This window comes from Miniopterus schreibersii (genome assembly GCF_964146895.1).
Source record: "Miniopterus schreibersii genome assembly, chromosome: 2".
Lineage (NCBI taxonomy): Eukaryota > Metazoa > Chordata > Mammalia > Chiroptera > Miniopteridae > Miniopterus > Miniopterus schreibersii.
This window is the reverse complement of record NC_138102.1, coordinates 131,518,644-132,049,201: the sequence shown is the minus strand read 5'-3', so window position 1 is coordinate 132,049,201 and position 530,558 is coordinate 131,518,644. Positions and strand designations below refer to the sequence as shown.

Here is a 530,558-nt window from a genome sequence, read left to right as displayed (position 1 = left end):
AGGAAAACAGCACAGGGAGTCCTCCACGTTCTGGTCTGGGTGTTCCCTGTGTGTGTGTGTGTGTGTGTGTGTGTGTGTGTGTGCGCGCGCACGCGTGCACCAACACCTGTGAAGGGGATACCGAGCACACTAGTTTAAGCTGTTCCTCCAGGAATTGCTCTCATACAGCATCATTTCGTGGCCAGTAATCCGTCATGTGTTTGTGCCGGGATCCACAGAGCGAGTACCTGTCGTCACACCTGTCGTTGCTGCGTGCAGATGGCCCTGGAGCGAGCGAGCATCCTAACGCCTACATCACTGCGCACGGCCTTAGGTATTGCCATAGGGTGTGTTCGTAGAGACGGGGTTGCAGGGTCAGGAAGTATGTGCTCTTTTAAGACTTACCTAGGTTGCCACATTGCCATCCTTAAAGGTGGGGCTTACCAGGCAGGCTGTGAGCGAGGATGCCTGCTTCTCTGCCTCCGGGAGGGGCAGCAAGTTTCTTTCCTGGGACCTCCGAGAGAGAAGCAGTGATAATAGGCAGTCATATCTCACGCCTCGCTTTTAAGGGAACCATTATTAGATAAGATGTTCCCTGAGATTCCTGGTAGGTATCTTTTATCAGGTTAAGGGAATTACCTTTTATTATTTGCTTGCTAAGAGGTTTTTGTTTTTTTAATCCACAGGCATTGAACTTTATCACATGATCTCTAGTTGCATTCTTTGAGAAGGAAGTAGTACTCGAGACTTGGTGTCTTGAACTTGAGAAAATAACCGTCACCAGGTTTCCTCAAAGAGTAGGAACTATTTTTAGAGTTGGAAGTGATAGCAGTAAAAGTTTTATGTGCAAATTTTCGTCGCAGTATTAACTTTGCTACTGGAACTTTGGGAGCAGGGTGGGGGAAATGGCTGGGTGAGTTCTGGCTCACCCACGGGGTGGAAGTGCGACGGCCCGTGAGCGATTGGCCCGTTGAAACCGTGCTTATGTTACACGAGGCGGTTCAGATGAACCGGCGAGGTCTGGGGTCAGAGTCACCGGGGGCAGCTGTGGACGGGAACCCTTGCTGGGCGGTTCTCCCACAGAGCAGCCTGTGCTCTATCACATGGGGACCTGAGACTTTCGGGGCTGGGCTGGGTCAGCTCCCTTAGGGCCCTGCCAGCCATCCCCCGAAGCGGAGTCTACTTGTTTCAGGTGCTCAGCTCAGGGCCAACCCTTCGACCTCCTGCAGCCACACTCCATCCATTCCCTTCACCCAGCACAGCCAAGCCTTATCCAATCTCTCCCCCCCTCCCCCGCACCCCAGCGGCCTCAAGAGTCTTTTTAATGTTAAAAAACCAGAAACGTGACTGGTTTTTAATATTTGCATTTCTGCTACAAAAGTTCTAGTTTTTCCTTCGCCAATGCTGGTCCTTGAGAAGGAGGTGGGTCAGTTTCCTTAACGGGCAACAGGTCTCTGGGCGGGAACTGGCTGATGCCTCAACCCACCTCTGGAGAGTCCAGGAACCTATTAAAACAAAACAAAGCAAAGCAATAGCAAAACAACCTCCCTTAGAAATTTTGACACTAAACTAGATTGGGCAACCACTAGTCAACCTATTTTAATGGTCTCTTAACTAGTCCCCCCCATCTCCCACCCCCACATCCCCCACCTCTCTGTTGCTGTGGCCACACATTGTTGCCAGAGTGATCCTTCTAAATTGAAAAACCGAGCAGCCTATTCCTCTGGGCAAAATCCTCCAATTGTTCCCATTTTCTGGAAGAGAAGAGCTAACATCCATGTGTTAGCTTGATCTGGCCCATGGTGGTTTTTTCAGCTTATTTTCCCATTCATTGCCTTCTGCAGTTTATCAGCAGCAGCACAACAGCACCAACCATTTGTTGAGATCCTCTGGGCCAGGCACTGGACTAGGGCATTCTTATCTCACTTATTCCTCCCAAGAGCCCCACGAAGCGTATTTTCCCTGTATTAAATGATGAAAGTAAGGTGAGTGGTTATGTCCTCGAGTCACCTATGTGGTAAATACATAGGCCTCTGATTGGTCTGAACCAGAGCCTGAGCTCTTTCCTTTGCTACAGTGCCTGACACTTGGCATATAACTCAAAATTCCCTGAAAGCTCTTTGTTCTCCCAACACTCTTGTAACTGTGTGTCATAGCCCCTGCTGAGAACACACTCCTTGCCCCAGTCTGCCTGGGAAACATGCACCCTTTTTTGTTGTTGTTGTCTTATCACACATGAATGGGGTCAAATCCAATCCGTGCCACTTTCCAATAGTATGATTTTGTACAAGTTACTTAACATTGGGATTTTCAGTTTCCACATCTGTGTAATGATAATAATTTCAACTTCGTAAAGTTGTGACACTGCCTAGAATTAACTGTCTTCCTTTGGCCACAAAGCCCCGATTTTGTTTGAGGAGCAGCACTCCTCCAGCTCTGTCCACGTGCCTCTGGGGAGGTCGATGCCGCTGGAGCCCAGGGCCCGAGCTGAGCCGCTCAGCACTCTCCCTCCTCCCAGCACGGTGTCTGCCCTGTGGACAAGCACAGGGGCAAAGAAACTCAACTTCTGAGCTCTTGATTTGAACTCTTGGGGAAGACAACTTGCTCATTTCTGCTGGATTTGAACTTGGCAGGAAAAAGCCCAGGAGTTGCTGCTGGCAGCTGTCTGGTAACCATGAGGGGAGAGCTTTTGGGAGAAGTGAGTCAACATTGAACAAGCAGAGCTGAGAAACAGAAACCGGGCCCTTTTTATATCAGGTGGCCCCTGGATCAGGCCATACCTGAAGCTAATCATCTCCCTACACCATTTGTTATATCAACCAACAGTCCAATTTTTTGTTTTATCCAGTTTAGTCAGGGGTTCTATCATTTGTATTAAAAATCTGTTCATTGGAACAGGGATATTATAGGTTATAAAGACAAAATAGTGGATGTGTAGTCAGTGACAAATAGCTAATACTTTTATTTTACAGTGATTTAGACCCCTCCTGAGCTTTCTCTATTATTTTTGACTGTGTCCTGCCCTTTGTTATAAGAGATACTGTAGAGAGTTGGGAAGCCTGGTTCTTGTTTTATGAAGAGGGTTCCTTCCTTAAGCCTTCAAGTCTTCTTTAGCCTTGTAGCTCCTCATCACAGGAGAGGTGGTTCTGAGCATGAAATGATTTTTTGCCAGGTTTGCCTTAGCATTTCAGTCCCACCTGCTGCCATGGCCGAGTCCTGTGGATAGCAGTGACTGTAAGCAAAATGCGAAAGAGTTGTTTTAACCAGATCCCACGAAACTGGGAGGACAAGCAGCACATTTGTGGAAATCTCCCTCACAGAGTGTAATGGAAACAGGGCGGCCTTCTGCTGTCCCCAAGTGGCCTTGTACCTTTCTCACAGAGAAGGCTCTCCTGAGTTTCTGCAGGTGTCAGCTGGGAAGCAGCAGGGCCCGGTGGGGATGGGCCTCTGGGGACTTGCAGTGTTCAGCGGAGCCATGGAAATACCTGCTGGGAGGCGTCTGCTCGAGAACCCAGGAGAGGCACCCCTGAGGATTTCAAGGAAAGCTTGCCCAGTGTTAAGGGGAAGGAAAGACTTTATAAGAGCCGTTTCAAAATATGTCTGTGAGGCAGAGAAAGATAAACATCACATGATCTCATATGTGGAAGCGAAAGAACTTAATAAACTGATGAACCAAATAGATTCAATGACATGGAAGCATGGATCAGACTGACGAATCTCAGAGGGACGGAGGAGGGTGGGTGGGTGGAGGGGGAGAGATTAACCAAAGAATTTATACACATATATGCGCAACCCAAGGACAGGGACAATGGTGTGGAGAGGGACTGGGGAGGGGGGTGGGATGGGGTGGAATGGGTCATTGGGGAGAAAATGGGACATCTATAATATTTAAAAAAAAAAGCCTGTGAGAAGAGCTATTTGTCATTGATGTTACAGGGACCCTGTCTGGCCCAAAATGTTGCTGCAGCCTGAGAAAAGACCAGTTACATAAAATGGTTAATGATAAACCCCTGTCTACACAACAGAACGCAGCAGATGGTGAAAAGCTTAAAGGTTTTTGTTGCATGTGGATTTATGGACTGGAATTTCTAGTGAATTATTTTTTTATATTTATTGTTGAGAGTATTACAGGTGTCCCATTTTTTCCCCCCAATTGACCCCCTCCACTTCGCTCCCACACCCCCTCCCCAGGCCTTCACCCCGTTATTGACTGTGTCCATGAGTTTTGCATATATGCATATAACTTCTTTGGTTAATCTCTTCCCACCCCCCTTCCCTCTTTCCTCTGAAATATGATCATCTGTTGCATGCGTCAATGTCTCTGGATCTATTTAGTTTGTCAGATTCTTTTGTTAGCTTTTTCTTAAAGAAGACCCTTCAACTTTTCCTGTAGTGCTGGTCTGGTGGTGATGAACTCCTTTAGCTTTTTCTTATCTGTGAAGCTCTTTATCTGACCTTCAATTCTAAATGATAGCTTTGCTGGGTAGAGCAATCTTGGTTGTACTTCCATGTTTTTCATCACTTTGAATATTTCTTGCCACTCCCTTCTGGCCTGCAAGGTTTCTGTTGAGAAATCAGCTGTCAGTTATATGGGTGCTCCCTTGTAGGTAACTAACTGCTTTTCTCTTGCTGCTTTTAAGATTCTCTTTGTCTTTAATGTTTGGCATTTTAATTATGATGTGTCTTGCTGTGAGCTTCTTTGGGTTCCTCTTGTTTGGGACCCTCTGTGCTTCCTGGACTTGTAAGTCTGTTTTTTTCCCCAGGTAGGGGAAGTTTTCTGTCGTTATTTTTTCAAATAGGTTTTCAATTCCTTGGTTTCTTTCTTTCCCTTCTGGCACCCCAATAATACGAATGTTGGGCCTCTTGAAGTTGTCCCAGAGGCTCCTTATACTATCTTCATATTTCTGGATTCTTTTTTCTTTTTGCTCTTCTGGTTGGGTGTTTTTTGTTTCCTCATGTTCCAAATTGCTGATTTGATTCTCAGTGTCCTCTACTCTACTGTTGATTCCCTGTAAATTATTCATTTCAGTTTGTGTAGCCTTCGTTTTAAATTGGTACTTTATTATGTCATTGATTTTCTCAGTTATTTCCCTAATAGTCTGCTTAAACATCCTTATAAACAAAATTCTGAACTCTGTATCTGTTAGCTTGCTTGGATCTATTTCATTTAGTTCTTCTTCTAGAGATTTCTTCTGTTCTTTCCTTTGTGACATGTTTCTTTGCCTCCACATTTTGGCTGCTTTCAGGTGTTTGTTTCTATGTACTAGGTAGAGCTGCTATGTCTCCTGGAATTTGTAGAGTGGCTTTGTGTAGTAGGTGTCCTGTAGAGTCCCCTGAGCTGGGCCTTCTAGGTGCTCCCCTGTGTGGGCTGTGTGCACTGTCCTGTTGTAGTTGAGCCTTGGTTGCTGTTGGCATCACTGGGAGGAACTAACCTCCAGACCAGTCGGCTGTGAGGACCAGCTGCAACTACAGCCAAAGAGCTGCTGTGCTGGAGACACCCCTATGGAGCAGGATTTACTTCAGTGGGGCTTTGGTGTTCACCAAGTGTGCCCCTTGAGTGTGTCACTCGTGGATGTGGTAGGGTTGTAACTCAGCATGGTCGAGTCTGACCACCAGGTGCACTGTCTCTGGGGCCTCCCGGGAGGTGCAAAGTCAGCCTGTGCCAGTGCCTTGCCCAGGGCCACCCAGCATGAGCTACACAGCAGACCATAGTTGGCTGCTGCTTGTGCTGGGCTTGGAGGTGCCCAGGAGAGGCCAAGCTCTGAACCAATGCAGGCTGCCGCTAGTGCCAGGCCTGGGGCCATGTATCAAGCCATATGGGGCACACTGGTGCTTGTTTGAGATATTTTAGGAAAGTCCTAAGCCTGAGGCTTGAGAGGCCACTTGCCCAGAAAAGCCCCTGGAAATGGCCTGGATGAGCTGCAGGTGGGGAGGGGCGGGGCCTCCGGGAATCACGGGGCGGGGCCAAAGGTGTGAGTCAGGTGCTGGCGATTCAAACATGGCGCCTGCCTGCCGGCTGTGTGCCGGGAGGACTCGCCAAAGGAGCCATGGCCTCCGCCAGCCCTTCTGCCTGGGAGGAAGCCGCCCTCCGCCTCTCGTCCGGATCTCAGGCAGGTTAGTTCCTCCCCGAGTGTCCCGGGTCCTTTCAGGCTGCTGCCCGGTGCTGGGCTCAGAGGGAGCGTCCGAGTGAGTCCGTGCCGGGCCCTTTAGAGGAGCTGCTGGGGCTCCCGCAGCCTCCGCGACCCTCAGAGACAGCCCCCACTCGTTTCACAGCCTGGAGTTGTGGGGACGTCTCTTCCCGGCCCTGGAGCCCTGGGCTGGGGGCCTGCTGTGGGGTTGGGACCCCTCCCTCCTCCGGGAAACCTCCGCCGCTGAGATTCCCTCCCGGGTTTCAACCCCGGCACTGGTTGTGGGCCCTCGGCCGTGTCTTCAAAATTCAGCCCCGATCCGCCCGCGTCTCCGCCCCTCCTCCCGGTCTCGATGCGCCTTCAGCTCCCTGGTTGTGGGGCTTCTGTGCAGCCCGGTTTCAGGAGGCTCTGAGTGCTGGTGGTTCTGTATTTTAGTTGTAATTTTGATGTGGTTGCGGGAGGCGGCGGGTGCAGCTGTTACCTTTGCCGCCCTCTTGTTTCTCCCCTCTGTAGTGCATTTTAAAAGTGGGAAACAAATCACAGAGTCATGAAATTATTTAATAAAAGTGTTCATGTTGGGCCTGGCCAGAGGCTCAGTGGGTCATAGACTTTGAAAGTGGCAGAGGGTGGAACTGAACCCAGGGAGTGTGGCTCCAGCTCTTACACATTCACACACACACGTATTTTCATAAGTAGCGTCCTAATAACCTTCCGAATCCCTTTTTCACTGACCGTGTTGTGGAGATTATTACGTAGCGCTGCTGGTAGAGTGAGCTCATTCTTTTTTGCTGCTCTGTCAACTTCTACGTTCCTGTGCCCAGTGCGTTTACCCGCCTGCTCCTTATTAGATTGTTTGCTTCCAATTCCATCTGCCTTGTGTGTGGTTTTGAGTGTCATGGAGAGACACGGTGACTGTGATGTCATTGATAGATTACACTTAAGTAGCTTAAACGGCCACTAAAGTAAAGAATAAATGAAAGAATTTTAAGAGGGTCTCAGCAACAAAATTTGTATAAAAGCCTGCCAGGAAGCAACCTTTAATGATATCAAAATAACACATAGTGATTGTGTCACATACAACCATTGGATTTTCAGATTTTAATAAGATAATTTCAGAAAAGGAATTACATCAAGTGAACATTTTACTTTCCTTGAATTGATTGTCTTCCAAAACAAATAAAAACCTAAAACAAAGAAGAAAAACAATAATGAAAAGCAATGGTCTACTATCAACTCAGAGAAATGGATGGACTCCAGCAGTGATATTAGTCACAACCAGGCTCCACCCCTGTAGTAGAGAGTGAGGCTCTGGCTTTCTGTGTGGCCCAGGTCTGAGTTTCCGAGCCAGAAGGTCTGTGGTAGGCTTGGGAGGCAGGGTTTTCCTGCCTCCTTTCACCAGCAATTGTGTTCTTTTTTTTTTTTTTTTTTTTTAAATATATATTTTTTAATCCTCACTGGAGGATATTTTTTCCATTGCTTTTCAGAGAGGGTGGAAGGGAGAGAGAGAAACATTGCTGTGAGGGAGACACATCGATTGGTGCCTCCCACACGTGCCTGTACTGGCTTCGGGATAAAGCCTGCAACCGAGGTACGTGCCCTTGGCTAGAATTGAACTCTGGACCCTTCAGTCTGCGGGCCGATGCTCTAACCACTGAGCAAACCGGCTAGGGCAGCAATTGTGTTCTTATGTCCGGTGCTATTGGCCTATAGCCTGTGAAAATCCTCCCTGACTCTGACAGTGAGCTGACTGCCACACTGATTTTGACACCAGAAAGTCTGGGCTAGTGCTGTGGGCTACAGCTGCCACCTCACAGTGGGGACCCCTGTGGGTCCCTGAGGTCAAAACTATTTTCATAATAACATGAAGACATGAATTGCCATTTCCACTCTCCTTTTCTCATGAGTGTACACGGCATTTTTCAGAGGCTACCTGATGTGTGATATTAGAACAGGTTGAATGCAGAGCAGATAGGAGAAACCAGCTGTCTTCTTAATAACCAGGCATGAAGGAGATTTGCAAAAGTGTAAGGCAGTGACACTCTTGGTAAGTACTTTTGTTTTGGAAAGTGGAGTTATTTTTCATAAAATGTTATTTACTGTTATTTAGAAAAGAATTCAAGTATTTTGATTTTATTTATAAAACAGTAAATATCAAAAGATATCAACTTAGGCTCTTTAGGGTCCTTATAATTTTTAAGAACTTATGTAAAGGGGTCCTAAGATCAAAATGTTTGAGAACTGCAGGTCTATGAGATAATGAAAGAAGAAAAACACAAGATAATAATAATTAGTTATTTACTGGGTGCTTCCTGTTTGCCAGGCACTGTGCTGTGGCCTACATGGACCTCACTGGATTCTCCTAAGCACCCAGTGATGTACTAGTGTTCCTTCTTATGTTACAGGTGAGGAACCTGGGCTTAGAGGGATGAGCAACTTTCTCATGGTCACAGACTTTGAAAGGGGTGGAGGGTGGAATTGAACCCAGGGAGTGTGGCTCCAGCTCTTACACCCTAAAACTACTTAGTGGTAGAGCTTCTAGAAGCCTGTGCCTCCACCTGCCTTTGTGTGGCCCCCCCACCCCCAGTTAAAAGTCTGATGATGAATGAAGCAGAACTGGGAGGCAACTAGAGATGCACTATGGACACTTAGAAGGCCTCTCCTCGCTAGGTCAGGGTTGGCCTGGCACCAACTGCTGGCCTCCCACAGTGTGGTAGACACCATATGGGCCACTAAATCCCCAAATACTGAAATCCACACTGGGTCTCTCTCCTTTTAAATTAGTCTTGGAACTGAAGGGCTACGATGATGAAAAAGTGAGACAACTATGAGAAAAAAAAACACCCACCCATAAAAACCAGTGGAAGGGAAGCTTGTTTCACAAATGTCTTAAGGTTCTCACCCATTTAAATAAGCAAAAATAGGGCTGTGGATGACATACAATGGTTTCACTCATGCAACATACCCTAGCAACAGCTCAGCCGATCCTCCTCCTGGAAAGAAACCCTGGCTGTACATCAACGGGTGGACGAAGGCATAGTTAGATACATGTGTTTAGTAAACTCTGCAGGCTTTATTTTAGTGATTCACAGTTTTGCTGACTCTTCTATTTCTCACCAACTTCCCGTCAGGTCTGGTTGGATAAGAGGTAGGAAGGGATGGGAAAAAGGTTGGGTTTTTATTGTTTTTTTCCCCTCACTAAAACTGAGCAGGGGTGTGATCAACTTATGCAACCACGAGATGTCACTATTGCCTCACGCAAACCTCACCCGACGCTCGGTTCTAGGGACACGCCGGGACTTTTACTGTCAAGTGCTCAGGGTGCTTGTGTGAGGGGGGGGAGCAGGAAGGCTCCCATCGTTGCCCCACCCACCCCATCTTATAAGCTTTTAAAAATATGTAGAATTGACTATTGGATCAGGAGCACTCAAGGGTGCAGATTTCCCATTGTTTCTTGAAGAATGTCTTCAAAAACGGTTTCCTTTGAGAAAAAGTAGAGTGTAAAGCGTAATAATGAAAAGCAAATGCTACGGCTGGTTCAGGGCAGAGGCCCTGCACTGGGCTGCATGCAGGGTGAAGTTGCAGCCTGTAGCCCAACAGCATCTCCCTGGGAAGACTAGGGTGCTCAGTAGGGCTCGTGCTGGGGAGGGGAGGAGGACTAGGCGGACGGAGGGAATCCGAGGCGAGCCAGGAGATGCCGCTATGAGAGGAGACGTGAGAGCTCACAGAGGTCACCCACTCATTCTCCCGCTTAGTGCGAGTGATTGGTAACGTCCCAGCTCGAGCAGCATTTGCCTGCTGGGATGCTCTGTGCTGATTGCTTTGTTGGCATCTGTTTTGTTACGGGGCAGCGCTCTTACAAAGTGCATCCCATGTAGGCTAAAATCCACCTCCCTTCGACTTCCTTTAGTCATTTCTCATATGATTGCCAGACTCTTCATATCAGTTCTGGGTAATTTGTTTCTTGTTTATTGAACAGCTTTAGGTCCAAGGCCCTGTGCTAAGCCATCCGGGGCATCCTCTGGAGACAGTCAGGACTGCACATGTCTCTCTCACTGTGTGTTTCCTGGGATGAAATGTAACATTCCAGGTGAGGTCTGATTCATGCCATGTGCCTTGGCAGTCATTACACTTGATCTGGACGCTTCCATCTAATAAGAGTGTGTTAACTTTTTAATATATTATAACAATGCTGGTTCATTTGAGTTGGAACTGGATTTCAGTCCCCAGGGCTCTGCTCTTGGGATCTGTGTCAAGCCAGTTTCTTCCATCCTGTACCTTTTTAATGGAAATTTTCAGTACAAACCCAGATCTTTATCTTTATTCATCTATTCATTCAATTAGTGGGTACTGAGTACCTCAGAGTCCTGCATGTCACTTAGCTGGAGATGTGACAAATATGTCACCATTTCTTTCATTTAGTGTAATGGAACCTCCCAGGGCTATGTCATTCGCGGATTCGAAGTGCGTGCCGCTCTGACTTCATCCTGACGGCTAGAACGTGACAGCCTGCGCTCGCTTGTCCTGCAGGAACTTTAGGAGGATCTCACTAATTTTTATGGAATCTGATCCCACAGGAACAAGAATGAAATTTAGCTCAGGTTTGGGATTCTGTTTACCACTGTGCTGTAAAAACGGTGCTTTAAAATTTTTTCAGATGGTTACCTAACTCTACGTCCTTAGTAAAATTTGGTACATATATATATAGGGTGTCCCCCCAAAATGTATACATACTTTAACAGCTAATAACTCACTTAATTTTGAAAATGAGCTGTATGTTAATAAACACTGACTTTATAATCATTCACAGTGCGCTATACATTTTTTGGGGGGACACCCTGCAGATGCGTGATTATGCTTCAGGAGTTTGCAGAACAACAGTGCTCGGGAGGGAAATCAGGAATAGACCCGATGGGAGCACATGTTCCTGCACACGTGGGACGCACTGCTGATAGTGCCTGGAGCTCAGCTATTTTGTGGAGGAAATAGGACTTTCAAGGCCCTTTTTAGTACAGTCGCTGCGAGCTGATTGGGAAGGGTGACCAGAAGCAAAGACCCAGCAGCCTCAGCTTCATGGAGAGTAATTGCTTCTAAGAAGCCATCTGCGTGAACTAGAAATACAGCAGGCATCTCTTTTTCAACAAAGACATTCACCTGAGTGTCGGTTCTGATTTCATTTGTGCCTCGCTACAGTGACCCAGGAATGCCATCCAGTCAGACCAATACTCACCTGAATCGCTGGAAGAAATAACCATGTCCCAGGTGGTTCCAAGTCCTCGGAGAGTGTTGAGCCAAGCTCCAGAAGTGAATTAATTGACATATTGTCTGAATAAATACTAGATTGGTTATTAAATATAAGCTGTTTTGTGTTTCAGGGGTTTTGTAATGATGACGTTTGGAGTTAGGAGCAGCTCTTTCTCTCCAGTTTTGGTCCCTCAATACTCATCTCAGTAAATGACAAGATTAATAATTAGATAACGTTGTAATTCTTGCGTTAGTCATACATGTTGATTTGGTATTTCTACATACATATACCCCACTCATATAACACCTAAGCTTTCAGTTTATTTAATTAAACAGTGATACCATCATAAATAGGAGAACAGATGGAAATTAAATGGAGACAAGACTCTGAACCCTAAAAACTCTCTGTGATAAATTAATGGGCAATTAAGCACAGCGATGAAAGAATTATGTACATTGTGTGCTGCGTTTTGTTATGCAAATAGAACATCTATTCCCCAGAGCAGTCCCTAAGAAGAACCTAGGTTTAGAGAGAAACCTTTGACTCACAGATTTCAGGTTACTGAGAGATTGTTTCCACTTAGCTTGCCCGTGTCAACCCCTCTGGGTTTCCCTCCTGCCTCCCCAAGGGCTGCTCTTCAGTCTCCCTGCTGGTTCCTCCTTTTCTTTCCACTTATTTAATTTTGGGCTCCATGGGCCTCAGCTATTGGTCTTCTTTACCTATATCTACTCCCGTGGTGACCTCTTCCAGGCTCATGCCTTAAATATCATTTATGTGGCAACAGCTCCCAAATTTATGCCTCCAGCCCAGAATCCCTCCAAGTTCCTGGCTTACCCATCCCACTGGCACACAACAGCTGTAAGCACCTCCAAACACGAGCTCCCTGTCATCCCTTCCAAACCTGCTCCCCTCGGCTTTCTCGTCTCAGAGCGCAGTTTATAAGATCAGAGAGGCAACCAGGGCCAGGTAACAGAAGGGCTTGTAAGGACTTTGAATAAAGTGAGAAGTCATGAGAGGGTTTTGAACAAGGAGTGAAATGATCAGACTTATATTTGAAGGCTCATTCTGGCTGTTTTTCTGAGGACAGACAGTAGGGGCACAAGGCTATACCTGGGGAGACCAGGTCGGAGGCCATCGCAATAACCCAGGTGTGAGATCGTGGTGACGTGGACCAGTGTAGTGGTGGAGGTGAGGATAAGTGCTTAGACGCTGGGTGTGTTTTGAAGGTAGAGTTTATAGGATTTCTTGGCAAAATGCGGTGTTTTGGTTTTTTTTTAAATAGAGAAGTCGAGGATGACTCCAAGACTTTTGCTTTGAGCAACGGCAAGGATGGAGTTACCTTCAACGAGATGCGGAAGACTACATGTTGAGTTTGGGATTTCTATTAGATGTAGACATGAAATATTTGAATGGGAATCTGAATAGTCTCGTTGGGAATTTGGGAGGGAGGTCTCGACTGGGTTTACCGGCTTGGGAATCACTGGCATTCAAATCCTAAAGAGTGGACGTGATCACTGAAATTCAACGTATTTAAAGGAGAATTTCCTATAGACCTAGAGCCGTGGTTTTCCACCAGAGGTGACTCCCCACTCTACCCAGGGAGCAGTTGGCAATGTCTGGGAACATTTTTAATTGTCACAACTTGGGGGGAAGGGCTGCGACTGACATTTAATGGATAGAGGCCAAAGGTGCTGCTGTGTATCCTACAACGTATAGAACTATCTGGCTCCAAATATCAATAGTGCCAGAGTTGAGAAACCATTGCGTAGATGGGTAAGAGAAAACTAAGGACGGACGGAGCCTGGGACACCCCACTGCCTGTGAGAAGTGAGGAAGGAGAGGAGCGAAGGAGACTGAGACGGAGCAACCGGGAAAGTAGGATGAACCCAGACGTTGTGGATCCTGGAAGCCAGGTGAAGAAAGCTTAAGGAGGTGTGTCAGATGCTTCCGACTCATTAAATAACAGGAGAACCAAACATCCGCCATCGTGGTTAGCATCATGCCCATTTTTGGTGACCTTGACGACAATGGTCTCAGTGTATGTGGTGGGGCCGGTGTGAGGTAGAATGGAAGGAAAGGTTTTGAAGACAGATGGTACTGAAACGTCTTTGGAGAGTTTTGCTACACACGGAGCAGAGAGATGGGGCTGGGGCTGGCCAGAGGGATCAGAGCGCCGGGCATGGGTTTTGAGTGCTGACTGTTGGACCACAACCTGGAAATGAGTCAAGGGCCCCTAAACTAAGGACAGGTCAGACCCAGGTTGAAAAGACTCAGGACACAGGTCAAGAGCGAGGCAAAGGTGTACGATGAATTATTTTGGGGTCTTGGTTTCATGGGTCGGAGGCAGGTCTGATGAATTGGGCCAAGCTGGGCTAGACAGTTCTTAGACATACGATGCTTTCTATGCTGTCTTTCAAATAAAGGACGAGTTGGCTACATGAATTCCTCACAGTTACTCTTCACAAGATCTCCTGTTGTCTCTAACTCCTATTCTTTTCTGTTGCTTTGAATGCGCAGGTACATTTCAGGGCAATGGATGTCTAGACCATTGCAGCAGCCACGTATCTGACTCCAGCTTGTGCCCCTGCATGCCTTCCCTACTTCCAGAATGACCTTTCTTAATGCTAATTCAACGGTATCCTTCCCCTAAAAACTGTTTGTAGCTTCCCATTATAGTTGAAATAAAAATTTAGGCTCCCTTGTGTGGCGTATGATGTTAACCTGGAGTTTTCCGGCCGCCTGTCCTGCTTTCCTCTGACTTGCAATGTGGACTGGACTTCTCGACATCGCCGCTCCGCGTGGACGGCGTGCCGGTTCCCACTCCACACCTGTGCTCATGCTGTTGGTCTTTCTGAAACTCCCTGTCTGGCCTGGCTGGGCGTGGCTCAGCGGTTGAGCGTCAACCTGGGATCCAGGCGATCGGGGTTCTATTCCCAGTCAGGGCACATGCCCGGGTTGCGGGCTCGATCAATGACTCTCTCATCATTGATGTTTCTCTCTCTCTCTCTCCCTCTCCTTTCCTCTCTCTGAGATCAATAAAGGTATATTTTTAAAAAAATAAAAATGAAACTCCCTGTCTGCTCCTCTGTGCTTGGCCATCCCTGCTCGTTGGTCAAGACTCGCTTCCTTTATGAAGCTTCATAAATTAGAATTATATTTGGTTGCAAGAGACTAAAAATAGCGGTGGCTTTGCCGCCGTTCCGGAGTGGGCACACGAGGAAGACTGGGCTATTTAGAGGTCCCGTCAGATGCTTCCACAGTCTTTTCTTAGAACAACTGTGGCCTTACCGGGACTGGCAAATCTCAGCCCCATCTTCCTTAGACTCTGAGACTGTGAGACTGTTGCTGTCTGTTACCTGCTTTCAGCTTGATAGGATCAAATAGTCATACAGTTGACTATTTGTATAGTGACGTAGGGACAGATTTGAGAAGTGGGTTTTTTTTTTGGTTTGTTTTGTTTTTAAAGCATTCTTCTGGCTGTAAAATAAATACATAATCATACAAAATTTTGAAAATACAGGAAATTAGAAAAAAGTTACCAGAAATTTCAACATCTAGTGATCAGACCTGTTCCTAGAGTAGAATATTTTTCCAGTATGTTTTCTATGCACATTCAGATGAATTACATATGTTATCTATTTTATATAATTGGGATACAGCTTTTTGTACAATTTTTCCTGGTGCTGCTTTTGTATTATTGTGGTAAAACACACATTACATAAACGTTATCATTTTAACTCTGTTTAAGTGAACAGCTCTGGGACATTTGTATGTTCACATGATTGTGACTCCTGGTTTTATCTGGGCACGTTCTACCTGTAAACATTGGTCCTTATTTCATTCAAGAAATTCTTTCTTAGCATTTCTCGATTATTTCTTTTTTTCCACTTGTTATGTGTGTGTGTTTTAACCAACACGTCATTTGAATCTACATTTTGGGGAGAGTGCAACACGGGTTTTAGTGGCTTTTCTGTTCTTACCTCTTGGGCTACTTCAGAATCGCGTTGATGGGATGAAGACCTTTATCCTGGAGACAGGCCATCCAAGTGCTGTGCAGATAAGCCAAGGACTTAGCAGGAAAAAGGGGAATCAGAGCCCCGCGCGGTGTGAGTGACTGCCCGTGAGCAAAGAATGTCCTTCCTTTCCCAGGTCACCTGCAGAGAGGGACGTGTCGCCTCTCAACAGAGGACTGTTTCTCTGTTGGATGATGCGTGTGTCTTGGCATCTGGAAGTCAACTGACTGCGCTCTGTCTTGGAGCCAGGAATCTGGGGAGGGGTGGGGACGACAGATGGGATTCACTCTTTCACAATGGCACTGGAGAGAACTTATCAACACTCAGTTCACAGGCAGCCGCTTAATGGGGTTGATGAGGAAGGCGGGACACGTGTGAGGGTGTAAGTGAGAAGGGCTGAGCCTGCGGATTTTAGGAGCTGTTTCAGTGCCTAGCTCAGTGCTAACTTTAAGCTGGACATTTCCTTATTGGGGGTCTGAGTGAACCCAATTTTAAATTAACTGTTTCAGTTTTCTAATTTTCTTGGTTTTGATACGTTATTAGCAAAATCAATGAAATGCTAGTCATATGCATTGACTAACTGCATCGTTGATAATAAAACACAACCATTAAATAGCTGTGTGCTCCGGAGAGAATCAGCTATTATAACAATATTCACACTAAAGGGATAGTTCAAGACCCACAAAATGTTGGGAAGGAAATTTTTTTTTTTAAATTAAAAAGTAAGTTTTATACTTAGGAGGCATCATGTTGTGAAGAGATGGCTAAAGCCCCAGATCTGGGGCTTTACAGTTTTTGAAAACTGTAAATATGGGTTGAATTAGATAACTTGGAAGAGCCCTTCTTTCTCTAAAGTTCTGAAAGCCTCTTTTTCTTGTTTGGTTTGATGGAATCACCATCCCTCCAGCTCCCCAACTAGAAAGTGTGGGATCATCTTTGAGTTGTCTCCCTGCCGCATCTCCTGTGAATCTAAGCAGGTATAGAGGAAAGAACCAGGTTTGACCAGACAAGCTGGGGGAGATCTGTCCTTCCCACAGACGTGGGGAGCTCCGTCGTCTTGGTCACATCGCATGTGCTTCCAAGTCTGTTTCCTCATCTGTAATAAAAAACAGAGTTAAAGCCACTTGCCATGGAAGGTAGAGATAATGTATATAAAGCACAGAGCTCAGCACTGGGCACAGAATAGGTCCTTGACAGATGTTAGCTATTATCAAACTAGAGCTAAAGCTTAATAATAACTACACATGGCTCTTCCCAGGTGCTAGGCACCATTCTACAAGCACTTCACACATATTTACTGATTTAATTTTTACAACAATATTATTGCCCATGCATCTATTTCAGATGCGGAAACTAAGGCAGAGAGAGGTTTAGTAAGTTGCCCAAGATCACACAGCCAGTGAGTGGTAGAACCAGGATTTAAACCTTGGTCAGTCTGACTTCCAAGTCTGTGTTCAACTATCAAAGCGTTTTGATTTCTGCTCTGAAAAAATGTCTCCTTTCTGCCCGTTACTGTCCATTCCATTCTCTCACTTAGGTTATTGTCATATTCTTCAGACTGGCCTTGTCTCCAGCCTTTACCTTACTCCAATCAATTCTCCTCTCTGCTCCAGAGGTGTCTCTCTAAAATACTCATCTGTTTACATTTCACCCCAACTTGGAAAGCGATGGCTTCTATCTGCTCACAGGATGAGTGTGGTGTGTGAGGTCCTGTGGCTGTGGCCCCGGCCTCCATTCTTAGCCTCATTTTCCCCTGGCCCTCTCTCCTGTACCGGCCACTCCAGCCACTAAGAGCATTCGCTGCCCTCTGTGTGCTCCTGGAGCTTCGGCCCATTCTGTTCCCTGGGCTTGGAAGTCTCCTCCCTTCTCTGTGTGAGCATCTTTCACAGTCTGATTGAAATATCAGCTCCTCTCTAGAGCCTCTCCCAGGCCTCCCAGGCCCTGCTGTGGTTCCTTCCTGCAGTTTGGCCAAAAGTTTGCATGCCCTAAGGGCATTGCACTTAGCTGCCCCGTGACCAGAGGCAGGGAGAGCACTCTCATTTATAATGGTGCCCGAGCACATAGTAGACACTCAGTAAAACATGATTAGGTTATAATCTAAATTTAGAAAGGTAAAGGAAAAAGCTTTATTGTTTTGCTAATTTTACAAATAACCAGGCTTCTTGGGATAGAACTGGACAATGAAGTCAAGAGTCAGATCACCTCTCAGCCCACCACGTGGAGACAACCACTGTGAATATTTTAGGATATTTATTTTTAGATCTTTTGCTAGGTATATATGAACATAGAGGTGGTGAACATAAAAATGGGGTCACACTGTGACTCCTTTGTAGCTGCCCCTTTAGCTCCGTGTGCCGTAGGCATCTCTGTGTGTGAATAAATATGGAGCTGGACCCTCAATGTTTAAACGATCAGCCTACATTGGGATCTTAGGTTATTTCCAATTTTTCCTGCTATTATAAATAATACTGGGCTAAATAACCTTGTATATACATCTTTGGCCTCTTTTCAGTTGTATTTATCCAATCACTTAAATAAAATTTTTAAGTTATTTTTAATATTTTCTTACTACAAGAAATAATACTTGGATAAATCCCCTTGTACACACATCTTTGTCTTTTTTTCAATTATTTTCTTAGGATAACTTCCTAGAAGTAACCTCACTGGTTACCCACTGTCAAAGGGCATGAACTTTGTAAAGATTCTGGATATATATTGCCAAATTACCCCCAGAAATGTTGAGTCAGTTTGCACAAACATGACCGGTGAGTGCGGGTTCCCCTCTCACCCCTATCTTGCCCACATTGGGGTTTGTGAATATTTAAAACTTGGTGAGGTATAGTCTGTGGGCTGGTGTCAGGCGTGAACCACAGACAGCCCAGTTTCCTTCCTAAATGGCCAGCTTAGAAACAGCCTTCCTCCACAGGTGGGGGTCACCTGTGCAAAATACCCCGGGATCTGTCTTCGACACCATTCATTAGAAAAAGTACCACGGGGTGAGGCGCATCCCTCCGAGGTGGCTTAAACGCTGTGTACCAAAGGACCTCAGGGAAGAACAGCTTCTCCTATAAAGCAGTCTTGCGACGTGCCGTGCAGCCTCGTGACATTACCATGCTGTCCTGGTGGATATTTATTACGCAATAACGGGGTAAACAGGTCAGTGCGTTTGGAACTGTACCGAGACCCTTTGAAAGGATTCAGGACAGGAGATTAATGGTGAGGCCCCTCCAAATATGGCTTTCAGTCCCACAAATTATATTTAGACACCCGGCAGTAGAAATATGTAGACAAATTGGAGAGAGTTCAGAGAAAAGCAATAAAAATGATGAAGGGAATGGAGGGACTGATTTATGAGGAGAGATTAAAGAAACCAAAAACACTGAGCCAGGACCCAGAAATGACTTCAGGGAACACGAAAACAGACAGCAAGTATTTGAAAGGTGGGACCCACCAACGTGAGGACTTACTTAGCTTGGTACCAAAAACATCAGCAACGGCAGTGAGGTGAAATAAAAGAAGAATTGTACTCAATCATTTTCTTCAGGAGTGTCTCTAGAGGGAGGATAGAGGCTCCCTGGCCGGGAAGTATTTTGCACCAGACAGCACTCAGCCCCCCAAGCAGAGGGTTCTACACCCGAAAACAAGAAGAGACACCCGCAGGCTAGATCACAGCAAACTCTGGGGCCCTCCCACATTGTTACCTCAGGGTGACGGGGTTCATATACTATCTGGGGTCCCGGAGGGAAAGGAATCCTGCTCATCTTTCTCATTTCCTGCCTGTGGTGCCGCCCTAAGTTAGCAAGTCTCATTGGGCCTGAACACATGCCGCTCCAATCCAGGCTCCACATGTGTCCCAGCGAGAGAGGTGGGTGCTGGTGCTATTGTTCAGGAAGACAATGGGGATGTCCTGGGCGTCCTCCGTGCCTGCTCAAAGTCCAGAGGGCGGCAGGCTCCGAGCCCACCCAATTGTGTTCCAACGGTTACCCCAATCACTGAAACGTGGGGCTGTGTCTCTCCAAGAATTTGCACAGACTAGCAGGTCCCAGGGGAGCTGGGGAGAACATGTGGGGGCCTATTTTGGGGCATATGGTCCTGATTTGGGTCTCCTTGTTCCTCTGTCAATAATAGTTAATTTGTTTGGATTTTTTCCAGCCAGTATTCAGTTATCAGAACGGTAAGGATCATTGAAACTAACTCCCCCCCCCCCCCCCCCCCGTTGTTTAAAGCAACAAGTATCTGATATGCAGTCATCGTGGGCTTGATGCCGGCGTTGGCCCTGTAATGCTGAGCAGGATTCTTGTGTGATACTCAGAGTCCGTGAGAGGCAAGGAGAGGCGGCCACAGGAGGTGGGACAGACAAAGGGAGACTGTGCTGCCATCTCTTATTAGGTGGGAGAAGGGAAGGGGGGCAGGGAGGGGAGCACAGGAGCCAGTCTTTGTAGCTCTGACCATAGACAAGGGCTTCTCTGCTTACTCTGTGACCCTGGTCAAATGATATAACCTGTCTCAGTCTCAATGGCTTCATTAGTAAAAGCAGAGGTAAGAACAGTACCTGACTCATAGGATTTGGGGAGTTTAAATAAATAAAGCATACAACATGTTTAACCAGTTGCGTACAAAGTAAGCACTCAATAAGTGTGAGCTGTAACGTCCCCTCCCTCCTGTGCACACACAGCAACTCCTGTCTCAAAGGCCATGGGTCCATCTGTGAGTCAGGCAGAGGGTCCTCACCTCTGAAGGGAATTAAGCTGCCGGCCTTGAATTCCCCGGAGATCCATGAGTTCAGTGAGACGTTTTAAATTTTTATTTTTTATGTCAATATTAAATTAAATTAATTTCTGGAATGTAAAGCTCTTTTTAATTAAAGTGTAGTTGACATATACTATTATATTAGTTTCAGGTGTACACCATAGTGATCTGATGTTCATATACTTTGCGAAGCAATCACCACAAGAAGTCTAGTAACTAACCATCTGTCACTGTTCAAAGTCATTGAGATATTATTGAATGTTAGCATTTTAATATTTAATGTATTTAATGTTTCAATATTTAAAAGGATCAGTCTACTCTGACTTTGGATCATATCTGTGATCACCTTATGCCTGAGCACTGCCATTTAAACTTAGTGTCCACATTTGCATTTCGGTTCATAACTACTGATCACAGGAAGCAACAGCTTTAAACTTTCTCTTAAAGTGGTTATTAGCTCACCCCTCCACCTCGCCCCATTTTTATCTGTATGTTTCTTAAGTTTGAGAAAGACTGAGCTGTGGTGAACACTGCGGCAGGTAGGGGTGGGGAAGATGGGAGCGCCTACGTGGGACACAACACCTGAAAAGGGGAGGAGACAGGAGGCAGCACCAAGGAGCCAGGCTGACCTGGGCTCAAAGGTCTGCTGACTGTGACCTGGAGCCTAGAGGTCATCACAGGTGGGTGAGAATCAGAGAATCGTTTATGTGACATTTCTTGTCCTGTCCACCTGTGGACCTGGGCTCGTCTCAAATATCAGTGTCGCTTCACTCCGATAGCGTAACACGTACGAAAGGAGTGGATTTGCAGTCCTTTGTGGAAGATTCTGGCCAGTGTTCTAACTGTGGGATACATGGCCATGAAGATGTCACCTCCGCTCAGCCACCATGAAGCAAAAAGATTGGGAAGGGGACAACCTCTATATATTGAGCACAGGGGCCCGTCAGCCCCCTGGCACGGCAGTGGCAGAGAAATAGGAAAGTAGGGAGGGTGAAATCAACCATAAACAGTGTCTAATACTGGGACTGGAGCTGGAGCTTTGTGGGCTCGCTGTCACGTTCCTGCTGTGGCTGGCTATCCTGGTGCACCGTGGCGTGAGTCTTGATTCCACAAACTTAGTTACATCTCCTGCAACCCCTGGCGCAGAAGACCCGCCGCATACACTTGACTCAGCCTCTGGACGTGCTTTCCCACGGGGTCCTGACAGCTCCTTCTCCTCTCTGGAGAGAACACGCAGAAGTGCACACTCTTTGCCGGTCAAAATGTGGCCAGGAGATCAGCAGCAGGCTTTGGAGCGGGATCTGTGGATTAATCCAGCTGAGTCTCACTTTTCTCATCTGAAAAAGAGGTATAATTGTGTGGACCCAGGAAAGGCACTTTGTCCAGACCTGACACCTAACAAGTTGTAGCTATCATTGTAATTGAAATTCCGGAATGGACAGAACAGGGTGGGGTAGCTTGGCTTTTGGCCCAGAGAACACAGACCAAAGAAAACTTCAGCTTCTCTGCCCTTGAGGCCTTCTTACCTCAGCAAGACGCCCTGAGGATCTCTAGATAGACACTGTCTCTTACATCAGGCACATGAAGCTGAGGGTTGTGCTTGCAGGGCCACGCTCAGTTTGCCAAGCTTGGTTTCCCAGGACCGGCTAAACCAACTTCTCTCCAGTTTAGTTCTGGGACTTCCGACACAAACCTCTCTGGCTGATCAAAGGATCCCCATTCATTTTCAGTCTATAGCTTATTAAGCTGAACTTAAATCCTGTAAACGATAGATTTTAAATATATGTGTAGGGACCAATGTCTGCATATGATGAATGTAGCTCATAACCTTGGAAGCCTGTGGATTCAGGGTCTAGCTCATCCTGACTGTGTAATGCAGGGGTCTTTGGCACCTTCACTGTTTTGGGCCTCAAATTTTTCATCAACAAATTCCTTGGGAGACTGGACTAAATGCTATCTGAGGAAGGACCCTCCAGGATTTTCAGCTGATCTACGGATGCATTACAGGGGTACCCAGTGGTTTCTAATCTTCTCAAAGATCTTGGAGCTGACCCCCACTTTCTTAGAAAGGCAGGTTCCGGGGAATCTATTCTGTGAAACCTCACCGGCAGGGAGCAGATATTTAATTTGAGGATCATCTCAACCTCTTAAGTTCACCTTTTCCTTCTCCTGTCTACATCTGGGCTTACTCTAAGTTGGTATTTCCATAATACAATGGAAATAAAAGGAGGTGAACACACCTTTTATTTCCGTGGTGAGGAAAATCTTTGCTGCTTTTGGCTAAATTACAGTTATGGTGTTTGATGAGTTTGATGGAATTTAAGCCCATGAGGTGTGTATAGAGAAGGGACTGTAGCGACCTGGAGAAGCAGTAAGAAGATGGAGAACAGACGATGAAAGATGCCCCTTTACAAAGCTGCATCCCCAGATGAAGGCTCAGGGCACCGGGTGCCTTTAGGAAAATGGAAACACCTTCACGGTGGGTCCACCGGCCTGGCAGACCTCCAGGTATTGCTGGGACTGTTGCCAGGAGGCCAGTCGTCCTGCTTCTTCAGTTTCACTAACTCAGACTCAAGATAGGGGAGAGGTGGTTTATGATGAAATTGGGGGCCCCAGGAGGGATGTTCAGTGTGCTCCTGTAAGAATGCCACCCTACTTCCAGGAAGCGTGAAGGGGATGTTATTGGGACGCAGGCGGCTCTGTCATCCGAGGCAGAAAAGCAGGAGCTGGGTTTTCTGTAACCTCACTGTTGTTTCGGTGCCGTGTGAGGGATCAGAAAAGCATGAGGTTAATGCACTCCGTGGTCTTACTGGCTCCTTCGGGGAGGCAGACAGGCACGTTTCTTTTTTACTTAAGGGTTTTGCTGTCAATTGTCGGGGAATAGAGGCAAGTCAGAATTTTTCTCTAAGTTGCTACAATATTACAAAATTCATAGTGGGCGCCCGCACCTGGTTCTTGTCTTGCACCTGCAGTGGCAACTGGATGACCCTTTGGTCTCCAGGGGTTGGCTTTTATTTACTGTCACATCGCCGTCTTACCGTCTAACTATTTGTAACCAACAGTAGTGGTTGGGGGAGGGGAGCCGGTACATGGGAACTCTGTGCTTTCTGATCAATTTTCCTGTAAATCTAAAACTGCTCTAAAAAAAAAAGTTTATTAGTTAAAGCAAATGAATAAACCACAATGGGAGCTGTGTACCACAGTGCCCCCTTATCCACGTTTCGCCTTCCGTGGTTTCAGTTACCTGTGGTCAACCACGTCTGAAAAAATTAAATGGAAAATTCCAGAAAGAAACAATTCGTGAATTCCTAATTGCGCGCCGTTCTGAGTAGCGGGTGAGATCTGGCCAGGCCCGCTCCGCCCTGCCCCGGATGGATGTGAATCACGCCTTTGTCCGCAGCCAGCTCCGTGGACGCTCCCGCCCGGCCGCCACCTCGTGGCCGTGGCTCGGTGATCAGGTTGACTGCCACGGTTTTATATTGATACCAAGGGGTTGGAAGTGCTGCGGACTCCACTGTGAAACTGTTTTCATTTTTCTCAAGTTCAAGTAACCCTTATTTTACTTAAAAATGGCTCCAACACGCGAGAGCGGTGACGCTGGCAGCTCGGATATGCCAGCGAGCGGCTGTAAAGTGCCTCCTGGGAGTGAAAAGGTGGAAGCTCCCGACTCAGCAGGCGCTTTATCATCTCACATCATGACAACGAGAAGGTGAGTGCAGCACGGTGGGTTATTTTGAGAGAGAAACCGCATTCACGTAACTTTTATTACACTACAGTGGTATAACCGCTCTATTTTATTATTGTTGTTAATCTCCTACTGTGCCTAATGTATAAACCAAGCTTTACTATAGGTGTGTGTGTATATATAGGAAAAGACACAGCGTACGCAGGGTTTGGTACTCTCCGAGGTTTCAGGCATCCACGAGGCGTCTTGGAATGTATTCCCTGCAGATAAGGGGGATGACTGGAGATCGCTTTAAAAGCTACCAATCATTTACCTGTATTTGCCCCCTTTTTCATTGTTACTGAATCAAAAATCATTTCGTAATAATAAAAAATAAGTTGTACACCAAAGAAAAGGAGTAGAGGGCCGGGTTGTTGCTGGCCTGGCTTCTGCTGGGGCCGCCAAGGGCAGAGATGAGCCTGGGACACGACACATACTAGACAGTCAATAAGTCTAAAGCGGACGAATGGACAAGTGCATGTGAGGCGAGGAGCTTTTGTTGGGACACATGGGTCTTTTTAATGCTGTGCTGTGGGGACCACTGCAGTGCAGGCTGCTTCTGGGGACCAGCCTTGCCCGCTGCCCTGGGCACAGAAGCTGCCCCACCTCCCTATTCCTGGACTTCTTAAAAGACAATTCCATCAGCTTGACTCTTTCTCACTGTTCCTAAGGACCTGGCTTCTTTTAGATAAAGATTTTGCTGTCAATTGTAGGGGAATAGAAGCAAATCAGAATTTTTCTCTAAGTTGCTACAATATTACAAAATTCTTGGCACCCTGGGCGCCTGCACCTGGGTTCTTGTCTTGCCCTCGCAGTGGCAATTGGACGACCCTGTGGTCTCCATGAGTTAGCTTTTATTTACTGTCACATCGCCTTCTTACCGTCTAACATTATTTTTCTTCCTGATTGTTATTATCTGCCTCATTTTCTCTGGGTATAAATTCCTTGAGAAAAGGATGGTGCCTCTCTTACTCACTACCCTATCTCCAGGGCTTAGAAAGGGCCCCTGCTGTAGTGGGTGCTCTGGTCAGAGAATGAATGAATAGAAACCCAAGAGTGGAAGCCAGTTTGGAGCAGAAATTGGAACCTGAGTTGGAGATATTAGCAGAACTCAGATACATTTGGCAGGCAATTGGAAATATGAATATCTAAATTGTTACCTATGCATCTATTATGTGCCAGCTACCCCATGGGGCTTTAAATACAGGTTTGGGCCCGGCTGAGCATGGCTCAGCAGTTGAGCATTGACCTGGGATCCAGGAGATTGCGGTTCGATTCCTGGCTGGGGCACATGCCCAGGTTGTGGGCTCGATCCCCAGCTCGGGGTGTGTGGGAGGCAGCCGATCAGTGACGACTCTCTCATCATTGATGTTTCTCTCTCTCTCTCTCTCTCCTTTCCTCTCTCTGAAATCAATAAAGATATATTAAATAAATAAATAAATAAATAAATACAGGTTTGGTTTTTGGCCTCAGATATCCAAGTTCAGGAACAGAACCTCCAGATCAATTTCTCTATTTACTCCTGCTGCCAGTTTGCTGTGTGGGTTGGACAAAGTTACTTAACCTCTCTGTGTACCAATTAGGTTAGCTGATGTTCCATTGCCTCACCAGGCAGTCGTGAGGATTAATTGACGTTTATAGAGTGCTTTGAGATCCAGAGATGAAAGGTCTGTTGCTCCTGCCAAATCGCATGATTACAGTAGTGTGGTGGGGATGAATGATTTAGAGCTTATGAATGACTTTGAAGATGAAAAGAGACTAAGTCCTATTATGGTTTTTTAACCTCCTGGACAGCACTGACCCAGAGGTTCACGTGCCCCTGAGCTTTTTGGGCACCACTGGGATTCTGTCTCTTTCTCTTGTCCTTCTCAAGAAGCTACATCGGCCCTCAAAATTTTTATTTTGCATAGTTTCCAAAAGAAAAATCCCAGGCAGCATCTTGCGTTATAGAAACACAGCTTTAGTGAGCCTAGATCTGAGGGTGAAGGAAGAAGGCGCAGAATGGATTTTTCTCTGACCCTCTCAGCCCTGGATTCCTATCCAGTTGCTCACCAAGTGTTGGCACTAGTGAATTCCACTGAAGGACTGAGTGACTCGACAGAATGAAGCTAAGTCGTAACGGATCCAAAGAGTGGCTTGAGGCATCAGTTTGTTTGATGTTAGATTGAGAAATATGTTCAGAGATAAAGTCTCTGAGGACACATTAAAACTGCTTCACATGAAAGACAAAATATTTAGCAATATCCTGTGTCATCATGGAGTTTCCCTCCCGTTTGGGGACCTGCAAGACTCATTCCAGCAGGTGTAAAGATTCCACCTGGTACTGCATGACCTCCTCTGGGTCCCCAGCACTCTGGAGTCACCACCACTAGAGAGTAGACTAAAATAGGGTCATAGCCCGGCCGGGCGTGGCTCAGTAGCTGAGCATTGACCTAGGATCCAGGTGATCGGGGTTCAATTCCCAGTCAGGGCACATGCCCGGGTTGTGGGCTTGGTCCCCAGTCGGGGGTGTGCAGGAAGCAGCTGATCAATGACTCTCTCATCATTGATGTTTCTATCTCTCTCCCTCTCCTTTCTTCTCTCTGAAATCAGTAAAGATATATTTAAAAAATAAATGAATGAATGAATGAATGAATGAATGAATAAATAAATAAATAAATAATAAATAAAATAGGGTCATACCTTGGAGGAGGGTTCTGGGTGTGGGATCCACCCTAGATCATTACACTTGAAAGGAGTCCACTTGTCAGCATTTTCCAAAGCCCCCTTGGGACTAAAAATCTGAAATAGGTGTTCATGGTATTCAGAAAAGTGGATGTGGCTATGGTGTAATACCTAAGGCTTCCTTCCCACCCACCCTTTAAATGTGGGGTCCAAAGCCACTGCCCAGCTTGTCCTACCCAAGGGGTAGGCCTACACAGGGGGATGTCAGGTTTAGGTGGTGCCTTCTGATTCCCACCTGCCTGGGAGGTTTTGCTGCAGAAGTTTACGTAGTGCACCTGATACAGAAGAACTTGGTCCTGGAGGCAGCACGCCCAGATGTGACCGGGATCTTGGTTAAATTCCTAACTCTGTTCAAAAGAAACCTACAAGACCAGGAGGAATGTTCAATTTCTTAATTCCAGAGGGAGGTAAAGCTTATCTTTATCAGCTCTTTTCAAAACCTGACCTGGAGACAGAGATAGTTGACTGGTCTTGGTCTTTCCCTGCTTCCCCAGATCTCTTACCACTTAATTTGCTCAGGTCTGAGGGTCCTTTTATTATATTCTTTTAGAATTTACACCATTTGATATCAGCCAGGAGGTGGGGGTGTGCTTTCATTGATTCATTGCCCTACTTTCTAGCATACTTACAGGTGAATGAGGGTTTGGCTTTTGAAAAAACACAAAGCATGTACAATTTAAGTCTACAACAACAAAAATATGTATTCTCCCTGAGACTTATTTTTGGGAATTCTCATTACTGTACAAAAATCACTGCTGTGCCCAAATGCACCGGTATTTCTGGACAGAATATTTGTCTCTGAAGGGCCTGCATCTGAGTACCAAGGAGAGAAAGCACCATCTCTGAATGAGAGTGGATCTGAGAGTTTTCATCTGTTCTTTCAGAGCTTTTTAGAAATTTACAGTCAGGCCATTCAGTGGTATAACTGAGTTTTCCATTTCTAAATAGTGATATAATAACAAAGTAGTTTGATCCAAAATTCTGCCCCACAATGTCCCATTTCTTGGCAGTTATTTTCGATGGCACAACTGAGCTTTATTGGATTTGGGGAGTATTTCCTATTTTCTAGCCAGTGCTTTCTGAAGTCATAGGATTGCTTGATGAAAGGTGCTTTGTGAAAACACTGCCTTATTTTAAGAAAATATTATTCCACTTTTATGCTATAACTTTCCTCATATTTACATTAATATGTCGCCCTTGATATGGCTAGAGGTGCATGGTTTTTAAGCACAGTTTCTATATACATTTATTATTGTTATTTTTTATCATCTCTGAAGATTGTCCCCAGTAGTTTTCTATATATCTTGTTTTTGTTATGTCTGATTCTAAATTTATCCAGAGCCGGCTGTGGTTTGATGAGTTTAAATCACAGGAAGGACGTGTGCCAAATTAAAGACTTGTTGGCAATTTTTTTTTTTTTTTGGATCCTGGGTATTTTTAACCCTCCCCTCTTGCCAAGGAGAAATAGGTTTTTATAAGAATGTACATTTAAAAATATTTTTTGATGCATGACTTCTGAAGAAGGTTGGGAATGCTGCGATGCAGGAAAGGGCTGGGGGATCATTTGCAAGAGAGACATAAAAATGATATATTAATATGATGAGACACTAGTTTCAAGGAGCTTGTTCTCTGGAAAATAAATGCTGCCACATTTCATTTCTCTAAGCCTGCTGTCTCACATAGCTGATAACTCTGTCTCTGTTATTTCATTAAAGGCCTGAGGAGTCACTGGACGGAGGGGGGACATTGAGCCTTACACTTGATTTTATTAATTGGCTGTGGTCAGGTTGGACCTCTGAGAACAGCAGATTTTAGATGTTTCTTAGTCGTTCTAGTCAAAGAGCTGGTTGTTTAACCAGAGCTCAGTAGCTACCTGACTGGCTCAGGTGTAGCACACTGACTGTGGTTATCCCTTATGGGGAGTTCATAAAAAAACTATCAGTACTCATGGTAAAAATCTCCCAAGTTAGCCCTGGCTGTTATGGCTCAGTGGTTAGAGCATTGCCCCGTGCACTGAAGGGTCGAGGGTTCGATTCCTGGACAGGGCACATGCTCAGGTTATGGGTTCGATCTCCGGTTGGGGCGTGTGCCGGAGGCAACCGATGGATGTTTCTCTCTCACATCAGTGTTTCTCTCTCTCTCCCCCCTCTCCCTTCCTCTTCCTCTAGAATCAATGAAAAACATATCCTCTGGTGAGGATTAAAAAAAAAATTTCTGAAGTTAGAATTGGGGTGGAGAGTGTGGTTTGATGAACCAGCTGGACTCAACATCATTAGCATTAGAATTTTAATTTTGAATTGAGTTTGATTTGAATGATAAGAGACCAGGGTCCCATAGCTGTTGAAATGATAAGCACTGTTTTGTGTGGCTGTGCATTTTTTCTGGAGAGAGAGTTAAGAGTCTTTATGAGATTCCTCCAAAGAGCCACAGCCCTGAAAAGCTGAGAACTCGTTGCTGAACAGAGGGCTCACGCAGCTTTCCCTGGCTGTGCTCACACAGCCTTCCCCACGCTGTGCACCGGCACCTGAGTCTCCAGTGCATGGTCTCAGCCAGGAAGGAGTGCCAGCTCCCAATGAGCACAGTGTGACTGACTGAGAGCTGGAATGGGACATCAGGGGACACACTCAGACCTCTGAAGGCCCCGGTGGTGCGGGGAGCGAGGCGGGACTGGCGGCGTGGTGGTGAGCAGGGAGGGGGCTGTTTTACCTTCTCTAGGGTGTTTTTGTCAAGCAACTGTGCAGCCCAGGGCTGCTGTTTATGTATCTCCCAGTGTTCAAATGTCAGCAACTAATTGAGTATTTTGAAGAATGCTGAAAAAAACAACAAACTTACAAAAATGCCTGCAGGGCAGATTTGGCCACATCCTTGAGCTTGTCACCTTTCTGCTGGAGTCATAGTTCACACTGAGAGCAAACTCAATGCCCCATTTTCATAACATATATTTGGTGACAACTTCTTTTCTATTCTAAATGAAACTCACAGGAAATACAGCTAACACACATGATTTGAAAAAATGAATATGTTGCCTTAAGTGTAATACATAGGAGAATTAACAGGAAATAAACTTAAAATAAGTATGTGTATTTTAACCTCTAAATACTTAGGTGTGGCTGTATTAGAAGTCTAAGCAAGATAAGTCAGGCAGAAAAAGTTAACAACCACGATTTCACTTATATGTGGACTATATAACTGAAAGCAACAAATGAAGAAACAAGACAAACAAACAAAAATTCATAGACACAGACCAGAGTATCAGAGGGAACTGGGTGGGTGGGGAGATAGTACAGGGTAAAGGGAGTCAAATATATAATGATGGAAGGAGATTTGACTTTGGGTGGTGGGCACACAGTGCAATATACAGATGATGTGTCATAGAAATCCACACCTGAAACCTACATAATTTTATTAACCAATGTCCCCTCAATAAATTTAATTTTTAAAAATGCAAAAAATAAAATAAAAAAACCTATAAATTTTCAAAATGTTCCCTAGGAGGCAGGATTGTCACCATTGAAAGCTATAGGCTTCTACTTATATGAATCCTCACCTATCTTGCTTTCTTAAACTTTTTGCTCATGAGTCTTAGCTCTGCCCTCTAGTGCCACACAGATTACATTCAATTTTGCCATTAAGGGACATCTTTAAAAAAATATAAAATAAGTTTCTGTCTCTCCCATCACACTGTACACCCTTCTCATGCCCAGATATTTTCTTCTCTGGCCAAGCATTTCCAGTTCCTTCAACTCTTCTGGACATAGTTCACCTCCCAACGACCGCCTTCTTGAGCTCTACCTCTGTCATTCTCATTTCCATAGGTGTGGAATCCCACCCCAGTCCTGAATTTATCTTGCATTGTAGGACGTGTCTCCTCACCCCCAACCCATGGGCATTTGTGGTCACCGTACAGAATGACACGGACTGTTGTGTCCCAGGTGGCAGCCAAGGACATTCTTGATATCACCGTGACTTAGGAAATGAAGACCTGGTTCTGAGTGCTGGGCTGCCCCCATGACGTTAAAGTGCCTTGAGGCATCTGAATGGCCAGGTTTGATTGTATTTGACCTATAAAATAATCTATAACCTAATGTTTTCCTCGTGCAGTTAACTGCAGTCACATCTCATTTGTTGGTTCGTTTCCACAGGCTCCTTCCTTGTTTTTTCTGTCATCTTCTGAGTGTTGATGTTGTCAGGGGCAACAAGTGAGCAGTTTATTCAGTGTTCTGTTCTGCAGATGAGGCTTTGAGAGGAACTGTGGGAAGCCGATGAAGCTAACGAAGTCACCACTTCTTGCCCTTTTGTCCTAATGAGCTATCTCCATCTCGCTCTCCATCCGCTCTAATGTGGAACTCGGCCTTCTCTTTAAATCTACAAAACATTAAACTTACATTCAATAAGTATTCACGATCTTATTTTTAAAACTTTAGAGTGTTAATAGGAGTTCCGAATTGCATAGTATGTAGACTGACGTCATCTCCCTGACTTATTTCTCTCTTATCGCCTCCTCACTCCTTCCTCCTGGATTGCTTGTGAAATTTCAAAACTGCATTTCTCTTTGCCCTGGCTGGTGTGGCTCAGTTGGTTGGGTGTCATCCTGTTTATTAAGAGGTCGCCAGTTCCATCTCTGATCAGGGCACATGCCTGGGTTGGGGGCTCGATTGCCGATAGGGGGCGTGCAGGAGGCAGCTGACCTATGTTTCACTTTCACATTGATGTTTCCCTCTCTCTCTTCCTCTCCCTTCTTCTCTCTCTAAAAATCAATAAAAAAATCTTTAAAAAATTGCATTTCTCTTTGATACAGAATAATTTAATTCATATAGTTATAACTTTGGTCCTAGACCACATATAGAATCTAATTAGGCATCTTAGTCTGCTCGGGTTGCTATAACAAAATACCAGAGACTGAGGCTGGGCTCTGGCAGACTTGATGTCTGATAAGAACTAGCTGCTGTTTCATAGAGAGCCAGCTTCTCTCTGTGTCCTCATATGCAGGGAGCTCTCTTCTAAAGGCACTAATCCCGGTAACAAGGCTCCATCCTCATGACCTAATCACCGTCCGAAGGTCTCATCTCCCAATACCACCACTCTGGGGATTAGGTTTCAGCATATGAATTTTGGGGGGATATAATCATTGAGTCCATACTGCCCCAGGGGAGAGGGGTGAAATGGGGAGAGAGGAGAGTGCCTCACCATGCAGCCCAGTTTTCATTAAAAATTTTTTCAGACCAAAACATTCCCCTTTCTAAGATAGATTCTCATCCCAGCTTCAAAATTTATAACATGTTTTCTCTGTTCTAATACATTATTATGCTTTGTTCCACCCGCCTATGTGGAGGAGCACACATTTATCACCTATTTGTATATTCCTTCCACACCTGTCACTGACTTCTAGGGAATGGGCTAAGCACTGGGATACACAGGCCTTACCGTAGGGAACTGGTGTTTTGGTGACAGGCAGAAAAGTAAACAGACAAATCAGCCTAGTGTGCTGTGACAGCAACGTCAGTGCGTGTTAGGGATGCACTGGGGGGGGTTACGTGACCTGGTCTTCAGAGATCAGAGAGGCCCAGGTGGACTGAATGGTGACCAGGTCTTGGAAGACGAGCAGGACTGAGCCAGGTGAAGGTGGAGGGGAAGGAGCCCACGGGGACTGAGGAGGAGGCCCAAAAGGATAAAGGCCTGAAGAATATTTCAAAGTTTCAAAGAAAGCGGCTCTAGCCCTGCTGGAGTGGCCTGTGGGGGTCGTGGCAAAGGCTCTTCCCCTGGCTGCCGAGTGCGCCCGACTGTGCTCTTGTCCTGCAAGTAAAGGTTCGTGTAATCTGCTTGTGGCATTCGTTCAGCAAAGCCTTGACCTCTGGTATCAAGAGCTTTATTTTTCTCCTTTTGCCATTGAATTGCTATTTTTCCCCGGCCTGCTGTCTTGGCAGCACAGAAGGAAATAGAGATATTTGAATAGGCCGTTCTGACAGCTTGTCTCTAAGTTAATAAATATCAGGATTCTGGATTGTGGGTTTATTCAAGGCAGAGCTCCTCCATCATTCTCTTTCTTGATGATTTGGAGTTGAGGAGGTCTAGGCTCATATTCCAGTTGCATTATTTCCAGCTGCCTGACCCAGGGCAAATGATTGAACCCCTTTGAGTCTCAGTTTCCTCATTTATAAAATGGGGGTAGAATGATACTACACTACAGAGTTGTGGTGATGGGAGGTAATGCCAGGGGTAGCAAAAGCATTTAACAAACGGTTGCCTTTGCCATAATCCTCATAAAAAACTTACAGTCCCACGCCCTGAATAGGGAGATGGTGGTTGTAGAACCTTGTGCCTACGTAGGAAAACCGGTTGAGAACCGAGCAGGGGATAAAGGAAATCCCAAGAAAGGCTGGTTCCACTGTCTGCCTTTGTCACCAAAATAAGAAAACAATGAAGCTGATACAAGGAGGCTGCAGGGCCTCAGTGTCCCCCTCTGCAGAATTAGATGATGATTTAAGTTCTTTCAAGCTGTAACACTTCCTTCATTTCAGTTCCCAGAATGATTTGCTAAGTGAGGAATATCGATGATAACGGTCAGGTCTTCTAAACGATGGCTCCATATTAGAGTCCCTGGGAAGCTTTTTAAAAATCCTAATGTCCAAGTCCCACCCAGACATATTAAACCAGAATCCCTAGTAGGGCAGTGATCCTATGGGGTAGCCAGGAGTGAGGGTTACATTAGTGGCTACAGTAAAAAAGTCTTGTGTTTGATTTCATCTTATAGCATCGTTTATATAAAGCTGCCTGAGTTGGAGAATCGATGTCAAAAGCTAACATCACAAATTGCTTCTGTCGTTTGTTTCAGACTTTTTGTCTTTCCCCTCAAAGCAAACAGTAAGGCTTCTTAGAGATGGATGTTGTTGCTAGTCTTTGAGTTTCCTTCACCAAAATAGTCACAGCATAAAGACGTATGTTACCAATTATGTTTTTAATTAGAATGGAAATGTGTGTAAAGCTCTTTCATAGAAATGCGTACTAAATCTGTTTTAGAGCAGCTTACTTGTAAGACTCTTTTTTTCTTGTTACTCAATTCCAGTTCAGGCTTTGGCCTCCAGTCAAGAGAAGCCACTGCCGTGAAGTCTTCTCTGACACTGTGTGGAAATCGCTGTCCTTGATGTGTGTCTTTATTTATGTCAGGGTCCCTAACAACTCCCACAAATAAAACCTGTTTTTTCAACGAAAAACATATCAAAATAGAAGACGGATGTATGTCATGTTGACCCAAAATAGCATGAGCATAATGAGCCCAACGTGCAGGAGGCTGTAAAGGCCCAAATCTGCATGAGAAATGCTTGTTGTTTTTATTTCACTATAATTGGAGGAGAAAACAGAACAGCGTTTTAGCATGACAGTTTCTTAACATGTACCGATTGAACTTTGGTGTGTGAGGCCTGCTAAAAAGAATTTCATAGGAGAAACCTCACGAACCACATACACACACACGTACATAATTTTAGAGGGGTAACTATATGCATTGTTTTGTAACACGCTTTCTTCATGGAATATAAGCAGACAGTCTTCCTTGTCAAAACGTTGGATCTCCATCATCATTTAATAATATTCCTAATCATAAATACGTCAGAATTTATTTAACCAGTCTCGTTGTTGGGCATTTAGGTTGCGTCCAACTTTTCCTATGCTGCAGTGAACATCCTTGTGCATGTATCTTCTTGTCTTTGTACAATTATTTCTTTATGACGAATTCATAGACGTGAAATTCCTGGGTCAAACAGTATTCACACTTTTAAGGATTTTGACACATATTGCCAACTTGTACTGAGGGCTGTGCCAATTTATATTCCTACCAGCACAACGGTTTCTCGTTCAGCAAATTCTTTTCAGCGGTAGAGTGTTGTCATCGACAGAGTAATTTGAAATCCAAAGTAACACTCTTCTCTACTAACTCAGCAAATAATTTCCAAACTCCCCAGACTCATGCTGCAAGGTAAAATGCTAGAGAAAGCTACACACATATTGAAGCAACAAGAGGCCCAGAGAAAGAAGAGGAGATAGAGGTTGTCAACAACGGGTTTAGAAGAAATTAATAATGTTTTTCACTTGCCAGTGTCTGACCCAACCGCTGGGACAATGAGCTTCCTCCCAAAGAAAAGTTGAGGTTGGAAAGAAGGGAAAACTAGAAATTCCACTTAAAATTCCGCCAGGCCTCGTGTCTGAGGTTGGCAGCGCTGATGACTTCCAGATGGCTTTGTCTATTCTTTTGAACCTGCCTTTTGATCTTATTTAAATCTCTTCTTCATTTCACCTGTTCTGGGTTTATTGCCTGGAAAACAAGCAGGTGAACATATTAGCTCCTCCTTAAGGCACCACTAGACTACAGGAAATTTATGTTCAGGTCAGGAATCATATAATACGACTACATGCTCCGCATTTATGGGCAAGTTAAGCAACAGGGAATTTTATGCTGGGATTTATGACACGAACTTGTAGCAGGCACATTGTGAGGTGGGAGAGAAATTTAAACAAGGGGAAACTCTGCCTTATAATATTGATTCAAGTTCTCCCATTGATGGAAAAAACATGTCAGATTTTTATTCTGGAAATTGCCTGTGAGTTAGACAAGGGGCAGGAAAACATAAATATTATAAACACACCACTCCTCCTTCCCCTATATATTGGTTCTCCTCTTTCAGATGAAGTCATTTCGGTGTTCTAGTCAGTCTGTGCACAGACCAGAATTATCCAAAAGTATTTAATTAGACGCTTCAGCAACGTCTATCCCCATAATTCCAAGCAGGAGGTGGGAAGAAAAGAGAAGCATGTGTTGAGTTGAGAGGGCAAGACTTCTACATTCCCTAAAAAACTGACCTACACCTTATGTATCCGTCCTTACAGCCCATAAAAGCCAGCACAAAGGAGAGAGCCAGCTGGAATCGTTCAGCGAAGGCAATGGCTTTCAAAGACCTGGCTAGCAGCAGGTGGAATATGCATTAGGGGTCCTTTTATTCCTTGGTACTTATTCTCAGCGGGAAGCAATGTGGTTCTTATATAGTCAATAAAGAGCAAATTCAGGGTGTTTGCCCGTTAGCCAGTGTGGCTGATGATTTGTGATGACTGCGGCATCACATCGTCACCCAGAGAGCCCAGAAAGCATTGGACTAAGATGCTGGACGACGTGGGTCCCGGCTTGGCAGGCCCCCTCTTCACACCCAAGTGGAGGTGCACAGGCGCACGGCCTGATGGCCAGGTGATTCTGGCGTCTTGGGCTGCTACAGTGGCGTCTCCACGCTTGACCGGCCTGTCTTACTCATTTGGTCAGCTACACTCCCTTGGGTGGATAGGCTGGGTATGGCCCAGGTGGGTTTGGGGTAAATTGTCTTGTTTCTCCTAATAACACCTTTGCTTAGGAGTTACAGTTGTTCTCACTTTAAGTGCAGATGAGTGGTGGTGGTGGGCAGGTGGAGGCGGAGGGAACCCCTAACTTGTCCACTTGTCCTGGGCGTTCAGGGATTCCAGGGAAGGTCAGCGGTGTCCAGTGCTGGGAGAGTCGGATCATGTGCTCCTCGGGGAAGGCTTTGTTGGTTCTGTTCTCCATTGTCCTTTTCGTGTCTGGAACATAGTAGGAGCTTGATAAACATCACGCTGGCCAAGACCAAGTGGTGCGGTGGGGGTAACACCACCATTTGCGACAAGAACAAGGAGGAAAGCTTGCGTTCTCTGAGGAGAGATGCTCAGGAGGCTGACAAATATGAAACACGGGGCATCACTGATTCCCACTTTTCTTTCCCATGTGGTGTGTGGGCTGGAATGGGACAAAAGGTAGTGTGTTTAGCATTACCTGGTCCACCATTGCTGAGGAGTTGGTATAAACTCATGCTCGCAGCCAGGGCTTGCTTCCGTGCTCTTTGTTAAATTCAGGATAAGGAGCTGGACCCCAGTTGAAGAGGGAACGCAGTGCACAGTGCAGCGGTTCAAGAACCAAGCGTGCGTCAGCATCGCCTGGAACGCAGCTGGCCAGGCCCTGCTTCCATCGTTCCTGACTCAGTGGGTTTGAGGAGGGGCTGGGAATATGCATTTCTCACAAGTTTCAAGGGATGCTGATACTGCTCCTTTGAGACCACACTTTGAGAGCCAGTGGCTTAGAGGAAAATGCATTCATACTGGAGTCACATAGAACTGGACTCCTGTCTTGCCTGCCGTGTGACCTTCATCACGTCAGTGCTGCTTAGCCTCAATTTCCTGCAAAATGGTGACAATATCCACCTCCCAGGACTGTTGTGAGGACTAGCTAAAATAAAGTGAATACGATGGCAGGTCCATGATAGTCACTCCAGTGACACGAGACCTTCTCTAACTCCTTTGTGGGATCCTCATGCAGGGCAGGGCCTGTCTGAGGGTTTATGTCTGTGTGAACTGAGCTTCTACTATATTAATTTCTCATCCCTTAGTTATATGTCCTGAGGTTTTCACTATGACCGGACATTTCCAGTGTAACAGCACAGTGTGAAATAAATTTTACATTTTACAGTATATAACATGAGATATTACTTCTCTTTAACAGATGAGGGTAAGTAACTTGCACACAGACCCACAGCTTGTAAGTGGCTGAGCTGAGTGTTCAAGCCAAGGCCTCCTTCTCTGCAGCCGATGGACCTCTTTGGTATGGTGTTTCCATGATCCGCTCTGAGCAGGAGATGTCAAGGTGACTAGGACCCTTTTTGTAATTACTCACTCACAGGCTGCTTCTAGCTACACAGATAACACATCTGAGAACACTAAGCAATTATCCTGATAATGAGAATGAACGGGGTGGGATCTCTGGAGTATCTTTTCAGCCAGGCACTCTGTCTTACTCACCCCACTCTGCTGCCTAGTGCATAGAGGCTCAGCAAATGCTTGTGGAATTGACAGATGAATTAAAGGTTCAGGTCAAACGACAACCTCACCCACCTTCATAATTACTGAGTTTCCTCCTTACATGATCAACAGGACGTGCCTCATTATCATTTATATATGCCAACTGGTACTGGCTCCTGAACAATTGAACGTAATCTCACGTCTCAGATCTAGAAGCTTCGATGAAATGTTAAACAGTTGTTATTCCCTTCCCTTGTCTGGATAATTCACACTCGTGGTTTGATTTACCAGAATAATTTGGAAAAGCGAATCAGGGACTGCTCCCCTGACAGGCCCTTTTTGAATACTTGCAGGTAATGTTTCAGTTCCACTCTGCTAAGATAACCTCGAACCCTTCCATACTTGAATCTTGTGTCCCTAGAAAGGTAGTTCTCAAACATTTTAAGAAATCAGTCACTTCCTCCGTCGTCCTTGCTTCTTCCATAAAAACCTCCAGCAAATCAGAATAGAAAATTTCTCTGAGCAAGGAAGGCCACAGGGATGGACTCAGGGTGGTAAGGCAGCCAGCAGAAGGCTCAGGGCAGGGCTGTGGATTGGGAATCATCCAAAGATACTTGGCAAGTTTCCCGCTCTGGCTAGTTGTCATTCCTGAGGGCAGTGGTGACTTCCCTTGGGGACGGCTGTGAATAGCAGCCGGGCATGTAGAGGGAGCAAGGGGGGGTGTCTGGAAAGGTGGTGGCCCTTATGCTATTTTCGTCACATATACTCGAGGTCACTGCTTCCTACCTTGCAGCAGACTCGACCTCACTACTTTGTCAACCTAAGTATTCCAAGGCTAAGTTTTAGTTGCACCACAAGTATTTGGGAAAATAATGAAAAATTGTTTCTAAAAAATAACCATTTCCGATAAACAACACTGAATCAGTACCAATTAATTACTGCAGGTGTGTGTTCTGAATGGTCACCACCTGTGAGGTAAGGTAACTGTTGTTAAATATTTTGAATATCACCCCAGATAACTGTGATAGAGACCACTAAAGCAATCTTATTTTTACATTAAGATCAGTGGGCTTGACGACATGGCGCAATTTCCTAAAATTATGCCAACACTGTTGTTTGATAGCGGGTGGGTGAGAATGGGTTAGATGGTGATAATACTTGAGCTATTGAACTGGGAAAATATCTAATGCTGTGACACAGGCTGTGAAAAGTACAAGAGTTAAACAGACTCCCAGTCAGAAAACGGCTCTCCTGCCGTGCACGCTTCCCCTGCTCATCTCTCCCGCTCCCAGAGCGGGCAGAGCAGAGAGGACAGGCTGCAAGTCTCAGATCAGAGAGGCAATCCAGTCCCTGGCTAACTCCTAAGGCAGGCAGGCAGGCAGGCAGGCAGGCAGCATTTTGTGGGGGAATATTAGAGAAAAATCATTTTCTATAGAAACCTGTCGGCAAAGATGACTCTTAAATTGAACTTCGATCAATTACATTGCATTTGAAGAGAATAAGAATATTTGAAAATAATTGGAAGAGCCTGATTCAAGGTCACCCTCATCTCGGCACAGGCTGGCTTAGGATACGCACGCTGTGTGGCACAGTGTTGACCAGCAGACCCTGGGAGAGGAGGACTCTCGTCCAGGCCCACCCACACACTCGTCTCTCATCGCCACAAACTGCTTTTCTTGACCATGGCAACAAAGCTAGTTCCCTGCCCGGCACACTGCCAGCCTGGCAGCAATTACAACAGAGACAATTTATTGGACAAGGTATTTACACTAACTGGAGCAAGCAGAGTTTGATAGCTTTTCTGTTTTTAATAGAAATGAATGAAAAGTAGAAGTTAGAACCAGTGACATGTAAATAAAAAGGAAATACATTCACTTGTTTAAAAATATAAGAAAAGGAAATCTCATTTCCAAATGTAAATCCTCCCTCCTAAGGTTTGGACTCACCTGCATAAGGCAGTTAATTGCTCATGAATTATTTACATGGATGTTGTCGAATTGCACCATAGTTTCAATTCTTAATAGGTAGTTGGAAGCAAAACACGAAATCACAGTATGTGAAAATTTTTTATTAAGAAAAGTAAACAGGTTGCCCTTGCTGGTTTGGCTCAGTGGTGAGAGCGTTGGCCCGAGGACTGAAGGGTCCCAGGTTTGATTCTGGCCAAGGGCACTTACCTCAGCTGCAGGCTGGATCCCCACCATGTGTGGGCAGCAACGTGTGTCTCTCTCATATCGATGTTTCTCTCTCTCTCCCTTCCACTCTGTCTGAAAAGCAATGGAAAAAATGTCCTCAGGTGAGGATTAAAAAGTAAAAAAAAATAAGTAAACAGGTTAAAAGTTCTCTGCTCTGTCACACTTTTTGGTAGCTTACACAGGATAGAATATTTGTTTAGTAATTCAACAGGCATTTATTGGACTGTTGCTGTATACTTGGAATCATGTTAACTGCTAGAGTGTAAAGATGATTGATGAAAAACCACATATTGGCACCCTTTGCATCACCACAATATCTTATTAAGGTGTATGTATATGTGTATACCTTAATTCTTGCGTTAGGTTTGTGTGTATGGATGGGCATGGGGTAGAGAAAAAGGGTTTTGTTGTTACTGTTTTTTAAAGAAAGTATCATTGAATTTCTCTGATTTCAAAACGGTTAAGAAAAAAACTTCTGCGTGACACTGGTGGAATTTTATTAAAGATTAAGTGGAAGTCACAAAGGACTTCCCAACCTAATCCCACTCCTGCACTGTCCCTTCTCATGTGCCCAGGCCACAGCAGCCTCCTTGCAACTACATACCCGCTGGAGTGGATCCAGAATCCTACACCCACTCAGCCAGTCCCAGCAGGATCCACTCAGCCTCAAATGAGACTGTGCCAAGTGTTCTCAGAGACTGTGTTTTCTCTCACCCTTTCTCTTACCTACCAATCGAATGAACCCTTAAGCAACTTTAAAGGAAAAGAGAATGAAATTACCAAATGTTAGAAAAGAAAGAATTTTACAAGGGAGAGAAAAGAGGTAAACATTGGAAGCCATACCTATCTAACAAGTGAAACTAAACAGTCAGTAGATGGGAACCCTGGGGCACCCCCTGATTTGGAGGGGAGTAGCCATGACTGGCAAGGCCAGGCCTACAACTGCACACTTGTTTTCTCTGTCGATTCAACACTCTAGTTATAAAAAATCTGAGTTATTTGGGGATGAACAGAGTCAATAGAAGACGTCCTTTCAGTCTCACAGTCGCTTTACATCCAAGTCCTTGTCGACCACCTGGGGGCAACTCAGGAATCCTAGGCTTTAAAATTCAGGTATCACCTGGTTTCCTTGTCTCCACAAGGTTTGAGAGACCAGCCTGTCCTGAGGGGAGTGTGTGTGTGTGTGTTAGATCTTGCTTTTCTGCCACCACAGTGACTACAAGTTCTCCAGGGTTCCTCTGTGAGCATTTGGGTGTTACTCTCACGCACACTCACCAGTCACTCTGGTCTCATCACTCCTGGTTGAATACTGGACATCATGACATGATCTCGATTACATCCTGTGGGGGTCAGATTATGAGTCATAACTTCTCAAAGAAAATCTTTGAGGGTAGAGTACTGAGCCTGTTGAGAATTACTAAGAACAATTAGGAGCTCTGAATTCTGTTCCTATTTTTCCCAAAGCCCCACCCTATGACTTAGACCAAGAGATTTCAGTATTCCTAGGCAAACAATTTGTCTCAGAGACTTAAAAATTCCTATGGAGTGAAAAGGAGCGGCTCCACACACATTGTTACCATCACCACCGCCACCACCACCAAAGAACTCCAAGGCCCTGGACTCCATGGTGTTCTATCCTAATCTAAACTCCATCACAGGACATCTGGAAACCAGGTATCCTCGTGGTTCTTAAGTTTTCAACAAGTAGTACTGAATGACTACTGGATGCTGGTCCCTATGTGGGCTCCAAGGGTGGGTAAGTGTAGGGATTCAAAGGTAAACATGTACTCTCTGCTCTCTTATAAGAAGAAAAGACATAAGTCCTGAAAAGCTTTAGATTTACCAATGTTCTCAGCACATAGAGCAAGGCTTGGTCCACAGTCAGTGATCAATGAATGTTAAATTGAACGAGAATGTGACTCTCAGGGTGCACCTATGTCTGACAACTTTTTTTAAACATCACTGATAATCCCTAGTGTGCATAGGTTTTCTTTGTTTTTGTTTTTAATCTCAGAATTCTTAGAATTTCTGAAATTCTAGGTAACAAAAAGAATATTGTGAGACTGGGGAGGTTCTGCCCCATGGCTCTCTGTAGATAATTTACAACATGGTTGGCTCTGTGGTTAACTAAACCACAGATGAGTTCCGTAGGGATCAACGTGGAATGCATATCTAAGGCGTGCTGGTGATTAGGCCTGTTCCAAAGTAATCCACAGTGTTACTCTGCCAAAAGCATAGTATTCCAGAAGTCTATCTTGGAGCCTCGAGTTACTCCGGAAAAAAGCCTCTCTTTGTATAATAGATTCTAAACTGCTTCACAGTGGAGAAGGGACCATTCTCAATAGAGTCCATGTAAGTGAAGATGCCCTTGGAACAGTCCTCAAGGCTATTAGGCGCCTTGTTGCATCCTCTTAGAGTCCAGATGCCTCTCCCCCAGAGCACAGGCCTTGGCTGTAACAGTCGTCCATGTGGTCGTTTGATTACTGTCTACCATCTTCCCTCAGCTCCGTCAGCCCAGAGTTTAGGTGTGCTTTTACTTACCCCTGAGTCCTCAGCAGCTAGTATAGTAACTGGCACAATGTTGCCACTAAACAAATAAACCAGAACTTCTGTGATTGAACTTGTACTCTATTTAAGAATCATGATATCACTGGGTTAGTAAACACCCCTGCTGTTATTAGCTCTGTCCACTTGTAGTTCTGTTCATATCCTGACACTATTAAGAAAAAATGCATATGATACACTCACACACACATGTACATATATACATATGTGTATATACATGTGTATTATATATACATATATGTAGATGTGTATATATACATACATACCTATGTGTGTGCATTTGTGTGTGTAGATATGAACCTGGCAGAATCATAAAGATAAACAACAAACTGAAACAAATATATACAGCATATATGACAATTTTTAATACCATTTCATATAGTGGCAACATCAGTTAAATAAGATTAAAAGCGAAGGAGAATCTAGCTGTTTTCAAAATTGCTGGTGGCTTCTTGTGTACAATATGGCCACACAATGGGATAGTTTGGGGAGCAGAACAAGCCCTGATGCCTAGTTCTTACCCCAAGAGATTCTGATTAATTGGTGTGGGTGTGGCCCAGGCATGAGGAGGTTCCAGGAATAACCTGAGTGATGCCGGTATGGAGCTAAGGTTGTGAGGCACTGGTCAGAGAATGGACACAAGTCATTCTGGAGCAGATTTTGTTACTTGAGGAATGACTCTAAAACTAAAGCAGCTTCTTACCCCTCACTCCAGAGGAAGTGCTTCAGGGAAACTCCTTGTGATTTGACAAAGAGGACAGATGTGGAGGGGGACCCAGGGTCCTTTCAGGAGAAGAGATCATGATGTTGACCCTTACTTTTTTGTGATTCAACCTTCTAGTGGATCAAGATGACCCAAATGAAGGTCCACCAGCAGGAAAAAAAACCCTAATGATCCCAAGAAGAGTCCTTCGTGAGAGAAGGGGGAGTCTGATAATTTGGGCCCAATATGAGACAACATCTACAGCAGCAATGATAAAAACAGTGGCAGACTGTTCCAGGACTCTTTTACCCCAAGTGGTTTTGTTGGTCTGTTTCAGTGTGCTTGGCCTAAAGTAGGTGGCACGCATGGTTGACAGTCCATCGGGGTGGTATGGGCTGGGAGAGCATCAGTTCTCCACAGGAAAATTGGACAGAAGGTTGGTAAAAACCCCATCAGTTGTGCATCTTTCTTGCAGCTAGTTTGAGAACTCCTTGAGGGCAACAACTCTGCTGGGCTTCACAGCTTCCTCCTTCTTTGAAGATACTAAGAATGTGGTTAATTGTCAGCTTGCTCCACTTTTCTTCAGCTGAGACTTAGCTTTGAATGCTGTTTCTGGGCCTCTAAATAATTTTCTTGGACCTGTGAATGATACCCCACTGAAGTGAGGGGAGAGTCTTTATACACGAGTACCTTCTATGTGCTGAATGCAAACATTTAAGAGGTGCTTCAACCATGGTGTTCAGCCCCCAGAACCCTTTGAGCAACGGAGGCACCACTGGAAGATGGAATCCAATTCAAGTCCCAACAATCCTTGAAGTAACTTTGCATGCTCTTAGTGAGTCTGAATGAGCATCACTTTAGATGTGGTGAGAAGCCGAAATGGAAACTATTACATCAAAACATTTCATTTGGGAGGGGGTGCTGTTTGGAAAAATCCTAATTTTTTTTTAAAGAACAAAGAGAAGTTGATGAAAGCATTTGAGGTTATAATGACCAAAGTCTCCACTGCCTCCCTCCCCTCCCCCACCCGTCTTCCAAAATGGAGAAAAGAAACGAAGCCAGAGAAATGTCTTAACCATTGTGAGCCTGGCAGACCAAGCTTTTTAGCTAGAATAACGTGCAGTAGTACTGTAATACCTTTTAATTACAGTTGTATAATTATAAATAGGAAAGAAATTAAAAGATGAAGATGAGGTTTGTAATGAAATTACCATAAATACCATGGCTGGCTTTAAAGTCGTCATGAAAATTCATAACACAAAAACATGAATGTGGAGATTAACTTCTACCAAGACTAGAAATTAAAGTTTTGTGGATTTGTGGTCTTCCTTGTTAGCTTGGTATTTCCTCCTCAGTACACATAAGCACTATTAGTCATGCAGACACAAACAGACTTTTAAAGAGTCAGAGTCCTGGTTGGCAACTCTTATGTTCTCCAAGCCACTTGGGCAAGCTGACATGGAAATGACTTGGGTTCCAAAGACAAATGATGGAAACATCCAAAGAAATCTAGTCCAACTGCCTGGACGTTTTTGATTACTACTCCTTTTGGAAGGAGGCGTGTATTTTGTTTGTGATGCATGAGTTTATTGCAGTTTTATTTATAGACCCATCTTCTCACTGAACTGACAAATTTTCATGATTGCGGATAAAGGAATCATAATTGCAAACTATGGCATGGGTTCTGGGGCCAGTAACCTAAGCTATTAGACTGGACCACTTAGGTTACAGCATCACAGGTTAGTTCCTGTTCGTTAAAATACTGCCAACGAGATCAACATCACGAGGTCACTTTCCATAAGGCTGTTCCATAGCTGCACACGACTAAGACATCTTGAAAACATGACACCTTGATCAGAAGGGAGAGCAAATAAGTGAGTTTGGCTCACTCTATTACAAACTGTTCTCCAGCATTGTGAAAATGCTAACGTATACACTAGTGTTCTCTCTTTGCACAGGACAAGAGACTTATTTTATTTTTCTAAACCAAGAACAATTATTTTGTCATTTCTTTACTACCATTAGCTTATAAGCTAGCACCATCAATTAACTGGTATATTTTTGTGCCTCTGCTATGAATAATAAATTAGCTGTGATGGCTACCTAGGATTAAAGATAGGACAGAGAAGTAAATTTGAGGATGCTAAATAGAGGAAAGTTTTGAGAAAAAAAGGGAAGATTTGAGAAGAACTTGTATTCTGGTTCCCCCCCCCCCTTTAATCCATTGGGTAATGGAGGGCCGTTGAAGGTATTTGATCATAGAAGTGACATATTGAAAGTGGGGATAAATTAAGAGGGGAATAAATTGGAAGCTGGTCACCATGTGCCTTAAAGACACTGTGGGACAGGAACAAAGGGACAATCACTTTTCCTTAGCTTGAGGCTATGGAAAAATTAAAGCCCAGCTTCTACTATCAAAAGTGGTGGGAGGTCTGGCTCCTAAAAATTGCCTCTTCCCTTTGTGCCCCCCACCCCAGTGGCTTAGGTGATTTCAAGTGAGAAATGCAGCTCTCCAAGTTGCAGTGCCCCAGGCAGAAGGAGAGGGAGGTTCCTACAGGGCAGGTCCACTTGGTTGGGATGTGTGTATGTTGTTGTGGGTAGTGGTGGTAGAGTTTGAAATGGCCAAGAAGAAGTCTCATTCTTCCATTCCCCTTTCTAAACTCTCGGGAAAGGATTGATCTAACACCCGGGTGGCTGTAATGTGGCACCTTCCATCTGGTGCCACATTGCTAACCAAGATAGATGATATGCTGAATTCACTGGGGGGAAATAGGAGATTAGAGGAGTTCACCTGCTATAAAGGAAAGATAACAAGCTGAACAACCTATAACAAAGGAGGTTAGACTCAATGGATCAGAGAGTACAGTAAGATAAAATAAACATAATATCCTCAAAAAAGAAAAGAAAAGAAAAAAATGATCAGAAATAGAAAAAAGTAATAAGCAGCCCTAGAGCCAATCCAACCCAAGATATTTGGTAAGAAGAAGTCAATAGAAGAAATGAGAACACAATAGAGGGATTGAATGGCAGAAGGGAAACCTTGGATGAACTAATCAGTGACCTGGAGAACCAAGCCCTTAGGCATCAGAAACAGATAATAAAGAGAAGGACTGGATAGGAGAAAAGTTCAGAGGTATGGGATGTAAAAAGAGAAGTGCCAGTATAACAGGGATCCAAATGAGAAAGGAAAAATCGAGTCGAAATACTTCAAGAATTAATGAGTGTAGGTCAAAGGCTTTAGATTAAAAGCATTTTCAGTGTCAGAGAGCAGAGAGAAGAAAAAAAATCAATATCAGTCATATAATAGAGAAATTCAAGAATATTGAAGACAAAGGAATAATTCTAGAAGGTTATTGAGAGAAAGATCAGATGGCCTTAAGAGGAAAGGGAACAAATACTCATCACATTTCTCAACAGCAACACCAGATGCAAGGAGGCAGTGGAGCAATACTCTCAAAGCACCAGAATGTTGCTCCTGGGTTTTATACCCAGATAAATTATCATCGAAATGCAAGGGGTGAAATGAAGACATTAGATATATGAGGCCTGAGAATGTTTACCTTGCAAAGACATGCTTTGATATGCTGTTGGAGGATGAACAATCATTCTAGGAGGATGCTAAGAATATCAGTCAGTTCCCAGTCAGGAAAACAAATCACTTTAGATTGTTCAAGCTGAGAGGGATTTCATATAGGGATTTGATTATAGAGAAGTTGGAAGGCTTGGAGGAGGAAAGGGGAAAGGGTATTCTCCTCAGGGCTCAGGGACCTGCACCTGGGGTGGAGCCTGAGTGCCCACACTTGCTGTGGCCACTGCACCGCCAGTGCTGCTGGGACCACGGAGCCACAGGCACTGATGCTACTGGAGCCATGGGGCTGACACTGAGCAGGAGCCACCACTGTTGCTACAGAATGGCTCCGACCTCTTCATCTGATAATCGAGTGCAGGGGCCTCTGGCAGACTGCATGGTGTTCTCTCATTATCAGCCAAAGGGGACAGAACATTTCCCTCTGAATTAACTCTCAGAGTCACAGTGATGCCACTGCAGTCACTGGGTTAGACCTGCCTATATGTGGGCGGCAGCTCTTATCCAGTGCAAGCTCTCCCCACCTGCCCTTGGTCACATTTCATTTACTCCCTTTCTCCCTGGCCTCCTCTCTGGGTTCTATTAACAAAACCAACTGTACAAAACCCAAGAAAATCACTCCCATGCTGATCACTTGTTAGTGTTAGTTGCTCCTTCGTGAGGACCAGGGCCAACAAAGCGGACCCAACCCTGTTTTGTCCCAGCCTCTACCCACCTCACCCCTCATCAGGTCATTCTCAAAGTCCCATCTTTACCTGAGGCTAGATGCATATGAATTATGTCCATTTGCAACACCACATTGTGAATGCTCCCATGGAAAATATCTCTGAAGCAGGAAATACACAGTATCTCTGAAGCAGGCTTTTTAACCTTTACTTTATAGATTTCTAAAGCTATAACATGAAGGTCTGCAGGGATAAGATAGGGGTCGCCGGAGGCTGTGTTGGTGAGCTGTGCGCTGTGCTCTTCTTTCAACGTCATCCCTATTTTCCCTTTAGAATCGGTCCTTACTATGTGTGTTAGTTAGTCATTGCTGGGTAACAAATCACCCGAGCCTCAGTAGCTAAAGCAAGATTTAGCTCATGGCTCTGTGGGTTAGGAATCTGCATGGTGGGGCTTAGCTGATTCACCATCTCTTGTAAGGCTACAATCAAGGTGTTGGCCAGGGCTGGAGTCATCTCAGGATTCAGCTGGAGTAGGATCCGCTTTCAAGTTCACTTGTGTGGCTGTTGGCAGGACTCGGGTCCTCACTGGCCAGAGACATCAGTTCCTTGACTTATGGGCTCAGTAGGGCTGTTTATAGCATAGTAGCTTGTTTCTCCCAGTGTGAGAGATGAGAGAGAGATACATAGACAGAGGCCAAGACAGAAGCCGTGATCTTTTATAAACTAATCTTGGATGTAATGTCCATCACTTCTGCCTGTTTTCTAGAAGCAAGTCACTAAATGCAGCCCACACTCAAGGGGGTTGCAGTGGGAGGGGGTTACACAAGGAAGTGGGGATCCCTGGAGGCCATCTTAGAAGCTGCTTGAAACACCCCAGAGGATGTTAGAGACACAGAGCACAACCTCCCAGTAGGGAGTAGGGTGCACACGAGTTGAGAGGGGTCACAGGAGTTCTTAAGAGAAAGCGTGTTGTAAGCAGAGTCACACATGCACTCATAGCACAACTCAGATGACTCCCTTCCTCCCTGGCTTCCTCTCCGTTCTATTTTATTTACCAAACCAACCGAACAGAGCCCAAGAAACTCACTCCCATGCTGATCACTTCTCCAAATTTCAAATTCCACCTCCCTCCACAACCCGTCTGCTGTTGTTTACTTTCTAAAATCTGCAGTAGTTACGTTTTATATTTTGTCCAGAGTTTACAGGAGCTAATAGTGGAAAGGTTGTTCTGTAAGTGGCTCACACTGCCACAATAGTCGTGGAACTCTGCATTATTTAAAGTGCATTGGCTAATGTTTGAAAATATGTTGCCCTGGTGACAGTGGGAGGGAAAGGAATTAAAAAGCCTGAGGAATCACTGGGTCAAAACAACTTGTTTGGGCTTCAACAAAAGACTGTAAGGATTTGAAAATACATATTTCTTTTCTTGGAGTAGAAAGATCATGGACTATAGAGCTTGACAGGTCTGGTTTAAATTCTAGTTCTACCATTTACTAGCAGAGTGACCTAATGAAAAGGAATTAACCTGTGCTTCAGTTTCCTCATCTGTAAAAATCGGGTAATGGATTGTACAGGGTTAACTGAAGCAATACATGTGAACTACGTACAGTGTGTTGCGTGGTACGCAGGCGGCCTTCCACAGAGCTCTGTACCCTTCCCTTCCCTTTATCATCCAGTTATCTGCTAAGTGAATGGTGCCAACATATTTTGGCATTTGCTGGACCATTATTCAGAACATCCCAGTGTGAACGGAAAGCAAACAGCTCAGCAAGAATGGCCATCTTTGTAGGGAGAGTGTTGGGGTGTGTGTAGGGCTGGCTCTTTGCCTGGGATGCAGGGGTCAGTGGGGCTGCCGCCAGCCGTCTGCAGTGTTAGCCAGGGAAATCTACTCACAGCCCTGCTGGCACCTACTGCTGGACTCGGGTAAACATAATTACAGCCTTTAAAGAGAGAAGAGGGAAAGCAACCAAGATCCCCACTCACCATGTAAACAGGATGTCCACTGAATGGCAGCCATGGAGATGTTTATGTTCTGTTCAGGGGACAATTGACAGAGGCCTCTGGGAGCCTTTATTGCTGCCTAGGGCAGTAGTCTGCCAGCCGGGCTGGTGGCTGGGTTCTTCCCAGCAGCTTTGTCTGCACTGTGAATGCTGAGCTTCAGCTGAGAGCTCTGGGTGGTGCTGTCTGGAGCCGGGATGCAGTCCTTTGAGGTGCTGAGTCTGCTTATCTGCTCAAGGCCCTTTATACATAGATAAGGACCTTCTGGTGTCTGATGCTGTTTCCAGGTCGCCTCCTGTGACCCGGAGGCTGGCTGGTTGAGGCCTCTATGAAATAATAATCTTGACGATAACTACTGTTTACTCAGTGAAGGCAGAGGGCCAAAGACTTCACATGGGCTATTTCATCTGACCTTCACGATAAGCCTCTGTGGGTAATTTTATTGTCCTCATTTTACACTTGAGGAAATTCGGCAAAGATAAGCAACTAGATTTGAAGTCATATCAGTTACATCCTCAAACCTGTGCTTAAGTAATAATCTAGGTGAAGGCAGAGACTGTCCATTAAGTTTAGCAGTCTATCTCTATGGCCCAGCATTGTATCTGAGAAACCATTTGTTGAATGAGTGATTAAAAAAAAAATTCTAGCCCTAACTGGTTTGAGTCACTGGTTAGAGTGTCAGCCCACAGACAGAAGGGTCCCAGGTTCAATTCTCGCCAAGGGCACGTACCTCAGTTGCAGTCTTGATCCCTGGCCCTGGTCGAGGAGTGTGTGGGAGGCAACCAATTGATGTGTCTCTCTCACATTGATGTTTCTCTCTCTCTCTCTCTCTCTCTTTCTCTCTCTCTCTCCCTCCCTCCCTCCCTCTCTCTCTCTCTCCTTTCCACTCTCTCTGAAAAGCGATGGAAAAAATATCCTCAGGTGAGGATTTAAAAAAATATTCTACCAAAATGACGTTCTCCACTGATTTTCTGGGGTGCACATTTTTCCCCGATGAAAAAAGTAGCAGGAGTGTGTTGCATGGTTTACTCCACACATTCCTGCTTCTGTCCCAATGATCCAGGGCACTCACTGGTCAGTGCTGGCTGCAGTTGGGTCTTGGGTGCAGGCTGAGGCACCAAGGAAGTGACTAATTGGCCAAGTATCTAATTAAGAGGCCAAGTCCTGCTTTCGACCTGTCTTCTCTGGCATTCTGGGCAGGGAAAGCATCTCCTAAGGCCATCCAATCCAGCCCGCTCCCAAGGCAGTAGAAACCGTGAAAGCAGATGCTGTCTCACGCAGCAGGCTTTGTCTCTGGTGCACAATCCCCGGCCAGTGGTTTTGCCGCCCCTCCTCCAGGACACAGGTGGGTTTGCATGGAGTTGTGGAGATAGGCTGAGCAGATTTCCCAGGAATGCCAGGAGGTGGTCCCTCTACTTTATAATTCCAGGTAGGATTGGCAGAGACCCAGGAGCCCCTTAATCTTCTAATTCTTGAATAGCAGTGAGGGGACGTGCTTGCTCTGCAGCATAGGTTAGGACGTTGACATGCCCAGATTCAGAATAGAGAATGGCCTTTATCCAAAGTCTGATCCTTTACATTAGAGAGAGATACAGCCTTCTTCCTTGCTATTCAGGTCTCCTGCTGGGAAGGCACATGGGTGGTGGCAGGCCCTCTATGAAACTGATCATTTCCCTGCCTGGGGCTGGGGCCATAACCACCCCAGGACTGTTAGCCAGCTACTGTTAGCAAAAATGGGTTCTTTTCTTTGGGTCAGCACTTGTTAGTTTAAAAAACATGGGGCATGAAGATAATGGTCCAGGTTTGGAGAACTCCTTTCTCACTCTCAACATTTCTCCTTTCAGTTGCTGTTGGATTCATATTTTCCATCACATTTCAGAGCTGGCTCCAACTTTCCAGGTTGGGTTTGACTGAGCCTCTGCTGAGTGTCATGTTGGTCTGGCAGTAGGAGTCACAGAAGCTCCAGTTGAATGGACAGTATTTAAGCCATAGGCCTGGAATTTGGGATGTGGGAATATCAGTACTTCCTTTTGGTGCAGGTGGCCTTCATGATCTGGAATAAAGCTGTATTAGTAGCAAAGTGATTTAGAGTCATATCCTCTCAAGTTACTCTTTTTTTTTTTTTGCCCAGATCACATCAGCCACTGTCACACGTGGAACCCAACCCCTGATTACTTTTTATTATTGTGACTGGGAATTATGATCCCATCCACTGCACCAGCCGACTCTGCCTGCCTCATTGGCCTATTGCAGCCTACTCAGGTGTGTGGCCAGGAAGGGCTATGCCCCTTCCCTCTGGCTTCTCTTTCCCATAGTTTCCACATGGCTAATGCTGCTGCTGCTTCCACTGAGCTCTGCTGGGCTCTAACACCTTCCCTTTGGCTGGGGCCTGGCTTCCGCAGGGTTTCTGCTATTCTGGATGGTTCCAGAGAGCCCCATGCTCCTCCCACTAAGCTTGGCCAAGAGCTGCAGTTATCTCCAAATCAAATTGGAAGGACATTTTTGTCTACCAAAGTGACAGGTCTTTCAGCCAACTTTAGAGCAGAAATATTAGCTTGATAATTCAGTTGTATAACTAGAGAGACCTAAAGGAGCACTCTAAATGCAGAGTAAGCTCAGGTTCAGTAAACAAAGCAAGATCATTCAAGTGTCTTGGGTCTGAGGTCCTATTATCAGCCTCAAAGTTTCCTTTCCCTGTCTTTCAGGGACTCTGGAGCCCTTGTACAATCAAAACTTTCTTTGGTGGTCTTCCTGGACACTCCAAGTGCCCATACATATACACAGAACTCTCATTAGCAGCATTTTCATTCAAGTGGACATCAGTTGGGGCCCATACAGATATTTTCTAGGCTAGACTCAGAAATATTACATCTTTTGAAAATAAAGGTATTAGCTGTAGTTATATTTGAGAGGCAGGAAACATTTAAAAAATGTTTTTCTGTGTTTTCCACTCTTTAAAAAAAAAGGTCAGAGTAAGATTCAAAGAACGCTGAAGATGTTTATACTGTTAAACCTGAAAACATTTCTCAATTCCATTTATTGTTACTTGTCTCACTTAAGAATCTGTATAGTGAGAGTCACATTTTCCAAGGGCCTAAAGTGTCTTAAAATTTTTCCTGTTGGTTATTGCTTAAATAAACACCCAGAGGTGCTATTTTACAGATCATAAGACATGTCAAATGGGGCCTTTCATTCTCTGTGTTCCACATGGCTCCTTGGCCCTGGCTTTTGGAGCTGAGCTCAAGTTCTTTGTCAACCTGAGTTATGGCAGACAGAGCTCTCAGTCCCTCTCTGCTAGAGGGAGCCAGTGACAGTTGTAGTTCATCTATGGGAGATTTTGCCAGGATCTGGACCTTGACCTGCTGGGCAATGGGTCAGGAAGGAAGGAAGTGCAGCCACACAGCTGGGAAGGCTATAGGTTCTGCTGACTTCACTTGGCTCATCAATAGAAGAACAAACATGATAATCAAATGGATGCTCTCATTTGATACGTATTGATAAAGAACCTTGGTGGAGGCTGTGGGAATCAAAGGAAAATGGATTAAGATCTGAATAGAAAGAGCTTGAAAACAGATTCAAATTCATAGGGTTGCTGCTGGAGACTTAATGATTCAAAGTGTTTCTTTGGATCAGAGTCACGAGGCTCTTTTAAATTGAGTGTTTCTTTATAAAAAAAATAAGCTAGCAGATTCTTAAAATATATATAAATTGGGCTTTGGCAGGAAACCTGCTTCTTCTTGCCATCAGAGAGTCATGCAAGTCTCAAGAATGGCAAACATCTGTTTGAAGGGCATCCCGACCTTGGCTTGGCAGAGAACGCAGAAGAAACAGCATTGGGATTTGATGTTTAGTTTTCATTCAAGATAGCAAGTGTGCTGGGTAGCAGTGTGGCCAAGTATTAAGAACAGAGCAACTATTGAATAGGTATTTACCAGTTGCTCATTATATGCCAGTTACTATGCTAGGTGCTTAGGATACAAGTTACTAGGACAAATCTAGGGCCCAAATAGTTTATTACTTCACACAGATGCTGAGATAAAAGTTCACAGTGTCTTGTCATAAATATACTGTACCTTTACTGTGGTTCTTTCTTGTGCAGCTTAGAATTCTGTGGGCAATTATGATGCATGTAACATCCACTATTGGGAGGGGCTGAGCCAAGTTTGCTATCAGGCATGTGAATTGGATAGCTAGTCATTTTTTTCCTCTTGACCCATTTACTCATTAAAATATTGGCAGGTTGTGTTAATATTAAAATTATTTAAATAGCCTGAGATTCATAGTGCAAGTTTACTTTTGCAAACTTAGTGCCAGATATTTTTCAGAATTCATCATTTTTCTTACTGACTGTAGGTAAATGGTACATATATCATGTAATACTGCCAATGGGTTCTAGAGCAATGTCTTTTAATGATGCATTTTAATATCCCTGCCATTACATGGATATGTATGAATATTGACACTAATGTGGTAAAGACTATAAGTAACCTCCTATCACTTCAGGTCAGGAAATGAACCATGAAAAAAATACAGTTTTCAAAGATTTTTTAAAAATTCCACAGTTGTAAATAAGGAATGATGGACTTATAGTATTGATGAAGATCATTCAGTATGACCTAAATAGTTTACTGCTTCACGCAGACCTTGCAATAAAAGGTCATGAAATGTGTTGCCATGAATATATTATACCTCGGCTGTGATTATTTCATCAGATTTACCTGGAAAACAATTTTGACTTTTCCCTACAAACAAGTTCAATCCGAGGAAAAACGACCCTTCCACCCCCTGAGGATCTCCATGTGTGTTGGGGTGCTTTCCCCGGGCTTCGAAGCTGGCGTTCTGTTGGACTCACTCTGCTAGCTGGCTTCCCGTGAACTGTAAAGTGAAGTGGAAAATGGAATTCCACCAGCGCCACACTGGAGCCTCTGAATTGGAGCCAGGAAGTATTTTATTTGATACACTAAACAACATAAAGCCAATATCCTGGCTCATGGCCCCCCCGTGGCATGGGCTTCAACGGCTGGATGGAAAGCAGGGGCGGGCAGGATAGAAGGCTGGTGAGCGTAACCGCACTGGCCTCGTTTCTGCGTCTTGTGCACTCCAACTTCTTCCAAGCCCAGGACCTTTAAATTTCCTGTTCCCCTCCTTGGAACACACTTCCTTGCGACTTTTGTAAAACTAGATCCTGCTCATCACTTAGGTGCCCCCTTTAACGGCCCTCCTGAGGGGGGCACTCTTTGACCTCCCTGCTTAGGGTTGTCTCCTCCTGTCCCGCTATAACATTACCCCACTTTATTTTCTTCAAAGCACTCCTTACGAATGACCTCGATATTTGTTTTACTTACTCGCTTGCTTATTAGTTTTCTCCCTCACGAAGCAAAGACCTTTCTGACTTGTAGACAGACCCTTAGTCCCAAGAGCAGTGGCTGGCATGCTAAGGGACTCAATAAATATTTGTTGGATGCTTGAATGCCCTCTGCACTACCACTAGTTCCCTTACTTTATAATGCCTCCCGCTTCTCCCATCCCCAAATTCCACTGTCCCTTTTGTGACAAATGTCCCAGAGGAAAAAAATACTGCAAATGTGGGAAACGTGATAGAGCATGAAGCGTGGTAGAATATTAAATTAGCTTCATAAACTGTGAATCATAAATCATGGCTCCATCTGTTCTGCGACAGTGAAAACAGCAAAATTTTCCACAAGATAGAAACTAAAAACAAAGAGAAGCAGTGAGCTACGACTCATGGACAGCCTGTTACTCTCATTCTGGATCTTCTCTCTCCCCCTGCTCCCAGGCAACCATGTTAGTCAGGCGGTGCCTTCCCAGAACAGACCCAGAAACCTATTCAAAGGAGATACCGGCTTTCTCTGATCTAAAGGTTTCTGCCTGGCACACGGAAGCCACTCAACAAATACTTGTTGACTATGAATGGTAAATTCCACCATTACAGATTTATTCTCGAGTCAACTATGTTTTTTCTAAACTAAAAATATCCTTTAGGGAGGGAACCTATGATAGGAATCCCTTTCATTCACAATCTAGTATTAATTAGTGTATTTCATTGAAAGACTTGATGAGGTATAGAGTTTTTGAGCATGGGTCCTTACTTGGGCAGGAGAGGTCTGGGTGAGGCATGATAACAGGAAGAACAAGGCTGCTGCTTGTCCTGAGAAGTGATGGGACATGAGGGGGGGCCACAGCAACAAGGAGGAATTTCCAAGCCAGCGGTTCCCATTGGGATTCTGAGTAAGGCCAACAGGCTGGAGGACGCTGTGCTGAGAGAAGAGGTACCTTCAGACTGTGCCTGTTGGCTGCGGTGGGAGGTCACCAGGACATCCGAGGATGGACCAAGCCAGTTTTGTTTAGGGAAACACAGATGACATTCCTAGACAGGCTTACTGAGAAACCGATAGCCGTGACTGCCTCTAGAAAATTAAAATTTTCTAGAGTTTTAATTTTTCCCCATGACAATGTATTGATTTCACAGTTAAAAAAGTAAAAAATCTAAATCTTTTAAAGAGTTTACAATATTAAAATGCTAGCTAAATAAAAATGAATATAATAGCAATTGTAATAAAATAAAGGAGACTGTCACAAGGCTCAAATTAATACATTGCTATAAGAAGAAAAACTTGGATCTGTAAAATACTGTTATTCATGTATATTTTTTGGTCTTCTCTGTAAAACATCATTCCTCTCAAGACATAAAAGCAGTTCCAGCAATGGTTCCAGAATACAGACCCTTAGACTTACTTCTTTGGCGTCCTGCCCCTTACTCTACTCACTCTACTGTCCCCATGACCCAGTTCCCTTCTCTCTCTCTCTCTCTCTCTCTCTCGATGGGAGTAGTTTTCTAGGCTGCTTTACTTCTCTTGCATCTTTATCACAAAATGCGGTCAACTGAGGGCATGTGCAAATGCACCTGATCTTTTCAACCGAACGTTTCCAACACACACCTTCTGCACTTACAAAAATCCCAGTGCTGCTTTCTTGCATTGATAGCGCACCCGAAAGATTGTCAAGCTCTCCTCTGCAGTCCTAGTTCGTTTCTATTCAAGAGAGGGACTCTTTTGTCGTGATCCCCTTCTAGAAGGGAGGCTGTCTAGGTCATAATCACACATAGGGGAAGAGGGTTTGCACCACAGGCATGAAGGTGCATGATCTATTGCCGTCGGGGAGTGAAGGATTTCCCCGCTGCCCTCGCTTCTGGAGCAGTGCACCTCCTTTAGCCTAAGGCGCTGAGCGAGCGGGCACTGTGCTTTAGCCAAGCATTAGTCAAGCCCTTTTGATCACTGAGGCGTGTGCAGGAGAAGAACTTTGCAGAGCCGCAGTGATGTGGGAGTTGCATCAAACAATTTTGGAGGTTTTCTCTCATTCCCACCCTTCCAGGTGAGGGTCAGAGGGGAAGCCTCCCGTGCTCTGTTCTCGTGCCCACCCCCGCAGTCCAGACCCTCATGCGGCCTCACGCCTCTCTCCAGAGATCACCAAGGGGCTAGGTTGTGACTGTCCCCACACAGATCCTCATTCTGTTCATGCACATGTGCGTGCATGTACACACGTGCTCCTTACTCTGCTAGGCATGTGGTTGCACACAGCATTCATTTATTCAGCCAGTTAGCAAATTGCCCTGTACTCTGTGTCAGGCGTGACTCGAGTGCCTGGGTACACGAGAACCCAGGCAGGAAAGGTCCCTTCCCTCTTGGAGCAGACATTCCGCTGCGGATATAGACGTAAGCAAATGCACACATACTGTACTGTAGCGCGGCGGTAAGCGCCTTAAGGAAAATAAAGCCATGGGGGGCTAGTGACGTGGGTGGAAGATGCAATTAGATTGGAGGCTTCTCTGTGGACGCTACTTTGGCAGAGATTTTGGTGAAGTGAGGGAAAGAGCTACGTGAAGTGTGGAGACAAGTGTTCTGGCTGAGGGAATAGTAAGTGCAAAGGTCCTGAGTCAGAAACTCACTTGACTCCTGTCCTCAAGTTGCTCCCGCTCTAGTGAAAGAGACAGATAAGTAAACAGGCAATTGCAATATTGTCATTTATCACTTAGTATTTATAACTGTCTAACCTTTATGGCATTTAAAAAATGTATGTTCTCTATTGTCTGTGTCCCCCAGTAGAAAATAAGCTTAATGAAGGCAGAGGTTTTTGCATTTTTTTTGTTTGTTTACCACAGTATCTCCAGGACCAAAAACAGCTTCGGGCACATAATAGGTGCTCAATATTATTTAAATGGATGAAAGAATCCCTCATCTGTCCCTCTGCTCCCAGTTCCTCTCCCCAGAGGCAGCCACTGTTATTAGACCCTGGAAGATTGTGTTATCTAAACAGACCACCACACTCTCCACCCAGCTTTCACCTGGGGGCTACAGGCGAGTCTCTGAGTCTGCCAGGAGGTGGACCATGTTGTGCCCCCAGCTGTCAGGTGGGCTGCAGTGGACACTGGCCCTCTGAGGCTCATAGGGACCTGGGTGTCCTCCTGATTAGGGAGCAAAGGAGAAATCAGGCAACTTTGGCTAAACCTTGGATTCCACATTCAGGCTTTCATGGCGACTTGACACTTAGGAAAGTACATGCCCGCTCCGCCACACAATGAGGCCCACTCCTTCGGTGACGACACAGGGGATCTGGCAGCAAATATAGTTTCTGTATGTGAATGTGTAAAGCCAGAGCCACATACAGCCCTCAGTACCGCCACACGTCGGGAGCCTTTACTTTTGCGGTGGACTTGACGTATGACCCTTAAGCAGGACCCTGTCCTGGGACCAAGTTGGGGTCAGGGACTTAGCTCCAATCGCAGAAGAGGCTTCTCAGAAATACTCATGGATAAAATCATCCACACAGTTAATCTGTGGATTAAAAATGAGTTTCCCATCATTTCTTTCATAGACAAATAAGACAAAACTATCCCTGAGTTTTATACTTGGGGTAACTTACAACTTACAAGTATCAAGGAAGGAAGGAATGAATAATTACTGAAAAGCCATTATCCTTGATAGATTAATTAGAAAACTATGGTTCAGAACACTTAAATGTGCCCAAGACCACACAACGAGTAAGAGGGTGGTTACTTTTTATTAGTTTTAGAAAATTAGAGCTGGATTCCTTGCCTCAAAGCCAATCTCCGGAAAGGCAGTTTCATTGTAAGTCCCCATTCAGGTTTCTCTCTGTTTCTTTAAATCTCTTGGGTCAAGACACCACATCTTTGGATTTTGAAACACTGACCACAAAGCCTAGCACATCACAGATGCACTAAATGTTTGTTAAGAAACAGAAGAAAATACTTAATCAGTCACTAACACTTTGTCTGAATTAGAATTAATCTATTAATTATTTTTCCTTCATATGGGAATAGCATATTCACTAATTGTAACAGTTACAATGGCTGCCCCAATTTCAGTTACAGGCCACTGAATTCTTACATTTTCTCAGTCCAAAATCCCCAGTGTCATCTTTGACTCTTCTCCTCTCACACCTTACCTCTGATGTGCCATCAAATCCCTTCTCCCTTCAGGAGATGTCTCGATCTGACTAATTCCTACTATCTCCCCTGCTACCAGCCTGGTGCAAACCACCATCAGCCCCTCTCTGGATTACTGCTTTGACTTTCTAACTGGCCTCTGGGCTTCTGCCCTTGCTCCCTCCAGTGTATGCCCCAAACAGCGGCCAGAGTGAACCCTATAAAAACGTGTCAGATCACATGACTCCTACATGACCTGTGCTCCTCTCCTCAGCTCCATCCCAGAACCCCTTTATCCCCGCAGTGTTAATGAGATGTGATTGACATGTAACATTGCATATGTTTAGGATATACAGTACAATAATTTGATATGTGTATATATATTGTGAAATGATTATCACAGTAAGTTTAGTTAATATCCATCACTTCTCGAAGTTACAATTTTTCTCGCGATGAGAACTTTTAAGATCTACTCTCTTAGCAACTTTCAAATATATAATACAGTATCTTAACTATAGTTATCATGCTGTACATGACATCCCCAGAGCTAATTTATCTTTTAGCTGGAAGTTTGTACATTTTAACCACCTTTACCCATTCCCCAGTCCCTTCACCTCTGGAAATCACCAATCTATTCTTTGATTCTACAAGTTCGGTGTGTGTGTGTGTGTTTAAAGATTCCACAGTATTTGTCTTCCTCTAACTTATTTCACTTAGCATAATACCCTCAAGGTTCATCCATGTTCTTCCAAATGGCAGGATTCCCCTTTTTAAAAATGGATGGAAAATATTTCATAAAGCACATTTTTTAATCCATGCATCCATTGATAGGCACTTAGGTTGTTTCCACGTCTTGGTCATTGTAAATAAAGCTGCAATGACCATGGGGGTACAAATATCTCTATCACTTGCGAAAATGATAGATACTAGAGAATAGTGTTCTAAGGAATATTTGGTGAGACCATATTTTTTAGGAGCAGAAGGAATTATACTGAAGAAGAGGGCTAGTAATTTTTTCCCCCTTGACTAAATTGACCCATAATGTCTTTCTCCTGGACTAAATTGACCCATAGTATATTTTAGAGAAAAAACAAAAACCTTTCTGTCAAAATCTTGTTTTATAGTAATTGAACCATAAGTCATTTCTAAAACAGCATAAATCTATGTTTCCCGAGATGAAAGTATATGCCACAAACCACAGCTTGACATTTCATATATTATAATGTGGTTAGCCTCTGCTTTTAAACTTTAGTCATCATAGTGATAGAGATTTTCCATAAAATACTATGGGTACGTCAGTGTGGATGTTTGTATAAAAGAGAGAAAGATTACAGAAAAAAATGGGAAAGGGATTGTATAAAAAAATCTAATATTCAAATATTTTTTGTTATGGGCTTAATGTTCGCGTCCCCTCAAAATTTATATGTTGAATCCCTTACCCTCTGCGCGGCTAAATTTGGAGATGGGGCCTTTAAGGAAGTAATTAAGGTTAAATGAGGCCATAAAGTGGAATCCTGGTCCAGTAGGATTATATCCTTATAAGCAGAGACACCAGAGACCTTGCCCTGTCGCCTCATGAATACCCACGGAGGAAAGGCCATGTGAGGGCATAGCAAGAAGGCGGCATCTGCAAGCCAGGAAGAGTTCTCACCAGAAACTGTGTTGGCTGGAACTTTGATCTTGGACTTCTTGTTCCTAGAACTGAGAGAAAATAAATTCCTGTTGCTTAAACCACCATTTTTGGTATTTAATTATGGCACCTCTAACAGACTAAAATACACCTTTGGAAGAGTGTAGGTGACTGTAAAGACATGAAAATGTAATTTTTGTGTTAAAATTCCCAGTCTCTAATACTGTGCCAAAGCCTTTTATTGAAGCTCATCACCAGAATCTTAACTGGCGAAAAAGTTTAGAAAACAGGGTGGAATTTATATGAAACAAAATTTTTTTCTAGATAAAAAAGCAAATTAGTGCCATCCACATGTTAACCTATTAAGCTGGGTTATAATATTGCAGAAAGAAAATGGCTACACAGACGTATGGGAAGCTGTGGGTAGAATTGCTCCCCATGGCAGAGCAGATCCATGGTTGGTAGACCAAGAGGACTTTTTGAATAATAAAATTAAAATAATTAGTATAGTACTTTTTGTTTATGCTTAAAGTAATATCACCTATACAACTTCTTCATTTATTTTAAATTTACTGGTCTTTCAACCTTTTTTGGTGAATATATTGTAATTCCTTTTGCTACCTTTCACAAATCTGATTTTCCAATTTTTATTTTTTTTCATGTTTGGTAAACAGTTTAAAATAATGGTTAAAAACTCAGGCTTTGTGGGGGTTTCTGCCTTTGATTTTGGGGAAAATAGAAAAGAACATGAAAGACATCTCCCATTGAAACGAGAAAAACCTAGAAAAAAATTGTTTTTCATGGGGCCATGGAGGAGTGGTATTTACCCAAGGAAGCCTTGATTAGCTGAATTCCACAGAGAAAGAATCTGTTATAAGTGAGCAGAGAGCCATCTGGGTATGGGTAGGTCCGATAAAGAGACAGAGAAGCTTTACAAGGTCAAGGGGAAATAAGTTGGGCTTTGGACCAAGTGGGGCCATCAGGATAAATTAGAGTCTGAAGAGCCCCAAATCCTGGACAGACTACTGAGATCAGCAATTCTTCCCCCTCTGCCAACCCTCCCCTGCCATGAGTTTTGCTAAGAAAGTAACAGCAGAGGAAGGGCTGGTAGCAGGAAATTGCTTAGGCCTATGAATATACGTGGTGTTTAGATTCCAAATCTCTGACTGGCGATGAATCTAAAAATTCAAAATATTCCAAAAATATCTGAAATTGCAGCCAATCTCACAGCTCAGCTACTGAAAAACCTAAGAAAGATTGTGATTCAAGAGGTTAGAAGTTGGGCTAATCACAAGTGATTTCAATCTAATTAAAGCTGTAACCCAGATCCAGCTCAACTGCACTCTAAAAGAAATATGAACGATAAGCTCCAAATACTACCTACCAAATAGAGAAAAGGGTTGTATTCACTGGAAAACAAAACAGAGTAAAACAAAACAAAATATTACACTTCAGTTATCACTATTTTTATACACAACTTCTGAAATATAATAAAAGAACTGTTAAGCATGCACAGAAACAGGAAAATAAGATCTATAACCAAAAGAAAAGATAGTCAATAGAAACAGACCCATAGATTACTCAGTTATTGGAATTAATAGAACTTTAAAACACCTACTACATACATGTTTTTAAAATTCACAGGAAAAGATGAATGTAATGGGTAAAAATATTGGGTACTTTAGAACACAAACGGAAAACTGAAAAAGAACCAAATAGAAATTCTAGAACTAAAAATTACAGTGTCTGACTCAAACACTCATTATATGGGCTTAACATTAGACTGAACTGCAGAAGTGAGCATCAGTGCACTTGAAGACATACAACTAATGTATCTATGTTAATATCATATAAAATAAACTTTAAGGCACTAAGCCTTAGCAAATGAAAGAAGGATATTTTATAATGATATCCTTAAAGGAAAAATCATCAAGGGGACAATAATGCTAAATGTGTGTGAAACTCAAAATATGTGAAGCCAAAATGGAAGGGAGAAATAGTCAAAGCCATAATTATAGCTGGAGATTTTAATACACTCCTCTCAGTAATTGATAGAATAAGTAGACAAAAAATAAGAAAGGATATAGAAAGTCTGGACCACCCTATCAACCATATTAACTTAATTCACATTTATAGAATACTGCATCAAGCAACGGCAAAATACTTATTCTTTTCAATGGCACTTAGAATATTTACCAAGATAGAACTCATGATGGACCATAAAGAGAGGTCTCAATAGAATTCAAAAGACAGAACTTATACAGAGTATGTTCTTGGAACACATTAAAAAGCAACAACAACAAGATATCAAGAAAAATTCCCAAATATTTAGAAATTAAACAACATACTTCAAAGAAGAAATCTCAAGGAAAAGAGGAATTTAAAAAATATATATATATATCTTTTTTTATTGATTTCAGAGAGAGGAAGGGAGAGGGAGAGAGAGAGATAGAAACATCAATGATGAGAGAGTCATTGATCGGCTGCCTCCTGCACACTCCCGACTGGGGATCGAGCCCACAACCCGGGCATGTGCCCTGACCAGGAATTGAACCCCAATCACCTGGATCCTAGGTCGGCGCTCAACCGCTGAGCCACGCCCGGCCGGGCAAGAGGAAATATTTTGAACTGAATTATAACAAAAACATATCAGAATTTTTGGAATGCAGTGAAGTAGTGCTTAAAGGGAAATGTATAGCTTTAAAAACTACATTAGGAAATTAAAAGGGTTTACAAATCAATACTCTCATCTTCTACCTTAAGGAGCTACTAAAAGAAAAGACAAATTAAGCACAAAGTAGAAAGAAGGAAATAATAAAGAGCAGAAATAAGTGAAAGTGTTAAAAATGAAGAGAATCAACAAAGCCAGAAGTTGGTTCATTGAAACAATGGATTAAACTTATAAACCTTGAACAATACTGATCCAAACAAAAGAGAGAAATGCAAATTAGCAATGTTAGGAGTAAAAGAGGGGCATTGTTGGATACCCTGCAGACGTTAAAATGATAACAAGGGAATAACATGGTCAATGTATGGCAATAAATTCAGTGACTTAGACGAAATGAACAAACTCCTTGAAAATGTGAATTAACAAATCTGACAGAAAAGAAATAGAAAATTTCTATATTTGCTACAGAAATTATATTCAAAATGAAAGACCTTCCCATAAAGAAAATCCCAGCCCAGATGACTTCACTGGTGAATTCTCCCAAACATTTAAGAAAGAAATAATGCCAACTTTACACAAACTTGATCAACATTAGAGGTTGTTATTATGATCAATATGGTTTTTACAAGTCTCCTCCCTCAGTTTTCATAGTTTCCTATGAAACAAAGAGTACAGAACTTTTTATGGTCTTTCAGAAGAAGTCTAAATTCAGTGGGAGCTTACTTTGTAAAGTAAATCCTACCTGTCTCTGTGTTCCTTTGGCTTAGAATGGCTGTGGTATTCACAAAACACTCTATATTGCTGTCGCCTCTGACTTTAATCTTTTCCAGCCTTTTTACACAAAACCAGTTGTTCCTCTGTAACTTACGAAGAAGGCCTGCCAAGCAGTGTGATCAAAAAACGTTCAGGATCCTATCGTGCCTGGGGTTCTGGTGATCTTTTAATAACAACTAAAACTCGGTTTACTTGTTTCTTCAGTTCTTTTGTGTAAGACCTTTCTGGACAATGACAAAGAATTGTTAAGATCAAGTGTTTCCTGCCTTAATTTGGTTTCATGTAATGGGCTGAGATTAGAATTTGTATAGTGGGTGGAAAATTTGCAAGCAATCACAATAACGGCTGGAGGAAGCTTTCCTTTTTTCCTGTCCTTCCTCAGTAATACTAAGAGCCAGTTAGACTAAATCCTTCAGAGTCATTCTTTATCACTCTTGTTTGATGTAGTTCCAGCCACATCAAACACAGGAGGCATCCAAACTTCTCTGAGTTGAAATGGCCAAGGCTGCATTTTCCAAAGATCTCAGGAAACTAGTAGTATTGACTAAGGAGTAGTCACAGTAAGAATGTCTGAGTGACTAAGCATTTATGACTCACTCAGTGAGGAGGACCTGCTGCTCTAAATATCTCTTCTCCCTCCCCTACTGGTTTCTTTATTATTTCCCCCAGCAGTAGAAAATGGAATTATTTTAGATTTCCAGATATCTGATCTCAGCAAAGCTTACTTTTCTGATGGACTATGCTATTCCATTATATTAAATACAGACTAAGCTGCTGTAACAGAAAGATTCTAAAATACAGTACTTTTAGTAAGGTAGTAGTTACTTTTTTCTCTTATGTAACAGTTAAGAGGTAGGTTGGAAATCCATGGCAAGGGCCCTGCTCCACAAGGTCATCCTTTTTTATTATTTTTCCACCATTCCCAGGGCAAGGTCTTAACCTTAGATCCATGGGCCCTTGGGAGGCTGTGGACAGAATTTAGGGATTCTGTTGAACTTGGATGGAAAATGTTAAATCTTTATTTTCACTCAACTCTGAATAAGATTTAGTGTTTCTTTCACTTTTAAATATAGGTAACAAACAACAATGATTTTAGCAGTACCTATGACTTTGCCATCAATAGAAATTATAGGGAATTTTATATCCTATCTGTTACAGTATCTTAAAATATTACACTACATCACTACTAACAGTAGGCCTGCCTCTAGAGCTTGCTATTTAAAAGGTTAATAAACACATACTTATTATATTAAAACTTTTAAAGATAATTTCTAGAAGTGTATTTTAATATATGCTCCTTTTTACCCTATGTATTTTATGCATTCATAATTATTCTAAGAAGGGCTCCATAGGTTTTTACCAAACCACCTAAGAGGTCCACAGCAGAAAACAGGATAAAATCTCTGCTCTGAGATGTTTCCTTACCCTCAGTGTATAATCTTGCTTCTCTGCTCAGCATCATTCCATTCTAGTCAGAAGAAAGGGAGAAAGGGGAAGTGGGTTCAAGTTCTTATAAGAACATGACCCAGAAGTTGCATACATCCCTCTGCTCATAGTATGCTAGTGATAATATGGTCAATGGCCACATCTAGCTGCAAGGGATGCAGGGACTGTAGTATCTGACAAGAGGCCATGTACCCTGCTAAGTACGGTGGTGGTGGTGGTGGTGGTGGTGGTGGTGGTGGTGGTGGTGGTGGTGTGCTCTAGCACTAAAATGAGAAGGAGAATATATACAGGTGAAAGCTAACAGTCTTTACTGTTCCCACATAATTTCTATTTGGATTCTGAAATCTGTTTCACTGATGCTTTAGCAAAACCTATAATTTCTCCTGATCTGGAGAGTCAGGAACATTTATATTTAGGGTGCCTTTACACACTCTCTCTCCAAAAAGTTCAGATCACCTTCTAGACACTTTTATAAGGAATTGGTCGGCAAGATTTTCAGACTGATGCATGTGTAGGCTAGAAAAGCATTGTAAACATAGAAGGTGCTTTTCTTGCCCCAAAATGGTTAAATGGGAAGATCATACAAATGCAGATAATTGCATCCAATATTAGTTTAAAAAAAGCATGGTTCTAGATAATCCATCTGTTTGTGAAAGACCTTTATATAGAGTTAAAAGCTTTATTCAAATTCTGGGTTCTTTTGTTTTGTTTTTGTATTTTTGAGTAAACATACTTTGAATGTTTATTCTGGTCCAGGCAAGATACTGGGGATTCAGCACCAAAATAAATAAGGCAGTTTTCTTATTCTCTAGAAGCTCAGGGTCATTGTTGAGTATGGGGAGGCGAATGGCACAGGTAAACAAATAAATTGTAAGTGTGATTGTTGGTAAAAGAAAGAGAGAATAAAGGTGTAGTGGAGATAGAGGACAGATAGAAGAAAGTGAATGTCAAGAAAGGGATGGAAGATTAATCTTCAAAGAGATGAAAGTACTGTTTTTACTCTTACACATGTAACCAATAAGCATCTGTCCCTGAGATGTATCTCTGTTTCCACCCTCTCTGACTTGAAATATTTCTTTGCAATCATCTTAAAGAATTTTCTACTATCAAAACACAAGCCAGCAATATTAATTTTGCTGAATATTTTATAAGGGATGAGGGTAATTGACATTGCTCAGTTCTATGTTATTTCACTCCAAATTAGTATTTCAGTTCAATATTACTTCACTTCAGAAAGTCCCTTTAGACCTTCCTCTTTTTCAGTCCCTCCAACGCTGAAGTCAAATAGGGTTTATATTTGCTCTATCGCCAGGCATCATCTATTTTTTCTGTTCCCATTTCCCTTATACCCTCTCCCTGCCCCACAACCAGCCTTATTTCTTCAGAGCAACTTAGTTCTGCCCAGCAACTACAAACCGGTTCCTCTATATCCATAGTTCAGTAGTGTCTTTTACTTATAGAAAAGTTCATTCATTTCACAAAGAATTAAGATGCTTAATTTAAAAAAATGTATTGCTACACCCAGAACAGTTTAGAGCATTGCTTGCTTTAGTTAAGGGAGTGAAGCAAGATGCAGTGGCATAGTGCTGAGGGAGTAAGATTGGGTATAAAGTGGCTCATTTTAATGATTTTGTTCCTTGTGGTTGCCTATAATTGTACACATCAGCGACTCACATTGATAGAAGCCTCCAAAGGGGCTCCTGAAGGCCTGTTTCTTCCCTACTCCTTAATGCAGTGCACTATTTAGGTTCATCAAATTTCCTGGAGAAATTAAATATGGGGCACAATTTGGAAGTAAAGGAAAGGCATGAACAGGGAGGAGGCAGGAAAACATTATAGGTTGGGGAAAATAGCAGAAATAATACCAGGACACTGGGGTGGCAGTGGCGATGGGAAGAATCCAGAATCTCTTCATCCAACACCATGCTCCTAGCTCCCTAAAGTTAATACAGCCAAACATGAGCTGCTCATTTCTAGTTCAGAAGGGTAGGATGGGTCTGGCTTCCTAGCTGCCTTTTGGAAGGTGAGCTCCTGCAGGACACGTGAGCGAGCAGTCACCCAGAGGCTCCATGTCCCCCAGGCTGCATGCTGAGGAGGGCACCCAAAGGGCACCCCGGAGGGAGGTAAGCTTCGGGGGAGCTACGGGCCAGAGCGGGGCAGTGCCCTGGGGAGGGGTGGGTGCGAGTTGGAAAAAATGGGTGAATTGAACTGGAGTCAATGAAAGAGAAAAGGGCTGGAGAGAGCACGTTACGACAGGGGGGAGAGATACTAAATATTTCTTCCGGTGCAGAGAGCGGTGTGGAGAGGGCTGTGTCATTATATCTTCATCAGTTAGTTCACTTTATGGTGCAAGTATTTACTAACCTAACACGAGCTTCCTTAAACAGAGATTTAAAAAAAATCCTCACCTAAGGATATGTGTTTTTAAAATAGATTTTTAGAGAGAGAGGAAGGGAGAGAGAGACATTGATCTGTTGCCTCCCGGATATGAGGGGGCACTGAACCCTCAACGTGGGCATGTGCCCTGAGCGGGAATCAAACCTGCGACCTTCTAGTGTCCAGGATGACGCTCCAGCCAACCACGCCCCCAGCCAGGACTGAAAAACAATAGGATTTTTATTAGAACATGGTTAGATAGTAGGCTTTGGGCTGAGACTGCTTGGGTTTGAACTCTGGCTCTAACATTTGTGATCTTGAGTACCTTACTTAACCCTGGTTTTATCAGTTTCTTCATTTTCATTAAATAAATTCCTGCAAATGAAATTAAACGTATTAATAGATGTAAAGTACGTAGAAGAGGGCTTGCTTTCTGACACGCTTTCAATAAAGGTAACTGTCGTCTGTTATGATTATGTTAGTAAAACCAACCTCCCAAACCCATGAAGTCAGTTTATGGAAGCCTGTCAGGCAAAAATAAGTAATAAGATTCTTTACATTGCTGTAGTTCGGTATACTTAGTATTTAAATCATTATATTCACAGTGCCCACTACGCCATTGTTGATAGGAATTAGGGCTCTAATCTGAAACTGAGTTGACTGCGTGTGTAGTCACTTTCCTCGTACAACAAACCTAAAACTATTTAAGTGTAAATTAGGATGATGACTAAACACAGAAAAGCTGTAGTTACGGGAGTCTCCACCCAAACTGAGTGCACAGGATGAATAACTGGGTAGCAGTGTAGCGAATGTTCCTGAGGAACAGGCTGCTGCTGCTGAGATCTCCCGTGCTAACTAAATGTCCTCCCAGCTGGAACGCAGAGAGGCGCTTGGACATTGGCCTCGTGGCTTTGGGGGGTAACCCACAGCTGGTCAGTGCGGGAGTGGGGTGAGCAGCAGGGAACTTCTCTCAGACTGCTGGTTAACATGCTGCCATTTTCATCCCTTCAATCAATAAATGGGGGAGAGAAAAAGAAGTCTAAACTGCAACTGGAGGAAAGAGAGAAATAAAGGAAAAATGGAAGAAAGAATAATATTTGTAAAATGCCTTCTTTGGACCAGGTACTTTCCAGGGACTTTTGAATATAATTCTCATGTCCACCCTGTGGGAAAGATATTCCTATCCCATTTGTAACAGACATTGTTGGTTGCCTATATAATAACTATTTCTCCCCACCCCTTTCTTGGTGATAAAGCTTCAATTTTTTTGAGTGTTCATCTCCCTCATATGACTTAGGTCTTCACATGTCCCTGTCCCTCAGCAGCAGGGATAAACCTGATAGGTCACGGTTTCCCCATTACCCAAGCAGGAATTGTCTAGCCATGGGTAAGAGAAACAATTCGAGTCTATAAGAGGTGATGAGAAGGCTGCTGGGAAAATTCTGAGATTTCTTAATTCTTTAAAAGAGATCCCAGAAGTAGAGAGTTTTCTTTTGCGGCTGTACATGGTTGTGTCTACACAGGACGCGTGAAAGCGTGGGGAGCTACGTCATGTTCATGAGAGCAGCTAGCTTGAGGGGAAAGGAGACGTACCGAAGTGCCTCCTATCTTTGGACTTCTGTGCAGTTTAATCCTCTCTGGGGATGGGCTTCTATTACTTGTAAAGAAAGGCATCCTAACTGATTACCATTTTCCATACTATGAGAAAACTGAGGCACAGAAAGATGAAGAGAATTGCCTACGTTAAATGCATAATAAGGAATAGAGGGAGCAGGTTATGCGTTCTCGGAGGGAGGTTTGTCTCTTCTAAACAGTATGTGCGTGTGTGTGTGCGCACGCCCACACACAGACACACTCCAATCGGACAGTTTCTATATTTGAAGTGTCAATCTTGTCCATTTACACTTATTGTAGTTACTGATATATAGATCTGCTTTCTATTGCTTTGGTCATTTTTAAAATTTGCTCCACCTTTTCTATATTTCTTGAAAATCTCTTTTTTACTTAAGAAAATAGACACCTATATCTTCCCCCAACAGGTTGAGAAGTCTACATATGCTTATGCTCTTAAAATTTCATTTCTCCACCTTGATCTCACTATTTCTACATTATCTAGCAATCTAATAAGGGGTTATTATGTATATATTTTTCCTTTTTTAAAATTTAACTGTTTTAAATAACAAAAATTCTATTAAGATATTTATTCATCTGTCTATAAATTTATCCTATATCAGATTTCATAATATTTATTCTGAGCCAATCAATGGGCTGATGAGTGGCTTAATGTTGGTGTCCAGTATGTTAAAATTTGGAATATCACACTTTGTAGTGTGTATGATGGTTGTTTAACTGCAAATTTTTAATTCCTTTTAAAATTTGTGAAGTTTGAATCAAGCATTTGTGTATCCTTTGAAGTACTCAGTAGAATATCTTATTTTTTCTTACCTAAGATTTAGAAATACCTTTACTTCATATATGTCTAATCTAAAGTAAGCTAAGCTAATTTATTCTGCCTTTTGCTACAGTTTTGTAGGTTGGCTGGGCAGTTCTCTTACAAGCGTCCTTCATTCTCCTTAGTCTGGTGGGCCAGTCTGGGTAAATTCTTCCCATGGTAATGGAGAATGCACTAGGAGAACAGTGGAAATATATGAGGCTTCTTAAGGCCTAGGCTCAGAACTGGCACACAATCACTTCTGTCCATATTTCTTTGCCAAAGTAAGTTCCATGGCCAAGTCCAAAGCCCAGGGTGGGGAGGCATACTCTGCATTTTGTGAGAATTACAAACGTAAATTCGGAGGGAGTGAAAAATGTTAGTTCTCCACAGCAACAAATGTTAGTTTAGGCACTATCAATGTCTTTTTCACCAATAGAAATTATGGATATTCTGATATTTAATTATAGTAGTTTCAGATATTTCTAAGTATTATGTATCACTACCCTAAAATTGTGATTGTTATTAAATCTGCCAGTAGATTGCACAGAATCAGAGTCTTCCTATCTACAAATGTTCCGGTGATATAGTTGGCCAACAATTGGGCAGATCTCTATGTAGTGGTCATTCAGCCACCAAACACTGTTGGCTGAATGACCACTAGACATCCATGTTGCAGAAAGAGTTAAGATAAGGACCACCCCAAAGTTTAATATTCCAAATAAAATAAAGACCTACAGTCTTCACACTATTATGTCATTAAAAAAATTAAACTTAAGATTAACTTGCCTACATTTAAATGTATTGTCTTTTTATTTAATTTATTAATAAAGAAGCCCATCTATTACTAAATCATTTGTTTCATGTTAATGTTTTGCTGACTATATTTCAATGTATTAGGTTTCCTTTGCAATCCTTTATTTTATATATCTGAAAACATTATTCTGACAAGGGGTTTCACAGATTTTACCAAAGTGCCAAAGAGTTCCATGACACAAAACGTTTAAGTCTATATATATATACGCTTAACATCTAGCTCCTCTCAAAGTTGTCATCTTCAAACAAACAGATCTGTTCCAACTGTGCTACAGGCTGTTGAGGGAAGGGTGACTTGTGTACATATGAGCCAGAATATTTATTAAATGGGCAGGAACATGGCCTGACTCCTCACTGGTCACCACGGTGTGAGACATCCCCAAGGGGAAAGTAAGTTTGAAAGAAGAGTGCATAGTAGAGGCTTTCTGGTCTTCTGCCACAGCCACACAGAAAGATTCTCTTGCAGAAATAAACTTAAAAAATTTGGATATTTATTATGAAATGGGACAGTTTTCACTTTATATTTCTACTCTCTCAGCAGCTCAGCAGGGCCAGTTTTCATAGCGGGGCTCTGTAGCTCTTCCTTCTTTACTATCTGTCCTCCAGCAAGGCAGATATCACTAAGACACTGGAGTTCTCCTTGCTGCAGAGCTCAGACTCTTTGCCTCCAGCTCCTTCTCAAAACACAGCTCCAGGCAGCCGCCAACACTGTTGTGGAGGGCTGATGCACTAGATACAGACTGTATGTTACCCCTGCTCCAGGCATTTCCTAACTTCCCTCCAGAAGGAAACATACTAGTGCCCTGCTCATTTTCTGAGGTGCTCCCTTCCCTAAGGTGTGATGCTTCTTAATGGGTTGGCGTGTTGTCCTTCTAGGTAATATATTTCTATTTAAAGTGTCAAGAATGTATCAATGTGAAGGAATGACCCTGACGCTAGAAGTGTCAGTGAGTCAAGTGAACAAGACCGCATACTATGACAAAAAGAGTTTTGTCATTATAGGCATTCAATAAATGTTAGTTCCAGTTTTTTTCTCGTGCTGTGTGCTTCCTGATTACCTAATGTGTCAAAAACCCACAGAGTTTAAGATATGGACCTTTTTTTTTTTTTTTTAAAGAGAGAGAGAGAAACATCGAGGTGAGAGAGACACATCAATTGGTTGCCTCTTGCAAGCACCCTGACCGGGGCTGGGGATCCAGCCTGAAACCCAGGTACATGCCCTTGAATGGAATCGAACCTGAGACCCTTCAGTCCACAGGCCGATGTGCTAACCACTGAGCCAAACTGGCTAGGGTGATATGGGCCTTTTTTTAAAGAAGGTTTTATTTATATTGATAAGATGGTATGGGACCTTTTATTTCTTTTCAGCTACTATTATGTTGTAGGCAGTAGCCTGGCCAATACAATTGGTTTTAAATTTAGAAAGAAAAGGAAAAGACCATCAGTCATCTGCTGTGCTGTCTACATAATCTCAAATCAGCAGCTGAGGTTTTTTTGCTTAACTCTTTTGGGTATTGTAAGGCATACGAAATACTTTACTCGCTGCCCAGCAACTTGAAGATGGAAAACACATCTTTTGATTAATTAAAAGCAAACTGTTGGAACTCCTTACCTTTCCATTCTTTAATTAACGAAGCCCACAGGCCACATGAGGAAGTAATAACACTCATTATGCTGTGATGAAGGACTGTGATGATGAGTTAAGTCAGACGGGACTCCAGGCACATTCCCTTCAAGGCTTCCCCAAGATGTTGCCCCAGTGTAGACAGATCCTTACTTGCAGAAGAATTCTATCTCACCAGTCCCAGCACATGCTTCTTGGGGGAGTGCATTTCCTTTTGTAAGGGTAAGAGCCCTTGAAACAAAGGGTTATATTTTAATTAAGCCTAGGCATCCTTTCTGGAATTTCCTTTATTGAAAGAACACCTCCTTTGATTTGTATCTGTTTGTGTGAGGCTTTGGAACAAAAAAAAAGATTGATCCCTTCCAGGCAGAACTGTCCCATCTGAATGATCAAAAGCTGTGTCAGCTGACTTACAAACCAACAAATTATTTTCTTTTTGTCCTTCAAGTCTCCCAGGAAGCCCTTTTTGAAGATGGTCTCTATTTCTCATGCTTTCTTCATCCTTCATGCCTGTGGGTGGTCTCCAGGAGTCTGAGGAACCGACAAACACCCATTCTACTAGTAGGTGGGAGCCCCAACCCCACCCTCCAACTTCCTGCAGAGCCCTTGGCTTCAGTGCTCAGACTCTGAGACGTTTCCCTTGCTGTGTCACCAAGGCACCACTGAAATTTTTAGTCAAATGGCTCCCCTTTCATGGGGAAATTGGTCTTTAAAATATCCATGCCGCTCATTCAGCTACAGCAGAATCAGTTAAGATGCTGCCTCCACATGATCATGAAAAGAGAGTGAAATAGCCCGCCAGGCGTGGCTCAGCAGTGGAGCAACGACCTAGGATCCAGGAGATCACAGTTCAGGGCACATGCCCGGGTTGCGGGCTGGATCCCCAGCAGGGGGCGTGCAGGAGGCCGCTGATCAATGACTCTCCCATCGTTGATGTTTCTATCTCTCTCTCCCCCTCTCCCTTCCTCTCTCTGAAATCAATAAAAAATATATATATATTTTAAATATATCTTTATTGATTTCAGAGAGAGGAAAGGAGAGGGAGAGAGAGAGAGAAACATCAATGATGAGAGTCACTGATCGAGCCCGCAACCCGGGCATGTGCCCTGACCGGGAATCGAACTCCAATTGCCTGGATCGTAGGTCGATGCTCAACCGCTGAGCCACGCCCGGCTGGGCAATAAAAATATATTTTAAGAAAGAGAGTGAAATAGACTCACTTTCTCAAGTATCCTTTTTTTCAGTCACTCTGATGGGACACCTATAGACAATCCTTCACAGATTTTTCATTCACCTGTTTGATTGTGTAACAGAAGCCACCATTTTAAGTTAAATGGATTCTAAACTAGAATCCATTTACTTACATTTCCATTTTTGCTTTTCAAGACCTGAGTGATGGGGTCTATGAGGGAAATTTAGAAATTTTTTTGTGGCTAAGTTTGCATTACAATATTTCAGCAAGTTGTAAATTTTATGACTCTGGAAATACAATGTTAGCAATGGAAATGCTGACACCCTCTCTGATTATAGTGGCACAAATAGCAATGTTATATCTTTCTGTCACTGAAAAAATCTCATAACACTAAAACCTTGAATGTGATCTGAATTGTAGAATATTTTAAAACTAGCTGAGGGAAACCATCCCAAATTCCATGCCAGTGCTCATTTTCACCAAGTTGGTTTAGCTACAGGTACGGAAGCCCTCCAAATATACTCTCTTCTTCTTTTAGATCTTGAGGTACTCTTAGGATATGAGGAGCCCATCTCCACAAATGGGCAGGTGGGATCTGAAACTTGAAATCCTTCATTAAATCTGGTATCTGTCATAACTACTGTGAATGTGAGTTGACACCACCCTTCTATAAGACACCACTAACTCTTGCCTGGCTTATTGATATTATCTCTTATCTGGTCTACCCACATCTACTCTGACACTCCTCCAGTCCATTCACACAGCATGTGAGAGTGATCTTTCCAAAATGGCAATCTGATTATGAGTTGTGTTAGTTTGGGTCCTCTGAGAAGCATATGCCAAGATGTGCAAGGGATTTACTGGGGGAAAAGGAGAGGAAGATGAAAGAGATGGGTTCGTCTCAGCCTATTGATAGTGATGCTGTTGGCTTGAAATGCCTGGCGTCCCTCAGCTGGGCCTGTACTACTTGTGGTGAGGCCCACAGACATTTCCCCAATAGCAGCTAGTGTTCCGGCTGGACTGGCCCCATGGTTCTTATTATGATTGCTAGATGCACATCAGCAACAACCATCAGGAAACTGTGAAAAAACAAGATTTATAACTCACAGGTCCTGGAGTGCGGCACATGGCAAAATCAAGCTGTCGGTCAAATGGTCAGTTTTCTAAGTCAACTAGAGCTTTCAAAAACAGGGAACTTCATGGGAGGGGAGGCCTGGTTCTTTATTTATTTGTGTAGCTGGCAATGTGTTTATTTGAGATGGTTGTCTTTGAAGTGTATGCCTAGGCAATCAAAAGTTTAATGTTAGGTACTTACGGTAATATCAAAAAGGCTGACAGTTGCTTACACTAAGAGATGCTGGCCTGATCCCTCTGAAGGAGAGAGGGAAGGAAGAAAGGTTGGGTAGGTAGAGTCTCAGACTGCAGTGTAGTTCTAAAAAAGTTTCTCCCTGGCTGATAAGCAGTCTGTGAGTCAAAACTGCCATCATGTCCCATGTCTCACAGGAATGGGCCTGCATTAGTATCACTACTATACTCTGTCGTTGGCTGGGAGCAACTGTGGGAAGTGTGGCCTCAGAGTAGACACAGTAACAGATTCAGAGCATAGCATGTGGGACCACCTGTCAATTACTGTCCCCACAGCAGGCAATCTGAGAGTGGCATTTTCATGACAGCCACCATAGGTGTACTCTAGAGACCTCTGGCTCCTTTCTAATACCATCCCCAGAGCTGTATCAAAGAAGTAGTCTTAACAGAGTTCAATCTCTGCAAATTGAACTCAAACATTGGCCCTCCTTTTCAATCAGATTGTCACCACCCAGCATTTCTGAAGAGAAATTCTGAAACCATCTCTGGTGTCTCCTTTGTTGGGATGGTTAATTTTATGTGTCAACCCGACAGGGCCGTGAGGTACCTGGATGTTAGTTAGATGTGATTTCTGGGTGTGTCTGTGTGGGCGATTTTTGCTGAAATTAGCATTTGGATCGGTAGACTGAGTAAGGCAGATTGCCCCCCCTAATGTGGGAGGGCCTCACTGGATCTATTGAGGGCTGAATAGAACAAAAAGGTGGAGTAAGAGAGAATGTGATCTCTCTCCCTGACTGGTGAGTTGCAACATCAGTCCTCTCTTGCCCTTGAACTGGGATATACACCATTGGTGCTCCAATTCTTGGGCCTTTGGACTCAAACTAGGACTACACACTGGCTTTCCTGGATCTTCAGCTTGCAGGTGGTAGACTGGCAGATTGCAGGACTTACGTAATATATAATATATGTAATTATATATAATTATTTATACAAATTATATATCATATATGTGATTATCTATCTATGCATCTACCTACCTACCTACCTACCTATATCCTATTGGTTTAGGAGAACCCTACCTAACACACTCATGCTAAAAACAGTGGTTTTCTGTTCTTAAAATAAAGCTTAGCATTCTTTTAAAAATCTGTAAGGACTTCATATTCCTGTATCTAGTTTCATCTCAAGTCTCCCCCTCCCCCTCTGTGCTCCAGCTACAGTGGGAATCTTTCAGTTCTTGGAACTCTCTAAATTTCCTTTCACCTCAGGGTCTTTGCACAGCATGTTTTCTTTGACTCAAATACTTCCCTCTTCATTCTCCAAAGACAAATAACTAGTCCCTGCCTTCAGTGAGCTTTCAGTCTATACAATTGGTCTCAACCTTGGCTGCATGTTAGAACTACATGGAGAGCTTTTAAAAATCTTGATGTCTAGGCAACACCCCAAATAAATTAAATCAGATACTCTGAGGGTGTCAGGATTTAGTAGTTTTTAAAGCTCAACAGGGACATCACAAGGAAAAGCATGATTAGGAGTCAAATGAATGACACACCCATTAGTTGAGAATAGAGAGATTGCTTTGATACAAATTATGATTGGCATGTTTTTCTGAGACCCTGAAATTTAAGGTGCAAGAAAGGGATTGACAGGTTTGGAATAAGTGAATGAATGACCAGCCAATGTCCTGGATGGAAACACCTTCTCTCTTGATTCTGTGACACATCATTTGACTCAATGTGATGAGTAGCAAAAATAGCCAGGATATATTCATTGTTTACCAGGCACTGTTCTATGCTCTTAAATAGTATTACCTCATCTAACCCTCATATCCAAGGTGACAAAACTGAGGCACAAAGTGGTTAGGTAGCTTACCCAGGTCATCACAGCTGGGAAAGGTGTGTGAGATCTGATATTCTTCCTCACATCCACTTTGGCTATGCCATGAGCGTGTGTCAAGGGATGGTGCTGAAGAGTCACATGAAAGGGCGTGCATTCCAGAGTCCATGTTTTAGATCAGACCAAACTAAATGTTTATTATTTCTATGCTAAGTGGAAATGAAGCGTGCTGGTCTGTCAGTTGTTCCCTGGTCTCCTTCTGTTTTCAAGTATTCCCTGTGAACGTTAGAGGGACTCCCACCATTTGAGAGCCACCATCTTCAGCTTGCCAGATGTAAATTTGGGAAGAGGAAAGAGTGGAAGTTGAGGAGTGGAGACAATGTAGAAGAGAAATAAAAAGTTAAAATATGTCTCAAAATTTTGGTCCAGGAAATTTACAAATCTTAAACAAGTTGTGGAAATCAAAAGAAAGAAAACATTGTTTCAGTACATAATAAACTGATTGAAAGAAAAAGCCAAACCAATTGAATGTCAAGGCATTTTATAAAACTTGTCTTCACCGAGGCCACTCTAAAGAGACTGTGTGGCTCCCTCATTCTCCAGGTAGCAAAGCTCTGCCAACAGGCAGTTACTCTGTCCAAAGCCCTGAGCCCAGATCAGCTTCCTGCCATCTAACAACCGTTTGATTTCACACTCTGTTGGAATGGAATCTAGAAAAGAGAAACCATAAAATTCTGTATTCTCCAGTGTAATGGCAATGTTTGAGTCTATAGCAATGAAATCATTGCCTTGGGTTATCTGTTAATTCCCCTGGCTAAACATTAAGCCTGGAAAGTCATCAATTACAAAAGAGAGGGGGCTTGAGTAAGACATAAAAATAAACAGAAAAGCAGCAGCTGGACAGGCATGAGGCAAAGCTCTCCAGAGCTTAAGATGCTTGCTTCTATGTAGTAGCCAACTCTGGTCTGTAAAACCCAGTAATCAATTGTATGAGACTTAGAGGAAATGACAGGCCAAGGATTCATCAATGCCATGTGTGTATTGCCATGCCACAGTCAATGGTTTGGGAACTGTGTGAGGCTGTTTTCTAGCTGAACTGGTTTATGGATTGAAAAACTCTTTTTTGTTTGTTGCAATATCCAAGGAGGAAAAGACCACCTTTTAGACTTCCCCTTGTGATGATGGACTGAGAAAGCCTGTGAAGTTGTTGGATTTGGTCCATGGGACTCTCACCTTTCATGCCTTTCCAACATCTACCCTCAAGATAATGCACTCCCCAGTCTCAGCTATAGAACCAGGGAGACACAAACACTTCCTGGCAGGGACAACTTCTAGGCTTTTTCAAAGTCGCCAAAGATCACGGGAAGAAGGGAACATGAGAGAGTAGTATAACTATCTAATAGTGTGTTTAAAAAGCCACAAAGTTCATCATGAAAGAAAATAAATGTTAGAGATGACAATTAACTAAGAGGAAAATGAGTTGCAGAATAACTGCACTACTTGTGGAATTGAAAGTAGTTTGCTGTCTTGGAGCTAATGGACAGAGGATGATCTAGGAAATCAGGCTATATTATGAGTTTAGATCTACTGTTGATAGAAATTATTATATAGAATTTTAGTTTGGATTCTCTCCTATGCTATTGCTTTTTCTGTGTAGTTAGCCAATGCAGCTGTGATAAGGACCAGTGAGGTAACTCTGAAACTGTCTCCTCTAGAAGATGATTTGTTCATCGAAGCCATGGTGCATGTGTGCTGGAAGGAACATTAGAGTTTCTCCAGCACACTGTTCATATGAGTGAGATCCAGAGGGAATAATGACTTGCCTAAGTCACACAGGTAAAGATTAATGAAACAGGATTCTGGATTCTGTGTACAGTGTAGGAAGCTGGAAAGAGCATCATTCTCACTCTAACAACCATAAAAAATTCCAATATGCAAATTAAAAACTTTCTTGAACCCATCAGAGCACTGAGGTCACTGGGCAATCAATTAACCTGAAATCTAAAGAGAGACAGGTACCTTCGAGGAGCAATGAGATTCAAGCACTTGTTTACAGGGGCAGACCCCACTGGTGAGTAGAATTTGGATAAGATTTTTAACAGATTGCTAAAGACTGAATGTAGGCTAGTTAGAGAATATATAACCTCATGGGGCCACAGACACAAGAGGAATTCATAGCTACTTTGGGGCTTTTCTCTGTGGACCTCACTAAGCGCTCACAAAGAAGATTGGGGCGAGGATGAGAATCCTGAGAAAGTCTCCATCATGGTGCAGACCTGGGGATGAGGGACAGCTGCCATTGTGAGAACGGCACCAGTCCTCCCCTATCCCTCATATGGAGCACATACTTAAACCACTACACAGTTGTTATTAGGACACTGAAGAAACTCATGGTAACTGTGGGAAGGGGACTGCAGAAAACCTCTACTCCTGGGGAAGGGGCAGGAATATGACCTGATCCCATACCCATAACCGAGGGTGGAGTAGGGTCATTGAGATGGCCCTGCCCTGGAGATCCAGGGGACATAATGCCTGCCTGAGACTGAGGATTAAGTGAAACAGCGGAGATATTCTGCTCTTGCCCCCCCTAACCAGGCTTAAAAATCCAATTGTATAATTAAGTAAAATTGTACTTGTACAATTAACATGTAACAGCACTGAGGTGTAGACATTCAGGAAAAACCCTCTTATAATCCAGCACCCACCCTAAACACTAGGTAATGATGACTGTAGCAACAACAAATGACAAATTCAATCCTGCATAGATTGATTCTACTTCCCCACACTGGAGATCTTGCAGAATGAAATGCACATCCATATGCACGCATAATAACTAGTATCCTTAGTGTCTACTGACCTACGTAAGATGTCTGGCCTTCAACAAAAAATTACAAGGCAGACAAAGAAGCAAGAACACACACACACACACACACACAGTCAGGAGGCAAAGCATTTAACAGAACCAGACTCACATATGACACAGGTGTTGGGACTATCTCACAGGGAATTTAAAATAGTGATGACTACTGGTGAAAGATGGTGGCAGACTGAGTGGAAGCTACACTGACATGCTCCCAGGAACCAAACAGGAATTACAACTAAAATATAGAAAAACCATCCTGAATAATAAACTTCAACTGAAGACGAGCTGGAGAGCACCCTCATAACCAAGGAGGAAAAGTGGAGACCATAGAGAGACTGGTAGGAAGTGCAGAGGTATGAGAGGGCTGGCTGGCTCCCACAGGCAGCAGCTGAAGGTCCAGGGGGATATCTCAGCTGTGGGAGGTTCCCACTGAGGACCCTGGGGCCTAAACCCCAGGCTGGGCTTCCCAGCCAAGAGCACCAGAACTGAGAAAATTGCCCACATAACACTTGACTGTGAAAAGCAGCCAGATTTCTGTCTGCCAGTGAGAGATGGCTGTAACTACAGGCACCCTCTTAAAGACCCAACACACAAAGTTTTGTGTGCAGCCACTCACGTTGGGCTCTGGCAGAGGTAGGGCAGAGTGAACTGGAGCGGTGTGAGGAGAATGTAGGGTTGTGGGCTCTGGAGATAGAGCTCAGAGGGCACCCCTGGATTCTTGTGCTGAGTCATTCCTCCATACTGTAGAGGACTTCTTTCACACGCAGATGTTTACCTTCCAAGCAGCTTTTGCCTGAGAGGGAAACAATTGCCCCACCCTGCTGAAAAACCTCTTGCCCTGCCCAGAGGAGTTTCTACAGCCTGAGGCTCATTAAGAGGCTGATAACAATCAACTGCCCCACCCTACAGAGTTTCTACAGCCTGAGACTCAGATTAATCAGCCTGCAGGCAGAGGCAGACCTCAGAGTGCTTTGAGTCTTTGCCTGATCTGCTTCTGGGCACCGGCCTTGGAAAAGCAAACTTTGGTGGGCATCTTGGTCCTGCCCAAACCACCTGAGCCCCAACAGAGAGGACCTCAAGCCGTGGGTTGTTGATAGCTCCTAACAGAGTATTCAAGGCAAGTCACAAACAGCATCTGACATTGGCCTGCACCAGAGACCTTCCAAAAAGACTGAGAGTCCTAGCAGGCCTTCCTAATACATAGAAACAAACCCAAATAGGCTGCCAAAATGGGGAGATAAATAAACAAACCCCAAATGAAAGAACAAGAGGAGTCTCCAGAAAAAGAGCTAAATGAAATGGAGATAAGCAATTTATCAGATAGAGAGTTCAGAATACTGATTATAAGGATGCTCAACAGCATGAAAAAAGATGGAAACTATGAAAAACGACCATTCAGAAATGAAGAATGACATGGCAGAAATAAAAAATACATTGGAAGGAATAAACAGCAGATTAGAAGAAGCTGAGGATGGGATCGGCAAATTAGAAGACAGGGTAGAAAAATCACTCAATCAAGACCCAAAAAGAAAAAAAACAATTAAAAAATAGGAGGATAGTCTAAGGGAGCTGTGGTACAACATGAAATGTAACAATATTTGCATCATAGGGAGGTCCAGAAGAGGTTGAAAGTGAGCAAGGGTTAGAGAACCTGTTTGAGGAAATAATGGCAGAAAACTTCCCTAACCTGGTCAAGAAAAAAGTCACTCAAGTTCAGGAGGCACAGAGAGTCCCAAGCAAGAAGAACCCAGAGAGGCCCACACCCAGACATATCATAATTAAAATGCCAAAAATTGAAGACAAAGAGAATATTAAAGGCAGCAAGAGAAAAGCAATGTTACCTACAAAGCAGCTCCCATACGGCTTAGGCTGACTTCTCATCAGAAACTCTACAGGCCAGAAGGGAATGGTATGAAATATTCAAGGTAATGCAAAACAAAGATCTGAAACCAAGGTTACTCTATCCAGCAAGGCTATCATTCAAAATAGATGGTAAAATAAAGAGCTTCCCAGACAAAGAAAGGCTAAAGGAGCATTGCAGGAAATGTTAAAGGAACTGCTGTAATTAGTAGAAATAGAAGCACTGCAAGAAATGTTAATAAGAAGAAGAAACAGAGAGAGAAACATAGGCATAAAGAATTAAAAAGGCAGTAAATAAGAACCTATCAATAATAACCTTAAGCACTTTAAGGGAGAGATCAACAGCAATACAATCATAGTCATGGACTTTAACACCCCACTGACTTCACTGGATAGATCTTCCAGACAAAAAGTCAACATAGAAACACTGACTCTAAATGGCACACTAGATCAGATGGATTAAATTGATATTTACAGAACATTTCACCCCAAAGCTGCAGAACATACATTCCTTTCAAGTGCACATGGGTCATTCTCAAAGATAGACCACATGTTGGGACACAAAGCAAGTCTCTGTAAGTTCAAGAAGATTGAATCATATCAAGCATCTCAGATCACAATGGCATGAAATTAGGAATCAACTACAGTAAAAACACTCAAAAACATTCAAACACATAGAGGCTAAATAGCATGTTATGAAACAATGAATGGGTTACCAATAAGATCAAGAAAGAAATAAAAAACTTCCTGGAAACAAATGAAAATGAACACACAACAGCCCAAAATCTATGGGACACAGCAAAAGCAGTCCTAAGAGGGAAGTTCATAACAGCACTACAGCCCGACCTCAAAAAGCAGGAAAAACTTTTAGTAAATTATCTATTCCTACAACTTAAAGAATTAGAAAGCTCCCCTGTGAAGCCATCCGGACCAGGGCTTTTGTTTACTGGGCGTTTTTTTATTACTGCTTTGCTTTCATGGGTTGTTATTAGCCTATTCAGGTTTTCTGATTCTTACTGATTCAATTTTACATGATCTCATTAATATGTGGAATCTAAACTGAGGAACAAAATAGATCCAGAGACACAAAAGCATGGAACAGACTGATGAATCTCAGTGGAAAGGTGGGGGTGGGAGAGTGGGTGGGGAGAGATTAATCAAAGAACTTACATGCATATATGCACAACCCATGGACACAGACAAAAGCCTGGTTGGAGGGGATGGAAGGTGGAGGGATCAATGCGGGAAAAAAGGGGATATCTGTAATACTTTCAACAATAAAGGTAAATTTAAAAAATAAATAAAACAGCGATGACTAATATGCTAAGAGCTCTAATGAAAAAGGTGGACAACATGCATGAAATGACGGCTAAATTCAGCATAGCAATGGAAACTAGGAAAAGAATCAGTGGAAATACATAAATGGAAAACAGCAACGGAGGTGAGGAATTCCTTCAACAGGCTCATCCATAAACTCAGAACAGCTGGGGAGAAAATGGTCTTGCTTAGATTAAAAAGGATCTGAACATTGACTTTCATTAGCACTTGACACAGTGGCTTCTTCGTTTCCTTGACAAATGTCCTTCCTTTGGTTTCAAGGTCCCAATACTCCCTTCATTTCCTTTGTACTTCACTGGCTGCTGCTTCTCAGTTTCCTTTTCGGGTTCCTCTTTGCTTTTAATCCTAATGTTGGAGTGATCTAGTGCTCAACCCTTGGTCTCTTCTTCCTTCTACAGTCACTTCATTGCTGATCTCATCTAGTCTTATGGCTTTAAATACCACTTATGTTCGGCACCTCAAATTTTATTTCTCATCTTAAGCTCTTATCTCTGTCTTCAGAAGGTTATTCCTCTTGTATCCTTCCCAAAGCCAGCTGTAGCAGTTCCATTCTTCAAACTGCTCAGGCCGAAAGCTTTGGCATTGTCCTTGATGCTACCCTTTGTCTTACATTCCACATCCTATTCACCAGGAAATCCCATCAACTACCTTAGCGATATATCCTGAGTATGACTCTTTTCATCACCTCTACTGCTACCACTCTGGACCTAGTCACCACCACTTTCCACTTGAATTATTGATATTTCATATTGAAATGTCATCCTACTCAATCTCTTTGTTTCAAGTCTTATCCTCATTCCACTTTAGCCTAAGCTCTGAAGAGCAGCCAGATTGGACATTTATAACATAAATCAGATTATACCACTTGTCTCTTCAAAACCATCCAGTGGCTCTCTATATTCAGAGTAAAAGCCTGTTATGGGCTGAATTATGCACCCCCCCAAATCCACATGTTGATGTCCTAATCCCCAGTACCTCAGAGTATGTCTGTATTTGGAGATAGGGCCTTTAAAGAGGTAATTAAAGTAAAATGAGACCATATGGGTAGCCCTCATCCAATATGACTGGTGTCCTTAACAGAACTCAGACAGCACACAGACCAAGGGGTGACCATGTGAACATACAGTGAGAAGGCAGCCATCTGCAAGTCAAAAAGAGAGGCCTCAGGAGAAAACAACCCTCTTGACACCTTGATCTTGGACGTCCAGCCTCCAGAACTGCGAGAAAAGAAATTTCTCTTGTTTAAGCCAACCAGTGTGTGGCACTTTGTTATGGAATCACTAGCAAACTAATACAAAGCCAGATTCTTTCAATAGCCTATGAGGACCTACATGATTTGATTTCCAATTTCATCTCTTACCTCATTTCCTACTCTTCTCCCCTCGCCCATGCTACTCCAGCCATGCTGTTTTGGAACATGCAGGCATACTCTTGTTGGGCCTTTGCCCAAGCTGTCCCTGCTGCCTGGACTAGTCTCCCCTCAAATATAAATAGCTAATTCCTTCTCTTCTCTCAAGTCTTTGCTCAAATGTGACTTTTGTGATGAAATCTACCCTGAAAACCCTATATAAAACTTTGATCTTTCCCCCTCTCTTCCCCACAATCCTACTTTCTCTGTTTTTTACCTTCTAATTTATTATATAATTTACTTATTTGTTATGTTTGTTATTGTGCTAGATGTTTCCTTTGCTCTTTCAGATCCACTCTTTACCTTTATCTACCCTGTTCTGTGCCCTGGGAAGCTGACATCTGTGGGTGGGATCAACAGATCTCCTTTGCTCTCTGGCTTCTAGTTGAGTTCAGCCACAGAAGGCACTGCCAAAACATTGTATGTGGGGAAGAGAGAGAGTTCAGGGTATGTCTAAACTGGTCAGCACAGTGTCCCCAGACAGAGCAAACTACTGGTCTCACACAGGGTTTTGGAGAAGCAAGGAGGTGAGGGATGGGAGGACTTTCAGAGGCTCCAGTGGGTTGGCTTCATCTGCAGAGTATTGTTACTCAGCAAGACTGTTATGATTAGTTGACTCTCAGAGGCCTGAGAGTCAACTAATCAAATTATTGGAGTGTGTCTGTCCCTGTTTGGCTAACTTTCAGAATGAGGGCCTGACAGTAGTTGGCTTGCAAAAGCATGTTCACTGAAGGGAGTTTTTGATCATTTGAATTGGTTTAAAACTGGTTTTGATGGTTACTTATTTCTGTGGCTATAACAATCAGTCTTTTTCTAAGATTGTGGGAACTTTTGAATTCTCACCTCTGCCATGATGTGCTTTGCTCTTTTCAAGCCTCTGGTAGTGGCTTCCTCGTGTTGCTAGCCTTGGAGTGCTTTATCACACCCAAGAGTCATTGAACTATACGGGCATTCACCCCTTTGGAGCGGGCCATCTGTTTCCTGAAGGGATCCTGATACACCATTTGTCTTTCTCCCCCTGCTAGAATGTAAACTTCACGAGGGCAGGGATTTTCCTCCTGTTTTATTCACTTATGTATCCCAGTGTCTGAAAAGCGTTTGTAATGTAATAGGTGCTCAATAAATACTCTTTGTTTGCTTGATGGGCTGATACTAGAATTCTTATTGGATATAGGTTGATACCTCTCAATCCATACTCTGTATCTCTTAATTACTCTTTAATATTTATTTCTCTTTTTGTTGTTCTCTGTGTAAATTTTTCAGTGTGTGTATTATATGCCATTGAATCGGCTCCAACCCCTGGTGACCCCATGAATGAGTGATGTCCACACTGTCCTGTCCTCAACAGTCCTGCTTAGCTCCTGTGGACTCACATCTATAGCTTCTTTTATGGAGTCAGTCCATCTCGTATTTGTTCTTCCTCTTTTCCAGCTGCCTTCTATTTTCCACAACATTACTGTCTTTTGCAAAGAACCCTGCCTTCTCATAATGTTTCTGAAGTAGGAGAGCTTTAGTTCTGTCATTTTTGCCTCCAGCAATGTTCCAGGCTTAATTTGCTCTAGGACACAGTTGTTTATCTTTCTGGTGGCCCAGGGTATCCACAGTGCTCTCCTCCAACAGCATATTTCAAATGAATAATTTTTTTTTTCCTTTCAGCCTTCTTCACTGTCCAACTTTTACATTTGTACATAGTATTTGGGAATGTGAAGGTGTGGATGATCTTAGCCTTGGTCTCTAATGACACATATTTGCTCTTGCTGATCTTTCCTAATTCTTTCATTGCTGCCCTTCTGAGTTTCAGCCTTCTCTTGATTTTTTTTTGGCTGCAGCCTCCATTTGAATTGATGTCTGAACCAAGCTAAGCGAAATCTTTCACAATTTCAATGTCTCCATTGTCTGTGTTAAAACTGTATATTTCTTCTGTAGTCATGATTTTTGTCTTCTGGATGTTCAGATGCAGTCCTGCTTTGGCACTTTCTTCTTTCACTTTCATCAGAAGTAGATTCAAATCATTGCTACTTTCTGCCAGTAAGATGGTGTCATCCACATACCTTAATTTCTCAGTACTATCTCCCAATTTATGTTTCGCTCTTCATCTCTGTCCAGCGCAGAATTCATGTCATCTATTGGATTATCTTATTTCAATGACTATATATTTCATTTATTTCTAATTGTACTTTGTCTTATCCATCTGTTCTGATTTCATTTCTGGCTGTTTTTGCTACACGATTCTTTGTTCTTTTTGTAGTTATTATGACTTCTTTTATTTCTTTGAGGGCCATAAACAGACTTATATTAAAGTTGTTTTTATATAGTTCAATTTTATTTTACTTGGATAGATTTTATCTCTCAAGTGTAGAGTTTATTGACTGTTTTTCTTAGTTTTGCTCATATGTTTAAAAATGTTAGGGTATAGGTTCATCTTGAGTTGGAGTTGTTGTTTTTTAATTTTTTTTCTTCCTTGGTTTTGCTTTCTCTCTCTGGGCTCACCCCACCCATGGCAGTCATGCTGTGGTTGCCTCTGTCCAGCTCTCCAGGGATTCTTACTATAGAACCAGGTCTTATGTTGGAGATTTGGGCTCCAGCCCTGTGGTGATACTAAAGAGAGAGTAAATCCTATCAACAAGCGAAAGGCCTACTCGGTCCTGCATTCTCCTATTGTCACAGATAAGCGGGTATAAGTATGGCATAGCCTCGGGAACTGGTTAATTAAAGCATTTGCAGTCTCTTTAAGGGCAGGAAACCCTGGATTTGAGCAGTGAACCTGGCTCAGGTCCCAGACTGTCTATAGCTTCAGCTTACTTTCTGGTTTGTGTTTATGTTGTCTGTGGTTCGCAAAACGATGATCTTCTAATTTCACCTGGCTAGGCTGTCTCTGTTTTCTCATTTTATATTTTATTTCTCATTTCTGTGTGATTAGAATAGGGAGGGTGCCTTAAAGCATAGACTTCTGGAAGTCATATAGTCTTCCATAACTTTATTTTTAATGGGTGCATGATATTTCCCTGGGACAATTGCAGATTAAACACTGCAGACTGAACGTATACATTTATTTTTAGCTCCTTCTCAAGTCTCACTCAATGACAAGCATGATCCTATTTAAAAATGTGCATGCTCAGCATTCCCTATTCCACTTCCCTGCTTTATTTCCTTCATAGGATTTATGACCTTTGAGAAACCATACAATTTACTTACATGTTTTGTTTATTTTTGTTTATCTCCTTCCACTACGATCTGCACCCCCAAGGAGAGGGATTTTGACAATCTTATCTATATCTGTATTCTCAGTACCTCGCGCAGGGCAACACGCTAGTAGGTGTGTAAACTGTTGTATAAGTGGGTGTATGAATAAAGGAATAAGGGGGATAAGCCACAGCAATGAAAATGGGAACAGAAACAACTTGGATGCTAAAAAAACTGATCCATCAGAGGTACCTGTGATGGATGGAGTGCAATACAGTCCTTTATTTCCTTTACTTATGCCCATTGCAATGCGACTTTGTAGATCCTTCCATCAAAAGCTACAGTTTGTTTCCCTGTTTCTTGAATGGGAACTGGCCTTGTCACTGGCTTTGACCAATAAAAAGGGACAGAGAAATTTTACCAGTTTCAGCCTAGACCTCAGAAGGCCTGCACATTTCTGCTCTGAATTGCCTCCCAAGCTTGCACCCGACTACAGAGGCCTAGGAAGCTCTGCTGAGAGCAAAAGGATCATGCAGTTGGTTAGTAGACTCATGTGATCATGAATGATTGTTGCATTAAATCACTAAATTTGGGGGGTAGTTTGTTACCAACAATAGCTAACTGATATAATAACTCACTTAACAAACCAGAAAAGGCTGAAAACTAAGCCCACAGTGAGGAAGCCAGCTAAAAGCAAGCTGATTCCTCCTGCCAAATTCCCCTGTGATATCAGAGCATCATTTTCCCCGGAAGATAGAGGTCTATGGTTTAAAGTCTTTAAAAAGGGCAGTTAGAACCCTAGATCTTCTTCCCCAACCACACAGCCAAATAACTATTCCTCCCTTATTTTCGCATAAGATGGGTCATTTACTTTGGGGAGAGGTCTTTAGATTCAGGCACACTGGGGACCAGGGGTGGTGAAGAATCATACTAAAAACGGGACAATTAAAAGTCATCAAGGTTAATGGTAAAATTCTGAGCTTGCAATGTGGTTCCCAGGACAATAACAGCTGGGCTTAAACCTCTAAACAGCAGGTTGGAGGGAAATCTGACCTGTCCATGGAAAAGAATTGACACATGACCAGAATCCAATGACACTTCAACAAAATCTGCCAGCTGGCAAACTCCGTCTGCACACACAGAGGGCTTCTAACCCGTGTTTAAATACAAACTTTTCAGTCAAGGATCATCAGTTGTGTGAGAAAAGTCTTTTGTGTGACAGTCACAGTCTAAAACAGTTTAAAGGAACAGACAAAATAGAAATAACGAAGGGAGCAAAAGAAAACTTTAAAAAACCCTAAAATTAATCTCTAAGGGAGATGAGAAAATATTGTACCCTTGAAACAAGACAATGACACTATTTTTAAAAGAATAATAAGAGAATAAGAACAAGTTTTGGAAATAAAATATCTGACAATAGAAATAAAAAATTTAACAAGAGAGTTGGAGAGGTTGAAGAAATCTTCCCAAAAGTAGAACAAAAAGACAAAAAGATGAAGTAATGAGAAAAAATGGTATTTAGAAGAGAATCCAGGAGGCTTAAGATGGCATTCCATAGCATCAAAATTTATTCAATCAGCAGTTTTACAGCTTACTATTAAAACTGTTTCTGATTTTTGCAGATATTGACAGTTCTTGCAGCGAACATCTTTGAAACTAAATTTTTGTCAGTGCTATAATTATTTCCTTGGAATAAAATTACAAAATGAAATTACTAGACTAAAATATGTAAACATGTTAAGGCTTTTTATATGTATTGCCAACCAGAAAGATTTTTTTCTCCAATTTATAATGCCAGGATTTGAGAAAAATATTTGTGACTTTTTCCTAAATTCAATCATTCTTGTCTCAGTCTATCTCGTAATGGGTTTCCAGTGTATAAACAATAGATATGGAAATTGGCAGTTGCGATTTACTTTTATTTCCCAACAGGATTGAACAAATTATCATTGTATAAAATCCGGAATTGTCTCAGTACATTCTGCTTTGTTCTATAGATCAAAAACCCTGAATGAAAGTTCAGAGGAATTTAGTATTGCTTAGAAAAAACCTCTGTGGTAGTCAGCTTGCTTACTTTCATCATTGCTGATTTAGTGTTTGTTTATTTTTATATTTCTTTAAAAAGCACACATTTTGGACTTCTCATCAGGTTGGTGCCACAAGTATCTCGGTTCACATAAAAGTGATTGAGCTCTGACCAGCCTAGGTTAGGCAAAAGAAAAAAGATGACTCAGTGACGAGAAAGATCCTCCCTGCATTTACATACAGGTATTTAGTTTCGTTGGTATCTTTCGAGGTGGGGGCAAAACAAAAAAAAAAGATTAGACATGAAAGATGCAGCTTACCGATTGGTCTCTGTAACATCCACAACCAGAAACTTTTAACCCAGTAAATTTAAGAAAAGACCTGAAAGGGCTAATATTGATGGCCTGTTCAGATGAGAAAATTGAAGCCCTCACCCTACCCCCAAGATAAAGTGACTTTTGTCAGCAGTTTACAGATACAGAAATAGTTGCCGTATAAATCCCATGTTGGTTCTTGTGTTTGAGCTCCAAAACAAATTTCTACGATGTCAAATTTTTCCAGGAAAGAGAGATAGGATATACATAAGAGGCTATATTAATATGGCTGGGCGTGGCTCAACCATTGAGCCTTGACCTAGGGTCCAGGAGATCGGGGTTCGATTCCCAGTCAGGGCACATGCCCGGGTTGGGGGCTCGATCCCCAGTCAGGGGCGTGCAGGAGGCAGCCGATCGATGACTCTCTCATCATTGATGTTTCTATCTCTCTCTCTCCCTCTCCCTTCCTCTCTCTGAAATCAATAAAGATATATTTATTTTTTTTAAAAAAGAGGCTATACTGAGTTTCTCAGTGGACAAACTTGAACATAACTTCCTGTTACTATTAGAGCAGATGGTGACTTTAAGGCAACGAAAACAAAACAACCAAACCTCCCAAAACAACACACATTAAAAAATAAACAAAAGACCTCATTAGCATAACATAGTATCAAACTATTCCTCTTGCTCAGGATATACCACTCATTGAGATCTGGTGTGTTTAGGCAAACTCTTCCACCTTAACATTCTTCTTCCAGTTGATTTCAATCAACTTCCATTTCCACCTTCCAGTCAGAGCTGCTTTCATCAAAATCGTCATTGATTTCCATGTTGCCAAATGCTACCTATTCCTGTCTCAACTTATGAAATAAATGGGTTACTTTTTGTTAGTTTTTCTTCAATCTTATACCCTTTAAAAATAGTATAGTTTAATTGTGCATACTAATGAATCTCTTTAAAATTAAAAAAAAATTATTTACTTATTTATTTTTATTAAAGTATAGTTGACATACAATATTACCTTAGTTTCAGCTGTACAACACAGTGATTAGATATTTATATACCTTATGCTGTGGTTACCATGGTAAGCCTAGTAACCTTTGTCACCATACAGAGTTACTATGATATTATTGACTATATTCCCTGTGACTTATTTATAACCAGAAGTTTGTACCTCTTGGTCCCCTTCACCTTTTTGGCCCTTCCCCACTGACACCCTCCATTCTGGCAACCATCAGTTTGTTCTCTGTATCTATGAGTCTGTTTCTATTTTGGTTTTTCGATTCCACATGTAAGTGAAATCATATGGTACTTACCTTCCTTTGTCTGACATATTTCACTTAGCAAAATACCCTCTAGGTCCGCCCATGTTGTCCAAATGGCAAGATTTCACTCTTACTTATTGCTGAGTGGCATTCCATTTGGTATATATTTGCAGATTCAAGCTTGTGGGATATGGTTTTGGTTGTTCCCAGGTAATGGCATTTTGTCTTCTAACTTAATCTCAATAACTTAGATAAAAACTTTCCTTCTTTTCCTCTCTTCCCTTTTCCCTTCCTTCCTCTTGTTTCAAGGGCACAATATCATCTCATCTCTTTTAGATATTAATTTTAGGATTTTTAAAACAGTTTTCTTTTGCTCCCTTCATTGTCTGTATATTTTGACTCTTCCTTTTTTCTGTTTATTTGTCATAAACTCTAGCTTTCACACGAAAGACTTTCCTCACGTAGCTGATGACCTTTGACTGAAAGTTTGTATTTAAACACTGGTTACAAGCCCTCTGTGTGTGAAGACGGAGCTTGCCAACTGGTAGATTTTGTTGAAGGATCATTGGGTGGCACCTGGTTATCTGTGTCAGTTCTTCTCCATGGACAAGTCAGATTTCCTTCCAATAGGCTGTTTAGAGGTTTAAGCCTGGCTGCTATTGTCCTGGGTACCAAGCTGGGGGCTAAGCCCACAGTGGGGAAGCCCACTAAAAGTAAGCTCATTCCCCCTGCCAAATTCTCATGTAGAATCAGAGCTCTCACGTCCCATTGAAGGTAGAGGTGCATGGTTCAAAATCTTTAAAAGGAGTGTTAAAACCCTATAGCCCATCCCCACCCGCCCAGCCCTGTGGAGAGCAGGAGCCCCCTGGTTTGACCTCTTTGCCTTGCTCACTTTCTTTCCCTCAAAAGCTTTCCCCAGCAAGGGAGGAGTCATACTTCTTGTTGGATGCAAGAGGTATTCTTCCCTCTTCTATGATCGTCTTTGATATGCTCTGCTTCCTTGGGCCATTTGCTTATATATTCAACAAATATTTAAGGGACACCTAAAATGTACCAGACACTAGTGTAGACATGCAGGATATACCCGTGATCAGAACAAAGACTCCTGTCTTTGTGAAGTTTACATTCTAGTGGGAGGGGTGGGGAAGAAGAACCAGTAGTCATAGAAAATAAGTAAATCATATAGAATAGTTGAAGATCATAAATGATACTGAGAAAGAGAAGGGCAGAAAAGGGCAGGGGAGGCGGAATGAGGAGCGTGGCCTGGAGGGCAGGTGGCAGTTTTAAATAGAGTGGTCAGGGTAGGCCCCATTCAAAGGGCTGAAGGAGGTGCCCGAGCTGGCCAACTGGCCATCTGGGGGTGAGCGTTCTGGGCAGCGGGAGTAGCAATTGCCCAAGGAGGGAGTGTGACTAACACACAGCAAGGAGACCAGCATAGAGTGAGATGGGGAGAAGGAACACTAGTAACTTCAGTGAGAGGGCTTACACAATGGAGCAGGGCCCGTAATCATCTGTAATCATTTTATATAGCTCATCTTACCATCAAATTTTTAGTTCCTTTAGCCAAGATGTGTTTAATACTTCTTTTTTGCCAGCCCTGGAAGCACTCAATAATTACTGAGTCTTTCTCTTGTTAAATTTTAAAAACTTTGGGGGGATTATTTGGGCATGGTTCTATCTAGCGACAAGGTGATGAGCTAAATTCCCATTTGCAGTTCTCCATATCTCTAAATTTCAGGCAGGGGTGGCACTTAGTTCTGAATTATGGTGAAACATTTCCAGTTTAAATTCAGCTCTATGCTTGTTTTGTTGGCAGAGCCTCAATGAGTCTGATCCTAGCAAGAAGATACTCATTCAGTGCTGCACCTTGATTCAATAACACACTCGGAGATCACATTCCAGGCGAGGAAAAGTCTGCAGGTTAACAATGGCATTTAGCTCAAAGCACAGGGGTTCATGGGTAACAGATGTTTTTGAGTAAAAAAAGAGTGGCATTCTTATTTAATATTTAGGTAAAGGAGACAGCTATAAATGGTCACCCCTGAAAATTCATTGCAGGAATTTGCCTGGTCTGCCCTGCAAAGGTGCTTCAACCTGGTGATATATGTTTTATATCTTTGAAATGAAGTTCGCAGCAAATCTAACAAAGAGAAATTAACAGATGCCGCTCCTGTCCAATCAGTTAATATGTCTGCCCCTGAGTCCCATCTTATGCAAACTTTGTTTAAGAGGAATTTAGTTGTTTTCTGAAGGGGCTCTGGATACAAAGCCAGGAGCTGAGCATCTATCTAATACGTTACTTCTCTGTGTTGGAGTAACTAGAGAAATGTGAGGAGCATGTTGCAGAGCGAGGGCTTGCTCTTCGGTGTCTGGTAAGAATTAGCTGTCTGTCTTTGTAGTGTGTACAAGTACAATCTGTAAAATATCACATTCCTAGAAGGTGGGTTAATGAAATTCTGAAACTTTCTAAATATGATACACCTCTTGGGTAATCTCACATATGTTAAAATTGCTACAGACATTTCCCCATCACCACAACTACAAAATACTTTTGTGTGGGGTAGGGGGGAGGAAAGAATTCATGAAATTAAAGTAAGTCCTCAACATGTGGCAAGTCCAACACGTACGTGATGAATTCTTTTCAGAGCCGCGCTCTGTGGGGCGAGGGAGCCGTCCTTCCGCCACCGCCTGGCTTCAGAAACTCGGGCCTTCAGCGAAGAATTGAACTTTGCATCAGAACAAAGTCCCACGGGCCCCCCTGGGCAGTTTGTTTCTTGCTGAGCGCATTTTAAAGTTGTATTTTGTGTTGTTTGTCTTTCCCCCTTGAATGCCATGAAGCAGTTTACCAGAGCTGAATCGCTTTTATGTGTCCTTTCCCTTTCATGTCCATTGCTGGCTGTTTCTTCAATAGTGTGGCCGTTGGCATGAGCTGTGGTGCTGGGGTAACTGGGCAAGCAGTTAGTGGAGCCAGACAGATCTTCCTTCTTCAGCCAGGCTTTCCTGGCTTCTCCAAGCACAGCGGGCCAAGCAAAGACCCTGGGAAGAAACCAAACAGTAAGTCACTTCTTTCTTTAAAAGAAGCAAACTCAAAACATTATAAATAGTTGCCATTTTGCAGTTGAGGACAAGATGCTTCTGGAACCAATGCCATAGGAATATGTTGGGGTGGGCAGCTGGATGCCATCCTTGCCCAGCATTTCCTGTGCTTGCTCTTTCGTGCTTCCTTGCCTGCGTTGTAGCACATCACCTTGAGAAACATTCAGACTCCAGATCAATGCACAGCTCATGGAAGAAGCCCCTGGAAATCTCCACTGACATTCTGAGAAACCAGCTTACAGTGGAAGAGCGCAGTGAGACAACTCTTCCAACATCTTGGAAACAAATGACAGATCAGTGCTGGAGCTGTAATTAGAGTCTGAGATGAGATTTCTTCCATCCTGGAAACTAAACAAACTAGAGGAAAGAAGAAAAAAAAATCCAAATATAATTTATAGACACAAAAGGAACAATTGAATTAGTAAAAATAGGCAAGAGCTCAAAGGTAAATTGGAGCATGAATTCTGTAGGCACGGGATCAGATGAAATATATTTTTGTATGCCTTTCAAACCTCTGAATTCTGTTGCTCTTGAAACGGAGTTGAAGAAATGAAAAAAGCATGGCTGGAAACTCTATTGAAGCCAGGGGAGTAGAAATTCTTGGTTCTAGCAGGCTGAGCTCATCGCAGGGATGGGGAATGAAGAGCAAAAGGAGTTGTGTTCCCACATTGTCCCGGTGGAGTACACAAGAGCTGTAGCCTCACCCTTCATCTGACACCATATGGGATTAATCTTAGTGATGATAAGTCCTTAGTGACTGTGATATTTCTCTTTAAGATCCTTCAGATTTGACATGGGACTGGGGTGGGGTGGAAGGGTGGAGAAGGGGGAGAAAGAGAGAGGGATCTAGGGGATGAAAGGGGGTAATGAATTTCAAACAAACCACAGGAAGACAAAAAGATTGGACTCCTCAGAAAAGTTTCAACACTTCCAAAACAAGTAAGTTAGGGAAACCTCACTAAATGTGCTGCCCATAATTTAAGGTAGTAAGGGAGACGATTCCTTTGTATTGTGCTTCTGAAGGCTGGAATAAGTTCTGATGGATGCTTCTGCAAATAATACTGTAATTCTTAATTTCTCAACTTGCTGGAGCTTGCCAAGGCAGGACACCTAGGATGAAGTTGGTTTATGTTTTTTCCAATTTGCAAGAAGAATCATGAAGGAAAGAGCACTGTTTTGGGAGACGGCAGACGTGGGTTTCCGCCACTGACTACTTGTGCGACCTTAGGCGAAGCAGACAGCATCTCTGGATCTGCTTTCTAATCCATAAAATGAAGGCGTTGGACCGGATGACCTTTCAGAACCCTCTGAATTATGTAAATGGCCTCCAAATTAACCATTCTACAGCACTACATTTATCTTACCCTCCCCATGTGCATAACTTCTAGTCATCCCTTCTGGCAACTTTCTCAAAATTCTCTTACAAGGAAAAGCTTCATGTAGAATATTTCCTGTAAAGTGAAAAACTTCAGAATATACCACCAAAATACACTGCTCAGGCACATTAATTATCATGAGTTAAAAGCCTTTGGAAAACAGCAGATGCAAGAAGGGCCCTCTGACCTTTTTTCTTTCTGAAAGAAAGAGTTGAAATTCCCATAAGGAAGATGTTCTCCATATACCCTCAGGAAAGAGCCACTCTTATCACCAGGGATGAGGAGTTGATGCCAAGAGAAATTGGTGCAAACAAACCTTGTTACACTAATTCTTATCTTCTTAGTGACTTCACGACTACACCCCTAGCCCAAGCCCCTTTGCCCGCCACACTTTCATAATTTACTACTCCCCGTTTAACTTAATGTATAAGCATTCGACTCTAGCTGCTTCTTTGGGTCTTCATTTTTCTTATGAGGGCTCCAACGTACATGTAAAAAATAATTAAAACTTGTGTGTTTTCCCCATTAGTCTACAGTTTATTTCTTAGACCCAGCTGGAGTCCCTAAGAGTGCAGAGGAGATGCTTTCCTTCCTTACACTAGTAATAGGTGTCCCTAGTTTCTATTTGCTCAATGCATGTGACATTCGTTGCCCTCTAGATGAGTGTGCTCCTTCCTGCCTTTCTTCTGAGGGAAAGCCTTCCTTTCTTTCTGTTTTTTATACGATTGCAAGTGATGAGACCCAAGTAATATCCTTAAAATAGCGTGAGAGGAAAAAGGAAAGAAAGGGAGAGAAAAGTGAAAAGGAAGGTCAAAATGGGAGGAAAAAGGAGAGGACATGAGCAAAGGATGGGTGAGGCAAGAAACTACAGCCACATTAGGAATAGTCTTTGTCCTGGGCAACCCCCGGGAGGAGAGGGCTCACCTCCTGGGTTCAAGAGCCCTCCTATTGCTCAGAATTTCTTAAAAAACAAACGAACTAGACATGCTTTAACTGGCCTCACTGAGAACATACACCAGCTTCCCCTTGAGCTCCACGGGGCTTCATGTTACAGAAATAAAAGAGCCCTTGAACTTAACAATCTCTGACGCAGAGTGGGATCTATTGACACAGAAGTGAGCAGTCCCAGGGGAGCAGTGCCACCATGGAAATTTGGGGAGCATCCCTTATGGCCTCCTGTTAAAGAAGCAGGGACTGGGCTTCTTTGGGAACACCCAAGAATCACACAAGCCCACGAGTGGCCCATTGGATCCATGGATAAAGGTCATTACACCTCCCCACTCACTTTCCCATCCCAAACAGCTCGCACACTCGGAATTGCCACAAGGCCTTTGTGGGAGAGAGACAAGCGCAGTATCCCACCATTTGCATTTGGTCTGACAAAAGGAACCAGGCTGGATTTCGGCAGGGCCCCTGCTGGCAACCGAATTCAGCGGCTCTGCTCAAACTTTCATGTGGGAATTATTGTTCAGGTCCATACCTGGCAAGGCTCAGATTGTCACCCATGAATCAGCAACTTCAGCACTATGGAGGAGCAGAACAGGTCACTGCCCAGGGAAATGACATTAGCACCATGTGACCCTGGTCCCCGGCATGAGAAGCTCTGTTCTGGAAGAACCAATAGTACTTAGTTTTCCTCCTTCATTTAAAGTTTTGTTTTTTTTCAATTTTTATTTTTAAATAACTTTTATATTTCAATTACATTTGATGTGCAATATTATATTAGTTTCAGGCGTACAAACCAGGGATTAGACATTTGTATAACTTACAAAGTGATCACCCGGATAGATTTCCTCCTTTAAATCTCCTTTAAAAGTGAACAGCTTCTGGCAAAACCAGCCCCGGGGGTCGGGAGGAGTGGTAGTGATTGGAAAGGGCAATGTGCCTTCTGGATGCTGGTAACGTTCCTTTTCTTGATTTGGGTGCTGGTTACACAGATGTACTTGGTCTGTGAAAATTCTCTGAGCAGGACAGCTGGGATTTGTGTGCTTTGTGTGTGTCTATGTATGTTACTGTTCAATTTTAATTTTTTATATCTTTATTGATTTCAGAGAGAGGAAGGGAGAGGGAGAGAAAGAGAGAGAAACATCAATGATGAGAGAGAATCATTGATCGGCTGCCTCCTGCACGCCCCCTACTGGGAACTGAACCTGACCGGGAATCGAAGCTCGATCTCCTGGATCCTAGGTCAATGCTCAACAGCTGAGCCACGCCCAGCTGGGCTTACTGTTCAGTTTTTAAAAGTTGTCTTTAAAAGGGGCCCTTATGCTTTCGTTGAGGAGAAAGATTGTGTCGTTATTCACAGCTTTGTCCCCTACTTTGGGTACAATGCCTGCCTCATAATAAGTACTTAATATTTGTTCAGTAACAAAAGGAAGGAATGGCTTTCCTCTGATTTCCTGTCACCAAACATTTGTCTTCCTTCGGAAGTGGGAAACTGCACCCACAGTTTACAGACGTCAGCTGGTGACATCTCAAGCTGCTCTCACAAGGAAACTCAGTGGACAGAGGCCTGGCCTTTTTGTCTCTTAAGCTCTCTTAAGCATCGGATGGATTTTCAAGCCTGGGGAACCATGCTAATAAAAATGTGACTCATCCAGAATAAAAGCTCTACGGTGGAGAGAAAACCAAACACGTATAAAAGCCCAGCTGCCCTTGGGAGAAACAAAAGAACTGCCCCCGAGATTCTGTCTTGCCCGCAGTTGACAGAACAGCCAGGTACCCTGACATTTGCAGGAGAGCCTGCTGTCAGGGATTCCATCGTCACCACAGGATATATTTGTCCTGGTATTAAAAAAATACTTAAAATTTCTCTTATACAATCACAAACTTACAGAAAGGTCGCAACTGTGGTATAAAAACATTTCTTCTGAACTATTTGAGGGTGAGTTGCCCATCTGATGGCCCTCATCGCTGAGTATTTCCATGTGTACTGTACACAGGGCCTTTCTCCTGCATGGCACAGTGCAGCCAACAGATTCAGGAAATTAACAGAGAGGCATCGCTGCCATCAAACGTCAGCCTCCATTGTGGTTTTACCAACTGTCTCAATAACGTTCATCGTGCAAAGACCCAGTTCACAATCATGCGCTGCATTAGTGATCGTGTCTCTTTGGTTTCCTCTGGTCGGCAGAAGTGCTTCCATCTTTCCTTGACCTTCACACTTGGATAGATGATAGGCCCGTTATTTGGTAGACTCTCCCTCAGTTTGGGTTTCTCTGTTGTTGTCTCGTGCTTCGAGTTTGGTTATTTGTTTTCGGCAGCAAAACCACAGAAGTGAGGCTGTGTTCCTCCCGTTGCCTCCTGTTAGCTGCACAGGATTTTAATTCATCCCAGGACTGGTAATGTTCACTTTGATTTTTTGATTAAGGTGGTGTGTGCTGGTTTCTCCACTGTATAGTTACTTATAATTATAGTTATTTGGGGGGAAGGCAATTTGAAACTATGTAAATATTCTATTCGTCATCAAACTTTTAGTTTATTCATTTATTAAGTCTATGGACTCATGGTTTCCTTCCTGTTTATTTAGTGGGCTACATCTGATGCATTACTGTCATTATTTCTTTAGATGCTCTAATTGGCCCTCCATTTGGTCAGTGGTCCCCTTTCAAGTTGGCTTCTGTGTCCTTCTGACAAATCTTCATCATTCTTTGAGTACTTCTTTATTTCCTGGCATAAGATATTCCAGGCTCATCTTGTACTTTCTCTACTCCGGCCGAGAATGAGCCATTTCTTCAAGGATCAACACACACACATGCACACACACCCCTTTATTTCTATGACTAGCTTTGTACAGGGAAAATTATGAGTTCTCATCCATACCTTTGATTCTTGTTCAACATCACAGGGCTCATATATGTAGCTTCCTTTTTTGACAACCAGAGACAATCTTATCCCTAATATATTTGCTTGTTTCATCTATCTTCTTGAACATAACTGATCTCCCTTCTCCTCTGCCATCCCTTCCTCTGTACGGTCACCCTCCACATCTTCACACCCTGCTGGGGCTCACCCTCCATTGGGGGGCCCCTCCGTGTGGCCTTTCCTCACCGTGGTTAGGCTCTGACATCCACACTGAAACACCGCCTGTTGGGTGCCCTGCTCACCTGCTCTGTCTCTGGCCACCCTGTGCTGTCCACCCTTCACGAGGCTCTGACACTCTGTATGCTGGACATCCCCACATGTGGCTCCCTCCTTACCTCATCTGGGCTCTGACATCCTGGCATAGCTGACTCCATGTGGGGACCCCTTCTTATCCCACTTGGACTCCGGCACTCTGCTCTGGGTCCTACAGCTCCCTTCCCTCTCCTAATGCCAGTGTGGAAGCCCATCTTGGTTCGCCCCACCCAATGGTTTTAAGACTAAATTCTTCAGGAAAGAAAGAAAAGAGAAAGGAGGGGGAAGGAGAGCTTTCTCCTAACTTTTGGCCCAGAAAATGTGTTCAGCATAATTGTTTTAAGGGTTTATGGTATACTATTTAGATAGTTCACCCATAGCTTTTGACTTATAACTGAGAAAGACATACTTTCAGATCAGTAAGCAGAAATACCTGATTTTTTGTATCATAGTTTTCAGAAAAGTGTTTACCATGTAAATCTTATTACACTTTCAAGGAACCCTGGGCTAATCCATGAGACTGAAGATGTGGGTAACAATTTCAGTGAGAATGGAAGACTGTCTTTAATTTGTAGCTGCCAATCAAGAGAATCACTGGAACCCAAGTTGCCATCCTTCCTTCTACCAAAGGGTTCCTGGTCACACCTAAGAACCTGTCTGTATTTTTGTTGTGGAGAGGGATGGGATGAGGAAGGGGTTGGATTCTATTTTCATTAACCCCCAGGGCTGGCCTAGAGGGCCTTCCAGTAGCACTGCCTTCCCATCACGCCCACACTATTGCCACTGGTTTTTCCAGGATCCTTGATCTTTTTTCCACTCAGAAAAACCCTACCCACCTAAAGGCACTCCCAGGAGTTTGAGGAGAGCTTTTGGTCTTCTTTTCCTAGTTGAGATGCTTAATCCAGGCTCCTAAAACAGAAACATCAGCTGTAATGTCATTATCAACATTTTCCAGAGGCCCAAAGTTCTCTTGGAGCTTGTGCTGGTAAGCCAGAGGATCCCACTGTTTTTTGTAATTTTTCCTATATTTAAAATAATTGCTTATTAACCAATGTCACCCCAGTAAATTTAATTAAAAAAAATAATTGGTAATATAAATCCTATTTTTAAAAGGTTCAGAAATGAGATAATATTTTGGACTTCACTTAAGCATTGCTATGGATCATCCCCCTCTGAACAAGGTTGAGTCCATCACCCTGGACTTGTTACATAGAGTTTCCCCAGTAATAGTTAATTATTCATACAATTGCTTATTTATGGCTCTTTTCCACTAGACTTTAGGCAACTTGAAGACATGAATTTTATCTATGTGCTTTGCATATAGAGCTTAAAAATATCTTAATGAATGAATTAATATTTCCTGAGCACCTATTACGATGTCATTGACCTCACATTATTTAATCTTAATAACAACCACTTTTACTGATTGGAAGGCAGGTTCTGAGAAACTAAGGAACTTGTGAAAGTATGCGTAGATTTAAAGGGCAGAATCTGATTTCTTGCCATTTAGAGAAAGAATAACCTGTAATGGTTAAGAGCATAGGTTCTGAAGCCAACTGCCTGAATTCAGTAGTTTTATAGACTGTTGTGAGGACTGAGCAAGTTCATGAAAGCAAAACATTTAGATTAGAACTTGTCACAGAATCACCACTTGGGCAACGTTACGGATTAGTATTATTTATGCCTCACAACCTGTGTCCTTCCTATTCTATCATGTTGACTCCTCTCTTATTAACTAAACCTCTTCCCCTCATTATTGAAAAAACTAATCAAAATGAATATAAATCAATATACCACTGTGGACTATGATTGAAAAAATATCAAAGTCCAGAGACAGAGCTAGAAGATGGAAGGAGCCTGGGCCCATGAGTCATTGTGGAGGAAAGCTGCTCAGGCACCAGGTGGGCACCCACCAGAAATTAACTTGTTTGGATAATGAGGGTTTTCATTACAGTAGCTAGTGATACCATAAATAATATATCTTTTTTGAAGAAAAAGCTGGGCAGGTAAACCAGTTGACAATTGCTTTGTAGAATTTATAATTTCTATCTGTTTCTCTCTCTCCCTCACTCTCTATCTTTGTCTCAGCTTCTTTCTTTTGAAAATCACACTTGAATATTATTTAGATTTTGGAGAAGATGGACAAAGAAAACAAGAAATCCTATTTAAACTTCCACATCCAAACAAGCCTTATGCTAGGGTATTGGCACTTGCATGAATGCTAATAAAGTGGGATTTTATTCCAGTTTGTTTATTATTTCCTATGAGTACTGAAATTCTGTGATGAGGAAGGTGGTGGTGAGGGAAGGATTTGGAATTCCTGGATCTGTGTTACTAACATGATCATAGTAGCTCTGAAAGCTCACCTCTAAGTTCTGCAGGAAGAGAATTTATTGCCTCTTTATTCAAAAGAGGGAATTTAATGTAAAAGCTTGCTGCTTTCTGTTTCAATTAACCTTTCCTATAAGAATCCTGGCTGTCTGAAAAAAAAAGTGAGATGATCGTACTTGCAGGCTAAAAACCCAGATTAAGACCTTTGGAGTGTAAGATTTATTATCTCCAACTAGTGAAATACAAGAACTTCATGCTTAGCATGCATTATATTTATAATTAGAGGGAAAAGCTGTTTTCATAAAAATAAAACAACACCAATAACAATAAAAACCAGCAGTTTCAGGCTTATTTGTGGAATGTTTTATGTCAGACACTATAAAAACTATCCCATCACCCTCCTTTCCACCTGTCTAACTTGTTTAGGAATTAACTTGAGGCATTTCCTGTAGAAGGAAACTTACCCACCCTAGTTCACCCCTCTTCATTGTGTTCCCACAGCACTCTCTGCTCTACAAAAGGCTAATAAAGTAATCTGCTTTCCCTCCTAAATGATTCACTTCTTAATGCAAGTACTCATTCATCTTTAAACTTGGCACATGATAGAAACTTAATGAGTATCTGTTACATGATTAAATAAATGAGCAACAATTTAATTCTGCAGCCACCTTTGCTAGGGATGACACGTTGGATGAAGATTAGGTTATACAAGGAAGGGAGTTGTGCCAGCTCCTCAGGAAACAGTAGACATGGAACCATCCCTTTAGGGAGGGAAAGCAAATTTCTGGGAGCTTGTCAAATGTTTCGTGGGAATCCTGCTTTTGGTTCTCTTTAGGACTCTTTTTGTTTATCACTCCATATACCTCATGAACCAAATTACTACAGTTTTTTCTGGTGGTTCAACATGTTTTTGGCTACAGATGGCTGAAATCCTGCTGAAAATTAAGTCTTGTAGGGACTTATTTTTTCTTTTAATTTATCTTTATTGTTGAAAGTATTACAGATGTCCCCTTTTTTCCCCATCGACCCTTTCCACTTTGCACCCACTCCCCACCCCAGGCCTTCACCACACTACTGTCTGTGTCCCTGGGTTATGCATATATGCATATAAATTCTTTGATTAATCTCTCCCCACCCACCCACCCCCACCTTCCCTCCGAGATCCCTCAGTCTGTTCCATGCTTCTATGTCACTGAATCTATTTTGTTCATCAGTTTATTATGTTCTTTAGATTCCACATATAAGGAGATTATGTGATTTTTGTCTTTCTCTGCCTGGCTTATTTCGCTCAGCATAGTATTCTCCAGGTCCATCCATGCTGTCCCAAAGGGTAGGAGATCCTGTGAAGAGCCTTGTAGGAACTTAAAAGGAGATGCCTCTCACGGGAAACCTGTCTTTGGGGTGCCTGCAGTGAGACTCAGGCATCTGAAGACATCACACCCAGACACCAAAGTGAAATTAACCAGAAGGAGCTCCCAGAGGGGGATGGGATGCCTCAGATCCCAATGAGCAGTCAATTGAGCCCAATGAAGGTGCTAATGAGCTGTTTTACACGGTTCTGGCAAACTCACCCCGCACCTCTAATTTTCTCTCAAGGTATCATTAAAATCAAATGATTCCCTTATTTGGGTTATCCATTTACACTGTAATTATTTTGGCCTTTTGTAGTGACTTTCGTGATTAAATTAGGCAATTCTCCTGCCTGTGTAGATAATGTAATGACTTTTTAATCATTTGTTTTTTACCAGCCAAATTGTTTCCATGATCCCATTAGAAATTCTTCTGTAGTGATTCCAGTGGATTTATTGAACTACTGGTGACAGCCACACTGATGAACTGCAGGCTGCCTGCTGCTAAATTCAGCCAATGAATAGCAAATACCTTCTATTTTCCCAGAAACCCAGATCATATCTAATAATTTTGATCAATGGACATATTTTCCAACATTTATTATAAAAGTCATAAAGAATATTATGTGGTTATGGTAGGCATTTAAAAATTACATATTACATTTATTGTTTTGATTATAAGAGTCATACATTATTATTCTAGAAAATTCAAAAGTACACAAATACTATTAAAACACTTATAATTTTACCACTTACTTAAAACCATTTCATATTTGATGGTACTTAATTATGGTTTTTATCTATTTCTTTTTCTATTATCTCTGTCTATCTATCCAAAATTGGAGCCATAACTTGCATGTCATTTTTTAATCAGGTTCTTTTTATTTACTATGTATGACAAGCATTTTTCCTTGTCACTGAATAGTCTTTGAAGTTATTACTTTAATAGTTGTATAATATTCCATTATATTCATTTATTTTTAAAATATTTTCTGAGCTTCTACCATGAACAAGCACAGGATTTACTGTAACTTATTTCATTATTTCCCTATTGTTTGAACATCTGGATCCTTTAAAATTATGTCACATCATGGCCCTCTGCTCAAAACCCTGCAAGGGGTCCCTGTTTTGTTAAGAGTAAAAGCTTAAGTCCTTTGAGGCCCTTCACAGCTGCCCCCAACCCTTACCTCTCTGGTCTCTGGATTCATCTCTTATTCCTTTCACTGCTCAGGCCACTTCAGAAACACTAGACTCCCTACTGTTGCTCTAATTGCCAGATAGGTTTATACCCCTGGGCCTTTGCACCAACTGTTCCCTCTGCCTGAAATGCCCAAGGCTCCACTACCCAGATATCTCACCTCTTTCAAATCTTTGCTCAGGTGTTACCTGCTTAATGAAGAAACATGCTTCTCTCCACCTTGCCTCCAGTCACTTCTGATCTCCATTATTTTGTTCTGCTTTTGCTTTTATTTTTTCACAGAACCTATTATTTTCTCATGTACTATTTTACTTTAGTTATTTACTAAGTTTACTATTTATTATCTATTCTCCCCTCTATAATGTAAATTCCATGAGGGTAGAGATTTTTGTTAATTTTGTTCACCAATGTATTGCAAGTGCCCCAAACACTATGTGGCACGTAATAGGTGCTTAACAAATATTTGTCAAATGAATGGATAAATGCTTTGCATTTTGGCTGCTGTGAACAATGCTGCATTGAGTCCAAACCTTTGACTAAATGTTTTGTGATTTTTTTGATAACTGAGTCAAAAGAACAAATGTGTAGGTTTCCTGATATGTATCATTAAATAGCTTTTTAGAAAGTTGTCTGACTTAACACTTTTAGCTGTAGAGTATAACTATGTCCATCTCACTGCATTAACACTAGGCATTCGGTATTATTTTAAAAATGTATTTGCCAATCTGATGAAAATGCTGCTCATTTAAAAAATCACAGTAAAAAATTTTAACAACCATTTGATTACTAGTAAATTTGAAGATTTAAAAATCAGTTTATTAATCTTTGACATCTCTTCTTTTGGGGATTACCTGGTCATATTCCTTATTGATTTTTCTGTTGTGAATATTAGGATTTATTTTCATTTTTATTAGAAATAATTTGTACAAGCCAGAGAATTTATTTAGAGAAATAAAATAGACACTCTTAAACCTACCACCCAGCTTCAGAAATAGGATGTCGCCAAACCTTTTGAAACTCCAATGAGTGTCTCCAAACTCATTCCAGCATCTTCACAAGGAAACCATTGTGTATGGTTTTTGCTGTGTGTGTCCCCAAATGGCATGAAAATGGAGTCATACTGCGTGTAGTCCTCTGCACTTCAACATTGTATTCCTAAAATTCACCAGTATTTCATGTCTACGGCTGTAGCTCATTGGTTTTTAATGCTGTACATATCTTCGTATGTTTATATACCACCATTTATTCATCCAGAGTCTGTTGATGGACAGTTGGGTTGTTTCTAACTCCTTGGTATTATAAACGACACAGCAACAGACATCCTTGCTCATGATTCCTGAGGCATTATATGCAAAATCTTTCTAGAGTGTGTACCTGGGGGCGGAATTGCTGGGTCAGAGAGGACGTGTATGCTCAAGGTTTCAAGACAATGTGAAGCTCTTTTCCGACTCGGTGGTATCCATTTACGTCCCACCAGCAGCGGATAGGCATCCCTGTTGCTTCACATTTTGTATAACTCTTGGTACTGTGCTGGAGTAACTAAAAAATGGCATTCCATTTTGGTTTAAATTCGCATTTATCTGATTGCTAACTAAAGGATTGACTGTCCTTTCAAATGATTAGTGGCTATTTACCTTTCCTCCTCTTTTTCTTTATATTTAAAGAGTGATAACCACCATTAATTACCACAATCATATATTGGGCACTACTTGGTGGGTGCCAATCCCTGCACGTTACATGTTATCCTGTCATCAACCTTATGAAGTAGTTACCATCATATTTTGGGGGCCCCAGAGAGGTTGTTATCAGAGTATATGTTACAAACTGTGTTTCTCCAAATGATGGCCTTTACGTCTTTATAACATGTGACTTGAGACCCAAGACTAACCTGTAATCTTGTTATTCTGCAATTTGACAGTAGATATCTAGTTTCTGAAGTCTGCCCCAAGGTCTTTCAGCTATTAAAAAAAATCACTAATAGTTGTGTGAAAGAAAAATTTTTAGAGTTTATCTCCATGGCCATTTCCTTCTTACCTTAGCAGAAAGGCCAAGGCCAGTGGTATTTTGGCTCATGAAGAAACCATTCACATGTGAAAGTGTCAGCTGGAGCAAGGTACACACCTCCTCTCAGAAAGGTTGTCTCTCGAGGAAACCCAATAGCATTTGTTCAATACATGATTTTCTCTGTTGGATTTCAGAATCCAAGGAGAGTTGGCCAGTGATTATATGAGTCTGGAATTTTAGGAAAAGGGAATGTAGTTATTAGTTTTTTGAATGAACCAATCTAATAAGCATCTATTTTGAGTTTGCTTTGTACAAGACCCCAAGACACAGATTTATGAGAGAAAAAGAGCATATCATTTCCATCTCCACTCTGTTTCCTATTAAGTTGGAAGCTTTCAAACTTACTCCTTTTTACTTATTACAAGTAAATTTTCTTCATTTATGTGTACCCTGGTGTATATGGTCATTAAGCTGAGGTTAGGTTAGAGTGCCTGATCGATCTCTAAATACATGGAAAGTCATCATTTTAAGAAATGTTTTCAAAAATGTTAATACACGGGAAAATAAGCTAATTACCTAAAGCCAACTGACCTACTATTTAAAAATGGAAGTTCTTTGGCTTGCCAATGACAAGCTTCCATTTTCCTTGAACTGGCTTCAGATAGGATAACATTAGAAATTTTGAAGAGAAAAAAAAAGAATGTAGTAAAAACCCAGCTTCAGAGACTTAAATCTATGCTGGGGCTGTGTTCCCCAAGGTGTGCTGTGCGGAATTTTATTCCTGGGAAATGCTTTAGGGGAAAAAGTTCTCTTTGATGGAGTAAGTTTGGAGGCTGCTGCAGGTCAGTGCCCTCTTTGAGATGCCCACACGCAGCAGCACAGCAAAGGCTCCGAGGGGTGCGGCTGTAAGCACGTCCCCCTCACTCGGGGTGACTCCCCATCTCTTAGACTCATTCCACCCCACAATCTTGTTTTCATGTAACACCTATCAACACCTTGAGCAACTAGTATGCTCCAGGACGGGCTTTTGGAATCCGCGCCCCAGGGTTATGACTGCTTCTAAGTTGTTCTGTGATCTTCACATCCTGCGCTCAGTGTCTCCTGTGAATGAACCACCCCCTCGCAGAGATGCTGCGACCCAGAATTTCCGCAGGACGGCTCTCTGAAAGCTCTGGAAGGCTGCTTCTGTGTGGGGCGAATGCTCCCCGCCCGAAAGCCACCTCCCCGCTCTCCGGCTACTGCACTGTGCTGGGACTGTCGTGGGCCCTCCCGGGACTCCGCCTGCGGGCTGGCACACCCGCAAAAGCGCGGGCGCTTGGCAGGGCCAGGGGAGCTGCGGCTTGCTTCAATTTCAGCCTGATGGTCTGTTTCAAAGGTCATTTTTTCCCTTCTACAGGCGCATCTGCGGTAGGAATTTCCTTCAGTGTGCTTTTAGCCATTTCGACGGAGACACGTTGTCACGGAACAACCTGAGCCTCCTCGTTTCAAGGGTGGCTCGCCCTGGAGCCGGGCGGCTGGCCTTCAGGCTCGCCCCCTAGCACCCCCAGCTGCCTCCCCAAGTCTGGTTTTGGTTTAGAAACAAAGTAGTACGTAATCCAAATAAACAAGCCGGGGCAGACCATCCAAATGACTGAAAAGCAAAGCAGCTTTAAAACTCCAGGAAGGTTTAGCTCTTGCGACACAAGCCAAGGATTCATTATTCAACAAGGTGCCCGGTGGCCGAGGCCCCCGGCTGGCGGGCGTCTGAGAGGCTGCATCTGCTCCTTCCCAGAGCGAGTCGTGTCGCAGGCGCGAACGCAAACTTCGTAAAAGTAGAAAAAAGATCCCAGATTTGCTTTTTAGTATGGGGTGTTTCCTCGAAGTGAGACAAAACTCATTTGGATTTGGGGACATTTGTCTTTGGGGTTTCTGGAGAGTGTCATAAGGCTCTTCATTAAATCAAGCTTCCATGGGTGGAGATGAACTGAATTTCTGTCAAAAGGTTTAAGGTCCCAGCTCCAGCCAGGTTTCTGCCTTTCTGCCTCCTAATAAAAAACAGCAGTTATAAGTTGGAATGACCCAAGATTATCTTTTTTGGTTAAAATGGATTGTTCACAGAATTCTGAAAATTATCTTTCCCTTGTGAGCTATAAACTTAAAGCTACAATTTCTTTCTTTCTTAAGCAGGAACTGAGGTTCAAAGAACCTGACTGGATTGAAGCATAAAGCAATAAATTGTGTCCCCTTAATTTGCCCTCTACTTTCTTTCCCCATTTTTGTGTTTGCAATGTTAATAACAGGAGAAATTCAGTAAATGGTCACTGACTTAGCTGGTCGGATGGCTAATGATGCCTCCGTTCCCAAGGCCTGGATTGTGACGGTCTTCCATGAGGTTGGAGTCGAGAGAGGGAAAGGCAAGGGGAGAGCTCATCTGGCCAGTGCCTGAAGGGAGGCAGATGTTGTTACCTAAGCTGCCCTGTGTATGGACCTGAGAGCTTGCTCCTGGACAAGGCCGACTTCCTGGGTATGTGACCTGTGCAGCTGCACTGGGCCTGGCACTAGGAAGACCTCCAGGCTTGGTTTAATGCTCTGCTGCCAACATTTGAAATTCTTAATATTGTTTGAACAAGGGGTCCCACATTTAAACTTTTTTCTGGGCCTCTCAAATTATATAGCTGGCCATTCCCCTGGGCTATGGCTGACCAAGGCCCCCCGTTCTCCTCTTGCTCTTCTCTCCCAGTCACGGCCCCAGATCTAGCCCCAGGACCATGCTCAAGGGTGGACTGTCCAGCATCCTGTCCACCGGAGCAGGATGCAGGGTTTTCAGCCCACAGTGAGTGAAGTTTGATTGATCCTCGGTGGAACTGATGGATTGTTTGTCATCTCAGAGTAGCTTTTTCTTGGTTTGGACTTTCAAGAAGTGCCAGGTAATTTCAACAGTTGTACAAATTGAACACGATTAGAAAGGGAAATGTGTCACTAAGGGAAAACCGTGCAATGCCAATGCTTAATACAAATTATTTTTCATTTGCAATGTGTATACTCGTTATTGACAATAAACCAGTAAATAGGTGCGAAATCTATTTACATTTGGAGTTCACAGAATTTTAAGAAATCTTACTGAGTACCTGAATACTTTGTTTTATGATGTCAGTTTCCTGAATATGGTTTCTATTTTTTATAGTAAGCCATATGGAGGACATTTATTCAATATGCTTATTAAATTTTTATATTTGTACCACTTGCATAAACAGTCTAAAAATTATGACAACAACACTCCTGTCCTTAGACAGTCATTTCTTTTCTTTCTCTTTTATTCCTCACGAAATTCCTCTGAAATGGCCATGTTTCTCATTTACCCAATTTAAAAATTGCTCACCTCATGATATCCCCTTCTCCTCCCCTACTGTGATAGGAGTGTTTTCTTTAAAATGCACTTCATTGTGATGATTTGCGCCTTCTTCAAGAATATGGGCTAAGTGAAATAAGCCAGGCAGAGAAAGACAAATATCACATGATCTCACTTATACGTGGCATCTAAAGAACATCAGAAACTGATGAACAAAATAGATTCAGTGACACAGAAGCATGGAACAGGCTGACGAATCTCAGAGGGAAGGCAGGGGTGGGTGGGTGGGGAGAGATTAACCAATGAATTTATATGCATAACCCATGGACACAGGCAATAGTGTGGTGAAGGCCTGGGGGAGGGGGTACAGGATAGAAGGGGTTAATGGAGAAAAAAGGGGACATATGCAATATTTTCAACAATAAAGATAAATTAAAGAAAAGAAAAAGAATATGGGGACAGTCCTATCTGTTATTACTCTGTGTTACTGAGAGCACTGTGTATTACACGGCGGTCTTACCTCTTTACCAGAACCCACAGGGGACATTGCTCTTTACTCTCAATTAGTGCAGAGGAGGGCCAGCTCATCTGCGGCTATGCCTAAGCTTATCAAGCTAAAATTGTGTTATAAGGCTCACTGGACTTGGAATGAGATGGGGAAAAATTTAGTTCCCCAAACTCTTTTTTTTTTTTTAGAAGGAGTACTGCATACAGCTGAAGGGAATACTTTGAGAAGCCACTTGGGGAGGCATTAAGAATTTCAAGGAGCATGCTCAAGTAACGATATGCTTAATGAACCTCCCTCTGAGTTGCTGGGCTGGATTTCACTGGAGAGTTTTTGTTTGCTGGGTGGGGAATAGAGTTTTGGGGTCAGAGACAAATTGTCTGAGACGGTGGATGAGCAGCTTAATTCTGTCAGCCACCCTTTTTCACTCTTAACCTCTTACTGATGTAGCTCCTCTATAAATAAATGTGGAAGGGATATTTTAAAGACTATCAAATGGAAGGGATGCCAAAAAGTAGCTTTCTCACTGACCTCTATGTCTTTTTAAAAAATTTATCTTTATTGTTGAAAGTATTATAGATGCCCCCTCCCCCCAAAATGTAAGTTCTTTATATAGTTTAACTTCTCCTGAGCAACTAGTTAGTTTTTGTGTTTACGGTCTTTGGGATTTCTAATGAGTCATGGTTTCCCGTTTGAGGTGCCTGGAGCCGAGCTTGGAGCTAAGTATACACGGCCCACAGCTCACAAGAGCGCAGGGCTCCCCGCCTGGGCCTATTTTATGGTCTCACCTTCGTTTCCTTTAACTTCAGTTCTCCTACTTATTTTATCTTACCAAATGGCCCATGTCTTTTCAGACGCCTTCACTCCTTACTACTTTAACTTTTAAATGATCGTTTGGAGGTGTTTGATATAAATGTCCCCTTCTCCTTCCCTTCATTCCTCTTCCTCTGCTGCGGTAACTTCATGTGAATAGTAGTAACAGTATTTCTCATCCCACATTAGTGCCCTTAGTTTCAAGGGCTGGCCTCCACCGTTATGATTCTCCATAAACTGACCAAGTAACTAAAGGGTGTATCTTAGATGAAAACTCCTACTACATATGGTTATGGGCGGAGGGGAGGGACAAAGTGCTCAATCAATTTGCCAAAGAGTAGAGGCCGTCCTGCTATACAAATAAAGAGATACACAGGTGAGCGGCAAGGGATGTTCCCTGTGCGTGGAGTCTAAAAACACAACACAACACAAGGGAATCCTACTGCACTCACCAAAGCTATTATATATATATAATTAAAAAGTAATCCAATACATAATTAGTATTATTCATTCATAATGTAACTAATACTTAATAAATTATTGGCCTAACCTCCTAACTATATTTCCAAGACGTTTTCCACCAAGATGTCTTAAAGGCACTTTAAATAACATCTTCAAAACTGAACTCACTTCTCTGGAAACCCACAGTTCCTCCCTAGTCACTAGCATCGCTGTCCAGGTTCCTCTCTCTTCTTAACTCCTGTGTTCGCCAGTCATCTAGTCTCCTGCTTAGATGTGAACTCTCTCTTGAGTCCAACCTCTCCTCTCTGACACTACATCATTTCAGATTCTATTATCTCTCCCCTTTACCTGAGGTCTCCTATGGGGGGGAGGGGTGCTCCAGGGCGTACACCAAACCATCTTTTGGGTTAGTGAAGAAAATATTAGAGCTTCTATTTATATTTGTATCTCTGTTTTAACATTTCTGGCTTTATAATGCATATATTGGTAGTTGTGCATGTAAGTAAGTAATCGTCATATATACATAGGACTGTGTGCTCAACTAGTTTTAATGGGGTGTACAATCAGAATGGTCTGGGGGTGGCCAACCTAGTCTATTGTAAGTTGTCACCCTGCCTCCAGTCTAACTTCCCACCATTCTATTTTTCATCTATGAGTTAATACAAGTAAAATGCTTAAAATAAACTAAACACTATATAAATGTTAGCTATTATTATTATTATTACTACTGTTATCCTATCCCCAAATTTATCTTTCTGCCACTTAGATGCAATTGGATTTTTATTTAAAAGTCTTAAATAAGTAAGTTGGTTCTCCTGTTAGGATCCCAAGGTTAGCTCCCTGGCTCCTGGTCTGCTTTGCGAGCTCTGTGGGACCACAGGCTGACACTCAGGGCTCTGGCTGGCCAGAGGAGGAAGACTGAGAGGTCTCGCCCCATAACAAGGTGTGTTCACTCTGCTTCCAGCCTCTCCCTAGATCACCTCCTATAACAGACACTTCCCTAAATCACACAACTGATCATTGCCACTCCCTAGCACAGGAAAACGTGTAGACTTCAGAATATTTACAAAATAAAGTTCACATTTCCTTAGGAGAATGAAGAAAATAAAATACATTGGAAAGCTGCTACCTAGGATTTGTGGAGTTTTGCCTTCTGCTGAGAAAAAGGAAGGAGAAAGGACAGCAGAGCGTAGGGCTTCAGAGTCAGACGCTGTGGATTGAAACCTGTCCCTGCTGTTGGAAACCATCCCTTATCAGGTGGGATCTGGGGTAAATTGCTTCTTGTCACCATGACTCAGTGTTCTTGTCTGTAAAAGTGCACAATGCTACCGCCTCATAGGACTGTATGCTAGTACATATAACATTCGTGGGAATCAATAGGATTTTAATAAATGATAGCACTTCCCGTTCGGGACATTCTGACACCTTTAGAAAGTCTTCCACGAGTGGGTATTAGACACATTCTAGTTAGAGAAGGCGCCTCGAAGGACCCAAGAGCTGAGCTGAGAGCTGACATAAATAGGGTGCTGTGTGGCACGGCCGGAGGAGAGACAGAGCTGGGAGGGAGAGAGGAGGCTGGAGAGCTCGGACAGGCTCTGAGGATCAAATAGCTTCTCCTTTTTTTTTATTAAAAAAAAATGTTTTTGTTGATTTTTAGAGATAAAGGAAGGGAGAGGAATAGAAAGATAGAAACATCGATGAGAGAGAAACATCATTAATTGGCTGCCTCCTGCACACCCCCCACCGGGGATCAAGCCCACAACCTGGGCATGTGCCCTGACCGGAATCAAACGGTGACCTCTTCGTTCATGAGTTGACGCTCAACCGCTGAGCCACACCAGCCGGGCTACCTTCTCTTTTTAAGGGTGCTGCAGTTTCAACCACTGCTCAACTGCAACCAACTCTGTTTCCATAAGGTAGCACATGCAAAGACCACTCCATACAACAGTCTGAAAACTAAAGCAGCACCTTTATTTTATACATACAAACAGTATAAAATGTTTATTATGTAAGAGCTGTGTTTTGTTTACAATATATTATATTGCTTCAAGCCAATGCCAAAAGTTCATACATTATATTCCCTATTTTATTGTGTTTACAATATATTATATTGTTTAAATGCCACTACCACAGTGTTATTTCTTTTCTTTTTTTAATAGTGAATTCTCTGGAATCATGGTAAGCTCAAAATATATTGTATGGAGAGTTTAAAAAGAAGGGCAATTAAAAAATGTGACAAATGTCTAAATACATGACAATAAAATTTGAAATGCTGTAGTTTCAGCACAATTAACTGCTTCATCCAAACCCTTGTGATTTATGCTTATTTGCTCCATTTACCTTCTCTAATGTACCCCCAGCCCTTCGACACTACGAATGCATTGTGATTTTGGAAATTACCTGTCGACTATACATTGAAAAGACAAAATGTTAACCTGATCAACTGCCATAATATAAAACCTGTCCCAAAGCACTGAAACTAGAAAATCTATACCATCATGCTACAGACGTACTTAGAAAACTTAAAAGGAAGAGTAAATATCAGCTCAGTGATTTATAATGAAGCTAATAAAATTCAGGCCAGTATTCTTAACTGTAATGAACATTATTTGAACATTCAACACATGAAAGGTTAACAAAGGCTATGAACTTGGTGTAACTTAAAACGTTTCAGATGTCGGAGTTCACCAGACGTAATTGGATTCAGGTGGATCCCGCCGCTCCTCGGCCTTTTTAGGTGAAGGCGTGTGCTGCCGGAGCCCGGCGCCTGCTGGCCTCAGGGCATGCATGAGGCTGGCTCCGTACCCTGCAAAATTATTCACAGCTTAAAAGAAAAGAAACTACAAAAACAGGCTCTTCAGATTCATTATTAACCATTCAAATGAAATCCATTTTCCCTTTTCAACCCACAGCAACCACAAAAAGCTACCTGCAGGAAGAGATGTTACAGGTTCAAAATCTCTGATAAAAGAAACCCATTTTACTAACTCCATCAAATCCGGCTTCCAGGGAATGTCTGACTCACTGTGTATTTTGGCCAGGCAGAAACTCTTGATGCAAAGTTTGGACTGATGGGGTCGAATGGAAGGATCTTCTCCACCCAAGGGCTAGGAAGGATCTAGCCCTGAGGTCTCAAATGCAAGGATACTTCCACAGAGGATTGGATCACTGACGCTTTTCACTGCATTGCAGAACTAGCCTCAATTATACTGTTCAATATAACCACCTCCACTCTTCATATAGACCATACAGTCAGGTGTAGTTGTTCCCCTTACACAAAATAGGAATCTTGTAAGAATTAAGGAGTTCCACTGTACATTTAGAGAAAGGGTTATGATATGAACTGACTCCTTATCAACGGGGATTTGTGAATTTAGTCAAGGTGGGCATCTATCTATTTCCAGCTCAGTTGTGGTTAAGCAGAGTGTAGCACTTGAGACCTCCTTTCCTCTTCCTTGTGAACTTTTGGAGCTGCTCCGAGAACAGACTCATGTCTACTGATTTCCTAAAACTGATCCAAGACAGCAATCACACTGTAAAAATCTGCCTCCATCTTCCTGTGCATTAGAGTCAAGTTCGGCATTTCATTGGTTCCTCGAGGTTTTTAAATGTAAGCATGCCATTAAACAAGCACTGGGAACAGAATGCTTTGTGCCTGAATGTGTGTCTTTGAATTGTCACTGTGTAGGTTAGTAGCTCATGGAACAGCCAAAACATGAGCCAACAATGCGCTGGAGGAAATCCCTACCCTGCTGCTGGCCCTGCCACCCATGAAGCCCACACCTCCCTGCTGGTGGGGGTGAGCCTAAGCAGAGACGGCTGCCTCCAGACTCTCCTCCCCACTGAGACGCCTGGGTGCCTGGGACCTCCCAATGTGTCACCCACTGGGAATCTGTTCATAGAAGAACACGGTCCCTTGTTACCTCCCTCTACTCTAAATAAACCTCATTCTTTCAGCCTGATTCTCTTAGCTAATGTGCAAAATGGCTGGGTGGCCTCTCTCGGAAACAAGTTTGCATTTCAGTCAAGCCCCAGGGCATCTTCTGCACAATGCCTTGATCGGAAGGATGTGCACTGATACCGAGCTTTCGGCAGGGTAGTCTGCAGGGTTGGCAGACCTGTCAGAATTGCTCATCTTTACTCCACGATGGCCCCCAACTTGTCTTCTTTTCGGAAGAGAGACCGGGAGTGTCAGCAGGGACAGCGCCCCTCGTGCTGTCCTCCCGTCACGCTCAGGGGCCGCCCAGCTGCAGCTATGGGTCCCAGAGGACCTTTGTAGTTGAATCCTGGGGTGTATGATCTGACCTCATCCCTAGGACTTCTGAAAAGGTACTCCGACTTGGCGACAAGCTTCACTGTTTGTATTCAGTTGAGGGTAGAACAAAGGGTTTGGTTTACTCTTTTCCAAAATAGCTCTAGAAATGGTTAGTTTTCTAGAGGTCTTTTAGTCTAAAGAGGGTTTCCTGTACGTATGTCCTAACAGGGATACTATTCAGCTGTTACCACCCGGGTAAAGGGCTATTTTCCAAAGGAGCCACATTTCTTGTTAAGCTGTGCCCACCTGAAGCCATTCAATCTACCATCTAATCAATTCAGTAGGTGAAAAAGAATGAAATCTATGCATTAGTGTAGCCTAGACCAGACCCAACTACTTTAAAATAAGTAAGTAAACATGTACACCTACATACAAATATATTATATATACATAAGAATAATATAATGTGAGCATTTAAAAATATGCACAAAAATAAAAAATTTGAGATTGAAAAATATAAATGTAAATATTTATGTTACCTATGTATTTATACTAATATAAGTAAAATAATATAAAATGTATTTTTAAACTAATATTTTTCCTCCACACCCCAGCTGATCATTTCCACATTCACTGGGCTACAGGCATCACCCTTTGGAGACCCTGGATCTAGAAAACCATCTGACATGTAAATAATGTGTTCAATTGTATCCATTATTTTGGAGACACAATATGATAGACCAGCAATTTTCAAACCGGTGCGCTGCAAGAATTTTTAAAACATGTAGCACCCGACTATTTAGTCAGGGGCACTGACCTCTTTTCCCTTAGACTGTCAAATAAAAAAAAAAGACAACCACCAACACAACAATAGCCATCTGGTGTGAATGAATCACAGTTATAGCTACTTTTTTTCCATCAGATTGGCAAAAAATATATTTTTGGTGTGCTGCAGAATTTTAGTAGTTTATGTGTGCCGTGAGATGAAAAAGGTTGAAAATCGCTGTGCTAGACACAATCTGGACGTCTGTTATTGCAGGGTGTTGTATGACTGCAGTCTTCCTTTCCCCAGCTTCGGAGACTGGGCTCTAGCTGCCAGCTGCACTGAAGCTGCATTGTTTCTTTGGTTCACTTGCAAATTGCCTGTCCCTCCCACTAGAACCTGGGCTCCACCTGGCAGAGCCTTTCCTGTCTGTTCACTGGTGTGTCCCCAGTGTCCAGATTCATGCTTAGCACAAAGATATCAATCAAAATGAAACGGCTGCATTTAGCCAGTCTCATTTTGTGTATAAAACAGGCCAGTGCTTTATTATCTCAATACCTAGTTTGTTTTTGATAGTCAGTAAATTTAAAAAAATGCAACTCCTTCATTAGCATCTCTCCCATACTCCATAGACCCTTTCTTTCTCTCAAAATAATTCATTTAAAACATACCATACCAGTACAATTTAAAAATTTTAGAGAGCAAAACTCTTCACGTTTTATATGTTAGTCGATAAACCTTAAATGAAAAAATCAGAGCCACATAGATACTAATTCCACATTTGATTTAAAATCGTACTTTTCCTTGTCATTGCTTTCATCCTTAATAGACTGTGTCATCACTCAACCTGTTTTACTAATTTAATCTAGGAAATATCTGTGGTGATATTTTACAGATGGGATATTTTGCAATGAGGCATTCTCTCTACACTCTGAAGCTCAGGCTCTGCAGCGTAGAGAGCTGTGAGCAGCCGCAGGGAGCGCGGGGGAGAAGAGGCAGAGGAGAGGTTGCTTTTAATGAAATGGAAAGCAGGCTCAGTTACGAGTTGTCTTTTAGTCTTGGGAGCCAAGAAACAGACGTGAAAGAGGCCGCCTCTGCTGACGCGCCCACTCACTTTTATTGCAGTGTCTTCCATGCCAGCCTTCCTGACACTGGCATTTGTTGGGCTCGTGGCAGGTTCCGTGTGTCCCGCAGCCAGGCTCGCAGACAGCTAGAATCAAAGGAGATAAAAAGAATGTCTCCTGAGCTTTCATTTTTCAACAGGATGACACAGCTGTTTTTCTGGCAGTTCTTTAGAATGTGTTAGTTTTGGCTTCATCCCCTGCTTTTTTTTGGCTTTTTTTCCCCTAAGCCAATTGTCAGCTACAAGTTGGTTTGTGACTTATGAAGAAAGGCCTGAGAGTGACCTTAAACTAAGCTGCACGCGTCTCATTCACAGAAGACGCTCAGCCGGACTTTGAAAAGCTGGGCAAGGGAAGTATATTTCCCTTAGAGAACTCCTAAGGGTTAAAAAGTCGAGTTATGTGTATGCATGCGTCTAACTTCTTATGCATGTGTGGACTGCATACGATGCCTGTGGTCTACATGAAGGAAGCACATGTGTCCGCGGAGGAAGGTGAAGCGCGATGCCCGGGGCCGCGGGTACTTACGCTTTGAACAGAGGTCTCCTTGGTAACCTTTGGAGCACTTACATTTGCTTTTGCCAATGCATTTACCTCCATTTCGACAGGGTTGTGGGCATTTGCCTGAAACAGAGAAGGCAAATAAGCAGGGAACTCCGTGCTCCGTTCAGGGGTGGTCACGTTTTCTCAAAGGGACTGAAAGGCTCTGGGACCATAGCTCGTAAGTGGCAGCTCTTTCCGCTCATCCCAGGGCTAGTCTGGCTTTGACTCTGTTCGAACTTCGTTTTTGGAACACACAGGCTAATATTCTTATAATTTTGAACACGTATCTTCTACAATATATGTGTTGCCCAAATGCTATATTTACATTACTTTCTAACAAACAGAATCATATTGTAACTGATGCGTAAGCACTTGTCATTTAAGATGCACTAGAAGCTGAGATACGACGACCCTATAAAGGATCTTTCCTCTGAGCTCTGATTTTGAGCGTCACTCTCTGAAAGCAGGCCTGCACCTGCACCTGACAACATCTGTCTTAGCCCAGGATTCTCCAGAAATCCTAGGAAACAGGAATGGGGGGATGGGAAGGGTGAAACGGGAGGAGGGAAGGCCGACACAAAAGTGTTTGGGGTGGCTCATGGCTCTGGCGGTGGCGCTCTCTCCTGCTGCGTCCTTCTGAGGACCCTGCCGATGGCACCTTCAAGTCTTCTCAGAGAAGGGAGGGGGCAGCACTTATGCACCAGCACCTGTCTCCCACTGGCCAAGGGTCACCCCATGGGATGACCTCCTGTGCTTCCACTCTGCAACAGTGCGAGTACAGGCTGTACTTTTTTAGGACTCAGGAGTCTCTTAGTGGAAAGCAAGGGAAGTGCGGAGCAGCTAAGTCGAGGTTCAGTCAGGCTAAACCTGTGCCCCCCAATTGTAGCGGTGGCTGGAGTGAAAGGCTGGCTGAGAAGGGTGTCAGGTGGGGCACAAAATGGGCCTAATACCACACCTATGCATTTCTCTGAAATGTCTCAGATCCTAGTAATAGCCACATGAGTATTGCTAATGTTTCCACAGATCTTTGAATCACAGGATTTTAAAGCTGGAATGGGGCCTTAGATGTAAAAACTAATAATTTTCTTCTTATTCCAGAAGCTATTTACTCTCCCTCTGCAATCTAGAATTTGCCACCCGAAGGCTGATATTTTTGAAGAAGTAGAAGAGAAAGGTTTGTCCACCCAGAGCTGAAACCACATCCTGTAGCTGGCACAATGGTGCCGCAAAGAGAGCAAACAGCCAATAGATTTGGGTAGCGGAGGAGTTTGGATTTTTTGGTTTTGTTATTGTTGTTCTTTGTCTTTTCCACGTTAGCAGAATACTCATCACAAGGGCCCAATGCATAAGGAGAAGAAATGAAATCTTTATCCTAAAGCAAAGCACCTTTCATTCCTTAAGCTCTTCTTTTTATGGTCAAATGAAGCTTTGAGAGAAGTGAACTATTATATATTTTACCGGCAAGCAGGCAAGCACTATGCTTGACAAACATGAAATGAATTCCATTATGAAAATCATTTTGCTAAAAATACACATTATTTTTCCTTTTATTTATCCAAATGGACTTTCTTTGTATATAAATCAAATTAAGCAGTATTTGGTTGGTGGAGATAATATAGACTTAATATTGAGATGTTAGAGACTCTCAAAAAGCTAGAATGCCATGAGACCTTTAGGTTTTCCTGATGCATGGGGTGTTCCAGAAACAGGAACAACCTTAATTATTAAAACAACCTTAATAATAGAATACCACCTTTTTGTTGACCATTAAAAATCCAAAAGGGTCCTTTTTGCTAGGTTTGGATACAAAGAATAGCATTTACTATGTGGTCAAGATCCCAACCCTTACCTAAAGAAAAGGAGTACCTACCTCTGAATTTCTATTTGCATTAAAAAAAAATCTGACTCCATCATAAACACAAAATTGAATCATATCCCATTCTCAGTGTTCTGCAATGCACTGAGGTTTTTCAAGTAAGCAAGATGTGGGACAATAATTATAGGGCAGAAAAGACAGGGTACTTATTGTGAAATACTTGGTGAGCCCAAATTTCCCCATGTTCTATGAGAAGTAAACTTGGTCACCAAGGACAACACAGAGAATGACTGGTGGAGAGAACTTTTTCATCGGCTTCATGGCTCTTTATGTTTTCTTGGCAAGAGGGAAGTGAGCCCCCTTAGGTTCACTGTTGCCTGGCAGGAGAACATTCTCTCCTGGTTGTCACACAACAGAAATATGACTGCAGGCAACCAGTAGAAGGCCATTCCTGGAACAAACTTCCCAAAGCCAAAATCTCATGAAGATGGATTGTTTTAAAAATTCAGAGTCTCATAAGTATCTTTAATATTGACTTCCTTTTCCTGAAAATATTTTATAACCAAATTCTATCCATTAGACAGTGGGAAACTGAGTCAGCTTGAGAGATGGCCTAAAAGAGGCCAAGAATTGCTGGAAGACAGATTTGACTAAGTTTAAACAATTAGCATTATTATTATAATTGGTGGATGAGTCCAGTGAGAACAATGAGATAAGATATTGACAAAATAAAGACATTAAACTTTCTCCACCCACTGGATTGTGGGATACCTTCAGTTCGCTACTCATCTTCACGTAGAAAAGGATTTAAAAGGTTTACCATCAGTACCAACAACCATCATCTCTGGGTCTTAGGGTTATGGGTGATCTGTAATTGTTTCATTCAATATTCTAAATTTTTTACAGAGAACTTTTATAATACTAAGAACCCATTCAGTTATTTGAAAAACCCATTTACCATACAGTATAAATAATTTGTGTGGTCTTGTTAATTGAAGGTTCATTAAAAAATTTTAGGGAAATCTATAAACCTTAAATAACAATAAATGTATATTATATCCCAACACATCGAATCACAGTCTTATTGGTTAATCCACAAGTGTATCATAATCAAGTCAGAATGAAGTTTGAGAAGATATCAATCCTAATAGAGGCCAGAAAAACTGAAAATATAAATGACATCAAAATACATATTTTCATTAAGAAAGGACAATAAGTAACAAGGATTGGCAAGGCTGTGGAGAAACTGGGACCCTTGTACATTACTGGTGGGAATGTAAAATGCTACGGCCTCTTTGGAAAATAGTTTATCAGTTCTTCAAAAACTTAAATACAGAGTTAACATATGGTTTGGCAGGTCCACTCCTACGTGTAGACCCAAGAGACCTGAAAACATGTTCACACAAAAATTTGTACACAAATGTTCATAGCAGCATTATTCATAATAGCCCCAAAGTGGAAACAACCAAATGTCCACCAACTGATGCATGGGTAAACAAAATGAGGTTGGTATAGCCATACAATGGAATATTATCCAGCAATTAAAAGGAAGCAATGATAAATGCTACCACATGGACGAACCTTGAAAAGATCATGCTAAGTGAAAGAAGTCGGACAAAAATGGCTCTATGTTATATGATTCTATTTATAGGAATAGGAATAGGAAAGTCTAGAGACAGAATAGGAAAATCTAAAGAACAAGAAAGTAGATTAGTGGTTTTCAGGATCTTAAAAAAGAGGAAATAAGGACTGACTCCTAATAGGTACAGGGTCTCTTTTGGGGGTAATGACATGTTTTGGTATCACATAAAAGTGCTGCATGAAAATATACTGGATCGCATACTTTATAATAGTAAATTTATGGTATGTGAATTATATCTCAATTTAAAAATAAGAGTACATAAAATAATGAGCTTTACATAGCTCAAGGAACTGTTTCATCGTTGGTCCAACTATGAGAGAATATTCCAGAATTCAAAGAATTACAAAGACTGTAAAGCAGTTATTATAGTTGGAAGTTATTTCTTTTGTCTGCTTTTAAAATTTCTCCTTTATTTTCTGATGTATCCTATAAAAGCACAGGTTGTCATTAAAAAAAACCACAACATAATTCAACTTTTTGTGTCTATTACACCAGAGGTACTTTTCTACCCAAGACCCATTCCCATCTTTTTCTGGTAATGTGGCTCCTGTAATGGAAACAGAAAATTTCCTAAAAGGATTTGAGTATGACGTGTGATAGGGATAATCCGGAGCTTTCAAAGGCCCACATTTTTGGTGCAGTCAGGAAAAAAACCACACAGAAAAAGAAAACACTGTCTCTGCCAATGGAAAGGCTGTAAACCTAAGGGCATGAAAGGGCACACTTACATGAGGAGGAATGAGCCCATAAACAAAGATTCATAAACATGAACCAACTAACGACGCACAATCTGAGAGTAAGCACAGGGAGAAAATTGAGGGGAGTGAGTTCGCAGATACCTTTATCAGGTCTGGGTAACTAATAAGAACAGAAACCACATCCTGACAATTAATTACATGTCCTATGGAAACTTCAGAGGTATTTCATTTGAACTCTATAAAAAATGGTTACTTCATCTAGTACTCATTAAAGTACAAGAACCCACAAATAAATTAGAGGTTGAAAGTTAAAATAGGAAGTCGGTATTATTCAATTTTGAACCCACAACTTCAGAAACTATGGCTGTACCAGACACAGTGGTGTTTTACAGATATAACGCGGCTGGAAATGAAAATGCCATGTTCCGGGCCCTCCGGAAGGCAGGCACAGGGCCCGCTGCGCCTCCCTGAGCGAGCGGCGCTCCTGCCTCTGGATCATGAAGCGTCCCAACCGGTTGGCTCAGTTCTGCCTCTAGCAGAGCACTTCAGTGATTTGCTGAGGGCCACATGGTGGCAAAGCCAGGACAAGCAGTTTGATGTCCGGATTCCCAAAACAATGATATCTACCACATTCCACCTGTAAATTTTCACTTTTCTGTATTGGAGCAGGACAAACATGTGGTGAAGGCATACCATGCCCCAATCTTAAGTTTAACAGCTCAACTGTTTTTTACATAAATAAAACACTCCCGTGACACTTCATCAATCAAGATATAGAGCATTTTTGGCAGCCCATCAAGTTCCTTTGTGCCCCCAACCGCTGTTCTGGTTTCTGCCTGTCCTTGACCTTCCCAAAGGCAGAATCATGCGCATGCGCGTTTTTGGGTCTGGCTCCTTGGACTTGACCTAACACTGGTGCGGTTCGTTCACGTCGCTGTGTGCTATCATTTGTTCTTCTCTGCGGCCGTGCGCCCCTTTTCCCTTCTCCTTGGGTCTGTCATTTTTTCTTAGGTGGGTTGCTCGGCTCGGCCTAGTTTGGAATGTGCAGCGAGCAGCGGAGGGAAAGCTGAGTGCAGGGAGCTGAGCACATTCCAGCCGCCCCAAAGCTCTGGTCTACAGCTCTGGGCCGAAACCATGGCTCGGAACAAGGAGAAGGGCCCAAAGTCACCAAGCGGGACGCAGCGCGCTGAATAACCCACATGCAGGGTCGGAGGGCGTGTGCTCCGAGTCCTCTGAGCTGAGCTATGTCCCTCCATCCCACCTTTAGCCAAATGAACAGGGGCTGAGTCCCGTGGAAAGAAACCACTGGCCTGAGGCCTTGGACAAGCGACCATTGTCCCTGGGCTTCAGATTGCTCATTGATAAAATGAAGGGGTTAGATGGAGTTTCTAAGGTCCCTAAAAATCAAAGAGAATGCAGAAGGTCAATACTCACTTATTTCACACTGTTCCCCCTCTAGTCCTGGAGGGCAAATGCACTTTCCAGGATAGAAGCAGGTCCCTCCATTAAAGCAGGTAGTCGAGCAGTTTGCTGTTAGAATAAATAACAGGGTATTGCATTAGACAGTGGGTTAAATCTAAAAAAAGAAAAAACTTCACTTACAGTTAGGTGGTACTTTGGAAGCATCTGCTTCTCGCCCATTTACTTATGCAGTAAAGTAAGTCTCTTTATAAATACAGGAATTGGAACCAACTGCCTGACATTTGCAGACTCCAACAACATAATAGGATACCATACACGTTACATAGTACCCTCCCAGAGGGGTTTCGTCTTAGTGTAAAGAGGCATGGTATATAAAAAATTATTTTTAAAAATTTCTTAGAAATTTCTATGCCCTTAAAAGAAGAAAATCACTATAAACCCCCCATTTTTTTTTTTTTTTAGAAATTAAAACATCATTTTTATATAAAACAAACATGAAGCTATATGGATACAATAGACATTTTGCATGATTTTAAAAGATAAAGCATAACCCTTTGAAGGAATTTGTTTGCACCCCACCCAAACCCAATTCATGTCGCCTCCCCTCCAGTTAAGGTGACACTCAGTGGACGCTTTGTAAAGCTCCTCACTTATATTCTTAAGCCAGATTCGCCTTAAAAGCTGTTTGCAATCGTGAAACCGGGAAATACAATGTCTAAAGGGAAGGAAGGTCCTACTTCACATAATGCTGCATGGAAACATACCCCCCACCCCAATTTTTTAAGCTAAAGGAAGAGGGAAATGGGGAAAACTTTCAAAGTCAAAATGGGTAAAAAGAAGAGAAGTCCTAAGTATTAGGATCCGGCAAAGGAGAAAGCAACTTTTTTTCGAAAGAAGAACAGAGATCCATCTTATGTAAAAGGGATTTTTTTTTTTTTTTTTAAATGGACTTTTATGATGTTTGGAAGAAGGGATACCTGGACTCAGGGAAAGACATCCTGCCGACCCTCGTGAGACCCCATAGGCAGGGAAGGGGCAAGAGCATGCGCCAGAGGGCTGAAAGCTTGGGTGTGTTATTGTGGGAGCGCAAGTCACTGGGTCACAAGGTAAAAGTCGGCGGTGTGTGATTCACACTAAACCCTCTCTCTTGGTGTCAACTTCTGGAATTTGACTACTTATTGGCACCTAAAATGAGAGAGGACAGAAATGGGGATGGAGGACCTAAAAATAGACAAGTCGGCTTATTTTATAAAGGAGACTAAAATTAAAGCTTGGGTTCTCAGATTCTCAGCAATTCCAGGTATATGGCCTATTTGTTCTTGTCCTATATAAAACGGGCCAAAGTTGGCTATAGATGAACAAAAGCTGAAGTAAGCTTCCAGTAGGAAAATCAGAAAGGAAATCCAAAGATTATGTGTGTGTGCTTTTCTTTGCAGAAAAGAAGTCCAACTAGAATGTTCTATGAATATCATGCTTCTTAAGTGAGAAAGCTTTAAAAAAAAAAAAATCCTAAGTATCTCCCAGCTTAAGACAATGATGTACTCATCTTGGCAAAAGCCTCCTGACGTAGAGGGGGGAACAGCAGCATTTGGGTATAGGATTTAGGATTTAGAATTTGGGTTTAAGAGAACAGGCTCTTTGAGTTTCCTAACTTTGCTACTTGGTGCTAGTATTGTTAGGACTGGACAGTTGTATCTGTGAGTGTGTCCTGTTTCCCTACTTGTCCCCGTTTCTCTTCGGGATAATAAGATGTGAAAACACCCAGGACCAGTGCCCACTTGGCCGCAGCCCTCTGGGCACTACCCCTTGTTAACCTGTAGAATGCAATGAACCTGGGAGCTTATGTGAAAGTTATGAAATATGACAAAGCTGGTTATAGAATCTGGCCACACTCTTAGTATTTGTATAATATTTTACCATCCAGACCAAACTCATCTACGTTTCTTCTGTGCGATCATTCTTGACCAGAAAAATGAGCTACAGACATTAAGTATCTTTCACAGGCACTGAGGGTCTGCTAGGCCAATGCTTACCGACTCAGTTCCTGAAGTTTGTGCCTGATGTCCCAAGAGCCAACAAAAGTTAATCTTTAATGTTTCTTTCAGTATGTAGAGCTAAGGTCTAGCTCCATGCCAGCAATTAAACCATTTTTCAGAAGCTCTATACACCCTTCTGGACAATAAAAGCATTTTTTGTTAAGGTAGTAAAAAAAATTGTTTTTAAATGTTCCCAGGTCTCCAGTAAGATCAAATGAAATTTCAACAGACTTTCTAAAAGAATTTTAAAAATAATTTGGAATCTAACAAGGAGAAAAATTTTTCATCTGAAAGGTAAAATATTGCCAAATGTAAAACATACTGGAATGCAGATAGATATTTTCCTTCAACAGGGATCAGGTAGCATTTGTGAACCCACATCAACAGGAAAACAATGCCGCTGACCCTCCACTGTGCAACCTACGCCAGGAACAGCCACATCCACGTAAGCGGCCTCGCAAATGTTCTCGTTAAACCTGCTAATACCTGAGTTCTTTATCCAGATCTCTGAAGGATTTGCTTTACTTCCTAATCGTTTTGATATAACATGAACTTAATTCTGCTTCAAGAAACGCCCAATTCTGAAATAGCAGAGATGCTGACTGCGAATTTTAGACAAGTACAAAAAAGATTCACAACGGAGAATTTTACCCACTGGCTGTTAATTATTATCAGTGTCGCTGGTGCTTACTTTTTATAAATCTAAATTTTAAAAATTGTCTTTGACCCAATGCTCTACTTTTAAAGATCATTTAAAAATAAAAGGTAGAGAGGGTCTCACGTATTGTCTCAAGTAGCCGTGGGGTATAGGGACCAGGGTTCAATGGTTAATTTCCATTTAGAAATGTGAAAAGCAGGACCCACGTCAAGGTATTTGCCCAGATCCAGAGTGACTCACGGAGGAACCAGGACCTGAAACAGGCAGCCTGGGCGTCAACACGGCACAGGGCAGATGTGAATGTGGACCAAGCTACTCAAGTTCTATGGCCTCATTTACCTGAGAACGTGATGCATAAAAGTTTACATTTCTCAAAGGTTGTTGAGAATAAAATCAGATAATTGTATGAAAGTACTTGCACCACAAAATAGCAGGCAACTGAAATTATTATTCTGCAACTCATGCTACGGGCTGGGCTCTTTCCTTTAGCTCCCCTTTCTTTCTTTAAAGCTGCTCATTCCAGTCTTAACTGGTGCTAAATGCATTGTCACTAAAGAGACATCTTGGAAAGATAACACTTATTTTATTTCAGGCATATATTTCTTTTAAAAAATAGTGCTCTGCCCGGCCAGGGCGGCTTAGCAGTTAAGTATGGACCTATGATCCGGGAGATCTCAGTTCAATTCCCGATCAGGGCACATGCCCGGGTTGTGGGCTGGATCCCCAGCAGGGGGCGTGCAAGAGGCAGCTGATCAATGACTCTCTCATCATTGATGTTTCTATCTCTCTCTCTCTCTCCCTCTCCTTTCTTCTCTCTGAAATCAATAAAATATTAAAAAAAAAAAAAATAGTGCTCTACTCATTCAACTACCACTTTTGGCACAAGGACAATTTCATTAAATGCACACACTCTGCAGGATATTACTTATTTTTTTTCCTTAAAAGATGTGAACTGGGCAAAATAGAGAGGTATCTTGTAAAGAGTATGAATCATTCAATAATAGTTTAGGGCCAAGTCTGAATCCACTTTCTAAGAGTAGAATCTGGCTGTGATGCTGCATTACAGGAAGGAGGAACCCGGTGTCTCAGGGATGTGATCTGTAAACAGAGCTTTGAATTGGGGGACAGTGAACTTCTAGGTCAGGCAATCTGGAGCATGTTGTTTCATTTCTGTCTTAGAAGTTCACCCATAAAGCTGATTAGGACCTACCAAAACTCATGTGGCAAGGACACCTAGTTGCTCACAAAAATCCAGGCTCCCCTTCCGTAAAGTTGTCAGTGGAAGACAGCTGTCCAGCCAGGGACAGCATTTTTCCTGCCTGCTTCCAAGTAGACATGGGTTAATTCCTACCTATGGAATAAGTGTGGAAGTTTTGTGGGTCACTTCTGAGCCAGGATTTTTTTTTTTTTTTTTGTGTGTGTGTGTGTGTGTGTGTGTCTTTGTTTTGTTTTTAAGCAGTGCTTGCTCCAATCTCTCTTTCTCTGCTTATTGGATGGATCCAAAGAGCTCCAAAATTCTATGCAGGACCACAGATGGAAGGTCCCTGGGTCCCTAAGTCACTGCATGGAGCAAAGTTGCCCTGCCCACTGACCAGGTAGGTAATTCCTGCACAGGAGCATTCTGTGAGTGAAAATAAACTTCTACTTTGTTAAGCTACACTAAAAGGTGGGGTTAAAGTTATTACAGTGGCCAGCAAAGTGATACACCCTATTTACAGTGCTGTTATGAAGAGTGACGATATATTAAATACATATCTTTTATCAAACATTTAAAAAGTAAAAAGAACCTTGTTCTTAAAAAAACAAACAAACCTGTTACCTTTATCACAGTTGACTCCATAGAATCCAGGTGGGCAGATGCAGAAACCAGGAGTAACACAAAGCCCGCCATTCATACATCGTGGTGTGCAAAGGGCTGGTAGGGAGAGAGAGAGCTTTGATTAAGGCCACAGAGGGTTTGTGGCAGGAGCACTTTAGAAATGTCAATAATATAACAGGTTTACATTTTCAAGCTTTGTGGTTGACTAAAAAATTGTCACTCTTAAGAAATACAAGTTCTCCATATTAAAAATTATTTTTGTGCTGTAAGTCAGACTTTTTTCTCATATCATATTATTTTTTAACCAATTTCATGGAAGAGAATTTTGGAACTGTTCCATCTGAATGGTGATCAAAATTTGCCCAGAATCATTATTTCAACTAAGATATGGTATTAGGACTGTAAATAATTTTTCCTGCCCTATTTCCTTGATCTTCTAATTCCAAAATAGATGCAAACCAAAAAAATCCTTATTTCTTAAAGATGAAAAATATTGCCCAGCTGGGCATGGCTCAGCAGTTGAGCGTCGACCTAGGATCCAGGCGATCAGGGTTCGATTCCCGGTCAGGGCACATGCCCGGGTTGCGGGCTCGATCAATGACTCTCTCATCATTGATGTTTCTCTCTCTCTCTCCCTCTCCCTTCCTCTCTCTGAAGTCAATAAAGATATATTTGAAAAAGAAAAAAAAAGATGAAAAATATTTTGATTATTTTGGTCAAATAAGCTCTTAGTATTTAAGTATCTTGGGGTTAATACACATTTTCTTGTTTATCTTTTTTTTTCATATAACTTCCTTAATAGTGATTTCACTTAAACGGATGTGCTCACTACACAAATTATATTCATTCTTTTTTTTTTTTTTTGCCTTATAGCAACTTTATAACTTAGGTATAGACTCAATCGTGAATTAAACTACTTTAAAAAATCTTTATTGATTTCAGAGAGAGGAAAGGAGAGGGAGAGAGAGAGATAGAAACATCAATGATGAGAGTCATTGATCGGCTGCCTCCTGCACGCCCCTTACCAGGGATGGAGCCCACAACCCGGGCATGTGCCCTGACTGGGAATTGAACCACAATCTCCTGGATCCTAGGTCAGTGCTCAACCTCTGAGCCACGCCAGCCAGGCTAACCTACTTTTTTTCTCTTTTAATTTATCTTTATTGTTGAAAATATTACAGATGTCCCCTTTTTCACCCGACTAACCTTCTTTTAATTGGAGTAGAAACTTTCAAATCAATCATAATACTAGCTTTTAAATGCAATTTAAGTAGAGGGGAAGAAACCTCAAAACTTTTATAAGATTATGTCGAAGCATAGTATATATAATAGTTAATATTTGGTGGGGGGGAGTTGCCACAAAGAATGTAGACATTGTGCCAAAGTTCTCTGACCCTGTCACCACATATTTGGATTTAACAGAAAACCACTCCTAGAAGAAATACTTTCCAATAGCTCTTCTGTGGCTTTTTAAAGATTTCACCAATCCTTATAATGTGACCAGAAAAATAATTTCAGGGGATGTGTTAAAAACTCATGTGGGGCTCCTGCGTGACATGCATTTCACCGGGGAGCAAGCAGGGGGCGCCACCTTTACCTTTCTCACAGTGAGGCCCGTAGAACCCGTCAGGACACTCACAGACGCGTCTTTCGTTACAAAACCCTCCGTTTCGGCACCCTCCTGGGCATTCGGCTTCACCAAAGAGAAACAGGATTAAACGGACACCTTTGAGATCATGTTGGGCAAATCACCGCGAGCGTGAAGGGGTAGTGGCCGTTTTCCCCTGGTGCACCAATGACCCTAATTTATCGAACACCGACGCTTCTACCGCTTTCTCTCTATCCCACTTGTATTTCACTAAGTCTTCAAAGTAAGATTTTGTGTCTCTCAGTCTCACTTCCAACAGTATGGGGCTCGTGGAAGGAGGCAAAGCAAGCCTTACTGTGCCTTCATTCCCACCTGTTAATCTGCTGTGCCTCCTTAAAGTCACGCTGAAACAGGATCAACGACGGCGCCCTCCAGAATTCACCTTAAGAGGGCGGAATGACCCCTTGGTACATCTTCACAGCACTGAAAGCTTCCAGAGATAAATTCTGTGCTGGAAAAGCTTATGCCAGGATGGGAAAGGAGCCAGGCCTTCACGCTGAGGTGGGCATCCGGGGCGTGGTGGCGAGGGCCTCTGCCTGGCAGAGATCGCTAGCGTGATGGTGGCACCCTGGCCGCCAGAGGTCAGCAGCACCAGGCCTTGGACAGGGGGAGGGAGTGTTGCTCTGGCAGGTGGCAGTTGCTGGTATGACTGCCAACCTTGCTATGCATGAGGATCCAGAACAAGAAAAGGGGGAAATCCATGACCATAGGTAAGATACCCCTGGGGACTCCCAAAGACCCCGCTGGGCAAGGGGAAGGAGAGAGGCAGAAGACAGGGAATTCTGAAGGAGGTATTAGAGCTCCTAAAATTGAGAATGGGTCAAAGCAAAGAAAGTCTGTCTTAGTGCTGTTACTGGCCCCTGTGTGTATCACCCTCTCCTCCCACTGGTGTGATTATACAAAAACTTATCTACCTGCGTACCTACCTACCTACCTCCCTACCTACCTATGATTTTTACCCAGATCACACCTGGAGGCCTTATGAGCTTTCTCTTGAATCACCGTTGGCAGTTACCTTGTTGACACGTTTTAAAGAAGATCGCATTCTGAGGCGTCTGTAGGATGGTGTTGCCCTCAGAATTCATTACAATCACATTCACTTCAAATGCTGCCACTCCGTCTTGTTTCCCAAGGCAAGGGAAGCCAACTTGAACAACTAAAGAAAAAGAAAGTATTGAGAAACAGTTTACCCGGTCCATTCTGGTTTTACAGACATCTTGGTAAGGCAGACCAAGAACAAAGCAGCAATGTTCACATTTCATTATTTGACATCCTTGTATCTCCACTGGAGTAGGGAGTGTATTGCGATCATCTGGGCGTTCTCCACAGAATTGGACATGATGCTGGGTGGAGAAAGAATGGATTACCCTAGTAGCACGGAACTGGGGATATTTTGTTTGTAGTCTGGCTTGTACTATCCTGGAAAGATTTTCTCTGAAAATTAAAGGTACAAATAGGTAGCATAGATTAATTAATCAGGGGAAGAAACGTTGTGGGCATCTTCACCAGCCTCCATATAATCCAAAACACAGTTAAATATCAACATTTCAGAATCTATTAAATAAAGCCCTATGAGCTCGTTTATTTTTATTCTGTGTGCTTGAAAGTGACAAAATACCTTCTTCGGAAATATTCTATAACTCAGACTAGACTCCAGTCATTGGACTGAGTTAACAAAGTTATTATTTTCTCAGGCTATTTGTTACTATTAGGAAGTGTCCATATCTTGGGGAATTAAGAAGACAGTTTGGTGTGATAAAATAATCTCACGATAGCCTTATATCTCATGGTTTAAGTTCCTAAAGAGGAGGCCACTTCTATTTTGTGAGTCTAGTGATCACTTGGGGTGTGCATGCATTGACTTAGGAACCAGCGATGTTATTATACCTAGAGGGCAAGAAGGCCACCAATTGCAGAATAACCATGTCACCGGGTGGGAATTGGCTCAAGTCATTGGCTGAGAGACTGATTATGTAAATTTCTAAAATCTACTTGATTGTCATAACATATCTACTGGGACTGACCCAGCTGATCCACTAGACTTTAGTTCTTCCTTAGAAATAGGAAAAAATATTGCTAATAGGTATTCACATGAAATTTTGCTTCATTTTGTTTCTGTATGGCACGTAATAATTACTGCCAAGTTTGGGAAAATTATACCAAGCCAAGAAAAGTCCTTTTCCTTTAGGGTTTTCATAAACCTTTCCTCTAGGTTTATAAGAAAAAATGAGCTGGAAATTGGTCTGCTCTTTTCCATAAGGCACTGCACACAAGCTTCATACAATCTTCTTAACGTGCTTTGGCAACCAAACACTCCTCTCGAGGTTTTGGCATTGTCAGTGTTCATTACTGTGCTGGCCTCAAAATAACATGGATTTCCAGTTCTCCTGAACCTTAAAATGTTAGCACTGCAAATAATCAATTCGACATGATGAGAAGGATATATAGGTATTTTAACAGAAATCAAAAGAGAGAGAAAGTCAAAGTGGTGCCTGAAGTTTCAAAGTAAAATTGTCCCCGTTGAAAGCCTTGGCTTAATGAAATCTTATATATGAAAATGCCAACTTAGAAAACACAAAAATCCATCGTAGGGATTTCTACTTCAGAGGGAAGCAAAGGAACTGACAAATAATTTCTTTCCATTGTTAACTCTTTTATAATTTTCACTTTGTTCAATTATAAAAGTTTATTTATCTTTCTCATGAGTCTTTTTTTGGTTTGCTTGATGATGATTATTAATTGAATTTATTGGGGTGACATTGGTTAACAAAATTATACAGTTTTCAAGTGTATAATTCTATGATATATCATCTGTATTTTGCATTGTGTGCCTACCACCCAAAGTCAAGCCTGTTCTCATGAATCTTTTGCATGGATGGGAGGCCAATAATTGCCCCGAGGTATAAAAAGATGGGAGAACCTGAAAGGATACTTAAAGATAGAACTTTCAGAATCTTCCTCACCACATGTCGTCCTCCAAACTGTTACGTTCCAGGTGTATCTTCTTCCTGGACCTTATTCAGCCTCCACTTGGCAGCCCTCCTAACTCTTTTAAAAAGGCTCTTAAGTTTTATTTTAGCTTTCAGAATCCTGGTAGGAAAGAGATGTTTGTAGGTAAACGCTCAGTTTCTGTTTATCAGCACTGTTAAGAACAGTTACTATTTCGTCCATATTTTGAGATGTGCTAAAAGCAAACAATTTACGAATCGGGTTAAGGTCCAACTGCATGTTCACGTGCTCCAGTCATCCGGGGCCGCGTCTAGAGGGTTGGAGAGCTCGGGGGAAGCGTGGGACTTGCTAACACGGCCTCTAAGTCAGTCAACGTGAGAGATGCACAGAGAGTTCCTGGCCTGGGGTATAAAAAATATGGCCCTGAACAATCCCAGGGGAGAAAAACCAGGATGCAAAATCCAATAGAAACCTCAAGGGGGGAAACACACCGTAAGTAACTTTCTTTAGGGTTTTCCCAAGATGAGTTTTTCCCTCTAAGTTCAAAGGGTTCATCCATTCAATGAATATTTACTGAGTGATTACTATGTGCCAGTCACTGTTCTAAGCACTTTAGTAAAGAAGCCAAATAAAAACCCCTGCTCATTTTGGTACTTATGTTTCAGTGATTTATTTTGAAGACATTTTGTGATAGTAAAATATTTTAATCATTTAAACATCTAGAAAAGACTCCATTCATTGATGGATAGGATAGTTAGGTTGTTTCTGTGGCTTGGCGATGGTAAATAATGCTGCGGGTGTAGATATTTTTTGAGTTAGTGTTTTCATTTCCTTTGGATATATTCCTAGAAGTCAAATTGCTAGATCATATGGTAGTTCTATTTTTAATTTTTTGAGGAACCTCCATACTGTTTTCCATAGTAGCTGTACCAATTTACATTCCTACCAACAGCGTAGAGATGAGCCCTTTTCCCCACACCCACACCAGCATTTATTACCTCCTGACTTTTGATGGTAGCCATTCTAACAGGCATGAGGTGATAGCTCATTGTGGTTTTAATTTGCATTTACCTAATAACTAGTGATGTTGAGCATCTTCTCATGTACCTGATGGCCTTTCATATATCTTCTTTGGAGAAACATCTACTCAGGTTCTTAACCCACTTTAAAATTACTTTCTTTTTGCTATTGAGTTGTATGAGCTCTTTATATATTTTGGATATTAACTCCTTATCAGATATATGGTTTGCAAATATTTATTCCCATTCCATAGGTTTTCTTTTCACTTTGAGGACGGTTTCTTTTGCTGTGCAGAAGCTTTTTAGTTTGATGTAGTCCCACTCGTTTATTTTTTATTTTGTTGCTTGTGCTTTAGGAGTCATATCCAAAAAGTCACTGCCGAGACTGATGTCGAGGAGCTTTATTCCTGTTTTCTTCTAGGAGGTTCATGGTTTCAGGCTGTACGTTTAAGTCTTTAGTCCATTTTGAGTTAATTTCTGTGAGTGGTGTATATGTTAGCCTCATTTCAGTAAGTGACTTTTGTGAAACCTGTGCTCTACCCAGACTAGACTGCTTTCAGCTCCCAAAATGTGGCACACGCCCACAGAGCCCCGACTCTGCACACCCACCCTGAGTGTGGGTGTTCTTTCCCCTTCTTTCTGTCCAGTGTCCTTCTACTCACCTATCAAAATGCAAATCAGACCACACTTGCTCTCTGTAGCCTTTCCCAACACCCCCTCTGGCTATGTCATTTCACTTATATATGTCACAGACACCTCTCTCAATGATTGCATTACAATATATGATTTAATTATGGTTCTGCATCCTTTGCTAGACATAACATCTTCAAAGGCAAGGACCACACCTTATTTGTTTTTGTAATCTCAGCATCTAGTATTTGTCTGTCACAACCTAAGCACTGACATACACAAAGATATACCTTATGGGAGACACACCCATATACCTTTAACACACAGGCACACACTTGCACATATACACATGCACACTCACAGAAAGAGACAAAAACTCATCGTAGACAGCGGGAGATATAGAGTATAAAATATTAACAATGTGCACTCTGAAAAACACATGTACAAAGAAAAAGAGACACTGAAAGCAGAAAAAGCGTAGTCTCTCTACTTCCAAAGAATAATAGAAATGCAAAAGTTACGTTGTGCTTTTGCAACAAGCACATGTGTGGAGAGCCACTTTTACCAAAAGCTAGATGAAACTGGGCCAGATGCTGTAAAATCCAGTGTGGTCTAGGTTGTATAATCGAAACCGAGGTAAATTAAAACAACTCAGAAAAACTAAAGCAGATTGAACACAACTCACATGGCACTGGAGCACACGCTGATGTGCAACTGATTGCATGTAAACGAACTCTCCCACAGAAGTAAACAACAGCGTATTCTAACTAAATACCTCTTCCCACCGAGATGGGCACGGTGCTCGCACAGCCTCAGGCCCCGGTCACCCGAGCCTCTGGCCTCTCAAGGGAAAGGGGGGGAGGGGGGAGAGAGCTCATTCTGCACCCCACGGATTACACGCTGCCCCGTGATTAGAATCACCCCACGCAGAGTCATCAGCGCCCCAAGCTGAGCCGGCGGCCACTCATTCTCTCACAAATCCTGCGCACCCGCCCTGGGCCTCACTTTCTGGCGAGGGCTGGGTCACCAAGAAGGTGGCCCTTCCAGCCCTAGCGCCTATTTAAAAGTTTCTAGACACTGGATTCCTGAAAGTCTCGATGGAGACACACCACCGCTCTGTCGCTTTCACGGTATGACAGAGACGGAGTGTTCAAAGAGGCAAAGCCTGGGCTTTATGGAAACTGTGTTTTCTGTTACCCAGCTCAGTCACTTTACGGAACCACCCTGCAGTTTGTATTTCCTGTGTTTGTTCTCTTCAGATGCCAGGAGGCAGGCCCTTCGCAACTGTTAAAGATCAAGAGTTTGCTTTTTCAATGTTTAGGCGTAGAAAGAGTCTGTGGGATGAAAGAACAGCTTAGCAGCTCGGGGGGATAAAACAGGCCCGTAGAATAATGAACACTACCTGAATCCTTAGGAGCAAAGACACACTGATTTGGTTACTTTTTAATAATTCCAGGTACCCTCCGCTGCTCCCACTGTGGGGACCGAGCTAATGAGGCTAATGAATGCCCGCCCTGCAATGGGCTACAATTCCCATAAACTTCTTGCACCTGCATTTTTTGCAAAGAAATCCTACATCTGCCTCCAAAACCTATTGTGTGGGGGAGGAGTTGTACATGCAAAGTGTGTGTGTGTGTGTGTGTGTGTGTGTGAGTGTGTGTGCCTACACAAGTCACCTGGTACTGGAAGGCTTGTTCTTTTTCAAGTCTCCTTGCCCAAAGCATCACCCATTTTCCCCTCTAAATTTTATTACTTATAAAGATTCTAAATTATTAGAACATGATGTTATATCTAAATATGATCTATTAAAATAATCTCACATCATATGTTCAAACTCTTATTGGTTCAATATCCTAAGAAGTAGAATTTCAGTAAGCTTTTTTAACTACACACAGTAAGTGAATAAAGCTGGGAAGATTTAAGATGCAAGCATTAAATTAGAAATTCAAAAATTCAAGACTTATTGGAAGTTGAGCAGCTGTAACTGGGTAATTAATTTAATTGTGCATTTTAATGGGCTACAATGAGCTTGTATTCTTTTAATAATCAGAAAAAGATGAAGGGAAAAAATCAAAACTAGAAATAGCAATTAAGAGACATGTTATATACTTATTTTACTATGGACAGTTTCTATTAAGCCCTCACTGGTGGTTCACTTGGTTGGAGAATCATCCCATACACCGAAAGGCTGCGGGTTCAGTTTCCAGTCAGGGCACGTACCCAGGCAGTGGGTTTGATTCCCAGTTAGGGCGAGTGAGGGAGGTGACCGATCGATGTATTTCTCACCCTCCCCGTCAGATCAATAAAAGCATATCCTCAGGTGAAGATTAAAAAAAAAAGAGAGCAAAATATTTGATCAAGAAAAATTTTATAGAAAATTATCTCTGACTAAAAAGGAACATGGCATGGGGCATGTGACATGGCCATATTCTAAGAATTTGGTGTCCAGAGTGTCTTTCTTGTCTCTGTCATGTAGTAAAGCCCCAGCAATGGCATCTGAGTAGAACTGGAATATCTATGTCTCTGGGATGGGATGGGATGGGATGGGATGGGATGGGATGGGATGGGATGGGATGGGATGGGATGGGATGGGATGGGATGGGATGGAATGTCCCCGTCTCTGGGATGGAATATCCATATCCTTGAGGCTACAAATCACAGGCTAATGAATCTCCAGAACCTCAGGCCTCATTCGTTCATATGGGCTCCTTAGAATCTCAAGCCCATGTGGATTGGAAGCAGATCCTCTGGGAGGGCTGCTAGTCATACCTGCAGCACTGGGATGACCCAAGAGAAACTCAAATTCACTCTTCCATTCTACATCCACACTAGCACTTATGCCAGGAAATTAGGAAAGGTCTGTGCTCATTCAGTCCCCAACTCTTATGCTGGAAAGTGGCAATACTGAGCCAATGGAAGAAGTAAGTAACTGTAAACTGAAAATGGGCTTTCTAAGGGTGCCTGATTTCCTGATAATTTCAGAGATTTACGTTAGTGCCTAATGAGATCCTCACTTGACACATGACAATTATTCTAACATTCCTCTAGAACGTGTGGCCTGTGGGTGACACATGGCCCAGGAAATCATTTGGTCTGGCCTTGACAAGGCCTCACCAAAGAGAAGCAGTTCCAGCCATCACATTAGGGGTGAGTTAATTAAATGTTTGACCAAATATAGTAGGCTAATTTTTAAGTCAATAATTTTGTATGGCTCATTAATGATGTTATAAATATCCAAATGGCCCTTGGCAGAAAAAAGGTTCCCCATCCCTGGTCTAGAAGAATAAGACTAATTTTTTTAAAAAATATATCTTTATTGATATATTAAAGAGGAAAGGAGAGGGAGAGACAGAGATAGAAACATCAATAATGAGAGAGTCATTGATCGAGCCCACAACCAGGCCTGTGCCCTGACCGGGAACTGAACCCCGATCACCTGGATCCTAGGCTGATGCTCAACCGCTGAGCCATGCCCGGCCGGGCAAGACTAATTTTTTTAAAGAGGTTATGTTATCATTTAAAAAAATATTATAAAATTACAAATATTACAGTGTTAGAACAAACAGTATACTCTAAAACAACCGCTATGTATAAAGAAAGTTAATATGAAATAAAGTACATATCTTGAATTGATCCAACCTCTCATATTGGTAAAGTTAATGACTCAGAAAAATAATTAAGGTTAGAGCCTTACCTCATACTATTGCCAAAATAAATTTTTATAAAACACTAGAAGCATGTGTAAGTTATCACTTAGCTGCTCTTTAGAATAGGAATTAATTTACAAGCCTAAAAGTAATAAAAAATATTTTTAAGCCCCTGCAAATTCCACCTCCCTCAAAGGAAAATAAATAATAAATTGACAAGAACTGCACTAATTTGAAAGCATGTATGTACCCCTACGTTCATTGCTGTGTTATTTACAATAGCCAAGATTTGGAAGCAGCCCGTGTTCATCATAAATAAAAACGCTGTGGTACATTTACACAATGGGATACTACTCGGCCAAAAAAAGGAGGAAATCTTACCTTTTGTGACAACATGAATGGACCTGGAGAGCATTATACTAAGTGAAATAAGCCAGTCAGAGAAAGACAAACACCATATGATCTCACTCATATGTGGCATCTAATGAACAAACTAAACTAACAAACAAAATGGAAACAGACTCATAGATAGAGGATAGAATGACAGGTGTCAGAGGGGAAGGGAGTTGCAGGGCTGGGTGAAAAAGGTGAAGGGATTAAGCAAAACTAAAACAAAACTCTTAGACAGACAATAGTATGGTGATTACCAGAGGGAAAGGGGAGTGGGGAAGGTAGAAGAGGGTAAAGGGGGATACATGGTGATGGAAGGAGACATGATTTGAGGTGGTGACCACACAATACAATACACAGATGATGTACTATAGAACTGTACTCCTGAAACCTATATAATTTTATTAACCAATGTCACCCCAATAAATTCAATAAAAAAGCAAAGCATTGCATTAAAGGGTAAACATACTTAACATATAGAGGGCTTTGCAAATCAATAAGAGCACTATTATTTCAATATAAAAATGAGCGTGGTACACAGACATTTTACATTGTCTAGTAAATAAAAGAAAATGTCCTCCCTCAATAGGAATTTTAAAAAGTCAAACTAAAAGAACACTGAGAAACTACTTTTCACTTTTTATGTCAGCAAAATAGTTAACATGATTAATAACCCACGTTGATGAGGCTGCATTCAGTGAGCCAGGCACTCCCCCACACTGCCAGCCAGGGTACAAATGGGTGCAAGCTTTGTGGAAAGCAATTGCATTTTGACAATTTGTTCTAAGAGCCTTTTAAAAAGTGCACAGTTCACATCCTTTGACACAATAATTCTACTTTTAAGAATCTATTTTACCAAAATAATGAGATGAGCACCAAGATTTTGACATACACATTAATCAACAAGTACTTTCTGAATGCCTGCGCTGTGCTGGGCCCTGTGTTGGCAGCTGTGGTGAATAAAGAAACAGACCTCCTGCCCAGTAACCATCTCTTACGTAAAAAGGATGGGTATTGTGCTATTTCTAGGTTCAAACCCTGAAAACAATCTAAGGAACATATAATAAAGGAATGAGTACATTAATTATGGTATGTTCATACAATGGAACATTATAAGGGCATTAAAAACAATTTTTGGAAAAATCTATGACACAGGAAAATGCTTATGTTAAAATGTTAAACGCAAAAAAAGTCATGATGCAAAACCAAATACATAATTTTACCACAATTATAAAAAAATACATGTTCATAAAAAAAAGACTAGATGGAAATATTTGAACATGGTAACATAAGTGACCTGTATTTTTCTAAAAGTCGTAAAACCTGGGCCCTAGTCTCAGCTCCACTGCTTATTAGTAATATATGACTCTGAGAAAGTCAGTTAAACTTCATAAGCCTTAATTTTCTAATTTGTAAAATGGAGCTGTGATTCTGGCCTTGACTGCCTCCCAGAAATCAATTAGATAATGCATGAATGGGTGCTTTGTAAACTAAAAACTCTAACTAAATATCACATACTATTATTATTTTCTTAGCAAAGAAGAATGATTAGATCTGAGAGGCCAAACCCCTTTCTTCCATTTTTTCATAAGGGAAATTCTTACTTAATCCAGCAGCCTGCCCTTATCTGTGAGGGATATGTTCCAAGACCCCCCGGGGATCTGAAACCACAGATAGTGCCAAACCCTATATCTACTGTTTTCCATATGCATACATACCTATGATAAAATTTAATTTTTAAGTTAGCCCCAGTAAGAGGTTAACAATAAATATAATACAATAGAACAATTATTGTAATATACTGTAATAATAGTTATGTAAATGTAGTTTCTCTGTCAAAATAACTTACTGTACTGTGCTCATCTTTTCACTTAAAGGAAGCACTTTATGGCTTCTCGCTGGCATTTCTGAATTGCCAGCATCACCACGCTTGTGCTTCGGGGCCCGTATTGAGTAAAATAAGAGTGACTGGAGCACACGCACTGTGACAGACAATCTGATATCCACGGTGGGTGGGTGGCGTATACAGCGTGGCTATGCTGGACAAAGGGGTGATTCACATCCCGGGCTAGACAGAGGGCGCAGCGTGAGATTTCATCACACCACTCAGGGCAGCGCACGATTTAAAATTGTTTATTTCTGGAATTTTCCATTTAACATTTTTGGACCACCGTTGTCCAAGGATAGCTGAAACCACAGAAAGTGAAACAGCAGATAAGGAGGGGACTGCTGTGCAATGCTCACTTTGGAAAAGTTTTTCTTCACTTACCCCACTGGCCCCCAATCACTTACCTGCACCTTTGCCATATTTCTGTGCCCTTCCTTAATCCACAGTCACTGGCCAGATATATGTCACCTGGCCACTTTCTTTCTTTTTTTACATCTGGAATTATATGAACTGGGGCTACCTAGAGCTTTTTAGGAATTTCTAAAACTGCCATTTCTTCACTCCCATCCTAATTTTTTGCCCATAAGACATAACAACTGAGCTGCCCTAAAATCAAGCCATCTCTCAGGAAAATATTCCATATCCCTCTAATGGGTGACATCTGGATCTTAAATATTATTCCCATCATCATTCCATTTTAAGGGCAAAGCCTTCCTCTGAGGCAAAGACCACCCACCTGAGGCCTTGTGAGGCACTGTTCCCAGCAGAGGGACGTTGACGGTTGGATCTGCCATGATGCCTTTATCCAGAGAGCGCAAGGACAGGAATTCATAGAAGTATTCTGCCTACAACAAAAGGCATCGACAGTCAGCACCGTGGAAGCCTTAGGGGGTGAGAAGGCGCTTCTCACCTCATCATCACGATGGGAGAGACACTTCACTGCGGGAACTTTGAGCACAGGCTGGCTGAGATGTTGCATTCACCCTTCTGGGTCTCAGAGCTCTAGAATGAGACTCTCTGTTTGAAGAGAAGTCATCTTTTAAAAACATTAATAACATTTATCCAAAATATCCACAAGGTAGACTCTTAGCTTAAACAATATTCGTTAGTTGTTTCTTAAAGGACTGAAAAAATGCTCTTAAGGAAAGAAGTGGTGTCAAAACAATCAAGTAGCCCTTAGAAAAATTCATCTCAGCTTCTTGGGCAATTCTTTAATTCTTTTCAAATCTGCAGTGAGTCTTTTGATCAGAATTTGGAAAGCTGTAATGAGGAATAATTAAAGTAGAAATCTATTGGCAAAAGAAGATATTAAAGTCCAAAATGTAATGAGCTTGCTGTTAACATTTTTCAGCGCCAGTCCCTTTCAGAGGTATAAGGTCTCAACTTAATTATGGAGAGGAAAGCCTAAAAATGCAAAATTCACCACCATAATACAACAAGCCATAAAACATTACATTGTAAACATTTTTCTTTTCCCACTAAATCTAGTTTTAAAAAAAAGGTTCCTGCTACTTGAACGACCATGAAATATTGGAAGCGGTGATGCATAATCTCACTGTAGAGCTTTATCTTTGATTTTTAACTGATTCTCAACTGGGTTATTAAGAGAGTTTGGAATGGGAACAATGTGTTCTTACTTAGGAATACAGAACAATCAATATAGAGGGCAGGTGGTAAAATGAGAGTTAGATAAGTCGACTGGTTCTGCAGTTATCTGTAGAGATAACCGGAATTTAGATGGATTAGTAGGTGAAATCAATTACGTAAACTTGGCCTAGAAAGAGATTAAAAAAATATTGCCTTTCTTGTGTGCGGGATAAAATTTATTTTCCAACACAGATAATATTAAGAGATACATAGACATTCACACAGCTCTCTGCTTTAAGTGACAGCATCAAATGTGTTACGCTTTAAGGACATCATATGAGAATGACAACGCAAAGGGGTGATCTCGGTTGCTGTAGGGACACTGTCTACACTGGCACTGAGGTGGAAACACTTGCTGGTTTCACGGGGCCAAACGGAGCACTTTCATTGACCAAATTCTCACTGCAGCCCCATCTCTGAGTTGTGGCCATGGTTCCAGAAGACCACTCTGAAGGGTTCCCTGGGAGGGTAAGAGTTTCATGAATTAATTTTTTACGTTTCTTCACTAGGAGGGCTCTGAGAATAAAGGCCTAGAAAGAGATTAAAATAAGCCAGTCAGTTCCTACCCTAAGGGAAGGCAGAAGACTGGAAGAAGTCTGATGAAAGAGTGTTGTCAGGAAGGGTAATTCAATTTGGAATGAATTCCTTCAAAAAACCAAAAAAACAAAACATCATTTCTGTCCCTGAAAGAAAATGAATGGCTATTAAAAATGGACTGCTATTTAGCGCTTCATGAATCCTGGTATTTTAAATGACTTCTCCCAGCTACACTTCCCTTTACACTTTACTGATAATATTTATCATTTAAGATTTTGTTCCAAAACATAGTTTAGCTGATATTAGGAACAGATTGAGTGCTGGATGCACTTGTAATTAATAACTTTGGATTATTTATATTACCAAGTACAGTAATAACAACCATCCATGTATACATACCATGTGCCAAGACTTATTCTAAAGATTTGTATTAACAGTGCATATAACAATGGAAAAACATTGCATAGATAGAGTGCAAACACTTAGAAAATAAAGCATTATTTTGGCTATAGTGCTTCCAATACCCTCTAATAAGTTATCATTTGCTGCTCCACAATTATGTCCTCTAGCTTTATCACATTATAAATTAGATCTATGTTTATATGAGTGGTATACTTAAAATTACATTTATAAGAACTAATATAATTTCAATAAGTTTAAAAAATTAAATTTATTGGGGTGACAGTCATTGATAAGATTATATAAGTTTCAAGTGTACGATTCTATAATACATCACCTGCATATTGCATTGTGTGCTCACCACCCAAAGTCTAGTCTCCTTTTGTCCCCATATATTGGACCCCCCTTTACTCTCTTCAACCCCCGCCCCCGTCCCCCTCACCCTCTGGTAACCTTTATATTGTTGTCTGTGTCTTTGAGGTTGTTTTGTTTTGTTTGTTCGTTGCTTTCTGTTTTCTATCCCACAGATGAGTGAAATCATGGTTCTTGTCCTTTGCCATCTGACTTATTTCGCTGAGCATAATATTCTCAAGATGTATCCACGCTGTCGCAAATGGCAGTATTCCATCTTTTCTTACGGCTGAGTAGTATTCCATTATATACTAAGTTTTAAAAATCATTTTATGTATTACTAAGAAAAGGGATGAAAGATTAGGCAAAGATTAAAACAATGATTGTGTAGGTCTGATAACTGTTTTTTTTCCCTTTTCTTTTTCAAATTTTTATACCTTTTATAGTGAAATAAATACGTTTATTTAAAAACAAACATTAATCATGAACTGTTCAGTTCCAAGTGCCTGGTGATATTTGCATAATTCTCTGATCACAGATAAACTATTCTTCTTGGACTTCTATTTAGTGTGGCTGTGCTCATGTAACAATTTCATTTAAAATTCTTGAATGTCTCCTTGAAAGTGTGCTTCAAGAAAACAATACTCACTCATTGTTAAAGTAGCTTCTGAATGTCTATTCCAAAAACTTTTGATGATGTTCACAGAATGTGGAACTGAGAGAATTTCGCTCAGAGTCCAGAAACCACTCCAGAGAGCAGCGATTTTCAACCTTTTCCATCTCAGGGCACACATAAACTAATCACTAAAATTCTGTGGCACACCAAAAATTGTATTTTTTGCTGATCTGACAAAAATAGGTATAATTTTGATTCATTCACACCAGACAGCTATTGTTGTGTTGGCTGTTGTCATTTCTATTTAACAATCTAAGGGAAAAGAGGTCGGTGCCCCTGACAAATAGTCAGGTATTGCATGTTTTAAAAATTCTTGCAGTGCACCAGTACGCCATGGCACACCGGTTGAAAATCGCTGCCATATAGCATTTGGTCTCCTGTTGCAGCTTTTGAGTATGGCCATGTTAAGTAGGCTGGGAAGTACAGAATCCGCTATATTCAGTATCAGAGAGTTTATAATTAGTGTTGGCATGACTGCTCAACATGATGCACTGAGGCTATGGACTTCTCTGGACAGCCAGTACTCTGATCTTGTCAACAACAAATTTCACTTTACAGAGGTCTTAAGGTTTCCCTTGGATTTCTTTGAGAATCAGTAAACATCATGGCTTTTCTACTGCTGTTCTAAGAGTGTATCTCAGGTCAAGAACTGGCTCTAACAGTTTCTTACTTGGATCTTATCAGCAAAAAGCAGTTGCCAGAGTCAACTTTGTTTGTTTGTTTGTCTTTCTTGTAGAAGATGATAGTGTTTCTATAATCTCTGAAATATGTAATTTTCTTTATACTTGGCACATTTTTAAAAGTAGGGGGTTTGCTCATGTATTGTTTTCATTGCCGTATTAAAAATTCCAACTTGAAAACCACTTAGAAATTGACCAACCCTTTGTCTCTGATCTTGACACTGATTTCTTTCAGTTTCACTTAGTCATTATAAAGAGAGATCTACCAAAACCACCAATACCATATAAATATTTCTATAGATAATCATCAACATGAGGCAGAGATAAAATATATTCCTCATTTAACTTAAAAATTTAAATATTTCCCTCAAAGTCATAGAAAATGGCTGATGAAATAAGCAATAGATTTGTAATGTCATATTTTAACTTCTAGACAGGACTCTCTGTTTTTACTTTATTTATAATATAATATCCTTAGTCCCAAACCTTTCCACTGGAAAAAATTATTTGGGGTCAAAGACAACCTAACTTCCATGCCAAAGAGAACAGAGAGCCAGCCTTAAAGTTTCGGAACAAGTTTCACAAATTGTAGATTTATTACTTAGATAAAAGGAAGTCAGAGCAGGAACTGTAATAGGGAGGTGGCATATTGGAGAGCATGCAACCTCTATTAGGGAAAAGGACATTTTGTTTCATTAAGTGACACTAGTGGAAATTCAGGTAGAGGCAAGGAGGGTGCTTATTTGGGAAACACATGAAAGATTGCCTTGTATTCAAACAAAGAATGGTTCTATTCAGGGGAATAATTCACTTCTAAATTAAATTGCTGAAAAATCTTGCTGGCCTGGTTTGCATGCAAAATTTTCTTTTCATGTAGAAGTACAAAAGACACACAATTTTTACCAAGAGAGGAGTGCTGGAGGCCATTTAACTTCCTTCTGAAAGACTTGGCTGAATATTGGGATTGTTCCTTCCAGAAATGGGGGAGATATCAATAAGGCCTTCACTCAGGCATTCTTTCTTTGGGTAGACATGGAGAAAGAGAGCAAAGAATTGCATTACCCATTGGGAGGAATGGAGAAAATCCAGTATTTCTTTTCCACCTTTGAAGGTCTGGGTTTATGGTGTAGGCTTAATCTAATAAGCACAATAATTGCAGGATCCTCTGAGTTAAGAATCAAAGGTTCTTCATAAAGCCATGACGGCTCTCAAAGAGGCTCTCAAACCTCTTTTAGCTTCATGTATCCTGATGCTGACCTAAGTGCTCATAGGAAAACACTATAACAAGAAAGGTATCGTATTTGTCCCAAAGAAAATTTCAGGCGGCTTAGAGATACAAAACACACGGAGGCCTTAAGGTTTGAAACTTTAGAAGTAACTTTTGTTGAGTGTTTACTATACTCCAGGAAATGTTCATTGCATTCTCATAACAACCTACTGCATTTGTAGCATAGATGTGCGTTCTGATTAGCAGGGCGTGGAGTGTGAAAATTACTAAAGGGATATAAAATATTTCCTACACAGTATGTGAAGGGCAAGAAGAAATGGACTGAAATAACCAAGAAAGGAAAATGTTGAAGTCTCAGAATGTGTGAGCATGCCCAATGCTTAAAATAATCTGACGCCTCACTGTCTAGACCAAAAGTTGCCAGATCTCACATTCTTCCTTGACATTCTTCTTGTCACCTTTCTGCAATTTCATCCTTCAGACTCAAAACTCATTATCCTTGGATTCTGTGACACTCTGCTGACTCTCCTCCCTGGCCTTGATTTTGTTACATTTCCTCATTAGCTCTCCACCTCTCAGCTCTTGCTCGGAGGAGATCACTAGGACTCCTGCCTCAGCTCCCCTCTTTACGTTCTGGCATAAAGTCATGCGCGCCCACAGATGGAACTGTCTCCTTTCGGCCGCGACGCGCAACGGGGACCATTCGCGCTGCCTCGTGGCCGTGCTTGCCTCATGGAGCCCAATTCGTTATCTTTCCAAACCAGCTTCTCCTGATTTCTTTATATCTGTCAAGTGTATTACCATTTTTCCAATAGCAAAAGTACTGAACCTCAGAGTTGTCACTGTTTCTTGCTTCTACCTCATCTCCCGATAGCCAGACACCAAAATCATATCCTTTCTCATGATCTATCTTTTGATTCTGTCCCTTCCTTTCATTCCCACTGTTTCCATCCTAACCCAGCCTTTATTTCCTCATATTGGCATTATTATAACACTTTCTGAAATATCCGTATTGCCTTCCTCTTTAAAATACCTGCTATAATATAAATCAATATATCTAAGACATAACTGTTGCCGGATCCCAAGTCTTTCCTGTCTCCCCCCCATCTCCAAGATAAGGCCTTTGGCCTGTTAAGTGTTCTCCAGTCTAGCTCCAAATTTTCTTTTTCTTTTTTTATTTTAATTTTTCAATTACAGTTTACTTTCAATATTATTTTGTATTAGTTTCAGGTGTATAGATAGTGGGTTAGACAATCATATACATTGCAAAGTGTTCCCCCTATATTTCCAGTACCCACTTGGCACCATCCATAGTTATTACGATATTATTGACTCTATTCCCTAGGCTGTGCTTCACATCCCCATGACTATTCTGTAACTACCACTTTGTACTTCTTTTTTTTATATATATCTTTATTGATTTCAGAGAGAGGAAGGGAGAGGGAGAGGAAGAAATAAAAACATCAAGGATGAGTCATCCTTGATCGGCTGCCTCCTGCACGCCCCCAACTAGAGGCTGAGCCCACAAGCCGGGCATGTGCCCTGATGGGGAATCGAACCTCGATCTCCTGGATCCTAGGTCGATGCTCAACCGCTGAGCCACACCCAGCAGGGCCCAATTTGTACTTCTTAATCCCTTCACCTCTTTCACTCAGTCCCAAAATCCCCCTCCCCTCTGGCAACCACTAGTCTACTCTCAGTGTCTATGAGTCTGCTTCAGTTTTGTTTGTTCGTTTATTTTGTTCCTTAGACTACTACTCTCTAGGGGTCCACTTCTTCAGCTCAGCTCGCCACGCCTCTGTCCCAGTGTTTTCACCTGTGATAGGACTTAAATCAGCTCAGCCCTTAAATATACACCACCATGCTTTAGTATTCAACTTTTCACAGGTGTAGGCCATATATCATCATACACATTTTGAATTCTTTGTGGTTAAGGATGAGGCTGCATTTTTTCCAACACTGTACTGGGGAGTCATGTAGCATTGGGCACAAGAAAGGTATTAAATAGGTATTTGCTGGATGAATGAATGATCTATGGAGAAGCATCCAGATGCTTAAGCCAGGGCATTCCTGAGCACACTGTTGTGGCGAAATGGCATTAGCCTCTGATTCCACTGACAGACAGTAGCTTTTCTGTTTTGGCAACTGCTAAATTACTTTTATGGGTCAAAAGATTCTCTTTATACATATATGGAATTTATTGGGGTGATATTGGTTAATAAAAAAAAATACAGGTTTCACGTCTACAGCTCTAAAACACATCATCTGCACGCTGCATCAGGCACTCACCACCCAAAGTAAAGCCTTTCTGCCACCGTTTTCCCCCCTTTGCGCTCTCCCACCCCCACAAAGCCCCTTTCCCTCCGGCAATCACCGTACTGTTGTGTCCATGTGTGTGTTTGTTTTCTTCATCCCTTCACCTTTTTCACACAACCCTTAACCCCTTTCCTTTCTGACAGCTGACAGGCTATTCCATGTATCTGTGATTCTATTTTGTTCGTTAGTTTATTTTGTTCCTGAGATTTCACATACAAGTGAGATCGTGTGATACTTGTCTTTCTCTGCCTGGCTTATTTCACTTCGCATAATACTCTCCAGGTCCCTCCATGCTGCCCCAAAGGGTACGAGATCCTTCTTTTTTACAGCCGAGGAGCATTCCATGGTGTAAATGTCCCACAGCGTTTTTATCCACTCGTCTACTGATGAGCGCTTGGGCTGTTTCCAGATCTTAGCTATTGTAAATTGCGCTGCTATGAACAGAGGGGTGCATAAGTTCTTCCTGACTGGTGTTTTGGGATTCTTAGGATACATTCCCACAAGTGGAATCTCTGGGTCATAAGGCAGTTCTATCTCTTGTACTTTACTGTGTGGCTAATCACCACAGCATACACAGAGAATAGAGAACTTTTTGGGGGAAAAAGAGCAATCAAAGGAACACTGACATTTGATATCCAGCCAATCTGTGTGTAGTTTGTAACTGTTTTATGCTTGTTCTGGGACAAAACCTAGGCAACGAGGCTCCCAGAATGTAAGCAGCTGGTGTAAAAAAGGCCTAATTGTGAAACACGACTTTGTCCAATGCTCTTCAGGGTCATATTACCCACTTGAGTCCCCTTCCATAAGTTACATATAATTGTAATTTTGTGTAATTTATATAATTTTAAAAGTTTACAAGATTTATAAAATTTTATAAATTTCTATAGATTTTGCCTTCTGTAAGTTACAATATGTAATTGCAACATCACTCAGAAACTGTGAAATATCAACAATGACATTTTATCCCTGACTTCTTTTAAAACTGGCTCTAAGAAGAACTTGTTTCAGAAACCAAAAGGAACAGTACCTTCTCTTGCAGAGTAGTTATTTAATTTTTTCATTGGCCTTGGCTTGAGTTGACATTTAAATGAAGATTGCTTAAAGCAAAAATCTCAATGGCCTAGAATCTCCTGTTCTAGTCATCTTTTTTACCCACATTAGACCACAATCAGGGGGCTGGGTGGAGGCAGTGAAGTTATTAGAATATAATGGTGAGATTAAAACCTAAAATCCAAGTAAACACATCCAGGACTAGAGTTTTGTAAACTAAAACTGGCAGGAGATCACACGGTTTGGCTTCACATAAATCTGAAATATCTGAAACATTTCCATTTTTCCTCCTACGGTTTGGAATCACCATTGCTCATGCAAACCAGAAACAGACCAGGAGATCTGACAAATCACTGGCTAGTCACCCTCTTTTAAGATATGAGAGCAATGCACTCATATTAGGTCTGAATTCAAAATTAGATAAAACCCAAAGCTACAGTTTTTAATGTTTAAATGGTGAGGGAGGGGTCACAAGGAAATAGAAGAGCAAAGCATTGGGGATGGAAAAGTTTTTTTTTAAGTTCTTATAAGACTGGAAAGAAAAAAAAAAGAGAGATCAATATAAACACAAAGTAAGCTCTAAACAAAATACAGTCCCCATTCAGCACCCTGCTTTCACCAGATTGCCAAAATTTTCCATGGAAAGGGCAATGTAGGCAGAGGTGGGGTTTCTGAAAACGTTATTCCTCATTATTCTTGAAGGCTTCTGGGACAAGTGGCTCCCTCTCACAGTAAGCTTGCCCTCATTCAGGCATTTACAAAGTTATGGGTCAATGCCAACCTAAAAACTGAGCACCGAGAAGAATACTATTGGGTGATATTGGTTGGAGTAGGGTAAGGGGCCAAGAAAAGAAAACTTCATTACAAGTGGCATAGCTGGCACTTTGGGGACCAGGGGCAATCCAAACAGAAGGTGTGGGAAAAGAAACAGTGCAGAGGGTCTCGGGAGCACAGCTCTAAGTTTCTCCTGGTTACCAGGATGGAATAATTATTGGCGAATATGAGAGAGCTAGTGAGTGCGGGTGTTCTAGAGGAGATGACAGAGGAAGGCTTCCATTCTGAGAAAGGAAAAGGGATACCTTTTCTATTTTTTCTTGTCATATCAAGATTTATATTTGAATATTTCTTATGTCTTCAGAAGCAGCAGTCATTGGGTATTCATTTATACCAGGGCTGGAGGTGGGTGGTTAGAGAGAATGTGCCCAGAGCTATTCCTTTAACAATAATTTAAGACTGAGCAATTATTCTCACAGCTCATGCACATTTAGTCTTCATCAGTATTTCATCCCATTGTTCCCTCTCCTTCATGCAAGTCATATGGTGGTGTATTTCAGCACATCACATTTTAAAACACAGGATAACACTTATAAAATGTACAAATAAATTTGGGTAGGACATAGGTGTAGCTCAAAAGAGGCAAAATTAATGTCCCATTTCTTTCAGAGTTCTTTATAATGTATCATTACCTTTAAGGGTATAATTTTACTCTATTGATAAAAAAGTAAGTGAAAAATTTTAACTACCTTAGAAATATCAGGAAATATTCCCAGTGATGGCTTTCAACTGATTTAACATTAGGTCATATTTTTCTTAGTTTTAGATTCAGGTAATTTTCTGAAATTCCTTGATATATTTTTTTATTGAATCCACATGGACAGTATTACTTTTTTGATGAAAACCAGAAAAAAACAAACTTTTCCCCTTAACTTTATATTTTGAAAAAATGTATTGAACTACTTTGGTAAAGGTTACTACATATACCTTAATTTGACTTCTTTGTTTATATGTTGCAATTTCATATATTGGAATATTACATTATAAGACATACCCAGTGAACAGTTGTTCTGTTCCTATCCAAGAGCCAAGTAGAAAAAAATAAGTCTGTAACTTCCTAGTTACAGATTTTTAAAGTCCAAAATTTAGGGAACAAGTCTTGCTAGCAGAAGATTCAGCTAATAGTCATCGCTATAAATTGTTTTACTTCAGAAAAAGCTATTGCCTAGAGCATATAGCACAATTAACCTTTTTAATTTTCTAAGCGCCTCTAGATATTTGCACCATGCATCCTCCTTAAAGAAAAAGAGAAACTGAGGCAGAATTGAAGCAATTCCCTGGAGAACACTGATGATGAAAATCCATAATCCGAGAGCTAGTTAAATCTATGTGGCCAACTTTAATTGCCACGTAATACCCCTGAGCAATTTTTATCATCACTAGTCTCTCCCTTCTCCTACACACAACAGTTCCATAGATTCCCCGAAGTCCTCTGCCCCATTCTTGCTATCTTTACTCAACCGATGCCCTCACAGGAAACTGAGATTGCTAGATGTGAACTCTCTCAAGTTTTCTTCCATCCACCTACAAAAAACCCACACCCACACTCAATCCTGCTTCCTTCCCATATCCTCTGAGATTGGCTCCTTAAATGATGTCGTCTTTCCTCATATACATTAACGTGATGAAAAGGTTAAGAACCCAACTCGGTCACTACCAGGCTATCTTCCTTCCTTCCTGACATTACAGTGCTTCCAGAGGAGTCTATAATCATGGCCTCATGCCCTGGCCAGTGTGGCTCAGTTGATTGGAGCACCATCCTATACACCCAAAGGGGGTGAGTTCAATTCCTGATCAGGGCACATACCCAGGTTGCGGGTTCGATCCCCAGTTGGGGCGAGTGCAGGAGAGAGCTGATCAATGTTTCTTTCTCTCTCTCTCCCTTCCTCTCTAAAAAATATATGTGTGTGTGTGTGTGTGTGTGTGTGTATATACATATGTATATATGTATAGGGAATAGAGTCATATTCCCTATGCCACAGCATAGGGAATAGAGTCAATAATATTATAATAACTATGTATGGTGCCAGGTGGGTACTGGAAATATCAGGGTGAGGGGACACTATATAAAGTATATGATTGTCTAACCACTATGCTGCATACCTGAAACTAAAACAAAATAATATTGAATGTAAACTGTAATCGAAAAGTTAAAAAAAGATGTATCCCCTCCAATCTACCACATCATCCAGTTTTTCTTCCTAAATTCCCACTAGACCATATCACTGCTTCCCCTTATGACCCTTAATAGTTTCTAATCACACACAAGAGTCTAGCTAAGCTTTATATCTGGCTCTGCTACCTACCTGCTGCTTCTCTCATGTCTTCCATGCCGAGTCTTTGATCCATCCATAGCAAGCTTTGAGTCCAGTGGACCACCATGCTCTCATGAACCCCGATCCTTACTCTGGGCCTGGAATGTCTACTCCCTGCAAAGCTGACTTCCCTCTCCAGGCTCAGGTGAAATGCCACAGCTTTGCAAAGCTTTCCTGCTCCAGATGCTTCTTTCCTACATGTTTCCTTATCTTTACTATTATACTTACGGTTATAATCTTTTTACTTGTTTTCCCCATTAAACTTTCCTCTATGGAAGAGACTTTATTTTTTTTTTAAACTTTCTAATTTGATTTCTCTTTATTTTTGTAGGGGTTTTTTGTTTGTTTTGTTTGTTTTAATCCTAACCCGAGGATATTTTTTCCCCCACTGCTTTTCAGAGAGAGTGGAAGGGAGAGAGAGAAAGAAACATCAATTAGTTGCCTCCTGCACCCGCCCCGAGGGGGGCCTGGGGATGGAGCCTGCAACCGAGGTACGTGCCCTTTACTGGAATCGAACCCGGGACCCTTCAGTCTGCGGGCCGACGCTCTAACCACTGAGCCAAACCAGCTAAGGCGAGACTTTATTTTTATTTGAAACCCCAGTGACTAACATATTCTTTGTGGCTCAAAAACTGTTTATAAAAAGTGAATACAAGTTTTAAGACGAAGGAGTCATATCCTCCCCCAAATGGATAAATCATGTCTTACCATGTCCAGTCCAAGCCATGAAATTTCTGATATTAAATGAAAAAGAAACCCAAGCACACTTGTGAAGCCTTGATTGAGAGGGGTGGGCATTGGGATCCCACTCACAAGTGGGCAGGAAACAGACGATAACAGGCCGCGCAGGAGACTGAGCCGGCCCTGAGCCCACCCTGAGCCGGCCCTGAGCCCGCCCTGAGCCGGCCCTGAGCCCGCCCTGAGCCGGCCCTGAGCTCGCCCTGAGCTTCTCCACCGAGAAGCTAACGTCCCTGAAACAACAGCTACGGGCGCGGGGGAACTGGGGTGAAATCTGGGCCTTCGTCAGACCCACTTGGCTTGAATGCCAATTCCACTGCCTACTAGCCGGCCTTGGGCAGAGCGCTAGTCTCTTATTCGTTCCACACACATGGACCGCGAGTGTCAGGCACTGGGCCTTGTGCATGCCCGCCACGCCGAGGAGGAGGGAAAACGTGTCCTCATGGAGAAACCTGTCTGGCTTGCAGGCTGGACAGAAGTTGATCATTAATCAAATAATGACACAGTTAAGACTGGGATAAAGTGCTCCAGGGAAGTATCATTTGACTTGGCCTGGGGGTCAGAAAGGCTTGCCTGAGGAAGAACCGCACAGCTGGGACCTGCCCAGTGAGTCGACCGGGGGAAAGGGGCAGCACTTTCATGAGCAGCAGGGCAGGCTGAGAAGCTGGGGCAGGACCTGGGCAAGCGGGACCTGAAGGCAGGCCAGCACCTACTTGATAGCGCTGCTGCAGGATTAAGATGCATAAAGTGTAAAGTCGGTGGCAAATGCTGGCGCACGCGAGCACTGAACAAATGGTCGTCGTTATTAACAGGATCGATACACAAGAGAATGCCCACCCTGACGGGGGGGTGGCAGCAGAGGTTTCTAGACAGTGGGAGAACCTGTAGGTAGAAAGGCGCAGGCTGGGGATTTCTGGGTGTTCGGGGCTGGAGGAAGGTGGTCAAGGGGGTCCTCACAGCACTGAAGGACATCAGCCATCAGCCATGTGCCGTGCGCACAGGGAGACGAGTTCAAAAGAAGAGCAGGGGCTGTGAAAATAGTCTAAAAAGTCTTTTCCTTTTTTGCTTATTGCAGGTGTGAGTTTACAGTTCACCTCAGCTGTGGGTGGAGAGGAGTTTTAACTATGAATAAAGATCAGAATTTTAACCACCACACAGAGGTGGATATTTTAATTCATGAAATGAGAATTAGCTTACCACTAAAGTAATCAGAAGACATTTTAGTCTCCAGCCGACTAGAGAAATTCCAGGATCTGCCTGAGGATTCATCCAAAGGTCCAGGGAGAAAGTAGCCTGCATGGTAGGTCTGTGGGGGCTGTTATGAGAAACTAAAGATGCTCTGTGGGATTATACACGGTGGCATTTTGCTGACTTGTGTAATAGTTTTAAGCCTTATTAGGATTTTAAGAGCCAAAGACTGGGGCAGCATATTTTCCATTGTAATGTTAGCCAACCTCACTTAAAACATGCCAGAATATTAGGAAGAATCTGAACTCTCCTTTATTACTTTCTAATCATTGTATGTTACGTGCAGTTTTCTCATTTCTAAGAATTATTTTCTGTAAGTTTTTCAGTACTTGAATTCCCCTTCCTAGATGTAAACCTAGTTAATGATAATCACTCTTCCACGAGCACCGTGAATGACAGTACTTTATAGTTAAAATAAATGGTTACGGAGCAGATGTGAGCAGACACCATGGTTAGTCAGGCTGATTCATTTTTTTTTAAAAGGCACATTAAAGCTGAATCAACTGTCATCTTTTAGTGATGACTGTTGATCTGATGTGATGAGAGAAAGTTCACGCACGTGGATGGGTGGATTCAGCTCCCGGATGGTCTGGAACATCGTTAACTCATACAGACTGATTCTGCTCCTGGTTCAAACTTCTAAGCCTTTGTTCTTGGGGCTCAGAGGACAGCTTTGAAGTTCAGGATAAAACTCTTCTAACACACCATTACCAAAGAATAACCTTTTGATTATGATCTCATGAAAGTATAATCAATAACTTACATAAGTTAAAACCATGGCAAACAGTGACGGTCCTGTAATTGGACCTTTATGAATTCCATATGTAACAATCTCTGTATTAGCTAGCAGTCTTGCATAATACATAGATCTCTTCCCCAAATAGCCGTTGAACTTTCTTAAAAGGCTATGAAACTTTTCACAGCTACTGTCAGCCTCGAACTGTTCAGGCCCTTAAGTTAGGGTGTGGGTACCTAATGGGCAGGATTTTTGGCAAGCTTAAAAGGATAAATATTTCCCCCAAATCCATTAGACAGTCATTTGTGTAAAGCAATTTAATCAAAGCCAGTAACTTTATTTAATTACATGGCTTGCGTGCTTTAAAAAATATATCAGGGAAAAGAAAAGACTTTTCCAACAAATAATTGTTAAGTGTAAAGTTCATTTAGCAAAGGCGTGCTCTTATGCGAAATTCTCAAATGACTGGGACCTGGGGAGGAAGCCATTATGTCATTATCTACATTGTCTAAAATTTATATTTACTTCTCTCTCTCTCTCCCCCCCTCAGTTAAATTATATTATTACTCAATTAAAATGTAGGTGTTTAGTGTAACTTAATTGGCTTCACTTTGGGGAGAAGGGCAGTAAGCTTACAAGAGAATATTTGGGAAGAAAAGTACCCAACCCAGGCCCACAGCAGTTTAAAAAACAAAACAAAGCAAACAAACAAAACAAAACCCCCAGAGTTTTCTGATCTAAGAGGACAAAGAAAACTGAACTGAAGGAACACTTGATAACAGAATAAAAGATACCCAAAAAGATTGGTCCCATTTTTTTGGACTAAACATCAGATCTTTAAAGTGAGGTGAGTAGACAAAGCCAAAACCAGTAAGTAATAAGGGGATGCATCAAAGCAGTTATTTTTACATTCTGGCCTCCCCCCTCACAACTATTACTACCCCACCCTAGTGTCACCTGATTCAGTTTTGTCACCTGTTATCATACTTTTTTTTCTTTTGTAACATATTTTAAAGTTGCCAGACCTCATTTCCAGCAAATTTATATACCTTTAGATTCCTTAGTTCAAAATATCACTGCTTAAGTAATCGATCGTGATGGCACTTCTGCCACTATATAGAACTTCTCCACATGAAAATATGTTACTACCTTTTAATCTAATGCACAAAATAAACCAATGAACAAAATAGATCCAGAGACATAGAAGCATGGAACAGATCTCAGTGAGGAGGCAGGAGTGGGTGGGTGGGTGGATGGGGAGAGATTAACATAAGAATTTATATGCATATGTGCATAACCCAAGGACACAGACAATAGTGGGGTGAAGGCCTGGGGTAGGGGGTACAGGGTGGAGGGGATCAATGAGGGGGAAAAGGGGACATTTGTAATACTTTCAACAATAAAGATAAATTTTTTAAAAAGAGAGGGGAAAAAAAGAAAGTATGTTACTAGCTTTCAAATTTAAATTTTAATTACTGGCCCAATTCATTCATTGTATCCATCTACATAACAAATGTAATATTTGGTCCCATATCTCCTCTATTTGATTGTAATTCCTAAAGGAAGAGACCTATACGTTGGTAAATAACAATTTACCAATCTGTTTTCAATTGTCCACTTTTATTTTCTAAAAGTAATCTCAAATGTCTTGCACACACGCAAAAGAAGGGACGATCAAAGACCAATAACACCAATGGGGAGAAGGGTCAACTTGACTGTCTGACTGTTCTTAAGAAAATATCAGCAAGCTGGTTTTGGTCTCAGGTCGTGACAGAGGATAACAGGCTACATAAAGAGGAAAAGAGATAGACCAGTGGGAAAACTGGATGTGCGCAGATCAGCAGGGCTGAAACGATCTGAATCATGGTTTGTGTGAAGGTGCGGAAGCTAAAAAGCACTGAGAAGTGTGTCTCCAGTAGCCATCTATTTTGCACTAAAAAAAAAAAAAAAAAAATAGCTCTGGAAATTACAGACCAGACAGCCTCAGCATCTGTTTTCATGGCCCTTTTACTACCTAGAGGAATAACCTAGACGTATCACAGAGTCACAAGAAGCAAGCAGTACCTGACTAAACTGCTCTTCCTCAAAAGAGAGGACAGGAAGCAACAGAGAGAGTCCACCTCTGTTTCAAAATCACTACTGATTCTTCCCTCCATGGGAAGCCAGTCTCCACCAGTCTTTGGGATGGTGAAACACTCGATGGAAGAGCCACACCCAGAGCCTAACCGGTGTCACCTGGTACACGCACTGGGGGGTGTTTCATTCACATTGGTCTTGGAAACCAATCTATTAGATATTCTTATTAGTGACTTTTATAAACAAAATGTGAAGGTGCCCATAAAAGCTGTAGACTTTCTTAAACTATTGAGATTTTAATACTCTGAACAAAATATCCAAAAATTCTTAACTAATTAAATATGACATTAAAACAGAATTAAAATGGTCAGGCTCAAAAAGCCAACCACAGAATGGGTCGCATAATGGGGCAACTGAGACTAGGCAAATCAGATTAGGAAAATCATGGTTTACTGCAAACTGAATACAAGTTAGTGATTTTATGCTATATGGGAAAAGTCAACTTGATTATGAAACTTGTGTGTAAAAAATGCTTCCTTCATGCCATGCATTAGAGATAATACTAGTATCTATTTTAAGTGATATGAGTGAATTAGAACGATTCAGAAAAGCATATCAAAGTATATAAAAACCACTTAAAAAGTCTACGAAGAAGTGTTTTCGAAAATTAAGTATTCAGATTGATCACTTTTCCAAGGTGGTGGTTGTCTATAGTTCTTGATGGGTTTCTTTTCTTTTCTATGTATCATTCTGGAGAATCAGTACTGCTTTGATAGAAATGAATTTTTGTCTGTTGTTCTCAAGCCTTGAAAGGTATAACAAAAAGAAATAAGATTTCATTGCAGCCAGGAAGATTCTGGATGGAGATAAAGTGTGGGCCATCAAACACTGGGGAGAGCCCACGTGATGGCTGGGCTCTTCCAGAAGGTAGTTAAAGATCTGCCCTATATGCTTCCTGCTAGATGCCAAGATCCCTTCCTGCTCTGCTCATCTATGGTTGGCCTTAAGGCTCTTGCTGTTTCTGTTTTGTTTTATTTGTTCATTTTGTTTTTGAACAAATTGATGTTGCCAGAGGGGAGGGCAGTGGGAGAAATGGTGAAAAAGGTGAGGGGGATTGAAAAGTACAAACTTGTAGTTATAAAATATTTAAGTCATGGGGATGTAAAGAACAGCATAGGGAATACAGTCAATAATATTGTAATAACTTTGTATGGTGACACATGATTACTTGACTTATCATGGTGATCACCTCGTAAGGAATATAGTAGTCAAGTCACTGTGCAGTACACCTGAAAATAATATGGTGCTGTAATTCCTTTTCTACTTTTCCACTCCCAAGTTTTATCATTTGTTCCTGCTACTCTGCATTACTCTTCCCAATCCCAAATCACTTTGTTCAGAAAAGTCAAATCCTTCCTTAACAATTACTTCTAAATTATCTCCCTCCCAGAGAGTAAATATTTCCACAGAATTCTTTTTTTAAATTTTATTTTTCAGTAACAGTTTACATCCAATATTGTTTTGTGTTAGTTTCAGTTGTACAGCAAAGTGTTAGATAATCATATACTTTACAAATTGGTCCCCTGATATTTCAAGTACTCATCTAGCACCATACATGGTTATTGCAATTTTATTGACTATATTCCCTATACTGTACTTTACATCCTCAGGACTATTTTGTGACTACCAATCTGTCACAAAATAATATCAATCCCTTATCTATCCTTCACCCAATCCCCCAACCTGCCTTCCCTCTGGCAACCGTCAGTTTGATCTCTGTATCTATTAGTATGTTTCTGTTTTGTTTGCTTGTTTATTTTGCTCTTTATATTTCACATATAAGTAAAAGCATATCATATTTGTATATCTCTGTATGATTTATTTCACTTAGCATAATACCATCTAGGTCCAACTATGCTGTCAAAAATGGTACTATTTCATTCTTTTTTATAGTCAAGTAATATTCTATTGTATATATGTATCACTACTTACTTTTTTATCCACTTGTACATTGGTGGGCACTTGACTTGCTTCTGTATCTTGGCTATTGTAAACAACACTACAATAAACATAAGGGTGCATATATTCTTTCAAAATAGTGTTTCGGGTTTCTTCAGTTATATACCCAGAAGTGGAATCTCTGGGTCATAAAGCAGTTTCATTTTTAATATTTTGAGGAACCTCCACACTGATATCCATAGTGTCTGCACCAGTCTGCCTTCCCACCAACAGTGCACGAGCGTTCTCTTTTCTCCACACCCTCACAAGCACTTGTTTGTTGATTTATTGATGATTTTCCCATCAGCCTCTTTTAGAATCAACTTGGAATTATCTCTCATGTATTTCTGTCCTTAATGTTTTCCTTCAATTTTCTTTTGTGCCACATCAACCACATCCCTTTGGGTGAAATTATTAAAGGAAATTAAAGTAACAGAAGTTCTAGTACCATGGGAGAAGATCATGTTTACTAAATGGAAAAAGGAAGGAAAAGGAATGGAGTTATAATTCTAGGATTGGTAGAGTCTAAGAGAAAGAACTTATCTCCAAGAAAGAGCCAACATTCTAAAATGAATTAAGAGAAAGACAACAGGGTCAGCACACGTTGTGCTAACAATCTGTCTTTTTCCTCCATAGGCAGAGCATAAAAGACAAAGTCGATCTACGAACACAGCTCTTAGAAACGGGTTAGCACAGGGTCAGGGCAACTTTTCAAAGTTATGTAAAAACAATGTTGTTTTAAAAGATTTATATTATCTGACTATTTAACACTTTCCAACTCCCATTGAAAAATCTGTCTGTGTAGTTCCTTTTGATGCTGCTAGAATTTCCACATTAAGGGAGCTCAGAGGGCTCTGTGAACAAGTCAGTCTTCACCAAGACCCTCTAAGGTAAAATGGCAGAACAAGACACCTTAGAGCTGGAAAAATTCTAGAGCGTGTGGGGAAGCTGCAGGCCAGGGAAACCGCAGGCCAGGGGGGCTGTTATATTTCCAAGTCCCACCCGTCAGGGCGGCTCAGCATGCTTTCCATCACACCACACTGCTACCCCACCAACATTTCCGTCATGCTAATGCTGAAATTAGAGGGGAAAACCCAACACTGGCATTAGCCTGAGATTTGCAGGACTACCATTGTTAAATATCTGCCACGTGCTGGGTGAAATGTATCGTAGCTGAACTGCAGCGCCTGCCACCAGCCCATCCAGCCACCACCTCAAAAGGGGACATTAAAAAGAGAGTGTGTGTTTATTAGACTGGATTACAGATCAACAGACTCCCTCATACTCCGTTCTGGGAGAAAAACTGTAGGCAGTTCTTTCCTTCCACACTCTATAGGACCGTTGAACGGTGATGTAGTGATATTGTTTCAGACTGAAACGGAGGGGAAAGCTCGGCTCTGGCTGTTGGAAGATGTGCGCTCTTTTGCCAGCTCTGGTGCCAGTTCTCTGTGATCCTCAGAGAGTTGGTCATCCTCTCAGGTCCTCGTTTTTCTCACCTGAAAAATTAGGCGGCTGAAGGAATTTTCAAATGCCTTCCATTTTAAGAGTTTATGATTCTAAGTGGAGGTAGCCCTTGGCAAAGTCATCTAAGGTTGAACATAGAGTCCTGAGCATTTGTGAGGACTACAGTTCATTCTGCATAGAGAACTAGGTAGAGAATTGGGCTCAGTAAAGAGTTAGTCCTCAATATTAAAGTCTCAGAATATTCGTCCTGTGCTCTTAGTTATCTAAGGCCTAATGAGTAATCCTCTCAGAAGCATATGCAAACTTGGAAATTTGCTGCACAGACATCCTTGGGTGCACACTCTTATCTTTATCAATTTCTGATATTTTCAAAATGCAGAGATACATTTTAATAACCAATTGCCGAGATCACTTCGAGTGAGCCCGCAGTATGGCTGAGAATGATTTCCCTCCGTCGGACCTGCCTGCTTCCCTTCTGTTTGCCTTGTGTTCACCACAGGAGACTTCGCTCAAAGAAGCACACGAGGCCTGCTGTCTTTGAAGTGGCTGCAGAAGATGCTCTGCAGCAGAGAAGCCAGCAGTTTATAAACAATAATTTGTGTCTACCTACCAGGCTTTTGCTACCCCCTGAAACACTGTATTCCACAGAGAGCAAATTCAGCAGAAGTTAACAGGCACTTCAAAGGCTAAAATGCGGAGTATTTATTCAGATACCAAGACTGCTGATTCAAGTGAAACCAGCTTGTAGGCTGCTGAGTCCTTTCTCTAAAGATTTCCCCATATCTATCTACTCTTCCCCCTTCCTCCACTTGGATATACAGCTCTGGGAGCTCTGATTAGCAGATGAATTTGTCTTCCCTTTTGCAAAACACCCATAGGAGTATAATTATTTGCTCAGAACGCCCTTATTTTGATAAATGTAGGAAATACACCATTCTTCCTCTTAGAAAGTGCTATGTTCTAGCCACTGATGACAATAACTCTCTACTTGTTAATCCATGTCTGCCTTGCACCTAGGAAAATCGAGGAAGTTACACCGCTGAGTGTTGGGAAAATAAATTACTTAATGTATAAAAAAACTTAAAGAATATATGTGCAAAAATAAACATTCTCATTACTGTTATTTCAAAATATTTCTGGATAAATATATCTATGTATGTGCATGAAACACATACACATAAACTAGTTAAAGAATATATGAGCAAAAATAAATGTTTCAATCACTTATTTCAAAATATATCTGAATAAATGCATCTACATATATGCAGAGAAACTCATATAAATATTTATTCATATTCACTTAAAATTATTAGAAAATGTGTATCCTTGCTATGTTAAAAAGAATTACCTATTATGTTTTTTTAGAAATCACTCATTATTTTTGTATTTGTAGCCTAGAAGTATAGTTTATAATTAACATCCACCTGAAGAGTCTTATGTTCACAATTAATAATCATCCTCATGCAGAACTTTTTACCTCGATGGACCTTAACATCCCTTTATGGAAAGGGAGAGGAGTCACTTACTGATCCCCCACTGCCCCCTACAGTATGAAATTCCCACTGAGATAAACTTGTCAGAACTTAAAAATGCAAGCACAAATCAACAATTGTCAGTACCATTTGGAAAGTTTCATTTGGAGGTTTAGAAATAAGCCACAAAAGAATACGAAAAAGGACATCCTTGTATAATTCTGTTGGGAGTACGGAGTAGCCATTACAAGCCATCCAGCAATAACATACGTGCCAAGAGCCTGTCCAATGATCAGACGCCTTGACTCAGAAATTCCACTTGTGGAACTCAGGCCTAAGGAAGTAGTAACGCTAATGTGGAAAAAGTTTTATGCGTCAAGTTGCTATTCGCAGTGTTATTTATACCAGTGAAAAAGTATCCAAAGACATCATCTAAATAAGCGAATGTTTAAATAAACTACAGAATATGGTGCAGCCGTTAAGAAATTATTTATAGGGTATGTAATAACATGGAAAACTGCTCCACTGTCTTTGAGAAAACAACAACAAAAAAAGGACACAGATTCTTACTTCAATGGAAAAACAGTAGAAGGAAAAACACCAAAATATTAAAATTTTCTTACATGAGTTAACTATACAGTCTGCTTTCTCTTTTTCTGTATTTTTCAAAAAGTTTTAGAGGGTATACTAGTTTACGATGGAAAAAAGTAATGAACTTAAAATACAACTCTGTAAGGATTCATAAAAAAAAAATAGTTATACCCAGGAAATTAAGTATTGCAAACTCTAATGAAGTCCAGTTCATGTTCCTGAGTGAGTAATGGGTTTCGCAAGTTATAATTACTACAAAGACAGCTCAAAATGTGAACAACTTCAGTTTGCAACAGAGAGACCAAACCTCAGAGTTGACTCCTCAGTTCTCATAAAGAGCCATGCCAGGAATAACTGCTGTAAGTATCTACAAAGGAGCTACTATTTGGAGGCGGTCTTAAAGGGTAAACAGTAGTCACACAGCTGTCCTGCTTCCCTGCCTCAGAGTATAACTCCTAAAGTCAGTTTATCAGTCAAATGGAATGGACTGAAACCAAGCTAATAGCAAAACCAAGTAAAAGTTGCCTAAAATAGATTTTAGTAGCTTTTGTTAGCATTATTTGGGCAAAGAGGATTTTGAAAAGTGAATTCTGCCCCAAGTTTGTTTTATTTTTTGGTTACAATTAACCCCATTATCCAAGTTGTTTTTCTTCCTGTGATTTGAATCCAAACACAAAACCAAGGACAATGTGGAAATGATAGTGACTAATAATAAATCACAGACCTTTTAGAATCAAAAGGAACCCCCTTATTTTACAGATGAGAAAGAGAATGAAATGCTTGTCTGAGCTCCCAGATAGATGGTGTGGGAGCCGGGCCGGAAGCCAGGTCTCCTCAGGCCAGCTCAGTGTGACACGGAGTTCAGAGAGCGGGACGCCGTCGCTTACACGGAATTTGGGCATCCTGCCAGCGTCGTCCCCAGCCTGGGGTCTGGCAGACTCCGTTTCTTTGGCCTCATGGCTCCCACTTAGCACTAACAGCTCATTAATACAAAGGGAAGAAAAGACCCTACTTTTTCGGTGTCTATTATGTGTCAAGTACTTTGTACACATTATGAGACTGCATTCTGCTGCTGCTGTAAACAGCAAATTAATTATTTCCTTTTAGTACTTGAAGAAACCAAGGCCCCCAAGAGTTTAAGTTGATCAAGATTTGGTCCCTTGCTGCCATTTTCCCCTTTGACAGTAACTTCTCCCACTGTTAGGCAGCTAAGACAGAAAACATGATATATTAGAGTTCTCCAGAGAAAGGGAACCAATAGGACAGATGATGATGATAGATAGATGATAGATTAGATAGATAGATAGATAACAGATAATAGATAGATGATATAGATAGATAGATAGATAGATAGATAGATAGATAGATAGATAGATAGATAATAGGTAGATAGATGATAGATTAGATAGACAGACAGACAGACAGACAGATAGATAGATGATAGATGATGATAGATAGATGATAGATGATAGATAGATAGATAGATAGATAGATAGATAGATAGATAGATAGATAATAGACAGAAAGTAGATTTATTATAAGGAATTGCTTCATGTGATTACGGAACCTGACAGGTCCCAAGATCTGAAGTTGGCAAGCTAGAGACTGAGCGCCAGTAGCTCAGAGTCCGAAGGCCTGGGAACGAGGAGAGCCAATGGTGTAAGTTCCAGTCTGAGAGCAGACAGGATCGAGGCCCAAGAAGAGCCAGTGTTCCAGTCTGTAGGCGGTCAGACAGGAGCTCTCTCTTATCCCTGGGAGGGTCTGCCTTTTTGTTCTATTCAGGCCTTCAACTGATTGGATGAGGCCCATCCAAGTCAAATGTTAATCCCTTCCAAATGCCTTCTCAGATGCATCAAGAATAATGTTTGACCAAATGTCTGGACGAACAAAATTACCCATCACACATCGTGTTCTCCAGTATGTTCAGGGCCTGGACTAGGGGGAGGCAAGCAAGGCACCCAAAGCACAAACTTACAGAGGCGCCTACTCCTTGGTTCACAAAAGCACCCTGAGTGCCTCACTTGTCTCACTCTAGTCCTGGCGCCATGTCCCACTCAAAAGGGCAGATTCAATCACCTCTCTTAACTTGAAGTGTTTTATACTGGGGCAGGGAGAAGTGGAACTTTCTACAGTCATGTAAATACCATTCTAGAAGAGTTCTGGGTATGCAGTTTCTCAAGGAATTGATGGCAAAAAATATCTGAAATACAGAATATGAAAACAGACTCAGGGCAATTATTTCTATGCTCACTATGGAATGGAAGGATAATCCACTTATATTTTCCATTGAAAGTTTCCTTATAATTTAAAAAGTATTGAATGGGCCCTTATGTATTTTTATTGAAAGTCAAAAGTAAAATCACAAACACACAAATCTTTTGTGTATTACAGGAAAAAATGCACAGCTATTAAAGATTGGGTTTGAATTATTTTACTTTTAGCAAAGAGGCATTCAATGCAAATTATACAGTCATTCCTCAGTTATCTACAGCTTCATTTATCCATGATTTTTCATAGTATTTTGAGGACTAATGAACCTTATGAGGTAATATAATTGAAAGCATGTTTTAAACTATTACATGCAATACAGAAGGGTGTCACTGCTATTAGCAGAATATAGGACAACTCTTACTTCAGTTCAAGAGAGCTGTACCAATTTATACTCTCTCCTTCAGTTCACGAGTAAATGTCCCCTCAGGTCCTGGGTAACATAGGACATGCAATGATAACTGCAAACTCAAGTCTGCAGATATCCAAGAAATCAGGTATGTTTAATGATCCAACTTTGGGAACCAAAGACATTCAGCCCGTCTGGAGTCGCATGGATTTTGTATTCTATCTGGCTTCTGAACTGTATCTTGACTTAGATGATTTGATGTTTACCTTGTAAGGTGGGACTCTTTAATGAAACTGTTCTTTAAAATTGATTTGGATAGACAGATTGGCTACTCTTGTATATCATATATGCCTACTTTGCCATAGGACTGCCAGGGTTCACACCCAGGCTCTGCAGGTGACTAAGGTATGATTTGGGCAAGTTACTTAATTTCTCTGCATCTCAGCCTTCTGACATGTTTTAGTGGAGATAAACACAGTACCTTGAGCTCATAGATTTCCAAATATTAAATGAGATGATCTCTGTAAATTACTAAGAACTGCTGGCACACAGTAAATGTCCAATAAATGTCAGTTCTTATTAGGTTAAATCACATGAAATTCAACCATTTTTACCTACTAAAAATGACAATTTCAAGTGAGTCAGCCTAATATTTACTAAAGCCATGCTATTTTAACCTCATCGAACAGTGTGAGCTCATATCAATCAGGGTCCTTACCTAATCATGCTCCACGGCACGCAGTATGCATGAAATAAAATGTCTCTACAATATAGGTACAGGTCCAGGAAAATCCCGATTTCAAAGAGTTCAAGTTGCAGTTGCATCACAGATTCTGGGGTCAGACCACCTAAGTTTAAATCCTGGCTCCACTACCCATTAGTTGTATGACCTTAGGCAAGTTGCTTCACCTCTTTGTGACAGTTGCCATTTTTGTAAAATGAGAATATTAGCAGTGCTTATCTCAAAGGGTTGCTGTGAGGATTAAACTAGATAGTGATGAAAAGTGATTAACACGATGACTGGCAAGTAGAATATACTTAATAAGTGTTAGCTGGTCTCCTCTTTTTATCTCTACCTCTGTTTTCTTCTCCTTCGTCTTTACCACTCGAGATTTATAGACCAGCCACTGATCTCACAATTCCAGAAGTAAGAAAGTTCATCTCTAATTTAGCAATGAACTCTTTTCTTATCAGAGCATAAGGCGTAAAGTACCAGTGCATTTCACCTCTGATAATTTTATACTTTAATAAGTATTTAGGAGTCAAGTTTGAAGAAATACAAAACTGCTTCTGTGAAGGAGCTGAAGAAATTGGGGGTGTTGGCACAGAGAAAAGACAGTGTGAAGGGGATGTGAGTTGTCCTCAAATGCCTGTGGGTTGGCTGCCAGTCAGAGAGGCCCCGGAGCTCAGCAAGAGCCCCAAGGCCAGGAATTAGAGATGTGAGAAGGCATTCCAGTGGAGCCCCAACTGGGATGTGGGGTTCAGCGGTGTCCCGGGTGGTCTGCGGCACCCGTTGGCATTCATGGCGTTCAGGGGATCTGCTGATAGGACATCTGTTTATGCAGTTGCCTGGGGAGCAAGGGGACTGGAGGTAGAGATGCGCATTTGTACTGAGAGATTCTAAGGCCTGGCCCTAAGGACAAGGCTTATCTTCTATGGGGACATGGGCCGCAGGAAGTTAATGTTGGTGGCTTCAGTTGGGTTCAGGGTCGTAAGCCATGCGGCTTTAGGTATCAAGTGACAAAGTTCAATTGCCAAACTGAGGAAAGGGCCACACTCCTCACTTCTGCACCGAACACCAAGCTGCTCTGAGGCCTAAGGCCTGTGGAGAACACAGGCAGCTTGGCCCCTGGAGTCTTTACAGCTTAGGCGGCTGGAGATGCCGCACCTGGACCTCGGAAGCAGCCTCTTGCCAGGGCCCCACTGCAGGGCCGAGGTGAAGACATCTCCCTCCAGGATGGCGTGTGTAGGACCGCTCTAAGAACTCACAGAAATAGCTGGCCTTTGCTGGAGGAGCAGCAGGAGTGAATGAACCGAGGCCCTACATCAGCAATGGAGGTGACCAGTCAGCCAACTGTAGGGTATAAGTACAAGGTAGGACTCTCCAAGTGTGAGTCCATACACTGGTAGTCTTGTGATATTCCAGTTACATGGGGAAGGCAGGCTCTGACCCATGACAGAGAACAACTTTCTATGGTTAACACAAACAAGGTTATGAAATAAATTCTGTTTTAGTAAGTTCCCTGCCACTGAGCATGTTCATCTAGAGGTTGAGAGACCATAACTCATGTATGCTTTAGAGAAAGGTTGGATTGGATGAGGCAGATGAACTCTGGCATCTCTTCCAACTCTGCTATTCTATCTAAAAATACAGCCAGAGGAGGCAAAGAAAAAATTGGATGAACATGTGGCGATAACTCAAAGCTTGACTCCTGCATGAAATCAAGTGATTGTTTAATAGGAAGAAACAGGTGATTGGTGTATAGTGAAATCATTCACATTTTTAGTTATTTAGGGCAAGCTCTCAAACATATGATGCATCGTAATGCTTTCAGTGGCACTGAATTGAGAAAGTTTATTTTCTGACTTACTGGATATATTAATGGTCTATTGAAATGAGTTACATAAAGATCACAGTACCCCACAAATGGGTCTCTTAGAGAACACCCCCCACAGCCTTAAAAAATGTTGAGTTGGAAAATTTCACAAAGAAATAACTTTTAGGTTGCCACCTGCTGGCTACTGCTATAAGCGACAGAAATACACATATAATCTCGCATCCTAATCAAGTTCCAAATGGAAATAGGAATGTTGACTGAACTTCCAAATGACAGGAAATAAATCGCTTCACTAAGTACTCAAAAGCCAAATAACAGAGTAATTTTGCAAGTCTACTGGGGACCCATCTGGTTATTGCCTTAGGTAGATGTCCTGCTTGGTCTTGTTTTCAGATGGGAAGCCTCCCAGTGGTGCATCCATGACTAATACTAAAATAGCCCCTGGAAACGGGGTACCCTAACAAGCCATACAATGTAGGTTTATTCAAGCCTGTCTTCAGCTCCCATAGATTGTTTCCTCAAGAGTAGCTCTAGACGTTTAATTTGGGAGAGCTGACTTGCTCTGTCACCTAGTGGTATAGTGTCACTCATCATATTCACTTCTAAAAAATGCAACTGAAAGGCAGAATACATTAGGCCAAACTATCTCAAGTACATAAAAGCCCTGAAGTTAAGGAAAGAAGTTGTTCCAAATGTGCATGTCTTAGGTGTACATTGCTCAGTCTAAGCCCTGAATACCACCAGGAACTCTGCAGATAATTCACTCCTCTCCCAACAGTTAATGCTCCCTCCTCACAGCACCTTGTTCATAGTGCAATGATAACACATTTAAAAATGCATTATTGTAATCTCCTGCAGGGCAAGCGTCATGCACAATTTATACTTGTTTTTCAGCAGTCAGCACAAGCTTTGGCATAAGGTGGGCCCCCAATAAATATTTATTGAGTTGAGGTCAAAAGAAGGAAGAGAGGAAGGAAGAGAAGGATCCAAAGTCTCCAAAGTCAGCACTTCTATTTTACACCTCGTGTCTTAGCTCTAGACTCATTTTCGAATGCATACGAGACTTTGCCATCTGAAGGCTGAGCAGAAATTCATGTTCCGCAATTTCCGAATGGACCCCACTATCTTTAAACCTCAAACTGTTAATCAGTTTCCTGTAATGAATTTCTCAGTTAAGATACTACTATCTGCCCAGCCATCTCCGAGTCATCCTGTTCTCTCATTTCCATAACACCCACATTCACTAAGTCCTGTCAGCTACACTGACAGACAGACAGCTCTAGTCTGTTCCTTCCTCTCCCCACCGCTTGCCTTAGCTCACACCCTTGTCATCTCTTGTGGTGTTTTAAATAACTTCCTACTTGGCTCCTAATCGTCAGCCAGGCACCTCACCCTTACCCTCCATCTGCCACCAAAGTTAGCTTTCACACAGATAGGATTTTATTATCTACTTTTCAACTTTCAGTGGCTCCCCATTTTCTAAAAGACAAGCCAACTATGGCATACAGAAGTCATCATAATCTTCCCAAACTTTTGACTTAAAAACAAATCGCAATTTAAAAAAAAAAAAAAATCTTTATTGATTTCAGAGAGAGGAGAGGAGAGGGAGATAGAAACATCAACGATGAGTCATTGATCAGCTGCCTTCTGCACGCCCCCGACTGGGGAGCAAGCCCGCAACCCGGGCATGTGCCCTGCCTGGGAATCGAACCCTGATCGCCTGGATCCTAGGTCGACGCTCAACCGCTGAGCCACACTTTTTTAGATCTATATTATTCAGGTCTGTTCCACAAACCCCAGCCATTCTGAACTATCATTTTCCAACTACACCGGTGATTCTGAATCTTGTGTACCTCCCTGGGGATCATCAGTATACCTCGAATGCCCATTTCATCCCCACCTGCCTTGGTCACTCTCTGCCTACGGATCATCTTTTGTGACCCAGTTTAGATGTTACCTCTTCTGCTATATTTTCTCCAGAATATACATAATTGTAAATTTACCCGATCAATGGCAAATCCTCTCACTTTATGCTCCCATAGGATTTTTCTTAAGGTATTTAATGGGGGCCACAGCTGGGCCCTATGAAGGCTCTGTGCATATTAGGTAGACGTGTTCCTTCTCACCTCTGAAGCTCTGTGTCCAGCTATAAGACTTGACAAATGAAGTGTGGGCTGGATTTCAACTTGGTCGGGTCGAACTAGCTGCTTTGTTCAGCTTCTCTTATGCAACGAAAAGCCTTGTCCAACTGCACATGTCGGCCCTGAGAACTTATCACAATTATTATGATTGCCTTACTGACACCACAGTCTGCACCACCAGCTGGCGAACTCCCAGAAGGCAGGTCGGTCAATTATAATGTGTATTCTCAGAACCCAGGGCACAGTAAGCATTGATAAATGTCTTTGAATTGTTACTGTTTTGAAATGAGAAGACATTTAAAAAGTTGTCAAAGAAAGATCTCCGAAGTGTATAATAAATATGTACTTAAGTGCTCTTAGCTATAGGGTCTTGGGTGAGTAATCTGACTTCCTTATGTTCTAGTCTGCTCATCTATGAATTAGGGTAAGGACAGTGCCTACCTCAGGGCTGTTGTGAGGAGCTGATGAGATCATATCTGTAAGTGCTTAGAACAGTGTCTGGCCCAGAATAGGCATTATGTAAGTATTGATTACTACTATTAACATAGGATAAATAAGGAGTATCCTGAGATGAGTCTTTTTAAATATTTGACAAAACAATCTTGGAGGAAGAATCTTTCTGTCTTGATTTTTAAAAACATAGAAACAGATATTCCAGTTTGTATAAAGATATTACCATAAGTGTTAAATGACTGAAGATGTTTTACTTAAGAAATAGAATCATGCCCGGCCGGCGTGGCTCGGCGGTTGAGCATCGACCTGGGATCCAGGCGATCGGGGTTCGATTCCCGGTCAGGGCACATGCCCGGGTTTGTGGGCTGCAGCCAATCAATGACTCTCATCATTGGTGTTTCTGTCTCTCTCTCTCCATCTCCTTTCCTCTCTCTGAAATCAATAAAGATATATTTAAAAAAAAAAAAAAGAAATAGAATCATGCCCTAGCTGGTTTGGCCCAGTGGTTAGAGCATCGGCCTGTGGACTGAAGGGTCCTGGGTTTGATTCCAGCCAAGGGCACATACCTCAGTTGCAGGCTCGATCCCTGGTCCCCAGAGGGAGGCAACCAATCGATGTGTCTCTCATACTGATGTTCCTCCCTTTCCCTCCCTCCCTCTCTCTCTGAAAAGCAAAGGAAAAAATATCCTCGGGTGAGGATTTTTAAAAAAAGAAGAAATAGAATCATAATATTTAGAATTTGGAAGGAGTTTGGAGGTAATCCACACTGCTTTTCTTATAGATAAAAGAACTGAGTCGCGCGACCTCCCATGGTTTCTATCTGGTGTTCCTCCATCTGGCCTTACCAAATGTCCAGCTTCATCGTCTCTGCCCAGGCCCCAGTATTCTTCCTTCCACACATCAAGGCCCAGTCTCGGGCACCATTAGCCTCTCCCGGAACGCACTCTCACAACTCCCTCGCCTTTGTCTGTGATAACCTTCCTCCCGCCTCACTCCCGCCTCAGCTGATTAAACAGCTTCAAGAGCATCCTTCAAGTCCTAGTTCTATTATTACATCTTCTCCGGTGAAGCCTTCCCCCTACTTCCTCAGCCAAAATGAGCTGTTTTCTCCTCCGTGTTCCCAGAGATCGCTCTGTGTTCACACCCCTATTTAGCACTTATCAGAGAAAGGACTAGGTTTGAATCCCAACTCCTAGGTTGGAATCCCAGCTCTGAGTCCTGCCTGTGCTTCCACTGCTCCTCTGTGTCTCCACTGCTTTATCTATCAAATGGGAATAATAATGGGACCTACTTCAAGTATTCATTCAAAAAATAGTTACTGACTGCTTGTTGTGTGTGAGGAGTTGTTCCAGGAGCTGGAGTTATATGGTTAACAGGGCAAAGTCCTTGCTCTCATGAGCTTACATTGAATGGGAGAGTCAAACAATTAAAATAAAATATAATCAAGTATTATTATACTAAGTGCCATAAAAGATAGACAGTAGAGAAGGAAACTGAGAAGTGTTTATAGAGGGAAGTCAGGGAAAGTCTCTTAAAGGATCAAAATCCCCCATTTGATCAGTCATGGGGGAAACATGGGAGCAAGCCACACAGAAATAAGGCAGGAGTACATTTAAGTGGAGGAAGCTTCATGTGCAAAGGCCCTGAGGCAGGAAGGATGGGCTTGGGGGATAGGAGAGAAAGGCTAACAGAGCTACTGCCAAGTTAGTAAAGCAGAGTGTGGAAGCAATGAGGGGTTCCTTCTTCCCAGCATCAAGACTTTCAGATTGTTATCTCCTAAATATTTCCCCGATCCATTTTCCCCTTCCCTTCTCCCCTGATTTTGTATCTCATATCCCTGATTTCTCCCCTTATAGTCAACTCCCCTTGAAGCTCTTTGCCATCCTGCTGACAAGATGATCTAAATATGTAACTCTGACCCTATTGCTCTCTGCTTTATACTTTTCCATGGATTGACTTAATATTGCTTATAGAGTAAGTCCCAAGTGCTTTCATGCTGGACAAAGTCCTTTAGGACCTAGCCCCTGCCTATGTCTCCACTTCCCACCTTGCATGTACACTCCAGTCACACCAAAGGACTAGTTCCCCAAATAATGTATTTCTGGACTCTATGCCTTGCCTCAAGGTATTTCAGTTCCCTGAAATTCATTCCCTCTCCCAGGTTTTTGCTTGGCTAACTCAAATCAGTCTCAGCTCGGAGTTACTCCTCTGGGCGCTCATTATAACCTGGAAATGTCTCAGAACTTCCACAATACCACTTAATAGGAATCATTAAGGTGATCTGTTTATATATATCCTCCTCTCCAGTTAGCTTCTAATTTTCTCAAGGGCAGGGAATTGCTTCTCAGGCACGGTTTTCCCCCAGGGCATGATCTGAGTTCTGGCCCAGAGCAGCTAAGCAAGGGCTGGGTTTAGCTCCTCTCCAATGCTGCCAGCTAAGAACTGACTTCCTAGTCCATCCCCTCTCCCAGGCCCACAACACACAGCTGCCCTGTGATGCTCTGTTCAGGTAAATGGGTTTCAAAAGATGCCTGAAAATTTCCAAGAGTCTTTAATCATATTCGTCCATAATATTGGGAAAAAAAGACAAAATGCACAGCTCAGAATGCTGACATCTATATATCTATCTGATATATATCTAAGAAAAACAAGGAAGAACAGAAATTGTTCTAGACTTTTGAATTTTAATAAGTTTTCAAAGAAAATAGAATACTTGAAGAAGCATGCTTATTTTAAATAAATCCATTTCTAGTGTTCAACCTCTCATTATTTAAACTAAAGGATCCCCAACCAAATGTAATCCCGATACCTTTATTATACTTCTCATGATACTTTAAAGACTAGTATAAGAGTTGAAAATAGATGCTAAGTCAATTCTTTTTCAAAATAACATTATTTTCCTTATTTAAGCTTTGTTATACATTAAGTTCAAAGTTCTAGGTTCTATTAGAAAATTAAATTGCTTTTTTAAAAGTCCTATGCACTAAAAAAAAAAAAAGCAATTTTTTATAGGTTTTTTTGTTTTTGTTTTATAGTTCCATGTCCTGGTCACTGAAAAAATTAGTCTGGAGCTAATCTAATCATCACAAACTCTTCCAAAAGTTTAGTTAAAAAGAAGAGCTAGCCCGGCCGGGCATGGCTCAGTGGTTGAACATGTGACCAAATTATGACCCAGGAGACTGAGGTTCGATTCCCAGTCAGGACACATGCCTGGATTTCGGGCTCGATCCCCAGTGGGGAGCATGCAGGAGGCAGCCGATCAATGACTCTCTCATCATTGATGTTTCTCTCTCTCTCCCCCTCCCTCTCTCTGAAATCAATAAAGATACATTTTTTTAAAAAAAATTAAAAAAAGAAGAGCTAAATAATGGTTGTGGAAAAGCCATTGTCCCCCCAACACATAAACCAAAGACTGACTCAATACATCCTTGGGACAAAGTGGCAAAATGCTGAGACTATTCTGTTCACAGCTGAGAAGAGAGAAGCCTCCCTGAATTGTTTCCATCTTCTTGTCCTCCCCCAGAATCTTTCTCCATCATCTGACCTTGAAGTCCCCTTCACTGAATTTCCTTTCCCTCTCAGACGGGATGGGAGGGCCCTCACGATGACCTAGAACATGCCTTCCCTTTAAGGAGGCCTCCAAGCGCTGGAACAATCTGAGCTCTCCACGTGAAGGCGTTTGCCTCCTTGCTGGTGTGATGAAGGCCCCCTGCCTTCAGGAATTACTCAGACAAGGCCGAGCAGCGAGCAGGGAAGAGCTCCTGGCTCCCTCCCTCCTCCAGGCAGGGAAAAGAGTGGCCCTCTTTGTGCTCTCAGCCAGTCCTCTACTGTCCAACCTCACTTCACCCAGTGTGATGAGTATTTGTTTCCCAGACTCTGCGCTCCCTGAGGGGAAGGGCCATGTTTACCCCTCTCTGTACAATCTGTGACTGACTCAGTGTCTGTGTTTGTTGACTGAGTGCTTGCTACAGACAGAAACTGCTGCATGGGGAAAAAACTCCCCATCCACTAAGGGAATGCGACCAAATGACTCCCATGTTGGCCAGTGGGGCAAGTTGGTTTCATTACGGCAGCCAAAGAAGCCCTGACCTGACAGAGCTCCGGCTACAGGATGAAGCATTTTCTCTGAACCCTTGATCGATTCCCAGTCTCTTCCCTTCACAACACCCCTCCTAGTCATCAGGGGCATTCAGGTTAAATGAATTTACTCCAAAACGAAATGCTTTATTGAATATCATACCTTTCGCTTCACCATGACCACTTAAAAGATTTTTATTTGTGCAGGCATTTTAAAGTCGGGAATAAACACGGAGGATAGCGGTGAAGGATCTGTTTATGTGCCTTTACACCACTGTGTAAGGAAGACACCGCGGAGTTTACATTTATGCCATGTAAGTCGCTATAGAACCAGATGTTGCTTACAAGGTACCTTGTAACTCATCTCCTCTAAGCAATAAAGCCCCCCCTTTTTTTTTCTGGCAAAAGTTTGAGAAACTTACTGCTGTTTTCTATCAGCAGATACAACAGATGGCTGGCACATGCCTGCTTTGCTAAATGAAATGGGCTCTCTGCAGAATTACTCTTTGATCCCTAGTGGCATGTCCACAACACCACAATGCAAAACACCACCGCAGAGCAGAATCTAAACATTAAAGGTTTAAAGCTGCGCTTTTGATATGAGTACCTTCTTTAAAAAAAAAAAAAAAATCATGCCCACAGTATGTAAACATATTCACATTCCCACTTTGAAACCATGGAACAGAGGTCAAAAAACAAGGCATTTCCTCCATTTGGTGATATAAAACCACCGGGAAGGTATGAGGCAGACCCCAGGAGTGCGGAGGTATGCAGCCACTTGGGCTGTAACTACCAAAACAATCATAACTCCATTAGGAAAAAATGTGGACAGTATACATTAAGGGATTTAAATAATGCTACTAATAATAAGTGTTACCATAGCTTCAGAGTTGAAAGGAAGTGTTTAAGGGTATTTGGCAGCTCCTTTGAAGAGGGAGAAGAGGTACTTGAATTTAAATTCACTATTGTTTTTCTTTGATTTTTGTCATGGGGAGAAAGGAAGGGAAAAAAGTATTTTAATACAGGTCTCCTTAACCCAACCAGTCTAATGGGAAATTTGAGACTGCAAACTGCAGCCAGTTTAACGGGACCAGTGTTACATCATATCAAACCCTACATTGCAAAAACAAGCTATCTGGAGCTGTACAGGCATTTTAATGACAGAATTGGATTATCTAGTTGATGTTACAGAAACAATGGAGGGATTCTTTTTTTTTTTTTTTGTAACTCAGCAAAAAATGTGAGTCACCTGTCAGGAAAATAGCCTGTTTCTGACTTCTTCTTTCCCCAATGGAATTTTCCTCATTTTAAAGCTGAATGTGGGTGCTACTGACAGGAATTATTCACAAAGACACCGCTATCCAGGCAAAGTTCTCAAGCTTTCTTTAGACTTGGTTTCTTCTTATTGTTATTATTTTTGGCAGTATTCAATAATTCAAGAAGTTTTGTTTTTAATTGACAGGGAGCTAGCTAGGGTTATGAACACATTTATAATTAACCTTACATGTTGGAAAATATCTCACTGATACACTGTATCTTCAGCATATCTGATATTTCCCATTTTCGATGGTTATACATAAAACAAAGTAGCACATTTCTGCAGATCAATCCAATAAAATCAATTCTACAATATACACATGACCACCCACCTCCCAGGAGAACAGACAAAATTCTGCTCTTCCTCTCCTGTACCCACAGCAATACTTTTAATTTTTGTTTTAAACATTTTGAAATTGAGTAAAATGAAGCTATATCACTGACTTCTGGTGGTTATAAGAACTGTGGCTCCTATAAGACCCCAGAGCTTATTCTAAGATCTGGATCTGTTGGCACAAGTGATTAGAACTTGGTAGTAATCCAGGTGGTAGGTTTGAAGTTAATATTGGCCCATTACCTTCACCCAGAGAATTTCTATTCCATAGACACCAATTTCACCCCAGCCCATTTGGTCACAAGGAGGTTGGAAAACTAGTATAGATGGCTCAGCATAAATCCATTACCACTGCTAAAAAAGCCAGCATAAAAAGAGATGTCCTGTTAACTAGGTTCTAGATTCATAGTAACTTAGCATTGTAATGTAGGTCATAGAATATATTAGAGTTATTAAGATCAAGTCTATATGATCTTTACAAATGTTATAAGATTTTATTAAACACACATTTGTTGTATAATCTATATAGATGAAAAATTTTGGCCTTATACAAAATTGGTTCATATGGAAATCTGTAACGGTGTCCTAATATGAGAATTCAGATTTGTCCAACAAAACTTCTCATTAAAATTTTATTTGAAAGCCATTAGGTTTAGGAAGGGTTATTTTCCAAATAAAATGTTTAATTAGTGAGTAGTTTAGAAAACTGAAATGGTTGCTCATGGCCTCTATCTGTCTCAAATTCAGGGGAATATTAGAATAAGGAATGCTTCATTGAAAAATATCAACTATTAAAAGTTATATACAGTAATAAAGAGTATTTTTCCTTAATTACTAAAAATCCTTTAAGACTAAGCCTCTTTAGTAGAAATTCTTCTCATCTAAAAGCCTTGAGAAGAAGCATGACAGAAAATGAGTATTTTATTATTTATTTATTTAACCCTCGCCCGAGGATATTTTTTCCATTGCTTTTCAGAGAGAGTGGAAGGGAGAGAGAGAGAGAGAGAGATTGGTTGGTTGCCTCCTGCATGAGCCCTGACCAGGGCCAGGGATCAGGCCTGCAACTGAGGTAAGTGCTCTTGGCTAGAATCGAACCCAGGACCCTTCAGTCTGCAGGCCGATGCTCTAACCACTGAGCCAAAACAGCTAGGGCAAAAATGAGCATTTTAAATGGATAATAAAGTAGAGACAGGGTTTTCCATGGAAAATGAGGATTTCAGGAAGGGGAAGAGGTCAAGTAATTTGATTTCAGGCAGGAAAGCCTTCCAAAGCAGATTATTTGGGATCTCAAAAGATACTGGTGATGATCTGATATGCATTAGGGAATTCTTTGGGATCGATAGTTATGATCAGCCATGAAAATCATTTGTTTTACCATTTTGTTGAGTGACATGTAGTGATAATAGATAATAAACATATATAAACTATAGTACAGACATCATACAATTTTAAACGTACACCTTTTGACACACATGTAACATAAAATAATTTTTTAAATTATAAATCAATGCACATTCGTTGTGGAAAAAACAAAATGTAATATACAAGGATGTAAACAATGTTTACACCTTGGAGGATCAGACATTTATCAAATGTTTTTTCCTACGTCTGCCTACATATTTTGTAATGCAAACAAAATATGCTGTTACGGACTACTGACAATTTGTCATGAACATCTTTCCATGGCATTGAGTAGGTGTCTAGAATATTCTCATGAATGCTTCATTGTATTCTCCTGACACTATCACTGGACCTCTAGGTTCCATCCATTTTTTTACTTTTATAAAAAGCATGGTGAGGAAAAGTCTTGCACTTAAATTTTTACTCAGATCTATGATTATTATTTCCTTAGGATAAACCTCTGGAAGTAAAATTTCCCAGTCTAGGGACCTAGATCAAAACTTCTGCCATCAGATTTGAATTGTCCTGCGAAAGAGCCAACATGCATCAGCCACATAAGAGTATGTATAATTCTCTACATACTAAAAACACTTTTTAAAAACCACCTTGACCAACCTGATGTAGAGAAATGAATATTACTGTAATTTTTATTTGTTTTTATTTGAAGTAGAACATGAAAGTTATTTTAAATGGTCCTAAGAACACCTTGGGTTATTGGAATGATCATTTATGGAAAGTAGATAACACCTATTATTGCCTCTATGAGGTCTTCAAGCCTAAAGTTATTTTAACTTTCTTCACATGTTACCAAAACACTTAAATGTTAAGTTTAAATTTTCATTAATCAGCTATGTGTTTTGCTTGTGTTGAAATCCCTAAATGTTTGATATTATTGGGATGAAATAACTAGGTCATGGAAAACTTTTCATTTTCCATGTAGATGTTTTGATGTGGTTTGGCTTTAGCCAGAGATGCCTTTCAAGATATTTAATTGGTATGGAAGTCATTATTTTTCCCACCTTCATAATTTCCATGCATTTCAAAAATGATGGTGCTGGAATCATATAACTTTATTGAGTAAAATGGGTCAAATTTAAATAATATTTTTAAGCATCTTGCTGTTTGGCATTGTAAAGATCCTATCCCCTCACTACCCTCCTCCCTAAGAACAACAGACACCACATTTCACAGGTGTCTGTGGTAACCTCTCCAGAGCAGACTGAGCACAGAGCCAGATAAGTTAACCGAGGTGCTAACCCTGTCCGGCATGATGAGGTAATCCACATGGGTAATCACACCCAAACAGGAGGAAAAAGATGCTTGGAGCTTCATCTCCATGCCAGTTCTACCATCTTCTCTAATCCCCTACAAGAACTATTCCTGAGGCTGTTTGATATGCAATCTATTTTGTACTCAACAACATGCCAATGTCTGCAAACACACACTATGCTATAAAGCAACAAGGGAGATAACATGAAATTTAAGCCATTGCTTCAAATTCCATTATTTGGAAGATAAACTCAGATGAAAAATAAATAAGTAAATAATTAATACATAAAAGCTATTGACATTTTCTGCTTCTCCTACAGTTACCAAACCCTTTCATCTAGGGAGAGATGCAAGTCAAGCTACTTTTTAATGGTTCTTATGAACCCATAAAAGTATAGGTAAGGAAAAAGTTCTTTTTAAAAACATGGAATTAACATTGATCCCATTTGACACTGGTCAAACCCAAGTAAACATATTCAGGTGAAACAAAAAGATAATTAAAAGGCCATTTATTAATTTATTACTGGTTTAACAATATTTCAAAATTAATTGTCCATAAAGCATCTATAAAGAGGGAATTGTAGGAAGAAAAGCAATAATCTCCCTATGAGCAGTAAGAGCCTCAGTGAACTTATCTGCAAAGTGGGGGTATCAGAATAGAAGGCCTTCTTGCTATGAATTCAGTGGATATGAAACATCTCTGTCAGGTGTTTTTGTTTTTGTTGTTGTTTTGGTTGCATCAATGGAAGTGTCAAAGGGTTTATATTTGATCTACTTTAGAAAAGAAAGATGAGAGAACAGATCTGAGAGACAAGAGACAGCTAAAATGGTCATGCCCAAACTATAACAGGTAATTAAAGGGAATCAATGTGGTTTCTCAATTCAAAATAGTTACTTTTTATAAAGATTTTTTTCTGGATCACACTTCATGAAATATATCCATTTAAGTTATTTGAGAATTTAAAAACCCTGAAAATGTGATTTTAATTAAAATTACAATGCTTTTCACAGTAGACACATTTTACCAACCAATGAGCAAAAGAATTTATTACTTACCATTTGTCATTTAGAGGTCATGTATGTTATACTGAAACTGTACAAAAGGTAACATATAAAAGATGCTAATGTGCTAGGAAATAAAAGGAATACTTCTTTATAAAAATATATTGCAGTTTTCTTTTTCCATATAAAAATTATTTAAATGGTAACTTGAAAAAGTCAATAGCCTGCAATATTTTACAAATGTTCTTATATGACACTTTTTGCGTCTGTGAACTTCTACCAGAAATCTATAGCATTCACATCATTCCAGTAAATAACATTCAACATACCAATTTTTTCAAATGTACAATGTCAAAAATACTTATAGGCTTTAAAATGGATTGTAAAGTATACACGTCATATGCTACGGGGGAAAAGGAGCCTTTTAAATATTATGTTAAATTATAATGTCAATAATCACAGAAAGAAGTGACGTTGGTATTTGAGGTCTTTCTGTCCCAGCAGCCTGAAGACACTGAATCTTACCAAAAATAGTGAGTTTTTTGGCACAATGCTTACCCTTTTCTTTTGGGAATCCTTAATTTATATGACATGTTTAAATAAATGGGAGTTAATTCTTTATTTGCTTTGGAGATCAGATGAGAAACCGTTCTTACCAGACTACACACTATATACAGTATTATTTTTACCTGCCATTAGTCAGTAGAAATATTAGAGGGTATTTTCTCTACCCTTTCTGGTTATCAGAACTTACCTGGCCTGCAGCTTGCCAGGTAAAATTCATGGAATGGATATTGACAGGAATCGCTGGCATTCTCTGTTGTGCTTTTCTGAAATCATGTGTGAAAGGGGCCATTTTCCCCTCTGAAACAATCAGGATATCTTCTTCAAATCCTGGTTTAAAAAATAAATAAATAAACAACACTATCAAACTAGGTGGACTTCAAAGAATCCAAATCAGCACTGCATGCAAGAGCACCACCAAAGAATGAGTAGGGGCCATTGCTCTTCACAAAGCACCTGCCTCGGTGCCCATTCATGCTCCCCTGCCTGTGGTAAGAAGGATGCCAACAGGCACATGCTTTCCGGGAGGAGGAGACGCGGAGTTAACCGGTGCCACCAAATGCTGGGTCCACCGAAAAGCGGAGGGTTGTAGGAACTCGCAACAGCCTCAGAACACCAGAACGGCTTAGGTTTCCCCGAGAGAGAAGTTTACATGCTTTCAGATGGAAAATAGCTCATTAGAGGGGGGGCAGCAATCTTCCTCGGAAATTAAGTTTGGAAAACATACTAAATGCATGCATGTCTCCTTTCATGGAAGAGCTGGAAAGAGTGCAGACCGGGCCGAGGGAGGCGCGGGGCTTGGGGCCTTACCTATGAGCACCCTCGCCTGGTGGGCGTCGATCCACAGGTACAGGCTCTCCTCCCGCGGCGGCCCGACCTCGGCGCGCAGCACCAGCAGGCACGGGAGGATGCTGCAGAGCCCGAGCGCGGCGGCGGGGAGGGCGCTCCTGCGGGCCATGCTGCTCCGCTCCGGACCCCTCGCTGGTGGCTCCCGCGCTGACCTCCTCCCGCCGCACCGACCCCAACCTGCGGCGGTCCAGCCGCGCTCAGCCCGAGCTGTTCCCGCTTAGACGGCTGGGCGCGGAGCCCCCGCTCGCTGCGAGCGCGCCCGGGAGAGCTGGAGGAGGCGGGAGGGAAAGAGCCGGCGCGCGGGCCAGAGGAGGGGGCGCAGGAGCGACAGGGGACAGCAGAGACGCGAGGCTGGCAGGGCAGCCGATGCCGGCAAGCACGCGCGGCGAGACCCACAGCCAGAGGGTTAAATACGGCGAGAGAGGAAGAGCGGGAAGGGCGGGCGCCAGCGGGGTGCGTGCGAGGAGTGGCGAGAGCCAGCCAGCAGCCACTGGGGGGCGCTGCGGGGCGCGCGGGGCGGGGCGGGGTGGGCGGGGCGCGCGGGGGCGGGGCGGGGCGGCGCGGTGCCCGCCGGGCTGCATGGACACGGCGGAGGGCCGAGCGCTAGCAGGCGCAAAGGGGGCGCGTGGTGGGGGCGGTTGTGGAAAAGGGTGTCCCGAGGGACCCCTGGGGACGACACTCGCCCGTGACTCCAGCGGGCGAGGCTTGGGTGGAGGGAAGTGAGGGGAGCTGAGATCCCGGGACTTGATTGAGCGCCGAAGATGATGATGATGGTGATGATGATGATGAAGAGTCCCGTTTCTACCCCGGTGCTAAATAAAGGCGCCTATTCTCCCACTCTCCCTTTCCGCCTGTCATTTCTCTCTGCAAACCCTATCCTCTCCGATGCGCGCTACGCTGACATTTTGCGCGTTCCCGTGCGTTTAAACCCGAGACTCCAGCGTCCAGTGAGCCCCGGTTGCAGGCACTGGGCTCGACTCCGGGCAGGGCTCTGATTCAGGCGCCATGGAGGTGCGCTGCCAGCTGGGGAGGCCCTCTCTCTGCTAACCCAGCAGCGCCAGGAAGAAGTCCCTGGGCTCTGGACAACGGGATTCCCCGACCCCTCAGGAGCAGGGCTCCCGAAAGTTGTGAATATCTTTCTATTTGCTGGTGTTTCACAAAAACTTGGAGGCGAGCGCTGGTACTGAAATCCCAGGCGCTTGAGCCCAAGACCCAGGCTCTGGCCTTGCCTGCGGGAAGAGTACTTGGCTGGCGGCCTGACACACCCACCCGACCCCAGCAGGAAGGACTTACCTTTCCCCCTACCGAGTCCCCTGGATGAGCAAAGAAAACAGAAGCAAAAGGTTTGGGCTATTTTTTTTTTTTGTTTTACAGAAATATAACAGACTCAGGAAAGGGTTGTTTACTTCTCTTTGTTCTTTAGCACCCAGATGCTGCAGCAAATGCCCCAAGGACTGAGTGTCTGGGCTGGGCTGGTGTTTCACTCAGTGCTTTGTAGAGCAGTGGACACTTCAAGAAGGAAAAACAAACAGAAACAGAGGAGAAGCTGGACATGTGCATGCATTGAGTTAAATAAATGTTAGGTCACGAGAAGTTATTAAATGATAGGTCATGAGAAGTGACTAAAAAGAGCAGAATTTGCGGTTCCAATTGTGAAATAGTTTCAGCTGTACAGTTGTTGATCTTTGAAGAGATTTAGATAAGCCTATGACTTTTTGAACTTTCAGTGTCTTCATTTTAAAAGTACTTTTATTTGAAGCGCTTACTTAAGCCTCACAGCTCTTTTAAGTACGTACTATAACTACTTCCATTTTATTGATGGGGAAACAAGGCTCAAAAAGGTCCAGTAAGTTGAGTGTGGTTACCTAGCTGGTAAGTGGCAGAGTCAGGGTTCAAATCCCAGGCTCCCTGATTTCAAAGCCCATGCTCTTAGCTGCTATACCTCATACTGGTAAGTAAGTCATAATTAAGTCTGTTTGAATCCAAAGCTTCACAGCTGTTCTCTCTTTAAAATAAAAATAGTTAACTTCTTTCCAAAATTTCATTAGTTTTTATTTCAGAGAATATTCATTTATATAAATATTCGTATACATTGGGCAATCTTTGAAGCACTTCAGCATTGTAATGCCAATTACCTCCCAGTTAAAGATAATTTCACAACACAATAGACATTTTCTTTGACTCCAGAAAGTGTGGTTTTAATTGAAATTTTTTTTCCCCTAGTATTGCTCAAACCCTATGGCTCTTGGTGCAAGGACGCCCTCTACAGGTTGTTCTAATCAAACACTAGTAATTGAAAAATATCCTTCATGAAATGTCCTTTTGGGTAGAGAAAAAGAGGTACTAAATTTCCTCCTAGTTCAAATTCCTCTAAGTGAGGTCCTTCTGCATCCATTGAATTTGGTGTTGATGATATGGTAATATGTATTGCTATTAGGAATTATTTTTCCTTCCAGAATGGTTGGCCTCTGTTCACTTCTCCCCAACAGTGGATAATTAGAAAACTTATATTTTATTATAGAGAAAAATGCTACTTAAAAAATCTTTGAACTCTTTTGGTCTTTAAAGGGAAGGAAGAAACATATGTTATGTTATACACCAGTCAGATATTTTCAAGATTAACAGGGTGTATTTTTGGGGGGAAAGGTCCATCTAAGAGATAAATCAGGCTTGACTCTCCTTACTGTTAAGGAACTGTGAAACTGGCCTTTGCTTTCATTTAGAATGCAGTCATTCTAGAATGAAGTTTTTTTATTTCTCCACTCAAATAAAAATACAACTATTTATTTGCACATGATAAAAAGTTGGAAATAATGTGCTAGGAAATAATGTATTACCAATCAACTTTGTTTAGTTCAGAAATTCTATCATTTATTTTCCAGTCCATTATCCTTCCTTTCCTTGTGTAATTTATTCTCATCAATTACATTTGCAGGTGGGTTCATTTATTTGCTCATAACTCACTCACTCCAAAAAGATTTATTAAACACCTATTTTGTGCAAGACATTGTCCTAGAAAGTACATGAAAGACAAAGGCAGTAAGAAACATCATGAAACTACATGAAAAACAAAACAGGATCCCAACCCTTGAAGAGCATTGGAGTTATTAAAATGAGGAAGACAAGCACCCAAGTAACAGTAATACAAGGCAGAATATTGTGATTGTTGGCAAGACAGAAGGACTGGAAATTCAAAGAAATCTCATATCTGGGATTCTAAAAGTCTTTCAGTTCATTCATTCAAAAAACATTGACTAAGTGTCTGATGTGTGCACTGTACAGGCACAGAGCAAAGGCAAGTAAAAAGACAGCCCCTGCTTGCAGATTCTCAGTCTCACAGGCAAGAGTGTTAAGAAAGAATAGGAATGCATACCATGATGGGGCCATACACAGGGTATTTAGGGACTCGGAGGAAAGTCTCTTAATGCAGACTGAGTTCTGGGAGGACTTCCTCAGGGATCTGCAAGTAACGATCTGCAGTATGATGAGCCTGGGGGGGGGGGGGGGGGAGGCTGGATGAAGCCAAAAAGGTAAGTAGGAGTTGGTTGTGGAAGATGATGCTGAGAAGAATCCCAAATAATTTGTGGAGAGACATTGTCCTCAAAGAGGTGGAGCATAACTCCCCACTCCTTAAATGTGGGCTGTGCAGAGACACTTCCTTTTACAAGGGGAGAAAATAGTGACTGTACAATGGAGAGACCTGACAAACATTACGTCATGTAGGTGATCAAGGTCACCATCAGCGGTGATAAGTTATGTTGACAGTATGTACCCTTGATATGATGTGATGAGAATGGTACTTTAGTTCTGTGGCATTCTCCTGAAAACCCATAACCTCTGTCTAATGAGAAAAATATCAGAAGAGCCAAATTGAGGGACATTCTACAAAGTATCTGACCAGTAATCCTCAAAACTGTCAAGGTTATTAAAAACAAGGGCAGTCACTCTGGCCGGTGTGACTCAGTGGTTAGAGTGGGTTCGATTCCAGGTCAAGGGCGTACCTGGGTTACAGGTTTGAATCCCAGCCCTGGTCAGGTGCATGCAGGAGACAACTAATCAATTTTTTTTTCTCTCTCTCCCCCTCCCCCTCCCCCTCCCTCCCTCCCATCCACTCTTTCTAAAAAAAATCAATGGAAAAATATCCTTGGGTGCGGATTAACAAACAAACATAAACCAAGGGAAGTCTGAGAAACTGTCACAGCCAAGAGGAGCCTGAGGACACTTGACAACTAAAGGTAACAGGCTATCCTGCATGGGATCTTGGAACAGAAAAGGGACATTAGATAAAAACTAAGGAAATTTGAATAAATTATTAATAATAATGTATTACTATTGGCCCATTAATTGTGACAAATATACCATACTAATGTAAAATGTTAATAATAGGAAAAACAGCCCATCCGGTGCGGCTCAGTAGTTGAGCATCAACCCATGAACCAAGAGGTCACGGGTTCGATTCCCGGTTAGGACACATGCCTGGGGTTTGGGCTCTGTCCCCAGTAGGGGGCATGCAGGAGGCAGTAGGTTGATGATGTTTCTCTCTCATCAATGTTTTTATCTCTCTATCCTCCCTTTCTCTCTCTCTAAAAAAATCAATAAAATATTTTTAAAAATAATAATAATAGGGAAGACAGAGTACGGGGTACATGGGAACATCTATCCTTGCCATTTTTCTGTAAATCTAAAGCTATTCTAAAAAATAAAGGTTATTTAAAAAAATAAAAAGTAAATACCTAGATTACATTCAAAACACTTAGCTGCTAACATTTGAAAATCAGAAGATTTCTCATAAAAATTTGGATTTCTAGCTTCTCAAGGCTTTTTCTGCCTTCTCCTGGCTTTTTCAAGGAAAATTTAAAGCAATATCCCCTCTTTTTTTAAAAAAATTATCTTTATTGTTGAAAGTATTACAGGTGTCCCATTTTTTCCCCCCAATTGACCCCCTCCACCCTGCTCTCACCCCCTCCCCAGGCCTTCACCCGTCATTGTCTGTGTCCATGGGTTACGCATATATGCATATAACTTCTTTGGTTAATCTCTTCCCACCTTCCACCCCCTTCCCTCTTCCCTCTGAAATATGATCGTTTGTTACATGTGTCAATGTCTCTGGATCTATTTAGTTCATCAGATTCTTTTGTTCATCAGCTTCTTGTTAAAGAAGACACTTCAACATTTCCTGTAGTGCTGGTCTGGTGGTGATGAACTCCTTTAGCTTTTCCTTGTCTGAGAAGCTCTTTATCTGACCTTCAATTCTAAATGATAGCTTTGCTGGGTAGAGCAATCTTGGTTGTAGTTTCATGTTTTTCATCATTTTGAATATTTCTTGCCACTCCCTTCTGGCCTGCAAGGTTTCTGTTGAGAAATCAGCTGACAGTCGTATGGGTGCTCCCTTGTAGGTAATTAATTGCTTTTCTCTTGCTGCTTTTAAGATTCTCTCTTTGTCTTTAACCTTAGGCATTTTAATTATGATGTGTCTTGCTGTGAGCCTCTTTGAGTTCCTCTTGTTTGGGACCCTCTGTGCTTCCTGGACTTGTAAGTCTATTTCTTTCTCTAGGTAGGGGAAGTTTTCTGTAATTATTTTTTCAAATAGGCTTTCAATTTTTGCTCTATTTATTCTCCTTCTGGCACTCCAATAATATGAATGTTGGACCTCTTGAAGTTGTCCCAGAGGCTCCTTATGCTATCTTCATATTTCTGGATTCTTTTTTCTTTTTGCTCTTCTGGTTGGGTGGTTTTTGTTTCCTCATGTTCCAAATTGCTAATTTGATTCTCAGCATCCTCCACTCTACTGTTGATTCCCTGTAAATTATTCTTCATTTCAGTTTGCGTAGCCTTCATTTCAAATTGGTACTTTATTATGTCATTAATTTTCTCAATTATTTTTGTCATACCCTTACTAATATCCTTGAGCATCCTTATAACCATTATTCTGAACTCTGTATCTGTTAGCTTGCTTGGATCTATTTCATTTAGTTCCTCTTCTAGAGATTTCTTCTGTTCTTTCCTTTGTGACATGTTTCTTTGCCTCCACATTTTGGCTCCTTCCAGGTGTTTGTTTCTATGTATTAGGTAGAGCTGCTGTGTCTCCTGGAATTTGTAGAGTGGCTTTGTGTAGTAGGTGTCCTGTAGGGTCCAGTGGCTCAGCCTCCCCAGTCACCTGAGCTGGGCCTTCTAGATGCTCCCCTGTGTGGGCTGTGTGCACTGTCCTGTTGTAGTTGAGCCTTGGTTGCTGTTGGCATCACTGGGAGGAACTGACCCCCAGGCCAATCAGCTGTGAGGACCAGCTGCAACTACGGCCAAAGAGCTGCTGTGCTGGAGACACCCCTATGGAGCAGGATTTACTTCAGTGGAGCTTTGGTGTTCACCAAGTGCGCCCCTTGAGTGTGTCACTCATGGATGTGGTAGGGTTGTAATCCAGCGTGGTTGAGTCTGACCACCAGGTGCACTGTCTCTGAGGCCTCCTGGGAGGTGCAAAGTCAGCCTGTGCCAGTGCCTTGCCCAGGGCCACCCAGCATGAGCTACACAGCAAACCGTAGTTGGCTGCTACTTGTGCTGGGCTTAGAGGTGTCCAGGAGAGGCCAAGCTCTGAGCCAATGCAGGCTGCCGCTAGTGCCAGGCCTGGGGCCACTTATCAAGCTGTATGGGGCCCGCTGCTGCCTGTTTGAGAGATTTTAGGAAAGTCCTAAGCATGGGGCTTGAGAGGCCACTGCATAGAAAAGCCACTGGAAATGGCCTGGATGAGCTGCAGGTGGGGAGGGGCGGGGCCTCCGGGAATCACGGGGCGGGGCCAAAGGTGGGAGTCAGGTGCTGGCGATTCAAACATGGCGCCTGCCTGCCGGCCGTGTGCGGGGAGGACTCGCCAAAGGAGCCATGGCCTCTGCCAGCCCTTCTGCCTGGGAGGAAGCCGCCCCTCCAGCTCTCGCCCGGATCTCAGGCAGGTTAGTTCCTCCCCGAGGGTCCCAGGTCCTTTCAGGCTGCTGCCCGGCGCTGGGCTCAGAGGGAGCGTCCGAGTGAGTCCGTGCCGGGCCCTTTAGAGGAGCTGCTGGGGCTCCCGCAGCCTCCAGGACCCTCAGCCACAGTCCCCGCTGGTTTCACAGCCCAGAGTTGTGGGGACGTCTCTTCCCGGACTGGAGCCCTGGGCTGGGCCCTGCTGTGGGGCTGGGACCCCTTACTCTCCGGGAAACCCCCACCGCCGAGATTCCCTCCCGGGTTTCAACCACGGCACCGGGTGTGGGCCCGCGGCCGTGTCTCCAGGATCCAGCCCCAAGCTTCCCTCATCTCCGCCCCTCCTACCGCTCTCGTTGCTTCTTCAGTTCCCTGTTTGTAGGGCTTCTGTTCAGCCAGATTTCAGGAGGCTCTGAGTGATGGTGGTTCTGTATTTTAGTTGTAATTTTGATGTGGTTGCGGGAGGCGGCGGGTGCAGCTGTTACCTCCGCCTCCATCTTCTTTCTCCTCCCAATATCCCCTCTTACAAGGGGATGTGTGTGAGTGATGGTGTGAGTAGACACTGCCATTCAAACAGGGCAGTGCTTTCTACTTATAGTTACAATACTCCTCCACCGAGCCTTCTTCACTCATTGCTTGGCTTGCTGGGCTGCAGTAAGTAGGCTTCTGAGTTGTGGCCTGAAAGAGAGGCAATGGGACAGGCAGGGGCAAAGTACCTGAGGGGGCAGGACTGCGGTAGTGTGGGAACAAGGCAAAGCCTGCTGTAGAGGGGGATCTTGTCAATGCCATTTCTGCAGGCCACTCTGCACCGTGGTCTCAGCCAAAGCTGTCTTGGTCACTACAGGTGTTGAGATTGAGACTGGGGCACATCTGCCGCACCCTGAGCTGTGTTTTGAGAAGGAGGGCAGCTGGCCCCTCTGTAGCACACTGGCATGGGCAGGGGGCCACAAGGTAGTAAGTGAAAAGAGCAAGTAGCCAAGCATCATTTTTAACACAGTCCTGTTTTTAAAAAAAAACACACAATGTGTGTGTGTGTGTGTGTGTGTGTGTGTGTGTGTGTGTGTAGTTAATATGTATATAAAACTATGCATAGAAAATGTCTAAAAGGTTACATGCCAAAATAGTTTCAGTATCTATGGGAAGTGGGACCTGGGACTACAGAATAAGTTTCACTTTATGCACAAATATTTTCTGATTTAAAAAAAAAAGTAATTAAAAGCCCTTTTTAAGAAGAGGAAGGTCCTATCTTTCTTGCTTCAGTCAGTTCCTCCCAAAGTAGGCAGCTGTCACCACCCTAAGCCAGCACCTCTTCTCTGCTGCTCGCATACTTTATCACTTAAGACGGCACATCACAACACATGACAGCTCATTACTGAAGCATCGCATAGCTTGAGACTCCTCATCACCCCGCGCAGCACTCTCTATCCTTTCCTCACATGATGGCATTGCCAAGCAACCTACCACGTATCTTGTCTTTCACAAACCATATCCATTGTTTTCTGCTCATTCATGCTGTTGCATCCCTATGACACTTAACAGAGGTATTTTTTTACAATGGGGGAGAAAAGGGAAATTTTATTGCTCAATAATAGAGGAATGGAAAACAAATTAGAACACCATCATAGGATGAAATATATTGAACTATTAAAATTGTTGTTTTGTTATATGTGTTTAACCATGAAACTATCATCGCAATCAAGATAATGCATGTGGCCCATCACTCCCAAAAGTTTAACAAATCATACACTTTAAATATGTGCAGTTTATTATGTGTCAACTGTACTTCATAAATTTGTTTAAAATTGTTTTAAAGAACTAAAAAATATTGATGTTTCATTAGGACAAAAAGCACTAACCATAAAAGAAAAAATTGGTAAATTGGGTTACATTAAAATTAACAACTTCTTTTTATCAAAATATAGCATTGAGAGTGAAAGAGAAGCCATAGAGTGGGAGAAGATACTTGGATATATAGGACTTATCCAGAATATATAAAGAAACTCTACAAATTTATAAGAAAAAGGAACTTAGAATACAAATGTGCTATTTCAATAATAACTACATAATTCATTCGAAAGCACTTTGCAAAATGTAAAGCCCCAGCAGTAGCTGGTATTTTATGAGTTCTAGAAGCAGTCATCTGAATAGCTGGCTCAAGGCCTTGGTGAAGCTGCCCTCTCACCTGTGGATCTTAGGCTGTCCTCAGAGCAGTGGGACTCGTTTCTTGTTTTGACCACTGATCTCTGAAGCCTTCAGAGCATTATGAACTGTCCCCCAATTATTCTCTTTGACTTACTCACAAATCTGAGTTCTAGTTCTTCATCCATTCCTATATGCAGAAAATTATCACAGACACAGACATCCTAGAACACAGACTCCTGAAGCATTGGAAAATTCCATGAGCAACGGATGTACTATATGAAGTGGCTTAATTCAGAATGATCCTCAAAAAAAGCAGCAGGACAATTCTAGGTCAAGGGTACATACCTGGGTTGCGGGTTCAGTCCCTGGCCCTGGGCAGGGCATGTGCAGGAGGCAGCCAATCGCTGTGTCTCTCTCACATCTCTCTCTTTCTCCCCCCCCTCTTCTTCCCTTCTTCCCTTCCACTCTCTCTAAAAATCAATGGAAAAGATATCCTCGAGTGAGTATTAACAAAAACAACCCCAAATCTATGGGACACAGCAAAAGCAGTCCTAAAATGGAAATTACAGGCCCACATCAAGAAACAAAATCTCAAATAAACAATATAACCTTATACTTAAAAGAACTAGAAAAGGAACAAGAAAGCCCAAAGTGAGTAGAAGAAAAGGAATGATAAAGATCAGAGCAGGAATGAATGAAATAGTCTAAAAAAAAAAAAATACTACAAAAGATTGATGAAACTAAGAGCTGGTTCTTTGAAAGGATAAACAAGATTAATAAACCTTTAACCAAACTCATCAAGAAAAAAAGAGAGAGGACCCAAATAAATAACATCTTCTTTATATCATTTGGTTGAATTATTTAATCTTTTACAATAAACATGTATTAATAAGAAAAAGTAATAAAGCTATTTCCCTTTGTTTGAAAGGTATTTAATGGTGTGTGGTTTTTGTCAAGCAAAGATATTGAATCCAAATGTTATGCTTCCCTATGAATGATGACTGTTTTGGATTCTGCAGTAGCATTATTAATGGTTAGCTATCAATGAGCTTGATAAAATCAAGTTTTACAAAAACCTCTCTCATTTTTTGCAAGAATACCAAGGAATTGCATGCAGCTTGGAGTCTTGTTTACGAAATATTTATCGTCTTCACAAATTTCCTTCTTTTCTTTAGGCTTTTAGTGCCATTTTGGAAGCAATGTAGGGTAATGGAAAGAACGCAGACTATGGACTTAAGATAGCACCCGCCACCCCCACCCCAATCAATTGAGTACATGTATTTGAGGACACTTTGTTTGATTAGCTACTTCAATTCAGATTCAGTGTAAATAATACTTCTGGCTTTAAAGTGCCTGAAATATAATAGGAACTTTATGAGTGTCTGTTAAATATACATTAAAAGACAATGCAATGTTTGGATCCAAATGGCTATGGTTGGCTCCCTCTTATAAGTTACTAGCCTCTTCCAACTTACTACAGGCAGTCTACAAAAATTTACTCTGAACTCAGACTGTTCTAATGGCATGAATGCCTTGGACATTTATCACTAATATAATTTATTCCCAGGAGGAAATTTTGCTTTGCCCTTTGGATATTGCAATAAAAACTTTGCCATAATGGACAAGGGGGGCATAGGTCTAGTTTCACCATCTGTGCTACCCTAGCAGCAGCAACTAGAATCTCAGAGAGCATTGTGACTCTACAAACTCTTCCCGTATACAAATAAACTCGAATCTTTATAATTTAAAACTTTTACCAAGGATTTTATAATATATATTTTGGAAGTTGCCTTATGGATAACTGATAACCACAATAAGAGTTGATTTCTTCTATCTTGCACTCATTCTTTTTTTAAACTTATTATTGACAGTATTACAGATGTCCCCCATTCACCCCCTTATCCCCCTTCACCCAGCCCCTACCCCATTCCAGGCCTTCCCCACACTATTGTCTGTGTCCATGGGTTATACATATATGCACTTAAGGTCTTTGACTAATCTCTTCCCATCCCCTCCACCTGCCTCCCCTGTCTTGCATTCATGCTTGAGAATACTCAATTTTCCTTAGGCACCTTTCCCTGGACCATCTCAACATGATACAGTTTCTTTCCACTTGTGGGAATAATCAAAATTTTAAAATGCCAGATTATGGGACTGGTTTTATTTAGGTAAAATACTAAATACCATTTGTGCCCATAGTAAACATAAAAATGTGCACTTAGGAATTTTTTTTTAAAATATTTAAAATTTCAAGGGAGATTAGCTAGTTATGAAAGTAAGACTTATTGAGGGGGCAATACCTAGGCAGAGTTAACCCAAAATAGGAAGTTAAGTTTGTACAGACAAATCTCAGTTTCGTTACTTTCAAGTGGATCAGGATCTCAGAGACTGTTTCAGGCTAAGCAAACTCAAAACAGAAATGGGATAAACCAAAATAATACTTTATTAATCTCCATTATGGGGAATATATTTATGGAGACTAGAATGCAAAAGTCTGTGCTCTAAGACTGCCTTTTCCTAGTATGAAGTTATGTGCAGAATTAAATTGGTAATCAAAAGGTTGGTAAACATTAATATTAGATGAGAGTATTGGATGGCATGAAAGTTACTTCATCTTAACCAGTGAGTCTCAGTAGCCCCCCACTAAGAGGCATTTTAGAAATTTGTGGGGATATTACTGATTGTTACAATGATTGGAGGGTGTTTTGGGCTCTTACAGGGTGTAAGCCAGGGATGGTAGATATCCTCCTATGCAGGAGACAGGACCACACATGGATTGTCCCACAGCCTACACACTTTTTGATTTCCCTGCTGGAGACTCATGTAGATGAAAACTCATTTATAATGATCTGAACCTAGAAACCTAGCTCCATTTTACATATAAACACACAGTTTTTAATATACACTGAATTTTCCAGAAACGCAACTACTGGGAATAGTAAGATTCTGTGAGAGGTAAGATCGTACTTGGTTTTGTTTGGATCTTTACCAAGAATTATTCACTCTTTGGAAAAATCACATCACACCTCTGCTTTTTTCATTTCCTTGTACTTTTTATACATAATAGCTTCTGATCGTCTTACTTCCCTTAAAACCAAACTTTTTCATTAAAGTAGACACAGCCATCTGATTACTTTATTAGGTTCAAGAATAGCCATGTTCAACAATTTTCACTTTGAATACATATTTTTCACAATTGATTTTTTGCTCCCCTTACATACGTTAGAGCATTATACTTACTATTTTGAGATTATATGTGTCAGAGTAGATATTATCTTTGGGTTCTATTTGAGGACAGTAAAGTGAGAATAACAGAATATTATTTTTAAAAGGCAGCTTTTGGCCAGTCTGTAAAGTCTATGCACTGTGTGATTCCATTTATGTGACATTCTGGAAAATCATTATAGAACAGGGCACACATCCATGGTTGCCAGAGGCTAGAGCTTCCGGAGGTTCATCACAAAAGGGCAGCATGAGGGAATTTGGGGAGGGGGGAGGGAGAAATGTTAATTCTTCTGAATCTTGACTGTGGTAGTTATTACATGATTCAATGTATATGTCAAACCTTATAGACATGCATGCCAGAAAAAAAGGAAATTTTCCCGTATGTAAAATTTTTAATGTTTAAAAACATGGTGGGGGGGGAAGGGGGGGAATGCAGAAAAGGAAACAACCAAAATGGTAGTGTTGGGTCTCAGTGTTGAGAACCACTGAACTATCTAGGCCAAGAAACCACTGATGAGGTTCCTGCCCCCACAGTACGGTTCACATCTCTACTGTGGAACTACTGGTTCTCATAATTCTCCTGTGAATGGTGTCAGATATGTAGAGAGAAAACCATTTTTTAATAGAAGTCATGATAATAAATGAACTATATCAAGTTATCAGCAGTTAAGATTAAAACTGAGCCACGTTTAGCCCAGCAGGGCATAGCTCAGCGGTTGAGCATCAACCTAGGATCCAGGAGCTAGGGGTTCGATTCCCAGTCAGGGCACATGCCTGGGTTGCGGGTTAGGCAGCTAATCAATGACTCTCCCATCATTGATGTTTCTATCCCTCTCTCTCCCTCTCCTTTCCTCTCTCTGAAATCAATAAAGATATGCTTTAAAAAAACAAACAAAAAAAACCAAACAGCCACCTTTAGACTATCGACCAGTGGACTGAAGTGTCCTGGGTTCGATTCCAGCCAAGGGCACGGTTGCAGGCTTGGTCCCCAGCCCTGGTTGGGGTGCGTGCGGGAGACAACCAATTGATGTGTCTCTCTTTTTCTCTCCCTTCCACTCTCTCTGAAAAGTAATGGAAAATATATCCTCAGGTGTGGATTAAAACAAAGCAAAGCAAACCAAAAAACCTGATGAACAAAATAGATCCAGGGACATAGAAGCATGGAACAGACTGAAGAATCTCAGAGGGAAAGCAGGGATGGGGTAGTGGGAGAGGAGAGATTAATCAAAAAACTTACATGCATATATACATAACCCATGGACACAGACCATAGTATGAGGAAGGCCTAGGGGTGGGGTGGATGTGGGATGGAAGGGATCAATAGGAGAGGAAAGAGGGACATCTGTAATACTTTCAACAATAAAGATAAATTTTTTAAAAATTAAAAATAAAATAAAACTGAACCATTTAATTCTACTGATTTTTTTTACTGCAACCACCTTACTAGTTTTGTGCTAAAATGGAAGAATTCTGTGAATTTTTAAGTTTTTCCATTCATTGCCGGAATTACACCTCTAAAATAAAGTAAAAATAAAATAAAATACCAATGCTCATATTACACTACCACCTGAATTTACTAAGAAAGAAAAAAAATATTTTCTTAATAACATCATTTACATTCCTAGAAGAAAAGTGTTTTGTAATGTTGCTTCTATTGACAGAAAATAGGTCTTATGTTTTTTATAAGGTGTTTACAATAGGTCAGTGTTTTGGCTAGGGTGTTAAAGGCTTTTTGCCATTTATAGTATTTATTATGCAGCCTTCTGAACCTACTTTGGGAAATTTAAACTTGTAGAAATGTTTAGTTCACTTACTGTAGGCAATTAAAATAGTTAAGGGAGAAACATTAACTAATAAATGCCTTAATTTGGATAGTACCCAAATAATAGGTGTCAAAATGATTAATTATTAGGTCCTTAAATTTTCTTGCCTAAAGGCTATTCAACCAGTTAAGCTACATGAATAAGTAACAAGAATATAACATTTAGATAATCATTAATTGACACCTGTGCTAAAAATATGTAATTCAAATCCAGTATGCTGACTTTTTAAAAGAAGAACCAAATAAATACTATTTTAATAAATTGCTTCACAGTGAATTCAAATGATTTAAAATTTTTTTTTAATGTACCTTTATTGACTGTCAGCTGAACCACAGATTTGAAGGCAAGATGAAGAAGGTGCTGATGCCCAAACTGTACATTCTAGCATCTGGGGCACACAGTCTACTTTCAAGTAGTGCTCCTTCAAGTAATTACCCATAATTGAGTTTGCAATCATCCCATCCACAATCGATTTAAAATTTGTAGTTTCTGTGACATATTTAAGAAAGGTAGGGGTGGACCTGGCAGTACAGATGAAACAAGATTGGCCACGAGTAGATAATTATTGAAACTGAAACTTCCTCCACTAGCTATGATGAAGTAATGTACTGGACTAATCCTTCCATTGTAAACTACTAGAAAATGGAAGAAATGTAAGAAGAATTTGTTTTAAGATGCTAAACAATAGGAATTGCAAATTTGTAAATCCTAAAAGAAAGAAAACAAATTATTTAAGCTCAGTGGTTACACTGGCTTTTTTTCTAAGGCTCTTTCCTGACTATGGACCAGGGAAAAGGAATATGAGTAGAGCAAGGTAGCTTCTGAGGAGACAGAAGCTGGGGAGACGAATGCAGCCAAAATTTGTGGTGCAAAGGACTTTGAGGAGAGATTATGAGGGAAAAAAGCTCAAGAAGTCTTCACAGATGTCCCCTTGAGTCTGTTTCTAAATACTAAACTGAAAATTCATAGGGGGAAACTTTAGAAGGCTGGTTAAAGAACTACTGGCAAACTATAAACTGGAAAATTTTCAGAGCTGACAGAGCCAGGACACATTTGAGTTCCAACCAATCAAAGTGGTGAGACCTCACTGAACACCTGTGGCACCTGGTAGAGACCCTCGGTAGATAATCCTTTGCCCTAAAGCAAAGACTACCCTAGATATATTCTAACAAAGCTTAAAACAAGATGCAAAAGGAACAAGCTAATATGCAAATAAGTTAATTCCTTTCAAAACAAGATTCAACATTATTTAAGGAAGAAAATTTTAATCCAGACATTTAAAACCTAAATTTATAATGTCTAACTTCCAATAAAAAATTACCAGGCATATGAAGAAGAAAAATAATACATAAATTAGAAGGCAAATGAGTCAATAGAAAAAGATAAAGAAATGACAGAAATGCTGGAATTCACGCATAAGAACTTTCAAGTACCTACTTTAAATATACTCAAGGGCATAAAGGAAAATATGACTATAATGAAGAGAGAGGTGGCAGCTGTAAAAAAAGACACAATTATACTTTTACACTGAAAAGTGCTTTATCTCTGAAATGAAAAATTCACTAAGTGGGCTTAAGAGCAGATTAGGTATTATAGAAAAAAGATCAATAAACTTTAAGATATAGCATTAGAAATTTTCAAGCACAGAGAAGGAAAAAAAGATGGAAATAAAATAGACCCTCAGTGATCTGTGAAACAATATTAAGTAGACTTACATATATGTAATTGGAGTTTCAGAAAGAGGTATGGAGAGGAAGAAGAAAATAATATTTGGAAAAAAAGAATACCTGAAATACCTCAAGGTAGATGAACACTATAAAGTCATAGATCTAAGAAACTCAATAAACCTCAAACATGGTAAACACAAAGAAAACCACACCAAAGCATATGTTAATCAAATTGCTGAAAATGTGTTATCAAGAGAAAAATGTCTAAAGCAGGTAGAGAGCAAAAGGCACATTACTTATGGAAAAATAAGCTTAGGACTTCTCTTTAGAAACAATTCAAGCTAGAGTAAATGGATCTTACTGTACTGAAAGAAAAAAAAGTAAACCTAGAAGAATCTGGGATTTCAGGCTCTGGAGATAGACCTCAGAGGGCAGCCATTTGGATTCCTGTGCTGAGTCATTCTCCCATACAGCAGAGAACATCTTTCTCAGGCAGACTTTTGCCAGCCAGGCAGTTTTTGCCCAGGCGGAAAACAATCGTCCTACCCACTGGAAAACCTGTCACCCCACCCTGTGGAGTTTTCGCTTTGTTGTGGTCTAGAGCCCGAGGTTAGTTAAGAGTCTAAGATTAATCAGCCTGCAGGCAGAGACAGAATTCAGAGTGCTTTTAGTCTCTGCCTGATCTGCTTTTGGACCCAGGCCTTGGAAAAGCAGACTTTGGTGTGTATCTTGGGCCTGTCCAAATCCACTCAGCCCCAGCAGAGGGAACCACGAGCCATGGGTTGTTGATAGGAGGGTACTCAAGGCAAGTCACAGTGCCTGACATTGGCCTGCACCAGAGACCCTCCTAAAAGCCTGAGAGTCCTAGCAGATCTACCTAATACATAGAAACAACCCAAATAGGCAGCCAGAAAAAGTCTCCAGAAAAAGAGCTAAGTGAGATGGAGATAAGCAATCTATCAGATATGGAGTTCAGAATACTGATTGTAACAATGCTCAACAGCATGAGAAAAGATATAGAAACTATGAAAAATGACCAGCCAGAAATGAAGAATGACACAGCAGAAATAAAGAACACATTGGAAGGAATAAACAGCAGATTAGAGGAAGCTGAGGATCAGATCAGTGAATTAGAAGACAGGGTAGAATAAATCACTCAATCAGAGAACCAAAAAGAAAAAACAATTAAAAAACAGGAGGACAGTTTAAGGGAGTCATGGGACAACATGAAATATAACAATATTTGCATTATAGAGTGCCAGAAGACATCAAAAGTAAGCAAAGATTAGAGAACGTGTTTGAAGAAATAATGGCAGAAAACTTCCTTAACCTGGTCAAGGAAAAAGTCACACAAGTTCAGGAGGCACAGAGAGTCCCAAACAAGAAGAATCCAAAGAGGCCCACATCCAGACACATCATAATTAAAAGGCCAAAAATTTGAAACAAAGAGAGAATATTAAAGGCAGCAAGAGAAAAACAATCTGTTACCTACAAAGCAGCTCCCGTAGGATAGTCAGATGACTTCTCATCAGAAACTCTACAGGCCAGAAGGGAATGGCATGAAGTATTCAAGGAAATGCAAAACAAGGATCTGAAACCAAGACTGTTCTATCCAGCAAAACTATCCTTCAAGATAGATGGTGAAATAAAGAGCTTCTCAGATCAAAAAAAAAGGCTAACAGGGTTTATCACCACCAAACCAGCACTGCAGGAAATGTTAAAGGGATGTTGTAACAAGAAGAAGAAAGAGAGAGAGAAACATAGGCATAAAGAATTAAAATGGCAATAAATAAAGAACTATCAATAATAACCTTAAGGATTTTAAGGGAGAGATCAATAGCAATGCAGTCATAATCAGGGACTTGAACACCCCACTGATTTCACTGGATAGATCTTCCAGATGAAAAGTCAACACAGAAACAGTGACTAAATGGCACACTAGATCAGATGGATTTAATTGATATTTACAGAACATTTCACCCCAAAGCTGCAGAATATACATTCCTCTCAGGTACACATGGGTCATTCTCAAAGATAGACCACATGTTAGGACACAAAACCAGTCTCTACAAGTTCAAGAAGAGTGAAATTGTATCAAGCATCTTAGATCACAGTGACATGAAATTAGAGATCAACTACAGTAAAAACACTCAAAAACATTCAAACACATGGAGGCTAAATAGCATGTTATTAAACAATGAATGGGTTACCAATAGGATCAAGAAAGAAATCAAAAACTTCCTGGAAACAAATGAAAATGAACACACAACAGCCCAAAATCTATGGGACACAGCAAAAGCAGTCCTAAGAGGGAAGCTCATAGCACTACAGGCCTACCTCAAATAGCAAGAAAATTTTTAAATAAATTGTCTTACCCTACAACTTAAAGAATTAGAAAGCTCCCCTGCGAAGCAGTCTGGACCAGGGCCTTTGTTTGCTGGGAGTTTTTTTTTATTGCTGCTTCAATTTCATCAGTTGTTATTAGCCTATTCAGGTTTCCTGATTCTTCCTGATTCAGTTTTACATGATCTCACTCATATGTGGAATCTAGTAAACAAAATAGACTGAGGAACAAAATAGATCCAGAGACACAGAAGCATGGAATAGACTGATGAATCTCAGTGGGAAGGTGGGGGTAGGGAAGTGGGTGGAGAGGGATTAATCAAAGAACTTGTATGCATATATGCATAACCTATGGACACAGAAAATATTGTGGTGAAGGCCAGGGGGCAGGGGGGTGGAGGAATCAATGGGGAAAAAAAGGGGATATCTGTAATACTTTCAACAATAAAGGTAAAATTTTAAAAACAGAAAACCTTACATGTAACAATATAAAAAATAATTGACTATTTAAAGCAAAAATAATATTTTATTGTGAAGTTTATAATACATTAAAGTATAAGATATAACAGTAATGCACAAAGAATAAGAAAGAGGAAACAGAAGTATACTGTAATAAGGTTCTTCATTATATGTGTGTAGTACAATATTATTTGAAAGTAAATTGTACTAAGTTAAAGATAAATATTGTAAGTACTATAAAAAACACTAAAAAATAAAACAAAAAGGTATAGTTAATAAACTAATAATGTAGATAAAAATGGAATATACCATCTAAAAGAAGGAGGAAAGCAATGTAACAAGTAGAAAACAAATGGCAAAATAGTAGACTTAAAGCTAACCATATCTTTAATTACATTAACTATAAATGTCTAAATATTCCATTTCAATAGCAGAGATTGTCAGACTGGATTTAAAAAAGGAAGACTCAGAAGTGCTATTTTAAAAAGTATTTTAAATATGAAGACTGAGGTAGGTTAAAAGTAAAAGGGTAGCAAACATTGCACATACTAAAGCTGGAGAGGCTTTATTAATATTAGAGAAAATTGATTTCAGGACAAGGAATATTAGGAGAAATAATTGTTGAAGTTGGATTATGGTTACATGGCAGTTTATTATATTTTTCTCTTTACTTTTATATGTGCTTCACATTTTTCATAATAAAACATTACACATCAAGAGGAGAAATATGTATTAAAACAGTTTTTATCTGTATAGACTGAATATACTCATCACTTATTTCTGTTACCCATTTTGAAACAAAAATAGCTTTTGTTGTGTACTTGTATTACCAACCTCATACTACAAAGATCTACTTTTTCCTTTTTCTATTCATCTAATTTCCCTTATGATTATAACACATACATTTTTGAAATAATGAAACCTAGGGGTAATAGAAAAGGTTAATAATTCCCTTAGTGAAGGTAGATATTAGGTTCTAGAAAGCCATGGGTGGATTTGTTTTATAGTGTTCCCAGAGTTACTGCATATTTGAAACACTGTATCGATATTCACGTTTTATACCTATTTTTCAAATATTCCAGAACAGAAAAGAATATTTTCCTTTATTAACAGAATATTTTTCTTTTCTTTCTTGTTTTGGCAAAAAAAGAGAAGCAATTTGTACACTGCCAGATTGAGAATGGCATATAATTTACATGACAATAAAACATTTCACAGAGAATTGCTATAAATGGCATTTAGCCCAGTAGAGAAAAAATTGTCATTTAACTCCTGTCCTGATAAACAACAAGGGTGATTGTTATTTATCATCCTTACGGGAGTTTCATACAGTGTATTACAGATAGGCATTATTTCCAATCCCAGGCAAGGTTTTACAGATAAGCAGTAAACTATTATTGTCATATTCAGAAGTCAGAAACAAAAATTCTTTTCTAATTCACTAGGTATCCTTCAATAAATTTCCATCAGAAAATGAAGGATAATATTAAACAGAATTTTACCAAGTGTACTGTAAATATACAGCACTTTTGTTATAATTTTGATATCATATTTTTATGAAACCATAACAAAACACTTACACAGGTTAATATACTAATGTTTATTTAGCGACTATCGTGTGCCAGGTAGTTTTATGAATTCGAACAGTTATATTTTTAAAATTTTTACTCCGGGTGTTTCAAGAGAGATTTTAAAGCGGTTTAAAAGATACATAGAATATAACAGGATGGCATACATTTTCAAGTCAGGGATCTAAACTCTAAACCAGAACATATAATTTACTTCTCTGCTTCAAACCATGCAGAAGTCTCCCTTCCTTCTCAGGAAGAAGCTTTTCAGTTGCTTTCAGTGCCCACATTAGGGGCTGTCAGTCCTGGCTGCATGCTAGAATCACATGGGGCTCCTTTAAAGCCTACCCAGGCAAGGCCCTATCCCAGCCAAGGACACCAGGGTTGGCTGCTTTGAGCTGGCCCCCAGGTGACTCTGACAGCCTTCATGGTTCAGGACCGCGGCCGTGCAATCACACTTCCCCCAGCACGTACACCCCCTGCGTCTCTGACCTCTTTCTCCTGCAGCTTTCCCCTAGCTCGCTGCCCTCCAGCCTCACTGGCTCCTCACTGACCTTCCAACCCATCAGTCACACTCCAGCTCGAGGCCAGTGCATCTCTGATTTCCTCGTTCTAAAATGTTTTTCTCTTAGATATCCACCAGGCTCGCGCCCTCATCTTCTTCAGGTCTTTGCTCAAATTCATTTTTGTAGAAAGGGTTTCCTGTCCCTCCCAGTTTGAAATCATACTTTCTCCCCACCCTGCTCTGATGCTCCCGATCTCCCTTCTCTGCTTTATTTTGATCTGTAGCATCTATTGCCATCTGATATATCTTTTAGTTATGCACCTAATAGTCTCTCTTCTCCATTTCAGCTCTCCCCAAGACTGAGTTCCGTGAGCAGGGGTTTTGTCCGTTCTGCTCACTGCTGTATCCTCAGGACCTAGGGTAGTGCCTGGCACTTACGTGGCACTCTGTACATCTTTGTTAAATCAATTAAGAGCAACAAACAAGCAAACAAACCAAAAAATAGAAACAAAACCACCTGGCCTAGGAAATGCTGTATTTGAGATGTTTCACAGGTGATCTTTGTCACAACCGTAGGAAACAAGGTATTTATAACTTTCTCTCAGCTTCCTAAGGTCACTCCCCTCTACTGTGGTAGAGAAGAGACGCTTCCCTGGACCACCATGCATCTGGTCCTCGCTGCCATCTGAAATTTCAGATCTGTTGTCATTCCCATATGGCGTCCTTAGGTCCGCACAGTGTCAGGAAGGAGCGAATGTGGGGTAGGCCACGCTCCCCGTTGCCGGCTCTCTATTCCCCACCCACACACTTACCTGTAAGTGCAGACACATCAGACTTCAGTGGCGTCTTGGGGACAAAAAGGCGGTTTTACATCAAAGAAATGCAAACATAGCCTTGAATATTAGACATGCCTTTTCCTAAAAGTTCCTAATTCACCCTAAATTCCTACTGGATAGCTTTGCCCAGACTCCCGCCTCCCGCTGGGTACTCACGCCCCTTTTAGCCTCTCTTCCTTCTCTTATGTTTTCTTTCATCCTTAACTTCTGTTTATTTCTCCATTAAGCACAATTTAGTTAAAATTCCCCTTTTAACAGATGTTCTTAGGTCCCACTTGCATTTCAACTCATTGTTAAGATATTTTCCTAGATTAAAACCGTCCTCCCTCCCTTAGGAGAACTATGATGCAGGCTATAGGAATCATTTTTGTCCATTTAAGAACATTCATATATAATGAATGGAAAGAAAGAGGTTTGGTGACTCATCCAAGGTAAAATATCCAGTAATCAGGATTTAAGCCTAGGTTGTCTGTGATATTTATATTTCTTAATGTGTTGATGGTCAAAGAATCCAGGATTGGGCAGAGAATAGTGTTGCCATTTCAAGGAGAAAGATACCAACCAGCTCACAGGAGTAGAGTCTTGTTCAGCCTTATAAATGCAGGTCAAACTAGGACATTGGCCTCTTCATTTTACCACACTGTACCAGAAGCTGAAATATCTTATGTCAAGAGACTATAAGTTCAGTTAATAAAATTAATATAACTGTATTAGTTAATATAACTAGTATATCTGTAATACCCTATTTTGAGGAACTATAAGTTTAGGGAGATATATAATTACTGTATAGCCAACAATTATATGGCATTTACCAGTTGGCAGGCACTGTTCGTGCATGTTACATGTGTTAGAGTATATAGTTCGTATAATCTTTGTGATGACTCTAATAATAATAATTATTATCTCCACTTTATAGTCAAGGTCACACAGCTAGTAAATGGCAGAGCTGGGATTTTAAACCAAGTAACCTGGCTATAGAGTGTGTGCTATTAATCGTTCTCCAATATAAGGAAGCCACTTCATCTTTACATTCCGACTTCACCCACACCTTTGAGGGTTGACTATATGCCCGGCTACTCTAAGTGCTTTTACATATGTTATCTTATTTAATCCTTACAAAGTACCAGTGAGGTGAGAACTCTCACCCACATTTTACAAATCTATAAACTAAGGCTCATAGAAGTTAAATACTCAATAAGATCAAGGAGCAAATAAGTAGTAGAGCCAAGATTTGAGCCAATATAATAATTATATTATTATAAACTCACTATACCGCATTCCCTTTTCAAAATATATGGTGCATTTATACACATGCGTATACGAGACAGAAATTCTAAGTTCTCAATGAACTTGCATGTTAAGAAAAAAGACAAACATATGAACTTCTTATTTTATTTTTGATTTGAAAACATATGACAAAGGTAATTGGAACCATGTTTTCCTCTTGACCTTGAGGACAAAGATGATTTCCTGTTTTTATTAATATCCCCAACACTAAACACAATGTTGGTGAGTGAAGAAGTAAATGTTCATCCCAACAAATAGGGATGTGCCTCCTAAATCACGGAAGCTGAAATGTGATGAACTTCTCTCACATTGGGGTTTTATGCTTCCAGTGTGATGCACATTGGAAATTACCATAAGTAGAAGAGGTAGTGTGACATTTGACAGATACTTTGCTTCACAAATAAATTAGCTGTAGATATGCAAAATAGGTCATGGGATTCAGCCAAATGGTAAGTATAAAGGAAAATAAGCTCTGAAGATGGGGAATTTGGTCACCGGTACTCTCTTTGGGTTATGGGAAAAATTATCATAGTCAACAAAATAGTTTAATATTCTGTGGGTGATTTTATAAAGAAAGGGGATGATAAATGGTCCTTAACAAAAGGTAATGCCAGCCTGGAAAGAGTGTCTGGAAAATAGCTCTTGGAAGAGGTAAGGGGAATGTACCTAGTGGGTTTCCACACTGGACCATGCTGGGAAGAAAGCTAGGATGGGGTGGTAGGTGCTATAGCAGCCAGAATAATGGCCCGCACAGATATCCATGTCCTAATCTCCAGAACCTGTGGATGTTTCCTTATATGGCAAAAGAGACTTTGCCAGTGTAATTAAGTTACGAATCTTGGCATGGTTAAATTTTCCTGGATTATCCAGGTGGGCCCGATGTGATCACAAGGGTCCTTATAAGTAAAAGAGGGAGGCAGGAGAGTCTGTGTAAGAGATGTGATGACAGAAGCAGAGATTAGAGTGACGCACTTTGAAGACAGAGGGAAGGACCGCATGCCGAGCAACGCAGGCAGCCTCTAGAAGCTGCCTCCAGATGGTACACAGCCCTGCCTGCACCTTGATTTTAATCCAGTGAGACCCATTTTGGACTTCTGACCCCCAGAGCTGTGAGATAATAACTTTGTACTGTTTTAAGCCACAAATTGTGAGGCAATTTGTTATAGCAGAAATAGGAAACTGATACAGAAGCCAAGTTGTGAATCATCATCACAGTCCAAAGAAATAATTTTTAAAGAGGAAAAGGCTAACTAAGTAAAAGAATGCATCACAAAGAATAAGAATAATAAATTTGGCACTGTAAAATTTTCATATACCTAAAATAAAAGACCAGTGACAATCTGAGAAAAATACCTGTGACAAATATGACAGAGAGAGAAGAAATCATCTTAGTGTTGAAAAAGAGCTCTTTCAAATTAGAAAAAAAAAAAAAAAAAGCATCCCAATGGAAAAGTGGGCAAAGGACATAAATAGATAATAGCCAGGAAGAAGGCAAGTGGCAATAAGCATTCTTTAAACTCATCTCACATGCAAATTAAAACTGAGATACCATTTTTAATTTACAAAATTAGAACAGACTTTTTCTAAAACTCATATTAAAAGTTAGCAAGAATTCCACCACACTGGCAGTCTTAGCCACTGCTGGTAAAAGTGTGTATTTAAGAGTTTTTGATGAAAAACAACTTGCTAATATTTATTAAAATGCATAAAAATGTTATATTTTTGGCCCAGTGATTCTACATTTAGGGCTGGGCTGTTCATTCTTCTTTAGCCCCTTCATACCCCCTCCACCCCCACCCCACCCCCACCTTACTCTACGTCATCCATGTAATAGATTCCAGGGTTGCCTTGTTTTCTAGCTTCTATTGGGTCTAGCCAATGAAGACACTGAAACAGAGAGAGGGCAGAAGAAGGGAAAACTGGGGACATTTCCTTCCTGCCACCCGTTCCCTCCCTGCTTCCATGGTTTTATGAGTAGCTTTGTTCTTCGAATCCAGTGGTTCTCAAACTTCAGCACAACAGAATCGCCTGGTGCTTTGTTTCCGATTCCGTAGGATGGGGCAGCACCTGAGAATTTGTATTTCTAATAGGTTCCCAGGTGTTGCTCATGCTGCTGGTGCAAGGACCACACTTAGAGAAGCCCAGCTTTAAGGCCACAGTTCCCCGGGGGGCAGCCAGTATTGCTCAGCTGAGGATTCCTCTGTGCTCCACAAACACCATACACCCCCCCCCCTCCCCGCCACCATCCCCCTCAGCTCTAGGAGTGGTAAGGGCTTGTTTGCCAGTCCCTGAGTGCTTCACCATTCCCTGCTGATTCCCTTAATCCTGCCCACACCACTTGTAATCAACCCTTTTATTAAATGGAAGAAAAAAAAAACGCACTAAATTGGATTAAACACTTTGAGTATGCCATCAATTTGCTGCTAAAATCCTGGCTGATGTGGGGATTTAAACCCGGGAAATGATCAAAGATACAGACACAGACTTAGGTGCACGAGTTTTCTTTGGAGTATAATCTACAACAGCAAAAACATTAGCAACCAGGTGTATGTTCAACTGTAGGGGAAGGTAGACGATTATGCAATTATGAATGACCAACTGCATACCTGCGGGGACTGACCTAGGGAAGGCTAAAGATGCAAAGTGTGAGTTAGAATAAGAAACATACCACAGTTAGAGAATGTTTCCAGTTTAGTAGTTACGTGTGGATGTGCTTGATAGAAAGTTCAAATGGAGGTGAAAATCAGAAAGTAGTTCAGGTAACAATGACTATATACACAGATTATTGGAGGACTTGATTTGCCAGTATATTTACATTTTTCCTGATAGAATGTTTTGAACCACAGGTATAATTCCAATTTAGATGTTTCCTCCTTTATTTCCAGTGGGTCTCAGTATTACTACCACTTTTACTATGACATACGTATCAATATTTGCATTATATTTCATTAACTTAAATTATATGATATTTAATTAATAAAATAAAATGTGCTTAAATATAAAGAAATAAGAATTACATTCTAGCAATGGAATTAATTCTTCACGTCATAACTTCTTTCTATACAAGTTCTTTTACTCACATAGACTCAGGCAAATTTAAACCACAAATTAAGTGATCGCCTGCCCTCAAGGAAGTTACAGTCTCGGAGGGCACACGACACAAATAAAGATGCCATGTGGAATAGCAGAAAGGGTACAACTTGGAATTTAAACACCAGAGGTTGGATCTGGGCTTTATCACAACCACAATGAAGCAGTTCATGAAATCTTTAGCAGGGTCTGTAGTAGAACATAAATTATAAAGCCCAATGATAGAATCGGGAAATCATGAAGAGCTTTTTCATCAGTCTGAGTGCTCTGTGGCTCGCATAAGGAGTCTGTGTTTACCAAGTTGAACTTAACATTGGTCTATCCCAACTCTTCTCTGCTTCAGGGCAGACACACACAGTGTTCCCCTGCCTCTGCATAATTACAGACATTTTTTGGTATGTTGGTTACACTGAGAATGAAAATTTACAAATCAGAGCCAATGGTTAAAACAGAGGTAGCATTATTCTTAGAGGGGAAAATGGGTATCTTATCCCTGACTCTTAATTAGGCTGGGACATAAGAAAGCTTAAAAGGCTGGCTGGGAATCTAACTCATGTAAAATAAACAACAAACCCAACATATGTATGAGCCAGAGAACAAATGATTTTTAAAATTACACAATAGAAAGACAACCCAATAATGGATCAATGGTACCCAACTGATAATGACTGTGGCATTCAAATAAAATTTGAATGTAGGATAAACTTGAAACATTGAATTAAGGGATATAAGAAACTAAAATGCAATGAGATTTCCAATTCTAACATTTCCCTCTCTGGTCACAGTATCTCTTTGAGCTTAACTGTTTGTCCAATAATAAATTCAAATCTTTACATTTCCCTGTTCTTGCAGAGTATCGATCAGCTGCAACTTCATTTACCTTCCTACCCAGTATGACTCTATGAATAGCTTGCCAGGAGAGCTCTTGTTTGAACTCTCTCATCAGTACATAAACTTGTGCCATAGCCTATCTGCCAGACTTCAAGCTTAGGAAATCTCAACATCCATTTTCTTTGCTCATGCTGGGAAGCTGCCAAACCCAGCTGTAGAATCACAGAACTACCCACACCTTCTGCTTAAAATGGTGACAAAGAACACAATAAAAAATTTTCTTCCAAATTCCCTCCTAATTAACCAGAAAAATATATTAAATAAGGAAAATCTTCTATGAGCATATGGTAAAATAAAAAATATAGTCAGATATTGTTAAGAAACAAAATAATCCCGCCTATCTGTCTGTGAAGCAGGATTAAAATATAAGAACCCTGTTCTTGCTCATTACTTGTTGCCACAGTGACCATGACTCATTAGCTAAAGGCACTGGCGTTCCAACCATTCTGAGCTACCGAGGCCGTTTATTGTCAAGTAGGAAAGCCATAGCATGGCATTTGTAGGTGTCCAAGGACTCAGAAACCAGACTGTCTTCCCAAATAAATGTCCTAATGGCCTGCTTCAGAACCCCAACATATTAATAAAAATTGAGATTCAAGAAAACAACACTGGTGGCTGAAGGGACTAGAGCAATAAATAAGTTAAATACATAGAGATAAATTTAATTTATACAAATAGTGTATAAATTTGAAATAAAGTTACTTGAAACAAATGGTTGAACACAAAACCAGTGATGCAGTTTGTGACTACATCCTGCTTACGGAGAAAAGTAAACACAGAAGAGGAAGGAGAAGCTTCGCCAAAAGGAAACCGAAGTCCTGAGTTTCACATCCTTCATAAGGGGAGTACAGCTCTCATGTTGCTCTCAATTTTAATAATTAGATGGAAGAAGTCTAAGAATGGTTTCATTGAAACAGGATGCTTTCCTTCTTAATTATTGCAGAGAATAAGAACAAATTAAATGGTGCCCATCTGAAAAGAAAGGCATTAAACCCCAGGTAGTGTAAAATGAGATATTTTATTTCTGTAACAATTAAAATGGTCATGTACCTCTGCTCAGCACCCCATGCCTCCATCCCCACTCTAACTAACCACAGAGACCAAGTGTCTCCACCCTCATTTGACACGATCGTGAGTACCTGCCTAGATGACCTGGACGTGAGTGTCTGACGGAAGCTGCGAGGGCCGGGAACCTCCTCATCCCCACCCCTCCCCGGCCCTGCACTGCCCCGCACACAGGCACAGGGGCGGCTGCACCAACTACGACATCATGCTCCTCCTCCAGGGTTTGTTCAACTGGGCCTGTGCGAAAAAAAATTACTTTCGACTTTGAAGATGCAGCTGGGTTTGTGTGGACAAAACCAGTCAGAGAGAAGGAAAGAAGGGAGGCAGAGCAAAAGAATCGTGGTAGCATCAAGTCTCTGGCTCAGGGTCTCCAGCTGCTCTCTTGCCTTTTCTGGCTACAGGAGCCGCTGAAAGTCCATCCCGCCAAAGCGAATTCAAGATGAATTTCTGCATCTTCCAATCAGTTACATAACTGAATTATGATTGTGAACATAAATGAGCTTAATTCTCATAGTAAAAAGTCAAAACTCAGATGGGAATGGAAAAATAACATCGGGCTATTTAAAAGAAAGAGATCTAAAATAAAAGAGTAGAGTAAAATAATTTGCAAGTACAGACCAGGCAGATATATAAGACACAATTTAAAGCTGAAATCATTAAATAGAAACAATGTCCCTTTGTGTTGCCAGCAGCAGGATCCCGAGAAGACCCAGCAGGACAGACGTAGCTGTCTATGGTGTCTCCCAGGGATGTTTATATTTCTGTCCTGTTCTCATCATGTGGCTCTCGTTCTGGTTACAAGGTGGATGCTTCAGCTTCACACGTCACTTCTATGTTCTAGGCAGGAATAAGAAGGGAGAAAAAAGATGGCATTTAAATTAAGAAAGCAAAACTTTCTAGGAATCACGGGCCGACTTCCGGTTTTCATCTCACAGTGTGTAACATAGCCGTCCCCAGTTGCAAGGGAGGCTGGGAATTTATCAGCAGGGCACACTGCCACCCTCAAATCATAATCTAGTACAAGAAAAAGAGGGAAAGAGAAGTTGCGTAGGCAACGTGCAGTGGCTGGCGCACCTGTCAGAGGCAACATGAACTGGCCGCTCTCAGACCCCTTTAGTAGTGACTACAAATTATTTGCTGAACTGTTGGAAAGTAATCTGGCAGCGTGCACCCTACAAAACCTTCACATCCTTTGATCCAGTTAGTCGGGATATACATCCTCTACACACCTCTGGTTTTCATGAGAAAAATTTTTCCTAATCATCCTGTTTCTTTGCACAGCTCCTCAAACTTCCCCAAGGGAGACAGAGTTGACTCCTCTGCTTAGGGTAAGAAATGGACATACATAGTGCAGTTGTCCCTTTTCCCCTCGTAAGAGCCATCTCTTTATTGGAAACACGCATTTTTGTCGGCTCCATTGTGCCAGAGATGTTTTACAGCATTAGGTTCATTGTGAGGAGGCCTCGGTTATCCAGGTGTGTTTCAGATGGGTGGGCAGGTGTGCCTAGTTCTGTGTTTCAGGCTGCCACACAAGAAGCCACTTCCTCCAACCCCACCTTTTTTATGAGGGTTTGTTAATAGCTTTCACTACGATTGTGGATTTGTAAGTATCTCTATTTCTAACAGTTTATAAGTATGTTTTGAAGCTACGTTGTTAGATTATAAAGCTTCATAACTGTAAATACCTTTATAGGCACTTGTTTTTTACATTCTATTTTTTCCTTCCAGTGACTAGAGGGCATATTATATCCTTTTAACACTTTTAAATTCACATTAAGTTTCTATTTTACTAACCAACAGCTGGAGTGAATCTGCATTCTCTGAAGAACACACTGACCTTTGGTGCTCTTTCCTACTCCCTTCTATGGCCCCCTCCTCACTACTTAACATCTTGAAATCACCTGGGATTCTACAAATTAATTTTTTACATTATGTATTAATAATTAATTTGTCATAATGATAGCTTTCACAGATTCCTTTATTGTTATAATTAAATGAGCTAAAGCATAAAAAGTGTTTGGCGTGATGCTACTCATTCAGTAGCATTTTTAATGATGTTGAGGATTATCGATATTATGATCATTCAGCACAGAGCCCTTCTCTCTCCACAGCTCTCCTTTGGTGATCTTATCCTCAGCTTTCACTATCACATCTACCTGGATGATTTCCAAACCTATATCACCTACCTGGCCACTGCTCCTGGGCTCCCTTGTTTTATTTTCAATTTCTATTAAAGATCACCACCTAACTATTCCACCAGGACATTAAGCTCAACACGTTCAAATACAACCATCTCCTAATCTCTCCATTTCTCTTAATGGAACAAGCATTCTCTCCATTTCTTAATCTGGAAACCTTGGAGATGCCTTATCTTGCCCAATTCCCTCGGCAGGACAGTTGAGCCTAGTGCGTGTATCATGTAGCTGCACAAAGTTAGTCTTCTTCCTCCTGCTCCTCTAATACAAAGCTAAGCCCATAAAAACTAAAAAATGCCCCTTCTGTTTACCTTCCTCTTTATGGTGCTCTCCTCCCAATGTATTACTTTCATCCAGTGTGGAGTGAGACTCTTAGTTTTCCCCCTTAGTTTCTGATCTCTTTTCCCTTCTTCTATCCTTACACGTTAACCCTCCTCAAGCATCGCGCCAACCATGCATTTATTATGTACCACCTCACAGGCTCCTTGCTTTGGATGTAAGTCTAAACCCCTCAGCCCGCCACTCCAGGCTTTCTACCCAGAGGGGTCTAACTCACATCACTATCTGCCCCCTTTATGGACACTGGGGGTCAGGCAGCCTGGCACACTCGTTCCTCCCTGAAAACCCCACCCACTTTCTGAGCTCTTCGGTTTTATCCTTAATATTTCTTCTGCCCAGAAAGCTTTCTTGAACCATCTCTGCCTGTGAAAACCCTACCTATCCTTCCTTGTCAAAGGGCTTGTCAGAAAGCCTCGATTCGCACACCAGATGCGACTTGTCCTTTCTTTAAGCCACTAGAGCATTTTGTATGCCTCTCATAGCAGTGGAAATATTTTTACTTTAAATTAAAGATTTTCAGGATTTATTATTTTGAACTCTTACCAGATTGTAAGATGTTTAAAGGGCTTTGCTCTACTCATCTTTTAATTTTTTGTGGGCCCTTATTAGTACAGCATATGTCACAGTTTGTCCTCAATATTTGTTGCGTTTAATACAGATTGTATCATTTAAGACAAAGAAAAAATTATTCTGAAAGCATAACCAAGGTTTCTTAGACTATGTAACATGAGAACTTGTTCAAGTTCAAAAGGCTATTTTCTGTCTATGAATCTTTGTTTAGAGAATGCACTAGCTAAATATGTCTCCAAATAACACAGAAAAGGCACATGCCATTTTTATGGTGGCAGACCTGAAGGAAACATGTACTTTGCAAGAAAACCAGACCACAGAAACATCTGTGGCATATGAATGAGGTCTTTCTGAATATTTGATGAAGTGCCAGAGGTTTCTCTTTGCATACAGCTTACTTAAAAACATTTGGCTTTCCATGTTGCTTTTGTTAATACAGAGATAATAACAGCTTTCAACCGCTACACGGCACAGTCTGAGTAGATGTAAGAAAATAATGGAATGCAGTCTAGGAATGCAGAGCGCTGCCCAGTTCTGGAGTATCTTGAATGCTGGTATTGGAATTTTACTTAGTAAGCAGCCCATTGAAAATGTTGTTGTTTTTGTTTCTTGCTTGTTTTTGATGCTGTGAGCACCATTATAGAAGCGTCCTTTGAGAAAAGTAACTACAGAGAGGAGAGTAGGTTGAATTGGAAGGAGAACCTAGAGGAAGGACTTAGCTGGTCTGCTTGTAGTAGAGTAGAAAGAGGGCAAATGAACTCAAGGGGCAGAAGTAATGGAGAGGAGGGAAATGATGCTGATGCGAGAACTATTACAAAAGATTTAGCAATTGACCTGTAAGTGATTACATTGGTCAGGGTAAGGAAAAACCAAAAACAGCTTCTAAAGTTTTGACTCAGAGAGAGGAGAGAAACTGTAGTACATGAAGAGAGAAAGAGAGGCACTAGAGTTAAAAAGGTTATTCCCTTTACTCCTGTTTTGTTCTTACTGCTGTCATTGTTCCTACTATACAGTTTGGGTTTTTACAGTTTAAATCAACTTTATTAATATATAATTTACATATAATAAAATATACCCTTTTAAGTGTTCTGTCTAGTAAGTTTTAACAAAAAATGTAGAAATTTTCAACACCCAAAAAAACTCACTCATGTTCCTTTGCTGTCATTCTCTTTCTACCCCATGACTAAAGGCAAGCATTAGTATGCTTTCTTTTACTATGGATTAATTTTTTCTGTTTTAAAAAAGCAAATAAATGGAATTATATACTGCATACTCTTCTGTGTCTAGCTCTTTCAAAAAAAAAAAAAGAGGTTCTGAAATGTCTCCAGATTGACGTGTACTAGTAGTTCATTCGTTATTATTACCGAGTAGTCTCCGTGTAGTTCAATTTTAGTAGTTCCACTAAAATTTGTTAATACACTAACCTGTTGATAGATTGTTTTCAGATTTTTGCTCATTATGAATAAATATTATTAACATTCATATTTAAATCTTTGTGTAGATATATGTTTCATTTCTCCTGGAAAAATACCTAGGAGTAGAATTGGTAGAATATATGGTAAGGGTACAAGTAATTCAACCCAGACAACAATGGGTCCCCGCTGCCTGTCACCACTTGCCCCAATTAAGCAGAAACAGAGTTGAATCATATATGAGCATTTATTCCAATATTGCTGGCAATATGGAAGAGCAATAAGGGCCATCCCTGAAAGTCTGCTCTACTAGCCCCCCATAAGCCAGCTGCTTATATTGGGTAGAAAGACAAAGATTACTTGGGAAAGTAGGAATTACAGGCACCAGGAAGTAGGCAAAGTGGGCTAGGGGTGAGGGCGGGTGCCTCTGGGGCCAGATTACAGGCAACACAGGCTGGAGGTTGCAAAGGGTGGATGCCTTTGGGATCACATTGTTTTGGGAACAAGATTGTTAGTCTTTCCATGATGATAGGCAGTTCTTGGAAAAGAAAAATGGACAAACTGCATTCCAAGGGTAATTCCCATGTCCCGGGGCATACAACTCCCAGCCAGGTTGGAAAGTACTTTTTCTAATTAGAACAGAACAATCATAGTTAACAGAGCATGATTAATATTTCTTATAACTATACCTAACAATCACGGGCAACAGAGCACGATCAACATCTCTGCCCCTAACATAACCTTATCTGAACCTGTCAAATTGTTATCCAAAGTAGGCATGCTGCGTGGGGAAGGGAAAAAATTCCCCTTTCCCTCCTCTGGTTCTTTTTAGATGACTGATAATCAAATCAACAGGAGGCAGATTGGCAAGAGAAAATAAAATTTAATATTATTCGCACAGGAACCCCACATACACGAGAGAGTCAGAGACCCTACATACATGAGAGTTTCAGAGACAGAAAGGGAACATGGGTATATACGACATCCTGAGCTAGGGATGAGGTTATGCACCTTGGGAACTTCAAAGAGTCATTGCAGGATGCTAAGAAGGACAGACATTTAGTAGATAGAAGTTTTCCCTGCCCTATAGATAGGTCAAAAGAACTTATCTCTGATACTCTCTTTTTACAATCAAGGCCTTTAAATTCTTCTATGTAGTTAAGGAAGGGCTGGTGGGGGGTGGTGGCAGAAGCTTCTCTTGGGCCTGAAGCTAAAATTGCCTCTATCTCAAAGTAATTTACATACCACTGAGGCACATCTTGGGTGGCTCATGCTGGACCCCCACTGCCATTTCACATTCCCACCAGCAATGTGTGAAAGTAATGGCTGCTTCACATCCTTGCCAACACTTGGTATGGTCACCCTTTTGAATTTTAGCCATTGTAGTGGGCGTGTAGTGGTATTTCATTGTTTTAATTTGAATTTCTCTAATAACTAGTGATGTTGAGCACACTGTGATACGTTTATTGGCCATTTGTATATCTTCTTTTGACAAGTGTCTTCAAATATTTGGCCCATTTTTCATGCCTTTTTATTTTATTAATGTTGTTCTCAAAGAGCAGAAGTTTTTAGTTTTAATAACATCTAATTTATCACTTTTTAAAAGAATAACCAGAACTTCAGGAAATTCAACTTAAGAAAATGCAACCCTTAGCTTCAATTTTTTACCTTGCTGTTACTCACTGGGATACTTTAAAATTGCAGAATTGGGCTAGAATCTAGACAAATCTTACAAAAGTCTATGAATATGACGGCAAACTTCGTTTATATTGATAGCTATTACTCTGTGAGTCTATACTAACTATGCAGTGAGCAGTGTGCTAAATATATATAATATTTCATTTAATTTTTATAAAAAGTCCTACTGAAAAGGAAACTTGGATTAAGAGTAGTAAAATGAGTAGATTATAGGTTTAAGTATCATTAGTGGCAGAGTTAGAGTCTACTTGACTCCAAAGCCCTTTGAATCTTACTCTGCAGTATTCTAAGAAGTCTTTGTATATGTCAAAGTCATGAAGATTTTCCTATGTTTTCTTCTAAAAGTATTCTATTTTAGCTTTATGTATGTGTTTGTAATTCAGTCAAGTTCATTTTTGTATATAATATGAAGGATTAAAATTCACTTTCCCCTTACAGATATCATACTTGTCACTGGACGGAAAGGGGCCACATGCTAACCTGACTAGCTCAGGGGAGGCCTGCATGGTGGCCTTGCAAACTCGGAGACCTAAAGTAACCACAAAGAATGGTCTGAAATTAAAACTTTTTAACTAAAAGCAGTTTATAGTGAATAGTCATGTCCTAGGCCGGTATCTTCCCTGACACAGGTCAATCTTTACCTTAACTGAGCCTGTCTCTTGTCTTTTTGCATCTATGATAACTTGTCGTTGGAATATCAAAGTAATTTTCCTTTTTCCAGACCCATCAAAGTACAGGCACAGCTCTTTGGGGACCACAAATCCCTTCATTGTTGTTGAGTTAATTGTTGACTGTTAACTATCCTACAGCCACTTATGTAAAAGAAGTATATGTCTCACTTTACTTTTTATCCAATCTCAGAGGTTCCCCCTCTTTGCTTTCTCCGGCCTCCCTAATCTACCTCCAATGCATTTCATGTAACCCACATACATTTCCTCTTTTGATTGTAATGTACAAAACTGCCATTCTCTGGAGCTTTATCTCAACCCATTGAGATTTTGCTTACCAGGAATTTTAGACAGTTTTGGCTCAAATAAACTCATAAAAACTTATAAAAACAGGTTTGAATGCTTCTAACATTGACATCAACTTTTGTTGAAAAGACTGCCCTGCCCTGGCCGGTATGGCTCAGTTGGTTGGAGCATGGTCCTGTACACTGAAAGGTCTCGGGTTTGATTCCCAGTCAGGGCACATACCCAGGTTGTGGGTTCAATTCCCAGTCAGGGTGCACGAGGGAGGCAACTAATTGATATTTCTCTCTCACGTTGATATTTCTCTCCTTCTCTCTTTTCTTTCCCTCCCCCTCTCTCCAAAATCAATAAGAACATATCCTCTAGGGAGGGTTAAAAAGAGAAAAGATGATTCTTTTCTCTGTAGAATTACCTCAACACCTCTGTGGAGAATCAATTGACCATATACATGTGGGTCTGTTTCGGGAACCTCTTTTCTGTCCTATTGATCTATACCTTTATTCTTATACTGATACCATGCTATATTGATTACTGTAACTTTAGAATATGTCTTTATGGTATTATGACTTACAGTAAGAAACAGGAAATTTATCTTTGTTCTTTATCCCCATTTCTGTCACAAAGCTCCTAAAACACCTGGAATTTCTAAAGTGATGGGAATGATAAAGGTGTCTTTTGTTATGTTTATCAGATGACTTCGGAATGCCCCTAGGTCACCCAAGGGTGGGGGCTGGTCACTAGAGGAACCGAGCACTGAAGTGAATAGAGGGATGAAACTGTCAGTTCCTCCCTAGTGCTGAGAGGGCCTGGAGGCTGAATAAATTGACAGTGATTTAATTAATCATGCCTATGTAATGGAGCCTCCATAAAAGCCCAAAAGGATGGGATTGGGAGAGGTTCCTGGTTGGTTAACTCGTGAGGAGGTCCTGGGAGAATCGCTCCCCTGGAGAGGGCATGGAAATTGCTCTATGCATCTCTTCCATCTAGCTGTCCCAGAGTTATATTCCTGTTCAAATAAACTGGTGATCTAGTACGTAAAATGTATTTCTGAGTTCTGTGAACTGTCCTAGAAAATGAATCAAACCCAAGGAATCTTTGATCTACAGCTAGTGGGTCAGAAGTATGAGGGGGAGGAGGGTGTCAATCTTGTGGGACTGAGTCATTTACCTGTGGAATCTGATGCTGTCTCCAGGTAGATAGTGTCAGAATTGAGCTGAATTTTCAGACACCCTGCTGATGCCAGAGAATTGCTTGGTTTGTTTGGGAGCCCTCCCTGCCCCCCCCCCCACTTTGGAATTGGGTTCAGGAACCCCAAAGAGTCTTTAAGTCAAGTAATGTAAGACTTCCAACTTTGTGGTGGTTCTTTTTTTTATCTATATAAAACGTGGTGTTTCTTTTAACATTGATTTGACTATGCTGGGCCCTTTGCATTTCCATATAAATTTTAAAATAAAATTATTAATGTCTTTTTAAAAACTTGATGAGATTTGGATTGAGCTTGCATTGAATTTAAAAGTCAATTTGAGGAGCATGTACATCTTTTTTTATATATATGTAAAATATGCCTTTATTGATTTCAGACAGAGGAAGGGAGAGGGAGAGAGAGATAGAAATATCAGTGATGAGAGAGTCATTGATCAGTTGCCTCCTGCACGCCCCTGACTAAGGATCCAGCCCGCAACCTGGGCATGTGCCCTGACTAGGAATCAAACCACAATCTCCTGGATCCTAGGTTGATGCTCAACCTCTGAGCCACACCTGGCCAGGCTGTACATCTTAATAGTGTCTTCCAATGTGTGAATCTGATACAACTCTCCATTTAATTACGTCTTCTTTCTGTTCTCTCAGCAATATTTTATAGTTTTCAGTGTACAAATTTCATGCATAAAGGCAGATCAGTTTTTCATGGCATTCAGGGAATCATTCCTGGATCTTGGCTTATAACCCAGTCTTCCAGCCCTTCCAGCGATCTTGTAATGATCTAATCTCTGCATTAAACCCCTTCCTGCTTAAAATACTTCAAGTGTTATTTGTTTCCAGCATTGAACCCTGCATGATACAGCCAAGATAGACATTCAACAAAGGCTTACCAGCAGAAATAGAGAGAAATGGGCAATTCAGGGACAAGAAATTAAGTCATTGGGGAGATAGGTGTGCCAGACAAAGTCTCCATCCCAAGAAAATAACACACTACCCTAGTTGTCAGGGGACAGAATACCAACATCAGGTCAGGATGTGCTGCAATGCAGCTTGTGTGTTGAGTTGGTAAACCTCTATCCTGGGGCTCCTGGGGCTCCTCTTGTTCTCTAAGTCTGGGGAAAAATTTGGTCCCAAAGCACAGGGCAAGATTATACCTTTAACTCAAGGTGAAGCCATCTCAGCAATGACAATTAGAGAAATACAGGGACCAGCAAATAAGGAAGGCAGTTTAAAATTTAAAAGAATCATTTCAAGGCAGATCTACTTCATAAAGCATTTAGTAGCTATATGGTACTCATTATCTGAGGTGTGAAATACAGATATATGGCTTTAAATATGTTAAGAACTATAAGCAGTCAGACAAGTCATTGAGCCCATTTGTCATCCAATTTAGAAACCCCCTCAGTGACTAATGGTTATCTAACTCTTGCTTGAAGAGTTAGAGTGACAGTGAGTTCATTATTTCACAAACTTGGCTATTCCATTTCTCTAATAATCAGAACATTATTTTTTTATGTTGAGTATCAAATCATCTCTCTGTAATTTTTTCTGTCTGAGGGTAAGCGTATGGTCTCTTGCTACCTATTTTTCAGAGGAGAAGACCTGTGTGCTTGCTTCCCACTCTGGAAAGAAAGAGCACAGCCTTCCTTTCCTGGCCTCGTAAAACCAGGCATAGGTGATGAGGCTTAATGTACGATTACTGACTGAATCATAAACTCATGATTATATTCAGTACCAAGTTATTTCTATCAATTACTAAGAATACTCATAGTGTCCAAAAATCAGCCCATCATTGTAACACTTTTAATAGCTAGAGTCTCCTTTGCTTTTATGCTAGTCTTGCTTTCAGTCCACATTCCAATTCTTCCCCAAATAGCATAGGAATGGTTTTTATGTCCTCTGAGTCCCATTTCAAATACTTTCCCATCAGACCATTTTGAGACAGGCATATTTATTTGTCCATATTCAGCCTTGTTGTTCATTTCCTTATTAGAGTCTTCTTGTTTCACAGGTGTAGAGTACAAGAAATGATTATAAGGCGAATGGGGGTATGAAGTGGTGCTGGTCACGCAGGCCCCTTGGAAGTAGTAATTCTAAGCGACTCCTCAAGCAAGTGGTGGGTCATGGTCTTTCTTTATACTCCTTTTATAGTTTTTAAAAATTGTGTTGTTTTTACACTATTGTATAACAAATATAATAGCAGTTTTATGCTTTGCAATTTATTTTTAAATATATCTTTATTGATTTCAGAGAGAGGAGGGAGAGAGAGAGAGAGAAACATCAATGAGAGTTATTGATCGGCTGCCTCCTGCATGCCTCCAACTGGGGATTGAGCTCGCAACCCGGGCATGTGCCCTGACCTGGAATCGAACCGTGATTTTTTGGATCCTAGGTCGATGCTCAACTACTGAGCCGGGCTGCTTTGCAATTTATATTGCTAGTTTCATGAACATTTTGAAATTCTATAATACTTCTGACAGTTGTGAACTTTTTCTCCTTCTCTGACACTGAGCCAAAATGATATGACATTGGAGGGAGAGAGGCATGTTCCACCTCTTCCTACACCCCACCCACTTCCTCTCTCTACCATTGAAAAGTCTACTACCCTGGCTGGTGTGGCTCAGTTGGTTGGAGCATTGTCCCAGTCAGGGCACATACTTAGGTTGTGGGTTCGATTTCCAGTCAGGGCATGTACAGAGGGCAGCCAATAGATGTTCTTTCTCTCACTTTGATGTTTCTCTCTCCCCCCCGTCTTACCCTCTGTCTAAGATCAATGAGCATATCTTCGGGTAAAGACCAAAAAAAGAAGAAGAAGAAAGAAGACTGGAGGAAATCTTAGTCAAGGGTTCTTAAAAAAAAAAAAGAAAAAGAAAAACTAAGAAAGGAAAGGAAAGATCTACCAACTGGCAAATTCCTCCTCCTGCTCCCGTTTCCCCACCCGGCACCATCCATGGGTTCTGGTGCTGTCCTCTGAAGACACTGAGATTAAATTGAGTTTAGCCTGGCCAGGCGTGGCTCAGTGGTTGAGCATCGGCCTAGGATCCAGGTGATCGTGGTTCAATTCCTGGTCAGGCCACATGCCCGGGTTGCAGGTGCCATCCCAAGTCGGAGGCGTGCAGGAGGCAGCCGATCAATGACGACTCTCTCATCATTGATGTTTCTACCTTTCTCTCTCCCTCTCCCTTCCTTTCTCTGAAATCAATAAAGATATATACACATATTTTAAATTGAGTTTAATCTATTTTTTTAAAAAGCATCTTCCCATCACTTGTATGAAGATTCCTCAAATTCAAAATATATCCAAATTCCAATCACTTCTTTTTTCCTCACTGCTACCACCCCACTCCAAACAGTATCTGCCCTTGTCTGAATTATTGCAATAACCTCTTGATTTGTCTCCATGCTTCCACACTTCCCACACCCCCAACAGCCTGTTCTCAGTCTAACTCCTAGAATGATGCTTGAAAACATGTGATGTGTTTGAAAACTCCTCCTCTACCTAAGAACCTCCACGTGGCTCCCCCAGGCATCCAGGTACTTGGCAAGCTCTTCGTAGTCACCTAAACCCTACCTACTCTGACATATAGGGGCCACTCAATAAATTTTTGTTGAGTGAATGAATAAATTTAAAGACTCTTTAATTCTCCCCTTTTTCAAATTAATACCCTAGTTCTTCAAAAGCTCGTCTGAGGAAATGGCTTCCAGACTTCCATTCTGGTCATATCCTTCCCTGTGAAGCTTAGCTTTTTATCACCCTTCTTAAAATGTGGTGCCAAGATGTGAACATAATGATCCAACTTTGGTATAACCAGTGAAATTTGCTCCTCTATCAGGGCAGCCTTGGAATGCATTAGTTTTTTTGGCAGCCGTGTCGTAACGTTGGATCAGATTCTGTTTGCAGTGAACAAAAATTCCCACATCTCACCCCAAAACTGATGTTAATTCAAATCTACTCATTCTTGCACTTGTGCAGTTGGTGTTTTGAAACTATGTAAGAACTGACCAAAAATGATCTTCTTTCATAGAATTTGGTTCTTTTTGTTCAAAGAAATTTGCATCAATGCCTGTAATTGCTCAGTTTTGCTACTATGGCAACACTGTCAGTTACTATTTTTTCAGGCATTCCATTTTCCAGCGTCAGCTTGTCCCCCTTGTCTTCCAACTGGTGTGCAACACAAAAGTGTTCTTTTATTCCCCTGAGATGATTTTGCTAGATCATTTAAATATTTCTCCTGATATGACTAATTGTAGGACGCATTAAATAGGATTCAGAAGACCTGAGTACTGTTCCATTTACTAGCTCTGTGATCTTGGAGAAGTAACTGAAACTCAATGCTTCAATTTTATCACCTATGTAAATTGAGAATGATGATAAGTTGCACCTGCCATTTAGTAGGGTTATTTTAAAGTTCCGTGAGATCATGGAAGTATTAACAGAGTATTGATATAAAACCAGAAAATGGTCAGAGACCCTAAATTGAGTTACAATCAGACTAGCTTCTCTTATCCTGATCTGGAGTTAGGATTCCTGGGTCCTAAGCCTAATTTTCTCACTAACTAGTTGAGACACTTTGGACAAATCATATAACCTGATAGGCTTCATTTTCTTAACCTAAAAAACAATAGGATTTGCCTACATACATTCTAAGATCCCTCTCAGCTTTTTGAATTAAAAAAAATCTGTCATGCTGGCTCAAGGGTAACACATTTTATTTGTGCATTTGTCTTCATCAAGATACATGTCTGGTGGCTTTTATGATGCTCATACTGCATTTCAAATAAGAGCAGAGGTGCAGGGCCTATAAGTACCAAAATCTTTTAAATGAGTTCTAAAACACCAAATGGAAACCAAAAGGGTTTAGTTCAAGTAACTAAAAAACCAGTTGAGCTAACCTAGAAAAAAATTTCTGCTTACTGAATATGAGAATATGAGTTTCATAACTCGGATCCCCACCCAAACCCATGGGTATTAAAGACTTTTCTAACAATAATGCATCTTGCTTAAATAAAAAGTTAATCTTTTTATGTGAGGTTTAAAAGATGTAGACATTAACCCAGCCAGGCGTGGCTCAGTGGTTGAGCATTGACCTAGGGTCCAGGCGATCGGGGTTCGATTCCCGGTCAGGGCACATGCCCAGGTTGTGGGCTAGGCAGCCAATCAATGACTCTCTCATCATTGATGTTTCTGTCTCTCTCTCTCCCCCTCCTTTCCTCTCTCTGAACTCAATAAAGATATGGTTTTTTTTAAAAAAAAGATGTAGACATTAGCAATCAGTTATTTCTTCTCTCCATTACAAAAAATGCACCACTTGGACTTTACATAAAAATATCAAAATGCTAAGAAGAGAACCTAGGCTAATATGCACAATAGAAAAGAATGACAGATTGGGACATTAATTCAAAAAATTTTTAATTAAGCTTATTTTTATTGAAAACCTGATTAAACATGTAAGACAATTAAAACAGAATTAATATTATAGTGTTATAATCCCACTACTGTAATGCAACTTTAATTTTTTTATTATTATTTCTTAATATATAGGTATATATTTAAGTTCCTTAATTTTTTGGAAATAATCAGCCATAAGCCTTCATGGCAAGAGTCCTTATCCACAGGGAGAATGTATGATTGAGGGGAATCTTTCGAAATTTGATTTAGCAGCTTCCAACACATCACTGTCTTGGTTTCCCTCCATCTCAATACCAGCTTGTTCTCAGTCTCGTTGGCAGGTTCCTTGTTGTCTTCTCTATCCCTAAATATTGGAGTACTTCAAGGCTCATTTCTCATCTTTCTCCTTTCTAGCCTGCTGATTTCCCTGGCTTTAACTTTTGTCTATCTGCTGCTGATACTCACACTTAGAACTTTAGCCCAGAGCTTCCCCTTTGAACTCCAGACTCGTGTATACATCTGCTTACCAGTCTCCTTTACTTGGAAGTCCCAAACATAACATATCCATATGAATCTCTTGATTCTCCCCAAAACTTACTGTATCTCCAGGCTGCTACATCTCAGTAAACAGCCACTCCTTTCTTCTGGATGCTCAGCCCCAAAACCTTGAAGTCATTTTTTACTCCTTTCTCTCATATCCAATGTCCAATATGTAAGCAAATCGTGCTTAGCTCTACCTTTAAAATGTATTCAGAATCCAAATGCCTCTCACTCCCTCCTACTAGCACTCTGTTCCAAACCACAATCTTTTTCACCTAACTTTTGCAGTTGCCTCCTACACGTCTCTTTCCTTTCCCACTTCTCCTAAAGTCTATTCTCAACACAACAGATTTTAAAAGCAAGCTAGATCACGTTGCTCTGGTCCTCAAAACCCTACAATGGCTTCCCATCTCACTGGGAGTGAAATCCATGGCCTCACCGTGGCCTAGAAGGCCCTCCAAGATCGGTACTCTTCCACCACTGATCAGACCTCACCTCACCTGGCTCGCACCCACCCCCTCTCCCTACACCCAACTATACCGACCTCCTTTCTGTTCCAACCATGATCCTACCATGATCCTTGCACACCCCCAGTCCCCACTCCTGGATTTTGCCCTTGCCATTCCCTTCTCCCTTAGACATCCACCTGGCTTACTTCCTCCCTTCCTTCCGATCCTGTTCAAATGTCACTTTATCAGAAAGGTCTTCCTAACCATCCATATAAAACAGTATCATCTACCTGTCACCTTTACTCTCTATGCCTAGATTTGTTTTTCTCCTTAGCTCCTATCACTAACTGACACATTGCATTACTTGTTTAATGTCTGTCTTCTCTTCTAAGCTAAATGCAAGGTCTATGGTGTCTATTTTATTCATTGTAGTATCCGCATCACCAAGAACAACGTTTGGCCCACAGTAAGCACTCAATAAATATTTGATGAACAACTGAATGAGCAATGAGGTATTCTTAATAGGAGACTTGACAAAATATACATGAGCAACTAAAAAGTAAACATGCCATTCATTGATTGGATACAGTGAAAGTGAGTGAACTAGGATTACATATGTCTGAATCGCAAAAATAAAATATTGAACAAAAATGCAAGTTACAGCCCTGGGCAGTGTGGCTCAGTGGTAGAGCATCAGCCTGGGCACCGAAGGGTCTCAGGTTTGATTCCAGCTCAAGAACATGTACCTGGGTTGCAGGTTCGTTCCCCCGCCCCTGTCAGGGCATGTGTAGGAGGCAGCCAATCCTTGTGTCTCTCACATCGATGTTTCTCTCTCTCTCCCCGCTTCTTACACTCTCTATAAAAATCAACAGAAAAAATATCTTCAGGTAGGATTAAAAAAAAAGTAAGTTACAGAATAATGAATTTATATCATATATAAAATTCTAAAATAATTAAAACGTTTATATATTATGTGTTTACATATATAGTAAATATATAGAGAGAGACAGAGACAGAAACAGAGACTGAGAGGAATGAAATGATGCATGCGCCTGGCCGGGCGTGGCTCAGCGGTTGAGCGTCGACCTAGGATCCAGGCGATCGGGGTTCGATTCCCAGTCAGGGCACATGCCCGGGTTGCTGGCTGCAGCCGATCAATGACTCTCTCATCATTGATGTTGCTATCTTTCTCTCTCCCTTTCCTTTCCTCTCTCTGAAATCAATAAAGATATATTTAAAAAAAAATGATGCATGGGAGTGATAAGCATCAAATTCACACAACAAAATGGTAGTTATCTGAGGGGGGTAGTATCAGCACAGGTGTTTATGATATAATTCTAACTTTTTGTATGTTGTAACAAAAATTAGTTATGATTATTTAGTCATATTAATAGTCTTTACTAAAGAATTCTTGGGGGTGGTCAAAGGAGAGAATTTATATCCTATAGATAATACAACCAAATAAAATTCCCTTTATACACCACTGTACTCCTTCAAAAACCTTCTTTACTACCAGGCATTATATTTTAGAAAATTTCAAGTATGTAAAAATGTAGAGAGATTAGTACAGTATACTGAGTCACCTTTTACTGGGACTTGGGCTCCTTGTCAAGATGGAGTAACAGGGATTAGGTTTACCTCTAACCTGAAACAACTGAAAGTAAACGGAAACTAGTGTCATGATAGTGACATCAGTCAATGAAGGACAGTGATTATCCAAGAAAAGGGGAACGAATGAGGTGAGCCTAAGATAGTGCCAGCTCCATCTGGAGAGAAGTTTCAGGCCTGTAGCAGGGAGGGGCACCCAAGGAGCACTGCTGCTCACGTGGACCTGTTCTTCAGGGGCCGATAAGACAGGGAAAGCACACACCATTCAGAAACGTCTCTCTCATGTGGATGTGCAGAAAATGTTCTAAGAGAGGCAAGCAGCAGAGGTCAGGAGCTAATTCTCAATCCCACCAACAAAAACTAATAGTGGCTCCCTCCCGCTGCTGTCCTCTGTGTCCATGCTTAAGCTTCTGGGAAGAACAGCCAGGAAACATCAAAAGATACATTAACCAAAGTATGAAAATGTAAAACACAAACCTGATGATTCTCTATGCCTTTTGCATATGAAGTTCTCTTACTTCAAATAAAAGGGTATTTAAAGAAAGGATTGCATTGAAAAGAAGGAAGAATAATAAACTGAGGGGTTCAGATCTCTCTGTTTATATGATGTGGGGCAGGAAATCATTGGTATTAAAATGCCTTTTGCTGCTTAAGCAAACCAAATTAGAGCAGGCTGGGCCAGGAGCCTCTTTGCAGGTATAATCCTTAAACTTCATGCTCAATTTAAACTAGCATTTCTCTCCTACATTTAGATAATCCCACAGGAGTTCTATCCCTAACATTTCTTGTTTGTGTGTCACCGTAAAGTCTTCTTAATGCTATTTTGTGACATGTAGTATCACTTTACTATTCATTCAACACCCTCAACAATAAGCTAGGAGCTGAGAGGGATACAAATTTCAGTAAGACACAGACCATTATCTCAAGGAATATTGAGTATAGAGGACGTGTTAAGTAGCTATAATGAAAAGTACCATGAGAAGTATTATAAGAAAGGGCTTTCTGCAAGTTTTGGATTTGTAAGGGATCTTAATGATCAAGTATTCTTACTTCCTAATTTTAAAGATGAAAGGGTTAAATGACTCATTCTTTGCAATACAATCTACCCACATGAGGCATCATGATGGGCTGGAGAGAACACTGAATTTAGGGTCAGACAACCTAGGAGTGGTTTTGGATTTCAGCCCTAAATAGCTCTCACAAAGGACAAATGATGGAACCTTCTGGAGCCTTAGTTTTCTCATCCACAGAACTGGGATAATAATGACTGCCTGTTTGGGCTGGTGTCAAGATTAAGTGAGAAAATGAAAAGGTTTTGTAGACTATGAGGCAACATAAAAATGTAAACTATTGCTACAATTAAGTAATTGCAGAACTGGGACTAGAACTCAAACCTCCTAACTTTGAGACGCTTGTCCGTCATGAATGTGCAATGGTCTCCATGACGAGTAGTGTATGATTTAGCAATTTGTCTTCTTGTATAGTTAGAATAGAATTATCAACCATCTGTATGTTGTTTACTTGAATCCTATGACTATTCCTCACCTGTTTGAGTTATATTCAGAAAAATAAAACAGATGCGCTTGCTGTGAAACTTTTTGGCTGATTCTCATGGTAACATAGGATAGGAATTTCATCCAGCATTTCTCAATACCATGTTGTATTTTCAGTCTGTTTATTCTGGCTTCTGCTTTAGAAGCAGTGTTAGTGTTGAATAAAAGTTGAGCAATTAAAAATAAAAATAAACCTCAGGAATCTTGTAGATCAAAACTAGTGAGCACATTGTTGAGGCACTTTAAAAGAAGGTGTTTACATCATTATAATATTGTGTTACTTGTGGGGTTTTTTTGTATCTCCGAACTCAAATCTACTTCTCTCCATCAGTCTCACGTATTCTAACAGTTTCCTACTGGTCTCCCTGCAAATCATGTCTTTCTTCAGTGTTACTTTTTTTATCTGCTAAAAAGTGATATAATCAGTTTTATATTTCTGAGTTTTCTTTCCAGTTGCTGCATAAAGCAAAAAAACTAAGTAATAAAATAACTGCAAAAGTTTTTGTCTTCTTCCTCACTTAATTATACACTTTTTCCTCTTAGGGTGGTTGACAAAGGAGAAAACTATGTTTATTTTTACACATATTACTGTATGATTTAAGAAAGGTATTCAAGAGGTGGTATGCTGTAGTGGAAAGAACAAGGAATTTGTACTCCAAGGTCACTGGTTTCAGATTCCCATCTGACTCTTTTGAGACTTGAATTAAGTAACTTTTCTAGTCTCAGTTTTTTCATCTGTAAAAACATGAAGACTAATAAAACCTACTCCTTGGACTGTCAGAGGAATTATATGGTTTTCACAAAATAATTAAAAAGATGCATGTCAGATTAGGAAGGTAAAATAAAATTAAAACCATTTTTTTTAAATGAGGCATACAAAAATAAAGTTAAGCAATGTAGGTGGAGTCAGCAATAGGAATAACTTATAAAATATATGTGATGGAGTCCTAAATACTTTCTACGTTTGTGCCACATACTGGAGTCTGAACTTTCTGGCTGTTCTCTCAAAGAGGGATACATAGCAAGTCAACAAACCAACAGTGTCCATCCATAGAGTTAAAAACAAATTGGTAGTTTTGTGATTCCTCAAAAAGTTAAACATAGAATTACTATATGATCTACAGTAACATACCCAAAAGAATTGAAAACAGGTATTCCGATAATTTGTACACCAATGTTTGTAAGAGCATTATCTACCTTAATCAAAAGGTGGAAACAACCAAAATGTCTATCAGTGAATGAATGGATAAACAAAATGTAGTGTATCCATGCAATGAAATATTATTCAGCCATAAAAAGAAATAAGTACTGACACATGCTACAACATGGAGAACCTTGCAAACATTATGCTAAGTGAAAGGGAGTCAGATACAAAAGGTAACATATTGTTTGATTCCATTTATATGAAATATCCAAAATAGTTAAATCCATAGAGACAGAAAGTAGATTAGTGGTTGCCAGGGTCTGGAGAGAGGGATAAATAAGGAATGACTGCTTAATGGGTACAGGGTCTACTTTGAGAGTGATAAAATATGTTTTGGAACTAGAAAGAGGTGACTGTTGCACAACATTGTAAATGTACTAAATACCACTGATTGTACACTTTAAAATGGTTAATTTTATGCTAAGTGAATTCACCACCATTAAAAAGAAAACAAAGCAAAACAAAACAAAAATAAATAAGTTGTTTGGAAAAGGGCAATTCTTTCTAATACAGAGACCAGAAAGGACATTCTTTACGGAAATGAACCCTCAGCAATATCTTTATTTGAACATATTGTTAAGTTTCATATCATTCTTTAGATGGTCCTTCAATGTAAGTTGATGTCATGACTATAAAGGGCAACATGGGAAACAGTATTTTACTGGGAACTATGGTGAGTGTGGTGTTAGCAACGTGGCCCAAGCTACACTGGTCTCTAATGAGCAGGTGTAAGGCAGAGATAAAATGAAAAACACTCTAGAGTGAAGGACTGGCGATCCTTCTGGAATCCATCATAAATGTTTCCCTGAGTCAAATTTTTGGAAGCAGGAGTGAGTTTGAGATTGCATTCCCTGACAATTTGTGGTTGCAGATTGCCCATTTAGAGCCTCATACTTTCAAAGTTAGCCAATCTGGAAGCAGGAGTAAGATCCATTGGTAAATGAGGAGAATGTTGGAAGTGAGTAGTGACAATGCTGAGACATGCCTTCGAAGGTTCTCCTTAGTGTCAGGTCTGCTCAAACATCCAAACAAAGGGTGCTTATAGTTCTGTGCAATAAATCATACCTTCAGCATCTTCAGAGGTAAGATTTCTTGTAGACTAAATGAGGCCGTGTATATGAAAGCTTGTATATAAAGTGTCAAGTTCATATCAATTGTTTCCATTGTTGTTAGTATCTGGGTATAATACATAACATGTAAACAACATATTTGAATAGGATTTTCACAAACAGTATTCATTCATCATTCTCAACAAATACTTATTGAATACTAATTGTGTGCCATTTAGAAAAGAATAAATTGAGGTTCACAGATTTTTCACATAACTTGGAGACTCAAGACCTTTGATTTCTAGTTCATTACAAATCTTGCTGCCCCCAAGGGCTAAAATGACCAAGAACTATAGTTGCCAAAGCCCTTCATCTCCATTAACTATTTTTCTTTAAATATGTTTTTATTGATTTCAGAGAGAGGAAGGGCAAGGGAGAGAAACATCAATGATTAGAGTCATTGATCAGCTGCCTCCTGCACACCCCCTACTGGGGATGGCCCCCAGTCAGGGCAGAACCTGACCTCCTGGTTCATGGGTCAATGCTCAACCACTGAGTCATACCAGCTGAGCTCCATTAACTATTGATTACTTAAATCCTTGGGCAAAGTTTCACCATTTATATTTCTGTCTGTACAGTGGTATTTTCTTTAATTGCTGTTACATGGAGTTCTCAGCAACCACGCTACCAAACACAATGCTTGGGTTTACATTATTAGCTAACATTTATTGAGTGCACATTGTTAGGAGTGGTGCTAAGCATTATGCAGACATACTCTTATTTAATCCTTAAAATAACCTTCTGAGGAAGGTTTATCATTCCTTTTGTTTATACAGAACAAAGACTCAGAAAAATTAATAACTTGCCCAAAGCTATCGCTAGAAATATAAAATGGTCTTACAATCCTTATAGACAGGTATTTTAAGGTTCATGAAAATCAGAAGGTGAACCAAGGGACTTCTATGATTTCTACCTAAAGAGCCAGTAGGGTTTGGAACAAATGTTGAACTAAGAATAAAAGTAAGAGACAGGGCTGGGTCCATATCTAGTATTGTTTAACACCAAAGCTCACAGCTTAACCACCCTGCTATACTGAGACACAGGTCTGGTAAGTTTGTTATAATTTGAATCCCCACCCAGACAATTATGGTAATAAATCCTGGATCATTATCATCATAGGGGCTAAAATTTACTATGTTGAATACCTTAGAAGTGCTTAATAGTCATAGATTCGGAACATTTGTAAATTTTAAAGTCTCCTGATAAAGAACAAGTAGGTGCCCCTCCACATAAAAGTGCTTTGTGTGTGTGTGTGTTTTTTAAGGAGATGGCAAGCTTTTGCTGTTGGATTCAGGATATTGAAAAGCTAGTATTTAAATTTTTAAACTAACATTTTCCTGTATAGATGTGTATAACTGGCTCCAAAATTACTACAGCGTGCCAGATATTGTACCAGGTGCTGCTGTGTAGCTACCAGGGCTTAAGTACTCAAGAAGTGTTAGCTGTCAGGGTTTGAGGAAAAGGGAAGCAAACTTTACCAAACTGGGCAAACTTCACCTCTCTGGGATTCACTTCTTACTTTGTAAACGAGGGGGGTTGGATATCTAGGTCTTGTTTCTGGTTTTTGTTGTTGTTTTGTTTGTGTGTGTGTGTGTGTGGTTTCTCCTCGTCACCTGCCACTATTCCCATGCCAAAATATTCATCTCATGCTATCCTAGCTTTGCATTTCATCAATGATTTCAACAGATGTTTATTGAACTTCTAGGCACCATAGGGCTGAAGGTGAGAATAATAAAAGCAAGGGCCCTCTGCTTGTGGAGCTTACAGTCCGAAGGGCTAAGACAATAAAAAATGAAATAAGTAATATAATTTTAAAAACAAATGCATAAAAGCAATCGTTGACAATAATTATGTAACTATAGGTTGAAAAGGTGCTAAGGAGGAAATAAGTAGGGTAGCATTGTCTTTTTTTGTCATAGAATGAAGCAAATGATAGGCTCTCTCAATGACAAAGATGATGACCTATTGAGGTCACTAGATTTTAAAAAGGGAAAAACATGGTAATACCCTACAAAAAAACCCTAAGGAAAATAGCCCTTATTCTCCAAGAAAATTGTACTGTGACTGGTCCTCGCTGTATCTTCTCCCTAGAATGGAGGCGGAGAGGCTTCTCAAAAAGAGCAGCGAGAGATACTTTTTTCTTTCTTTTCCGTAAGTCGAGCGGAAAGACAAAATGAAAAGAGAGAACTCGGGAGTCAGGCGGGGAAATGACCAGTCTGGTGTGGCCATTTCTTGTTTAGTCTTGCCAGGCTTCCCGCGGCAGAGGGAACCTGGATAACAAGAATACCGACGTCGTGAACTTCAGGGGAGATTTTATTTCCTTTATTGCTGCCTAGTGGCAGGACCCCGGGACGCGGCGGTCAAGGTGTGGTTTGCGGGAGGCAGCTCCCGGGAAGGCGCGGGAAGGGCAGGGCGCGGAGCTGCGGTCCGGGCGAGGGGAGGCGGGGAGCGCGGGCGCCCGGGGCGAGCGGGGAGGCAGCCCCCGGCCCCGGAGCCCCGCGGCGCCCAGGTGGCCCTTTCCCGCTCAGGTGAGCTCCTCCCGCGCCTCCCATTGGCGAAGGCTCCGCGGCGCTGGGAGGGCGACGCAGCCCCGGTCTAGTTCAGGGTCTAGGGCGGCGCGTCACTTCCGGTAGCGCGGAGCTTGTAAAACACCCTGGAGAGAAAATGGCGGCGGCGGCAGCGGCTTCGGCGCCTCAGCAGCTCTCGGACGAGGAGCTTTTCTCTCAGCTCCGCCGTTACGGCCTGTCTCCCGGCCCGGTGACGGAGAGCACCCGGCCTGTCTACCTCAAGAAGCTGAAGAAGCTTCGAGAGGAAGAGCAGCAGCAGCAGCACCGGTCCGGGGGCCGCGGCAACAAGACGCGGAACAGTAATAACAATAACACGGCAGCCGCCTCGGGACCGGCTTCGGCGGCCGTTGGGATGGGGGTCCGGCCGGTCTCGGGAGACCTCTCCCACTTTCGGACTCCCGGGGGCCTGAGCCGAATCTCGGCCTCCGGCCCGGAGAGACCCTTGGGAGGGCCCGGGGGGGCCTCGGCCGCCCCCACGGCCGGCAGCAAAGTGCTGCTGGGCTTCAGCTCGGACGAGTCGGACGTGGAGGTCAGTCCGCGGGACCAGGCCGGCGGCGGCGGCGGCGGCGGCGGCGGGAGGAAAGACCGGGCTGCGCTCCAGTACCGCGGGCTCAAACCGCCGGCGGCGTCCCTGGCCGCCAGCGAGGTGACTAACAGCACGGCGGCCGAGCGGAGGAAGCCGCACGCGTGGTGGGGGGCCAGGAGGCCGGCGGCGCCCGAGCCGCAGCCCCCGTCGGGCAGAGACGGAGCGGCGGAGGACGAGGCGGAGGAGGGAGAAGACCGGGACGACAGGGACCCGGAGGCCGAGGAGCCGCTGTGGGCCAGCCGGACCGTGAACGGCAGCCGGCTTCTCTCCTACAGCTGCCGGGAAAACTACTCGGACTCGGAGGAAGAGCAGGACGTCGACGTGGCCTCCGGCAGACAGGTATTAAAGGACGACTCCCTGTCCCGGCACCGGCCCAGACGGAGCCACGGCAAGCCTCTCCCTCCGCAGTCTGCTAAAGCGGCGGGCGGCCGGCTGGAGCCCTCGGTTCAGGGAGGGGGAGGAATCCCGATGAATGACAGGGCGGCGGCCGCGGGGAGTCTAGACAGGAGTCGAAACCTCGAAGAGCCCGCGGTGGCGGCGGCGGAGCAGGGAGGAGGGTGTGATCAACTGGACTCCAGCCCTGTTCCTAGATACCGTGTGACCGCGAAGAAACTGGCCCCTCTCCTGCCCCCGCCGTTGACTGACATGGACGCAACCTTGGATTCGTCTACAAGCTCCCTTCTTAAAACCAACAATCATATCGGCGGTGGGGCCTTCAGTGTGGACTCCCCCAGGATTTTTTCCAACAGCCTCTCTCCCAGTGCGGCGGTGGCCGCCTCTGGTTCACTCAGGATCAATCACTCCAATCATACGGGCGCCAATCATACCTACCTGAAAAACACATACAGCAAACCGAAGCTTTCTGAACCCGAGGAAGAACTTCTCCAGCAATTCAAACGGGAGGAGGTGTCCCCAACCGGGGCTTTCAGCGCCCACTACTTGTCGATGTTTCTCTTAACTGCTGCCTGCTTATTTTTCCTAATATTGGGACTGACTTACCTAGGAATGAGAGGGACAAGCGTGTCCGAGGATAGAGGACTCAGCGGCAGTAAGTATTAAACCCCCGTGGGTAAAGTAACAAAGGGAATGTTAGTCACCTGCTCTAACTGCACTGAGCATTTTACGTGAGGTGACGTCTGTATGGAAGAACATGGTTTAATAGTGAAGGCAACAGATTGAGTTAATTTGTGTCATCTTTCTTTCAGAAAGAACATTATTACTATTATCTGAGGATAATCCCATGGCTGATTTACAAATTTTTGTGTATGATATATTGGGAAATCCAAAACGTCTTATTAAAGGAAGAAAACATTACAAGCCTGTTAGTAAAATGCATTTATTTAAATTTTCTTTAGCCTTCAAAACTTTATGGACAGACATCAAATACTCAACAGTTTTGAAGCATTTTGATTGTAAAAGGGCATCATAAATGCAGTGTTTTTTCAAATTGAGTTGTGATTCTGAAAGGCAGTGTAAGAGCTCTTGAAATTCTGGTTAAATATTTTGTAGTATTAAGTATATGGGTAGATAGGTCTGTAATTTTAAAAAAGTGAATGAATATAGAAAGTAGGAAGGCATACCTCTACATCCGTTTCCCAGCCCAAAGCATCTCTCTTCTCAGCAGTGAAAGAAGTAGTGGTAGACCTTGTAGGGATTTGCAGTCAGATTTATCTGGATTGGTTTCCAGGCCTTGCCATTTACTTATGAAATGACTGGAAGTAGATGTGTGTATTCATTCATTAAGCTAGCATCATCTTCTATGCTGAGCACTCAGGATACAGCAGTGAAAAGTCAAAGTATTCCTGTCCTTAACACAGGAAGATGGAATGCAGATCATTTTGTATTTATGAAGGAAGGATGGAGTAGTTGGTGCTTGCTACTTTAGAGTTGGTAAGAGTAGGTACTACTTGAGGTGAGACCTAAAGCAGGAGGAGACAGCATTGCAGGGAGATAGGAGAACATTCTAGGTACGGATTATAAGAGGAAAGGCTTTGAGTTGAGCAAGAATCTTCTTGTAGGTTGGAGTGGTTGGAGCACTTCGAGCCAGGGGGAGTGAGCAGGAGTTTGAGCTTCCCTTTTCTAATCTGTAAAATGATGCTAATATTGATTAGAATGATGCCTGTGAAGATTAAAAGAAAGTAAATTTAGTGCATGATAGACTGCTGAATACATAATTTCTCAATGTTAGCTCTCTTTTCCTCCTCCTCAATTTTCCTGCCCATTTCACTCAACATGAATTTACTATATCATGATTTGTATTTTTAAATTGGCTTAGTATTAGACTTATTTCAAAATAGTGAAGTGTGCAGTTAGGCTTAGACAAAGGGTAGGAGTGAAAATAGTATAAGCCTGGATTTGGATACAGCCAATTCTAAGATAGTCACATAATAGATTGTTACTATATTGCTTAAATAGAGGGGTTAGAAGAGGACTGAAATAGGGCACTCACTTTAATTGGTACCCTGGGAGCAAGTGTGATATGTTCTGTCCTGCCCCAGATAATTGAGAGAAAAAAGAATTAAGGTCACCCTAGGAGTTCAACTAGTAAAGTTCACATAAGTTAAATGACATTACCTATTAGCAGTACTTATCTACATCTGTTTATTTCTCTGACACCAACTCCATGACCTGGACCTTTTCTAAGAGCTAAATGCTTTACACATACTAATTCATCGAATCTTCCCAACTACTCACAGAGCCGGATTGTGTTTATCTTCATTTTATAGATGAGGACAGTGAGACTCAAGGAAGTTAAGAAATGTACCCACAGTTGAACAGCCAGTGAGTGAAGGACTAAGATTTTGCTTCAGATTTTTTTCAACTCTAAAACCCATATTCTTAACACTGCTTTGGGTATTGTTTGTAGAGAACTTTCTAAATAAGAGGTTACTTTTATTAGGATTAAAAAAAATTTGAATATTTGGTAGCATTTCAAACAGAATTGCTGATGAGCACAATTCTCAATTAAGATGACTGTCGTATCTTTCTCTTTAGTGTTAGGAAAAATGAGTATTTTCTTAGGTACTAAAATTTCAAATGGAATAGAAAGGCATAGAACTGCTCGGGTTTTGAAGGAAGGAAATTATAAGCTGTTTTGCATTTTAATATAGAGTGAGTATGAGGTAGCCAGAGGGATGAAAAGAACTGTAGCTAAGAGATTGAGGATCCTGGGTATAAGGACTTGTCAAAATGACCTTAGTCAAGTTCCTTAACCTTTGAGCTTCATTCTTATGTATTAAATGGGAGTAATAATTTCTGCTGTCTGTGGGGTTGTTGTGAGGATCAAATGAGATAGTTTGTTAAACATAAATTGGTATTATTCAGAAGTTTAGGTAAAACTTGTACTCCTCATAATCTACATTATGTAAAGAGAAATAGTTAAAATAGTTAAGTCATTTCTGTAAATGATATTTAGTGTATTTCTTACCCATTCAGCATTTAATTTTTATTAAATTCCATTAAATACACATTGTAGACATTGATACAGAAATTTGAATCAAAGTGTAATGAATCCTTAAATGTATTATATGCTTATTATATACCCTGGTTAAAAGCTGTGCCTGCTAGTTCAGTTATTCTGCACACCTAACGGTGAATAATTTCCACTCCCTATATTTATGTATTCTGATCCTTTGTCATATTATAATGGTTAACTGATGTTTAACCATAGGGTTCATTGGTCAAATAGTGTGCTTAAGGGAGTAGTTTTACTTTGAGTAATTACTCACCAGAAGATTGTAGGTTATATGTGAGTGTAAGCTTTAGTAAGCTTTTATTAGTTATTTAAATTATGTATGACATGTAATAGCTTAGCCTTTTAAGTAGTTATTAATCATTTTATCTTTGAAAATTTTTCATCAATGTCTAGTTTTATTAATTAAATTACTCTGAGTCTCTGCTTCCTCATCTGTAAAGCTATGGTGTTGGATTAGATGATCTCTAAGTTCTTTCCAGTTCTAAGGTTTAAGATTCTAACTTTGAACTGCCCTACCAAAACAACTCAAGGATCAGTCTACAGTCAGATCATGACAACCCATCAAAAGAAAATAGGCAGAATAGACTGATTGTATCTTAGGCCTATATGATCATTTAGATCTGTTTTTCAATTACAAAAGACAGGATTTTTGTAGAAATGTGGATAGAGATCTGTGAAGCAAAAATGAATGAGTATTGTATACTTCTCCTAGTCTCATAATCACCTCTGATATAAGTTCAAAAATAATCCTTTCAGAACTTAATGTTTTCATGTAATACATACATTTATATATACGTATGTGTGTACATTTTCATTCAACAACGTAATGCCTACTGTGTACCAAGCAGTATTTTAACCAGCAGAAATATTCAGTGAACAAGACATGAAATCTCTCTTCTCATGGAGCTTACGTTCTAGGGGGAAGATGAACAAATAAATAAATAACTGCTAACACAAAGTAAGGATGGTAACTTTGGGAGCTGGGGTAGAGGGGAATACAGTATTACAAACAATTGGGACGCGCCTCTCTAAAGAGAATTGAGATCTGAATGACTTGAAGAAATGAGCCAGTCAAAGGGAGAAGAGAATTTTAGGTAGAAGTAACAGCAAGTATAAAGACCCTGAGGCAAAAACAAGCTTGGCATGTTAAAGCATCAGAATAGAATGGTCAGTGTGGCTGGGGCCTAGCATATGATAAAGCCAGAAGTAGGCAGGGGCCAGGTCATAAAGAACCTAAAAGCCTTGAACGCTGTAGAAAGGAGTGTGAATTTTATTTTAAGTGACATTATACTGTACATGTCCTGCAACTTTTTTCACTTACCGTTGTATCATGGGTCACTTTCCACATACTGAGTTTAAGTACAAAAGGAATTAAAAATCTTACTCTCCACTAGTCCCTCTCTCATCCTATAAAAATGCTAAAATCTCTGCCATCCTGAAAATGTTCTTCAGCCCTCTATTCTCCTCTAGCTGTTACTCTCTTCTCAGCCAAGATTAATATCTCTTTCCTCCCCTGCCATTCACTCAACCCCTGTCTAGTTTAACTTTCTTTACCATCCATTCTTCGCTGCTTGGAGCCACCAGTTACTCAATTGCTTAATTCAGGAAAGGCTTACACTTATCTTCTTCTCTTTGATACCTGCAATACATTGAGAGAACTCCCTTCTTCACGAGACTGTCTCCAAACTTCTGTATCGCCATTCTCTCCTTCCCTGTTTTCATTAATCCTGTCTGCTTGTGTTTTAAATATGGTGGCCTCTGGAATACTTATTTTTGGCTCTGTTCTTTTGTATAGTTTCCTTAGGCAGTTTTATTTACTCGCCTGATTTATACCTCCCAATTTTGAATTATTAGATTTTCTCTCCTGAGTTCTAGACTTACCTATTTGTTTATTTAGACAACGACTTTTGGTTGTACCACAAGTACCAAAACTATTTGTACTCGTCAGTTCTTTTTAATTTCACCTGGTTTCTTCCCCTTTGTTCCTCATTTTAGTTAATGGCACTTCCATCCACCCAGAGCTCAAACTAGAAACCTTGATTTTCCTTGCCTTCATCTTCCTACCAAACCTCAAACTAATTGGTTACCGAGCCCTGTAGTTCTACCTCCTATATATCTTTCGAATCAGTCTATTTCTCTCACCACTGGTCTAGGTTAATCTCTTGCCTGAACTATTTCAGTAGCCTTCTAACAGGTGTTCCTGCTTCTAAGTTGTAGCTCTTCCAGTCCATTTTCCTGAAACGTAACTGCAATAATTCACTCTCTTCCTTAAAATTACTCAATGGCTTTCCCTTTCTTATTGGGTAAAATCTAAACTCCTTGGCTAAACTGTTCATGATCTAACTATGCTTGCTTTTTCTAGCTTCATTTCCTGCCAGCCCCTCTTATCACACTTCACTTTCTGGGAAACTGGAACTTTCTGAAACTCTATTTGGTGTTCACTGACTACATCATGAAATTTTGTGCTTTTATGCCTTGCACATGTTATTCCCTTCTTTGGGAAGATTATTTCTTCCTGTCTATTAACTACTAAATTTATTCTTTAAAAAGTGTCACCTGTGGCTGTCTTCTCTCCTGTCCTTTTTACTCCAGAGTATGGCCCATCATTCTCTGCTTAAATAAGATCTTCTGCATAGCATCTATTACAGTGTATTATAATTGTGTATGTCCTCTGTGTCCTTGAGGTAAAAATATTTCTATAGGAGGAATTGAATACACTGCTAAAGGGCACAGGCTTTTTATAATTTCTGAGTTTGAATTTTATTTCTCTCTTTTATACCTGCTCTGTGACTTTACTACTCAGTTGCCTCATATTTTATACCTGCTCTGTGACTTCACTACTCAGTTGCCTCAGAAAGATGATAGCCGAACCGGGCGTGGCTCAGCGGTTGAGCATCGACCTAGGATCCAGGAGATTGTGGTTTGATTCCCGGTTAGGGCACATGCCCGGGTTGCGGGCTCGATCCCAGTTCGGGAGTGTGCAGGAGGCGGCCGATCAATTACGGCTCTCTCATGATTAATGTCTCTCTCTCTCTCTCCCCCCCTCTCTCTCCCCCTCTCTCTCCCTCTCTCTCCCTCCCCCCCCGAAATCAATAAAGATATATTTTTTAAAAAAAATAGTTAAAACGCACCAGTTATTACTTTAAAAGAAAAAAAAGAAAGATGATAATACCAGCCTCAAGGTGGCTTTAAACATTATGTGAGATAATGTATGTAAAGTTTTAGTGTTGTTGCCCGGCATGTGGAAACCACTTAGTAGATGGAAGTCACATTATTCTTGGCACAAATTTGCTATTCAGTAAATATTTGTTGAACAAATGATCACCTGTCAGGTACTGAATATACATGCAGTGATTAACTCACTATATAACTCAGTAATTGGTTAACTATTCAGTACCTAACTTAATACTCAGTAGTGGAAGGATACAAAAGAAATCTCATTCCTACAGAAGCCTTGACTTCACTAATAGTCATAGAAAATGGTTAAGAAACATACAAGATACTATGTGATAAGTGCCACACTTTTTCTTTTTTTTAAATATGTCTTTATTGATTTTGGAGAGAGGAAGGAAGCGGGAGAGAGAGAGAGAAATATCAGTGATAAGAGAGAGTCATTGATTGGCTGCCTCCTGCACCCCCCCTACTGGGGATTGAGCCCACAACCTGGGCATGTGCCCTGATCAGGAATCAAACCTTGATCTCCTAGATCATAGTCGATGTTCAACTGCGGAGCCATGCTGGCTGGGCTAAGTGCCACACTTTTATAAATGGGGAGAATTCACTGTGAGTTGGATCAGTCTCAAACAATCGTAAGCCCTGATTCCAAATTTGGACTTTATTCTGTAGGTTGAGCAATGGGAATCCAGGTTTTAAAGTAGAGGACTAGCATGATCAAATTGATTTTTTTTTTTTTTTTTTTTTTAAAGAAGGATAAACAGGCGGTGGTATAGGTAATGGAGTGACAGGACTGGAGAGAAGGGATGGGGTGATAGACACTAGAAGCAGATAGGGAGTGATGAAAACCTGAAGGAGGTTGCTAACTACCGGGATGGAGTAGGCTCTGTGATTGAGAGAATCCATTTGAAGAAAGAAATACTTGGTGACTGTTTGGGTACAGAGAATAAAGGAAAGGAGTCAGGATTATTCTGTGGTCATGACCCTGGATGATTGATAGAATAGTGATACCACTGACAAGAATTAGAGATGTGGAAAAGGGATCTTGGGGAACGGTAGTACAGAGAAAATGGGTTTATTTGGAGTTAATTTTTTGAATTAAGTAGAAATATCTTGTAGGGTAATGTAGTTACATTATTGGGTTAAACAGAGAGCCTGGTATTCAGTGTGAGTACTAGAACTGTTTACTAAAGGTATAGATACCTTGGTATTACAAAGGGGTACCATAGTAATTTAAAAAATATATTTTAACTTTTTCAAGTAATTAGACTAGCCAAAAGGCTCAACACTTGGTATCTATAGTGAAATAGGCATAAGGATGTTGAAAAATAGTTGTTCCTTTCATTCTTGAAGAATGAAAGCTAAGTGCTACATTTGAAGTTTCTCAAAGTTGACTACTTTGTAAGGAAAAAAAATTGCCTAGACCTCTAAGAATATTCCTGGGAACACCAGGGTTTGAATATTCCAGTTTGATAATTTAAGAAATTAAAATCTACTCTGTGAAAATGTCTTTCATTTAAAAATTATCTCCAGAACAATTTAAAATAAAAATCATCTGAGTGAAAATTTAGGAATTCCCCATGAGAATATCCATGGAGCCTAGTTTGAGGAAACTGGCATAGCTATCAGGGCTTAGACCTGGATTTAAATATTGGCCCGTCTGTGTGCTAGTTTTTTATGAAAGGCAAGCTGCTGAACCACTGTAAACCTCAATATCCTCATCTGTAAAATAGAGTTAAGTGAGAGTTAAGTAATGTATGTAAAGTACTTGGCTCAATACAGGACACATCATAATAATAAAAATAGCTAGATATGTAGTACCCTGTGTCAGGTACTAAGCAAACAACTTAAATTGTTATTTCATCATCATGAGACAGGTATGTATCCTATTTTGTAGATAATAATAGAAACAGAGACACAGGTTAAGTAACTTGCCCATGGTCATGTAGCTAGTAAGAGCAGAGGCATTATTTGGACTCAGATAGTGGCTCTTAACCACTCTGCTATATTTCCTTTAAATATGTCTAAGTACATAAGAACTTTGTATATGTTCTCTATTACTATTATTATCTAGAAAATTATGAAAGAGATGGATGTGTGAAGCAGACTTACTGCATGAAATCCTAGATGTGCCAGAAATAATCTGTGAAATCTAGCAACTTTAGGACTAGAAAGTACAAATTTATACTCTCAACAATTAGGAGTTAATATGGAACCAGATTGATAAGGTTTTAGATTGTGTTAATATATGAAGAGGCAATCTAATAAAATGTAAACTATAATAATATGTAAAACTGTAAAGCATATGATATTGTTTCTAATTTTTAAGAGATTTGCACAGTCTCAAATCTGGTGGGGAAAGTAGTCCTCTGATTTACATTACCACTTTAAAACTTGCGTTTTTCATTGTTAATTTTCAAGATGTAAAGACCTTTAAATATAGTACATTTGTTCTCCCTTTTTTGCTCCTTTTAAATAAACTTTATATGTATTTTCCCTATACATACATTTGTTTCAGTAGGAATGAAGCATTCTATAATTTCAGGGACCAGGAATACTTTTAAAAATGAAATATTTTCATAAATTCCTCAGTAGAGTTGTGATGCTTTAAAACTAGCTGCTTCTTGCTCATGAATTCTATATTAACTTTACGTATCTGAAAAATATTTTTTGTATAAATTAAAAGAACCTCAGTGCACAAGATATTTAATTTGGTTTATAATTAGTTTAAAAATGAAGTATAGTCCAGCCAGTGTTGCTCAGCGGTTGATCATTGACCTATTTATCCAGGCAATCTGGGTTTGATTCCTGGTGAGGGCACATGCCTGAGTTGTGGGCTCGATCCCCAGTAGGGGATGTGCAGAGGCAGCCGATCAATGACACTCTCATCTATTGGTGTTTCTCTCTCTCTCTTTCCTCCTCTGAAATCAATAAAAGACATACTTTTTTAAAAAAAAGTACAACTTAAACTATCAGAAATCTCCTCCAAAATATGTAGTAAACAATAGTAGTAACTTCTTTATAAAAATTATATTACTAATGGTATATCTTTATTCTAATCCTGTATTAATTTATTATACACTAAAAATTCCTACCATTTAATTTGGAAACCCAGCCCAATACTAATTGGAAATTCTTATAACAGTTATTGCCTCATAATTTTAGATTTTGACTTTTACACTCAGAATTGATTTTTAACAGATTTAAAAGTGAACTAGTAGTAGTATATTTGAGTAATAACCTTTGGATTTTTTTGTTTTAATAATGCATGCTTTAACCTGAATCACACAAGTGATTGGTAAGAAGTAAAAAAAAAGGAAAGAAAACCTTAATATATCTTTAACATCAGGGTTTATGTTCTAATAGTTAACATTTTATAGTTAAGTTTCCATGTTTGCCATCATTCCTTTGAAAATATATTTTTAAGGAAATTAGCCATTTAAAAAAAGATTATAAAAATTTATACTAATGGGTAGTAACGTCTGAAAATAGGATAACAGAGCTATTGTGTGAAAGCCATCATGTATTACTTTTACACTGTCTTAATTAATTTTTATTTCTAGAGGTACAGATTTTAAAATTATACCACTGCTTTTGTTTGCATAGCAGATTTATTACTTCGTGCCCGTAATTTTTGCTTAAAATGTTTTTGCAAGATGACTTCTGAATTCATCTTTACAGCTATGTTGATAGCAAATGGCAAGCTAACATTTAGGAACAAGACTTGTGTGCAAAACTGTGCAAGAGTTGAGTTCATCTATTCTAAACTAATTGAGTGATAAGTATGCACCAACAATTGCTCTTCTGTCCTGAATGTGACATGAATAGGAAAAAAAAAATCCTTTAGTGGCAATGGGAATTTTAATACATAGCAAAATATAATTTTGTTTTGCAGTTAGGGCCTCCTTTTATATGTACAAAAGGCATTTGTTTATTTTGGCTAATTCCTGAAAGTACTTTATACTTAAAGGTAGCTTTTGCACTGTAGAAATTCGCGTAGGTATACTTTTTTTATACTTAGCTATAGAGAGGGCCATTTAAATTAATTAGAAGGGGGGACATTTTAGAGTATGTTTCTTCTAGTCCCCAGGCTATGGCTTGGAACCATGGTCAGCCTTATTAATGACTTCAGGTTTATAAGGGTACCTTCCACAGTATCACAAATGCTTCCTTGTTTTATTTAGCTCACTTGAAGAAACATTTCCGTTTCTTCCTTTCATTCATCTATTCACTCACTCATAAATTATTTATTTGTCACCTACCATGTGCCAAGTAATACCAGAAGATGAGTATATACTTTTTAGAATGATAGGAGTGACACTCTTCCCCCAGACACACTCCCTTCCTTCCCTTCACATTGTTGTGGCATTCTCTTCTTGTTTAAAAAATATATTTATGCACTAACTAGGCTTCAGAATTGAGATTTAGTTACAGTGCAATGCTTTTTCATATTTGTATATGGTGACTTGGGAAACAACTTTAAAGATTAGATTCTGCAAATTTAAGTATGTCCTATGGTAAAGTTTACCAAATGTGTACTCTACACAAAGGAAATAGTTTCATTTCTTGCAGGTTTTTAGAAGTAATTTAAAAAGTAAAAAAGGAAGAGACATGTAGATGAGTTTGCCAAAATTGAAAATGTTATCAATCTGAAGTGTTTATGATTATGGTTCAAGATGTTCTAGAAATATCCTTATGCTTGTGACAGAAAGTCTTGTTTTCTTTTTTTAAAATGTCATCTTCAAATGTCCCTTCTTTCAGATTCCAAAGCTTTATATGATAAAAGCATTTGTTGAGAACTTTCTGTGTGTGAGCAGTTTATCTTAATTTTCATGAGGGAAATCACTAATATTATCTTCACGAAAAAAATGACATGTAGAGGGAATAAGGTTACAAGTGACTTGTCCAAGATCCCATAGCTACTAAGTTGTAGAGTCAGCATCTGAATTCACAGTCTAACCTTAGATTCCATGACATTAACCACTGAGCAGTAGTAGGTTTTCTTATGCATCTTTCCTCACCTATTAATTTTTTTCTGGCAGGTAAGTCACTTTATAACCTCTGGGCCTTGGTTTTTGCATCTGTCAAATGGAGGGGATGGTAAAATCAGCTTCCAGCCAATGACTTTTTGTGGGGAATTAATGTGATAATGTCTATGGAAATGCTTTGGAGAAGTTTGAAATGATATTATATAACTGTATATTTTTATGCTGTAAGAATTTCCCAGCTACAGTAGTCTCATTTAAACAACACATGTTCAGCACTATGACATGTCCTGTCAGTAATGTTAATAAGTGATAGAAGAGTGGGTTAAATTTATTGTCCTTATCAGTATTTTTATACCTTTCTCTCAAGCTGTCCCAGCAGATAAAAGGAACCATCTTTTCATATCACTAGTTGGTACCTTATCTCTAGTCACTGAAAAAGAATATTCTTATTTTTTCAGTTATATTTATTTAACAGGCTATGAAGCACAATTTGAAACTAGATTTTAGCCTCATTGGCCACTCGAAGGTAGATTTACTGATAGGGAAGTCAGAGATGGGATATGTTGCTGTAGGCCAAAATGTAGTAGTGAATTTGAGACAGAAAAATATTTTTTAGGAATGTGGGTGGGTCTTAGAGTAAGCTTGTGTTAATGTTGTCTGAAGAACAGACAATGCATGTAGCTGGTAGAGAATGATGGCCTGTCACATGCTGTTCTTCAGTCAGTTTGTAGGATAACATGAGTACTATAATTGCTAACGTGGGAAGATGAGGTGTGCCCCTATGAGTAGACAATAAATTGAATGAGGGTAATCAAGAGATTGGGGGTATAAAATAATAAAATGGATTTGATAAACAGTATTTTAAAAATCATGCTTGCTAAAATATAAGGAATTTAAAGTGTGTTAGGATCTTCAGTCTCCTAAACAATTCATATGAGGCACATAATGAAATTTACATCACATTTTGCATTTGAAACTATCAAAGATGTGATTTGTTTAGGCCAGAGCTAATAGGAATATACCAGCCACATATGTAATTTTAATTTTTCTAGTGACCACATTACAATGTAAAAAGAAACAGGTGAAATTAATTTTATTAATATATTTTATTTAATCCTGTATTCTAGATTATTTTTCAACATATATCATAAAGTTATTGTCTAAGGTTAATTTGCCTAAAGTCAAAATCCTTGTAGCAGACCAGGGATTTACTAAGCCTGACCCTAAAATCTTGTCCTGTTCATTGTATTATTTTAAAGCACGGCCACCTAGTGTAGGTAGGTGAGTGAGATTTAGTTCTGCCGTTGCTCAGCTATTTTCAATTCACTGCAGTGACTTATTTAATTTAACTCCTTATTTTAAGATATAAAGGGCTTCTTAACTTAAAGTAGAAGTGGTATCCCCTAAATTCTTCCTCATATTTCTTATTGGGAATATTTCCTTTTATTCTTTTCACCATTTTTCTATTGTAAACTGCTTTGTACAGCTCTTCAAAGTAGACTTGTAGGAGGAAGAGATGGCCTTTTGATTCTGGCACATGACTGTCCTGGGAGATAAGGGAAGAGTCAGCTCCTATTGAGAAAAATTAAAACAGAAAACTTACATTGGTGTAAAAAAAAATTTTAAGGGTTTTGGCACCTCACTTTGAGAAAGATTTTGGGATACTTTTTATTCATCATGCTTTTGGAATTGTAAAAATTTTCTCAGTTCTTTTTCAAGGTGTTATTTTATGGTGGTTTTATCCTTAGTAACATCTAATGAATTTGAATAATTTATTTGAATTATATTTGGATTCCTAGTGAATGTTTGCTCATAAAGACAGGCTCTTTGCTTCCAATAGGAAAAATGAGTAGTCCTTAATTTTTGAATGTTGTCTTCCAGATCATGTGTTAAATAGTTGTTTGAACTTAAAACATTTTTAACTATACTGTTTTTAAGTTTAAGTTCCTACGCTAGCCTATAGAAGCCTATTTTAGCATTAATGTAGTATTGCTTTAAGTTTTGGATCCTCAGAGCAGTGGATCATGTTCTGTGGGAGTTGGATGAGGAGGGAGCGAGTTTATTTTTGGCTTTTTATGGTTTTTTTTGTGTGTGTCTTATACTTTTTGATCTCTTAATTCCTTTTCTTATACTGGCCTAAGCTTCCTACTGTTCTACTATAATCTTGACATAAAACATTGTATTATTAGTTTTAGCTGCTTAATGATTTGATACATGTGTATATTGAAATTTTAGTTAACATCTATCACTACATATAATTACAGTTATTTTTCTTGTGATGAGAACTTTTAAGATCTCTCTTAGCAACTTTAAAATATACAATACAGTATTGTTAACTATAGTCACTGTACATTACATTTCCAGGACTTACTCATAAGTGGAAGTTTGTACTTTTTGACCACCTTCACCCATTTCATCCACCCCTACCCCACCTTTGGCAACCACCAATCTATTCTTTGTATCTATGAGTTTGGGGATTTTTTTTTTAGATTCCACATATACGTGAGATCATTATTTTTGTTTCTCTGTCTGACTTATTTCACTTAGTATAATGCCTTATAAATAGTAGGTCCATTTATTGGGTGTTTGGCAAGTGTAAACATTTAGGCTTCTTAACCATTTTTTTTTTACATAATTTTATGAATGAGGAATTTTAATGGGGGATTAGGTTGGTCCAAGGTTATAGATCAGAGAGGGGAGTTATGTTGTTGGTTAAATGAGACTTGAAATTTATCCTCTAACCATTGCACTATACTGCATTCCACTTTCATATACTCTTCCCTTTACCATTGCCCACTCCTTTTATTCCTTCAGCTACTTTAAGATAAATGTTAGAGAAAGTCATATGATTGAATTAATTGTAGAATTCTGATATTAAAAATGATATGATTTTCCCCTGGCCAAGTGGCTCAGTTGGTTGGAGTGTTGTCCTGTACACCAAAAGGTTGTGGGTTTTATTTCTGGTCAGGGCACATGCTTAGGTTTTGGGTTTGATCCCCGGTCAGGGCACGTTCCGGGAGCCAACCGATCAATATTTCTCTCTCACATTGATGTTTCTCTTCCCCCCTCCTTCCTCTCTCTCTCAAATCAATAAAAACATTATCCGGTGAGGATTTTTTAAGAAGTGATTTAAAAAATATTGTATGATTTTATGATAAAATTTGATAACGTGGTTATCTTGAGTAAGGATTGAGCCAGTGGAATCAGTTTAGCCCAGCCGCTCTAAATCATCCTTAATCCTTATATGTGTAGTAGTTGAGTTGCCTACATTTTTTCAGTTAGAATTTATGTCAGTAGTTCTTAACTTATGGACTGAGAACATTTTGGGAAGTGCACCCATTACAAAGTGTTGTCTGAGGACCTAACAAATGATTTGTCCCTCTCATGTTGTGTTTTTATTTTTCAACTATATATAAATATTGCTATGATTAAAATACAAATGATTATTGTATTTATGGTAGAATTTTGTCATATTTTCTTAGTAAGTGAACACTAAAAATATTGTGGGGATATAAATGAAGAGGTCCTTTTACTTAAAGAGTGGAGAACCATTGCTTAAAGCATGCTGTAAGGAAATTATATGTACTGTTTGTATTTTAACATTTAAGTTTTCAAAACATTCATAGTGAATGTCAGGGGATCAGTTATAATGTTTAAATGACTAACTGACCAAACTACCAACTGGGAGAAGCCCCTTAATCTCAGAGGTGATTGTACTTTAAATACAAGATCTTTATTAACCCAGATTCTATCTCTGATTAGTGCCATTTTTGGCAGTTAGTGAAAATCAAGGCATTATAAAAGATTTTTGGCAGAAGCCTTGCCTTAGTTGTTTCTTCTAACTCACAGATTTTCTAAGAACTCTGTCATTTCTTCTCAGTACCTCCGTGCCAGAGACAAATGAGGAATGAAGTAGTGATTATATTGTGTTAATTTGTAAACTGAGTGCCTTTTTTTTTTCATTCTAGGATTGGAAAAAGAAGAGAAAGCTGAGATTTATTAATTCCTTTCCCCCTCATATTGTTGTGCATAGTCACAAAACATCCCATTTTACATTAGGTTACTAAAGTCCCAGAGAAGGTGACTTGTCTAAGATCACAAGTCATAAATGTTAGAACTAGTAGTATTCTTTTTTTTTTAATCCTCATCTGAGGATATGTTTATTGATTTTAGAGAGAGAGGAAGGGAGAGAGAGAAACATCAATATGAAAGAGAAACACCTATCGCCTGCCTTCATACACGCCCCGACCGGGGATTGAACCTGAAACCCAGGTATGTGCCTCCAACAGGAGTCGAATCTGCAACCTCTTTGTATACAGGATGGTGCTCCAACCAACTGAGCCACCCTGCCAGGGCAGAGCTAGCTTTCTTTGCTCCAGAGATTTTTTTCCCCCCATTTTACCCCACTGCCTTTCAATGTGGAGAGATACTTTTCATTTATCTAAATGACATACTTCAGAAGTAAACATTACTTAGAAGAAAACTTGTACTTTATTTGAGTTTTAAAATTTTAATTTGTAGTTTCAATTTTAAAAATTGTACTAGATTGAAATTAATATTAAACAGTTATAAATTATATTAATACTGTGCCATCAAAGAAGGAAAAAGGAAATATCACCCAATTGCTTTAAAAATATTTAGTGCCTTTATAAAAAAATTATGTGATGTTGGGGCTGGAAAATGAGAGAAACTATGGTGATTTAGAGTGCTTGTGTGAATTTTGTTTTAGGCAGACCAAATGCATATTTTAAAATAGGAATATAACATTATCTTGCTTTGGTTTAGATTGCTTATTTATTTTTTTCAAACAAATGTGTTCTATCTTTAATTTTTTTTTCGGTTAAATTTTGTTGGGATTTTAATGTGGACTGAAAGACACTGAGGTTCATCAGTAGCTGCTTAGTGATGAAGTACCATAGTGTAAGTACTGTAGTTAAATAAATAAAAATCCATACACGTTTAAAAAGCAAGAATAGTTTATAGTAGGGTATACACTTTGGGGGGTGGGAATAAACAGCTTACATTAGTAAGTCAGAATTCTGGTAAGTCAATCTATAGCTAGAACATGATTGTAAATAAATATGTTATTTTGTGCATTAATTTATAAGAGCTTTTTCTATCAGTTCATTAAAGGATATTGCCATACTTTTCTTTTTGTCTAGTTTTGGTAATGAATCCTGGTTCTAGGGGAAGGGAAGTCATACTGCATGAAAGCAGATAAACTTAAAGTCAACATTTTTAGCACGTAAGGTCATCAGAATTAAAGGAGTTTTAGAAGTCACTTGCTACTTTGGGCAGTGGATTTTGAGAAAAGATGTTTTAGTTGGGCTCTTTTGGTCATGAAGACAGCCTTAAACTGATGATTTACTCTGGAGGTATGTGGACTGGGACTGTAAAGACTTTAGGGATCGGTTCAACTCAAAGGACTCTAGGTCTGTACTTGTGAGTGTGCTTCTGTCTCAGTACTGTGCTGAATTTTGCATGTATGCTTTCATTTCTTAAAATAGTGCCTAAGAGCCAGGTATTGTTATCATTCCTTTTAGATGAGGAAACTGAGGCTTAGGGAGGTTAAGAAACTTGTCCAAAGTCAGTAAGTGGCAAGATTTGAATACAGATAATCTGACTCCCAACATGGGATATTTGTACTGTCTACATGGTTTGTATCATCTCAGTGTATTTGTTTTTGGATTTCCTCTGGAATTATCCCCACCTCTCTGTTTTAAAAAAAGTCTTATATTCTACTAGACCAGGAGTTCTTAACCCTAATGGCCCGTGACTCTTAAAAAAGCTGTAAATGGACTCCAGGTGAATAGGAACTCCTTGAAATTATATGCACATTTTAAAATTTGTATGCAGTTTTCTGGGAAGAGGGTTCATAGATTTTATCAATTTCTCAAAAAGGTCTGTGATCCTCCAAAGTGGTAAGGATCACTGCATTATCAGCTGTTCTAGGGAAGGTAGAGTGAGTTTTCATCTTGTATTCCTTAGCACCTTGTTGAACGGAATTTAACAAATAAGAGGTGGTATGTGGGGAAATAAGCCTTGAAATTAGTAATAATTTGGGAGTTTTAAGATGCCTTGAATATTTACTAAATGGATGTTATTAAAGTATCAGTTTTATTTATTTGGTTTAGAAAACTGTTTTGTTATTGACTGGTTCAAATTTCCATCTCTACTATATAGTAGTTCTATGAAGTTAGGTTTTTTGTTTTTTTTTTTTAATCTTCACACCTGAGGATATGTTGTTGTTTTTCATTTTTATTGATTTTGAGAGAGAAAAGGAGGGGGGGGAGAGAGAGATTGATGTGAGAGAGAAACATGGATCAGTTGCTTCCCGTATGCACCCCAACTAGGATCCAACCCACAACCTAGGTATGTGCCCTGACCAGGAATCAAACCTTCAACTTTTTGGTGTACAGGATGACGCTCCAACCAAATTAGCAACCCGGCCAGGGCTAAAGTTGGGTTTTTGAAGTCAGAGCATAAAGCAAAAATTAAGCATGGTCAAAATAGCATAAAGTCCCTTAGATTTAGAGGCTGCCATATAGTCTTCCATAAAGAACAGGTTTTTCCCCCCTCCATTGTATGAATAGACTGTTTTAGTACCTGATGAAGTATTAAGGACCATAATACGTCTTTAAACATTAAAATCATACTCAGTGTTTGAAGTATTTACAGTATAAGAGCCACAGGGAAACTGAAGAGTAGGTGAGGGAATAGCATTGTCATTTCTCTCATCTCAGGTTCTTGTCTAGGGCATATGCTTATTTATTGACCATAATAGCCAATAGAATGATTGTGGTGAATTGTATGCATTATTTTTTAGCATTAATTCACATGTATTTGTTCTGTTACAAGTAGAAGTTGTAGAAGTTAGAAATAGACATTAGGTGAAAATCTAATACGATTTTAGTGTGTGTTGTGTTTTCTGGCCATTGTGTTTATGTGGAAGCCATGGGTTTCACTCTTAAGGTTCCATATATTATAACCAACAAAAAACATCGTATTTAGCCTAATTGACTGCATGTAATAACTGCTTACATTTTGTTTTATCCAGTGGTTTTATTTTGTACCTAATAATGGCATACTTAAATTTCTCTATTTCTCAAATGACTTTTCATTTCTGTCTGGTTTCTTCCACAGCTAAAAGTCAAGATGTAACTTTTAAGCACATTGCTCGTAAAATAAATGATAGGGATTTCCTTTTTAGCTCCAAATTCAGTTTGTTTGTTTTTATCTTTATTGTTGAAAGTATTACAGATATCCCCTTTCCCTCCCATTGATCTCTCCACCCCACACCCTTCCCCCCCAAGGCCTTCACCACACTGTTGTCTGTGTCCATGGGTTATGCATATATGCATATAAATTCTTTGATTAATCTCTCCCCACCCACTCCCTCACCCCCACCTTCCCACTGAGATTCATCAGTCTGTTCCATGCTTCTTTGTCTCTGGATCTAATTAGTTCCTCATACTGTTTTATTAGATTCTACATATGAGTGAGATCATGTAAAACTGAATCAGGAAGAATCAGAAAACCTGAATAGGCTAATAACAACTGATGAAAATGAAGCAGTAAAACAAAAAACAAAAACACCCAGCAAACAAAAGCCCTAGTCCGGACAGCTTCACAAGGGAGCTTTCTAATTCTTCAAGTTGTAGGGCTAGGTAGTTTACTAAAAATTTTTCTTGCTTTTTGAGGTAGGCCTGTAGTGCTACGAGCTTCCCTCTTAGGACTGCTTTTGCTGTGTCCCATAGATTTTAGGCTGTTGTGTGTTCATTTTCATTTGTTTCCAGGAAGTTTTTGATTTCTTTCTTGATCCTATTGGTAGCCCATTCATTGTTTAATAACATGCTATTTAGCCTCCGTGTGTTTGAATGTTTTTGAGTGTTTTTACTGTAGTTGATCTCTAATTTCATGCCACTGTGATCTAAGATGCTTGATACAATTTCACTCTTCTTGAACTTGTAGAGACTGGTTTTGTGTCCTAACATGTGGTCTATCTTTGAGAATGACCCATGTGTACCTGAGAGGAATGTACATTCTGCAGCTTTGGGGTGAAATGTTCTGTAAATATCAATTAAATCCATCTGATCTAGTGTGCCATTTAGTCACTGTTTCTGTGTTGACTTTTCGTCTGGAAGATCTATCCAGTGAAATCAGTGGGGTGTTCAAGTCCCTGATTATGACTGCATTGCTATTGATCTCTCCCTTAAAATCCTTAAGGTTATTATTGATAGTTCTTTATTTATTGCCATTTTAATTCTTTATGCCTATGTTTCTCTCTCTCTTTCTTCTTCTTGTTACAACATCCCTTTAACATTTCCTGCAATGCTGGTTTGGTGGTGATAAACTCTGTTAGCCTTTTTTTTGTCTGAGAAGCTCTTTATTTCACCATCTATCTTGAAGGATAGTTTTGCTGGATAGAACAGTCTTGGTTTCAGATCCTTGTTTTGCATTTCCTTGAATACTTCATGCCATTCCCTTCTGGCCTGTAGAGTTTCTGATGAGAAGTCATCTGACTACCTTACGGGAGCTGCTTTGTAGGTAACAGATTGTTTTTCTCTTGCTGCCTTTAAAATTCTCTCTTTGTTTCGAATTTTTGGCCTTTTAATTATGATGTGTCTGGATGTGGGCCTCTTTGGATTCTTCTTGTTTGGGACTCTCTGTGCCTCCTGAACTTGTGTGACTTTTTCCTTGACCAGGTTAAGGAAGTTTTCTGCCATTATTTCTTCAAACACGTTCTCTAATCTTTGCTTACTTTTGATGTCTTCTGGCACTCTATAATGCAAATATTGTTACATTTCATGTTGTCCCATGACTCCCTTAAACTGTCCTCCTGTTTTTTAATTGTTTTTTCTTTTTGGTTCTCTGATTGAGTGATTTATTCTACCCTGTCTTCTAATTCACTGATCTGATCCTCAGCTTCCTCTAATCTGCTGTTTATTCCTTCCAATGTGTTCTTTATTTCTGCTGTGTCATTCTTCATTTCTGGCTGGTCATTTTTCATAGTTTCTATATCTTTTCTCATGCTGTTGAGCATTGTTACAATCAGTATTCTGAACTCTATATCTGATAGAGTGCTTATCTCCACTTCATTTAGCTCTTTTTCTGTAGACTTCTCTTGTTCTTTCATTTGGGGCTTGTTTTTTTGTCTCCCCATTTTGGCTGCCTGTTTGGGTTTGTTTCTGTGTGTTAGGTAGGCCTGCTTGGACTCTCAGTCTTTTTGGAGGGTCTCTGGTGCAGGCCAATGTCAGACGCAGTTTGTGACTGGCCCTGAGTACCCTGTTTGGAGCTGTCAACAACCATGGGCTTGAGGTCTCCTCTGCTAGGGCTGGGTGGGGTTGGACAGGCCCAAGATGCACACCAAAGTCTGCCTTTCCAAGGCCTGGGTCCAGAAGCAGATCAGGCAGACTCAAAGCACTCTGAATTCTGCCTCTGCCTGCAGGCTGATTGATCTGATTCTCTTAATGAGCCTCAGGCTGTAGAAACTCCTTAGGGTAGAGCGAGAGGTTTCCAGCAGGGTGGGGCAATTGCTTCTCCCCTTCCCCACCTGCAAAAGCAGCAAATTGTCTGAGAAAGATGTCCTGTGCAGTATGAGGGAATGACTCAGCACAGGAATCCAGACGGGTGCCTTCTGATCTCAATCTCCAGAGCCCACAACCCCAGATTCCTCTCACACAGCTCCAGTCCACTCTGCCCTCCCTCTGCTGGAGCCCAAGGTGAGTGGCTGGACCGGAAACTTTGTGTGTTGGCTCTTTAAGAGGGTGCCTGCATTTCCAGCCGTCTCTCCCTGGCAGACAGAAATCCGGCTGCTTTTCACAGCCAGATGTTATGTGGGCACCCTTCTCAGTTCTTGTGCTCTGGGCTAGGAAGCCCAGCCTGGTCTTTAGGCCCCAGAGTCCTCAGTGGGAGCCCCCCACAGCTGAGATATCCCCCTGGACCTTCAGCTGCTGCCTGTGGGAGCCCAGCCAGCCCTCTCTCGCCTGCGCACTTCCTACTAGTCTCTGTGGTCTCCACTTATCCTCCTTGGTTATGAGGGTGCTCTCCAGCTCGTCTTCAGTTGCAGTTGATTATTCAGGATGGGTTTTCTATATTTTAGTTGTAATTCCTGTTTGGTCCTGGGAGAGTGTCAGCGTAGCTTCCACTCAGTCTGCCGCCATCTTTAATTTCAAGTTTGTTTCAGTCGTACTTCAATCTCTGTGTTTCGTCTATACATATAATGCCCTTTTTCCTTTAATCAGAGCTACACTCCTTATCCCCATTTGATGAGTGGAATGAGGAGAACTAATGATACCGTTATAATTAACCCAGTTATTAATTAATTAACAAGAAAGAAGTAAAGGGAAGGCCAGATAATATAGGTATGCCATTTGTGCCAGAAGGCTACAGTTTAACAATCTCTAGGTCTGTTCCCCGAAGATCCTGGAGGAAGGGACTGGACAAAGAAAGAATATGTGCATGGCCAGTAAAGCCCACATGATTTAGGGGAAGGTGATTGATTACCTCAGTCACACCTGGGAGCATGTCATTGGCCAGAATAGGTGTGACACTGCAAGCTTGGGAAGATTTGAGGCATAAACTCCTAAACAGAGGGAGTTCTCTCTCTTCGCTTTCTTGCCCCCTTCTCTGTTGCTCCTCGAGCCTGACTCCTGGCTTGCCGGGCTCTCATGTTCTCACAATGGACTGGTGGACTGGATCTAACCTGGTGCTGTGCCAGACTCAACTCGACCATGGAATGGAAACTAGACACTGGCTTTGCTTTTAGCTGTGCTGGATCCCCAGCTGTACCTTTTCCAGGACTGGTTTAAGGAAAATGGGACTTCAGAAACTGAGGGATATGATTCCACAGGAATAAACCTTTCTACCACATCTCATCCTCCTGTGGGCGCCTCTGGAAATTCTTATTCCAGCAGTGCCCCAAGAACCCCACATCCACTAGCAATAGAGAAGGGCAGTGCACACTGTTCTCTGATAACACTATCATTCTTTGTGCTACACAAAACTATACTGGGAGTATTTATTATCTCTAGTCATTGAAAATGTTAAACACATGCATTTTGATTGAAGGTGTTACTAAGTAGAAGACCTCTTGTATTTAATTGTATGGGAAATGCATGTTGCATTGCACTGGAGATAGGTTATACAGTGTGCCACAGCTCCTTTTTGGATCTCCAGATTCTCATTTAGCAGTATTTCAGAACAGACCTTGTTATAAAACAGTTTGATTTGTATTCTTGGCAGTGTAAACCTTGAGGAAGTTTTACAGCCAGTCTCTAATAGTAACAGTTAATGTTTAAAATCTCTTAATATAGTGAGCTGTCACCATGTTTAATAAATTACAGTATTGCATTAGCATAAATTCCTTTGGGTGCCAAGTTATCTGTTGCACAGATGCTTGGTTTTATTTATAGGTTTGTATCTAACCTTTGTGGGTTGACTTGCTTTTATTTTTCTGTTCAGTTGTCACCATGCAGTAGCATAATTCTTTAACTGGCATGTGTGTAAAAATAGTTTTCAAGAGTTCCTGAAAGTACTGAAAAAGCAGTCACTCAAACTTTTGGACTTTGAACAGTATAGTAAGGTAAAGCCCCCATAATTTACATAGACACACTAGTTTCTCTTTCTTTGAATGTGTTCTTGTACTATCTTTCCTCCCAACATTGGGGAAACTACAGGAGTGTCTTCAGCTGACAAAATTAGATGGGGACAGCAGCCTGATTGTTTCCCTCTTAAGTTTTAAGCCACTAAACACTTAGGGAGGGGTGTGTGTGTGGTGGAGAGAGATTCATTGTTAACTTTATATTTTATCTTGAGTAAGCTGTTGATATTTTCTTAAAGTCTTCCCTTGGATTAAACATTTTTTTGAATGGGAACTTCACTTTTAGTTACTAGTTAGATTCAGTAATTAATAATTCTATCAAATATTCTTTGAGTTATGGGTGCTCTGTTAAAATATCAGTACATTTTTGGTAGGGATAAACTATCATTGAAGTCTTTTAAATGTGTAATATATTAATATTTTCTTGATTTGCTAGTGATATAACTTTCTAATTTAGTAATTTTATTTTAGGTAAATGGAGCCAGTCTTGTTAAATTATTAGTAGGTAAATTACCTCCAACTCCATAGGTTAAGCATGCTAGAAAGTAATTTTGAATATTCAATATACATTTACTTTTAAAAAATTATTACATATAAGCTCCTATATTTTGGCTATTTTTCTATCTGTCAAGTTTCTGACATTATTTTAGTAAAAGAGATAACTTAAAATCTTATTTGTAAATATAAATTGTATAAATTTTTAAAAATAAGACTATTATTATCCAGGTCTTTCTAAAATAAAACAAAACCCTACATTACAATAAGTTTTCTAGGTGGTTTTTTTTTGCAAAAAAAGAGGAACTTTTCTTTTTTACTGTTTGATTTGTCAAGAATTTAGATTGAAGTGAAAGGAAGAAAATTTTCTTTTCTTATACAGTAAGTTACAGCTTTTAAAATTGGGTTTTTAACGTAACGTAGGTATTGAAATGATCTTTTTACCAGTTCTCTGATAGGAGTTTAGCACTACCAACAAATATTTTTTGTTTTGTTTTTTATATTTTTCTTCCACTAGCATTTTATTATGAAAAATTTCAAACAGAAAATTGAAAGAATTTTGCTGTGAACACTCACTCATATAACCATATCTAGATTCTATAGTTAACATTTTCTGTATTTGCTTTATTATATATCTTACCCATTACTTTATTCATTATTCTGTCATTTTTAAAGAAATGTATTTCAGAGTAGGTTAAAGACAGTAGGATACTTTTCCCTTACATATTTCATGCATGGTATTAACTAGAGTGAGGTGTTTTGGGTTTTTGGTTTTTTTTAAGGCAAAATTTGCATAGAGTCAAATGCATAAATCTTTAATGTATCATCAGATGAGTTTTGACAAATCTTCCAGCCATGTAACTTAAATCTCTACAGATACAGAGCATTACCTTCACCTCTGAAAGTTTCCTCATGTCCATCACTATTCTGATTTTTTTCACTATAGTTTTGCCTGTTCTAAAACTTCATATAAGTAGATTCACAGTGTACGCCTTTATAAAGCTTTTTTCACTCAGCATGATATTTTTGAGATTCATCAATGTTGGCTTTTTTAGTAATTCATTCCATTTTATTACTCTTGGTTTATTTTTAAGGCTCAAATGTATTTTAGGCAGAAATTATTTGCCCTTTCCTAAGTTCTTAAAGCACACTAAACTCCAAGGTGGTATTGATTACATTGCATATCATTGCCAACACTGCTTAAGAGGCATGTTCTCAGAACATGGTGTATAGATTATGCTCCATAAATACTAGTCAACCAGTTTGTAGTTAGAAGCCTTTCTTACAGCTTTTGTTAAAAGATTCCCAAATTTGGGGTGCAAGTATAATTGTAATTAATGTTTGAATGAAGACAAATTTCAGTTACAGTCTTTTATCATTTTTTTCTTCCCCAAGGAATCTTCATTTTTACAGTTAGTAAATGTGAGACTTTCAAATCACCACAAAGTTGAGAGAGACCATAATGTTCTTTATCCTATAGCGAGGAAGTATAAGAATCAACCATATAATAAGGGTATTCATAATTTAATTCTGAGTTTTGACTTTTTATTTTCTTGGACATTTCAATTTTCGTTATGTTCTTAGTACTTTGATGCCCACATTTAAAGCCCTCTTTATTTTTATTTTATAGAATCACTGTGCATTTCTGGTATTCTTTAAAAATAGCTTATTTGGAAGTAGCACAGAATTGTTGCCTCTCTTAAAACAGGGCAAATGAAAAGTTGGGAGCTTTATATGATAAGAGAAGTGGAGGAGCTTTTGAGTTTTTGCTGTCCTTCCCTTTTCTTTCGTTCATTATCTCCATCTAGGTCTTAGGTCTGTACCTCTATAAATCCAGATAGATTGGTAGGGTTAAAATGGAAAAGTTATTAATGAGTAGAACAGGGTGGTCTAAGAGTTTGCCTTAGGCAAGTTTTATAGTAGACAGTTTTGTCCATAAAACTGTCTGTTTTGATTGTTGATTTAATCTCAATATTCACTGTAATGTTAAAAATATTCTTGGAGTGAATTGTTTCTGTCTTTTAGAATGACCACATATTTAATAGAGCCATGAAACAATTGGAGAACTTTCAGAGAACAAATGCACAACATGCTGTGTTGCAAAAGAATGTACTGTCTTGTTCACCGTCTCCATTTTTAGACTAGTCTGGCTGGTGGTGAAATGCAGAAGTGTTTGCCACACAGGTGCAGTGTTCTGCAGCTGTTGGAAACATTTGCCTTCCCTCTCCCCCGCCTCCTCCTCCACGCACAGTTATGCTCTGTTTAAACCATTAATGCTAGAAGATGGGATTTGAGAATTTGAATGTCTGTTTACAAAAAGATACAATTAAGAGAGAGAATTGGTCATTTAGGCAGCTGAATTGAACTGCCTAGATAACTTGAACTTTCCAAAGACTAAAGCGTAGGTTTAAGGTCATGGAGTTATAAGAGACTACTATTGAAAGTGCATGTCTGCAGAGTTACTGCCCTCAAGATTGAACTTTTTGAGGATGGGGTTTCCATAATTTCGTTTTTTTAAATTTCCTGCAACTAGCATAATGCCTGGTACATGGCAGGCACTTGATATATGTTTGTGAATATCTTATGTTGGAAGATAAAGCCAAAATGTTGTTTAGATGTAGTATGGTACTTAATCACGAAATTATGATTTTTTTTTTAAGAAAACGGATCCCTGTGGTAAGTTTTATAGCAGTCTTATGAAAAAGTGCCATGGCAGCAGAGAGAAGGAGTAATTAATGCCGCCTATGGTGGTATGGGGCACTTTATACTTTGATATATCATGGAAAGTCTTTTCCTGAACTACAGTTAGAAAACGTGGTTTTGAAGTTTTCCTCATCCAACACACAACATTGTGTTCTCCAACAGCAATGTCTTTTCCTCCTTATTCCTGTTTTGGGCATTTTTTCATGCATTACATCATAAGGAGATTAATGATTCCAAACCTGAAGGTTCTAGAGAAGAATGCTTTATTTTCTTTTCTGTAGTTTTTTCTATAATGAAAGGAGTGTAGGCTTTGGAGTTGGACATAGGTTTGAATTCCATCTTTTTGAAGCCCAGCTCTGAAAGCTGTTTACTTCAGGGAAGCACCTTAACCTCATCATACATCAGATTCTCTGTCCATGGCTCATTCTCTCTGCTCTCTCGGCTTTCTATTCAAACACAATCTTAGTATGGCCTTCCCTGACCATCTTATTTAATATTGCTTCCCTCCCTCACATGTCAAGCACCATTCTTACTGTTTTATCCTTAAAGCACTAGAGAAGCATTGGACATACTATGCATTTAAAAAATATATTTGTTCATTATCTCTTCTAACCTCTCTAGAACATAAGCTCCCTGAGGGCAGGGATATTTTTTATTTTAGTCACTACCATATTTCTAGTGCCTTGCACAAAAGTACTCTATAAATATTTGTTAAATGTTTTTCTTTCTGAGTTATAAAAGAACTTTGGTCACCACAGGCTTTTTTCCCATTAACTGCCACCAAGTGACCAAAACGGAGTCTTCCTGAGGAGAGCAGTCTATTTGGTCAATATTAAACATGCATTTTGTGAATATATTTATAGGTTGATATATTTCATTTCCCTCTTTTTATCTGGGAATTCATAATGGTTGATAACTTTTTTTTTTTAACATGTGTTCATTGATTTCAGAGATGAAGGGAGAGAGAGAGGAAACACCAATGATGACAGTCATTGATTAGTTGCCTCTTGCACGCCCCCTACTGGGGACAGAGCCCTCAACCTGGTTCTGTGCCCTGACCAGAAATCGAACAGTGATCTCCTGGATCCCAGGTCAACGCTTAACCACTGAGCCATGCAGACCAGACTGGTTGATAACTTTGATATTAGCCTGAGAGAATGAAAAAAAATTACAGTTGACAGAAAGGATCAGTAAAACTAGTAACATTTTTTGGAATTGATGTGAGAGAGAGAGAAAGGCTTGGAGAAGGAGAGTGAGAGTCACCGTGTCTTATAAGTAAGTAGGAAAGTGTCACAAGATTAAAATTAGTTCCTTGAAGCAAAATGTGATGGGAAATCATTAGACAATTTTGAGGTGTGTAGTAGCATAATTAAAGAAACATTTTTAGGAATTGGACTTGTACAATCATTAGGCTAGTTTAAGTGAAAGAAAAGTCAAAATATTAAGGACATTTAGAAAGAAATGTTTGGTATTTTTGAGGTTTGAAATAATCTGAAGCAGAAAATTGAAGGAGACATGGCCAAAAGGGGGAATATGAGAAAAAGCAATGTTTGGGGTATAGTATATAAAAGAGGACAGGAACCAGGTCTGCAGTCGCTTCAAGGTTGTGCCTCTTAGCCGGTGGAAGAGTGAAGTTTGAAAATAGCAACTTGGTGTTATCATTGCTTTAGGGTAAGGAATAAGAACTGTAACTGACTCTCAGGTCCATCCCTAGAAAAGAGGCCAGTAAATGAAGTGGTAATGTTTTGTTGTAGAATGCTTTTGGAATATGGTTTCTCCTCTATTGTTGCCTAATAGGCAGGGGATGAAGGGATGTTTCATTAGGCTTATCAACATGTGTCGTTCCCATTAAAAAGTGTAGGTAATTTGGATGAGATAAAATATATTGATGTGGATTTAGAAATACTGAAATGATTAAGCAGAAGGAAAATTAGATGTATAAAGATGCTGCTTTTAGAAATTTGAGGGCTTTTGTTGGTTTGTTAGAATTGCTGTTTTTAGATGGCTTTCCTTTCTAAAACTTACCCTCAGGGCTACATTTTACTTCTGTTAATTCTGTAGGTCTGTCTGTTAATTCAATAGGTGACAGTTGTTGTAGGAAATAAGGGAAAATTCTTTTAACAGAAGATGTATAGAATGGAAAGTATATTGTTGACCTTTTAGATATGTTATACTCTCAGGTATTTTAGCCCATTAGACAAGAGGCAGAATCTAGAAAAGATACAAAGGACAGAGCAGTGTTTTTCAACAGAATTATTGTTCTGCTCTTTGGCTTTCTCTCTGTTATCTTATCCCCCCTCTCCTTTCCCAGTTGCCCAGAACATCGCCTTCTCCAACTTCCTGCAGGATTTAACACTTTCCCTTCAGTGTTACACACAGTGTAGAATAAAGAAGAATGGATGTGTAATCTAGGTAGCACAACCAGCACTTTTCAAGCACTTTTAACTGTATGTTCAGTACTACGTTTGGCTCTGGGCATACAAACACGAATGACACACAGTCCCTGTGGTGAGAAACTCAAGGAGAGCAGTCTAGTAGGAAAACATCTATTTTCATAGTGATACTTGAAGAGCTAGTTTTCCATTTAATAATCTTGACAAAAAATACTTCTGTATATAGTCAAAAATTAATGCTATCACAGCCTTTTTTCATAGACATTAAAACTGGTGTTTCAGAATTGCATGTTTTAATATATTTTAGAATTATTCTTAAAAAGAGCAAATAAAAGACCTGTTTTTTAGTATTGTTTTATTTTAACTAGATTGACAGGACATCTTTTGGTAGTATATTTAACTAAATATAGCTTTATTTTAAATTATTCAAATTTTACGTTAATAAAAATTAATGTTATTAAAAGTGTCTTTTTCGTCCAGGCATGTTCCAATTCTTAACATTTTATTTAATCTTTAAGCTATATTACTTCTTCTTTCTATTCCCCTATTGAGTACTTTTGATCTTTTAAAAATTTTTTCTTTCCCAGCATTAAAACCCTGTTCCTCTGTAGAAAAACAATGTTTAAAAATCTATTAGCAAAATCCCTTTAGATGATAGCAAGATACATTTTTTTTTCTTGCTTTTTTATTGTACCTTGTTAAATGGGTCTCACACATGAACTTTCTTAGAATCAGGCAGTTCCTGGTTCCTATGGGAGTTCCTGTTTTCTCAAATAAAAATAGAAAGGCACCTCAGAAAAGGAAACCTGGTGAGTGTGAAGTACTTTGTAGGCTCAGTCTTAGTTGTGACCTGGATTATAGAGATCCAGGTATCAAAGCTTTGAATATTTTCACATGTAATTTAAAAATAGACGATAAGGAGGATTTTCTAAATAACAATCATGAGAGATATTACATAAATCAGCCATAAACTTGTTTGTATCTTTTTTGGGGGAGGGGGGTATAGGGAGGTTGGATATAAAGTGGTAAGTCTTTTCCTTATAATATTTATTGGAAATCCAAAGTTGTTTAATACTGAGACTTAATTCTTAGCTACTTTGATCTGTATGTATATTTGTTTCTTGCCATTTTCCAGATGTTAGTAAGGATTAGGAAGGTTTTAAAAAATTACTAGAAGTCAGTATTCTAGATGAATTATTCATCTTTAAAGCATGTTGTAGATTCCACAAGTAGTAACTGCTTTTAGAAGTGTTTTGAAGAGAAACCAAGTTAAGGGGGAAAGAAACAATAGTCATTAACAGTAACAATAGTAGGTAACATGTATGTATTAAGTGTTTGAGACTATGCCAAACATTTTTTATTCACTTAATCTTCACAGCAACAATATATAAGGTAGGTGTCATTGTTACATCTTTCCTTTATAGAACAGGAAACTACAACAAAATAGATGTTAGTGGCAAAATAGATGTTAGTTCAGTGTCACGTTGCTAGTAAGTGATGGAGCTGGGACTTGAACCCAGCACCTCTATCAGAGCACCTGCTGTCAATTACTGCAGAGAATACCACAAGTTCAAAGTGAGAATGGTAAGTATAGTAAGTCTGCAAAAATACTTCCCCAACTTTTATTATCATCAGTTTGTTTTACATTTTATTTGCATATTTATATTCAGTTTTCGCAGAGTACATGGCATTTCAGAGGACTTGTTTAGGGGGATTCTAATTCTCATTTTTAAATGATACTAATATATTTCTCTCTTTTTTTTTTTCCTTGATAGTAAAAAACCCCTTTGATGAAACATTTGGACAAATACAAGTAAGTAAATGATCATAATACTGATATTTTATATTATGTTTTATATGATAAAAGTATTCAGGTGACTATCAACTAAAAATAGCAGTTTTTTAAAAGTTCTGGCCCTGGCTGGGTAGCTCAATTGGTTAGAGTGTCATCCTGATATGCCAAGGTTGCAGGGCACATATAAGAATCAACCAGTGAATGCATAAATAAGTGGAACAACAAATCAGTGCTGTTCTCTCTCTTCCTCTCCCTCTCCCTTCCTCTCTCTAAAATCAATAAAAAGATAAAAAAGGCTGAAGCAGTAATTTTCTTATTTTGAGTATTATTTAATTTCCTCTAAGAACTGAAATGTTTATCACTTTAAGGTAAAAACCAACTGTCCAGTAAAATGGCAGTGGTATGTCATCTGAAGACCTGGCCTTACACTTAAAAGTATGCATGTTTTCATAAGTTGTTGGATACCCAAGTTGTTTTTCTCCTCTTTGACCTCATCCTGTCTCTCTTTGGACTTTTTCTCCTTGGCATGCCTGTTCAGCCATCAGAAAGGCAAAAGATTTAGAAAGAAACATATCCCTTAGGCTGCCTATTTATGATTCCTTTTCTTTTTTAAAGGACATAATGTTAATTTTAACCAGATTTTTACTCAAATGAAAATACTCTTTTTGCTTACCATCATTATAGACGCTTCAAAAATTAAGATATTTCATTCACAATTAGTTCTTAATTTTTTAATTGTGGGAATTGACAGTAACAGAACTGTGTAGAATATATTATTTATTGTGATGAAGGATGTGTAATAAGGTATGGTCAGATTCACACAATATTACTTTAGATTATTAGAGTGGGACTTTGTAATGATTATTTTTGGTAATATTCTATTGTGGTGGTATTTGTTTTAAAAGAATTGACTTTATCAGTTACACTTTTAAGTACAACGTTCCTACTGGCATCATAACTTACATTCGTACAATGTACTCACTGTAGGTGGGAAATACAAGACTCTTTCTTCTTCTGTAGTTTTCCCCATGAGGGAAACTAACATTCCGAACTTCTAAATAATAGTAATAATGATAATGAGGATGATGGCAGTTTACTTTCATTACATACTTATTCTGTGCCAGGTACCATGCTAAGTGATTAAAATCCATTATCATTTAATCAGAGACGTGATACAAACAATTGAAAATATTTTTGAGGATAGAGTAAAATATTTAAAGGTGACAGATATGAGAAAATTTGGTAGTCTTTCTACAGTTCGGTTTTTTTCTCCCAAGAGTAAGAACTTTGCTTCAGAGTATGTGTTATTATAAGAAAATCTGGACCTTACCAAACAGACAATTAGAAGGTAGCCATCTCAAATTATAAAACTATTTTTGTTTAATGAAAGGTTACTTGAAAGCTTTATTTATTTATTTTTGTTAATCCTCAGCCGAGGATATGTTTTCCATTGATTTTTATAGTGTGGAAGGGGGGAGGAGAGAAACCTCTGTGGAAGAGAGACATATCGATTGGTTGCCTCCCGCACGTGCCCTGACTGGGTTGGGAATTGAACCTGTGACCCTTTGGTGCGCCAGCTGACACTCTGTCCACACTGTCCAAGACTTATAAGCTTACTTTAAATATGGACTTATTGGTACATCTTTAACTTGTTTTTGGGGTGATTAGGAAAGCCACTAGACTGACACATTTCAAGTTCAATGTTAGGAGAGACAATCTGAAAAGCAGTCAGAATGGAAGAGGACTGTAATGAAACTACAAGCCAATATAAGTTTCTATAAAGAAAGTAACTTTAATATTTGATTTCCATACTTTTCGGATTTACTTCTAGTTTAGCATATTGGTGCTAAAGATACTTGAACCAAAGCCTTTTTTACATTAAGAACATAGTCCATTTGGATGCCACTTGAGACTTTTGTTATATATATAGATGTCATTTTGAATAAATTGTCATTGGAAAAATAGTTCATGAAAAAAGTTATAGTTGAGCTTTTTAGGTGCTTAAATTCTTTGTATGAGAATGTAACAGTATTTACATTTTCCAGTATGAGATCCATTTACATCTGATTTTGTTATTCTACTTATCTAGTCCAATGTTAATATCTGTTAATCAAAAGATGAAGTGTATTCCTAGGCCTCTGATACTCATTAAAGCTGTAGTCACAGAGGGCAAGTGTCAAATTTTTGGATTTAGTTTTATTATCGAAAGGGGAGTGATGATGGATTTGATCAGGATATATAAAACAAAAAGGAAATCAGTCACTTTTCCAGATAAGGGAGGAACAAAACTACAAAACTCTCAGCTACTTTAATCTCAGAGCCTAATCAGATTTACCTTGGTTTTATGTGTCAAGTCCACAAGCTACACTATCATTGAATTCCTTCTCATTCTATTATATTGAACATATTTGTTAAAACTGATTTTGTGGTTTAGTGTATCACAAATGCTCTTTCAGAATCTTGGGTTTCAGCCCCTACAATTACTTTTTGATGTCTGATTTTTGCAGTTTGGGTTAATTAAGCTTATGCAAAGATAAGGACTGGCTTGATTCAGAATCTGGTTGAGATAAAGTTGAGGGGGAAGGAAAGCAAAAGGATTGGAAGGCAGGTAGTCATCTGAAGGAGTATCACTTGTCCCTATTAACCATCTCACATAAAACCAGGGATTGATAAGTTTTCTTTTTTATTTAGTGTCACTGGTTAAAGCTTCATTGACAAAAGCTTGCCACTTAGGGTCCAAACTTTTGTTATGTGTCTGAACATATAGCATGAAAATAAATGGATGAGGTTGTATGTTACTGAGCATATGATTATTTTTAAGCTTTTTATATCTTCTCTAAATTTGCTCTTGATCATAGTCATCCAGTAATCCTGTTTAGGAAGAAAGGAAATAATAAAAACAGAGCACCCTCATGAATCATGAATTTATTTTAAATAGTGTGATAATCTGTGATTACCCCCTCTCCTAACCTACCCTTCTCTATTGCTTACATTAGTCTCTCTTAATTGTGATTGCTCTTAAATTGGGTGTCTCATTGCTTTAGACTAATTGGCAGGGTGCATAGACATTGCAATAGTCACTTCTCATACTGTCAGAGTAATAGTCCCGATGCACAAGTCTGTTTTACTTTCCTCTCCCTTAACTTTCAGAATGAAGTCAAACTCTTTGTCTTGGTATCTAGTGCTTTAGCTGTTTATTCCAAACTGCTTTTCCAGTAGGTTGCTGAGTCAAAGTAGGCTACTGCTTATGTAAGAAATATAACAATGCTTTTATGATGCCATGCCTTTGCTCATGCTGTTCCTTCTACTTGGAATGCTGGTCAATTCTATTCTTCCTGTGAAGCTCAACTCAAATATTCTGTCTTCCATAAATAGATCTTCCCTTCCCACCCTCTTCTGTGTTTACATTATATTTTGTTTGCAACTGTAATATAACACTTGATAGATTTTTTTGCCCTTGAGAACAGGAACCATCTTATTCCTGGATCTCTTGCTTTGCTGAGAACAGTCTTAACTCATAGTAGATACTCATTAAATGTTTGTTTTACTTTAATGGTTCATAAACTTATACAGGGCCACTTTGGGAGCCTAGGAGAGGTTGAAGGTCAAAGTGTCAGTACTCATTCCCCTATTATTATGTGGTTGAGTCAGATTAAACAAAACATGAAGGGCAGCCTGGAAGAAAAGTGTCTTAAGGACATCATACATATGCATGCTATTGTATGGGGGTGTGGAGGTTGAGAAGCATTGCTTGGGGGAGTTTGTTGTGTCTGAGACCTTTTTTAAAACTAACCTTAACCTTAGTGCCAATTTCCCAGTCATCATCAGGAAAATAAAATATTTAAAGTGATAATTTAGATTTTCAGGTTTAAATTTCTTTAAAATATGGTAGCCATTGTTTAAATATTAATTTGTCCTTTAGACTATGTGGCTTTTATGCTTCTAGATTTTAAATTTACTTATGTTTTTCTTTTTGAATAAGATTATTATTTGGTGTATGTATTTTCTTGGAATTTTATGTAGATATTTTATAATAATTTCTTTTAATTTTAGGAAAGTGAAAAAAATCTTATGATGAACACTTTATACAAGCTTCATGATCGATTGGCACAGCTTGCAGGTAATTATTTTAATAATCATAGTCTCTAAAAGTGTTTTGAAAATTAATTTGCATCTGTAGCATGCTGTAACAATAGAAATAGTTTTTCTCAAGTCCAGTTTGTGAAATATTTTCTCTTTAGAAGTTATTATTACCTATATGGAGTGGGTTTTATTTTTGTAGATATATTTAAACAGGTCTTTTTTCTGCCTACAACATGTATTAGATGAAATATATATCTATATAATTCTAAAGTCACATTTCTTTTCTGCATTAATAGTAACTGCATTCTGAAAGCTTAAGTATCAGTTGAATTGGGTAAGCAATGAATTGACTAAAATCCTAGGTTAAATATAAAAATGCAGATTTTCCTTTACTAGTTGTGCAGGTGTCATAAAGTAAATATATTCTAGAATTTTTCCTCCTGATTCATTGCATTTTTCTTAGTAAGTCTTTGAGAGCTCTCAGGTATTATCATACTTGCAATTAGAATAATAATGTAGGTGATTTGGTATCTAGCTTAGCATACACTTAAAATTACCTTTTAATTTTTTAGTTATTCTTGTTATACAGATAATCCAAAAGACAAGACATTGGATTTTCTTCTTACAAACAATTACAAGAAAAGAAAAATGTATTTGTTAAAACTTTTGATGTAGCAGATCCTTTTGTGAAAAGCAGATCCTTTAGTGAAAACCAAATCTTTGGTAGAAGACTAGTAGGTAAATGGGGAACTTCTCTTACTGTATGGAGGCATTTCGAATCCAGTTCCCCATCCGTACTCACCAGTTTTTGGTTTTTTAGTTTGGGTCCTTAATTCTGGTCAGGTTTTTAGGCTCATAATTCTGTGTATATCACTAAAAGCCTTCTTTGCATTGACTAATGAACTGTCATATTGATACACTGCAAACTAATGACATTTATTTGGTATGCTGTAGTACCCAGACATAGTTTAAATACATACTTTAGCCAGAAATTCCTAATGTTGCTACCGCAAGCTTCTACAGCTGTCTCTATAGCATTGTTTTATGAAGTGTGCTAGGTCAGCATAATCTGAAGTGCTTTTTAAAAATATAGATTCCTTCCTCTAGAGCAGGGGTTGGCAAACTTTTCTGTGAAAGGGCCAGATAGTAGTACATTTTTAGGCTTTGCGGGCTAGACTGTCTGTGTAGCAACTGCTCAATTTTGCCATTATATCATGAAAGCAACCATAGATGATACATAAATGAGTGTGGCTGTGTTTCAATAAAACTTCATATTTGGTCTATGGGCTGTAGTTTGCTGACCCCTGCTGTAGATCTATGGCATCTGAATCTCTGACGATGCATTATAAAGTTTGAAGACTGACTTGTTCATCTAATAGGTACTTCTTCCCTTTTTACAACTACAAACACTAACGTCTGGCTACTTGAACAAACTATAAATAGGAACATGGTTTCTTTTATGATAATAAAATTTGCCAAGGCTTTTATTTTACTTTAACTATAATGTTAAAGTCTTTTTAATTACTTGAAAGAAACGGTAGGAAAAACTTACATTTGAAGTTCAATGTGAGGATAGTTGATCTCTAATAACCACAGATAGCCTGGAAGAAAAGGTTTTGGAATCTCTTATAGTTGCAAGAAAAGGAAAATGTTCTTTTCTTTAGAAACTACATCATAGCCAGGAGCTTCTATCTAATTACCCTGTTGATGTGTTTTAATAATTTTTAAGGCATGTACACCACTTGCTTAAGATAGGCTTAGATATACTCTGAAAATGTTTGTTTTAATTAAAACTTATTTGAACACTTGAATTATTAGTATTAATGATAGATGTATATGTTAGCACAACAAATTTTCCAGCTTGAAAAATAATACATCTGTGGAGAGCCTTAAGTGTGCCAAGATAAGCATTAGTGCGACATGATTCCTATCCTTGCTAACAATTTAGTTGGGAATATAAGAGGAAGCTATGTTCTTATCTAGACTGAAATGCATGTTAAAGGTTGTGGTTTATGTAAAGATAATTGTTTATTTCTATTACTTGAATTTTTCCTAGGAAATATAAATGATGTTCATCTTTCTTTAGTGATTATAATATAGCTATAATTGCAACTTGTAAAATATTTTGATTACTATTTGTTTTCTTCCATTGAACACAGTACTGATTCAAAATTAATAATATGCTAATCTTTCCAGGAGATCATGAATGTGGCAGTTCTAGTCAGAGAACACTTTCTGTTCAAGAGGCAGCTGCATATTTAAAAGTAAGCAGTGAAATTATAATTTTAATAGCTGTATTCTTAAAGTTTATATAAATCATTACAACCTGTATCAAAAATACCATGCATTTGCCCTGGCTGGGTGGCTCAGTTGGTTGGAGTGTAGTCCTGTACACCAAAAGGTTGCAAGTTTGATTCCCTGTCAGGGCACATCCAGGTTGTGGCTTTGATTCCTGGTCAGGAGGCAACTGATCAGTGTTTCTGTCTCTCTCACATTAATGTTTCTCTTTCTCTCTCTCTGTGTCTCCCTCTTTCTCTCCCCCTCTCACTCCCCCCTCTCTCTTCCTCTTTCTCTAAAATTAATAAAAAAGCAAAAATCTTCGGGTGAGAATTAAAAAATAAAAATAAAAAATAAATGAAAGTACCATGCATTTGACTAATTACACTGTTAAAATCCTCGACCTGCTGTTTGGTATAATGTGAGCAGATAGGAAAATCAGAATTACTCAACCTTTTTTGTTTTAGTTTGCTTCTCTGAGAGAATGCACATTAATTTGTAAAGGAAACAAACAACATTTGTGAGAGAGAAATTTATGTAGGTATGTAGCATGTAAGAAAGCAAGTATGCATCTAACTGTTGTCATTTATTTCAAAATCTGCCCCAGATTAATTTCATCTCTGTACTAAGAGAATTTGCAGATAAATTTTATAAACCGCTGTAAGTAATCTTTAGGAAATCCTAGATGAAAGGAAAGGTTAAGATGGACAGGTGTCATTCTAATTTCCAAAAAGAAAGTGGATTTTGAAAACCATGGAGGTGAGCTTCAGTTCTATATCATTCCGTAAAGATGTGAGTACTTACAAATGGAAATGTTGACCCTTAGAAGCTGGTTCATTATGAACAAGTCATATCATATAAAAAAACACATAACATGACATCTATCCTATCAACACATTATTAAGTGTACAGTACAGTATTGCTAACTACATGCACATCATACTTGAACTTTTTCATCTTTCATGACTGAATCTCTATCCACATTGCACAGCAACTATTCATTTCCTCCTCTGTCCAGTCCCTGGCCACCACCATTTCACTTTGTGCTTCTGTGAGTTTGACTACAGTAAATACCTCATATAAGTGGAATTCTACAGTATTTATCCTTCTGTGACTGGCTAACTTCACTTAGCATTAATGCCCTCAAGGTTCACCCATATTGTAACATGATAGGATTTTTGTTTTTAAGGCTGAATACTACCCATGTGTGTGTGTGTGTGTGTGAGAGAGAGAGAGAGAGAGAGAGAGAGAGAGAGAGGGAGAGAAACACATTTTCTTTATCCATTGATCTGTTAAGGAACATTTAGGTTGCTTCCCCTTCTTGGCTGTTGTGAATAATACCACAGTGAACACAGGGGTGCAAATATTTCTTAGATCCTCTTTTCAATTCTTTTGGATATATACCCAGAAGTGGGATTGCTGGATCATATGATGTTCTATTTTTAATGATTTAAGGAACTTCTGTACTGATTTCCATAGTGGCTACACCATTTTACATTCCCACAAGTGTTCCCCTTCACATTCTTGAAAACACTTCTTTTTTAATAATGGTCATGCTAACAGTTGTAAGGTGATATCTCATTGTGATTTTGACTTGCATTTTCCTGACGATTAGTGATGTTTAGTGTCTTTTCATATACCTATTGCACATTTTTGTGTCTTCTTTAGAGAAATGTTTATTCAAGTTGTTGCCCATTTTTAAATCATATCATTTGATTTTGTTGTTGTTGTTACTGAGTTGTAGGAGTTCTTTCTTTATTTTGGATATTAACTCTTACCAGATAATATGGTTTGCACATATTTTCTCCCATAAAATATGGGAGGGAGGGAGCCAGGAGGAAGGGGGGAGAAACATTGATGTGAGAGACACATTGATTGGTTGCCTCTCGCATGCACCCTGACCGGAGCCAGGGATAATCCCACTTGTGTGTTTTTGCTTTTGTTGCTTGTGCTTTTGGTTTCATGTCCAGAAAATCATTGCCAAGACGAATGTCATGAAGTTTTACCCTGTATTTTCTTTTAGGAGTTTTATAGTTTCATGTCTTTTTTTTAAGTCTTTAATTCATTTTGGGCTGATTTTTGTGTATAGTGTAACATAAGAATCCAATTTCACTCATTTATATGTGGAAATTTGGTTTTCTCAACACTATTTATTGAAGAGACTATCTTTTTCCTATTGTGTGTTCTTTGCACCCTTGTAAAAAATCACTTGATCTATGTGCATGAATTTCTTTATTTTCTTCCATTGGTGTATACCTGTCTTTATGCCAGTAACATACTGTTTTGATTACTGTAGTTTTGTCATATGTTTTGAAGTCAAGAGGTGTGAGGTCTCCAGTTTTTGTTGTTGTTGTTCTTGCTCAAAATTGTTGGACCATCCTTGCATTTCAGGAATAAATCCCACTTGCTCATGGTGTATCATCCTTTTAATGTGCTGTTGAATTCGGTTTGTTAGTATTTTGTTTAAAATTGTTTGCATTTATATTCCTCAGGGATATTGGTCTGTATTTCTTGTAGTGTCTTTGTTTGGCTTTGGTATCAGAGTAATGCTGGCCTCATAAAATGAATGTGGAGGTGTTCCCTCCTCTTAATTTTTTTCTTTTTTTTAAATCCTCACCCGTGGATATTTTTTCCATTTTTTTTCAGAGAGGGAGGAGGAGAGAGAGAAAGAGAAAGAAACACCAATGTGACAGACACATTGATTGGTTGCCTCCCGCATGCACCCTACCAAGGCCAGGGGTCTAGCCTGCAACTGAGGTATGTGCCCTGGACTGGAATCGAACCCAAGACCCTTCAGTCTGCGGGCCAACACTCTAACCACTGAGCCAAACCAGCTAGGGTTCCTCTTAAAATTTTTGGAAGAATTTGAAAAGGATTAGTGTTAATTCTTATTAAATGATTGGTCGAATTCTCCAGTGAAGCCATTGAGTTCTGGACTTTTCTCTGTTAGATTTTTTTTATGACTGGTTCAATCTCCTTACTAGTTATAGGTTTGTTCAGAATTTATATTTCTTTGTAATTCAGTGTCAGTGGGTCCTATGTTTCTAAGAAATTATTCATTTTTTTAGGTTATCCAATTTGTTGCAGAATGACTGTGCATAGTAGTCTCTTCTGATCCTTTGTATTTCTGTGACATCAGTTGTAATATTCTCTTTCACTTCTGATTTTATTTGAATCTTCTGTCTTTTTCTTAGTTAAGGGTTTGTCAATTTTGCTAATGTTTTTAAACCCTGCCCCCTCCCTTTTTGTTTATTTTTGCTCTAATCTTTATTTCCTTCTGCTAATATTTGGTTTAGTTTATTCTTTTCCTAGCTTCTTGAGATGCAAAATTGGGTTGTTTATTTGAGCTCTTTCTTTTTTAATGTAGGCATTTACCAATTTAAACTTCTGTTTCAGTACTGCTTTTCTTGTATGCCATAAGAGACTGTTGGGTTTCCTGAATCTGAATGTCCCTTTCTTTCCCCAGATTTGGGAAGTTTTCTGTCGTTATTTCTTCAGCTATGCTTTCTCCCCCTTTCTCTGTCCTCCTTTTGGGACTTCCATAATGCATATATTGGTCTTATTGATGATATCCCCTAAGTTATTTAAGCTTCTCTCACTCTTTATTTTTTTATTTATTTCTCTGACTGGATAATTTCAAATGATTTGTCTTGAAGCTCCTTAATTCTTTCTTCTGCTTGATTAAATTAAGTCTGCTGTTGAACCCATCTAGTGAAATTTTCGATTCAGTTGTTATATTTTCCAGCACCAAAATTTCCATTTAAAAAAGGTGATTTCTCTATTGACATTCTCATTTTATTCATGCGTTATTTTCTTGTGCTCATTGAGCATATTTATGACAGTGATTTTAAATTTTTTGGCAGATGATTCATATTCAGTTGTTTTAGGGTGAGTTTCTGGAGATTTGTTTTCCTTTAGTTGGCCCATATTTCCTTGTTTCCTTTGTGTGACTTGCTACTTTGGGTTGCAGTGTACACATTTGAGAATAGCCACATCTCCCAGTCTTTATGCAAGGGAAAACCTTCAACAGTAAACTCAGAGATTCTGGGGTCATTTCAAATCTTTTTTGTGGATGCATCTTCTTGTGGGTATAAATCTCCAACTAGAGGTTTTTGCAGGTTTCTTTTTTCAGGAGCTTGTAATTTCTGGTGTCTGCTGTACTGCAGGCCCTCTGGAGCAATAGCAAGCTGTCCAATTCTTTTTTGTTCTCAGTGGCCTCCACCCATCTAGAGGGTGTCAGCTCTTGTCAGTGCTGTGAGACAGATGCTACAGATACCAGCCCCTTGGCAGCTCCCTAAGAAACGGAAACATTGGACATATGCTCCAACTCTTTCCCTTCTCAGGGAGGAGCCAGGAGTTTGAGGTTTTCGCCCACTCATCCTATACTGAGCTGTGGGGAGGGGCAATGATGAGTGCCTATGTGCTAGTTCAAACCATTGCCTTTTTCTTGGTGGCTCCCAACTTTGTGCCCTTACCTATCAATGCCTAGATTCAAGCAAGACTGAAACCAATCCCCCTGGTAGCCCCCGAAAAGTCTGAACATTAGACATATGGTCCAACCTTCTCTTTCCATCCTCAAGGAGAATCCAGGAGTTGGGAATTTTCTCCTGACTGCACCATGCTGTGCCAAGAAAAGGGGCTCTGGTGAGTGAATGCTATAAATTTTCCTGCTGGCTTCTATGCAGCTAGTTTCTGTTGGGGGTCTGTTTGGATGCAGGAGACTCTTGACTGGTTTTTGGATTTATTTATTTAAAAGGAAATTGATCTGTGTATTATTGAATTTCTATCTCCTGGGGGAAGGAGGGTCTGGGGTTCCTATTCTATCGTCTTGCTGATGTCATCCCCCCATTTAAAAAATTAAGAACTATAGTTCCTAAGGCTTCCATCAAAATTTTGTTGACAATCTCTTGATATGCTTGCCAAAAAAGAGAAGGACTCAAATTTTAATTTAATTAATGACTTACATGTAGATAGCCAACAGATGTTAAGAGTATAATATGATGGAGATTAGATGTGGATTCAGATTGTAGCACTGTCACACAGAGGCTGTTTGGTAAAGTCCCTTCACTTTCCTGTAACTGTTTCTCAGTGTGATACCCATCAGAGTTGCTGGAGACTTAAGTGAGTATATTAAAGTACCTAGCTCAATGCCTGATGATTATAATAGCTTCCCAGTGTGTTTTGATTTCTTTCTGTGTGTTTCCTAACTAACTAAATTTGTCACTTGGAAAGAGGTTCCTAGTAACATGTTACAGAATTTGTCTCAACCTTGTTCTTGTCTTCACTTTCAGTTTTGACATAGATGACATGCAAATTTCTTGGTGGTATAATTGCCAATAGATTAGATAGCTAAAGAATCAGTATCCACAAAGATCTTAAATAAGGAAGGGTTATGATTATGGGGCTGTGTCTTAAAGGATAGAATTGCTAGATGGGTTGTGGGGTTGGAGGCAAAGAAGGGCTTGGATTGAGTAGGCTAAAGAGGATATAGAATAAAATATTCCAGGAAGAGGACATAGCACGTGGGAATCCAAAGCAAGGAAGCGGTTCCTTGTAAGATATTTGAAAGTTTTTACTTCAAGCAGTAGGAAAAACTGATCCCAGCCAGTGCTTCCTTTCTGCTTTCTCTCCCTCCCCCCCCCCCCCCCCGCACCCAGTTAAATCTCTTATATAATGCACCGATATGTGTTGGTAACAAATTCCTGCAACAAAATTAATATACATTTCAGAAGAACCCTGAGACTCTTAAAATCTACTGAATACTATATTTGAAGGACTGAAGGGATGGGGCACAGGGCTTGGGGACAGGATAGGGCTTGATCCAGTAGTTAAGCTGGAGCTGAGGAAAAGGAAGGGGTTAATGTGGAAGGATGATTAGCCTCTTCTCTTTTCCTTCCCCCAACAATTAGGTTGCAGCTGTGGGCCAGCAATAGGATACAGTAAAAAGAAGGGACACAGACCAGGGTTGGGACAAGTCAGAGTCTAAGCCAGTCAGCAGTAGGCACAAGCGATTAGTTCTACTAAGGACGGGCAGCAAAGTAGTTAATGAAAAAGCACCCATGCATGAGTTGAGCTGGAACTTGCTTGTATTGAGTTTTAAGAAAGAACTGATACTAATGAACTTCAGTCTTAAAAGCTTTTCATGTCTTTTCCCTGGAATTAGTTTGTGTTTCTGATTAGGTTTAATTTTTTTCTTTTTTAGATTCAGTTTAGATTCAGTAGAATTTCTTATGTATATATTTAGAAAACATGTTGATTGATCAGTTTCATTTCTTAAGTAGTTACGTGAAATTATCTTATGTAGAAATGTCAATATCCTTTTATGTTTAGGTATGTGTGTGTTAAACATCATGTCGATTGGCTGCCTCCTACATACCCCCTACTGGGGAATAAAGTGTGCAACTCCGGCACGTGCCCTGACTGGGAATCAAACCAGCGACCTCTTGGTGCATGGGATGATGCTCAGTCCACTAAGCCACACTGGAAAAAAATTGATTCTTTACATTCTTTTTGGAATTCCATGTTCAGTTTTTCAAATGCTGTAAAACCTGGTCTGGCTTATCACCACTGAAGGTGTAGTTTGGACTGATGCTAAAAAAATTAAAAAGAGCATTAAATAGGAACTTTTTCCAAAAAATAAAGTTTTAGGTCTAGATAAAAGCTTTTAAGTTACTATTTTTTAAAATAATGCTTATATTTTTCAATATAACATTAACTCATCCTTATGATTTAACTCATATGGAAAATAAAAGGAAAAAAGGCATTTCAAATTTACCACCTAAGGTTAACCACTAATTTTGGTCTGTTTTTTTCTGGTATTATATTTTTTCCCCTAAAATTAGTATCAGCATAAATATTTCATATTATAAATAAATATTTTTTTCTTAAAGTTATAAGCATTTTCCAATGTCATTGTTCAGGTTTTTGAAAACACTTTTTATCACTTGATAACATTTCTTTATAGGATTGCATTGTATTATATTGGTTTGTGTGGTTTTTAGTATTATGAAGGCGCTCTAATCTTTGTATATAGTATTTGGTTTTCTGATCATTTCCTTAGGAAATAGTCCTAGCAAGGGAATTACTTGTTCAAAGAGCATGAACTTTGTTAATGCTTTTGCTATATGTTTCCAAATCACTTTCTAATTTGGAATGACAAATTTAGTACAATCTAGCTATTTTATTTTATCCAAGTTCCAGCATAAATTGGAAGAGTATCACTGCTTAGCTGGTATCAAACAGTGATGATAATAGGTATGCATATTTCAGGTGTTCTGCTTTATGGAGAGAGAGATTCTGCATTTCATGTACTTGTCCTATGGTTTCACCACCAACACAGTTAAGTTATTGCATTCATTCAGGAACAAATAAACCAAAGAATGTATAGAACTCCTATAGATATAAGCTAATTTTCTCCCAACTTATAGTACATTATAAGCACAGTATTAGTAAATGTTTAATTGAGTAAAATCAGTGAATAAGTAAGCCCCAGTTAAGTTTTATTTTCTTAAAATTGATTCTTTAGCCCGGCCAGTGTGGCTTAGTGGATTGAGCATCATCCCATGCACCAAGAGGTCGCTGGTTTGATTCCCAGTCAGGGCACGTGCCGGAGTTGCACACTTTATTCCCCAGTAGGGGGTATGTAGGAGGCAGCCAATTGACATGATGTTTCTTTCTCTCTTTTAAAAAAATCAATAAAAACATTTGAACAAAATTGATTCTTTACATTCTTATTTTTCCCACCTTCTCCATCACAAGAAACTTAAATATAATAGTTAATTTAAATAATTTAACCACTCTTTTTCTAACTCCCCAATGTCTTGAGCATTTTATTAGTCAGTTTTCAGATTCAAAGCTTGTTTTGATATATGAAAAGTTAAGAGGTCCCTCTGGTGGAACATTTAGGAAATACATAGCATTATGTTCATGAAAAGACAGGTTGAGGTTTTTTATTTTGGTTTTTTGTTTTCCTCCCTCTTCTCTCCTCTCCTGCCCCCCAAGACCTTCCAATTTTATTTTCAAAAAGAGCACTCCAGAACAATCAAGGCAGACTCAGAGATTAACTCACACAGATTGTTTTTTAAGTTTAATGTTGGGAGCTTTATGTGATAATTTTCCAATAGAACCATGTAATGAATGGGCGGTTCAGTTTTAAAACCTATTTAATCTTTAAAACAATGAATATGTTTAAGATTTGTGAAAAAAATAGGAAAGAAGATAGCTACAAATGTGCCAAATTATGGGTCTGGATAGACTTTTATGGCCTAGCTTAGAATGCTTATCACTGTTAATAAAACTGTGTTTTTGTGGAAAAATAAAGTGCTTTTGGAAACGGAATGAGGAAGTTTCATAATAATTACAATTTATCCAGTACAGCAGGTCCTTGAATAATGTCATTTCATTCTGTGTAATTTCATTATAAAGTTGATGAGATCAAAATAAACTGATGAACAAAATAGATCCAGAGACATAGAGGCATGGAACAGACTGAGGGATCTCAGAGGGAAGGTGGGGGTGGGGGAGTGTGTAGGGAGAGATTAATCAAAGAACTTATATGCATAAATGCATAACCCATGGACACAGACAGTAGTATGGGGGAAGGCCTGGGGATGGAGGGGATCAGTTGGAGAAAAGAGGGGACATCTGTAATACTTTCAACAATAAAGATAAATTAAAAAAAAAAAAGTCGAGATGCCATAGGAACTTAACTCGTTTCTATCACTTAGCTTGTGATAAAATTGGTTTTGTCATACGTCCTATCACTTCAAGTTTTAGAGCCTATCCATAAAGTTAAGTGAGGACTTACTGTACAGTTTATCTTAGTATTTTCTGTGTGTTATTTCTCATACCATAATGATCCATCAAGGTAGGTGGTAATAGATCCACTTTATAAAGAAACTAACACTCTGAGGGGTTTAATGATTAGGTCATCCAGCTAGTAAGTAATGGCACTGGAAATGAATCACTATACTGTTCTGCTTCTTAGATGGAAGGACTGGGTTCGTAACCCCTAACTCCATCTATTGGGTGGGCAAGGGACTGACCATGAATAATGGTTGGAATCTGAAGAAGTGATAAAAATAGATACATCTACATAAATGACATATTTTCCTTTGTCCTCACTTAAGGTTATACATATAGCTAGTCAATAATGGAGCCATGATTTGATCCCAGGCCTGCTTGATTCTAAGGACTATGTTCTGTCCATTATTCCTGGAGGTGAAAGATCAAGTTCCCATTAAAATAATCAAGAGTTAAGTCATAGTCACTATTGTATTGATTTTTGTGTCATATATTTTAATTAATTTAAAAGGTAGCATTTTATATATAGCTTATATCATTTCACAACCAGAACATTTACTAACTGGAAAGCCACATAGCTATTATTAACATGTAAATTGTACATTTTATGACTGTCCTCAATAGGTTTTTAATACTTGCTTGACTTCTCTCTGTAGCACTTTCTTTTCCCCTTCTTACTAATGCTTTGTTGTTGTTTTTTAAATGACTGAGTCTGTTATAGAAACAGTATTATTTTTGTACTTTGGAACTGTAATCCAAGTTCAGAGCATCTGACATGGGTTTTAAAATACACATTTTGGGACCCTGCCTGGGTTTCTCAGTGGTTAGAGCATTGGCCTCACACCTAAGGGTCTCTGGTTTAATTCCCGGTCAAGGGCACACACCTTGTGTCTCTCTCACATCGATGTTTCTCTCTCTCTCTGGCCTCCCCCCTCCCTTTCACTCTCTCTAAAAAAAAAATCCATGGAAAAATATCCTCAGGTGAGGATTAACTAGAGGAAAAAAAAATTACACATTTTTGGCCACTTATTTTGAAAATAAGGTAGATATGGAATTGGGAATTGTGTGTGCGCACACATGTGTGTACACACACATATGGGTTAAAATAGATTTGTTAAAGATTTGGGAAAACATCCTTTGAATTTAGATTTATATGAAGCAGTCAGCAGTTTGTTGACTAAGCTATTGCCTGTAAGTAAATAGTAATAAGTAGAATAATAAACCTACTTTTAAAATTAAAAACTTAGTTTTATCCTGATTTTTGTCATCAGTGATTAGAAAATGGGTGTTTTATGAGGGCAAGAATGCCTTAACTTAGGGGTTGGCAAAGTACTGTCCATGTGCCTGTTTTTGTATGGCCTGCTAGCTATGGTTTTACAACATTTTTAAACGTTGCTTTAAAAATGATAGAGACAAGAAATATTAAAATCTTTACTCTGGCGCTTCACAGATGTAGTTGGCCTACCCTTGCCTAACTTAATACCTTTCCATGTGGCTACAAAAACAATAATAAAATACTTTAGACTCTTAAAACCAGGTAGACGTTATGTATACTATAATGATAGCATCAACTGTTTAATTAGCATAAGCCAGAAAGAAATTCAGCTTCTACAGCCTTCCAATTATAATACTGTAGAACTCTATATTGTGTAGATATTTGTGGAAGTATTGGCCTATTTTTTATGAAGTTTTAAATAAATTATCAATTGGTTTTTGAAAATGTGTACTCATAAAGGAACATTGTATGGTTCTGTTGTATCCCAGATAGTGAGTGGATATCAAATGGTATTAACATGAGAAGGAAAACAGAAAATGAGAAAATAACAAGATACCCTTTTCTTAGCCGCCTTATTTTATAATTAGAAGTATTAAGCTCTTGGTTCTGCCACATTAAGCGCTTAGCTTATTAGAGTGCATGTCCTTGTTAATTTGAACCATTATGTACATTTTTTAGGGTAATTAATGAAGGCAGTCTTCTGCCTCCTAAAATGTTTATATTTAAAATATACAACTAGTAAAGTTGGAAATTTATTTCTTTTAGCATTATTTGAAACTTATGTTTATAGTTTAGCATTCAAAATTCTATGTAATAAAACAAAAATGTCATAATCTGCATATTGTAGTAATACAAACTGAAGCACGTATATGCACATAAAGGTAAATACAGTGTATATATTTCATTGATTTTTAAAAAAAATATTTTTATTGATTTCAGATCGAGGAGGGGAGAGGGAGAGATAGAAACATCAATGATGAGAGTCATTGATTGGCTGCCTCCTGCATCCCCCCCTACTGGGGATTGAGCCTGAAACCTGGGCATGTTCCCTCACCTGTGATCGAACTGGGATCTCCTGGTTCCTAGGTCAATGCTCAACCGCTGAGCCACGCCCGGCCGGGCTCATTGATTTTTAAAACATGTCTTTGAAGTCTGCTATAGTGTCTGTATTTGAAGAATTAAGTTTTTGAAAGGAACTAAATGAGTACAAAAATCCTTTTTAAAAAACCTATATATTACAAAGAAGAATTGGTACAATGTCTCCAGCTCCGTGGATAACACATATTAATCTTGTTTTGTGGATTTTGAAAGTCCTGTATGCAGTACTGATCACTTATCTGCAGGGATACATTCCACAGCCCCCAGTGAATGCCCAAAATCTCAGGTAGTACTAAACCCTATAAATACGTTTTTTCCTGTACATGCATATCTATGATAGTTTAATTTTTAAATTAGGGACAATAAGAGGTTAACAATAACTAGTAATAAAATAGAATAATTATAAAATATACTATAATATAAGTTATGTAAACGTGGTCACTCTTTTCAGGGGATCCCTTGCTGAAGTCTTCATATGGGCTCAGTGCTTTCTGGCGCATCACATTGCCATCAGTCAGAACAGGTTTTCTGTTCATGTCTTCTACCCACAAATTTAAAGCCTTTTCCATCTTACTAAGCACTTATGTACTGTGGCTATAACTTTTGCAGTTTGAGGTGTGATAACATAATTAGCAAGAGTTTCTTTTTCCTTTTTCATACTTTTCACGGATAGAAGATTAGTTTTTAATGTAGAGCTTAGCAGCCTCAGCATACAAATTTTTTTTTTAAATTAAATCGAGAACTTTCACCTTTTCACTTAAAGGAAGCACTTTACAACTTCTCTTTGGCATATGTGAATTGTCAGCATCACTACCCTTGTACTTTGGGGCCTTTATTAAATAAAGTAGTTTTACGTGAACACAAGTACTGCAATACCACGACAGTCAATCTGATAACTGAAAAAGCTGCTAAGTGACAGGGAACGTACATATCATGGATGCACTGGACAAAAGGATGATTCACATCCTGGGTGGGAAGGAGTGGGGATGGTGTGAGATTTCATCACACCACTCAGAATGGCAGGCAATTTAAAACTTGTTTATTTCTGGAATTTTCCATGTAATATTTTTGAATCGTAGTTGACTGAAACTGAGGAAAGCGAAACTGAGGATAAGGGGAACTACCCTAGAGTGTGCCTTAGCTTCCTCTGACCCATGCAGTGTAATTCGAAGTATGTTCTCTTGGTGCTGCTGCTTCACATTTTTTCTTCTCTAGTTTTACAGCAATGATTATGAGTTCTGTTTGATTTTTCGTTATACACAAAGTGATTTCTAGTAGTATAACAAAACAGTAATTGTCTGAAGTTATTTTTGTATAATTGTATTGCATAACATTTTAAGGCAGTATTAAAATCACTTCATTTTCTAGTTTTTACTCACAAGTACATAACTTTTATAGTTTTAAATATATATAAATTGAATGTTGTAGTTTTACTATTTTAAGCATATAGCTATTTAGCTCTCAAGATTATTTCTGAAATTCATAATATCCCATTGAAATTTCATATAGAAACCATTTCTCATTTACTAAATATTTACATTGGCTACAATTTTTAAAATATTTATAAATACTGAAATGATCACACTTTTTTTTCCCTTCAGATGACAGCCTATAGTTATTTTCCCCATCTGAAAAATCCTGGTATTAGTAATAATTATTACACATAAGTAATGTCTGGCAAGATTAGTTCTACTTATAAAGCATTTTCAAATTTTAGATATTAAAATACCAATTTCATATTAGGAAGTAAATTTACTGATCAAATGAAAACCTTGTGATTTCCAATGCTATTGAATCTGTTGATAAAATGTAATAGCTATTATTTACAAATTTCATTTTTTAAAAGGGATTTAAAAACTGACTTATATTTACTTTAGAAATTCATTCTTTTTACTTTTAAAAGTACATGAAAACATACTTTTGAATAGAACATAAGCTCCATGAGCATAGGGAGTTTTGATTGTTTTGTTTAGTGCTACATGTCTAGGTCCTAGAACAGTACCTAACACATGGGAATCCTCAATAAGCATTGAATGAAAGAAATTTCAAGGATGTTTATTATAGTACTATTTGATATATTAAAATACCAACTGGAAACACTCTAAATGTTCATTAATAAGGGGTTGATTGATTAAAATAGCCATAAAATGGAATACCATTTTGTTAAAAAAAACTTGGTGTTGTTTCATCTGTACTAACATTAATACAATACCTCATTTTGTGAAAAACAGTATATGTAATATGGTGCCACTTTTATTTTTAATAATTTGATTTAAAAATACACAATCCTCCCTGGCTGGTGTGCTCGGTGGTTAGAGCATCGGCCCACTCACCGAAGGGTCATGTGTTCTATTCCCAGTCAAAGGACACGTACCAGGGTTGCAGGTTCACACCCCACCCCACTTGGGGCTAATGCAGGAGACAACCAGTTGATGTGTCTCTCACATCAATGTTTCTCTCTCTGTTCCCCTCTCTCCCTCCCTTCGATTCTCTCTGAAAAGCAATGGAAAAAATATCCTCAGATGAGGATTAACAACAACAAAATACACAATCCGCCTTTGTACAGCAGGTTTTAAATTCTTTGGTTTCAGGATCCTTTTGTATTCCTAAAATTACTGAGGACTCTAAATGGTTTTTGTTTGTGGGATATATATATTTATATTTAGATACATAATTACTGTATTAGAAATTAAAACAAAAAATATAAATTTACATATATGTTTAAAATAATGATGAACGTACATGTTAACATAATATATTTTTATGAAATAACTATTTTTCAAAAATAAAAAATTTAGTGAGAAGTGGCATTATTTTACATTTTTTTCAAATCTCTTAATGTGTAGCTTAATAAAAGGTGACTGGTTTTCTCATATCTGCTGCTACATTCAGCTGTTATGTTGTGTTGTGTTTTGGTTGAAGTACATCAAGAAAATCTAGCCTTACACAGATATTATTCAAAACAGGGAAAAGTATTTTAATACTCAGATAATTGTAGATATTCTTTGATTCCACATTAAAACTCTACAAGTAGTAGTTTCTTAAAGATAAGTAGTAATGTGGAATTTGAAACCATATCTGAACTTTTTCATACTCAATCTTTAGAATCCATTTTTCATCTGTTTTGCACTAGAATGGATTTTTTACCTGTGCAAGATTTTATAACCCATGAGTCTGTCATTTGGAAAATATTGGTTTACTGATAGATCTTCCTAATGTTGACACATTTTATTATGTCATACCCAAAAGTCATATTTTTTAATAGCTCACACCAATCTCATTGCAAGGGATTTCAGCTGTTGTGAAGCTTTCAGGCTCATAGTTATGGATACAAGTTTTTAAAAATTCTATTTATCACTTGAAAGCTTGTATTTTATCAGTAGTAATTATGGTCAGTTGTTTTTCTTGAGGTGACAGGCTTACTTTATTTACTTGTTTGAGCAAATGTCTCTGAAATAACCAAGTCTGAATATTTGTCATTTGTTTATCTAAAAAATAGTGTTCCATTTTTTAAAAAGTAGCTAATTCACTCTTTTGACGATACTTAAAAAACAAGTTATTAAAAAAACAAAACCCAAATCTGTAAGTGTAAAAACAGACAAAAAGAGAACAGAGCAAAATATCAACCATGGTTATCTTAGAGTGGTGGGGAAATGGTAACTTTTCCTTTTACTTTTCTGTGATGAATAAATAATACATTTTTGTTCCTCTATATAGTTTAAAGTGTTATGCAAAGTATGTTAATTATAGGACTGCTTAAACACAGAGTCAAATGAATGTGAATTATTAAGAATAGTTAGTTATGTTTTCTATTTTTCTTACTAGGATTTAGGTCCTGAATATGAAGATATATTTAACATCTCATTACAGTGGATTTTCGAAAATGGAAAAGATGTTGGAATAAGGTAAAGGATTTACTTTCCACTTTGATCATTTTGTAGTGTAAGAAGTGATTTTGCCTCTAAATTCTCCCTTAATTATTTTTAATAGGTGTGTCGGTTATGGCCCTGATGAGCAATTGACAAATGTAACTGATGTGCAGTTTTTACAATCCACAAGACCACAGATGTCTTTTTGGTGTCGTTTCCGACGTGCTTTTGTTACTGTCACCCACAGGTTATTGTTGTTATGTTTAGGTAAGTTGTTAGGATGATAAAGAAGATACATTGTAGTCTAGAATTTTTTGTACTTGTTTCACCAAATGCTAGGGCTGAGAATTTATTTCAGTGATGGTTGCCATTATAAATCACATCCAGAAGTTTTTGCTAAGATATAATAATATTTAGGTTTTTAGAAATAATGTCAACATCAATTTAGAAAACAGTACTTATGAGAAGAAGTGGGAATAAAACTTTGTCATATAAATGTTAAAGAAAAAGGTATAGTGCATAGATGGAAATCTACTTTAAAATACAATAGGAAATTATAAAAAGTAAGCTTAGTTTTAAACTTATAATTTAAGTTTATTAAAATTATTTTTAATTTTAAAACTATTACATGCCTGAATTAAAATTTCATTTAAATTACTAGATTTTATGTGACTATTTTGATTGATAATAGGAATTTAAGAGATTTGTTTTTCTGTCCAAGTCCTTTAAAAGTAATTTACCTAAAATGTAGGGTGTAGTATGTTTAGTCTCACTTTTCTCGTAGTTTAAAGCTGCAAAGAAAAAAGTGTGTGAAACAGTTATGTTACTTTGTTTTCAAAAAATTAAGTTAGAATTTAAATGTTATTGCCATTATTTACAAATTTTAAAAACATTGAAAAAAAAAAACCTAAAAATTGAAAAAATTTTTCAGTTGTCAACGTAATAGAAGAAGTGAGATTAAGATAAACTCTGGATTTTGTTTACTATTAAGTTTTTCTATGTAGTTTTAATTATGTAGCTAATTCAACCCACTAACTTGAAGGCTCATTCCATTATCCCATTATGGCAGTTAAAATAATCACTGTAGAAACTATCATAAGTTTTATTTTCTTTGAATTCTGTTGACCACAAAATTTTAAAGCGCAAAATATGTGAATATTGCAGGTGTAGTGATGGTCTGTGTCGTTCTGCGTTACATGAAATATCGCTGGACAAAAGAGGAAGAGGAAACAAGACAGATGTATGATATGGTGGTAAAGATTATAGGTATAGTATTTTTAAAAATCTAAACTATTTCTAGAATAGTCATTTTGTGATAAACTATAACATGATAACCAGTGATTGATTCATTTGTTTTATTTTCAGATGTTTTACGAAGTCATAATGAAGCTTGCCAGGAAAACAAAGATTTACAACCTTTCATGCCCATTCCACATGTACGAGATTCCTTAATACAGCCTCATGACAGGTGTGTTCATAGTGTTATGAATTGAAGTAAATAAGAATGTTGGCGTTTTCTGTAGTTACGAAAATTATATTGAGAGTTCTGACCCTTCTCAACCAGGATTGTTTTACTGTATAGGCTTTATTTTTATACTTGAAAAACTTCTTTCTAAATTCTTGTCTGTTAACCTCCCTCATTTGAGTGGCAAAATAGACAATTAGATTTCTAAGTCATTCTCATTCTTATACATTTGATTCTTTGTTGTCAATCTCTACCTTCCTTTCATTACTTTCATCTTGATAAAGAAAGAGGCAGTAGCCAATGACGTTTTATTAGTAATGTTTTTAAATATTTTGTTAAATCTTTTAAAATAAAAGAACTAATAACTTCTTAAAGAGAAGATGATGCCATATGCTAAAACAATGTTCTTAACCCCAGTAACACATCAGGATCCAGTGGAAGTATGGGGGGGAAAATACTAATGCTTATGCTCCATCTCTAGAGATCGAAATTCAGTAAATCTGAGGTGAGGTTCAGGCTTCTAAATCTTTTCTGAAAAACTCTGTAACTAGTGAGAAGAACAGCCAGAGTTAACAATAACCACTACCTTCAATTACTAATATTTGAAAAAGATGGCAAGCCAAGATAATAGTCATTTTGTTCACATAATAGGAAAACAATGAAGAAAGTCTGGGATAGAGCTGTTGACTTCCTTGCTGCTAACGAGTCTAGAGTTCGCACAGAAACACGAAGAATAGGTGGTGCGGATTTTCTAGTTTGGCGGTGGATCCAGCCTTCTGCATCCTGTGACAAAATATTAGTAATACCTTCTAAAGTATGGCAAGGTCAAGGTACGTATTTTTAAACAGCAAAAAATACAAGCATACATTTTTTCTATTTTCAATTGCAAAAGTCTTATGTTGTTTAAAATAGCACAATTAAACAAGGTATGAAAGCAAAGCTCCTTTTCCAGTTTCATCCCATAAAAGGAATTAATGTTAGCTTCTTATATATACTTTCACTTTTATCCTCGCTGACAAAAACTTAAATGATTTGTCTTTACTGTAATAGAATATACATTACTTAATTTTTTCCCCTTTTCACTTAACAAAGCAACTTAGTTATTATAGATTTAATTACATTCTTTCCCTCTTAATTTTTTATGCAGATAAGACACACATATAACTTATGTTTTATATATGCATATGTATGTTTTATAGTAATATATAATGTAAAACATAGTAAATGGAATCATAAGTTTTTAATTGCTCTTTTTTCCAGTTTTTACTTGCGTGCCTCTTTTCCCTTCTATTGCATATCCCCGTTCCAAGTAGCTTTTGTGGGCATCTTTCCATATATATATATATTTTTTAATGCTTACATAGTTCCAAAAACATGTATATGTAAGTATATAGCAGGGGTTGGTGATTGGTTTTTATGTAACAAAACCTCTACTAGTGATAACTGTTACTTCACTTGAATTTTTTGTACCTTAATGGTTAGTGGAAAAATGAAGTCTCATGGTTAGTTTAATTTGCATTTCAGGACTAGTAGTGAGTTGAGTTTCTTTTAATCTTGCGGGATAAAAGCATATTTTTCATTGTTTGCCAAGCATAATATTTATGGGAAGATAAGTAAATTATTTTGAAATTATAATAAAATCCAGTCTCTCCCTTTTTTTCTAATTTTCACTGTCAAAGAGCTTGAATATACTTAATATAATCATGGCATTAATATGAAGCTTTGACATTGCCAAACATGACACAAAGTAATAAACTATTTGCTTTAAAGGGTACATGCAGAAAAGAGCCCTGACACTAGGAACAGAGAATTCAAAGCCAGTCAGATCTGTTTACCTTAATGCCTGGTTATAATGGGTGTGGAGTCCTTGCCTGATTTCTGCATAGAGCTAGCACTTGGTAATCCTGTATGTATTCCTAGAAAAGGCCATTATGTTGTTCATAGAAATTTTCAAATTGTAATAGTTTGTGTTATTTTTTAAATGTGAGATGTTTAAGATGAATCTAGAGGCAATTTCTTGACCAAATAATAATCCATATTGTTCTTACATATTAGTAGTGGTATGATTTACTTTGTGTGTTAAATTGGATGTTCTGTAAACTTTAGGATTTAAAACCTCAGACTGTTATTTTTACTTTGTCATTTTCTTTAGCTAGGAAAAGACTGTTCAAGCGTTATAAAATACAACTTTGTCCGTTATAGTAGTGGTAATACCCAACATGAATTGATACAATATTTTTAAGTGACCTACTTTTAATTTTTTTAAAAAAAATATGTTTTTATTGATTTTAGAGAGAGAGGAAGGGAGAAGGAGGTAGGGAGAGAGAAATAATTATCAGCTGCCTCCTGTACTCTCCCTACTGGGGATTGAGCAGGCAACCTGGGCATGTGTCCTGACCTGGAATTGAACCAGTGACCTTTTGGTGCTGGGATAACACTCAACCAACTGACTCACACTGGCCAGGGCCCTACTACTTGTTATATTAGTGTTTCATCAGAGTTCCAGTGTATGAAATGTTCATAAACTATATACCAAGTACTGAGCTGTCTTAATTAGGATATTTCTAAATGTGCCATGTAAAGAATTGTACATTTAATCTTCCTTTACTTGACAGTCTTTGATAAACAGTTACAGAGATTAGGGGTTTCGGCACCTAGAAAGGAATTGAGAGTAAAGTAAGATACCTGCTACTGAATTAGCAAATAGGAAAGAAGTGTAATGGTTGAGATAATTTCCTGCCTTCCTAAAGGTAGGAAATCCTGAGGTAGCTATTGACTTGAAGTATTTGGATGTACCAGTTCAGATTTTGGATGGTTGTGATAATAAAATAGTCTGTAGACTCGTAGCAAGAGAGATTTTAATTCTTTTAAGAAATTCATCATAATAAGAATTGTTACAGGAAGCTAATAAGAAGGTGGCATATTCCTTAATGATAGTTGTACATCTTTTGCCTCATATAGCTCTAATATAGAGAGAATTTAGTTTTAGTATCATATTTTATGCCATTAAATGTATAGTCTGTCTAAATATAAATAACTGATCTAGCTTTTTAAAAATATTAATACATAAAATAAGTTTTGCTTTCATTTCATTATATCTGAACACAAATGTTATGCTATATAAATCTGGCTGTATACTGAGGGGTTTTGGTAGTTTATGTAAAAAGGTAGTAAATTATTAGCAGGCTTAATGTCTCCTTATAAATGCTATGATTTAATTAAAATAAGGTACATGGCTGAAGGGTTTTTAATTATAGTAATCATACGAATTCACTACCACTACAAGCTGTTGTTATTTAATAGTATTTTTCCCAAGTAATTGTTAAATAATCGACCTTATTGAATTTTTGGTTCAATTTCTAAAAGATAGTTATATATAAATTAGATGATTATATGACATTAGTATCTCTAAAGGTATTTTAAAGCACCAGTTAAAAATCAAACAATACCTGCTAGGGAGCCAGAAAACTATTTATGCTCTGGCAGATGTAGTGTTTGGAATAAACAGCATTTATTTGAGGGATCCAAAGGTAGTTCCCTGAAGTATTTAGTGCATCATTCAGTAACTACTGTATCTCTTCTAGGCCCAGGAAGTGATTAGTTTAGTTAGGGAGACAAAGCATATATTTTAAGAATCAATTTGATCTTTGGGACTACTATCTGACTAGAAGTGGGCAGAATAGTTTCTCCTGGCTCTGTTATTTTGTGGAATTTTGTGCCTAAGCTAGCATGCGGTGGTATGAGCGTGTTTTTTCTCTGGTTCATCCCCTGCTGGCCCAGGCCAGTATTGGAATTTCAAGGAAGTCAGATTGCCTGCAACTAAATGATCATCTAAGAACAGAACCTATTCACTGTTAGAAAAGCCTGGCAAAGATTTTTCATGTCCAGGGACCATTCCTCCTCCCTATATCAGGCACTATTCAAGGACTTCACACCCCAGATATTTCTTATCATTAGATACTTCTGAAATCTTTAATTGATACACTCTGGTCTTTAACCATAAACTCTTCCTTTCAACTTTCTTGCTGTATTTGAGGGTTTTTTTTTTAAAGTCTCCAGAATCTTAATTCTTCAATGCACCTACTTTCTCTAGTTCTTTCTCCTATCTTCTTTTCTTATTCATTTTAGTTTCCATGATTCATCATTCTAATCACTCTGGCATCATTACGCATCCTTCATCTCATCCTGGTAAATTCCTACCAAGGATGCAACTTTTATTTCTGCCTGTCTGTGTGCAAATAAATGGCTGAGCACAGCAGGAGAAAATCATACATCTTGCCTAACCTAGTACCTACTTAAATCTTCAACTTAGGCACTCAGCACTATCAGACTTTCATATTTTTTCCGTATTTTATTAGTCACTTCACTTTCCTACTCTACTCAATAACAAATTTAGATTTTCTGCCCTCTTTTCAAACCTTTGCCTTTCTTTTCTCTCTTAATTCTCAGTTGATGATGACTCAAGTAGGAGCAGTGAGATTGTACCTACCTCAAATTTCCACCACCCAATCTATAAAATTACCAGAATCCACACCCATTTTCACTTTCTGTTGGAATTGAGGAGTTACCTCATTTACCAGAGACCTGAGCCCTTCCCTCTAGTCTTCTCAAGTATCTTCCCGTACTGTTTTACATTCCCGCATATACTGGATCTTTATATCAACACTTAAAACATGCTGTAGTCTCTCTCATCTTTAAAACAGTGGACTCTACATTGTCCTGTAGCTATTACCCTCTCTACCTGTTTAGAGCTAAATAGCATCAAACAGTTTACTCAGTCTTTACCTTTTCACCTCTCAGTTATTCTTCAGCTGACACTAATCTGTTTTACACCCCCATTATTCTAAGGAAACAGCTCTCAAACTTCCATATTGGTAAATCCAATGGATTCCCCCCCTCTGTCCTTATTTTACTTAGAACCGTTAACAATTGAGCCTGCTTAGAAACTTGCTGCTTTTGACTTTGGGGATGCCACTTTCTTCTGGTTTCCTTGTATCTCTGACCATTCCTTTATTCTTCTTTTCTTCTTTTCCTGGACCTCTAGGTGTAAAGTTTCTCAAGGCCATCTTTTCTCTTTCTACCTTTCTCCCTAGATGATCTCATGCTGTGACTTCATTTATCATATATATGTTGATAACTCCCAAATTTATATCTTGAACTAAGTCTTCTGTTTCAGTTTTCAGATTCTTATACCCAGCTATATACTCACCTTCTCTACTAGGAGATGAGCACCACAAATTCAACACGTGCACAAACTCAGTATCTTCTCTTCCCAAACTGACCTCTCCTTTAGTGTTAATGATACATCTTTTTAGTTGGTCCTGCCATAAACCTGGGAGTCATCCATAACTTCTCTCTTACCCCCCTCCATTTGCAGTCTTTAAATGAGTTACATCAGATCCACTCCAAAATATGTTCCAATTTTATCCACTTATTTTCATCTGCATTGTTGGCCTGTCTTATCCACATTACTATCATTTCCCTCTCAGACAACTATAGTAACCTTCTAACTGGTCTCTTTGTGTTCACTTTTGCTTCTACCTAATTGATTCTCCACATGGCTATTTTTAAAATTTGTAACTTTAAAAGACTTTTTTATATGAATAATCTCATCATATTATTCATTCCTCTCCTGAAAATGTTTGAGTGGTTTTCTGTTGCACTTAGGGTAATGTCTAAATTCTTTAATGTGACCTACATGGTCCTGAACAATGTGACATTTCTCTCTTCGGGTTTATCTTTCTCTTGTCCTCACTCGCCACCATGGCTTTCAGTTACTTGAATAGACCATGCTCCTTCTTGCTTTAGGGGCAGTATATAAGCTGTCACCTTTGCTTAAAATGTCTTTTACTCCTCTTTTCACATTTCTTATTTTTATTTATACTTTAGGTCCCAGCAGAAATGTCCCTGCCTTAGTGAAGTGTTATGTGATATTTTCAGACTTCAGCTTAAGTTACCTAAACAGCTTTCTGTACTGTTCTTTCTTAGAATTTACCACAATTATGACTTCTTAGGTGAATAATGAATAATACGATGAGATTATTCATAATTCAGAAGTCTTTTAAAGTTACTATTTTTCATGTCTCCCCCACTGAACTGTAAATTCTGTAAGAGCAATGACTGTCTTACTCACCTTAACATCCTGGGGTCCGCCTCATAGTAAAAGTACATAGTGAATATTTTGGAGTGAATTGAATGATTGAATACCTTTTCAAAAAAATGGAATAATCGCAAATAGTAAAACTAATTTGTTTTTTGTAGCATTTCATTTAGATAGAAGAAATTCACCACCAAATAGTTTGACACCGTGTCTCAAGATTCGAAATATGTTTGATCCAGTTATGTAAGTATTATGATCAGGGGTATATGTAATTCTTATTTGGAATAATTGGCTGAAAAAAATCAATGATATTTTTATAATGCTATACCTGTAATTGAAAAATCTCTTTTACTTCTGAGTTTCTAACTACAGAAATTTTATATTTTTCTCTTCTCCTTTGTTATATCCCAAGAAAATGTTTAGCCAAAAGACACAGATATATAATGATTCGTAAAACTTTTATAAACCTTCGTGTTCACTGTGAATCCCCATAGCAGATAAATACTTGAGTCAAATTAATGACACACACGATATAAACAGTACTCTTTATTAAATGTATAAGTCATGTTTACCAACATTCTTTGCCTCAATAGGCAATAGAGATAAAAATATCTGCTATTTTAAAATTTCTAATCTTATGGTAAAAAATTTGTACAAAGATGTTACATACCTTCCCTTCTACAATCCTGTTTATCCATGTAATATTTGAAAAACTTTTCTGTCTGTTTAATAGTTGGGAAACTTTTCTTTCTATATAATTACAGTAGCACATGCATCCAGAGAATAGTACAGTCTAAAGTCATTGCCTTAGGATCTATAATATTTCACATATAAGCTATAATAATCTTTAGAATTTGCTTCCTGGAGGCAGCTGCTTATCTGTTCAATGATAAGACATTGTTTTTTAAAAAAATCCTCACAGTGGAAATTGTTTACATATAAAATACCCATAAGTTCCATCAAATAACTCATTTATTTCAAGAAATAGTTGAGCCCTGGCTGAATACTTCAGTTGGTGGAGAGTCATCCCATACATGAAAGGTTGTGGGTTCAATTTCCAGTTGGGGATACATACTTAGGTTGCAGGTTTGATCCCTGGTCAGGGTAAGAGAAGCAACCAGTCGATATTCCTCCCTCCCTCCCTCCCTGCCTCCCTCTCTCTAAAAATCAATAAAACATATCCTCAGGTGAGGATTTAAAACAATTAAAAAAATAAATAGTTGATACAATGAGGTTTCAAATAAGTGATAACAAAATCGGAAATGTGGGGAAGCACTGTCAGTATGTACACAGCCTCTGTTTTGCAGAGATAGAAACAGTTAGCGAGGTGGTAATCCTTCTGTTGGGAATCTTACCTCATACTTTAATAGTTAGGAAATCAGTGCCAGTCCAGTATCTTATTACCTAAGATGAAGATTTACTATTGAAAATGTAGCCACCTGTCCCTCTACCCCATGATCTACACATTGGTGCATTACTGCAGCAGGATATCTTAAAGCTCTCTTAATAGTGAGGTAACTATTTTTGCAAAGTGTCCTGTATTACTCTAATTATTTTGGAGGAGAGAAGCTCAGAATACACTCCAGCAGGTCCTTGAATAACATCGTTTTGTTCAGTTTGTTCAATGTCATTTTGTTATAAAATTGATGAAATGTGTAGGAACTGAACTCCTATTTATATCAGTTAGCCTCTGGTAAAATTGGTTGTCATACGTCATTTCACTTAAAGTTGCAGAACCTATTGACTACGTTAAGTGAGGACTTATTACTATATTTACCAAGAATTTTCCTTAAGTTTAGGAATTTGAAAATGCTGTTAAAAAGAAAATATTAAACTTTTACCAGACCACTCCAACTCATTAAAGTGCTTTTTAACATTTGTATAGAAAGAAAAAAAGAAATGATTGTAGGTATATAGGATAGCACGTGTTCTGCTATGGTGGGCTAATCCTTCATTGTCCCAGCTCTGTGCGTTCTTACACTGGGAAGTGAGAAAAGGGCTGAACTACTGAATGCTAGTATTTTTTTAATCTACCTACTACTAGTATCAAGCATTTATTTACTACTACCTTTAAAAATATGTAGTTTTTTAAACTATCCCCATTCTAATAGGATATGTATGTTTTAAGAGACAAAAGACTTCTTACTGAGTATGAATATGGCTGATATTTGTTTTCATTAATTTTTAGGGAAATAGGGGATCAGTGGCATTTGGCAATTCAAGAAGCAATTTTAGAAAAATGCAATGATAATGATGGCATTGTTCATATTGCAGTAGACAAAAATTCACGTGAGGTAAAGTAACTTTTACTACTGAATTCTACGTTTTGAATTTGTTGCTATTAAACTAAGACTGTTCTTTCTTTGATATCACAGGGTTGTGTATATGTTAAATGTCTGTCTCCAGAATATGCTGGGAAAGCTTTTAAGGCATTGCATGGCTCTTGGTTTGATGGTAAGAAATTTGAGTATTATAAACATTTTTAAGAGATAAATTATGGCTTACAATTTAAACTATACCAGATTTTAAATTAAAGATATTTAAGTTAGCATTTTTAGAGTAATAATTTTAGATTACTTTATTTGTGTTTTATGTTTTTAACCACAGTTTTTTATAAATTATTAAGTACATTTTTACAGATCTAAAATGCTATTTTTATCTTACAACAGGGAAATTGGTTACAGTAAAATATTTACGACTAGATAGATATCACCATCGCTTTCCCCACGCTCTTACTTGCAACACTCCCTTGAAGCCATCAAATAAACATATGAACTCTATGTCTCATCTTCGTCTGCGGACTGGCCTAGCCAATTCTCAAGGAGGTTCCTGAAAAGACTTTTTCTTCCACCCCTAGGACTGTTATTTACAATAGGAAAATTCCTGTTTGGCTTCCTGTCTTCCTTTTTAAATGCTTTTTTGTATGTAATATTTTTATTGAATACAGCTCTGTTTGAACGTTCCAGAAATCTCAAGGTTCCAAAGGGACTTAGCAGTGGGGCAGCAATGCTGAATAGATAAATAATAGTTTCATTCAGTTTTTGGAGCTCATTTAAGCCAGTGCATTTACAGTTTTGCATGAGGAACATTGACTTTATTACTGTATTTTCAGATGTGGTGGTGGTATTTTTGCACCAAACAGTGTTTTTGATAACCACACAAAAGCATGGTGAAGAGGCTTGTATTTCCATAATTTCCTGTGAACTAATGTTGTGAATTCTTGTATACATACAGTAACCTGCATAGTTCCTTACAGGCTAATGTGGTAAAACTGTTCATTTCCCAATTTAACCTTAGGTTTCTATTGCTTGTAAGAGATTCATTTGCTACAGCTGGAATATGGGAAAACTAATTTGGGTTTAGTGGTTACATATAAGTATAAGTGGATGTACATGTACTTAAACTGGCTTTTGTATATATGTATAAATGCTGGTGGTGGCGAAAGTAGTCTTGTTTTGTGAAGATGTCTGCATTAAAGCAGTAAAATAAGCTTCCTATTTTATTCATAATCTAAAGTGTGTATATATATATATGTATGTGTATATATGTGTGTATGTGTATATATATATATGTGTGTGTGTGTGTGCATATATACACACACATATATACATATGGCTGTACTATCACATAGATCAAACAGCCAAACACCTGGAAGTATTAGATACAAGTTTCAAATATCTTTTATAGGTTTTATATAAAAATGTCTTGAGTATGATTTTGTGTGAAAGTTTCGATACCAGTTGTAATAGATTCAAATTTATGTGAGCAATAAAGAAGCAATTGGCAGATATTGGAACTGTATTTTGTGAAAAGCTGTATTTATTATAAATACTAGGGCTTCAATATAGTACCATTGGGATCAAGTCATTTTCCCAATCTATTTATAATTTAATAAAATGTTAGCTCCCCTGTTACATGTCAAGTTTAAAGCAGGGCATATTGTTTCAGCAAAATGTGTATCTGAAAAATTATATTTACAGTTTTGGGTCATGAAAAGTTTGCAATATAGTAAATGCACGAGTGACCGTTGCTTTGTGCCTCGATATTTACTTTTTTTCAGTAAAGTTACTTTATTACTGTTTTTTATTTCAGATTAAAATAGTTGTGGAGCAAAGTTTACTTGTAACAACTGGCTTTTTAAAAAAATAATAATAACCTGTTGATATATCATTGTCAGTCCAAATGAATATGTGAAACAGCTGAAGTTGTACCAATTTTGATTTTGTTTAAAGCTCAGTTGCCTCTTTGGTTTTTATTGTATATGTGTTGGGTTTGCAGCATGAACTTGCACAGATAATGCACGTTTTCTGGTTAAATAAACATGATGCACACTGTTCTGTAACAGAAAACCCTATTGTGCCTTACCTATGTGCTTTTGTGGGCACCATGTTTATGAAGAATAAAAATGATTTGTTATCTGAAGAGAATAAATTTAAAATTCTCAGTTTATGTCTCAGATGCTAACGTGTGAAAATATAAATATATATAATATATAAAATAACCATTTTATGTGCATCATAGTGATTTATCTGAGCTTAGTGACCCCATCTTGTGACCTGTTGCAAGAGTGAATGTAAAAAAATAGTTGTGGCATTTTAAAAGGTCGCCTTTTGATGCAGATGCATCTTTATCTTGCTTCTAAGACATATTTCATGTAAACATTGTACATTTATTATTGTAATATATACTATTATGCAGCTTATTTTACCTGAAACTGTTAAGCCGACCAAGATCCCTCCCTGCAAGACAGATGGGAATGTGTATAATAACTAGATATTTGAGAAGCTCTGAAGTTTGATGTAATCTGTTATTTGTCCTGTTACAAAAGGAAAAAATTAAAAATTTATTAGGTTTTTTTAATGCGTGTTGGCTTTTAAAAAACGTCCTAAGTGGCCGGTGTCTTATTACCAGTGAAAGTTGGTGCCTTTATTTTAAATCTTTTTGGGGATCTGTAAATATATGTGTGTTTATAAAGATGGATAAAGACCCTAAAGTTAATTTTAACCATCCATTCTTCAGCATTTTACTTTTCTTTATGAAATATGTCTTACTCTAACTCTCAAGTGTTTGGATCAAAGTGGGGCAAAAATGTTAATCAGTTGCATCACAAAAGTACAGTTAAGTTTAGCTAGACATTTTTTTTAAAGCAAAACTTCTCAAAAAAGGGGCTATTCTTTTACATATTCTGATTCAGACTCCTCATCTCATCATGAACAAATGGTTTATGGGCTTTGCATAGCAGTGGTTTAGATTTTTTGATAGTTTAATCAAGTACAAAGAAGACTTAATCAGTCAGTAAGTTGGTAAATGTAGCACTATTGTATGTTAGGGATGCAAAGATGGAAAGACATGCCTACTCCTCAAGATGAGCAGGGGAGGGGAACCTTTCTTCTGCAAAGGGCCATTTGGGTATTTATAACATTATTCGTGGGCCATACAAAATTATTGACTTAAAAATTAGCTATGAAAAAAGCTCCTAGAGATTAACCTAAAAACATAATGCATAACGCGTGAACACGGACAATAGTGTGGTGAAGGCCAGGGGGGAGGGGATCAATGAGGGGGAAAGAGGGACATTTGTAATACTTTCAACAATAAAGATAAATATTTAAAAAAAGAAGAAAGTAAAAAGCTAGATTTATTGAGTTTTGGGTCCTGCCTGTGGTTGCCTTGGCAGGGCCAGACCCAATGACTTACAGCCCGTGGGCTGGACATTCCCCACCCCTGGCATAGTGGAACATTAAGCAGATAAGTTAAAATACAGTGTGAAAAATACTGTGAAAGAGAAATGAGCAGAAGAAATTCTGGGGGAACAGATCTTAATAAATGGAGAAGCCAGGGCAGATGAGGTAATAGCTGAGCTATATTTTAATTCAGTTTAACCTTAAACTCTTCTTAATTAGTTTGATACATTGATAAGTCTTTCCCTTGAGCTCTCAGGAGAGCTTCTATTCTTGCGATGAGCTCATAAAAATTAGTGTTTGGAACCTGCATTATTACACAATCCATTTTCATACTCATTGGTCTATGGGTTCCTGAATATCTTGTGAATCCTGAAGCCCGATACTGGACTTTGTTATGTTTTCCTTGTATGGATGGCATTCACTGTTCGGATGACAAGTTGTGATTTCTAAGTGAACAATGTTTTGATGTATCATGTGTCCAGAACATTTCCTTTAATATAAGATTGACCTTGTAGTCTCACTGCCTGCTCCTAGTAACATCACTGTAGGTCACCTACATGGCTTCTTCACCCTTTTTTCCTAGACTTATCTCGGCAAGTCACTTCTTCCAGATGACTCCTAGGAGGATGCTAAATCAAGCAGAATTTTGGCAGCCACTCTTTTGGAAAGGATGCTCAAGAACAGGTACTTAAGAACTGAAAATAGCTAGAAACCAGAAGTTGTGGTTTAAAGAAACTGTCCAGGATGCTTGTTTTCTTGGTGCAGCGTGCACAACTAGCTCCTGCCTTTAAGCCCCACTGGAGACTGTTTATGACTAGAAATGCATCCTGATGGTAGATTCCTGCACCTAAGAATCCCTACTAGGGGATAGACTCATTCTTAGATTTCGAAACCAGTAGAATATGTGTATTTAGATCTACTTTTACTTTCATGGGTGGATATTGGGGACCTGCACATGCCTCTGAAATTGGAAAGGTGGCTATCTAGGCATAGAGAGCACATGAGAAAGGATAGGTTGATGAGAAGCAACCTAATGCATTAATAAACTACAAGCAGTTTTTATGATGGAATTACTGAGTGCAAGACAATACAACAGGAAAGGTAGGCAATGATCAAATCATCTAAGGCTTTCTGGATCACATGAAGTTTGGATATTGGTGGTTAAAGGTAGTTTAGGTGAGGATTTGTTGGGATGAAAAACAAAGGATCTGAAGAATTAGACAAAATGGAAAGGACTTGAGTAGTTGGATATTGAGAGATTGGTATCCAATTTCCTACTGTGGAAACAATCCCAACATTTGGAGAATAGGTGATAAGTAACAAATTGGATGGGAAAGATGACAAATTGAATTTTGGGACATTTTGAGATTGGGATGCCTATGGAATATTCAAGTGGATGTTTCCAGCAGATGATTGGATTTCTAATTCTGGGATATTTTGAGAAAGATCTGAGCTAGAGACACAATTTTGGGAGTTAAAAACCAAGAAGGTGCATAAGATGACTCAGAGTCCCTATAGAGACAGAAATTTAATCAAATCCCAATTCTGCCATATTTAGCTGTGTGGCCCTTAGGTGGGAGTTAGGAATGGGGTGAAGTATTAAGGAAAATTTGAAACCTGAAGGAGGAATTTGAAAAGGTCTTTAAGTGGGATGAAATTAAAGTGAAAATTTAGTATACTGATCACATTTCTGTTTGGGGCAACTGGTTAGATGGTGGTGACACTTCCTAAGTTACAGATTACTGGATTGGGGAACCCAAGTCTATCAGAGTGCTAGATAACATTTCCTAGAATTGTGGAAGTTAAATGAACAAATTCTTCCAACTTTTCTTTTTCAATTTTAGGACATTGTTAAAGGAAGGGCAAGAGGGGACTCTTTGAGAATCATTCCTCTCCAAAACAATTGTTCTAGTGTTGTTTATGCTTCTCTGATACTGATTAGAAATTTTACTAGTTTGTGGAAAAATGAGATGTTGAGTAGATCTAGAAACCTGTGATTCTCGAAGGAATAAATACAAAAGTTGGTCATTAAATAGAACTTTAAAAATTTTTGCCATATACCCCAAGACTAGAAATTTGTTTGAAGCTGTGTATTATATAGCCATTGAAACTAGTCAAGTCTTGCAGGCCTGGAGACCCCTGGCGGGGAGGCAACTTTATTTCTGCTTTGATTTGTTGTTAACTTAAAATTTTAAGGTTTGAAGGGCAGTCTTATTTTTATATTTCCAAATGCTGCAGTACTTCATTTTGCCATTTAAAAAAGCTACTAATATGTACATTTCAGATTTTGGTGGCTCTTTATTTCCTCCTGAATAAAGGCCAACCTTAACTTGGTGTTCAAGGCATGCCTTTACCTAGACCACTGCTATCCAGTAGATACATAATGCTAGCCATGTGTAGTTTAAAATTTTATGATGGCCACATTAAAAAGAACAGCTGAAATTAACTTTCATACATTTTATCGTTATATATCCAAGGTATTATATCTCATCATGTAACCAAAAATTTTATTAATGAGCTATTTTATATGCTTTGAAATCTAGTATATTACACTTACAGCTAGGATAACCCTGTGTTATATGACCTTCGTTGCTAAAACTTGTACAGTTGGTCACCTTATTTATAGCCCATCTCGATGTAGATGCTACATTTTCATTGAAAATACTTGATCTATATTTAGATTTTGTAAAATCTATAGATGGGAAAAAGTAGATTCGCATACGGCCCCCCCCAAGTTCTTTCAAACAAAAGTTTTTTAACTGAATCAGTTACCAGTTTTTAAATTTATATTAATTCAAATTAAAACTTGGCCATCATCAGTGACCTTTTATAAAAACATTTTAATAGTAATGGGGACAAAAGCCACACTGTAGTAAGCTGAAGACTTACAGGCAAGAAAATGGGGGCCATGTTGTGGCTCAGTGGTTGAGCATCAACCCATGAACCAGGAGATTGTGGTTTGGTTCCCGATCAGGGCACATGCCTGGGTTGCAGGCTCGATCCCCAGTATAGGTGCAGGAGGCAGCCTACCAATGACTCATCACTGATGTTTCTGTCTCTCTCTTTTCCTCTCTCTGAAGTCAAAACATCTTGAGAGAGAGGGAAGGAGAGAGAGAGAGAAAAAGAAAAGGAAACGATTGGCTGTCCGGTGGATGCGCTCTGACCAGGGATTGAACCCACCACCTTCTGGTGTACCAGAGGACGCTCCAATCAACTGAGCCACACCAGCCAGGGCAACCTTTGAGATTTTAGGATTATCTTCAGTTACTGCAAAGAAGCCAGCTGGGATTTGATGGGGGTTGTGTTCATCTGTACGTCAATATGCAACATGAGAAGTATTGCCATCTTAACAATATTAAGTGTTCTGATACATGAAAATGGGATATCTTTCCATTTATTTATCATCTCTAATTTATTTCAACAATGGTAGTTTTCAGAGTATAAGTTGTGTACTTCATTTGTTAAATTTATTCCTAGGTATGCTATTCTTTTTTACGCTATTATAAATGGAATATTTTGTTGTTAATTCTAACCCAAGGATATTTTTTCCATTGCTTTCCAGAGAGAGAGTGGAAGGGAAGAAGGGATGGAGGGGAAGAGAGAGAGAAACATTGATGTGAGAGAGAGACTAATTGGTTGCCTCCCGCATGGGCCATGACTGGGTTTGGAGAGCAAATCCACAACCCAGGTAAGTGCCCTGGACTGGGAATTGAACCTGGGACCCTCTGGTGTACAGGCTGATGCTCTAACCACTGGGAAACACTGGCCAGGGCTGTTTGTTTTTTAAAAATTTTTAGATTGTTCATTGCAAGTGAACAAATTGTGTAGAATTGGGTTCTGCCTCCTTGTCAACTTATTAGTTCTAATAGGTTTTAGTGATTTTCTTAGAATTTCCTATATATAAGATCATGTCATCTGCATATAGAGATTTACTTGTTCCTACATTTTTTTTCCTCCTCATTGCCATGGCTAGACCCTCCAGTATGATGTTGAATAGAGGTGGCGAGAGAAGATACCTTCGTTGTGTTCGTGTCTTAAAGGGAAAGCACTGAATCTTTCACAATTAAGCATGTGCCCTGACCGGGAATCGAACCGCGATCACCTGGATTCTAGGTCGATGCTCAGCCACTGAGCCACATCCGGCTGGGCCCCATATTTCTTTATGTTATTAATTTATAATTTCATTCCATGTAATTGGGTGATGTACTTTGTTTGATTTCAATCCTTTCAAACTTTTTGAAGCTTATTTTATGGCCTAGCCCATGTTCTCTCCTGAAGAATGTTTCACGTGACCTTGAGAAGAATATATACTCTGTTGTTAAACACTCTAGGGCACCAAGGATCTGCAGTTGCTTTTTGGACCACCACTGGTTTCCACACTTGATTATATCTTCAGTTTTCTGCTTTTGTTTTGTTTTTGGCCTCTAAAGATCTCCCTTACTTTATTGCCAGATCTGTAATTCACTTAAAGTTTTTCATGTTTAATCCAGTATAAAAGATATTTTATGATGGGAAATTTATTCAGGATGTCTGGTTCCATCATATTGCTGGAAATAAGTTCTCTTACACTACTCTTATTGCCCCATCTTCAAAAATTACTTGTGCTCTTTAAAGAAAAGCATCCCACTTTTATGATTGGTGCCTGAGTGTTCAATAGGGATATTCTGTTTTAGATGGTGATTTAACAGACAGGTACACTGATATCACCTTTGAACAAAACAAGAATATGTAAGACTTTGGGAGGAAGCTTTCCTAAAAGAGATCAAGGAAAACAAATAAATGGTGACATATATAATTTTTCTTTGTTAGGCTGAATGTAGCAAATAGACAACCTAATCCTTCCTGAAGTAGTATGGAGGGTTAATGCGATTCCGATAATGGTTCCAATAGATTTAAATTAATTTCTAGGAATTTTAAATGCATTTCTAGGATATCAGCTGGAAGGATAAACAGGAAAGATAATAAATTTTTAAAATTAAAACATGATTAATGAGAGTGGCCCATCAGATATTAAAGCAAATTAAATCTGTGTTAATACTGTTATATAAATATATAGGCAGACAATAAATGCCTTGAAACATATTTATCTGAGCATAACTGGTACCAGAAGGTCACAAGTATGCTGAAATCAAGGACCAATTTTTCATAATAAATATTTTCACTAGAACTTTAACTTGAAATGTTTTGCTAAAATAAAAACAAACTTTTTTTCTATATAACAAAGTTAACTTAGAAATATTTTAACTGAAATAATTAAAAAAATTTTTTTATTGTTTTCAGAGAGAGACATTGACTGTTGTTCCACTTCCTTATGCGTCATTGGTTGATTCTTGTATGTGCCCTGACCTGGGTTTGAACTTGCAACCTTGGCACATCGGGACAATGCTCTAACCAACTGAGTTATCCATCCAGGGCCAGAGATAATTTTTTTACTTTTTTGGGGGGTCAAAATCATTTGAAACATGAAATGATCATTGTCACGTGTTTGATTTCTGCTCCATAATAGAAACATTTTACGGAAATATCTCAGATTCATCCATTTGTGATAGGGACTCTCTCTAGTCAAGTCATTCCTTTATGCACTTCTCGTATCATTGTCCTTTTGTCATTGGCAACTTTCTTTTCATTGTTAACTGGATTGACTGACACATTCTGTGGCTATGCTTGTGATTTGAATAGTTCTCACCTTTAACTTTTATAAAGTCCTACATATTTTGCAAGATTTGCTAGTTCACTTTGTAGGGGATTTTCATTGCACCTGTAGTGTATTTTTGAATGACAGTCTGCAGACATTAATATAGATGGTACTGTGAAGCAGAGATGGATATTTGAGGAGGCACTGACTTTATGTTCTGTAAGAGTATTTTATGCTCTAATTGACCATCATAACAGGTTATTATGGTTAATGAATATACTTGAATTACGAGGACATTCTGCTATGTAAGAATTCAGTTTATGATGAAGGTGGCTTTAAAAATTAGTGAGGAATGTAAATCATTCAGTAAAAGTTTGAAAAAGTTAAGAGAAAAAGTTAAAGACTTAATGTAACTGGTGCCAGGGCCTATGACTTCTACAACTGTCTCCTTAGAAGAGGCAAGACCCTTTGGCTTGTAGTAACTTAGAAGATTTTAATGACTGGATACTTGCACGCTGTGGCAGTCACTCAGTTGCTTCGTACTTACTGGACTCAGAGAGGATAACTATCCTTCACAAAGATTCCATATATCTCAATTATACAACTGTTCAGTTGTCCTCCTGAAGTCTGGTCTCCCTACCATGGCAAGCTCCAGGACAAAAGGGGCAGGAGAGGCTTCTTGACGCTTATTTTGTTCAGGGCTCTCTTTTTATTGGATAATTATAGTTTGGCTTCTCTATCACGGCCAGCACCCGAATTACAGGACCCTAGCGACATCCGCAGAGAAGAGAGCCTGTGAGAACACAGGTGGCAGAGCAATCCTGGGACAGGACTTCCCAACCGCCGTGCCACAGATGGGCTGCAGATGCACCGAGACGTTCGCCGTTAGGTGGCCGCAGGGCTTGGAGTTGCCTCTCGCGGGCTGCTAGGCAGCCGCCTCCACTTAACCAGCGCACTGGGCAATAATTACCCTTTTAGTGCTATGAAGTAAAAAAAAATGAGTTGGGGAGCACTGTTCTAAGCAATTTGCTAGAAACAATGAGAATATGAATAGTATGTTTCTATGTGAACAGTGTCATTTGGTTTAGGGAAGAGACTAGCAGGTTGTAGCGGAGAATGGGGGTGGGTGCAGCTGAGACTTTTTTCCTGGCTGAAACCACTCCAGCTCTGTTTTCACATTAGACGTCATATCATTCATAGGGTGTCTACATTAGTATCGGCCTCTGAAATGTTTTGTTTGTTAATAGTTCTCTACACATGCCAGATACATTCCAGGAGGAATAAAGAGTGGAGGAACAGTCACAAAATAACCAAAAGAAAAATCAGGAAAACATCTGAAGTAGGGTTAAGCACAGAAACAAATCATTAAAAAAAAAAAAAAAATGCTACAGGGTCGGTTTACTAAAATAAAAGCATCAGTACATTCAAAATTCTAAGAACAAATTAAAAGACAAGGAAATGGAGAGATGTTTGCATATATGAGTTGCAATAATATTCTACAAATAAAAATTATTTTAACATAAAAAGACTTAACATCCCAACAGAAAAATAGTCAAATGCCATCAGAAGGTGACCCGCAAAGAGCAACAAATGCCCCACAAATATATGAAACATCTAGCCACAGAAATAAATGCAAATTAATCAACTTGAGAAAGTATTTTTCACATGAAATGTGAGTGATTTTACTCGGTTCGGGGAGAATTGGCCTCCTACATAAAAGGTGGTGGTGGTGTGAGGTGGTGAGCATTTCTACAGTCAATATATAAAAGTTTTGCTCGTCACACTCTGCCCGTATGTTTTAACTTTCAGGAGTTTCCTCTGAAGAAACTATCAGATGACTTGAAGATGTATGGAAAAGATGTTCATGATAGCTTTATACTGTGATACAAATGAGAATTGAAGTCTACAAAAGTGAGAAAAATAATGGGTTATGGATTATCTTATGATGGAATCCTGGGCACTTGTTAAAATAATGTCTTTGAAGAATATTTAAGGTGTGGAGAATATTGTCTGTGTGCTGCTTAAATTGCATATACATTAGGCACCATTTTCTCTGACAGTAAAAAATAAAAACACCCAAGATGTGGATTCTGCTAAAGGACCGTGGTATAAAGCTAGAACAACCCTAGAGTCAGAGTAAATGAGAACTAGACTTGTCTCTGGAAGGGACCAGCAAACAAACCAACTGGTCCTCCTTCAAATTGTGGTTTCAGTTCCTGCCACCAGCATGGTCCAAAAAGCTTCAAGCAAAGAGAATTCCAAGTATTCACAGTTGATAGTTCCCCCAGATAGAAGCAAACATCAGTCCCCTGGCAGAAATGGAGTTAAGGCAGGTAGACAGAATTATTTTCTTTTGTAAATTTGACAGTGGTTTTTTAAAGACACCATTGATTCTAAAATTAATTTCCTTATTCAGGTTTTTACTTTTAAGTAAAAAATTGTGTTGAGAGTGAAATGAGTATATTATGTACATCTGGTTAGAGAGGAATGTCCAAAATTTAGCCATGTAGCCTGATTTGTTGGATTACATACGTGTTTTATAAAATTTCTCCATGAACACTTATTACATATATTTAAATGTTTAACTTAATTAGGATTCCCACGATTGTCTTTACTCCATTTTCTTAATTTGCTTATTATACTGTGCTAGTATATTTTGAATCTCTCCAGCCCTTGGTAATGAAGCTCGGACATCGCAGACTTTATAATTTCAGCACTTTGGGAAAGAGCTGTGATTGTTTCGGTTGCAGACCTGTGGGTCGCTGCTAGCAGGTGTATGGGAGGCCTCCCAAACCCCGAGTCCCTGCGCTGAGGGACCGAGGGAGAAGAAGTGAAGAAAGGGAGAGTGGTTAAGAGCACAGCCTCGGGACTGAGAACTGTGCTTATGTTTTAACTTGGACGCATGCTGCTGTGACTTTAGGCAAGTTTGTTCAAGTAGTCTTAAGACTCAGTTTCCTCATTTTTAAAACAATGATGATTGTGCAGTTGAAAGAACTAAATAAACTCATGTAAAATGCATGTCACAACATATTCCTGCTATTTCTAAGTCCGGGTCTGTGAGACCAACTGCTTGCTAATGTGATTTGTTTACATCTCTCTGCTGTTTCTTCATTGTAGTCACCCTTACCAGTGCTCACACCTAAGTGAGACCTTTGAGAGGCTAGAATCTCTCCAGTTGCTTCCTTTTTAAATGACATGTTCCCCATTCCACCAAATGGGAAAAGGGCTGCACTCCTGATTAGTATAACCTTGATGCAGAAACCAGACAGAAGGGGAAACTTTATAGGCCAATCTCACTGAACAAAGATGCAAAAATCTCCAGTGAACCAAAATGGGCCGCAAACCAAATCCTGCAACATATAAGTAGAAATTACAGGTCATGACCAAGTTGGATTTATCCCAGGATTGCAGGATTGGTTTGACATTAGAAAATCAATGTAATTTGTCACATCAACAAAATAAATAAATGTGATCATCTCAGATATAGTAAAACCATCTGATAAAATTAAAAATTCATAAATCTTTTTATAAAAAAGTAATTCTTAGCAAACTAAGAGTAGAAGGGGACTTTCTAAATTTGATAAAAGATAGTTACCAAAGATCTAAAGTAAACATCATACTAATGGTTTTGAGTGCCCAGAAGTTTTGACATCTTCCTTTCTAAAACTGGTGGTGGTTCACTATTAGGTCTTTGTTCTTTTGAACTAATGTATCCTCCCTTCTTATTTGGCTTTGAAACACTATATCTTGTTAGTCTTTCCTGTCTCCTAAAGTATTTTCTTGTTCATTTTTCTGAACATCGTGTTCCAAATTTTTTTCCCTTTTATGCTCAGTGCTTCTACTTCAAAAAGGTAAGTTTCTCTTTCTCAGTGTGAGTTACTGAGATTCAGATCCTGACTCTGTGTCCTTGAGAGTGGTGTCAGCCCAGCTGGAATGAACCAGTTACGCGTCACCAATGGAAGACATTAAATCTAGAAAATGATTGTCTGCTCTCAGCCCTGTTTCATTAAAATGTTCCTTTGTGTTTCCCTAAACATTTAGGCTGGTATAACCTTTTAACTGTAAGAGTCTTAGAAATTAATTTTAGGTGACATGCACCAGGTAACAGTGAGTCTGCTGTGCAGTTACACCCTGGAAGATGAGAGGCGCAGTAGAGATGAGCTGAGCAGCAGACCTGAGCCAGAGCCTCTGAGCAGTTGCGTGGGTTGTGGAGAGCGGTTCTCACGCTCAGAGAGCTGGCCGGTCAGCCGTGTTGATCGGCCGCCCATTCTGTTTTTCATTATGAACTATACGTGGTTTCACATTTCAATAAATCACATTTCAACATACCACGTCTAAAGAAAGCCCATTTTCAGAAATTACAGTGTATTGTATTAAGTAAAACGGCCTGATCACATAAAGTTACTGTTTTTGTTTTCCAGTGCTTTAGTATCACGGGAAAAACAAAATTGCTTTTCTTGGTTTTCCCCAAGGACAGCTGGATATACTTAAAACACTACCTGGTTATAAAACAGAACCTTATCATATATGGAAATTGTTGGAGTAAATGTTGCCCCATTTAATGGAAATGCTTAGATAAGTATGATATTTTCATTCTGTTCAGAAAAATATGTACTATCAAAGTATATCATATTTTAGTAATGGATCAGTGCAGAAAATTTTTACCCGGAGTAATTTTAAAAGGTATGTCTTAATAAATTTAATATTCCAGTTACCTAAGAGTTATAACCTGATTCAAAAATAACCAGATTTCAAAGAATATAATAAAATATTCACAGTGCTAAAACTGTGTGGAACTTAATCACCGATGACTCAGGAAGCAACTTGGGACCTTCGAGTGCTTCGTTTTATAATGAACCTCACAGGGTAAAACTGAAAATTCTAGTTACTTGAGTTGACTGGTTATTTGGATTATGAGTAAGCCTTTTACTTTGTAAAGGTCATGAAAGCTGTGTCATATATACGCTCATGTATTTTCCCATAATCCTTTTCACCCCTATTATCAGTATTCTAGAAAAGAAAGGTCAAAACTTACCTTCCTCAGCTGGAAAGCAGACATAAAAATTACTCTGGTTACTCCAGACCGGAGTTACTCAAAGAATGCTCAGGGGACCGCCTGTCTTAGAATCTGTCATCTGAGGCCCTCGTAAGAAATGCAGGGTCCCGAATCCCGCACCAGACCTGCTGAGTCACTGTAACAAGCTCTCCAGGTAATTCTGATAATTTGAGACCCGCTGCCAGACGGCTTGTGGCCCTGAGATATCAGCCTAGGGAGAATTATCAGGGCAGCACCAAAATAATTCCTCTCGTGAATGTTGATACAGGAAAAAAAAGTGACAAAGATTGAAATGGGTGTGCTACTTCCCACAGAGTACAAGAACAGGAAATAATATGTTCTGCTGTCAGGCCAAAGGAATTTTAGAGGCAAAGTTGGAACTAGTACAAAGCTATTTCACTCATGTTTCTAACACCCTTGCTTGCTTAACGTGTAGATTTTCCAGTGTACTTTTCCGTATTGATGTGAAGTGACGGGAAGTTAGCTGAGCATCATTTGATTCATTTGGAAAGTGTTTTTATTGCTTTAAGGCTTTGCTTTTACTTCAAACACTGTAGTAAATGTCTCTTGAGGATTTCTTTCCACTAAATATCTTTGAGTGTTCAGAGCTTTGGTTGTGGTGATACAGTTACATATTTTCATTAATATGAGCCCATTTTGCTTGTAGTTCTAGTTGTAACTTTTACCGCTGGGAACAGAATATAGTGGCTTTTAGAAGGAACAATTTTATTTTTATTTCATTTTATGCCACATAGATTTATTTGGCCTATTTGCTTTTTGTAGGAGAGTTGAAACATCTGTAAATTCTCTCTGAATCATCCCTCTCCTTCCGCTTCAGCCCTACCCTCCCTCCTTCCCCAGTCCAAAGCGACAGTCAGGCAATAGCATTTATTAAGCACTGCTTTCACTATGGGGAGTCGCAAAAGAGAATCTAGCCTCCTTTCCAAAGTTCTCTGTTGCTGTAGAGGATTCAGTCAGTATCCAGGTGCTGCCAAGCGTTGCTCCATGTCTCTACTACTCAAGAATCCTCGGGAGAAACAAGATGGCGGCGTCGGTAACAGCTGCACCTGCCGCCTCCCGCAACCACATCAAAATCACAACTAAAATACAGAACCACCATCCCTCAGAGCCTCCTGAGATCTGGCTGCACAGAAGCCCCACAACCAGGGAGCTGAAGGAGCAACGAGACTGGTAGGAGGGGGGCAGACGCGGGCGGGTCGGGGCTGAATCGCAGAGACGCGGCCTCGGGCCCACACCGGTGCCGAGGTTGAAACCCGGGAGGGAATCTCGGCGGTGGGTGTTTCCCAGAGCAGTGAGGGGTCCCAGCCCCACAGCAGGCCCCCAGCCCAGGGCTCCAGGCCAGGAAGAGACGTCCCCCCAACTCTGGGCTGTGAAACGAGCGGGGACTGTCCCTGAGGGTCGCGGAGGCTGCGGGAGCCCCAGCAGCTCCTCTAAAGGGCCCGGCACGGACTCACTCGGACGCTCCCTCTGAGCCCAGCGCCGGGCAGCAGCCTGAAAGGACCTGGGACACTCGGGGGGGAACTAACCTGCCTGAGATCCAGGCGAGAGGTGGAGGGGCGGCTTCCTCCCAGGCAGAAGGGCTGGCAGAGGCCATGGCTCCTTTGGTGAGTCCTCCCCGCACACAGCCGGCAGGCAGGCGCCATGTTTGAATCGCCAGCACCTGACTCCCACCTTTGGCCCCGCCCCGTGATTCCCGGAGGCCCCGCCCCTCCCCACCTGCACCTCATCCAGGCCATTTCCAGGGGCTTTTCTGTGCAAGTGGCCTCTCGAGCCTCATGCTTAGGACTTTCCTAAAATCTCTCAAACAAGCAGCGCGGGCCCCATACGGCGTGATAAGTGGCCCCAGGCCTGGCACTAGCGGCAGCCTGCATTGGCTCACAGCTTGGCCTCTCCTGGACACCTCCAAACCCAGCACAAGTAGCAGCCAACTACAGTTTGCTATGTAGCTCATGCTGGGTGGCCCTGGGCAGGGCACTGGCACAGGCTGACTTTGCACCTCCCAGGAGGCCTCAGAGACAGTGCACCTGGTGGTCAGACTCGACCACGCTGGATTACAACCCTACCACATCCATGAGTGACACTCAAGGGGCGCACTTGGTGAACACCAAAGCTCCACTGAAGTAAATCCTGCTCCATAGGGGTGTCTCCAGCACAGCAGCTCTTTGGCTGTAGTTGCAGCTGGTCCTCACAGCTGATTGGCCTGGGGGTCAATTCCTCCTAGGGACGCCAACAGCAACCAAGGCCCATCTACAACAGGACAGTGCACACAGCCCACACAGGGGAGCACCTAGAAGGCCCAGCTTAGGTGACTGGGGAGGCTGAGACACTGGACCCTATAAGCTACCTACTACACAAAGCCACTCTAAAAATTCCAGAAGACATAGCAGCTCTACCTAATACATAGAAAGAAACACCAAGAAGCAGCCAAAATGCAGAGGCAAAGAAACATGTCACAGAGGAAAGAACAGAAGAAATTTCTAGAAGAGGAACTAAATGAAATAGATCCAAGCAACCTAACAGATACAGAGTTCAGAATAATGGTTATAAGGATGTTTAAGCAGACTATTAGGGAAATAACTGAGAAAATCGATAACATAATAAAGTACCAATTTGAAATGAAGTCTATAGGAACTGAAATGAAGAATAATTTACATGGAATCAACAGTAGAGTAGAGGACACTGAGAATCAAATGAGCAATTTGGAACATGAGGAAACAAAAAAACACCCAACCAGAAGAGCAAAAAGAAAAAAGAATCCAGAAATATGAAGATAGCATAAGGAGCCTCTGGGACAACTTCAAGTGGCCCAACATTGGTATTATTGGGGTGCCAGAAGGGGAAGAAAGAGACCAAGGAATTGAAAACCTATTTGAAAAAATAATTACAGAAAACTTCCCCTACCTGGGGAAAGAAATCGACTTACAAGCCCAGGAAGCACAGAGGGTCCCAAACAAGAGGAACCCAAAGAGGCTCACAGCAAGACATTTTAATCATAATTAAAATGCCAAAGGTTAAAGACAAAGAGAGAATCTTAAAAGCAGCAAGAGAAAAGCAATTAGTTACCTACAAGGGTCACCCATACGACTGTCAGCTGATTTCTCAACAGAAACCTTGCAGGCCAGAAGGGACTGGCAAGAAATATTCAAAGTGATGAAAAACATGGAACTACAACCAAGATTGCTCTACCCAGCAAAGCCATCATTTAGGATTGAAGGTCAGATAAAGAGCTCCTCAGACAAGGAAAAGCTAAAGGAGTTCATCACCACCAGACCAGCACTACAGGAAAAGTTGAAGGGTCTTCTTTAAGAAGAAGCTAATGAACAAAAGAATCTCATGAACTAAATAAATCGAGAGACATTGAAGCATGCAACAGACGATTTCAGAGGAAGGAGGGAAGGGGGGTGGAGGGTGGGAAGAGATTAACCAAAGAAGTTATATGCATAACCCATGGACACAGTTAATAACGGGGTAAAGGCCTGGGAAGGGGGTGGGAGGGAAGTGGAGGGGATCAATTGGGGGGAAAAATGGGATACCTGTAATACTCTCAACAATAAAGATACATTTAAAAAGTTAAAAAAAAAAAAAAATCCTCAATACTCACTTTTGCCCAGGGGAAGCCTTCACTAAGCCACAGGCCAATCATGAAGGTTGGCCTCACTTTCTCTTCCACTTGTCTTCTCCAGAGTGCTCCCCAGGGGTGTGGGCTGAAGGCCTTTTGTGGTGCCAGCTTCACTGTGTGCTGTCTTGGGTACTGTTGATCCTCGACTGTGAATCCTAGTCTGCTCCTGTATCTATAAGAGGAGGGGGTTGAAACCAGCCCCCTATCTCCTGGCTGGCTCCGCTTTTCAGCCTCCACAAAACGAGACAGCAGGACCTGGCGAAGGCATTTGCATAACAGAATTACAAAGTAGGAGAGAGGGGTTCAAGTTCTCCAGCTCTATTTTGGATCTTCATTTGATCAGACAAGGAGTGGAAAGTCACCATTTTTTTTTTTTTCTTACCTGAGGATATTTTTTCCATTGCTTTTCAGAGAGAGTGGAAGGGAGGGAGAGAAAGAGAAGCATTGATGTGAGAAAGAGACACATCGATTGGTTGCCTCCCGCACGTGCCTGTACTGGGGTCGGGAATCAAGCCTGCAACCAAGGTACGTGCCCTTGGCTGGAATAGAACTCGGGACCCTTCAGTCCTTGGGGCTGACGTTCTAACCACCACTGAGCCAAACCTGCCAGGGCAAAATAAAATCATTTTAACATTTTGCGTGCTTCTTTAAAAGCATAACAATGGTATAACTTAATTTGGCTATTCAACTATTCAGTTTCAGTTCTAAATAATTTTTGTCTTTTTTCATAAATCAAATGTGTTCACAAAACAAAACAAAACAAAACAAAAGCTTCCTTTGCCTTCCAGGCTCCATACTTGCCTGATTTTCCTCCTCACCTTCTTGATGGCCTTTGCTGGCTCTTTTTTCTTTTCTTTTTTTTCAATCACCCATGGATTTCTCATGATTTAAATATCTCTCTGCTATCTGCAGCCCAGACATCCCCCATACATGCAACTTCATATTCAGTTGTGCAGATGTGTTCATATCTTGTGCGTCTAAAAACCATTTCAAACTTAACATGTCCAGAACTGAGCTGCTGATACGACCACCCCACCACCTGCTGCGGTCATCCCTGTCTCAGCAGTGGCAATTCTGTAATGCACAGGCAAAAGAAAAGCACAGACTTTCTTTTCTTTCACACCCTACAAATGTGATCTGTCAACAAGTATTGTGGGCCCCTCCTTCCAGTTTCGTCATTTTCACAGCTTCACTGCTTTGTCCCTACTCTTGGTCGCCATCATCTCTCACCTGGATTATTTCAAGAGCCTCCTAACTGGACTCCCACATCTGCACTCCCGCATCTGCACTCCTTAATAGGACAGCCAAAGTTATTCTGTTAAAATGTAGGTCAGATCCTGTCACTCCTCTGCTTAAAACCCTACTATATACTATATACTATATACTATATACTATATACTATACTATATACTATATACACCATATACTATATATACCATATGATATATACTATATATACTATATATACTATATATACTATATATACTATATACTATATATACTATATATACTATATATACTATATACTATATACTATATACTATAGTTTCCCATCTCACAATAAAAGTCAAAGTCCTTAGAATAACCCTTAAGACCCTACGTGATCGTTTCTTGGGCCACATCTTCCCGTGCTCTCCCCACCCACCCCCTGCACCCTTTTCTCCCCAGCCCAGCCTCCTGAATGGTCCTACCTGGCAGGCCTGCTTCTGCCTTGGGCATGGCCCTCTCTTGCTGTTCCCCTTCTCCCAGATGCCAGCATGGCTTCCTCCTTTCTTTCATGTCTTTAATGTTACCTCCCCAACACGTTAGCAACCTTCTCTGCATTCTTTCTTTTATTAGCAATTATTACCCTAACATACTAAATGTTTTATCGGTTTATGTACTGTCTATCCAGCACATAGTAAGCATTCAGTAAATATCTGTTAAGTGAATGAACGCAAAGATGATTTTCCTGGGTTGAAGGTATTTTTAAAATTGCATCATACACTTTGATAGCAGTTTTAAAGTGGTCTTCACAAATGGTTTGAATAAGCATTCACATATCGTAGATCCTCCTAATCTGATGACTTTGAGGAAGTTAAGACTTAAATACATACCTGAAAACATAGTTACATACTAGTAACCTTGGGTGTAAATACAAAAAGTAAGTTTGAAGAAAGGATGTGTTGAAAGGATTCCTGAGTCTGAACAGACTTTCTGGGAGAGGTGATTCTGGATTCGAGTGTAGGACTCTGAGCTGTGGCGAGAAACTATGAGTCATTCCAGACAAAGGAAATCACGTCAGTTAAGGTACTTAAAGGCAAAGAGTGGCTTTGTGGTGTTTGGAAGTTGGTAAGCAGCAGTACTGAATGCCGAGTGGAGCTGTATCTCGCTTTGAGATTTGGCTCTTATGGTGCCTTGCAGTGTGAAAAGTAGGCAGGGTGAAAGTACCGAGGAAAATCCTGTAAACAGGCCTCATTTTGGAGAGCACAGCCAGGGGTGCCTCTACTACTGGGTCAGGTTGTAGCCACCTGGGATAAACAACACACGGAGGAGCTGGTTTGCAGTTGCGGACAAGTTGTGCAAAAAAGACACACCTTTAAACACTGGACACGCACACCTCGGGGTGAGACACTCTCGAGGGTTAAGCAGCAGTGAGGGGCACTGAGCGAAAGAGTTGAACCAAGTCTCCCGTCAAAATCTCCCCATACGACTTGAGAAGTTCGTTCTTGCCCGTATTTCCCCGCTTTTTCCTGTGTGTATAGTTGATTTCGCAACTACTGCTTTATGTGAAGTGATCTTCCCAAAGCCAAACAGCTTTGCTAGTCTAGAGAGGGTTATTTAATTCTCTATGTATTGAAAATCTTGTTAAATATTTATTCCTTGTTGTAGCACAGTCACAGCCAAAGCTGGTAGAACCAGGCAGCGCATCAATCATGGGAACACATACTTCCAGTCTCTCCAGAATTAGTCAACAAGAGGAATGGCTTCTACTGTGTAAAACAAAAAATAAAAAGTCATTTGAGAGGCAGGCAAACCATTTTACCATGAACAGAGAAGGAAAAGGCTCGCTTGAATTCAGCCTTCCGTCTTTGCTTAGGGGTCCTGCTTGATGTAATGGTAGAGTCTTTGTCATTATAGTGTATTGGATGACTGGAGCCTTAACGGGTGTCATGGATCAGAATCAGAGAAAAATGTCAGACGTCTCCCTTAGCCAGTCAGTACTGACTTTGTGTCCCTCCTGTTGCTGAGAAAATAATTCTCCTCAACTCTATCCCCTTCCCAGCACATTGAGGCATGGGACACACTCCCATCAGTATGAACAGTGTCTCAGCAGGGGTAGAGTGACACCATTCCACTTCCCAGGGTAGCAAAGCAGAATCTGGGGAGTTTGAATTGAGCGTATTTGAAAAACTTTCTTCTGGAGAGCCTGTTGTATCCCCGTAAGAGGTAATTTCCCTTACTCGCCAATTGATCGTTATTGGTTTAGAAAATGGCACTTGATAAATAGTCATTGAATTTAAGTACTACTTAGGGGTTTCTCACCATGACTGGGGCTTTTGAATGGTATCGGGTCCTAATGTGTCCATGCTCCTGTTTGCAGTGGTTGGCATTCAACCAAGATATGCCTTGGGGGATGTGGAGTGGGGGTAGTCCCAAAGCTTTGTGTAGTAGCTGAGGGGATGTTTGGAAAGAGCTGAGACTAGTATGTCAGAGAGATTATAGTTTGCATGCCTGTCGTGCTTACAGATTCCCTTTGAAAGAGGCTGTCCTTAAAAGGTAGAACCATAGCCTGTTTTTGTTTTTGTGTGTGTGTGTTTTTTTAGCATAGATGACCACATTGTGTGCCATGTGAGTCTTTCCTCCTAGCCACAGTTGAAGTAGGAGAGGACACCTGGCTGGAAGAGAGCCAATCTACAGGCTGCTCAGTGGCTTATGACCTAGTCTCATGCAAGAACTTGCTGAGGGATAATGGCACTTGATAAATAGTCATTGATTAGTCTTTCTGAGAGAATCAAGTTTTCCCCTCTGGGGCTATGGAGAGAGAAATGGCAGCTGATAGTGGGAGCAGAAGTGGGGAAAGGTGTGGCTGTGAAAACCTGAATTTCTGCTGTATTCTGAGACGTTTCATGAGCAGCTAGGGCAGTGGTGTGCTGGGGCCCTGTCCTGCAGGCCCGAGAGTTGGTAGTGGGCATCCCTTCAGAGACTCAGGTTGTTGGGAATGCTGACAGCACAGAGATTGTTTTTTGTTAAAATTCAGTTCTCCCTCCTCCAGATCTAGGTAAGCATTTACTGGCTCACCACTAGATTGGGGAAGGGATGGTATATAGAAAGCAGGGAAAGAAGTTACCTCCTCTGGGTCCTTTGTCTTAAAAACAAACAGTGTTTAAGGTAATATGGTAACATGATTGTTATTCAGATTATAATAAAAAAAGACATTACAGAAAACATTGTGAAATATATGATTTAAATATCAGTGGTTAAGTTACAAAACTCACAGGAATGTGGTCAGAGGGTAGAACCTTTCCTGTTCCTGACATCTATCAAAGGCGCAGGTCCCAACCCCCACCCCCATCCCCAGGCCCACAGAAGATGACTTGACAAGCCGGTTAAGTCTCTGGCCCTATTTCCACATGTATTCTTTACCCCTGTTACTCGAGGTAACCTGAGTGCACACCAGTTACTTAAAACCACAAGAGCCCAGTGAATACAGTTTTTGAATGCCACTTTTTTTTTTAATTGTAGAGAAAATGGGACAGATTAGTATGGTAAAGAGTAAAATTAGTATGGACTTTGGAATGAGGTTTGAATTCCAACACTCTTTCACCCCTTCCTGGTAGCATAATTTACTTATCTGTGCCTTGGTCTCCTTACCTGTACAATAGGGATAAAAAATAAGCTCAGAGATATCTGTACGGATTAAATGAAATAGCATGTGTAAAACATCTAGCATAGTGCCGGGCATTTATTATGTGCCCAGTAATTTCAGTTCCTTTCTCTTTAACATACTTATTCAAGCCTTTAGAACAGCTGCTGGTATTGCTGACTGGCAAGTCAGCTAAGTGGATGCAATTAATTAACTCTCCAGTTGTATTAGCATGAACTTGGTTGTAATGATATTGCATTTTTTATAATTTTACACTTTCGTACTTAAGGTCAACTAAAATATTTTAAATATAGCCATAATTATTACAATCCTTTGAAACAAGCATTTCTCCAAACGTAGGGAGCTCCTTGTATGTCAATCTACAAATGGCTCTGTTCATTTTACTTTGTTTTAAAATGAATATTTAAACTGTGGGCAAAGAACTATGCCAGGTGTTGTGGGGAAAGTAAGAAAACAGGTGCTTATATAATTCATGGTTAAATATACAAAAAAGAGGAAAGGGAGGTAGTACTCAAGAGCTTCCTGGATGTTCCAACTCCCCAGCTCCTAGGTACCTGACTTGAATAATGATGCTACGTGTCTTTTAAATCCCTTGTTTGCTGGATTAGTTTATTTAGTTAGTTTACTTGGGTCATCTGCTCTTAGTCCCATGGTTACTGCTAGCACATTAAGGGTGAACTCTGTCCCCTTGCCAAGGCTGTGGTGGGCTGTGGTGTTTCTCAGTACCAGATGATTTAAGGGGAGCCACTTGCAAATGGACTGGTTTTTGGCATATGGGCCTTAATACTTTGCCAAAATTGAATTTGTTTTGAAATAAAGTTTCTGATTTTCAAATATATATATAGCATTTTCAAGCAGTGTGATGTACAAATTACCATACTTTAGTTCATGTTAGAATAACCCACACTCTAAATCTGTTTGACATTTACCCCTTAAGTATTTTGCATCAATAAATCATTCGTGTAGCATCTTAAAATGTTCTTAAGTAATTGCATAACATCCTACACCCCCAGGGCCTGTCCCATTAGTATGAGTAAAAATAAATAAATTACAGTAATTAAGACATAATTATGTTGTCTTGAAAAGCTAAGGGTCATTTGGACGTGATTCCTGGAGGACTTATCAGTGCCAAAAAAAAGTCAGATAACTACTGGCTTAGGCCTGTAATTGCACATCTGGGACTGACATTTTGATCATCAGAGGTAGCACCTTTTTGAATAAATTTCAACATTGCCCTTAAGCTACGATAAGTACAGAGCTAGTGTAAGGAGGGACCGAAGAGAGGCTGGAGGTAGAAAGAAGGACAGGTCTAAGCATCAGCATTTAGGTAATATGAAAAACTGCTGTCGCTCAGCCTGCCTCAACTCCATATATGGTGCTCAAATACGACGTTGCAATTCTGGCTAAGCAAACACCCCCTCACACACACACAGGCTCCCCACACCTGGCGCAGAGGCCCCTCACCTGGAATGCGGGAGGGTGGTTTCACCTATTACAGTGCTGGCTTGTGCAAGGGTGGCTCACCCGAGTGTGCGCCTAACTGGAAGTGTGGCTCCAGTCTCACCCTCCCACACTTAGGCAAGTCTCTGCCAGATCTTTTCATCCCCTCAACTACCAAAGCTCGCGACTGATTACGGGCGCGCAAGAGTCGCCTCAACCCCCTTCCACGTCTTCCCACAAACCCCAGGCTCGCAGCTGGGCCTCGGGGCGGTGGCTCTTCCCTTTGCTACCCCCTCGGGGGTCTCAGGCGGGACCCGCGGGTGGGATGCTCGGCTCCGCCCGTGGGCCCCCTCGTCTGACAGGCAAGTCCCTGGCAGAGGCTTCCCTCCGTGGAGCTGGAGGCCGGGGGCGCAGGCGGGGGCCGGCGGCCGCCGAGGCCGGGCGGCGGGCCTCGCGCGGCGGGCGCGCTCGCCGTCCTCCCCGCTCGTCTCCTTTGCTCATATTTGGACTCGGCCGCCCGTGCCCAGGAATTTCCCGTCATGCCTCCCGCCGCCCCGTCCGTCGCCCGGAGCCGCGAGGGAGGAAGGGAGGCTCGGACGGCGCGGCGGCGGCTCCGCGGTGCTCCCATGCGCCCGCGGCGGACCCTCCCGCGCCCCCTCTCGCTCTGCCTCTGCCTCTGCCTGGCCGCGGCCGCGGCGCCGGGAGCCGCGCAGCGCGGTAAGTTTGGGCTCGGGCTCCGGCTCCCCGCACCCTCCCACCCGGACCCTGCCAAGTTGAAGTGAGTCCGCGACCCGGGGTCCCCCGCGAGCGCCAGCTGCGCCCCCTTCAGCCTCTAGCGGGGATACCCCTGTCCCGAGCCGAGGAGGGGCGCGGAAGGGCAGCGCCCCGCGCGGGCGGCGAGGGGCGGCGGGAACGGGGTCAGGGGCGGCTTCGCCCCCGCCGACGGGAGGCGCCTGGCCGCCGTGCTGACACCTTATCCAGTCCCCGGAGCGAACCTGAGCCCGAAGAAGCTCTCGCCCGGCGCGGGCCCCCGGGAGACGGGCCAGGCGGGGCCGCAGGCGGGGGGGGAGAGGGGGGACGCCGCCCCGGATCCGGGGGCGCGGGGCTCGCGGCGGGGCCCCCTGAGCCCCGGCTCCGCGCAGGTCGGCCCCGCTGAGGTGGCGGCTCAGATAACGGGCCCCGGCGCGTGGGAACGTGCCAGCCAGGCCCGCGCCTCCCGCCGCGCGTCGGGAGGGCGTGGGGCGCGCCCGCGCGGGGGGCAGCGCGGGGCCCGCGGGCCGGAGCCCAGGGGGCGCCCCCGGGGAGGGGCGCGTCCGCCGCCGGCCAGCCCGGCTTCCGCGCCGCCCGCTCAGGCTCCCGCCGGCCGGCTGGTATTTAATAGGCCAGGACCGAGCAAAACCCCGAGTTTGCCAGGTACTAGTTTTGTCTTGTTTTTAAGCGGAAAAAAGCGTCGAAGTCTGTTTCTTAAGTTTTACCCTGTACTGTTTCAAGTCAAACTATGTGAACGAAAGGCGCCGTTCCATTATTTGGGTTAGGACTCTAGGCTATCAAGCGGGGCAGTTTTGAATTCTTAGAAATATTTTAAGGATAGTTTTCTTTAAATCATGTGGAAAATATCAGTGAGGAGTTTTTAAATATAAGATTATTATAAAAATGAATTGTTTGAAAGCACAAATACAAAGTTTAAGGTAAATGTGGAATTGCATGAAATTTTATTACTTGTGATCAGTATCTAACTAGTTATCAGCTTCTCAGTTCTTAATTTCATCTGGCATGGAGGAACAGGAATTGTAATTCCTCAGACTTGAGATTCCTTAGGAAATTTGAGTTTGCTTCTGTTTTTGCCCCCAGTAAACGAAACAGTTGAAAATAAGATATGGCCAACAAATAGGACTCATAAATTAGCTGAAAGCTGACTCTGTTAAGCTTAGGTTATATTCAGCATTCTCTGGCTATCTCTTCCCATATTTCCATTTGCAGCATGGTTGGCAAAATAGATTTTAAAAGTTAGTGGTTTTTTTTTCTATAAAAAGTCTTCAGGATTTAATTTATGTAACATAAAATTGCCAATTCAGATTAATGGGAGATTTAAAAAATATTCAACTTTCATTAAATGTGCAGTTTATAAATACTAACTTAAGTAGTAATATCAATTTCATATTTGTATCTGGTTCAATTTGTTTTTTAAAAAGACCTACTTTTTATGAATTCATATTTTAGGAGTAACTTTAATAAGCACTTGGGAAGCACAGCAAGTTCTAACTTCTCATTTTATCAGTGGTCTTCTAAAAAATAACTGTGCTGCACCATAAACAGTGGATTGTGCAGGGAATAGATGTATGTTATTTTTTCCCTCAGTGATGTGTTGACTTACCTAATACTGTGGTAAACAGCCCTTGCAGAACAAATCCACCATACTGTGACCCCTTGCCAGCAATTTTGAACACCAAGTTTATATTTAGATCATTTAAACATTTATGCTTTTAACTTTGGTTCCAGCTGACACATAAGTCTAATTTCTGGTGACTTTTATTAGGGCCTTGTGTGAATTTTTTTTTGTGTTAAAATAAGTATCTCTCTGCCATTTAGAATTTAGTCACAGTGCCTAAACTGCCTGTCTGCCAAGGTTGCAAGCATACAACATCATTTAGGTTTTGAATCCACACCCATTATTTGACTTTTAAAGGTGCTTGCTCTAATATCTTAAGTAAAATGTTAACCCATTAGGTTAGAAATGTTTACTGTTTTGCTAATATCAAGTAACAAAATATTAAAAAAAAATATCCCAACAGTACTTTTTATAGGCTTTTCTACCATACATTTATTCACTTTTTAATTAAAAGTAAATTTTCAACCATTAAAGAGCAACTTTAGGAAATAAAGTTGAAATAAAGAACCAAATGCTTTTTGGTTCTATCATAATCTGGTGACAGTCCCTTTGATTTTATCTCATGTGTGTTACTCATTATAGTTAGGGATTTGGCTGATGAATTTGGTTCTGATGTTTAACTTCCTTCTCTGTAAAATTATGATGGACATAGTCCTCAAGTCCCTTCTAGCCCCAGGATCCTATAATATTGTTTTTGTTTATAGAATCCTGCAGAGCCACCCACTATATTGATTCAGACTTCTGATTGTCAACTCTGACTTGCTATACATGTTAAACTGGTCTACTTGTAGTTAGATCTGATGGGTGTGGATCCAGCTTTAGGGGGCCTGGATCTGCCTCAGGGATGTCGTAATACCCTGCACATGCACACACATGGACAGAGTTTCATAATATTAAGTTTCTGTAAATTTCTATCCTTTACCTGATAACTAGAAAGTGCTAGTTATGTTATAGGGTAAATGCCTAAGTGCTCTTTGGGGATAGTTAAGCCCAGGCCCTAAGATGGTTTGGTATTCAGTTTTGGAATTTGGATCTGGGTTAGGCATGCCACTGGGGAGAACCTAAACCTTTCTGAGGTTGGGAGGACTGTGGCTAGTTATTTGTGGACATTTCAGATGAAATACCCTATATGGGTTTTCGACCTTTTGATCATACCTCAGAGGAGACTGAATAGGACCTACCCATCTGATTTATTCAGAATTAAATTGGCTTCCAATAGGAGGGTAATCAGAGAGCTACTTATTTAATTTGCCAGTCAGTTAACATCTCTGTTTGCTGTACAGATATTTCAGGGCTTTTGCTTGAATATTCCTATGTTTTCTCCTTCCTGGGCATGGTGGGTTTCCTTTAAAAATGCTCACCACGATCCTGGGTCTCCAAAGTCATATTTATGGCTTTTAAGGAAATACAAATAAAGAGAAAGGAAACTATAGAAAAGATAGGCCACTAATGAATCAGTTGACATTATGGAGGATTTTGGTTATTTCCTCATTTAAGCTTCTGCTTCAAGTAACAGAAATGAACTTGAACTAGTTTTAGGAAAAAGAAAGAAAGGAATTTGATGGAAGCCAAATGCAGACAGACCTTATTAGGGACCAGGGACTGGAAAACCTGCAACTTTTCCAGTCTCTAGCCTTTGCCTTTCTTTGCTTCATGGTTCTCTATTTGTTGACCATTTTATTTCTGCTTTCTTGTAATCATGGTTGAATGTGGCTTCTCAGAGGCTCCTGAGTATTTACAGAGATGCTTAATCATTTAGTCTCGATCCTAAACTAAGAAAAAGAACCTGATAGGCACAATTTGCGTCAAATGGTTGATCTAGAAGTTTCCTAAAGTCTTTTGTAATTCTTGAGTTCTTTATAGAATGTAGTACAGACATTTACATGGTTTGATTTTACATTATTACCTTTTTTATTATGGGGTTCTTAGTCCTTAAAAATATATATATATTTTTCTCTTGAGTGCAGTGTGTGTGTAAAAGAGTGTGACCCCTCAGTGGGATCCTAGGATGTTAGGTCAGTTCATTCATACTGCTACACCACTGATGAAGAGAAAGCCTGTGGGGAATTAAGTGTACCATATTCAGGAATTACGACAGTCTTGTGATCCACCTGAGTTGTGAAAATCCTGTTCAATAGCAACTAATCCATCCTGTAGATAATCATCTGCATATTTTCAGGAATTCACTGAATTAAAATGCTAAGCTCAAAAAGCTCTTAAAAGTAAATTCATTAGATTCGGACAAGATGGCAGCATACTCACATCTTCCCACAGCCACATCAAAATTACAACTAAACTACAGAACAACCATCATTCAGAACTGCCTGAAATCTAGCTGGATGGAAGTCTTACAAGTAAGGATGTGTAGAAGAAGCTACATTGAGACTGGTAGGAAGGGCAGAGATGCAGAACATGCTGTTCCCACACCCACATATGGTGGATAAAAATTGGAAGGGATATCTTGGCTGAGGAGGTCACTCATGAGGAGCGAGGGTTCCTGGCCCTACACCAGTTGCCCCAGCACAGGGTTTCAATGCCAGGAAGAGAAGTCCCCATACCATCTAGCTGTAAAAACCAGTGGGGATTGTGGCTGAGTGAAACAGAAGGCTGCTGGAGTCCAGGTGTTCCTCTTAAAGGACCCATGCATGGATTTACTCTGACTCACTCCCTCTGAGCTCCAGCACTGGGGCAGCAGTTTGAAAGGCACCAGGGACATATTAGGAGGAACCAAATTGTCAAGAATTAGGGTGAAGGCTGGAGGGTTAGCTTTCTCCCATACAGAAGTGCTGGCTAATTCCCCCCCCCCCCCCATGAGCCATGGTCACCATATCTGAGTCTCCATCAACCTGGCTATCAGTGTTTGCCCTGCCTTGGTGGTAATTCCCTGAGACCCTGCCCCATCCAACTTGCAGGCCAACCCAAACTAGGTTTCCAGTGGATTTTCCATATGAATGACATGTTTTGGCTCATGCCTCAGACTTTCCTAAAACCTCTCAAAACAAGCAGCATTTTGCCTTGGCGTGCCCTGTACTTTCACTAAGTGGCCCCAGGCCTGACCCTAGCAGCAGCCAGCCTTGTTCACAACTTGGGCTCTCCTGGGCAGCTCCAAACCTGATACAGGTAGTAGCCATCTACAGATTGCTTTGTAGCTCATGCCAGGAGGACCCAGGCAGAACACAGGCTGCAGCCGACCTTGGCATGCACCTCCCAGGAGGCCTCAGAGCCATCGCACCCCGTGGACAGCTTCAGACCATGTTGAAGCACCACCTAACCACCTCCACAAGCAACACACTGAAGGGGGCAGACTTAATGGGCACCAGAGCCCCACTAAAGTCAGTCCTGCTTTATGGGTTGGTCCCCTGCGTAGCCGATCCTTCGCGGTAGTTGAAGCCAGTCCTTGCAGCTGATGGATCTGGGCATAAATCCCTCCCATTGATGTGCCAACAACAGTCAAGGCTCAACTACAACAGAAGGGTGTACACAGCCTTTATGGGGATTGTGTGTGTGTGGGGGGGGAGTGCACCTGGAGTGCCTGGCTTGGGTGAACAGGGAGGCTATACCACCCAAAAGGACACCTACTACATTAGGCAACTCTACCTGATACATAGAGAGGCTACCAAAATGAGGGGACAAAGAAACATGCCCTAAATGAAAGAATAGAACAAAACTCCATAAAAGGAACTAAACAAAATGGAGACAATCTCTTAGAGACAGAGTTCAAAACACTGGATATAAGATGCTCTATAAACTTAGGGGAAGAGTAGATAAACTTAGTGATAAATTCAGCAGCATAAAAAGGGACATGGAAACCATAAAAAAAAAAGAACCAGGAAGAAATGAAGGATACACTAACCGAAGTGAATAATTTACAGGGGATTAACAGTAGAGTAGATGAAGCCCAGAATCAAATCAATAATTTGGAATATTAGGAAGCAAAAGACATGCAGTCAGAACATCAAAAAGAAAAAGGAATCCAAAAAAAGTGAGGATAGTGTAAGGAGTGTCTGTGACAACTTCAAGTGTAATAGCATTCACATCATGGGGGTACCTGAAGGAGAAGAGAGAGAGCATATGAAATTGAAAACCTATTTGAAAAATTAATAACTGAAAACTCCCCTAACCTGGTGAAGGAAATAGACATACAAATTTTGGAAGCACAGAGAGTCCCAAAAAGAGTCCAAAAAGGCCCACACCAAGACACATCATAATTAAAATGCAAAAGGTTAAAGACAAAGAGAGAATCTTAAAAACAGCAAGAGAAAAGCAGTTAGTTACCTACAAGGGAGCTCCCGTAAGACTATCAGCTGATTTCTCAACAGAAACTTTGCAGGTCAGAAGGGAATAATATTCAAAGTGATGAAAAACAAGGACCTACACCCAAGATTACTCAACAAAGCTATCGTTTAGAACTGAAGGACAGATAAAGAGCTTCCCAGACAAGAAAAAGCTAAAGGAGTTCATCACCCAAACCAGTTTTACATGAAATGTTAAAGGGTCTTCTAGAAGAAGAAGGAGGAGAAGAAGGAGAAGAAGGCAATAAATACATATCTATCAACAACTGAATCTATAAAACAGACAAGCAGAATGGGAACAGAGTCATAGATCCAGAGAGCAATTTAATGGTTGCCAGGTAGGAGGGGTGTTGGAGAGATGGGTGAAAAAGGTGAAGGGCTTAAAAAGTACAAATTGATAGTTACAGAATAGTAATAAGGATGTACAGCATAGGGAATATAGTCAGTAATATTCTAATAACTATGTATGGTGTCAGATGGGCACAAGATATATCAGGATGATCACTTAGTAAGTTACATAGTGTCTAATCACTGTGGTGTATACCTGAAACTAATAAAATATTGTATGTGAACTGTAATTGAAAAATAAAAAATGAAGGGGTGGGGGAAGGTAAAAGAGGGTACAAGGAGGATAAATGGGGATGGAAGGAGACTTGGGGTGGTGAACACACAATACAGTATACAGATGACACATTATAGAGTTGTACCTCTGAAGCCTATGTAATTTTTTTAACCAATGTCACCCCAATAAATTCAATTAAAAAATAAGAATAAAAATGATTAAAAAAAAAGTAAATTCCTTAAAACTAATTGTAGACATTCAAAGTAGTAATAGTTTAGGGACCAAGAGTTCATCATTTATTTTTCTGTTTCTCTCATGTCCAGCATTTTCCACCTCTACCTTTCTTTTACATAATTTCTGCTGCCTGGAGTAATTTTCTCTCATAACTTATTGAAGTTCTTAAGATCTCCGTCACATGGTACTTTGTGAAACTTTCTTTATCTCTTAGAATTTGTCATTTCCTTATGCTTCTAAGACATTTTGTTCCTAGATTGGGGCACTATTTTACCGTCTTGCATTGTAAAGTCCATTCGTATTCACCTTCTTCACTGGACTATAAGTTCTATTAGACCAATTAGTCATCTAGAAGAATTCTGATAGGCTGTTAGGATCCATGGTCCCAGGAATAATGATTCCAGCCTTTGCAAATGTTCTGAAGCTTTTATGGCATCCTGCACTGTCGCCACCTTCTTTTGACACATTGCTCCTCTTTCTCAGTCCTTGTCTGTTTTCTAGATTTTACAGGCTTTTCTGTGAATAATTTACTGTGTGAGGGTTGAATTCATAGAATGGTAGCATGTTTTCCTGTTAACTGAGGTGGCATGGGGAAGAAGAGTATATAGCCATGTAATGTGGAAGAAAATAAACTTTTGTTGAGCACCCAATATTTACCACATCATGTAGAAGGGTAGGTATAGAAGAAAAATTGGGGCATATATAAAGGGCAATAGTGTGAAGACAAAGTATAAAGATGGAAAATTAAATTTGACCTATATCATGGAAGACTTAATGCTTGGCTAGGAAATTTGCAAGTTAGTAAACTGTGTGATTGGAGTTTTTGGGTCCTTGAAGTGTCATGATCAGAATTGAATTAAAGGATGTATTATCTAATAATTCAAAGGATGAATTGAATTGGGAAAGAAACTATTTTACCAATAAAGAAGGGTTCTAAGAATTTTTCAGGTAATGAAGACCTGAACTAGGTGGGGTAGTAGGCACAGGATTGGAGAAGTGTTGCTGAGTTAGATTGGACAGAAATAAACAGTTCATTGGATATGAGGAAAGAGAGGGATGAATAAGAGATGAGGTTAAGGTTAGGCAATTGAGAGAACATGAACTCAGAGCAGGGTGGGGGTAAAAAATAAGTATTTAGATCTATTGCATTTGAGGTGCTGGTAGAACATTCATGTGCAGATGTGGAGTAGAATCGGAAATGTAAGACTGACTTGGAGAAATCAGGGCTGGAGATAAACGTGTGAGTAAGGAAGGTTGAAAATAGAGGGCAGAAGAAAACATTTGTTGACTGGAGTAAGAGGAAGGGCACAGGAAATGCATCAAAAAGAAGATACAATTTGATCTGGCTTTGAGAAATGCCTAATCAGTGTATGGCATTCTGTCTGTGAACTTTCCTTGTTTACGGGACATCACATTTACTCATTCCAGTATATGGGAAACATTGACCAAGAATACTTTGACCTTTCTGAACTGCAAAACTGTTGCTACTACTTCAGTGCTTAACCTCCTTCTGTGGCTTCTTACCTTTCTTAAGATAAAGGACTGAGTGTCTTCATCATCATCAAGCCTTGCTCTGGTCAGTACTCTAGTCTTCCTAGATCCTAAAAGTTGTTCAGTCGGTCTTGAGCATACACATTCTGCTCAGTCTCCTCCCCATTCCTCCCTTCCCCAAGAATGTGAAGCAAATGTATTACCGCCAGATGGAGTAATCCTTGCCTGTTTTTTGGTGTGTTTTTTTTGTTTTGTTTTTGTTTTGTCCTTTATGAGCACTTTTATTTTTTTAAACCTCACCCAAGGATATTTTTTCCATTGCTTTTCAGAGAGATTGGAAGGGAGGGAGGGAGGAAGATAGGGAGGGAGAGGCTGAGAGAGGGAGAGAGGTGGGGAGAGAGAGAGAGAGAGATCTGTTAGTTGCTTCCTGCATGCGTCCCTATTGGGGCCGGGGATCAAGCCTGCAACCAAGGTATGTGCCCTTGGCCAGAATTGAACCCAGGACCCTTCAGTCCGAGGGCCAACACTCTAACCACTAAACTAAACCGGCTAGGGCTATGGCACTTTTTATTGCCATGGCCACGTTCTTATCCTCTCATCTCCTCAAGTGTTACCTGCAAGTGTTCCTATATACTTGAGTTGGCCCCCCTGGCTGCCTGTCCCATACTGCTGACACTGGCAGTGATAGCCTGGAGCAGCATTGTTACCTGGCATTTAGTGATTGGGTTAACCAGCTGTGTGCTGATTTGAAGACAGTGGGACAATTTCTTGATACCTGACTTTCTGAAGGAAAATGGAGTGAATTTACTTCACTGAGAGGGCTTCATGTACACAGACTGTAGAGGTTTGTAAAACATGGAGCTGAAATAGAGAAAGAATGCGGGTGTAGGAAATGTGTTCTCAGGGCCTGGCTTCTTGGCCAAAGGTAAATCCCGATTCTAAGTTTCTAAAAATAATTCCTTGTTAATAAATTTGTCTAAAGTGACATATTTATATTTAATATACAGGATTAAGAGTAATTTCTAACTCAGTTTAAAACAGGTGATCCTCCCATATTCTGCTTGTTGTACTTTTTTAGCTGTGGACTGAGAAAATACATAATAGCACAAAGCCACTATAACATTTGAAATGAGTTTTTAAAAAAACATAAAAGCATTCTCATATGTTTGGAAAAGTATACATATGTGGAAATTATGACGTATAGAGTCTATGGACAGTACTTGATTTCTTGCTTTGTGCATACTCATGGAGGTTCTGCTCCCAGCTTTCAGCTGCTCATTGTGGTCTCTTTTGTTTAAAAATTTTACCATAAATGAAATTTTGGAATGACATAAAAACTCCTTCTCAGTATCCTCTTACAACTGCTTGTTTTATGCCAGGCAGTGTTCTTTATGCTAAGACTGGGCTATCGAACAGTCTCAGCGATTAGTATATTAATACTTTTAAAAACTATATTTTCAGGTGTCTGAGCATTATTCTTAGGGCTATTGTGCTGCTTTTAAGATGGAATTTAGTAGATGATTTGCATACAAGTACATACTTACAGAAGTCTCATTTTGGCCATGGGATAACTGCCTTTTATTACTGTAAACTACACAATGAATCTTTATGGTTTGTTATTTAAAGGCAGTGTTATTTAAAGGCAAAAACAAAAAGCAAGAACACACAAAAAACACCACCACCCTTCAAACAAACAAACAAACAAAAACCTCAAAACAAACAAACAAACTCAACAAATTCTTTAGGGAATATGTTAAACTTAAGGTAAAATTGAAAATAAGCCTGTGCTACATGTTAGAGTCTTTTAAAAAATATCAGGAGAGCCATTGTAAAAACCAGAGAGCCCTGAATTTTATTTCTCTTTTTTGTATATTGTGTTTGGTTGTCAGAGAATCTGGGCATGGTTGGGGTTGGGAGAGATCTATAGTGACTACTATAGACGGATACTTAGTTTTTGATTTTTGTTTTTTAATTCTCATCCTAGGATATGTTTTTTAATTATTAATTGATTTTTAGAGACAGGAAGGGAGAAGGAAGGAAGGAGGGAGGGAGGGAGGGAGAGAGAGAGAGAGAGAGATGGGAGAGAAATATCCATCGGTTGCCTCCCATATGTGCCCTGGCCGGGGATCAAGCCCACAACCTTTTGTTGTACAGGACGATGCTCCAACCAACTGAGCCACCAGGCCAGGACAGATGGATACTTATTTTACCTTAGATTAGTGGTGTGTGAGTAAGGAAGGGTTGGCTATATCTCCCTGTACACAGTCTAAGAGATAAGTAGTTAGGGCAGTGGGTTGGGAGGGCACAATCAGCTGTGGAGTTCTGGTCTCACAGTAATTGAGAATGAAAATGAGAAAGTGCATGCATTGTAGGCCTTGTTCCTGACGTCTTGGTGTGTGAATATGCCTTTTAGTTAGACCACCTGAGGGAGCCAGAAGAGGATCGGTTGAAGGCAAGAGGTTGTTTACCTATGTGCAGAACCTTTTTTTTTTTTTTTTTTTTAATATATATCTTTATTGATTTCAGAGAGAGGAAAGGAGAGGGAGAGAGAGATAGAAACATCAATGATGAGAGTGTCATTGATCAAGCCCACAACCAGGGCATGTGCCCTGACCGGGAATTGAATCCCGATCGCCTGAATCCTAGGTTGACATTCAACTGCTGAGCCACGCCTGGCCGGGCTGTGCAGAGCCTTTTTAAAAATTACATCCTCATGAGCATATTTGCGTCTTGTGTGTATGTTCATGTTGCAAGGGGGTCCGTCTAGTGTGATGAAAGGAACATTGGAAGACTGGGTTTTCCTAGTCTTGTTCTTGCCTAAGGCATGTAAGCTCCTTGTGCCTCAGTTGTCACACCTGCAAAATGAACAAATTGTACTTGGTAATACTGGATGTTGCTTTTGCTTGAAGATTCCCTAACCTACAGGTTGTCTAAAGGCCCTCAAGTAGCTTTCATAATTTTTAATGGACACGTGATTAATATATTATACAAGATTATGTCTTCTCTTGTTATGTTGGGTTCAAGTTGTCTATTTTGTGGAACTAAATATAAATGTTCTTCTGTGATGAAGATCTTATGTTTGAACTGTGTAGGCTAGTGTGTCCAGTAATTTGATAGATAAGCAAAGTTACATAACCCGTTTAAAGATTTAGTACTTATTTAGAGGATAGATTACAATGTGTTAGAAACATCATATTAAATATCCCATTGGAAGTAATGGCATTAAGCACTAGATATTATGTCAGTTGTTCTAAATGTACAGCTAAGAATTGCTTATTTAGGCTTGATGATGTATTTCAGATGGAGAAAGTCCTCTTTTATCAGGGTACCCTGCCAGCAGAATTTACCTTTGATCATCCTGGAAATATATTTAACTCTTAAAACTAGTTCATTTGGTTTTATCATTAAAGAAGATTTTCTCCATTGAGTTTTAAAGAAAAAATTTTACCAATTTGATAGGTAAAAAAAAAGTATCTTTTCTCTTTTTAAAAAAATATCTTCTCTTGCCCTATTTCAGTGGTTAGAGTGTCGTCCCAAAGACTGAAAGGGTTGTGGGTTCAGTTCCTGATCAAGGTCACCTACTTCAGTTGTAGGTTCAGTCCACCAGACCCTGGCTGGGGTGTGTTCGAGAGGCAACCAATTGATGTGTCTCTCTCACATCAATGTTTTTATATCTCTCTTTCTCTCTCTCTCTCTCTCTCCCTCTCTCTTTCTCTCTCCCTCCCTCTCCCTCTCCCCCTCTCTCTCCCCTCCCCCCTGCTCTCTCTAAAAATCAATGGAAAAAATATCCTTGGGTGAGGATTGAAAAAAAAGAAGTATCTTCTCTTGCCTTTAAAGTGTCTCAGTGAGTTTTTGTCCCTTTATTATAAAATATTTTACACAAACAAAAAATATATACTGTCTACATGAGACATAAATAAAATTTTTAAAAATCTGGGTACCCCCCCATTCAGCAGAAATGGAATGTTGAAGCCACCTGTGTGACCTTGACCAGCCACATCTGTCCTCTGCTCTGAGGTACCTACAGCCAGGCATTTTGTGATTATCACTTAACACAAATGATAACTGATAAACTCTTGCTTTCCTTACAGTTTTATCATTGATATGTCTCTACAGATTTTATTGTTTAATTTTGCAAGTTTTGGAGCTCTATATAAATGGTATCAGCTGCCGTAACTTTTGTGACTTGCTTTTTTCCTCCCTTGACATTATATTCATATTATCCATATTGGTGTATGTAACTCATTTTTAAAAGATTAACATTTTACAATTATCTATGTGCTTTTCTTTTAATTTACTCCTACTTCCTGCACATTTATCCATTAAGGTTCTTGTGTTTTCCTATGGAGTCAAATCTTCGTGTTTTCTCCCATTGGCCTTAAGCTTAATCATCCACATATCAAATAATAATAATGATAGTGGTAACAATAATACCAAGTACTCCCAAACAGATCTTACTGTGAGCCGGGCGCTAGTCTAAGTATTTATCATTTACATATATTAGCTCACTTAATGGTCATGACAATTTTATCAAGAAGGTACAATAGTATTCTAATAACTCATACATTAAGTTTAGGGCCTGAGGTACGGTCATTCAGTAATTGGCGTGACTGTTTGAATCTAGGCAGTCTGGCTCCAGAGTCCATGCTCTTAATCATTACACTGTTCTAACTCTTATGCAGTCTTTTCCTTTAATTACATTTTTCCCCGTTTAACTTTTGAAAATATTAAATAATATTAAATGTTTCTGTCACATTAAAAAAGGAATGACCCTAGTGTGATGTTCAGATTGGTTCTCCTGTACAGCACCAATTGCTTAATGTCATGCCACAGTTTAATTTGTTTCATGGTTAGACCATGACTTTCTTATACAGGTTTTCCCCCCAGTTCTCTGGGATTTACTATTGCATTTTATTTCTAATTAGAAGGGAAGACTATGTGTCTTCATTATCCTTTTAAAACCTTTCAGTTTTTTACTTTTGGCCCATTGTTTGGAATAGCTGCCATTAATTTCCTGTGCTAATTTGGACCAGTTTCTTCATATTAAGAAAATGACATCCTTGTTTATTTTTTTTATTTTTTATTTTTTTAAAACATCTTTATTGATTTCAGAGAGAGGAAAGGAGGGCGAGAGAGAGAGATAGAAACATCAATGATGAGAGAGTCATTGATTGGCTGCCTAGCCCGCAACCCGGGCATGTTCCCTGACCGGGAATCGAACCCTCATCTCCTGGATCCTAGGTCGATGCTCAACCACTGAGCCATGCCTGGCCGAGCGACATCTTCTTTTAAAAAATATTTGTGTGATGTTAGTGAATCAATCTTTTTGAGCCATGGATTTCTCAACTAAGATTAATTATTTTATTAAGCAGAAATATGTAATTGCTACTCAGAACTCCCTTTCAGTGTGAAATAACCAAAGGAGACCATGAGGGACAAAAATAGTAAGTTCTTGATAGTGGTTGGAAACTACTGATTTTCTCCAACTCCTCAAATTATAGAGCAAAAACTTTGGTATAGAGAGTTAAAATCTCTTTGTACCATAACTTTTTTGTATAGCTTTAAAATTTCCCCTAAATTGATTAATTTCCTAATTAATTTTTTCTCTTACATTCTGTGACTTTATGATGTCTTCAGGTTTTCCCAAGTTCTTGGATAATCTCCTAACGTCCCTTATTTAAACATACTCAAATTTCTCTCATCTTGAAAAACAAACAGCCTATTTGACTTGCCATCCTCTGTGACCCAGTTATTTTTTAATTTTTTTACATCCTTGCTGCCTCTCTTTATCTGTCATCTATCCAAATAAGCATTTAGTTTGTATTACATGTCAGGCAGTAATTTGTCTAATCCCTGGAGGTGCAGTATGAACCAGAGGGACGAAGGACTTTTATTCTCAGTTTGGAAAGAGTGAGAAAACCATGTTGTGGTAGGAGCAAGAGGGAAAACGGTTAGAGTTGAGGGCAAAGAGGAGGGCCAGATCATATGGGGTCTTAGACCAGCATGAGGAGTATAGATACTACTCTGTGTGATGGAAGCCATTAGGGGATTTAGGCAGGCAGTGTCAAGATTTAGTTTGCATTTTAAAAGAATCACTCTGGCTGCTGTGTGGAGAGAATGAATTGTACGTGGTTGGTCAAACATGGAAGCAGGTGAACCGTTTAGGGTAGTTCAGTGCTTCCGGTAAGAGTTGATGATGGTTTTGATCAGGGTGCTGGTGGAACAATTGATGGATTACTGATGGACTGGATACAGGGTCTAAATACAAGAACCATCCATGCTATTTCACTGAAACTGCTCTGATTGGAGCCATTAATGGTGTCCATATCAAGCTCAAAGGACTCAATTTGGTTCCTATCTTTCTGACGCCAGGACATTTGGTACATTGACCACTTACTCCTAGAAAGTCTTTTCTCTTGGTTTCTAACACTGTTTTGTTAGATTTGTGATCTTAGACAAATTATCAGTGTCCCAGTTTCTTCGCTTGTACATAGTATTGTTCCTACTGCATAGGTTGTTGTAATCATTAAATGAGATAATTTATGTACTTGCATTAGCTAGCAGCAGCAGCAGCAGCATCATTGGCATTCTGGAACAGGACTCCTGGACCTTTCCCTACTTGGCCACTGCTCCTCCTTGCTGGTTCTCTTTTGCTAGTTCTTTCTTCTCCAGGTCACCTCTAAATGTTGAAGTTCCTCAGGGCTCTGACATTTTCTTTACCCATCTTTCACATTTTATTAGGCAGTCTTATTTACTCCGTGGCTTCAGTTCTGTCTGTATAAAATTAACTCCCCCTAAGTCTACCCAGAAACCGTTTTGTTTCCTGAGGCACAGTCCTATGTATCCACTTGCTCCTGTGTCATCTCCATCTGGATGGCTGTATCTTAGGTACCTTCAACGTGTCAAAACCCGAACTTTTCCTTGGCCCACACTTAAGTCTCCCACCTTGCTCCCTAGCTCAGTAAATGGTGTTACCATCTGCGCAGTTGCTCAAGTGACAACTGGAGTTCTCCTAAGTTCTTTTCTTACCTCATGCCCTGTATCAGTCTTTTGCCTAGGTTTGTGCAGTAGCTTCCTAGTCTCACTACCTCTCCACATGAATAACTGAACCTGCTTTTGCTTCACCCTGTCTGTGCTTCCAAGATTTGCTTCTGCCTACCCTGTCCTCCGCCCCCCTGTACGCCTCCTACCTTCCAGCCACACTGCTCTTCTTTCGTAACCTCCAACGGGCTACACTCTAATCTCAGGGCCGCTGCTCATCTTCTTTGAACACTTCTTCCCTGATTCTTAATCTGGGCAGCACAGATTCTTAGTTCATTCTTAGTTCAAATGTTAAATACTACCTCCAGGCACACATTCATGTGCTTCCCAAACCAGACTACTGTCCTCTGTTATATAAGCTGTTTATTCCTTCTTTGTCTCTCTGTGACCTTTATTGCCCTTGCTAATAATATCTTTCTCACTAGTATGTATGCTTCATGGTGGCAGGGACCATGGCATCTTGGTTCTCACTTCGTCCCCAGAATCTGTTAAATAGATAGAGTAGGAAAGAATGCAGCATGGGTTTGCCTAGTTTGGGGAGTGAGAGGCCTTCTGTGTGTGTGTGTGGGGGGGGGGGGTTGTGTGTGTTTAATCTTTCAGGGTGGTACAGGGGAGGAGAGAAAAGTTTAGGTTTACTGTAGTTTAACTTTCAGACTCCAGTGGCCTCAGGTAGAGAGGAGGGAAGCAGCATCAGAATTGGAGGTGGCTCTGTCACCAAGTGTTTGTTGCCTTAGGGTTGAAGTTTCTTTTCTCTGATGTGAGGGACATCAAGAATTTCTAGGGGAGTGCCCCTAGAATTTCCCAGGTTTGCCTGTTTTTTGAAAAGTCAGCCGTGGCAGCGCTTCCCAAATCTTTGGCACACTAGGCATGGATATGGGCACACAATCCTTAGAGGTGTGGCTTTCAGTGTCAGAAATGCTTGCCAGACTTACCTGTTGGGTCCAGGTATACCCTGTGCCGGTTACGGAGCTCCCGTATGTATGTGTGACTTACCTGCTGCCTGGCCTTGGCTGCTTCTAATTATAATCCTAGTGGGAATCTGCTGGGCTCTCTTTCACTCACTTGCAGGAACAGTGTTCGCACAAGATGACTTGGGAGTTGGCCTTATTTTCAACACATCCTCTCTGCACTTTATCTAGTGGAAGTTTTTCAAACTGGGTTTATTCTAGTTTAGTGTTCAGTGCTGATAAAGATTTTTCTGTATTTTTCTGTCCTACTCACCATTTCAATAGGAACTGGTAGGAATCTCACTGAGGGAGAACATGAGGGAGTTTTCTTTTAAAAGGTATTTATTTTGTATTGCCACCTTTGTGTGCGCGCAAGCACGTGTGCATGTGTGTGTGCGTGTGTGCAGTCTCTCTTTTTCTCTTTGCTTCTTTTTTTTGACCCCTCCATACTATTTCTTTGTTTTGTAACTCTACATGAGAGTAGTTTTTAGTAGGTGCATTTAAATCATTTATGTTACCGTGGGTATATGTGATGATATTCCTTATCTTGTTTTAGCCTCTTATGTTCTTTACCCCTTGGTTTTCCATCTTTGGCCATATGATTTCTGTTTTATTTGCTTTTTTCTTTTATAGGGATTGGAAAGGTTGGTGTCATATTTTAGGTCTATGATCTTGAAAAAGTGTTTAAAATTACCATAGAGCCTGAAGTGTTCTAATTATTAAATTTTAAAAATAAAATAAAAAAGCCCTGGCCTGTGGCTCCTTTGGTTGGAGCGTCATCATAGGCATCAAAGGGTTGCAGGTTTGATTCCCGGTCAGGGTACATACCCAGGCTGTAGATTTGATCCCTGGTTGGGGCATGTGCAGGAGGCAACCAGTTGATGTTCCTCTCTCACACCGATGTTTTTCTCTACCTCTCTATTCCTCTCTCTTTAGAATTAATGAAAAGCATATCCTCAAGTGAGGATTAAAAAATAAATAAAAGTAAAAAATAAATAAACAGGATGTAATAGCATTAGGCTCTTCTCTGCAGGAGGGGATTTTGGATTCTTTTATTTCTTCCTCTCTGCTTTTGTTAACTAAAGGGAGGCTCGTAGATCCACATGATTGTTGAATTGTTATTTTTATATCATGTAGTCTCTCTTTAAGGATTTTAAGATATTTTTCATATAACTGTATAATAACATCTACTACATCTGTGGTTACCACCATGCCTTTAAACCTTTACTCCACCAGTTAGGGATATTTTGATTCAGTGTCATTTGGCTAGAGCCTGTCCTCAAGGGTCGTGTTTTCTTTGTTTTTGTTTTTGTGGGTAGGGAGGAATGTCCACATGCACATTTCCTGAGCTCTCCTGTGTCTGAGGGAATTATAGACTGTTATATAACATGTTAACCCTCCCTTGCAAGACAACATTTAATTGATAAGAGGAATGAATCTAAAAAAACATAATTAGGAGGTTAGAAAACACTTTTAGAATAACCTGAATGTAAATACTAGTGTAATTATGGAATATAAAAAGTTGCTAGCATTCTATATGGAAGGAGAACCAAGGAACAGTGGAATTTACTGACATTCAGATAACAAATTAGTGTCAGTCACAAGGCTACTACAGGGAATTCAGTACCTCCAATGTTGTAGATAATTCTGAAGGTCATGTTGCTAAATTAGTTATAAGTCCTAGAATAGTTTTACCTTTGAACAAGTGAGTTCAAAGGTAAACTTTTCTTTTTTTTACTCAAACATAAATGATTTTTTGACAGTCACTAAAATTGCTGAAATAAAAAAATTAATCTTAAATTGATTTTAGTTAAGCTACCTGTTGGAACGGCGGTTTTCAACCTTTTTTTTAATCTCATGGCACACATAAGCTAATTACTAAAATTCTGCAGCACACCAAAAAAAAATATTTTTTCCTGATCTGACAAAAAAAAAAAAAGTATAATTTTGACTCATTTACAGCAGATGGCTGTTGTTGTGTTGGCTATCATTTTTTAAATTTGAAAATCTAAAGAAAAAGAGGTCAGTGTCTCAGACTAAATGGTCAGATATTGCATGTTTGAAAAATTCTTGCTGCATATCAGTGTGCTGCAGCACACGGTTGAAAATCACTGTGTTAGACGATCACCTCATTCTTACCCTATTCCAAACTAAACTCGACAATCCAGCTCGGGCACACGCACGCACACACGCACTCTCTCCCTGCCTCTCCCATTCTCTGTCTCTACCTCTACATGATGTCTGAGAGCTCCTCTTGCTTTTTTCCTTCTCGGTGAGGGAAATAAAATTCACTGAACAGTCTGCTAGTTACTTTCAAAAACATTATCTCATTTAATCTTTCCAAAACTTAATGGGGTAAGTGCTATGATCTATATTATGCAGGTAAGGAAACTCATACTCAGAGAAAGTAACTAATTAGCTCAAGATTTATCAGCGGGTTAAGCGATGGAGTGAGAATTTGAACCCAGTCCTGACTCTTCCCTGTTACCACATGCCTAGATACTCTGTAGGACTCTAGTCCTGTGGGAATGGACATTATGCACAGAGATGGGTGGAAGCGGGGGTGGTGGTGACATTGGAGTTCAGTTCTATGAAAACATTTGTCAATCCTTTATTTTACAGAGGTGAATGTCACTGACTACTCTCAAGGAGTTTATAAGAGAGGTATATATAAACCTAAAATTCTAACATGCAGTAATAGATATAATAATAGAGGTACCAAAGTAGGAATTAGTACAGAGGAAGAACGGGCTCATTTTCTGATGGAAGGGATGGGGAGGAGGGTGAGGGGATAGCTGTGAGGAAAAGTTTCCCACAGGAGAGGATACTTAAACTGGGTCTTGAAGGTTAAGATCGAAGAGTTTACATAATATGGAATATGTGGGTGGTAGGGTGAGGGTAAAAAAGGTGTGTGGGAGATGATTGATAGTTGGCTATTATCAGAAGAGAGTATTTGTTTATTCAGCAAGTACTTACTGAGCGCCTAGACAGTGTGTGAGGTACTAGAGATAAAGTAGAGCACAAGAGAGTTCACGGAGCATATAACGCACCAGGGAGTGCTGGGGACTGATGTTACACAGGTAGGAAAGGATGCCAACCGGGTAAGTCTTGTTGGCAGGGTAGACTGGCTGGATTTCCCCCTGGAGCTGGTGGTGTGACATGGTCAGAGCTAGTCCACAGCACTCTCGCAGCAGCGTGGAGGGTCGTGAGGGGAGTCAGGGGAGGCAGGAAGACCAGCAAGAGGCCGTTTAGTATATTCTAGACGAGAGATGAAAAGGATGTGTTTGAGCAGTATCTCGGGAATAAAATGGGCAGCGCTTAGCACTGCGTGGATGTGAATGGTTAAAACAGAAAATGATTAAAGGGGACCCCCAGGCTTGAGGTTTAGTGGCTGCGTGGATGGGAGTGCTTGTTAACACGATCGGAAATACAGGACAGGTAAGTTGGCGAAGAAAGAAACAAACTAAGATTTGGATATGATGAATAGTTTGAGGTACACGTGGAACACCCAAGTTCTTTCTAAAACATGATTTAATCACCTAACGTTAATAAAGAACACCACTATAAGACAAAGCAGAAAGCATATTTTGCAAAATATTTTATTTCTTTCAGGTTATGGTCTTATTCAGGGCTCTCCTCCCTCCCAGGTTCAATGTGGTATCAAAGGGTAGTTGGGAGAGGCCATTAAGATATACCTTCCAGTGAATTAGGGGGAGCCCATTTTCATAAAACGTCTCCTTTATCTGCTGTATCAGATAAAAGCCACAGTGCATACCATCATGAGAATTCTATTTCATAATTTTCTTACTTTCTGTAACAGTAAGTTTGGAGGGGAGGGATGCTGAAATTCTGATACAAGAACAGATATTTGCAGTTTCAGTGCTAAAATTTTCTATTCCTGGATTGGTGGCAAAGTTCTTTTTTTTAAAATTAAATTTATTTATTGATTTGAAAGAGAGAGAGAGAGAGAGAGAAAGAGAGAGAAGCATCAATTTGTTGTCCCACTTATTTATGCATTCATTGGTTGCTTCTTGTATGTGCCCTGACCAGAGATTGAACCCCAACCTTGGCATATCAGAACAACTCTGTAACCAGCTGAGCTACCCCACCAGGGCTCCTCAAAGTTCTAATTTAAAATATTTGAAACATGACTTAAGGATATGTATTTTTAGGGCTTACATTCAACTCATTAAAAATAGTTTTTTTAGTGCTATAGATACTGTAGTTCATAGTTCGAAGCAGAGGATTTAGTCAGCCCACATTAGCGTTTCTTTAGATGAAGTGGTTTGTTGCAGCCCTGCATCTTTTTTGTATGTATAAGCTTTATTTTAATCCAAAACCTGCACAAGGCTCTTGGTTCCAGGGAACCTAAGATGAAAAGTAGCAGCCAACTGCACTCCTCTCCATCTTTGTCTCCCTCTTCTGAAGTAATGTTTTAAAATCATTCTTTGGGTAGTTGCCTAATTTTAGTCTATATAGTTTTTAATTCACCAATTTCAGATAATATCCAGTTATGAAAAATAAGCATTTATCAGCTCTCTTTTCTCTGTTTACCATTGTTTACTGTTCTGTTGATTTTTTAATGGCTGTATATGTATTTTTCTAATGTTAAATAATATAGTATTTTTTCAACTTAAAAAAAATTTTTTTTAATGTCTTTATTGATTTCAGAGAGAGGAAGGAAGAAAGAGAGAGAGAGAGATAGAAACATCAATGATGAGAGAGTCATTGATTGGCTGCCTCCTGCACGCCCCCTACTGGGGATCGAGCCCACAACTCGGGCATGTGCCCTGGCCTGGAATCGAACCAAGATCTCCTGGATCCTAGGTCGATGCTCAGCCGCTGAGTCACGCCAGCTGGGCTGTTCATCAACTTTTGATAAGCTACATGCCAACCTGTTGTGACGAAAAAGATTCCAAGTAGAGTGACTTACATAAGTAGAAGTTTATTTGTTTTCCCCATAACAGCTCAAGATAGGTTGGATTGGCAAATAGCTTTGCCTCATGACTGCTAAGTCTGCCTTCCTCAAGTAGCTTTCATCTCAGGGTCCAAGTGTGCTGCCACAGTTGTTGCCATTTCCCAGGGAGAAGACGTCTAAAGCAAGTGACTCTCTTTAAAGCAGGTGACCAGAAAGTTCACACATCTTAATGACTTAAGTTCCATTGGCCAAAACTAAGTATGTTCACAACACAGCAGAGGAGGCTGAGAAATGCAGCTGTATGTTCAGCTAAAATTTCAGAGGGTTCCATTTCTAATGAAGAATGGATTCTGAAAGTCAATTAGAATTTTCTAATTTAGTTAGTATCTTCTTCACTCTCTACTTTATAAGATGAGGGTCCTGATACTCTTATCATTTCCTCTGCCTCTCTTTCTGGCCTTCTTTACATATTATTAGCTATATACATTTAAAAAAATATTTCTTATTGATTTCAGAGAGAGGAAGGGAGAGGGAGAGAGAGAGATAGAAACATCAATGATGAGAGAGGATCATTGATCGGCTGCCTCCTGTACACCCCCTACTGAGGATCAAGCCCGCAACCCGGGCATGTGCCCTGAACAGAATTGAACCGCGACCTCCTGGCTTATAGGTTGATGCTCAACCACTGAGCCACACCAGCTGGGCTAGCTATATACATTTTTTTTTTTTAAATTATGAAGTTACTAATGTTTACATTCTGCTCTGAAACCACAGCCAAGTCTCTGTCTATAGGTTGTTTCTAAAAGCTTATATACATAGTGTTTGCTTACAGATCAAAAAAAGTGAACCATTACTATAGTTCCTTCTCCTTAGGTCCTGGGTCATGATCTCTGGGCCACTGGAAAGGATATACATTTTTCTAGCATCATGACAAATGGATAGTTTTTATAATACATAGATTGATTAAAAGCAGGTTACTTTATTTCTAAGGTCTGCATCTAGGCACTGACTTATTAGATCAGTAAGAGAAGACACAGCGAATGTGGTGAGTGTCCGGGGAGCTTTCAGTCAGCTCAGGAAATGAGATCTTTGTATTCAGTCATTTATTGTGACCAGGAGCTACTCGGTAAATTTTACAGCCGAGTGAAACCTTAGTTCTTGAAGGGCTTGGGCCAGTTTTTGAGCTCCAGGTGATCCAAGATGAAGTAGTTATCTTCTAGCCTTTAATGCCTGAATATGAGACGAGAGCCATGTCTCTGGACCAAGGTGAGAATCTCTGTGGAATATTTAGCAATAGAAGGGATGACTAATGAGAGACTCCAGGCTCTTCAAGGTGGTCTCCTTGTCTTTGGTACTGGAGTTCTCATCATGTCAGACCCCATAGTTTTCCCAAACAAGGACAGCAGTCTGGGACATAAGAATTCCTGCCCTTGAGGAATTTTTAATATAGCAGAAGAGATTAAAATAGACTTCAGTTCAAATTCCAGCTCCGTCATCTACTGGCCATATGACCTTAGTTTCTGCTGGAGCCTTAGTTTGTGCTGGAACATGTAATCCCCAAATCCCAATGGCTTAAAACACTGAAAGTTTATTTCTTGCTTGTAATGCATGTTCATTGTCTATTAGATGGAAACTCTGCTCCATGTCTCCTTACTCCAGGGTCGAGGTTAATGGAGCAGCCATCATCTAATTATAGAACATTGCTGGCCACTGTGGAGCGGGAAAGGGAGATCTGGAGAGTCTCACTCCAACAATTTAAGTGCTCTGGCTTAAAAGTGACACACATTATCATTTCTGTTCACAACTTAGTGCCCAGAACTAGTGACGTGGTCTCACTCAACCCCAGGGTGCTGGCCAGGAAATGCATTCCTACCATGTGCCTGGAAAATGGAGAGCGAGAAATATTGGGCAAATAGTACACATATAGGAATGCCTAGGTCTGAGTGATGTGAGGATTAAATGATACCATATACACACCCAGTAACCTAGTGCAGGCGCTTAAAATTGATTATCATTAGCAATACTATTATAGTAAGATGTACACATGCAAAATATTTGAATAACAATATTAAGTGGGACTAAAGATTCTTTCTTAGAAGCTGAATAAGAATACATCACAATGTATATGAAAGTGCTTTGTAAATTAGAACATAGTGTGCAAATGCAAGTTGATACTGTTATTATCCAGTAGATAGAAGATACAGCATGAGAGCTTGATTCAGTGTTAGAGATAGATCTTTATAGTTCTCTCTCAAGAAATGATGGTTGAAGTTGTAAGAATAGGTGAGATCTGCAAGAAGGAAAATAAATAGAAATACAGAGGATACTGAAGGCATGGCTCTGGAGCATAATCACAGCTTGGCAATGAGAAGGAAGCATCAGGAGACAGCCAATTTCTGGGAGGAAGAAACTGATACCTTTTAGTATCATAGAAAAGTCAAGTGAAGAATGTTTTCAGTAAGGAAAATCATAAAATGTCTCTAAGAGGCACTTAGTTTCAGTTCTATGAGTTCTGTGGGGAGTATTAACAAATAATCGTTTGGGAATGTTACTTAAGGAAGTCATAGTAGTAGTTTCGAGGCGTCCGTGTGAGGGGTGCTCCGCTAGTAGCAGTCTAGTGAGGAAGTTACCGTAAACTCCACATTTACAGATGAGACTTTCAAAGCTCAGAGTGAAGCGTGGCAAATGAAAGCTAACTAGTCAGTGAGAAAGTTTAAATTTGAAGTCAAGTACAAGAAAAGCAAAACCAACTTTATAAATACAACAAAATGAAGGAGGGAAAAAAAAGCCCTGAAGAATTATGAAGGACCTTTTCATAGTAATCAAAAATGATTTGTTTATGTGGGTTTTGATTTCTTGTTGGCACTTTTTAAATATCAAGAAAATGAAATACATATAATGTAGAAGCTATCAACTATGAAATCAACATACATTTTTGAAGAAAAAGATTTGTTTTGTTTTATGTTGGTGATAGAAATTTTAAAATATTAATGCAGGAATGAATAAATCCCTGCTTTTTTTCTTTCTAAAACTATTTACTCAAAGGTAGATTTAAAGTGACAGAAAGTTGCCTTTTGATGAAAGCTATATCATTTTTTTTTTTTTTGGGCATAAATTATTTATAAAGATATATTGAAATGTTAAACACCTTTTTACACTTGATCTTAGCCAAAAGGCTGAGAAGCGATGTTGTTATACACCTTTTTTTTTTTAAAATTATCTTTATTGTTGAAAGTATTACAGATACAGATGTCCCCTTTTCTCCCCCTATTGTTCCCCTCCACCCCGCATCCACCTCACCCCCAGGCCTTCCCCATACCAATGTCTGTGTCCATGGATTATGCTTATAAACATATAAGTTCTTTGATTTATCTCTCCTCACCTAGTCCTTCACCTTCACCTTCCCTCTGAGGTCCCTCAGTCTGTTCCATGCTTATGTATCTCTGGATCTGTTCTTCAGTTTATTTTGTTTATTACATTCCACATATCAGTGAGATCATGTGGTACTTGTCTTTCTCCGATTGGCTTAATTCCCTTAGCATAATACTCTCCAGGTCCCTCCGTGCTGTCCCAAAGGATAAAAGATCCTTCCTCTTTACAGCTGCATAGTATTCCATGGTGTAAATGTTCCACAGCTTTTTTATCCACTCATCTAATGATGGGCACTTGGGCCCAGATCTTAGCTATAGTGAATTGTGCTGCTATGAACATAGGGGTGCATATGTTCTTTCTAATTGGTGTTTCGGGTTTCTTAGGATATATTCCTAGAAGTGGGATCACTGGGTCAAATGGCAGTTCAATTTTTAACCTTTTGAGGAAACTCCCTACTGTTTTCCATAGTGGCTGCACCAGTCTGCATTCTCACTAGCAGTGCACTAGGGTTCCCTTTTCTCCACACCCTCGCCAGCACATGTCCTTTGTTGATTTGTTGATGGCAGCCATTCTGACAGGTTGAGGTGATACCTCATTGTAGTTGTAATTTGCATCTCTCTGATGGTTAGTGACTTTGAGCATTTTTTCATGTCTCTTGGTCATCCGTATGTCCTCTTTGGTAAATCTCTGCATTTGACTAGATGCTTTATAAAACAGGAATCCTGAAAAACCAGTAGCATTTAATAGAGTTCTAATTAGCATTAGAAGAAGATGGACCTTTGTCCATAATTCTATTTTAATTATATTGGTGTACCTTCTGAAAGGACACAGTTTAACCCTTGCATTGTTAATATTAGGTACAATTCTTTTTGCCCCTTTCTTTTATGTGAACTGAATCATAAAGAAAACGTAGATGCTGCAACATGTAGACAAGAGGGGTTTTAGCCTAATATTTTCTTTGTGCCCTGACCGGGAATCAAACCAGCCACCTTTTGGTAAACGGGAGGACACTCAGCCAACTGAGCCACATGGGCGAGGGCTAATTAATCTCTTTATCTGTTTTGTTATTTACAAAACAAGAGGTTTTTATTCATTATTTTATTCATTCAGTTCATTGTTTCTCCCACTTTTTTTCCACTGAGATACACATGATGGGTGATATTTCATGAGCAACACACTCACATAGTCACATATAGATTATGGTTATAGACTGAGGAACAGATGGGCTAGGCTGCACATTCCTGGTGCTAGTTCTAACTCCACTCTTCTCCCCCACTCCAGAAAACATGTCAAGAAACAAGTAAATGAAAGTGACGTTGTTAAAGAGATAATTCAGAATGCATCCTTGTTAAAAAGCCTTACTCTCAGACTTCGGCATCTAAAGACAGTTTTCTTTTAAAGCAAACCCAGGAAGTACTACATTAGCACCAATAAAGTAGAGCAACCAAAGTGATCTATAACTTTTAGAACAGTGTAGTCTTTTTACCCTGAAGGATACAAAAGGTGTGATTTCTCACAATATTCTCCATTTTCAAGTTCTACAAAGCATGTATTTCATAGGTTAGGGTTTGATATAACCCTAATTAGTTTAATGCTTTAACCCTAAATATAGTGAAAAGGCAGCTATTTCTGCAAAATGCATGCAAAGTGACATTAATCACACATTGTTCTAAAAATATGTAGCTGTTACCTCTAAATGGTGTGGAGGGTTGACTGAGGAGTTTGAATAGCCAGGGTTCTGTTGCTGCTTGTAACAAGTACAAAAAGATCTCTGCTTAACAAAAAGGATGCCCACTTCTACCTACCAGCCAATTCTAGCTAACAGCCTGTTGATTTCAACAAGTAAATGAGTGATTAATCAGTTCATTCAACAAACATTAGTTGAGCATAACCGGTGCCAGGATCTGTGCTGATAAGAACAAAAATGTTTTTGTGGAACTTTGTAGTAGACAATTAGATTAGTGGTTCCCAAATGCTGGCCCAGGATGAAGTTTCCTCTTTAATAATGAAATGAGAAAAATAGCAACAATGAAAAAAATTTCCCATGAAACTAAGTATGTTCTGTTCAAAAGAATGTTCTTTATCATAGTGAAATTAGGGTTTGGAGCTTTTTGCTTTTATTTTGTATTTGACAAAATTCAAATTTGTCAACTCTTTTGACCCCTGTAATTTTGGGGGGATATTTTACCAGCTTGTGGAAAACCACTGATGTAGACATTCCTTTGTCATTTATTGGAAAGGGATTTGACCTTTAGGTTTGACCCTTTAAATCTACTAGCACAATCAGCTCATTGATTCTGGAGCTAATTATCAACTTCGTGAGTTCTTTGGATTCCTTGTTTCTACCATCTTTCTTGGGCATTTCATTGTTCAATTGCAAGGAAAAAGAGTCCTAAAAGAAAAAAAAAAACAACAACAAAAAAACCCAAACCAAAACCTAACAAACTAAGCAAATTTTTGGATGTCAGGTTTCTGGAGTGGGGAGTAGGGGGAGGGAGATGGAGAAGTAAAAATTTTTGACCAAAATAAGACATTTAATTATCTTTGGATCTCAAGTCAGATTGCCGTTTCAACCTCCCACTTCATAGGAACTGCTAATTCCTATGAGGGAACCAACTGGTTTTAATTCAAATTATTAGCTTTGAGCACCATTAGCAGTTGAGATGGCAGAGGGAACAGGGTGGGAAATGATGATGGGCCATCAATTCCATAGAGTCCGTCATTTACATAGTCATTTTTTTTTTTCCACTCAGTGAATGGTGCCAGGTGCTGGGATACAAAGATGAAAAAGACACCGTCCCTGCACTTGAGACGTGTATCATCTAGAAGAGGGAGACAGATAAGCAAATCAGTGTTGTGAAAGTTGTTATAGGGGATGGAATAGGATGCCTGGCGCCGCAGTTGGGACCATACCGGAGAGGTTAGGAGTGGTGGGAGGTGGGAGTGGTGACAAGGAGAGTGAGGATGTGGGATGAACGAAGACATGGAGGCAGAAGTAGGAAACGGGGGACCTATTTGGGGGAAGTTGCGAGTATATTGGTGTGGTAGGAGTGTGGCGTGGGGTGGGATGCAGTTATGGCAGGAGAAAGGCTGAGTATTTTGAACTTTAGATGCTTTGTTGAGGAATTTGGACTTTATCCAAAGGATTTACCGGAATGTGTTCTGTGGGATGATGATCGGAAAGAAAGAGGTTTTGTATGGTCAGAGCCATTCAAGAGGCACCAACTGGGACAGTGAAGCAGGTGTATTCACTGCAAAACCTCTCAGGCCCTTTATACAGGGTAGCATTTCCACGGTTATTTGACCACTTAACTTGCTTGAAAAGGGTATTTCCTGTTTCTCAGAACATGATTTGGGAAGCCCTGCAATATGCAATAGGGAATTATGAAAAGCTTTTGAGAAGAGAATTAATAGACAGTCATGTAATCGAATTCTCTTCTCAGCACACAGTGTGATACTGCTCATTAGGATTGTTCAACCAGTACTTTTTAAACACCAAATATTTTCAAAATGATGTGGCAGATATTCTGGGAAATTAGAAAGATGTGTAAGTCCTGTGTCTAACAAAAAAACATGTTGATTATCTAGAAATGTTATTTATCTGTTCAATTATTTACATCAAAGACAATAGAGGAGTAAGGAAGTTGAGGATAAACTTGGAGAATTAGAGACCTCTGGGTGGCCCTTGCTAGTGCTGATTTCTACAGGGTGTTTAACGCTAATTCTTTCAACAAATATTGTCACCACTCAGAAGCATGAGCTTCTTTTGCCTCTTTTTGGACTAGGGTTGTTTCTGGCTTCACCCAGGGAGCTCAGGGAGTGCAATGGGAAGAAAGCTAACAAGTAGAACTTTTTGCGGGGAGGGAAGGGGAGAACCTGTTAGTTTGGCCCTCAGAAGTACCATATCATCAACATATTGGAGCTTTAGTATATCAAGTAGAGTCTTTAGGGTATATCATAGGTGTATCCAAGGAGAAAAAATGTAAAGGCAAAAGAGAAAGGGAAGTTGCATTTGGTGGAAACAGAAAGATCAAATCTAGAAATCTGAGTATGTCTCAGACTTTTTACATGACTCCCTACTTTTTTCACTCAGTGCCAAGGGAGAGAGTCTTCAAATAATCTTCTTGAATTAATGGAATCCTTATTCAGTGTTTATTATTAGCCACATTATCTAATAGGTACACGTAGAATCAATTATCTAGAGTGGGTGTAGCGGTCAGAAGTGCTGGCCCTGGAGCTAGATGGCCTGGGTTCAAATCTATTAAAGCATTCAGTTGAGTTATTTAAGGGACCTCCTTACTAGTTGTAAGATTTTAGGTAAAATTATTTAATCTCCCTGTATCTCTTTCTCTTCATCTAAAAATGGGGAAATGATAATATGTATCTCATAAGGCCATGAGGGTTAAAAGAGCTAATAAATGTGAGGTGTTTAGAATAGTGCCTGCCACATGCCAAGGGTTTCATCAACTGCTGAGATAGCTCTATCCTACTGTTTTTATTAGGCTAGTTCACCCTGAAAATTTACCAAAGAGTAGGTAGTTTTCTGGCCGAAACAGAATTCTGTCTTTGGAGAATGGCCTGCTAATTCTAAATAGGATTGGATATAAATGGACTATTAGAAATTTTTAATTTCTGTAATTTGAAAATATAGCCAATATTTGTACACTTAAATAATAATAATAGCTAACATTTACTGAGCTTATACTGTGTACCAAGACTTGCTCCAAGTCTTTTTTACCAATTAACTTATTTTATAGTTGAGGAAACTGAGTCATAAAGAGGGTAAGTGACTTGCCCAAGGTAACAAAACTAGCTAGGGTCAGGGCCAGGATTCACACCAAGGCCAACTGACCCCATAGTTTACACACATCCATTATGATAACCCATTTTTATGGGTTTAGATCAGTTTGCCAAAGTGTTTCATTTCATTTATTCCAAACATAAGTGCAAAACATTAGTGAACAATTAATTTTGTTAAATCATTTAAGCAGAAAAGATTTCTTTTTCTGTTCTAGAAATAAGTTGCTCTTGTGTCACACATCAGAGCCTTTTTAACTATGATTCTTTTGTTCTTGGAAAGTATACGATGACGACTTTGATTTCACCAAGGCAGCCAGATGCAGGCATCCATTCTTTAGAATCTTTTTTCACTTCACATCTCGGCTACAAGTTTTTAGAACAGTGTCTGAGTAATGTCACTTTGCAGGCATTTTGGAGAAATAGCTGCTTTTTCACTATATTTAGGGTTAAAAAAGCATTAAACTAATTAGGGTTATATCAAACCCTAATCTATGAAATGTGTGCTTTGTAGGATTTGGAAATGGAGAACATTGTGAGAAATAACGCCTTTTGTATTCTTCAGTGTAAACAGACTACACTGTTCTAAAAGTTATGGATCACTTCAGTTGCTCTACTTTATTGGTGCTAATGTAGCACTTTCTGGGTTTGCTTTTAAAGATAACTGGGCAAAACCAAGTTGCCACTAGATGGAGCCCTGGCTATTTGGGTAAAAATAAATGCAACAGTGGGAACATTAAATCACACGGTCATATCATGCTGGAGGGCCCCCGGTATTTGAGGCCCTCAGCTTTTAATTGTAGAATGCATCTTTGTTCTTTGCCTGACCTGCAGAGTGACATCACTCCCTTTCTTCCTGTGCGCTGGCTTTGACACAAGCCAGATGGCCGCAGCCATCGGTAGGCGCGCGGGCTGCCTGGTACAGCAGTTGATGAAACAGAATAGGAAGACGGTTTATGATCAGCTGCGGGAGCACAATGAGGCTGCGGCTTTGCTAAGTAATTACATTTTCTGTGCACACTTTATTCCTCACAGAGAAGGTCACAAGGAAAAAATACATTTTTATTTATAGTGTTGTGAGGTATAGACCTTTGATCTTTTATTAGTCAGTAGTCTGCTCCAAAGGAATGCTCTCTTTTCCCTGCTCTGCAATCACTCGTGGAAATGGCATGTTTATTTACGTTTAATGGTTCTTTCAGGCTGTGCATTGTGATACTTACCTTCCCTCTTCCTCCCTTTTGTCTCCAGTTAGTCACACAAAAATGTTTTAGTTTTGTAGTGAGTTTAGTTTGGAGAAGTCAGAGTTCAGGCATGTTAATACAAGCAGATTTCTGTCAGATATACTCCAGAGTGATTTGGTAAAATATATTACTGTTTATTATGTGTTTGTTCTTCAAGGAGGTCAGAAGAGACCAGGAACAGACTTTTATTTTGGGGGGATTGAGGGTCAGGAAATGAACTAGACATTAATTTTACATCCGGTTTTGAACATTTAGTGGTTAAGGTCACTTACAATGCTAATTTTAAATAAAATAGTAATCTGTTATTTTGCATCTGCACTTGAGGTTAATCTTTACCAACGGAAGGATTGTACAAAAGAACGCACTAACTGCACTTTTCTGTAAAGTTTATCACTCTCACACTTTTGAGATTCTTCCACGTGACTCGTTTCTAAAAACTTAAAAAAAATATTTTTACCGTTTTTAAGACTAAGTTGTGAATACTATTTACAGAATGGACCTAGAAATTATAACCTATAAAATAAAATGAAAAATTCATATTCGCTATGCTCCGTGCAAACTTAACACTTTCTAAAGTGAAGTCTCTGAGTTGTCCCTAGGTTATTTGGCTCTCTATTAATAAAAAATGAAACTCCAATAAAAGAAATCTCTTAATCTTACAATATTTTATAGTCTTCTCCAGGGAGGGCGATTTGCAGAAATTGCTGGAAGAAAGCAGAGTGGCGTAAGGAAGGAACATGGCTTTGCAGTAGATGTAACAGGGTTTTCTAATCCTTTTCACTGGTTATTTGCTTTGTGCCCTTGGACCTCTGAGCCTCGGTTTCCTCACATATTTATTGGGGGATAAAACCTACCTCCTAGGTTTATTGCAAGAATGAAATGATACAATGTGTTTATTAGGCCCCAGACAGTTCCTGTCACATGGTACAAACTTAGTAAATGCTAATTCCTTTCAACTGTTTTAAAGTTCGTCTCTTTTCTGAACCGCTTGCAAAATGTGTTCACAGATTACACTGTTATATTGTATATATTTTATTCATAAAATATAAATAATCCTGGGTTGGTTGAAAGCAAGCTCACCGTCTGAAAAATAGGCATTTGAAATTTATTAGCACTGTGTATGTGTGTCCAGATCCAGATAAAACCATAATCGTCAGTTGTGCAATGGATGTGTTTAACATTTGTGATGTTTTAATTTTTTTCTTTTTTCTCCTACTCAGCTCTTGCCCCTGTCCTTTGCCTCTCGTTTTGTTGGTGAAGATATCACAGTGATGTCTGCATTCAACCTGCTGCATTTGGTGACAAAGAGCCAGCCCGTGGCCCTTCGAGCCTGTGGGCTTCCCTCAGGTTGTACTGTACCTAGTGAGGGCACTGGGCCGGGCGGGTGTTTCTGCTGCAGGAAATGATACACCATAATGCTTTGCTAAATTTCGTTTTCTTTTACTTGGGCCCTAATTTGAAGACGGAAATTGGTTATAAATCACCACTCTGCTTTGAGTAACATTCATTTCCACAATCCTTACAACCCTTGGAAACATTGTGCAGTTTCCTAGCTCAGTAGATAATTGTCACTAATATTTCATGACACCTTGTTGTTCTTCAGGGCACACTACACATCTGAAAGCCATAATGTTGTTCATAAGAGGCTGGCAGCCTTGATAAGAAACTGCCCCAAATCACGCAAAATAAGACATTCGTCTTGTTAAAGGGTAATGAAATGCTTTTCATTCCACATGTGGCCATTCCTTTAGGAAAGAAAAAATTAAAATGAGCAACTTCAGTATAATAAAGTCAGTTAGTGTAGTTAAAAAGAAAAAATGTTCTACTTAACAATGACCAAACCAACAAAAGTAACATGGCATGTGTCAACTGGTTCTTAAATGAGAACCACCACACTTTTAAAAAATGTGATTTTATGCATTTAAACAAGTGCAGTGTGAAAGTCCAAAATTTCATTAGGTGCCTGTACAAAATAAGTTTAATACTTTAATTTATTAGGAAAATCACAATGGTCAGATATTTCTGTGAACATTATTGTCAGTACTACTTATGTTTTCTGTTTACGTACATATCTCTGTTACTATTTTGTGTAGAGAATTTAATTCCAATTCATTAAACATTTGTTGAATATTGTCTGTGAGTGCCAGGCACTGTGTGAAGCAGTGGGGATACAGTGATGCACAAGATCAAGCCGACTATTTTAACTAGTACAATATGGAGCTGGAGCTGTGTGAGGACCATTGAACCACATGGTGCTAAGACTAGACCAAAGGTATATAATTATACCTGGGATGTTAGAGGAATCCAGACAAGGACAGTCCTAGCTCTTTGCTTAGGGGAAGAAATTTTGGAAGGGAGGGAAGTTCTCTGAAGTTTAAGGAGGGCCTCATGGAGGAGACAGTGTTTGAGCTGAATCTCAGTCTATGTGCAACAGTCAGCCAACTCTCCGGACAGGAGGAAGGACATTTCTAGTATATGGAGTAGAATGGGCAAAACATTAGGGCCTGAAAAAGCAAAGTATGTTCAGGGAAATGCAGGCTTCATTATTATGACTCCTTGGGTGGGTGAGGCAAGAAGAAGAGGTGGGGAAGAAAGGTGGCCAAACGAGGAAGCACCTTATATGATGCTTTAAGGAATTTAAATCTTGGGGAAGGGATGACCAGGGAACGACACGACTTGATTTGCATTTTATGATTGCTGATTGAGCAGGGTAGAAGGTCAGTGCTGGTTCCAGATGTTTCTATAAGAAGGCTGGGATGGCAACCTGATTAGAAGAGAGGGTAGGGCGTTTGTCTTAAAGCTGTATTTGAATAGTAAACATCTGTTTTATTTTTTTTAAAAAAGATTTTATGCCTATCTGTGGTGACAGGAGAGGTTGATGAAGCTTAATGCATGGGGGCCCCAGTCACTCTTCTCAGTCCCTTTGCCTCCCCCACCCAGCTATGCCTCTGCACTGCCACCACAGAGTAGTATACTGGAGGAATTTGAGGCTGGAGGGACTCATGAGGTGCTGTGAGCTTTCACAGTGGTCATCACAGTGGGTTTGGAAAGAAAGAGAATGGATTAGAGAAGGATTCAGGTTGTAGAACTGACAAGGTTTGTCTGTTGAGCTCTATGAGGTTGAGGGGGAACGCTAATCAGTGTAGTCGCTGTGCCATGTGAAACTCCTCGTAACTACCTTTCACACAAAACAATTGGAGTATGAAAGTTAATTTATACATAACCATGTTTTCCGCAGAAAACCCCCCAGCATCTGAGAGCACTGGCATAGCTCTTGTAACACGAGTCTGCTGTACGCAGGGAGGCTAAGTGTTTCCATAAACGATTGATTAATTAATGGGGTATTCCTTGAGATATGACAGGCATGGAATTAAAGGGTCTCATAATGAAATTCTTTGAGACATGTGTCCTTTTAAATTTTGATATCAAAATGATTCAAAAAGAAATTCAACAAAGCTGATAGTTCTTAAGCAGTAAACATAATTATACAGTGCTTAAGCACACAAACCCTGGAGCTTGACTGCATTTGAAATCCAGCTTTGCCACTTAACTATGTGTGTGCCTCAGCCTCCTTATTTGTATTATTACTAGAATAATAATAATAATAATAATAATAATAATAATAATAGTGCTCACCTGAAAGGGTTGCTGCAAGATTACAATGTGAGAACCGTTTAAAACAGTGGCTGGCACAAAGCAAGCACCATATATAAATGTGCACTAAGTTTACTATACATATCTATAGATATATATTTTTTGTACTTTTCTAGTACAATAGACTTTTTAAAACATTTAAGTTTGTCCCATCTTTTATGTAACTATTTTTATTTTAATAGGAAAAACAAATGCACTTATGCTTGAGGAATAACAATCTCAGTATGTTGTTCTAATCTTTCTTTTTTAAAAAAAATATATTGATTTCAGAGAGAGGAAGGGAGAGGGAGAGAGAGAGAGAGATAGAAACATCAATGATGAGAAAGTCATTGATCGGCTGCCTCCTGCACACCCCCCACTGGGGATCGAGCCAGAAACGGGGGCATGTGCCCTGATGGGGAATTGAACCACGATCTCCTGGATCCTAGGTCATTGCTCAACCGCTGAGCCACGCCTGGCTGGGCTCTTTATTTTTCTTATATATCCTGCTGAATTCAAGTCCTATCAGTATGCAACACCTTTCTTTTATTGTTACCCCAGTACTGATGGGATGCCCAGAGAAAGTCTCTGCCCTTCGGGATTGCAAACCCATTTTAATTTGATAAATGAATTGGCTAGAATACTGTTCTGTAATTCCTTAGACATTCAAGCACCTCTTACTCTTTAAAGTGTTATGACAATCAGTCTGCTCGTATTTACATTAGAATGAATATTAGCAAAATCTTTACTGTCCATTTCTCAAAACAGAATTCTACTTGTAGAAATATAGAAATGTTGAAGAAATTAATTTCAACAGTAGTGAAACAAACTATTTAAATTTTGCAAAATAAAAATGAAACCCAAGTGGGAATTGTAGTCTTTATTGCTTTGTACAAGCAGGGAGGGGAGAGGCCAAAATTGGAGATCCAGGGAATTAAGGTGAAAGTTTGAAGTCTTGCTTTAATTTACTGTTCCCTGGTCAAAACCCATTACAGCCAAAGTCTCTGTAAATCAAAAAGATTTCTGCTCCCTAGCCAGTACCCTACTAATTTCAGGTATTATTCAATATGAAATAATTCCAGAACTAAAAAATAATCGGAACAGGCTCTTAAAGTTGATTGTAACCGGATTGACCTGTATGAAGGCCATATCCCAGAAGAGTGATCTGTCATTTTTCAGCTTTGACTTCCTTTACTTCTTTTTTTTTTTTTTTTAATAAAGCATAATTTTAATTTAGAGCTTATTAAGTGCATCTGAGTTATGGTTTGCTCATGTTTGCAATTAAAGGTAATTTTTCTCGCTCAGAATTTCTTCTTAATTTCCTAACAGTTTCTTTTGTGTATTAAAAAGAGCACTGGAATAGGAGTCAGAAAACTCTAACCACAACTCTGTAATTAACTTCTGTGACCTTGAACGTATCAGTAAACCTCTCCCAATCTTAGTCTCTTTCTCTTTAAAATGAGAAATTGAGATTATATAATCTCTTAAATTCTGAAATTCTGTGATTTTTGTTAACTGTCATTTGTTTTTACTTTTGGCTTTTGCTAAAACAAATCTTAAAAACTCAGCACTAATCAATGGCTGGGAATTTACAGAAAAGTCTGCTAGGTTGTGGTGGGAGGGCAGGAATATCTTCCATGTTTGAACACTGGAATTCCTTACCTCCAAATCAAGACTGACGCATTATCTGAGGAGGGATTAAGAGGCACAATTTTATACATAGTTTCAATGCTTGATAAAAATTAAGTCTAGTTGTAGTTTAGACTAGATATCATAGTAGCTTTCAGCCAACAGAGTATTTGTCAAATAGTACTAATTACAGTGATAAATTACACTCTTCTCTAACATCATACGCATAATATGTGGTTGTTACTCTTACTTGGCTTTAGTGGCAGTTTGTTTTAATGTAGAAATTAGAAGTCTTAAAGAGAGATATTTTGCAAATGGTGTTTGTAAGTCATTGAATATAATCTATATAACTAGAACTCTCTATGAAGCAGGGACTTGTGGCTCCAGAGCTTAGCACAGTGCTTGGCACTTATTAAATATTTGTTAAATGAATGAATAAACATTTGGGAAGTTTGCATGTAGGTGAAGTGATAGCTACAACAGAGATACAAATTTATTTAGGACTCTTTTATGTGGAAAGATAAAAAGTAAAGTTGATAGTTTGGTTCCCTTTTGAGTGAAAAACAATTTCTCTTTTCTCACTGTATGGTATTAATATAACGTGGTGGATATCTTAGGTGTGAATTACATTGTAGCTAAACAAATAACACAGATTCAGTGTATATTATCCAGACTTCGTTTTACTTTTTCTCTCAAACAGTGTGAGTTTTGGTGGTAGATAAACTGTTTGAAGAAGGGAGTAAGTGCATATTATACTTATTATGAGAATTAAGAATTCTGGTTCTTTTTATAACTTTTATCTGGAGCAAATTAATATTGTTTGTTGTGCCCTAAATTCTCCATTTGTAGAGGAAATGCTTGTAAAGAGATATGTACCAAAGCAATATCCATAAGTAATTACTACTTACTATTGTAGTTTGAGCTGGCAATTGCTCATTAATGTTATCTGATGTGATATTTACCTTAAAAAAAATAAAATAACTGAAGCCATCAGCATGCCGTTTACCTACTGAATAATTGGCTTTCTATTTTAGGTTTTAAAAAACCTTTTGGGGTATGAAAAGATGAACCACCTCCATGGTTATTTGAAACATTTATGACTCTCCTCCCCCGGAAAATATATATGTGTACCTACACACAATTTTTCATATAATTTCAAGCTTTTTTAAGGGTATTCTGAAACTCTTAAGAGAGGGCTCTTTGACCATAGGTTCAGAACCTGTGCTCTAAAAGATACACACAAAACCAATATAAAAACTGATCAGAACACAGTATTTTTTATTCTCTATTGATATCACCAATGGAATTCTTTCCCACCTGTTTAGATTAATGCCCTCTATTCTGCAGTTTCACCATTCTTACATGTTCATCTTTCTTAATTGATTATATTAAAAATCCTTTGGAGTAAGTGTTTTTTTAAAAAGAAAAATAGTTCTTTAAAAATAGACATACAAATTTCAACTCACATGATTCACAAAATAATTTGCAATTAATTGATTGAATAGTATCTACTTTTTCCAGTAGATGGCACTAGATTTACATTCTTGCACAGCATGAAAGGGTACTGATACTAGCACATAGGTACATTGTGAAAACTTAAACAAAAGTATGTAAAGAATATACAGTTAAGAACATATGGGTTTACAAACCACAAATTTTTCTGCTTATATTATGTTCAAACTATTTGTGGAGTGCAAAACCTTTTTCCATTTTCAATAGGATTCCAACTTCCTTATGCTTGGACATCTCATTGAAATTGTCTTTCTTGTGTAGACTTTCTATAAACTAAAACAAGTTTTCATAAATTAACTTATCTTATATCCAAATAGCTGATTTAACAGTAATTTATAGTTTTATATGCAGCTAAATTTTCTTCAGCAGACCACCCAAGAATTAAGGAAAATTTCACATTTTGTTTTGCTATGTTTTGAATTTTATAGAATCTTGAAAATGTTATTAGTTTAACATGTTGACTTTTAAGCATGTACCATTTTTTGCATGAATTAAAATATTTTTGGAAACTAAGAAAATTTATATTTAAAATGTTGATCAATGAGTACTCTAATGTAGCTATGTTTTAGCTCTATGATATAATAAAGTTTTAGTTAATGTTGAAAAGTTGCTATGCAGCATCCAATTACTACATGAATTTTAAATATTATTTGTACACAAGACTAAATATTATAGAACAATGCACTTGTATGAATAAGGTGTTGGGCATATGGTTCGTTAAGTGTGGATTTTGTTAATTTTTTGTTAAATATGAAATAAATTCTTTATATTATATATTAATTATAAAATATATAGCAAAATCTAGTAGTAACAGAGATAAAATAGGCATGGACAAAAAATAAAACAAATTTTAGTTTTGTTTGAGAAATTCTCTAATTAACAATGACGGGAAAGAATATAAAATATGAGTTCTAAAAACAAATGATAATTTTACAGAGTTAAATTATCTAGACAATATGGACTTTGGGGAAATTATATAGGTGGAGTTATGAGATGTTTATTTGTCTAAATACGTTCACAATAATGTTACCTAACAGATCATAGAAAAATTTATTCAAACGAGACCAAGCCACCTCTGATTCTGAGCAAACATGTGTTTAACGAAGGAGTGAGGCATGAATGACAATTCACAAAGACCCACTAGAGAGTCCAGATACTTGATATGTTTTCATTATCAATCTTTTCTAGTTTATAGCTTCATCCTAAACATTTTATTTAGAGATTAAATTTCTCATGGCTGCTTTTGCTAGATACATTTTAATTTAAAATGCTTTACATAAATTTTATTGAGATGCAATGGCAAATTATCTTGAATTAATTTTTGTGCCTTTGCATTTAAAATCAACCATTTATTTGAAAATTTAAAATCCCCATCTCATTTATTTCAATTCCCTATTTTTCTCCTTTTTTATGTTTAGTATATTTGCACTAGTATTAGTCACACAAAAATGCATGTTATAAAAAATATGCCATGAAATGTCAAATATGTTAGTTATTTGGGTGATTTGTAAGAGGTATACATTTATAGAATTTAAATTTACTCAATAACTACTATGATAAGCATTTCCTTCAACCCTATGTAGTTATTATATTCAGCCACATAATTGCAAAGAATGGAATGCTAATTTAAGTCATTGGATTATTTGAATTTTAAGCAAGCAAAGAAAATTCAAATTTCTATACCTATAGGTCTTAGGATTTTGTTGTTTTGCAGAAATGCATGTTAGCTCACAGAATGATACAGCTCTTCATATTATATTCCATTTTGATTAACATTTTAATATACTGTGTGCAAATTTTAGATAACATCACAGGTTTCAGAACTTGACATGATATTATTGGTATTGATGAAGAAACTGCTTGAAAGTTTAATTTGTATTTAGTGGTTTGTTTTTATTACCAACCTGTTTTTTTGACCCTAAGAGCCTGTTTTGTATCTTTTATTCCTATTCTTCATCTGTAAACTGAGAATGATGTAACATTCTTGTTAAACTCTTGATATTAGCGCCAGGTGTTAACGTTACCTGACATTTCCCAGAAACCTATTCTGTGCAACTTTCATTTCTGGCTATAGGGAAGAATAACTAGAAAAATTTTTAAAAGGAAGGGGTGGAACATCAAGTAAGTCTGGGAAAGGTGATGGGTATGATCAGCCAAAATCTTGTTCTAATATAGGAAAATCCTTGCTTACTGCAAAGTGAGCTCCAGAAAGGCAATTTTTTGTTGTTGTCTAGTTCACTACCCCATCTCAGCAACTAGAATTGTGCCTGTCACATAGTGGGTAATCAATAAATATTTGTTGAATGAATGAATGAATGAATGAATGAATGAATGGGTGTGAATAAGTAGCATCATCATATGTATTGAAATAATGCCACATTGTAAATAATGTGATCTCTGTATTTAAGGCATCTACATTCTGGTGAGAAAGATGGCCACTTTGAGTCCAAGTTTTGTTATCTATAGGACAAGGGAAGTTATATATTTGATGGTTTTATGAATCTATATAAACACTTCTTCCTTTGCTTTACTATAGAGGGGGGGAGTAGAAGTGAGAAGCATTGTGCTGCTTTCTGCCCAAAGTGGCAGAATGGCTTCTTGGATAGGATTTGAAACAACAGTTCTTCTGAAGGATATTGCAGGAATGTCTAGATGTAATTAGCAGGAGGTGGGTAGGGGTGGGGGATGGCGGCATAGGGGTGGGACTGGAATGTGGGCACATGGGTTTGTAAAAGATTGGCATGTTAAAGCACAACAAAGCGTGGGTTCAAGAGAGAAATGTAATGAATGAATAAATTAAAAGAGGAAAGCTGCAGACAAGAGAACCTGGCTCTCATTAACCAGGTGTGTGACCATTTCAAGTAACTTCTTTGGGCCTTGGTTTCCTCATAAGGGATTTGGACTAGAAGTTCATCGTTTTCTAAATTTATAATCTGAGGAGAAGCATTGGAGATCTTGCTTTCCAGCATATATTGTCAGTTTGGCTCAAATAAACTCTTATAAATTTTTTTTAAAAATTATGATTTAGTTCTATGAATACCCTGTAAATCAGACCCCATCATCAAACTGAGAAACTGCATATTGCCAAATTTTATAAATTCTAAGATGCACTGCTTTTACATTTTATCATCTTGGTAATTAGGATGCAGCCTTAAAAATTATTGTAATAAGAAAGCATTGTGTCATAGTTTGGCAAATCTTTTTTTACTTTTCTAGTGGAGCATAAAATAATGGTGTGTCAAAATACCACTTTTTAAATAATACACATCAGCATAAGAGGTCTTCATTAAGAAGCCCATGTAACCTAGATTTCCTAATCTGGTTTGACTATGGAAACTCCACCCCACCCCAACCCCCACAAGAGGTACAACCTTAGCATTTATTTTCAGAGCCTGTATCCATTTGGGGGAATTCTAGATTAGATACTCTTAGAGTCTTAACTCCAGAGAGTTAATGGACTATTAGTCATAAAAGATTTGAATGTGGAACTCTGGAGAGATAATAAAGGACTCAGGGTAGTAAAAGAAGAAAAAAAAATTTAATCTATCATTTATTCTTTTTATACTTTCACTGATTTATTAAGCAAATACTGTTGCAGTTTTTAAACTAAATTCTAAGAAAGATAGGCAAAGAAGTCATTTAGAAAATACCTTTTAGGAAGAAAATTTAAATAGCAATAATTAAAATGGAGAGTTGAATAAATATTTAAATATAGCATATACTTATTTAGTGCTTACTCTTGCCCTGGTGCATTGCAAGGTGCTGGGCATGCAAAGATGACTGAAATATACATGTGCACTGTCCCACAAGGAGATATTGACTAATTCAAGAGAATCCCTGTGCATTTTCTTTAATTATTTGGGTGATAAAATTGTAAAATTTTTGACTTTTTTTCTCTGCAGAATCTACCATATTTTTCTGGATGTAGAGACTCAGATTTAGCTGTCTTATTGAGTAGCAGTTGCAGACTTGTTTTCTGCTCATTGTGCTTAATTAATTTAGATTTTAAATTTGTTTTGGCAACAGTGTAACTTTAGAAATTTACAAAGCTGAGCTCTTAAACTATAAATTTTATTTTTTTCTAACAAATACTTAATGTTATATTTAAATAAAATTCTGCACAATACTCTAAAAGAGGGCTTCTTTCCTTTCCTTTCTGCGGGTGGTTACCTCTCATCTCCCTTGCAGTCTATGTTCCCAAGGGGGCAAGGGAGGATGGGAGAGAAAACTATGTTTTGCAAGTCTTTTTGATTGCATGTGAAATGTAGAATGGAAATGAGCCTGTCTGTTTTTAATTTTTTTTTTCTGTATGGGCTATGATGTTCTAGTGAAGACCCATACTGGAAAAAAAAATTAAAAACAGGGAACTCCAACTTTGTCAGACGTTTCACATGCAATCAGATAGACTTAAAGTTAAATGACTTTCTCTCCCACTACTGTCATTTGATGATGGAAGTGCCTTTAAAAATTCTCTTTTTACTCAAATGCCTTGCAAGGCAGAAAATGCTTTTTGGATCAAGACATGTTTTAAATATTTTCCTAAACTCTAGGCTTTATGGCCCACATTAATATAAAAATCATTGCTCTTGGTACTGGCATTATGCTTTGAAAAGTTGATATGCACTCTTTAGTTCTTTTTGATATTTAAAGAATGCTGATAAAATGACTACAGCACATGAATTAAAAAATTAGAAATTTGTTGCATACAAGTAAAAGATAGAAAATGTAAAATGCGGTTTCTATCTTACAGAGTCATTCAGGTGACTGTTTCATCAGGATAAATAGCAGCAAAGCTCTCCATTGTTTCCTGTCAAGAAAATCATGCAGCCTCACAAATGAGAACTTACTATTAAAGGCTAGAATTTTAATTCATTAAGAGGCTTTAGATGTTGTGGGAAATATATTCACTCCCATTGATTTATAGTGAGAAAACATTTGCACATTTACCCCTTAATTTAAAAACTGCTTTATTTATCAGCCCCCTAATTTCTCCTCTGACAAATCTGAATCTACATTTTATCCTGGCTCTCTATTTGCTTTGTTAAGTTAGCTGATAGATACCGCTTACAGGAAGGACTCTGCATTCCTTTCATCAGGGTAAGATACTTTCCACCTTGACACTGTACGCCTTGGATCACACTGCATCCCTCAGCTTGTCTAGATGGAATGTTCTTCCCTGTTTGAATTTCCTCTGGCGCTCTGACCCCGTAGATGCTGTTCCTACAAATTATGTGAGTTTTCTGTATGCCAGTTATAGCTGGACGGAGTCAGCCTAGGTGGGCCAAGTTGAAGAGTGTTAATGTCGTCTTTGTGAATTCTCTCTACGCAAAATTTTTCATATACTTTTAGTATAAGACTGCACATGGTATTGATTTTTGTCTTATCTTCCTGTGAGAGTATCTACTCTCCTAGGGCAGGAACCTTACCTTATGCATTTTTAACTTTTCAGTGCTCATCACAGTTCTTGATTCATTGTGGATGTTCAATAAATAGTTGTAGAAAGTATGAATTAATAATAGGCTCAACAGTTTATATCTTCAAAGAATTAATAACCTGGGAAAATGAAGCTGAAATAACCGAAGACATTTGAGAGTAATTGCAAAATGCTATTTTAGCCTGTGTAAATAGTACCTTGCAGAGGAAATACACTAATACTAAGGGTATACAGATGAAAGGACTGGACAGAATAGGGGTGAATTTATCAGGGTACTTACTTGGAAGGAAAACTTGCTTGAAGATATTTCTCAATTTATTGATTCAAACCTTCAGTATGGAAACCAGAGGATCAGTGCTGTCATTCAACTGTGCACCAGTAAAGCTTAGGGTCTTGTTTAATTCAAGAAGTTTAAGATGGTAATCTTTAAGTTTAAGATTGCCGTGGCATGCATACAAGTGTTCATGGTGTTAATTGGAACTCTGTACCTTCATCGACAGAATACAACGGAAACTGACCCATAGGACTGTTTCAGGTGCAGTAATAGAAAGACAACAAAAAGGCATGAAATGTGATTATTACTACGACAAATAAAGATATGATTTTTTTCTCACATATAGAAAAGAAAAATCTTTACCGTAAAAAGAAAGTTGTCTGCTTTCTGACGCCCAAGACTTGAATGAAACTGAATCTGTAGGTGAAAATTAAGACTGTTTTAAAAAAATAGAATCTAAGTTGAGGTAGTAATTTTATGCTTTCTTTAGTTATACATGTTCTCTGCCATCACCAACAAGATTACTCTGAAGGGGAGAGTTATTGAAGTGGTTCAGGACTGTAAATGCATTGTTTGGCCAAAGGGTTTTGCTCTCTAGGCCCATAAAATATTGACATGTAAAACATCTTTTGAGTATCCTCTTACACACATGAGTCCAGATTGGGAACGATGATCTGGAGTCTGAAAGGGAGTAGATGAGCAGAGCCCACAGTCTGATTTCTGTTCTAAGTTCAGCCAGACAAATACTGTCTGAGAGCTGTTTTGAGTATAGCAATTTGCTAAAAGGATATTCACTAAGATTTCTCTTGGAAGTATAAAATTAGGTAATGTGAGACACTCTTTGTAGTAAGATATGTAATTGTAAATTTCCTGGTTTAAACACATCTTTGCATGTTTAAATTGTCGCCTATCGACTCCATTCACATTCAGGTTTTAGCACTTGTCCTGCAGTTACCTGTCTCTACCGCTGGCGTATGAGCCTCTTAGTGTATTCATCTTTTGCACTGGCCATTTCCCACGTCTGTTCAGAAAGCCCTTCCTTCAGATATCAGCACAGCCAACCCCCTCTCTTCCTTCAGGCTTTGCTCAAACGTCACCTTCTCAGTGAGACCTACCTTGCTCACTCTATTTGCGCTCACAGCCCTTACTTCTAGCAGTCCCAGTCCTCTTTGCTCTACTTAGTTTTGCTTTTCTCCTTCCTATATGTATCACCTTCTAACAGGCTGTATACTTATTTTTAAATTATGTTTTGCCTGGCTTCCTTTACTCCTACTGCCTCTATAGGAGCTTCATGAAAGCAGGATCTTAATTTTGTTCACTGGTATATCCCAAGTACTTAGAATAATGCCAGCATATAGTAAGTGCTCAATAAGTAATTATTGAATGAATGAGTATATTTTACTTAGTACAGTGCCTGGCACTCTGGAAACACTCAACATTTTTTATAACTAAAATTAAAAAAGTAAGAAAAAATGTTGGATCAGTGGTCTTCAGAGTAAGTCCTGCAACCCTAGTTTCATGGAAAGCCAAGTACTGTAAGCAGAAGTGTTGTGACATCTTAGATTGTATGTTAATCTTAGGAATGTTTTTCCTATGTAGGTCCACATGGAGAAAAAAATCAGAAGAGTTGGTTATGCTTCTACAAGCATGGGGCTTTTCTTCCCTATGCTTTGCTTTTGTTTAAAAGCCTTTATTGAATTACTGGCATGTAAAATAAACAAACATGAAAAAATGGTTTATGGAATATATTTTACATTCTATTTTAAAAATGGACTAGATATGGCTTTATAAATGCCCACTTATTTAGAAATTCCTAACACTGTATATATGGAATAAAGTTTTATTCAGATTTCCAATTCAACAAATTAATAACCAGCTGGAAATTTAAAATTTATTTGTGAAAACTAAAGCACATTATTTTTAAATATAGTAGCAAGATATTTCAACATGAATTTTAGTAAAACAGAAGCAAAACAAGATAGTCTTATTATCTTCTATTACTTATCATCTTGGAAAAATATTTAATAGTTTCATTTTTTTCTGATCCTAGAAGCAAAATTGAAGTTATGGGATCTTTAGGTTTTGTTTTGATTTTTCACACTGAAATATAAGATTTATGACTTAAAAGTGCTTTAAGATTTAGGTAACAGATCTGATTTACTTCTTAACAGGAAGTTAAAAAGCCTTTCAAGGTTTTATAGACTTTGTGAGAACCCTGTTTGAACCTTGTCACTGACCCTGTGCTGAAGGAATGAACACGGGGAAAACAGACATTAGCTAATAGACAAATGTATTTACTTTGTCTGGAAGTACTGTGGCGATGATAACTTTCCTCCCTTAGTATCTTAAGTTGTTATGATAGTTTGTAAGCTGAAAGTTGTTGCATAATTAAAGAAGTAAGTGGCAACCTACTTTTTCCTTACAGAAAATGTAATGACCATGGGCTTTGCAGTCAGACAGCCCTGGGCTTGAGTCGATATACCTATTTGTTTCTTATCTTTAGTAAGTTACGGTAAACCTCTGAGCCTCAGTTTCTGTACCTGTAAAATAGGCATGACATCTGCCAGTGAACGATTGCAGCACACTGAAATGCCGGGCTGGGCCACCTTTTAGAGCGCCGTTTTCACTCCAGAGTGTGCTGTAATCAGAACGAGGACGCACTGTTGCATTTGTTCAGACATTGTTTGCTAAGTGGGACTGGCTGTGATCCTCAGAGAAGACCTGTGAGGTGGCATTGCAAAGTCAGAGGGACTGCCTTGCCTGTGGTCACGTGGCTGGGAAGCAGGCAGAGCCAGAGTTTGGACTCTTGCTGTGAGTTTATTACTACTTAGAGCAAAGGCTTCCCATTGGAGCTTCGAGACAACACTGCCTTTGAGGCAGCAACATGGAACAGCCTGAGTATAAAAAGAGACTTTGGTCATATTTCAGTAAACAAATACTCTTGGTTTGGGTCTGACATGCATCTTATCTATACCGAAGTGACTCTGTGGAGAATGGTGTTGTGATTAGATACCAAAGTGGCAGTATTGCTCCTCAAATAGACTTTGTGTTACATGTATATACACACACACACACACACTCACTTCTGCCTTCAAAGTACTCTATTAACCATTTAAATATAGGGAAAAACCTTTTCATAACATACTTCTAAGCCAATTTAGAGGTCATTGAACAGATGTCATATAATACTAATGTTAAATTGCCCTGTGTAATAAGAAAATGATAGTACCTAGGTGAAGATAGGAAAGAGAAACCATCCAATGAATTATTCTAGAATTTCAAAATGAAATGGTTTCTTCAAAATTAGCAGTGGCACCATAGGACTTTAGAAGAGTGAGTCTGATAGGAAGAAGGGAAATCAGAGACAAAGCGAAGCCTTTCTGTGTTTATACAGAGTGGGGCGAAAGCAGGTTTACAGCTGTGAGTAGGCAAAACACAAAGTTTATTCTAGTGTTATTTATTCATTATTGTATTATTTTCCATATGAACAACTGTAAACCTGCTTTTGCCCAATCCCATATATGCCAGTTTTTGGTTATGATGCTAAAGAGCTAATGTGATAGTATAGCTTTCGATTGCCCAGGAAGTATATTATTGTTAAACTATGTGGCAAGAAATTTGCTAAAATCTGACTGACTTCTCATTGAGTTGTTTCATATAAAATCACAATAGTTGTTTCTAGTTGACATATACTTCCTTTTGCTATTAGGTACACTTTCAAAGCCTAATTATTTTGAGAACATAGTATGACCAAAGAATAAAAATGTACAAAGTTGACAACTTTAAATAAGCACTAGCCTTTCATAAAGAACAAACCTCACTTACAGTTAGGAAACAATATTTATATTTAAGGTTGAAAAGCCAGGATGTAGGAAAATTTTGCTAATTTGGAAGATGACCTTTAAGTGCACCAAAACCAAATAATTTGTAGGCTATGACATAGGGCACATTCCTACAAAATTTGTGTGAATACTGCTTTAGTGGTTCTTGAAAGACAAACAAAGAAAGCTGGACTGAAATGTCTCTCCCCCTCCCAAATAAGATGGAGACTAACAAAAGGGTACAGCAGCCCTCTTTCAAAGCTCGCCATTAAAACGGGGTCTCTGTAGCACAGTTAATGAGATGGTTCATAGTGGAAAATAATCTGTTTTTAACAATGTTTAGATCAAAAGTAATTTCTAATCTATGAAATAAAGTCTCTTCAATGCCCTTCATTCACCAGTAAAGCTTTTATGTTTGTATTATTTACTTCAATCAGATGTTTTCAATTTTACCTTTTCTCCTTCTACAAATACTTGACATGGTTCGTCAATACTGACCAACAGTTTTATTCTTTTTCTTCAGAAAAGAGAGATTTTTTTTGAGAGAGGGAGAATGAAAAAGAGAGAAACATCTTTGCCTAAACGATTTGCAAGCATCTGTGCTTTAAGCTACTTTTTATGAACACTCCTTAGTAAATGACTCAAGGTAAAAAAGCAGAAAAGCATCCAATGTTAGGAAATTGCAATCCAATACCATGTAATTTAAACCTGCAGTTGCTTCTCTTGTACTAAATGACATACAGATGGGTAGCTTAGTTCTCTCAACTTTGGGAACACAATTGGTCTTTTTGTATGAATGAACATATATTAGCAAAAATATCTTGGACAGAACTGTTTAATTCTAATTATACAGACCTTAACTATCCATGCCATTCGAAAAATCATTTTAACCAAGATATTTTGTCATGTTAAATTTGCACTTAACAAAATCAACAAAGATGCAACCATTCCAAAAAATAAAGAAGTAAAAACAAAAAGGTAACATCTAAGAAGTCTACAGTGAATTGAACTGAGAGGGGCCTATCACAGTCAACTGCTTATTTAATTTAAGAAAGAGCAGTGTTGCATTCAGGCTGTGGAGAGGCTCGTTCTGACAGGACAGACACTTCTCAGGGAAACATTTCTGTCTACCCCTTGGAAAGTATTAACACCCTAAGTAATAGATGTTTGGATAAAGCCTGGTGTAATATGGGAAATGAGGGGGAGGTCCAGCGAGATGAGAAACCAACACGCCATTAGTGATAAACCAGCTCTTCCTATGGATCTTTCCAGGCAGAGCAGGGCCAACACTCATTGTATAACGTCGGGAGAGGTGCTGCCTGACAACCCACAGGCCCACGCCAAGGTGCACCTTCCTGTTTGCCTCTGGTTTGCTCTTTTCCTGCCTCCATTTTTTCTCCTAGAGCATCAGCCTCCCTGTCTTGGTGGCCCTGAACCTGGAAGCTCATACTCTTTTCAGTCCCACCAGCAGGGTAACTGGTTGGTTAGTTTTCTCCTGGTTTAAGTCCAGTGAACTCACATACTGTGAACACTAGGTGCCTTAAAAGTAATAGAAAGCATTTCTGCTCCTAAATCATACTTCTCTATATTTCAAAAGAAGCTGAGTTTAATATTCAGGAAACGAAGCAAGCTTTCTTTTAGCAATTTCAAAACATGACAAGAAATGTTTGCAGGTAGGGCCATCTGCAGGCTTCTTGCCCCCTGTGATGGATGGCAAAGAAAAGCGATTTTACTGCAGCCAGTCAGGTTGCCTTGTCCTGGAGTTGTATTTCTCATCACTCGTTTATGCAGGTAAAATAAAATACTGCATACAAACAGGTGTTGTCTGAACATTTTACTGCAGTCTGTACAGGTTGAAATAAAAGCTGCCATTGTTATTAGAATCACATTAAAATTATTTCACCATTCAAATACACTTAATCAGTGAAGTGTTCCTAGATATGCTTTGCCAAAAAAAAAAAAAAAGTAGGTCTTTAAATAAAATCACATTGACGATCCCTCTTCTCTTTTCCTTCCTCCTCCTCACTTTTATCACCCTCTCTTTGGAACTTCTTGAATCCACATTAGTGTAAATGTCTTCTGGAGTCTATTAAAAGTTTCTTGCTGCCTGTTTAACATGGTAAGATACGGTCTTTAAAGAGACATTTGTCTTTAAGAACTCTACAGAACCTCGTGAAGCATTTGACAGAATCACAGAGAACAACAGTTCCTACTCGTGGAAAATATATCTTTAGGGTTTTTATTTTTAAAGGATGGTATTTAAATCACCCAGAATGCAAATTGAATGATGAAGGTTTCCAGCTACTCTCTACTAAGATGCAAAATTATTGAATGGAGAATTATTGAGTAACTTAATATGCCCATCATCTTATATATACAGTGTAAATAGAGTCATACTTTTAAAATTCATTAAAAAAAAAGAATTTCAAGGTATTGGGAGACATAAAGGATGTATTACCATCTTGTGAATGTTCAATGGGTTTTTATTGTCACATGCTAGCAGTTTTACGCTACAGCACATTTTCAGGGTTCCAATGCAGTCACCTGAATCTTGAGAAACTTTTTTTTTTTTTAAACGGAGAGAAATAATCAGCTGCAGTTCAGGTAAATTTGTATATTAGGGACTAATCTGGCTTTGACAAGTGACTGCAGAAGCTGTGCTGTGGTGACCAGCCCAAGCAGTTATTTAGGATTCAAGCTGAAAAGCCCCCTTCTTCATATCCTTTCTCTTTCCAGGGTCATGTAGGGATAAAAAGAGCTGTAAGGTGGTCTTTTCCCAGCAGGAACTGAGGAAGCGGCTAACACCCCTGCAGTACCATGTCACTCAGGAGAAAGGGACCGAAAGGTAAGGTGAACTGGAAGAAAAAGTCATTAAGCAAAAGCTGGTTTTCTTCGTTCCCCCCTTTACCCCCCTCTGCCTTTGAGGCCTCTTCCTTGACATTTAAAGGATTCTACACTTATTTGCTAAAGACTACAAATTAGGATCCTTGAAAAGGTTTGAAAATGGTATTGTTTAGGTTAAGACTAAGTTTTATTTATTCTTTCCCCCATTTAATGAACACTCTATCTTATGTAAAGTCACAAGGCTTTTATTAAGGGCCTGTTTTTAGTTTACTACAAAATGTGTGGAAGTAATAGCGATTTAGGTACATTTTTTGGGAAGACATCACAGTAAGCAAAACCATGAGGGACGTGGCACTGTGCCAGGATGCTGAGATTTTGAAGGTGGCCATTGTAAGTATAGACGTTTTGGCTGCAAAAAGAAGGTAGCATAATTCAGTTCCTTTCTACCCCACTCCAATTTCTTTTTGAAGCACATGTGGAGAAAGTATTTATTGGCTCATTTGTGGTTGGAATGTCAAAAATTTTCAATAACTGCCCTCACATGGCTTTGGTCCTTGGAAGTTCGCCCTAAGTCCTGAAAAAAGAGTTTGTTCACTTCCAAGACTCTTTTTAGTGAATAAAGTCTCTCTCAGCTGATTCCAGCTCAAAGGTAACTTGCCAAGATCCAGCCATTTTGTTGTCTAATTTATACCATGGAGCTTGGCATAAGGCCGTAACTTACCTCTGATCCAAATTTATTAATGATGTAACTCCTTGTTTTCATTCATGAACTGAAAGAGCCCTTTACCACACATGGGGTTCTTGTTAATAGGCAACACTCTCTTCCTGTCACAGTGGATACTGTTTACTGAATTTACCAAGTGTTGAACCTCCGACAAAGTCCACCCTCACTACACAACGAGCCGGCGGTGGGCTGGAGGCTCAGCCCAGGAGGACTTCTGCCCGTCCTGTTGTGTACATGACTAGCAAAATGATTTAATGCACACAAACAACTAGAGATTAGGTCATTCTTAAAAATTCTGTTTATAAAAAAATTGGACCTCATAAAGAGGGTGAAAGGATAATAAAAACAAGCTGCAGAGCACATAGACGTTTTGTTGGGCTAGCACAGCTGATTTGTATTAGCTGAATGACCTCCTAGCCTTCAAGATTGTTAACTTAGAAAAATATTCCCTCAAAGCTGCAATATTCCTTTTCAAACCAAAAAATAAGACGCCTTCCACTTGAAGTCTTTGGATCCTTCTGCATTTTCTGGTGTGCACTCTTGGACACTGCAGAGTAGCAGAAATCTTATGTAATAATGTTGTTTTTTTGTGTTTCTTTTCTGTGAATCTGAACTACAGGCTTTTTTTTTTTTTTTTTTTTTTAAAAATAGGAATTTTCTTCTAAGCATTATGTAACTACATGGCTTAATTTTTAAAAATTTAACCTGCACTAGTTTGGAGTAGTTATATATACATTTTATTATATAGATTTGAAATATATTAGTAATGTTCAGATTTCCATATGTTTGGTCTGTTCTCATTATAGGACAAAAAGCCCTTGAAAGATTTATTAGAGAAATATATTTTAAGCAAATGCATTCTGTACGAAATAATGCTAACTTCACTTAATTTTTTTAATGCTGTGTTTATTGTTTATCAGTGCCTTTGAAGGAGAATATACGCATCACAAAGACCCTGGAATATATAAATGTGTTGTCTGTGGAACTCCATTGTTCAGGTAAGTGTGTTACAAACCTCTGGCTATGGACACATCACAGATGGCAACAGACTAGTTAGTGCTTGTTCATATTAGAATCTTTACATTACTCAAATATTCTTTTTTCTGTTTCCCTCCCACAAAAGAAAAGTAATTATTGATTTTGCACTAGTTATATCTTTCAAATACCCACCATTAACATGTTCATTGCAGTAAACCTGGTGCTTAGCAGAGCAAAGAGATTTTGGTGAGTGTAAAAATATTTCTGTATTTTATTCAAATTTCTACCAGCAAGTGATGGCCCTAAATATATTTATTGGACCATAATGAAAGTTCTTCATGTGATCCTTCAGATTGAGTAATATCCACCAAGTCGATTATTCATACTTACTCGCGAAGGGCAATACCAGTATTGAAAGTAACATGCGAGTGATAACAGATACTTGTGCAGATATAAGCAAATTATGTAATACGAGTTTAACAGATTTTGCATTGGCCCAAAATCTTTATTTTAAAGATCTCAGTAAAACAGGCAGTGCATAGACTTTCCCATCAAAATAGTTAATTCAGACAATGTATTCTGTAGATTATGGATCTTATTCAAGAATGGAAAATTTTTACCACAAATTCAATAATCTCTGTGGAGAAAATCCTAGAAGCCCTGTACTTCCCATGGGGATGCTGATTTTGGGGAATAAAAAGAGAGAAATCTAAATTGAGATTAAATGTCATGTATTTAAAACAAAATTACAAATTTCTTGGGGAAATGAACAAACAAGAATCTAATATGTGTAGCATATAAAACATAATATCTCTCCATAAATGTTTCCCTTTTAAAACACTAACGTTTACAGATTTTTTTTTTTTTTTTAGAAATAACAGGAAACAGTAGTTTCCTTGAAAAAATTTTTTTAAAGTTTAAAACCCTTCTTAGCTTGTGTAAACCTTTTTGCACATTAGTGTTGGTTGAGAATCTGTTCTGATTTCTTAGATATTTATTCTTCATGTTAAAAACCCAGCCCTTCAAATTGTCACCCATTTTCTCTCAGAAAACACATCCTTATATTTCAACACCTTTAGTGTGTGTCATAATGGTTGATATAACACTTAAAATAGTTGCTGAGCCATGTTAAACTTGTTACTATCCCAAATGGTAAAAATTGGCCACATCCCCTTTGCTTTTTGTTTAAGCTTCTCCACCTCTTTTCTTATCATGCGATTCAATGAACTAATGGATATGAGGAAAACTTATTGTTTTAAATAAGAAGCAGAACCACTGTGAATGAAGGATTTAACCCATGTGAGATTTTGAGTCACGAAAACTAAAAGCAAGACCCTTATCCAAATATAGGTACTGGCGGGGGTCAGGGACTTTCACATTTGACTGGCTATTGCCTCTGTTTCCTTTAGCATTCTTGTAAGGAAAGCTTCTATTTTCTAAGTTTTTATGGAATATGGTTTAATATTGTTGTTATACTTTTTAAAAATTGTCCTTACTTGATTTCTTATCAGCTTTAGGGGGAAAAATATCCCTGCTTTAGCTTCTCCTGTAGAATGGTAGTTCATTGACGTGGTGTTGCTGTCTTCATACTGGAGAACCTTTCAGGGACCACAGGGCATGGACAGTTTTGAGGGAATCAATTTTCCGGTCCTCAGCTTCTGTGCGTACTCTCCTGAAACTGATGCGTCTGAGAGCCTGTGGTCAGCCACTTCTTCTTTCCTGTCTCCTTTATCATAATCGCCCTTCTCCCACTTCACAAAAGATGCCATAGCATTCACTCATCCCAAGTCTTACTATGACTTACTGTCTCAGGATAAAATCTCTAAGGCATAAAGCAAAACAACAGCATTGCTTCTGAAAGCAGGGCAAAAAATATTGAACTGGTAAAAAATTATTGAAATATTATTTCTTCTGGGCAAGGCTCAGTCTGTTTGCCTACTGTCTGCCTCTTTAGCTCTCCATCTGTTGTCAGTCTTTCCATTTTCTTTCTTTTTTTTAAATCCTCACCTGAGGATGATTTTTCCCATTGATTTTCAGAGAGAGAGTGGAAGGGTGGCCGGGGAGGGGAGAGAGAAAGAAACATCGATGTGAGAAAGACACATTGATTGGTTGCCTCCCCCTCCCCCCCCCACTCCATGGCTGAGGATCCAACCTGCAACCCAGGTACCTGCCCTTGACCAGGAATCAAACCCATGACCCTCCAGTGTGTGGGCTGGCTCTCTAACCACCAAGTCCTACTGGCCACGGCTGTCTGTCCATTTTCTACTAGTGTACTTAAGTGAGATGATTGTTATGAAAACATATGTCAGTATATTTACATATTTATTCAAATTGAAAAAAATAGAAGTCTTTTTTGGGACAGATAATAAGTCTGATTTGGTTGATAGTAAGACAGACAGGACTGCCTTAGCAAATTAGGTTATATGTGGCCTTCTCCATTCATTAAAGGATCTAAATATATAGCTCTAAGTTTTCAAAAAAATATTATAAACATGTAATTATATATATATAATGCCAGAAAATTAATCTTTTTCAACTATTTAAAGTTTTGATAAGATATTTTAGTTGTTACTTTAATTTTTTTAAAAAATATATCTTTATTGATTTCAGAGAGAGGAAAGGAGAGGGAGAGAGAGAGAGATAGAAACATCAATGATGAGAGAGTCGTTGATCGAGCCCGCAACCTGGGCATGTGCCCTGACCGGGAATCGAACCCTGATCGCCTGGATCCTAGGTCGATGCTCAACCACTGAGCCACACCCGGCCGGGCTAGTTGTTATTTTAAAATCTATGAGGAAGTATGTATCAGTCAGCACTGGCCTGGAAGCAGAAACCACGCAGTAATCTGAACAGGGAAGTTTAATATAAGGAATTACTACCTATAACAGAGGATTGCGGTAATGAGGGATCACCTAGTAAGAAGTAAATAGAGATTTTAAAGAATACAGAAATAGCAATTATAAGAAGTAATCATAACCCCTAGGGCTGGGATGCAGCTCAAGGGAAAGTTTCTCCTGTAACCCCCCCCCGCCACCTTCTTCTCCATGGGGCTGAGATCTGGACTGTTGGAGAGGGCATGGCTGTCACTTACTAAACAGCAGAGAAGTCACTGTAGTGTCACCATAATGCAACTTTCCAGAAACCTGCCGTCTGTAATTTACTGGAAATCTACCCTCTAGGGCAGTGATTTTCAACCATTTTCATCTCATGGCACATAAACTAATTACTAAAATTCTGCAGCACACCAAAAAATGTATTTTTTGCCGATCTGGGGAAAAAAAAAAAGGTATAATTGTGATTCATTCACACCAGATGGCTATTGTTGTGTTGGCTGTTATCATTTTTTTATTTGACAATCTAAGGGAAAAGAGGTCAGTGCCCCTGACTAAACAGTCAGGTATTGCATGTTTTGAAAATTCTTGCAGCACAACGGTTGAAAATCACTGGTCTAGTGAATCAGTGGCATTGCTATCCGATACCCTCTTCAGATAGTTGGTTTCATACCTTGAACCCAGATTGTAGGAAACAATTGAGGTGTGTGTGTGTGTGAAAACGTGGAGTTTTGTTAGCAGAGAGTGAAGGAAGAAAATTAGGCAGAAAAGACTACATAGCAGAACAATATGAGAAATAACAGTGGAAAAAGAGAAGTGCGGAAATTGAAAATGCCTAATCAGCAGTATGAAAAGGTTATTTTCCCAACTGCCATTTCCGTTACTCACACTCACAGTGTGTGTGTTCTCATTCATTCCCATTCCCATTCACGTTTGTATAATCCTCTTCATTTACCTGACTGATATATATAATACTTCCTTATAAAAAAGGCCATTCAATTATTCTCATTTCATTTTCATACTTTGCCCTAAATACATTCCCACTCAACAATATGCCGCTTTCTTACTGCTTACCAAGTACAAGAACGCTATTCACAGGCTGCTTATAAACCAAACGTGTAATTTATTCCATGGTTCACGTTTTCTTCACATTCACAAATTCTACCAAGCTGGTTTATTTCTCCGATAGTACTACTGACTTTCAGTTAGTAAATTAACTGACAGAAGTAAGAATGTTTTCTCCCCTGGTTGTTTGAACTTCTAGAATGTCATGAAATGAATTTATTGCACATCAGATAAACCAGAGAAGGCACCGGTGAAATAACTTAATTCAGAAAGTATATATGACCGCTTATATTTTGCTTTGGCTGACACCTTGCCAGGTGTTGTGAAACAAATCTGTGAACTCTTTTCTCCTTAAAGTACTTATAGTTTTGTTGGAGTGATAAGAAAACACAATGAAACAGGTATATATATGGGAAGATAATGTTAGCATCTACCCGAATGTGCCTGTTTGAAATGCTTCATGTATCATAGGAGAGTGTGTGATTGCATCAGAGTAGGGCCGGGTTTCATGGAGGACGAGACCACATTTTAGCAGGCAGAGAGAAGGGTTTAGTTTTTCCCAGGTAGGGGACGTCTGATAGAGCATGCCGCATGAGAAGAGGAACTGGAGATCGGATCAGAAGTGGGTTTTTTAAGGAAGTAGTTAGGAGACTGGTCCAGTAGGAGTGGGGAGGTGAATGATGCTGGGAGTTATGTTGGGAGTTATGGGAGACATGGCTGGAGGGCTAAAGGGCGTCCATTAAGGAAGCCCTTGGATACCAGAGAAGACATTTCAATCCCTACTTGAAATATTTTGAGCCCTGGCACCTTTTCCTCCAGGAAGCCCTGTTGGAGCCTCTCCAGGGTGACCTTTGTTGTCCCTCATCCCTGCTCCCGTAGTGCCTCATACGTACTCCATCACTGCACGTTTCACTTAATGTTGTAATTATCTGTTCGTGTGCCATCTGCCCACTAGTAAGTGAACCCAGCATGGCAGGGCCATGTCTTAGTCATATTTATGTCTCTAGCCCCTGGCATGTCATAATCACTAAATATTTGATTGTTGGTCAGATGCATGTCTGAATATTGTCAGATAGATTGTGGGGAAATTTTGAGTAAGATAACAGCGTGATGAAAATGGAAAGTAAGCCATAATGGTGTACAAGATAGATCTCTGGGGTTTAAAAGAGAAGAAAATAAGGGTGTAATAGCCTCAATGGGAACTTTTTTCTTTGTTAGCTGATAAGCCTTAATATTACCCAGTATTGTTCGTGTGTAATCAGCTCCTGAAACCTTTGTTTAAGACTTTGAGGAACCACATCAGATAGCATTATTCTGTATGCATTTACTTGTCAGACCTTACACCGAATTAATGGCTCATTTTATATAGGTTCACTAATAATAGTAATAATAATAATAATACAAGAGCTAACACTTATATAGCACTTTCCACATGCGAGGCATGGTTCTAAGTGCTTTATATACATTAAGTCTTTTAATCTTCACAGAAACACATTTTATAGATGAAGAAACAGAGGAAGATGAGTACTGTATGAAGGTCACATAGCCAGTATACAAATGGATTTAGAGTAGTAACACTAACACTCACTCACTTTTAGAAAAGACAAAAGCTAAAGAATCTTAGGAAAAAAAGTTTTGATATTTAACTTTGGTCACTCTGGTTATTTTGCTCAGCACAATGGGAACAAATGGAACACACACACACACTCTCACACTCAATTCCTTGAAAAATCTGTAATTGTCATAGTATTTAAGTGGAAAATTGAAGACCATTCTAATATAGGGAGGGCTGAACCAAAGGTAAATAGATCCCTCTCAGCAGATCATCAAGGACTCAGCTTCCGGCTGGTGGTTATCCTCAGGGAAGCCCCTTGGAATCCGGACAGGAAGAAGGAACCGATGTTAAGTAAGCCGTTAGGCCTTTCAACATCTGTTAGGTAGGGTGGCAGCTGGATTCATGGGCAAGATTCTAGTTATTGAAACCAAAGATCTTTTTATTTTCACTTACTGACTCCCCCATTACATTTTCTCAAGTAGCTGTATTCCAAATTTTTACCACTTTTGGAAAAAATGTTCCTTGAGAAGATTGAGGCCGACTGATATGAGCTATCTTAAACGCCTTTCGTCCTATCTTAAAATTTCTTTGTATGTTCGTTTTCATCAAACAATCAGAACACTCACACACGAGCTGAAAGCAACTGGTGGAAACAGTTGAGTCTTAGCCCAGATGTGTGACCTCAGATTCATCACCTATAAAATGGGGAAAATAAAACCAAACAGGTGTAAGAGCTAAATGCAGAAAAATTCCTAGTATCTGGTAGGTATTCCACAAATGTTAAATTCCAGTGGCCTGACTGAGCTTTAGGAACATGTCATACTATCACGACAGCCTAAGAAATTCCTAATAATGTGAGAAAGTGCAGGCTTTATTAGAGAGAGCCTGTCTGTTAACAGTATATGTTAGTGTGATGAGTCACTGCCCAGCTGTGTTGCTACATTTCAGATGGAACCCTGCTACAGAACTATTCACACATGCTCCATTTCACATGAGCCTCCTGTGCAGTTTCATTCTAGGCTACTAGAAAATTTAAGCCGTTTTTCAGCTCTTTAAGAACATAAGCCCTTTCACTGAAGAAATTCCAGTTCAGTGCCACACACAATTTACTCAACTGTGCTACTCAGTGTATGTTACTCCATTTACCACTAACGGAGACTTTCAACATAATCTTTTCCCCTTCTGATATAATGGGGTGTGTGTGTGTGTGTGTGTGTGTGTGTGTGTGTGTGTGTGTTGGAGAGGGCAAAGGGAGAAATGTAAAAGCAGGGAGAGGGAAAGAGGAGGGGGGCAGGAGAGATAGTTTTCTATTCTTACTCTATTCAAATCCCATTCTTTCAACCCCTTTAAACACTATCCCTGTGATATTCACTATAAACCATTGCTGTCACTGTGGAATTCTACCAGGGAGAGTAACATGAACTTAATTTCAAGCTTTCTTTTCATGGAACTCTAGTTGGAAATTGCTCATAATTCCAGCAAATGTTTCTTAATCTTTAACAAAATGCATTTAACTTGAATTTAAAAGATTTGCATTGCCCTTCACCTCATTCTAAATCCTTAAATAAAGTCAGCTTTCCAGTACAATGAAACCACTCTGTAATGAACTGTATTTCCGAGTAGTGGCGTAAACTTTTGTTATATCTAAATATCTCATATATTATTTTGAAGGGAATATAAAACGGACTTCTCTCATCCCATTGACCCTGCCTGTCTTGTCCCCGCATACAGTGATTTACAGGGAAAGCATCTGTAACAGAGGGAGTTACTTTTCCATATTCATTTCATCTGAAAGCTGAGGGCAAGACCATAGCTACATTGAAAGGAAAGTACTTCCTGGCAAAGATAAGAAGCAAAAACCATTGTGAGTGCTTGACTCATCAGACCACCAGGAAAAAGTAAAGCAGAAATGGCATAAATAGCATAGCATAAAATGAAAAAAACAGCACCATTTTAAGAAATTGGAAAACTATGCCAAGGAATGATTCAGAGTTTAATAGTATGCAAAAATTATTGTAACTGTATTATTTAAAAGTTATATGCACAGCCCTAGCCGGTTGCTCAGTTGTTAGAGCATTGGCCCTCAGACTACAGGGTCTTGGGTTCCTTTCCAGCCAAGGGCACATACCTGGGTTGCAGGCTCCGGCCCTGGTCGGGGGTGCATGTGGGAGGCAACCAATGGATGTGAGATCTCTCTCACATTGATGTTTCTCTCTCTCTCCCCCCTACCCCTCTTTCACACTCTCTGAAAAGCAATAGAAAAAATATCCTGAGGTGAGGATTAAAATTAACAAAATAAACAACAAAATAGAAGTTACATGCACATACACATAGAAAAATTGAAGCAGTACTTACACATGAAATCCCTGGATAGTTGAAAGGGTAAGCGTGAGTGTGTGTTTATGTATGGGTGTTTTGGGGGGAAAAAGGGGGAAGGACAATTTTGCCTTATATTACCTAAATCACAATCCTATTTCTTTAGTTAATTTTCCAAAACTACACAGAAATAGCTTAGATTATTCTTAGTGAATTAGAATGGGTAGTTAGAATAAGCTGGGAAACATAATAGGCAAAGTTTTATCTATAATTCATGTAAGCTTATCTTGTTTATATAATCAGAAAATTTATGAATATTTCGCCTCACAGACTTTGAAATAACTTAAAGATAGTTTATAAAAAATACTGTACAAGTTGTAACAATTACGTCTGAGGCAATCGACAAAGCTGCTCTTTTTGTAAATAAATAATTCTTTTTTTAAGAAACATGATCACTGATTCAATAAGAATTGCATAAATTTTCATTCAGATACATCTTCAGTGTGTCTTATACTATATGGATAACTGACCCATTGCATAACATTATCAAAGCAAAGTACGGGAGCCATCCAGAGCACCAAGTGGAAACACAGTGTCGGAAAGTGCCAGCACCGACTTGCTGCATAACCATAGCAAGTTTCTTAAACAACTCATCTCATTTTTCTCATCTGTAAAATGGTGAGAGTAATGCCAACTCTAAGTCATAGAACTATGATGGTATCACACGAAATAATTACATAAACATATTCCAAAAGATATAAAGACATAGCATAATGAAAGATTTGTAAAAACTGCAGCTTTAAATAAATTTACTTGGTAAAGCATAAACAGCGTGCAAATCTAAAGTTTTCAAAATTAATGTTGACTACAACATTACCATGTTTTATAAAATATTGTCTGATTCAGTAATTCTTCTCATCCAAAATATTTTGTTTCTGGTGAATAATTTTTAAAAAATTGAATCTGGATTCTAAATTCCCCAAATAATGTGACTTAGATGAGTAGCTGAGAGTTTTAATGCATTAGTTAATTTGTAAGTTTATAAACTTCTTGAGAGAACAGGTCATGTCTTAAGATTTTTGTAACCTCCATCTACAGGGGCATAGGACTTTCCATATCCTTGGTACTGAACTATTTGTTAAATAAATGGTTTAATTCTAGTAAGTCAAGAATGACAAATAGCACAGTTACGTCATTCAAGTTGATATTAGAATGGGGGAAGTATAAATAGATATTTGGTTATGGACTCCGTTAGTTATCCTCTATCACATTTCCCAAAGTGTTTTCTGTAGACCACTCATGGAACTCACTTTCATTGGATGCTGATTTCAACAATAGCATAACTTGCAACTGCAAAGGCATTCCTGTCCCAAGGGAGAGACAAAAATGTGTATGACTGGGGCCTTTTACTCAGAAACATTGAAAAGAGCAAAAAGTGACAAAAAAGTAAGGTTAGCTACCCAAAGCTGTATCAAAAGCAAAGTTCATAGTCAAATATTTTTATTATTAAATATAAGAAAGATTTAAAATAACTAAGTAGTCAACTCAAAATGCTAGAAAAATAACATCAAAAACTATAAAATAAACTGGGGCACAATGCCCGCCTTTCTCTGCAGGCATTTGCCAATTCTAGGCATGAGAAGAGAAGGAAAGATTCCAGACATTCTGAAGCAGAGATACCAGCAGACCAGAATTTCTCAATCTCCACACAGTTGACATTTGGGCTGGATAATTCTTTGTTGCAGGGGGTGGTCCTATACATTGCAGGATGTTTAGTAGCATCTGTAACTTGGACTCACTAGATGGCAGTGACACCTGCCCGCCTCCACCCCAAGTTGTACAAAAATTTCTTCAGTTATTTGCAAATACCCCCTGGGGGGCAAAATCACCTCTAGTTCAGAACAACTGATCTAGGTAATCAACAGAACAATTAATCAAGCTATGATTTCTACTGTTTTTTAATTTTTTTTACTTCTGTAGTGCAAATACTTCCACCATTGACTATATCAAGCTACAAATGTGACATCACTGAATGCAGAGTTGGGAAAAGATGTGTAGTGACACCATTATATAGTATTTCCATAATACCAGTACAACAGATGTAAATAACACAAACAACAGTTAAATTTAGTTTAAAAATCTGTAAGTGGTGAGTTTTGCTTTTAAAATATAATTTATTTAATTGTAAGTTTGTGTAATTCATTTTTAAGAATGCCTGTATTTAGCAACTGGCTCTCAAAGTTCCTAAACTTTTAACAATAGGCTCTCTTGAGCATCAGTACACCAGTGTAATGGGGGCAAACCAAGGGTAAGCCAAGTTTATAAAACTGTAGCCCAGCCTCATGTTAGCTCAGATCCTGATTAAAGTTATACTCCACTTCTCCTCACTCCAGTTGCCTATCAGAAGATAGGATGGACCCTCTTAGAAGATGACATCACCAGAGTCCAATTTTTCATACGCAATATCTGGAATTTATAAAAAATTACAAGGCACACCAAAGTAAAGGACCAAGGGAAATAAATTGACAAAAGAAACAGGTCTATAGATGGACCACATATCCAGATATTTAAGTCATCAGACACAGATTTAAAACTAACTATGATTAATATATCCAAGAAAATAGATGACAAGATGGAGAATTTCATGAGAGAACTGGAATCTGTTGTAAAGAATAATATAGTACTGGGGCTAAAAAAAGCAGTAACTGAAAAATAAACACGAGACGAATTTAACAGTTTAAGAGCATGTTGCACATAGAAGAAGGCAGGATTAGTGAACAGAAAAACAGGTCAGTAGAAAATATTCAGACTGAAGCTAAGAGAGCTAAAAAAAAATTTTTTTAAATAGAAAAGTTGTTGAAAAGATAATACAAGATACACAGTTTCAAGCATAACATCTTAAAATCACGGAAAGGAAAGCAAAAGATCATTAGAAAGAAGCAATATTTGAAGAGATAATAGCAAGAATTTTCTCAGACTGGGAAAGAAACTTAAAGTCACAGATTCAAAAAATGCTATAAATCTAAAACAGGATGAGTACAGAGAAAACCACATCTAGACACAGCAAATCTGATGCAAATCAAAGGCAAGGAGAAAATCTTAAAAGCATTCAGATAAAATAACTTGAAAAATAAAAATAATAGAACTGTTAAATAAAACCTAAAGGTTGATCTTCAAAAAGACCAACAAAGTTCAACATTTCTGTTAAGTCTAATTGACAAAGGGAGGAAGAAAAGAAAGGTTTAAAACACTAGGAATGAGAATGGGATAAAACCAAAGATATGGAAAATAATTTTGATATAAGAGAATACTGTATATAATCCTATTCTAATAAGTTAAAAATCTCATTATAATTTTCTAAAAATACAAAAGTTGATTATAGAAAGGTTTAATACTTGAATTGACAGTAATTCTAGCAGAAATTGAGAGTTATCACAAACTGGCTTGGACTTTTACAGGAAAAAAGAAAAAAACATTACTTCTATGCTATTACAGACTGTGCCTATCACAGAAAATGGATGAAAGCCTATCAATTCCTTTGACAAGTGCAAAATACTAAGACCTGACAAAGATACTACAATCAAAGAAAGATTATAGACCAATCTGATTTATGAAAATATATGTAAGGATCTTAAATAAAATATTGGTAAAAAGAATGTAGCTATGTGTTGAAAGGGTAATGTGCCATGACAAGCTAGGGTTTATTTCAGGGATGTACAAGTAGTACATTACTGGGACATTTCAGGAAACATATGATCATTTTAATGTATATCCAGAAGAGGTTTTATAAAAATTCAAAGTGAATTTTTAAATTAAAATAAACACTGTGTTTTATCAAATCTAAGAAGCCATTGATCAAAGGATTTGTTATTATTTCAAGTAACACTAAGAAAAAAACTGCCAAATAGGTTGTGAAAGGCTATTTATTGATTATAGACACAATCAGAGATATTAACATGTTAAAAATAAAAAGTGTGCAATAGAATCAATGAAATAATATACATAATGTTAGGGCAACCAACTAAATATTAAAAATATAAATTTAGATTCTATCCTCAGTATCTGACAACCCAGTATCTTATACCCCAGTAAAGTCTAGGTTAAATAAAAATTTTAAATATTAACAATAAGATTATACAATTCTTAAGGGAAAATAAAAGTGAGAAATTTGTATAACATTGTGGTGAGTTAAGCCTTACTAAACAAGATCCAAAACAGAAATCAAAAGAAAAAAAATATTAAGTTGGATTACTTAAATATTTTACATTTCTGTAGATCAAAAACACTATTTTAAAAATTGGCAAACTGAGAAAAATGTATTCAACCCACATGACAGAAGATTAATATTTAAATCAATTGAGAAATATAGACATCTGCAACAAAAGCAGACGATATAAACAGATACTTTTCAAAATAAGAAATATAATCAATAAGCATAGGGAAAAATCTACCTCTTAGTAATAAAAAAATGAAGTAAAAGGAAGAATAGATATTTACCTACCAAATTAGTGATCATTTTCTTTCCTTTTTTTCTTTACTATTTTTATTTTTAAATTAAATATATTGAGGAAACATTGGTTAACAACATATGAATTTCAGGTGTACAACTTTATAATATGACATCTGTATGCTCACCACCTGAAGCCTAGTCTCCTTCTGTCACCATATATCTGATCTCCTTTATCTTTGTCTTCCCCTCACCCCCCCTTCCCCTTTGGTAACCACCATTCTATTTTCTGAATCTATGAGTTTATCTTTTTGTTTGTTGCTTTTTATTTTATATTCCACAAATGATTGAAATCATACCATTCTTCTTTTTCATCTCACTTATTTCACTTAGCATAATACTCTCAAGATTCATCTATGTTGATGAATATGGCAATATTTTATCTTTTTTATGGCTGAGTAGTATTCCATTGCATATATGTACCACATTGTCTTTATCCAATCATCTGTTTTTGTGAACTTGACCCCAAAGGCAAGAGAGATAAAAGCAGAAAATAAAAAATGGGACTGCATCAAACTAAAAAGCTTCTGCATGGCAAAAGAAACCATCAACAAAACAAAAAGGCAGCCAGTTGACTGTGAGAAGATACTTGTAAATGATACTTTCGATAAGGGCCTAATACCAAAATATATAAAGAACTCATATAATTCAACTTCAACAACAACTACCACCTAACAATTGGATTAAAAAATGGGCAGAGGACCTGGAGAGACACTTTTCTAAGGAAGACATACAAATGGCCAACAGATATATGAAAAGATGCTCAACATCACTAATTATAAGGGACGTACAAATCAAAACCACAGTGAAATGCCACCTCACATCTGTTAGAATGGCTATGATCAATAAGAAATAACAAGTATTGGAGAGGTTGTGGAGAAAAAGGAAACCTCCCACACTGCTGGTGGGAATGTAAATTGGTGGAGCCACTAAGGAAAACAGTATGGAGGTTGCTCAAAAAATTAAGAATAAAACTACAATATGGCCCAGTAATCCCTCTTCTGAGTGTCTACCTGAAAAATATGAAAACACTTATTCATAAAGATATATTATGTATCACAGTGTTCATTGAAACATAATTCACAGTAGCCAAGACATGGAAACAACCAACGTGCCCTTCGCTGGATGATTGAACATTTTCAGTATCATCAAATTCAGTGTTGGTCAAGGTCTGGGAAGTTGGCACTTTAAAATACTGCTGGGTAGAGTGTGAATCAGTAGTAACTTTCTGGATGACCATTTAATAAGTATGTCAAAAGTCTTAGAATTCTGGATGCCTTTGATTTAGCAAATAGACTTTTAGGAATTTATGCTAAAATTATGTTTATACATAAGGATAAAGCTACAAAAATATTTTTAATGACTTTTTATGATAGCAAAAAATAATTTCATATCCAAAATGGGTGTCTAGATAAAAAAATCTAGTGAAAATATATACAGGTTTGGCATTTCAAATAATATTGCAAAAGAATATTTATTGATCTGGAAAGAAATTTTTAAAATTATTTTTTAATTTTATTTTTGTTTGAAGTATTACAGATGTCCCTTTTTCTCCCCAATGACCCATTCTACCCCATCCCATCCCCCTCCCCAGTCCCTCTCCCCACCATTGTCCGTGTCCTTGGGTTGTGCATATATGCATATAAATTGGGAAGAAATTTAAAACATTTAAAAGATTACAAAACAGTTATTACATATGACCCCATATTTGTAAAATACATATGTCTATAAATATAAAAACAGAAAACAGTTTAGAAGGTTATATGCCAAATGCTGACAGTAATTATCTCTGGGTTGTTGGCTTGTACATGATTTTTTTCCTTTTTGTTTTGCTTATTTGTTTTTTTTTTACTTATTATTTTAAAAGATGAACATGTGTTTTTTGGGTAATAAGAAAAATACTTAATGTTTTATTACTACTTTTACTCACTGTGTTACTAACACTGAACAATTTACTATTTTAAAAATTTACTTAAAACATCTTTCTGTCCTCCCGTTTATTTTTCCCCCAGTGATAGTTTGGAAGAATGAAATGGAAATGTCATCCCAAATTTATTTTTGAGAGCCCACATTCATCCTGTGTATTTACTAATCTGCTCACATCCAAAGTAGATACTTTACCACTGCCTTCTCTTCTGAGTTGTTGCCGCTTCTCTCTTTTTCATTTCTTTTATCCCCAAGTGACTGGTAATGGTGATAACCCAGGAAAGGTGGCCACTGGGAGGTTAGACTTAGCTCAGACCTGCTGTCTGCCTACCTTCTCTTGGCCTCCACTTCAAGCATTTCAAATTTTGAAATGTTCTCCTTCCTCACGACTTATCTTCTGTGTTTCTATAATTCTCACATGGTTCTCACCTGGAGGTAACTGACGATGAATGGGACACTATGAGTGTTTATTTCCAAACAGACATATTTTAATAAACTGGTTATCATGTTTAAATTAGGGATTTTTTTTAAAAAAAGCATTGATTAAGGACTTACCATGTACCAGGCATTATGTTAAACACTTTATTTATTTATTTAATCCTCACCTGGGATATGTTTATTGATTTTTAGAGAGAGAGGAAGGGGGAGAGAGAGAGAGACACCACTTGATTGCCTCCTGTGTGCCTTGACCGAGAATCAAACCTGCAACCTTTTGGTGACGGGATGATGCTCCAACCAGCTGAGCCAGCCAGCCGGGGCTATGTTAAAAACTTGAAAGAAAATTATCTCCTTTATTCCTCCTAATAAATACAAAGTCAAAGCTCACAAAGGGTATGTAATTTACAAAAGGTAACACTGGCAGTCAGAGATGGAGCTAGGACACAAATTCAGGCCTCTCTGTCCCCAAAGGCACTGCTCCTCAGCTCCTATATGATGTTCTAATGCCTCCCCATATCCTGGCTGCTGATTCTTTTTGCTGAGTAGTTCACCATCTGGTAGCTATCACACTCTGGTGTTAATTGGTGCTAATTTTCTGATGATGGCCAAGTGGCTATACTTGGATTTTAAAGTGGAGAAAGCTATGATTAAGGTATAAGACATGGGAGGTTAAAGTCACAACTTTCCCCCGCTTACTGTGTGTGACTTTGAATAAGCTACTTAACCTCTAGGAGCCTTAATTTCCTCATTTGGAAGGATAATACCCATGCCACAGGAACTTTAGAGGGGATTAAGTAAATAATGTTGAAATGTTTTGTTAGTGGAAAGCACTGTAAATGTGAAGCACTGACACTAAAACATTGTAAGGACTGGCATAAGTTGCAGCTTTCAGAACTAAAGTTCATTAGAGAAAGGGAGTCATGCTCTTTATTTAGAACAGAGGCCAAAAGGTCAATTAGGTAAGTAATGCTTTAAAACTCTGGGAAGTTTTGTCCGTTTGCTGGTTACTGCAGATTGGTGGTTACTGCGGATGGGTGTTGAGGATGAGCAGTAATTCTCCGCGGGCGGGTGGAACAGGGAGAAGAGCGATTTTGCTCGTCCAACATAAAGGCCTGTCCAAGAAACCTGGAGACAGTAGGTCATTGATAGTCCTGCTGTCTTACAAATTACCCAGCCTACATGCAGAGTGCTCTGTGGTTCAGTACAAGACCCCCACCTTAAAAGGCTTATAGACCAAATGCACTCAGAGAAGAGCTACTGATGGTTAGGAGAGTCCAAACCTTGTCACTTCATGAAGAGGAGATGATGGAAGAGAACTGAAAATGCTTAGTTCAAGGGGAGCAGGAGAGTTGTGAAGGCTTCGTGGTCTACTTCAGCAGTTTGCCAATCTAGCTGTCCATTAGGCTCACGAATTTTAAGCCTGTCCCCTACAAAATTCTGATTGAGCAAAGATTGTGGTGAAGCCCAGAAATTGACCCCCCCCTTTAAGGCTCTCCCCTAATACTTATGTTTGGTTATCATAAATCTAGATGAGGCTTAAGGAAGATTGGCCTTAGGGTGATGTCTATAACCGTGTCAGGAAGGGAACAAATTCTACAGACAACAGACAAAAGATTTATCAACTGTCTGAATGTGAGATTGGTGAAAAAGCTGTTACTAATGATTAATCTGATGTTTCATACTTGGCTTGGTAGGAAAGATGATGAATTTAGTTTTGGAAGTCCAGTATATTTCAGGTTTTAACCTAAAATTTTAGGTACATCAATATTCCCCAGTGTGTTATACAGAATATTTGTTTCATCAGAATACTACTACTACAGCCCGGCTGGCGTGGCTCAGCGGTTGAGCATCGACCTATGATCCAGGAGGTCAAAGTTCGATTCCCAGTCAGGGCACATGCCTGGGTTGCGGCATTGATGTTTCTATCTTTCTCTCTCCCTCTCCCTTCCTCTCCATGAAATCAATAAAGACATATTTAAAAAAAAAAATACACCTACATAATACTAGTTCCATGACATGTTCATATGTGTTCATAAAAAAGAGTTCTGTAGACTAGTAAAACACAGGATTACTTATTGGGAAACATTCAATTAAAATAAGTCAATGGTTGCTTGATCATAAAAATCAAGGAGCGCGCACAATTCACTGATATATAGAGCTCCAGGAGTAGAATGTTATCTGTAGCATTTCCAAGAAAATTTCACCACAGAATATTTTCTTAATTGAGGAACATACTGTGAGGCTAAAACTACTGGTAACACACATTGGGAAATGCTAAAGAGGAAGATAAAGGAGGGTATATAAGGCCTATATTAGTATAAAGGCAGACGTTAGAAGCCCTGGCTGGGTTGCTCAGTTGGTTAGAGTGTTGACCCGATACACTAAGGTTGCAGGTTCAATCCCTGGTCAGGGCACATATAAGAATCAACCAGTGAATGCATAAATAAGTGGAACAACAAATCGATGTTTCTCTCTCTCTGTCTCTCAATTTTTAAAAAAGATTTTAAAAAAAGGCTGAAGTTATCACGGATGGGATGAACTAGACAATGTAATGCTGCAGAGACACAAAAGAATAAGAACAAGTGGTTGGGTTTGGCAATGTTAGAGAACAATTTTGGTGGAAGTAGTAAAAGTCAGATTGTGAAAATTTTAGAATGGAATCTCATGTTTTCAAACAACAAACTGAAATGTAGATAATGTGGTAAAATGTCAGAAATTAGATTAATCCCAGAAAACACAGTCATCATAGTTATGTCACTACATTTAAGGTAGGAGTTGGTGAGGCTAACCCCTTAGAACTCGAGGGATAGCAAACTCAAGGGGAAAGTTTATTTTTTATCAGTTGAAGAAAGGTGTAAACTGGGATGTATTTAAGGTATTAGAAATGAAGAAAAGGGATTTAAAGAATGGGTAGAATAAGCTCTAGAAAAAAAAACAAATTTTTCTCCTTCTGGGAGATAGGTAAATTTTTTTTTTTAGATTAGTAATTGTCCATCTAGGAGATGAGCTTTTAAATCTCCAATTTTTTTCATTAGCTAGATTCCTTCTTGTGGATGTTAAGTGAGATTGCCATTGAATAGAAGTTTAACAAGTGGCAGTTCTTAGTAGTGTTGCTGCTGGTCCTGTGATTTGAACATTTTTGACTGCATTGTACCACCACAAGTAGGTTAGACAAAGAGAGGAGAGTCAATTAAAGTCAAACCAGATAACTATGTTCAATTTATCATTCTTATATTTTTATGATCATGGATTATCTGGCTGTAACTCATGATTCCCTCTGCTCTTTATAACTCATCTTTATTATCTTGCATTATACTTGGAACAAACTATACTTTAGTTCATTTGTGTTTTGATTTGTTTTCCAGTGGTCGTTCTAGTTGCAGTTTTTCTGCTCTAAGGAAAGTTGGCTCTGTGCTGCTGGAGATTTTCACATTTTACTTCTATGGACTCACTTCAGCTTATAGTGTTAATGGCAGCTGCATGACTCATAGTCTACATGAGCATAAATTAACTTCAGTACCTCTGTGGTGTGCCCTCTTTGAGATGGCTCTGGAAGACCACCCAGAAGGTGAAATTTACACAAACTGCAGAGGTCCATTCAATTTTAGAAACTGAGCAGGACTGACTAAATTACACCTGCATCCTTCAGGATGAGCCAACTACCCATTTGCTCCCGATGGAGGTTCAAACTGTTGATCTTAAACTATAAAGGGCTTTATGGGCTGGATTATGGCTACTTTAAACAAGACCTCTTCCTTCAAATAGACTGCTTTGCACGTAGTGAGCACTCCATAAATGCTTTTGACTGACTATGACTTAATGACCATGACTTAGGTCTTCTAGTGACCTTCTCTTCATGGTTTACAGACTTGAGGGACTGCTTCTTGCTATTGAACCTTTGTCTTTCATATTATTTTTGCTTGGGGGTTTAATGGAGTGTAAGTTTACTGACCACACAGAACACATCTTTTTAGTGATGAGTCTTTTCAGATGATTTGCTGGCCCACTCTGCATAGTTCATGGGACCTAAGGTTTTATCATTTGATTCATGTGGCCAGAAACAATAACTATAACATCAAATGTTTTTAATAAGTTCACCAAGAAAGTGCAAGTGTATGATTTTTTGCCCCGGAACTGGGTCTTTTCTGACAGATTTGTGACTTGTTTGGTGTTTAGTTCAGTGTTCCCCGCAAAGGTAACTGCATAGTGGTGATGCATAACAACTTGGGAATGTGGAAGTTCCCACAGTATGACGGGAAGGTTTTTACTTTCTCATTGGGCAAGAAGTTCCTTTGGAAATTACTAACGTAAACAAATTGAAATGATTAGAAAGGCAGGATGCTTTCATATTTTAAATAAAAGTTTTCTTTGCTTTAAAGGAATGCCATCTAGGTCATGGTTCTCAATATCATCTGGAGAACTTAAAAGTATACATTTCCAAACTCTTTAATCTGTGCTTTTTAAAAGCTTGATGTAATTTGGATAATCATACATTTTCCAGAATCATTGAATTGGACCTAGGGAACCAATGATTTAATACTAATTTTTGTCCCAAAATTAGGCCAAGAAACATTTTATACCATCTCTTCTAAGACAGTTACATGCTTTCTGTTGTAAAGTAGGCTTTTAGTATCTCTATGATTAAAAAGAAAAAAGAATTATACTAATCTGAGATCCTGTGTGGGACCGTACAGCTTGAAACTTTCTGATTGATCCTGCAGCTCACAAGAATAAAAACAGGAATTAGCAATAGACAGAGGTGGAAAAATGACTCAGAAACAACAAAACCTCCTTTCTCACCCCACCCCCCCATTTACTAAATAAAGGCAGTATTCATGGTTTACACATTTATTTGAACAGACACTTGATCATTCTTGGTCATCCCTTTTCCCTCACCCTCCCTATCTAATCTGTCACCTCATTTTGCGCTGTGCGCTTTCAAAATAAATTTTGAATTTGACTCATCCTATCCACTGCCTCGCCATCATCATTATCACCTTTCACCCAAACTACTGTGATATTCCCTCTGGTTTTGCTTTTTTCCCCCCTTAATAAACTTTATTTTTTGAACAGTTTTAGATTTTCAGAAAAATTGAGGAGATGGTAGAGTTCCAAATGCTCCCTCACCCAGTGTTCCCCATTACTAAGGTATTACATTTGTAGTATATTTGTTATAATTTATGAACTAATGTTGATACATATTTTATTAGCTAAAGTTTATATTTTTAAAATATATAAACTTGATTTCAGAGAGAGGAAGTGAGAGAGAGAGAGAAACATCAATGATGAGAGAGAATCATCGATCGACTGCCTCCTGCACACCCCCTGCTGGGGATCGAGCCCACAAGTGGGCTTGAGTCCTGACAGGGAACGGAACCCTGACCTCCAGATTCATGGGTCAACACTCAACCACTGAGCCGCACCAGCTGGGCTAAAGTTCATATTTCACCCAGATTTCCTTAGTTTTTACCTAATGTCCTTTGTTCCATTTAGTTATCATGTCTCCTTAGGCTTCTCTTGACTGTGACAGTTTCTCAGACTTTCCTTATTTTGGATGACCTGTATAGTTTTGAAGAGTATTGGTCAGGTATTTTGTAGGATGCTTTTCTGTTGGCATTTTTGATGTTTTTCTCATAATTCAACTGTGGTGATGGGTTTTGGAGAGGAAGATCAAAGAAATAAAATGCCATTTTCATCATCTTTCAAGGGTACATACTATCACCATGACATCACTTTTGACCCTGTTTCCATGGCTGAGGTAGTGTTTATTAGGTTTCCTCACTGTAAAACTACTCTTTCCCCCCTTTCCTTGTTCTTTGGAAGGACCTCGCTATGCACAGTCCACACTTAAGGAATGGGGAGTTATGCTCCCCATCTTGAGGACAGTATCTACATAAATTATTTGGAATTCTTCTGCGAGGGAGATTTGTGTCTTTTCTCTATTTAATTGATTAATCACTAATTTATATCAGTATGGACTCATGGATATTTATTTTACACTTCGGGTTATGATCCAGTAGTACTTTATTTATTTTGTTGCTCATACTGTTCCAGCTGTGGCTATCGGGAGCTCGGTCAGTTGGCGCTGAGTCCCTTTCACATGTCTCCATCCATGTAGGGTTTGTTTGTGTGTTGGTTTTTGTGAGCCCTTCCTTACTTTCTGGCACTACTTGATGCTCTAGGCTTGTCTTGTATATTTTCCGCCCCAGTCTTAGAATCAGTCATTTCTCCAAGGGGCCACGGTTTCTTTTGTTAGAGAACAGTATTAAAAACCAAGGTCTGGGTGCTGTTGTTCCATTGTAGTTCTTTCTTCACAAAACAGGGTGATGATGTAAATAACTTAAATAAGATTTTAATTTGCTCTTTAAAACCTTTGATGATTTACCATGTAGTTTTAGACATCACTTCTTACAGTGGCTTTTAAAGTTGTGATCTGGCCCCTGTCTGCTTCTCTGACTTCATTCCTTGCCCTTCTGTTTTCCATTCACTTCTTTCTGGGCACATTATTGGCCTTTGTTTCCCCGTCCTCCTCCTGCCCCCCCTCCCTCCTATACCCTCTTCCCCTTTCCTTCTCCTTCATGCCAGGCTTGGATTTTTGCCTTTGCCTTTTCTCTAGAATCTCTACCAAAGATTCCATTTTGCACCCATACTGAGTGTGGGCCGCTTCCTGTTCTTTAGGTGTCAGCTGAAATGTCACCTCCTCCTAAAGCGTATCCCTGACCACTTTATTTAACAGAGCTCTTCCACCCCCATCCCGGGAATGCTCTATCCCTTTGCTCTCTAGATTTTATTACAGAAGGCACTCTGTGTAAGCCTCTGCCTGAAATCATCTAATTTATATAGTTGTTTCCTATCTGACTCTCTTTCCCAGAATGGGAGCTCTGTTTTAGTATCCCTGAGCCTAAAACAGCACCTGCACATGGCCGGTGCTCAATACATACTTCTAATGGATGAATGGGAAAAAGAATCAATGACTTTTCTCATCCATTTGCCTTTGAAAGTTTGCCTTAGGCTGGGTTTTAATTGCTCCAACTAGAAATGCTAAATGTTTAAGTAAAATAATGAATTTAAGGTTCCTATGAAAATTAATTCCTATATTCAAATTAATTATTGAATTGTGTAATACTAAAATTCTCAAGGAAAATTCATCCCTATAACACTTTCCTGTGCTTTGACCATTATTAATTTTGTTCCCAAAAATCTGTGTGGAGTAGCAGATATTATTTTCCTTACTTTCCCCAAAAAGCCAAGAAACAACAACAAAAAACTGACAGTCCAATGGCTTTTTTCAGGGCTTTGTAGAAACAGAAAGTAGACTTATGACTGGAAATTAGATTTTTTTCTCCATGGTTTCTCCTTTCTTAATTTATGTTTTTCACTTTCTAATTTCATGTTGCTTCTTCTGTTTGTGTACAGTGAAATGAAGGGCTCTGGATAAACATATTATCTGGACAGTCAGAACATCTATTTTAACCTTAAGATTATTGACTAATGGTTTTTAAAATATAATGCTGTCTACATAATATTCTTCCATGTCTTACTAAATGGCATAATTAAAAAATTACTTTCATGACTTGTAGCTGTAACTATTAATACTAGTTATTAAACTGTGTTATAAAACAGTGGTACAGTTAGGCCCTACTGAGCTACATAGGGCTCTACTTGTCCCTTTAAGAATTCCTGTAGAGTCCTGTAAAGTGTAGAGGATAATCCTTCTTTATCTTTTCATCCCCATGGGCATCTTCAGAGGCAGTCAAGGTGTCTAGTCTTTGCCTTTACACTAGTCAACTCTGGATTTCTCTTGTTTGAGTTTCTTTTATTGTCTCTCTAAAATTTTAGATCTGCCAGTTATTGTGTCTGGCACTAACCTGCTAGCCACAAGTTCTGCTGTTCTATTTCTGATTACAACCTAGAGTAGAAGTGAAAATTTCCAGGGAAAATAGGCAAAACAAATATTGTGTGTAAAACTGATGTAGGGCAGTAAATTTTACTGCCTCCCAAGTTTGCCTCATCTCCAGAGAGTACATGACAAATATGTTCACAACACGAGTTGTGTAAGTGACCAGGCAAAACCATTGGAAATGTCCTTCCACAGCGACAGGGAGAGACAGAGAGCCCATTGACCAGAATCTTACGGTCTGCCTGCTGATGGTCTCTAGTAACTCACAGAAGCAGCTGCCCAAGGTCAGCAGGTAGGTAAAGCACTTTGGCAGAATACGGTTAAAAATAATGAGGGAGAATGGAGAAATCAGATATATTTAATACCTAAAATGGGTTCAAGTGTAGAGAAATCAGATATGTTTAGTACCTAAAATAGGTTAAAGAGCTGTAGACATTTTTATTTCCAGCTAATTTCTAAGTTTGGGGCTTTTATTGGAGATTCGAGGTTACTAAATACCTGACTGAAGAAGAAATGAAGTGTGGTAGTTGGCTAGGGCTGCCGTAACAAAGTACCACAGGCTGGGTGGCTTAAACAACAGAAATGTGTTGTCTCTCAATTCCGGAGCCCGGAAGGCTGAGATCAAGGTGTCAGAAGGGTTGGCTTCTTTTGAGGCCTTTCTCCTTGGCTTGTGGATGGCTGTCTTCTCTCTGTGTCTTCCCATGGTCTCCCTCTGTGTGTGCCTGCACCCTAATTTCCTTTTTTCGTAAGGACACCAGTCATACTGGATTAGGGCCCACTCGAATGACTTCATTTTAATTTAGTGACCTCTTTAAACCCCTGTTTTTCAATTATGGTCACATTCTGAGGTACTAGGGGTTAGAACTTCAACACACACATTTTGGGAGGACACGCTTCCGCTCATAACATAAAGGTGTACTCTATTCTTGTGAATACTGTTTCCTTTGGCGTTTTGAATTTATTTTTAATAGTTAAAGGAATTTTACTTTTGAACCTTTATTCTCTCTAGAGATATAATATATACAAGAAATAATTGTTTTAAAGGAAACATATAATTAAGTACTATAAATCATACAGGCAGGAAATGATGTTGGAATTCAAAGAAGGCAGTTAGCAATACGTCCTAGAGAAGAGTCATGGAACCTGGGAGCCGAAAATGGCCCTAAGAATTACCTACGGGGTGTCCCAAAAACCTGTACACTCTTTAACAGCGGAGAGTTCAATTTTGAAAGTGAAATGTTTTTTAATAAACACTGCCTTTATAATGATTCAAAGTATGTGTATACATTTCTTGGGAGACCCTGTATTTTTCAGTCTTGTTCACCTGTAGTTTCAAGTTCTACGGATGCACATTTCTGTGGTCTCACACTCACTTTTTCCTCTGTCCTCCTCGCTCCTTCATAATGGGAAATGCAGCAAAATTTAGGTAGCTTACCTCTCCATGGGATAGTTTTTGTGGAGCGACATTAATTTATTTCAAATGCCTCATATAACCTACCTTTGATTCAACTTCCCATCTGTTCCAGGTCCTGACATAGGCACTTTATAGCAACATCTCATTTAATCGACACAAAAATTGTAAAAGGTAGATAAATTACTCCCATTCTATACTTAGTGAAACTGAGACTTGCAGTGGCAGTTAACCTCTCTAAAGTCACATAGGGTGGAAAGTGGAGGACTTGTGGCTGGACTCTGGTCTGTCTCTCTCTACTGGCTGCCTCTTCCATGACTCTTACCTCAATATGAAATGCTTCCTAGACTGCTCTGCTGCATGAAGTCTCTGACATCTCAGGGTGAGCCCAGTGAAAGTGCCAGGGGCTGGTTAAAAGAAAAACAAGACAAAAAGCAGTACCAGCGGACGCACAAGCGTGAAAAAATTGGTAGATGCCTTATGGTAACCGAACCTGAAGGTTCTCATTACGGGGCTTCTGTGAAGCATCTTCAGGCAACACAGGAGGGACTTGGCTGCTCTTTTGCTCATGATTATCTTGATTTCTAAATTTCTGATTATTTTATTTTTGTTTCTCATTTAAAAAAAAGTAAGTGTGCAGTAAGTAGGCTTTTATTGGTATCTTCTCAGTTTTTAGTTGGAGTAGCTAATATGTTTTTAAATATTCAAATTGAGTTTTTTTCTTCCTGTGTATTTTTCTGCCTTTTGCATTTATATCATTACCATAAGCATATAACACAGAAACCTAAATTTTAGACACAATAAGTAGATAGTTCATAACCTAATGCTGCTATGGTAACAGTATCAGTTAAAGTATGCTGGGTTAAAAGTAACAGAAATAACCAAGTAAAAGTGGCCTAACAATGCCAGATTTGACTACCTCACAAAACTCAAAAGAAAGGCTGTTCTGGAATGAATGGCATCAGAGGTCTGCGTTGGCATTTCTGTGATTTTCTTGGCCTTCCCCTCCTGGTCACAAGGTTACTACGGCAGTTCTAAGTGTCATATCCCTGCATATAAAAACTTCAAAGGCATGAAACAGGGAGAGAGCAGAAAAAGGCCTCATCCCGAAATCACCCCTTCCTTTTCATGGAGGAAGTATCCCCAGCAGACTTCCCTGTACCTCCTACTGCTCAAACCCAGCTTACCTGCCTGTCCTTGAACCAGTCACTGGCAGAGGAGAGAAGGATTGCCACAGTGGGCTTAACCTACTGATGAGTTGTTCCTGGGGTGGACATATTGTTAGCACCCTTCAAAAATTGGGATTCTGGGCCCAGCCAGTGTGGCTCAGTTGGTTGAGTGCCATCCCATGTACCTGGAGGTCGCCAGTTCGATTCCCCGTCAGGGCACATCCCCAGGTTGCGGGCTCGATCCCCAGTCGGGGGCGTGCAGGAGGCAGCTGATCGATGTTGTTTCTCTCTCACTGATGTTTCTCTCTCTCCCTCCTTCTCTCTGAAATAAATAAAAACATATTTTTAAAAAATTGGAATTCTGTTATCAGGGAAAAGGTAGACTGGCCATTAGGTAGGCAACAAATAATGTTTGCCACAATTACTGAACTCTTTTAATATACTCAAATAGCCACATGAGCAAATGTAGAATGACAATTCTGATGAGTGCAAAGAAAGAGTGACTGGTGATCTAAAAGTGTAAATGAAAGGGACTTAATGTATTCTGGCCACTCTTCTTTAAAGAACTGATAATTAAGCTAATATGTGGAGAAAGTTTTAGGAGTTAAATAGGCAAAGGGGTCAAGGGATACTAGAGCAGGTGAGGGGGAGGCGGAGGGAACTTTCCAGACAGAGGAATATATTATGTTTATGTAGTGAAAGGAGGCACATAAATATTCACGGCTATTATTACCAGCCTCTGGTCTGATGAAGGTCTTTGAATTATTTGTAGGGGTAAGAAGAAATACTTAGACTTATAAGTAGGATCCTGAAATACAGGAATTTCTGAAAATTTTTCATGCTTTTTAAGGGGACAACAGGACAGGTTATTTGACCCGGATTGTCCTAGAAATTTCCTGGTATGGAGTTGCCATATATAAGGGACTTACAGGCAAAAAAAATTAGTCTGTCTCTTCTCTTCCTTCCCTCTAATAATTTTCTGTAGCTAGAATCTTTAGTCGAATCAATTAAAAACAGTAAAAGCAGCCCCCACACTCCTACATATTGTCTGAAACATTTGGAACGCTGACCTATAGTTCATACTCACACGATTCCCATTTCAAAAAACTTACCACAGTTGAACATGAAGCAAAAAACAGTGTTCTCTGAGATTTTGTGGGTTCCTCAGAAGATGACAAAATTTAAAAAATAATAAAATAAATAAAAACTGTAAAAAATATATTATTTTGCATTAGTTTCAAGTGTACAGTATAGAAAACCTTTTGACTTCAATACACAGAGCTTTCATGGATGCTGGGTTATTCCCTATAAACAGAGAACAGAAGTTTTATAAATTTATCTAGGATTATACAACTCTAACCAGTGAGTAAAACTGCCCTCTTTTGAAACTCTGCAACTCTATTATCAGAATGTATATAGTATATATTATAATTATTTAAAAAGTAATAATACTTAAATTCTTCTAGCATCTACCCTTTATGGTTTTTTAAATTTGTAAAATCTTTGCAAGTTTCAAAATTTGGAAGTTTTAGTTTTACTCTTTTTTTAATGTGGTGATATTGTTACAACTGCTCTGACAAGACTCCAAAATAATCGTGGACTAAACATGGTAACAGTTGGGGTGTGTGTGTACCTGCTGCCCAGGGACTGGCCAAAGGCTGTTGCTCTACCAGCTTCTCTCTCATGACCTGTGAGATGTGCTTCAGCTGCTGGAATCACGTCTACATTGAAGCCCTGGGTAGAAGAGGGGAAGAAGGGGAGGAGTGCAGTCATTCCCTTTAGGGGTATAATTCAGATGTTCTGCACATCACTTCTGCTTGTATCCTTTTGACAAGAACTTGGTCACGTGATAACAATAGCTACAGGAGGGCTGGGAAAAATTGTCTTAACTAGGTAGCCGTGTGCCCATCTAAAACTCAGAGATTCCATTTCTAAAATAAAAAAGGGGAGAATAGAAGTTGGAAGACACAGTAATAGTCTATACTGTATTCATCATCTTTTGGCAGTTGTCAAAGGAACTGGTTGAATAGGTTTAAGTTTAAATGTAAGTACGTAATCAAGGGTTAAAATGGGTTTCTGTGGAGACAATTATATTTATGCATCTTATGCCCCATATAACCTTACTTTATGCATTTTTCACCTCCCTACTGTCTAGCATAATATACTACTGAAAATAAGCACATAAGAAATGTGTTTGGAATGAATGAACTCTTTGCCTCTCTTGCATAATCTGTATTGTGTGAATTCTTTCTTTCTTACTTGCCATTTGTTTTGTTTTTATCTATATTTACTTATTTTCTAAGAGGCTATATGGATAAAGGTTAGTCCACAATATATATGTAGGAATATTGTGTGCCCCTGTGTATATGAGTGTGTGTATGTGACATCTGAGAAACCTGAATTAACTTATGCCATAGAGCCAGTTTTCCCCACCTCTCAATCTGACAGTATTAACTTCTATTATTATTGTTTTATTATTAATAGCATAGTCGTATTTTTCAGTGCTTTGTTTGAAAATTCAAACAAATATAATACTCTTTTTTTTATAAATACTCTTTTTTAAAAATACTTTTTTTATATATAAAAAACGGATACTCAAGGTCATTAATTAGTTCGTGAAGATGTTTTCTCTGCACTTTATGTATCTATTTTACACATTCACCAGCTATCCCTGGAGAAAATAAGATGGCCTGAGGCATGAAAACTTTCTGATATGATTTTTCATCTCTCAAGAGGCATTGATGAAGTTTTTGGCCACTGCATCTTGTGTTTGGCCTTCTGTCAATTTACAGATCCATCTGTTCATTTGTTCCCACTAAGGTTTTTAATAACTCTTAGATGCCAGATGCCTTGCTAAGTGTTGGGAATAGGAAGATGGACGAGACCCAGTCCGCAGCTCTCTGAGCTTTGTGTTAGTGCTCCACGGTGTGGGGGCTGCATGCCAGGCCCCTTACTGTGGAGTAACCCGGGTGTGAGCCAGGAGCCCCGGGAGGTGAGGGGGCAGGCAGGGTGCTGAGAGGATTGAAGTGAATCTTGACAGTGGAGTAAAAGTTTGTCAGCCATGAGCTGGGTGAAGGCTGAGGATACTGGGTGCAGGCTGAGAAACACCTTTCTCTTCCTCTTTCCGGGGGGAGGGCCTCTTTTGTCGGTCCTTCCCTATCCCACTAGCCAGGCATCTGAATTTCAAGGCCGTCCAGTCCACCCCAGTCTCGTCCATGGGGGAACCTCTGGCCTCTGGAGTGCTCAGCTCCCCACTCTCGCAGGGGGGCTTGAGTTAAGATTCCTCTGAGCAGGAACACAGAAGAGTAGGGAAAGCATATTGCCCTGCCCTGTCCTCTTTCTTCCCTCTTCCTTCTGCCTTAAGGTCCACGCGTCCCCTTTCACGTCATAGCCTCTGGCTACCCCTTGGGCTGGACGGTCACGCACCAGTAGCACACCTGACCTGAAAAAAGGGCCCACAGAGGCCGAGGAAGCTGGCTCAGAGCCATTTGGGTGGGGAACGCTGGGGAACCGAGTACTTGGAGAGTGGGGCGCAGCCAGAGGAAGGCCGGAGCAGAGGCTTTTTGCTCACTTGCAGGGGTAGCACTTCCCAGTACACACACGTGTGAACACGCACACACACCATTCAAGTACCTGTACCTAAGAGCTGTACAAAACTGCATATATTCTCCGTATGTGGAGTGCATTCTGTCTTCTTTTCTGTTGCATTTCACTTTTTAAAAAAATACGAGTTGTAATATGCTGAATTGATTTTATAATCCACTAATGGGTCAGCTTGTGGCCCAAGTTTGAAAACAACTGCTCCGGTTGTTGGGGTGGTAGTACTGTGATCAGACTGATGTTTTGGAAACATCTGGCAGCTGATTAGATGATGGATTGAAAAGGAGGGGGGACTGGGTTGTGAGATTTTTGAGTCAAAGATAGGCCCAAAGATGGTTAGAGTGAGGACAGAGAGGAGGGAAAGGTCGTAGAATCAACAGGTCTTGGTGGCTAATGAGAGATTAGGGTGCAGAAGAAAACTAGAATAACATAATTTCCAACTTAAGTGATAGGGAAGTTAGCAGGAGAATTATATTTGAGGGAAAAGAAAATGAATTTAGCTTAGTAATGTTGCATTTGAGGTTGCAGTGTGACCTACAGGCAGTATTGTGTGCTAGTTTGAGAGAGGTTTGGTAAAGCGGGGCCCCTAACAGGGCCTTCGGAGTTAGCACTAGGAAGACACTGATAAACCTTAGTTAGCAAGGGCAGATCATAGTGGTTCAAAGAGTGACTGTCGGGAAAGGAAGACATGCAACATAGGATATAGTCCGTCCTTTCAATAAACTGGATTTATAAAGTCAGAAAGAGGGAGGACAGGAGCAGGGCATAGATTTGAAGGAAGGCTTTTAATTGGTTTTTGGGGCACTTCTAAGAAAAAGAGAGGAGGGACCTGTGGAGACCAAGATACTGAAGACATGGCAGAGAGAGGAGTAATTGATGCAGCCTGTCTTCGGGGAGATGAGAGAATGCATTTTAGGACATAAGCAGGAGGGAACCTTAGATGAAAAGAGGAACCTGCAGGTAAGAAGGAGATAAAGATGTGTGTGGAGGCAGAAGTTTCCCTCAACAGGCATTTGTCGAGTACAAGCAGCAGACTCTATGTAGCACTGTGTAGGTGCCGTGGCTACAAAGGCTCAGAGGACATAGTCTGGTAAGACAAGCAAGGAAACCAGCAGGACAGGGCGTGACCAGTGTCGCCTAGAGTGATGCTCAGGGATGCGGAGGCAAAGGGGCCTGCGCACAGCCTTCCAGAACAGGACGAGGCCTGAAAGTGGGCTTGCTCCTGAAATAGAGGTTAGGAACGTCCAAGAGAGGGACTGAGATGCAGACGGGGGGCCCTGGATGACCGTGGTGGTCATCGATAGCCATGGTTGTAATAATAACAACTTTTTGTTCTTGCAATTACTGACTTTGTTTAAGCCTCAGGTGAAACTTTACTTGGGAATACTTGAGAAAATAAATTTTTATGACCCAAGAGGCTGCTTCTGGCTTATCTTCTTCCCCCTCCCCCCTTTGATGACTTCTCTCGGTGCTAATTTAAGTAAAGAAAGCCACCGCTTCCAAAAGTGCTTTGGTACCCTGGCATGATTTCAAAGAAATCTCCTTTCCCACTTAGTTAACTACATTTCCCCAGGAAAAAAAAAGTCTTCTCTGTCCATGTAACATCCTTTGACAGGACTCCTGCTGGCCGGTTCTTGTATCTTGGGGTGGCAGCTGTGAACATATATACTATTGATTGTTAATGTGTGATATAAACCCGACTGGAGCATGCCCACTAATTGGTTTGAGAGCTAGATATAGACAATGCTGTCTTAGAGGAGCTTGTGTAGATAGGCCTAGTCTCAGGGTTAATTCTGCTTGACAGCACATCAGCAGCATCTCGAGAGTAATTACCTAACAGAAGTTTTCCCACAGCTGAACCGAGAGCTTCAAAGGCTCCTGAATTTACAACCAGTATTAACCTGTATCTGAAACATAATGTTCCCACAAGGGCTCAGATTTTTTTCTTCTACTTATTAAACATGTGGGGTTACTAGGTTCATTTACTCTGTGAAGAACTTAGTGAAAAATTAGTTGGTGTTGAATAATTAAAAATCTTTAATAATAAGTGAAGAGGAGAGTTTTAAATTTGTGTGTGTGTTTTATTGCTTTATTACTGAAACAAGTTAATCTGCAGAGACTGGGTGCTTTTTTTAAAAAAAACATAATTTACCTCCTTTCTCTCAAAAACAAGCTAAAAAGTTAATATCTTTTCCATACTGTGCTTATCTCTACAGATATGTGCATGTTTAGGGGACCTAGGGTACTGCATGCATTTAAAATGGTTAAAATAAATCTATATTTACATTTTAAAAGCTCTTTTACTTGTTGACCATTGTACTGAAATCTGTAACTGTTGCATCTACCCCCCAGCCCTCCCCATAAAATAACAGTTATTCTTTAACAAGCAATTTTTATATTGTAAAAAAATGTCTTTCCCTTTGCAGGTCAGAAACCAAATTTGACTCTGGTTCAGGTATGTTTACATTAATAATGTTGTTCTGAGTATATTTTATTTACATTATTCTCTGAGGAGTAATTCATCAGATCAAGAACCATTTTGATTTTAAACAGACGAGGCAGTCTCTTTTCAAAACATGAACCCCGCCTCAAAGCAGGGCTCTTAGCTGCTTGGAATCCTAGCTTGAGGTGTTCACTCTGGGATTCTTGATAGTTCTGCAATAAGCATTAAATGCTCTCTATCTGCAGTTTTATTTTAAAAGCAGAGCTGGGGGTTGTACATAATAGTTGCTCAAAATAGAATAGTAGTCTCTTAGTGGACAGAGTATCCTAAATAATTAGAAGATTCTCTGCAAGTGACTTGTCATCAAATGTGGGCAATAGATACATCAAATCCAGCAAACTATAAAGAGTTTTAGCCAGTAGAAATAGATATTTGAGTGTGACTTGTTATTTTTCAATTGTTTTGTTGGGGGAGGGTAATGGAAAACTAAGGTCACTTTAAGCCATTATTTTGTATCTATCAAGACAAAATATACATTCTCACAAACAGTGGCATATCAGCCTCATTATTAGGTGTTTTCTTCTCATTAAGCATGAATGTAGCCATATAATCCTTATGTTTGACTGTCTCTATGTCACTTGCTGAGGTTTGTGAGCTTCAGAGTTTCTGATGGTGTTTACAATTAAAGCACAAAAATGGCTTCATGTATGTGCAAAGGAATTATGCTCTTTAGTGAACTGTTAATAGACAAATAAACATTAATTTTCCATTCCAGGAGAAATAATATACACAGAAAAATATATAACTTATTGAATTTAAAAGTAACATTCCTATTCTGGTTTGAGTTCCATTGTGTTTTAACTTTAAAGAAAGTTTTTGTTTATTATGTTTACAAAGGAACCAAGACTTATATATACATTTTTTGATAGTGGTGTTAAGGAATCAACATGCTTTTTTTCTTCAAAAGCTTATTCTTTCTTTCGTTGCATAGATGTATGAATTTCTCCAACTTGGTGAGACTTTAAATACGAAGTCTGTACATTTGAGTTAATAATTTCACCTAACTTGATAACTGGGATTCCAGAAATCTTTCCATCTGTGTGTTCTTGGGCTTCTGAATCACATGTGATGTTGATAGTATAAAATAAGCATTTCTGGTTTATAGTATTGACTATACAGAAACTAAAGACATGGTGGGTTGTATCAACTATTTAGCTATTTTATTTATTTATAGGAGGTGACTCAAAATAGGGTGAAAAATCTTTGTCATTTTTACTAGTTAAAATCTTTAAGTATAGTAAACATAAGTGAATAAAATTGATGAAGAATGAATTTTTACATAAAACTGAATGTCTTTTTATCATTGCCAGTCAGTCACCAAATATTTATTAAGAACCCAGTTTGTTATGATCTGATTTAATTCCCAAAACATCAAGTCAGAAACTGGTTTTAGGCTCTAGGATCTGGAATATAGCTTTTAAATATGAAAAAGTCCACCAGGATCATTTTGAAGGTAAAACCTGGAAATGGCGTACAAAACTGAAATATTAGGCAGCTATTGTCAAAGTCAGAAAATTTATGTTAAATTTTCAAATCCAAATTTAAGTGTGCTGCTAAATTCCTGTAGTGAAGGTTAGTATTTATTCTGAAAATAGTTATAACATCTGTACAGACACACATCTTTCACTCTTGTGACCAAAGATTTTGTTCATGATTCTTATTTTTTTCAAGCCCTAATTTTTTTTAATGTCTATCATGGACAACATCTGCATGTCTGAAAACTATAAAGTTCTGTACTGTGAGAAATCTTATGGTGAATACTGATTAAAAGTTTTGTTTTTTTTTAAATTTTGAATTTAAATATGTTGTGGAAAGAATTTAGGTGGTTTCAAATTAAGAAACAGATAATTATTTTTTCTTATAAACTCTTAGTTTATTTGAATGAGGGAATCATGACAAAGGAAGTTAGAAATGCAGTCTTTGGCATTCTATATCATGCAAATTTTGGTAGAAATAAGGTAGCATATTGGAACAATTAAATGTATGACTTTAATAGGTTCAGATTCTCTATTGTTCATCAAATACAGAAAGTAAACCACTCTGTTTAATGTTATATACAGCTGTAACAGTGTTCCTGACAAAGTACGATTTTTAAATGAAGGAAGATGCGATCTTACTAAGGGAAAAAAACCCTTAAAAATAAATACTATGGTCAGTGACTAGCCATGAAGGAAACTATTTCAAAGTAAAATTACACACACACACACAGTTTTTTTTCTTTTCAAGTAAAGAATCCAACTTATACAGAGCTTACTGCACATTTGTAGTTTGTGTAAATGAGTTTCAGGCTGTGGAGTCAGATTCAGGAGGAAGGAGGGAGGGTTTTCCTTGTCAGCAAATGGTAAAGAATCTCAGTTGTTGAATATATACCAAAATGACCAACCTAGAAAGTGATTTAAATTTTTCTCATTAAAATTGTGTCAGTTTTTTTCTTCAAAAGCAAATCCATAGATAACTTTATTTTTTTGTTTCAAAAATTTTCATAATGAAAAATATCAACTATATATACAAGTAGAAGGTATAGTATAATGAGCACGTACATGTCTATCAGATTTCACTGCTGTTGACAATTTACCATATTTGTTTCACTTCTCTTTCTTTTGCTTGACATATTTTAAAGTAAAATGCATACATTTCATGTGATTTTTTAAAACCTGGAAATTATAGATTGTCTTGATTTATTGAAAGAGATCAATTAATTTTTTGAGTTTTTTTTTCCTATCTCCGAAATTTGGGTCACATACAAATTCTTATGGAAGGATTTCCATATTCAGTTGAAGAGATGAAACTTTGCCCTGGCCTGTGTGGCTCAGTTGGTTGGGCATTGCCCTGTGCACCTAAAGGCTGCTGGCTCAATTCCAGGCCAGGGCACATGCCCAGGTTGCAGGCTCGATTCCCGAGGGGGTGTGTAGGAGGCAGCCGGTCAATGTTATGTTCTCACATCCATGTTTCTCTCTCCCCCCTCCCCCCCTCTCCTTTCCCCTCTCTCTAAAAAATAAAAATGAAAAAAATTAATAAAAATATTTAAGTATATAAATAAATAAAGAGATGAGAGTTCTGTTTGTTGTGAAGGTTAAGAAAACCTTAACCAGAGGCAGAGATTTTATGACCTGAGAACCCAAGGGATGTTCTATCCTTGATTAATTTGATTTTAACTTTAGCTGCCATCTAGCTGTGCCCTCCATGAACTACTGAGTTATATACTGATTAAACTCCATTTCTGTTGGTTTAGTATAACTCAATCAATTATCTGAAGTTTTTGGCTTTGCCAGTTGAGAGCAATCTTTCTAAAGGAGTTTTTAAAAGGTTTCCATTTGAATACTGTCTCCTAGTTGATGCATTAGTGTTGCTTCCCTACGAGTGTGTGTAGCTGGTGATTTTACTAATAGAGTAAAACAGACTTCCTTTTATGTTCAGAAGTAGCAAGAGCTGTGCTCTTCTCCCCGCCTCCCAAGAAGGGAAGTTAGTTGATGCTGGAGGAAGCAGAGCATTGAGTTTAACGTAGTGATTAAACATGAAAGCCATATATCAAATCTCAGGAGAAACACGCTTTTGAAAGAAGCAGGGAACTGTGGAGCATATTGCATGATAGGCTATGTAAACAGAGCCCCGGAGGTCAGGGTGTGGATGCAAACCAATTAAATAAAGAACTTACTGGCTTTGCTTTCTATCATTTGGATGGGGAGGATCACAAGTTAACTCGCACAGGGTTGAAGTGTAAACTTTGCTTGAATAAGCTAGGCACCTTTGGAAACTTCATTAACTCTTTCAATTCACTAACAAGTTTTGTTTTTTAATTTAAAGTCTCTAGGAAGTTAAAAACAAAAACCAAAATGTGCTCTGCTGGCCCTTCTGTACATACCTCTCAGCAAAGGTGCTCGTGATGAGCAGACTGGGAGAGAAAGCAGGGGACGAGCTGCCGAAAGGACCAGAGCCGCAGCGTAGTCAGGTTTCAAGAACACGCACATGTCTCTTAGAAACGACCCATTTGGAAAAGCAGAGCTCTTGCAGAATAACTGGAAAAAGATGTTTTTCTCTTCTGAATTCTGAGTATGAGAGAAAGATATAGTTGGAATTTACTAGTCACTACATAACATCAGGATATTGTTATTTCTCTTCTATTAAAATACGATAGTTTTCTGACCAAGAAAAACCTGAAGCCTATAACTGTATGCTCAGGTCTGCCCAGTGTCTAATTCTGTCGTCCTAACCTTCTCAGGTAATGTCTGGGTGAGAAAATGAAATACCAAGTTAAATGGTATAGTTTTATTGTCCATAAACATTCAAAACAAAGATTTCCCCCCCCCCCCCCCAGAGCCAACAGGACTCTACAGAGTATGCTGCACACACATAGCACAGAGTAGAGTCCTGTCGGCTCAGAAAGTGGATGAGCTTATGTTCCGTGCTTGTCGAATCTGGGCTGCTTGGAATAGGTGTACTAAGGAAACGGACTCAGAATGTACCAACGGGAAGGTATAACATTTCATGAAAGCAAATTGTGAAGGATTAAGAAACCTAATGAGCAAGATTTAGTGTGGAGAGTGGGGGAGGGAGCTCACTATTAAATAGAGCCCAAGAGTGTAAAGGTTAGTAGATCCTAAAAGACACCGTAATAAAAGGCACCACAGAATATAATTATCCTGAAGGGGGAAAAACCCTCCGAGGAACAAAAAGCAGCTAGTGTCGCTTTTAAGATCTGTAGTTAAAAAGGAATCTACGCTGGGGTAAGGAAATCAAAGAATAGAATCAGTTAAAGCTGGAGGCAAAAACGTAAGGGCAGTGACAAAGCAGGCTAACAGTGCTGGCCACTAAGTTGAAGGGAAGTGTGGAATTTGAATATAATAGAACTAGAGTTTTTTTGAAAGTTTGTAAGTAAATGAGACAATCTACCGAATACAGTAAGCCTTTCTCAGGAAATAGTTACAAGGAAAACATCTTCAGATCTTATAAATGTGAGACTATGTTGCCAATACTTTTTAATTGCTACGAATCAGTTTTGTCATTTTAAACTTAATTGTGAAGAGCAAGGAAAAAGAAATCTTTATAAGAATATAGAAATCTGCCGTTGGGCATCATTCACTAATTGAAACGACTGTTTATCCATTAATTCAACATGTTATTTGTTAAGGAATACTGTATGCCGGATGCAGAGCTTATAGCTGTGAACAGGGTAGATAAAGTCCTCCTCTTGTGGAATTTCACAGCTAGTTGGTTCATTATATAAATTCACATGGATTTCTTAGCATATTTAGCTCAGAAGGACTAACAAGGTTAAATTTAGGTCCAGATGGTGAATTAAATCTTGATATTTAAACATAAACGAATATATTTTAGACTTTGACAAATTCACCTTTCTTTACTTTATTCAAAGCACACCACTTGTTTCCCACTTTGACTTTTAAGAGAGTGGCCCAATAATGCTAATGATTAGTGAGTAGTTTTTCTGTACCTTTTAATAAGGAATGACAGTTCATATATGATTATCATTAAGAGAGGTTATCTTAGAACAGGGGCAAAGGTGTGCGAGTACCGTTGTTCTCTTCTCTTCTCTTCTCTTCTCTTCTCTTCTCTTCTCTTCTCTTCTCTTCTCTTCTCTTCTCTTCTCTTCTCTTCTCTTCTCTTCTCTTCTCTTCTCTTCTCTTCTCTTCTCTTCTCTTCTCTTCTCTTCTCTTCTCTTCTCTTCTCATTCATTCATTCACTTATTCTTTTACTGGATCCTGTTCAAGGTTGGCCTGAAAAATCAGGCAACCTTCTCTGTAACAATCTTACTGGATTGTGAAAAAACAAGTAGAGGGGACAAAGCCCTTCATCTCCTTTTAAAAACAGTTAAAGACCAGGAAGCAACAAGGCATAGTGGCTAAGTGCAGAGGTTTTGGATCAGATCTAAAGGAAGTCCCTCCTTCCTTCTAATAATTTTAAATTGCTTTTCTTTGATTTCATGGGTACCATTATGTCACAAACTTTAAATTTTGTATATTTTTCCTTCTAATTTAGAATTAGAGCATTTAAAGCTGTGATTTTCTCCATTAAAGCTTTAGCTGAATCCCAGAGATTTTTTAAACATTGTATTTTAAATAGTGGCAGATTTGATTTTCTTTTGGACACATGATTATTTAGAAAAGTGTCCAAATTTTTCTACTTTCTACTTTTGTTAGTAATTTTCAGCTGCATTGTTTGGTGGTCAAAGAATGTGGCCTTACTGCTTTCTAGCAAGCCTATTATTCACTATTTATTAAAGTTGTTTTTTTAACCTAATATGTGTATTTAATTTTTGTAACTCTTCTGTGGGTGATTTGAAAACTATATTATATTCTCTGCAATGTAAAGGGTTTGATGCATATTTACTAGGTCAAACTGATCCATGATTTATACAATCATTTATTGGTTTCTGTTTTATCTGACTACAACTGAGAGAGGAGAGATAGTCTGTCAATCAGTATTTTTTTTTTAACCTGAATCTACCTCTGCGGGTACTACCATCCCTGTGTTGTCAGCTCCACGTACTCTCTGTCTTCCGGCACTAACCTTCTTGCCTGGGTCCTGCATTGCCCTTGTCTTCTTGTGGTGAGCGTTACTCCACGTCAGTGCTAATGGGAATGAAGGCTGCTCAAAATAGGAAGCTTATGTTCCAATGCCTGTTTTCTCCACTTAGCATCCGCCCCTATTCCTCCATCTGTCTGGCAAGTTTCTACTTCTCTTTTAAGGCTCTGCTCAAGCACCGCCCCTTCAAATAAATAGAGTCTTCCTTAACGCCTTCCCAGCAGTTACTCATTCCTTCCTCTGTGCTAACATTGGACCTTATACTTAAACTTTTTATGGCATTTATCATCTGCTATAATTATTTGTGTGGATTTCTTCTTTCTTTCCAAGTCTGTGACTTTCTTTTTGTTGTTGTTAATCCACACTTGAGAATATTTTTATCATTGATTTTGAGAGACAGTGAAGGAGGGGTTCAGGGGAGAGAAAGGGGGGGGGAGAGAGAAACATCGATGTGAGAGAGACACATCAATAGGTTGCCTCCTGCACGTGCCTACTGGGGGCCAGGAATTGAACCTGAAACCCAGGCACTTGCCCTTGACTGGGAATCAAACCTATGACCCTTTGGTGCCTGGGCCGATGCTCTAACCACTGAGAACACCAGCCAGGGTGCAAGTCTGTGAGTTTCTTGACAGCAAGAACCATGTCTTACTCACCTTTATAACTTTGGTATCTGATTTGAAATAGTCAGTAAACAAGAATTCCATGAGTTTGGGAATCTTTGTCTGTTCTGTCCCCCAATTGTGATAGAAATGCTTAACTAACAACTAAGGATTTAGTCTCCCTTTTCATAGTGTAGAGTTATTGTTGCGAAGTAGCTAGCTGGCTGGGGATTACAGTTTCCAGCCTCTCTGTATCTGTGAGGGGACATATGACTAATTCTCCCAGTAGAGTCTGTGTCATTTCTGGGCAAATGGGATTAAATATCCACTATGCTTCCCCACATTTCTGTTCCTCTTCTGAGGTTACATTAGAGGTAAGTGTTGAACATGATGGCATCAAAATACGGAAGGAGACTGGATCCTGAGTCATACTTGGAAGAGATCCACTCAGGAGAGCCCTCCATCCAAGAACACTTCATTAGGTTTTATAGAGAGAGGGAAATAAACATTTATTGCAATAAGCCACTGAGATTGTGCCATTGTTTATTATGGCAGCTAGTGTTACATAGCCTAATTAGCCCAGGGTCTAGACTACTCCCTGGCAGATAGTTGGTACTCATTGATTATTGCTGGATAAATGACAAAATTAACAGCTAGGGATTACGTTATCTAACCTGAAGATGATTCTTTAAACTGAGGATCATACAAATATAGTATATTATATACTATGTAATTACCACGCCTATCAGAGATTATCACAATAATACAGCATAACACGACACCTCAAAAAGCATTGATTTAGCCCTGGCCGGTGTGGCTCAGTTGGTTGAGCATCGCCCCATGCACCAAGAGTTCGCTGGTTTGATTCCCTGGTCAGGGCACATGCCCAGGTTTTGGGCTCAATCTCTAGTAGGGGGCATGCAGGAGGCAAGGCAGCTGACCGATGTTTCTCCCTCATTAATGTTTCTCTGTCTCCCTCTCCCTTCCTCTCTCCCTAAAATCAATAAAAACACAGTATACTTAAAAAAAAGCAAAAAGCAGTGACTTAGCTCTGGTCACATAGTTCAGTTAGTCTGAGCTTCATCCCTATGCGCCAAGGTCGCGGTTCGATCCCTGGTCAAGGGACATACAAGAATCAACCAATGAATGCATAAATAAGTGGAATAACAAAACAATGTCTCTCTCTCTCTGTCTCTCCCAAATAAAAAAAATAAGCAGTGACTTAAAACAATAATAATTTATTCATCTACACATCTCTGGGTTGGTTGGGAGTTGGCTGATATAAACTGGTTACAGGTTGGGTCCAGGTTTGCTCTACGAGTCTTGTCATTGATGATAAAAGAGAATAGTGCAAGCCCAGCTACGCAAGTCTCTGCATCACGTCTAGTCTGCTAGCATCCCAAGGGCAAGCAAGTAACATGGCCAAGTCAGAGTAAAGGAGTGGAGAAAGGACTGCTGAGTCACATGGTAAAGGGTGTACGATAGGAAGGAGAGAATAGGAGCCAATAATTGATTCTACAACATTAGAATATTGTACACTTAGATCAGTTACTTAGTACAAATATTTATAGAGTTAGAGTGATTATATTTTTTAAATTGGGTGCAGTCCCTTTTCTGTAATTGCATTATTTGGTAACCTGATTTCAGAGGTGATATTAATAGATATATAGTGATGAAAAAATTTGTATAATGCTTTATCATTTAAAGAATGCTCTCTTGTGTCTTACCAAGTTTGAGACTCACAAAGAACTTAGTAAGATACACAGGGATATTTTTACCAGTGAAGGAATTAAGATAGAAAAAGGCTAAGAGACTCACTTAAGCCCGTATAAAGCTTGTAAAAGGCCAACCTAGGATTGGACTCGGACCTCCAAGTTACAAACATTGTGTCCTTTTTATCGGATCACGAGGTAGTTCTTTCAATGAGCAACTTTTGTTTTTATTTTAATTTTTCCATTATTAGCTTTTTATTTTTCTGTAATTACTACATTTATTATTTATTATTTATTATTACTACTAAATGTAGTTACTACATTTAGTAACTGTTATACGCTGTAAATTATAAAATTTCCCCTCTCAAACTTAACATAATAATATGACTATAAGCACTCCTTGAAAATATGAAGTGTAATACAGATTTATATATGATTGCAGTGTGGCCATTAGTAAACTATTGATGAAGTTTCTGGCAGTTTCCCAAGAGGCCTCAAAAGATAGCATTAATTGCGTGGGTTACTTTTCTGTGTTCTATTATCTGGTCTTAAACTTCCAGGCCCAGAAACCTAGATGTTTCAGTATCTCTCAGGGATGGACCTATATTGACAAACCCAGAAGTCTGATGGATGAAGCCTGAATGCCAGTGCATTTGCTTAGAATGAAAAGTATAATTTTCAGTGGCTCAGAACACTTACATCTGCACATCAGTGTCTTTTTTATAAGTACTCAAGCTATGTTACTCACTAAATTACAATAAGAACTCACTGTATCAATTTGCCAAAAGAAATCATTCATGTTGGGACCGAAATTTCCTTCCTCTGGTATGTTATCACTCTAAAGGCTGACTGACCTACGCGAGGAGTCACATCATAACCAGAAAGTTGCTTTGTTGAAAGCTGAATAAGAACAGAGGGAAACATGAACCGAATGTTTAGCTTCGTAAGCTTAAGTTAGCATTATCCGTCTCAAAGTAGGGATGGGCCTGGCGAGTGAGACCTTATACAACCTAACGTTCATCGGCTGCAACTTCATCCACTCATCCACTCATCGGCAAATGTAAAAGAGAGCTTTGCCATTTGGCCTGAAAACAAACTGCAGGTACAATGCCCAAGACTTTGTTTCCAAGTTCTTGGAGCAGGAGGCCATGTGTAGCAATTTCAGAACTTAAAAGATGTAATTTAAATGTTTCTTAGCTATTGAAGCACATATTATAATTTTAATGATTTAACATACCACTTCAACATACCAAAATTAAGATAAATAACATCAATATATAGATCAAGATATAGAACTTTTCCATTTTCTAGAATGTTCCCACATAATTCCTTCAGTCAATTCCTGCTTCCCAGAGGCAGCTGCTATTCTGACTTCAATCACCGTTGATCAGATTAGTCCATTCTTGAACTTCATGTAAACAGAATCATAGAGTATGTACTCTTTTGTGTGTACTCACTTTTGCTTCATATAATGCTTTTGAGATTTATTCTGTAAGTACCAAGCATTATTGCTGAATAGTGTAAGTTGGGATGCACATTTTGGCCCAAATCTGGCTACTATTCATGCAGTTGTGTTTACTGAGCAGTCTCTGTTTCTAACATCCTCCGGCCCAGAATACTGTTGTTCATGCATTGAGCCAGTTTGTAGACATTTTTACTTTGACTTTGCATGGTCAGTCAGTCAAATTGCATGTGCATGTAGAGCACTTACTCTGTTTAAGACTTGGTGGAGGCTATATGAGCATGACAGTTTCTGCCTTAATGGAGCTTTTAATGTAATTAAAGAGACGATACACACACACACATGCTCGCGAAGATATTTGTAGGTTCAGGACAATATGAACAATTCAACTATTGGACTTCTACAAGAACTTAGGAGGAAAGGAATTCCTTTGTTATAGTGATTAATTAGAGAGGTTCCTTGTTGGAGGTGAAATTTGGATAAATATTAAGAGAGATATCACTTTAAATAGAGAGGCACTTAAAGTTAGGCACAGAGGCAAAGGTCCAAAATATACTTGAGAAACAGTAAGTGAACCAACTTGCCAGGACTGGAAGACTTTTGTAGGGGAGTAATGGTATAGTTGGGAGTCTACTAGAGACCACAGGTCAAAGAATTTGGACCTAAGTCTGTAGATGATAATAATAATAGTAGTAGTAACAATTGCTAAAATTGCTTTTATGTTTACTATGTGACAGGCACTGTACTAAGTGCTTTATATTTACTGGCTCACTTAATCTGTACAAACCATACATTATTATTCCCATTTTATAATGAGTAGACTGAGGCGCAGAAAGGTTGGGTATTTTGCGCACTCATATAGCTTGTCAGGGACAGGCCTGGGATTTGATTCTAAGGAGCCTGGTTTCAGAGCCCATAGTCTTAACCATTATGCAATTTAAGAAAAACCCCTAAATCCTAGAATATGAGTTGCTGTGATGAAATGTTTATGAATTTTTACTCATATACCCTTTTACTCATACACAAGACAGTTTTCACTCATGCATATGACATACTTGTCCAAACAGCCACATGATTGTAGAAATTTTCTCCCCTCGTAGTCTGTTGAGAAATGGATCTTGCAGGTGATGTAGAATTTTAATTTCTCAATGCAGATTATCCATCCAGCATAAAGTCACCCACTGAAAAAGATACTCACGTGGGATTTGTTGTAAAGAAAGGATAGATAAAGAATTAACTGGCTGTCGAGAATTGATAATCATTTTGTTTTGTGTCTTATTATTATTAGAGAGAGTAGAGGAGGGGGGAGAGAGAAACATCGATGTGAGAGAGACACATTAATTGGTCGCCTTCCATATGCACCCGACTGGGATCGAGTCTGCAACTGAGGTACATGCCCTCGACCGGGAATCGAACCCAGGACCCTTTGGTCTGTGGGCCGACGTGTTAACCACTGAGCCAAACCGGCCAGGGCCCATATTTTTAATATAGTTAAAATTAATATAATTCAGTTAATACAGTTTACTGTAGTATTGATAGGAAGTGAAAGTGCTTACCTTGTATTACTAGATACTCACCCGTGGAATGAATTGGTGGTCATTTTCAACTTATTTGGGGACAGTGTATGGATTATTTGGCCATTTATGTTGACATATCTCACTCATCCCTGGGCAGAAATAAGATACATTCAACTACAAAGTATAAGAAAATTTTGCTATGAATACATTACTTGATTGCAGGCCTAAGATTTTTAATATTCTTCTCCAGTATGAAAATATTTTATTTAAGGAACAAGTACAAATGTAGTAAACTAAAGAGTCATTGTCATTTGAAACTATTTTAATAGAACATTTTGATATTAATAACCAAATAATTGATAGCTTGCTTCTTTTTATATCTCAGTAAGTTTTGGTCCTGCCTTTTGTATTGTAGAACTATACTGTAGGAAAGAACATTTTATAAGAGGTTCTTTTGATTTTTCATGAATTGCCCTGGATAGGAAATTTAAAGTAAATATTTGCTTGATGACCAGTAGTTTTTTTAGTGAATTTTCAGTATATACATATGTTTTGGAGATTCAAATACTGTTTCTTAATTAAGAACATAAGTGGCTAGATGGGCTATATAACATTCAAATGTTGCAAGTTAGTATCTTCTAGTTGTACTTTTTTGGTTTGTTGAAATTAAAGATATATTTAATTGAGATGTATTAAAGACCTATTTAGTCAACATTATATTTTCACACAACAGCATGTGGTAATGTTTGTTGAATAAATGATGAGTGAATGAATGATAAGTGGAATAATGTTGAGTTTTGCAAAGAAATGTATTTTGCCATTTCCAAAATAATATAGAATATTTCCACTTATAAAAGTCATATTTTTCTTCAAAAATATATCTATAAATTATCTTTTATCTAAATCATATACAATGGATGAAAGGCCATTATGTAGGATGTGAGAGATGTAAAAGACAAGAAAATTCAGTAGCAATGAAAATGTTTTTAGGCAAAGCGTAGCAAGCAACACAAGACAACAATGCAAAGTTTCAAGATTTGTAGGCTGTCAGTAGTTTTCCTACTAAAAATAATAATCCTTAGACTCTACAGCCAATCAGAAATAGAGTTTTGGGGTATTATTTTAACATTTTAGATTTAAATTTGTTCCTATGCTGTAATATTCTGTTAAAATTCATTCAGTTTTCCCCTGTGTTTTTGTGTTCTAATAGTAAAATATGCTTTTACTGTCTGAATGAAAGTGGCATTGAAACTCATTCAAATGCAATGCATTAGAGTTATCTTTGTAGGAATTTCTTCAAGTTTATTGTACTTTGTGGCTGATTTTTTATTAAATTTTATCTGTATATTTGCATTTTAAGTTAGACTATATGGAAATTTATTTATTTTTATCATAGCGTTCTTTTTAGTTGACAATATTCTTTAAAATATTGTCTAGATATGTGACCTTTGCTATTTATTTATTGGGAAATTTGTTGGTTTCTTAAAAATTGAAGCAGTGTACTAATGTATTTCTTTTTCTTGCATACTATTTTATATTTTTTCACAATTGCAGAAAAATACTAGAACTTAAAATTGCCTAGTTTCTAGTATATGTACTAATAGATAAAAGAATAAAAAATGTCCCCAAAATATCCAATTTTAAAATCATGTTAAATTTATTCATGATGAAATATAATTTTTTCCCCTGAAAGTGTTCTATATAATACTAATGTGCATGTTATGTAACCTAAGAATTCTATAAACTGGCAAATATAGTAATGTCAGATTTGGACACAAATAGAACCACATATTATGATGTTTGGTTAAAAAGATATAAATTTTTATGAATGAATGAATAACTAAACGGGAATTTTAATGTCAAAATGAACACCATTTCATCAATTAGGAAGTTAAATGTAACCATGTCGATTCCACAGACATTTGTTGATTACACAGTTTGTTGATTACAATGCTTGACATTGCATTTGAGCAAGCTGTTTGCAAATTATTTTAGAATAATTTAGTATCTAACAAAAATAATTCTCTGCATAAAAATCTATTACTATTAGGGTATTCTTACATGATTATGATAAACATGAAAGACAGTCACCTGTCTCCACTGCCTGTTTATTTTGTAGTTAACGAGGCCCAGGGAGGCTTTTGATTATTGTGTGCTGTGAGCCTACACATACCAAGGAAGAAATAATCACAGATCCCAGTGGCAGTTTACTTACAGTTGGTTAACTGTTGATTCAATAGCTAGTTACTGTTAACAATATTTTAGTATTTGTAAACTTCTTAGTGGTATGGGTGACAATAAAGTAATAATAAGTGAATATTTTTTTCCTAATGTACAAAATTATATAAGTGAACAAAGATGCATTATTAGAGATTTTTTTAAAATGTAAAGGTATGCAGCTCAATAATAACCAATTTTATTACTTAATAGATACACTTTTATAGATTTTGGGAAAATAAAGTCAGTTTAATTATATTCTTACATATGGTTAATTCTAATCTCTATTTGGTAACCAGCTTTTAAGAAAATAATTTTTTATGATTTTTCAAAATACTTTAATTTGTTTTGTAGAAATCCAAAGTATATCATGTCTTAGCAGTTATTTTTTTAAATTGCCTTTTAGCCCTAGTCGGTTTGGCTCAGTGTTTAGAGTGTCGGCCCATGGAATGAAGGGTCCTGGGTTCGATTCCGGCCAAGGGCACGTGCCTTGGTTGCAGGCTCGATCCCCAGCCGCAGTGGTCAGAGTGAGTGCGGGAGGCAGCCAATCAATGTGTCTCTCTCACATCGATGTTTCTCTGTCTCTCTCCCTTCCACTCTCACTGAAGAACAATGGAAAAATATCCTCGGGTGAGGGTTAAAATTGCCTTTTAGCCCTGGCTGGGTAGCTCGGTTGGTTAGAGCACCGTCCCGATAGGCCAAGGTTTCAGGTTCAATCCCAGGTCAGGGCACAAAGAAGAATCAACCAAGGAGTGCACAAGTAAGTGGGGCAACTAATCCATGTTTCTCTCTCTTCCTCTCTCGCTCTAAAATCAGTAAATAAAAACAAAGAAAATTGCCTTATAGATACTCCCCAGTTTGAAAGTAGTTAGATTAATTTTCATCTTATCTTGTAACCAGTTTATACTTTTATATTCTCTCAAAATACTTCAGATTTATACATTAGAAATCTAGCAGACATCATGTCTTATTTTTATAAAATGATTGGTAGGAATTTACTTAATCTGCTTTATTATTCTTACTGCTAGATTTAGTAATCTTTGTCTTTGAGCAGAATTTTTCAAAGATTTTTTTTTATTTCATATGACTCTTGATATATATGATGTCACCACACAAGTCATGGGGCTAGGTAACAAAAAGATCAAGGCTTTTGTATTTTATCTGTTACTTGCATTTCTCACTAAAAGTCAATGGGATGGTTTTATATAGCATTATCAGAAACAGGAAAGCGATGGTTTAGAAGTGTTTTAATCTGTTTCAAATAATTTAGCAGGGCAATATGGTAAAAGTGACAAGATTAATGACTGAAGAAGATAAAAATATTTTCACATTCTGTTTTTAATGACCACTATCTTAAGTTTCTACTTTAAAATTTATAACTAGTAAAATATTACAGGAAAAATATATCATTCATAATTCACTTGAAGTTGTGTTTTACCTTATCAAATTGTGCCTGCTTTTTAGCTAAAGCAGCATAAATTAAAAACAAATTTTAACTAAAACATAGCTTTGTGCTATTCTTAAATACATTCATCAAAGTGTTAATATTTATTAGGTTCAACAGGAAAAAGCTTAAGATTATTGTTTTCAATTAGACAGGGTAACCCTTCAGTCAGTATGTAATTTTAAAATTTATCTTTACAACTAGGCAGATCTTCATCATTTGGAAATAGGCCATTTTAGAAAGTTTAAAGATGCATTATATGTGTATAAGTAGGTGGCAAGTATAACTATTAATGTTGGAGTTTTGCCCATTGGTTCCAGTTGTTCTGTCTTTTTTTATCCAGAGATAATAATGTGTATTCAGTCTCTGTCATATTTACCTAGAGGAAGCCTTTTTAATCCCTCATTTTTCTCCTTTGCTGAGGTTATATGTAAATACTACATAAAATGGCAAATGGAAGAAAGTCTGTTTTGTCTAAAGATACCAGTCATCTTAAACAAACACATCAGTATGTCTTTGAAAGTATAATGATAGGAGTTTTGTTTGGTGGGAGAGGAGGATGGGTAAGACCAAAGCAAAATATGTTGCAAATTATATGAACTGGTATTAAGCCCCTTTAAGAACTGGATAAATTTTTCTGATTGTGTCTATTTAAGGGAGTCACTCCACCCCCACCTCCACACTGTTTCACTGCTGCTTAACTTCCATCGCCCCTGGGATACCGTTTTTATGAAAACTTGCACTGATTTCTGAGAGAAATTTTAAGCTAATCTTTAATCAGGTATCTTATAGCACAGTTTTCTAGAAAGCCAGTTCCATACAGGGGAAAAAAGGAATATGTTACTTTATTTATATCTAATTTTGAAATCTCACAAAATGGAATAAAATGACTTTATTTAACTTCCTATACTGTGAGCTGTTCAGGGACAGAGGCCCTGTTTAATTCCTCTGTTATACTTATCCCCAGCACTAAGCACAGTTAGGCCACAAGTGATGACCAAGTAAACGTTTACTAAGCTAATACCAAATGAATTCATCTTTTTTAATCTTAATTTATTTTTTTAATCCTCCCCCGAGGATATGCTTATTGATTTTATAGAGAGAGAGGAAGGGAGAGAGAGAGAAACATGGATGTGAGAGAGAAACATCAATGCCTCCCATGTGCACCCTGACTTGGGATCAAATCTGCAGCCGGGGTCTGTGCCCTGACCAGGCATGGAACCGGCAACGTTTTGGTGAACAGGGCGACGCTCCAGCCAACTGAGCCACCCAGCCAGGGCCAAATGAATCCATCTTTATTTGCTTATATTTGCTCACTTAACGTTTATTATGAAAAATAATATACTGTATTTGTTCTTTCCTGCCGTCTTCATGATTCCTTCATGATTTTGCTGTTCTTTTCTTTCCCCTTTTCCCTTTGGTTGGATTGATTAAATTTTTACCCTTTAAAAAACCTTCTAGTTATAAGTTAAACATACTATTTCTTATCTGCCTACCATTTAATTTTAAGAAACATATTTGACCTTGTATTTTTCTGTTAATGTTGGGAATTAATTAAAATCTGTAGCTTCTTTCCGCTTCTCCCAATGTAAGAGCTTTAGTACTTTTAACTTGTCTCTGACCCCTGTGCCCTGAGGCTGCCTTCTGTCTGGGATTTTTGTGACATGTCCCATTATGCCTCTCCTTTCTTACAATTCATTTCTTACAAATTCCAGTGAGCGGTACAGTCACAGTGTTAACCGCTCGCTAGACTTCGCTGTGTAACTTTACCTCATTATTTATCGCCCACACTGTCTCTTACGTCCTGGTCTGTTTTCCATTTTGTTGTAGTGCTGCTTTAGGTGTTCTTTCAGAAACTGTTTTTAGATAGCAAACTGTGAGTTACTTTATACATAGATTATTTATTTACACTTTTCTTGATATCAAAAAGGATTTAAGTCAAAAGACACTCACCATTGTGCATTAATTCTCCAAATGGGAAGATTTGTGAAGAGAACTTACATGGTTCTAAGATCTTTGCCTGTGCTTCCATTAAAGGTGGACTTTCTATTTTTCTTTCAAATGCTAAACTTTTTTACAGGTATGATTTAAATTTAATTTATAATTCATATGCTAAAAATATCCTCTTGGAGGAAAAAAAGGGAATTCGTTAGTTATCATGCAGTTAAAAATATGCACTTCAAAAAATACTTAATAAGTATATTTCTATGTAACAAATATCCAGTATTGAGGAGGAGCATATTAAATACACTACTTGGTTAAATGTATTAAAATATACGTTTTTCAAGTTATAGCTTAAATTTGCCTTTTATAATTTTGAGTTTTGCTTTTAAGTATATTTTTAAATTAAACACATGGAAAGTATACTTTAAAGATATATTATTATCACCTTTGATCATATTGGAGTACAAATAGCACCACTTTTTAAATGTCATTATCTGTTTTTGGATAATTAGCTAAATTAACAACATGTTAGAGCAGTTCAAGGGATGAGAGAATTTCAATTTGTTTTTCTAGTTCACAAAGATTAATGTGACAAAGACCTTCTATGTCAGTTTTGTTGTAAGGGAAAGAATAGAATTATCTGTTATGCAAATATATGTACCTTTCATATAGACTATGTTTCCTGATATTTCTTAGCCTTGTCTCATTATTTCAACTTAGGGGTTTATTTATGTAAGGCTATTGCAGAGTTAATGGATGACAGGATTATAGTACAGCATCAGTATCTTTTAAAGCATTCAGGGAATGAGTTTGACACAACAAAGAATGTAGTTTGAGAATAAAGGGCAACGAACAAAGAGAAATAAGGGGGAAATTTGGCAACGTGAATAAATAAAGGTTTGCACATTTTTAAGACTTCTGAGTTTTACTGTGAAATAGCCTTCCAGAAGAATTGTGCCAGTTTATACTCTCACCAGCTGTATATAGTTTTTTGTGTTTTTTTCTAGATACACTCACCAACTCTGAGTATTATTTTCTTTACCAGTCTGATCGGTGACAAATAGAACCTTACTGTTTTAATTTGTATTTTTAACGACTAGAGAGATTTAACATTTTCTTGCAAGTATTATTGGTCAGTTATAATTCTTCTGTATGAACTGCATATTTACTTTTTTGTTGTTTTTTAGTGAGACTAGGAATAAGAGCAGGGCTTGAGTCAGACACTGTCATTCAGATCCTGGCTCTATCTTTTAAGCAGTGTGTATTTTGGGTCAAGTAATGTAATCTCTCTGAGCCTAGTTCTTCATTTGTAAAACAAGAATTTTATAATTATAATACCTACCTCAATGTTATGAGGGCTAGATAAAAAAATTTATAAAGCACTTAGCAAAGTGCTCGGTTGGTACATATTAGTGATACTGCTGCTGATAAAAATAGTGATGATGCATTATTTTCCCAATTGATTGCTTAACGTTTAAGATCTTTTACAGAAATTTAAAAAAATTTTATTAACATGTTCTTTTATGATATTTACTTTGGGATTCTGTTAAAATTATAGCTCACATATTTAACAAGTTATTTTTAAATTTAAAAAAACTTTGACTACATTCCCCTGCATTATTGGTATGTTTAGGAAGGATCTCTGCTATTTTATACAAAGCCTCTATGTCCATTAGAAAATGGTTCTGTCCTTGGGCCAATGAATTAGAACCCCTTCCCCACACACACACCCCTCCCCACTGCAGCTGAATGACTTCTCTGGATCAAGGCAAGTACATAGGACACAGGCCCGGGAGTGAGGGGAGCATGAGCTTGAGTTTAGCTTCCACTTGTCTCTTCCACCAGGTTTTCTGTCCAGATTGCACCATGTTATGAGATGAACCCATGTTTCATTGTTACCACAAAAATGGCTTTTGAAATGAGATTAATTTGGAGAAATTAATCATTAATTTATCTAAATCCGCCTTCATAATTCAACTGAATTGAGCAACCTTTTACATAGGTACTTTTACAAAAGAAAAGAAAAGCTATTTTATTTGAATATTTCGAGCAAAAAATAAGAGCCCTGGCACCAGTCATACAGCCTTTGTTCTTCTACCCTGGGTACTAGCTCGGGAGCTCTTAAGGGCTGATTTCTTCCTCCTAGTAACTAGGGATGTTCATGATCCACCTGAGGCCATGTATCCTTGAGAGTTTTTCTTGTTACGGGAAAATTGGCAGACGTTATGTTGAGTCTCTAGCAAAGTGTGCTTTGCAGAAGTCCGGCCCTCTAGCTGTGCTTAACTATCCTGCGGTGCTCCTCTCTCACTCCCGTCCTCCTGTGTAGCTTCTTACCCGTGACTCTTTTACCAGCCTTGCAGCCATTTTTGCTATGTTCCTTGGAGCTCTCATTCCACTGTAAATACATTCTTTTTTTATCTGCAAATCTCTTCAAAAATGTTTCCATCATTTCCTTGCTTGGAAATTTGTTCCTTTCCCAGGGCCCATCCTGTAGGAGCATTTTCCCGGCACGGAGGGGCAGTGCCGGTAGGGATTGTTCACGCCTCCTCCGAGCCCCAGCTTTCCTTCTCGCGTGACTCCTCCTTTGGGGTGTGCCACCTCCCTCAGCTGCCATCTGCGGGCTCCCCAGCAACGCCCTTCACATACTGAGGGTTTTAGTCTTCCACTCTGACCCCTGCCACCCTCGCGGGGGTTTCAGTGGCCATGCGGACGGGCCAGCCAACAGGGTTCTTTAACCTTCACGTCCCGGCCCTTCTTCCCTTCCCAGCTTATTATGCCCTTCGTTGTTTTAATCTCCTCCTCATCCATCCTAGACTATAGGGATCATGTTGTTATTTTTGCCAGTACCTTCTGGGTTCTGGATTTGTTTTCTGATGTGGAATTCCCTGGAAAATTCCCAACCATCTGCTTGCAGTCGTAGCTCCCTCACCCAGGCTGCATGGCCCAGCGAAAGGAGCGACCGTAATTATGGAACAGTTGCCATCAGAGGTTTATGGTCTTTAGATCCAGATCACCTCTTGGCACTGTTCTGCCGTCCTTCTATGCCTTTATCTCTTTTCTCAAATCCCCTTTCCTCTCGCCGTTTCCTGTCTCAGAGGTCATCTTGCTGTCTGTTTCACAGAGAAATCTGAGCTACGAAGCTTGAGTCCGTCCATCCAGCTTTTCCCTCCCATAACCGTAAGCACCTCCACCAGTGCTTCCCTCCTCTCCTACCTGAGTGACGGGAGAGATGCTCTCCTAGTAGCCTCATGGCCTCTGCTCCTGTAGAAAGCTGTTCCTTCACCTGTGGGCGTGAATTCCTGAATTCTGAAGCCCCTCGATTCTCCTTGTGTCTTCCCCACAGTCTGAGGACGAGCTCAGATCATTTCATCTTAAAAAAAATTGAAACCACAACACACAACTCCTTCAATATCGTTCCCTTCTAATTCTGTATCTCTTCTTCCCGTTGGCATCATTTCCAGCACACCACACTGCCTCTGCTTTTCCTTACTCGCAGGAGCCACCTAGTAAAGGACAGAGGAGTTATTAAAGGCCAGGAAGCATTTTTGAAACCTCAGCCACACCATTAATCATGGAAATGCAAATTATATCAACTACAAAACTGTTTACTAAAAATCAGAGCTTCAAGAACATGAGGAGATCTTTACTCCGGAATATTACTAGTGGGAATGCAGATCGATGCAGTCCTACTGAAAAGCAGTTCGGTAATTGCTTAATCCAGTAATTCCACTTTGGGAGACTTTATAAAGAAAATATTTAGAGATTAATATGAAAGAATGTTCAGGAAGCATTATTTACAGTAGCAAAAAAGGAAATAGCCTAAATGTCTAATAACAGAGGCAGGTTACCACTCTGTCTACATAGGAAAAAGTCCAAAAGTGAACACACCAAAATATGAATGGTAGTTACTTCAGAGTGTGAAATTACAGGTGATTTTATCATCTTCCTTACACATTCCCGTAAAATTCTAGCTTGAGTTGCAAGAACATGTATTGCACATATAATCAGAGAAAAGGAAAGGTATACATGTCCTTGACACCCTTCCCCATCTCTGCCCCTGACCAAAGAATAGAGATTTTTGTAAAATGGTGTCTCTGTGTCCATACCCTTTCAGTGTGTGCCAGTTTTTCCTTAGTGTACTTCCATGAAACATTGGAGAACACTGTGAGAAGGATGGGGAACATGCTATAGGAATATGCTAGAGGAGGGAGGAGAGGAGCTCGCTGATGGTAGATGTGTGGATGCATTAAAGGAGAGGGAAGAACCAGTGGAAGCAAAGGAGCCACATCACCTCAAGCCAGTAGGCAGGAGGTGTGCACCAGTGGTGGTAGGTTGTCCCAGAATAGTCTCACTGACTATTAAGACTCAGAGCCAGAACATCGTTCAGTTAAAGGTAACCGTGGGTTGGCTCCCTCCCTGCAAAATGAGAAAAAGTGATTAGTGAAGATAGTATACTCCTCTTCAGAGGCTAGAAGCAGCTGTTGGTTAAATAGAACTGTTCATGGTTGATGCTCCTAGCTGGAAACTTCTAATTTGTGACTTCACATATGTAGACTAAAAGTTACTCTGTGGATTCCCTGGCTCTGTCCTTTGCTCATAATTCATATTCACACAAGTGATGCTGTCATATCAAACGCTGGCCAGAATACGATATAAAGAACAGTCTCAAAGAAATGAATAGGTTGTTTGTTAAAAGTCATTTGTAGGTGGTTGTTTTTTTTTGAATGTAGAACACATTTTACAATAGAAAGATTATATTTCAAGGCCAATTCCACAAACATGTTTAACTTATAATGTACTTGAGAGTACCTAATAATTTCAGTGAAAATTTTGTTCAGAATTTCAGGTTGGGATGTCAAGAATCAACTTCCCATTTCACTATTTTATGTTAAGGGTATTTTGTGTGTGTTTGTTTTCAGGCTTTTTAAAAGGATTCCCTCGGCTCTAAGCTCCTACAGGAGTTTTGAGCGTATTTTATAGATAATTAGTTACAAGTTTTGCCCAAGCTCGTCAGTAACAACAGAGGATTGAAAATAAATGTTTTTGGAGTTGTGGGGATTGAGAAGCATGAAGGCAGGGTGCTGGAGGAGTTACCAACATGATTGTGAAAGTTATATAGGATCATGAAAAGTTGGGTTAGAGAGAGAAAATTTTGAGCTAGGGGCTAAAAGAAAATGGGAGACTATTTTAGGAATCTGCAGATGGAGGGGAGAAGGGGATAATCAAAGACTTCAGAAGTAGTGTTTCTCAAATAATGAAGCTCTACAAAGCCTGTCTAATTTTCCAGCCGCAGTAATCCTATTACCTCTTCCTGGAGTTATTTACACTCACTTGGAGCCCAATCTTAGCTCTTGTTACCAGGTCCAATTTCACCTAGAGCAGTTTTTCTCAATACTAGTCACGTGTGAGAGTTATCTGAGGAACTTTTTAAAAATATGGCTTCCTGGGCCCATCCTAGACCATAACTCAAAATCTTTGCATTTGGGGCCCAGGCGTTGGCATTATTGTAAAAGCTTCTCAGCTGATCTGACGTGGCTCTAGAGCGGAGAACTGCTGGTTAGAGTTGGAAACAGACCACACAGTGTAGAGACAGGGGGTGTCAGTTTTACTCACTGGAACAGTTCTGTATCCAGCATAATGCTTGGCTATTAATAGGCACCCAGTGAATATTTGCTTGAATGAAAGAATGAACCAATGAATAAAGAACGAATGGAATTAATTAGCTCCAATTCCACATATTATAGTTCAGCTTTGGGTCGCATTTATGGCGAGTCTCTTTCTGACCTTGTCTCAATTCGGACAAGCTTGATTCTTAAGAAACATTTACACCAATTCATGTCTTCTCCCTCGGTCCCGGTTCCTCAGCCCTTGTTGTCAGGAACCTGTCAAGAGCTGTGACCTTCTCAAGTCAGACTTGTCTTCTGAGACATTGAATTTGGCCCTTGGCTCTCAGCCATACAGCTGAGGGCCTGTAAGTTGGGCTGACATTTTGAATTCTTTTTTTTTTTTTTTTTAAATATATCTTTATTGATTTCAGAGAGAGGAAAGAAGAGGGAGAGAGAGATAGAAACATCAATGATGAGAGAGTCATTGATCAAGCCCACAACCTGGGAATGTGCCCTGACCAGGAATTGAACCCTGATCGCCTGGACGCCTGGTCGATGCTCAGCGGCTGAGCCACGCCCGGCCGGGCTACATTTTGAATTCTTTAGTACGGCCTCCCCGAACCTGCTTATGTGCTCGCTCCCTCCCGTGGCAGACTCCTTCTTGCTCCGGCACTACTTGTAGTTTTAAATGCACAGACACAGTCCTTTTATTCAGTGAGGCTCGTCACTGATAGTATTCATATCATTTTCGTCTCTATTTTTTGTTCACCTTTATTTTTTCTTTTGAATGATGTACATTAACAGCACCTGCAGTAGTTGAAGATTACCAAGTTTCTTTGTATTTCTAATAGTTTACTGCTTTATAGTGCTTAAAAGTTCATGAGTGTTATTGCTTTTTTTATTAAAAATATCCCTTCTTGTCCTAGTTAATGGTTTTAGAATTGAATTCTTTTGGTCTGATAGAAAGAGGATCATCCTGCTTTCCTTATGTTGTATTTACCTTGCATATCTTTGTTATTTCTTTATATTTAAACTTTTTTGGTCATTTTATTTTGTGTGCCTCTTATAAACGACTGAATTTTGCTTTTTATCCTATTAATGTCCATGGGATCAGTAGTGATGGACTCTTTCATTTCCAAAATTAGTAATTTGTTATTCTCTCTATTTTTCTTAGTTACTCTGGTGAGAGTTTTATAAATTGTATTGGTCTTTTCAAAGAACCAGCTTTTTAAATTTTATTTTCTATATATTGATTATTCATCTTCAATTTCTTTGTTTTCTGTGCTATTTTTTATGATGTCTGTTCTTCTGCTTAGATTAGATTTAATTTGCTTTTTCCCTCTAATCTAATCTTAATTCCCTAAAATGAACACTTAGTTTGTTAATTTGTTTTTTTTCCTTCTTTTCTAGTATATGCATTGTGTTATAAATTTCCCTCTAAGCACTGCTTTTGCTGCATCCAACAAATTCTGATAAGTTGTTTCACTCTCATTTATAGTAATCAGAACAGTATGGTACTGGCATAAAAACATACATACAGACTAATGGAACACAGTGGAGAGCCCAGCTATAAACCACACATATATGGTCACCTAGTACTTAACAAGGGGTCCGAGAACAGACAATGGGAAATGATAGTCTCGTCAATGAATCGTGTTGGGAGAATGTAAAACGATGAAATTGGACCCTTACACCACTCACAAAAATTAACTTGAAATGCATTAAAGACTTAAATATAAGACCTGAAACTATAAAACTACTAAATGAACACATAGTGAAAAAGCTCCTTGACATGGGACTTGACATTGATTTTTTGTTGTTGTTGATTATGACACCAAAAGCGTAAGAAACAAAATGGGACTATAGCAAACTAAAAAGCTTATGCACAGCAAAAGAAACAATCAGAAAAATTAAAAGGCAGCCTATGGAATGGGAGAAAATATTTGCAAACCAGATGTCTGATAATAGGTTAATATCTAAAATATAAAAATCTCATATAACTCAGTAGCCAAACAATCTGATTAAAAAATTGGTAAAGGGCTTGAATAGACATTTTCCCAGAGAAGACATACAGATGGCCAACAGTACATGGAAAGATGCTTAACATCACTAATCATCAGGGAAATGCAAATCAGAACCACAATGAGATATTGATTCAAATCTGTTGGAATAGCTGTTAACAAAAAGACAAGAGACAACAAGTGTTGATGAAGATGTGGAGAAAGGGAATGCTGGTGCCCTCTTGGTGGGAATGTAAATTAGAACCACCATATATGTAGATCCAGCAGTCACACTTCTGGGCATAGTTCTGAAGGAAATGAGGTGTTTGCACTCCCGTGTTCATTGCAGCATTATTCTCAGTAGCCAGGACATGGAAACAACCTAAGTGTCTGTCGACAGACGGATGGATAAAGGTATGGTGTATCTATACAGTGTAATATTACTCATCCATGAGAAAGCAGGAAATCCTGCCATTTACAAAAGCATGGATGAACCTAAAGCACATTATTCTAAATGAAATTAGACAGAGAAAAACAAATACTGTATGATCTCACTTATATGTGGAATCTAAAAATAAAAATTCGAACTCACAGAAACAGAAATTACAGTGGTGGCCACTAGGGGATAAGAGATGGGGAAAGGCTGGCAAAAGGGAACAAGCCTTCAGTTATAAGATGCAGAAGCTCCGGGGATCTGATGTGAAGTATCTGGTTAATACTATGTTCGTACGTGAAATGTGCTAAGAGAGGAGACCTTATGGGTTTCCACCACTCACACACACACAAAAGGGTATTGTGTGAGGTGATGGATGTGTTAATTTCTTTGATTGTGGTAATCATTTCACAAAAGTATATATATGTCAAATCATCACACTGTACACTTTAAAGAAATTCAATTTTGTTTGCCAAAAAAAGTAGATTTGTGTCTACTGCTGTAAATAGTGATAGCTCAGGAACTGCTTGTTAGTATTCATTTAAGGTGTTACTGAACTTACTGGTTTATCAAATCATCATCATCATTTTTTTAAAAGGATATAAGAAAATGTACTTCAAAAATAATTTCTCTTAGCTTTTCACTTGCATATAATTCTGCTTTTAAAAATAATTTAGTTTTAAACAAAACTTTAAGAACTGTATAAACTTAGCTTGATTTTCGTAAGTTTAGAAAAATAAGCCTTTGTTGACCAGAAGAAAAAATTTGCGCAATGATCTATATAGATATTTCTCCAGGAAAGATATACAAATAACCAATATGCACATTTGGAAAGATATAAAATATTAGCCATTTGGAAATGAAAGTGAAAACCACAATGAGATACTACTTCTCACCCAGTAGGATGGTTCTAATAAAAAAGACAGACAATAACAAATGTTGGCAAGGAGGCAGAAAAATTGAAACCCTCATTCATTGCTAGAGAGAGTGTAGAATGGAACAGTCTCTTTGGAAAACAGTTTGGCGTGTTTCAAATGTTAAACATAGAGTTAGCGTATGACCCTGCTGGCATATACCACTCCTAGGATATAACCAAGAGAATTGAAGACGTATGACCACATAAAGATTTGTACACAAATATTCATAGCAGTATTGTTCATAATAGCCAAAAGATGGAAACAGTCCAAATGTCCATCAACTAATAAGAGGATAAATAAAATGTGGTATATTTATTTAATGGAATATTACTCAGCCATAAAAACAAATGAAGTACTGATACAAATGAACATGATGAACATTGGAAACATTATCTTATATTTTTAAAAGTCAGTAATAAAAGAGGACATGTTACATGATTCCATGATATGGGATATCCAGAATAGACAAATTATAGAGACAGAAAGTGGATTAATGATTGCCTAGGGCTGGGGGATTTGGGGGTATATAGGAAGTGACTGCTCATGATATATATAATTTTTCCTTTTTCCTCTCTTCTACCTTTATAGGTTCATTGAAATAATTGGGAATTATGGTTTCAGATTATTACCAATTTTTTCTTTAAAAAATTTTTTTAAAATTTATCTTTATTGTTGAAAGTGTTACAGATGTCCCCTTTCCTCCCCGCCCCCCCATCCATTGACCCCCTTCGCCTTGCTCCCACCACCTCCCCAGGCCTTCCTCACACTATTGTCTGTCCAAGGGTTATGCATGTATGCATATAGCATATAAATTCATTGGTTAATCTCTTCCCAGCGCTTCCCCTCTCTGAAATACTTCAATCTGTTGCATGTTTCAGTGTCTCTGGATCTTTTACTTTTCTTTCTCTGACTGGCTTATTTCACTTAGCATAGTACTCTCCAGGTCCCTCCATGAGATGAGTAAGAGATCCTTCTTTTTTACAGCTGCATAGTATTCCATGGTATAAATGTACCACTGTTTTTTGTTTATTATTATTATTATTATATTTTTTTAAATCCTCACCCAAGGATATTTTTTCCATTGCTTTTCAGAGAGAGTAGGAGGGGGAGGGGGGGAGAGAGAGAGAGGGAGAGAGAAACATCCATGTGAGAGAGACTCATCTATTGGTTACCTCCTGCACACTCCCCGACTGAGGCCGGGACGAGCCTGCAACCAAGGTACCTGTCCTTAGCCAGAATCAAACCCGGGACCCTTCAGTCCTCTCACTGACGCTCTAACTACTGAGCCAGACTGGCTAGGGCTACAGGTTTTTAATCCACTCATCTACTGATGGGCACTTTCCAGATCTTAGCTATTGTAAATAGTGCTGCTGTGAACATAGGGGTGCATATATTCTTTCTTAGTGGTATTTCTGGCTTCTTAGGATATGTTCCTAGCAGTGGGATCCCACTTCTAGTTTTTTCTTACAAAATTCTTCATTCATTTATAAAAATTTTTATATGTTATATTATACTTTAAATTACCAATAGTTATATAGATTTAGCATTAAAATAACTTTTATAAGTTTTGTTTATCACAGCTATTTTTCAGACAGTAAGTCTTCCCCTATCTTGAGCTTTCTTTTTTAATTTTAAAAGAACAGAATGTTTAGAACCAGAACATGGGTGGTATGCTCTCTGAGTGTTTCCACATCTTGTATTGAGCACTTTAAAAGCTTGTGGCAGTTATTGCCAAGTTACTTTCCAGAAAATTTGACCTAATTTAACTTCCATGTGGATTTTGTGGGTGTTTTCGTTTCTCTATGCTCTCTTTCTTTAATACTGAATATTTTCATCCTATTTAATACTTGATTATGTTTGTCATACTTTTAACGTAGTATCTCATTAATGTTTTAACTTGCAGTCTTCAATTATTAATGAGTTCAGAAATTTAAATATAATTATTGAATATTTGTTTCTTTTATGTATTGCTGGTTTATGTTATTTGCCTATTTTTCTATTGGGATATTTATAATATCTACAAAGCAATATTTTATTACTTTGTAAGTTCTCTTTAGGTATTAAGGATATCATCATATATGTTACAAAGAATTTACAAAATTGATATTTTATTAGGTTTATTTATGCTATTTTCAGGTTGGTGTCAGATGAACAGTTGTTGGGATTTCATTAGGGAGATGGTTAAGAGCAGGGACTCTGGATTCAAATCCCAGTTTAGGCATTTGTTCATTGTATAATCTTGGGAAATTACATAATCTCTCCTAACTCATGCTGAAACTGATATAAAATAATAGTGCCAACGTCATGAGATTATCGAGAGAATTAAATGACTTTAAGGGCTTAGCGTAATTTCTGTCATAATTTAGTAAACACTCAATCATTTCTGGTTGTTACTATTTGTGTTGTCTTTAGTAGATGCGTTTAGCTCATCTTTTTAGCAGATACAGTAAGCAGAGATAAAAATGATGTGGAATGAATGAGTGTATGATTTATATGGGCTACTCTGGCTTCTTCCCATTGCCCCTTCTCCCAGGTCGTTTTATACTATGGTGTTCGGGGCTTATTTATCAGAACTGCTGCCAGTGGACCTCGCCTCCCTTTTATGAAGTGGCATACTTGATATACAATATTGTTTTTATTTTGTTTCAACAATTCGAGAATCTGTTGGCTAATCATTGAGAGGTTTTTCAGTTAAGTGTACTTTTAAAATAAATAAAGCTCAGCAAAGTAGAGGACTGTTTTCAGATACAGTGTGTACTTCATTAGGTTTGTTTTTCCTACTTCCATAGTCATGGCAACTGTAGAAGTAAAAGATGTATCCAGTGAGCAGTAGGGTGTTCCTGTCCCTGTATGTGCCATGAAGACTTTTTTCCTCTGAAAAAGCTGGAGGAATGGGGATGTGAGCTTTCCATGGGGAAGTCTTACTTGTGTTGTTTCTTTTTATTTAAGTTTTATGTATCTGTTTATTCTGTGGTTGAATAAAATATGTCCTCTCTGTGGTCCCCGGTGCAGCCTTGGTACATATGCTATCCATCATACGCAGGTCAGCTTCTTAAAACCCAACATGTACAAATGAACGCAAACTTTGTACTCTTTTACCTTTGAAAAATTTGTAATGATCACCGTATCTTTTTGATCATTAGGATGGCAAGTGCTTAAATTCTCACAAAATTCCCTCTATAAGCTGTTCTTAGTTTTCAGATATTCAATCATAGGTGCCCTTTAGAAAGACAAAAAATATAGGGTGGGGCAAAAGTAATACTGATCTTCTTTTCCCACTCCTTGTGAGGTAGTCGGTGCTCTGTTTTTGGTAAGTAGCCCTTGATAGTTTCCCATATACAGGGCGGGGCAAAAGTAGTTTACAGTTGTGAGTATGCAAGACACAGAGTTTCTTCTTGTGTTTTTACTTACTAATTACTGTATTGTTTTCCATACGAACAATTGTAAACCTACTTTTGCCCCACCCTGTAAGTATTAGCAATGTCTCTTAAAATTGAAAATGCCCTCTTTCCTACCTTCCAATCCAGGCATATGTGTTCAAATAGCAGGTCTCTCTCTCTCTCCATTCATTCTTTTAAGCACCAATTCAACACATGTTCTTATGGGTTGGGCACTGAGTATATTCAGTGCAGCAGACTCGGGCCCTGCCTAATTGAAGGGATTTTTCAAATAAGATTACAAAGACGAGGTATGAGGCTTTGGAACTAGCAAATCTGATCACGTCGCCCTGCCCAGAGTTTTTCAGTGGCTTCCCATTGGTATAGGATGAAGTCTCTCTCCCTCTGCATGGCATGGAAGGGCTTTCAGGACCCGGATATCTCCCTGTCAAATCTAAGGCATACGTACATGGTGTGAGAGGTCAAGGAAGGCCTTTGGCTTTTGGCTGAAGCCTGGAGGATGAGAATGAGAGAGCTCGGTGAGGGAGTGGGTGGGTTGGGTGAGAGGAGTCCCCAGCAGTGGAGTGAGACCACGGGAAGGTCTCGAGGCAGGAGAGAACACAGAACACCCGTCCCCCACGTTGCCTTTCTTACCCTGGGCTCCGCATCCGAATCATAGGCCCCAGAAAATGATTGGAGTAATATTTCCTCAGTTTCCCTCAGGAGGCTACACACTAAGTACCACTCTGGATGCTTCTAGAGAAGTTAATTACGTACAATGGGTGCCTTAGGTTAGGCCCTGCATCAGGGCTTTCAAGCTTAATTCTCTCCGGGAGCTCTCGTTGAGAAAGGCTGTGAGTGTGGAAGAACCCCACTGACAGGTCATGAACCCTAGGGCTCTCCTCCTAAATTGAAGATGACATCATTATCTCATTTTATCTCCAGTCTTTTGGGCAATCCTAGAAATTCAGTGACAGGTGCCTGGTCCTTTTAACCCATTATGTTTTTGCAAACTCAAGTGCCTGAAGCTACGGCCACACCCTACACTTTACTGGTTTTCCTGTGCTTGGCCTGGTAGGACTTCCAACCCTCTTGCCTGTACTTTTTGGCCCCGTATACATGATGTCTTGCAGTCTACCTGAATACATTGTGCAGCTCATACTACTACTGTTAGCCCTGGAGCTAGAGAATTTGGGCCTAAAGTATGGGAAGTGTCGTGAAACAGAATTCCTTGCTTAGTGGCAGCACTCTACCTCTAAATCCTGTCTGTATTCAAGAGAAAGAATGCTTGGGACTGTTAAATACCTAAAAGTGAAAGAAAAGCTTCCTGTCCAGCAAACAACTCAGGCCCTGTAAGCTAACACTTCTTAAAATAGACACTAATATCTAGAACCTCACGTCAGGACTGCTCCATGGGGGAATGCCATGGTATCTGGCTTAATAAAACTATCCGGAGACAAGACGGATTACCCAGCAGAATTTGTCTAAGCTTTTCCTGCCGCTGAGTCCCTCTTCCTCTCTATGGTACCTGTTTGTTGTGAACTCTGTTGGCTGTCCCTCTGCTCCCTGCCCATGATTTGATTTTCCTAAATCAGTTATCAGTGTTATTTTTCTAGAATGCAAATCTCACCATGTCATCCCTTTGCCCAGAGTTTTCCCCACTGGCTTCCCACTGCCCATAGGATGAAATCTCTCTCCCTTTGCAAGGAAAGACTTTTCATGACCTGGATCCTTTCCTGTTCAAGTTTAATTCCTTCTCTTCCCCTTCCCCCTAGAGTTTATATTTTATAAAACCTTAACAAAGCACCCCCAGAACAGAATTGTGCTGTTATGGCCATTTCTGTGCCTTTGCACATACAGTCTCCTTCCTTGGAATAGTTTTTCTTTTCTTTTTTCCTGTTAAGATGGATATATGGAAGCACTTTCTACTGGACTCATGTGCCCCCAGTAAAACAATTATCTTAGTATATTATGCTTGAGTCTCCATTGTCTTTAGAAGGGTTTTGAGGATGAGTCTGTATCTTTTCATGTTGTTTTACCCTCAGGAGCCGGATCATGTAGGCTTCTGTCCACCTTCAGTACTTCTTGAATGCGTCAGACCTGAAGTCTAATTGTACATGAATCGGTTGTCCTCGCCTTCCAGCACAGCCTTAGGTGGGGATCCCCGTCTCCCCAGCTGTGTTCCTGAAGGGCTGAAATCACATTTCTCTCTTCAGTTTTATTGTTAGAATTGCACCAGACCTGGAAACATTAAACTTAGTGGAAACTTAATTAAACTTATTTAAACACTGGAAGCTTATTTTCAGTGTTTGGTCTTCTGAGCAGGCATCTGATAGGAGTGATATATCGTAGTGAATCCCGAATGATGTGAAGGTTGATGGCAGAGGAAGTGGGCTAAGCACAGTTCATGGAGACCTCTAAGTAACACCCAGGAGGCAACTCCCTTCATTTGCCCGTGCCTTTTATCTTTATCTGAACCAGCAACCTAAGAAATGGAAGAAAAGCTCCATGTCCAGTGACCAGTTCACTCCCCTGTACCAGTAGAAAGTTAGTGTAGAACCTGGTAAAAAGACCACAGTGAACTCTAGAAATTTGACTGCATTTTTCTGAGATGGCAGTTGAATTTTTTTATTTATTTATATTTTTAATATGAGCAGTGAAGGATGTAACTGCTGATGTGGAGAATCTAAAAGGCTTCGGGATAACAGGCAAAGGGAATACACCTTCCCCCAGCTGCTGCTGTTCACAACACTTTTGACAGTTAAAATACATCACACATTCTCTTGTCCTTTTAATGTAAACATTTACCGTTTTAAGTGGACTATAGAATCAAACCAAAATAGAAGGATGCCGACTGATACTTCAGAGGTGAAGCTAAGCACTCGGCTAAATTAAATAGAACTAATTTGCAATCTAACTCAAGGTTATATATTGTACATTACACTGTGTTTGTCCCTGGGAAAGATTAAACAAAGGGCTTTCGTTGCTTGCTGTATTTTTACAACCTGTTACCAGAAGGGAATTTCATATAGGACAGGCAAAAAGTTTGAACTAGAATTAAGTTAGAAAAAAATGGAGAATGTTTTAAGGTAAGGATAGCTTCCTTGATGTTGAGTTTCTTCTATGCATAAGTGCTGTCAAGAGAATAATGCCATCCCTAGTTGTTGTTGTTGTTGATCTCCCCGGGAAAAACTGGACCTCTTTCTCTCTTTTTACATTGGTATCTGGCTCAAGCCTTCACCTTCAGCTCTTATAACTTCTTTCAACGTGTACGAAACTTGAAGACTAAGAACTTTCAAGATGACCCATATTTGAATCCTGGGCCTGCTCCTTAACTGACTTCATTTATTTTTTAAATACGGATATAGAATTTTGCTTAAATTCCCGGTGGTTTAAAAATGTGGCATTCTACAAAATGTCACACTGTATACAAAATTCGGGTGTCCCTGAAGTGAGCCTTACCCTCAAAGGAAAAATTACAAACGAATTTGTAATTTCAAGTTTGTTCACTTTCCTGTTTTGCTTAAAATTTTCCTGCACAACAGATAAGTTTATCAAACTTGTTTCCTGGTGACAATACTTCATTAGGTTGCTTTAGTTGAGTATTCAGGAGATTGTAATCTTACGAGTCATAAAATTCTTTTATCCCCCAAAGAATTTCCTGTGTCTGCCTGGAATTTCACGTCTTTGTAGTTTTGGCTGGACTCCTTGAAGCAGTTACTTTCTAAATGACTGTGTTCTTGAGGTCTGGATGCAATACCTGGGGAGCCGGGTCACAGATTGACTCCTGTTTTCCAAGATAATTGAGAAATTAATCCCTTTCACTAGCTTCGTCCTAGTAATTTTATTCAGAAATGTCCTTGAGCTTTTTAACCTCCGCGTGATGGAGGTGTTCCCACCTGCCGCTCCACTCGCGCAGCCCCCGGCGTTCCCGGTCCTGTGCCCGCTTGCGCCCGCTTCTGTCTGCTTCTGTGAGTGCGCCCCAGGGACTTGATGTGAGTGTGTTGCTTGCTTGTCCCCAGCAGGTTTCCATCACTCACCGGTGTCAAGAAAAAGGAGGGAGAGTTACAAATACATTGGACCATGTAGCAATTGATGAGAAATGCCTTTGGATATCCTACTTCCTCATCTTTTTTAAGCCCTTTCTGAAGGTGAAAGTCAGGTTAGAGTGGAAAGCCAGAGCCCTTGTGTGTTCCCAGTTGAAAGGCCCAGGGAAGTGAAGATGATGCTTTTTGACATGCGAGTTTCGGAAATTCCTGGTGGTTTTGTTAATACACACTTCACCTATGTGAAGAGCTCATCTGCATGTGCATGTCTCTGTGTGTTTTGAAAGATAATGCCTAGCTGGGCTCTGATCATAAATGGCAGGTGAGCATGCCCAGAGGAGTCTGAAGTCTGAGTCTGGATATGCCATTTGGCAAGATTCCTCTAGCATGGGACGAATGAAAAGTGTAAGGCTAGTAGGACATTGACACTAACAAATACATTACTCAGAAGTTGATTGCCAGGAAATCTTTTACTAGACTTCAGTATGTTTGGTGTCTTTAAGGGCAAATCTAGAATTTTATCCAAAAAGCTAGGTACTTATATGGTATTTGTTTTATGGCTACTTTTTCATTTTCCAGCACAGGTTTTTTAAAGAATTTAAAATCAATGAAAGAAGAGATTCTGTTTATACATCATGAAAGAGTATGTGTAACAGACTAGTGTTTTACTTGGTTGATTCGTATATTATTTACTTTCGAGTAGAGAAAGATCAATGCAATAATTGCTCACTATTCACATATATACAGAAAATATAAGTCCTTGGAATGTAGCACACATTGTCATTGCATGATCTGCAAGTATATGCTTTTATAACGAGCTGAAATGTTAGACCTATGAGAAAAGAACCAGACACTGGCGCAGGACAATTTTGTGGTAAGGAAAGATGAATGGATTCCAAAATTAAAATTTTTTTTAAAAGCTTGACGGGTCTACAGTAAAATAAGAAAGCTGAAACGAGGGTTTAGACATATATGTACATTAGCACAAGCTGACATTTAAGACGGCTGAATCCCTTTTGTATTCTCCTCTAGTTCTTCTGATCCTGATGTAGGTAAATGAACTGACTCACCTTCTTAGCAGGTGAGGACAGGAACAAAGATGTCTATCGTTGTAACCTCTCCCCAACCCCTTACCCCATCCTCCTATGTGGTCCTTTTTTAACAGTTGTTTTTCCTAACAGTTAGAGGCAGGTCTGTATCAGTCAGTGGTGTAGTGGCTGGAGCCCTTGGCGTAATTGCCGTGAGCATGTTACTAACGATGCTAGAGCCACATGTTTGATTGCCAACCTGAGTATTTTCATACAGTGAAAAAGGTCTTTGTCCAGACATATATGGCTCATCTCACCCTCATATAAGTTTATATAAATTTGAGATAAGGGATTTGTGAATATGAGAGTGACTCATTAAAAATATATTCTGAGCCCATTAGGATGGTGATTATTAAACAAACAGAAAATAGTAAATGTTGGAGAGGGTGTGAAGAAATTAGGGCCCTTGTTACATTACTGGTGAGAATGTAACATGGTGCAGCCAGTATAGAAAACTGTATGATGGTTCTAAAAAATTTAAACGTAACAATTCCACTTCTAGATGATACACTCAAAAGAACTGAAAGCAGGGAATCAAACAGATATTTGTACACTAGTGTTCATAACATCATTACTCACAGTAGCCAAATGGTGGAAGCAACTCAAATGTCCATCTAAGGGTAGATAAACAAAATGTGGTCTGTACCTATAATGGAATATTATTCAGCCTTAAAAAGAAATGAAATTCTGAAACATACCACAGCATGGATGATTCTTAATAACATTGTGCTAAGTGAAATAAGCCAGGCACAAAATGACAAATATCATATGATTCCACTTATATGAGGTACCTAGAATAGTCAGATTCATAAAAACCTAGAGTCATAGAGACAGAAAGTAGAATGGTGGTTACCAGGGACTGGGGAAAGAGGGTAATGGGAAGTTAGTGTTGAATGCATGCAGAGTTTCAACTTGAGAAGATGTATCAGTCAGTGATATAGTGGTTGGGAGATGGATGGTGGTGCTGGTTGTCCAACAATGTGAATTACTTAATGCCACTGAACTGTATACCTAAAAATGATTAAAATGGTAAATTTTGTGTTATATATTTTACCACAATAAATATATATACATAAAGAAAAAACACGCTCCTATATGTATCTCCTCTTCTCATAGTACTCTAGTATACTACTACTTCACTTCTCATAGCAGATGTGGGGTTTTCCCTACATCAAGCAATTCTGCAGCACCAGCTGGTGTCCTACAGTTTAACTCAGTTCTAACTCTACCTACCTGGAGATAGCATCAGATCTACAGGTTGGTTAAGGGTTCAGTCCCACAAGACTGCCACCCTCCCCTCACCCTCCACTTCAGACACCAGTTGCAAGGCCAGGTGGTTGTTATCTGTGCTTCTGACTGACTTATGGTTATAAATCAAAGGTTCCTGTGATCCCCTCCTCAGGTTTGATTAATTTGCTAGAACTGCTCACAGAACTGAGGAAAACAGTTTATTTACTAGATTACCAGTTTGTTATGAAGTATATAAATCAGGAGCAGCTGGATGGAAGAGAGGTTTAGGGTGATTATATGGGAAGTTGGTGTGGAGCTTCCATGCCCTCTCTGGGAGTATCACTCTCCCAGCAATTCCGTGTTCGTCAACCAGGAAGCTCTCTGAACCTATCCTTTTGGGTTTTTATGGAGACTGAACTCAATCTCCAGCCCCTTTCCCCACCCAGGAGGTTGGGGAGTTCTAACCCTCTAATCATGTGGTTGATTCTCCTGGCAACCAGCCCTCATCCTTAGGTTCCCTCGGGGCTTTCCAAAACTCACCTCATTAACTTAAACTCTGGTGTTCGAATATGGGCCCTTACAGCAAAATGTTCACAAAAGTCCAAAGTACTGACATATTACTAGAACCTCATTTAGGCATTAACAAGGATCTAGTACATCATTATATCATATGCAATTATGTCCTAGAGAGAGGCCACGTAGGTTTACATGCTTCCATTGGTGATCTCGTCAGAAACAGAGATGAAGACAAAATATATATTTCTTATTTAAATCACAGTATATAAATATATACTATCTAGTGTTATTTACCTTCACTTTTATTTAATAGTATTTTTTAAAGTCCTATATAAGAAATTCTTTAAACCATCACAACTAGAGATTAAAGAGGGGGAAAGTTAGACTTCGAGGTACAATGAAATGAAAAGACATCTGTTCTCCCATACTCTCCCCAATCCCAATTAAAATAACCAAAGGAATGTAAAAGAAGTTCTAAATTTTGAGAATTCCTGCTAGATAAGGTGGATTCAGATGTGTTTAATGGATGATACTAAGGGAAGATTTGTCGGTCTCCCTCATGAGAAAGTGCTCTAGTTGTGAGTTAGGGTGGTCCTGACAGAACCCAAATAATACTTCTGAACTGGGAGAGTTGAGAGCTTCGAGGCCAGGTTAGTCCTTGGGACATGAGGGGAACTTTCCATTTTGGAAATCCTCTCACCACTGTAGAACAGCTATATTCAGAAGCAATTGCGTGGAGAGGTCTGAAGGCAATTACCATTACACAACATAGGTAAGAATTTGGACTTCTCCTTGCTGGGCCAGACAGTAGCTAGCAGCCAGACGGACACCAAATATAGTCCCATCATATACGTGTAAAGGAGGCCAGGCCAAAGAGTAAATTATATGTGGAAAAATGGTCCTTTGCATGAAAGGTTTGCCAAACACAGTGGAAGGTATACAGAGACAAGTGTCCCCAGTGAGGATGACCTGTAACACTTGGTCCTTCCTGTTCCCCTCAATGTACTGGATCACCAAACTGGCAATGTAAAGATAAATTCACGAAGGCTCCAGCTCCCCGTGTAAGAGGATGTTTCTCACAGTACATAGGTGGACAGTAAAGGGTTGAAGGAGAATATGCTCATGTTAATTCAGGGCCAACGGCAGGCCTGAGTGCACTTCTTCTGATTGATGTGGGAAGTAGACAAAGAACAAGCATGAAACCTACACAATATTCTGCAATGTAAGCAAATAAAAGTAACAAAGTGCTGGGGGAAAACATACATGTTAAAAAGTATTTTATAGAAAAAGTACTTGTACTGAAAAGATTTAAATAGTTCTATAAAAGAGATGGAAGATGAAATGATGTTACAGACTAAGGTATCACAGAGCTGGTAGAATTAAGAAAATCCTTCAAAGAAACTAACAATCCTGTAGCCAAGTTGAGCCCTTCATTAGAAGCAGTGAAGAACCAAACTGAATCTGCTAAATATATAGTCAGTAACCTGAAAAGCCACAGTTTCTTTTAATGAGAAACTGTCCTGTAACGCAGAGGAAAAGAAGTGACAGGGAGGTTGTCAACAATAAGATGATAGATGTAGAAGAGAGAAAACAATGATCCAACTAAGAAGGTAGTTGCTGTCCCTCAGGAAGAAAACAGAGGAAATAAAACAGTGAAGGACACAATAAGAGGTGTGTTAAGAAAGATAGGAAGTTTTAAAGACCCCATTTACTACACCTCTGCCAGAATTCGTGAAAAAATACCAGCATCTAGACATATTCTGGCGAAACTTTTGAATTTCAAAAAGCAAACCCACAGAAATATGTTTTAAGCTTCTAAACAGGAAAAAAAAAAATCTCTGAGGGAACAAAAGTCAGTCATGTCTCAGACATCATCTCAGCCTCACCTACCAGAAGATGACACAACTTGGCTTTAGGGTTGTGACTCTTAAATTCTATATTCAGTCAGTTGTCATTCCTTTATGAAGTAAACAGGAAAATAGCCTCAGATTTACTTAGGAAGCACATCGTTTACATGTTTTTCTTGAAAAAATTACTTAATGAAATATTCCAAGCAGCTGAGAAACGAACCAAAATAAATAATTCTGTTTGGGGGAAATTGTGATACTAAGCGACTATTTGTGAACATATAACAGTAAATGCTGAATTATGCTTAAATTGTTTCAAATATAGTATCACCACAAAATGTAAAATCAAAATGATTTTTGAAAGGATGGATACATCAAATAAAAATGGGTAGTTTCACAGATAACAACTTGGGTCAAAAATCTCAAATGAAGCCAGCCAAAAAAGTAGAGCTATGAAAAAAAGTCTAAGAGTAAGTAAATGTGTTCTGATGTCCTCATCTTACGCACAAGGTTTTCAACAGATACTGTTCCACTGAATGTAATTAATACAAGCAAATTTAAAATGTATTTGAAAAATGGAAGGTAATCCATTTTTAATTTTAAATACTATATATATGTCTACCAGTCAACTAGTGGATGCCTGAAATAGTACAGAACCCTATATATATACTATATTTTTCCCCAAACATACATACCTTTTCACTTAAAGGTAGCAGTTTACGGCTTTAGCATATCAAAATTGCCAGCATCACTGCTCTTGCACTTTGGGCCCATTATTAAGTAAAGTTGAGATTAATTGAGAGGTAAAAATTATTTGTGTGAGAGAGACATTACAAATAAAAATGAAAATAAAAACTGTTAAAGATCAAAGAGCTATTATTATATTGGCTGTTGTTTTACACCTTAAGTTAAAATAGATGTTTTTTGTTTGTTTGTTTTAATGTTCATTTGAGGATATTTTTTCCATTGCCTTTCAGAGAGAGTGGAAGGGAGAGAGAGAAACATCGATGTGAGAGAGACGCATCAATTGGTTGCCTCACGCACGTGCGCCGACTGGGGCCATGGATCAAACCTGCAACCAAGGTACATGCCCTTGGTCGGAATCAGACCCTAGACCCTTCAGTCTGCAGGCCAACACTCTAACCACTGAGCCAAACTGGCCAGGGCAAAGTAGATGTTTTTTAAAAATCTTTCATATAGCACCAGATCCTGGCAAATTTCCCTTAAGGAAGTTTTCTAATATGGGAAATGAAGTTAAAAAATAATTTTTACCAGCCTTTTAGACTGTGATTTTGTCTGTTATTTAATAATACATGCTTGAGACTTAAAAATTTTTTTACACTAAACAGAGGCCAAATATTCAAATAAAAGGAGACTATATATTACTGTAACAATGCTAGAATGACCAAAATTTTATGCTACTCGACCTAGAAAAGATCAAAGAAATTGCATAGGTGCCCAGTGACACTACCAAGAGATAGTAATCCATGGAGCACTATACTCTGGTCTAGTGGCATAAGGAACAATAAATACTTGAGAGGTAATCTTTGCCAAAAATGTCTGAAATACATAGGTTGATTTATTGTGGTATCATTTTCACAATATTTGTTGATACTTTCTTCAGCCTCAGTTTGGTTCACTTATTCAACAAATATTTGTTTATCGCCCACTCAGTACTAAGTAGCCAAGTCTGGCACCTGCACCTGGCATCATTTACAACTGGGTGAGTGGGATAGGACTTAAATATTACTGGACAATTGACAGAATATGTCACCCTATAGGCCACGGAATATATTTTGGATGTGCTTGGCCTTTATGGAATTTTACTCTTTTTTTTGTTATGGTGGTCCAGTGCCAAATTAAACTACGTGTGCAGTACATACCACTTAGCCTAATTCATCCATCTGAAGTTCAACTTTCTTCATGTGATAACATCTAACTTTTAATGCATTAAGCTTTTCATTGGTCAGAATCAAAGCCATTGAAACTTTCGAATTGCAAAGGCCCTTATACCCATGGGTCTTGCTTGATACAGGACTTTGGCTTCATGGACTAGTTTAGTTTCAGCTCTCTCAGGTATTCAAAGAGCTGTTGATATGAGGGATGTTAAGTGGGTTACCTTCACGGAGGTCCCTAGAATATCTGTAGGAGTTTAGGGTGGAGAGAAGACTGTCAGCCAGGTTAGCAAATCTTCAATAAATATCAGTAAGTGACCTAGAGATCCTATAACTAATTCTATAACAAAGACTTTTGTGACTATGTGTTTTAAAACCAAAGCGTGGATTATTTTTAAATCTCAGACTTGCAGAGTAACAAGAATGCATATAGAAAATGCATTCAACCAAAATTTATTGAACGCCAGGCATCCTTCTGGAAACCTCGAATGCATCAGGAACTAAACAGTTATCTCTGACATGAAGCTTTCATTCTAGTTTGGGGAATACAGTCAAGAAACAAACAAAAAAACTATAAACAGTAAATTAGAGTATATTACAACATGATTAAATATATAAAAAAGAAGAGCAGAGTAACGGGAATCGTGTGTTAGCAAGAGATTTCCCTAAAGGGTATTAAAAAGAATGAGTAGTTGTCAGGATATATCTTGGTTTGATGTAGTTTGCCTCATGCCTTTTTTATGTAATTTATTTATAAATTTTAATATATTAGGAAATTTACAGTGCTTGATAAACTGCTTCAGCTTTGCTGTGTGTGCTACAAAGGCAAAACATCTTTTGTCGTGTAAACAACTCTAAGCAATGATTTTGTTCTAAAATATTTGTGTTTAATAGCTTTTCTGAGCAGTCTGCTCTGTTTCAAAAATGTGTTGTCAGAAATTTAAGTCGTAGTAGGTATAACTAAGTTTTAACGCATCATAAAAAGTTGATGTAGACCAGTGAAGGATTTATGGAAACAAGGAAATATTTTATTTCAGATTGTGATACTTAAAAGTACATAATACATTAAAGATCTAAAGCATATTCAGAAGTTTAGAGAGATTTCAGTTAGAGAAAAATATCTGGAGAAAATTTAGATAAGTAAAAGAATCTCAAGACTTAATTCCCTTAGAAGAAGTAATCTTACATTTTTATCAGGCACATATATTGAGGAGAGGAATTACTCTGAAATTTTTGATAGGTACCCATCTAAAGAAAACAAGTAATAGTTTGGTGGTCCCGAGTGATGCTATGTTATGAATAGACCTAATTTGGGACTGCAGTTGAATGGAGCACTATTTCACTTTTAGTCTGGATTGTGTGTTGCTGAGAACAGAATCTGTATTTCTTTGAATTTCCCCATCCTGTATCCCACCCGGTATTCTTAAGGTCAGTCAAGCACAGTAAATAATCTTCACTTAGCAAGCAACCCAAATCACCGTCTTCCCATCCAATGTAGCTAATAAATTCTAAGCAAACTCTAAACTCTTTGTGAAGCATCCCTAATGGATACCTCACTGGACTGAAGAGCTTTTGGAAGCAAAATAAAATAATCATCTAAAGTTGAATGTTTTTGGATAAAGGTGACTAGGTCAACACTAAATTTAAAGCCAGTTTGAGAGACATTTTTTAATGGCACTTAGAAATTATGGCTAAAGGTCAGGCCGTTACATGTGATGTTGCTCAGATCCTTTGATGCTAAAGGTCTACAACTGACTTATGTGTAAGATGTATTTTTTAAAACATTAACTGTGATTTAAAGTAGCAAGAGACAGTGTTCAGGCCAGGGAAAATAAAGTCCCCTTCCCCAGTTTTTTGGTTGAAATGGTTTGAGTTCAGTAATTTTATTGAACCTGAAAAAAAATTATTAATAGCTGTCTCCACAAAGGGAAATAGGGAAGCTTGCCCCTGTCAATTCCTGCTTAGGAGTTTCTGAGATATTTTGAGATCCCAAGAAAACTGTGGATGAAATCCATACCAATTAGAGATCTTGTGTGTTTGGAACCACTTAAAAATGCTGCACAGGGCTCAAAGGAATTAGCAAAGCCTGCCACAGTATAGCTACGTTATTAATCTCCAAAGAGAATAGGCACCAGATGTTCTCACTGCCAAAGGAGACCTCGGTGCTCTTGACAGTCTTCAGTCATTTTGTCCTTTTAATAGATTCAAGTATCTGAAATGTTAATGGGTGATAAGGCTATGCTATTCCTCCATATGAAGTTATTAATAATCAGTCTGAGGAAATGCACTATTTTTGATAGGCAGGGAAATAAACATGTGAAATTTGATATTTGTAAAAAATTGCCTCAAGCAAATGAGCAGAAATTCTTTGCCCATTTTTTTAAAACTTTCTTCGATTGCCTAGTGATGGGCATATCCAAACTGAGCGATAATCTTTTAAGTAAGTCTATTTTTGCTGTAAAATAATAAAATATTTTATTTATTAATTAATTTCCATGAGCTAGGGATTGAGGATATAGTAGTAAACAAAGCAACCATGGTCCCCTGGAGCTTAGTGAGAGAAGCAGACATTAATTAAATATTGCCCATATAAATAAGTAATTGCAAATTGTAATACATGCCTTGATGAGAAAGGACTGGATGCTGTGAACATGTTTGACGGGAGCCTCACCTAGAGTTAAAGCTCTAGATTCATTTATTCAGCCATATTTATTGAGCACCCACTTTGTGCTCAAAAAGCCAAACAGATTTCCATGGTCATTTAAAACATTACACTGCCCGGCCGGGCGTGGCTCAGCGGTTGAGCGTCGACCTGGGATCCAGGCGATCGGGGTTCGATTCCTGGTCAGGGCACTTGCCCGGGTCGCGGGCTCGATCAGAGACTTTCTCATCATTGATGTTTCTGTCTCTCTCTCCCTCTCCTTTCCTCTCTCTGAAATCAATAGATATATTAAAAAAAATAAAAAATAAAAAAAATAAAACATTACACTTGTGACTCAGTTTGGTAGACGGAAAGATGCTACAAACAATAACAAACAACTTAAAAATAAAGATAAAAAAGATTCCAGGGATGGAATTTTATTTTAGTTATCTGGTCATTCTTCAAATACAGCTGCTGTTCAGTATCCTAAGGAGCATTTGAGTAATGCTTAAGATTTTTTAGCATGTCCAAATGTTTTCATATCATTCATTTTATTGCAAAATTCCCGTTAGAAAAGTAATACTGTAACATCTTAAACACTTTAGAAAACAGGGAAAAGTGGGGTCAGTGGGACCCCCACAATCCAAATATCTTAGCTCGGACATCATGATAACCGTCAAACTAGTTTACCTTCGCTCCCTGCCAGGCTTCGTGAAGAGCAGACTTGGTTCCCTCTCCACTTCACATGCGCCTTTCAACCCAGCAGAGTTCAGCTTCAGCCCTCATCTCAGGTCCTCCAGATCCCCTACCTGTTGAATTCGGCAGTCTCCTCTCAGATCTCCTTTGACTTGTCTGTTCTGCAGTTTGTGCCCTGCAGCCTTGAATGATTTTCTGTTTGCCCAGCTCAGTCCTGGTACCCTTGTCTTCTCCTGTTTCTTGAAATGCTCTCTCTTACTTTCCTTCACCTTATTGCTCAGCTCACCTTTTAAATACCTGTCTGGTTTTCCACTCTGGTTATATTTGCCTCCTGCATATGCTCAGCCATAACCTTACTGTCTTCTCTGCTCTGATGACTTTCACATGTGTATCTCTAGCCAGGGCCTCACTTCGGAGCCCAAATATTCCTCTGCCTCTTAGATAGTTCCACTCTAACCTGATTTAATTATTTTCTCTGAAAAAGAAATGTATGGCTAGCACGATCCAGCTGGAAACCTAGTAGTAACTTGACGCTCTCCTTCTCCTTCGCTCCCCATAGGTACCCCAGTCAGCAGAATCAAAGAACCCTGCCCTCTTAATCTCTCTATAACCTCTCCCCTCCTTTCCGGTCTCATTGCAAATGTCTTCATTTAGAGCTTTGTCAGTTCTGTTCCCCATATAGGGCCTTCCAACTGATACACCTGTTTTCACCCTCCCTCTTACCCACCCTCCTGCTGCTTCCAGAGCCATCTTCCTAAAACACAGGTCTGAACTTGTTACTAGTCTGCTTAAGCGCCTATGGGTGGCCCCCAATTATCATGACATCTAAATGGGCACTGCCATTTAGAACTCCTGGGTTACTTTGACATCAAGATGAAAAAGCAGGGTAACTAGTAACCAAAGTAAAATTAATGCTTGAATAGTACATTGCACTTAAATTTTATTAGCATTTCTTATCTTCATGAATTTTTAGTTTTTATATATATTTTTAACTCCCTGCTTTTTAAGATCAGTATTTACGTACCGTTTTTATTTGAGGTGTACTGGCTAATAAAGCCGAAGGAAGCATGGGAGCATGTTTGCCAAAACCAGTGATTTTCTTTTTGTTGTTATTACTGCTACACTATTTTCTTGACTGGAATAGTTTGCCTCTTGAGACTGTTGCTTGTTTGCAGTAATGAAATTATGTCATCAGCATTTAGGGGGATACTTGTCCTCATATTTGCGATGGCAGCAGTACAAAATACAATAAATTCTCAAACTGTATCCAACAATCAAACATAGCGCCGAAAAGTAGTCCAAGACATTTTTTTCCACCGAACCAGGCAAGGAAAAGGCTATCCTTGACTCTAACGCAGAGGCCATTGCGGATGTCATAATGTAAGTGCTAATCTCATACACTCAGCCTGTAATCACTTTTTAAGCAGTCAGATCTGAGCCAGTTAAAGCTGCTAAGCCTCACATTGATTTTGGTATTTTTATCAGTAAGGTAAAAAATAATATAATTGTGGTTAGCAGAAAAATTATGAAGCCTGAAATCTGTTGCCTTCTCCCATAAAATGTTAGATCGAGAGAGTAAAATCTGCACTTTATTAAAAAGAAATCTCGGCTTCCTGTCCAAAATGATAGACTGAGCATACATGTTTGTTTCCTTCTTTCCCAAGAGACCCCTTTAAAGTGAAAGCAAGAAAAACAAAAAAAGAGGAGGAAGGGGGTGGAGAAAAAGATGAAACCCACTGCAGAGAATGGGAGGGAGGGCAGGGGGGCCTTGAGCAGTCAAGAAATTTTAGCCAATTTTTCCAAGGAAAAATAAAAAGGGTAGAAATGCATTAATGGGTACAACTGATTAAAGAAAGCTGTAGCCCAAAACATGTACAACAGCTCTTGCAGAGATGCCAGCAGGATTATAGAGAGGCTCAGGGTGCAGACTTGTTAAGAGCAAAACGGTGGGACTCCCAGCAAGGTGTTCAGCCGAAAGTCTAAAGAACAGCTAGACCCATTTTACATCGTCTTCACTTTTTTTCTTTCTTCTTCCAGTTTTCCAGATTTTTTTGAATTGAATTTATTGGGTTGACATTGGTTAATAAAAATTATATAGGTTTCAGGTGTACAATTCTATAATGCATCATCTGTACATTGCATCGCGTGTTCACCACCCCAAGGCAAGTCTCCTTCCGTCACCATCCCCCCCCACATACCCTCTTCTGCCTCCTCCCACCATCTTCTTCACTTTCATATTTAGAATCACAGATCATCAGTTACCCACAGGGAAAAATAACTGGAACACTGCTGTCTTAGGATATTAAAGAGCCTGTCTGGGAGAATCAGGGCTGCTATTGAGGTGTGGTGCTCCAGAGTAAACCATCTCCCCACCAGGGTTCAGGGAACCCGAGGACAAGCCTGTGTCCATCAGCAAATGATGACATTGTTGCCAGAGCTGCCAGCCAGCTTTTCTGTTCCAAGTTCAAACACAGTAAGGAAGCGGACCCTCACGGTACCGACGGCAGAGGAAACCTCCGTGAGCTGCGTAACAGAAATGGCCACTCAAGGGTCGCCAGAGATACATAAAGAAAACCAAAGGCAGGGAGACAGAAACCAAGATACAGAGAGTCATTGCCCCAGCAGAGGCAGAGATACTTTAGAGAGTAATAGAAAAACCCAAACAAAACAACTCTAATTCATATTCTCTCTAGTCCAATGTCAAATGTTGATATTTGATGTGTTTAAGTTATAAAATGAGATGATGCTGTAAAAACAAACAGCTGGAGACCACAAATAATGTGAACAATATAAGTTGCCAAAGATACTGGTGATGCAGTGTCACGTGTATAAATTTTTAAACATTTTATATTGTTTATGGATATAGACATATGTAGAAAATGAATGAGACAAGTGCAGGATGGCACATAAATAATTATCCTTGGGCACCAGGAGGTGTAGAGTGAGGGAGAAGACTGGAGGCAGACCTGGCGATAATTGTAACATTTTATTTTGTTAGGAAAAAAGAAAACTCTGAAGCAGCTATAGAAAAAAATGTTATCTGTTCAATCTGAGTACCTAATATTTGTTAAATCACGAATGCTTGGTATATAGAGTGAGGCAAAAGTAGGTTTATAGATGAGAGTATTCAAAACAGTTTATTCTTGTACTATTATTATATTATTTTCCATATGAACAGCCATAAACCTGCTTTTGCCCCCCCCCCCCCGTATTTTGTGTACTTTTGTAATGGGAGATTAGTGTAAGTGTAAATACTGAATCTTCATCGATCAGAAGCAGAAATCAGATTATGATGTGTGATGGTGGCATTGTCCAGTGATGCACAGTTCTCTGCCTGTGGAAATAATGGAACTATTCTGCATCTGTGTTTGTGTTGTTCGAGAGAGTAGCCACTAACCACATGTAACTGTTGAGAACTTAAAAGGTGATGTGACTGAGGAACTGAAATTTTAATTTTTTAATTGTAATTCGTTTACATTTAAATTGTGACATGTGGCTGGTAGCAACTGTATTGGACAGTGCAGATTTAAAATGAAGAAATGAAGAGATAGCAACATAAGCATAGAATTAAGCCAAAAACCTGTTGTCCGCAGGGGTGGGGAGAATTGAAAGGGAATAATTCACTGAGTTGTCTTGCAGTATTTGATTTTCTACTACATGCATGTATTTTGGTTGATTACTACTTAGACTTTGGGTCTTTGAGGGGGAATAGAGAATCATCCTTTTAAAAATGAGATAAAGGTTATACTTGAATTGTCAATTGAAGTGAATAATTGGGCCACAGTATCAAAGCTCTAAGCTTCAAACAATTTTTTTTAGCAGCAGGTCTTCATAGAGAGTTTTATTATTTGGCTCGAGGTAGCTAATAAGGTGAATTGTGGCAGTGAGATTAACAGATTCTGGCTTCAGAGAAATGAAAAGCTACACATTTTGAAATGTCCTGGAATTATAGAGCTGTGAGAACTGGTGCACACAAAAACATAGATCTGCAAATCTCCAGCTTGTCTAACCAAAACCATACTGAAATGCACACCATCATTATTAAACCATCACCCAAGCCCAACTGGGATTTACTGTGCTCAAGCTTATTTTGCATTTGAAGACAACAAAATATTTGTAATTCCATTTCAGTTCAGTGAAGTCTTTGGTCGTGGGTCCTTTCCGCTGTAGTCTACTGATGGGTCCTGTAGCCAACTTCCTGAGGTTTCTAGTTTTCATTGGGGAGGGGGCGGTTGGGGAAGATGTAGGGGAAGTGAAGCTGTATAGATATCAGTCCTTGTTAAATCAAGAGTAGGGGAACCAGGGCTGCATTTTCCAGACATGGTCCAGATGGAATTGGCTTCAACTTGTTTATAATCTGTTGCTAGTTTTAACAACTTCAAAGATTTTTGAAAGGAAGTAGGAAAAGGTTGGACTAGAGAGTTGACAAAGTTTTTCTCAGGAGGCTGTTGGAGTGAAACATTTAAAAATCGTCAACAGAGCACTACTTGTAGAGAGCTATGTCATTATTCTACTGTGGGTTCAAGTAGACGCAGCAGCTTTAATTAAGCCACATTATGAGTGAAAGGGGATAATTCTTTCTATTGCAATTTAAAAAAAATTCATTTTAGTGTAGATGTTAGCGAGCACCCAGAACATAGTGTCATCATTAACTGGATCACTTGCTCCTTATATTTGAGATGTAAATGGATATATTCTGGACCTGCTTCACGTTATGCCAGCAGTCTGAAGTTATGTCTGCAGGTTAATTTGGCCTGATGGTTGGATAAAACTGAAGCAGAATTGCCACATTCCAGCGTGTCTGCTTTAATGGTAGTACCTGTATTTATTTGTATCTGGAGATGAGGATTCTTCAAGGGCAGGAACTATTTATTGAATGTAAGATATTCTTGATAACAATAGGCTGGTATCTTTAAAAGTACAGTTTATAGTATAATATACCCAAATCCAACTTCATCTAGTAGAAACAAAGGGATGTATTGGGGGTGGGATGAACCAACTGTTTATACAGGTTTTCAATCGGCTTTTCTTTTAAAAAGTGCATGGAATGCATCCAAAGCTAATAATGTTTTGTTAGATGAGAAGACCAAAAGGGAAATCCTAAAGAAAGGAGGATGGGTGATCTTTCTTTAATGTCAGAACTGACATAAACACCGCCCCCCTTTGCTCAAGATAGTTTTCTCAACAAGACCCAGATTGCTTCAGTCTTTGCCTATCACCCTTTGAAGCACTTTCCTTATTAGTAGGAGTGGGGGCAGGGTTTCCTTTGAGGATTTTTACGGCAGTGAAGAGTTCCTCCTTTAAATATTTTCACATGATGAGGGAATTCCGCTTTCAAAGTGCTGTCATCACCGTGGCTTCTCTGCCATGAGACAATTTATTCCTGCGTGAAGGGCCTTCTTAGTTTGATTGTCAATAGGACTTACCTTTCTGATGGATTCTCTTTCTATAGAGCTGCACTTTTTTGAGACCTAGCAAAAGAACTCAGCATTCTCCTGTGTTGACCTCATTGGTGAAGTTGGCCATGGCTGTCTTTTGAAATGTGTTGGTTTCATCGCACGGGGGTTATAGTCCTCAACGTGGTTTCTCTTGGCAGTCCCACTAATTAAGATTTGGGTGACAGGTTGAATATTCTATCTTGAAAACTACATTTCTAATACCGTGAAAAGGGACACTGTAAGTTTTAGGGAGTTTTGAAATGTTCTTTTTTTTTTTAGTGACCCTTTCAATGTTTAAATAACACCATGATAAACAACAAATAAACCAAGTGTCAACAGTTTTCCCAGAAACATTGAAATCTTTTGAGAACCTCTACTCTGTTCTTGAGCATAGTCTTCTGGAAGGTTCTATAAATATTTAATTCATGGTTACAAACTGTATAGCTATATGGTTTAATAGTGCATTGGAAAGCAGTTTGCTTCCCTTCCCTTTGAACAGTTTGGTCATTAGAAGGTGAGAGAATCAGTATTAAGATACATCCATCGTCTGCTTCTGTCTTGAGGCCTGTAAGTGTAACTACCAGCTAATCCAGACAACCTGCCACCTCCTTCCTGCTAGAGTGTTCAAGTTAATGACCTCTCAGCCTTTTGTTGAGGGTGAAAGTGGAACATCAGAAGAGAGCCCTACACTAAAGTCAGAATACCCATATTCTAGTTTTGGCTCTCGCGCTCCTTCCTTTGTAACGTATCCTCTGTTCCCCTCCTCCCTCCAGCCCTGTAGGTGAGTGACCTAAACCATCTTCATGTTCTTACCATCCTAAATAAATAGTAAGCCTACTTCACCTACATAGAGAGGCTTAAGTATAATGACTGAGCCAAGTGGCATACTCCAGTGAGAAACCAGCGTTGGAATTTCTTAGTCTAGTCGGTAAAAAAGGAGTATGATTATATTTTCTCTCTTTTGTGAAACTCTGTGAGGTAGCATAATTTTTTTGTTTAAGGGTCATTGGAAATCAACTTAATAAACATTTGAGCTGTGTCTTTGTGCGGTACTCGTGATAGGCAGTGAGAACACTCAGGTCAGCGAGCCAGACTCTCCCTTCAGGGTGCTCGCCACCTAGTCAGGGAGGAGGGCACAGAAACAGGGAAGTCACAATCCAGGGACACGAGCAGCGCTAAGGTATATTTGATGCAGGGTAGCATGGCCGGGGGATATATGTGTGTGTGTGTGTGAGTGTGTGTGCGCGCACGTCTATATATATATATGTATGTACACACATACACATTTCTCAGTACCTATTTTTAATTCTAGAAATAGGAAAATTTTTGTGATTAAGGAATAGAGGCAGCTTTATGGTAAACTAAGAACAAAACAAAAGAAGCCCTGGCTGGGTTGCTCAGTTGGTTTTAGTGTCGTACCGATATTCCAAGGTTGTGCATTCGATCCCCAGTCAGGCCACATACAGGAATCAACCAATGAATGCATATATAAGTGGAACAACAGATCAATGTTTCTCTTTCTCTGTTTCTTCCTCTCTCTCTCTCTCCCTCAAATAAATTAAAACCCCCCACTCCTAATTCTTTACCTATTTTCTATTGGATCAATTATGTGCCCCATAATATTAGTTGTCATAAACCGCAATCAAATGAATTATGACATGGGCAGTTAAAAAATACAGAATGTTCTCATTCTTTCCATAAATTATTTTTCAGTGTCCTCAAACGTGACCATTAAACCTCTCTTTACTAGCAATTGGCACTTCTGTCACTAAGCAAAGAACAACAGCTGAATGTGTCAAGTAATCATTCTAGAGCAAATACTATAGCCCGGAGTATGTTCAGATTCTCTTTAGAATTTAGGCACTAGGGAAAATTGAGTTTTCTAGAGAAGACTAGTGTGTCTTAGCATAATTAATTTTGGTGGAATGTTACAACTAGAAGGGGAAGGTTTTCCTGGTGATTTGCAGCAATCTTGAACTCACATCAAGGAACTGGAAAGTGTTCAAAGGCTGGGGGTTAAGTCTAGCACTGACTGTGAAAGCAGTATTGTTGTGTAGTGGGGGATGGGGATCTTGGGAGAGAGTTTCTTATAAAAATTTGGCCTGAGCTAATTTGTTTTGTTTGAAACTGGAAATAGTATTGTTGAAGTTTGCATTCTGTTTTCTTTCACTAGGTGTAATAACACAAAGCACCATGTTTTTAAAGGGTTTCTTCCTTTCTGCAGGAATAAATTTGGCTTCTGAAAAAGAAAAAAATTGCACCAGCAATTCAGCAACATTGCACCTCTTTCATCATTTTGGGGATGCAAGTTTCAGCTCAGTAACTCCCGACATATTTTCTGGAAACATGTAAAAACATGCCCATAAGTACTGAACATAAAACCCGACTTTACACTCATAAACATTTGTATAATCTTATGGTCCATAAGTACTGAACATAAAACCTGACTTTACACTCATAAACATTTGTACAATCTTATGGTCCATTTACCATCGAGTTTCTTAAAGCTGTGTGCATATTTTAAAAATCATTAGAATAAATGAAAATTGGAACAAGATGCTATGAGAGAAGGTGCTACCCAGATATGCCTGAAGAGCACTGTTCTATGACTTGTTCCTATGAAGTGAGCAAGCCTCCTGCCCCTAAAACAGATAGAAGCAATGCTTTCCAGATACACCCCCATCCCAAGAAATTAAATATCCATATTCTTAGTACTTTAACCATCCAAACTAAGTGCTGAAAAAGAATGCTTCCTAGAGAGGTGTGGGATAAACTGTATTTTGGAAAATGGCACATTTTAGAACTCATAGTGCTTCAGGGCTGTGCCCAGTGACCCTGAAGGTAAGAGAAAGAAGAGAAAGTGGTGAGAGGGAGCTTTATAAGTCCAAAGATGCTCTAGAAAACTACTAGATGGTCTAAGAATGTCTCATGAAACTGAAAATCCCAATGCAACTGTAATCTGAATGTGAGGAAAAGGTTATTCTTAAAAATTAGTTGCACTCTTGCAAAATATATTAGCCTTCAGCTTTTAACTTTTTTTTTTTCAGGTTGAAAAATGTAAGCATGAGTTTTGCATTCTAACCCAAGGCTTTGTATCTCTCTTCTCTCCGGTTGGGTTCTTGTGCCTGCTCTACCCCAGGTTGGCCTTCATTCCATGATGTGATCAGTTCTGATGCAATCACACTCACAGACGACTTTTCCTACGGGATGCACAGGGTGGAGACAAGCTGCTCTCAGGTCAGTTAACACCCCCCACCATTCCACTGCCAACCCCAAAAATACAGTGCTCACTCTTCATTGAAAAGGCTTCCAAGACTCCTGGTTTTGCTAAATACACCAATTAATTCCAAGTGAATGGTCACAAAAGGGGCAGACGACCGCCATGAAGTCTCTTACGAAGTCTTAATGGTACCTCAGCCATCAGGTGTTTAGCAAGTCCAATTCCATGTCAGTCGTTGGCTTTAACATGATTAGACAAAATCATTGGTAGGAGAAATTGTCAGTTGACGGTAGAGTGGGGAATGAAGATTTCATTTTGTGGCCTTACATCATCTGATGTTTAGACCACCTTCCTCTCCCTGCAGTTCTGTGCACGCATTACCTCTAATGGCAATGATCCAAACATAGTGAACAGAGACCCCAGAAGCAGCTTTCCGTGGCTCGGTGTGAGTGGGGAGGGTGGAGAATGGCGGTAGGAAGAGGAAGTTCAGTGGTAGGCTGTATGCACGGAGGGTGGGAATACGGGATAGGGTGATTTCTCCTCTACTTCTCCAAGAATGTAGACCAGTCCTCGTTTCCAGGGATGTTCTGATTAGTTCCCGTTACTCTGCTCTCACCAAACTGACTGTGCTGCTCTAAGAGAGAGAATGAGCGTGCGTTGAGGAGGCGCAAAAATAGTTCATCGGCACCCCAGTCAAGAGACTTGGATATGCAGGTATTCGGCGCTTAAACCTAGAGAAATAGCCAGAACCTTCCGGCATATAGAATAAGAGCAACCATGCACTCTACTCTGTAGCGGGCAGGCCTGTTCTTATCTGCTTTGAATGAGTGAAATGCAAAGTCTGTGTATCGTGGCACCGAAATTCATTGATACCACAGAGTGTTTTGTTGGGGGATGTCTGTTGCACATATCAGAGGTAAAGGGGGCACAGTCAGGCAGCTGAAATAGCAAAGTGATTGCCATGTGGGCCTCCCTCAGCATTCTTCTACCTGCCCTTTAACCCCCTCCATCAGGCACAAGAGTTTTAGGGAGTAGGTGGCATATTTACCACCAAGTGGGGAGGGAGATTGGTTTGACCCTAACCATCTGATGAATTTCTGTTTTCATTTTTTTTAAATAAGGTTGGCAAGTTTACTGTCTTCAAATATGGGAGCTACTCTCTCCTTTGCAAAGCAGGCTCTTATTTTATCTAAGTCACATTTTCAGTTCACTCTTCGTTTCTCAGATATGAGTCTCTATGCAAGCTAGTGGAACTTTGTGAAGCTGGGTCTCCCTCCTGAGATTCTAATTTAATTGGTTGGGGTGAGGCCTGAACATTGGCATTTTTAAAAGCTCCTCTGGTTAATACTCACAATAACCTTACTAGTTATATACTTTCATTCTCTCTCATTTTACAGTTGAGGAAACTGAGGTACAGGGAGGACAGTTACATTAGTGTAAACTTACATAGGTTTATTTAAGAGGCAGAACTGAGATTGAATTTGGGCATTTAGCTCCGGAGCTCTTTACAATGCTTAAATTGATAGAGATGATAGATAGATGATGATAGATAGATAGATAGATAGATAGATAGATAGATAGATAGATAGATAGATAGATAGATAGATAGATAATAGATAGATAGATGATAGATAGATGATAGATAGATAGATGATAGATAGATAGATAGATAGATAGATAGATAGATAGATAGATGCACTATAGTCGCGTTGAAATTAGAAAAAAAATCCTATGATCCCTCAAGAGTTAGTTTAACTCAATTCAGTTTTGAATCCAGTTGAACTTTAATTGATATTTCTATAACTGCCACAAAAACAAATTATGACTACCCAGGAATCTAAAATATTTGACAAAATAGTAACTTGGTAGGATGGTACATAGTAATTTATAACTTAGGCACATACATAATACTTAGTAAGCCTCTTTTAAGGCTAATAGTTCTTTTCTTTCTTTCGGATGCCTTAATGACTGCTACTCTCCTTTTTCGCTTAGAACCCACTTTCAAACATTGAATCCCATGAAAACTGAATAGAAAAGGCACAGAAAAAAGTGAGGCATAAGAAAGATAACTTTCCTGAAGGCCCTACTGATACCTTTGTGACTAATTCTTAAAATTCACAGTTGGAATAAACTTCTCCTTTCTCTGTGCCAGCCACAGTGATAACATCAGTAGTAGTAAAGACAAGACCAGGAAGGTGACCATAGAGAAGTGAAGCCCACAAAGTGTGGCAAAATTAGACAGAATTCACAGAAGATGTCAAGCTCACCCAGCCGTAGCTCTCAGCCCCTGGTGAAAAGCCCGGGGGATGGTTACTCTATCACCTGGGGGGTGAAGAAGTAACACGGGCCTGTTTCCGTTCAGCCTGTGTTCCCACCACCTTTACTTCTCATATTTAAAAAGTGTTTGAGCCGTTCTTAAATGAAAATCTGAAGTTTAAAGAGAAGAGGGAAGGAAATTTGTTCCTCTAAGGCATGTGTAAAAATACATGCTTTGCAAAGTAAGTTTTATGTATAAAACAGTTGGGTTCCAGCCCCCAAAATGATACATTTGCTGGATGCTTCCCCACCCAGGTGAGCAGAGCAGGGCGTCTGGCACACGGGTGCCCTGAGCGCCCTGGGTTAAGTGCGCCGTGTCCCCTTCACATCAGCTTCTTTGTCTTTTAATTTGTGTTTCACGCACAAGTTTATTTTTCTTTTTTACATTTCCCTTTAGTTTTCCCTTTTCCATTTTTTTCATTCTTCCTTTTTATCTTGACTTGAAAAAAACACACAAACTGCTTTAATGGTTTCCATACCAGAGTAACCACTTGTGCTTTACTTCCTAGTGTCTCATTCGTAACACGCGTTCTCTCTATCAGCTTATCTTCTTTTGCCTTCTGTCCTTTCAGTTTGTGTAGCCTCTTCTCCTGCTCGTGACTTCTCCCACCTTTTTGTTTTGTTTTGTTTCCTTTTTGGTACGACAGCGTGTGGGGAACGCCTCTTTCTAAGTACCTTACTGTATTTTGAACCCACCTGTCTTGTTCTGTGTCGAGACTGAATCGCATCGATGCGGTTTGTGCTGTGAAGACTCCCCTAGAGGCTTGCAGCATCGCAGAGACGTCCTCAGTTGGGCCTGTTACGGGAAGCACTTCTTTCCTCGTATCTTAACAGCCTCTTGCACTGCCAGCTTACACAGATGCACCGAGCCTCCACGGACAAAGCCCGTAGACTCAGCCTGCCTGCCTGGCAATACGGAGATATGTTTTTTGGTTTGTTGGTCCCTGATCATTTTTTTTCTTTCCTCAATTCTCATCCAAGGACATGCTTTAGACAGAGGGGGAGAGAGAGAGAAACGTCAGTGTGAGAAAGAAACATCAGTTGGTTGCCTCCTTTACATGCACTGACCAGGAATTGAACCTGCAACCTTTTGGTGTGTACAGGACACCGCTCCAACCAACTGAGCCGCCTCACCTGGGCTGGTCCCTAATTCTTGCTGAAATACTTAGGATTCTTATTCTCTCTCTCTCTCTCTCTTTCAATGGTGATATGCAGTGAATTAGGCCTTATACTTGGGTAGAAATTGCAAACATGTTGGGAGCCATAACCCACTACCTCTTTACACTGCATTATAGTTTTCCCAGGTGTCCAGTGACTTCTTAGGTAACAATATTTTAGTAACATTTTACTGAGAAAGTTAAGCTCAATTCAGTACTATCCTCACTTTTTGGAGAAAAGTGCAGTCAGGCTGTTCTATAAGACTTGCTGTGTAAGAAGCCTGGCTCCCTGCTGGATCTTTCAAGTAACAGCCTGGAAAACAAGCAGGGGCTGCAGAGACTCCTCACTGACTTCAGCAGGGTCCCTGCTGGGGAGGAAACGGGTGACACTGTTATATTCTGATTTGTGTGGCAACCATATATATATATATATATTTTTTTTTTACCCTTCTACCTACAGAGTTGAGGAGTTACATTCTAGTTATCTCTTCCAAAGAGGATCTTTATCTTAAATGTGTCCACTTTAGGTGGGCACAGGCACCTTCCTACTGGCTGTAGCAATTTCCTAACAATTTTCAGTTATAAAGATTTTTCCTTAATTTCATTTAATTTACATTTTCCAGTTAGTGATAAAGCACACTGCTTCTATTCCAGTTGCACTGACTGCTATGGATAATTGTTTGACAGCTTCTCCCTAATCCTCCAACCCCAGCTGGTTAACCAGTGTTTTGTCAGGAGTTTAAATTCAGTGCAAAGAGGTAAGAGTTGCATGGTTAAAGCTATAGTTCAGAGAAGTAAGGCCCCTCCTGGAAATGCTTCCTTCTTTAGATCAAACTTCTACATCTGAAGCAAATGGTAGGCCAATAAATCACATAACTTTCTGTAACAATCTTTAAGGAAACCATCAGATCCCGGAGTTTACCCAAGTTGGAGTCTCTTTATGGCTGCTGCTATTACTGCTGGAATCTATGGTAGAGCCCCTAAGCTTGTTTTAGATCATTATTAATTTCTCCTAACTCAGCCAAATCAACAGAAAGGTAAATATCCACCAATACAAAGTATTTTTCAAAAGTTAAGCAGTTTTTGGTAAAACCCCAAACCTTATTAATCTTTTGCAGATGACAACTCGTATATTGCTGATGATTAAAGATACCCATGTGTTACAATAGGGTTGCAGACTCACAGCCCATCTCTCTTTTTCTTGATCTTTCAGTAAAGTCATAATGCTAAACTGGTGACTTTACAATCATTTCCTTGGCAAAAGATTAATATCATAGGCACAGAGGAAAAGAGCCCCTACTTACACACAAGTGTCTTCAATAACGGTGGGAGAAAACAGGATACTACTGGCAAAGTAAATTGCTTTTCTTCTTAAAACTCTTTTCTCCTTCCCATCCTGCCCCATGTGCCCAAGTGTAAAAGCTCTGCTTTGAAACTACTTCATCTTGTAGATCAAACACTTAAGAGAAAATGACAATAATAAAGCCCCAAACATCCTAGGAATAGCTGGGAGAAAACCCCCGAGGACAGTTGGAAATACATCAGTGCAGAAGTATGTAGCTGTGTTGAATGCACTATTTGTGCTGCTTATGCACACAGATTTTAAGGAATTATGTTAAATTTGATGCTCAATCACTTTTCTTTTCGGGCGGGGGCGGGGGGGTTGTCCTTTTCCTTGGTTCTCTTCAGGTTCCTTAGTTGCCAGCTTTTCTGAGTGAGATGCTTGGGTGATAAAGGATTTTTGTGGGAATAAAAAATTTTTTTCTTTTGAACACTATCTCCTGCTTCTCCAGAATGAGTGTTAGAATAGTCAGTTTGTATTTTACCTGTAAAATACAGAAATACATAATCATTTTAAAACAACGTTCAAAATGCACACCAAAGATTCTACCTTGAAATAAATCATTAACAGCAGGTTTCTGAGATTTCTTCATTGGGCAACTAGTTTGTTTCAGTTACAACCAGGTGTTCTGAGAGGTCCCAACACGTTGCCAGTTGGCTGGGGCCGGGGAGGCAGACCTCGCAGGCGGCAAAAGAAACAACGCATCACTGACAACTTCCATTCATCATCCCGGCCTTCGGCCGGGGTAGGAGCTGGAAAGAATGGGCTCCATGTGCGTTCTCCGGGAGGAGCCTTCAGGGCTTGTGCACTTTTAAAAGAAACCCGGCAGTAGTCTTTCATGTGAGACTGGAAGTATCTGGGAAGACGCAGCCCCGGTGCCCTGTGGTTAGGCTTCCCTTTTACAAATGGCCTCTCAGTTTCGCAGGCGGGGGGCGGACAGGTGTGGGCGGCACAGGTATAAAAGGACGCCTTGCTGTGCTTTGCGGTGTTGCTCCTTTCTCAGTTAGCTGAGCTGGGTGTGACTCTTCCAGAGCACCTGTGGCAAGCACGGTGACGCTATCGTTCTCATTTTTACACCTGTTCTGAAGATTTCTCTACCCCATCCCCAACCCATTATAATTATTTGCAAGTGATTTTTGTTGCCTTTTCCTGAATATAACTTATCTTCCTATCCCCCTCCCTTTGTCTTTTGCCTGGATTAGGGACATCTAGAATCTGTGTTTTCCTTTCTGTTTAACAAAAAGACTAGTTCCAGATTGAGCAGATGAAACTGCAGACCAAAAACCCAACTCAGTTCAACAGATTAAATTACTATAACTTGGAATTTTTACAAATGATTTGGGAAATGAGGACCATACAAATACCTCTAAGTGGCTCCAAGTATATCCTGACTGTACTTTATTTTTGGAGTAAGGTAAATGGAACTGTTTTCTAAATATGCCCAAGAGATGATTGATAATGGCAATATCGTTTATTTTGCCCAGATAGCTGTATTCACTCATTTAAAAAAAACCCAAAAAACTATCTGAGGCTTTTATGTGAAACTCCACCCCTCAGATGCCAAGTGATCAAAGTGCTGGAGCTGCGTGTGTGATCCATAATTGTGTGCACTGGTCGCCTGCATGTGCAATCCGCAATTGTGCACACTGGTCACCTGCATGTGCGATCCGTAATTGTGCACACACTGGTCACCGAGAGTGCTCGTTCCCGTTGGCCTGCGTGCTGACTGCTTGGCAGGCAGAAATAGGTGTTTTCCTGTGTCCATTGGGCAAGCACATGTACGTTTTACTGGTGCATCTTAGCTGCGGATGCCTGAAAATTTGGCCTCAATTGTTTATAGAAAGGAAAAGCAATCTGAGCTGTCAGCCTTGATATTACCTAAACCTGCATAGAATGTGGTAAAATAATGCAAGATTTGTTTTTTAGGCCTGTTTCATATTTTCCAGGCAATAGATCAAATCAGTTCAGGGTTCATTTTTAGTTCTTTAATAAGCTGACACAGTATGCTGGCAGTGAAATAAGGATGCACTTTTAACATGGAAGTGCCACACAGCCGAACTTGCTGTTTGTGCTCTTTATTAATAACTAGAGAGCCCTCGGAAATCGAGTTCAGCACTTTCAGTGGGGAAACTGAGATTCTAACTCTTTCCATTGTAACGAGCACTGTCTCCATTCGGTATCCTAGTCTTATGCCCTTGTCAATTCCTACTTTCTTTTTCTGCAATTTATAAGTGTTTTACACGCCAGACAAGCAGTGAGAAGAATTAATAAGTCATCTGTATGCCTCTTCTCTCATATTCTTCCCTAACTCTAGACTCTTCCATATGTTCAAAATGCCCTTCCCTAGATATCCACTCCTTCACTTCAGGCTCTTATACCACAGTCACCCCAGGAAAGCCACCCCTGACCCCCTGTACCTAAAATGTCAGCCCCCAACCCTGACACTTCATATTACTTTTTATTCTCCTTAGCATTTATTTCCACTACCACACTTTACAGTTCCTTGGTGTCCCTGTGTACGTATTATCTCTCTCTCCCACTATAATGTAAGCTCCATGAGGCCAGGGACTGTTCTGTATCTCCAGAATCTGGGACAGTGCCTGGCATTTGGCAGCCGCTCCATAAGTACGTACTAAATGAATGAATGGAAATCATTGCCCCAGGCTTTGGTTTCTTTGTCACCTGAGAATGATGTGTTTTCACAACCTGTTTGAATGTGGTGTGCTAACGTCTCCATATCCTTCACCCCTGTCCCTGCTGAGAAGGGGAAGGAGATAGGTGAGTTTGACCTACGCTGTGGTCCCCTGGAGCCAGTCATCCCCAGCCTCAGAGCGGTCAGCGCAGGGCTTCATTCAGTGAGCCAGCCTTTTTGGAGATATTTTCTCTGGGCTACATTTCTCTTAAACACCATCAGAACCATCTTCCCTCCTGCCTCTGTCTGGATTCTGTGCCTCTTTTCCTTCCCCAGCTTTTTGGATAGTCAGTAGCATGGATTTGAGTTAAAGAGCTATTCCTTCTTTACATAATAATACAGTTCATTCGAGTAAAGAAGCCAGCATCCCACTCCACTTATTGGAAGCCAGAAAAAAAAGACTGTGGATTAGCGATGTTTGCATTCGCCACACTTGCAGTCCTGGCGACCGTGACCAATGCCTCAAGCCTCACCATTGCTTTGCTGGGTTCTGAGAACATCCAGTGCTTCTCTGATGTTAAGTTTTACTGCCCATGAAAGCAAACATCACCTCCGTCACGGCCAGTTAAACAGTATCTTTTACAGTGGACTTCTGCATATCTGAAACCCACCCATCCAAAGCCAAAAGTAATGCCAGGGGGGAGAGATTTTATTCTGCCATGTTTCTTACAAGAGGAGATCAAGGGTCAACTCAATTCATAAAATTACTGCAGTCATTTTTCAGCTGGCTGAGAGACTTCACAGATCAAAAAATACAGTGGCTCCTAAATGATTTCTGATATGCACAATTCTCGTGTTTTTTCTTCTCAGCATGTGGTGCAGAGCCTGCCAGAAACCATCTTTGCAGCTATTGACGGGCGGATTAGAAATCATCCGCGATGGTTTCCATCGTTTCTCTGCAGGCTGGTCATCCATTTAAACTGCTCACTGTGGGTTCCTCTCAAAGCCTGCTTTGTACAGCTTTTCACTTACATTTTGTTCTTCTCTTTCAGTGTGGCGCTCACCTTGGGCACATTTTTGACGATGGGCCCCGTCCGACCGGCAAAAGATACTGCATAAACTCTGCCTCCCTGTCGTTCACGCCTGCGGAGCACGGCGCCGACGGCCCTGCGGCCAGCAGCCCGGCCCAGGCCGACCAGACAGAGCTGTAGAGGCCCGGACGCGATGGAAACAAGTGTACTTAACGCGCAGCTTATTAACAGAATTCAGAATTGTCTATCTTAGATATATTTTTAAAAAAGAATATAGGGGCAGTTTTGTGCTATTGATATATTCCTCCTTTTGCTTAAACAGGGGCCCTGGCCACAATGCATTTTGCCGTTGACTAGATCGGGAACCGTTCATAACTTTAGCGCGCCCAGACAGCTCCGTGAAACCCCTTCACAAGCCGCTTCAGTACCTACCATTGGGCATAGTTTTCTTCACACATACAGCCGCTTTTGAGACTTTCCCCCCCTTGCTTAAGAGGCAGAGGTGCTTGGTCTTCAGACGTGAGAATTGAGATCTCCCGCGCACTGCAGGGCCCAGAGCTGAGGTGCGGGAGCACAGGGCTCGGAGACCTGTGAGACACATGGCCCGAGGCATGTGCACAGATAAGGATGGGGTGACGTCTCCCGAGGCTGCTTAGCTTTGCGGACAGTTTGAGCTAAGGTCGTTTATTCTCACTAAAAGGGTGTGAAGGTCTAAAGTCTTTCCTTATGTTAAATTGTTGCCAGATCTGAGGGAGCGCAGGGAGTGTTGTGGCAGAGAAGTAAACATTACCTCACGGTTAGGCCTTTATTTTCTTTTCCATTGAAAACTCCGGAATGTAAGACAACTGTAAAACGTGGAGCCCCATTTTGCCCAAAGTTCACAAAGAAGAACACCTGCCGTTGCCTTTTCTAAGCCCGTCCCCGCACGCCTAATACCAGCTGCGTCTGGAAGGGCATGCGGGTGGATCCCGCTGTGCAAAACAGGGCGGCAGAGAACAGAGCAGGGACCAAAGAGGCTGTCCCGGCACCAGAGGAGCCAGTATTATGCAGGAGAGCTGGGGTCCTGCACGTAGCAAACGGACCCCAAAGGGAGGGACTTCGTGCACAGGTTCAGGTGAACTCAGGAAAGAGGATGGGGGTTAATGTAGAAACAGCCAGGGGCTCGAGTCCCACCCTGACACTGGTCTGCCGTGTGGCAAGAGACAAGCCATTTAGCCTCTCCATGCCTGTTTTTCATGCGTAAACCGGGACCTACAATATTTGTAAAAAATTGACACTCTCAGGGCAAAATTATTATCTTGCTGTACAGTTAAGATCAGTGTTGTGAAATTAAACTGATCTGGTTCTAATTGCCTCAAAGGCTGAAACCCAGGCATTTGAAATGGAAAGAAGCAGAGAGGAGGTTGACTTAGCTGATTGGTATGGAAACAGTTGGGCTAAGAGCCAGAAATTTTTCTTTGTAGCAGGATGGCTGGTTTTACTCTGAGAAGCCCTGCTTGGGTGCTGTATAACATTTAGTCTGGTGGGATGGATGTCATTGTGCACGGATATGAGCCGTGGTGATACAAGTTGATATCGCCGCCGCCAGGTGTGCAGGTACAGTTTATGGCTGACATATTTTGTGTCTGTAGCCTTGAATGCTAATCCCGAAATGTAGTTTTTGAAAAATACTATTTTTGTAAATCTTTGAAAGCTTATACAAATTGACATCTTATATGCACCAAGACAAAAATAAGAGGGACACTTGACAATCTTAAAGAAATAATGAGAAAATAAAATGAAAAGTTGTGACGCATTGAGATGTCATTGTGGTCACCTCCACATTCTTATGTGTCCACCAGCTTCCTGGGGAGGCCCTGACATCCCGGCGACTCTCCCTTGTCATGGATGCAGCAGCTTCGAGATTCCAGATAAGTTATGCTCGGCTTCCCTCTGCTCCCAGGTGTTTCCCCTCAGGCCCTGGGGTCGCTCGGGAATTTGCAGGTTTCACTCCCCTGTAGAAATGAGATATAAAATTTAAGATCATCGAAGCCTCAGCATCCAGACTGTCTTAGAAGCTGTTCCCAACCTCACAGAGGGAGCCCCCACATTTCCCAACGATCCCATGAGGAGTCGGCCAAAGAAGTGCACCTCCCGGGACCTTTCCTATCACTGCGTGAGTCCGTCCTTTGGGGGCACACGCAGCACTTCTCACATCGCTCCAGCTAGGTGTGGTGGCCTGCCCCGGGGCCCGCTGGACACGAGCCACAGTGTTGGGATAGACAAGGAAGATAAACGAGGGGCTTCTTTTCTCTCCCCAGAGACTCTGGGTTCTCATTGTTCCTTCATTTTTATTGTAGGGCTTAACATTTCCCTCAAAAAACTCTGTTTCTAATCCTTAGTCTTTGTTTCACGGGAAGGCAGTTTTTATCCTACCACGTTTCCCAGCATCAACTTTAAGAAAAATGTAACATCCATCGGAAAAAAAAAAGTGGGGTGTATGCATGTGGTTTGATTCCAGATTGCTTTTGAGTTTAAGTGGTATCAAATTTCAGTATATTTCTGTCTTATGTTAAGGAAATATATTACTAAAATGTCAGTGAGCAATAATGTCAGCTGTCGAGCACTAGATTTATTTTTGCAGGATATGGAGTGCAATGAACTGAGTCAATATGGCGAGGTGTATGTGATCTGTGGGAGTTATGCCATTTAGCATAGGAAATGCAGGGGACTTTCCCTCTCTGTGCCCAGCCCTTACTCTACCGTTAGGAGACGCAGGTTTCTGCTGGTGTATACAAAGTAGGTCCAGGTAATCGTGCAGAATAGATCCAAAGAAAGCCGCATATATATTGTATTAGAGAACATTTCTATGTGTTTAAACTTTTCACTTCTTAGATGCATTTAAATTCTTAATGCAAATGACAGTAATTTAAAAGCCTCTCCATGAATTGAAATGTCTTGCTATCAAATACAGAACATGATTAAAGGGATTATCATTTGGTCGGAAGTTCAAATATTATTTTTGCCTTGGATAGCTTTGTAATAATTTTTCTTCAAACAATTCAAAACTTTTGAAAATGATGTGAAATTTTCATTAAAAAGCCCTTTTCTTATGTTTATTGTATACAAGAATTATGCAATAAAATTTCTTTATAAAAATGTTTTCTCATCTGATTCCTAAAGACTCCTCATTTTTAGCACAGCTACATGGACTGTCCGCTGGGGTTTGCAGTAGGCTGCTCTGTTTACCTCCTTACCCAGCTGACAAACCTGTGGTTTGCAAGGAGGGCCTTTTACCTGATGCCTTTGCAAGTTGGGGCTCTGACGGTAGGGTTGAGTCCAACTCTCCATACCCCAGGCCCCAGGAAAGGCCTCCAGGGATTCGAAAGAGTGGAAGAAAGGGAAATGTTTGCAGAATTACTCAGCCTTCACCTCACCTCAGCAGAAACTTTAGCAGCTTGTATATGCTTTTGTGCTTCAAATATGGACTTCGGGGAGTTTCATCATAACTCTATGGGTAAAACGACAGGAATGATACCATGCTGATGCCTAGGTTTCCATTAAAGAATTTACTAGGGCCCGGCCGGGCGTGGCTCAGCGGTTGAGCCGTCGACCTGGGATCCAGGCTATTGGGGTTCGATTCCCGGTCAGGGCACATGCCCGGGTTGTGGGCTCGATCAGTGACTCTCTCATCATTGATGTTTCTATCTCTCTCCCTTTCCTTTCCTCTCTCTGAAATTAATAAAGACATATTAAAAAAAAAAAATTTACTAGGAAACTTACACTGTTGTCAAGAATTGGTCTCTAAGGAAACACAGGAGGAGTTCCCCATTACTCACAGATGAATTTACCTTGAAAATCATCTCTGCAGAAGAGCGTCTGTATATAGTCATGCACCACATAACAATGTTTAGGTCAGGGATGGACCACATATATGACAATGGTCCCACACCAAACATGTGGTCTGCAGACTATAGCATCAGTATCACCTAAAAAATCGCTACTAATACAGATTTTCAGGCCCTCTCCCAGACTCTCTGCACCAGAAGTTCGAGGGGCAAGGGAGGGCTTCACAATTTGTGTTTTAGCCAGCCCGCCATGTGATTCTGGTTCTTGTTCGAGTTTGAGAACCACTGCCTTGGAACTTCTAGTGAATAAAAATTCAATTGATATTCATTTTAAAAGCATTTCTACCTGACCCCCCAAAATGGCTTGATTTGTCATCACTGGTTGTCTTTCTACAGAGATGGTCAAACAGTTTTCCCAAAGCTTCATGTCTTTCAGTTCTTGCCCATTGCTCATTTGTCTTGTTCTGAAGGACTAGCTGAGCCTTGTCAACCAGCAGCAGCTTAACTCCTGTTAGTATTCCTGGGTGACCGCGGGCTGCCTGGTGGAGCTCAGCTGCCTCTCTAGAACTGCCGATGTCCGTGGCAGGGCTCCTCTCAGCAGTTCCAAGACCTAGAGAACAGATCTGGATTTCGATCATGTACGTACAGACAGGGTGAGCCATGTACACAGAGAGCTGGTATCACCATAGAGCTCTGTTGTAACCTTAGAGCCGTTCCAGTAGGTTTTCATGACCTATATAGGGTGGGAAAGCTCCACCCACAGGCCCTCCTGATTCCTGTGTTGGTTAAGGTCTCTCTTGTAAATTTTGACATTTCCCTTTTTGATCAAGATCTTTCTCTGAAAACATCAATGATCAAGCCTTCTGACTTCAGTGGCTTTATGTCCCTTGATTCTAGGAAAGACCTCTTCTGGGTGCTTTGTCTCACGTTAGAGGGAAGGTGCGTGGGCTGGAGCTGCTCCTGTCTAGGTTCGACAAGCAACAGGAGCAGAGCTTAGCAACGAGAAGAATGTCGAGCCAAATTAAAAACAACACAACAAACTTAGCCTGCACAGTTCCAAACCAGGAGCTCAGACCTGAAAGTAGTGAAATAAGGGGTCATTATTGTCTTGGACAGATTGAAGCTCCTGATGACAGATTCAGTGACTGGAGAGGTTTCCCCTTTCACAAGAGATTGGGAAATGCGGACAAGGGCCTTTTCCCTCCAAGAAAGACAAAGGGAGCAAAATTAAAAAGCGATAGTAAGAAAAGGTGGTGCAGCCAGGTCCGGTGGCTTTGGAGAAGCTGTCTCCAGATGCCGCCCGCCTCTGTGCGCAGTTCCAGTCAGGATTTGGTGACACTTCTTTAGCTGCGATACATGAATCCAAGAGTCTGCTCCAGTTTTACTCTTTAAATATGCACCTGTGAACCAGGAGAAAGCGGCCGTACCCAGAGGAGTGGCCCGCAGATCATCGCGGGGGCGGGAGGTGACTCTCCGGCGTCAGGCAGTGCTGAGGAGCTGCGTCAGTGTCGGGAGAAGAGATTAAGGTTATGCCAACACGGCAGTTACGTGAGGAGCAGTTCACTGAAGAAAGGACTTCACAGCAGGTGAGGTGACTAACTGGAAGATGCTGGGTGTAGTGAGAATTCAGGAGCGCTCTTACCGCCTGGGGTGCAAAGATGGTTAAAGGGGATCCCAAGTCAATTTCCTTTGTGGCCTCAACCAAAAGGGCTGTGGCCGTCATGGCTCCGGCAAGGGGGGGTATCCCCGGGCCCCGGGCCCCGGGCCCCGTTGCTGACTAGGATACCCTGTGGGCCTGTGGGCCTGCCCATGACTTCGGGATGTCCAAGAGCAGATGGGCTCATTAAACTCTCCTATTAGGCTTACAAGGCGATGTCATCCTCATAACATTGGGTTGGGACTGTCATTGTTTAGTAAAACATGCAGAAGTTTTGCCATCGGAGAGAGAAGTGGGATTCAATTTTGGCCAGAGCCCAAGCAAGCCTCACAGTTGCTGCTTAGGTCTGGACCTTGGGAAGTTTAAGACGACGAAGCCTGTTTGGGTCCTGGTGTAATCCTTGTTCTGCTCTCAGGTTCTGCCCCAAATGTTGAAACTGGGTTTAGACAAACTGATTTTGCTTTAGAGATGTTATTCCCTTTAAGGCTAAACGTTCTAAAAGGTAGATGCTGTCTTCCCCTGAGGAGACCTGGGGGGGCAGAGAAAGAAACAAATCATCCATGTATTGCAACAAAGGAGAACCTTCCGAGAAAGTTACATCATCCAAACCAGCCCCCAGGATTTGTGAGAAATAAGGCTCTCAGCAAAATCCTGAAGGATTACTGTCCAGGTGCACTGTTTCCCTTCCCAAGTGAAGGCACAAAGGTATTGGCTAGCTCCCTTCCCTGGAATGTTAAATAATGCACTGCATAAATCAATTACGGAAGGAATTTACTTCCAGCTGGGAGAGACGTTTGTAGTGTGTGAGGGTTAGAAACAATAGGGTGTCGAGGGATAACAATGCTGTTTATTGCTCAGAGGTCCTGGACAAACCTCCACCCTCCGCCCTTGGGTTTTCTCATAGGTACAACTGGAGGGACGAGGGCCTTGGGTGCTATTACGGGTTTTATACCTTGAAGGACCTCTTGACTTAAGGGATACTGAGTAAGTCTGGGAAGCGGTTTTGATTGATCTTAATAGGTGGTGCACTGTGGGTTTTGCTAGTGTCAGTTGAAGAGTTTGCCCATAAAGAGGATGGCAGCTGATCCAATAGGGACAAATGATCACGCACTCCAGAGTCAGCTGTATTGCCTTCAGAAACGGAGCAAATAAAAGATGCCGAAGAGCCATTTAGTTCACCCAGTTGGCTATTCTGAAAGTTGCTGTCAAATTTTAGGATTATTTCCCTCTTCGGAAGACAGAAATTGTGGCATGATACCTCTCTAGGAAGTCTTGGCCTGAGAAATAAATAGGGGCAGGAGAACTGAGGAACTAAGAAACTCTCTCTGAAGGGGCCTAAACAAAAAGGGCTGGGTTTGGAGACAGAAACCTGTTGAGATTTATTTGAAATCCCCACTATCTGAACTGTGTTATTACTCGGAGACAGGGCTGCTTTATAGCAGTGGGGTCGAGCACTGAGAGTAGAGCTCTGGTGTCAACAAGGACCGATTCATTCTCAATTTAGAAAAAAAGTTTCTCCACGCCGATTAAGAGGGAGAATTGGGGAAAGCCATGTAGTCCCTCGGAGCCCCGTCATTGGGATTAGGAAGACCTTGGAAAGGCTGGTTATTAAGAGGCTGAGGACTCCTGAAGAGCTTAAATTTGTGACAATCTCGTTTCCAATATCCTAACTCTTTGCAAGGAGAGGAAGCAAGAAGTCTGGGTTTTGTATAGGACGCTTCATTTCCCAGAGCTGAAAACTAAAAATCTTCATAGTCTTACTTCTAGGTGGCTCAACAGGGTACAAACAAGCTTATTTACCAAAGTAACCAAATCTCAAGTGGACGTGGTTTCCCATTCCATCCTGGGAAAAGTCTCGGTTCAGCCCATTAATAAACGCAGAGCTAAAGGTTGCTTGAGTAGAATCAACATCTGGAGGAATACCAGAATTTTCTTTTAAAACAATCGAAAGTTGACTATAATAATCATGAACAGATCTGTCAGACTTTTGTGAGCAGGTCTGAATTTTGTCCTGATCAACAGGCTTTGGAAGGCTATTGAAACGGCTCAGTAGAGATCTTCAGTGAGTTTTCTAGCATTTTCTCCAATATCAGAGGTTTGTGGTTTTTTTTTTAAATCTCTGGGATTTTCCCACTGGGTGAGCCTCATCAGTGCCGAGTCTGCCCTTCCCCGGCTAGCATATGGACTAGCTGATATGAATTAGAAAACCCAGGCTGGTAATTTTGAATAATTATGTTAAAGTCTTCAGCAAATCTGTGAGGATCCTTAGTTACCTTAGGAAATTCTTTATGGCTCATAATTCAGCTTTCATCCAGGGAACATGTCAAACTTTGGGATCCTCAGAGGGCTTAACTTTAAAGGGGCAGGAACTGAAGTTCTTCTCAGAGGGGAAGGGGAAGTTAAGGGAAGAGGCTGTTACAACCGGAAAGCTCTGCTGAAACCCCAGAGTTGTTCCTGTAGAGCTTCTGTGGCAGACACAGGGTGTGAAAGCTCCTTCCACAGGCCCTCCTGATTCCCATTTTGGTAAAGGTCTCATAAATTTTGACAACCTGAAAAAGTGTCACAGGTTAAGAATGGTCTGTCGAGAACCCTTCCTGTCCACTGTCTCCCAGAGGCTGGCCTTGTCCTGGACCAACCTGGGAAGGGATTGGCCAGGAGGTGACTTTAGGTTCTACATTAGGCAGCTCTGACTCCCCAACACCCGAGAGCCTGTCATATGAGAAAACGTGTTTATGGGTCCGTCATAGGATAAAGCTATGGTGACCCGAGATTTGGGAACCAAATAGGATCCTTAGACCCTCATAAGATTTTCCCAACTTTTAGGTTGGTTATGGAACCTCACTAACTTGTCAGACGATGGCTGCCTGGGAACCTCATTCTCATTTTAAGATTTCAATTCCCCTCCCTATAAGTGTCCGCCACCACAACTCCCAGAAAACACATACTCACCCATGTCATCCAGGCTGGGCAGGAAACTGGCAGGGCAAGTCAGCTAGTAACCATTAAGTACTTACCTGGGCACTGTCCTGACAGGGTAAGGGTAGAGAAAGAAAGAACTCGGGAGCAAAGTAAGAGAGTGTTTTGTACTGGTTTCAGCCTGTGAAGCTAGCAGTGCTATCTGCGAGAAATGCCTGGGCCCCAATGAGCTTTCCACAGACATCTCCCCTTCTGGAGCAGCTATGACTGGAACCACCCTTGTGGTTCTTCTTTGGATTGCAATACACCCTTCAGCAATTAACAAGAAACTTAAAAGGAAAAAAAAGTTTATTACGTACAGGTCCTGGAGCATACAAGGCATTTCAGGGGGCGCACAGAGAGATTCCAGATGTATATATATATAGAGAGAGTGAGCATAGGCCTGGGGTCTGCTTTTATTGGGGTCAAGTTTGGGGGTCTAGGGTTTCCCAGACCCACTCTTTTTTTTTTTTTTTTACTTTTTAAATTTATCTTTATTGTTGAGACTATTACAGGTGTCCCATTTTTCCCCCCAATTGATCCCCTCCACTTCCCTCCCACCCCCTTCCCAGGCCTTCACCCCGTTATTAACTGTGTCCATGGGTTATGCATATAACTTCTTTGGATAATCTCTTTCCACCCTCCACCCCCCCTTCCCTCTTTCCTCTGAAATATGATCATCTGTTGCATGCTTCAATGTCTCTGGATTTATTTAGTTCATCAGATTCTTTTGTTCATTAGCTTTTTCTTAAAGAAGACCCTTCAACTTTTCCTGTAGTGCTGGTCTGGTGGTGATGAACAACTTTAGCTTTTCCTTGTCTGAGAAGCTCTTTATCTGACCTTCAATTCTAAATGATAGCTTTGCTGGGTAGAGCAATCTTGGTTGTAGTTCCATGTTTTTCATCACTTTGAATATTTCTTGCCAATTCCTTCTGGCCTGCGAAGTTTCTGTTGAGAAATCAGCTGACAGTCGTATGGGTGCTCCCTTGTAGGTAACTAACTGCTTTTCTCTTGCTGCTTTTAAGATTCTCTCTTTGTCTTTAACCTTTAGCATTTTAATTATGATGTGTCTTTGGGTTCCTCTTGTTTGGGACCCTCTGTGCTTCCTGGGCTTGTAAGTCGATTTCTTTCCCCAGGTAGGGGAAGTTTTCTGTAATTATTTTTTCAAATAGGTTTTCAATTTCTTGGTCTCTTTCTTCCCCTTCTGGCACCCCAATAATATGAATGTTGGGCCTCTTGAAGTTGTCCCAGAGGCCCCTTATGCTATCTTCATATTTCTGGATTCTTTTTTCTTTTTGCTCTTCTGGTTGGGTGTTTTTTGTTTCCTCATGTTCCAAATTGCTCATTTGATTCTCAGTGTCCTCTACTCTACTGTTGATTCCATGTAAATTATTCTTCTTTTCAGATCCTGTAGCCTTCATTTCAAATTGGTACATTATTATGTTATCGATTTTCTCAGTTATTTCCCTAACAGTCTGCTTAAACATCCTTATAACCATTATTCTGAACTCTCTATCTGTTAGCTTGCTTGGATCGATTTCATTTAGTTCCTCTTCTAGAGATTTCTTCTGTTCTTTCCTTTGTGACATGTTTCTTTGCCTCCGCATTTTGGCTGCTTCCTGGTGTTTGCTTCTATGTATTAGGTAGAGCTGCTATGTCTTCTGGAATGTGTAGAGTGGCTTTGTGTAGTAGGTGTCCTGTAGGGTCCAGGGGCTCAGCCTCCCCAGTCACCTGAGCTGGGCCTTCTAGGTGCTCCCCTGTGTGGGCTGTGTGCACTGTCCTGTTGTAGTTGAGCCTTGGTTGCTGTTGGTGTCACTGGGAGGAATTGACCCCCAGGCCAATTAGCTGTGAGGACCAGCTGCAACTACAGCCAAAGAGCTGGTGTGCTGGAGACACCCCTATGGAGCAGGATTTACTTCAGTGGGGCTTTGGTGTTCACCAAGTGCGCCCCTTGAGTGTGTCACTCGTGGATGTTGCAGGGTTGTAATCCAGCATGGTGGAGTCTGAGCACCAGGTGCACTGTCTCTGGGGTCTCCCGGGAGGTGCAAAGTCAGCCTGTGCCAGTGCCTTGCCCAGGGCCACCCAGCATGAGCTACACAGCAAACCATAGTTGGCTGCTACTTGTGCTGGGCTTGGAGGTGTCCAGGAGAGGCCAAGCTATGAGCCAGTGCAGCTGCCGCTAGTGCCAGGCCTGGGGCCACTTATCAAGCCGTATGGGGCCCGCTGCTGCTTGTTTGAGAGATTTTAGGAAAGTCCTAAGCATGAGGCTCGAGACTCCACTTGCACAGAAAAGCCCCTGGCAATGGCCTGGATGAGCTGCAGGTGGGGAGGGGCGGGGCCTCCGGGAATCATGGGGCGGGGCCAAAGGTGTGAGTCAGGTGCCGGCGATTCAAACATGGCGCCTGCCTGCCGGCTGTGTGCGGGGAGGACTCGCCAAAGGAGCCATGGCCTCCACCAGCCCTTCTGCCTGGGAGGAAGCCGCCCTCCACCTCTCGCCCGGATCTCAGGCAGGTTAGTTCCCCCCCGAGTGTCCCGGGTCCTTTCAGGCTGCTGCCCGGCGCTGGACTCAGAGGGAGCGTCCGAGTGAGTCCGTGCCGGGCCCTTTAGAGGAGCTGCTGGGGCTCCCGCAGCCTCCAGGACCCTCAGGGACAGTCCCCGCTGGTTTCACAGCCCGGAGTTGTGGGGGTGTCTCTTCCCGGCCTGGAGCCCTGGGCTGGGGGCCTGCTGTGGGGCTGGGACCCCTCCCTCCTCTGGGAAACCTCTGCCGCCGAGATTCCCTCCCTGGTTTCACCCAAGGCACCGATCCGCCCGCGTCTCCGCCCTTCCTCCCGCTCTCGATGCTCCTTCAGCTCCCTGGCTGTGGGGCTTCTGTTCAGCCAGGTTTCAGGAGGCTCTGAGTGCTGGTGGTTCTGTACTTTAGTTGTAATTTTGATGTGGTTGCAGGAGGCGGCGGGTGCAGCTCTCACCTATGCCGCCATCTTGTTTCTCCCCCAGGCTCACTCTTTATTGGTGAATTTGAAGCATAAGAGCAGTGCCCTGGCTGGTGTGGCTCAGTTGGTTGGGCTTCATCCCATCCCATGCACCAAAAGGTTGCCTGTTCGATGCCCAGGTTGCGGGCTCGAATCCCAGTGCGGTGCACGCAGGAGGCACCTGATAGATGCTGCCCTCTCACATCGATGTTTCTCTTCCTCTCCCTTTTTTTCTCTCTCTAAAAATCAATAAACTATAAAAAACAAAACATAAGAGCGGGAATTTAAAGTGTGGGAAGAGAGAAAAAAAGAAAAAAACCAAGCAGCCCAAGAGGGCAGTTATCTATCAAACAGAATCTCTAAAACAAGAGCCTCGTGATGGGCACATCTGAGCCTTCATTGAAGTGAACGCCTCTGAGGTGGACTCCTCAGCATTTAAAACTTATGTCAGGCCCTTGCATTACCCAAGGAAACATCACCTGTCCAGCTCACCTATAATCCATCCTGTGATATGGGCCATCGGTGTCAACCGTGAGGACATTAACAGCCTGGGTGGCTGATGTGCTAAAAGTCAGGAGTAAGGCACATTGTATCTTAGAAATCTAACCATAGTAAGACTAATTTGTTTGCAAATTAAGTCTAGTTTCAATAAACTTGGACTGATTCCTTATTTGCAGCAGTAATAGTAATGGACCATAAAGGCTTTTAAATCTCCATTGCCGAAACCTTTCATGAGGCAAGCCAAGGACTTGCCATTCCACTTCACCTGCAATACCTATAGATTTGGGTGAATTCCTCTCTCCCTGAGGTCCTCTGAGGTTCCTGGGCCCACCTGCAAGTGACCTTTCTTTCTCACCTGGTAAGGCTGCTGGGAACCCTGTAACCAAGGTCCTAGGCCGATTTTGTCAAGGGGCTTTATTGGCTCCATAACATCAGCCTTAGTTCCTTAAAGCTGTCTGGTCATATCTGAGTCTATGTTCATCCCTCTCAAATATGACATTTTAGTCCAAACTTTGGTAATATGACCAGTGTTCCAATTGTGTTCTGTTACTTAAACTTATCCAAATAACTTTATCGCCACAAAAATAAGAATTCTCATTAAGACTTACTGAATTCTGCTGGGATCAGGTAGGGAGAAAAATTGTTTCATCTTTGTCAGCAAAGGTAGACTTTTCAAATTGCTGAAAGTCATAGTTACTTTAAGAGAAAAAGCTGCTTTAAATCTGTAAAACAAAAGATTAAAGAACCAGCGATGTTTTAACAAAAAGTCATAAAAAATATAATCATCATCAGTTCACTCAGTCCTGTATAATTAATTCTTGATTGTGATCTTCTGTTAGGAGTTTAATGAATTTAGTTCTTCCTTAGACTTCTGTAAATTCTCGACCAGTTCAGTGGTATGATCTGTAAGTTATCAGAAACCTGTCCTTGTCTGAGTGCTTTCCATGAATATCCTTGAAGATGAAGCACTTTGGCAATAGCACTGTTGCAAAAACAGTCGAGAAATGACAAGTCTTAAAAATGCCCAGGATTAAAGATCTGATACGAGTTCATTATAATGCAATTGACAAGGAATTTGATTATTTCTATGACACATAACATTTTTAAATAATAACTGGAATTATGACTGATAACATTGCATATCAGATTTTTAGGAATTTGATATAATTTCTGAAACACAAGTACACTATTGACTTGATTTAGAATTTGATTTGGGGAAGTTTGTCAAAAAGATAAGAAAGTGTGGACAGTTGACTAAATAGGTTTACAGATCTTTATGAAAACAATACTTAATTATCTACTAAACCAAAGTGACTAAAGATTTTAAAGTCAGATACAGAAGGTACATAGTTGTGAACCAAACTTAGCTCTTTTAATATAGAGAAGACTCACTTTTCTTAAGTAATAGAAGACATGATTAAGGTAATATGAAGCCTTGCCCTTGCCGGTTTTGCTCAGTGGCTAGAGCGCCAGCCTGCACACTGAAGGGTCCGGGGTTCGATTCCAGCCAACGGTGCGGACCTCGGCTGCAGGCTCAGTCCCAAGCCCCAGTGGTTGGGGCCATGCAGGAGGCAACCAATCGATGTCTCTCTCACGACAATGTCTCTCTCTCTCTCTCTCTCCCCCCCCTCTCTCCCCCCCCCCCTTCTACTCTCTCTGAAAAGCAATGGAAAAAATATCCTCGGGTGAGAATTAAAAAACAACAAAACAAAATAAAATCTTTGCTTTCTGGCCAGGTTACTTCAATGACAAAGAAAAGCCTTTCATTACGTCTTATCAAGAGCAGATCAATAGTCCAATAAAATGTTGTCCTTTTAGCAAACGAAAGAAATTTAAGTTTTAGCTTTATACAAGTACACTATTGATAGCTAAGCTTATTGTTTGAAACCCTTATAATAAATTCACTCTGGTTTAGAAATTTTGACTACACAAAATAAAATTCTCTTTCTCTTTCTCTGTATCGTTTTATTCTTTATTTTCCTCTTTCCAGTTCTGAAGTAACCAGTTTTACTTTAGAACAAATTTACTTTTTTTTCCTCTGCTAAAAAATGTATCTTCATACTTTACACATTTTCTTCATCAAAAATACACCCTACTTTCCCTGTATATGGAGTTGTTTTTCTTATTATTTCTAGTAGATTCAATTACATATATTAATTAGAATTCTTAACCCTTAGAAACTAATTCCTAGTGAAAACTAAGAAGGAAGCAATCATGAACTGTCCGTTATGCCAGCATTATTTACACTGGCAAATTCATGAACACGTTTAATAAGTTTTAGAAACATGTATTTCTTCATAGCACAGTTTCTTAATGTGGCCCAACACATACTAACAGATCCAAAAAAATTTAGTTCCCTGTAATTATAGTTAAAAGTAGGTAAACTTTGATTTGTTTAGGAATTGTTGTTTTAGTATTTTATCTTATTTGGAAATGATCTAGATGTTCAGTGAATTCCTGTCCTTTATTTTAATTTAGCAAGTTACCAAAGAGATTTTAGAAATTATTTTTTAAGTACACATACTATAATATATGAAAAATTCACCTAAACTCTTATTGCTGAAAAATTCACCTAAACGCTTATTTCACTTACATCTATCTAAATCATTTGCTCCCAACCATGATGTTTAGGTTATTCATTAGAAATGTAAATAGATAGTAAGCAAAGTCAGCCATCACCCCAAGCTAATTTTCTTGCTGACAAATTTTATAATTGAGATAACATGAATTTATTTGATTAGTAAACCCATGTATAATAAAAGTTGTATGTCTGCATTATATTTAATGCTAATAACTCTGAAAACATACCTATTTTAATCAAACCAAACTTAAATTAGCTCTTATTTTCCAAAGATTATCCCAGATCATATGAACTTGAAAAAACACTTGGGTTAGTTTCTTGGTTTTAAGAATACTTAATTCATAAACACTTATTTTAAAGCCAATTGAACAGAGCTCTTTTACAAATTAATTTTGGCAATACCATCTGGAGGTAGAAAAAAAATCACATATACATGACATATACATACATAAACACATAGACAGATACAGAGAACCTTATAGCTCCTGTTCTAAAATTTTAACCATCAGGTTCAACAATACATAGCTCATTAGTTTATAAATCAGTGTTGAATCCAAAGTGACAGATGGCACAGGTTAAGGTTACCCACTCCAATCGCCAAAGCTTTTTACTACTATTTATGGAGAAGACTTTTAAGATTTGTACTTATTCTTGACAAGTAATTTTAAGGTGGCTGTGGAATAAATTTTGAGCAAGAGGTCTTTTAAAGCATTTTATACTTTAAAAGACCACCATTTTTCTTTGGTCTCAGGCAATTATGGGCAGGATTTTAGTTACTTCCTGGGGTTTTTACGTTTCAAAGACATAATAAGATTTACATCTTCAAGGGACAAAGAAAGAATATACGTTTTCTCCTAGGAATTCTAGTGCCTCTTGCATGGTTTCCGCAGTGCCAATAAAATGTAGTAATGCTGCCCTGCCATTAGGGAGAACACCCTGTAAAATTAAATCTCTGGACTCAGGGTCAAATGGGGCCTTTTCAGGGTTGGAAATGAAGAGGGGTTATTTGGGTTACTATGGTCATGGAAATGATGAACCCATTGCCAATTTTGCGCAGCAGGTGATGGGCTTCCTCTTAATGTTTTCCATTCACTGTGAGCTTAGCAGTGATCATTGTGATGGAAGGAGGGGCACAGAAGCAGACAATAAGGGCCCTGGTACAGATATTGGTGGCTCTAGGGGACTTTGCCTTCCCAGTCTTCCTCCTCCCTAGAGACTTCGATAAGGCTCTCAGCGTTTCCCTCGGTGGCAGGGACACCTTGTGAGGCATGCTGCTGGTTGTGCCGTGTTCAGGGTACAGCTGACGGGGCCCAGATCTGCAGTGTGTCGGAGGAAATAAGCATATAGCCCAGACGAATCATTAAGACAGTTATGTATTTTAGGGTCTTTAGAGATATCGGCCAGTTGATGCATTTTGGCAGCTGTGAATAATAATTCAGAGCCTTCCTGCTGCATAAAATCTTTAAGAAAAATTGTAATTCCAGTTAAGGTATAGTTTCTGATCTTATTTTCTACTTGATTGCCTCCTGTTACCTTAATCTTAAGTGTTACTGGAAACACTTGTGGATGAGCCCTGCGAGCCCTCTTCGCAGGCGGCCTCTTTCCTCTCCAGGGTATCTCAGCCTACCTCTCTGGGACTGGGGTCTGTCTCCACTAGCTCAATATTCATAGGGTCTGTGAGAAAAGCCCAGAGAAATCTGGATAATATTAGAGCTTTGGTATACTGGTGTGTTGTGGCACCGAGCAATGCCTAGGAGGCTTCCGTAGGGGCACTAGATGGTTGGAACATTTAAATTTGTTCATTAATTTTTTAGCAACATTGCACCAAGGATTGGACCCACAATATTCCATTGGATCAGGGGACAGAGAGCTACAGCCACAAGTGGAGCAGTGACACAGAGACCATAGGCCTCTGTTGTATTTTCCCTCTGGTGGTGCCATTGGTTTCAAACCAGTTGCGGGGCGAGTTCCCCTCTTCTGGGTTGGGACCCATAGTCCAGGCACAAACCACCAACTCAGTGGGTGCAGGCAGAGGTCTCCAGTCCTCCTCACCTATGGGAATCTTTTCCTCATGTTTTTATCCCAGAGCGGGTCCTTGGGTGGTGACAACAGCCTTGCAATCCAATCCACCCTCCTTGATTCTCCTTGGCCTTGAGGCAGGAAGGACCCTTATGCACATTAATAGTCAGCTAAGGCCTTTGTAATTAGTGGTCTAATCCTCTTGTAAGACCGTATGGCTTTGATCACGCCGCTCTGGGGAGACCTTTGGATTATTATAGCAGCCATGACCTTTGGGTGGGATGCTGTAGACAACACACAACAGAAGCAATTTGCAAAAGCACACGGCAGCTCAACAGACCCCCGCGAGTTGCGCTCCTCTCCCAGACGGCGTTACCCACCTGAGTTAAGTGGTTAGTAAGCAAGTTGCAGGGAAAAGGCATTTACCTGGGTTAAGGGCAAGGTCAATTATGCAGTCCTGCCGACTATGCCAGTTGTTGTGGACCAGTCTCAGCCTGTGAGGACAGCAATGCTGTCTTCTAGGTAAGCCTGGGAGCGCTCACCTGGCCCCCGTGAGCTTCCCACAAACATCTCCCCTTTCCAGACCAATGCTATGACTGGAACCACTCTTGTGGTTCTTATTCTGATTGCCATACGCCCTTCAACAGTAACCATCAGGAAACTTTGAAGAAAAAAAGTTTATTACTTACAGGCCCCGGAGCATACAAGGCATGCCAGGGGGCGCCCAGAGAGGTTGCAGGTAGAGAGAGAGAGCAAGCCCAAGCGAACGTGGGCCAGGGGTTCTGCTTTTATGGAGGTCAAGATGGGGGAGGTCTAAGGTTTTGCGGAATCACTCTTTATTGGGAAATTTAAAACATAACAGTGGGAATTTGAAGCGTGGGAAGAGAGAAAAAGAAAGAAAATAAATCCCAAGGGACCCAAATGGCCAGTTATCTAAATCAACCAGGATCCCTAAAACAAAGGAGCTTCCTGGTGGGGTGGAGTGGGGTGAGTCCGGGCTCTCTAGCTGTGCTCCTGGCAATGTGTTTATTCAAGATAGCCTGGGGGTAATCAGAGCTTAAAGCAGACACTTGCATTATAAAAAGAAAAGTCAACTGTCAGGGCTCACACCACAGAGAGGCTGTACCTATTAGATGGAACGGGAGGGAATTCGAGTTAAGACGAGGATGCCTGAAGTTTCATCCCCAAGGCTTTTGATCTCACGGTGGGACTTCTTGTCCCCTGAATGATCCTGTGTATTAAGTAACCTCTGTAAATCAGGCACTTGATCCATTATTTTTAATATGAAGTAGGTAGTGTTCTCCCCATTTTACAGATGGTGGAGCTAAAGCTCAGAGCAGTTAAGACGAGGGACATAGCTAGTACCTGGCCAAGCTCAAATTGAAATGCAAGTTGGTTCCAAGGCTCCCAAGGCTGTGCGCCCTACTCAACACTAAACGGCCTCCAATCGAGACGCTAGATATTTGGCTAGTGTTCAGTTCAGTAAGAGGTTTTACCCTGGGTGTGTGTGTGTGTGTGTGTGTGTTGTGTGTTTATATCATTGCTTATTTATTTCCAATTAATTGCAATCCGCCCTTCCAAAACATATTCCGCAGTGCGGCTGCCTGTTTTAGAGAGCGCTAGTTCAGGGTTGCGCCCCTTACTTTTTTTTTACATTTCAGTGATGGAGACTTTCATACTCTCCCTCCCCCCTAAGGGCCCACTTTAATACTCCTAATAATTTCTAATTACCACAGAAACAAATAAGCCATATTCCGGATGCATGTGTGAAAAAGGAAGAATTGAGGTGGGCCAAAGATGCGTTTGATCAAAATACATCAGCCTCTGGCACAGCTGATCCAGAAAGATGTAGAGCCCAGGGGTAGGGGTGGGGGGTCCTTCCCACCATCGGAGATTGAAGGCAGGGGACAGGTCCCTCAGGGCTCCAGCCGCACCCAGAGCAGGTCTGCAGGGCACATGACGGGTCCGTCCTGATGGAATAAAGAGGGTTGTTTCTGTTTGATACGATTCATGACAGATTGATAACTGCAAAGGCATTCGAACTTGGTGTTTCACCCCCCTCCCCTTAACACTACAGATCCAGGCATCTGGTGTTTGTTAGATGGCTGCGTTGCATCATCCTTGTGATTGCTGGGGAACATCTCCTAGCATTCGGGCGATTGGAGAGAAGACTATGGGGCACAAAATGGCCTCATCCGGTTTACATCTTCATTACTGTGCTTCTCACATACCTGCTTACATCTGGAAAAAATCTCCAGGTAAACCTCTTGGGCTCTTTTTCTAAAGAGGAACTGTAATTATTAGGGCTATACCCAAATTCAGCTTAGAATAGGTATGTGGCTGAACTTCAGCCAAAATCCTGTGCCTGTCTAAAAGAAATTTTCCTTTCTTTTTTTTTTTTTTTTTTTACATTCAATTACGTAGGAGGGGCCTTTTACCCACACGTGGCCCGTGGGGTTCCTGGTTCTCTGCACCCGAGGCTTCTCTTTCTGCCCTTAGGTAATAGGCAAGGGGACTTAAAGGAAGAAACTTAAAGATCTTCTCGACCCTACCACTGCCTTTTTTCCTCAGTGCCCAATCCCAGAATTCTAATGTGCATTTCAGGTCAAGTCAGAATTTTACATATGGCAAGTGTCTTCCCTACTGGGCACTATCACAAACTACTATGCTAAGGAGAAATTTCCATTTCTACTGTTGCCCACTTCTCCCTTGTACAGGGTTCATCCGTTCAACACACTTTCATCGAGCACTTCCTAGGGCGCCAAGCACCGTGCAAGGTACAGGAAACCTAAAACCGAGCAAGACTCAATGCTTGCGGTTAGCTGGAAAAGCAGACACACAGCGAGTCACGCACAACCCTGGAATGCTGACCACGGTTACGCAGAAGTGTGGACCAGGCCTTAGGAGAACTCAGCTGGGAGAGGAATGAGTTAGTTGCACGGTAGGAAAAGATGTAGCGGGGGGGGGGGGGGGGGGGGGGGAGGCAGGCAGGCAAGGAAGGCTTCATTTGGAGGTGGGATGTGAGCTGGGTTTTGAGGAGTCTGTGACACTTCGTGTAGAAGCAGCAGCCAGTAAGGAACTTGTGCGGGCTGTGACTTTTTTCAAATGTACTTCTGGGGACTCGGATTAGTAGTGGTTTTCCACGGTCACCTCAGGATGCGATGCTTTTTCATTGGCCTCCCCTCTCGTTTTTAAAACATTTATCCTCAGTAAAAATTCATAGAGGAAGAGAAACGAAGAGATTGGGAGAGAGAGAGAGATAACCAAAAAGAGGAGGAGGGAGATCTTAGAAAGAGGCCTCGGCAGGCATTTCTGCCTCCTCTGTGTCCAGCACACACGAGGAGAAAGCAGCCTCGGAACAGCCTTTCATTTCTGCCTCCACCCCGTTCTCCTCCCTCTGCTCAGGGCAGCCGTGAGCTCATCTGGACCAAGGCAACAGTTGCCAAACCGGCTTCCTGTCTGCAGGCTCCCTCCCTCCCTTCCAGATGCCAAATGTAGCCAGTGATCTTTTGAAAGTATAAACCTGGTCATCTGGCTGCATCCACTCTAGGATGTGGTGCAAACACACTGTAGCAGGGCCCACAAAGCCCTTCACAATCTGGCTACAACCTGCCGGCTCCAGCCTCAGCTCTCACCTCTCCTTCCTCACCCAGCCCCCAGCCGCTGACGACTTCTTGCCATGTTCGCATGGCACGTGCATACGTTCCGCCTGGAATGTCCTTCCTGCCTTTTCTGAGTGATGGACTTGAGTCATCCTTCAAATCCAGGCACAGCATCTCTTTTATGAAATACATTCCCAATTTCCTTTCCTTCCCCAGCACAAATGGATTCCCATGATCATTTGTCTACGCCTTGATTCTAAAGTTCATCACATTGAAGAATTGTTTACCTCATGGACTAGGAGGTCCTGTTGAGGACAGGCACCTAGAATAAGTTATTTTAGTAGTTCCAATGCCTGGAACAAAAGCTAGGATCAGCACTAGGCAAAACAGATGATGAAATTAATTTCCACTCCTCTTTTATTTTCCCTGCCTTGCCCCATCTTTTCTTCACTCCATCCAGATTTGTCCTCTGGGCAATGCCCGTGTCCCTAAGCCTCTTTCCCCATTCATGATCCTTCTAGGAGCTTAATCTGACAGATAACAACTACTGCCTACCCCCAGCATTTATTAGAGGCTAGACTCTGTGTTAAAATTCATTATCTCACTTGATCTTCTGGGTAAGACAGAAGCCACAGACTGGAGGCTGAAGGTGGGTTTTCTTCACCTACACCTTTAAAAGAACATATTTTCACCATTATTGAAAAATCGGATGATCATAAAAACCCAAATTTCGTGATTATTTTGAATAAAGGAAAAATCTGGCAATTCTCGGTAGTTATCAGATAGTGCTGGGTGGCAGCTGAGTTCTTGAGGCGAGGATGACATTTTCAGTTTGCCACAAGCTTGCACCACACCACTTCCTACTGTTAGATAAGGCAAGGGTCCCAAGGCCTGGGCCATGCTTGCTAAACGTTAAAATGTAGCCCGGCTGGGTGTGGCTCAGCGGTTGAGCGTCAACCTAGGATCCAGGCGATCAGGGTTCGATTCCCGGTCAGGGCACATGCCTGGGTTGCGGGCTGCAGCCGATCAATGACTCTCATCATTGACATTTCTGTCTGTCTCCCTCTCCTTTCCTCCCTCTGAAATCAATAAAGGTGTATTAAAAAAAAAAAAAAAGTTAAAATGTAGCACAGTATTTTGTAGATGCAGCTATGAATAGGATGAGCTGACAGGAACTCCAGCAGATGAAAGTCACAATTGCAAAGAAGAAATCAACATGTAATTGACCAAATAGTGTATATAAGCAATGGCTAAACCTCCCTTCTGGGAGGCAGGGCTTTGGATATGAATCCTCTGTTTCCTTTACTTGCTGCAAGTAAATACAACTGCCTTGTGACAACCATGTCTAATTTTTTTAAATAGAGAACCCCAAGCAGCGAACCCCAAACAGTAACACTATGGGCTCCCATTTATCATCCTATGTGTGCTGTTTTATTGGTTCTTAGAGTAGACAAATGTTTTTTGTATCCTTGTTTCTACCAAAATAGGAAAATAAAACATAGACTGTGGAGGCCACATGACTTTTTAAAAAAACCTACCTATTTCCTGTAGATTTTTGGTTTATGAACCCTGAGGTGGGTGATATTATTTTGAATTTACAAATGAGGGAACTGAGGCACAGGGAGGTTAAAGATCTGCACTGTGATTATATATCTAGAACGTGTCAGGGTAAAGACAGGGCTGTTTGACTCCAAGGATCATGCTCTTAAATGGAGGAGACGTTTTGATCCTGCATGCACACCTAGTGTATACATTTATTTTAATTTTTTTTAATTTATTTTAATCCTCACCTGAGGATATTTTTTCCATTGCTCTTCTGAAAGAGTGAAAGGGAGAGAGAGAGAAACATTGATGTGAGAGAGAGACATCAATTGGTTGCCTCCTGCATGGCCCCAACCACCAGGGCAGGGATCGAACCTGCAACAGGGGTATGTGCCTTTGGCTGGAATCGAACCTGGGACCCTTCAGTCTGTGGGCCAGCGCTCTAACTACTGAGCCAAACTGGCTAGGGCTTGTAATTTACTTTTAAATTATAACATTCATCACTATTGTAGTAGAGTATGCACATTCTAAAATATACATACAAAGATGGAAATTTTTTAAAGATGAGATAAAAAATTTAAAAACAAATATGCAAGTAATTCACATGTTATTTTAGTAGTACCAAAATATTGTTGTCTTTACTAGAATATTAAGATTAGAAGTACTATTTTTAGTGGAAGCAGTGTGATTTGAATACATCATTATATTTAAAAGCCTGGGTTTAACAGTTTGTGAAACAGTGTTTGAAAGGTCTGGATCTAAAGCCAATTTATTTCATCTTTATTTATTTATTTTTTAAATCCTCACCCGAGGATATTTTCTGTTGATTTTAGAGAGAGAGGAAAGGAGAGGGAGAGAAACATTGATATGAGAGAGAAACATCGATTAGTTGCCTCTCTTTATGCCCCTGACTAGGGATGGAACCCACAGCCTAGGTATGTGCCCTGACAGTAATTGAACTCGCAGTCTTTTGTTTTATGGGATAACACTCCAACCAACTGTGCCACCTGACCAGGGCTAACTTCAATTTATTTTAATACTAGCTTAAGTGGTTGACATAACTGAGAACTACATTCCAGAATGACATCCCCAAGGAAAGGTGCATCATGGGATCACTTATGGCTCATGATACTCATTTTTAAATCCCATCCACTGGTGTACAAACAGGTCTGTGAAATTGTGGTTAGTGGATCTTTATATTCCCAAATGTCAATAAAGTATTATTGTAAATTATTCAGATATTTAAAAATATTTAGCAGATGTGAAAATCCATTAAACAGAGTTGGAAACAGATTTTAAAATTCTGATCCTAACTTTTTTAAGTGTTCAGATGTGAAAGATTTTTAAAGGTAAAACATACATCTTTTTTTTTTTTTTGCAATAACAATCACACAAAAATGGAAACAGTTCCAAATACCCATTGTCAAAAGGCTCCCTCCGGAACCTGGATTTCTTTGAAAAGGCATTGTTGAGATGTCACTTTTACCTGAAAGGAATCGACGGGGTGCATTTTTCAAAGATAATTGTTAGATAGCCTACTAACAGACGCTCGTCATCACAGAAATGTTGGAAAATTTGGAATTTAAAAATAAACTCATCTTTAAGATTGATAACCCTTCCGTGAAATAGCCAGCAAGTGTAAAACATTTTCATAGCTATTATCTATCTCATTGCAAGGCATTATAAAAATTGACCATGTTTCCATGCTTATTTTTATAAAATTAACCACAGCAGTGAACACTGTAGCACTTCTGGCTTTCGCCTCCTAGCGAGAGAGCTCGTCTCTGCAGAGTGAAGGGGTGACTCCCATGTCCAGTGCTCTTTCTGTAGCCTCGTGGCATCCCCGACACTCTAGTCAGAGCAGCAGCGGCGTTGGCTGTCATGTCACACTTACAGAGTTTGCCATAAAACATTATGTCTCTTAAATCAGTTGTTTCCATCTTTACTTTATTGGCTCACAGAAAACTAGTTCATTATTAAAACAACATCTAGCAAATACCTTAAGCTGGGAGGTGATCGAAACAGCTATACTTTCATGCACCTGCCGAGTAAGCCTCCACTCTGTAATTTGTTCTATCACATTTGTTTCCTCACATCTTCCAATGGCATTTACTCTCTGTAAATGCATTTTTATTTACCATTTTCTTTTCATATTACTTTAGGGACTTTCATCAGGACAGGAGAAACAATTTGTATGTGGTCTTTTGTTGTTTATTAGCATGAACCATTGAGCTTATTGAAAGTTGATAAAGTGCTGTAGTGAGTATTATGTGACGCTAAACATCTCTGAAAAAAATTGTAAATTTTGTGTTCATGTTCAGAGCACTTGGAAACTAAACGTTGAGCTCACTGTGATGGTATATTATCAGCTGCTTATAACTCATGACACAATATATCCTTAGAGAAAGTTCACTGTTAATGTTAATAGCAGTGGATATAAATTGATATTTCATATACTCACCCTAATCACTTCACATTTTTTGCTGACTTCTTGATGGGTCTGGTTATTGCATATCCCTCATAACACGGCTGACACAGGGCTCTAATCAGAAATGGCATCTGTGACTGACGTGTGGCTCGTTTGGGCTCACATTTTGATTGTCTTCAGTCTGCACTTCAGCAGTGGAAAGTATCTGAGGACACTTTCAGTACTCTGAGGGTTCATGCTCTTAGCTATAGCTTATCCATCCATCTTCTCCAGCCGGCACCCACGCAGGTGCCTCTGGCCAACGCTGGAGGCGAAGGTCTCCCACATCCCCCTCTGTCGTGTGTGACCTGTAACCACTGGGCCTGTGAACTGAGTCACGGCGCCAGCGTCGGTCCATCTGTCGGAGCCAGGTAGTCCTTACTTTGCATAACAGTGGGAAACTACAAAAATTACCATGCTCCCTGGCCGGTGTGGCTCAGTGGTTAGAGCCTCGGCCTGAGCACCGAAGGGTCTCGGGTTCCATTCCTGGTTAAGGGCAGGTACCTGAGTTGCAGGTTCAATCTCTGGCCCCAGTTGGGGAGCCTGTGGGAGGGAACCAGTCGATGTCTCTCTCTCAGATTGATGTTTCTCTCTCTCTCGCCCTCTTTCCTTCCCTCCCTTCCACTCTCTCTGAAAATCAATGGAAAAAAATATCCTTGGGTGAAGATTAACAAAAACAAACAAAAAATTACCATGCATCATGAAACCATGCATCATGAAACCATGCATCATGAAACCATGCAAAGCGATCTTAATAACCAATTGGAAAAATTTCATTTGTTCTGTGACTCTTAAAAATTTTGGTTAAAACAGTGAAAACTCTCACAGTCTGTTGTAAATGTATAGGTAAAGGAGAAAAAAGTTAAATAACATTTATTTAGTATGCTTTAATCTAAAGCATCACAAATATTGAAAATATTTTAATTTAAAAAATATAAAGAAAAAGGCACACATTTAAAAAGCAAAACAGTGTTAAAAACATAACAGAAAAGATTCCTTGACCCTTCTTTCCCTATCCCCCAGGCACAGTCACTTTTAATCCTTCCAGTCATTTCTTCTTACATTTTATCTATGTTCTGAAATAATATTTCATGTTGCCATCTATTAATTCATTAATTTTTAGACATCATCTATTGACTTACTATTTTAACTCTCTCACATCCCGCCTTTCTCTCCCCTCATCCATCCAGAATAGTTCTAAACAATGTTTGGTTATATCCGCATTTAGTGTCTTCGTTATTATAACAATGAAAATAATTGTTGACTGTTGAGCCACGTATTACAGTATTATTACAGTTATTTTTCTGGTTTTCCTTGGGGTAATCATCGTCTCATATTTTCATTTGTTCTTTTTCCCCCCTGGAGTCCCTAGTTAAGCCTTCCCACATCTTCCGACAGCTTTGAAAAATAACTTTCAAGACAATTTTCCACTTTCTGAAATATGTCAGATGACTTATTAATTGCATTTTATTTCTAGGAATATCTGTGCTGGAGTCCATCTCACACACACACACACACACACACGCACACACATGCACGCACACACCCCTAAAATTCCCTGTTCCAGCCGGGACTGCTTGCTCTCCGGACCTTCTGCGCTGCCGATGCCCCAGATCCTCTCTTTGTCGTCACCCCGAGGATTCCCATCACCTTTTTCCTGGGCTGGTTTCTTTGTTACTGGATCCCTTCGTTTATGTTCTCCTTCTGGTAGAGCAGCTCCCTGGTTTCCTATGAAAGGGCACATGCAAAGTGAAAGCTTTGAGACGTGGTGTGTTTGCAAAGACCTCTCCCCTGCTCTCAGGCTTTCTTGGATTTTGAGGGCCTGGAATCCGAGGCGAGAGTCTCCGGCCCTTCCAATGCGGAGGCTGTTTGCTCGGCGGCTTCTAATCTCCAGAGCGGCTGCTACGCCGGGGGTTCTGGGCCTTCGCCTGCGAGCGTCCCTTTGCCACCAGAGTTTGGAAAAGAGGCTGTGCCCTGGCGAGGGTCTTTCCCGTCCACTTTGCTGGGCAGTGGTGGGCCTTTTCAGTCTAGGGATTTGTGTCCTTCCCTCCGAGGGTGTTCTCCGCGTTCCCCTGCTCGCATCCTTTGCGTAACCTGCGCTTCCTCTCTGTACTTTGTTAGTCAGAAGCCGCGCTCCTTGGGCTGATGTAACTAATCCATCCCCTTCTCTTTTCCATCGCTTCATCTTGTGTTCTCCTTGCTAGACAATTTTCTCACATTTCTCCACAACCATTTTCCTGATTCCCCCCCCCCCCCGCCACTCGTATACATTTTCTTTTCATTTCCAAGAGCTCTCTATTCTTGTGTACGTGCATTTTCCATGAAAACGACAAAATCGTTTTCCAAAATGGTTGTACTGATTTACGCGCCCACTAGCAGCTTGTAGAGATTCCTGAAGCCTTGTCGGTACCTGTGTGACTGGACTTCTCCTTTTGCCGGCCTAGGATGTGTAAATCACAGGTCTAATTTGAAGTTCCCTCAGGACTGATGTCTCCTCTGTGACTGTTTCCTGTGATTGCCATTTGTGCTCCTGCTGAGAAAAAGGCTTATTTATCCATGATGTGCGGCCATTGTCCCTTGACTGCCTTTTTAAAACGACTTACTTGTAGGTATTCTTTCTGCATCTTCGATGTTAATTTTTTTTCTTTTACACATGTGACAACCTTTCTCCCAGTTTGTTTCTTATCATTCCACTTTTTTAAATGGAGATGTTTATAGGTCATCTCAGTGAACAGTAATTTTTAATTTTGATATAGTTAAATTTATCAATCTTTTCTTCCATGGCTGCCACTTCTTTTTTTTCTTACTTTACTGACAAGGATGCCTAGTCCATGATCATCGTGTTAGCAGAAAGCTCTGCCTTGGTCCTGATTTTAGGGAAAATATTTCTTACTTTTCACCTCTGAGAATAGTGCTGTTGTAGGTTTTGGAGATTATCAAGTTAAGGATATTCCCTTCTATCCTTTGTTTGGCAACAGTTTTTATTACTGTTGTTATTATTATTATTATTCTTTAATCCTCACTTGAGGATATTTTTCCTTTGCTTTTCAGAGACAGTGGGAGGGAGAGAGGGAGAGAGAGAGAGAGCGAAACATCAATGTGAGCAAGACACATCGATTGGTTGCCTCCCGCATGCACCTTGACCAGGGCCGGGGATCGAGCCTGCAACCCAGGTACGTGCCCTTGGCCAGAATTGAACCCAGGACCCTTCAGTCCGCAGGCCGATGCTCTAACCACTGAGCAAACCCAGGTAAGGCTGTAACAGTTATTTTTTAAATCATGAATTGCTGTTGAATTTTATTCAATGTATTTCTGCATCTATGAAAATCATGCTATCATTTTTAGTTTTTAATATGTTATTGTGGCAATTTACAAGTATAGATTTTCTAGTGTTGAAACATTCTTTTGTGACTAAGATAAACTCAACTAGGCAGAATTGGTTCCTCGGGTTTTTGGGTGGGATTTTGGCTCTGGGTTCAGGAGCGAGAGTACCCTGTAATTTTCTTTTCAATCTGTCCTTAGCTGATTTTGGCATCACACACACAGATCTCGTACGGTTAGTGAGGGTATTTTCTCTGCTGTTCCCCTGAAGAGTCTGTATTAGGTTGGAATGATTTGTTCTCTGGTAGTTTGGTAGAGTTCACCTGTAATAACATTTGGGCCTCATGTTTTCTTTGTGGGATTATTTTAACTACCGATTTTATTTCTTCAGTGGTTATAACACTTTTCAGACTTTCTTACTTCTTCTCGATTTTATTTTTATTAGGCTTAATTTTTCTAAGATTTTGTTCATTGTGACTATGTTTTAAAATTTATAGACATCAAGTTGTTCATAACATTCACTAACTGTTTTTATTGTCCGCCATGCCTGCCTTTAAGTACCCCTTTCATTCCCATTACATTTTAATTGTGCCTTCCCTTTTTCTTGACTGAGATAACCAAAAATGTGTGCATTTCATTTTATTTTTTGAAACAACCAAGTTTTAGTTTTGGCGATCCTCTGTATTGTACCTTTATTTTCTCTTTTTACTATATTTACTATATGCCGGCTCCTGTTTTGTATTTCCCCTTTCATTCTCCTTTATTTGGGGTTTTCCCTAACTTCTTAAATTGGATGCTTAGCTTAATAATAATTTGCGTTCTTCTTTTCCACTATAAGAATTTAACATGAGAGCTTTCCCTCAAAATCTCATTTTATTCGTATCCTACAAGTTTTTGTTTTTATGTGTGATAAGTTCATTATTATTCACTTTTATTTTAAAATGTCCATTATGATTGCCTCTTTGATTTATGAATTCTTTACAAGTGTGATTTCTCATTTATATTTTTTATTATTTTTACTTTAATTTTATTGTGGTCTGAAAGCAAAGCCTGCCTGATAGTTATTCTTTAAAATTTGCTGAGGTGTGTTTTATTGCCTGGAATGTGGCCAATTTTTATAACTGTTCCATGTGTGTTTGAGAAAAACATATATACTCTAATCACTAATTCTGTTATGTATTTATTAATGGCATCATTCAATATCTTTATATCTTCGCTAATTTTTTGTCTGCTTGACCTACACTAATTGACAGAGATAGTCTGAAATCTCTCAGTGTAATTACAGATTAGTCAGTATCTCCCTGTAGTTCTATCTTTTTGAATTTTGTAACTTTGGGGCTAATTTTTGGTGATACAAATTTAAAACAATTATTTCTGCCAGGTGAGTTAAATGTTATCAATATGTAGTGATCCTCTATTCTTAAGTAATGGTTTTGATTAGTATCTATTTTGTTTGGTAAAAAAGTATAGCAACTCTACCTTTTATTATTTGATGTATATACACTTTTATTTACCTTTCACATTTCACCTTGAAATTACATTATATTTTAGTGGGTCTCTTTTAAACAGTATATAGTGGATTTTTTCTTTGTTAAAATCCAGCCTCACAATCTCTTTTAACCGGTTTTACACATGCACATGTTGGAATTATTGCTGCATTTGGACTTGTTTATGCTATCTTACTTTACGCTTTCTAGTTTTCCTGCCTATTTTATGCTCCTTTTTCTCTTTAAATTGATTTTTGTTGTTTGATTTTTTTCACTTTTTTCTATTAGTTTGGAAGCCATAGTCTCTTTTTAAAAAATGTTGCCCTTGGAATTTACGATGTATATTTAACGTAACAACATCTAAGCTTTTCCAGATCCAATAATTAAACTTGAGCCTCCTCCAGCATTGGTCACTCACCTCCCAGCTTAGATAGTCTGTCACATAATTTTAACTCCGTTACTTTGTTCATCTCACAAAATACACATGGCTGCCATTTATTCTGACTGCAGGGAGCAGCACGGCCCGCTTGTTGCATGTTCACCAGCTTAGCCGCTCACACTTCTTCTCTCTTGCTTCCCCATCTTTCCTTCTGAGGCTATTTTTCTTATTCCCGAAGTTCACCCTTCAGAAGTTTCTTTGGTCAGTGTCTTTTGAAGGTAAATCCTGTCTCTTTTTTTATTTATCTAAAAAAAAAAAAAAAAATGCTATTACTCTTATTTTTAAAAGTCGTTTCTATTGATACCCAGTTTTAATTGGACTGTTACTGGTTTCAGCACTTGGAACCTAGTATCACTTCTGCAGCTGTCCTGAAGCTTATTCTCTCGCAGGTGGGCTCTCTCCTCCCTGTGGGTGCTTTTGTCTCTTTTTTCTTAGAGTTCTTTAATTCCACCACATTTTTACCCCTAATTCGGCTTAGTATACACAGTTTTTCTTATACATGTAGATTTGCCTCTTCCATTTGTTTCAGAAAATTCTCAGCCTTTATCTCTTCAAGTGTTGCCTCGCTTTCCTTTTCTCTGTTCTCTGTTTTCCTCAGATGCCAACTATAGGTATAGAAACGCTTCTGATTCTCCTCTTCATGTTTCTCACTCACCCTTTCATTTGTTCTAATTCCTTACCTCTTTGTGCTGCGTTCTGGGTGATTTCTTCAGCTCTGCCTTCCAGCTTACTAATTTTTTCCTTAGTTGAATCTAGTCTGTTGGTTAACTTATTCATTTAGCTTAAAACGGCAATGATTATATATTTTACTTCTAAAAGTTCTTAGTATATTTGTTCAACATGGTTAACATCTGGTAGTCTCTCATTTTTGGCTCCTTTTAAAAAAGTTGGTGTATTAAATCTTGTACACTTGATTACTTTGTGTTCTGCATCTGCTGATTTCAACATCCGAGGTTCTTAGGGTCTAAATTTGGGTTTGTTGCTTTAGCTGTCTCTCATAATAGGCGTCTGGCCTTCGAGGTTTGGGTAACTGGACGGGGCACGTATTCTGTAGAACTGAACCTTTGGGAGCTCTAGGGTGCTTTTCCCCAGAGAGAAAGTGCACACACCAGACTGGAGCCCTGTTTGTGCTTCCACAGCCCTGGATTGATCGAGTGTCATCTCTCTCATCTTCACATGGGGCCAAGATTAGTGCCCCGACCCCAACTCTGTTGTTAACACTTCTGCTCACCTGACTCCAGGGAAACCAACACAAGAATTTACTTACTAGAGTTTCCTTACTATTGTGGTTCTGACTCAGGTTCAACTAGTTCTTATTCTGCTCCCCTGTCCCCCCAGGGCCCCCAGAGAAAGGTACAGGGAAGGAAACTGGAGATTTCTCTTACTCCTTAGTAATACCAAAATGCATTAAAATGATCTTTGTTGTAGTTTATCCAAGCTCTAATTGCATTTTGGCAGGAGAAAAACCTATTGTATCAAATCTGCCTGTACTGCTAGAAGCAGAAGTCCCCTCCTACTGAGCCTTTTAGCCAATTCCCCCGCCACCTACTTCCCTCTCTGAGTAAGAACACCCCCCTCTGGAGTACCGGGAGCTTCCAATCCCTGTGTCTTTTCTTTCAGGACAACTTTTATCAATGTCTCTTCTGAGGATCCTTCGGTTTGCCTTTCCTCCATCCTGCTATGTCATTTAACCTTTCCCTGCCTACTTCACTCTTCCTGTACTGTACCGTGTGGTTGGTACGTCTCCTAGGTTTATCGAAGGTGGAGTCTGGGTTTTCCGTTTCTTGGTCTCCATCTTTCATGGTGATTTTTGAAAGGAGACAACAGTAGAAAGAGCATTACTCTGCCATGTTCAAAACTCTGCCTGGCCCGGCCGGCCGTGGCTCAGCGGTTGAGCATCGACCTAGGATCCAGGCGATCAGGGTTTGATTCCCGGTCGGGGCACATGCCCGGGTTGTGGGCTGGGCAGCCGATCAATGATTCTCTCATCACTGACGTGTCCATCTCTCTCTCCCCCTCTCCATTCCTCTCTCTGAAATCAATAAAGATATATTTTAAAAACAAACAAACCAAAAAACTCTGCCTTAACTGAAAAGGTCGATATCGATTGCTCACATAGTCTGAAGGAACCTCCATGTCGTTCAAATTCCCACAGAGTAGCCTCTTCAACTTGGGATCCTTTCCAGTGAGAGGTAGATAGTTGGTCAAATAAGAGGAGGTGTTTTGGCTTTCACAGTGAGGTTCTAGACATTTGGATTGGCGATCAACACTGGACATCTCTAACTGACCTATGGAGACAGAGCCCTCAGGGGGGAAGTCAGACAAATGTCTGTCTTTCATGAAATTATTCTACAGTTACTGTCTTCTTGACCTTGGTTTGATTATCTCTAAAGGGGCCTGTGAATAAAGACTACCACATTTGCCCTGAATGAATATTGATGCTTTCTCTACCCGCCCCCCACTCCAGGATTTTGTGTCATTAATTCTTGTCTCATCCTTGAATTTAACTTTGCCTCATCCAGCCAATGTTTCTCCCCTATGCACAAAAGACTGAGTCCTTAGTGTTGTTTTATTTGGATACGCCTAAGTGCTGTAACTCTCACAAATTAAGAAATCTTTGGGGGATTTAAAATAAAATCTTAATTTCCTTTAAACATGAAGTCCACCATAAAAAATTAAATTTTATAGACTATTCCCAGTTTCAGCTCCTTGGATCACCAGCCTAAGAAATGAGAAACTATACAAGCATCATTATATTTATATAAGTATGGGAAACTTAGGCTTCCCACTAATAAAAGTATTTTCATGGATGTGACTTAATTTGAGTTCTTATAATTCTGAGGGAAAATTGCCAGCTTTGTTTGAGGTAGGATAGGAAGAGTTTTATAGTGAAATATTTCAAACTTGTGGTGGAAAAAAACAACAACCACTTAATTCAAAACAACAAAAATGTCAGCCATAAAGATGTACAACATTTTTCAGGAAGTCTTGTCCATCCTGAGCAAATGTTTTTATACCAAATAACAATCCCATTATAATCCCCGTTATTGAGAGACATTCCAAGGTTGCCAGATGGAAATATGTTAAATATGTTCTGAAATCCAATCTAACAGAATCTCAACATTTGAGCTCATTCATGGGAAGGCATTCAAAGGCAATGCAATTTTCATAAAATATGTCCGTCTAGGTAATCATGAATGCTGAATATTGTCAGGGTTTCTCAGGAATTCTCAGTCTTGTGGAAAACCTTTCCAACTGGACTTTTAACCACCAAGAAGAAATAATAATAACTTGGAATTTAAAATAAACAGTGCTGGAAAAATACTATAACCCCCACCCCCAAAAGGCAGCAGTAGGAATTTAGTGCTACTTGTAATATGACACAGGATTTGAAAGTGAACATAAATACTAGGCCTGGGACTGGCTGCTGAGGTACAGACAAGCATGTGTATAAAGAAAGGATGCCTCTCCAGAAATGACCCACCCAGGCGACCCCACCGTTCTCGCAGCAGTTATGGGTAGATGTGTCAGGCATGTGTAAGCGACTCAGTGATGGGCCCATTGCTGCCCTTGCTGCTGCTGATTAGCAGGAATTAGTACGAGCTCTGGGTCTCTGCCTCGGTAAGAAGGCAAGGAGAAAAGAAAGGGGCCAGGAGAAGGTCCCACCTATGGCACAGGTTCTGTCTGCAAAGCCTCCCTGGTTTGGAGACCCCTCAAAGAGTGGACACAGGAAGAGAACTGGATCTGGGGTCTAATGGTTTCATGCAACAGTTGCCTTTTTAAATTTTGTTTCCAAAGTCTCCTGTAACAGAGCAGGGACTATATCCCAACATAATTTTTTTGCCAAGTTGAATCTGTCGAAAAATGACTCAGTGTTGAGGAGAGTGGGGTTTTCTGGCTTTTCCTCATGCATCTGAGTCTTTTTATTCTGATATGTTAATCCTTCAAGTCATTTGATCTGCCCCAGGCAATATAAACAACATTTACAGCAAGTCTTGCACTCTATCCGTCATGTGCAAACGGCCTGCTTTTCCCATTGCCACATGAAAGTGAGAGATTCAAATGGGGCCATTCAGACTTTCCTGCTCAGAGACAATTAGACAGTGTCAGCTTCGAGCTTTGGCGTCGCCTGTTCTCCAGGAGCGAGGACCTGGTGGGGGAGGGCGGGCTAGCTTGTTGCAGCATTTCCCACACAGCAAACTGAGCAGAGCTGGGGTCATGCCTGAGTGTGTGTGTGTGTGTGTGGGGGGGGGGGGGACTACAGCAATGGCAGGGCCCATGGCACTGTATATTATTAACAGAGTGACTGTAGCTGACTTGGGGCCAAAAATTCACTCTCCATTGGTAAAGTAGATTGTACTTGGAGTGAAATTGTCCTTTACTTGCCTTTATTCAACAAATATTTCTTAAATATTTCTTTTGTCCAAGGTCATTTCCACTTTGTGCCCATATATGTGTGTTTAAATCATAATTGTTAGTTTGGACCATCAGCTTGCACCAGTCACCAAAAAGAACTTTCCATTTTAGGCAAGTGGGAAAGGGACCCAGCAAATACACCTAACGGGGGGCAGTGCACCCGAGGCCGTGGGGAGGTTTGTAGTGAAGGCTTGTGCATCACCACGTTGCACAATGAGCCAAAGTATAGAACTGGAAGAGAAGCCATTGATGATTCTTCACCCAGACCCACCACCACACGAAGCCAAGGGATGCGGTCTTTTCTCAGTCACTATCCTGACATTAAATATTGGAACTTTCCTATGCTGCTGGTGGAAGTGTAAATTCATGCAGCCACTTTGGGAGACTCTTCTGAACAGATGCATACCCTGTGACCCAGCTATTGCACTCTTAGGCATGCAGTACCCCCTGCAGAAATGCTCACCAAAAGACACACACTAGCATGTCCCTAACAAGGTGAAATGACTTAAGTAAACTGAGACCTATTCACAGACCGAAATACTAGACAGCACTGAAAGCGAGCGACCTGCAGCTCCGCACAGCAACATGGATGAACCTCACAAACACAATACTCAGAGAAACAAGTCAGACACAAAAGAGGTCGTGTTGCACAAGTATGCTCGTGTAAAGTTCCAAACCAGCCAGGTCACCTTTGAGCTGGGAATCAGGCAGGTTCCCTCTGGCGGGGAGCGTGGCTGTGGTTCGTGAGTGGGTGGGAGGGAAAGTGTGAGCGCTCATAATGTTCTGTTTCTTGATTACACGCTGGATGATGGGTGTGCCCGCTCTGTGAAAATCCTTTGAACTGGCCCTGGCCAGTGTGCTCCGTGGTTAGAGCGTTGGCCTGAGCACCAAAGGGTCGGGGGTTTGATTCTCCGTCAAGGGCATGTGCCTGGGTTGCAGGCTCCATCGGTGGCTTAGTCGGGGTGCATGTGGGAGGCAGCCAATCAATGTGTCTCTCTCACGTCAATGCTTCTCTCTCTCTCTCCCTTTCCTTCCTTCCTTCCTTCCCACCCACTTGCTCTAAAAAGCAATGGAAAAAATATCATTAGGTAAGGATTAACAAAAAAGAAAATTATTTGAACTGGACTCTTATAAAATGTTAACTCTTTTATGTGTATGTTACACTTTAAAAAACTTGCTTTCAAACATAGATGCTTCCCCTCATTTTTTTTTAAATCTAGAGAAATTAATTTTCTTCAGTTACCAAATGCGATTCAGGAATCAGCAGTTTCTTTTCTCACCCCATGAGTTCCAACCGGCAACCCATCATCCCCACCCCAGACCCCACACTATATACATCCCAAATTTTCCCAGTAATGTGCATGTGCAGGTTCGTTTCCACTTTACAGATGAGGAAACCAAGGTCCACAGAGATTAAGTCACTTGCCCCAAATCTGGAGTCTCATAGACTCCACAGCCCTTGCTCTTTCCCACAGACTAAAGCTTTCTTCCCCTTAAACAAGAAGACAGCAGCTTGAGAACTATAGCACCGTAAGTGGAAATTATGTAGCCCATCCGCCTCTGTTTACAGATGAGAAAACAGAGGAGAAAATGACCACTCCAAGGGCCCATGATGGTGGCTGTGTCATGTATGAACTATTCACTGTGAGAAATATGTAGGGGAAAATGCACAAGTAAAAACAAAGTTTAAAGAACTGTAAAGGAGTAGACACAGCAGGTTGCACTGGTACTGTTAATTACAATTTTACAGTCTAACCTATTTCCTTTGTTTCGCCTTAAGGATAAACCATAACTGGAACTTTCTTACCCGGGCAAGATGGTCCTGTGTTGGGCTTTAGACATCCCCCCTGTATCACAAATAACTATGTTCTTCCACCTCTTAGAATCTAACCCTGAGAGCTCACACACCTCAGCCCATCTCCCCAACCTAAGCCTGTTCTTGTGACTTAGATGTTCAGGACGCAGGGAACCGATTCTCCTGTTATTTTGCCCTTGGTTGCGGACAAAGGGCGACAGTCCCCAAGCTGTGAAGGTCTGTGGTTTCTTCTACAGCTGGGATTGAGACAGGGCTGTGTGTGAGTGTGGGAAGAACTGGGGCAGCAGAAGCACCCAGTTAGAAAAAACACAATTTTTACTAACTTGTCAAACCCTTCTTTCTCTGCATGCATGCAATAGATTTAGCATTAAAGAAAAAATCTTTTGGTGGTCCAGAGGGTCCTTTTACTTGCTTTGTTTTGTGTTCTAAAAAGTGGGTCCACCCTGTGCACTGTTGATGGGAATGCATATTGGTGCAGCCACCAAGGAAAACAGTATGGAGGAGCCTCAAAAAAATTAAAAATGGAACTGCTTTATGACCCAGCAATCCCACTTCTGGAGATTTATCTGAAGAAACCCAAAACACTAATTTGAAAGAATATGTGCTCCCCTATATTCACTGCAGCGCGATTTACAATAGCCAGGCTATGGAAGCACCCAAATGCCCATCAATAGATGAGTGGATAAAAAAATAAGCGGTGACACAAATACACATGGAATATTACTTGGCCGTAAAAAAACTGAAATCTTACCATTTGCGACAGCATAGATGGACATGCAGGGTATTATGCTCAGTTTAATAAGTCAGTCAGAGAAAGACAAATACCATATGATTTCACTTATAGGTGGACTCTAAAGAACAAAATAAACGAACAAACAAAATTGCCAGATGGAAGAGGGATTGGGGGACTGGGAGAAAGAAGTGAAGGGATTAAAAAGTACAAATTGGTAGCTACAAAATAGTCATGGGATGTAAAGTACGGCATAGGGAATAGAGTCAATAATATTGTAATAACTATGTATGGTGCCAGGTGGGTACTGGAAATATCGGGGGAACACTTTGTAAAGTATATGAATGTCTAACCACTGTGCTATACACCTGAAACCAATACAAAATAATATTGAAAGTTAACTGTAATTGAAAAAAAAGTGGTTCCAGAGGTACTCACGAATTACTGTGTATTCACAAGTTGCCATGGTGACTGAGGAACATTTGTGACATGAAATGACTCATATTATTGTTGAACTTGTGCGCGTGCACACACTCACACACGTCTAGACTTGAAATGCACAAAGCGAAATACCAATTCTTTACATTGATGATTAGTGGACATTGGGTTGGTTAGAATTGGAAATAGTTCTGTGTTTTTAAAATGTTGAATAAGACTTTTTAAACTTACTAGCTAATTTTAATTTTATTAACAGTAATAATATCTGATACACACCTTAGAGTTCATTTAGCTTTGGCTCTTAGAGAAGCAGATGGCCTTTCCGAGGTGACTTCCAAAGATGCAATTTGTTGGATTATTTAGGATGCTTCTATCTCAAGTAATTGAAGACCTAAACACTTATTTTTCTAACAATAAATATAGGATGTCAGCAAAATGGCAGAGTAGGAAACTCTCAAAGTCTGTTCTTCCAAAAAAAGTGATAAATAAGCTGGTAAAGCCCAGCCAGCGCGGCTCAGCAGTAGAGCATTGACTTATGATTCAGGAGATCGCAGTTTGATTCCCCGGGGCACATGCCTGGGTTGCGGGCTCGATCCCCAGTGGGGGGCGTGCAGGAGGCAGCCGATCAGTGACTCTCATCATTAATGTTTCTCTCTCTCTCTCTCCTCCCTTCCTCTATCTGAAATAAATAGAGATATATTTTAAAAAAATAAGCTGGCGAAAAATTTCAGAATTTACTTTTTTAGAATTCTGACATTCAATCAAAAACCTATAAGAAGGGAAATGCTTAATGAAGGAAAAGCCCTGCTGAAATCTGGTAAGAGAACTTAGTGATGATTTTGTTGTTGCTGTTTTTAACTTTATTTTTATTGTTAACACTATTTCAGATGTCCCCATTCTCCTCTGTGAATAAGACTTAATTAAGATCTTCAGAAAGTTAAATAAAATATCAGCTTTATTTAAATAAGTATGATTTAAAGCTTTAATATTTATTCATTATAACCTGTGTTTTGCTTTTAATTTAAGAGATAAAATCAATATTTTAGGTAAAAATAACTTTTGAATTCACAATTGAAAAATTATTTTAATTATTTTGACATTTTTACATTTAGTTTAACTTATATTTTGATAACATATATGCAAATTTTGTACACATTGGATGTAATATTGTCAGTTGAACCTAAATTTTACTTAAATGAAGGTATTTATTTTATGGAATGAATACGTAATAAGTTATAAATTATGTACATTTCCATTTTATTACTCATTTTAACATCACTGGCCATCAACAAAATACTGAGACCTGAGCAATAACAATGAAATTTAGGTTTTGCTATTTTATTGACTTTCAGTCATAAAAATCATATATTTGCATCTATTGTTTAATTTTGTTGCTTTGATGTTAATATGAAGAAACATTTGTCAAATATAAATTTTTTAAATAGAAAAATATTTTATTTAAGAGTCTGTGAGCTCGACTTAAAACTTTAAAATACTTATATATAAGGTATAATCGTCCCTGTTTTCACTCTTGCTTCGAGCCCTGCAAATGCTAGAGGCAGTTCTGACCAGAGCTTGCTTTCACTTGGGGTCCAGGCAGTCAGTAAGTGCCCCGGCTGTCACCAGGCGCCTCCTCCCTTGCCCCTGCAGTTGACTGGCTGTCTTGCATCATTGGTTCAATTCTCCTTGCATTGTAAGTCAGCGTTCACCTCTCTCTCTCTAAAGCATAGGCCTTTTATTTGCAAGAGAGTGTTTTCGTAGCAACAGGGGGAGACTTCACAATGCCTTTCATCACATCCCTTTTTGCTTTGAAATCAGCAACATAAAAATGGGTTAAAGTCAGGAGCTTCAGCCCAGCCAACTGAGGGGCTCAGCTGGTGAGCATCACCCCGGGTGCCGGAAGGTTACTGGTTTCATTCCCTGCGAGGCTCATAACGGGGTTGTGGGTTGGATCCCCAGTTGGGGCGCATGTGGAAGGCGGCCGATTGATGTTTCTCTCTCACATCAGTGTTTCTCTCTCTCTCCCTCTCCCTTCCTCTCTCTAAGCCTGCCCTCAGTTGAGGATAAAAAAGGGAAGGAGCTTTGTGACTGTTATTGGTCAGTTTGAAGCTCCCTGTGATTTCTTCACCATCTCCTCCCCCCCCTTCTATTCCCCCCCTTCATTTTAGTGAGGAAAGGCTTTTGGTCATTTTATTACCACGTCATTTATTTCTCTCCCCTCCCTCTGCCCTCTTCATCAATGCCTATTTTGCTCAAACCTGAAGGGTCAAAAATGTTTTTGAATCTGACTTCCTGCCAGAATTCTTTCAATAGATCAACCCCTTTTATTCTCTAACATGTAAAAAATGCATTTGCCCTACAGAGAATGGGAAGGCCCTACAGTGCAGTTGTGCCGTGGCTTCCTCACGATTAACAAAGAATGTTGGTTCCCTTGACAGCACTTTACGTCCAGTAATGATGGAAGTTCTCCCTTTGATATAAATATCGTAGGAATAAATGAACAATCTGGAAGTATACTGCTATTGTCACTTCTGCTGGATTTTCAGATAAGAGTCTTATCTCAGTATTTTGCCCTTCGTGAACTTTCTGTGTCCTTGCTTGATCAGTAAGTGGAGAGGAAGTGGGTTTCCTACATCAGCTAAGACAAGCTGCCCCTCATTTTTTGCTGTCCTTCTGACCCCACATTCCCACAAATTACTCTGAGTTGGGTGAGGCGGTTGCCAAGATAGGCAGTCTAGACTATAATTAAAACTGAGATTTTTTTTCACTCTATAAATTTAACAGTTTATTTCTTGAAACCAGCCTGTTTCTCTTTAATATGGCTCTAGGAAAATAAACCACAAGTGACACGGTTTTCACTGTGGTTTCCTCAGGCATTGTGGCCATCCTTGTTTGGGGTGTAATGGTTTGCAACGGCTTCAGAACTGGGTTGGGTGATGGTGATGGTGGTGAATATCAGAAAGTCTCCATGGCTGTAACCCCATTTCAGTAAATTAATATGATTTATCTGACAAGAAGTGAAACCTCCTGGAAATTGCCAGGGCCAAACTACCACAGTCCCAGTCTGTTCTAATTTATAATTCAGTGGAACAATTGACTCTCAAAAGCACTGGGGTGCTCTCTGGGCAACTTAATTATGCCATGAGTTAGATGTAATGTAGCCCTGGCCAAGTAGCTCAGTTGGTTAGAGCATCATCTGGATACACCAAGGTTGGGATTTGATCTCCAGTCAGGGCCCATACAAGAATCAGCCAATAAATGCATAAATAAGTGGGACAACAAATCGATCTCTCTCTCTCTCCTTCCTCTCTCTAAAAATCAATAAGTAAAATTAAAAAAAAAAATTTAACCTACCCGTGGCCAGTTTGGCTCAGTGGTTAGAGTGTGCCTGTCCACCCATAGACTGAAGGGTCCTGAGTTTGATTCCGGCCAAAGGCAGGTACCCCAGTTACAGACTCCATCCCTGGCCCCAGTCAGGGTGAGTGCAGGAGGCAACCAGTCAGTGTGTCTCTCTCACATCGATGTTTCTCTCTCTCTCTATCATCTATCTATCTATCTATCTATCATCTATCTATCTATCTATCTATCTATCTATCTATCTATCTATCTATCTATCTATCTATCTATCTATCTATCTATATCTATCATCTATCTATCTATCTATCTATCTATCTATCTATCTATCTATCTATCTATCTATCTATCTATCTATCTATCTATCTATCTATATCTATCATCTATCTATCTATCTATCTATCTATCTATCTATCTATCTATCTATCTATCTATCTATCTATCTATCATCTATCTATCTATCTATCTATCATCTATCTATCTATCATCTATCTATCTATCTATCTATCTATCTATCTATCTATCTATCTATCTCTATCATCTATCATCTATCTATCATCTATCTATCATCTATCTATCTATCTATCTATCTATCTATCTATCTATCTATCATCTATCTATCTATCTGTCTATCTATCTATCCATCCATCCATCATCTATCTATCTATCTATCTATCTATCTATCTATCTATCTATCTATCTATCTATCATCTCTATCTCTTTCTATCTCTTTCTCTCTCCCCCCCCTTCCACTCTCTCTGAAAAACAATGGAAAAAATATCCTCGGGTGAGGATTTTTTTAAAAAAGGAACAGAGAATGGGCTCCACAATGAAGACTTTAAAGTGTCCCTAAGAAAGTGCAGAGTTAAGCATGTGCAGAGTCGAAAAATCCTTCCAGACTGCTTCATTTCCGTTTTTGAGTGTTTCCTACAGATGTATAGTCGGCAATGTATATCTTTATTTCTCCCATTAGTTTGCAGACCCCTGTTGCTCACCGGTGTATCATGCAGCTACTGTCCTTGGAAAATGTGTAGGGAGTGAGAGGTACAGGGCCGGCCCACGATGTAAGCTTGCTGCCCATTCTGCCCATACGATTGCTCAGTAATCTTAGGCTGGAACTCATTTTTCTTTGGAAAATAACCACACTGTGCTGTCTTGGGAGGTGTGGCAAGATTCTGTCACATGCTTATTTAACAGAACCCGAGGGCCCAGAGACACCGAGGCTGTGTGATTACGCAGAGCGCATTTTGTAACTTTTAAGACACTTGGCTTTCAGCAAACCTGGGTCCTGTCCCCCTTCTCCCCTGGACTAATAAAAAAGCTGTAATGATTACCACAGTGAAAGTCAATGACACTTGGACTGTTTGCCAGACACTGGGTTAGATGTATCACGTGCATTTTCTTATTTATTCCTTCCAACACCACCATAAAACTCCTGTAATTCTTATCTTTATAGTTGAGGAAACTGAGGTGCAGAAAAGCTAAATCGCTTATTCAAGGTCTCCCAACCGGAGAGCGGCGTCAGAGAGAATAGTCCAACTAGTCTGCCTTCAGAGCCCACGTTCTTAGTCTCTTCGCTCTCCTGGGGCAAATATATTTGATCATCTATTATGAAGCAATTGAGGGGATCAAGATATACTCCAAGGCAGATTTTGCTGCCTTTTGAGTCCTTAATCATCCTTTCAAACTCTCCAGTTGGCATGGCTCTCTGCTCATAAAAAGATGTTTCATTTACCGAAACATGACTCCAGCAGTCCTATGAATGCAGCCGGCACGCAGTGGGGAAGAAGGGGTTAAAGTGCTGGCAGCCCTTCCCCTGCAGGTCCAGCCAGCAGCAGTTCATCACAAATACGGGACTTTGATCCTGACAGCTTTCCTTTCACTCAGGGGGAGCAGGGAGGGTTTGACATGGGGAAGCAGGAAAGACTATAGAGAAAAGGGTCTTGTTTGTTTCCTGGGTGGATTGCCTCCTTCTTGGCTCACCTCCAGGAAGCGAGTCTTTTCCTGCCCTACAACTTCGGGGAAATAAATCTCTCTCCTGTAAAACAGACCCGAGAGAGGCCCCAGGGCAGCTGCATGAGATCTGTCAGGTCTAGCGACTTGGCCGTCAGGGTGGCCAATGTGTGGCCTGGCAGGTTGTTGCGGCCCCTGACCAGGGTGGGCGGGGGGTGTCAACATGACCCAGGGGAGAGAATGGTGATGCTCATGTAGTCTTTGATTCCAGGGCCAGGGCGGGCACCGGTGGAGAAAGAGGTGTCCTGAGACTGATCCTCTGGGGAAGGAAGCCTTGGAGAAACGGCAATTTTGAGAGCATTTGTGGAGGGCAGCCTAAGAGGCGAGTGCAAGGGAGACTGAGCCCAGCACTCCAGAGGCCAAAGTAAGACTCTCATGTACAGAACCCAAGAGAGGAACAGGAAGAGTAAGGGATACAAGCACACGAGAAGAAGCCACGACAGTAGGAGCCAGGGCAGGAGGAGTGAAGTCCCGACACCCTATGTGGTGTCTTGCAACCCAGGATCCTTTCAGTCTTATAACTGCATCCTGGTTTCTGTTGTGGAATTTAACCAATGCAATTTGCAAAAGGTGATCTACTCCCCAGCTCCAGTCAGCACACGTGATCCTGTTTGTCACAGTAACTGGTGCAAGGATGGGAAAGATGCACCAGGGCAGTGAGAAATAATTTTTTTGGATTTTTGAGGCAGACATTTTTTTCCCCAAGGAGAAGTTGCTTGGAAGAAAATACAGTTGACCCTTGAACAATGCCAGGATTAGGAGTGAAACCACCCGTGCAGAAAATCCGCCGATAACTTGTTGGCCCTCCCCGTAACCGTGGATAGAAATATACGCTGACGAGATTGTGTCTGGTCGGGACTGTGATGGGGGAAAGGCTCTGTGTTAGGCTTTATTATTGTTTAAACATGTACCTTGTCCCCTGCCCTTCACTTTGACGAGGGGCGTATACGTCTTCATTGCACTGACATTGGCCTTTGCCATGTGACTTATCTTACCGGTGGGCAGCCCTGAGATTTAGGCTGTGCCATGTGACATGCTTCAGCCAATGAGATGTCAGCAGCTTTAACACAAGCAAGAAGATGGAAATGTGCTTGTGCAGTTGGACTTGCTCTTTGTGCCTCTACTGTGGCTGTGAGAAGAATCTTCCAGCCTAGCTGCTCCCTCCGAGCCCAACCTCAACAGGATTCCCCAACCTGCATAGCTGGACCCCTGTGTGAAGCAAAGCCACCCATAACCTAACTCAGCTGACCCTCAAAGGGGGTGAGTAAGCCCGGTTGACATCAGCTGACGGGCAGATGTGTGACAAAGAAATGCTCGTTGTTGGATGCTTCTGATATTTTGTGGTTACTGGTTTGGCATCATCATTGTGATAATAGCTAACTGATGCAGACTCTTTTAGAATGAAACCAACGTGGCAGTGACAGGGCTAATAAATAGAGTGAGGGAAATAAAATAGGTCCTGGTGACATCGTTTGAACCCCTGATCCAGCTGTTCCTAGAGCCAGGCTACTTCTTGAATTTTCCCATTCTGTGAACCAATAGAATCCCTTTGCTTAAGCCATCTCAGGTCAGATTTTCATCATTGAAAATAAACTGTGATTGGACCAAATATAGACTAACTGTGAAAGGATCTATATGGTCCTATAATACAAATACACAATATATACACATAGATAGAGATATCTGTTTATGTGAAGAAGCAATAAGTAGACAGTAAATTAGAAACCAAACAACAGAGGGAGGAAGGGGCTTATGTTTAATTCCCTGGGATGCAGATTCAGAGATGGAGATTTATGTGCAGGTGAACACTGGGGGATGTGCACAGGACCAATCCCTGTGAGGGTGTAAGAGAAGCAGAATGGAACAAAGGGAGAAATTCAATTGCAATGTATTTTGTACCAGAGGCCTCAGGGTATTCCATGGGGAGACCTGGAGCAGGACTGGCTTCTTAGACTTGTCCCCATGGAAGCAAGGGAGCTAGACTTTTGTACCCACCCCCATTGACCAGACATTGGATGCTTTGCCTCAAGGAGACACTGTAACCTTGGGGGGAGGCAGTTCCCTTTAGTGAAGGAGAAGTCCAGGAGAGAGGCTCAGCTGTGAGCGATCAGTAGCCAACACTCAGGCATCTGGGGGTTTGCAAGCTTTGGTCCTAAAGGGGTGGATGGTAGTCTTGGTGGGGCATCAGAGTATCCACCACAAGGGCCACAACCTGATGCAGGGACTGGGATGGTTTCTGGCTGAAATTATCTAATGGGTGAGAGCAGAGCATTACCCCAGCAGTCATTATTTGACCTACCTTTGCTTTGTATGATTGTCGGGGAGGGAGAAATAATCAGTCAACAAGTATTTACTGAATATGAAGAGGGTACAAAAGAGCTCCATATTCATATAATCAGAGCAACATAAGGGTGACAATAGTCATTCTATTTCAGAAAAGTCAGAGGACATTTGTCATGAAAAGCCATGACATAATCAGTGTTTTACTTCTCACAGAAATGATAGTGGACTAGAAGGACTGGCTGGTTCTCTGATGTTTGATTCTCATGGTATTGGTGTATATGAATAAAACTTCTCCATGTTTCCAAGAAGTATGGGCATTTAGTTCTTACTAAGGGAATCAAGTGTGCCCCTGCAAAGTTGGAGGAACTCTCTTGATCCCAGAGCTGGCCCGGCACTCACCATGTTGGGATATGCGGACCAATCTCCTCCCTTAAGCATCATTTCTGGCCCTTGGGATATCCTTGTTTTTTCCATTCCATCTTTCTCAATAGTGTACAGAGCCTCTTGGGGGCTAGCTTAGAAGGCGAGGGGTAGCCCCTTTACCTACAGCTCCTCTTGCTGAGAAATTCCGCTTCTTGACTTTTCAGCACCCTTATGTGGAAATGTGTTACTTACAATGCCTAAAATATTTGGGGTGGAAGGGGTGGAAGCAGGGAAAGTAATAATATTGGCAACACATCATAAATCCACAGAGACAGGGATGCTGAAAGTGGCAGAATTAAGGACTTTGGAAAGCACACGAGGTCAGCTGTGAAGAGGGCACTATTGTGAAACACTCAAGGACTGTTTTCTTAATCCTGGTGTGCAATATGGTAGAGAGAGCATTCAGGAGTTACACTATTAGAGCACTGATTTCACATGAGTTTAGTGTTTCATGTTAATCGTTTTGACATTTCCAGACATTGGCTAATATTGGTCCCCATTCTATAACAGCCTATTTCCCTCTTCTTCACATGAAAGGCAAAGCTGTTGAGTGTTCCATCCCTGTTGGGTCTGGATTTTTACCAATTGTTTGTTTTAGGTGAAGTATGATTCCTAGTTATAAAGGAGAACTACAATTTTTCTTTCTAGCTGGTCCTTTTTTGAGACTGGGCCAGGGAGTTAGGAGTTTGAGGGAGACAAAATATATTATGAAAAGAAGAAGTATTTTAAGACTCAGAATAAGGAAATTTATTAGATTTATAAAGGTAGGATTTGGGGTTTTCTTCTCCTGATCAGAACATGAAATGGCTTCTATAATTTGAGTTTTAGTACTCACAATTTTATTAACTTTTATATTATTATGTTATCATGAACTTCACTTAGAATAATGATTCACTTTTTATATCATGTTCTGCTAATGACTCTAAGGGGCCCAACCATGATTTTTTTTTTTTTTTAAAGGCCCACTTTTTCCAAGGACTTTTAGTTATAGATATTTTGCTATGATATTGACCAATGTGGAAACGTTATAAAAGCCGTGGTAAGGTAAGCTTTATTCTGAATTAGCAATAATTGTTATAAAACCCCTGTGTTTCAGGAGACTTTGCATTTGATAAATTCAATATCTTTTCTTTTCTGGTAAGAAATCTTAGAAAACTTGGGATAGCAGACCTTTTTTTTCTTTTCCTTTTTTTTTTTTTTGACTCCATAAAAAGTAGCTACCATGAAACAACAAAAACCTATGTTTATTGAAGCAGTCCCCTAAATGCAATAATAAGACAGTGATCCCAGCTATCACTGCTATTATGTAACACTGTGGTGAGGTCCTAGCCATTGTGATAAGATAAGAAAAATAAATGTATAAAGACTGAAAATAAAGAGAACACTGTTTAGCTAGAAAATCCAAGAAACTGAAGTAAAAAAACATTAGAACCAACAAAATAGTCCAGCAAGGTAGTCAGATATAAGATATCAGGGATAAAGTGATGTTCAATTATAAGGTGTAGAGGAAAGAAAGACCCCAATCACAGAAGCAACGGAAACTATAAAGCACTAGGAACAAATACACCAATAAAAAGGATAAGACCTACATGAAGAAAATGGTAATACTTTACCAAAAGACATGCTAGAAACACTGAATAGATTGAGAGTTGCATCATTTTCTTCAATGGGAAGACTCTATTGAAAACATATCAGCTGACCACAAATTAACCTGTTAATTCAGTGAAATTCCAGTAGAAACAAATAGCAGTTCTGGCTTTCCCTGGCAGAGAAAATAAAGATTTCTGGTTTGTCAAAGCCACACTTGAGCCCCCAAAGCTTTTCAGGGTAGTGTCAGAGCTGTCACTTCAGAAGAGAGCACTCCAGGTCCAGTTCTACCAGCAACAATAATGCATCTCTTAGGGACTCACTGCAGCAAACTCTGCTGGCCAGCCAGCGATGCCACGAGGCAGTAAGATGCCTTCAACAGTGTAAGAGCCAAAATCTCCTCTGTTGATTAAACCCGGTTTCACTGGAACAATTAAGATCAAAACTGCCCTGGCCAGGTGGCTCAGTGGTTGGAGTGTCTTCCCATTCACCAAAAGGCTGTGGGTTCGATTTCCTGTCAGGGCACATAGCTAGGTTGTGGGTTTGGTCCCTGGTTGGGGCACAAATGGGAGGCAACCAATCCATGTTTCTCTCTCACATTGATGTATCTCTCTCTCTCTCTCTCTCTCTCTGTCTCTCTCTCTCTCTTTTCCCCTGCCTTCCTCTCTTTAGAAGTCAATGAAAGCATATCCTTGGATGACGATTAAAAAAAAAAAAAAGATTAGGACTGACTCTCGGTTCTTATATTTATTACAAGAGGGGAAAGGATCTCATGGGGGTGGGGGTTGCTCCCTGGATAGCAAGATGGGACATTTTATTTGAAAACTTTAAAAATGTATAACTTTATTTTGCTTCCCAAGCTGATAAAGTAGACAAAATAAACTCTGTCATTATAAACATAAGGATAACTAACTAATTTTCTAACTTTCTTCTTTCCTCTAGACATTGTCCTCTATATTTAGGAACAACATATAAATCTGTAGCTGTTCCCTGTCCTTGATTAGATTGTGACATCTTTGAGAACATGTACTGTGCGTCCTTCTTTTAGAAATGCTGATAGGTGGTCAATGAACTTTAAAGTATAAAATGTCCCAAAACAGAAAGTCAAAAGGATGGTCCAAGAGTATTGATGGGATCAGTTATTGTATGTATTCATTCACTTACAATTGTTTTTGAAAAGTTCAGGAGAACAGAGTAGATGCCAGGAAATTAGAAAAATGCAGTTATGGTGCAAATCTTCAAAAGACTTAAGTTGAGCAGTCCTTTCAAATTACTCTCCCTCACTGTCAGTTTGGAAGATTTGGGAATAATTGTATAAAGCTGAAATATGAAAAGAGAGACACACAAAAAAAGTTTAACAAAGCAATTCGAACTTGAGTATGTGCCTATAATAAAGGAATAAGGAGACTGGTCCACAGATGGTCACTGTACTTTGCTGAAGCATATTGCCTGCCAGGACCCCACACAACTTCATTTATCAAATTCCTTAAGCTTAAAAGAGAAATTGTGATGACTTCACTTTACACTAGCCTTGAACACAGTGAAAAAGATCAAGGGGGAAAGGCTGGGCTATATATATATCCAGAAGCAGCAGTGCCAGACGATTTGGTGAGGTTTGATATCATTTTGAGTGATCACGAGTGAGAAAGGCCAGGAGACTCTGCAGTCTAGAAAAAGCTCCTGTAGACTTGGGAGTTTGGGAGACACCAAAAACACCAACAAAAATCTGAGAATCAATGCCAACAGGAAGTAAGAAGATGAAACCAATGCCAAGAAAAAAAAAAAATCAAGCCAGCTCATCAGGGATTATAGATTCGGGTATTCAGAGTTGAGAGTAATCCGGAAAACCACAGTGACATATGTGATGTCATGAGGATAGTGACAGCAAATTAGATATGTAATCAGTGTGTCTCTTCCTCGAGCTGCCTGTCTAATGTGTGCCTTAAAGTTCCGTCACTCAGAGAGCAATCTGGGGTCATGTTATTTTGGGTTCAGTGTATGAGGACGCAGACTTATGACTCGTCCCCTTTACAATCCTTGCCATTCTTCCACTCCCTTCTGACAACCAGATTTTGGCTCAGATTTTCCCTAAGAAATCTGGGATGATCTGGTGCCCCCTGCCCTGCCATTAGGAAGTAGTGGTTTCTGGAATGTGACGGGGGATGTTTGCAAGTGTCTAGAAACTTTTTTCCCTGCTTTCTTCCCCCTGACCACCAGATGAGAAATTTGAAAAAGCAGAACCATCTTTTCAATAATCTCCTTTCAGAACTCACATTCCCGGCTGGGTTTGCCATTCATTTTTGTACCAAGAACTTTATGAAGTGGAAATGGCTAAACTCATCTGGCAGGGCTTGATTGCAGACGGCCAGTTCCCAAATCCCTGAGGTGTGAGGGCTGGGTTCTCCCCAGCACGTTCTTTTCAATAAACATTCCCACACTTGGCCTTTAACTCTAGCCGCCCCATCCCTGCCCCCACAGCGTCTGGAGCTTTCCACCTTGGCTCTGGCTCCTTGGAGCCTGGGCTCAGCCTTCCAATTCCAGGTTGACCTTGGCTGGGCGCCCCACATGGTCATTCTTCTTGTAAGAGTAGAAAATCTCGGGCACAGATTTCTGCACTTGGCCTGTCTGCAGAGCTTTATAGTATTTGAGGCATATGTACCCTCCAGCTGACATGGAGCAAAAGCAAGAGCACTTGCTTACCAGAAGTCTGTGTTTACTGAATTGGATTTGGCCTTTGGCAACCCTGCTGCCGAAGCCACTGTGAGAAAAGCCGGAACTGGGCCAGGTCTCGGGTCTAACCCGGGCATGTTAGCACCTGTGGGCATGTGGGGCTCTCTCACTGACATTCTCAGTACACAGTTTACCTTCCCCTGTAGGACAAAACTCTCCCAGGGTGTTCTGTACCAGCAACACACCCCAAGGCATTTTACAAAATAAACCCCCACACATTGTGTGCCTCATTTTCATGCTCTGCAAAATGATCACACATGAAAGTATCTACCACTTAGGATGGCTGTGAAGATTCGATAACTATTTAGCTCAGCATTTGGCTTCCTGAAGATTATTGATTATTAATTGATTCATCCAAGTCAGATAACATTGATAAAGAAACAGCGTGAGAGCAAATTAGAGAAACAGTAAAGCTGGAAATCTTCAACCTTCAGATCTCTATTTCCTCCCATGGTTTTTACCTTGTGGCAAAATCCTCCCATAACCCATGGGGTAGCCGGTTTCACGTTACTGGCAGAGGGCTGGGGGCTTGGATAAACCTCCAGTCCTTGCCACTTGACAGACCTACAGTTAAAGAGGGCTCTGCAATTTCTAGCTGTGTGACCATAAAATCTTTGAGCCTCAGTTTCCTCATTGGTAAAATATGTACTATAGTTCTACCACATGAAGGAGTTGGGAAGATTAAAAGCTCCCAATACTTGATAAATGCTTGGTAATCCTTATTTTGACTCCTGGTGCCAACACCTTCCTTGTGTATGACCAAGATCCCCCAGGCCCTGGGTTTCATGACCTCCCAACAAATGGCATGAATTATGTGGTCTAGTCCTCCACTTTCTATCTCCAGTCTAACCTGCTTGGCTCTCCAGTTTTTCTTCCTTACCCAGTCAGTCGTTTGCTGGCTGCTGCCCATTTTTTGGTGTGTCATGTTATATATTTATAAGTTAAATGTTCTAGGCCAATTTTGTTAAGAATCTCGGAACTTCCTTGAAATTTTTCTTGGGCAAATTCACCATTCTTTGATTCCTTGGCCACCTTATCACTAGTGTCAGGGATGGCAAATATATGTAGCACATGCTGCCAGCACACTCTCCTGAGTCCATGGCAGACATCGCTAATTGATCACAGCATGTTTTCCCACGAGCTGGGCCAGAGTCTCAGGGTCACCTTGAGCACATCATACCATCTCTACACCTTTTACTTGTTACCTCTCTTGGACTCATGATACTCCTAGTCATCTGTGCTTTTCCTGACTCCTCTGTTAGACTGAATATACATATATCATTTTTCAAGGTATATGTGTATTCACTAACCATTAGTGTAACTTGGTCTAAAAAGACAAATTACATGGCCAATAGCCCTTGCCTTGCTGCTATAACCAGGTCTGTCATTGTAGGTTATGTAATTAAACAAAACTATGTTTTATTATACGTTTTCCTTTTTCTAGTTAATCATAATCATTTCCCATGACATTAAATAAGTATTTCTTAAAAACATGATATTTAGTGACTGTGCAAATAATCTATCAAATTGATATATTCCTGTTTATTTAACAGGTTCTCTGGTTTGGGACCTGGTATTTGGCTGCTACCGGTGTCTGGCTATGATAAGTCACACTGTGATGAATTTCTTAGTATCTATGTGTGTGCCTGAATTCCAATTATTTTCTTTTTAAAACAAATTTATTGAACTTTTTGGGGTGACATTGGTTAATAAAATTATACAGGTTTCAGATGTACAGTTCCATAATACATCATCTGTATATTGTGTTGTGTGTTCACCACCCAAAGTCAAGTCTACTTCTGTCACCATTTATCCCCCTTTACTCTCTTCTACCTCCCCCGACTCCCTTTCCCTCTGGTAATCATCATGTGGTTTTCTAAAAATTGGAATCATTGTGTGAAATGGTTAAGAACAGCTTTAAGATTCTTTCTGGAATTGCCATATTGCCATATCACTTTCTGGAAATATCGAGACTATTTACACCCCTCTCAGTATTGTAAAGTAATAACGTTAATCACCTCTAACCCTTGTGGATCTTGCCTTTGTGCTGGGCACTGTTCTAGGAACTTTATAAACATTAACTCATTTCATCCTCACCAGACCCTTATTTTACAGCCGAGGAAACTGAAGCGCAGAGTGGGTAACGAAATTGCCCAAGGCCACACAGGTGGTGCGTGGCAAAGCCTGGACTTGAGCCCATTCGCCTACCCTGATACCCTAAAATACTGTGCCTTTGACAACCTCGAGTATAATTGGATTTTTCTACTTAAGCAAGGTTTAAAGAAAATCTACTTCTGCTGGCAGGACTTGAATGCAGTCTTATCTGGAGCCAAAGGATGGCCCAGGTGACACTTCTCAGCCTTTGTCGCACAACAGTCCTACAAAGAACTCCAAGTATGTGGTGCAGAGTAACTGAAAGATTTGCTATGACCTTACATACACGAGGGGATAAAATGTTATCATTCAAAGCAACAACAGTGTTTTTCTGAAACAGGTTCCCTATTTTCCCAGAAAGCTCATCAGGGACCTGAGGCGCTGTTGTTGGTTTCATGTCAGGAACACGTGTGCACAGGAATGTTCGCCCAGGAGCACAGGTGAAAGAGAATTGCTTATTTCTAAACTGGAAAGTGGTCCCAAGGACTTCTGCCCTTAATAAAAGAGGAATTCATTCAAAGTGGCCCAAAATGTATCAGCTGGCCACAAGACAACTCTAAGGTTATTGTAAAAATAGTTCTTTTTCCTTAAATTAAAATAATACTAATGCTAATATAAACATTTAAATACCTTAAATAATTTAAACATGATCAGCTGTTACAAGGCACTATATTAGAATTAGTTTCTCCCTCTTCCTGAAATCTAAAGTTCAAAATCTCAAGTTACAGGGGTTCCTGACTAGGAAAGGGATGTTTTTTCTTCCCTTTCCTTTGTGTCTCAGGCAAATGATTGGTTTCCTTCAGAGTCTTTTATTCCTGCGATTTCTCAAAATTAGGATATGACCTGGGAGGCGGGGTGTGTGTGTGTAGAGTTGCCTGGTTTAGCAAATAAAAACACAGGACATGCAGTTAAACTTGAATTTCAGATAGACAACGAATACTTTTTTTAGTATTAGCATGTCTTATGCAACATTTGGGATGTGCTTATACAAAAAATTACTCATTGTTTATCTGAAATGCAAATTTAATGGCGGTTCTATACTTCACTGGCACCACACTGGGGGAGGTAGATGAGGAATGCTAAATGCTAAAAGAAAGCCCGGGAAGAGAGAAGATGAGAGGGATTTAAAAAAATTTTTTTGTTTCTTTCGGATTGAAAAAGGAACTCAAACAGTGTCTGCTATCCTACTCATTGCTGCCATCCCTCAGGGTCCTGGAATTGTCTGCTTCCTGAAGAGCATGCTGCTTACTGATTCAGGCTGTCCTGATGCCCAAGGGGAGGGGAATTTCTCAAGCTTGCAGATGTGCCCTTAGCACTTTCCCTGGAAATCACATAACGTCAGGCAAACATTACCATTCCTGTGATCTCAGTTGTCCAAGTACAGTTTGGATGCTGAGGGTCGCTTTTGCAGAGGAACGTTCCTAAGGCTGGCATTTCCCGGTGGCAGCAGAAAGACGTTTAGATCATTTATGAAAAGTCAGTAAAAATCGCAGCCACTTTTGCTGGAGTGTGTGTGGCGGTGGTGTTGGGCTTGTTGGGTGACGAGGCAGGGGTGAGGGAGGTCAAGGTGGGAGAAGGGATTATTAGAGGTCACTTGAAACTGATCACAGCCTTCTAAGCCCTGTCCCTGCTGTCTGCCCACCTCTGCCTGTCACCATCGTCACCTACCCTCTTGGAGATGGGTCCGTTTTCAGAGTTTCTGAGCCACATGAAGCTGAAGCCAGGACATTGGACTTTGACAGATTCATCAAGTCAAACAACTCAAGCAATCCCGTGTAGACATTTCCTGGGACCCCTCCACATCTCTTGGGACCCTCCATATCTCCTGTCTGAGGGCCTTCTTCTTTGATCTTCTTGGGGAAAATGCCACACAGGGAGGGACAAAGATGCCACAGTGATCAGCTCAGCGGCTTGGCACTGGTGCTCGCAGTGGACAGGATGAAAGGGGTTTAGAAACTACCTGGGTGCTAGTCTTCCCCAGATATAGGAAATCATGGGTTTTCCTCGTGGCAGAATTCAAATACAGACCTTAAAAATGATCAAGTTACAAAATGTAAAGCCAGTGATGCTTATTTTTACAGAAGGGGTTAAATACTTGTTCTTATTTTCTTGGCAGGTTAGTGGTTGAGAGAGGAAAGCAGTCAAGCCCTGTTTAATCATCAATAGGGATGCTTCTCTCTATATATTTTCTAATTATTTATTTAATGAAAAATGAACGTAATTGGCAAAAATAAATGTGCTAATCATAGGAAAATTTTAAAATGCAGAAAAATATAAAGGTGAAAGGAAAATCAGCTCAATCTGTGTCCTAGAAATAATCACTATTCAGATTTTTATGTATTTCTTTCCAGTCTTTTATGGGTATATGTTTACATCATTGGGATCATACTAATTACACAGCTTTATATACTTTATCAATACACTCTGAACATTTCTCTGTGCTATCAAACATTTTTGCACAGTACTGACTGAATAATACCCCATTGCTTGGATATACCAAGGCTTACTTGGTTATGGCCCAGTTGATAAAGTTTTAGGTTGCTTTCAGGTTTTCATTCCTACAAATAATGGTCTGTTGCTCTTCTATATCGACCTTTGTGCATTTCTAATTATTTACTTTATTTTGAAGAATACATGCTTGGGTTTCCAGGCTCCTGACATCCTGGCTCCTGAGATCTTGACTACTGAGCCTAATTACCATGACTGCTATATTTCCTTGGCAAACATGTTCCTGAGTAAAAACTGGGCATCAGGAACATATTTTTTGCCCCTGTGGCCTCCGACCTTTGGCCCAGGCAATGAGATGGGCAGCCTCCTCTCTCTCCTCCCATGACGCGGCTAACTGGACACTGAGCCTGGGGACTCTGTCAGCTCAGAAGCCATGACTGATGAATCTGAGGGCTTTGGGTGGAAACTCCAGTGGGCCAGAGACAGTGGTGGGTGGGGAGGGGCGAGGAGAATCCGGCTGCAGCGAATGCCCTCCTCAAGCCCCTGTCTTCTGCTCTCTTCTGTCCTTTGGATCTCAAGGAATGAACCGCCTGCTCATCTTAGTGCTGCCCCTGCTGCCTCTTGCTCAGAGGGAGACCCGCTGGTGGTTGTCCTGTGGCAAAGACAGGACAGGCTCCCGCTGGAGCCTGTTTCTGTCCTGCGCTCAGCTCATCCTGGCTTCCCCAAAGACAAAAGCCGCCCTCTCAAAGGGGTTTTTCTCAAGCTCAGGGTCTCCCCATTTCCAGAAATGCTCGTGGCACCCAGCACTTTGCCTGGCACATGCTAAGCACTCAGTACATATTTGTTACTTCGTGGCAAAAGCAATCAATTCAGAGGTGAGTTTTCACTCTTGCAAAAGATTCACGGCAGGGTTCCTTTAAATGGCCGGCTCCCCTAGTGCATTTAAAATGCAACTTGATTTATAGGAATTCGATGTACATGGTTCTGCAGGGCCACATCAATCGTGTAAATTGAGATGCATGTGCTGCTGGGTTCCCACTGACCGAGCGTGCTGGCAGCTCCCTCCACCAGCCTGGAATGCACACACCCGGCCCGCTGCTCCCGGCTTTTATCACAAAGGAGCTCATTTTGTGAATGAACAGCCACTGCCAACAGCCTGATGCTATTCCCAGTGACCTTTGCCCGGGGATTGGATTCCCGCCCAGCGGGGAGACGGGGCCTTAGGAAAAGGTTAGCTCATTGATTGCCACAGCCTGCTGGGCTGAGGACTGAGGAGGAAAGGGCCCGGGAACTTCTCCTTCTCCGTGAATCACCTCCAAGAAGCCACCTTCCCGCCTCCGTAGCTTTCTGTCTTCTTTGTGTGGGCAGATCGGAGTCTGTTCAGCAGGGAAGTTTTATTGCTTCTGCTGCTCGTGCTCCCGTATTTTTTTCCCCCGTAGCTGTGAATAATAATCATTCTAGTTTGCCTTGCTGTTTCCCAACAGCAATTCTGGGGTCCTCATGAGCTTCCGCCCCTTCCTCCCCCCACCCCATTTCCTCCGCCTCCTCCTCACCACGGCTTTTTCAGTTTGATGTTTTTAGGTATCAAAGGAAGGTCTCCAGGAACCCTGCAACTAAAGACTTTAATGAGGACCATGCCCAAGAAATCCTGGCTGCCAAAGACATGATGATGATTTATGTCGCTCACTCACTCCCTAACAGCAAGAGGACTATTTGTAAAAATAAAAAAGCTGCTCATATGGAATTAAACAAGAGTATAGCTGCCTCCTTCCAGACCCCGGGAGCTTAACAAAGAGCATCCACACTCCGTGGCCAGCAGCACATGGCTCAGGGCTGATATTAGTCTTCCTGTCACATAAAGCTAAATCCCGTTAGTACACGCAGTGGCGCACGCTCTCCCTATCGGTGCGCCTCAAAAGGCGCGTTCTCCAGGACGCACAAATGTGCATCAGACACAAAGGGTAGCTGCTTCACCTCGGGCCCAGGCTGGGCCCCTGAAGGGCTCTGTGCAGCCAGGGTGGCTGGGAGCTGCTGTGCTGTGCTGTGCTGTCGGTGCCCACCAAGCCTGGCAGCTGGATCATTAGGGTCCCCGTCTGTTTCTGGCATCAGAGAGTGGAGTGACTCGTGGATGCCCTTTGGGTCCTGGCCATCTCAGTGGAGAGGGCGCTGGAGGGAGATATAAACTCCAATGCCTCCGCTTCCTCATCCGGTAGCTGAAGTTAACCCATAGTATTGTTGTGAGCAGTAATGAGGTCAGGCATAGAAAGCATGTAACACGATGCCGATACATGTTTATTATTATTATTATCATTATTATTAATTCTATATTGTGGCTGCCAGGGAATGGTGCCACTCAGACCTCTTGCTGCAGACTGTTCTGTTTCTTTCAGGTGATGATCAGTTGGGCGTGGCCACAAGAGGGGACACAGGAAAGGCACAAGAAAACAAAGTGTGTTATAGTCACAGGTCCTCCCGAGGTGGTCACTGTGTGCCATGCGGGGCACAGGGGAAGACCCGCTTCTGCCGTTTCGGACAGGTTGCCCGCGCCCCTCCCCACTCTGGGGTGAGGGCAAACCGAATCCCGCCTTTCTCTCTACACTCTGCCCTCTGAGGAGACAGACTCCACTCACTGCTGAGGTTTTGTAAGGGTTTGTCCCTCTGACAAAAACAGGAAACAGAAGAGGCCTAGGAAGCCTTCTTCCCCAACTCCACTGGCTTCTCTGTTTCACGTAGAGCCCCTTAAGAAAGGAGCAAAGCCACCTGAGGAGTAAAAGTGGTTGCTCTGGGGACATGAGGACCTGAAGTTGCATGTAGGGCTGCTTAGGGGGAAACAAGCCTCAGTTGTCTTCTGGGCCTTTCCTCAGAGGAGTGGCGGGCCTGTGGGAGGAAAGGGGTGAGGGGAGAAGCTAGGCTGGGCCCAGCCATAGGTGTGGGAAGCGCCACTGTGTGGGTCCAAGAGGGACTTGGGATGTTAGGATCCCCCTTCTCAGTGCTACTCCTCTGTCCCCTTCCCCTTCTCTGCTAGTTCTGGTCCCTGGTGGGTGTGGGCTTGAGAGTCCCAGCTTCCAGGCGGCAGAGAGAGAAGGCAAGGCAGGAGCAGGAAGAAGAGGTGGAAATTTCAGACATTAGTAATGTGGGAAAACAGGAAGTTCTTTCTAGAATTGGGGGGAGGGGGAGATGGAGGAGTGCTTGATGATTTTTTTTTTTTTTTAAATCCTCACCTGAGGATATTTTTCCCATTGCTTTTCAAAGAGAGTGGAAGGGAGAGCGGCAAAGGGGGGAGGGGAGAGAGATATGAGAGAGACACATCCACTGGTTGCCTGCCGCATGCACCCAGACCAGGGGCAGGAGTGAACTTGCAACCCAGCTATGAGCCCTTGACCGGGAATTGAACCCGAGACCTTTTGGTCTGCAGGCTGAGGCTCTCCTCGCTGAGCAACACTGGCCAGGGCATACTTGATGATTATTGTGGTTACTACGTAACGGAGAGGTGGAAGGCACTGTCTGCCGGTGGACAGAAATATCAGTCATTGCCTGGAAATGTACCCATGACGGACTTGAGCAGGAACTAGGAGAGCATGACAATGATGAAAATACAGGTGACCATGGCTGCCTTTTGTTAGGTTTTCTGTGCGTCAGACCATGTGTCTGCACTATAAATAAATTCTTTGTATAGCATCCTCACATAGCTCTGTGCGGTGGACATTGTCGTTGCTCCTTTGAAGATGAGGAAGGCGAGGCTCAGAGGTGTGAGCAAGCTTGCCTAAGGACACCGGCTGCAGGAGCAAAGGTGGATCCCAAACTTAGATGGGCTGCCTCTAAGACCCATGCAGTGTCTCACTCCTGCGTTCAATTCAACAGCTCTTCGCTGTAAGCCAGGCATGGCTGCGTGTACCAAAATGAGAACAAGCATATTTTTCAAAGTCTTGCAGTCTAGTGATGTTTCCAGGAGGCCTCATTTCTATTTCTTCTTTGCATTGAGTCCCTGCCACTTGACATCAAAGCCCCTTCTTAGCATTTGAAAGCTTCATCATTGGTTTTTCTCAGGTGGGTCACTGTCTTCTCCAAGGAGGCACTGCATCCCTCATCACCTGGCCAGTGGGCTCATTGCCTTTCCTGAGCTCAGGGTGAAGATAGAGACAAAAATCCAAAGAACTGCCATGCGCCTTCCAGGGTGGGTCTCAATCTGGTTTTCTGTAAATATAGAGCCTTGAATGCAGTCCCAGGAAGACAACAATGCTCAGTGTCTGTAAAGCCTGAAGCAGGAGGATATTGCTGGGAGCTCAGGGAGACCAGTGCCTCCTATTAAGGAATACAACCCCCTATCTTCAGTGTGGCTGAAGGAATAAATGAAGAGGAAGAACAGAAACCCATAAAAGATGTAACATCATGTCCTTTGATGGGCTTTCCCCTCCTGTTTCACTGCTTCTTCCAATGGCGGTAACGTAGCAGTAATTATCCCACAGATTTGCAATGTGCTCCACCTTGCCCAGCTGAAAGAAGCACGAATGCCATGCGTTTGTCCCTGTTGGAAGTTAACTGTTACACCTGTAGGTCAGTCTGAGAGGCTCCATGGAGCAGAGCACAGCCCACAGGTTGCATATCATGGAGGCAGCGACGGTGCTCACTCAGGGCTCAGCCTGACTCCACACCTGGCCTCCGTCTCTGAATGAGAATCTGTTATGGGCTGAAGTGTGTTCCCCTCAAAATTTATATGTTGAAGTCCTAGCCAGCAGCATCTCAGAATGTGACTATATTTGGAGTCAGGGTCTTTACAGAAATAACCATGTTAGTGAGGACATTAGGGTGGGCCCTAATCCAGTATTACTGGTTTTCTTACAAGAAGAAGAAATTTGGATATAAAGACATAGATAAAGGGAAGACAGGTGTGAACAGATACAGGGAGATGACGACAATCTACAAGCCAAGGAGTGAGGCCTGGAACAGATCCTCCCCTCACGGCTCTCAGAAGGAACCAACCTTGCCAACACCTTGATCTTGGACGTCTGGCCTCCGGAACTGGGAGGAAATACATTTCTGTTGCTTAAGCCCCCCAGCCTGTGGTACTTTGTATGGCAGCCCGAGCAGACTAATAACGCTCCTCCTTCCCTTCCTTGCAGATAGAATCTGGCTCCGTCTTCTTCCAACCTGAACACAGAGTGGTGCTGGGGGAAAGATGGCGTTTTTCTTTCCCAGACAACTGGGGATTAACCTTTGACCGCGGGAGAGGGGAAGTGAGGCCTGAGGAAAAGCAGAAAGCCGGGCTCACCACAGTGAGCACTTGGTCAAGCAAGAGGAGGGAGAATTGACCAAATGACATGGGCCCCAGAAGCTTCAAAGGCAAACAATGGGAAACACACATTTTGCCCCTTTGATTTTAATGCACAGATGCTATTGGAGAGCAAAGAAAGTTATTTTGCAGAACTAAAAATAGCGATAGGCTGTCTGATAAGAATCAGGGTAGATCAATCACACTGCCGTCCAAACGGAAGAAAAATGAGGCGAGAAGAGGGCCACGCTGAGGGACTAGAACCTAAACAGCAACTCACATGAAGCCTTTGTTTTGCCCCCTGAGAAGCCTGAAATGGGAATTTGTGAGAAAGGGCTGAGTGATACCTCAAACTCACATCTTGACATTGCTGGAAAGGAAGGCTTCATTGGCCCTGGGTCAGAACCAAGAAACATGAGCAATGTTAACTTGCAGGGTGTGATGTGACGATCCAGTCACTTTCCTGGGGGCAAATCAAGTCAGACTGTGACAGATACTACATTATAGCAAATCATGTCTGTCGGGGAGCTAACCAATGCCCAAGGCAGGGGCTGCAATATCTTAATGCGCAAACCATCTCCCTAAAGGAAAACATTTCATGAAATTGCCTTACTCACCCTGGTGTTTTTTGACATACTGAGGGGTAGTTTCCTGCTAAAACATTTTCTTTTTCATTTTTATGTAAACAACAGGAATGTGTGGGGTTACTAAAGATAAATCTCCCAACTCAAACATACACACTGAACGCATGTGCCTCTTTATAATGTCCCTGAGGTGAGACCAAGTTGCCCAGTGCGCCTAACATGACTTTAGGCCCCTCTTTCAACTTAACTTGAGGAACTCTCCCACCTCACCCATCTGCTCAGTGCTTACAGAATAGAACAAACAGCAAAGAAAGACAGGAAAGAATTAGACTCTAAATTATACAATAGTATCTCTGCCCCCCACCTATGCTGAGGGAAATAGTTGATAGAAAATCCACCCCCTCTGTTAAAATGAAGTAGCCCCAAAGGAGGGCAAAGGACAACCCTGGGGTCTACAGGAGGGGTGAGGAACTGCCCAGTCTCAAGAGAACCAGCAGGAGAAGTGATGGGTGAGGAGAGGGGACTTGGTGACAGCTACAGCTGCAGAAGAGATAGTCACTTCTCAGGGGAATCCAATTATTTATTGAGTATTAAATAGGCACTAAGGGAATGAGGCTCAGGGAACAGAGAGCCAAAAGGATCAGTCTTTAGATGTTCATTGTGATCTACAGCTTTGAGTGACTGTCCCTGCCCACCCACATTCGCCTAGGGAAGCCCTATTCTTTTTCTTCTTTTCATTCTCCCAACTGAGTCTTTTCCTTTTACCTTTATGATGTCCTTAGGTAGGGAAAGCCCAAATTTGTATTTCCCACCCTCTTGCTAGAACAGCAGAAATGAGCATTTCCACTTGGGTATCTTGCTGGCATGTTAGACTCATCACCTTTCCCCAGCCACCTCTTCCACAAACAGCTCCTGAACCAGCACTATTCTTCACTGTGGGTCAAAGCTTCAGACTCTTAGACGCCTCCCTCTTCTCCCAGCCCAGTCAGCTACCATGTTGTTTTTGACTTCCTGTACAGAGAATATGGAAGATGTTTGCCCCTTCTTATGTCAGCGATCACCATCCCTGTCCCTGCCGTCATCATCTCTCAAATGCGTTACTGCAGTGGTCTTCTAGCTGATCTTCTTGCCTTCCACACAACTCTACCTCTGTTCTTTAACTTTCTCTCATTATTCCCACGGGGAAAATTCCCTTTGAAAGGGTAGCCCAAATGCCACCATGTCTCCAGGAATTCTCCATAATATGCTCAGTGAGATAATGGGCTCTTCCTCTTCTGAAATCACACAACCAAAATTTACCTTAATTTGTGTACATGAAGATACATCCAAGGTTTATATTATGTATTTTGTCTCCTCTCACTTTGAACATGAGCTCCACAAAAGCAGGAATCTTATCTGGTCAGCTTACAAACTTTTACCTTAATGGCCTTTGGAAAATTATACCATCTGTTGCATCTAGCCTCCAAAATAGCCCACAATGATTGTCTCCTAGTATTCACACTCTTGCATCATCCATTCCCACACTGAATAGGGATGGCCTACATAACCAATAGGATATTTTGACAATGATGAAGTATAAACTTCTGAGACTAGATCATAAAAGACATTGTGACTTCTGCCTCGCTTTCAAGGATAACTCATTCTGGGAATAGCCAGTTGCCATATCATAAGGACAGTCAGGCAGCCCTGTGAAGAAGCCCATGTAGCAAGAAACTGAGGCTTCCTGCCAACACCCAACGTCAATTTGGCAGTCAGGTGAGTGGGACATTTGGTAGTGGATCATCCAGCCCCAGTCAAGCCTTCAGATGACTACAGTCCCAGCCAACATCTTGACTATGACTGCAACTTCTTAAGAGACCCCAAACTAGAACTATCCAGCTAAAATGCTTCTGAATTCCTGACCCACAGAAACTGTGTGAGATAATAAATATCTGTTTTTAAATGTTTATATGTAGTTTTAAGCCACTCCATTTTTTTTTTTTTTTTTCTGTCTGTGAGGGCTTTATTGCTTAATCCCTTCACCTTTTTCACCCATCCCCCCAACCCATCCCCTCTGACAGCTGTCAGTCTGTTCTCTGTATCTATGAGTCTGTTTCTGTTTTGTTTGTTAGTTTATTTTGTTCATGAGATTCCACATATAAGTGAAATCATATGGTACTTGTCTTTCTCTGTCTGGCTTATTTCACTGAGCATAATACTCTCCAGGTCCATCCATGCTGTTGCAAAAGGTAAGATTTCCTTCTTTTTTACGGCCAAGTAGTATTCTAGGAAGCTATTCCAATTTGAAGTAATTTGTTATGGAGCACTAGGTGATACACTACAATGGTTGTAGTGTTGTTATCGCTGTTAAAATGCATTTTTTGACTCAAGAATAGAAAAACTATACTCTAACAACATTATAAGCTTGGGTAAAGAAAAACTCACCAACTTATTCAACCCAACAGTACCTGGTTAGGGAATATCATATGGATAAATTTGAATTGTGTGCTATGTTTGGATGAACCCAGAAATTTTACTTTCCATACTTAAGTCAAGCAACTTTTCAGTCTTTTGTGAGCATGACCGATTTCCATGTGCTCTTGTGTTTAGACATTTAAAAAGTGTGCTCCCCAAAATGCTTTTCTGGGCTAAAACTTTATTTATAAGTACAAAATTGTTATACCTATAAGAATATCCCAAGTCCTCCAAACTTTGGAAAATTGGTGAATAAAATGATGCAGAAAGACTACTCCATTCAAAGAATGATTCCATCACACCACTAACTCCAATGTAATTTTTACATTACATTGCATTTATTTCCTTATAAAGTTTATGACATAAATACTTCTTTTTATTGTTCAATTGTATATTTTTATATCTGTGAAAATTGTTTGGTATCTTAGATTGAAATGGAACACATCATAATTTTCCCTTTTATTATTAATAGAAATATTTTTGCATTTAACTGTTTTTCATTTTGTGGCATGGTTTTCAGGAACAAATTAAAGTTCTTAAGTGAGGGATGAAATGGAATACATGGCTTATAGGAGGCAGCCAATACTCAAATGGACAAACAAAAGTTCTACTGCTCCTTAGACCTGAACTGGGCTGGAACCCAAATCTCACAAACAAGTACGCTTTCTTTTTTATCATATTCCATCCTTTCTAGGATTATAATTATTTGCATACAGATCTTATCCTCTAATTCTTGATTAGGTCAGGCCTTTTTTATTCTGGTTGTAATTAAAGTGACCTTGTTGTTTTCAGTGCACTTCATTAGAAAATTGACTGTAGACCCTCCCATCACATTTATTTATTCAGCAAACATTGACTGAGTGCTCCTCCAGATGTCAGGCACTGTGCTAGATACTCGCTATCCAAAGATGAATGAAACATGGTCCCTGATATCAAACTGCTCACAAATTAATAAGAGAGAAAGAGAAAAAACAAAGAGGTAAGCACTGGGGTGGGAGGTGGGGTAGAGGAGTCAAATACTCTAATGGAAGAGCCAAGGCAACATGGTGGTGGGAATGATTTGACTCTACCACAGGGAAAGAAGGATTAGAGAGAGCTTTCAGTGGAAGGGATGCTTCAGTTAGATCCTGAAGAACAAGTGTTAGTAATCAATGAATGTTGGTTGACGCTCCCTCCAAGACACTGCTGGCATGGGCCCTGGAATTGTTCTTGGGGTTGGAATATCTTTTTCCCCCTGGTGGAATGTAGAAATTAATGAGAAAAGAGAAGACGCATTGACCCCAAAGCTGGGAAGAATTTATTCCTCATGCATCTTAGATTAATTCAAAGAAAATGAATACAGAGGATTATCAATAGTACTTCCTTCAGTTCTTTCCTTTTCATTTTAAACTTTGCTACAGCAACATTCTCTTAAAGCCTTTCAAATGCATAGGAGACTGTCAGTTGGTTGTTATGACTGAAATGGAAGGGCTGGAAACATTTTCAGAGGTATCCAAGTGCATAAGGTGCAACTATTAGGTAATGAGTTGGAATTTTAACAGTCCTGAACGCATACATCTTAATGAGCATGGTCCCCCAGGGAGGAGGTCAACCGCTATTCCAATGATTTTGCCATTACTGGAAACATTCTGAGAATGCATGTCTCTCTGGAAATTGTCTGCAAACCTACAGCATATTCTTTTGAGCTGCCTTTATGATGAGTAAATTTTAGTCCTTTGAGTCCGAATTCTTACTTATTTCTAACAGGTAATTTTCCAGGCCATACCAGCCTGGGGGAATAATTTTAATGATAAGACAATGACATAAGCCCATTAGCCTACAGCTCAGCCCTACCAGCTGGATTGCCAGAATTCTGAGCCACCTCATTCTGCCTCCAGGTGTATGTTGGGGAGCCAGGAGCAACATTGGGATGGAGAGAGGGGAGGGTGGAGATGAGCTTAGTTGTTTTGTTTTGTTGTTTGTTTTTTAACACATAGGTTTATTTTAACTAATTTATCTATTTTTTCTTCATAACTTTTCAATTGCCTTGCAATCAGTCCTGTTGCTCCCAATGAATCTAGAAGATACTTTCTGGAGATTTGCCATGTGGTTGTTTGTCTTACAAGATGATTCCTTCTCTCCTATGCTCTCCCTACTCCCTCATTAAGACGTGAAGTCTACCCTCCATCTGCTTAAATCTGTGCTGACCTATGATGGCTTTGACCCACAGAATACAGCGACAGTGACTTTGTACTAGTTCTGTGCTTGGCCTTTAAGAGGACCGGCAGCTGCTGATTCCTGTATCTTGAATTGCTCCCTCCAAGGAACTCAGCTGCTAAGCATAAGCCATGTGGAGAGGCCATGGTGGGCACTGTAGTCCCCTGACAGTCCCCAGGGAGCTTCCAGCCAACAGCCCCATCAACAGTGCCCTTCAAGTAACTCCAGCCTGAGATACTCCGAGCAGGAACCACCTGATGAGCCTAGTAGGCCCACAGAACCAAGAGAAATTATTATTGTTGTTTTAAGCCGACAAGTTTTGGGGCAGTTTGTTATGCAGCAACAGTGAGGCAGAACCCCCTCTTCCACCAGCCCCGCGTCAGCATCGTTGACTCGCTGCTGCTGCCGCCATTGTCATTCCTCCAGGCAGCCCACCCGGTCAGTCCCTCTGCTAAGCAACTGTAGGCCCTGACGCTGAGCTCCAGAAGCAGCCTGTCCATTGGGATGGGAGTTGAGACTATCAGCCAGGAATGACCATTTTTCTCTTCTTTTTTCTCTCTCCACAGCTAAAACCAAGCCAGCAGAAGGAGGTCAAGTCATTTGTCCTTAGCACTAGGTGAGCCTACATTTTGCCAGAACTTTGGCCATTTGGGTGGTGATTCTCCCAATTCTGTCCTCTGAGAGGACGGAGAATTCAAGTCCTCTGCCTTTGCACCCCTGTTACCACTGTCTTCTCTCCTTACCTTCTAGCTGGCTGCCTGTCCTAGAATTTGTCCAGATGATTCAAATCAGTTTTAACAAACAAGCGGAGAGCTGCAAGCAGATGACATACTTTGTAAACTCTCTGCTGTTCACCAAGCATTCATTTAGATGCTTGTTTTATGTTTCAAAATTTAAAAATATATATATAGGTGTGCTGGAATGAGGAAAAGAGGAAAGGGAGAAAGCTTTTGCAAGAGGTAGAAACACCGAAAAAGTCGAAGGAGCTAAGTCTCTGGAGGGAGATGAGGGACGAAGCTGTGGAATTCTATTTTTAGTAGAAAGGTGTTATTTATACAGTAATGAGACTGGCTTTCTTTTGAGGCTCAGATAACAGTCCTGAAGGCAATTTTGAAAGTGTATGTATCACTAAAGTGACAAAACCTAAAATTTTATTGATTTAAAATCTGGGGTGTTGAGAATAGGACAATTTTTATTAAAACATGATTTGAGGGTAGAAGGTAGGGGGTTGGGAAGAAAAGGGGAAGGAGATTAAGAAGTACAAACTTCCAGTTATAAAATAAGTCCTGAGATGTAATGTACAGCACAGGGAATAAAGTCAATAATATTGTAATATCTATGTACAAAGATAGATGGTTACTAGGTTTATTGTGGTGATTACTTTGTAAGGTATAGAAGTGTTGAATCACTATGATGTACACCTGAAATGAATATAATATTGTATGTCAACTATGATAAAAAATAAACTTTGCCCCGGCCGTTTTCTCAGTGGTTAGCACATCGGTCCTCAGACTGAAGGGTGGCTGGTTCGATTCCCGGCCAAGGGCATGTAACTCAGTTGCAGGTTTGATCCCTGGCCCCGGTCAGGGTGCATGCGGGAGACCGTCAATAGATGAGTCTCACATCGGTGTTTCTCTCTCTGTGTCTCCCCCCCTCCCGTCCACTCTCTCTAAAAAATTAATGAAAAAAATATCTTTGGGTGATGATTAACAATAAATAAATAAATAAATAAATAAATAAATAAATAAATAAATAAATAAATAAAATTTGATAAGTGTACGCATGTGAAATGTTTTGAGCAATAGCAACATAACTGGAAATAGTGTAGCCTCCTAGAGTGACTTTGAAAGGGGCTGTCCTCACTGGCATATGAAAGTGCTTTGCTGGCTGTTAAAAAAAAAAATCGATCACACCAGTATCTACTTTGAAAATGTGAGAGATGGGAGATGTGTTGGTGTGCGACATAGCTCTGCCTGGCCCAGCAAAGGGATCAGAAGTGTCCACAGTGTTGCTGCTTCTCCGTCTCTAAGACTCCCAGGAGATGGGGGCTTCAGAGACAAAGAGATCCCCCCTTGGTTCCACCACACCTGACTTGGAGCGGGGTCTCTTATGGTCCAGAGCTTTGCTCCTCAACTTTTCCAACAAGTCAGCATCATCTCTTCCTTTGCTATAGCGTCCCAACTGACCTCCTTGCTTCTGTTCTTGCCCACCTTCCATGAGCTTATTCCACTCAGCAGCCAGAGGGATTCCTTTAAAATGAATATCAAATCACATCATTTCTATGCCCAGAACCCTCTAGTGGTCCCCCACTTCCCTCAGAATAAATGCCCACGTCTGTGCAACGGGCCATAAGGTGCCCCAGCGTCTGCCTCCCGTCCCCAGCCACCTCCCTGACCTCATCCCTAGCACTCCGCCTGGCATGCTCATCACTTAGGCACATTGCTCTCCAGACCGTTCCTTGGACAAGGCTTTACACTTGCTGTCCCACTCTGCCAGGTACCCTGTCCCCTCACGTAGCCACATGACTCACTGCCACACTGTCTTTAGTCTCTGCTCCAGTGTCATCTTACCTGTGAGGTTTTTGCTCTCCATTTTTTTAACAAGAGCAACACTTACCCTTTCTTAGCACTTCTTATGTCCCTCACCTTGCTTTACTTTTCTCCATAGTACAGAAAGGCACTCTTGATATTTTTGTTCACTGTCCACCCCCTCCAACCCCGAACTAGAATGTTGGCCCCAAGAGGTAGGTAATTTGTGTTTGCTCACAACCATATCTCCAGCACCTACAACAGCGTCTGGCACAAAGTAGGCACTCACTCATGTATCTGCTAAGTGAATAAATTAGTTACTCTTAGTGGCAGAGGAGGGAAATTCATGACCAGAGGAGTGACTTCAGAACATAAATGACCAACCCAAGGAATAATTGTTTGGGAAGTCTCATGTTTTATCTTAAAATTTTTAAAGACTTTTCTATTTCATAATAAAATCTGTTAGCTAGAAAAGATAATCCTGGAATAAAATTGATGTCCAAAAAGATGTATGATGTCTATCCATTCATGAAGGAGACATTTCCTGAGCACCTGTGAGATGTCACGCACTGTGCAGGGCCCTGGGAGGTCCAGGAGTATCCTCTGTTCTGTCGCTTTGTAATCTTTCTAGCACCACAAGCTGTCCAGAAGCACATGTCCTACAATTAGTGAATCTCTTGGGACATTTTCTCCCAAAAAACTGATAATAATTTTTTAGCAAGTAAGAATCACCATTTTTTGGAGGTTTACTGTGTGTTCTGATTTTCTACTGTTGCATAACAAACCACCCAAAACTTAGTGAGTGATGTGAATGCAATTTTTTTCTAGTCAGGTTCTGGGCAGGACACTGCAGGGACAGCTCCACAGCTGTGGTCTCTGTTCCACATTGACAGGGCCACAGAAGAGCTGGCTTGCTCAGGGTCATGCACCTGGGACTTGGTTCTGGAAGCTAGTCCAATTTCTTGGCTCTACTCCAAGTTATATCTTCTGGACTTGAAATGAATGCTCTTC

General features: G+C 40.0%; 3 protein-coding genes across 8 annotated transcripts; 2 read left to right on the top strand and 1 right to left on the bottom strand.

Moving 5' to 3' along the window:
* Window positions 1–113,455: 113,455 nt before the first annotated feature.
* Window positions 113,456–181,876, bottom strand: WIF1 (WNT inhibitory factor 1). Of its 2 annotated transcripts, XM_081127194.1 has the most exons (10): window positions 181,349–181,876; window positions 180,729–180,868; window positions 141,186–141,294; window positions 130,942–131,082; window positions 129,876–129,971; window positions 128,279–128,374; window positions 123,778–123,873; window positions 118,173–118,268; window positions 117,638–117,733; window positions 113,456–114,311 (listed from the first exon to the last, which is right to left on the bottom strand). In XM_081127194.1, exons 1-10 carry the CDS (start codon window positions 181,494–181,496, stop codon window positions 114,190–114,192), a joined length of 1,140 nt encoding a protein of 379 aa, XP_080983320.1. In that variant the 5' UTR covers window positions 181,497–181,876; the 3' UTR covers window positions 113,456–114,189. The 2 variants fall into 2 exon arrangements, with proteins under 2 accessions (XP_080983320.1, XP_080983321.1); XM_081127195.1 differs by lacking the exon at window positions 129,876–129,971 and having other exon boundaries at window positions 181,349–181,591.
* Window positions 181,877–232,123: 50,247 nt separating this feature from the next.
* LEMD3 (LEM domain containing 3) lies at window positions 232,124–296,666 on the top strand. Its single transcript, XM_081125875.1, has 13 exons — window positions 232,124–233,671; window positions 263,229–263,266; window positions 267,302–267,368; window positions 269,528–269,595; window positions 284,610–284,689; window positions 284,775–284,920; window positions 285,818–285,919; window positions 286,019–286,121; window positions 286,770–286,948; window positions 292,380–292,461; window positions 294,407–294,512; window positions 294,594–294,672; window positions 294,888–296,666. Exons 1-13 carry the CDS (start codon window positions 232,135–232,137, stop codon window positions 295,049–295,051), a joined length of 2,751 nt encoding a protein of 916 aa, XP_080982001.1. The 5' UTR covers window positions 232,124–232,134; the 3' UTR covers window positions 295,052–296,666.
* Window positions 296,667–319,070: 22,404 nt separating this feature from the next.
* On the top strand, window positions 319,071–465,899 carry MSRB3 (methionine sulfoxide reductase B3; the record flags this gene model as incomplete). Of its 5 annotated transcripts, XM_081127636.1 has the most annotated exons (8): window positions 319,080–319,261; window positions 339,860–339,923; window positions 351,045–351,171; window positions 368,864–368,972; window positions 370,616–370,693; window positions 401,818–401,846; window positions 454,199–454,296; window positions 462,779–465,899. In XM_081127636.1, the coding sequence occupies 8 exons, from the start codon at window positions 319,080–319,082 to the stop codon at window positions 462,935–462,937; spliced, it is 846 nt and encodes a 281-aa protein (XP_080983762.1). In that variant the 3' UTR covers window positions 462,938–465,899. The 5 variants fall into 5 exon arrangements, with proteins under 5 accessions (XP_080983760.1, XP_080983762.1, XP_080983759.1 ...); XM_081127634.1 differs by lacking the exon at window positions 339,860–339,923 and having other exon boundaries at window positions 319,071–319,257; XM_081127633.1 differs by lacking the exons at window positions 339,860–339,923; window positions 351,045–351,171 and having other exon boundaries at window positions 319,080–319,257; window positions 462,779–462,962; window positions 464,599–465,899.
* Between the last annotated feature and the right edge of the window lie 64,659 nt (window positions 465,900–530,558).

What these genes read in the sequence shown, in the direction of transcription:
- WIF1 (XM_081127194.1), bottom strand. Translation starts at nt 181,496, where the DNA reads ATGGCCCGCAGGAGCGCCCTCCCCGCCGCCGCGCTCGGGCTCTGCAGC. An exon ending in CGGGCCTCACTGTGAGAAAG is followed by an intron (nt 128,375 to 129,875) that starts GTAAAGGTGGCG and finishes TCTCCCTACCAG; the next exon opens with CCCTTTGCACACCACGATGT. An exon ending in TGGAAGACACTGCAATAAAA is followed by an intron (nt 114,312 to 117,637) that starts GTGAGTGGGCGC and finishes ATAATTTTGCAG; the next exon opens with GGTACGGAGCCAGCCTCATG.
- LEMD3 (XM_081125875.1), top strand. Translation starts at nt 232,135, where the DNA reads ATGGCGGCGGCGGCAGCGGCTTCGGCGCCTCAGCAGCTCTCGGACGAG. An exon ending in GGAAAAGATGTTGGAATAAG is followed by an intron (nt 284,690 to 284,774) that starts GTAAAGGATTTA and finishes TATTTTTAATAG; the next exon opens with GTGTGTCGGTTATGGCCCTG. An exon ending in GCATGGCTCTTGGTTTGATG is followed by an intron (nt 294,673 to 294,887) that starts GTAAGAAATTTG and finishes ATCTTACAACAG; the next exon opens with GGAAATTGGTTACAGTAAAA.